The sequence below is a fragment of the Thunnus albacares genome, chromosome 14 (genome assembly GCF_914725855.1).
Source record: "Thunnus albacares chromosome 14, fThuAlb1.1, whole genome shotgun sequence".
In the NCBI taxonomy this organism is placed as follows: Eukaryota; Metazoa; Chordata; class Actinopteri; order Scombriformes; family Scombridae; genus Thunnus; species Thunnus albacares.
Genome location: NC_058119.1, coordinates 12573882 through 13044577, shown reverse-complemented (window position 1 = coordinate 13044577; position 470696 = coordinate 12573882). Strand labels below are relative to the sequence as shown.

Below are 470696 nucleotides of genomic sequence, written 5' to 3'. Positions count from 1 at the left end.
TAAGGCAACTGGATAACCGTGCACAGCCGGGCTGCTGTCAGCAAGAGAACCTTGATGTTTAATATTTGGTAGAGCATGAATGCGTTTGACAAAGCTGGCACTTTCTTAGACTGTGGGCAGGCAGTTGACTATAGACAGTGTTGATCTCTTCCGAATGGATTTACAATCATTAGTCATGAACTTGCTTGCTTTGGTCGTGCGATTTGTTCGCTTCCTGTACTCATTACATGGACGAGAGGTGTTCTGGGGAATGGCGCATTATCCGAGAGAGTGAGAAATATAATCCAGGACGTAAGCACATTGGTTTCATGAGCCTCGTATGGAAGCTGACATACGTAGTGAATGTGCAGTATAGCTGAAGTAAAACTGCAACAAAAAGATGACATTCTCAAGCAGCATTTTGTCTATAGAGGAATATTCAGTGAAATATTTCTTAAAAATCAGGGTGTAATATAGAAAAGTTGAAAGTTTACACTACTTTGCTGCCTTTTGATGTGAAAGTGCAGTAAAATAAAACAGTTCATCAGCAGGATTCAATACTCAACATTGACTCTATTGTACATTTCTATTCTTTCTATTCATCTTTGTCTTCTTGCTAATGTAATTTCTCCTAGGGGACCAAATGTGCAGCAGTTTGATTTGTTTTCTTTTTATATGCTTCACAAGTGGCAGCTTTAATTTGGGGGTTAGTGAGTGTGTTTTGTCTTCTATTTGTTTTTAAGGATTAGATAACGTACTTCTACAGAACTTCTCCAGTCTTGTCTCTCAAGCTTTAAATATGAGCACAATTTATTTGATAACTGCCTCATTCCAGATCTCATGAAGTGTTCTGTAGCTATGATGGAGTATTAGCTTTTCAGTGGGAGGATGAACAGATTATATTGGGTGTTTAGTTGATTCTTCTCAAATTAGCTGTACAGCACACCGACTTCATTCTCACTGGCGTCGCTGCCTGCCACACTTGGAAGAAATTAATCTTTTTATTTCAAGATTAAAAAAAAAAGTTTGAGCAGATCTGAGGCAAAGCTTGATGAAGGTTACATAAATTGTATTAGGAATACATTTCTGTAGAGCTTGGAATTATATATGTTGCTTTTTTTATTTGTATTATTATTATTATGGGTGGTGTGGGGAAAACATAACTGTCCATTGAAAAAATAAATCTATAGTCCTTGAAACAAACAAAAACTTAGTCTGAAACCTGGGAATTTCATCATTAATCTTGAAAGATCTGAACAACTAGGCAAACTCATCTGCTGATGAAAACATGCGTTTAAAAGTTCACAAAAAAGCAAGATAACCTTGAAATGGCTCTGACAAAATTCAAAGTTGCTGCGTTGCACAATAATATTGAATCACAAGAGGAAATCATGCACAATTAAATTCAACTGTTAAATGCTTTAAATATGTTTTGGAGTCATAGAATTCTAAAATAATGCACATTCAGGTCATCTGTTTACTTTAGGGTTGAATTTTCTACTCACTGGTGATTTAAGGTGTAAATGTGGTCAAAGGCATCAGATTTAAGATGTGAGTTGACAGGAGATATTTGATATTTAAAATGTTAATAATTGTAAGATATTTAAAACATTTCTTCCAAGCATTTTGATGAATAAGGGTAAATGCGCAAACAGTCTGACCAACTGAAAACAATGATCTGAAATTAAAATGTCTTAAAGTTGTTTTGTTGTATTAAATGCTCCACTTAAATGCATCTATGTTTAAACGGCAAGAGGGTGACATTTCATTCCTTTATTCTTCATATACACTCAAATGTCATGCGTTAGTATATTCCATATATTCTGAGTCAACTCTGCACCCCAAAGTCCCATTGGGATGCATTAAACACAACTCTTGGATGTTTACTTTGCCGACAAAGAAGGCAGGATAAAAACAATTTTACCATGTAAAATGCTGCTCCTATCTGCTAACAGCAGCCTGAAGAGTGTACTCAGACAAATATGGAAAATAACAATTCTGCTGTCTAATACACCAGCAGACCCTTTAGAAAAGTATTGTTCAATTTCAATTTCCCCAGAGCAGACATGACTCACAAAAAATGTGACATTTATTAGAGAACTTAGCAAAGGTGAACATAAGAATAGTGTGACTGTATCTTGGCAGGTTGCAAAACTGATAATGACATTTGTATTAAAAGTCTTTTTTAGTGTGAAGCACTGTTGCTAAGACCAAGGCCCTTGGTTACCATTTTGCTTTGATTTTTTCTATACACTGGCATCCAGCTGAAGTAAAAATAATTGCATTTTATTGTGTCATAAAACATCTGAAACTCATGAAAAGCATCAATTTAAGAACTCACATACATTTGTTTGGCACTGATTTCTGCTGAGCTGATTCTCCTTTGACTGATATTACTTTAATTGTTGTCTAAATATATGACTTGTACAAAATGAACCATGAAACATCAGAGATGAACATGCATGAGGCAAGAAACTAGTTTTTTGTTCTTGCTGCAGGGAAACATTGATGCTGCATGTGACTCAAAAATTGAAAGTGACTTTAGCAGGAGAGTCAGCTCCTATAAATGGTAGTGGGTGTGTTCCCCACTGCATTTAAGCAAGCTCGGATCACCCTGCTGCTCAAAAAACCTACACTCAATAGACAATCAGCTGTGTCGTAAACGTAATTGTTCATATACTTGCCTATGTACTTTGCACGTTACTGGAGGATTCCACTAGAGGGCACACCAGAGAACTAAATATATCTTATATCTAATATCTTATAAATAGAACTTCTGGATTTGCATAGTGTAAAATCTGCAAGAAGAAGAAGCATGATGTAAAACATAAACATGGCGACACTCAAGGAGATTACTACTTTGATAATTCAAGCATATTTGTCACTGTGCAACGGCAATGACACATCGTACAGATGTGGGTAATTGCACGCTTGGTCTATCAACTTTTTTTTCTATATACTCTACTTTTATTGCTTTTCCATTACAGAAAGATCACATATACACAAAAACTCAAGAAAAAGAACAAACCAACAAACAACAACAACAACAACAACAACAACAAAGGGTGGGGGGGTGGGGGGGATCTGGATTGCCCTGTCTCCACAGAACCTATTTATTCCTGTGACATGTTCAGTAATTCATTCTCCTATCTTGTCGTTGACGTGTAAACATCGTCCCTTTCTCCCATTTCTCTCGACATTGTTCCTCTTGTACCCTTATCCTATGAGTAAACATTTCCATACCATATATTTCATTCACAATTTTCAGCCATTCATCTAGTGTTGGTGTTTCCGCCTTGTACCATCTCTTCATAATAGCCTTTTTACAAGCTGCCAACAAAACTTTCAGCAAATATCTGTCTTCTCTTAACATAATATATCCTGTCATATTACCAAAGTACAGTACTATACATGACCTTGGTGTATCATAGCCCAGAATTTTGATAATAGCCATATGAACATTTTCCTAAAACTGTACAATTTGAGGACACAGCCAAAATACATGGGAATGATCTACATTTATTGCCCCACATTGTCTCCAACATGGGTGTGCTATAGACAGAAGTATTTGCTCTTAATTTTGGGTGTAATAAAGAATCTAATTACATTCTTCCAATAATGTTCTCTCCAAGTACGTGAGGATGTTGTGTTCTCCCAATATTCAACCAATCATCCTCTGTAATATTGAGACATAGTTCTTTTTCCCATTTCAGCTTTACATATCCTCTTCTCTCCATTAGGTGCTGTTATAGATATTATTCTATATTTCTTTGACTTGTAAACTCCAATTATGGTTCTAATTATTCCATTTTCATCTTATTAACTTGTCTTTAAAACTTTCCACAATTGTCTCTTCTTTCATGCCTACTGACCCCTGACCCAGTCACATTACCATATTGCCCTTAAACTGCTCCCACTGGTCATGTGTGTGTTGCATCTTGCAGACGCAGGGCATTAATTTCTGAGGACATGCACAGCCAACACTCCAAATGGACACAGGATACATGAGGCAGCCATCATGCACACACAAACGCATAGTTAAAAGCATGTATATTTCTGGCCTAAGTCACTAGCCAGACTCTTCTGTAGTTCCCTGGTGGTGGAACGAGTTACCAAACTCCATTTGACCTGCAGAGTCCCTCTCGAGTTTTAAGGAAAAGCCCAGCTCTTTTGCAAAAACACCTCCACACCTGATGGGCTTTAAAAAAAGGGGAGCAGAGGAGGGTCCTCCACAGGGCGGGATCTCCTACATCAATTTAATGTACTTCATTTTTTTTCATGCTAATCTGTTATGGGCCAAGACACGTAAAATGATGCTCTAAGGGAGGACGTCTTCCCTAACCAATTAACAACCAGAATGCAATATTGACAGTGCGTTGTTTCAACGACAGTTTCATCTTCAACTCTCTACCACTGTAACGTACATGAGTGTGATGAACTGGTAAAAGAAGACCGGAAAGATATAGATAAATTGATAGATAGCGTATTAAAAAATAAATAACGCAAATTGTGAACTATATGTTTAAACACATCAGTAAAACATTACATCTTATTTAGGCCCTTTCAACAACCAAATGTCGTTTTAGAGAGTTAGAGATTACGTTTCACTTCTTTTATCGAGCAGTAGAAAGCTGCTTCCGTTAGTCAACAGTTAGCTTGTTGTAGCAGCCTGAAGGAGTCTTTATACATCCATGGAAGGACTGTTAAGGACTGTTGTTAAGCTAACGGGAGAATGGATTTGGACTGTGCGGTGCAGCAGTGGCAGGATGCCACCGAGGAGGCTGGAGAGAGAAGCAACCGGAGAAACAACCAGGAGAGTTACCTTGTTTGTCTTTGTTACTAATGATATCAGACTGGTTAACCAGCAGCCAGACAAAGTTCTGTTAACTAACAAACAAGATGACCAACAGCGACAAATGGACGTTATGACATGGATACTTCATCTCCATGAAAGACATCAGATAATGTGAGTCAGATACACCTTCTCTCTCTCTGTCTCTTTGGTCACTAATTTCTTCTCTGATGGTTAATGTCTTGTGGCTGTTTTATGAATTTATCTCCTTAACAAGAATGCAGCGGAGATCATATAATGTGTTGTGGGTAGTTGAAGTTACAGTGAGCTATCTGGACTCACTAATTCATTTAGAATTGATCCAATTTTAATTGAGTGGTTGTTCAGTCACCTGTTGATGTTGTATGATTAGTGAATGAGTGTGCAGGAGATCTGGCTGCTTGCTTGTGACAGTTTCTTCAGTTTGTTTTTAAGCTGAGTTGTATATTGAGTAATACGCTTAAAATAACTAGAATAACAAGTGTTAACATGTCAGCTTTGTAGACTATATTTTGTATGTGGTGCATATAGATAACACCAGACGGGTGCATCAGTTACACTCCCATCAGCAATTTTGTCCAATTCATGTCAAATCTGGCAGTTCTTGTTATGAAGCAGAGTGTGATGTCAGTGTATTCTTAAAATAAAAAAAAAGCATCCATGTTGTCAAACAAAACATTCATCATCGAGTCCTCTCTCTAAACACAAAATTAGCCGTGAGATGTGACAACCCTGTTGATTGTAAAATTGGAGGCAACCTTCCTGCAGCTGTATGTAAACTCATTATTACTCCCCCGGGTGTTGTCTCATTAACCTGACAGATGTGTGAGCTGCTGCTCGTGTGATTAACTTCTCTCACAAACTCTTCACTGTCTCTAACTGCAGCCATACTGTCGCATCGTATTAAACTTTATGTCGGACAAAAGCTGTGAAAGAGGAGAGTTAGCTGTTAAAACACTCCTGCTTCTGCTCGCTTTGGTAAACAGGTTTTAATCCCTTCAGCACACATGCAGGTTGGTTTTGCCCTTCTTCACATTGTTGTGGATCAAATTACTGAAGTAAACTCTGACCACTTGAGTCCTATATAGAGTTTCCCTGACTGAGGAAGCTTATACATACATCTTTCTCTCAAAAATTATTTTCCCCCCATGAGCTTTGAAGGCAGGATTTAACAAGATCACATTTATATCCACATTTGATTTGAAAAATGAATGCTGCATCTACTAACTGTGTTTACGCTCCCTCCTCATTGCTTGTGTGGACTTGGTGGTTGGATTACTGTACGCCCAGACTGTGGAAATGATCAGTCTGATCAAGTCAAGTCTGACTACATTTAATTCTCAAGACCCATTTTGTTTACATTCAAAGTCTTTCAATGAGGTGATGTCAGAGAAAGTAAATCAAATACAGATCTTTAACATCCAGAGTTAACGTAAACATGGTTTAATACCTAGGCTACTTGATTGTGAATGAAATCCGAAAAAAATATGAAAAGAATAGTACCAACTTGGAGCTCTGTGTTAAGCAGAGACATCTCTGGCTAGCTGGCCTTACAGCTGCCAAGCAACTAATAGCCTGTAGATGGAAAGCTCCCCGTTCCGTCAATATACAAAGATGGCTTCTTGACTTCATAGACATAGCAAGAGTGGAACACTGGGCTGCTAACATGCATACAGAAAATATTTCACACTGGAAACAAGCAATTACTACTATAAAAATCTTTAATATAATTGATCTGCTTGTTCCTAGGATCCAGAGTGGGTGGAAGCTAAAGGGAGGGATATGGAGGGGGGGGGTGCAAAACAGATTCTCTTATTTCTAGATTTTTGTCTGTTTGTCAATCTTATTTTGGATAATGCATGGACATTTATGATCACATTAATTTACTTTCTTCGTGGTCTATCAAACTTGTAACCCCAGCCCTATATAATTAAGCTTAAATACCAATAAAAAATGTATTACAAAAAAGAATACATTTTGGGAAATACACCAAGGCTATTCGATGTCCTGCCAAGAGAAGAACGATACCACTTTCGTGATTGTGAATCGAATGATGGTAAATATGAAGCTACCGCCAGCAGCCGATTAGCTTAGCTTACTGTAGTATCTGCCCGCCTTCTAAAGCTCACTAATTATGTCCTGTTTGTTTAATCTGTACAGAAACCAAAGTAAAAAAAAATGATAAATTGCAGTTTAACGGTCATGACAAGACTCCAGGAAGTACACCTGGCCAAGAAACAGTCCAGCGCAAATCCCTAAAACCACATCTTGTTTTTATAGTTCTATTTCTGTACTGATTCAACAAAAAACATGTTAATAAGTGTGATTTAGATGTGCTGGTAGGGAGCAGGTAGATTTTAAAAACTTCTACAGAGCCAGGCTGTACTGGCTAGTTTCATATTTAACAGACAGATACAGTATGAGAGTGGTATCCATCTTCTTATCTAATTATCAGGAGGAAAGCGAATGAGTGTATTTACTGAAATGTCAAACTGTTCTTTTAAGTAAAAACACAGAAGATCTGTTGAGGGCTGGTTTATTCAGATTGTCCCGTCTGTGCGCAACACACTGTTGATTATATGGATTAATGGCTGTCATTCTGGTGATGATTCATCTATAATTAGTTGTGGATTAAAGTAACACTTAGCAACTAGACTAGAATGTGAAATAAATGACGGGTCTTGAATGGCTGCTGTTGCTCCACAGTCCTCTCACTTCCTCTCACTACCAGTTAAGTGGATTCTGTCACACATATTAAAAACAAATCTGCAGCAGAGTGTGACACATCAAAGGGGAAATGGAAAGCAAACCCCCTTGTTAATGGAGGGAATTGTGGAAGCAGGGGACTGTGGGATGTTGGGAGGACATAATGGCCCTGACAATCAACCAGCTGAGTGCCCGTCCTTTTTCCCTGCAGGGGGTGTTGGGGAGACAGAGCGCTAGAGCTTGCTGATGCGTCATGAGCTGACACAGAGTTAGCGGTCTGAACAGACGGGAGATAAGAATCCGAAAGATGGTATTGAGGAACCAGAGTTAAGAGCAATCCCCTGGATTTCCTCTTTGACTTTGATAGATTGATGAGCCGGAGCTTGCAGCAGTCCACCAGATTGCCCCCTTGAGATTGATGGATATAAAATAAGTTTTTCCCTCTTATTTTTCCATGTTGATACCCTCCTAAAGGAGTACATCTTGGTGAGTTTCAGCCAGATAAAAGGCTGTGAAAGTGCAGTTTGTTTCACACCATCCATTCCCTTTTGAAGTAAATGTAAATCATATCCTCTTTTGGTTGGAGCTTAGAAGTTATTACTAGTACTAGAGCCTGTGTGGCTGCTTCAGTTTCATGCTGTTGCTTCATCCCTGTCATGTCTGTAGACTGATAAAAGGTGATGCAATAACAAAGGAATGTAATACTCATTTTTATAGGTATAACCATGAGGCATGCTTAATGACAAAAACATGTCATAAAATGAAATATCAATGTTTTGTTAGACACATTTGTTTCTGAGCTTCTTTGCTTCAAAAGCGTTGAAATTATCGTTGCGAGAACAGCCTGTCCTTTGGGCCCTTCAAATTGACACAAATTATTTGCTCCATTAAATCACACCTGTCACTGAACATTTATTAAAAAATGAATCATTTTAGAAATGATCTGTTTGAGAGGGAGAGTGGGGGAGAACAAGGAGCTCACCTCTCTCACACAGCTGCATTGGTTAATCTCCTCTTCTTGTGGTTCATAGCTTCAGCACCCCTCAGGGAGCAGGGATTTTTCACTACAGACATGCATTTTTCATCTTCACAGGGTCTCCAGCAGCTCTCGCTATAGAATTGCAGTTTTCCCAAGCCCAATAATTGTCTGTAGTTTGATGTCTTAGCTGCGGTACGCTGCACACGTGTGCTGCTTTGAGCCAGTGACTTCAGAGCAAGCTGCAAAAAGACTTTCTTTGACTTGCTTTCGGAATTACATCAGAGTGACCCCACAGCATAATGTCAACACCTAACAGGTCTTAGATGGTTTACACACTGACAAATGAGTTCATATTTTTCATAACCGTGTTTCATAAAGGGTTGCCACCAAACCACAGAATATACTTTTGGCCTTTATAAAGTGAAGAATTTGTAGAAGATAATCAAATAAGACAAAAAGAGACCTGAAAAAATTGACCTTTTAAAATAATCCATCAAGCGATTGTATTCACATCAAAATATATTTCCTCTTAAAGGCCCATTAACATTTTCCTCACATTCACATAATCACATCATGGTCATCATGGTCAAAACTAAGTCTGAAGTGAGGGACTGAGAAGAGTGTCCATCAGAAAATGTCAAAGTGACTCTGTATGCAGTTCTTGCATCGTTTCCTTTTATTCGATCCTGAAAACGATGCGGACTTCTTTCACTTGAGACAAAGCACTAATACAGCCCCACGGGTTGCCACACTGATAAGGTTAGGTCAGTGTAAGCTCGTAATCGACTTCAACAGCTTACTGCTGCAGCCCTTCGGGGCATTTTACCAGAGAAACAAAGCAGCAGTGAAGAAATAATTCAGTAATATTTAAACTGTGGCTGCGGACTGTTGACGCTGTTAATGATTCTATCAAAGGTATGGTTACTGTGGAATCCTAAAACTGAAAGATTATCAGAGAAATCAAAAGTATTTAATTGAATATGATACTATTGTTAATGTAATAATTAAAATGGAGTATGAAAAGAAATATAAAGCTATACATTTGCTTTGACTTCCAATCAGCTGGTAAAAAAAAACAAAAACATTATTGAAACATTATTTTGTCCTTTACTACCAATAAGTTAATAAAATAAATTAAAACTTCGCTTCTCTATTTATCGTTAAGTAGTTAATTTTATTGTTCAACTTTTTTTTTTCTTTTTTGGGCAGCACTAATCATTTATAAACTGTATATCTCTGCAACTGTTTAGCTTGCTAACACTAGTTAGAAGTTTTTAGTTTAGTTTGTTTGATATTATGAGAAAAGAAACATTCAATCCTCCAATTTAGATACTTGAACTTCAAGCATTCTCCTATTACATGTACTCACACGCTGAATGTGAAAGAGATAACACATGAACTCATTTGAGCATTCAGTGATTATTCACTGTTGCTCTACTGTTGACACTGAAATCATTCCTGTTTGCTTATAGTATGTTAGCATAAAGTACCCATTACTGTCAGTCATTCATGTGAACCACTGGCTGTTCTTTGTGGAGGTGTGACAGGTCTAACTGTTTTCACTCGTTTGGTTGCAAAGAATTCCTTATAGAAAGTGTGGACTCTTGTCATATGCTCTTCATGAAAGTACCAAGGGACAAAGACTCCAACATGACCTTGACTGACAATCAACCTCTGAATCAATAGTCAGCTGCTCTTGTGTGGGCTAGATGGACCACCTTGCCCTCTGAGCAATAGCTGCTGTTGGTGCTGTTGTCATCCAGATCAAATACAACAACCGTGTATTATTTCCTCGGCTGTGCAACAAAATACAATCCAGGCAAAACAAAAAAGGTTTCATTGGGGACGTCTGTGACTCTTGACAGCTACATCACAGTCTCACTTGTCGGAGGTATTTATTTATCTGACATGTCATTGCATTGTGCTCATGGGGGCACATACAGCATAAAAGAGCTGAAAAACAGACTACTGAAACCTCTTCTACAGCAATATTACATGCAGTTTGAAAGCTGATTGGACTGTTGGATTTCCATGATTGGAACAGCTCACCTGAAATAATAACTTGAATTTAGTTTAACAGGCAGCAGTGAATTAGACGGAAACGGCATACAGAATATGAAGAGCATGTAATAGTGAACAACTGCTGAAGATTGAAGTGAGACTCAGTTATTTAGTGAAGCTATGACAATTTAGAGAGCATACAGATAAAAAGGGAGAACAATAACACATTTTTTGTGGTTTAGAGATGAAAAAAAACGTCTGCAACTTCCTCTATTAGAAGCAGCAGGTTTTTTTTTTCTTTTTAATTTTACAGTAGATGTTCAAAACAAGCATAACATTTCACAGCTGGTTTTATGTTGACCCAGGGTGAACTACTTCACATAGACGGCGGTTATGAGTGAGAGGTAGCGACAATGAGGAAAAGGCTGTTTGAGTACACTTGACTAAATATAATTTAGATACACTAGAGGTATAATAAAGAGAATTGTAGCTACAAGCTCTCATTGAACCTGTCAAATGTGTATTATCAAAATGAGTGGTTTTGTTTGAATCTATAAGATGTATTTTGTACGCTGTTGACAGCATCACAGAGATGAGCTTTAGTGTAGGATGGGAATAAATAAACAGCCTCTGTGTAACCTTAATATTACTCTAAATCCTATTTAGATTTGGTATTACATATACATATATTTGTGTTGCTGTTTTGGTGGAAAACATACCTTCATTAGCCAGCATACTGAGGCATATTAACACCTCATCCTCTTTACCTCTGCATTTTGTGGTTCACTGAAGCCCCGGTTGCCAAGGAAATATTATGTTTATTCATAAATAGCTATTTGTAATCTGAATATGGAGATGTATTAGCAGCTTGTATTTGCATTATGCATGAAAACACTCTCATTGGGAAGAGATTCAGTCTCCACTGTTTGTTTGAAGACATTATTCAGGGGGAATTGGTTTAGGTTTCATTGAGAAAGCCCTGTGCAGGTTCACACCTTGAGCATTAACCGTTAAAACCACAATAATAGATGCAGATTTTGTTTTTATTGGGTGGAATATTATATTTCATAGCGTTTATTTGCTCCGTACCGAAAAAATATCTTGTGCATCAGACCAGCACTTTATTAGTAAAGATGTTTTGTGTACTAGATGACTTCATCACTAGAAAACATAGTAAACCCAGTGTACTTGCTGCTTAGTGCAACACAACATGTCAAAACTCATCACTCCAAAAATATCTCTAATGAGCTGAGGGGGTAGGCAAAAGGGAACTAAGATCAGATATAGTAGTCACAACTTTGCACACAACTTCCAAAAAATTGCAGCTCAAGCTATACATCCTCACCTTCTGTCACCTGGCTTAGATCCCAGCCTGCTGTCGCAAGGGAAACAACATGAAAATCATCAAAACACGTCAAGGACTCTGACTCTACACACCGTTTCATCACAAGAGCAACACTGGTGAAGAGGCCCTTTCAGACTCGGGTGATTATAAGCCCTCGTTTTCTATTCTGGCTCATCAAGCAGCTGTCTAAACAGAGCTGAGTTTGCTCAGGTACTCGTCCCTGGCTGGGGGGGGAAACGCTGTGTGTTAGAGTTATTACCATGCACTGTTTTGCATCATTCAACATTTCTGGGTACTCGCCTAGATCCTGACCCACTTTGGTGTCTTTGTGTTTCCAATATTTAGATCAAGTGATATCGAGGAAGATAAATGCCATGCTGTCTGACAGGCTGTGCAGGGTGTATGTCACGGAGCAAATGAATTAAACAAACGCCAGAATCAGGGGTGGATGTTTTGATGAAATGAGTGTGCCATACAATTGAGCAGATTCATGAAAGCCCTTTCCATCCAAGAAGATAAGAAACGGATAATCTTCTGCATCAAATCTGACTTGTTTGCAGTGCAAGCATTTCAAGTTGAACATCATGCGAGAAACTGCGATGTGATGTGCCTGGTTTACAATGATATCGATTTATTGTTTTGTAAATCGAATACAAACAAACTAAATTCAGAAAGAAGACATTCGTGAACATTTTATTTGAACAGCGTCCATATTGCTTCTATCAATCTCAAGCGTTAATCACTGCGTGCCATATGTAGAGCTGCAGACGGCACCATTCATTATGACTACCACTCAGAAAATGACACAAGGTGTGAGCTGTGACCGGCTGCTGAAATATATTCCGGCAGCAGTGACGGGTTGGGCTTGTAAAGTAGCTGTGACATTTGGCCAGAACGCCAGCAGTGGGCCCGACTTGCTTAATGAACTAACATGTTCATGTTGGCAGCACTAAGTGAACCATTTATTAGTGATCTGGGAACAGACGCAGGGTGTACTCAGGTTGGTAATGACAGCAGCCGCCAGATGATACCACCTCTCAGCGCGGTTAAAATAAGGTTTAGTTGTGTTGTGATTTTCTTACATGTTGAGTTACTTTTACTTTAAGCCACAAGAATGGCCAAATAAAATATATTTCTATGATAAAACTGAGCAGAAAGAACGTTACTCTAAAACATTTCTATTGCATGGTAAAAACCCAAGGACTTCGGCAGCAGGATGAATCATCTTGTGTAAATTTTGGTTGAAATGATCATTTGCTAACCAGAGGACAGAAAACAAAAAGAAAACACCATCTTGCTTTGGCTTTACGAGTTTTATTGTCCACCAGAAATTCAACTTAGTGTTTGGTTTGCTGGTCTTCATAGCAACCTGCAACACAGAAAACAGAAGAGACAAAACAAACATTGCATACTGAAAGTCAAAAAATAAATGCAAATTTGAACAGTTTGACATTTTGGGAAATGTGCTTATTCGCTTTCTTGCTTGGATGAGAAGATTGAAACCACATTTACACATGAGAGTGGTATCGATCTTCTCATCTTTACTCTCGACAAGAAAGTGAATAAGTGTATTTCCCAATCTAATCTGAAGAGCTATTCATGTGAAAAGTACATCCTCATCTGTCTAAATTGATTCTATAAATGTATGACAAATGACACTTGTGTCCTTGCTGCGCAGTAGTTTCTATATGCAGCAGGCCTTTGAGCCCTCACTCTGACATTTTGGCTGGTTGTGCATCAAATGCGGTACGGCAATTCTCCTCGATCCACTGGCTGTCTCTTTATGAATCCCGCAGTTATAATCTGTCAACATGCGTCTGACATCCAGGGTGATGTTCTGTATGGAAATGCAGCTTTTAGCAAGAGACAATCAGCTCGTCCTTGAGATAGAGATGGAAAGAGATTGACCTCCTCTCTCCCACCTCAACCTTTTCAAATGAGCTTTTATTGTCTCGTTAAGGACAAATAGGTGCAATTATTCAAGAAAATAAGGCACTAAGCATGACAATTGGCATGAGTGAACAAGCAGCCATCATTTATTTGTTCACACATCCCTTGACTGAATTAGTGAGTACAGCATGCTGCATATCTGAGGATGTCTCTCTCTCTCTCTCAGCCAATTTTGAACATAAGCAGATGGTATCATTACGTCACCGCAGGATGCGTGTTGGTAACTCAAGATGTACAACATGTATATTCAGACATACATGTATACATACATATGTATATGTATGTGTGTAAATATTTATGCATTCTTTTTCTTTTCCCGTCTCATTACTAAGTCGGTGACACCAGCAGAGTAAGATTTAGGACACTTTCGTGGGAATAGTTTGACATTTGGTGAAATGTGGTTACTTGCTTTCTCACCCAGAGTAGATGAGAAGAGCTATACCACTTTTTATATATGTATTGCAAATATGAAGATACTGCCAGCAGCTTCTGACTAGTTCATGCCAACGTCCAAGTTGCAATTACGACTTTCTGAGAGCTCCGATATATCTGATTTGGAGCTTCATAATACAGAAAAAATCAAGCAAAGAGGGACACCTCGCATCAGCCTCACGTCAGCCAAAGTTCTTTATATAAGTTGATTGAATGTAAATTTACAGTATTTTTAACCCTCACTCAATCAACTCTGTAATCACACAACTACCTTGGGCTGTCTGATGACATGAACGTTCACAAGTCGTAAACATGGGAATTTTTCCTATCTATTCTATGATCTTTACTATGATCTTTACGGCATAAGCACAAAGACCAGACACATGAAGAGACAGCTAGCCTGGCTCTGTCCAAATGTAACATAATCTGATTAAAAAGGTTAGGTATTTCCCCTTGTTTCCTGTGTTTGTGCTAAGCTAAAGCTAACTGGCTACTGCGGCTTTAGCTTCATATTTACTTTACAAACCTAAAAGAGTATTTACCAAAATATTTAACTATTCCTTTAAATAAAAGTTCTGGTTTTGAAAACCTTTTGGCCAATGTTAACCCCAGTTAGCATAGGAATTGTAAGAATGGTGAACACAAGCTCTGCTGGAACACATTTCTAATGTATGAGGTTAAGGAAATAGTATCCCAAATGGGTTTTAAACAGTCCAAACATTATTTGATGGCCTTAATGAATGCTGCCATTAACTGTTTGATGGTCCAAAACTAAGCAAAGAAAGTGCTTTTGATCTTGAAAGAACTTGTTCATGGCTTTATTTCTTTAACCACGCTGGTCTGGATGATAACTGTTTCCAGCAGAGTGCTCAAGTATTTTTGCAAAAACAAGAGCCAGACTTTAAATACAGAACAAATAAAATGCAAATTCATAGTCAAAGATTAATTGTGCGAAGGTTTTTCTAATGGTGAAAAGTAACAGCTGACACACACAATCACCTGCTTACCTGTGAGTAATCTTTCCCATCATGTTTCATGTTTCATCATCTTTTCTCTCCAAGTCCAAATTTATCTCTGTGTGCAATAAATAACCGTTGATATAAACACAATGTAGTTTTCACAGAAACAGATGCATAATCAGAGAGTGTTCACTAAATAGACTAATATGTATTCTATTAAGAAAGTTGTGGATGCATAAACAATGTTGCCAAAGGTGATAAACTTGGCAAACCAACAAAACAAACAGCTGCCACTTTTTTTTTTATGATGCCCGAGGCTGCGGCCCAAGACTTCTTAATGGACAAGAATCACTGTGGATTCATGTGTGGATTAACGGCAAAGAGATGTGAAGACAGCTGCAAAGTCTTTAAGCACCTTAGACTCCATTCTTTGTGCAAAACAAGAAGAAAGTACAATGAGTAATGATCCTTTTTTATGAAATCCTTTTTTGTAATCTCGTAATGTGAGGGGAGTTATATCAGTGGCATTCACTTTAAGAAATGCATCAACATCCATAGCAGGCTTTGGGATTTTGGCTGTTCTTGGCTGGATTCGAGCTGGCGACGGGCTTGTTATGAAAATGGATCTGAAAATGCCTTTGGCAGAGGCTGCTTGAACATCACTGGCACACACCGAGTTTCCAGCAACACTGATGACTTCCAACTCATAGGTGCAAGTAAACACGAGAGTTAGTCATAAACAACAAGTCACAGAGCAAACTTAGGAGGGAAAGTGGGGTTGAAAATAGGGAATTTACATTTATTTAATTATAGCTGTTAAACCATAATGCAACACTGAAATTTCCACAACTAGACATACAATATTTTTTAGTTCTTTGGCAGTTTTATAACCTCTCCAGGTATAACAAAACTGGACATGGATTTGTTCAATAACCATCCAGGAATGACTAAATCTGTCTGAACTGCTGAAAAGACGCCTCAGAACATGTTGTTTCCTGTAGATTCTTTAAATAAATAGCACATTGCTGAAACTCCCCACAGATTAAGCCTTGAGAAACATATTACAATGTGATCATTTTGTCATATTACACAGTATCTATTGTCTGCCTTCACTTGATTGTCAAACTGGAAACATCTTGTTCGTTTTGGATCGAGATGACACAATAATTCTTCATGTAACCTCAAGAACTAAATGTTTCCAACTCGGTGCTGTGGAAAAATGGCTTGATGGAGAACAATCTGAGATACGTACCGAGCTGCTCTCCAGACTGACGGCGGAGCTGAAGATGTCTTACAGTCTTCAGTCCTCTGGGAGCAGATTCGTGCGCCTTCTGCTCTGAAAAGAAGCCCGAGTAGAAAGTAAGTAGAAAATTGGAAAAAGGCAACGGAAGCATGATGTGTTACAGTACAGCACAGACGAATGAGAATATATATCGCAACGAAATTGTCTAGTAATTGTACAATACCACTAAACAGCAGTTCAGCACAGTATCATTTAAACAACACTTGTAGCATCGTATAAATAAGCCAAACACTTTCAATTCCTATTATTTTGGTCGCCATTTGGGAGGTTCAGTAGAAGCCAATAACTTACTGAGACACCAAATTTAAGATACAGTAAAATGCTAATTGCAATAGTTCATGCTGCCTTCATCTAAAGTTTGCACAAGCTGTTGTTCAGGCAACTGGCCTGTCACTGTATGATAACATGGTGTGTGAAAGAGAAAGGTGCAGCTTTTCATTAAGTCTTCAGTTTTCAGCCAAAAACAGAATGTTCCTGCTGAACTTCATTGATTAGGAGGATGTTAGGAGGATGTGGAAAAATGAGCTCTACTTGTTTCACGAGGTGTCAAAGCTGAGAATAACTACTGCTCGTGACTGACTTTGTTCTTGATTAAACATTATAATGTATCTAAAGCCTGCTGTAACAAGGACATTTGACTAATTTCTTTATTATGAAAGCTGATCCAATTACATTGTTTGAAAAGAAATTCTCTCAGCTCTGGAGATTTGCTCTGTCTGTTTCCATCCATTCATGAAGATGCTTTTAAATATTAATTGAGTGTGATACAAACTTGTGGGCTTTTTGATTAAAATCAACAAATTTGCTGTAGCATATTTCATTTTAGGAAAAAAATTATGACAATATTGTGAGCAAAGGGAACATCACAGCTTATTGTAGCCTTATAGGAGAAATCTAACATAATTCTGCAACACCGAACAACTAATGATGTTGTATATTGCATTTGTGGGCCAATTTTGTTCACAAATCTAGTTATGTATTATCAGCACAAGTGTGCAATTAAGTCAGCAGGTATCTGTCCGTAGGGATTATGTGTAATTGTATTTAAACAGATTGGAGAGTGTAACACACATACTCAGTGATAAAATAAACAAAGTTCTTCAGTTTAGTTCTCTATATTAATCTCAAATTGCGGCCTCTTGAAGCCAACCTCATATAGCCACTACTCTGCTGTTCTACTTATCGGATGATTAATGATTTCTAATCACATTGCAGTTTTAGTAAGATTTTGTTTCCTTTATCCCTCTTGTTTCCATTATTTTAATTGCATGCTTTGCTGTTTTTTTAATGAGCTGTCAGAGTTATAAAAACTGCGCGCTGTAACATTTTGTAAATGGTGTTAATTGTGAATTCATGAGAATGCGCAGCGAGATGGAAATTACGTTTTAATCCTTTATGAACAGTACGCACACACAGTGAGTCACAAAGAATGTTACTCTTAATCGTAAAACACAAATGGACACATTCAGTATGATTGAGCACTCAGTTGCAAACTTACTCCTTCACATAGACTGCAGCTGGAGGTTTATTCTGTTAGAAACTGTTTGCTATGAGTGAAATTCTGTTTGGAAAATAAAGTCAGCCATGGAGGCCAAATGCACTAAACCTACTGATTTTCTGTTAATTGTGTCTCATTTAAATGTTACTGGAAAGTACATGTAAATCACCACTGACCACTGATAAATAATTCTCTTTTTTTTGTGAAGCCGTCACAGTGTTACTACATTCCTGGTGAATATATCCACTCACCTGTTTCATTCCTCTCTGCTTTGACCAGATCACACTACAGTGCTTCTATATCTATAAGGAAAAACAAGACAGTATGATAAAGAAAATGTCAATCTCATGTTGCATCAGTAATAAACAGACTAAATTACAAACTGCATGCCATATATGTAGTCATTACATTTCATCACTGTGAAAAAAGTAAACCAATTCAAGGTAAATTTCATGAAATTTTATGCAGGAGTTTGAACAAATTTGGGGATTTTATTCATATCACTGATTAGTTTAGCTCGCCGAACATTATTTTAGTGTCGTTTATTGAAATTTATTATTTCTTTTATAATAATTTAGCTGAATTCTTTCTGGAGTATCTAGTTAGAGATACTAAGGGGTTTTTAAATCATCAGTGCATTTATTTGGGGTTAAACAGGGCAGGTTTACTTTTTTTTAAGTGGAAGTTAGATTTGAGTATTAAATTAGTATTATTATTATTGTTACCTGCTTAGTGTTTAGTCTTCCTTTGAGTCCCATGATCTACACTCTTAATGAGAGCCAGGCTTCAGGTGTACTAATCACAAAAGAGAATTCAAATTGCTAAATGGACTTCAGCTTTGATGTTTAAAGCACGTAAAATTACAGTGCATATACAGCTCTCTCAGGTTAAATGACAGGAATGCAAAAAGAGGTTAGCAGAGACATTGATGAGTTGCAGATAAAAGACACTGCACAAAGTGCGCTGTTTTTCCACTCAGCAATAACACACTACCAAGAGGGTGAATAACGACAATGTCGACATCCTGTATGGCTCCATTATGCTCTGCACGAGCCGACTTCAAACTCTGAGTGTATTTAAGGCATTATGATGGTAATATATGAGGATTTCTTACCTCTTTTAACTCCATATCATTCTCAGAGTCAATCAGAGTGTCTGTTTAATGATGTAAAACTTCAGAGGATGGATTAAGAAAAGAAATTTATTAGTTTCTAAATAAGAAATTCAAGGACGATTGAGCAGGAATATAAATTGTTTAACAAATGATTCATTTGGGACAGGCTGGCGGGCTTTCTTTATGAAACGAGTTAGCTGTGACCTGAAATCATGCAGATGTTAAGTTTTAAAAACAAGAACGGTAAATGGTCGTGGTGACAGTTACGTTAACACACTGCAGAAAAAATACAAATTTAAGGCTCCATAGCAACCTATTTAGAGAGTCTTACACATGGTGTTGTGGTTTATGCTGTTTTTATTAAATGCTTTATGTACAAATACAGATTACACACAAGAACAAAGCACTCATTATAAATTACACACTGTACATTGCTGATTGCTTTCAACCCAAACCAAAAAAAAAAAAAATGTTTTGCACGAGTACGATCTCACATCTTAGAATATTTAAAATCACGTTACGCTAACTTTAGTCTGCGTTATCAACTCAGTTTTAACATGATGTCATCAGAGTTTCATATAGCAATTGTGGGGAAACTTGAAGATTGATTTAGTTTACTGAACATTAAACATTTTTTGGAGAGATGTGTAGGTCCGTTAGTCACTTTGTATTCAGGTCTTCAATTCTGGGAAATGTAAGGTTTCCATCTGTTGCCTTTAATGGAGTTCATGAGTTCATTTGTGTTCAGAGCAGTGTGTGGTTCCTCTTTTTGCAAAACCATGCAACAAGTTAACGCCACCACTGGAGTTATACAAAGCTAAGCTTCTCAGACCGATCTGCGGAAGCTTCAAGCCACAAATTAACCACACACCTGCCCTTGATTTATTTTCACTGGGCAAAATAATGAATACATTTACGGAGAGAAATTTGACGTGTAGAAGCCAGTCAGAATCTCATGAGGTTACCTTTTCGCTCTGAGGTATTAGTCTGGAAAACATCCACTTAAAACTGTCTGAGCCCCAAAGCCAAACCAATCAGCGAACTGCAGGGAAAGGGGATTGAGGTTGAAAACCGATGATTTTAAATTTTAAATGAGCGCCACATTTGCTCACCACGAAGGCAAAAATATTGTGTAGTCTGATCCCGGCATTATGGTGGTTGGCTTGTAAACTTTGATTATTGCGGCATTAAAGGCAATAAATGGAAATAGTTTTAAAATAACTAACAGGAGAAAAAAAATCTGCAGTTTAATGTCAAAAAACTGAAATGACCACAGTTTTTTGGGCAGACAGCGGTGGAATGAATGGCATTTAGACAACCAATTTTAAGGACATCCTTCCCGTTTCTTTTCATTTCCTCTCTGTACAGTATTTTTCAAAAAAATTACTCCATCTGTCATAAATAAAAAACATACTGCAACAATGCTAAATTTTGTGGATTTATGTGCTTTATGGGGTTATTTTTTTGTTTCAGTTTCTGAGGGAGACGGGCAAAAAAATGCTGCTACAACATTTTATGAGTAATTTAAAAAAAAATTATAAATAGTCTGAAATCGGAGGTCACATATGTGGAGCACCTTCAGTATCTACCATAGGGATGTTTTCTGTAGCCCCCTCTTGTCAGCCGTAGAATTGGGGCTTTGAGACTGGGTCGGGTAGTTGGCCACTCCTCCTCTGCAAACACAATATAAAAAAAACACACACACACATTGCAGAAAGCTGCATTCACTGCACTGAGAAAGCTGATGTCACAATGTCAAACTGAGAGCACAGCTATTGTATACTATCCTCCCACAATCCATTTAACCAAAGACAAGAAAATTCAGGGAAGTAAATTCCATCTCAGGTACTACAGAGGCTTCTCTCCACAGAAAATTAATTTTATAAGCTCTTTGCCCTCTGTTGGACCAATACTGAGATCTGACTGTCAGCAGCACCTTCCTCAGAGCCAAATTACATAAAGATGGCCACCTCTGCTGCATGGCACATTGCACCGCGTCCAAATAAGAAAGTGTTTATGGAGCAGAAAATCAAATCATTGCCCTCTTGGTTTTGGTTTGGTCCGACCTCAACACCTCAGTGCACAATTCATTGTGCTGAAAATGAATGAGCCTGCAAACCCACACTGGCAACCAGCTTATTGCCGCTATCATGTGACAACATAGTAACTCCACTTTTGGTGATTTTAATGTTTTTGCTTAAGTTGAATGGTTTAAAAAAGGGCTGACGACTCATCGGCTTATGAAATCCGTTAAAAAAAGTCTTACCATTAAAAAAAAAAAATGTTAAAATGAAGCAATTTGAGCAGCTGGTGTTATGGGGATACCTTTTTTTTTTTTTTTTACCTGACAGCAGTGTTGTGTGCACAGCAGAGGTTACTCAGCCAATAGTAACAGCTTTTCTGGACTAAGCCTATGAAGGCACATATCCAAAAGGCAAAACACACACAAAAAAAAACACCTTTACAATGGGCAACGGTTAGTCCCCTGAGCTTCTACTGGCACATTTACTGTTCTAGTCAAATGCAGCTTGTAGCCAGGAAGGTAGGAGGGGTGATGCATGCAGGAGTGGCTCCCTGGGCGAGGATGATTAGAAGTGGGCCGGAACCACAAGGCTTTTCCTTTATTCCTCTGCTGTGAAACATCTTTTAAATATCAGCACAGCAGCAGCAGCAAGGATTGTGTGGCCAAGACTTTTTTTTCTTTGTCAGGAATGAATCAAAACAAGGTCCAAAGATGTTTGTTAATAAGTTATTTTTAAAATCTTACACCGTGTCCATGAATTCAGCTAATTACCTTTAAAATAACAGAGGCAAATAACTGTTGGGCTTTTTTTGAAATATCACTGGCTTAAACTGAAGTGCAAGGATAGCCGTGGAATACATTTCAGCAGAGGAGTTGTTATTACACAGTGAATGTGTTGAAGATCTGACTGTGACAGTAATTAGATGCAAATGAACTGTAATGATGCCATAGATATTGCACAACCTAATGCTGGACTCTCTTAAAGAGCGTGTAAGGCTGCAACCAACTATTATTTTCATTATCGATTCATCTTGTCTGGTCTAGAAAAAAAAAATCAAGATATCTTACAATCACAATTTCATAAAGTCCAAGGTAACGTCTTCAAATTGCTTGTTTTGTCTGACCAACAGCCCCAAAATCCAAAGATATTAATTTTATTTTTTTCATACAAAACAGAGAAAAGCAGCAAGCATTTTGATACATTAGACAGTTTAGACAATTTGTTTCACAAGAAAGAGTGTGAGTCACATTTGGATCAGTTATGTTTGTAGTAGCTCCGAACAACAGTCGTGCAACACATTAAAACAGGTTGTACTTACCATAGTTGTTGTAGGATTCATCACTGGTTCCATGTCCATACTCATAATATTCTGAAATGCTAAATCAGACAGAGTGGAAATATCACAGTCAAAATAAAGAATGTATTTAGATATTTTTGTTTCTGTTGGATGTGGAAAGTTAATTCCACATCCAACTCAACTTCTCTACCCTGTCTCTGGCTTTCAGCTCAACTTTACTTAAGATGTAATTCTTTAAAAACAGGATGCAAATACATACTTTTGTTTCTAAAAAAAAAATGCTAAGTAATTTCCTAAAACATCTGCACCCTGTAGCTTTTAGCAAAGGTTTCTCAAACAAGAGTAAATAGTACATTTGCTGGGGACTATTTTCAGCAGCAGATTAATACACATCTACTGTGCTAGTGAGTATTTATAGCAGCAGGACAGTGTATGTGGGGCTGACTAAAAAAAAATTACAGTGCCCATGTTCATCATAATGAAGGAACATGTCACCCTGTGCAGCGGTGTGACTCATTGATGTGTTTTTAATAGTTTTTGGACAACACTGGAGTTTTATGGCACACAGAGTGATGACCCGTAAGACAGTTATTGACAGTGGATCTTTCACAGGCTAAATAACAGTAGACGAATGGTGACTGAAAAAGCTTTTTTTGTTTATCCAGCATTTGTGTGTTTGCATGTGTGTAAACATCACCTTTTTGATGGATTGCTGTAGTTATCTTCATAGGCTTCGTAACTCTCATCATCATATTCTCCACCGTATCCATCATCGTAGCCCTGCGAGGGAGGAACGCTGTAAGCATTAAAGTTGCCTTGTCTCCTCATCTCTATCCAGTCGGACTGGTTAGAGATTAATATAAAAACAATCAATACGTAGTTCCACAAGCAAAGTCCATTACTTTGTGTCCATAACAGGAGAGGAAACGGGGAAAAATTCATGTCCAACAGAGATTATTGATTAAGGTTTGCAGGGGAACATGTCTCACTAGTGGAGCCTAATGGACACCTTCTGAGTCTTAAACTGCGATATGGATCTCAACTATTGATAAGTAGCTACTCAGGAAACAGGCACAAAAATCCAGCAAGTAACTACAGTAATGTTCAATAAAAATAAAGACAGCATATAGTAAAGACTTCTTAAATGTATATACAGTACAATAGTATAGTTCAAAAATTAAAAAAGCCCATTCTGTTGTAAAGCAGGTAAAACATAATACTCTTGTTTGTATATTTCTCATAAACACATAGCACTGCTCTCCTCTTCGAACACAGATTCTTCCGAGAAAGGCCTCTATTGTGAGGAAAACACCAGCATGAGGAAACTGATAGTGTCAGGATTTCATTTACAATGACATTATGCAATGTAATGTAATTATGTAATGACAATAAGCTGTCAAAATGTAATTTTTTTCTTGTCAAAGGTACAAAAATCTCTGCAGTGAAGAGGCTACTCCTATTACAAATCTCTGTGTTGAGCCTCAGCCTCTTTCCTCCACTTTGTTAATCCAGTTAGTGACAGTTTATATCTACAGAGGACTCTGTTCTCAACCTAGTTATGCAAGTAACCTCATTTTGGATCAATTCAAGTAAACATCATAACTCAGTTAGAAGAACAAACCACAGGAGAGCTGGCTAAGAAGCCTCTAATATTAAATACTCTGATATTAAATGGGTTACTGGGGCATGTGAACATCTAACTTCAGTACGTTGTCATCTGCAAAAACCCTCCAGTGTTCATATAATATTTCACAGATTAGCAGATTAGCAAAATGATCATCAATTCCTTCTCGTGTTTTAAACATAGCTGGACACTCAGAGGCTTGTTGCAAGTGGACTGATCTATCTGACAAAGTACTCCACATAATATTCTGTTAAATGGTTTAGCCATAACAGCTTAACCTAAATAAAATGTTACCTGGAGTAAGGCCAAAGTGTGTGTTGAACAGTAAATTTAGCTTTTGTCTGGTCTGTTTAATTGTTCGATCTTGCTCATTCAGAAGAGATTTAGTGAGGTTTAAAGGACGGGTTCACAATTTTTCAAGTCTGTCTTAAAATAACAGTCAGGTTAATGAACATCGAAATAGGTTTTAGGTTAGTAAATAGGTTAATCTTTCTATAATCATTCCCCCTGTTCAAACTGACCATTAGAAGATCCCTTCATAATGCACTTACAATGTAAGAGATGGGGGCCAAAATTCACAAGACTCCTTCTGCACAAAAATGTATTTAAAAGTTTATCTGAAGCTAATATGAAGTTTCAGTGTCCAAATTAGTCAAATCAAGTAGATATCTTTCAACATTACAGTCTTTTTAGTGCTTAAGTCCCTCTTTTTATTACAATACTTCCAGCACAGCTCAACAGGGAAACATTGTCTAAACGAAACACAAAGAAGTAATTTTATGCTAAAAAGACTGTAAATGTGGCAGATATCCACTTGATAGGACTAACTCAGACTGCTGAAGCCTCATATAAGCTTCAGATAAACTTTTAAATGCCTTTTTGCAGAAAATGACAGTTTGGACACATTGTGGATTTTTTTCTCTGTATTTTGGATCCCATCACTTACATTGAAAGCACATTTGAAGGGGATATTTTAATAGCCAGTATGAACAGGAGGAATGATTACGGCGAGGAAAAACTTCCTTCAGTGTTCATGTGGGCACCTGACTGACCTGAAAAACCATGAAACTATCCTTTAAAGTGCAGGTTTTTCATCATGATCCAAAAGCTTCTACGCCTTTCCAATTTCAAATCAAGCTCTACTATGACATGTTTCTTCTACTCATCAAATGCATTTCAAAGCAGCAGGATACATTTAAAGCCTCTCTGAAGGTGATTTATGCCAGACATGGTCTCAACAATGCATTGCTCTGCCATGTCTGCCTGTAACAATTGACTAATATCATCTTGCATTAGGTGTGGCTGCTTTTGGTAATGCTTTGTGACACAAAAGCAGACACATCAGTGTGAAGGACATCAAGTGCAGCAACGCATTACAAAATCATTTAAGGCACTAACACACTCTCCTGTCGGGTAATGCTGATTCAAACAGCTCTGGTTCCTGTGTAGCTTTATTTGTGCAAGCATGAATTTGACTAAATTAAAGTTAGGGATTATGTCAAGGATTAAGTTGTTCAGGGGATCCAATACTCCTTCTTTTCATACACGAGTCTTTCCCCACAAAGGCAGAGTCAGAGACCTGCGTATCTCAGTAATTGACCATTTTGTTGGCAATCCCATATGACAGAACTCTCCACACTGGCCCATAACAGTAAAGCAATCAGTGGATTAATTTCAGTAATGTTTTATGAAAATAAAACCTCCCTACATTAGAAAAAATTATAGGAATGTGAGGGTACAGTATGTAATATTTCAGTTATTTCCACTGTATTTATTAAAGGAGGGATGTCAACCAATGGACCTTAATATTTGAATACCTTCGGGCATACAAAAAATACCAGTGTTGTTCTTGGTGAATTGAATATACAAAATAAATAACTGTTCAAACGATAACAAGGCTGAATTCATCTGAACACATCAGAGCCCAGTTTACAGTTGTTGGTTGTTTACTGGAAAGATATGTGTGTGCTCATCTCACTGTGAGGCAGCAGGCTATTGATAAAGTTATCTTGGTGTCATGCTGCTGTTTACATTTCCTAACACAGCAATTGTATGTCTGGTTTGTGCTTTTTCACCTAGAAATGTTTTTTTTTAAACATAGTCTCTAAAAAATATTCTCCTTGACTGGTGCTCTGGGTCATCACTTACTGTTAATTGACTGCTCTGTAAACCCCTCCCGCTGTCCAATCATAGCTCAGCAGCCGTAACTATGCTAGAGGCAAACTAGGGTGTTTTGCTATTTATACTTGGTGAGGCAGCTGATACACAAAATAGACCTCAGAGTCCGAACTGAACTTCAAATCAAAGCAGACACACACAAGCTAAAGCAGAAAAAAGTTTTTAGGCACAATATGTGTTGAAAAGATCACCAATATTAACATAATATGCCAACAAGCATCTATGTGATGTTGTGTTCAACACAAAAAAGGCCGGTGTCTTTTTTTTTTGTCTTTCCAAAAACTAAAACCCAAGGAAGAAAAAGTAAGGAATACATTAAACAGTGTGTTTGTCTGCTCTTATGTGGCTTTACAAATGTTAGCATGCCCAGCTAACTATCTTACGCTTGCAGTGATGACCTAGTGTAACTTCCAAAGGAGCAAGCAACATATTTTTAGCTAACTGTGTTATTTTGTAGGGTTACATGATATGTTAGAACAAAAAACACATACAGGGCCGACAAAGCCATATCAAAAATACAATTCAATTCAATACAATTCAATTTTATTTATATACTGCCAAATCACAACAAAAGTCATCTCAGGGCACTTTTCACATGGAGCAGGTCTAGACCGTACTCTTTATATTTATAAATACAGAGTAAACCAAATCCAAGTTTGAATTTGCTAGCTAGAGCTGATAACATCTGCTAGCGCCATTTGTAACTTCAGCTGACAAAATTGATGGCCGTCACCTAGAAATGAGAACCCTCAGCTCTGTGTGAAATGAATTTCAAGTGCTACATCTGCTATTGTAAACTGTGTGAAAGACTGGAAAGCTTGGCAGGCATAGAAGTAACAAGGGGGCATGGAGCTTATGAATGTCTGCTTGCTTTTATAGGCTGCAGTACTTTTTGAACAAAAAATGGCTAATAGAGCCAAAATCCAGGCATCATGTCCAGGCAAGCATCTGTTAAAAAAAAAAAAAAAAAAAATCTTCCTGGTGTTAACTGTCCATATTCTAAGACAAACTGGCATTCACTACAGCAACATACCTTCATGATTTTAATGAGTTAAGTTAAATGATTACTTTTTGAGCATACAACTCCCATGAAAATTTACCAGCATGGCAGCATGGGCACTTAAATCATTATAACTTGGTTGCGTCTATACCCATAAAGTTCACCAAAAGTCTCTTCTCAGGTAATTTCCCCGACTTTTTCGCTGTAAAATCTGCTATACATGTATGGTTCTAACTGACAGGATTTGTATGGCAATACCGAAATGTTCATTACATTAATCATTACTCTGACTTATCTGTAAGCTGACCTCAGTGTTAGTTTGATACACAAAACAAGCTGTGTTCAGATGAGACAAGGTAGTATGTGTATATATTCCAGCCCCTAATTAATGAGGCTTGATTCTTCCAGTTTGACACTCGTCTGTAAAAACAATTAACACTGGTCCTTCTTAACAAGGCAGAGGAAATAAATCAAATGTTAACACAAGGGTGGAGAGTCCTCGCTCAGTGTAATTAGGACAGCAAGAACCTAAAGGCCCTTAGCACTGTGCTTCATTATCAATTGACAAGCTGTATGTCCCTTGACAGTGACGGATCTTCATAGGGAGCTGCCTGTGAATGCCTCTCCACACAGCAGAATGGGGAGGAAAATGAGATTTGCAGCCTTTTGTCTCAATGAATAGATGCCTGCTCTTCATTGTATTCTACCTTTGCAAATTTAATCAGCGTGCACCTTTTTGTTGTAGGTTATAGTCTTAATTTATGAGTTTACCTTTGAATATATTTAGTCAAATTGTGTCATGGTTTCTCACCAAAAAAACCTTGATTTCATTCAAGATTAATGGCATCAGACAATATTGTTGTATTGGTTGAAGAGACATTAAAAACTAGAAATGAGGTATGTATTTCTGATTCTAAATGTTATTGTACTTGTGCTTGTAGAGTTTAACATTAGATGTAGCTGCATCTGTGTGATTCTGCCCTCACAGGCAGCTTCAGTCCCTGATGATACAGCTGGAGCCATTATGCATTCAACCTGAGTTTTTCTTCTATTAAATAATCAAGTGGAAGTAGTGGAAGTGTGTGTGTCATACATCTGTTTTAATAAACAGGAAAGTTCTGCTTGGAGAATTTCCATAATTAATCTAACAAATGTGAACTCAGCAGTGTATCCGAACCTATTGTTACAAAGCAATTACAGCAGATATGCATGTCGTCCTTAAAGGTGGCCTGAGAAACTGCTCTCCTTCCAGAAATATACAGAACTTCACGAATCTCACGCATCTTTTATGCTCATGAAAAAGATGATATGGGAAGATTTTTTTTCCCCGTTTCAAAAGGGTGTCCTTTTGCTTTTTCCACAGTAGATAGATTAGACTTTTTTTTTTTCTTCAAAGCCTCCCAAAGCTCTGTGTTTAATCACATTATGGCATTTCCCGCACAGCCTTGGTATGGTTGCAGGGCTCAGGTTTTAAAAAAACCAAGCTATGCGTTTCAAATTTTACCAGCCATTTGTACAATTCATGGTCTGCTGTCAGGGACAGAATCCTGTATCACTCTCAGATTCCTCTCTTCTATCATCAGCTCTGACATTAAAAGATAAGATTTGATCCAGATGGGATTTGATCTTTAACATTAAACTGAGGCCATGGTCCCAGTCTATACAAAATGCCATCAATCACTCTTTAATCTCCCTCTGCTCTCATTTTGCACTTTTCACACGGAGGAACTTACACTGATTACAGTGAAAGGTCTTGCTTCTGCTCTTTCTATGGGGATCAGAAACATTCATTCGTTATTGCTCGTTTAAAAAGTCACAAAATCATGGTTATTAGTGGTAATTTCAGTACACATTATATCACATACTGTAAGAGCCCAGTAGTAAGAACAATTTTATGATAGATTTAATAATAAATTTTTAAACTGAAGACATCGGCTGCACACAGAAAAAGTGGATAACTTATCACTGGAAAACAGGCCTCTTTTGACTGGATAAGAAATCTGTATTTTAAGCTCTTTCACATTATAGTACAGATGGAGGATTCATTTTGCAGCTTAATGCAGATGGGTGGCTGATTGCTCAGTTTCTTGATGTGATAAGTATGACAAATAATTGCCAAAGAATATAAAAATTCCAGCCCATCATTAACTGTTTGAATTTTCAGTTATGCTTGGCTCAAAATGTGTTTAGCAAATGTGCCTAAAGCCATTTGAGAGCACAGTGGGATGACTTTACCCAAAGGAAAACATATAAGGAATGAAAAAAACCTTGTTAAGGCTGACCACCAAATATTTGGGAGTGTATCTGATGTGCTGTTAATGTGCATATAGGGGATCAAATGATAGAGAAGAAATATTACACTTCCCCTTTATAGGACCAGACTGGACTTTTTGTCAAACTGGCCCATTGGCCAACCGATCCTTTATGGATTTCTGAATTAATGAAGGGTGTATCAAATTTAGTGACACTTGAAGGACAACACTGGCAATTTTCTGCATTCTTCTTATTGTCAAAAAATTTCATGTGCAGAGCCAAACCAACAATGAATTGATCCTACTTACAGGTATTGTGTGTGTATCCAAAGCCTGATATATCTTATTCTTTAGTACTGAAGATCTATGAGAAATTTACACTTTAGTACAATGAAGTTGTACATCTTTAGGCAAGAGGTTGAGATATGTAGCACAACAAGCCAGTGAATCTCTGTAAACAGAAACATGTTCCTGTGTACACACAGTGGCGTCTGCCTTACACGGAACTACTCTCTGGAGACCAAAAACGTGATCACTGTTATTAGTCTTTGGAGCTGTTTCTAAACAAGCTACCATCACCATACTCTTTGTAATAAAGGACCATGTCACCCACTGCAACAATGTGGCTCATTGACATGTTTTTAATGGCTTTTAGACAACAACTGAGGTCTACGGCACAGAGGAATACAATCTATATCAGACTTTGGATACACACACAATTAAAATACTTACAATACTTGTAAGTTGGATCAGTTAATTGCTGATCTGGCTCTGCAGATAAGATTTGTTGACAATAAAAAAAATACAGAAAATTGCCAGTCATATCCCTAAATGTATACTAATACATTAGCATACAAACTAGACAGATAAATCCACCAGACAAACAACAGATGATATGGTGGCACTTCTGCTGTAATATCTTTCAAGCAAAATGGACAGCCTGACAATCATCAATCCTGGGAGGATTTCATATGACAACACGTGAAGAATCTGCTACAAAACTGTGTGAAGAATGATGAAACACATCAGTGCTGACTTGAACACGTAAAAGCATTTGTAGCTCAATGCATGGATGCTTAAATTTATGCAGACTAACCCCACCCCCCCCGCCCCTTCAACCCGCCACCACGGTGAAGCACTGCAATCCACTTCACTTCTGAATCGTTGTTATCCTTTAAGAGGTACAATAATGGTCACTGTCACTGTATTAGTTTTATGACACTGACAGCATGACAGGGTCCATTAATCACTATAGTCTCGAGAGGAATCCCTGGTGCATGATGACCTGCTCCACAGCAGAAACACAGGAACTGTTTGCAGGAACTCACCCCAAATAGAGGAGAAAAACAAAGGTGTGTCATTTATTCACTAAACAGAATGACTGTAAACTACAGGATGCATGCATAACTACATGTGTACGTGCTGGTTATGAATAAGCAATCATATGCAAATTGGTTTCTGCCAGAAGATTGTGCAGTGGTGTTAATAACTTAGCATTAAAGGATGAGGGACGATGCAAATAAGAAATGCTGTGATGCAGGAAACAAAACAATGGCTGCATTAAGGATTTAGGCGTGTGATTGACAGATCTCTGTAATACTGTGTTGTTGTTTTTTTTCCATTTTATTTGAATTTACCCTTATATATTTATGAAGGCTCATAGTAAAATAGTATCCCTAACCTAATAGATTGTAACAGAGAGATTTTTAAAAATGTATTCCTAATGTAAATCTCCAAGTGTCGGAAATAATATTGGCATGTCATGTAAGTGATGGAAAATCTCATTACAGAAAATTTCTCGCCCAATTTACAGACTAACAACAGCATATTTGGATTCATGCAAAAAACATATTTACTGGTATTCAATCAGTGTGCTTGTACAATATTTTAATAAAACTGGATTTACCTTAACACTTAACAACTTAACCTTAATACCATACTTAACTGTGATTCTGTCACATTGAACAGGTAGCTTGTTTTGTCGAGAAGTTCAAAATAAAGAGCAAAACCGACTATACTGACTTTACTAATCTGTTTTTTAATACTTTGTGACTTCCCTTCCCTGCAGCCCTGTAGTCCCAAGCCCATACTGAAAATGAAAATCTTTAAACAAGGGTCACAACTATATCGTTTCACTTTTAAAAAAGGCTAAATAAGCTGGGCACTGCAGTTTTTCACAATTGTTTTTCAAACTGGAGTAAACAGCACATTTGAGGGACTATTTTTCAGCTGAGGATTAATACACATTTGGCACTCCAGTAGTATTTACGGCAGCAGAACAGTGTATGTAGGGTGCACTAAAATAAACTACAGTGCCCATGTTCATCTTAATAAAGGAACACGTCACCCAGTGCAGCGGCAAAGCTTAGTAATGTGCTTTTAATAGTTTTAAAACAACAATGGAGGTCTATGGCACAGAGGAATAAGCTACAGTATATCAGGCTTTGGATACACACATACAACACTTGTAAACAGGATCAAATCATTGTTGGTTTTGGTCTATTCATGGGATTTGTGTACTGTTAGACAAATATGAAATATTAGCAGCCTTAACCTTTAACATCCTGAATAAAACGAGAGATCTCAGTCAATTTGGCCTCAAATTCCTTCACAGAATAACATTCAAACAATACTAAACTGTGCCAATCTGTTTTTGCTTTTGGCAGGCCTTCTTTATATGGTGTCAGTGAGTGATGGGAAAGTGAGGTATTGCAGCATTCTTGTACACCTGACTAGCAAAAGCGAACACAAGCTTTTGTACAAAGAGCTGTAATCTGGGAGGAACAAAGAAAATGGAGTTGTAGTGTAAAGGATACAGCAAGATGAGATTTGTGGGAGAAAGATAAAGAGAAAATGTTGAGTTCATCAATTATAAAGCAAACAATGATACATGATAACCACCAGCTTCCTCACGCTTTCTACTAACGTTTTAAATCAATACCACCCTCGATTAGGTACAATTATGGACATTCTCACAGTATCACTTTTATGAGACAGACTGACAGTTTGACAGAGTCCATCAATCCACAGTCTCAGGAGACATCTACACGATACCCATACATAAAATGGTGCATGTCTTCCCAAAGACAAACACAGGATGCAGCAACAAAGATGCATCTACAGCTGCTGTGTTTCATTAGATTGTATTGTGCAGGATTCTTGTAGTGGAATGACAACAAGCATTACAGCATCTTGTATAGTCAGTGATTGAAAAAACAAACAAACAGCTAAACAAACCTGGACCTTTGTATAAAGAGGTCTTGCTACATTCTGGAAACATGCTCAAAGAAAATTGTGTAATGTAGTAGAAAAAATTGCAAAGTGAGATATGAGGGAAGAAAATGTTCAGGACAAACTCATCTTTCCATAATCCCCTAGTCTCTGTGCTCCCATCCTCCTTTCCAACCTCCAATTACAAAGAGAAGAAATGCCTCGCCTTTTCACTCCTCAGAAATACACAGGCTCTACATCAGAACTCAATTTGGTTTGGTAATGAGACTGCGCTTGTGCATTTCCCCATGCAGACAGCCCAATCTTCAACTGCCAACACACATGGGGGCTTTGCTTAGCAGGAAGGCTCTGAGGAAATAGACTGGTAAAAGTGTTGCCTTTTTCATTTGGATGAAACTTAGAGCTCACCTAGTGTAGTCTTTCAAAATGACCTTGAGAAATTTCCAAGATCTGAAGACAAACACACTTTTAACCAGGGCTTTGAAAATGTTTACAGTCGAATCCCTGCCCTATTTTGAGTGATGTGAGAAAAGATTTTACCGACCATTGGTCAAGGACTTGCCTACACCTCTGAGTGGAATGGTGCAGCTATTCACAATGTATGGTCTTGAAGTAACATCACATTTATAACCAATTATTTTTTATCTCAAGGTCACCTGTTAGCGCATGTTACCTATAGCACATGTTATATGTCCATGTCTAATAGTATATCTGTTTCAGGGAATAGTGTAACATTTTGGGAAATATGCATATTTGCTTCATTGCCAAGTTAGAGGAAAATATCAATACCACTTTCATATCTGTCCTTTCAACATAAGCCTACAGCAAGAAGTCAGTTACCTTAGCTAAGAACAAAGACTGTTCCTTTATTCTTTCTTTTCAGGGAGCCATTGGTTTCCATTCATTTTGCTGCAGAATGAAAATGTACTTGAAACGTGCTTGAAACAGGTAATCCATCACAGAGGATAAGTTGTTACCTTTTTTTAATTAACTTTGCTAAGGGTTGTGTGTTCTGTTGCTGCAAGCAGGCACTGATTTGGAAAAAAAAACTCTCCCCAGGCTTTGACATCTGAGGACATTGTGCAATGCACAAATAACAAAATCACATTATACTTTTCACAAAGTCCAAGTTTGCTCTTCATTTTAACCATGAGGATGTCTGACATTATAATGTGATTATTTGTGGTCAACTCCAAACTTCTTCTTTGGATTGGAATTTAAAAGTTAAGGCTAGCATAATTTTATATTTTTCTTATTGTCAACAAATCCCATGAAAAGACCAAAACCAACAATGTGTTAGTCCGTCTCTAAATACCTTCCAATTAGTCTAAAGCCCATTTGTTCCTGAAGACATAAATCTATAAAAACAGGTCACAGACATGTAGTTTGATTTTTTAAAAAGGCAAAATTGTTTCCTAAAATGGCTGAGCACTGTAGTTTTAACAAATGTTACTCAAAAAAGGGGTGCATATGTTGGGGGACTATTTCAAGCTGCGGATTAATACACTTTTAGTGCTTTAGGCCACATTCACACCAAAACAGGCAGTGAAAAAATGAAGCCCTCCCATTTATTTGAATGGGGGCATTGCATTTATGCAGTGGGGGGCACATTCCTGGTGGATTACTTTGTAACGTGAATGCCATGTTCAAGCATTTACCTCACGATCGTCTTGACAAAAGATAAAACATTTGCCGCCATGATAACTTTCCAGAGTTGTAAAATCCTGTCTGTGAGTATTACAAACCGCTTTGAAGTTTTTTGGCTTCTGATAAGTCCTTAAACGCAATTAATCTGTAACTCCCAACTCGACTTCCTGGATCGTATTTCATTGTCTCACCGGTACCTCAAACAACATGCCCCCACCACCATAGACTCCTGCACCGTAGTGCCACACGGCTGGTTTCGCTCTGAATGCAGCCTTGGTGTTTACAGCAGCAGGATGGGGAATGTGGGATTAACTCAAAATAAACTACAGTGCTCATGTTTATGGTAATGAAGGAACATGTCACCCAGTGCAACGGTGTGGCTTATTGATGTGTTTTTAATTTTTTGAACAATGGAGCTCTATGACACACAATAATAATATCTGCTTGCATTCGACACAGTGATACCTAACTTAATAACAATAGATAAAGGTGATTATTTATTCTAAGAAACTTCTAATTTAAGCAAGTTGATTTTTAATATTCTGCTGATACAAATGGAAACCCAGGAGCTGCCAAGAAGATGCAAAATCATTCTTGAATTATATTTTGCTTTTAAAAAGTTGTAGTTAATATAAAAAAAATGTTGTTTGTAATAATTTCCTGCCTGCCCTAATTTTTCAAACATGTCTCTGTTTGCCCTACCTCTCCATGTGAAGCAAGACTCATCCAGATCACATGAAAAGGGATTAAACCGAGTCTGATTTACACACAGTTCAAGTAAAATTACTATCAGCTATACTTTCCACTGTGTGCAAAGAGGATTGGACTTACATAGTCGTCGTATGATTCATGTGTGACTGCTAACAGCGGGGGCCTGTATCCAGCACTCCCTGCTGCCCCCCTGGCTCTCGGAGCTTGTACTTCCCTCGTTAAAACAGTCGTGGGAAGTTTGCCGTGCGTCGCCGCCGCTGTCCCCCGAGGCGCTCCTGCACTCCTTCCTGTGCCTCTGTGGCCCCTGGTAAAGCAAACAAGTGGACAAACATGACAACAATTTGCCTTAGGAATCTCACTCCACAAGTTCTGCAAATAAGCTGTACAGATTTCAGTGAAATCAGTTAAACCCTTCTTATCGCCGCAAATGCGCAGGCTGCCTCAGTTGGTGGTTGTTGTACAGTATACGCCTGGGTGAAACACAAGATAAGCATAACCTCCGCTGGCACTGAGGTAGATCTTGTAATGATCACAGAGCTGAAAAGTGTCACTTTGTGTCTTTTTTCTCCTCAGCAAACATGCCTGTGGGACACGGCATGGTTATTTTAATAACACGATGGAGCAGTGCTATGCCTGTGTTTGTACAAAATCACATCTCCATCTGCCTGAAGCTGCTGAAAACACTCAGGTTGTAGGCTTACCTGCACTAAGGCAGGTACGGTTTTTAAAGGGGAGCAAGGAGTGATTTGGCTTAAGGGGCCGATTGTTGCTTGCCACTGTCCAGCAGCAGGACTACAGGAACACCGCAGGGATTGCAGGGTGGATTTAACATCGCAAAGCCGTCTATTGTCTGCTAACTTACATTTTAACAGCGGCATGATGTAGGTGGGCTAGGATACCCTTTCTTCCTCTGGCACATCCCTCGCTAGGGAGCAGCCTATTGTGATCCAAAAATACAGACACTCAAACGGGAATTACTGGTGCATATTTTTCATGGAGATTTACAATAATCGCTTATCGGGGTGCCATAAGGAGGAAATCTGGGAAGTGGTGGTGGTGACTTTAAATTGGGAGCATCCCGTGTTACTGCTGGAATTAGCTCATCTACATGGGCTGCCTGAATTAGGCCAGGCTGTCATGGCAAACTGTACCTGCTTACTCCTGTGGGAACGCCACGGCTCAGGTAGATTACGGACAATTTGTTCTAAAAACGAAGTTAAAAGGAGACCAGAGAGGCAGGCGTTTCACACAAGTAGCTGCATGTATGGCTAAGCCAAACAAATGCTCTGAAGTTTTTCTGTAGCTGGTTGGTCCTGTCTACATGTCTACTAAAGTTCCCTTGAGCTGTATTTGAGTTTGTAAGACAACAACCATAAGTGAAAAAAAACAAGGGAAAATACTGCTTCAAATTATTAACTCAAACCTGAGGAAGAGATGCAAGTATGTTTATATGAAAATATATAATATGTTTGCAAGTAAACCAATTAATCAGAAAATTCACCGTGGAGATGGTTATTCCATTTTCATTATGAATATATTAATTTGACATCCACTACCCAATATATGGCACTGAATAATAAGATGCGTATAAAGTGAAAGCTTTGGGGCTTCTGCACAGTTGAATTAAGTTTTCTCATTATGTTTATGTCATGTGCAGCAGAAAACTACCTGTAGGAGGAAATTTCCAATCATCTGTGTACAAAATAAAAACCAGTTTAATACTATTTATAATCTTTCGATTTAACTATAGAACCAACATAGCTTAGGAGAGAATGTGGGCTTTCACAGCAGAAGTGTTTTGAAGATTGTCACTGTGCTTTCAGAAATCTTTCATGAAAAAAGAAAATACTAACCTTCGAATTTTCCAAACATCAAGAAGCCTTGATTATTGCACTGACACAAACACTCAACTTCTTTCAGAGACCTTGTCTTTTTTTACACACTCATAATTAGCACTTTACCTTGTGGATGCTGTGGTTGCCGGTCGCGTGCTCCTTCCCTGCGCACTCCTCCCTCTGCTCGACTCGTCAGAGCCGTTCAACAGGGAGAGCTCTCTCAGCTGCTCCTGTCTGATCTCGTCATTGTAGTCCTGCGGGAACAAAATGCGGCATGCCTCATATATTAAAAAAAAAAAGGAAAAAAAAGAGAAAAACAAGAGCATTTGTCTTACGACTGCAACAGATGCTGGCAACAGCAGCAAAATGTCATCAAATTAAAATTATCTTGACACACACAGGAAACACATGGCGTGGCTCAGCATTGAATACTCAATGAAGAATGTGATGTTTTTGGATACAAAATGCAGAGGAGGGATTACTAAAGTAGAAAATAAATATTTCACAAAAGAGCTGTGGATTCATTGTTAGCGGTACGATTAAGAAAAGAGGAAAGGAGACCAATTATTATTTTTTTCTGTTAAGGGTTTACAGAAGTGTGCAGTTTTGCTTCCAAATGGACTTCTGAATGGCAGGCAGACCCACAAAATCAGGACAAGATTTCTAAATAATTTCACAAACCTGTACAGAAGAGGTAGGACATAAAAAAGGAAATTAAACCAAGGAAACTCCTCTTCTTCTCACTGAAAAAGTTCCTTATTTTGTCAGCACACACAACCTGTAATTGACAGTCTCAACAACTTTTTGTGGAATATGGTTATCTTGTCATTCTGAACCACTTTTCTCAACCCATTATCAAACATGATATGGATCATTACACAGCAGATAAGGGAGTGGACAAAGCAGTATTCATTATCTTGTCATTGCTGACAGATAAACAGGCTTATTTCCAAGAAACACTTACACCAAACCCACAAGACTCGGCACCCCAGGCAAAATGTTTTTGCAATGACGACAAACCGGTGGAGGAAGCAACCTATTTCTTTGGCTGACTGTGTGTGTTTGACACACGTTACATACGTTTTTGCTAAACTTTGTTTCGTCTTTCTGACTGTATATGTGTCACGCACTGAAAGCAGAGCACAAAATCCCCCCAAAAAACTTCTGTCAGCTAGAGCAAAATTTGAAAATAAATGGAGGTCGTTACAAACATATTAAAATGATGTCAACTTTGACCCAGTTTGCTCTTGGAATGTCATAAATGTGATACAATATTAGAGTTGAAAATCATTTCTCCTGGTCTACATTAATCATCACTCTTAAGCCATTTTATAATCTTTATAACAGCAGAGTCAATGACATCTTTGTGAGCATTAATCCAACCAGTAAATTAACTGCACATTGATATATGAGATATGATTCTGTCCAGAGCGCATAGATAACTAAAGGACTGGATAACATTAATGGGTGTGCAAGCTCTGTGCAAGTTAGATTACAGCTCACACATATAATCTAATATTCTGCTTTTTTATTTTTTTTACATCCTACTTTGTGTATTTCTTCTTCTTATATATATAAACCCACCTACACCACACTTAGTCATGAGGATATCACAGCAGATGTCTTTAGATGTATTTGCCCACTCTGTACAGTAATTTGCATTTGTTTTAACACCGAATATAATCAGAACTACAAAAAAACTATTATTGGATTAAAATGATTCTGTGTGAACACCCAAAAATTCAGAAAATAATTTATTTTCTAAATGTGTGAAAACTTGTAGACTCCTTATTAGATGTCACCTTTAGAAGCATTCACACTGTAACAATTTTCTCTCTTTTTCTTTACAGCTCAATAACATTCGTGGGATTTTTTCTTAGACTAGATTATACCATCTTCAGTCATCCAGTTATTGATTTTTGCATGTGTGTTTCAGGTCATTCTGTTGTTGCTGTTGTTGCTTCATGACCAAAGATGATTTGATATTCCCAAATACAGAGCAGAATCATGGTTCAATGATAGCAAAGTATTCAGAACCTGATGCAGCAACGCGTCACCAAACATCATGAATTCACCTGCTTATACTTTGACAAACATGAGCATTTCTTATTTGTACTCTTTGTTACATCAAACTTCTGTGTCATTTTTCTCTCATGTGTCATACAGGGACCATATGACGAGCAGATTTTTGACACTAACATGTCATGGAAGAAGGAAAAAAAAAACTTCTCGCGGTAGATTTCCAAAACATTTGACACACCGCACACGTGTGCTTCTCTTGTTAATGAATTAATGTGGCCAACAGCGTTCTGTTGGTTTGAAGGAGACTGGCAGAGCTTTTAATTGGAAAGCTGGCAGCTGATCCAAAGCACAATAAATCTGCCAGAGCTTGTAAAAGTTGACTGTTGACAGAGGTGTTAGCATGAGTATACAGAGATAAACCCATGCTGTGGCTTCTCTGGTCAGACTGTTTGCTCACTGAGATTTATTCTGACCATGCGTGACCTTGTACACACGACGCCCTTCACAGAGCTGAAGTTTGATTGTTAAGGGGTCAACATGTGAAGCATGGTGCTGCCAATCACGTTTAGTTAACACAATAAGATGGCTTTTATAATCTGAAGCGCTAGGCTGGTTATGCTCAGATCTATCTGCTATTGTCACTAGCTGTTTCCAATACTGCAACTCCTGCTGTTCTAGTTTCTTATGACCACACTTGGTGATGGCATATCTTGCCTTGTGTATTTTGTCTATCTTATATCTCGGTGATATGAGCTTGGCTAAGGGAGCATTTATGAAAGAACTGATGCTTGGACATGTCTCTGGCAAACAATACACATAAAATCAATTCTGTATTGTCGAATAATAAAACTCGAGCTGGCCTTCCTTTGAGGCCTTGAGGCATCAAGTGATATAGTTTTACTTAGTAAATACTTTTCTCCAACAGAAACAAAATATTAAAGAGATGAACAAGCAAATAAAACAAATCAACCACAGCTTTGAAATAAATCTTGTGGTCTGTATTGAATTACTAACATGGTGTAAGATTGTTGTATTCCCTTATATGGGGCATTTTGGGTAAACTACCAGTAGCTACAGGGACTATTTCATCTATACTAACTTTTTAGATGGCTATTATCACAGATGAAGATGTCAGATGTATGTATGTCAGAATATATGTTGGTTTCTTTGGATGAAAGAGTTAAAAAGTCAGTGGTAATCAGAGGGGAACCCTCTGGGCCTTCAAGGTAATCAGAGAAGGAAAAGAAAAAATGTTGAAAAAGTGTTTGTACTCCTAATAATTTTTTTTAAAATTATTCTTATTCACTGAAATAATAGTAACAATTTCTAGATTATCATTATTAACTTGGGCTAATATGTCTTGGCAAACAGTGGGTTAATATAACAGAACGATAAATGGACCAATCACAATTTTTTCTTCTGATGGTATCTGGGTGAATCAGTGACTCCCCCCCGCCAGGACCTTCAGTAGCTGTAATGAATGTCTGTGCAATTGAAGTCAATGTGGGCATGAATTTGATATTTACAGCTGTCTCAGCCAATCATATTTTGTTGAGTTGTTGGCGGGACAATATCCCGACATCTTCCGGGCATTTGCGAATACTTAGTGGATAAGCGACCCATGAAAGTAGCCAGTGAGTGCGCGAGGGGGAAAAAGAGACGACAGAATGAGAAGGAATGGTAACTCAGTAACCCGGTAACTCCCGGTTCAATCTCTCTGCTGAATGAAAAACATGAATTTACTTGTTGCCTTAATCTGGGCAAAATGTGACAAGAACACTGCAGAATATTTGGTTGAAGATGTTTCTGAAAATATCTGCTAACTCCAAACTGGCCATGATGGCTTCACTTAGGAAGCAAAAAGTCGTTGATTGCTTTATGGGCACAAGTTGCTGGTTGTTAACTGGTCTCATGGTGAGCATTGTCAATCTGTGGGCATTTGGATGGTTAAAACTGTAACTCTGAAATTGTTCAATTTTGTGTCTTAAATTTTGCTGTGTTTGAATTTTAGTTAGGTACTACATGCAGTGTTCAGGCACAGAAGTCAACTAGCCTGCAGTCAAGACACATTTCAGTGAGAAATAAACAAATTCATTTTTATCATTTTTTATCTCTTATGATAATCGCCATTTTCTATGCTAGTTGTAAGAAGTATATGTAAACCTACAATTTGCATCTCTAGTTAGTAAATGGTTTAATTCAGGCCAGTGAAAAATGGCTGAGCATAGTTTACAAAGAGCTTGTACCTTTTCCCATTTCACCTCAGGAGGTGTTGGCTGGTCAGTATGACACATTTAACTTGTTTGTATGGCATTACTGCCTTTACATCTGGCAGAGAGATATTAAATCTACATTGAAATTCAAGTAAAACACAAAAAACATTGGATTAGCATTGGATCCATCTTTAGTTGTTGAACAGTAACTAATGATTATTCTAGATATTTTACTTTCATTCCAGCTAAACAAATATATGAGATAAATCAATATGATTTTCTTGTTTCATGTATTTTCACAAAGTTTGATTTTTTTTGCCACATGTGGTCCTGTTGAAGGCCCAGGATCGAGGGTCCAAGGCCACAGTTTGCCACTTGTGGTAATATCCTGTATATGAAGTGACAGAGCAGATTTATGGCACATGGTGATGTTGAATGGGCCACATAAATGTGTGTATCTTGTGTTAGATCAGCTGATGCAAAGGAATCACACCATCATCATCCATCCAGATGACCTCACAACCCTCCCATTTCTCAGACAGTTCAGGCCGTGTCATGTCCACCGTGCTGGATGGGCAGAATTTGTTTAGGTGCCTGATTCATCATGTTCCAAACAGAAGGAACACAAGTCAACATCAACATGCAGTACAGTTTCACAAACGTGGACTCATATTGCAAAAAAATGGCACTCTGAGAAGATGAATGTGTCTCATTCTTTAAAAACGATTTTCTCTGTGGCAATGCCCAAATACATCCCATTGTTTCTGACCAATATTATCACAGGAAACAATTTATACTATTTCAAAGCAGTAGGAGGGGTGATCTCAAGAAAGAGCAGCACACAACGAGTGGATTGTTTATAGGATGTGGTTTGCAATAAAATCTATAGAAAAATCTGATTTTACTTTTAAATCAAGCTCATTCAAAGTGCACCTCTCTCATTTCCACAGAAAAATTGGCGCCACATGGTAAAGAACACCTGCAAAATGTGGGTCTGTGCTCAGGATACGATAGATAGATGACATAGATGATGTGCATAAGTGCTCGCCTCTGCAACCAGTCTTCAGTGTTGCAGCTACTGTCCCTGCTCCTTCACTGAGATCATATGGATCAAAGAAATTACATTAAAATAAAACACGAATAGGCCTGTGTGTGTTTTAATACCAGTCAAATATTTTGTTTGACTTCACATTTGATTTTTATGCAAACAACAAACCACTACCACATATCTTGTTCAAGCATCTGTGCCACCCTCTTTTTTTTGCCAAAATGCTCCCCGCTGCAGTTTGGCCCGAGATGAAGGCCACATGCTCATCCAGCTGAGAGCAGGATCGCCTGTCCTTCCCCACCGCTTCTCACTCTCAGCCAGTATATACTTATCTAGTCCACTGATTAGGTTCCTGTTTGCATTTCTTTCCTTATCCAGGGTGCATACAGTAACTCTGAGCTGACAGCACTGACAGCATTTCTGTAGTCAGATTTTGCTTCACGGCAGATCTAAGGCTCCAGTGAAGACAAGCTTTCTCCTCCCAATCGCTTTAAAGACTGCTAAAACTCTCAGTCTGACAAACTGTACTTCTTGGTGGCCTGCATGTTCCATTTCTGCTCAGGGCTACACGAATGAAAACATATACAGTAATTATATACACTCATCTGTTAATTACGGACATGGTCATGCAGCTTGTTCATGTGAATGTAATTTCTGAATAACTGTGATTTAAACGGAAAAAAGTGTGGAGGGTTTTTCATATCAGATGAAAAGAATGTGTATTCTTTTTTTTCCTGTTTTGTGGATGAGAGCTCAGTGGGGAGCAGGCTTTGTTAAATAAATAGATAAGAACGGAGAACGTTCATGTCTTTGTTCGAAGACGGGTGAGAGAAAAGAAGAGAAGGTGAGTAGGAAGAAAGGAATGACTGAAGTGCTGCACAAGTCACTCGGCTCAGCTCACTTGCTCTGATTCATACCTAGATTTTCAGCTGCAACCGGCAGTTTAAGCCACTTAACTACACATGTGGCAGTGTGGGAAACAGCTACATGTCTCTGCTGCATCACTTGGAGTTCAGTTTGGTTTGTGAAGCTTAATGTCACACCAGCAGGAATAGATTGGCCACTGGAGCAGTGGGAGTTTTCCTGGTTCGCTAGCAGAGAGAAAGAATAGTGTTGCACACCAGCTGGCTGGATACAGCCATGTTTGTAGCAAGATCATACATTCAGTCCATCTTTCCTCCTGAGCCAACTTTCCCTCAGTAAATTTCACCTTTTTCATGCTGAGCTGAAAACAAACTGATGTGTTGTGTTTTCCAACCGAAGAAAAAAAAAAACAGAATTAAGTTAAGAGACAGACTTAACAATAACAAGTGGTTGCTGATTATTAACATCAAACCGATGCCCACTTCAGCACTTCACATGAAGTGACACTCTAACAACACACTAGCAATCACTCTTAATGCATAGTGCAGCATTATAAAAAACCCCAAAAGGTTAACAGCAGGACGCACTTGCCACTCTGCACCAGAGGCAGGAAACATCCGTCACCATAGATACTGACAGATGCCTGTTGTGTTACATTATGTGCTGTTTATCTGAAAATCCATAGCATTGCTTGAAACAGAAAGCGTGCACTAGAAAATATATAGTTTCTATTTCTCTGCTCTTTACTTTGATGTTTTTACTGATGTGTGGATGTTGTACAAGCCGAATTAAGGGTCAAGGTGACATTTTCCCTTTCTTAACCTAACAAAATGTTCTGTGATTTTGCCCAAACCCACCATGGGAAGACAAATTCGAAAGGAAATGTAAGTTCTGATTAGGCTTCAAGATATAACTCAAATTATTATGATGTTTTGTTCACATAAATATGGCAAACCCTGCATCCTCATCTTCACTGATTATTTTTAGCCTCTGTGTCACTCATTAAAATCTCACTGAATTGGTTCCTCCCTGTTTACCCTGCATCGTTAGTTCTGCTGGCAGATTTTCATAAAACATTCAAACAACCTAAACTATCTGTGCTTATTGAATGTGTGCACCCATTTAAAAAGAAATTTATTACAGGCAATCTTATGTGTACACTATTAAAAAACCAGGCTTCATTTCTTTACATATATTTGGTAACACTTTATAATACAGCCCATGATTTACAGTGTCATTTTGTTGTATAAATAAAGTATAAAATACGTTTTGATTTCTGAGGCACAAGTATTTTATTTGTACTTGATTCATACATTGAATTTACACTGTAAATTCTGGGCTGTATTATAAAGTGTTACCTCGCAATACCTCGTCTTTTCACAAGGTACCGCAACAAAGCGAGAGCTGAGACTCTGTCGGCTTTATATTTACAGTCTTGGAAAGAATCTGTATGGAAATAAAGCATCAAACTCAGTGCAGTTTATACTGTGAACCCAAAAATACATAAAAGCCCCCACTGATGTGAGAGGAGCAAGAGAAGCCTGCTGACCCTTTTATTATCAGAACAGGCTGGTGTGGATCGCACAGCGCAAAGTACAGCCAGGCACAAATGTGACACTGAAGCAAATGAGAATTTCTGTACTCAGTGTAGATGAAAAAGGATATTACACAACTTGTTTTAACATACAAACACGTTAATAGACTCATATGTGAACTAGATGCATATGCTATAGCAGGTACCGGCTCATTATGAGGCCTCATTGTTCATACAGATTACTCCAACAAATACCAAGTCAAGTGGTCACAAGTTGATGTAAAGAGGAACAGGAAGGCATTGAGGAATGGAAACAAGAATGAGGCAAACTGATGGTGTCATCACTGTCGGCACCAGTCGTACCAGCTACTGATAACTAGGAAACAGACCGCAAACAAGCAAACAAAAGCATCCAGCTCCACCAGGACTTCCCATGATACATAGATATAAGTTATTATATAGAGTATTTTAAATATTTTGACATTGTGACAGTTCTGTGTCTGTTTTGAGACAGAAAAAAATAATAACTCTGTATTTCTTTTCTTTTTTTTTTCTATTTTGGCTGATGCTCTTTAGTAATCATTTGTATTTGGAAGGATATGAACTGCTCGGTACAGCTGCGGTATCATCATCCTCCTGGCTCAGTGAGCAGACATGCTCGTAAGAACATCGGCCTCGGTGTAGGAAAAAGCATGAACTACATAAAGCAGACTCATGCAGCACGACTTCTCCATTAAGCTTATCACATTTGCAAAGCTTGATTAATATTTACAGCTTATACTCAGCAAGAGTACACAACATGCACATTAATTATTGCTAATTTGCAGAGTTCTGCAGGCTATACAGTGCTAGAGACTTGCAAGTTGTTCCATACTGCACTTTAATTGCTGAATACATTATTTTTTATTCGTAAGGGCATGTAGTGTGGGGCAGTGAGTGTAATGCAGAGGAAAACTTCACGCTTATATCTTACTTTTATGTAAATAACCTGTAAGCTCAGAAACAGATTGTTTTGTGTTCATTAGCCTGGTAGAGAAATGATCAAGTCAGCTGTGGTGACTGACGACAAGGAATAAAGATTAGGTTGAAAAAATAAACTTACCGGAACTAGGAATTTTTTAATCTCCTCTAAGGCGTGACTCATGCGGGAATAGGCCTCTCCAGGTGGGGCAAAGACTTCAATTAAAACATGAAGATCATTACTCAGATGGGCGTATTTGGCCTCACCACTTTTCCTCAATTCTTCTTCCTGTTAAAAAAAAAGAGAGCAGGTTCAGGGATTCAGACTTAGATTAAACTTGTTTGTACAAATGCATCATAAAGGTATAAACTAAACGGATTGACAAAGCACAAGAGGTAAAATGTGCTAATATTGAGTGAAAAGAAGATGGATAAAACATACTTTTGTAATTTAATTGCATGTATACCTGATTATTTTATTGATCAGAGGTGTTTTTGGAAAGATTTGGGTTTTAGAAGTAGCAGTCCCTTCCCAAAATGCTCCACCTGTCAAAGGTTCCCACTGAAGACACTTAAATGAAGCTACTTCTGCTCAAACATGGTTAAGAGAATGAAAAGTCTTTGAAAAGTTGGAGCTGTGACACACAAACTCCAACTTTTCCCTCTTCTCATCATAAGCATCTCTTGGACATGCAGGCTACAATCTACAGTCACATTTATGATTTTGTTTCAAGGTGAAGAGACACTTGAGCAATCACTACATTCATCAGCAGGAAGACACTTGTATCATGTAAAAAAAACATTTCTGAATGATATGTGGCCTTTTCCTCTCTTGTGCAAGGAATAACTTAACTTCTAGAGAATAATTACTTCTCATCTAACAACCACACAAAAAAGTAAAGCGGAGTAGAGTTAATAGTGGAGCTTGTAGAGTCATAGATTCTGGCACCAGGGATGCTCTTAGTGAATGTTTTTCCGATAGCATCTTGTGATTTGTTGATGTTGGGGAAAATGCTCTGTGGGCCCAGCTCCAAAAGAGCTCCAGGAAACGTTTAAATGGATTGAGATCCTGTGACCCAGACATGGAATATAGTTCAAGTCGTCTTGATGGTCTGTAAATGATTGGGTGACTGCTTGTGTCAAATGGATGTGAGGATCTTTAAGAAAAAAAAAATCAAGGAGAAAAAGACAGACAGGCTGCACAGACAGGGGACACCTAAGGAAATTGACATCATAAACATCTGTTCAGACAGGCTCTGAGTCACCAACGGGCAAGAAAAAAATCAAGCAAACAGTAAGAGACGGAAAAAGCTGAAAACACACAGGGAGGCAGGAAAAGAGGAAATGTAACAGTAACAAAACAGAAGCTCAGGCAACCTGACAAGATAAAGTGAAAGTGTCAACCATATGTACAAAAAAAGATTAATGAGGGAACGAGGTGCAGCTGGAGTGGCAGGAGACTGATTTGCGAGACTGTCCTCTCAAGAGAAATGACAGCATCAGTCGTTAAAGCAAATTCCTAAAAATGACACGTTTACGTTCAAGTGACAAAGCCCTCTATCTGATGTAGTAATTATCACTCTTTGCCGTCTGGAGCAAAGGAGGAAGTAGTGTGATGTTGTTATAAAGCCACATAGTCTGCAGAGGGAGGAGATGGTGATAAGAAGATGAAGAATAGGTGAGCAGGGCAGGGAGACTCACTGAGGACGCCTGGTGGGCAGGTGAAGCATGAGAGGTTCGATAAATCAAATAACAGACACACAAAGAGACCCCTCTGTGTGTGTGTGTGTGTGTGCGTGCGTGTGTGTTTTTCATCTAAAGAGTGAGAGGGGGTGAGGGAGAGGGACATGATGCAGACATGACCATGACGATACAAAATATATTAAAGCAGCGGGTGCAGTGAAATCTCTTTGTCAAATTAAAAATTTCCATAATTGTCACCACAAACGGTGCTAAACAAGTGCTTTCAGTAAGTATAGGAAATGTCCAGTTATAATATATCTATGAAGTTGATAAAGAAGCATTCATTATTACTTTTGGGCCACTTGGAGTGAGCAGGAACAGTTGTAAACACAACAATTACATATTATTAACTTAACAAAGATTTGCCTGCACATCCAGCACCTGGGGAGCAAAATAAACACAAATTTTTAGTCATGTCTCTGTCCTCCTGATGAATGTAATTCAAATATTCACTCTCTTTTTAGATTTGTTTTTGTCTCCACTGACTTCTGAGGGATGTATCTGGCTCTTTAGCTGCTAACTACCCCACTATGATCACCAACTAATTATCACTAAGTTTGTCTGTCTGCTGTTTGGTGATAGCAGGTAGCATACAGTGGATTTATCAGAGCTATCTCACTGAAAACAGCTGCCTGCTGCATTTGGAAACGAGGTGGATGAGAGAGCTGAGAATGAACCAACAAGTAAAGTTGCAGACCAGAAACCCCAAACAATGAGCTGAGTGGTGAACTGCAGAATCTATGAGTGACCCCTTTCAGATTGCATATAGTATTGCACAACTGATCCATTGTTAATGTCAAAATATTGACTAGTGCATCTTTAACAATAAAGTATAAAACGAGAGGGCTCCACAAGACAAATAAAAAAACACAAGCAAAAAAAAGCGTCTGTAAGAAGGTGTTGAAGTAAACAGAAGATATCAGTCCAGGGTCCTTAATGCAAACTGCTCCAAACTCTGATGAGGAGAAAAACCCAATCACCTTTTAGTCTTAAGCCAGGCCCAGAGGGCCCCTGCCTGAGGCTGCATTAAGGCCTTAAAGGCTTAAAAGATCTGTAATATAGCTTGGGGCTAGTCCTAACGGTGTTTTAAAAGGAATCTGCTAAATCATAAAATCAATTTGACACTGAACAAATAATCAGAAAAGATGCTAGACCAAGAGTGGAGGCATTTTGTCTGCTTGTACCAGTTAAAAATACAACACAATCTAGGGATGATTCTCTTATGCCCCAAAACAGAGATAGTTCAGGAGTTTCTTCACCCTTCATTCATCCAACACTGCAACAGGTGGCTCTTAAGAGCTTCATTCAAGGACACCTTGATGGTGGCTATTAAGAGAGAAGAGTGCCACTCACACACACTTTACTCACTCATGCAGCCAAGATTCAAACTTTCGTCCTTGCATCACAGGCCTGTTCCCTGCCCTCTGTGAGAAGTCAGCTCTAATTAAAAGATCCCTCCTAAAATTTCAGCTGGCTTCACATTTTCTGTCAGCGAGCCAAGGTCATTAAAGATGAGATCAAAAACGTGCATGTAGGCAGATCCTGTCTCTGAGTTGGTTGTAACATCCGACACTTCTGTCTGTGAAATGTTCCTACAGAGCAGCTGGACACTTTGAGAGGCTGGTTTACAAAAGGAGGAGCATACACAGAGCTATACACGAGATACCGTGACTGCAGTACGGCTGTGTCATTATCAATCAATGTATGTTGCTCTACTATAAGGAATTTGGGATGTCAGTGATTAAATTCTCTCTAACCATGCTGTGAGTCAGAGAGGTGAAGTGTGGCCTCTCTGTGACTCAGCACAGTGTTAACCAGGCTAATCTGAGGGCACATAGTGTATTATTGGCCATATGGTCTAATATGAGTGGGTGGGCTGCTCTGCTGAGAATTTCAAACCTGAGATATTACCTTTGTGCCGAGCTGATGCACCCTACCTGGGGAACTGGATGAGATGGCAGAAATGTGTGACGACAAAGTGCTTCAGCGTGTAATGGGACTTTGGTTATGTCTGCACCACACTGCCTTATGCTTAGGTGCCTCAATTGGCAGTCAGTCTTTCAGACGTGACCTTTAGGCTGATCACAGAGTCCTTCAGAGTATTGCAGACTGTACACAAAATCAATATCACAAACACAAAACACCAAGCTAAATCTGCATAGCCTAACCCTAACCTTTTGGTAAGAGACAGTGTATTATTTTTTTCCTCCATGAATCTGCCTCAGACTGAAAATCCAGGTAAAACAAACAAACAATATTGAAACTTATGCATTGGATGCATATTTGTGAACAAATTACGTTTTGCTCATGCCTGTTATTAACATTTTAGCGCCTCTTTACTTAATTCAACACTCTGACAACAAGTTAATGCAGCACATGAGTAAACAGAATGGACTTGGTGGCAGGAAGCCAACATTTTAAATGAACTATTGCACCGGCCAAGGCACATCCAAAAATGGGACAGCAATGAAACGTCTCAGTGCCTTCAGTCTTTGTCAGAGTGAAGACTTTGCCTCGCAATCAGGCATGACTGGAATTCCCTATGAAAGGTATTAGTTTCTAATTATAAAGCCATGAAATTACTGAGGAGTTTTGAGTTTTATTTAGTTAACTTGTCTGAAAGCTTAGTCCTCCTCCACAATACTACTGATTAAAATTGCACCTTGTTACAGGCACATACAGTAATTAACAGGATTGGATGTTGGGTAGGATTTCACCACTACAGTATTTTAAGTATGAATGTTCACTTATAAATATAAATAAACTAAATAACTGCTGCTTCCTGCTGTTGAAACTAACATGGACAAGAAGTCTTTAAACTTTTGAACTTTGAACATTTCCATTTGAACATTTTCTTTTTTTTCCCATTTCCATGTGAACTAGGCAACTCCATCTGCTGAGGAAGATAATATGATATAGTCGAAAGGTCCAGAATAGCTCAGAAATTATCTTTGAATTTCAACGTCCTCCTGATGTTGTTCATTAAGTAAAACAATGTTTGTTATTTTTGAAAAAAATGATCAATTTTGTTTTTGTTTCCATTTACTAATGAAGATAATGTGATGGTTGAAAGCCCCAGAACAGCTACTAAATGTGGTGAGATTGCTTTTCAATCAATCAATCAATCAAATTTTTGTGCAGAATCACCATGCAGCATTGTCTCAATACACTTTACAGTTAAAAAGAATACATAGGACAAAACATACAGCAACCAATTTACAGTAATAAAAATTAAGAATGAAACAACCGCAGTAAAAACATCGATGTTAAATGGATGTTAAAAGGTGATGGGCCTGGCTATGTTAAGGGAGGCTGTAATGAAGTGAATAAAGGTAGGTTTACAGTCTTGATTTAAAAGTTTCAACTGAACGTGCTTCTTTAACATGATTTGTTGTTAACTTTTTGTTTTCATCTAAATCAACCGATATGTACAGATAACTAGAGCCAACCTAATATGTTTAAAGCAGTTTTAACAGTTTTCACATCATTTTACCTTCACCTTGTTCTTGATGTATTAAAATTCAGTGCAAGTTTCATTAGAGAGGTGGTAAGACTGCAAGTCTTTTGTCATGTCTTGATGTCTGAATCGCAGGCTACAGTAATAATAGCGATGTAACTCTACAGCAGCACACTGAGAGCTGTTATGAGCATGAATAGCAGATCCAGTAGGCTGTCTGTGTTCACGCTCGGATAAGTTTGGCTCCGGGGGACCACAAGTCAGCAGGATAAATGACTTTGGCAAAGAGATTCATTACTTTGCATCCATAATTGACTATTACAGAATACGCTATTAAACAACACACAGAAAAACATTCCCATTTTCTCCTACATATGTTTGTCAACTGCAAAACGATTAATTTGACACTTGGTGTTATTCATCTCAGTTACTGTTCAGATGCTGTTTGGTTAGAATATTCTTCTGTGCTTTGTTTGAATTTTAAGCACTTTGTTTCTGTAAATATTTCCATTTGATCAATATCTTAGACCGGCCAAACAGCCATATTTCAACACAAATTGATTTCTTACCTTGCCTTTATCCCTCATGGACCCTTTGCCGAGGATGGACATCTTCACTCCTGTTTCCTCTTGTAATCGTTTCATGGAATTTCCCCGCGGTCCCAGCAGCTTTCCAACAAAATTAAACTGTGACACAGCAGTTTAAAAAAAAGAAATTAGACACCTTATCAATGCTTGTAACATATATTACAAGATGACAAATACTGAAAACGCTATTAGTTCCATGATCTATATATGAGAACAAATATTTCTGTGCTTTGAGGTAAAAGGAATTTGATCCATTTGGGGAAAAGGTTAACCATAAACGATGTTTGCCAGCCATTAGTCATCTGTTATCAATATAATCTCACATTCCATTCACCATTTATCATATGAGAAAAAACTGTAATATAACCTGTAATAAATCAATATAGTTGTGCTTTGTGTGTAGAATATTAAAGGTGAATGGGACTCTCATCTGTGGCCCAGTATAAAGTATGCAGATATCCTTTGCTTCAACTGTTCCCTCGCTAGTCATGTATCTTATTGGCGTTTATGGTCATCCGTGTCATGCAGGGGTAAAAAAAATAAAAAAAAAAGGTGAGGGTTGGGGGGGAATATAAAGTCAGAAATAATGAGGTTTCTTCCCAGTGGGAAATTAAGTAATACTATCCAGATGACAAACTATCAGATTCAAGCCTCAGGGCTCTGACTATCATTTCCCTCTTGCTGTGCACCAGCCAGTGTTCATGTTGAGAAAAGTAGCTCAGGGTTGTTGCAGGCACAACACTGCTGAGATTAGTGGTGATTAATCCGAGAGCTGAAACTCACATCACAACTGTAGTCAAGTGGGTAATTTTGGGAGAAAATATGAGCAGAGGATCAATTAGAAAATTAGAAAAAAGGACAATTAATCTTTTCATTCTTTAAACAACCCCATGAAAGGCTCATTATAATTTACACACTAGTTTTTTAAAAAATTGTAACAAATGATTCGACCTTCAAATGTTTGCTGTTGGATGAGATGATAAGAGACCACCTCCAGAGCTGAACAGGTGGTCAGCCGCCCACCACAACATACTCTGGCCAACCCTAAAATGATATTAACCTTTTCGCAAAGCAGCTTCTCCTACTGTGGCTGAGCTACTAATAACTTCACTGCCAGCTGTGTGGCTGCTGCAACTCAACTCCGACAAATGCACACTCAGCTTATTTCATGAACATCATTATTATCATGAGTGAACGCTACATTTCAGGTTAGGAAGGCGCCAGGGGGCGCATAGATGAAATCATCTTTAAAAAAAAAACAAAAAAAACATCCCTACTGTCCTTGCCTGTCCTCTGCTCTGAATGATTAAGGCACCTTTGTGGATGCCTTTCTTCACAGGGGTTGCTTTGACAGGACTATCCTATAGCTGGCAGGGAGCTTGAGAGCAGATGGTAGTTGCAGCTACGTCGAGAACACGCTCTCTGGGCGGTGGAAGAAGAGTGGCCTGTTTTCATTAAGCTAATGAATGTCTGGAGCCACTATGCTGCTCCATGGCGAGCAATTTAGGCTTTAGAAAGGGGCATGGTTTGGTGTTAAATGAGGTTTGAAATGATGCAATGTGCCCCCTGTTGTCTCAACATTGATAGCTATGCAGATATTAGAGGGAAGGGTGTTGGGAATGCAACAATTATGCACAAAGACATTTTAGACATTAAACAAAAATTCAGTGACAAAATGGGCATGTTGATATACTTATTTGTATTTCACAAACATGACCGACAAATATTTAATTTGGAGCTCTTGTGCAAGATGAACTAACATATGAATTTCCATGTTAATTCAGAAAAGTCACACAGGAGGTGCAGTTTGGGTCGCACTAATGTGAATCTGCAAATCATTTTCTACAAGAACCTCAGTGACTGAGGCCTGGTCTCACCCTTACTTTTGAGCAAAATAATTTCTAAAAATCTTCTGACAAGATCTGTCACATGGTACAGTTAAGTCCTGTGTAGATATATGTCATCCAAATGTAGATTCTTTATAAACAGAATGGTTTCATAAAACAGTCTCCCAAACTTTTTAATCTTGTGGTGACAGGCAGCAGTGACACTGAGTGTTACAGGTGAACTATTTAAAGATTTTGGCACAACTCTTGTAAACTTATGTAAAAAAGAAAAAAGTAATATATTCAAAGTTCTGTCCTCACAGCTTGTGAAATCTGACAATAGCTGCAACTGAGACTGATTTGGGTCTCGCTGCACAGTAGCTGGCACAAAGATATGTAATCTCAGGCATAAAAATGTGTTTTCTACAATGGGAAAACCTAAACACGACTAAGACAAAACATGTACAACTTGTTGGGAACAACAGTGACTGATGGGCACTGTTGAGATCCTCCTGAGCCTAAATTTATTGCTATTCTTTTTTTATAAATGATACAGTGTAATATAATGTTCCTGAGCTTAATACTGTAAATGGACAGTAGTTCTTTTCAGAGGCATGACAGTGGAAAATTTATGGAGGAAAAAAGTTTTGCACCTGTAATGCAACACAACATCCCTGGACATGAAGTTGTTTTTTTTAATTGGAATAAAATAACCACTGTCCTGTATAAAATGACACGATTTCTGTTAATCTCATACCATGTCACTGGTGTCCCCTACAAGGCCTATAAACACACAATAACATCCCAGCTCAGTGTCAGAGTAGATGGAGAGTCAGGCAGCACACAGGAAGATACACAAATATACAGTATTTTGCCATGAATTCATAATAATGTTTGTTTGAGAAGTATTTTACACTTTCATGACCTTGATTTTTTAATGCAGCCATAAAAAACAGCCCAGTTAAAATGTGATAGTCATTAAAGCAAGGCTTTAAAGCAAGCTCAGGATGATTTTATGTACAGAAACAGCATTTTTCTAGGCTTTAGTATGAGGCCAGTTCCATGTAAAGTATAAAAATATTGAAATTTAACAACTCACAAGGTGCTGTCTCACTGCCGATCTAATGACAAAAAAAAACTTTTCAGCTTTTAGGTTGGAAAATTGTGCATGGTGGGCGCCCTTTAATGCAGTGCACCGGAGCCAGTTAAGATTTGCAGATGTCCTGAGGCATTTACTGCCAGGTTAGCGAGCTGTGCTATTGGGGAAATCCAGGTTGTGTCAGATAGGAGGATTAAAGCCTTAGGTAGAGGTTATGCTTTAATGACAGCCAGGGATGAACGGGCTGTGAGCGTGTCAGAGGAGTGTGTCCTATCAGCCCCACAGACATTAAAGAAAGCAGATGAGTGGTTGTTTGGTGTGTGTATGTGTGTGTGTGTGTGTGTGTGTGTGTGTGTGTGACAGACAGAGGGGATTTACTGTTCACCTGGTGAGCTTTTCAGAGAGGGATCCAAATTATCTGAATGTCTGAAGAGAGGTTGTCTGTCAATGTTAATGCCTAATAGTATCAATCATCAAGTTATGAATTCACTGTACAACTGTTTTCGTAGTAGAGGAACAAGGGCATAAGTTTGGTTTTAACTTTGGTAGGGACATTTTTTTTATGTGCACTTGCTCTCTATCTTTGTTTTCTCTTTCATATGCACACATGCGCACACACATAAAGAGCCTGATTAGAAAATTTTTACTTTATTGAATATGTATTTGCGGCATTGCCTGAAACCAGACCTGTATCGTGGATTTTTCACACATTTTATTTTATTGATATAAACCTGAGACCAAAATTAATATTTAAAATTGTCATTTCATAGACCGTCAAAATAAAAGTTACAAAAATAAATGTATAAAAGCCTGTAGGCTTTTATATGAAGAGTTATATGAAGAGTTTACCAACTTTTATGTAAACAGTGTCACGGCTCTTGTCAATCAGATGTAATTGTCTTTTTAATTAAAGACAATTACATCTATTACATCAGTAATGTGTTACTCTGTTTAAACCAACTATCTGCTGCAAGGTTTTCAAACCTCACCTGAGATTCTGTAGCTCCGTCCTTCTTTCAGTTTGTTGACTGATATCTTTGAATCATCTCCTAAACTTCTATTTGTATTATTTTTCATTCAACTCCTGAACTTATGGCTAGTTCATGTCACACAGGCTTTGCCCTCTACTGGACTCTGTGGGTAATACTCTCCTCCAATCACATGCATGCAATCACTCACTGAAATTTGCATGTATGTAGCCAGCCAATTAGGACGTGCCTACCGATTACATGTGTCTCACACAGTAAATAAGGCAGCGTCACTACCGCTTTCATCCTTCTCACTTCAGCGACAACGATCTGCTCACTGATCTTACCTGTCCATGGAAGGAGTCGCTGCTACAAGCTCATTCCTGCCTGTCATGCCCTGGCCTCATTGCCGCCGCTGGTGCCGGGCATCTCTTCTGCTTTGAGTGCCTTGGACAGGACCACGCAGAGAGTGGCATGATGCAGCCACTACCCTAGGTTCACTGCAGAGGACTTCCTATGACTCAACGCTGGCAATGGTGGGACCATTTTTGGTTGTGTGACGTCTCACTCCACTGCAATGAGAGTGACCCGGAGCTTGAGATAGATCCCTGCATCAATGAGTCTCCCGCTTCATCCGGTGCCCTGCCGCTGCAGCCGCTGCTGCCAGACGCCAAGGCTGTCTCAGTACCTTTGCTAACGGATGATGAAGACAACATCTCGTCTGTGTCTGCAAAATCGCTGACCTTCGGGAATCCACCTCTGACTTCAGTTCGCCATGATTCCCCAAAGGTTATGGCCATGGCTGTGGAACATGTAGGGCTCTCTTTGCCATCTATATCCCGCCCGGACATTTGACAGTGTGTCCTGGAAGGAGCCGCTGAAAATGAAGTCACCAGTGGGGGGACTGGTTTCCTTCCTGAGAGTGCAGAGCCACACGGGGACAGGCTGTCCTGGTGTGCCCCCCTTGGAAGAGGTCCTTGCAACCCTCGTGATTCCTCACTCAGCTGAGTGGGCAGTGAGCAGGATGCTGCAGCCTCTGCTGATGCAGGATAGGGACATGCTGGAATATTTTGAGGCTGGCCACGCAGCTGGCCGCAGCAGCAAGCAACATGGGAGTGTAAACCGCTAGACGTCCCCTGCACAGTGGAACAGGCCAACTTTCTGGACCGTGCCATCAGCCAGATGAATAACCTGATTCTGAGTGCTGTTACTGCTGCAGGGCGTGTGATGTTGATTGCCACAGTGGGCTCACATCACGTGTGGCTGGAACTTGCCCTACAGAGGAAGGACAGAGAAGACCTCCTGGGAGCTCCCATAGCTCCAGACGGGCTTCTCGGGTCCATTTTCTCTGTCACTCAGTGCTTTAAGAGGCGTTTAAAAGGCGTTATCATTCAAGACAGCTTTGCTGCTTCCACTGACTTCAGCTAAGATAGTGAGCGCGCTGTGTGTCCTGTTGGTTCAACCCAATTGTTTGCTGCTTCGTGGTGACCACAGTGATGCTACTCTTGGACCGAACCCCTACTTTGTTGCTAAGAACATAAGGAGTTCTTTTAGGTCAGGAATTATTCAGCTAGAGGCATTATGTCCTCCACCCCATGGGGACATCAGGGAGGAAAAATTGCATCTATTGTGCCCATTGCATGCATTGGCATGTTATGTTGCCCCCTTTTGGTGCACTGAACCACTGTTCATGTGCTATGGAGAGGGAGTGGCCGGTAAAGCCCTATCCAAGAAGTGCCTAGCTGGTTGGCTTTGTGAGAGCATCTCCCAAGCCTACTGGCAGGTGGGTAAGGACCCTCATGCAGTGGACCGAGCATATTCCACACGTGGTGTAGCAGCATCAACGACCTTACTCAGTGGGGTGAGTGTTGAGAATATATGCATGGCAGCGCCCTGGTCTATGCCTTATCCATTCATAAGGTTCTATCTCTTGGACATGACGGGCTCCTTTTCAAGGTCTGTGCTCACAGGGGCAACTCAGGACATGTGAAAAGGGTGGTGTGAGTGCCAGCTGTGGAACACCTAATGACCCCTGGGCAATATACGCCTGCATTCTCCCGTGATCCAAGAGGACTCGGGGAATGAGGTGTGCAGGGTGTCTTTTGTATGGTTTTTGACCCCTGCGAGGTTAAGCCATGGTTACACACAGTGTCATGTTCATGCTATCTGGGCTGGCTTGGGCCCCCTACAGCTCTACTGAAGCAGCTGGGATTATAAAGTAGTAGGAGGGCTGCGGTGACTAACCCATGGCTGGTTGGGCTAAGTGAGGCAGTCTGATGACCTGTTGTGGCAGGGCAAACATTCATCGAGCTACTGTGCCCATAGAGTCTGGCAGAGGGCAAAGCCTGTGTGAGATAGAATGAAGGTTACAATATTGTAAACCTAGCTCTATAAGCACAGGTGGAACCCTCTAACTATGGACCCTGCTGCTCCTATGCTGTCTGCTGAAGTGGTTTCAGGATAGGAGCTGCAGCGAGACACCGCCTTTTATACTGTGTGGGACACATGTAATCAGTAGGTGCGTCCTCAATGGCCGACCACGTACATGCAAATTTCAGTGGGCAATTGCGTCTGTGTGATTGGAAGAGAATATTACCCATAGAGTCCAGTAGAGGACTCTGCCTGTGCTTATAGAACTAGGGTTACAATATCGTAACCTTCGATCTTTCACTATGACATCAGAGCTCAGCTGGGAGGCTGCAGCTCATCTGTCTGTGTGTCTCTGTGCTGCTCAGGCTGCTGCTGACAGGATTTTCATAAGAAAATGATGTCTGACTGTCACAAACAGATCAGTTGGACAAGCTGTGACTAATTTAATTTTATAAATAGTTTTCATGACATACATAATAACTCTGCTCCTGATCAACTCTTTTAAAAGGGATGGATGGTATTAATTAGTTAATATCTCCCACTAATTTAAAATAAGATTAATGTTTGGATTAAATACAGAACAATTTTATTAGCCAAGCGCAGCTGTCATTGACACTTTGGTCCCTCTTTAAAAAGGACCTGAAATCACTTTGAGAGGCATTTTCACCCACAGTAATTGACTTGTTTAATTTAATGACATGTCTGTGCAACGATCACAAATGAGCTCACACTTAACACCTGAAATTTAAATATGATATCAACTGACTGATGTTAGTTTTGTCCAGTGAAGTCATTTTCAATTCTGTGAGGTTTGAAAATGTAAATACTAACTATTTTAGATTCTATACCTCACTGACTCCACTACTGCTGCTGCTGCCGGGCTAGTCGACAATGTGTAACTCAGTTTGAAGTTGATGGTTGCCAGGTAATCAAGTTGAATATCCCGTCTTTCACTTGGGGGTGATCTCCAAACAATTCTTCTCTGAGTAGAATCACTTGCTCCAGCCTGCTGCCGCATGCATGCATTTTATCTAGTCTGTTTCTACACTGCATTCAGACTCAGAGAAAATAAACAGGTACGTTGATGCTGAAAACCTGTGTGGGCCTACTTTTTTTCCACACAGAAAATTGATCAGGAACCAACAAGGGAATTGAAAAAGAATTGGGCCAATAAGCAGAATCGATAATGGCACTGATATCAATAAAATCTTATCAATTCCCATCCCTACACAGGTCTTACCGTTAACATTATGTGGAGTGAAAATGGCAAGATGGTTCTACATCGGTAGAAATATTGGTTGGGACAATTCAGCAACACCTTGACATAGGTAGGGACACGCCCCTACCCTTCATCCCAAATCAACGCCCATGTTGAGGAAGGTGACAAAATGACCTTAGTTACTGTATAAACATCATCACAAAACATGAGAATTTTGTAATAGAAATGAAACATTTCTAATTAATATGTAAACCCTGAACTGTTGCCCAGATGGTCTACTCACACAGATGACAAAAAAACATGATTCTTGTAAAATCTAATGGGTGACAAACAACTTGAGCCAAGATCAATACAGACAAGCAGCCAGCGATGCCAAAGTGACGCAGCGCAACAAAAGCTGTTTAAGACCATAAAACTGTTCCAGACAGACTGTGTTTTGCTGTCAGAGCAGCAGCTACATTGCTCTCCTGGTAGAGCAAAAAAAAAAAAAAAAAAAAAAAAAATCAATTCATACAATCTGAGCTCTGTTCTTGCAAGTCTCTAACAAGCCAAACTTTTTTTTTTTTTTTTTTTTTTTTTTTTTACAATGAATCTCTTTTCAGTTTTTTTAAAAAACAAATGGAGAATCTGAGCCTTATAATTCCTGCTCAAAATGAAATAAAAGTGAAGTAAAAGTCAACACCAATGGAGGCTGGTCCATAGAGGCAGAGGAGGTTGATCCTCTATTTTTTGAGAGGCAAAAGGGAGATCAAAATATAAAAGAATATTTGGTTGAAATAAACCATCACAAATCTCAGTATTATTTATAAAGTATTTTTCTCTCTTCTTTGGAAAAAATCCATTACTGAAATTCTGTTTAAAATGCTTCAACAGCGACACCTGCAGGGCAGGAAGGGCAGTGTGTGAAGTGGTGGTGGGGGTGGGGTGGGGGTGGGGTGGAGGACAGGTGCCTGCTGTCCTCCGCAGGGCGGGATCTCTTACATTGGACTTAATGTATTTCTTTTTTTTTCATGCTAATCTGTGATTGGCCATGACACGTAAAATGACGCTCCAAGGAGGCTGTCCTCCCTTACCAATCAACAACCAGTGCAAGAGGTCTGGCTGCTTGCCTCTGACAGTTTCTTTAGTTCAATTTTAAGCTGAGCCGTATATTGAGTAATAAGCTTAAAGTAACTAGAATAACAAGTGTTAACTAGTGGTGTAACAGATTGTAGTTGATCCGTGATCCGTACGGATCTCCCCCCACGGTTCGGCAGGCATATGAACTGCGGATTAATTGCAAAATTTAATGTCTCATTTAAGACAAAGTAAACAAACTGCTGTAAGTACAAGTCATGGGCAGACAGCATGTCGCTAACATTAACAGGGATTTTGAAGAGCAACGATCAAACCAGCATCTAACGGTTCTGAAGTGACATTTGAGTTATGTTTACCTGCTGTTTAATGTGCTGCAGCTGAGCAACTTATTAGCATCTAGCTGCTAACTGACGTTAGTGGTGAATGTTTGTTATCAAGTTTTGATGATGTGGACAGAGGCTGTTTCACTCACTGTTTAAAAGAGGAAGATATCATGCCTCATATTGCAATAACTGAGCATTGAATATTTTATATATTTTATTTTATTTAAATTTTGGATCTTAAATGTTGTTTTGATTTAAGACCATGGGTAAAAGTTCCTTGCTGTAAGTGTGTTACAGAATAAATGGAAAAAACAAAGTTTTATTTGTCTCCCTCTTTTTTTCGCTGATCCTAATAATGATCTGATCCGTGACTCAAATCTGTGATACGATCTGAACTGTGAGTTTTGTGTTCATGTTAACACCCCTAGTATTAACATGTCAGCTTTGTAGACTATATTTTGTATGTCGTGCACATAGATAAGAGTGTGTAAGTCAAGTATTTGATACATGCATTAATACTTTCTGATGTGAACCTATACTTTTAGATCTGTGAGTATTTTTAGTGTTCAATCTTTCTAGTATTCAGCACTGATCTGAACCTGTATCACATTATTAGCTTTGTGCTACTTTATATATTACTGTATACTAAGGAAATATAAAGGAAACACGTGTAAATCATGTGATATGTTGTCTGTTTTTGATGAGAACATAAATTTGTTTTCACAATAAAACAATACTATTAATTTGAATTTCACTTTGTTGGTAAAATGACACATTTGAATCACTCCATGGCTAAAATGAGCACTTCTTTGTTTAGAGACAATATTTACATGCTAAATGTCTTTAAAGAAGCAGCCTTTTCACCACTCAAGCAAATTGTTTTATTGGCATATAAAATTGCCCCCCACCCCTCCAATTTCATCAGGTGGGACAGTGATATAGTTTGATGTGGTTTGTTGTAAGATTCCATGTTGGTTTTCCTCCTGTCCTCCCCAATTTTTTGAGTCACCAGCTGCCACTGGTTAACATTATTAGTGTCCTAATTTCACACTTCATGCTAATGCTTCACATTTTTGTAGCACACTGTTGTGGCAGTTTGTAAACAGTACAAGAAATTAATGCACTTTATAGTTTTGCTCTAAAAATACATAAGTTAGCATGTACAGATATATGTCAATCTTACTGTGAATGAAAAAAGCCACTTCTTCAAATTTGGAAAATTAACTGGGCTTTTTTTTTTGGCCACTTGGGGGCAGCAGAACAAGCTGTGAACACAACAGTGCCACATTATTATCTTATAAAATTGATATAGCAAACATATTAGTGAACAATTTCCTATTTACCAGTGGCGTGGTGTGATTTTTCCACTAGGTGGGGCTATAGCCCTAGATAGCTCTGTGTATTTTGGCTGTGAACATGTGCCATACAATGTAGCATGGAGCCAGCTGCTGGTGGCTAGCGGCTAGGCTAGCGGTTTCGAAAAGTTTAAAAAAGTATCTTTTGGTGGCCACTTAGCAACTGCTTTCAATTTACAATTATCACCACAGTACCACAACGATCCGTGTATGTTTTTCCTGCCTTTAGGGGGTAAATGTTATCTAATCAGGAAGCAGCAATTGGGCGTAAAAATTTTCACCCCACATCCAGTTATTTTCGGCATGTGGTGTCAACTAATCAGGGGCCACCATGACGCGCCGAACATATTACAAACCTACCGCCGTCAAGTGGGGAAAAGTACGCCCTTCAGCTCACAGACAAAGATTGTGGGCAGTGTTTTTTCATTAGTCTTCACCGTTTCTGTAATTATGTATGATTTATGTGAGAGTAACAACTGAAATGCACCCTTAATGGACCACATACTCCTGCTATATTTACACATCCTGCAGATACAAAGCAACATTAGCATTCATTTTGAATTATGTTTGTGTCCACTGGATGAATGTAAATCTAGTATTCACTCTTCTTCTAGCTCTTTTTTTGGTCACTACCAACTCCTGGCTCCAAGCTATCTTTGTTTGTTGTTTGCTGCGCATGTACTGTACAGTGGATTTATCAGGACCTTTCAGCTGAAAACAGCTGCCTGTTGCTGCTGGATATGAGGTTGATGAGAGTGGTTAGAGAGAAACAAAACAGTTAAGTTGCTGTAAAAAACAAATGCATTTGTCTCTATGAGTGACACCTCTCATATAACTCGTAGTCGTTTGATATTTGAATATAAAAATAATGATCAGAGCAATTTTAAACCTGCATTGAATAGTTTGGTTTGGGGCAGCGGAAACAGACTGTGAACACAATATTGTCATATCATCACCTTTTAAGGTAATATGTTGAACTTGTTAGCAAACAATTGCTTATTTAAACATCCAGCAGTTACAGGCTACATTAGCATTTATTTGGAGTTGTGTTTCTGTCCACCTATGTGTAGTCCAATATTCATTCTCTTTTAGCTCTGTCTGTGGCCTCTATCAATTCCTGAGAGAAATATCTTTACACTTTAGCAGCTTGATAATTCTCTGTAGGTTCATCACTATGAGAGATGGCTCTGACATTGCTATTTTACACATTGTTATTAAAAGATATTGACTGTAGCTGCTTTAAAGAGAAACCAAAATTCGTGTCTAAGTATTTATATTTTATTTTTATTTTCCCAGGTCTTCTTGGAGCTGTCTCACCATTAGTTGCAATTTGCTTGAATTTTTTTTCCAGCTGTGAGCAGCCACACAATTTTTGTGAAGTGCTGCATTGTGGGACAATAGTGTCAATCAGCAACATACTCAAAAAAATCAAGTGAATGTAGTCCGCATACTGACATATTACTTGATTCCTGAGTGACTGCACTACATACTGAAAATTTGTTTTCAGTATAGAGTTGGATCATTGTATATGTGGGAAGGTTTTTAACATTTGGAGGCAATTTATCTTTATTATATCTCATGAGCAGCATTGTGGCAGACAAAGTCATACAAACACTAACTCAGTGGGATCTCAAAGTGGGACTGTGATGCTATCGTACAAGTGCTTAATTTTAATTCACACTCTGTACGCCTCTACTATATTCAGCACTTATCTAAGCAAAACACCTTTCCACATGATAGGCCTTTCTTTGGGACACTGACATCTCTGGGTGGACAAAAAATTGAATTTCTCTATGGGCAGAGCACAGCTGCAGCACTATTTAAAGGTCACAATAACCTAAGACTGATAAGCTCAAAATTGTGGTGCCCACAAGGACAAAATACAATTGAATGTGTTGTGGGTTGTGTATGTACCTGCAGAATAGTTAAAACAATCACTCTGCCGAGGTAAAACTAGCTAGTCAATGTTTGACAAGACCAGAAACGTGTCCATGTTGTTTTTAAATAAATCAAATTTATTCAGTAAGAGGCCACCAATCATTTTGGTAACATTCTCACATGCAGACATGCAGAATAGTCCCAGCACTATACTAACAGACAGCATCCACCATTGAAAATCCATTTCATGCCCCAAGGTTATGAGATGCTAATCAAGCTGTCTCATTAAACAGTAGAATATAAATTCTAGTTAAGCGATAATTAAAATGACTTTGCTGATTATCTTAATCATATTTTTTGCTGAGTAAATAGTGATTTCTGCATACAATTTCAAAACTTCCGTTAGAGCCCTGTTGTTTGCATGTCAAAACAGGACAGGTACAGATGTACCTCCTCTTCTCCCATTAACCAAGGTCAACCCTGTTTTCAAGGTTTCATCACTTTTTCAGAGATCAAAGATAAAAAGTGATGGTAAGGTTATTGGAGGAAGGCCTCAAGGGCAAATTCCTTTATCTTGTCAGGCTGTAAAATGACAGCAAACTAATGTAGATTTTACAGTGGTGCACAAAACACACAAGTCCTCGCATATGAATGATATATACAGCCAGGGCCAGTCTGTAACAAGATGCATTATCCCTCCAGGTTTTATCCAAATAGAACAGCAGTGTAGCAGCTGCAGCTTTCCCAAGTTTGAAATTTAAACCAATTACAGAACCCTGTAAGCCAAACTCAAACAGCGTGCACACCGCCAAAGCATATCTTTGATTACAGTTTCATGAAATTTAACTCAAAAGTTTCTTTACTTACATATGTACTGATATATAGAAGTTGGGGTAAAATAATCCTACGGTTTTACTGACAGCAGCAAGGTTGCAAATGCATGAATCCTATTTTTTGAGCAAATATGTTTCTTTGTCAGCTCTCCAGCATTTCAGATGCTGACATTAAAATGTATAGCCCAATCTATGAGTTTGGTTTACAGATTGGTTTGGGGTGGTCGATATAACAATATATACTGTGATATAATTTATCTAGTAAGAGATTTTGCCATACCTATATCTATCTCTTTAACAGAGGTATTAAGGTAGGGCTGTAGGTAAAATGTTTTATTATTATGCCAATTATATTTTCAATTAATTGGTTAATTGTTAAGTCTATAAGATGTCAGAAAATAGTTAAATAATGGTCACCATAATTTTCCAGAGCTCAAATGGTCGGTTTGTCCAACCAATAGTCCAAAACCAAAAGATAATCAAACTTTACTATATCATGATATATATCAATATCATGACATACATGTATATATACTGTGATAAAGGACATATTTCATATATCATATTTCTAATTAAACATAGAAAAAGACAAAACAGCCTTATTCACAGTAGATATTTAGACTTGTCATAGCAGGAGAAGCACAGGTGGAACAAATAACATTAATGATGGCTGTTTTCTCTTTTCATTAAGGCAGTGGCTCTCAAAGTGGGGTCCAGCGACCTACAGGGGTCCTTGATGTGAAAAAGTTTGAGAACCACTGTATTAAGGAGTGTCAGTGAGCCAGCATGCACAATAGGCCTTTTTCACAACAGACATTTTGATTTGTCATAGCAGGAGAAGCACAGCTGGAACTGATAACATTAACGATGGCTCAGTTCCATTCCAACACGTCCTCATAATTAAACGACCACATAGGTCGATTGTACCTGCACCCCAGAACAACCCATAGGAGCATTTTCAGAACAACCCATAGGAGCGTAATATGCTGCTTTCCAAAACCGTTACAAGTCACTGTTAAAAAATAATTATATAAATAATTATTTAATGTGTGAAAATGCTATGGTTAAGGTCTGGTTAGGTTTAGACACAAAAACCACTTGGTTAGGGTTGGGAAAAGATCATAGTTTGGGTTAAAATGATCACTTGAAACGTTGTTTCTGGAATTCAGTCATAATTAATTATTATTATTCATTAATTGCATCTGTGCCTTTCCTGCTTTAACATGTCAAAATGTCTGCAGTGAAAACAGCTTACAATGTGTGCCTGTCAGTACACTATATAGAATGATTTCATCAGCACTGGTTGTTTCACTGTTAGATGACATTAATCTTCCAAGCGTCACTTCGTCAAATCTGAAACCGTCCAGAAGAATTCTCCCAAGTAATAATTTAATTACTTTGCATTTAATCACTTTCCAGCATGATGGCAGCTGTAAGCACGAATGAGCACTGTTAGCCTGCTGAAATGTGAAAGAGCAGATTAATAATGTTTCATACTTTATTCTGCCACCAGTGATGGAAAAAAAGACATTATTGAATACTAGACATGAGAAAACAGCTGTGACAAAAAATGAGGTTCCAGTGTGAAACAAAATAAAACCAGTTAGTTTGAGTCTCTTGGTAGGACCACATGTCATCGGAATAAAAAGTCAAATATATTGATCAGTGAAAAGTGGCAGGAATTAATGCCTGTGGAGCCACAGTGTACATAACATTTTTCATAGCAGTAAAGCCAATATTGATTTGTTGTATTTGATTGTTTATCTCTGATGAAGCCCTAAACAAGTGTATTTCTTTGTACAAAAGCTTAAAGAAGGAAAACTGAAATAACAATTAATGTGTTCTCTAATTTCTCGTGCAACTGTTCCCGTCTGAAAACTTTTAGTTGTATGTTGTGTGAATCATCTTTAATTTCATCTTTATCAAGTCTGCATTATGTTTTGTTTTTCCTCATCCTTCACTGGGCATGCTCTTGATCAAAGAGTTGCTTCATGTGGCTAATTATCATTAACTGAAAGTGCAGTGTTACCAAGATGTTTAAGATAGTGACACTGCAGTCCTGTGGGGTGCTGACTGTGCAATTAGGTCACAAAGGCTGTTGTTGGACAACCGCTCTGTCCCTCTGGACTGCACTGCTTCGCTTACTTTGCAGGGCTGGCACTATTATGTTCATTATCCAGAACCAGGTTCCTGAGGCTCTGTATTGTACCTGTGATTTTATTTGTTTATGATCATAATGTGGTTTCACACTATATTTTATATCTCATTTATCTACCTCAGTAGATAATACTGATACTGTTCTCAGTACTGGCCCTTTCTTTATCTTTATTATTCACATTACAAACCGTATCTTTGCTGCAAATTCAATGTTCAGTACTTTTTAATAAGAAATTCTACAACAAACGGACAGAAAAAATGCAATTTAATGAGGAAAGAAGAGAAAGATGTCCCTGAGTCATTGTAGGTTTTCTGTTCTCTGGCTCAATTGGTATTTTTTATAGATTTGAAATCAATTTAATAGAGTGAGGAGTTCCTGAACACAGCTGAATTACTTTCTCAACACTGATCCCGAGAAGGAAACAGCAAATTGATTTCTATGGAGTGTCCTGAGGGGCTCACTGGACTAAAGTACATTGCCTGGGCTCCTGAGGTGAAGTTAAATGTTCCTCTATACCTCCTGACATCCTCTGTTCTCTAGTCCTTCTCTAATAACACAGACAATAAAGTAAACTAAATGTGGAGCTGCTTTGAGATCATGAAACAGGATGTTGGGATAGAACTTGACCTGAGAGTATGCAGGACAAAGACTGAAAAATGGACACTGACAGTGTTTTGTTGGGGATCAATCATTAACCCGCTTTACTTTGAACACTCACACCAGCAGTGACAACAAGAGACAAAGTGACAAAGTGACCAGAAGTGATTCATTATAAATGAGCGCTTGAGGGAGTGTCAGAAAGTGAAGAGACTGTGTGGAGCAATGGTTGAACATATATGTTTGAGCTCTTTGGAGAGGGGACCACTGATGATGGAATTAATGTTGCAAAGTGACAGTGAAGTACACACATATTTGATAGTGTTGGTTTAAAGAAGAAAGGAGCCTGCAGGCTTTATGTGATGGGAGGCTTTGGCTTTGTCACTCCAAAAGCTATGATCAGATTTTGTGGAAGGAAGTTGAGTTTGCACCACTCAAAACAAGGTGCACCAGCCAGATTCGTGAGATCACAACATCACGCTTGAATCCATCACATTTTTGTGTGATCTCACGATCTTGCAAATCCAGCTGCCTCGCAAGGTAAGACGGTGATAGACGGTGATAGACAGATGGTTCATCCAATTACCTGCCAAGTATATTTTGAAAGTACCTGCCCTTTTCCAAACAGTTTCCAAGGACAACTTCTCAGATGGTTCCGTGTAACAAACCATCTGGCGCGTCAGGTTATAGTGAAATGTTTAACCCAGGGAATGGCATTTTTGTTTTATGGAATCTTAATATTTAGCTCTTACTGTATATCATCATGGGTGTTATGAATGATGGCATTTGTTATCAAAATGGAAGTTGTATTGTTAAAAGAAAAAAAATGATAAAGACAGTAAAGCACAGGGGGAAAAAATACTTACAAAAATGTTACCTACTCACTAAATGCATGTACCAGTGATCTGATACTTGAATTGATCTGTGTTTGTTTACAGATAGTATATAAAATGTATATATACTGTACTTGAAGAGCAGAACAAATAATCAATATAGTATTGAAATATACTCTTCTGCACTCTATACTGCTATATTGACACCACTATTGTTAGCTGCCTGTTGCATGAATGTGTTGATGTCAGTGGAGCAGTTTTCCTTGATTACAGTGGCAGTAAAGCCTTCAGGTTCACCACGAGCAGCTGTGTGTTGCCGCCTCATTAGGCTACATTTCAAACTCTGTCAGTACTGACATTGCATAACTCAGAATAGTGAGTACTGTGTCATACAATGATTTATGGTCATTGTTCTTTACTGTACCCTTGAGTGCTTTAATGCACTAAAAACTTTGTTTTTTGATGACTACATCAAAATAAACAGACACTGCCCAATGACTTTCTATTAGCCTGCTTGAGCTCAGTGGGATTGTTAGTGCCAGAAGTATATGTGCAAAGGGTGAAGCAGGTGAAGCAAGCCCAGACTAGGAAGCCCCATTCACCGCCTGACAGCTAAAATTAATGAAACAATGTCTCTCAGTGTCCATTGTCCATTCTCATGTCTCAACAATGTCCATTTTTCAGGAAATAATACCCAAAAGAGGTGCAGTGTGATTGGTTAGGGCTGCTGCGTCTTACCTTTGGATACTGTTGGACTGGAATGAGAACTCTTTCAGAGAGCTTGATATTTTTATTGCTGATGATATCTAGGTATTTCTTCACGTCACCATCTTTTCTCGATTCATCGCCCTCATACTTTTCAATTTCTGCAGCAAAACAAAATAAAAAAAGATAAAACAGATCATTAGTTAATTATGTAACTTTGTAAAAAGAGCATCAGTCAACATTTTCTAGTCTGATTTGCAGCCAACTGCAGCATGACAACCAAATAGTCTGAGGCTGGGGACACATTATGAGAAACTTAACTATGCATTGCATCACACAATGAATATTCTGCTGATTAATTTGTGTCTCAGCTGTAAATATGCTCAAATTGCAAACTTGATGATATGAGATTATCCCACTGACTCCTGATACGTCCTTACATCAGGCCCTGTAATCTCATGATCCAATAATTCCAATCAAAATAACAACAGAGGCAAACAGTCACACTCAGCTCTCTGAGCCTCACTTCACTGCAAACAGAGCTCTCATGGGCTGTTAGCAGTCTCTGATCCCTGCACAGCACAGGATTTACGCTGATGTCGGATTAAACATACAGTATAAAACGCCTGATGTTATCGGGGAAGAGTCATTTGGGGTGGTTAAGATTAGATCTGTGAACTCTCACATTAAGATCATATTTGCAGATGACTGGTTCCAATTAAACCGCAGTATGTCTTTTTACAATTTGCAGGATGGGCAAATCTTGTGCAAATTGGCCCAATAGTCCTCTCATGTGTCCCCAGCCTTATTGAAATAAGATGAGAGATGAGAGGTGGATATTAACTGTCTAGTTCAGCGTACTGTATCAGCAGGACAAGAGCAACACAGTCCCAGAACACCCTGAACAGTGATATTTCATGAATGGTGCATTTTATAGCACTTGAGCAAGAACACACAATACATTTAAGGGTCGAGAGACGAAGCTATGTGTTGTTCACCTCAGACGGGTGTTGCTAATTAATACTCAGTGGATTTACAGTTATCGGCCTTGTAACACACTTGCTGGGCAATAAAATTCAAACCTGAACAAGACTGAGAATAAGTCACTGACCACTCCTTAGTCCCTATATTGAAACTCAAGAGTTCATTTAGACTGGAGCACTTCACCCTTTTTTGAGCTGTCAACAGTGTAGTGGACAAAGCTGTGAGGTTAAAACCAGCTCTGGCCAGTTGGACATTTCATTATAGAGCAGAGGGCCAGACAAAGAAATTACTTAAAGGATATGGCTGGTGATTTTTTTTTGCAGTAGACTACCGATGTTGTCCAAAAACTATTAAAAACACGTCATTCAGCCAAACTATTGCACTGGTTGACATGTTCTTTGACCATGAAGATTATGGGTCTCATTAGTTTATTTAGAAATGGCTCTAAAGACCAATAATAGTGATCACAGTTTCAGTCTCAAAGTAGTTCCTTGTAAGGCAGAGTGTGCATGAGCGCGTTCCACTTACAGAGCTTCGCTAGCTTGTTATATAGCATATCACAACCTCTTGACTTTGGATTACATTGTACATCATAAAGAACTTTAGAATAAAGTCAAGAGGTTGTGATATGTAGCACAACAAGCTAGCAAAGCTCTGTAAATGGAACCACGTTCCCGTGCATGCGCAGTGGCGTCTGTCTTACATGGAACAGCTCTTAGAGACTTAAAACATGATCACTGTTTCTAAACAAAGTACTGTGACCGTAATCTTTGGGGCCAAGGAATATGTTACCCAGTGCAACAATGTGGCACATTGTGTTTTTAATAGTTTTTGGACACAGAGGAATAAGATATATCAGGCTTTGGATACACAAAGAACACTTGCAAGTTCATTGTTGGTTTGGCTCTGTATATGAGATTTGTTGACAATAAGAAAAATATAGAAAGTTTTAAGTACCAAGAAAGATTTTATTTTGCCCTCCCTGTGCAGCATTTCTCTCTTCTTGCCAGTTTTGACAAAGGAAGGAAGTGGACTAATGACTGAAAGCTCTAAAGAATGAATGCACCTCAAAATCCATGTTAAAAGTATCTGAATTTGACCATTTAACAGTTTCTGTGAGGAAATTGTATTGCCATGATGGAATAATGTTCTGGTTTATTTTCCCAGTTAAGAGTCCTTCTGAGACTGTTCCTCAGCATGATCTTCTGGACATCCATAACTCCAGCTTAATGATCCCTTTGTTCCAAGCTGTTCCAGCATTCACTCATTACAATTTTTAATGGCCAGTGGTTTTAGTTTTACACAGAAAATGTGAGAATGTCATTTGTTCGATATTGCTGTTGTCTGTTAAATCACACAAGTTACTCCAAAAGCCTGAAATGCACTGATTTCTACCAGCCTGACACAATCTCTCTGATTGTGCCTGATAGTCCGAGAAAGATCATTTAAATTGGGACACGCTTTCCCTGCTTTTTTTCGCAGTTTGTCTCAGATGACTCACATTAAAGCTACAAAGTTGTCTCAAAATTAGAGGTCGTCTAAATGAAAGAGTGCAAATGAATGTTTCAAAATGTCACTGAGGTTATTAAGCAAACTGTATGTGAGATTGTATGTCAGCGCCAGATGGAAGAATCAATCAGATCAAATCAGACACCATATTATACATATCGTTTAGACTCATGTCAAAAACATTCACAAGTGTATTTTTCCCAGTCAAGTTGTAATAGAAAGGATTGTATCATTTAAACCCAGTGAAATCTGTGAACAGGTAAAGCTTACTCACAACAACATCGCCTACCACTGTGTACAGGCTGTGCCTGAAAACCTCTTGCTGAAACCACAAGTAAACAGATTGAACCCCTTTAACCTCTTATTCCAGTCAACACGGCTGAGTCATGCCTCCTTATGTGACACTTTACACAAGAGGGGTCCCAGGATAGCAGGAGCTTACAAAATATGCCTGTTAAAAATAGCATTTATGTGGCTTGCCTGAGGTGATTAATCAAACACAACCTGTCTTGTGCAAACACATGCATATTTTGAACTAGCTGTGCTTTACAGTATGTACAGTAGACAGGGTACAGTACAATGACAATGACAATATGAAATATAAAGTATACATATGGAGGAGAATATCCTGTGAAATATGTTTACACTGAAATGATGGATTGGCACAAAATTTTTTACAGACATTCTTGATTCCCAGATGATTAATTCTACTGACTTTGGTGATCCCCTTCACTTTTCCGCTAGCACCAACATAAGGTTGAAATTTTTGGTCCAGAGTCAATATTTCTACAATTATTGGATGGATTGCCATGACATTTGGTACAGACATTAAAGTCCAACTGAAATCACATTCAATCACCCCTCTTTGCAGTCAAAAATAACGTCAACATGTTTTTTAAATGTATTGTTAATAGTTTTGTATTAATAGCCTGGCAGCCTAACAGTATTACTCCAAACTGAATGGAGACAGAGTAAACAAACAGCTGTAAATACAAGTCATGGGCAGACAGTGTGTTGCTAACAGGGATTTTGAAGTGCAATGACCAAACCAGTATCTAACGGGACCGAAGTGACATTTTCAGGTATGTTAACATGCTGTTTACTGTGATGCAGCTGAGCAGCTAATTAGCTGCCTAGTCTGCTAACTGACATTAGTACTGCACTTTTCCCCAGTGAATATTTGTTTGGTGGCTTGTTCAACAAGCTGAGGTGCAGAACAAGGTGTGTGTTCATGTTTGTAAGTTAGATAAGGACACTTTAGCAGGAAAGCTAATGTGGGTTGTTGTTCAGAGTCTGTGGCTCTTGTGTTGTGTAGCAGGAAGCTATCAGGCTCAGTGTGACCGTCTGCCTATTATCAAACGCCATGTTATCGCTTTATTCAAGACTTGATTTGTTGTATCAAAAAAAAAAAGGACTCCAGCTGTGCATGTGGATGGCGGAACAGTATTTCATCAAAATAATGTAAAACTATGGGGTACAATCATTAAATCAAATCATTTAAAATATACATTTCTCTCTTTTGGTTTCTGATTTTTTTCTCAAAGGAGAACACAGGACATGTGATTTACAGAGCAGATATGTGTGCTGTAGTAGACATAAAGAGTCGTTTAATGAAAAGTTTAATTTCAGTTTGACTTAAATGCTACCCTCAGGGTGAATTGTAACTTTGGTGATCCCCTTGACTGTTCATCTAGTGCCACCATCAGGTCAGAATGTCGGTTTCTCCAATACTTTATGACCAAATGCAAACCAATGACATTCCCATCAGCTTCATCTCTATTTTGTGTTTAGTGCTAATTAGCAAATGTTCACATGATAACAAGCTAAATTAAGATATTGAACATGGTAAACATTATAACTGTTAAACATCAGCATGTTACCATGCATACCATTGTGAGCATGTTGCTATGCTGATGTATAAAAGTACATTTTCATGTGTATTTGGTAAAGTCATACCACATCAAATAAAGCTCATCTGGATTTAAATGTGCTTTTCATGCTTGTAGTAGATTCTCAGTCCCAGCTAGCTTTCATCAAGGATTTGTTTCTTGATATCTTCACAGATTAGTTCTGGTCTTTTGCATGTGGAAGAGAATTTGTTTTGGGTTATGTTTTCATTGTGTTTCACTTTCCAACGGGCATAGTGTTCATTTCATTTGTATAAAGTAATGATGTTTTTATGTACCATGAGGATGATTATCCTCTGGAACAGTGTATAATGGGAAACACCTTTATTCTGGTCCGCAGCCTGCCAGTGAACTCAGAAGAAGATTGTGTTTGTGTGACAGAGAGAGAAGGAGGGAGGGAAAGGGAGAGGAAAAGGAGCTTACAATGTATGAATGCTGAGAAACGTTCACACTAGCATCATCTTTGTCAGATATGTGGTAGGGAGTGACAGGAGCCTAAAGATCAGAGACGCAAGAATGTGCTTTGAAGGTCACTGCTTTCAGTCCTCACACAGGATGAAAAAAATCTCACTGGGCGAAGTGAATGAGTAAAACACACTCAGCGACTATTCTGGTGCTCTTGATCCCCTCTGTTGCTCTGCCCAAACTGCTTCGGCGGAGCTGCTCAGAAGCCAAGGATGAAAAAAGAAAACTGTGGTTTAGCTGGGCAGCTACCAGATAAATGTGTGCAACTGTTCAAGTCAGAGGACAAGGTTTTTGCTGAAAAAGAGAAAAAGTGCTCAGTCAGCCTACCATAGCTTAAGGTTAAATACATCTGCTTTGGGTCTGTATGCAGCAACACAGAGCATTAACACAAACTGAGGAACAGTTTGAAGTTCATTTATCCTGGATACCATTAAAAATTCAATAAGTTTACTATTTTAAATTGTGACAAAACTGTATTCATAATTAAATAAACACTGGCTTCTATTAGAAAATATTAGAAATTCCGACATCAGATTTTTTAGCATTACAACTAACTGAGATGTTTGGAAAATAAGACTCTCTTCTTCGAGCATCTCCTGTGTACATTCAGGTACTGAAGAAAAAATGTATTTTTCCAGCAATCCAAAAATTATTAGAAACTCTGCCATAGTTATCTGAAAAGAAAATATCAAAAGCGTAATCCGACATTGTTTGAGCCACTGTCATTAAAAAGTAGCATGTATGCAATTCAATAGCATGTTGTTTCATATAAAACTCTTAAACGGGAGCTGCCTCTATTTGTTGAGATAATATGTTTACTATTCGGCTGTTTCCTTTGAACTGTTTATCCTCACATCATTGCTTTATTGGATTTCAGTTGTTGTTTGCTATTAAAGTCTGCACTACTAAAGCATGCAGTCTGTTCTGCTTCTTAATAAGAGTGGTTTGTAAAATGTGTGTGCTTTCAAGACATCTCATTTTCTCCATACAGTACTAAAATGCTGAGGTTATTATTTTTTTCCTAGTCAACAGAGAAACATCAATCAAAAGAAAACTTCACATTGAAATACAGCAACACATTTTATCATCATGAACCCAATCAAAAAATTAATTTCCTTACCCAACATGCTGTAGGTTTCATTAATCTCCTGTCCAGCTCCACAGACATTTGATTTGATAAAAACAGAGCACATCATAACACCAGACAGAGCTGGATGTCCTAGAATCTGACATGTGCTTTGTGTCGACAAATAATGCACACAGTAAGCATCCCTCCCTTTTAACTCTGCTCAGTTTTTGTTTTGCAAAGCTGGCTGACAGACCAGAAATCTTGAATAACCTGCAAAACCAGCAAACGAACATTACAGAATAACTGCAGATACCAAATTACTGGATTAAAATAACTTCAAACTTCTGCTAGTTTAAGATGCAGGTAGGAGCTGACATACAAATAAAAAAGGTCTACATTAAACAAAAATGACACAGCAGAAACCATTTCATATTAATATTAGTGATGCAACGATTGCAATTTTCTTGGCTGATTCTGATTTCCAATTTTTTAAAAGTTTGACCTACCAATTCCGATTCTGATTTTCTTTCTTTATAAGAATTAAATATGAGGGTTTTTTTATTTTTGGACTTTTATTTTTGCCACTGTGTGCGTGACATGAACCATAGTGCAGAAAATTTGACAATATATATAATATTTGGCAATATATGACACAGATCTGCCAGTCACAGATGTCCGATTAGCTGAAAACTGTCCGTTTTAGATCAGTGGATGATCAATCAGTGCATCTCTAATTAATATAGCTAATATCTTATGCCAAATTAGAAGGGCCTATTACCAAAGAACTAACAAAAACAAACAAACAAACAAAACTTTTAATTCTTTATCAATTAACAAGCCCGAGTCCTTGTCTCCAACTTCCAGGTCCGTATGCAGTCGATACTTGAGTCCAAGTCCGAGTCCCAGTCATCATTGCTCAAGTCCGAGTTGAGTCACAAGTCCTGAAAATCAGGACTTGAGTCAGACTCGAGTCCGAGTCCTGGACTCAAGCACTACAACACTGCGTTATGCATTGCTGCCAGGTCTCTCCCTGTTCTGTCATATAGAGCCTTCTCTCTTTGCTTTTGTGTCTCCATTACCCTGCAAACCTCCTTGTTCGTCTTGTGTATCCTTGGCAAAAGATGTCTCTCCCAACATATGTATGAATTAGGGCTGTAGTCAACCAAAGAAAATCTTGGTCGACTAAAATCGTACATAATCTTCAACTAATCGATAAGTCGTTCCCACTCACTATGCAAACATACTACGCAATGCCGTATTACTTAACAGAGTTACGCTACCAATACTTTTCCAGGCAACGACACAGAGGTTGACTCACATACCGAACAAGGCTGCACAGAGGCTCCCGAACACTAATGATTTCCAAATGAATGGATATTTGGCGTTAATTCTGGCATTAAAAAATATTTTTTTGGCCTGACGGGGGTTCTCAATGTTATACTTGTGAGAGAAACACTGATTCAGCAAACGTTCAGTGCGTTCAGTAAACGTTTGGTAAACGTTGAGTACAGTTTGACCCAGCAGTCTCCATTAGTTTGGGCGAGTTCAAAGTTATGAAAACAACAGGGATGACAACGCTGCAGGACATAATGGATTAATCCTAGAAAGCTATTGATGTAGCACTTTCTCATTATGAAAGTAACACAGAGATTATTCGACCAATGAGAATTTAGTCGGACGAGAGCATATCGACCAACTAATCAACTAGTCGACCAGGAGACTACAACCCTAGTATGAATGACTTCAAATATCTGCCCATTACCATCTGAGCAGGTGATCCACAGTCTCCTATGGGTGAGTTACGATACTCTAGAAATCCCACATATGGGTCTGAGCCATCCATCCGTCCATCAAAGTCTGTTCTGTTCAGTATTCTTTTGACTGTTTGCATACTCTTCTCTACAAGTCCATTTGAATGAGCATGTCTCGGGGACACAGTTGTATGCTTAAAGTTCCATTCTTGGCTGCATTTCTTGTACTCTTGTGAGTATTGGGGTCCATTGTCTGATTTGATCTCATCTGGGATTCCATGTCTGGCCAATATAGACTTTGTGAATCGAATCACAGTGGCTGCCTTTGTGTCTGGTAGCTGTGCCATCTCCCAGTATTGAGAGTAGTAATCTGTCGCAATCAGAAAATCATGTCCGGGCCATAAGAACAAGTCTGTCCCCAGAATCTGTCACGGTCTTTGCAGTGTTTCATGTGGAATGAGTGTGTCTTTCTGCTGTGTGTTTCTGTGAAGAAATAGGAGCTCCCTAGCCCAGAGTTTTCATTTTTCAATGCCAAAATGACCAGCGTGAATTGCCTTCAGCACGTCTCTCCTTAGTGTTTGTGGTACTGTTATCTCAACACTTTTCATCATGATCCCTCCCCTTTCACACAACTCTTCTCTATAGTTTCAGTACTCCCTGATTTGTGCTGGAGCATCCTTTCTCTCCCCAGGCCAGCCCTGTTTTAGCATTGTTCTCAGTGCTGATAGCATGGTGTCCCTCTGTGTTACTTTGTATATTGTCTCCATTTTGTTTTCACTCACCGGTAGTTGACTCATGTTGTGGTGTACTTGAGCTTCCTCCTCCAGTTTGTCACCAGGGTCTGAGTCATCATCTGTGACTAAGGTGCGCCCTGGAAAGTGTGTCGGCCATGTACATTTCTTTTTCTGGCTTGTGTATGACATTTAGCTGGTAGGGTTGTAGTTTCAGAAGGATTCTCTGTATCCTTGGTGAGGCACTTCCAGTTGGTTTCTTGAATATGGACACTAGTGGCTTGTGATCTGTTTTAACCTCTGTTATTTTGACATATATGAACTGGTGGCATCCAAACACAATAGCAAGCGTTTCCTCAATTTGAACATAGTTGACTTGCGCCTTGGTCAATGCTTTTGAAGCATATGTGACTGCTGTGCCATTCTGCATTAGCAAATCACCTAGCCTTGATGCGTCGACCAATAGTTTCACTGGCTGCCTGACATCATAGTTTCTGATTGATGTTTGTCCCCTATTCACAAGAGTCTCTTTGATGTTGTTCATTGCTTCTTCATGCCTTTCGTTCCAGTGTCATGCCGCCTCTTTCCGCAGCAGTTCTCTCAGTGGTTCAGTAAGTGTTGAGAGGTGTGGTATGAATTTTGTTATGGTATGTTACCATACCCAGAAACCTCTCTAGTGCAGGTCTGTCTTCTGGTGTCTCCATCTTCGTGGCAGCCTGTACTTAACTGGGGTCAGGTTTGATTCTGTCTTGGCTTAGAATGTGATCCAGGTATTTCATTTCCTGGATGCCTATCTGGCTCTTCTCCCTGTTGAACCTCGGGTTTTTTTTTTTTTTTTTTCTGGCTCTCTCCAGCACTTAGTCTTAGTCTTAGTCTCCTGTCATATTTATCTTTGTCCTGTGCACTGTTTATTCCAAATGGTAAACGCAAGTTTCTCTATCTTCCAAATGGCGTGATGAGGGTGGTTAGATATGACGAGCCCTCTGTGAGTGGTATTTGCCAGTATCCACAACTGTCTCCATATGGCAGTACTTTGCTCTTTTGGGTCCACACAGGTTTGTAGGCTGCCATTGGGTTTTTCCACCATTATCATGGAATTCATCCACTCTGTTGGTTTGTCTACTTTTGCAATGACTTCCATCTTTGTGGGTGACACAGATATCTTCCTTGGGGAATATATGACAGGGGTAGCATCTGGTTTGATTTCTATGTGGTATGGTTCTTTCAGGCATCCTGGGCCATTGAATACATCCTGATACTCCACCAGAATGGCATGGCTGCTGTCTGTCATCCCCACACTCCTTATCAGTTTCACTAGATTCAGTTTTACACAGTCCTTAAGGCCCAGTATATGCTCTGTGACTGGTAGGTTCACATTTGAGAATTCACACATGCATTTGCCTGCTACGGGTATTTGTCAAACAGATCCAAGAGCGAATGGCAGATGCCAAGTGGACTCACTGTTTCTTACATAGGGAAAAACTAGCAACAAAGCAGCTGTCACCAGAACTGCATGAAGTCATGAACGTGACTGTGAAAACGGTGAACTATATTAACAAAAATGCACTCAACTCAAGGTGTTCTGCTGTTCTGTGTGAAAGACTTGATGCAGTTCATTTGCAGCACCACAGTGAAGTGAGATGACTTTTAAGAGGATGTGTGCTTAATTGCCCTTTGGAACTGAGAAAAGAAGTGCACACATTTCTGGAAGAGCAGCACTCCCCTCTTGCTGAGCATTACACTGATGGCAACTTTTGTGCAAAACTGGCCTACTTATCAGATATATTTGACCAGTTAAATCAGCTCAATATATCAATGCATGGCAGCAACAGCACAGTGTTTTTGATTTCAAACAAGATTGAGGGCTTCAAGAAAAAACGTATCTTTTGGAACAGGAAAGTCAAGGAGGGACAATTTGACATGTTTTCACTCCTAAGTGAATCTTTGGAGGCCTCCTCATGTCAACATATCCAGTGCTATAACCCAGCATTTGACTCAGTTGTCACAAAAGTTTGCAGACTACTTTCCAGAGGACCCACAACATGGAAACCTTTGGACTTTGGACCCTTTCTCCGTTGATCTTGCTTCAGAAGACATGCCTCTGTCCGCTGTGTTGGAAAATGAACTGATGGAGCTATCAGCAGACAGCAGCCTGAAGCTTCAGCTCACTCAAGTTGACCTTGCATCATTCTGGATACTGGCTGTAAGTCAATATCCCTCTCTGTCAAAACGAGCAATCAAATTTCTGTTGCCTTTCACCACCACCTATTTATGTGAGTCAGGGTTTTCCATTGTGACTGTCACAAAATCCAAGGCAAGGAACAAACTGAAAGCAACTTTGACTGCTACACTGCATGTCAGCCTCTCACCCATCCCACCATGACTTGATCTCATTATTTCCCAAAAGCAAGCCCAAGTGTCTCACTGAGGGTAAGCAGAATATTTATTTTGGTCATTACAGCTGGCAGTGGTAAAACAAATATTTACAGCCCAGTTTATTTTTTCTCCTTTTTTGTCACGTTATGTTTTTTTCTCATTTATTTGGGAAGTTGGTCCTCGGAAATTTTTTAACAATCAGAGGTGGGCCTTAAAGTAATAATCTTGAAGATTTTCATTTAAATAAATGTCTGTTAAGTCAGTATATATTGCCAAATGAGGTAACACGATGGTGATTGAGCCTATGGCCTACTGATGAAAGCCTCTCCATTTGCAGTATTACGAACTGGTGTTGGTGGAGACATTCCCAGGAAAAATCACAAGTGGCGCACAGTCAGTGACACATTTTCCATCACCCAGCAGTGGTTGGTCTGCCAGAGAGGGTAGGCGGAGCTAATGCACCAGATTTGCACATCTTCAACTCATGTCAACACATGTCACTACTATCCATACCCAAATCTGCGCCCATGTTGAGAACCCCTGCTTTATTGCACTGTAGGCATTTACATCAACTGCAGTAAAGGGACAAAAAACAAAGCCTTTGTCGAGTGCTGCCATTAGCCCGTAGACAGCTTAATTATTCACTAATTTCTTCTACCTACTGAATAGTATATCTATAATAATGGCTTCACAATGGGAGCAAAAATTAATCCATCTAATTACTCTCCGATAACTGATTGTTTGTTCACATCAAACACAGAGAGAGGTAATGGCACTCTGCTCGGCAGAGTGAACCTGGTGGGGGAATGGACTGTGAGACGTGCAATTAGCTTTAGCCTTTTCCACTCTGGACTGATGAATGTAAATGCGTGAGGTTGGAAATATGTGCCACTGTTTGGCCACATGCTGTTTGTGTGTTTTTAACCAAGCTGCACTGAAGCAAACTGCATTCAGCTGTTGAAACTGTGATAAAGTATTAAATCTTAAATCTAATTATAATGCTGTCTTCAAATACTCTGCTTAATGTGTGATGAAAAGTGAAGTAAAAACGTAATTAGTATTCATACCAATTACATATTAAAAATCAAGCAAATTATACACATTTTAATCATGATGGTGTTTCAATAATCATATTTATTAAAGTTACTTACAGTCCAAACAGGGAGAAAACATCCACCAAAAATTCAGCTATGGTAGACAACATGGTCCTTACCTGATAGATGTCATATACATACAGTAATACTTTATAGGTTCAGTTTCTCTTTTATATTATAACTGTAAAAATATACATATAATATACTAATTTAACACACCTATATTATAATAGTGTAGGGGGACAAAACTCAGGAATATAAGAGGAAAAGTTTAATTCTTTCAAAAACATTATGATTCCTTTTGGCCTAACAGTCTGTCAGTGTAGGTGCAGGGCGCACACACACACAAACACACACACACACAGACCCAATGACCTCTGACCTAAAAGCATAAGGATGTCAAGGAAACATTGGACAGAACTAAAAACCGAGCCTTCTCACCACCACTCATGGAGAGAAAATTGAACTGGAAATTAACAACTTCGCTTTTCTTTTCAGATACAAATAGACTGCCCAAACCTGGATGGGCCACCGTTTCTTCCTCTGCTATCTAACTATCTCTTAGGTTGTAAATTTTGGGAGGAGCCACATTCCTTTGAGTGGCTCTCTCTCCTCCTCTCCTTTTTCCTTAATGCACAGTAAATGTCTGAATTGGTCAGAAATGCCACTAAATGTGTAAAAATATGTAACTGAACTTATCTAACCAATGTTCACTTTTACTGTGTTTTAGAACTATTAATTAGATTGATTGAAGTTGAAGTTGATTGAAATTTAAACTCTGCTTCAAAATGTGTTAATTATAAGTCACATATATAATTGCATTGGATTTATTTGATATTAACCGGTGTGTGTTATTTAGATATGGTTTGCTTGCTGGGATAATGCAGATTTAATTACAGATTAGGAAATTAAGGTTTATTGGTTTTATTCTGTATTTTATGTGGTTAATCAATACTGCAACTTCTCAGTGTTTCCTCATTGGTTCATGACGTGTTGATGAGATTGGCATTGGCAACAGAAATGAGTGAATGTTCAATTTATAAGCGCATAATTTTCAGATATTCGATAGGAATAAAATTATCTCCCTTTTTTTTAAAGGTCAGTTTTTCTCTACACACAAAGGAATTAATTAGTAATCAATGTGGTCCCTCAAAAGAGCGCCAAGGATCCTTATGACTGAAAGCTGAAAGCTCCAGAAAGAGGCTCAACTAAGAAGCAAAAGACTGTAAAGATGCCTAAGCTACAAGCCATGCCACACCGTTCTCCATTTGAATGTATATTATCTTCATAATCTCCTATTTTTATCTTGTAGTTAAACTTTTATAGACTTTTCCGAGGACGCTTCTGATTAATCCATGTATCCAACTCTGCAGCCTGCCACTGAATGCACCGAGACCAGGACAACTCCCTGCTGTGTGTGTCTACTATGTGGCCTCAACTAAGTCTGAGACTGGATTCACCCTCCTGAAAGCAGTGAACCAAAGTGCTTCACTTAACCTGCCGCAGCTTTCTCATCTGGCTGTCACTCTGGCAACCCAAGGATCCCCAAGTCTGCTTCGCCTTGTTCAGCGCTTTCCGGGAAGTTCGTCTCCCCATCAGCCATTCATCACCACAGAAACAGTAGGAAAACTATCTACTATGGTTCTGTCTCAGAGTTTATGCAAGAGCTATTTAAAAATTAAATTTTTATAGCTAGTACAGATAGAGTCTTGGCCCATCATTGCAATTTTGACTCATTATTGATAACATTCATGTTAATTCAGTCATTCTGTCAGCAATAACTTGTTAATTTACCCATTCATTCATGTATCCATCCATTCATTCATTTTAGTTGTATATATGTATACATATGAAGTTATTTATGCTTAGTTTTCCCCATTAATCCCTCTTCCTTGGTTGTTAATTTTGATTTATAGCCAAGTCGTTGTATTTGTCTTTTCCTTTATATCAGAAATGGAGATCACTGTATTTAGAGTTCATGACAGAGTGCATGTTTTATATGTAATATGTTGACTTGTGGTCCAATTTTGGCCCATTGTCATTATACAGAAGCACAGTTACTACTACTTCTACATATTTTCTTACATTTTGATGAGGAAGAATTGACATTGATTAGAGGTGGATGGAGGGACAGGAAGGATATATCTTAAAAACCAGGAGATCAACTGATATTTAAATGATAGATGAGCAGAGTGCCTCCCAGAAAAAGGACAGAGGCATTGTTGCAGTTTCAAGCTTTCGGGACCAAGTAAAGGTGTCAGGAAACAACAGCAAATAAATACCACGAGTGCCAGCTGATTGCTTTATATTTTTGCATTCTTGGCCCTTTTTCTGTTTAATTTTCTTGAAGAAAATGTAATAAAAAGATTTCTTTTTGGGTGCAAAAAAAGAACCATTTTAAGCTTTTTATTATAGACAGTGGAGGGAAGACAGGAAATGATTGAGAAAGAGATGCAAGAACAGTCCCTGGCTGAACTCAAATGGGGATGTTGTGGTTCATGGTCAGTGTGTTAACCCTTAAGCTTCAAGCGCAGCCCATAAAAAGATTTTAAAAGAAAGAGAACATGGATCATCACAATTAAATGGGTAGTTTTTGTAGTTGCCCCCCACCCCAATATGTTGTAGTGTAGTTGTGTAGTTGTGATATTTTGTTGCATTAAAGGATCAAATATACTGGAGGTCACTTCAAATTTGCACCTAACAACTGAATTGAAAGTGATTTACCAAATATATTCCAATGAACCCACAGAATATGAAAAGGCTTGTATAATATTTCTTTATTTAGAACTTCCCTATTATATGTGAACATTCAAGAGGCACAGAAATATAATCTGATATCTAATATCTTTTGTCTGAGTGCTGCAGCTATGGCTCAGCCACTCATTTCTATTGCTCGAAATGCTTGTGACCTTGGAATTTAATTGTATTCGACCCATGCACTCATTGTAAGTCACTCTTGATAAGAGTCTTGGCGAAACGCTGAAAATGTAATGCAACGTCTCACTTTCCTGAAATGTAATTTTTGTGTCCTTTTGATAGGTCGTACCACATGGGGTGGTGTTTATCTGTCGCTACGAGTTGAGTCATTGCCGGGTACTGAGCAGGCCATTCTATAATGGACAAGATGGAAATGTGATCAACAATTTATAAACAAGAGAGAGAGATTAAGTCGAAATCAATTCTTAGAGTTTAGGGAGGGTGAAGCACCATCCAGATCAAATTTATGAATAAAAGGTAAGACATGCTTCTTTTTTTAGAGTTATATTTTCAGATTTGGCTGACAAGCACTGAGCAGGCTACTTGTGTGTGTCTGATTATGTGTTCAGGAAAGCCTGTGCTCTTGCAATATGTATTTGACATTAATTGTATTCTGTACCGTGCAAAAAGCAGCAACCCAAGTCTCACATATTCACAGTATGAGTACAACTGCTATCACCTTCACAGTAGGGCTGCAACTAACAATTATTATCATTAACGATTTTTGTCGTTTGGTGTATAAAATGTCAGAAAATGGTGAAAAATGTCGATCAATGTTTCCCAAAGCTTAAGGTGCAAACTAAAATGTCTTGTTTTGTCCCCACCATATTCACATTTAAGAAGCTGCAATCAGAGGATTTCAGTATTTTTCCCTAACAAATGACTCAAAATGATTCATTGATTATCAAAATGATTAATTTTGTCAACTGGCTAATTGATTACTCAACTAATCGTTGCATCTCTACATTATAGTCTCTCATTGAAGCTTACCATTTCAATATCTAATTATATCTCTCCATTACTGACTAAGTATAACTAAAACTGTGACAGTACATTGCACAGGTTTCTGCATTACCTCATTTATTTTAATCACTGTTAAGTGAAAGGGTCAAGTGAAAGGATTTGAGCATCAGTGTCACAGAATTAACTTTATTCTAGTCTAATCTGTTATATTCTTGTCTAGCATAGACTATACTAGGTAAAGAAAATAACCTAATTTGTTTATTGGTCCATTCACATGTAAAGTAGTGGGTGAAATATTGATATACAATTCATGCAGGCAGAATATTCTCATTAACTGCTGCTTACCTCACCTTTTCTAAGGATGTGTCCTCCCTGTGTAAACATGACAACCACAGGAAAGTGTAGCCCAGTGTTTAAGTGTTAGTTTGAGTGTTCAACAGAAGAATGACTAAATGTAGGGAGAGAACAAGCATGACGGTTCCAAAGATGTGGTGTTTCACATCAAAGTCAGTTTAAGCTGAGATCCAAAGGACATTAAACTGGCAAAATCATCAAATCCCTTGAAGTTAAAACACTGTAGTAAAGTTAATAGATGAAAGGCGTTTCTAATGCTCTTGCTTTCTTATGCTTTACCTGAAATGTGCCATGATGTTGGTTCTCCGTATATACTCATTTTTATTCAGAGATGCCTATCATGCAGATTTATTTGTATTGTTATTGTGTCTGCCATTTCTGAGGGCACAATGAGCAAAAATGTCATCCTCACCCTGAAAATCAGAATAGCGCACTTGCCAAATTGGATTAATGTTCCCCTCCTTGTCCATCAATTGCCTCCACTCTCTCTGTCTGCTTTGCTTTTTACCTTATTAGAAATTCCTTTGGTTGTCTGGGCAGGACTGGGCTATTTGGCATGTAGGCGAACATCTCAGAAAGAAAACCACTGGGATCTGTTAAAGGGTTCCTTTTCTTGTCTCCAACTTCAACCTGCTTTTTAAACAACTACGCTTTTCTTCAGTCACAGGCGAAGTAAAGAAACACATGAAGGAGCTGACTTTCATCTGTTAATCTGAGCAAATGGGTTCATATGTAATTTAAATGAGCCTACTTAGTGTCCAATAAGGAACAGTTTTGGGTGGATCATATGATTGCCTTAAGGGAAAACTGGTTGACAGCTAAAGTTATATCAATTTTGTTTGAATGTATTTGACTAAAGTTCACTATTACTATTACTTTCACTTTAAAATAAAACAAGACGCTTACACTCCCATCTAAAAAATCATTTTCCTCAGCCACCCTCTTGTGTCCAAGGAAAGAGCTTTGTCCCAAACAGCTTTAAATCTGCTCAAATAAAGAGACACACAAATTTTAGAGGCAACATCATTTAAATACCTAAGTAATTCATTTCATAAATATGGAGCTGATAACTGAGACTGCAGTAAATCCATGCTATGCTGTTTACGATTGTGCGCGATGTGAATAATGCAGGATTACATGCTGTGCTATTCAGTGATAAATCGCTGTGAATCTATAAATCTGCAAATGCAGTTTATCTTGCTGTCCACTGATATGCATGATTGTGCATTATCCATGGGCATAGACTGACAAAACGATAACAAAAGTGGATAAAATTATGAACATTATTTCACATGCTGCCCACGGCTGATTATGTTGAACATTTTCAGTGTTGACATTATGACACTGACAGTTTATTATACTGATTGTCCCCTGTTGTGTGTGATGCATACAATCTTCTGTCTTGACTTTGCAAAGTGAATTCTTTTCACAGATACAGACGTTAATCTATTGTAGTGTATTACAGTGTATTATACTGTATTGTTGACTGCGCTGTATTGTATATTATGGGGAACTGTAAGTGAGGTGAACACCCAACTATGCATAAAATGAACCATATGCAACCTAAATCTGGATAATATCTGTTATCAATCTATAACAATTCACTAAAAACTGCTTTAACTGACTGAAATAAACAAATAAATAACAAAACATGACAGTAAGCGAATAAATGCGTAACACCATTTTACACACTAATTGCCGTACACTCTGCCAGGTATGATAAGGACATCATTTTTGTTTATATCCTGGCTATGTGAGTCGGCCTTTAGTAAATTTGGCACTAGTGCACCGTGTGACAGATGATTCCATTTGCATCACAGTTAGCGACAAGAGCAGAACTGTCAGGTGTCTCATCAACACATTTCAACAGGAAATTGGACACTTCCATTCAGTCCCAGAGGAGGACCGAAAGTGTTAACTTGTCTGTGTGAAATGCTCTTTATATTTTACTGTCCAAATAATCATGATATTTGAGTTAAGCTCTGCTCATGATGATATATGTAGAGTACATGTTAACATACTGTACAGACTTAACGTTTTTCTTGAAGGCTTACAGTCAACATATAGAAGAAATGTATGTTTAATACATTTAATTGTACGTTCAAATGTACATAAGTTTATACTTTGTTTTGACACATGGATTGGCTTGCCTGTATGTGAGCTGAGCAGCTTTGCGTGTATGGTGACAGCAAGTATTTATTCATTCATTCATTCACCAAAGTGAAATGTTACGCAAACCTTTATTGGTGCTACTTTAGGATTATTTCTACCCACCATGTGCAATCAGGGCATAAAAGAGGAAAAAATGTGAATTTACACTGGTGAGTGCAGAAGGTACATCCTCATTCTGAATAAGCCGAGCTGAGCTCTTGTGTTCTCTTCACAGTGGCAAGTTCCCCATCAAAAGTCACACATTCTCAGTATGTGAATGAGACCAAGGCTACCTGCAGTATGAAGAAGTACTTTAAATGCTGCACGCTCAAGCTGATTACACAGCCCTGCAAGACATAACGTTAAGTCAGAGGAACGACTGTAGAACATCTGTCTCCGTGGCATTTAGTCCCTTCTGTGTTCTTCATGACAGTTATCAGCTTATTGATGTAGAGAGGAGATTCTGATGCTTAACTATGGTTATCTAAATACTGTATTAAACAGATTTCTTAAGCATACTAGAATCTTTGACTCCTGCTATAAAATTCCTTACATGTCAGCCTGCACTGCATCTCTCAGAGGGACTTGTAAAAATATCAACTGTTTATGATATTTGATTATTATGCTTCATTTATGATGAAGAAAAGTCATGGAGGATGTCAAGTTTGCCAGAAAACAAGTCCTTTCTGACAATATGCAGTTTGTTTTAATCTGATAAGGAGATGAAACTACACTCATCTGATATGAAGTAACAGTGTTTACAAATAGACAACAGCTGGCAGGGCTATTTATCTAACAGCACAGTGTAAAACTAATCAATCATACAATTAGGGCAATTAGTGCTTTCACCATTTTCATCCTGAGGCCATACAGCACTGCTCTGTGAACATTTCCAATTTGTTTTATGTGTGTAGCGTGCCAATGCTTGACCTTGGAGGGCAGTGGGGGTTAGGAGCCACAGAGGAGGGGGGAAGATGTCTCTATGAATTTACCCACACTTTACTTCCTGTGCCCACTATATAGTAAAGGTCCACACTTGATGGTGAAAAAGTTCTACACAGGAGCCAAAAGGCAATTCACCCATTAAACAAGCCACAGTGTATTCACTGCCACCCAGCAAGCGTTAGGAGTCAAGGACAATGTTTAAAAATAAGCTTTCACTATAGGTCATTGTACTTCCCCAATAGGCTAGGCAATAGTGTTTTTGTTCGCAGGGAATATGGTGAATCACTGGTAAACAAATATTTAACGCTCAGAGTAGATTTGCTTTAGAAAAAGATACTTACCTTCTGCAAGCAGGCGCACCGCATGCACAAAGGAGGGGTCCAAGCTGTTTTTCTCGGCCACCAGTTCAGGTAAGTGCTTATCTGGATGCATTATTATTAATACAGCGGACCTCTTCACCGGCCGTGCAGGTGAGACGACAGGAGTGCTGAGCGTCGGAATGCAACTATGAACCTTCCCGCTCCTGCTGTCGGTTTGCTGTAGTCTACCAGTCCTTATGAGCACCACGAGCAAAGCCCCTCAAAAAAAAAAGAAAGAAAGAAAAAAAAAAAGAAAACTAGTCGTCCCAGGTCTCCAAGATGCTTGAGTGGAGGTTGAGTTGTGGTTCAGAGGTGTGAGCCCATCTCTGCCACCGCTGCCTGCTGCCTCTCCTCGGCACCCCGCCAGACTGGGTCTGCAGACCGCGCTGCTCCCCGCCCCACAGCAACATTATTGGCCATGCTCTGGGACTGGCGCTGCTGGAAATCAAAGAGGCTCCCCGCCGAGCGCATACCAATCAAACCACGTGCTTGGAGGGAATGAATAAAAAAAAAAGTTAAGGTTACACCTGTCAGGGCTCTGTTGTAGATTCAATTGATTTTATGAAAGTATTATGCAGCTTATGTTTCAAACACTCCCTTATGAGAAAATACATGTTAGACTCCTACAATAAGCAATAGCAGTGAGTATAAGTATTGTATGTTACATCCTAGCTATATAAGTCACTGTAGTCACACTATAAGTCCCTTAAAGAGCATACTATAAGGCTATCATTTTAGTTACGGGGTTTTATAGGCTGTCAGCAGAGCTTGAATTATAGCTGACTTTGATAAGATATAGTTTAATTATAGCTAAATAAGTAATGTCATACCAGTAAAGAGATAACACCTTATCAGCAGCAAACGTTTCTTATCCAATTATTTTCTCAAGGCAAACTATAATGTAATGTTGTTGCCTGTGAGTTCCTTGAATCCCAGAGTTTTCAAAGTTCATCACAGTGTAACTTGTTCTTCTGGCAAACTGTGAAAAAATGTTTTATATATACATCTGCAGAGAAGCCTGCGGGACAGAAACGCTGTCCAGCTTTCTGTGTCGCTGTCCATGGTACTGAACCCTGCCTACGTGCCTGAGATATACTGTAGGCCTATATATCTGCATGATGGTGCATACGTGTTCATTTCTGAAGCTCAAGATATTGTTTTTTCATTACATGTGGCCTAGATTAAAGTGAACAATGAAGATAAACAACATAAAATATCTTATTTCTATTATCTATTTTCCCAACATATCTGTTTAACAGTCCAAAAATAAGTTATATGTGCCTTTTTGAATGATGTATGGGAAGGGAGGGATACAATGTCAGTGCTTTCATTTCTTGTTTCCTGTTTGCTGTGGATTGTACTTTGGTTAATATATGAGTATTTGAGTTTTTACTCATTTGTTTTGTCTCAGTGTGTCTTTGTAACCCAATCCCAATTATTGTTGAATTATTTGGTACCGTACAGCCGCAGCATTGTGTGCTCCTCTGAGACAATGAAGTCTATTTTATCTTATCAATTTAGTTTTAAATCTCAATTTTTTTTAAAAAAATACCAACACAAAAGACAGTTGTTTTTTTTCCCAAATGTTGCATCATGGCTTTATTTATTTATTTATTTTTTATCCCTAAGCAAATATGTATACTATAGCTATACAGAGTATTTTGATACAAGAAGATTTATTCAACTTACCTTATTATTTGTTGGCTAATAAAAGAGCAGAGCTGCAGCTCCTGATAACATTAAACAACACTGAGTCCCAGACAGCATGAGAGACAGGATAATGTTTTAAGATAAGATTATCAACTCCTGTCCTCTAAATTAAGTGGGATGGTCTAATTGAGGTTAAATGGGGTCAAGTTTTTTCTTGCTTGTAAAGTGAATAACATGACAGTAACTTTGGAAGCAATGCCAGTGGTGTCAGAAATGTAAGTGTGGACACTTTCGGAGACAGCATCTCATATGAACTGCCTCTCTTATACACTAGCTATAATATTGACTTGAGCCCTAAAGCAATATGCAGCGCAGCATGCGGGCTGCTTTACAAACTCACAAATGAGTTTTGAGCAGAAGAGGCTGGCAAATGACCAATTCTAGTCTATTTGACCTTTAGAGTCGATACCGGCTGCACTGATCAGAATCATAAAGACTGTGGCTGAATTACAGACACTGGTGTTAACTGAATAAAAAATCATTATGATATTATGTGGGTTCATTTTTTCTTTATATGCACTAATTTGTTAGAATGATTTATGGTTCAAAATACAAGTCTTTAAAGTCATTGTCCAGTAATAAGACACAATTATATTTGTCTGTAAATATTGTTCTTTTAGAGGTGTTCAACACAGTAAGAACTGATCATAAACAGGAGAATTATATAATTTCAAAATTTGCTATGGATGTGCGTAGAACTTTATTCATTCTAAATGTAATTGTAGCTGTCTTTCATTCAACCCATAAGGTGTCATGGGATTAAAGATGAGTATTAAGTATTACATTAGTTTGTTTGGGAGATTAAAAGAGACCTTTTCTCTGTACATCTGTACACATATTTAGAAAACATTATTATCTGATTTGATGCTGTAGCTTTTGCTAATTGCTGTTGCTGCCTATTTCTGAAATACCAAGCAGGACTATATTGATTATAGTCCTGCTTGATTGTAGTGTCTTCATCACTTTTTTGATTGGCGATTTATGTCTTTCTCAAATGAGAAACAACTTTATTTTTCTTCCGCTTGATAGCCTAAAACAACGATTAGGCTATTGGTGGCCTGTACTGTCTGTGCATTTCATGCTTGCTGAACCTTCACTGATTTAATTCTGTCCCATGAAATGATTTATGATGATGATGATAATCCTGCTGCTGTTACAGAGGCTACTAATGGTGATGATGACTGTTAATGTGTTTTAATCTTGCATTCATGTGTGGCTGTATCTTTAAAGTAAAGCAGGCAGACTGAAATAAACCAACATACAAACACACATAAACCATGGCATTGAAGAAATTCAAGAGTCATATATAGCTACATATATATAAACAGTGAGAAAAAATACTTTTGTCATAGCTGAGAGCAGAAGACTTCACTAAGAAACAGACTATTGTAAGCACATATAAAATACTGAAACTATTTTCCAGGTGTTGCAGTTGATTTGATAGATTCTTACTGCTCTCTAGTGGTCAAAGTGCAGCAGTGCACATTTCACTGCTGTTTTTCAAGGATATCATTTCTTTTTTGAATATCTTATAAAATAGTGAAATTCCAGTTTGATAGGCCCACTTTATTTAAAATGTGTGTTCCTTTCATTTGTAATACTTAAGTTAGAGTTTAAAAGGGATGTTATTTTACATGTATACACATTTGTTTGCATTATTCTTTGTGAAGTAACATTGAGGGTGATGATGATGATGATGACTGTTGATTTATTTATTGTTTACACAATTAAGGAGTTAGTTTGCATTGTCCACCCCTGTTTGTGTGTACTAAGGTTTGTATCTTTGAAAAACATCTTTTTTCTGTTTAACACTCCTTTTTTACACCAGTCAGCTGTTCTGCCAGAAGCCCCACTGTCAGATCAATGATTAACAAGATCAGCAATAAGGTTAGGCATTCATAAATCATTAATGATGTATTTATTATTTACAGATGACTTGAATGTGGGGGAAACCTGCCACTATGCACTTTGTGATTGCTCAGATAGAAACAGAAAACAAAGCTCAGAAAACATTGATAATGGCTGAATACCATGTTGTTTTTCCATGCTGTTTATGAACTCTGTGGACACTTGAATGGAAGTGAGTCATTGTTATTATTTCCACCAGTGCATTTCTGCTTCGACAAATCAAAATATCTGATATGACAAGGGTCAATTGTTTACTCTGCCCTCTTTTTGACCCCTTTTAGCTCCCCCTTCGTCAAGCACATTAAAAATAATCATAAACTATGTTTCCAAACTAAGTGTTCAGAATAAAACACACACACACACACACGGTACAAAGGAAAAACAAAAAGGTTTTTGTTTGTTTATGTTTTTAGCACCCTTCAATGCTCATAAAGACAATAAATGATAGTAAATGTTATGTCCTCTGGTTACCTGACACTACAATGCACGGTTATCTATTTTGGTGATGCATATTTGTCACACATTCAGAAAATGGACAATAGTGACTCTTGAACTTGGACAAGAAGGGGAAAATCATTGTAATTATCTAATGGTTAACTTTTCCCCTCTTTCAAAACATAGACATCTTGTTTTGACGTCACTTCCGTTGTGTACTTGCAGCCTGTACGATGAACACTTGATCGATATCAACCGTTTTTAAGCACTTTCATCTTGAACTATACAATATCCAAAGCTGAATGTCTGAATGTTCGGAATGTTTAATAAAGAAGTTTAAAAAACTTTTATTTCAAGATTTTAATTATCATTGTTCAGGCTTTTATTTTGAAAGGTTTTACCGGACGTACTTGATATGAGTTTGCGGCATGGATGGTTCGCGGGCGCGTGAGGCTTTGTCAATACATCCAGGGGCTTTGCTTAGGTGGCGAAGTCTTGACCCGCCCTGCTCTGCCTCTGATTCGCTAGTACTTGTTGCCTTCGTTGGTGTGATTGGTTAGGGTTAGGCTAAGAATATCGGGGTAAGCCAATCAGAGGCAGAGTAGAGTGAGCCATGACTTCGCCATTCTAGGAAAAAAAAAAAGTTGGCGAAGTGTACACTTGTCTAACTTCCATGAATCACGTGACTATGGCGAGGACATTCTCTCACGGGAAGACGTGATTATCAGTAGAAGATCAGTGAGAAAGGTAAGACCATATTTCATCCCCATCAATACATGTTGATTCAAACAGGTGTATAACATGAATAACAGACAGCTGCTGTGTGGTTCACATGTATGCAGTCTGATCAGTTTAATACACAGTTTATAAAGTGTGTTTATGTATTACTGAGTGAGAGAGGCAGAGCAGGGGAGAGTTACCAAAGTATTCTTCACCATGACAAGTTAATTATGAGGGCTTGAAAAGACGCAATGCCTTTTATTGGGAATAAAGTGGAAGGGGAGAGAAAAACTATAATGGTAAGTAATACAGTAATAGTAGGTTAATTGGAGAGAATTATGAAGGTGTTCATTTTGCAGAGGAAAACAATGATGGGACAATAAAGGTATGATTCAAAGTAATCAAATAAAAGCACTTTGAGGACTTCTTGTCCATGTTAGCTTAAAAGTTTTTAAAAATGAATTCCTGACCTTGGAAACAGTAGCTGACAAAACAGTCTCACCTCAATATCCATTAAGTAGCTCCCACTCAGGAGCTTTTGATCAGATTTTGCTATCTTGATCTTGAGGTGTGAGTCTGTTTCCATGGTGAAGAATAGAGTCTGAGTTAAACTATAACTGACACACATGGCACAAAATTACCATTAAAAATCATTCAACCTTACCCCTGAGACAAAGGCACAGAGGTTTTATCATTATCTTATAAAGGCTTTCCACATTCATTCCTACAATCATTAAAAATGACTCATTTTGAATTACCAGTACAGTTTTGAATTAAATATTTGACATGAAATGGAACACTACAAATTGAAGGTCTTGGACAAGTGTAACTAAACCTGGAGGACACAGAAAATATTGTGTAGATATCAGTAAACCCAGTTTGTCTTTTCGAATGAACTTGTGTCCATAACCTGCTTTGCCTTTTTCTTGCAGGAATGTAAAGATGACAGCCGTCATAGTTGTACACGGTGGAGCTTGGGCCATACCGGATCATCTCGCCAAGGCCTCCGTTGATGGTGTGAAGGCTGCAGCATGTGAAGGGTTTTCTGTGCTGAAAAGAGGAGGAAGTGCACTGGATGCTGTTGAGACAGGCGTGAAGGCGCTGGAAGACAACGCTGTGTTTAATGCAGGTATACACAATTATTCTGTCATCTTATTAGTTTACAATTTTAGAAGCAGCAACTTTCTGTTTCACTCCGATAAATGAAGGAAACATTCTGCTGTCCACACGGCAGCCAATCACCAGCCTTTTTTGTAATGAATTAAATAAACTTAATATGCAGCACACTGTCTCCATCTCCTGGTGCTGACGCAAAACTCTGCACACCACCACCCACCTCTGGGTGAGGGGAGGTTATGTTGCTGACTTAATATGGGACTCATCCTCGTAATCTGGTATTATCCCAGATGGAGTCTGCACTAAAATCTAATCTACATTTTAGATTATGTCTGGAAACTATGCTGCCCTGCCCCAACTGTATTTCCTCCCTAAACAACATTTTCCCTAGACATGAACAACCTGAACTGTTGAACAAAATAACACACTGCTGGTGTTTTAATTAATGTTTGATCTTTTGGGGATGAGTCCAAAAGCCTGCATGTGGCTTTTTCTGCCTGAGTCCAGGACTGACAAAGACAACAACATAATTACAGAGTCCATGTATCCCACCCCCATCTCTAATAAACGACCTCTTGACAAAAGTTAATCCCTCGCCCACATGTCACAACAGGCTAAAATAAATTAAAAGTTGAACCTAAAATAAAGTATGTATGAGCCTTAAATATTTTTCAGTCAAGGTTTTTTCTTTACTAATACTTTACATAGTGATACATACCCTCCCCCTAACAAATACAGTTATGTCAGTGCAAATACAAAACAAATACTGTCAACATTCACCAACCTGAGTGTTAAAATATTAAATAAAACTTACTACATTTTTAGAAAATTAAGCTTCGTGAGAACTACAACATGATATATTACATAATCAGAAACTACCCACATCCCAAGTACTGTGCTGTGTTGCTGCTTCAGTATTGTTTTGTCACCACCCTGTGGACTTGTGAGGATGTATGCATGCAGCATACAATTGAATACATGGAAAGTGAGGAAAAGTTAGAATGTGATACATTTTTAAAGCGTTTTTGGCCATTTTAAGCCTTTATTACAGACAGTGGACAGAGGAGAATAAGACATACAACAAAGATCCCCTGGCCAGACTGGAAACAGGGTGTTTGCATGTTTGGTGGTTCAACCCCTGAGCTACGATGGCACCCTCCCAAAAAATGTGACTAATTGTGGCAAAGGTTTGCACTCCATCATGTGTCTTACAGTTCACAGTGGTTCTAAACACTTTACTGGCTCCAACAGCTGCACATTGAATAACTGTATCAAACATTAGTCTGAGCTGTTGTTTAAGTTAGTGACTAAATGTGACATGTAATTACAGGGCATGGAGCAGCACTAAATATGGAGGGGGAAGTGGAGCTGGATGCCATCATCATGGATGGAAAGACACTTGCCAGTGGTGCTGTGTCGTCAGTGAAGAACATTGCCAACCCTGTGTCACTGGCACGGGCAGTGATGGAAAAGGTGTTGTCTTAAATAATTGACTTTTGTCTCTATTTAAAAGAAACAATAGTAGATTACTAATGGTTAGAAAGGAAGTGATATGGATCATTTTTATAAATGTTTATAATGGCCAACAGTATTTGAATCCAACAGTCCGTTTACCATTCATAAAAGAAATCTTAATCCCATAGACCATTGTACTTTCACTAAGAAAATTAAATTGTTGTGTATCAAAAATTACCAAAAAAGTAATTATTTTTTTATCTGACAAATATGTAGGCCTAATATTGTTGGACCTTAAACTGAATTGGGGGAACTGTGTGGCAGAGAAATAGCAAAGTCTCATTGATTCTTGTTATTTGAAGAGTTATATTATCTGTTCTAATTTTCCCTCACATATTTGCTGCCATGGAAAATCTCAGACTCACCACAGCATGCTGACAAGCAGAGGTGCAAACCTGTTTGCAGAGGGCATCGGCGTGGTCACAGTTCCCACTGATACGCTGGTTACCGAGTATGAGAGAAAAGAATGGGAGAAGCATGAGAGTTATGTTACTGGTGTGTTGGAAGATTTCAACTCTAAGTGGTAGGTTGTGACTTTATTTTGACCTGTTCCTGCCTGCACTTACATTTCTTCATAAATCTCAAGACAACACCCTTTCAGCCTGAATAGTGTTGACAATATCCTGAAATATATAAACTCACTCCCTTTTCAGAGAATGCAGTGGGTGTATAAAAAACATGATTACATGTGGTCCTCTTCAAACCAGATGAACTGGATTTTTATGTTTACTTTGCCCAAAATCACACAATGTGACAATGTGACTTTGACACTATTAGGCTGATAATGACTTCTAGGTAAATGCCTGCTCAATTTTAAACAGCCCCTGTATTCTGAAAAGCTTGATGCTTTTATATTGAGCCATAGTGAATGAGAGGACTTATCAGCTACAGTAGTAATAAAATATATCTACTTGTAGTTTACAGCAGTGCATCCCTTCCTGACAGTCTATCATTCTGTTCCTTAAAGTTGATATAGAAAAGGTGCATTGTCTAGTTAAAATGCTCATTTTATAACGTAACCTATGTACACATCAAACATGGTGGATGTACATATATGTGCATTCTGTATTTGATAATATAACTTTTCTTCATTCCAGGGCACATGATACTGTTGGTGCAGTTGCTGTGGATTGTGATGGAAATGTTGCATGTGCTACATCAACTGGAGGGATCCGAAATAAAATGGTCGGCAGAGTAGGAGACTCTCCGATTATCGGTATGATTTAATTCACTTGCACTTATTGGACTCTTAAACACGTCTCTACAAAAGTTTTTGTAGGATGAATGTATCTGTCATACCATCTTATCTGTCATTTCTCTGTCGTCTATCTGTCATCACTCCCTGCCACCGTGTGGCCATTCAGAATGAATGATACTACTAACCACATCAGTACATCTGAAAGAACAGCTGCTACATAGCTGTTATGTGAGAAGGTTATTGATCAACTAACATTTGGAAGAACTGTTGAACATCATTGATGGTAGGTGACTGTTTTTAGCAGTTTAGAAAAATGCATTAATTGGAGCCAGAGAACTGTGATGAATGTTGCAGGGCCAGTTGCCATTTAAGTTATGTTGAATAATAAATACTGACACACCAGTGATAACTTAAATGAAAAATGAAAAACAGAGGTGTGATAATACACAGAGCTTACTAAATAATGGGCTTAACTTTTTATGAATCAGATCACATTTTATGAAGTCATAAATTGCTTATTAAAACAGGTTAAGATTAAATTTATCAACTGAATTATCTCTCAACTCTGTTATCATTCAATGTTTGTTGAGTTTCACTCCGTTAGGGGATAATAATGTGTGAAAATTCCTTATACAGATTAAATATAGTTGATTTAATGTCCTTTTCATGTTCTCTCTTGTGAATAAGGCTCTGGAGGATACGCAGACAACTTGAGTGGTGCAGTGTCTTGTACCGGCCATGGAGAGTCCATCCTTAAAATCACACTGGCCAGACTCATTCTTTCACATATTGAACAAGGTTAAGTATCACATTTGATGAATTTCTTCTGAATATTTAACCTCATGTACAGTCTTTGGGGTTACTTTCAAACTCTCTACGTGTTTATTTCACTGCTTTTGCCTAATGAAATGATCTTGAGGTTTTTAGAATATCATGACATGCCCACATATTCACTTTCTAAATGTCATTTGTTAGTTGACTATTTCATATTTCCATTTCCCCCTGCTCAGGTAAATCAGTTGCAGATGCTTCACAGTTGTCTCTGAGCTACATGGGAGACCGCGTCAAAGGTGCAGGAGGAGCTATCGTAGTTTCTCCATCAGGGCAGTGGGCAGCCACGTTTTCAACAGAGCGAATGGCTTGGGCAGCTGTGGAACAAGATGTTCTGTGGTATGGATTAGACCAAAATGAAAGATTTAAAGAGCAGCTGTCCCAGTAACCATTTTAACAGTCTTTATCCTTATCAGTCATAGTATTGATCCATGCAATAGAGAAACATAAATCAAATAATGCACATTTTCTTCTTTCTAATTTGTGATATCCAAGCTTCATGTGTTCAGTGACACATACATTGTAAAAGATGGAGATCATGAATGTTACACTATACAAGTCTCAACATCTGAGTCATGTTAACATTTAGTCTATACAATTGATAGCTGAATTCTGATTGCATATGACATATGCACATAGGTAAAATCAGAGCAAAGAACTGCAGCATTGGTGGATCACTCTTTAGAGACTGTATTAAAGGTACATTATATAAGATCAGACTGTGAACAATATAATTGAATGAAAGTAATCAGAAATGTATCTGTAAAGGTTGTTTCTCAAATTTGATAGACTGTTAATTTATGCCAGTATTCAAAGTCCTTGTATGAAGTTGATTCTGGTCATATTGTACCTTCTTAAATTCAACTTAAAGAACTTCTACGATTCGTGTTTTTTAATTCTGAGCCTTGGAATGAAGAAGTCTACTAGTTTTCAGTGCTGCCGTATGCTGAAAGCAGTTAACTAGTGGATAGGATAGAAAACCAGCTGTCATCCTGAGAGTCGCTCCCCTTTTTAGTAATTATTTATTTGATTAGTTGGCATTCAATAACAAACACTGAGTTTAAAGCTGAGCCAATTAATTGATACTGTGTGTCTGTGAAATGTGTCTGAGGGTTTTTCTCACCAAATGTTTTTCAGTGTCATAAATAGCTGTTTTTGATGCTCTTCAAGCACCTTTAGTGAAATGGACTGTTACCGGGTTGTTAACATAACAATGGCCTTATTCATCAGCCTCTACTTCATTTGGCCTGCAGTATTGTTGGCCTCGCTTCATCCTTTGAAACAATGGCTGCTCAACTAGGAACAAAACTCTTGCTGTTAACGAATGTGATTCAGAATTATAATTAGATAGGATGATCATTTGCTCCCATTGTGACTGAAGATAGAGGGGCAGCTCTGAATGACTGAGCTGCCCCTTTATTTAAAAACTAGTCAAAGAGAAAAGTACCAGTTTCATGTTTTTATAACACTTACTGACAGTGATGTCACCTCCTAAACTGGACAGTTTATTTTTTGTAGAATTTGTAGTAACATTTTCATCAATATAGCATAAATATAGTATAGGTAAACACAAAAATAATGTACATAGACACTGACAACATTATCAGAACCTTGATTTGGTTCATTAATTATTGTTATCTGGAGAAATTTAACATGAAATTCCATCAGCAACAGTTGTCTTTTATGAATCTATTGTTCTTCCCATGCAATATTTAGAAAATATATCCTAATCTTACTTAAGAAAGAATATTTTTCTATTTTCTTAGGAGGGTGAGGTATGATGTAACCTTAAGGGGAAGATTAATATTGGTCTGAAAACAACAAACAGTTTACGGAAAAAAAGAAGCTATAAATCTGTGTTCTGTTGACAGTAGCTTCAAGGGATAAAAAACAATTTCAATCCTCATTCTTTTTGGTTCTCAGAGTAGGCTGAGTTATTTCTGTTGCTCATATTGTCACAGAACCCTTTATGTAAAATTAATTCACGTGCATGTACAATTTTAGTGATGGTACTGTATTCTGTGTAACTGAAAAAATGTCTGATTGTGTGATTTCCTAAAATGATAATACAGGATAAGTAAGTCAGATAGTCAGGTGCTCATATAAACGTTGAAACTCGTTTCCTCGTTTTGAGCAAAAGTGTATTTAGAAGTTTATCTGAAGCTAATATGAGGCTTCAGCTGTCTGAGTTAGTCAGATAAAGTGGAAATCCTCCACATTTGCAGACTTTTTAGTGAAACTGCAGATGTACAGGTTTTTCCTGTTCAGCTGCAGTGGAAGGATTGTAACAAAAAGAGGGAATTTGGCACAAAAAAGTCTAACTTTGAAAGATATTGAACAGGACGAACAATGATTGGCCAGTATGAACAGGACGAATGATTATGATCGGAAAAGCATGTGTCAATTTGTACACCTGAGTTATTTTAGGATGGATTTGGAAAACTGTGAACCTATACCATATGTGTCTTATTTTACATGAGGGGGAGAAATTACAGTAGTATTTTTGAACAATGTAGAAATGATTTAACTCCAGGCGAGAAAATGTTAAATGTCTCTCCTTATTTCACTTTGTCACGGAAATAAACTCAACAGTTGAGCACACAGGGAGCCTCTTCTTTGTCAGTGTGTGAGCGTTTTCTCCCATATGGTCATTTCCAAGTGATGAATGCTTTTGAAAAGTGGACCAAAAACAACACATTTTGCCCTTAAATGGGGAGTTTTTCCTTACCGCTGTCGCCAAGTGCTTGCTCATGGGGGAATTGTTGGGTCTCTGTAAATTAAAGAGTACGGTCTTGACCTGCTCTATGTGAAAAGTGCCTTGAGATGACTTCTGTTGTGATATGGCGCTATATAAATAAAGATTGATTGATTGATTGATTGATTAAATACAATAAACCTCCCTGAAGTCTTTCTACAAAAGTGTAAAGATTGAAAATCCTAATGTATATGTGTGTGTCGTGTGTTTTTGTGTGTGTATGTGTCTACAATCAGTTGCTGTGCTACCTATAAACACTAGCCACGTGACAAGCAGCGCTGCCTGTCAGGGGCTTTGCAGCAGCGGGGCGAATGACGGCAGAGTTAGGGGAAGTTACTGGGAGCTGCTGTGCTAGTATGTAACCTTACATGAACTGGATACAGCGTTGCAGTGAGAAAGAGGTAAGAGACGTATACATATGAAAGCTCGTAAATATCCATACAGCAAAAGTTAGAGCATATGCATGTGGGCGTGATCATCTAACTAGCAGCAACCAGGCTACAAGCAAACTTGGTATCTAAGGCCTGTGCTAACGCGAGCTAGCCAGCCTGGCTGACAGATTTAACACCGAGCTGTCTTGACTTCATATTTAACGCATTTTATGCAACATATTTCAGCGTTTCTGGCACACGTATTTGTTGTGTATATATAGAAACAGAGCTAACGTAGTCTGTTTAGGTGTAGAGTTGCCTTGGGTGGTAACTTCCTCCACAAGTTACCGTTAGCCTGCTAACATATGAGCGTGTTGTTGTTAGCCGTGCAACGTTAGCAAGCTAACCAGCAAACAACTCTCTGGCACCAGCAGAAACTGGTCGCTTCTATATGGACATGAAGTAATATAAGGTGATATTAAATTGTGCCGTCAAGTGACCTGTACTAGACTAAACTAACATAGTGTAGGTTGTGTTTATGCACTATTCACTTCTGGCCTGTTTCAGGTTGTGCAACTTATTTGATCAGCAAATGTTACACTGCGGGTCATTTAACATGAAGTTGGCAAAAAAAAAAAGAATTCACTAGCACTTATAAAAACAGATGTTTGGCAGTGCTCAAATTTCTACTAAACCTTGTTGTCTGACGGAAATTGTTCAAACTGAGATGCTGTCAACGTTGTTTTAACGTTGCAGGAGGTCAGTAAACCATTTAGCATATGGAGCTGATGCGGGAAGCCCAGAAGAGAAGTTTTTAGCTTTAAGTCAAGCTATGTTTAACAACTGTAACATATACTTAATGCACAGATATTTAATCTAATGTGACAGCTATCCTCTACAGATGATACACAGACACTTGTTGTAACTTAATTAACGCTGTAACATTATTAATACTGTATGCTTCACTGTAGTTCACACTGTTTCTTGAACAGTAGTTTTGCCTCAGATACAATTGAAGCACACAGTGGTCCCCTGAGCCCAGTGGAGTGCACTCTGTGCTGCTGGGATGATGGTACATAGTAGCTTGTAGTCTTGAAGCATTAAAAAAAAAAAAGGTTATTAGAGCCTGCTTCTCATGCAGTCACGCTCAGTAGTTTCACCTGTTTATAAACATTTCTTGTTTATCTTTCTGAGGATTGTTGTGTTGTGCTGTGTTCGAATACACTAAGAGAAACTAAACCGGAGTCACATTCCTTGTATGCGTAAACATACTCGGCCAGTAAAGATTGTTGTGATTCTGATTCTGCCTGTGTTGTTTCCATACAGGAAGGCAGCAGCATTCATGGATATTGTGGACACCTTTAACCATTTAATACCCAGTGACCAGTTGGATGACTCCCTGATAATAGGCCAGAACTTGGAATGTGAAGCCAGTAATGAGTTTGGGCCAGGACTCGGACTGGAAGATTCACTGAAGAACATGCTCAGTGACAAAGATCCCATGTTTGGATGTGCAAGCGCTCAATTCAATCTGCTGGACAATGAGGACTCCACTTTTCCAATTGCTAGCTCAACAGGTATGTCTGCAGACAGCAGTGTGTAAAAATAACACACATGTGGTTTCAAATCAGGACTAAATTCAAAAGCAAAGTAACATATTCTATCATGTAAGACTTTATTATAAAAAGCTGTTCATAATGAACTGGTATAAAAAGCATATACAGCTAGTGTTGGGCGTGAAATGGCTCATTCATTCTTCAGCAGTGATGGTTTTCTGTGATGTTTGTGCTCAGTTTTCAATTTTACTTTTTAGGTGGTTGAAAAAGAAAACCATGTAGGTCACCTAGGTCTCCTTAGATTTAGATATGCAGGCAAAATCCTGACCTTGTTATAAATGCCTGTATGTACACAACTATTTTAATTTCATTGTAAAGAAATAAAACCACAGTTAGATATTACAAAATTTAAACAGTGTTTGTTTTACTTGAGCATTTATGTTTTTAAAAAATCATGACACTGGTTCTTGGTCAATATATTTTGTATTGCTGAAGGATGAAACAGCTGAGGGAAATTCTATTCTAATAATTAGTTTGTTGATTTTTGTTTTTTTAATGAGTTTTTTATGTGCCAGTGTCAGTCAAATTACTTGTCAACCGTTGTAATTGACTATTGCTGTTGAAGAATGTTTTTGAGTTGATAATTTGGCCCTTACACTGATACATTAAAAGATAAACTTCATTTATTTGTTTTTGTCGTGGCAGGTCTTGATGACGGTTCAGCATCCACAGGCCTCAGCAGTGAACTGACAGTTGCAGAGACCACAAAAGTCAAGCGGCCTATCGGCAGGCCGAAGAAACGTCCTTGTAATTTAGAATTAGGTAAGCCTGTGCTCATCTAGATCTCGATTTCCACCATATGAGGCCTTTTTAAATTAGATATGAAGTGACACATTTTTCTATGTTTTGCTTCCTCTTGTTAAAACAGAAAATAGTGGCGGTCCACAACCTGCTAACACACCCGCCAACATCATGACCAGAGGACGACCAGGAAGGAAACCAGCCAACAGGCTACAGAGGTCTTTTCTGATCGAGAAAGGAGTTAAAGGCGCCCAGCTGAAGAAAGAATTAAATCTGGGAGGGCGTATCAATGTTAATGATCTTGATGGTGGATTATGGCTAAAGCCTTCAGTTGTATTAAGACGATTGACTGTTACAATTGGAGGATTTAAGATCGAGTTACTTCCAGGACCCTCTTACACACAAAATATTGATGTAAGCTTTGAGGATGGTTTGACGTACGGTGGGGACATTGGATATGCCGTGTTGCCTGATGATACTGTCAGCGTTCAGAATCCTGTACCGGAGAATGCGGCAGAGACGGATGTAAGTGAGAAGAGCTCTGCTGATGATGCACCTCTTGGGCTGGGCCCGTATGTGAATCCTAATGACGTGCAGACAGCCAACGGGACTGTAACGGGGAGCGGCTGCACGCAAGAGACAACACTTGACAGTCAGAGTGTGTCTGAAAAGCACAATCCAGCCAATAAAGAAAAAGATGGCATCAAACAACCACAAAACAATGAGAACAATGGAACTACTGTTAGTAATGAGATGGATGTTAAGGAAAAGCAACAGACTGTGGACAAAAATCTGCTTAAGTCTAAACAAGGACTGACTTCTAATAAGAACAAGAGCTTGGTTTCATGTAAACCAAGCAACGCGATTAAGGGATCTAAAGTTTCCCAAAATATGCCATCCAAAGTTATCCAAAGAGGAGATCTGCACAAAATTAAATCTCTGAAGGAAAAGAAAAGCATTGCACCTTTAAAAAGGCCTGGAGATAACACACAAAGTGAGCCTGCTACTAAAGTGCAAAAGATACAAGGCACAGGAGATCTTAAAGTGAAGCCAAAGTTGCCAAGTACCCCCAGTCCCACAGGCAAGAAGATCCCATCAGCTGTCAACCGTGTTAATGATCAGCAGGGTCCAACCAAACCTGCTCATTCTCACAACAGCGCCAAAGTTGAGACCGCTCAGCCGACACACGGCCGTCCAGGCCATTCTTTAAAAACACCTGAAGAAGGAGGGCAGGAAAAGGCTAAAATGAAAAAGCCAGAAAAGATCCTTCAAAGACAAAAAAGTAAAAACGCAAGAAGCATCTCTGTGGACGAGCCGCAGCTGTTTATTCCGGATAATGCCCCTGTTGTGAAGAGGGAAAGTGCTGATGAGCAACCTGCTAACAGTGAGACTGTATGGGATGGAAACAACTGCTGTGGTCTGTGCAAGAAACACCATAACAACATGTAAGTGTTGCACTTCACCTAAATATACAGAAGTACAATATCAGAGCTCTAGTCTAGGCAGTTTAATTATTCAGCCTCAATTACTGTATATTTTAGGTTTAACTTGACAGAAAAAGATATTTAATTTGACAGCTGTTTTTTTTTTTCTGTTTGTAACAAAACTGAACAACACTGAGTTACATTTTCTCATGGCAGCATCGAATATTTGAGCGGTTTTAAGAATTAAGACAAAAGATGTGATTAAAGCTGAAACTAAAAATGATTTTCATTATCAGTTAATCTGCAGGTTACTTCCCTGATTAAAGGGTTAATCATTTTGTCTGTAAAACATCAGGAAACTGAAAAATACCCATTACAATATCCTAGATCATAAGGTGAATTCTTCAAATTGCTTTGTTGATGTGACGAACACTTCAAAACCTAAAGATTTTCATGTAAGACACGTAAAAGTGTCACATTTAAGAAGCAATAACCGTGCAACGTTTTGCATTTTGTGCTTGAAAAATTACATAAACGATAAATTAAGCATCAGAATACTAAACAGATTAATTTTCTGTTTATCAACTAATCAGTGAATTGCAGCTCTAATGATGATAATGACGATGAAGGGGAAGTGAAAGCCAGTGAGCCACAGCATTTACACAACGGAGGAGGAAATCTCTTTTTATTAAACAAAGACCATGGGACTGCGTTACAGTCAAATGCTCTGTTGTCTGGTTAAAACAAGCAGCTGTTTGAATAAACAAAAAAGGAATTTAAATATTGCTCTCAGTTTTGGTTCTATGGCAGAGTGCACTCAGGTGCTCACAACGATCATTTGCAAACACACCTTTTTACAATGGAACGGCTCTTTTTAGGTTCATGGTAGGCTGCGGTCGCTGTGACGACTGGTTCCACGGTGACTGCGTTGGCCTCGACCTGACGAAAGTACGTGAAATGGAGGAGGAGGACCAGATGTACGTGTGCTTGAAGTGCTGTGAGGAGGAAAGCAAGAAAGTGGAGCCCGAGGCCCAGAGCGCAGCCAAGCCAGAAATAAAGACTGAAGTACAGGATCATAAGCTGCCACCCAAGCCCAAGCCCAAGCCAGGACCCCCCCAGACACTCACATCAGGGGGGGTCAGACCAGTAAGAAAGGTAAGTCATGTCATTTTTTTTTTTTTTTTAATAAAGCTGTTTGATTGTGTATTAAATAAATGTAAATCTTTTATTCATAAAGGATATGTTGTTATTTGTTTCCCCCAGCTAATTCATCCTCTGATATTTATCATAGCCAGTGTTACCAGTACATAAGGGTTTGTTGTGTTTTTTGCTTTTTGCTCTGCCCGCACACAAGGCTTACACAATGGTGTGTGGTTAACATGGTGTACTCACTAAGCTTATGTTCTCACGTAAAACTCACTTGTTTTCTAAAGATCTCATTCTGGGTTGTTTTTTTTAACTTTGGCAGTGAGGTATTGATGTTTCATATGTAATATTTTCATGTTATCATTTTTGTTTATAATATGCTTTCTAAATATGTGGCAGTATTAATAATTGGGCCTTTTTTAATTTCTTTCCTAAAATAGGAATCTGATAGAAGGCAGTCCATGGACCTGAAAGAAGCAGCTCATAAAACAGGTATTTTTTGTAAGGGTTTTAAATGTAAATAATCACATAATTCATATTTTTGTTTTTTTCTAATACCCTGAGGTGGCTTAATGGCCAGACTGAGTATACTGGTTTCATGGTTCAATGTTGCTACGATATGTTAAACAAAATCAGAATGAAGACAATCACAAAATATGACTAAAAATTGTTTTATTTTTTAAGAGTATACATAAGGTTGCTATAGGTGTCTGTTACTTAAATTGGAAACTTTTGAAGACCTTTTTATAGCGGCAGTTCAGATAAGACATATGACAAATTTCCTCATCAAACATGCCTCAAGACTACAGTTAATTATACAGTGTATCTGCACATCATTGGAAAAGAAGAACATAAACCACATTTCTGAAACCAGTGTAATCATTTGTTGGTGACAGGTTTGAAACTTGACACAGTCTGATTTTGTCATAACCTCCCCAAAACCTTGACACTGTTGATATTTTGAAATATAACACAGTTCACAGAAAATGGCAACAGAGAGTGAGGAGGACATTTTCGGACTTTGAAATACTGTTGGACATAATTAAAAAACATAAATAAATAAGGGAGTGTGTCTGTAGGGTCTCTTAAAATAGCTGTAATCTATGTTGTGTCAGTTCTGTTGTTCTGTTTTAGTTGTGATGAACCCCACCTGCAACTTGATTTGTTCACATTCTTTGTTCAATTCAGAATAATAAAAAATACCAATGTCCTTTTTGTTAGAGATTATAAAACAGCAGAAAATTCAAACATCTCAACCATATATGTCACATGTGTGTGTGTGTGTCATGGAATAACTCTGCATTGAAACTCAATACTGAATCTCAGTACATATTGTCTTCTCAGGTGTTCACATGAAACTAGAGACAAGAAGTAAGACTCCATCTTCAGCTTCAAAGAAACCTGCATCTGTGGAAGAAATCAGGCGGAGTGTGCGTGAATCTCTCAAAGAAATCCTTATTCAGAGGTAAGAATGATTTAACATTGTTTGAATGCTAAAATGTACATTTGCCTTTTTATTTTAAAGCTTTACAAATAATTACCCAAGCATACCAAATATGTGATGTTTTCTACTTTTTTAGGTTGAAGGAGTCTGATTTGAATGTCTCAGTGGAGAGGGCCTCTGAAGTTGCCAAGAAGACTGAGAGAGAGCTTTTTCACTTGTATAAAGACACTGAAAACAAATACAAGAACAAGTATAGAAGCTTAATGTTTAACCTCAAAGATACTAAAAATAATGTAAGTACAGTTTTGTACTATTTCCATGCAAAATCAGTTTCTCAGTGTTGCATTTCAAATTCAATACAAAGTACTCACACTTGTTTTGCCTTTATTTATTTTAATTGTATTGTTTAGGTCCTGTTTAAGAGGGTTCTCAAGGGGGAGATATCTCCTGCTAATCTAATCCGAATGAGTCCTGAGGAACTGGCCTCAAAGGAGCTGGCTGCCTGGCGACAAAGAGAGAACCGACATGTGAGTAATGTTCAAATCATTTCTGTAGTTTTCTTCCAATTCTGTTTCATAAATTCACGACAATAGCTCACAATGGGCCTCATTCACTAATATGTGCGTAGAAATGTTCTTACTTTGCGCGCAAAATAAGAGTCCATGCGAAATTACCGTCAGATTCAAGACACGTCGACAGGTGCTCGCCCGCAATTTGCAATCAGCATACTGCTACACCCCCATTTCTCGATATAAGGAAATACATTTGCTTGGTGTATCATAGAGGAAGTGGTGAAGTTGTTGTTAAAGAGAAGCATGGCTCCCAAAGCAAAAAAGCAGAAGAATTTTACGACTGAAGAAATTTAAACAATAGTGTCTGAGATGGAAGCCAGAAAAGGTACACTTTTCTAAATTGTTTCCTTGAGAGTGATGATGATAAAAAAAACAACAACAATGCGGTTTAGGCTGCAATAACCGAGGTGGTGAATGTTGTGTCCCCTGAGATATGCACTGTGGCTCAGGTAAAAAAGAAATGGTTTGACATTAAAGTTGATGCGAAAAAAAGAATAATAAACCAGAAGAAAAGAAGCAAACAGGCGGAGGACAAGGACCACCTGATCTGTCAGCCCGAGATGAGACTCACTGTAATTATTGGACAGACATCCATAAGTGGGATACTTCCAAGAAATGAGGGTGAAAGTGATGACATGCAGCACAGACTTTCACCCAGAGGTTATTTATTTCATAAATAAAATAAGATATTTGCAATTGACTGTTTTTGTAAATAGCAAGTACAACGCTATCAGGATAACATTTCCATTTTATTCAAATAAAAACAGCAATGCAAACAAAACTTCAAATTTGAATTGTAGTCCCAGATGATGCTGGAGTGTAGGATGACGTGCCGTCAACATCTCACTCCCAGCTGCCAGCCACACAGTCCACTTCCCAAAGCATGCCTCAGGAATCTCGTCGGCATGCCAGCGTCCTGACTACCAGCTGTCCACAACCAGCAGGCTCTCGTGGATGCCGTAACGTCAGGCATGAAAGACATCATGAAACATTGGAACAATTATTGGATGTCCTCACTTATAAATAAGTGCATATTTTGAAGTGTTGTGTGTTTCATCTGCTTCAGAAAAATGTAGATATCCTCAAGATACAGTATGGTATCCTACGTGTTTGTGTCCAACATGGAAAAGCCAGTTATTTCGTAACAGTATTACTCAGTTTGCCATTTTAAAATTAGGCATTTTAACTTACCGTCATTAGAGATGCTGCATTAAGTCATGGTGAGCCTGAACTGGAGCCCTGCGGGGAGATCCCACATTTGGTTGTGCGTCATGTGGCCTGCAGTCTAGTTGCGGCTCTCATCCAGGTGGTAGGGGAACGCCATGAGCCATTGCAATGTTGTGAAGGACACAGCATGCCAGAATGATCCTGTACACCTTCTCTGGGGTATAAAGGAGCTTGCCCCAGCTGTGTCCAAACACATCTGACGGCCCATGGGCAGCCCAAAGGTGCGCTCTATTACAGCGCGTGTGGGGGGCCTGCACATGGCACCTCTTGAGGGGTTAAGGGATTGGCAAATGGGGTCATCGGCCATGTTTTTAGGCCATAGTCACATTCGCCTAAACAATATAAAATATTTTAACATAAAGAGAATAGAGTGTTTAGATTTAATAGCCTACATAAAAGATGCTCACCAACAAGCCATCACATCGTTTCTCACAGCTCCTGCCTCCAAACACATTCCTTCTGTGCTGTTGTGTAAAATGAAGGAGTCATGGGTACCTCCTGGCTATTGGGCCACAGCGTTGAGTATGGGGCAGTCAGCATCACAGATTACCTGCACGTTGATGGAATGGTAATTTTTACGGTTCATAAATTGGATGGAGTTGGTAGCTTTGATGCGCTTGTGGGTGCAGTCTATTGCTCCAGTAGTGTTTGGCATTCCAGCAGTGCCATGGAACCCCCTCTCCACACTACTCTTGATATTGTTCATCATAAGGGAATTTAACATGGTTGGGCATTAGCCTTATGATGGGTTGGCACAGCTCAGAGAAGGTTGTGAAATCCCACCCTGATCTGCTGTTTCCCTCTGAAATGTCCCTGTAGCCAGAAAACGGATAGTGGACTTGAACCTAAGAAGGTAAGAGCGGTGTGTCTGATGACTTAGATGCTGCTCCAGGGCAGCTGCAACAAAACTTGTCTCAGCAGTTGGAAACGGCTGATAAGCCATTTGTCACTCCCTTCAAACTTGTGTCGGTCTCTGAAGATGCGCTCTCTCCTGAAGGCAGGGGCTGTAATATCTTCCAGCAAGGCTAGATATGCCATCTTAAAGGCCTTTACACCGGGGGTGTGACGAATAAACGACACAGAAATGCAAAATACTCACCTGCAAATATTTGCATCAAAACTAATCACACTGGCAGTGATATGAATTTGTGACAGAAACACAAGTCAGCGACAGCTCATTCTTCTGTCAGTCAGCCTGGTGAAGGCAGTTTGTCTGGCCGCTGTCCTCTCAGCTCCCCAAGAGCTGCACCTGACCGACGGCTGCTTCTGTGGACAGAGACACTGAACGCAGATCGGAGTTGGTGTGGATTGAACAGATATAATGCTCTCTTCTTTTGTCATGAGGAGGACAAGATCATCATCACTGGATGATGTCAGCATTGATGATCCAATTGGTGGGAGTAGCTGATCATTTAAGGCCAACTCAGTAAAAACGATGAAAACCAAAACTGTTACATTTCAATATGGACATTCTCATATACTCCATTGTAAGCTAGGACTGGGGCACTCAGTTTTTATAGTTGAATATTTGAATTATGACAATAATTGATGAGGATGAAAGGGCATCAATTTCATGGTTATTTAATGCATTTGCGGTTTTAATATGCTATGCATTTAGTTAAAAGGTCTGTGTTTACATTTTCTAAGACAGCTAGGTTTCATCATTTTTGCATGCACATGGTCTGAGGCAGTTCTAAATTCAGGTGAGAAAATATTGATCAATCCCAGATTTGTGAGTAAAATGTTCATACGCACTGTTTGTGAATGAGGCCCAATAATTCTGAAGTGAAAGTTAAGATCAAGTTACTTGCCCTTTTTAAGTTCTTTGTAAACAAAAAAATGAATTATTTTACTTTAATATCTTTCCTGTCGTTGATATTTTTGTTAAAATGGATGCCTCTATTTTGAAATGGAAACATTTTAGTGGCCCTCAAAAAAACAAATTTTGTTTTTCATGTTACAGACTATTGAAATGATTGAAAAAGAGCAAAGAGAGGCAGAGAGACGGCCGATCACTAAGATCACACACAAAGGGGAAATTGAAATTGAGAGCCAAGAACCAGTGAAAGCACCTGAGCCTGCAGAGGTAAGACTAAACATGAACACTGCATTATATTTCTACAAAAAAGTAAAGGAGGATGAGGTGTCTAATTGAATTTCTTTTTTTCCCCCCTTTTTCCAGCTTGAGCCTCCCCCCAAAGCGACAGAAGTCTCAGCAGAACCTCCAAAAACCCCAGAGAAGAAAGAAGAGAGTACCAAGACAGAGAAAGACACTACCAACCAACACAAATCTCACTTATTTGACCTACACTGCAAAATCTGCACAGGTATAAACCTGATCTCAGTCACTAAGCTCCTCTTTAATGCCATGTCATTACCTTCAGTTACCGACTTGCTGCGTTTTTTAAAAATATCCCTATAAGGTCGTATGGCACCCCCTGTGGAAGAATCACCAACCAAAGTGGTCAAAGTTGCTACTACAGTGGTTAGGAGGCAGTCCACCAAAGCTGACGAGACAAAGAGCACAAATCCACCTGCAATCGACGACGATCTGCACCTCACCGTTTTAGAGGAGAGCTTCCGGAGTGCTCAGTCAGGCTACGACGGAAGGTAAGCGGTCATTTCTGACACTTTGTATGGTTCTTGTGTGCCACTTATTTTTGGACAGATGTTTCATTGCTGCTATAATCGTCACAGATCGGATCATAAAGCCGGAAGAGATGAAGAGGCTGCTTTCCTTTCCAACTTGAAGTCCCTATGGCGAGGTTTCATTCATATGCACGCTGTGGCAAAGCTTGTGACCAAAGCTTTCCCTGTATCAGGCATTCTGGACAACTTGACTCAGGTAAGGTGGACACAATTGAACAAGTTTAGAGTTTGAACAGCTGCTGCAAAGTATTGTACATCATAAGTATGTAAGTAAGTAAAGTTTGTTTTCAATTTTTCAATAGGACCTTCCAGACAGCATTCAAGTTGGCGGGAGGATAAGTCCACAGACAGTGTGGGACTACTTGGAGAAGATCCGTGCAACTGGAACTAAAGTGAGTTTTTGGCAGCTTTCTTTTTAAAGGGATTATCCACCCAACTGTAATTAGGACTGTGCGATATGACGATATACAGACGGGTGACAAATTAAAGGAAACGCCAACATAAAGTGTCTTAGTAAGGTGTTGGGCCACCACGTGCCACCAGAACAGCTTCAGAGCACCTTGGCATTGATTCTACAAGTCTCTGAACTCTACTGGAGGGATGAGCACCATTGTTCCAAAAGATATTCCCTCATTTGGTGTTTTGATGATGGTGGTGGAGAGTTCAATTGGGTTCAGATCTGGTGACTGTGAAGGTCATAGCATATGATTCACATCATTTTCATACTCATCAAACCATTCAGTGACCCCTCGCGCCCTATGGATGGGGGGCATTGTCATCCTGGAAGAGACCACTCCCATCAGGATAGAAATGTTTCATCATAGGATAAAGGTGATGACTCAGAGCATTTTTGTATTGATTTGCAGTGACCCTTCCCTCTAAGGGGACAAGTGGACCCAAACCATGCCAGCAAAATGCCCCTCACAGCATAATAGAACCACCAGATCCCCTCACTTTAGGGGTCGAGAAGAGTTGCTCTTCTGTTTTTCCCTACATATCGCACTAATGCATGAGCATTACATTTATCAAATGTGTGCTGTCAACCACAATTTCCCTATTTACTGATGTCTTTCCCATAGATCTAAATACAGATGTGAATTTAGTCACTGTTCGCATTGAAACACAACAGCCAGTTGAACAGTCTTTATGACTGCAGCTCCTTCCATCTGTGCCCCAACAATGAACCCTCTTTCAATGTCACTTAGATATTATCCTCTTGCCATCTTGATACAATATCAGAATCAACTGGACCTGCTCAGCATTTTTATACAAGCCACAGAGCATGATTGGATGTTAATAGCTTAATTGTACCATGCAGTTCACCTGTGTGGAAGCATCTGCATTTGTTATGTTTCTTCAGTCATTTATTCAGGTTTTTCCTTCAATTTGTCATCCGTCTCTATATCGTGTGACGACACAAAAACATCTATTGTTTCATATTATGCTCTATTGTTTTCGTTGTATCGCAAGTTACTCTCTTTACGGCAATATTTTCATCATTTGGACTTACAGTAACATAACCAGTGTAGTCGTCTTCAACTCTCCACTGCTTACTGTCTCTCCTCTACTCCGCTGAGCCCCTCCCGAGGTGGAACAGAGAGCAGATGTTAACTAACACAACCATAAATGATGCAGTAGAGACTATATTTACTTGTTATTTACCTAATTTATGTGCACTCCTTTCATTTTAGCTTAGTGCTAGAGTTTCTACTGCATTTCTACGTCATTTATGATCACGCTACTCACCTCTGTGCTCTGTGGTTCAGCAAGGGCGGGGCTGCTCCTCCACACACATACCATGTGCACACTCTTTGTGGGCACAGACTAGAAACTATTTATTCATTGAATTCACAGAAAGTGTGCTATATCATGATAGGCATCTGTAATGCAATGTAATTGTAATGTAGAATTCAGATATTAAATGCTTTCATCTATAATTATATATGATTTTTTACTATAACTATTAAAACTCTTCTCCATAGAGAACCATTTTTACTGACACTATGCTTTTTCTTTTATTAAAGGAGGTGTGCCTGATTCGCTTCGCCCCTGAGACAGAGGAAGATGAGATCTCTTACACTCTTCTATATGCCTACTTCAGCAGTCGTAGGCGTTTTGGGGTGGTGTCCAACAACTTGAAACAAGTGAAGGACATGTATCTCATTCCCTTAGGTGCCACTGAAAAAGTACCACACCAGCTTGTTCCCTTTGATGGGCCAGGTAACCTGAACTCTCGTCTTTTATAATTACTTTCTCTCTGTGAATTAAACATTTCTGATCTTTCAAATTTAAATCTTATGATTTGACAGGTTTGGAAAACAACCGTGCCAACCTTCTCCTCGGACTGATCATTCGCCAGAGACCGAAAAGGGATTTCCTTCCTGTGGAAATAAACAAAACTGCAAGGAGTATTCCTGAAATCACACCAATCACTGTTTCCACAAAAGATACACAAGCGACGGAGGAGGAGGATGAGAAATTTTACCTCACTTCCTTGACAGCTGCACATAAAAAAGAGAAGGACAAACCACTTAACACTACTGAAGATGTCGATGAGCCAATTACAGAGTCTTTTGAAGAACCATCTGCATCAGAGGAGACCAACAGTCAGGAAGCCCAAAAACCTTTGCGCTTTCTTCCTGGTGTGTTAGTTGGTTGGGGTGGGGAATTACCACTTCCACCAGATGTCGGAGGAAAGCCTCCAACAACAGGAGATGACACCCAGAAAACCCAACCAGCTCCAAAAACAGAAGCATCCACTGGTGGGAACTCGAAAAGTACAACAGCTGCTGCACCACGAGAGCGCTTTGTCATTAAGAAGAAAGAAGCTAAACCTGTTAAAGCTGAACCGGAGCTCTCCATCCAGACTGATACATCTGCTGCTAACAAGCCATCAGGAAAAGACGCTGCAGCGGCGCCACACAGCGCGTCCGTCTCTCTGAAAGATAAGCCTCCAGATGTATCGACTGAAGCATTCCTGGCAAGCTTGTCAACAGCTCCGAGTGGGACTGAAACTAGTAGCACTGCTGCAGCAAACAAAGGTGACTCCTGCCTTTTGTCTGAAACTGAAAAAGGAACGACTGAAGGGAATTCTTTGTTGCAGGCAGATTCCCAGACTGCTTCAGATAACACAAATAGGTCAAAACCCCCTTTAAGTGGAATATTGAAAAAATCTTCTGCTTATTCCAGTGTGAATGAAGATAAAACAATGGTGCTACAAAAGGATAAAACCAGCCACCCAGCTCCTTTGAGTCCTAAACCTGTTCCTGTGTTGAGCAGCAGCAGACATGATCCAGTTACACCATTTCACCAAGGATTTTTACAGATTTCTCAGGCAGAGAAAAAACCTGAGCAACAAAACCAAACTATTCGATCATTCCTGAGTGAGAAGGAAGATCCTGGCATGTCTCAATCTGGTGCTATGGTAACTCCGACTGTATACCCTCCCACAGTCCAAGGACCACAAGCAGTGTGTTACCCAGAAGCCTCTCAGCTCCAACATAACTCAATAACAGAACCAGCTCTCCCAGTATACAACAGCGCTGCACCTTTCCCACTGCAGCAGCAACAGCCTCAGGTACCTGGCAGCTATAATTACCCATCTGGTCCTCCTCCTAACACTTTCTCCACCACACAACCCCAGGATCAGAACCATGGTACACCGTGGGCTCAGGATAGCGCTTCACATGCTCTTCCTGGACCTGAGTCACAGTACCCCGAGAGTTACCCCGAACCATCTGGCCGACCTCCCTCCCTGGCCAAAGTCAACAAGCGTCTAGAGGAGCGATACAGTGACCCGTGGGAGAGGCCACGAAGCACAGAGGACAGAGACCATGGGAGGCACAGCCACCACAGAGACTCCCATCACGGGAAAAAGAGCAGACACCACGACCGGGAGAAAAAACACGACCGCAGCCACAACGACAAGTACAGAGAGAGGAGTAGGCATCACGGACACTCAGACGACCGCTACGGTGAGAAGAGGAAAGAGAGGCACCACAGTGACGACTATAGCAGCCGTCACAAGGACAGACACAGACATCGACGGGACTCTGATTATGAGAATGGACGGAGAAGTTCAAAAGACAGTTACTCATAATTATGTTTTTTTTTTTTTTTTTTTTTCAAGTCCTGCTAGAGAGTGTTCGGAGCTCTAAGAAAGAGACTTTCAGCTTGTTGATCACTTGGCTGGTTCAAACCACTTCAGCTACTTGGGTTGCTAGTGGAGTTTTTTTTTGTTGTTTTATTCACCGATCTGCAGCTTATATGCCATTTCCCTCATAGAAGTTCCATTTTATGTTATTTACAGTGCAGCCAAAATGAGCTATCATTTCAGTGGGATTATGAAGATCATTATGTTCTCTTCAGACCAACTCAATATTGGAACATTTTCAATTTCAAATTTTTAACCTTTTTATTGTATATATCGTGTTCATATTGAGCTGCTGCACTGACCACAGATGATCAGTTAATGTTTTCAGTCTCATGGTAACATACAACTCAAGTGTGGATCATTTGGTGAAAAGTTTTAAGTTCAGACATTTGGCATGAATGTAACACATAAAACTTTTAAAGGACCAGTGTGTAGGCTTTAGTGGCATCTAGTGGTGAGGTTGGAGATTGCAACCAACTGAATACCCTTTCCCCCGTCAACCCCTCCCCTTCAAAGTGTGTAGGAGAACCAACGGTGGCTGTGAAAAACGCCAAAGGCCCTCTCTAGAGCCAGTGTTTGGTTTGTCCGTTCTGGGCTACTGTAGAAACATGGCGGTGCAACATGGCAGGCTCAGTGGAAGAGAACCTGCTCTCTGTCAATAAAAAGGGCTCATTCTAAGGTAACGAAAACACAATGATTCTTATTTTCAGATGATTATACACTAATTAAAACATACTTATGAATATTATATTTCATTTATGCCAAGTCTGTTCCGCTGCCACTAAATCTTACACACTGCACCTTTAACTGAGGACAGAGATCTAAACAGTAGCTTTGTTTTTTTTTTCAAACGGAGTTTGTTTTAAATTGCTTAAATATTTTATTTTATTTTACTTACTTTCTATTGAAGAGGTATGTATATTTTGGCTTGTAATATACATTAGAAATGAAGTGTGCCTTTGCACTGTGTGTTTATGTACAGTTCGTAATAAAGCTAATCTTTTTTTATTGTTGATTATAAAAAAAACACTTCTCATATTTCTTTGTACAGTAAATGTATTAAAGATAAAACCCTCTGAATACTGGATTTACTTTGTACTATTCTAATGATTTTTAGACTGTAAAGTCAATATCTTCTAAAACAGACAATCAGAGCACAGAGACATGAATTTGTGTCAGATGACATGTTTGTGAAATGTGTCCATTCACATTGAACTAGTGAGTGACTCTTTGGGATTTTGTGTTTGAGATATTATATCCAAATGATTGTATTTTATGCAGCTCCGACTGTCACTGTGATCCTTCAGAAAGTCACAAATTGACTGAGCTATACAGTGTAAAAACAATTAGTGAAATATGTTTTAGAGTGAACTTTCCCTTAAAAAACTACTGCCAAGTGTTAAAACACCTCAAAGACTAGTTTGACATCATAAAACACAACTAATAAGTTTTAGATCAAGTCACAAAGGAACTTTTCAAGTATTACAGCTGAAATGATTTACATTTTCTTCTACTATTCATTGCCTTCATAAACATTAAAGCCCTCACTATTTTTAAGAAACAGCAGTGGCCTGGTATCTTCAAACAAATAAACATTTCTGAGATTTCCTTCGAAACCTTTTGAAAAAATCCCAGATGTCACTATCGATACATTTCTGTACAGTTCAAATCCTCCAAAGTAAAGCTGCCCCCCATAGTTTAGGGCTACGTATCGCTCGAACGGGTCCACGTCTTCAATAAGGATCCTCTTATTGTTCACGAAAACCTGCATAATTGTGCTGTTAAAAGATATGGTGACGTCATGCCACATGTTGCAGCATAGTGTCAGATTTCTGAACATTAACGGGAGGGTAAGTCTCTCTCCGAGATTGACTGCAATTTTGAGGTGGCCTCTCTCAAGTCCAACTGCGAGGTAGTCGTCATCTTCCTGTTCTGCCTTTCCCATCCACGTGATCAAACTGTCATTTGTGCTCGTGCGAAAGCTGAAAGAAACCCGTGTGTATTTCAAATTTCTCGTGTTGTATCTTGGGTCCCAGTATTTCACATATGAGTTTCCCACAAACTTGAGAATATCTGTGGGTATTTCAGTGTCACAGTATCTCCCTCCCCATCCTAAGGGACATATGCAGCTGTATGATGTCACATTAGATGCAGCGCATAAGGAACCGTGTTTGCAGATGTTGCTCACACAGTTTACAGACTGGTTACACACAGGGCCGGTCCATGATGGTGGACATATACATGTGAATGAGTCACTTCCTGTTGCCCTGCAGCGACCTCCCTTTTGGCACACCTTGTATCCGCAGGCAGTTCCGTCCCAATCCCCTACGTTTGCTCCGCTTACAGCCCCCTTCTCATTTAACTCAAACTCTTTCCCGTTGAGAATCAGTTCTCTAAGGCCGCCAGTGAAGCCCACCGGCTCCCCTTCAGTTGCGTCTGTGGAGACTAAGCTCAGAGTGGACACGCCCCCGACAAAGATGTCTGTAGCAACATCAAGGGTGGTCATCCCCTCAGTCACGTTCTGTCTGGCCTCCTTGTTGTCCAGACTTAGGAAGCCTCTGTGACCAATACGGCCGGCCTTCACTGTGTGCCAGGTCCCGCCGCGCGAGTCTACTCTCTCAGCAGACTGCAGGACATGGGTGCCGTCCCCCAGATTGTATCGCAGCTGCACAAACCCAGACGTCAAGGAGAGGCAGAAGAAGTCTCCTGTAGGAAGAAAATAAAACAGCATTGCAGTAATGCATTTTATTAGTAAAAGTATTTTTACAGGGTTGGTTCGCACCTTATTTCTTCAGTAGAAAGTATAAAACTGTTGACAGCAGGGTCTGAATTATCAGAAAAAACATTACTTCTTGTTACTGTTTTTTTTTTTTTTTTTTTTTTTTTTTTTTTACAAATTGTAAATGCAATGACAATTACGAACAAATCCCTACTGCAGAACCTGAAGAAATAAAATCAGGTTGAATATGTCTGTGAGTTGTGATTTTCTCCATTAAAGCTCTCAGATTGTTTCATTTGAATAACTGTTAAAGGCCTAAAGAGGTAAAACTGTCTGCTTTACAAGGATTAAGCAAAGATTAGAGAAAATGTTCTTAAAAAAATCTAAATTTGATGATCAAAACAATGTGTTTTCATCTCGATAGCCCTCATATTTATCTTTGAATGCTCAGACTCTTTAATTTTACTTTATGTTGGCATCATTTTTTATGTCTGTCAGTAGAATACTGCCTGACGTTTACTATAATCCCTGTAAACAACACACATTACATTAAGTTATGCTAATGAGGTCAACGCAGATCCAGTATCAATTACAAAATAATTTTAAGTCGACATATTACCGTAGTCTTCACCTGACATACTGGTGCTATTAATGCACAACTTACTGTACAGTTTCATGCCTTTCAGCATGAAATAGATACAATTTAAAGAATAATTTTCCAATGAATGTACAGATTTCTGAAAGCTGCTCCAACTTTGCATCACATCATCTACTTTTTTTTGAGTCACTGTGTCTGAACAAAAAAGCCACCGGGGTTACATTTTGTGACTTGATTGTTCTGTATAACATGTACCATGGTGGCGGGACAGGGAGAGATGATGGTGACACTGGTACTTCCATTTCAACACATTGACATTCTGCACACTGAACACAATATTTTATTTATTCAAACATAGCTGCCTCCAGATATGGAACTGAATGTCCTACCAGCTCTGGCACCGAGATGCTGTGCGGCGTAGACGAGGATGCCATCAGGTGATAAAGGCTGGAACTGCAGCTGCACAACAGTCCTGTGTCTGATATTCATAGGTGAGAATGACATCCAGGAGGACTGGTTTCCACTGAAGAATGGATCACTGATGGTCACAGCTGAGCGGGGAAAACAATATAGCAGTTAAATAATTGAATAGTGAAAGTCTTGTCTTATCAAATAAAGAAAAAAAAACATTTAATGATACAGTTTGGGTTCAACTATGTGACCTTTCTCGCAGTAGAGTCCCACTGTCCCCAGGGGGCACTGGCAGGTATATCCATTCGGGAGAGGGATGCAGGTGGAGCCGTGGGCGCACAGAGGAGGGGGACTGTGCTCCACATCACACACAGACACGGTCTCAGAACAGAGCGCTCCCTTCCATCCAAATGGGCACTGGCAACTGCAGACAGACACGGTCAGACGCTGGGAAAAAGCTTGTAAACACTGTCATTTCCTTTCGCTGCACTTGCACTGTGTAACTGATTTCCCAGAGGTTATGAGTGCGTGGTCACAATACATGCAACACATTTTTATAATGCAACATAGTCGGGTGCATTCAGCTCAACAATAAGGCCCGTGTGTGTATTTCATGAGTGGAATCATAACACCAGAAAATAAAAAAAAATAAAAAATCCAGAAAATGGTTATTTATTTTCACTTACTACACAGATGAGCCAGAGTCTACGCATGTTCCTCCGTTCTTGCAGTGAACATGAACACACGGCGTGACTCCGCATTGACCCACGCTGCGCCCGAAGGCTGGATGTCCCGCAGGCTGTCCCAGCGCTTGGAACTTTCTGTCTCTTCCTGTTCGAAACTGCACATCAAAAATGCACCCTTTGAATAAGAACAAACAGACATATAAAATGCATGTTAGAGGCAAACCTTTCATTTCACTGTTAGAGGATTATCAGAGGAAACACAAAATGCTTTATTTTACCTTGTATGAAGATCAATGGTGCGTAAATTAAAACGTGATTAAAATCTGAATCGTGCTCAAATTAAACTGAAAACACCTCTTGGAATGTGTTCAGTGATTGAAATGAATTTCTTTGATGGTTATTTATTTTAATCACATGACAACAGATGGTTTCCTATCAAGCATTACACACCTAAATCCGTACATCTTTATTAAAAAGTAGGTCTTGAATCGGATGTACTAAAAACTCTGCAGTCTCTCCAGTTCACACCCAAGATGTCCGAGTTTTAAAATCCAGGTTTTGTTCCCTCTGTCATCATGCATCTCCCTCATCGTGTTTGCTTTTTTGCTTTTGTAATTCAATTTCATCAAGACAATATTTGCTTTGGCCTGTACCTGCAGAGCACAGGGCCTTCTATAAATATAATGCCTCGTAGTCATCTGCACATGCAGACTCCCTTCTCTCTGCCGCCTTAGTCATTGGCATAAACAGGATGCAGGGGGAAAACATCATGCTCGTTCATGAATATTCATGGCATGATGCTGTCTACTTGGCAGACTCAAGTGATGGTTGCAGTACTGCAAACATAGACCCGCCGAAAAGCGAGGCAGATTCATAAGGAAGATTATAAAAGGTTGGTTATTTGTGTGTTTGCTGCACTCGCTGACTCTTCTAGCAGAGCCAAGAAACCTGAGAAGTTATGTAGCAATAAACCTTCCTCAGAAAAAAAAAAGCTGAAAGTAAAATTTGCAGTAGTTTTTGCAGCAAACCTTTTCTTATAATACTGTCAAATCGTTTTAGAGTAAATTATCTGAAGAGTTATTGTGCTAATCTTACCATATAAAAAAAATAGTGGGGTTCAAATGGAAGTGAATGAGCCGAAGTCTGATAAAAAAATGTCTGACTCAAAGCAACATGACATCATAGCTTTTAATAGACAAGCTGCTCAGACACAAACTTCCTCCATTTCTTGTTATTTGATCAACAGCTTAAATTGAGACTGATTTTTTTCAGCAGCCACAGTACCTCCTCTGCCACCTTTCCACAGGGGAGTGTGGATCTGTTGATAACTGGGAGTGAAGTGCATTATCAGTGTGTTCACTGCCAGCCATCATGATTAGGGCTCGAGGAAGGTCACACAGATCTGATTAGACGCTCATGAGTTCTCATTACATCCTGAGCAGAAAGGTTATGGTTCCGCCAGTGTCGCCTGGCTCAGATAGTGCTTACCAATACTGGGGGGGGGGGGGGGGGGGGGGACTGTGACGGTCTGAAACAGCATGGACAAACTGATGCTTTACCATTGCTGATTTGATTTTGGAAGCTTTATTTGGTAGGATGAAAAATAAATTATATGATCATGAATAAGAATACACAAAATCGCTCCAGTCCTTAGACATAAAAAGGCTCTTGTTCACCTCAAATGGATCTGCCATGACATTTTATAATAACAAGCCTCATTGCTATAGTGGAGAGACTGCTGAATATGGTTATGATGATATTCATAGCTGTTGTCATCATTACTGTTATGGCAATTTTGTCCCACAGCTCCGCACATTAGCAGGCACGATGAATGCTCTCACGGGGTCACCTGAGAGAAAGCATAAATGATGTTGATGATGACAAAGATTATTTGCATGGCACCCTCGTTCGACTGACTTATCAGCAGTGGAATGGATTCACAGACAGCGCACAACTGGGGTGTGAAGTGATTATTAAGGGAACAGATACAATCAGCCTCAAAGCTCCGTTCTGGCCTCATACACACTTAGTCACTTAGTAACTCCCTTTTTATTACGCACCTCCCCTCTGCTTACAAAGACAAAGAGATCCTGGGAGAAACTCCAAGCTCCAACGCTCTTAAATGCAGACAGCAGTGTTGGGTTGTAATGAAGCCATAGCAGTCTTACCCTGAAAGCCATGACGGAACCTGGAGCCAAGTGGCAGTAGCTCAGGGGTGTACTCATTATATCCACCTACAAAGAGATGGTTGAAAACATTGAGGCCCACCAGGGGTCCTGGAGATGAGCCTGTCCTGTTGCGTTGTCCGTCAACCTGAGAAAGACAAGCAAAAATGTCAATACTCAAGCAACAGTCTTACATCTGTAGGTGTCAGTTGTGGGAGCACAATTTATTTAAAGACTTGCCAAAGCTGACAAAACACATGACCTCGAATTGCTCAGTGTCCACTTATTAGCAACGCTAGCAACTATAGTCTCATGTTTTTGCCTCAGAACAGATTAAATTTTTCGAGGCATCAATTCCGCAGAGATCCTGGCCCTCATTGACTTGATATCGTCTCACTGTTCCAGCAGATTTTTCAGCCGCACTTAGATGATGTGAACGTCCTGTTATACTTGATCACTGGACCGAAATAATGTGTTGGAGCCTGATGTGCTCCAAGAAAACATTCACATCATTTTAACACCATTTTTTGGCCTACACCACTGACACCAGGCAGGATAAATCTATAGATATACATTGTTCTTACTGTTCACTACATGTGGATATAGTATAAAATGGGTGTGAATGAAAGGAAAAGGCAGAATAAATAAGTGGAAAAACAATGAGCGCATAGAGGTAATGGGGAGTCACTGATTAGTTTGAAAATGACCTTTTTGACCCCTTAAAATGAAGCAATGTCTTACTTGTGACATCTCATTACAGGTTATATCATTAGTGAGGACGTGAGCTTGAGCAGTTCAACCAAAAAGTTCAATTTCCCTCTTGGATAGTTTCATTTGAAGGATTTCTGAAGTCCTAAACAGGCAAAATCGTCCAGTTTTTCACAAGAAAAGGGCAAAGTATAGATAAAAGATACACATAACTTTGTGTAGCAGAACTTTTTTCTTTCTTATCTTTTTAATCATCTGGGATCAACTATTTTAAAAGAATTGTCGTGTTCCAGAGACTTAAAACATTTTGCCAAGGAGCACTGAAGCTGTTCTGATGGTTTGTGGTTCCTAACACTTGTTTTTTCCTTTAAAGTGTCACCCATCTGTATATACAGTATATACAGTATGAAGTTATATGTATAGTAACCTAATTTCTAAAAATGATAATAATTTATGATAATCAAATCACCTTCAGCCATCCTGTTCTTTTGGATCTTCCAAATGCAACAGTGTGGATGTCGATCTGGTGGTTCAGTCGATCACTGACTATGGTTGCTACACCTGATCCAAGGTTGAATTTATGCACAACTCTCCCACTGCGTACTCCCAAAACCAGGAAGTCATCGCCATCATTGCCTGAAAAATATTTGAAAAGTTTGCTGTGAACAAAGTTAAGCCAATACTCTATACATATATAATAGATAACATTTCCTGCTAAACATGAACCTGATCTCTAAGAGAAAAAAACTTCTACTTAACTGCATAAACACATTAATAACACACATCTTGAATAAATGATACATGTGTTTTCCTAGAGATGGATTTTAGGTTGTGTTTCGTGTTTTATTATATATTTTGCCTCTGTACTTGTTGAATTTTGTGCAACTTGATCAATGTCATCAAACTGTGCTCCATTCCTCGGTGATGGTAATCAAAGATGACACTTCATTAGACCAATTATCATGTGAACTCTTCGTATTTCATCTATTCTCCTATTTTGCCTTTGAATTTGTGCAATTTCCAACAGTGCTGCTCACTCTCCTGACAAGTATTTCAGTACTCATATTGCTCTTGTTTTGCTTTTCTTCCACCTTGATGAATTGTACTCTCAAGAGAAAACAAGTGCAGAAGATCCACATGATCTTGTGTTGTTGTTTTTTTTTTCTTCTCTTGATGAAATATGCGGGTGACAATGGCAGGATGGTTACCTGCTACCAAATCTGACCCCACAGAAAGAAGATCCTAATTTAATGTGACGGATGCTGACAGCATCACAGTGCACCTACAACTCAAAGTCTGTTTAATGGAACTAACATTAATGCTTTTGAGATGCTTGGTTCACATGTTCATTTTACACTAGCAAAGCCAACAAGCTCCTTTTGAAAGTCATGAATAATACCAGTTTATCTGCCAAGAAAGAAATCCTTAGGGAATCCTCTTGATTAGAGGATCTCAGAGGAAAGTGGAAATCTATTAGATAGCACATTATCATACACAGTGAGTGAATCCTCTGAAAATGGCAGTAGCATTTCTATAAAAACGCCCTAATGGAATTTGACAACTAAAATGCAACCAAGGAGACACCTCAATGTTATTTAACGTGACTGTAAGAATCACTTTAAATTGCTGCACAGCTTCTAAGATTGAGCTCACCTTGTCCTTTATGTCCGACAAACATAATCAAGTTGTCTTTCACTGCAGATGAGTTACTGGCGAGTGTGAACTTCAACTTGAACTCGTAGAAGAAACTGAGGCTCGGGATGGAGGAATAAGCCACAAAGGAAGTATAACCAAACTCATCACTTCCGCTGAATCTTGCACGAGTTATATTGATGGCTGCAAAACAAACGCATTCACAACACATTTTTTTTAAAAAAAAGATCATATTCATGTTAAAATATGACTTGTGTCGGCTGTGCTGTGTCATTTATATCCATCTTGCAGGAGTCAGGAGAGAACAGGTCTGATTCATCATGCTCTCTCATCACTGCTCACCACTAGGTTACCAAAAGATGGCACTATTGCCACACAATACATAGCAGGAGCTGGTGAAATATTTTCTTTTCTGAATGCTATTAGATGATGACCTGTTTTCAAATACTATTACCTCTTCAGTCCCATTCTATTTTCATTAGTAGCTGTTTAGGAAAGATTTTGGCAAGCAAGCATTGCTTCATACCCAGTGTTCACAAGGGTAGCACAATAATCTCAGTGATATTCAATTACAACCTCAAGTTTACTTATTCAGAACGCATGGTTGATTCAATAATGCTCTCTCTCGTATTCAATCTCAGCACACCCATCTACTTGATTTTACACTAGGGACTCAATGTAAATTTCCCCACGCTCACTCAAAATTACACGCCGCTGTGTTTGTGTGTGTTTTTTTTGTTTTTTTTATAAACAGCAGTGAAGATTCAAACACAAAACTGCTCTTCTTTACTGGAGACACCTTGCATATTCTTCTGCAGCCCCAGGCGATGGCTAAGAGGAGTTCAGAGCTCCCCTCTGCGACTGCCCTCAGCTCTGTTTGGCTGCTAAATTATTAATAAAGCTGGAAATGCCTCTGTTATCATCTCTAGTCTGCTAGAGCTGTATTTGCCTATTGTCTCAGTGAATGGCCTCAGTGTTGCAGCTACAGCTATTTTATTTTTAAGCTGCAGTGTGTTTAAATTGATCCCATTTTACATGATGATCCTTTTGCCCTCACTCAATAACAACTGAGCTCTGCCTCTGCTCTAGTACCTATTCAGACCACACACAAACATGTCAGCCATAATTGCAAAATTAAATTACCTTTAGTTTGTTTATGGTGGCCTTACCCTTGACTCTATTGTGTTATTAAATTAGACATTTAATGATATAAACTAATATTAGCAAATTTCAGATAGCAAGGAATTATTACAAATGTGACTGCAACTATTCTGTTGATCAGTAATTGTTGTTGTACTACACAATAATCGATCTTGTTATTATATACTTTTATCTGAATTTCTTGCACGGCTATGGCTTGAGTGGCTACTAACATTTCATCACTTTAACATCATAGCATTTTCTATTTTTGAAATGAAAATTGAAAAGAATGACCAGCATGTCTCTTTAAACAAGGAGTAGGCATAATACGGTATGAACTGTACAATCCCATCCCAAGAGAGTCATAGATGTGTTCAGGCCATAGTTTGTAATGTTATATTGAATTTAATTACATTGTAAGGGACAAAATATAGTTAAATCAACATCTCTTTGACATAGTCTTTATAAAGACTGAACATTATAAGCTTCACAAAGGTTATATTGTATTATATTACATTAGATTTTGCATGTTGTGTTGATTTTGTGTTCATCTATAATTCACTGGACACTGAAAACTTTGAAGCTCCATATTTTGCAGCCATCCTACAGGCAGGTTTAATCTTATACAGTAACTGTGAGCCTACAGCGATTGAGCAGTGTATTTGATACTGTTTGTACAGGCAATTCGAAAATAAATCATTGAAGTTTATTGGTGTACAGTAATGTGTTCCGCTTTGTGGTTTGTGTTAGCTAAGCTTTCATTACACAACACTGAGAAATACTGTGCACTGGCAGGGTCAAGGCAACTGTTGGTTACTAACAAAGAAGCTTATAGACTGCATGAAACGCATTGTTTTCAATTGGGTTTTTTTCTCTGTGTTCATTCTTAACATGAATCTTTAACAGGAAGCACGGGTAACTTGTGTACAAAGGTAGACCATTAATAATTCTGAGTGAAGTCATCTTAAATATCCATTAATGTTTCACGAACTCGACTCTTGAGGCATTCCAGCACTTCCTCGTCTTCCCTTTCCTCCATTTCCTGCTTGTTCACAGACTAACCTTATCAATTAAAGTGCACATGGGAACAAAAGTGAAAATATTACATTCAGAGAAAAGAAAACATATACCGTTTTTCTCACCTTTTCTCAAATAGAGACAAAGAGGAAAAGTACCAAAATATCACTCTCAGTATTTTGCTGATGACGCCACATGAGGAAAAATTCTACAGGTCTCATGTACAAATAAGCCCCAAGAGGCAGGGAGAACTCAGGAGTGATCAGTTTTGACTCTAATCTTATCTGATGTTATCAGGATTAAAATTCAAATGTCAGCCATATACGTGGTGTGACACTAGAAGGTTAGATTACTCTGTTTGGCATGTGAGTGCTGAGAGTCTGTCAGGGGCTGTGGCATGGCTGAGCGACTTTATATGCCAAACACCCTGCTGCTCCAACAGTCAGTTTAGTCAAGCAAATCCCTTTGTTTCTGAGAACCATGACCTAACGAGCCTCCTTTTTATGATACTACTGTTTTTACAATTTTAAATGAACAAGACAGCCATACTAGCAGCTCTGTGATGCTGTAACAGTGCTTTGAGCTAACACTGTTAGTGTTAGCTGTGTTTTAGCATGCTAATGTGCTCAATAACAATACTAACATGGTGATGTGTGTAGCAGGTGTAATGTTTACCATGTTAACCATTTTAGTGTAACACATTAGCATGCTAACATTTGGTAATTAGCACTAAACACAAACTACAGCTGAGGGTGTAAGAAATGTCTTCTTTTTTTTTTTTGCAGATATTTGGTATAAATCAAAGTATGAGACAAAGTATGACCGGATGATGGCATGAGAAATGTTTATTTATTTGTTGGTTTATTTAACAGGGACAGCGCACATTAAATGCTGTAAATGCGCCAGAGTTAGCCAAGAGGCTATTTTTCATCTGTATAGTCCCTGGACAGATGTTACAAAGTGATCACCGGTCAGTAAAATTCATCCTCTGGGGACCATAAATGTCTGAGCAGAATTTCTTGGCAATCCATCCAGTGCTTGTTGAGATACACTACTTCAGTATGTACAGCATGTTTTTACGGTCAAATGCAACAAGAATCCAGTATATAGGAAGAAGTATTCTGTTAATTCCATTGTCGATGCTTCAATAACTGGCACTCGGCTGTTTTTGTGTTTCAGTTTATTATTTAACACAATACAGGTGTTGGATGACCGACATGTCTTTCTGTTTCTGTTGTTAGGATGACTTATGAGCTACTACTGTCATGAGCTGATTTGATGAAAGGTCAAACTGTAAAAAGCTCAGAAAACATACTAATTATCGTTAGTCTTGGTTAGCCAGTCGGCTTTTAATGAACCCTGATCAAATCATTTTTATAGCTCTGATAGAAATAGAAAGTTATTGTACGCCAGGGTATTGTGTTACACAGAAGCCAATAATAAAATGGAAAATAAGTGACCACAGACGGGCAGAAGTGACAGCTAGCCTATTAACATTGCTGGTAATGTGAGAACACATCAACACCTTGCTATGGTGCAGCAGAAATCTGACAATTTAAGAAAAAAAATCTTCAGAAAAGTTACTTTGCTGAAACTGTAGTTGTAGGAAAATAAGTTCCAATGAACTAAAAAGAGTCAAAGCAGCCATGAGTTTTGCCTTGAATATCTGACTATTGTTGGAGGAAGACATTTCTACATCTTCTGCAGAATTTAGTTTCCTTTCATTACTTTAGTTTCATTAATTGTTAATTACTTAACAATAGAATCTCATTCTAACAACTATTCAAGGCTCTCATTCACAAACTGTTTGCAGATCAGCCCCTTAATAAAGCTGGTGAATCTACAGTGCATTGATCTATGTGGAGCTGTTTGTAACACTTACGTTCGTCACACAGTAGACCTTGTCTTCCGTAGGGGCAGAGACATACGGCCTCCAATGGCGACTTCGGGATGCACGTGGCTCCATGACCACAGGGGTTGCGCTCGCAGGCAGTGAACTGGCACAGCCGGCCTGTGTAGAGCGGGGGGCACTCACAGAACCAGTCCTCAGCATCACTAAACGTGTAGACATAGAGGGGGACATCATTAGGCTAGAGGTGAAAATGGACCATGACATTGTAGCAACATGTCCAGATGCTTTACAAGCTCACACAGTGGCCTACAGAACACACAGGGAGAGGAGTGACTGCAAAACAACCAACCCCGTAATAAGTGAAAGATTCAAAAAGATGTTAAGAGTACATGTTTCCAGCTTGGTGTAATACAGGATATATGAGATCTGCTGAAGCTTTTGCATGAATATACTGTGATGGGAAAATGATCTTGTTATGGATTTATTCATCTAAGTAGGACCAGCAGGATAAATCTGGGTGGGGAAACCTGGGTGGGTCCACCACTGAGGTGCCCTTGAGCATGTTCCTTAACCCCAACTGCTCCAGTAGAGCTGCACAGTGGCTAGCAGATCAGACTGCGGTTTTACTGGACAGCTTCCAGGTGTGAATGTGTAACTGTGTGAATGTGGTCAGGGTGTTCCTGTAAAAGAGAGCATTGCTCTCAGTGAAACTCCCCCCTGAATTAATAAAAGGTGAAAAAAAAAGTAGCTACTGCAGAGGCAGAGTTTACTTCACATTTCTATTGGTAAAGGTAAACACATTCACACCCTGAAAAATAACAGCAGAAAGCAGATAATTAGTAGTGTGTCAGAAAAGTTAAAATCAGAAATTGTACATAATTTTCTATGTCTTCTTTCCTGGATTCATATGCGTGTGCTTCCTCTCTTGGCAAGGAGAGGAGGGTGATCTAGCATGCAAAGTAATATCCAGACAGGGACTTTAGAAAATGCTCTAAAGATGTGCACAACTTTGAAAGGTAAAATATCAGATAGAGGAAGCATTGGTGGGGTTTCAAAACTATAAATTAATAATGTGTTTTGAGCAGCAGCACTGCAGGATGTATTTTGCTCCTTGAGAAACTGGCTCCTTGAAATTAAATATTTACATTCTGTCACCGGAGTTGAGCATTGTTAGATATGACTGTACTGAAGTACAAAAGGATGTTGTATAATGCAGTAAAAACTTCTAGTGTATGATTATTAACAGGCTGCTAATGTCAGTTTTGAGACATTTTAAGACACAATGGTACACAGCTACACACTGTCGCTGCCAATTGTGCCCATTATTTTTAAAATAACAGTCACAGATGGAAATTGTCATGTGGGTAAATTTGATGTTGAACAGAACAGGTAGTGTTATTTGTATAATGTTTGACAGGCTCCAAGAGCAAGAATCAAATATTTAATGGAGCACCTCCTGGTATAGTCTCCATTTTTCAACGCTTTGAGTGCTGCTAATTTGTCCCTTGCATTGTCAGTTAGTGTTTATATTTAAATGTTGGTGACACACAAATTGCGTGGGTTTCCTCCAGATGCTCCAGTTTCCACCCATAGTCCAAAAACATGCAGGTGAGGTGAACGGCTCTAAATTGTTTCTAAGTATGTGCGTGTGAATATTTTTGTCTGTCTGTGTGTTTTAGCTGTGACAGACTGGAAGCTTAGTTCAGGGTGTACCATGCCTTGTACCCAAAGCACATTGTAACAGACTGCAGCCCACACAAGCCTGCACAGGATAACATTACAGTACATTCATTTGGCAAACGCTTTTGCCCAGTGCGACTTACAAAAAGGGCATTCAAATTCAATAGAAACCTCCACTTCTATGCACTCTATGCATTGCCTCTGTGCACTGCCTGTTGGCACCTACATCCTATCGGACTTGAACTTAGCTTAACTTACTCCCCTGACTAGATCCCTGCATGTGTTGTATTAACTCACTACATCGCTTTGCATAAAAGCATCTGCTAAATGAAACCGTAACATTGTAACAAGGATGTCATCCAAAGTACAAAATGCACAGATGGACAGGTTTTGTTATCGTTTATGTCTTTTGTACATGTAATTTGAGTCAAATATCTCTTTACACACAGCAAGGCTAATATAGAATAGAAATACAAAAAAGATGGTTCATGAGAAATCACACAACACAAAGCAAAAATACCAACCTTGAAACAATTCACTATACCTTCATTGGATAAACAATTCTCTTCAGGCGCGTCGAAAGCAATAACAGTTTGGTGGAAGTCAAAATCAGACTAATCTTTGTGCCCTAAGAAAACAATTTTCATCTTTAAAAGCATAAAAAGCTAAAGAATCAAGAAGGCTGACCACATGTAAAATTTATGGGAAAAAAACAATGATAAATAAAACGTCACATGATTTGAATGGAGCACCAAAAAAATAAGCAGCAGATATCTCTGGCTCCAAAAAGGTAAAGTGTAGGTAGAAGAGGGGAAGGAGCACGGTTGAAAACACTTGAGTTTTAATTGGCCTAATCAAAAACTTGATGTGTGAGGTGACAAAAGGTTGTTTTAATTTCCCTGAGGCAATCCTTTTGATTACCAAATTGTAGTAATGTTTGCCGACTAATTTGAATATGTTAATCACAAATGCATAAAGTTGGTCTTCGCCACTTCTCACGCCATTCAAAGACTGCCCCGCTACAGCACACAATGTCTAAATTATTAAGGAAGACTATGTTTCTAATCTAATGAGTACCATATAAAGTGATGAATAATTGACCAGCTAGCTTATGATATCCCCGTCAGCTAGAACAATAAGCTGTGCGTCCATATGTATTTCTCAAAATTCGTCCCTTGTAAGCTATTTACGGAACGCTTCTTTTCAAGTGCTTGTTGGTATGCAAATGCTCTTCTACAGTAAGTCACTGATGAGGCTCTGCTGCCATGGTAGTCTTTAGTTCTCGGGATGAAAGCATTTAGCCCACTTCATCCTTTGTTAAAATAAAAAGGACCACTGGTTTCAGAAGATATTATTTATAGAGAAGAACTGCTTTGGTACTGAAACACCATTTGCTTTCCAGTGTTAAAACAGCCAACTGGACACCATTACACCACTGTGATTCTTGGTGGGAGAGAGGAAAAATCATTTGAACGTCGACTAGTCCTTCACTCAATTATTTGTTATCTGAATTTTAATATCAGCGAAGGGATGAAGTGGAATTTACACATGGCATTCACCTGACGTACTCAGGCTCCTGTTTGAGCAGACGGCTGTTCGATATTTTCCTGACCTCTTCCAGCCACCCTTGCAAACATTTCCTTGGCGGTGAAGAAGGGTGATGTCTGTTAAGTCTCCATCACAGAGTCTTTTGAAACATACTGCCACAGAAAAAAAGCATACTTTAGATGATACTTGAAACAAAATCCTTATAGAAAAGAGACATAAAGTGTAAGGGAACTTTTCTCAAGAGATCAGACAATATTCCTCCAGCCCAACCTAGAACACAGAGCACTATGCAAAAAACTGCGCTTTTCTGCAACACTTTTGAAGTATACTCATGTTTAAACTCTACTCTTTCCAAATGCTGTCATATTATATTACATTTCTAAACTCCTGATACACTGACTGAAAAGGAGAAAACTTAAAACACCTTATAGAACGCTGTCCTCTAATAAACCAAATCCTCAATGTCTCACAAATAAAGCTGTAACTTCATGAATGAATCGATACAAGATGATATGTCAGCTTCAGACTTGAGTAAGGATCGCCTGTGTTTGGCAGTCATCTGTCAGTTTTACCAGCAACATTATGTGTAAGGTTTTCTCTTTCAACACAAAATTTCTACAGTACTAGAACTGCATGCTGTGATGTAGCACAATCACTGTTCTTTTCTCACACCAGCCCATAGCTTGTAAATAGCAACCTGTCATCAGGCCAAATCATGTGAAGTTCTACCTACTTGTATGAAACCGACGTAGCACTGCCAAGAAAAAAATAAAGCAAAAATATTGAGCTTGCAATGTTGTTGGAACCCCAAACTGAAACCGTCTTTAAAAGAAGGAAGGTGACAAAAAAAAAAAGCTCAAACTATGACTGACATGCGAAAAAGGTAAGGGAAAAAAAAAAAAGGTTTGGATAAAAAGGGAACGCCACCGTTAAGTGAAAAATGGGGAGCTCACCGAGACTATCTTGCGTTGGATGAATAAAATAATAATAAAATAACATGATGTTTTTGTCGTGACTGCTGTGGAGAAGTCTAATGCAACCTAACACATACCTTTAAGTGAAGAGCACAATGTTTTCCACAAAAGCCGTCTGCAGATGATGGCTTAATGCACATGTGGCTGCGCACATACACATTTATTCAATTTCCTCAAATCTATGACACATTCCTCTACGAAGGTTGTACGGTTCACCGGTGTAAAGAATAATTATTTTGCCCTTTATGTCTAATTTCATCACTTATATTGGTGTAAAGAAAGATTTGATTCCTGCAGATTGTTGCACTGTATGTCTACTGATTACATACTGTATAATTACCATTACAGAGTTTTACACATATTTACAATAATTACAAGGTAACTTCCTGGGTTATACTGAGGTCAAAATAATTATTTTGTATCTACAAATAAATGTAAACAACTGTGACGGATGTTCTTGTCTGAGACCTTATGAATCCAGATAAACCTTTACTTACTGTACTCATCTGCTTGCTTACAATTTACAGGATCAGGCTGGTGATGCTCTTCATTTTTCTTACTGTCAACAAATCTCTCATGAAAAGGCCAAATTCAAAGTGATCCTAGTCACAAGTATTGTCTTTGTAGCCTCATATGGATTACTCCTTGTATCTTAGACCTACAGTTTATTATTGTGCAAAATCTAGTAAAAACACATCAATGAGCCACACTGTTGCAACGGTTGACATGTTCCTTCATTATGATGACCAGGTCACTATACTTTACCCAAACACACTATCCTGCTGATGCTGGAGCCCCAAAAGTATTTTAATCTGCAGCTGAAAGTAGTCCCTGACAAATGCCCAATTTACTGCTTTTCGAGTAACATTTGCTGAAAACTACTGTGCTCAGCTGTTTTAGGAAATTAATTGACCTTTTTAACAATCAAACTATATATTTGTGACCTGTTCTCAAAGATTCATCTTTTTAGTAGGAACCAATGGGCTTCAGGTTGAGTGCCAAAGACAGGATAGGGAAATCGGAAAATACTGAGAGATGGACACACATTGTAGGTTTTGGTCTTTTCATGGAATTTGTTGAGAATAAGAAAAATAAAGAATAACGAAAACCTGATTCCTTACAAGTACTCTCATTCAGAACGCCATGATTATTATTTTCAGTTACTATTATTTTAACTCATTACTGTTTATATGAGACAGTTCAGAATGTTCATGAGTGGAAACTGAACTTTCCCAAGATGTCAGAATAACATACCGAGGAACTAAAAGTCTAAAGTTTGAGTAATCTGAGACTTGTCCCCACATCATTTTAATAATTATACAATTATTTTCAGTCACACTGAAGCATGTCAAGGTTACATAGAAACTTTTTATACAAGAACACATCGATGTATAAAATAACCAATTTGGCCAAAAAAACAACAACATTGCACCGTTGTTTTGAATGCACTTGTCCTCCAAAATTCAAAGACACAATGCAATAAACACTGTAATGAGCAAGTTTTCTTAAGGGATTGCAACTGCACACAGGATGATAGCGATTTGTTTGTTTCTCGTGCTGAATTAAAATAATTGTTTCTTGGACCTTGAGTTATTTTATAGGTACTTTGAAACAAGTATAGCTGGAACTCTGGTTAAAGATACAATTGGTTTCAGTGTCTTTGTGAGGAACACTTGCAAGAAGTAAAATGGAGCATCAGGAGACTTCCCTGTTAAGTGGAGGTTCGTGTGCCACTGAACCCGGACCATCACAGAGCGAGTCAGGCATCGTCTCTACTACAGCCAATTAGCAAGAAATAATTCTGTCTACATTAGTTCTGCTCTGTGTGTGTGAGAGCACACAGTATGCCCGTCCCTCTACTCAGTTACATATATGGATTTATTTATGTAATCTTTGTCTGTTCTGTTTTACTTCAGTGAGGTCACAAGAGGTCACATTAAAGGCGTCAAAATTTTTTATATTAACGATGGATGGAGATTCTGTGCATGTCCCTCAGCTCTATGGAGCATTTTAACTTCTTTCAGCTCATTGTTTTGGTTTAATGGCTCTGAGACATCCACTGTATCAGCACCAAACAGCAAACAGACAAAGTTAGTGACTATAGCAAGTAAATATTTAGCAGCCAAAGAGCCAGATATTTTTATCATGAGTTGGTGGAGAACAAAAACAAAGCTAAAAGGAGAATATTGGACTTACATTTGCCAGGTGGCCAGAAACCCCACTTCAAATGATGCTAACATTGCTCTATATCTACTGGATGTGTAAACAGACAACTGTTTGCGAACAAGTTTGTCATATGAACTGACACGCATAGATTCACATTTTGGGAAATATGTTTAATCACTTTCTTGCTGAGATTTAGATCTGAAGAGACAAAGACTGGAAACAGGCAGAAACTGTTAGCCTGGCTCTGTCCAAAGGTAACAAAATTCATCTGCCAGCAACTCATAAGATCAGTAATTAAAATGTTATGTCTTGTTTGTTTAATCCGTACAAAACCCCAAGTGTTAAAAAGATACGTTGTGGTTTTACGGGGAGGTTATGTGGAGTACTATTGGCTAGGCAAAATCATTACCTGGAGTCTTGCTGCGTACCTGTGAGGTTGCCAGGCAACCGGCAGAGAATTAATTAATTTATGTGTGGATCATAGACCCTAAACCATAATCCTTACCATGTAATTAATACATTAATATTATATAAAACACACCGGTAAACATAAAAATATTTTGAAAGTGCTGTGTTTGCTTATTTCTATGCTAGTGATCTTCCTTCTATCTCATTGAAAATGTGAATATAATACATATCAAGCATACTGTAGTGTCTTCTTAATTTAAAAAAAAATCAAAGTCTAAAATGTTTAATGCTTACACAAAATATAAATAAACAATAAGGTGAACATTGCTGGGTGCAGCATACATGATCTCAAATCCAAGCCCCCATGCCCTAACCACAGACGCCCTGCAGGGTGCTGCCACCTGCTCCCACAAAATGCTCATTGCAGGCCCACACAAAGGCACGCAGGGATGCTATCAACAGCAGCACCCCACCAGGACATCCACTGACACGGAACAGGGGATCCAGGTGCAAGTGTCCTCACACTGCAACCACAGGTTACAAGTCAAGTACGTCTGCATGTGGATTACATGGTAGGGACTTTGTGATCACATTTTACATATGAAGAATGTGCAGTTGTATATATGCATCTAATTGTTTAATCAAGACGATGACATGATGCGTTTTAATAACTGTCTGACTGTATACTGTATGTGCAGGTGTGTTTTTTTATAGTGTTCTTTTCTTATGTGCGTGTACTTCTTGGAAACCATTTCTCTTCTAATATCTGCTGTATGTACGGTAAATCTTCTGATATGGTCTGTGCAAAATGCAGCTTATTAATGACACAGATATCAGGCATCATAGATCTGGCACTGAAGAATACAAAAGCCATGGTGCTTAGGTGCTGATTGCCTGGCTTTTCACATTCATGTCACTTAAATACTTAATATGTATGTATCGCCGCCCAACCGCAAACCATTATCCTCTCAGGTTTAATATTGATATTTATACATGCGTAGGTGAACAGAAAACCACATGAAAGGGGGAGAGTGCAGAAATCCCCCCAATTGAACCCACAATCAAAAGAATCCCTATTCATCCTATTATACTGTGGCAGTGAAATCCAGGGCAACTAACTGAGCGAGCAGAGTCCTGTGAACTTCTGATGACCCCTGCATGCTGTGTGGTTCAAGAGGCTACTACATTAACGTGTATTCATCACGCAGATAATTGCAAGGCCCACTCTTCCGCACATGACAAGTCAATGTGACCACAATGCCACTGGCTCTTAATTGGTATTCTTGGAGCCATTCATATTCCAATATTCATAGTGCCCTTTTTCATTTCCTGTTTAATAAATGCAACTGTTAATTGATAGTGTCATAACACAATGAAGAAGCCATTTAGAGCAGCTATTTTCTGGATTACCCAAGGTGAAAGAGCATCTATGTAGTTAATGCATACTTAAAAAGACAGGCAAAATTGCTGGTAAGTGGGGTGTGATGGCGGTCTGATGAGCTGTGCTAGATAAAGATGAAGGAGGAACGGATAATCACATATTTGGCCCAGCATGAGGGATTAATTTTTCCCCAGGGATTACTGTAACAAAACTACTGTTACTGTTGTGACAAAACTACTTCTTTACATCTTTAAAGTATGGTAAGTTTTGTCAGTATCTGTTTTGCTATTCTTTAGCCTCAGTAGACCATCTAGATGTTTAAGTTAACACTGCATTATTTCACATTTCTGTGTGCTGTTAAACTAATGAGAGACTACAAATCATAATCACAAATTGTGAATCCTCTGTCAATCTGTGTTTAATCATTTAACTTCTGATATGGAGAAATCATGTGACACGAACAATAATATTAAAGTTAAAAGTAAGATTATTTAAAGATTTAGTTCCTCTGTTGGAAGCATTGACCTGGCAATTCATTCACTCTATGTTAATGTAATACAATATCTCTTCTGCCAGAACACTGCTGAAGGACATTTTGGCAAGATGGTTTGTTATCTGTATTAAATGTCATATAATGTCAAAGCCCAAATCAGAATTCATTAGCAGGAGGTGGACTGACAAAATTTGGACTGAGCAGAAAGTTTGAGAAAAGCAGGACATGGTCAACAACGAGCTGACCTCTCTCATTGTGTTGACTCTTAACAGAAGTGTTGCTGGACTGAGGGAGAGCAGGTGCCAATACAGACCTTCAACAACACTGAAATATTAACCAACCTTTGAAACAGTTGTTATCGTCAATCTAAAAAATGAGTTTTACTGCAAAAATTGCATGCGAGTTTCAAACTTCACCACCAACTGTTCCAGCTTGTGATGACTGCTATACCTAGAGATGCCCCAATCAAATGTTCACCCTTCTATTTGATTAATAATCACTTAATATTGATTATCTGTTGATACTGAGTTAATATTTCACAGTGCACAGTTAGCTTAAAGTACGCCTACATTCAAATTAGTACAGCGAGTCCAATATAAATAAAATAAGCTTGACAATTTTGAGTAGTTCTGCATGAGGGAATGATTGGTGTAGGGTAGTGCAGCTGTCATTTCACTAGCTGGCTGACTGGCTTAGTGTGTGTTCAAAGCTCCCACTGCACAGCAACATTTCTATTTATGTTTTTTAGAGATTGGGAAAACAATTTAAACTGGAATATAAATACCTGCATCGGATACACAACCCTGCTTCATACCAGGTAACACGGGCATGAGAAACAGCAGGTCTAACGTGTAGATATAACATTAGACCTGCGTTTGCTCCTGAACTGAGATGTTTACAGCACAAGCATATCCAGTAAACACACATGTGTCCGTATCACTAGGTCTATTCAGCTGCAGTTCACCCCATTTCTGGGGCAATTTCTTGCATGCTATGTAATATTATTGGAGAAAGAAAATGTATTAGAGAAAGTTCTTAATGGCTTCTTAGTGGCTTTCAAGTTCAAAGGTAGTTTAGTCATTTTTAATTAGTGTAAGAGGTGACCTACCTGACACAAGTTCCTCCATTACGACAAGGAAGGTGTTGGCAGACAGGCGGGTCACAGTTCTTGATGTTTCTCCCTCTCACTGCCTCACCCACCAGGTAAATCTCTTTTGAGTTGACCTGAAGTTCCCTGATACAGCCAATGAATCTCCGTGCTCCCTTTGCACTCCCGTCATGCGTCTCCCAGTGGGACGAGACATCTCCAAGAAAAATGGGCCCAAAGGTTCCCTGTAAAAAACGGTGGAGAGCCAGTGATCAACACTATCGTTTACTAAATCACACTAAATCATACAATATATATGTCCCCCTTCACGTACTAGCTTTGCAGCTACTGTAAAAACATATTTTCAGTATCAGTGGGTGCGAATATATCAAGATTAACAGTAGTGAGACCTCACTGTATATTAAGATCAACAAGATTAATACCAACAGCTACCTGCTTTAGCTTGATGCAGTTTTAGAATAACTTAAGACAATAAACTGGAGTGATATCTTTTCTTTTTCATTCCTACTGAGAGAGAGGGGTAAAATATCTGGAAAAAATGTTGCAAGCTTTCTTTGATGTGAAGGTAATTGGGTAGAATTAATGCAGATAAATTCTGTGAACTTGCAGCTTATCCTACCATAACAGTCAATTTAACAAGTAAGACTGCATTCACACCAGATCAGACATTGCAGCACCTTCCTGCAGGGTTGTGCAGAGGTGTGCAGAGGTGTGGGTGTGTTTATTTGTGCTTTAGAACATAACTGCCGTGAAACAATCAGAAAATAATGTTTTATTTCTCTGATTTACTGGCCTTGTTCTCTCTACCGCTGCTCATTCTCTGCATTCACTTTCTAGTTCGCTCTACCACCGCTGCTCTCTCCCTCTCTTTCTCTCATCAGGAAGCCGACAGCAAAGCCTAACTTTACTTTTAACGTTATCAAATGAAGAGAGAAATGTCCTCCCCTCGTCCTAGTAATGTCTTTGTCCTCCCTCATGGCAGGTTGTACAGCTCCGATCAGTCTGATCGCTTACGTGATTGACCACCGCAGCGTGACGTTGGGTTGCATTTCTGCAAAAGTTGATTGCGGTCCAACTTCTTCCTGAAGGGCTGCTGCTGGTTTTTTGTGGCACTCCTGCAGCCTAAACGCACTATCCCCATTCAAATGAATGGGAGGACTGGCATTTTTGCCTGATATGGTGTGAATGCAGCCTAAGGTGGAATTGTGTCTGCTACCAAAGTGAAGCTACATTTTTTTAAAAAAAATGTAGCATAAGAGGGTTTCATATAACTTTATTTTACACATACAACTTTTAAAATGATGTTCAGTGGAAACAAAGACCTTTCCTGTTTCTATGCTTCAGTCTATTCCACGAAACTTCATGATGAAGCAACTTCAGCCTTAAGCTAGGTTGTGTCCATAATTATGTGGATACATTTGAAAATTCAGTTGACCATCCCTATTGGATTGTCAGATGGTTTTCTAAAGGTTTATCATTTTAACAGAAATAACAAAACAATAGAAAACACTCCCTCTTCTATTTTGACAGTTTCCAACAACTCCAGCTTGTTAATATGAATACTTGTGTTTTATCACATTGGTCATGGCAGATATGAGTGCTGCTTTGCATGCTACTTTTTCATACTCATTACATTTAATACCTCACTTTAAAAATGCTGGCCTCTCATGTCATGTATTAAAATGGTTGAAGTTTTATCTGACAAGACATGATTCTGTTGCTATGGGAGGCTGTGTGTCACAAACTATAAATCTTACAGATGGGGGCCTTTGAGGCTCAGTTCTTGCTTGTTTCTCAACATACTTCCTTTAGGAAAAAGAGGATTTTGGTGTAAATTTTCAAAGTTATGCTGATGATAACCATCTTTCTACATCTAAATAATATACTGTAGAGAATGTGATTTTTAAAATAGCGCTGTGATCAAATTACACTGAATCTGACGTTTCTAATTTCATATCAGTCTGAACAGTTATAGCAGAATTTATGTGACTTTGATGTCCCTCCAATGTAACATGCGTCATGACTCCATGCTGGCGCCTGAGGAGAGGTGTTGGACAGCTGCAGTGGAGGTGTTCATCGGAGGGACAGTGAGGTGTTAGACCACATTATCATTTGTGATGTTGGCTTAATGCGATCTGAGCTTTAAATGACATAACTGACGCATATTTGAAAGCATATAAAAAGAAACCGGCAACAGGGTTCACAGGAACGTGTGTGTAATGTCAATGCAAAGTCAAGAGCACTAAAACTAGCTTTAACAAAGCTGGAGATTCAAATAAAATATGTAGCTGGATACTTTTACAATGAGCTAGACCTTATTTTATGTGATACAACCAGCTATGAGCCATTGGAGCTGCATGATAACTGTGGACTGATAAGTAATGACTTCATACACTTTATGGTGTCCTCAAGTGTGTTTATCATGTTTAAGAGAAGAGTTCATTTGAAGGATTCACTGATGTAATATTCATGACTTTGTGAGTGGACTCACAGCACTGAGTTCTTGAGTGCTGGATACTGATTTTTGAGTTCTATTTAAAAGCAGCACCAGTCAATGTGGTCTCTGTTTCATTAATATATTTCAACATGTTGTTTTCACTCATGTGTACCAGTTCAGATGAGTGACTTGTCACCAGGCAAACAGTGGATCTGTGTAGTTAATTGGAATCAGGAACCAAAACCTCAGTTAAAATGCAGCAGCAAAACTTTCAAAGTGAGAAAAGTAATATGGCCATATTTCTCTAGTTTAAACATATTTTGATTTTAAAACTCTCTATCTTTGCTTACAGATTGAGTTGCTAAACACTAAACACTGACTCATTTTACAGACTTCAAGCCTTCCTATAATTACTTACAATTTGACATATGCCAACTTATTTTAGTAACAGATGTGATTTTCACTGACATATGCTAAACAGTGATGAGACTCCACAGTCTAGATTGGAAACAGACAGTAACTAACTTCATGATTCCTCTAATGTTTGCCGCCAGGCCAAACTGTCTCAAGTTCCTCTGTGGGTTCACGATGTCAAGTCAGTTTTATTTAAACAGCTGAAAAACCACAAATGACAAATCACAGATTTGCCTCAAAGGGCTTTACAATCTGTACTGTGACTCCCTCAATTCTTACATCCCTTCAAACACTGTAGCCTGTCAGTGCTTTTTTCATTGTTATATTCCAGTTGCTGCCAGCAAATCTAATCCTTTGTGTAATCTTATTTTGTTTAATTTAACTGAAACTGAAATGAAAACCCAATTCATATCCCACTATATCTCTAAACCCCTGTAATACATTAGAGCTGCATGAAAGCTGGCATAAGTTAACAACCAATCAATGTGGCAAACTAGTACTGGTGTAATGAATGTGTTATTAACAAAAAAAAAAACCTTGGCCATCTCAAATTAGAAAACTATAAATCACATTGAGGAAGGGGAGGCATGTTGAGCCTGTGGGAAGGTTGAGCCCCTTTCTCCGTCTTTGAAACTGGAAAAAAAAAATTATTAATTTAATAGCAAATACAGGTGTTGTTAATCAAACTAATGAGCCAGAGTGAAAAGACTTGCCCGTGATTAACAAGTGAAAACTAGTTTAGTGCTACTTACATGCTTGCCAAGTGTGATCGTCATGGCAAATAATGTAACAGGTGCACATGTTCTTGATGGAGGCTCCTGTGCCTCATTCATTAAACAAACTGCTGTTAGTTACAGAGGGCAAAGCTGACTTTGATAACATCCAACTAATCTGCTCATGATGTATTTGTCATGACTTTTATAAGTGATTAAGTGCAATAATAAATAAACTCATTAAACCTATGGTTTGACTGCATATCCACAGGCAGCCGCTCTCAGGCAGAGCTTTTAGCTAATATAAACTAGCAAACTGACTAGATGTTGTTAGGATTGAATATTGTTTGAAATCCTTTGATACTAGTGCGAATATGATGCCTGAGCTTTTGGTACTGATAACAAAACATTTTTTCACTACCTTTCTTTTGAGTGAACATACAATTCACATTTTTTCATTGAACAAAAGCCAAACTTCTCAAAAGTTGAAGGTTGTCTAATCACAAGCAGCTCAATAAGAACTTAACTACGATTTAAATCAGAGGTTGTTGAATCAAAGAATATATAATAAAGATATTCTGTGCTATTTCAGTTGAGAACAAAAAAATGTATTTTGTATTTTGAAGTTCAACACTCAGCCCTTTATGTATGCAGATTTTAAATGTAGCTGAATCATGAACCATAATTGCAAAACATTAGCAAACTTCCCAGTTAAAACAACATACTAAACTGAACAAGAGCACTAATTCATACGGCATCTGATCTCAGAAAAGTTATACTAAATGAGTGAATAGAGTGATAAACATGTTCCCCAGCATGAGGAAAAACACTAATACAAAAACTGTGATAAGTCTGCAGAATTTTCTTCAAATTATTGATATTCATGAACATATCAGCGTATAACTGTTATAATGATTCTCTGCGAAAAACATACAGTACGTGAATAAAGGACACCTGATGCATTAGCTTTAATAGTTTGCATGCGGATACTGTGGATACTGCATGCTAAAACATATTGCTGTTTTAATTAAAATTTTGATATGTGTAGGTATACTGCACTGTAAAGGGAAGGATGCACCAAAGACATGATTATGGGGTAGAAATGCAAATTTAAGATAGTGGTTGTACATGGGGTTGTTCTGACTGCATGACAGGTCAGGTTACCTCGGACGCGGGGTGTGAAACATCCTCCTGGAGACGCTGAGCTGTGCCATTATCTACAGCTATTTCAATCATACATGACCCTCCTTGTTTGCCAACAGGCAGATTGTATCTGTTGAGAGAGAACAGACACAGACCAGTTACACATGATGCTCCCCACAATATTTGACACTCACAATAAATCCAGCAAAGCATGAAAAATATTCCGATGGAGACAGAGACAGAGCAGTCACAGTAATGGAGCTGCTAATGCGACCGTTGAGACTATACTATAAACTGACTGTGTATGACTACGTATACATTACACACTATTTTATGAGAAACTTTATGCACTGGTAGATTGGGTTGGAAGCAATGGTGCATTTTGTGCCCCACAAAGCACCCAGAACCCAGGAGAGACAACAAAAATAGCGAACGGCTTCCACAGCTGGATTTAAATAATAAGGCTAGAAATAGGTTTCTGCTCAGTGCTATGGTGGTTTTCTTTAAGTTGTTGTGTTTCTCAGCAGATATGAAATTCCCATAATCATGCCTGTAAATACATTAAAGATAAACCATGGAGCAAGATAACCAGTCAGAACCAATATCCATGATAATGCTCCAAATAAAGCATATAATAAAGATAATAAAAATAAATAAACAATAATAATAATAATGAAAAAAAAAATCCCAGCAAAAACATGATCATGAGTGTAAGTGCCCATTATGTCATTCAGGATTAATTAATGATAAAAATGAGGGCACAAACTAGATATACATTATAGACCTAATGAGTAGGAAGACAATTTTATCATTTGACCCTCTCTGTCTCTCTTGGGAAATATACAATTGTACTAGTCATTAATGTTGCAGCCATAATGTTAAGTAGCTGGTCTACTTGTGTCATATTCCAGCTTTGGCAAAGTCAAGTGATTCCCTCTCTCCAATTCATCATTGGCTTTACATCTGCAGCATACAATAGCAGCCTCTTTACAGGACTGTACATTATGCAAAAGGTTGCACACACCATGCCAAACACACGTAAAGACGCTTCTGTTAAGGAGTAATCCATATAATGCACTTTTATTCCAAAGGTTTATTCTCTGTTTGCCTGTAGACTTGTAAAACGATTGATATGGTTTTTTATTTGCGAATCTGCAAAAGTCATTCATCCATTCTTTGTGACTGTATCACTGTTGATGAGGAAAAAACCCTCAAATGTCTGCTTTAATGGCCAGATGGAAACAATCAGGGCAATCGCCCTCCTGCTAATTTGAAACAGCCTTCTAGGACGCCTCCCTGAGGCAATCACACGCATGCAACTTCAGGTAGGACTAATTACAGGTATGGAAATCATGAGAGCTGTTTTGTCCACACACACACAGACACACACACACACACACACACACACACAGATAAATTAAGGCGAATTTAAGACTGCAAACGTGAAATGCAACCTAATGTCCAGACGAGACATCTATCCTCTGGGTGCTGGGTGTGTGACTGAGGTCATTCTCCTGACATTAGCATAAGCCTACGTGATCAGTGAGTGATTTCAGAATATTACATTTCCCCGCTGTTTATTTTCAAGTCACAAGAACATAACAAGATCCAAATGAAAAGACTGAAATATCGCAATCCATGTGTTTGTGCAAAAAAACAAAAAAAGGAACTGTTTGGTGAGGTATGAAACATCACAATATTGTTGCAAAACTCCCTCTTGCCGAGGGCAGTTGGACCACATTTTGGTGCTTACTACAGTAGCTTTTTATTTGGTCTGCTAATGCTGCAAAGACTGGCCCTGTGAGACACGAAGAGCATGCTCACTAAGCAAACAGGATGATGTTACTTGATGAGCTCTCGTGAGCATAGCGAATGCTCCACCAGGCTAATTTACATTGGTCTTGCTCTAAGGCAAAGATGACTATTTATGAAGATGACTATGACTTCTTTACTTAGTCTAGTAGCTAGATAGCTAGGAATATGCCCCGCAGGCCCACATCGTCATCGCCACCACACACACAGACATACAGACAGAAAATAACCACAATGGATTCTATAACACAAACAAACATGTGAGTGAATTAGAAGAGAAAGAGGTCGGGATTTGTCTGATACAGAGATGAAACACTGCTGTGTGTAATTTCTTATTGGGCTCCCAGTGCACCATTCAGTGCTGGGTCTCAAAGGACCAACAACAGCAAATTCTCAACTTGAGGTAAACAAACAAAAAATGTATGAATATTTCATTTTTTCTCCAAATACACAAAACCACAATATGGCTGCGATGACTTTTACGTACTCAATCATCATTTATGCATTTCTTCATCTGGCTAATGCTCTAATCATAAGTGATTTGTCATCCCTAACATCCTCATTTAGACTGTCTGCTGTGTGACTAATTCAGTGCAACTGCATGACTACAACTTTCCTGAGGATCACCACTGAAATATTACCGACAATGTTAAGGGACCTTGCAAATATTTTCAGTACAGCACCTTTACACAACGGTATTTGTTAAACCTGATGGTAGGTGTTTGTCTTTACAATCCTACTTGAACGTGCCTCCTTCATGATACCCAGCAGAAAATTAATAAAGGGGAAGGGGGGTGGTGTTGGTGGTGGAGGTGGGGTGGGGGATGGGGGAGGGGTCATCATTAAAATATTACTATTGCATAAAACATCTGAAAGTATTGGCAACAGATGGCAGTAAAACATCATGCACTGGGCTGTTGCTCTTGCAACAGTTTTCACCAGATGATAGGCGAGATGTAATTTTTTTTTTTTTAAAATGGCTTATTATTCTAATCATATTTCAGAATCTTACAGTACAAAAAGCTAATGATAATGTAGAGCATGTTATGTGGTGAATTTATAATTTGGGAGTCATTTAGTGATTTAGAGTCAAGAGTCTATTAGTTCTGCAACTAGGGACTATATGCTCTGCAGTGTTTTATACCTGCGAGCAGATATTGAGTGCAGAATGTAAATGGGTCACACATATTGCATAGATAAGGAAGACTGGTGCCACCTGTTACTTTGATATTCTTTTTAGCATAACAGATTAGTAGATTAATACATCAGAAATGACTGAAAAGAGAGAAAATAAACTCCCATATGCTTAATTATCATGTATTACTACAGTATAAAATGTCATATCACACCAGAGCACCTACTGCACAATATGTCAGGAAGGATCTGTTGGTGCAACAAACCCCGTATCAGAACATAATCTACACCTACATTGACTGTAATGCCTGCTCTGGCTCTGGTGCAGTGACTTTCTCACACGCAGCACTGCAGCATTTGCTGCATAATTTGTGCTGTGACTGGCAAGCCTCAATTAATTTGGGTAGCCTGTGCTCTATCATTAGCCTATATCTCCGGCAATACAATTAGACAGCACACAGCAAGGCTCTTGGCATTGTGGGGCTTCACAAAAGAAATTCCAAGTGAGCAGGCAGGGCAGCTGCTTGCTTCTTCAATGAATGTTTTATGGGAGTAATACAGTGCCGAATACAGTGTGACTGAAACACATACACTGCCTTGGATTTGGCATTGTGTCAAGAGCATGAGGATTTAAGAACAAAATGCTCAATATGAAGACCTCACTTCTCACCCAGTTGCACATGAGACATGACACTTCCCCAAAATAAATGGTTTTCCCAAATCAATCTTCCAGCGATTGAAACCCAGTGGGAAAGTGCTAAGGATGGGTTCTGTCCACTGTTGGTGTAGTTCAGAAAATGTAATCAATTGCTGTTTACTAAGTTCTTTTCAAAATTGCAAAGGGAATACTTTGCCCGGTATTCAGATAAACACTAATTACAGCAGTGATTACTTTATGTTTGAGTTACCTAAAACCCTTCACGCACTGGGTACCCATGTGTGTGCTAAAATGCAAAGTGAAAGAATGAACACTAAACAGTCGTGTCAGTGCTTCATTAAGTGAGCATGTTGGTGGGCAAGTTGACAGAGGGGAACAGCGAGGTGTTTCAGGCGTGGACAGAACTTGAATTCGGAGTTTCTTAATTTTCTGTGACAGAAAGTGAAAGCACTCAGACCCCTTCAGCCATTCTGAAATTTGCTACAATGAAATTCTTCTCAGCGTCTCGCCTCACAGCACTTGTCTGTTTTCTTGCTTTTACAACAGCTGTTGCTAGGCAACAATTTCACACCCACATGTGCATTTTTATATCAAAACAATATTCAACGGTTGGTATTAAATATAGATTTTAAAAGCATCATAAAATAACTAATAGCATTTCACATGCAATGCATATAATGGCATTTTCACTACTTTTGCCCTTTTCACTGAAAGTTCTTTTTTTTTTCATTTTGTGTTGTACAAGAATTATATAGTTGTGAAAAGTCACCCACACCACTAGCAGTTTGTTTTAGATGTGCTATTCTGTGTTATGTGTAGAGTTTAGCTTTTAAAGCTAGAACACATTGCTTCAGGAGATCTGGATGAGACTTTAAGCAGGGGAGACTGGCTGACTCAATGATGTAACTAACAGGAAAATATTGGTTACAAACCTTATAAGAATACAGATTTGACTGTAGGAATGAAATGGCAGGACTGACTAAAAATTAGCGATGGCTGGAATTTTTTTTAACTATGAATGTCAACTTAAAGGCACCCGGTTGAGTTTTTGAGCAATGATTTTACAATTATTTTGTTTGTTGATCAACAGTTGGCAGCAGTGACTCATACAGAAATGTGATTATCCGTCAAAAAAAGTAAGGGAGAAGAAGACTGCAAGCTAGCAAACATTGACGTAAAAAATGCTTTAAAATATTTTTAAAAACAGCTTTGGAAATATTAAATGCATTCATCATGTTTGTTGGGCCTTAATGATACCCACAATGCATTTTGGTGAGTAACACTGAATGTAAACAGCTGTTTACAAGAAAACACATTTTTCTTGTAAACACATTTTAGCTTATTTGTACATAATAATGGAATTATCAAAGATGTGGGGTGACTTTAGCTAATTTGGTGAATAAAGTCTTCGGGCCATTATTTGTACAGTGGATGGTTTGGCTCCTGCTGTCCATATGTTTAAGCATCCTTGAGCCAGACACTGAACCCCACATTGCTCCTGTTGTATGTGTAACTCACTCTGGACAATAATGTTTGCTGACTGAATTTAATGTTTTCAAGTAACTAGGAAATTAACAATCAAATAAAATAAAAAAATAAATAAACATGAGATAAATATCTCGATATGATGTACTCTATATTGTTTTCTTTGATGATGTTTGCATTTCTGTAGGACTAGAGTTCTGCTACAAAGGCTTTTTTGATGGAATGGAAGTACTTTCAACAGACATCCATTTGGCAAAAAGCAATTCAAGTCTGAATTATAAAAATATATACAACAACACTCTGACGCATCACCTATGCCAAACATACTGGCAAGGTATTTTGGGTCCTTTTTTTCTGTGATCAAGCATTACATTGACATTTCCACAGCATCCAACAAAGAAATTCAGAAAAATTGTGGGAAAATTGCAGATGTGATGGCAAGGTTATCATGCACAGCTCCTACAGAAATGGATTATTTAGTGCATTTTGAACCCAAATAACATGATGGTCTATAAAAACATCAACATGAACATCAAAATCTATGAGATGCTAAACACAAAATCCTCAGTCTGTCATAAAGAAAAGAATATTCCCAGTAAGTCAGAACCATACTTGAGAGTTAGACACAATTTCTTTGACTGGAGAGAAAAAAGCACCCACAAAAGTGGCATAAATTTGAATAATCATATCTGCCAGGGACTTTGAGTTCACAAGTGACAAGAAAAGAAATGTGATGCCTCAGAAAACTACGTGTCATCCTCGTTGATCTTTGACTGTGTGTGAATGAAAATTACTCCAATAGTGAATGCTCCACAGAACACGATTCAACCAATAATGTGCGCACAGCTGCTCACAAATGACCAGGGGAACATTTGGAGTCTGCCACTCTCAAACTTTAATCGTAGCAGTACTGCCCCAAAAATCCCTGAAGGAAAACTTACCAACATCAAAAACCTAGCCAACAACAAACATGTCCTCCCCAAATGAAAAATGACACAGCTTCCCCCCTGCACACTCCCCGTTGTGAAATTTTAAGGCAGCACAGGGCATTTTGTTAGTGGATTTTTGTCTTGCCAGCTTTAAAGTTTCTATTGGTGCCCATTTGTGTTAAGAGTTAAAAATATTACAATTAAATATTTCCAGAGACAGAAAATATTCTTCAACTTTGCTATGTTATGTTAATATTGTGTATATTTCACATCTACTATCAATCTGCCTGTCCATTATGCATTCTTACACTGGGAGACATAATGCACCGTAACACCATTACATCCAAAAAATCTGCATAGCAACTGAAATAAATATACATCAAATATATAAATATACATCACACCAAACTTTGTGTTTCTACACAGTCTGCAGTTTCAAACAGATTATAAAGTAAATTAAATGCAAGCCCGTTTTTAAAGAAAGGTCTACTTACACTATGTTTCGTGTATTTAGCAGCCTATTTGGATTGTTCTGATCCTTTTAGTGCAATCTTGCTCTACAAAAGCGGCTCTACAAAAGGAAAATGTGATTCATTCAATAAAGTTTAATGTCAGAACAGGCTACTAAATTCTTGATTAAATATTCACAATCTCTTTCATCCCTTTTGTGGGGATGATTAGCATGATGGAATGGTGTAAGACTGTTGAACAGTGGTACTCTGTGGATCCAAGAGAATTGCAAACAGGGGTAGGTCAGAAAAAATCCTTCACAGGGTTTAATGCTGATTTTTTGGAATGTACATATATATTTTCAGTATATTAAGATATATCACCTAAGTTGTGTTGATATTGAAGTGAACAATATCTAAGCATCAGCAACAGCTATATAGACCACCCACTAGAGGTCTTTTAATGTCATTTAAATAAACCCTCCACATTGTTTAATGCGTTGTTTTGCACTCATCCTTCCAACTACTTGTGGCAGCAATTATGTCATCATAAAAACTGCAGCGCATAACAGCCCAGAGTGGATAAACATCAAAGAAAGTCTTTTTTTCCCACAGTACATTACTGTATATTGAGCAGAGGTGTCATACCATCTTTTAATTTCATCAATGTTGCATCACTGCAAAAGGCAGCCAGCTATGTGTATTACATGAACAAGCTGTGTAACCCTATTCATAAGAAAGCAAAAGGCAAATGTTTTCTTTTTCTGATGTTCTGTGTGTCAGCAGAACAGTGCTTGAGATGACAATAAGATAGGTGGGTTAAAAATAAGATGGTGGGTGAACGATACAATAGGAAAGCATACTGAAAAAAAAAAAAGAGGGAGATGAGCCTGTGTTACAGCGACATCAGGCAATTTGGATCTTCCCTGTTTGGTCATTGGACCTTGGATTATTTATAGTTAAATACAACCACTGCCCTGCACCACAGATATGCTGACAACAGCAAGTTCAAGCAGATTCATTCAGTGTTGCCAACTATCATCCAAGGAAAGTAGATATTCACTGCTCAGACATCACTAGATGATGTCATGCTCTCATTTGCATATGAATAAAATTGCTGAACCGATCAAGAATAAATAGAGGCAGAGCTCAGCAGCAGGCCCTCTCTCATTTCTCCCACTGGCTCACTCTGCCCCACAGTGCCTGAGCTGTACGCCTGCGTGTGCACTACGGAGACAGAAGATCAGCTATGCATGGTGAAGCACTGTGATCAGACCTATTTGGATGAGACAAGAAAGTAGTGAAAATGCATGTGGATCAGGTTCAGCATTTGGTACTAAATCTATTACCAGATGCTTAGGACTGAACTGAATTCCCCTAGTAATCCAATATATAGTATATTTGTATGGCTTTAAAGAAATTGTTTCACAGTGGGAAGTGAAAAAGAAGAGCAATCTGGTGGTAAGTAGGGCAAATTGGTAAAAGTAATTGCTTTTATATTATTAGATTGTTATTTAACTAAGCTAGCTCTACCATGTACTCCAGCTATTGCAACTGCATGCACGTCATGTATGCAGGTCATGTATACTATTTCCCTGTTGCTCAACATAAAAGCATTTCATTTTATGTGTTGTACTATGATGTGCATTCTTTTTGTACCGTATTATGCATTAAATATAAAGCTGTAATGTGCGGAAAGGAATTGTGCAACTTTTAATTTAGTTAGTGAGCTTTGATCAGATTGATGTGAAATTATTCTTAGTAAAGTCAGAATTTTATACAAGAATTAACATTCATAGAGAGAATTAACTTTCATAACTTGGCCAGATATGTAGTGTCATGAGCTCACTGACAGGTCACTGAGCTTGACTTGCTCTACAAGGCCTTTCATCATGAGTGAGAGATTTTTATTTTGATTTAAATAAGATTGTATTTAGAAGTAAATGTGTGTTGTGTACCACATTGGACCAATTTCTAAATAAATACTGTATAAGACAATGCTTGTCAAGAGGTTTGTCTACTGTATGTAGTCATGATTAAGTCTCAGTCATTTACAGGAAAACGGTCAACAGCCATTTGCTGAAATGGCCAATTTACTCAGCAGAGTGAATGTTTTGTCCCTTTTTGCAGGGTGAAAAACAATACACACTGTAGTAGAGCTTGATGAAAAATGTAACATGCAGTCTGACATACAGTAAGCTATACAGTTTTTGCTATTAATAATATACCTGTTTACTTGTGCTAACTTAAATAATGCAGAAAGTAATACTATTTATTCATGCATCATGAGATTCACATGATGGAATACAATGAATAAATTGTCTCTCATTGTTTCTGGTTACGATTTATTAAAAAACATTTCAGAAAAAATGAATATGTGATTGCAATCTCTGTTAATAATTTTTGTAGTGGAAGCAGTTGGCTGCTAGCACTGTTCATGCCAAAACCAAGACTGCCAGTACACTGGACAGCAGTTGTCTTTGTTTATGTGACTTCGACATTTTGACACATGACAGGGATTGCACTGTTGCTGAGCTGAGCACAGAGATCCAGGGCACGAAGGTTGGGATTTTTCTGATGGAGTGAGCTTTCATTGCAATTCTGTATTACTGTAAAATCAATTCTCTGATCAACACTGATGTGGACAGCTACTGGACAGACAAGCTTTCACAGGGTTTCATCAAAGGGACGATGGCATGCTGGCTACCTAGTCAGAATCCCATTGAACATCATTAAATAGGGAGCGCTATAAATTTAGCACTATAAAATAAGTAAACATGAAAAATTAAAAACATGAATTGTGTTTGTAGTCTGTAGATTCTTAATTTCTCGATTACTTTCTCCTCTTTTGCTTTGCTTTGAAAAAGTGGGAATTAAATAGCAATTTTGTCATTTTATATTGACAATAGTATAAAAATTCGACGAGTGAAATTGATTCGGTTTTGTTCTTTCTTTCAAGGTCTTTTTAACATAGACTTTCATGGCTTTGTGATATTGGATTGTTGTGATGCAAAGATCAACCCTTCAAATCTGACAAATTAAGGAGACAGGAGGAGTTTAAAACGTTAATCAATCTAGTGTTTAGATCTGTCCAAAACACATTCTGATTCATGAAGACTATTAGTTTCTACCTTTAAAAACAGCGAATAAATGAAATCTGTTCAAAGGTGATTAACAATATGACTTCGACATTAAAATGTTAGAAAACAGAGAGGGAAGTAGGAGATGCATATCGTACCGGATTGTGATTGGCATCCATCTGTTATTGTTGATGTTCTGGCCTGCAGCTGCATTCAAAACATGACTGCCACCACAGCTGAGTTTAGCAACGGGGCTTCCATCTTGAAGGAACACATGAAGGAAGTTATCCCCATGGTGCTGTTCCTGGGCTGAAAAGGTAAGGAAATGTGGTTAGTCTCTTTTTCTGTATTCAATACATTATGTAACATTTGGCATTACTTCAGGCTTTACTCTGAACTGAATACAGAAATTGAGTCCCTGCTGCATGTGTGAGGTTTAAAACTGAAATAAAAATGTGTCTACAAGAAGATGATGGAGACATGGTTGGTTTGACATGAACACACAGTAGTGGTAGGTAATTATTGTCAGGGTGGTGGATGGAGAGAAAGAACTGCTTATGCCTTCAACATACTCAAACATATGGATGACTCTTCATGATGATCTGTAAATCCCAATCCATCTTTCCTGCCAAGCAGCAAACAGAGGTGGCATACTCTACCAATGTAAGCAAGTAGAACTCTTCCAGAACCTAGACAAAGTTCTAGAAGAACCTAATGAATGGCCATACATATGATCACAAGGCCATACATATGATCAACACCCTGCATACGAAAACCACAGGGAGGATGCCTGCCTGTCAACAAATCCACTCCACAGCCGACGGGTATGCTTTTCTTTAGACAGGAGTTTACCAAGAACCTACTGTAGCTGGCATTGCCGTGTGCTCCACATAATATGCCAATAAACACACATGGTGCAAACATTGCAATATTTGCTCCTTCTAAGAACAAATGTAATTGTACTGTCCCAGACCTGATCTATTTACAGGTTTTGTCTGCATGTAATACTACTGTAACTTTTTCTTAAAGCATTCAGCTTGGATGGACCAAATGGCACCCAAGTCAGTCACTCTTAGCTGAGGTAAACGTAGCAGGATAACAGAAACCAGATAAATCCACCCAAAGGGCTTTAACAGCTCCTTTGAAAGGGTTAGGGGCCCTGCTATCACTTCTTACTGAGAGACAGAAGACCTTTCTACCTGATACTTCCACCTTAAACTTTGTAGAGAAAATGTTTCAGAATACACAAGAGAAAAGATTTGTTTAAAAATCTTTCTCAACTGAAACCCTGTGTGACAAGAGATGACTCTTGCATACACTTTCATATTAAAATACAAGACTCTGTGTGTAAGAAAGTGTGAACGAAACCCATCCAATTGGCCTTTTAAACAAAAATGATGTATCTTGGTATAAAATAATCCTTGAGTCAAAGCTTCAAAAGGCTTTCCCAGTCTGGGCATCAAACAAAGAACTGTCCACCTGTGATAATGCTTCACAGTACAACTTACTAAGACTGCACCAATACAAGCTGAGTCATCTATGCAAGTGACAAGCAAGAAATTGTCCTCCTCTGATCCCACATGGCTACCAAGAAGGTGGTCACCAAGTCCTGTTTGTGATGTTGCAGGTCCAATCACAGCCTGCTAAAAGTTCAAAGAGTTTAATTTGTTTCCTCTTTAAAAAATGAGTGTGGCAAAAGGAATGTTGGCAAAGACTTGCATCTCATTCCCGCCTTGTCCATTCTAGGGCTGAGCAGGGTCTCTGGGAAAACAGCTTCTCCACATGAAAGTGGGTGCATTAGGTCTCACTTTTCTCTGAGCTCATTTGGTTGTGAAACAAGAGTATGACCATGGCCTGATGGCTAAGCCCAGAAACAGTTCCTGTTTACTGATAATGCAGGTTTTGAGACCATCATCAGTTTTGCCACTTTCCAGCCTTCAGTATATTATACCACAATAGGAGTTTCTATTGGACTTTCACAAAATCTCTTGCCAGTGAGACAGCACAGTGGGGGAGCAACAGACAGCAGCAGCATTAATCCTCCCACACAGGCGAGCAGGGTCTACAAGAAGGTGGCGGAAAGAAAGCGCACACCAGTCCTGCACTGCTGTCTAAGAAGATGAGCATTGGGTAAGCAACATAAGAATGTAGCTCTTTGAGGGAGACAGAGATAGAGAGATAGCCTGCCACTCTTGTGCCATAGTTAGGGAAGACATGTAGCAGGGCAGAGGACAGAGCAGGAATACTGTCCACTTAGAGAGACCTAAAATGTTTCAGTGATTCCAACAAGGCACGTTTCAGCTGAATTGCAGAGAGAGTGACAGGAGGCTTAGAATCCACAGGGTGCTGCTGAGTAGAAGCGACACAAGCAGGGTTGACCACTTGGATTTCACAATGACAATGATAACAATTGAGCAAGGGTATCGTCAGAAAAGGGGCAGGCTGGTATAATTTGCCGGGCTAGGACAGGCAAAAGGTGTGTGGGCTGCAGAGACGGTCATATGTCTATAATATCTGTGCCAGTTGTCATGAAGTAATGGCATGGGTGGAGGACTTGGACACTAGAGGAAATGGTGCAAAAGCTAAGCTTGTTGTTTCATGGCTGCATGGCAACTGATATGAAAGCTCTGAACAATTCCTCCAGGGTAAGAAGGCCATCCAGAAAATCCCCATCTCTTTGTCGCAGGGAGGCTATGCTTAGCTTAATATGCTGCACTCTGATAATGCATTTTCTAAGCCGACTTGGAGGTCTTCCTTGTCATAAGGCTCGACAGGGGTGCACTTAACAGTGCCATATTATTAACCGCTGTTGCCGAATGGACCACAGGAGGAATATCTTGTTCAGATAATCCACTGTTTCCTTATCCTTGTTCTGCAGAAGGACTCCTACTCACTGACAAAGTAGCAAGACTGGAGACAACTTAGGCAGCCAATGTGTTATTCATTAGGCTAAAATAAAAATAAGTAATATAAAATATTATAAACATTTTTAATTGCCTGAGAGCACTGATTTAATTTGCATCCTACTTGAAGAAAAAAAAAAAAAAAATTGCATGCCTGTGTGTGTTCTCCGCTATTTCGCTGGCACATGCTGCCAGTGGGCTGTATGTCTGCACAGACACATTCGTTATTATAATTATCCTGATGACACTTAGTTGCACGTAGTGTATTTCTGTCTCAAATCTTTTGTCCAACAGTTTCTTGCAACTGAACAACAACCTCTCATTCTCTTCAAGTGCCACAAAGGCAAGAAACCTGGGTGTTATTGTTAATGTTGATCTCACATGCCAGAGTCAGAGGCTTCTTGTCACATACAGACGCAGAAAAATCTCTAATTGCAACAGCTAGATACCTAAAAAGACTGCGTGCTGTTTTAACAAGAAAGAGAAAACTTGATCACATCTCACCAGTCTTAAGATCTCTGCACTGACTTCCTGTTCATTTTAGAACTCATTATAAAACGTAACTTTTTGTCTGCAAAACCTTGCATGACCTTGCTCGACAGTAAATCATGCTTGTCATTATGAGGGACTGGACAGGACTGTAAGGTTATCTGGTACAATTCCCTGGGTTTTTCCAAGCATTCAGAAACTAACAGAGCTCCTACGCAACAATTTGCCTTGTGTCCATCATCATTGTTTTTATTTGTTTGTTTTGAATATCACTTATTAACATATTATGTATACATGTCTGCATGTATATGTACACTTTGAATGTTCTTTGCTGTTTTACAAAGCATACTATATTGTTTACAATCCTATATCAACTACAAGTGTCACAACAGACACACCAACAAATGCCTGTAGAGCAGAATTAGGCAGACACCCACTGATAATTAACGTTCAAAAGAGAGTGCTCAATTTTTTTTAATCACCTTAAATCAAGTTCCTTAGACACCCTCTATTCCAAAGCCCTCCAAACCCAAGAGCTCAGCCCAGAAGAGTCCCCTATGTCAATTTGGTGCTGAGACTAACTTCAACGTCTCAGACACACTTTGACCAGTCTCACACCAACACTGCTTTCCAAACACCAATCAGAGTAAACCAAATTATAACGCGATGTAAAAAAAAAAACTATTTGGAACACTGGAGAGAAGAAACTAAAAGCCAAAGTAGATTAGACGGCTATCTGGCCCTAAAAAGAGATTATGAATTGGCAGAATATCTATCTACTGTCAGAGATGGAAAACAGGGACAGATCCTAACCAAATGCAGGCTCAGTGACCACAAACTGGCAATCGAAAAAGGACGACACAAAAAATCATGGCAACCAAAAGAAAACAGAATATGTGGTCACTGTTTGACAGGTGAGGCTGAGCCAGAGATGCACTTCCTCCTACAATGTAAAACATTCAATGAAATAAAGAACATTTACTTTAACAAGTTCAACTCTGTAATTTCACATTTCAAAGAGCTTAATGACCTCTCAAAATGACCTTAATGAAATGAGCTTAATGAAAAATACTCCTAGGAGAGGGAGACGAAACATATCTTGCTGCCCAATATATATCACAATCTGACGGACAGTGAATGACCTACACACACACGCGCACACACACATACACATATATACATGCATACCCTGCATATATATAATTAATATATATCAATCTTAATGTATTAATGTTCAAATTATTGTTATTTTGTACTGTCCAAATATTTGGACAAATTGTATTTTGATGTTTTGGCAGCATTGTCCTCAAAACTTTCATGCCAGTAAAGCCCCTTTGAACTGAATTGAATTGAGGTTTATTTCACGTATTTCTCCTTTGATATCTCAATGTTTACCCTCTTAGTTACAGACGTAATTACTCTTTTGCATGTTTCTGGCAATTTGTCATCTTTTTTGAAGCTTGCATTGGTAAAAGCAAGAGTTACTGAAAATTTCTCATGTTTTTCTCTTGCCATTAAATCTTTCGTGTGCGGCATGAAAACCAGGACATCTACTAATTCAAAGAAACAATGCTCTATATCACAACCTTGAGTTCCCTGTCTCAAACAATTATGTTTTGATAAAATAGTTTTTTTTAGATATGATGGGAGCTTTTTCAGGAAAACTTGAAAATGTAATGGAAATATACATCGAGTGTTGTGTTATAAATAAATATAGGTATATATATATAAATATAAATATTACAGCTTGCTAGGGACTCTTTCTAGCAGTGCTTAAATTTCTTGGGGCTTTAAGAAGGCAAAACTTGAAATGTAACTCGAGGTAACAAACAAGCAAAGATGCAGTGCTTTCATTTGATGCTTATTTTCAGTGAAGAAGGATTATGACTGTCAAGCAAGCAGCATCTTGCTGTTGGTGACACTGGTAGGAATGGAGCGGCAGTGGGAGAGACTGAAATGGTCAACAGGTTTTTTCAATTATTGCACCTCATATCACAAATTGACAGAAATGTTGAACTTCACTGCACAAAATTCTTTAACTAATGAGAAAAAAAGCCAATGGCTGGTATTTGTTTTGCTTTTTAAAATACATTTTCTGTACATTTGATATTCAGAAATTATCTTAAATTTATAAAAAAGCAAAAAAATGGAAATAAATAACTGATATAATCACAAAAGCATGTCTGTGTGGCTAAATTACAAGTAAAAACATAATTATTCTTGTCACATAATCATTATTGCCACAATACAGATTCAGTGGAGACTCTAATTTTCACAGCGGCAAAGAGACTATACAGACGCAACTTCCTTCTGCAACAATGAGCCTTTGTCTCCACTCAAAGCAGTTGTTTTCGCTTAGCACCATTACTCATTCACTGACAAATATTGTTTACTATAGATGTTAATGTTGCCCCATCTTTTATTTTTCTATTTTTCCTCTGTAAGGATATTGTTCCCTATTGTCCCTATGGCCCTGTTACTCTGCACCGAGCCTAACAGAGCGTTCGTCCTTTTGTCAGTGCCTGTCACCTGTTCTCTCTCTAGCTCTCTCTCTCTTTATCTTTCTCTCTCCCTCACCCCACCTCCTTGCATTTCTCTTCTCGAGCTGACAATTGAAGTCCAGGGGGAGACTCGCGTGTTTGCTTCGGGGAGAGGTGTAAAAAGGGGAGCGGAGAATAAGGAGCAGGTCTGGTGAAGAGATTCTCCGCATCTCAATGCATGTCTTTTGGTTCTCTTCTGATTAACTTTGTCTGTTTGATCTCTGGAGTTTTCTTTTCAGTTCCTATCCTCTGATGTGAAAAAAAAGATGGTGCACTATGAGCCAGGAAACATTACTAGATAAAAGGCACTGTGCCCTCTGCTTTCTGAACATTCATCTCTCTTCATGACAAGACTCACAGTCTGCTTTCTGGCTTCTAAGTGCTGCAGCAGTGAAATATTGTAAATATGACTGAGAATAAAGAACTGAATAGACACTTATTAAACACAACTAATTAACTTAAAATGATGATTACGTTTTGTCTTTTACTGCAGTGTTCACATCCGATCTTGAGAGTGGTGAAAGCTGGTTAGGAGTGAGGAAATGATGGCATTGTGTTGTCACAGCAGTCATTATTTTTCAAACTAATCTACAGAGTAAATCTGTGAAGACTTGGACAAGCAGTGACTTAAGATCAACGCGGCCAGATAACTGGTGGCAGTGGATATACGAGGCAACTAAAATGATGGGGTGGAGGTGAAACGATTTTGCTAGCTTGACATCAAGCACAATCTAATTCACTTGACACACATCACATCTGATGACTTGAGGCATTCTTCCGATGTGATCCTCCTCTACCTACCTAGCTCCTCTGAGATGTTCTTCATCTGTCCCTGGTGAGTTATATATATATATTTCCATCTTTTCATATCCAAAATAAAAATTCCATGTGCATATATCCCACAGGTTCTGTTTTATTATTTCTTATTTAAAAAAAATCTAAAAAATCATTTTAAAAACACATTTTAATACAGAAATGTATTGATAATGTTTGAAATGCAAACTCCATCTCTGTCCTTTGCTATTCATAGTGTTCACTGCACAAAGAGGGAAATGGAAAATACTAATCAGAATACTGAGAGAACATTTTTTAATTATTGTATTGTTTGAGCGCAATTTCTTTGGTGTGTTTACCATGTTTATGAATGCAAGTCTTTTGTATAAAGTGTGTGGCTTTTGCCAATTTTAAAAATATCCTCAATCAAGTATTGAAAAGCTTCCAGGGGGAAAAAAAAAAAAAAACATGACTGAAATATATACACCTTAGTTCCCTACAGCTGTGTTCTTTTTGTTCATGCAATGTGCTGTTTTCTAAAAAGACAACCCAAAAAACAAGCATTAATTCAAGTATGGGGTAGCATTCTAAATTGCTTTGCAATTATCTTGCTGCTCTGTTCTCAAACCTATCATTGGACTGTTTCAAATGTTTTCTAAATAATGTCTCCTAAACTTTCCAAAACTCAAACCACTCAATTCAACACCAAATGATTAATTGGCTAGTGCAAACACACACACACAGGACACAATTATATGTGAATGGAAAACTGCTGCTTTTTTTCAATTTATTGAAAAACATCTAATTGGAAATGTGTTAATTGGAAATGTGTGAACACTGTGTCAGCCAACATGCTGTATATTTGTCTTCAAACACTACCATTGTCTACGTGCATTTAAGGCTTAGCTGGTTGACCTTTCAAGTGCACCAACCTTTAATAAAGCACCAATTTAGAGTCCTAATAGGTTCTGAAGGCCAGCTAATTAATAGCTCCTTAAATACAAAGATTTAAGTCTTTGGTGCAACACTACGGCACTCAGAAGCATCATGGGAGTCCAATGTCAGCTCAGAGAGGGAAAAGTCAAGCTATTATTACTCTAAGGAATGGAAGACTTTTAAGTATCTTCATGCACCATGGCTTACACCATTACAAGGCCTTAAGAAACCAGAATGAATACTTAACAGATTTTTTCATTTACTGTATGATTTACTGTATGTGAAGAAGATGTAGAGGGTACTAGCATCAATTGTAAAAGAATATATTACAAGATATATTACTAACATCACATACTTTGCGTAGGGACACTATGAAGCCTGGATTTGAGCTTACATCTCACTGCCATTTTTGTCTGTCACTGAATTTTGATCAAAGGAGAGGAAGCGTGGGTGAGCCCTGTCGTCTACTGCAATGCGCAATAAGTCTGTAAATGTAAATGAGAGGCCATGAACCTGTCGATGATGTCACAGATAAGGGGTTAATCTAGGTTATGCCAGCAAGATAAATGCTGTGATGTCTGTGACCGCTTGGTGCAGAATCAATCACCGGTGATCACCACACAATCCATGGCTCCACTGATACTCTTCTCTTGTGTCTATTAGAGAATGTAAAGCTCAAGGCATTGGCTTCACCCCTTACTTTAGGTGGCAGGTACATAATATACTGCATGTATACATACTTCCAACATAAATTAAACAAAGTTCTCATGGCTCAGCTGTCTCAACCCCTTAAAAAATGACCACAAATCTACCGACTCCTTTCCTTCTCCAAAAACAATGCTCCATTGTTACGAGGGTCTACTCAGTGGCTGTCTGGCCTACCTATCAGAATCTCTTTCTGTAACAAAAGAGAGTGTGTGTGCAGGTGTGGGAACAAAAGAGCTAGCAGGAGGTAGACGTACAATGTAGAGCTCACGGTTGATGTAAAGGGTCAGCCCAATCCTCGCTCCCCACGCTAGCAACCAGCTCTTGCCTTCTGATGAGGATTCTTTTGTTCGCTATCAGGTTATAGCTCAGATCGTCAACAGTGAGACAACAAAACAGACTGCAGTAGCTCACAGCCGTCCACCAAAAGCAAATCTGTTCTTGTCCTTCACCGAAGACCCGCATGCTTCTCTTTTCCTGTATCTTTTCTAATCACATGACCTCCTTATACATCTGGAGACTTTGTTTGAGGTTGAAAGCTTTTTTACGGTTAGGAATATGTCTAAATAAATAAAATGACCCGCATATATCTTAGTGGCAGCTGTGAGCAGAGCTGGTCAAATTCTCTTCAAGAAAAATAAGTCTTAGTGCTTCCTTGCCTCTCTCCTGTATCCTTGGAAACATGTACATCTTTGTGTCCCACAATTCCCTGCAACAGCAATAGATGAGTCATGGTGCCAGTGTCCCCAAGCGACTTCTTTTTATCAGTCCAGTGATTTTTAATATTAATATTAAGGATTGATAACAATACATGTGTTTCGTAAAAATGAAACACCACAGGCGATTGATTTAATCCTCCCCTTTACTCGTCTCTTGTGTAATCGTCTTCAACATTGTGAGTATGTTATTGAACTTAGATCCATTCAGATTTCATTTAATATTTCCTTGTTTGTTGCTGGCTTTTCTATGACATCATAGTCGTATTTTTTAAGTCTCAATGCAATCAGTGGCTGATAATCAAAGCACAGACTGGCAAATCATTTCTGAATTATTAGTGATCTAAAGACCGAAGAGGTTGAGAGCAATAATGGTAGTGATAAGCAATAACAAGGGGGCAAGTTTTTCAGTCAAGTAAATGCCCCCTATTCAAAACATGTCTAGACAGCATCCAGAGCTCACAGAATAGACTGGCTCTTCTTTTTTGAGGGGCTCACATCACAACAGAAATGCTTTAAATCACATTTTTGTTTTCTGTGAGTAAACTCTACTGTAGCTGCACTGGAATAGAAGGAATAGTTTGAGTAAGTTATAAGTTGCATGATAGCGATATTGCCAGGTTAGATTCTAACAACTACAGTATAAATCTACTGTATATCTGTTGCATATTGGTCACTGACAAAAATACAGATGCAAAATGCACATTTATCCTTCATACAAGGCAAAGCAGCATCATATTAGCCACTAAAACAACATTATTTAAAGCACTAGGAGATGATGGCATGCACTTTGGAATATAACAAACAACCTTCTGCACTCACAAGGACATTCAACATAATGGGCATATAAATATGAATATACATATTTTTCTAAGCAGTATCTATACATGCTTTCACAGTGTTGAAGTGCTCTAAAACCGTTGTGATAAAAAGAGATTGTACTCACTGTAGAGGATGGTGCCCTGTGTAGACCTTGTTTTCACTGTCAAATAGAGAATAACAGTGGTGTCCTTGACAGTAGCAGGTAGATTATTGCTGTCATCAGAAGACTGGAGAAAGGATGCAAGAGGCTGCAGCTCCAAATAAGATGTGCCATCGAATGATGGGATATATACTGTGGTATCTAGAAATATAAAACAAACACAAATATATGAATTAAATGCATTTAAATTGAGTGAAAAAATGAGTAGAACCATAATATTCCTTAGAAACATTTTTACACTTTTGTACTTGAGATATAATACAATTCCACTGATATCTACCAAATGAGGTATGACATATCTTGTTAGAGCAATGCCCTACAGCGCTTGCATTAGTAAACAGAACAGCAAGAATTGGCCGGTCGGTGCCTTTGCAGCACTGATAGCTCGCCTGTGAGCAGAGTCAGCAGGGCCCTGTCAGGGCTACATGCTGGTGTGTTATTTCCCACCGGATGACAAAGGGGTATGACTTTAAGGAGAGGTGGAGGAGGTACCCTCTCAAGTCATCAACTCCACAAGTCAGTGATGCTTTTCCACAAAGGACACTGTATGGTGGATAGCTTGCTGTTCAGGTGCATGACAGTCAATTCAAAATAGGCCACCCCGGCCTCCGCTCAGAGGATTCTGCCTTCAGAGTCCAGCTCTCAAGGAAAACTGCAGTTTATTCTCAGTTGAGAACTCATGATGTACAGTATGAGTAGGGCTCAAAAAATGACTTTTTATTGTAAGAGTGACAGGAATATCCTGTCCTGTGTTCACTTTTTTGGTGCTTTGATGTTGGATCAAATGGATTTTTAAAGGAGACCTGTGAATGATTGACAACATTTAGAACAGAATAGAGAGTAAAAGAAAAGCAACACAAAGAGTGAGAAGTGTCATATACAGTATATTTAGCATAGTACTGTTGTGGCCTCAAGGTTGGGAGTTTCCATGATTAGCTAGTGATAGTACAGACAAGCTGATGTTCAATCATTTACATGCAGGAAGAACTTACTCAAGTAACCTTTAGGATGTTACTGTAACACATGTAAATGTTACAATTAAGTGTATATGTTTATAGACTCAAAGTGAAATCAGGTTAAAGCTTATTCCAATATGAAACGGGCTACTGGGACAAACATAGAAATATCCGCCAGCGATCCCTCCTCTGCTGCCTTTCCTGACGTTTCTTCCAATTTTTCCCTGTTAAAGGATTTTTTTTTCAAGGAGTTTGTCTTTGAATCGAAGGTCTAAGGATAGAGGATGTTGTGTCGCTGTACAGATTGTAAAGCCCCTGAGGAAAATTTGTAAATGGTGATACTGGGCTATACAAATAAAATTGACTTGACAAGCATCTGATGACAAATACCTTCCACTATTTACTGGAAAATTCAAATTTGCACTCCCTTACATAGCATTGCTTCAAGATTAAGAAAAACAATACACACTTTTGTGATCATTTCTCTCCAATATGTTGCCTACTATTGAATAGTCATGGAGCAGATAAGTATGTGGCTGCTGCTCTTTTTCATAATTTACCGGTGGACAGCTTGATCTATGAGTAAGACACTGGTGGACAGAAATATTCTTGCAACAGGTTTATTCATAGCAGCAGGGATAACGTAATTCCTGGGTATCAGTCACTCATGTCAACAACCCATCCTGAAAATGGTCTTAACGAGGCTGTGAAAAGGAGCCGTTATATAATAAGTGAAAATATCAGCAAGGTCAATTGCAGGGTTTGACAATAAGGACTGCTCAGTGGCCTGTGGGCCAGTAAGAAGCTAACTTGGTCCAGTTTAATGATCAATCACCAGACCAACACCAGAGAAGGTTGGTCTGGTTGTACCATTTCTCAAATGGTCATAATCATGTTATCTCTGCTTGTGTGCTCTGCCACTTTCCCACTCTTGCTCTTTTTGTGGCCAATTTGAGTGGATGACTGTCCTGAGTTGTGCAGAAAATTACGTGGAGAGAGACATGACAGCCAATTCTTCAAATTACAAAGAGAAAATAAAATACTGTGTTTCTTTTGTTTCGGAAGGTTTCCTTGGGCTGAAATGATGAATCAATCCTGTAATGTTTGTTGGCAATTTCTGAGTAAGGCAGATTGTGCTGGCTCATTTTTAAAGGCGCCAGCAATTACAACAATAACACACTGATGCCCACAAAAAAGAGCTGGCAGCACCTAGCCAGTGTGTTGGCAAAGCAGGAAGCTGACAACGCCACATCAGGTCCCATTAATGTCAGACACAAGAATAGAGAGGCAACACTGTAAAAAGACTTGTGTTTGCTTTTTAAAATTAATTGATTATTTCTCCTGAACATGTTTACACGAAAGATTCTATCTGGGCCTGATTTATGAAGATATTACCTGCACTGAGGACCAATTCATTATATATAATTTGATTTTCTTTTTTTCTTACACATCAAATTCATTTAAATTCAGTTGAATATTATATTAAAATGCACAAATAAAAATAAACTTTATTTTGTTTTAAAAGAATATGGGTTACTAGTAGTAGGGATGATGTGGTATATGTGAAACAAGAATTAACACATGAATGAAGACAGAAATCTGCTAAATTTACCATATTTTATAGGAAATCTGTTCTTTAAAAGATGAAGGGAAAAGGTAAAAGCTAAATATTGTTCTGAAATATTTTACAAATGACACAAGGAACATTAAAAAAAAGCATGCGTAGTCTTATTTGGATGAATGTCGTGGTTAGCTGTTAGTTGTTGAAAGGACATAGATGGGACAAAACTGTGCTCTCAACCTTCATTTTATTATTCCTCTCTGGCCAACATCCTACATCACAGCTTCAAATATATGAGAAATAAGGACATAAAGTAATGAGCTGTAGAAGGAGGTCATGATCAATACAGACCAAGTCTGAATAATTTCCTGCCTCAATGGTTTCGTCTTTTATGCCTACTTCCTTACCTTAAGCAGCCATTTACTCCATAACTAATTTTTGTGATCACTTAGCTTTCAACTGAATGCTTGCATACCTGACAGATTGTCTTTGGCAAGGTCTACGACCTACTGTGCCGTCTTTGAAGAGACAATTTATCATAGCTTAAGACTCTGACATGACCAGATGAACTGGCTTCATCTTGACAAAACCTGTCTTATGGTTGGCTACTTGATATCAAACACTCACTAAACCACAAGTCAGTGGCCTGGATTACGGTACAGCCTACCAGAGGTACAGCCTCGGGTCCAAACATTAGAGAGCGGGACTCAGTGCTCATATATGCTGAGCCTCTTATGTGCAGGCTGCACGTATAATACAGACTGAAAAATAAGTCTGACAGTCACTTTGGAAAAACACATCATAGTAGTGATACAGTTGATAGAGTGAAAGTGTAAAGTTGTAGTCTTAATCTTGCACTGACTAGAAAATGTAGGATTCACTGGTCATCTATGTTTACATTAAATATAAATATAAACATATACATACTATATACTGTATACTATACTGCTGTTTTGATCTTGAATGTAGTTGTTTCAATCTGAATTTAAAAACCTAACCAGACACGGAGGCTGCAAATGAGCTTCAGCCAGAAGCCGAATATACTGATAAATATATATTTCATCAATTGCATTTCTTCTTCCTCTGCCACAATATTTATCTGTGTCGTGCCTGCTCAATAAACAAATATAATATGCACTTTTATAACATTGGCATTCAAAACACTGTGACACTTGTTCTTGAAGAAAACAACTAATTTTTGTATTAAATTAGCTGTGTATCTCTAAATATGATTTCTTATCTGTATAGCCTACAGTAAGTAGTCGATATGTGCTTCATTATATATAAAGACATGTCAAAGAATCAACAGTTTCATTTGAAAACATGTATTACTGACATTAATCTGCTTTAACAATAATATAAGAGGCAGCAGAGCCTCATGCACATCCTAATATTTCCCTTAGATACATACAGTATGACATGTGAGCTTTTCATCTAGGACACAAACAAGTCCACGTCATCAGTTGCTTGGGTGGGATGACATATCTATAAACAACTCAGAGCAGGGGTGACTTGCTATATCCTTCTCTTGTGGCTATTACTTAATTCAACAAGATGTGAGGACAAGGTTGTCACCAAGCAAAGTTGCCGCAGCAATACACATTCACAGACTTTGTCAACTTGTAAACAGCCTCTGGACTTCTTCTGTGGGCGATCAGAACTAGTGTTGCAAAGCACATCAGTGGATGAGTGCTCATGTGAGATTGCACTCTGTTAAACCTGAGAGACTGAACTGCTTTTGAGGAGAAATTCCTCAAACTCAGCAGAAATGAATCTAAAAGGCCACTGCCGGTGTTTAAAGGGAAGTTTATGAGTGTAAGAAGTTGAGGGATGAGCAGGAAATTACTTTATGGTCATGGAGGGAAAAAGCTGAGGATAAATTCCATGATTTTTCCACAACTGATTAGAAAAAAAAAGTAAAAAATATAATTACATGATCGTGAGAATGTATTATTAAATCAAGCATAAATCTGATTAATTATATATACATACTGCATTAATTTCCAATTAGTGAGAATAGCCTTAAGATCACACATTGTCATGCAGGCAACATATTCAAGCTGCAGTCACATGTGACGATATCCTGTGGTACACTAAAGCTGACAGCTGCAACAGGGAAAATAAATGAATGAGTGAATCAATGGATGAATCACATTCCTTTTTCTCTGCTGGCTGTTTAATAGTTGGCCAGGACATTTTAATAATTGGCTTAGAAAAGCACCATCTCTGTCATGTAAGCTTTCCTCGATGTACCTGTCTCCCAAGGGAAAACAAATGAGAGTGAAGTCATAAAAATAGCATCATTTTTGTTACAGAGCCTGGAGAGACAAATAACATTTCAGTAGATGACTTAAACACCTGTAAATTAGCAGTTTTGGAACACATGGCAGAGGTGTCAAATAAGGGTGTCAGGTGCACACAGCCTGCTCAAGCCATGTAAATGATTGTTAACATTAGCTTTAAGCGACATTCTGTCAGATTTCCATGTTTACCGTAAATACAAAATTATGCTCTCAGCTTAAATCATGTACCAGGGTTACCAAGGTGAAGATCAATCCAGATTCCATTATTGAAACCCTTTACGATGGTAATAAGAATTTCCATTGCTTGAAATATTCCCCAGGCTTAAAATGTACAGCAGCACGTATGACATTTGGTGGCCACTGTTATCCAAAGCTCCTTATTCAAACCCCATGAGTGAAAGCATTGTAAGCATATGTAGTGCAATGCTCTGATATGAGTTGCAGAGTAATTGGGTTTTACATGAGGGAGCATGCATGGGCCACCCCCCTTTGTTACTGTTGCTACACCTGTAAAGCTTGAAACAATGGGTTCCTGACTTCAGACGGAGGTAAACAATAGCAGTCTTCTCCTTTCTAGCCGGCAACTGTTCATTTCACCACATGAAATGACAGCTGTTGGCAGAATTCATCAAACGTTGTGTCTGGCTGATGGATAATGTTTTCTGCTAACTTGTTTTAAAATGACAATCTTCTAAAAAGTGTGCATGGATGGCTAGAAATAGCACAGCATTGTGGTGTAGAGCTAATTAGTCCATGATGTACAGTACATGTAAGGAGAAATGATCAGACTGTTATCTTCATTCCTAAATAACCCTGTTTGGCTGATTTGCTTACAGACTTATTCGTAGTTTCAAAGAATTTGTTTCACTACAAGAGAGAAGGCTTTTAGGGTAAGGATTACGGATATGTTTGGCAAATGTAACATTATATAGGTGTAAAACGTTTGGCTGGGATTGCTGAAGTGTAAACTTCCCCAAATCAAAAAAAGCTCTGGTAGATTGTGGTACCTGCTTCCATACTGTGGGGAAATACCTACAGTGTAGAGTTGAAACCATCAGATGATTAATTGATTAGTCGATTGTTAGAAAATTAATCGGCAACTATTTTTGATAATTCAGTAATTGTTTTAGTCATTTTTAAGGAAAAATGCCAAACATTTTCTGGTTGCAGCTTCTCAATTGTGAGGATTTGAAACTTTTATGTGTCATACAGGATAGCAAACAAAATATCTTGAATTTCAGACTGTAGATCAGAAAAAAGAGATTTGAGGATGTCATCATGGGCTTTAAGAAATTATAAAGGGCTTTTTTTAAAAACTGTTTTCTGACATTTTATAGAGAAAATCAATTGAGTAAATACCACCTTTGCTTTTAAATGTAACCTGTAAATCCAGAAATGAATGATGTGTTCCTTAGCTTTAAAAGTAAAAATTGGTTACTACTGTAGGTAGCAGCTGGACATGCTAACAATTGCAGCTTAGGTTTGAGTAGACAAGCAGATAGTTTTATCCATTCCTAACACTTTTGCTATTGTATTTTGGTTTTGGGAAGGCAAAAAAAAAGACTTATACCATGACCTGGATAACTGAGAATCTTCACAGACACACTGCTACGCATTATGGGATGAACACCCTTAGAGAGGTGCAGGGGAATGACCAGAAAACTTGCAAGCTATAGGAATCCACCTATGCTTCAGCTTGAGATGCTTTTGGACAAAAAAAAAACAAGACTTCACACTCCAAACTCTTTAAATGCTTAGTATCACTCTTACTTACAGCCCCATGCACACCGCTTTGGCATGTGGAGAAATCCAAAGCTTGACAGGCCTGCTGTGCCTAGTTATGAATGCTAAACTATGATTGAAAAATCAAATCACTGAACAAACAGTCGGTTTGAGATCATTTGCTTTCCAGTCATTATTGCCTGTACCTAAATCCTCCTCTATAGAAACCATAGCTGATTTAACACATGTAATTAGCTAGCAACACATTTAATCTATCTATTTAGTGGGACCTTTTAAATCCATGTTGGAGAGTAAATTATGTAGCTACAGTGTAGAGCAGGAAAATGAACATAGCTATCATAACACGTATCTGAAAAGTCCTTCATCTGTGAGCAGCTTAGCTTTCCTTATCAAGCAGACACAATTAAATCACAAATCTAGTGTTAATGCCGTCGTCACTGACAGAAAATGACTACAATAGCAGAACACAGGATGCTTTTTTACACGCTGTCAGAGCACATCATGCAAAGCAAGGAAAGTAAAAAAGGAACATACATCACAAGAACACTGAAAAGAAATCTGCTAAGGAAAAACTTGTTAATATGTGCGTCTAGTACTGCTGTCTCCTTAGTATCAGTGGTTGGTACAAAATAAATATTTCTGGTGGGGACAGGGGTTGAGAGCTTTAGCTGAAGCTTGAGCAAGCGCTGCAAGGTCACGTTCTCATTCTCAATGAGCATTGGAGGTGAACATGGACACACAGTGATGGTTCAAGCTGCTCGTATGGATCTTTCATTTCATTAATCATATCCTGAATAATTCACATCACTCAAAATTCTGACTTTATTCTCCCTCATAGTGAAACCTATTAGCCAAAGAGGCTCAGCATATATTAACTGACATAATTTGTTGGCTGGCTCTTGATGATACCACTGTGGAGGTCACAGTGTAGTAGGTTTTTAAGCTTTTTAGTATATGTGTGTGTGTGTGTGTATGTGTGTGTGTATGTGTGCTATAGCATTAAAAAAAAACTGGGAAACACTGTCAGCGAATAAAAAACAAAAATTCCCAAGCCTACCTTTCTCACAAAAAGTTCCAGTAAAATGAAGAGGACAGTGACAGGAAGGGAGAGCTACTCCAGGCAGCTGTGGCTGATGACACGTTCCTCCGTTGCGGCAAAGACCATCACGGCAAGATTCGTGCAGAGAATGTTTTGGCGTTTGTGTGGGAGCTGCCACTGTTGTTGTGTGAGAGGTGGTTGATTGAGTTGTCAGACTTGGGGAAGTTGTTGTGGAGGCTTCTATGGCATACAAAGTATCTCTGAAAGATTGACCAAAAGTCTCAATGGTTAAAATGGACAACAATCCAATGTAGCTTAATTTATGCATTATTTGCTTTTAGGTAGAAATATTTTTGAGCACCATCCCGGCCAGAGAGGAAAACCGGATTGCTATTTGTCATAATAAGTGGTCAAATTTTCCTCAATACATCAGACCAAGCAAAATATGATTACTGGTGCTTGTGCTATACTAAATGATCTAACTGTCAAAAGACAAACACACAAACATAAGAAGGAGACACAGTAGTTTTTAACTGATCCTTGGTATTGGAAAGTTTTTGAAGTGATTTTTCTTTAGTGAATTTTAGTGCATTTGCCAAGTACAACTCAAAACAAGTTAAGCAGCAAGCAGCAACAAATACTGGGTGTAAATTAAATGAAAAGAGGAGATCATGTTGTTTGACTTTACCTGCATTGGTCTACGTTGCTGCTGGCGATGGCATCGGATGTATAGAAACTCCTTAGTCTATTAATTTCAATTATTTCAATGCAGCCGGTATAGTTGATGAAAGGTTTCGCTTTCTGAGGGAAAAAAAACAATCTTTTATTTAGACATTTGATTCGCTTATAGCAGTTCTTTCCCTATCTTGCACTGTTTTTTATTATGATGCAATTTTAGCAACACATGATGAAATAATCCTCTAACTTTTATGCATGTAGCCTATGTCTTATAGCTCCATGTGATTTCAGTAGGTTGGTGAGAAACCACACAGTACTTATAAAGTCTTACCTGATTGGGCAGATAATGTTGAGGCAGACCACCTATGAAGATGTGGTTTGTTCTTTGTATCATGTGTCCCAACCAGTAATTACTGGCTGTACTTTTGATTTTCTCATGACCAGAAAGAGTTATCTCCACTTCACAAGGGGTCAAGTGTTGTCTGTGGAATAAGAACACTTTAGGTCAGATGTAAAATAGACACAGATACAGGAGTTGTTTTTTTTTCCAAATTAAAAGATATGGCTGGTAATATTTAATATTTTTCTTAATGTCAACAAATCTCAGATGCAGAGCCCAACCAACAAATGATGCGACAGATCTCATGGAAATAAAAATTCCCATACATTTTAAACAGGGCCATGACTTTTGTAGCCTTGCTGAGAAAATAATTTAATGGAACCTCTTTTATCACCTTTCAAGAATTATAGCTCTAGCTGACATCATGACTAAAAAAAATCCTATGCAAAAAGTTGATAATAAGGGAAGTCAGAGGGAAGTTTTCTACAGCTGAAAAACTATTTTCAAACTCTAACAACAGGCAAAATGCCTCTGAAATGACCTTACTGTTGCATCGACTGGCAGGTTTCTTGCAAATAATATAATTAAACATTAACCATTAATCACCAATCATTACATATTAATCTCATGTGTGTTTTGACAGTAAAAAATGTACGTCTGTGTTTAAAAGCACTTGGCCATGTGAAGTTCAGGAATTCTTATAATTGTCTGAGAAGCAGAGTGAAATATCGAATACTGGAAAAAAAACTGTGGTCAATATGTCTAATTGTTTTGTTTACTCTGCTGATACATTAATTAATCACAGTACTTTTCTAAGGTGCTCCTTTTTGTTTTCTCTAGGTGCCTTATGCACTATTTTGGAACCACCCCACAGCCATTCATAGATTTCAAAAACCAATTCTCCACTTTGAAACAACAGGGGAGAGCAGATAATTACCGAAGTGCAGATTCTGGACTAACCATCTGCAGCTTGAGGGTACTCAGGCCACAGATGCACAGTCTCCTCTCCAGCGTCTCCTGATACTCCTTGTTCCCCGAGTGGAAGTTAGGAGGTCCACGAAGCAATCAAGTCTGATTTGTTAAGCCTGTACTTTGCAGGCTGTTGCATATGCCGGCTAAACACTTGGGGCACTAACTCCAAGCTGCATAAGTCCTTCCTCTTGAGCCAGCGTGGAGAAGCGGTTAATTTAGAAGCAGTCTGCCAGAGCGGCCTGGCTAGCAGCCAGAGGGCACTGTGCTCACTGTCCTTGAGAAGTCAGCCCCACTGGGTTTCTATTTAACATATTGAAAAGCGTCTTTGACGGGAAGATATATTAAAAGTCTATAATGAGTTAGGTGGTGACGTTGAGGATGGCCATGGTGTTGTAGCTCTGGGTCAAATTAGACAAAGATGGACGGACTCGGCCATCAGACAATTACAAAGAATTTGCTTTGTGACACCAGAAACCATTTTTCCATACTCCCAACCCTCTAGTTATGACAGCTCTTTTTCTCGCAATGTCTCCAAGGGGTTGGTACAGAACATTATGATTGATTCCATCTGCTGTTGTATTTTTCTTGCAGAGAAAAAAAAAAAAAAACAGGGGTGGAGCCTTGTAGCCTTGATTGGCCTTTCCAGATGCACTTACATATTTGGGGCAGTGCTGCTTTCTGCCAAGAAACACGAGGCAACCTTCCCAGGCTGCTTCACTTCAACAGGAAATCATTTGTTCACCTCTGGCACAGTATGCTCATAATTACCTCCATTACCTCACCTTTTATGTCTTTTTGTATTTTAAGATTTTAAAATTCAGAAAACCTAACTTCAATTCCTTTTCAATTTCTCAATCTCAGACTTTTAAATTAATCTAACAATAAAGGAACAAACAGAACTTCTGAGGAAGAAAGAAAGAAAGAAAAAGAAATGGCCTCTTTGTGCAATGCTAATGAAGTCTCTATAGTGTCTCCTTAAATGCAAAATAAACTGATTGGATATGAGTTGAACATTAGCCGCTTTGTTTCTGCTTCCAGCTCATATATAATAAACTTTGTGTCTTGAAACTAAACCACAATCTCTCTCATGTCAGAGTATAATGGAGAGGGCTGACAGCAAGATTTCACATGGGCTTAGCAACAATATAACTAAAGGGGCCGCAGCCTCACTTTAAATCATTTAAACATTGATTTTGTGCTCAGCTCTTGCTTGTTAATCTTTTCGTAATGAAAAACTGCAAATGAAGACTTTAGAACAGCCAATAAAACATGGTCAGTGATCACTAATGCATTTTAATAGGCACATTCTGACGTTTGTTTTAGTTCTTTAAAATGTAAGCCCATTTGCCCATTCGTAATAAAATCTAAATTCTCAGTCTGGTGATTCCTGTCAATTATATGTGTCTCTCCCTCCGGTATTAGTAACAGCCATTCTCTAAAGAAATTCTGTCACACTTGAAATGAATGGATAACTATGGATCAAGTTAATACCACCTGAGGTGCTAACACTATTTAAAAAAACATTGTATATTACTAAAACCTAAGAAGCTTATGGTTGTGAATATGCCTCTTTTTTCATGTATTCTTGCCTGAAGCAGATTCCTAACATTTTGTGTCTGTTTTGTTAATACAACCAGTAAATTAAAAACTAAATTAAAATGGCAACTTATTTACTTTTGATATAACATGTTTTTTTTTTTTATTCTCACAATGCAGCAAGGTTAAAGTAACACAAAAAAGAACATACCTGATGTTAACAATGTGTACTTTGCCATCATCAACATGAATTAATGTACTGATCCGTGTAACTTCCTCTTCTTCATTACAGCAAAAGGCATACTGAAACATAAGAGTGAGAGTTGAAAGTTATTGCTCCATGAACTACAAACCTAACAAATAATCAAGCTTTAACAACTATTTGAGGTGAGTTTTTACCTGCAAAATCCCGTCCAAGACAAAGAGTTTCATGAAAAAAAAATCCCCGTTAGCTGGTCCTTGGTCCACATATAGTATAGTTCCCTGGGCCACTTGAGTTTGAAATCTCACAGTAATGTTGTTGAGTGTGCTGAGGTCAATACCCTCAAACTCCAGGTATGAATTCCCAAAGTACTGAACAAAGCTTGAATCTAGGAGATAAAAAAATATAGACAGCTGAAACGGGGGGAAAGGGTAAACAAAAGCAAGACAGACTGCAGTTTATGTATCTTTACTGTAAATTCTGCTGAGATTCTCTATTGATCCCTGAAAGAGGAATTCAACTTTTCACTCGTTTTCTCCACAGGGAGGTCAGAGCACAGGGTGAGATACAGAACAGCACCTTCAGAATTATTAAAGACTGAATGTCTGGCTAAGGACACCTCATCAAATAACCTTGGCAACATGGATAGAATGCAGCTAAAAAGCTGCAGTGCACAGTGCAAGGCAATGTGGTGTGGGAAGTAGAGGCAGAAAGTAGATAATTATTATTATGAAAGCAGAAGAAAAGGCTTGAAGGACTCTCGCTAGCATCACAATTTTTCCTTTTGCTCACTGTACAGGCATACTGTAAATAGTCTTATTTGCCAAAAAGCTGTGAAGCATGCAAATGGCAATATATTAGGCGAGAGAAGAGTCTTGGCTGAAATGAACGTATTCATACAAGTTTATTACATGCCTCATTTTATAGTGGAATAACTTGGCTTATATCATCCATGAGAATGGGCAATTATGGGATATTTCAGTAAAAGTCCCACTGCCCGCAAGCTTATTGGGGGTAGTGACGCAGACAAACTTAAAAGACTGACTCAGACTGCAATTGGAGGCAAGCATTAGTGGTACTCATGCTCAATATATTTCTCATTTGAAGGAAGTAGTGCGATTTGTTGCAGAAAAGTCAAACTAGAGAGCCTGTTAAAATGAAAAGCATTCCTGGTTGCACCTGTCTCATGCTCTATCTGTTCTTATCTGGAAAAAAAATCAAATCATTACACTAGAGAAATCAGCAAAGCTCCTTCAAAGTTGTTGCCATGATTAATCGAGCAACTCGCAAGTGAGACCTTTATCAATTTTTGTTCCACATCGAGTCCTAATAGGCCAGACCTCCTTTGATCTGACAGTGGGGCCCCTCAGGGCATTTGGCATTTGGCAAACAAGCTAACCAAAATACCCCCATTTTCTCTGGAGAGCAATATGACCAAGACCCAGAGGAAAATCCCCAGACAAAAAAAAGAAGTGAGAATTATCAGGAGCAGACCTACTGTGATCTGTGAATTAATGAGGATAAATGCACGCAGCAACAATGCTGTGCTGTCTTCTGCTTCACTCCTGACAATGGGGTTTGCCAATGCTGATGATGGAAAATTACCCCTCAGAGACAAAGCTATTCATTAATTTTAAAGCCTTGTTTAGTCTGATGTAGTCTTTGATGCAGTCTGAGGCTGCTGCCAGGAGGCAGCATCGTGCCTCATTAGCTGTTAGCTTCAGTCTCTCCTTCAAAGGTCTCCTGTTTTTACCACTACATTCTCAGACCAGATTGTTCATCCACACGTCTCAAGAAACTAGTCGGACTTAATCTAAATTGTAAATGTGTACAATTTAAATCATATACTTAAAAAAAAAAAGTTTTCAATATTTTGTTATGCACAGTATCTGTATTTTTTCTTTACTGATGTCATATTAACAGGTAAAAAAAAGGAGGGTTAACATAATGCTGACCAAGGAGTTTGTCACTACTGTGCTCTGTTCAAAAGCCTTTACTTAAATGTTTCAACAGGGGGGAAAGAAGTTGTCTCAGTGGGAATATTCCATTATATAAATCTTTTAGATCTTATTTAATTAGGGCCAGTCCTAATACATGTCCATAAAAGAGGTGAGAAAATTGATATGAGTCATATTTAATGTAACTTAGAAAGGTGGAAGGTGATGTTGCAGTGCAGACTGCATGTGAATGTCAGACAGGTTAAAGCACAAGATATTCCACTAGAAAAATATATTTGGAGAAATGTGAAGTTAAGATCAATTAACGTGAGGATAGACTTTGGGCAGTGACATTTAATTGATATAGACTTAATGTCCCATTTATTAAAAAGAAAAAGCCAGGATGTAAGTCCTGTTTTGTCCCTGATTTATTGGGTACGGTAATAGACTGACTGATTGAACTTGTCACAGGACAGAGATAAAATACTGCTGAGGACCATTCTTGGACCCTTGCAATTTCTGAGCCCTGGGGGAAGGCAAAAGGTCATTCCTTACCTACAAAATTGGCAGAAAAAGATGTCGTGTACTCAAGATATGTGATGTAAGAAGATTCAGTTGAAAATTATTATACTACTGATATACACGGAGGAGTTGAATCCTAAATATAATATGGCTTTTTTTGAAAGCTAGTATCTAATTATATCTTTGTTGTCGAGCTTTAAAAATAACTGATGAAATTATTCCCAATTCACAGGTGATCCAATGCACAGCACTGACAGTTACTGTACAGGAGCACACAGGCCATAAACTGCAGCTGAAATGACAAATTTAGACGCTGCTTTTTTCATCTCACTGAGCCTTTCTTCCATGAATATTCATAATGGTGCACGCATCATGCGAATGTCATCATGACACACTGGCAAAGTTGTGCCACTGAATATATTAAAATGGTTACAGGTGCAACAACCAGGTGCCGCCAATGCAATTATAAACATGCTAAAATAAACTAGTGCTGCATAGAACAAATGCATGCATGTTAAACTGAAGGTTAACAAGGTGACTGTCTGACAGAGGGAAGCACAAAGACATAGTGCCTGTTTTAAATGACCCTGAGGCTAACTTCTTACTCATCAAGTTGATTTTTGAGGAGCGTACAGTAGGTAATTTCATTTCTGCTACACTTGGCTGCAAGATAACAGCTTCACCTTTGCTGCGGCGATCACTCCAAGTTGTGGCTTAGCCGCCGTAAGCCTCCCTCCACCGGCGGTGTCCTTTCTAGATTCCCATCAACTCTCATACCGTAGAGCTAAAATACTGTGAAGCTCAGCATTGCATGTACAGTGATGAAGAAAAGGGGAACACACAAGACAGTCATCTGTGTCCTTGGAATAAAGCTCCTTTTTTGTTCCTAGTTTGGACTTTTAAATGAAAAATTGACAAGAAAAATCAAGATTCTGACCAAATTCCCATGTTGTTTAGTTGTTTACACCAGTGTGACACAATAATTAGTATCCTATACAGTCAGTGTACCATATTAACTCCCCTCTGTATGTTTAAATTCCCATTGACTTCGTATATATCAAAGGTTGTGGAGCAGTCTTAGGTTGTCTGAGTCTATTTCAAGCAGCACCAAGGGCACTGCATGCTTTTAGATGGTGACCTAGTTAGATAAACTCATGAGTTTCTGGGTCCTCTTTACTTTAAAACTTATTTACTTTGATTATGCACTTATGTGTAAAAGAGTAAAGAGATGCTTTGGTGTGTCGATGCCGGGGTTTGTTTTTCTTTACCAGTGTCTTGTCTGTACATAATACAATGCACTGGATGAGGGCTGGATCAGGTGCAGCAGGGAGGACTCCATTATGTTTGGCCCACAGTGATTTTCGGAGTGTCGCACTGAATTGGTTCAAGCTCGTCTGTGTTCAATAGGTCTGTTTTACAGCTCTGTGAGCAGTTTCAAAGGTAGACAGACCTCATCTGTCAAGAAGTAACAATCTGCCCAGTCCTCTGAATTCCTCCTCTCACATAGATGACTGAATCCAATACCAGTAATGTATAACATATTGTGTTCTGTGTCTTTCATTTGAGTGTTAAAGGATATAGCTCAAATAATGATTGGACTTATCACTCTTTGAGATTATTGTTCTCAAATAGAAATATAAAAGCCATTTTAGTGGCAAATCCAAAACTAGAGTTTAACAGGATTTTTTCCCCCCCACCACAGCTGTGCAAACTATGACAATCTCTCAATCAAACCTAATATATCATCACCTGCTATGTGCCAAAAGCTCTGAAATCACATTTGGAGTATAAACTCAGTGGGAGGCTCCTCTCAACTGAAACTGGCAAATCTTGTGCAGCAAAAATGATTGGTGGGAAGGACAGGGGAAGGATAGCTTGTAATTTGTTTAAAAAAAAAAAAAAAAAATCCTGGACCACACAGAGTACAAATTGATTGTTGTAATGGCTTAGCTGAAATAATTTAGTGGCACTTCTTCGCACACATAATGTTAATGGAAGTAATAGCAAAGTAATGGGAGATATGACTTGATTGAGAAATGTTAATTTAAATTGACACACTGCCATATTTAAGGAACTGATCTATCAAAGGTTACAGGCTTCATTCTTAGTAGCGAACAACTGTCCCTGAAACAGATTCTCCATCTATAAGTCATGAGTCAGTGTTTTATAAAAATAATATAATTAATAATAACCTTATTGATCCAATTTCTTTTCTCATACAAGAAAATTAACATTAAAGAAATAGCTCAACATTTGGGGACATTTTCAGTCATTTTATGCATTTACAAAAACAAGGTGTAAAGTGTTAATTAGTGAGCCAGAAGTAGCGTCAGAAGTGCTTGTCAGATGATCGAATAGCTTTGGAAACCCTCTCTCCCCGCACCTTTCCAGTGTCGGATTGGGGGGTGTGTGTGAAACTTTCCGAAAACTGACAATCTGACATTCACACCGCTTTATGCCATGACTGGCCAGCTGTGCAGAGGTGAGAATGGAGCCGGGGTTTGAACGTCTCTGTCTAGCTTTCTTTTTCCATTCTTGAATCAACTATTTCTGTCACTTTTCATGTATGAGTACCACATTATGAATGCCTTCCAGGAAAATGTGCCTGATAATGTGTGCCATTATCCCAGTTTTTAAACAATATTACGTCTGTTTTCACTCCACCATTGAGTGTGGCCATTCAAAACAACTAAGTCCTGTGGTTGTTACCTTTGGACAGAGCCAGGCCAACGGTCCGGTTTCCTGTCTTTGTGTAAAGCTAAGCTAAGCTAAGCTAACTGGACGTTGGCCAGAGCTAAGTATTTACCATACAGACATAAGAGTGCATTGATCTTCTCATCTAACTCTAAAGCGAATAAGCACGTTACCCAAAATGTCAAACTATTGCTTTAGAAATACATAGAACAAACTTGAATGCATAAACAAGTTGAAAAAAAGCAATTTAAACTTAAACAAAAGTGAAACTCCTTGAAAGTATGCAGCCTTTGAAGTTGGACATGTCTTTCACAATTAGGAAAGAAAGAAACTAAAGTAAACCACATTTACATCTGTTTAAAAGAAAGCATAAGGATACCGCAGCAGACTTGGACCTACACTACATGCAGGCACAGTGTGGTTTATACCTGTGGATTGCTCAGCTGTTGGTGCTAGGCTGAGTGTTGGCGTCGGCACTCTGGGTGTAGAGCCGTGAGTGATGTTCTTGACTACAGTCGCCAAGGGAACAGTATCCGTAACGGGAGCAAGGCAGGTGACCTTGTTGATGCCATCTAAACAGGAATATGCTTCTGGACATGGATTCAACAGGCAATCATCATAGTTGTGCTCACAGTTATTCCCCTGTGTATGAAAAATAAACAGCCTGTAGATGTTTTGTGTAACTCTGGGATGAAATGCTAAATGGGACATAACATTTACAGCTTGAATAATAAAGTTCACATTAAGGAGGGCATATGGCATTACGTAACAAAAGCTAGGCATTTTTAACTTATAAACAAACCATCTGTAACCATCCATAAACCATCTGATTACTGATTATTCAAATTCAGATTCATTTTTGTATGTAGAACATTCAAATTCAAATACGTAACATTTCTCTAAAGCAGAAGTAGTAGTAACAATATTTTTTTAAGTCACACATTGTCCTTTTATCTGTACAAAAAAGGCATCTGACTTCCCAGTTTTGAAGTAATGATGATTTGACTATAAACAACAAAGAAAAAGACTATCACAAAATGTTAACAATTCAATAAACTACACACTCAGTGGTATATACTCAAGAGATGAAGGTGCAAGAGGGTAAAGGTTAAGTTAAAAAAAAAAAAAAAAAAAAGATGGAGAGGGAGAAATAGGTGGGGAGTCTCACCACAAATCCAGGACGACAGAAACAGGTGTAGCCATAGCCTGGATCATTCTGAATGCATATCCCCTGGTTGCAGGGCTGTGGAAGGCACTCATTAATGTCATCCTCACAGTGAAGGCCTGTCCAACCTGCCAGGAACAAAAGCCCACAGAGTCCCGTGGTGAGCCCAGGCTCTCCCACTTCCACCCTCTGAAGTGAATATCAATCAGATTCTCCTACATTGATTTGCTTCTTTTTGGGTTCACACACATACACAGACAAGAAAAGGCTTTCACTAAAGAGTAAGATGCCACATACATTTTAATGAGCCGAAGCAGTATCGTCTTTTTATCACTGTCTTTTTTAGTACTGTATGACTACAAATTTCTCCCTGGAGAAAAGAGGATGACTTTTGAATGGCTTTGAGGCAAAGAAGCTATGCAGGCATTATGGTAACCTTTTGTGACACTTTATATGGCCCCTTTCAATCAAATATGGGTGTGCTGTAAGTATTAAGATGGTTTACCTATGGCAAACTGTGCTCTACCACATCTGGGGCGCAGTAAGAGAATGCAGCTTTCTTGTTAACTTCAAGTACTGTTTTGCCATCAAGGCTATGTCTTAGTAATCATGTTCATGAGAAACAAAGGTTTCCTGTAACAGGCCTTATAAAGGGAGAAAAAAAACAACAAAACAACTAATTTGCCTCATTTCAAAGTAAATTGAAAAGCTCACAGGATGTCTGAGTGACTCACCTGACCTGCAGTGGCAGACGTAGCTATTAATAAGATCTTGGCAAATGGCACCGTTGTGGCAGGGAGCTGAGCAACATTCGTTAACTTCCACTTCACAGAAATCCCCCATGAAACCTGGTGGACAGCTAAGAAAACATATCATACTTTAAAACTGTGAGGCTGTCTGCCAGCGCTGTCACTTCCTTCTTTCCTTCTTGCGGGTCTGACACACTGCATCCAAGAGCTGCTTGTTTTCATTTTGTCAAAACTTCAAAAAAGTTTGTGGTGGCTTCTTATTTAGGATTATATTATTTTAAACAGATGGAAATCGACATTTATGGAATTTTAAGAAACACAGCAGTGGGATCAGTGGGACTGATTGAAGCCAATAAGCTCCCATTTACCTACAGTAAGTATACTGAACAATATAATGTGGGGAACACAGGGAATCAATAAAACATCCCACTTACCCTTCAAATTGGCTCATTCATGCAGTATTATCTCTAAAATTTCCTGTTTAAAGAATTCAGTTTTCTCATACATAAGAAACTCATACATTCATTATTATATCAGTAAAACATGTGGATTAGAATTTAATTTTACTCATCTACAGTAACCTGTAGCCTTGATAGCTGCATTATCCACCCAGAGATGTAAAAAAGGAGGATTTGGGGTAAACATTCACAAAAGTTTCTTATAATCATTCTATGGGGACATTTCTATGGGGAAATGTGTCTTGTAACGCATATCAGTGTATCTAATGCACAGTGATCTTTTAATGACATTATAGTTCTATAGAATATTCATGTTTCTGCAACTGGGTATTGAATTTATAGTAAGTGATTACTGATCACACACACACACACACAGTGGGGTCCAAAAGTCTGAGACTACTTTCCCATTCAAATAATGAATGTTTATTGCATTATGCTTTACCTGAACAACTCAAGTCAGTAATGCACCAGTCGAACTTGCACACTATCAGCAAAATATTCATAATAAACCCACATCAACAGTCACGCACACATGTGGCAAAGTACTTTGCTCGCTCTGATACTAACAGGACATTTTCATTCAAGCTGAATGACATTCTGAGAAAACACTGTTCTGCGTAGTTATCAGATGATTTTGCCATTGCACTGCACTCCACAGAGGGCCCTGGGTGTTCAGAAACTATTGACTAAATTAACACGGTGCTCTGCGCGTTATTGGCATCAGTGTTAATTAAATTAATTACAAAAATCAGCCTAAATGTTTGGCATGCTAAACAATACAACAAAACAACACTTGAAGGATTATTTTGGGTGTGCATAAAAACCCCATTCAAACACGGTGGTGGTTTTGAAGTGAGGAACAACTACGCTTTGAGCAAAGAGAGATACCACTTGATTCTGCAGATGCCATCCCCAGTGGCTTTAAGTTTTGTGGAAGAGATTTTCCAGATGGACAATGAGCCTGATCATGCATCAAAGCTACCTTAGGCCACAGAGACCAAGCTCTGCTGACTTGCATGGATTTCTAATTCACACTCACCAGACCTCAAACCCACTGAACCTCTTTGGGAATATTTCAGAAAGGTACAGAAAATGCAAATTCTCACATCTACCAACGCCTGAATAAAATTCATGTTTCAGTAAGTGCTAACAAACTCTTGTTATATTCATGAAGCTCAAATTCCTCCTTGGGATTTTGACTTGTGTTGAAAACTTTGAGGTGCTGTTGATTTAATCACGTACAGTAACACCAAAACATCAGAAAACGGGCAAAAGGTTCCATGCATAATAACCTCTTAGCTGACCACCATTACAGAGAGGGAATGTGAGTGCTTTTGAGGCCATTTGCTGAACAGGTGCAGAATTGAAAGTGTACCACTTCACACATACTATGCTGATAAAACAACACTTTGTATTTCATGTTGTTTGGCCAAGAAATGGCATGACTGATTTTATGTTTTAGCCCATTTGTGAGTGTACTAGACTGACCAAACCGCTTCCAAAAATGTGTGGATGCACAAAACATTCTTGCTTCTCAAAAAAAATCTTTTAATGTGATTTTAAAGTAGTCACAGTCCATGTTGTAAATTTATGAAAGAGGCTTCTGCAGCAAAAACACAAAATTGGAAGCTGCTGTCACTCAGAAATTGACAGTCAAGTCTTTTCACTAACACTAGATGGACTAGCACTGGACTGGAGCTAAATCTGTATTAATATTTTCTGGTGGTGTATAATGTTTTATACATCAGCGGTGTGCACAGTATATCCACACTGAAATAAAGTGCAAAATTACTGGCTTTCCAGCTGTACCTCAAAGTCTTTAATTATGTCTGTGAATAAACATCAAATCAAACAACTGATTAATAATTCTACTAAATGAGGCCAACAAGCAGTTAATAATGCAACAAAACATTTATACAATATCCAGAACTGATCCCAATTCATTAAAAGGAATCTTCTGTTGTGGTGGAAAATGCACACAGTGCACAATCATCCTACTGCAGATCAGCCTAAAGGACATACTTAACAAGAAAATGTGTGTATGTGTGCAAATTTGTCCTCAGTGTACACATTTATCTGTAAACGCACAGCATCCACCATATTGCCTCTATGTAATATATACACACAAATAAGCCTACAATGAAGTGAATGCCATAAAAAATGCTGTGCTGAGGCAGTAGGCAGTCCACTACATCAATTTATAATGCTGTAAAGAGCAGCAACCTATTTGGAGTTGTGGAAGTCTTGGCGACATTAAACCACAACACTGATCATATAGCAGCACATCAGCATAAGGTTAGACAATGTAATTAACTGTAAGGCATCCAGGGGAGCTGCTGTGTCAAATCTGCACACTCTTACTACATACACCTTGTATTCAGATGCACTTCATCACTCAAGGGAGAACATGTCTGCAATTAAAAAGTCATGATGCACTTGCAACCAACCTAGGGGACTGCTACTGTATATGAGTGCACAGATATAGGGTACTGCAGCACTACTCTTGTGAGAGAGGATAAATTTTTAATTAGGGATGAGCAAAATTCCAAGGACACCAACACTTATTTTAAGAGAGGAAGATACAAATTCAGATTTTCAAATACTACAAAACTACCTGTGATTCTGCAACTACACTTAGCTCTGGCCCCCTTAGTTACTGCTGCCTTCCAGTCTTAAACATAACATATGCTTTTGTATGTTTACAAAAATAACAGTGGTGCATTTCTTTGTAAATTTTGAAACAATGGGCCCTTGATTTCACACAGAAATAGACAAAAGCTAGTTTCTCATTTAGAGCCATGACTGTTGATTTTGTCAGCTTAAAGAATGACTGTCGCTGGCAGAAATGATCAGCTGTAGCTAGCTTGCTAATTAAGCTACGATTAAAGGATAGGATCACAATTTTTCAAGTCTGTCTTAAAACAATAGTGAGGTGCCCAAATGAACATCAACACATGTTTTTCCTGCTGTAATCATTCCTCCTGTTCATACTGAACAAAGATCCCCTCAAAATGTGCTTACAGTGCAAGTGATGGGGGACAAAATCCACAGTCCTCCATTTGAAAAAAGAAAAAAAAAAAAAGTATTTACAAGTTTTGAAGATAATATGAAGATTCATCAGTCTGAGTTTGTCAAATAAAGTGGATATTTTCCACAGTTATAGACTTTTTAGTAAACATTTTTTTCTTTGTGTCTTGACTTATAATGTTTTCCTGTTCAGCTGCAGTGGAAGGATAGTACAAAAAAGAGGAAAGTTGGCACTGAAATGACTAACTTTGAAAGATATTGACTTGATTTGACTAATTTGGACAGCTGAAGCTTCATATTGGCTTCGGATAAACTTTTAAATACATTTCTGCAGGGAAGGAGGGCTACACTGTATTGCAAGTACATTATGAAGGGTTCTCTTAATGGCCAGCATGAACAGGAGGAATGATTACAACAAGAAAAACAATTTTCATTTGGGCACCTGACTGTTGATTTAAGACAGACTTTGTGAATCTATCCTTTGACATCTGCTCCATAATTTAATTTAAAACTCTGATATAGCAGTATCCAGTACCAGCTTCCACACAGTGAGGAAATACTAATGGATGTGCTTGATGCAAATGGGTTAGGGTTAGGGTTAGTTAGTTATTTTTTCAGTAATTTTAGTTTATTATGTGCTTCTTGGCCTTTGAAGTAACGCTTGGTTACCACTGTAGGTAGTAAGCTAGATAGCCAGATACCGTTGAATGTTCAGGGGAGGGGTCTAGTTTATGGTCAATTGGGAAATCAAACTGACAATGCGTGGTGCCTTAACATTTAAACTATCTGTCCAGGCAACAACCACATATGTTGTTTGAGTCAGATCATATTACTATGACTCCATCTAGGGACAATCTTTCAGTTCCATTTCATCAAAACAATAAAAGACTTTCAATAATGGACCAACTCACCTGCATGTAAAGTTTGATCCTTCACCGTCAAGGCAGGTTGCTCCATTGAAACACAGCGAGACGTTAAAAGCAGCCTCTTTGCAGACATCTATGTCATTCTCACAGCTTTTCCCAGTGTAGCCGTCCTGACAGAAGCATGCGTATTTATCAGTGAGATCCACACATGAGCCTCCGTTCAAACAGGGACTGGAAGCACAGTCCTGTAAATGAAGAGACATCAAATATACAGCAGTGAGCCGGTGTACCAAAAATATAGAACACTGTGACGACAAGAACAACAAAATGTATGATTTTACCATCTATAAATGTGGTTTTAAAAAAGGAGAATAATTTTGGATTAGAATGAATTATTAGTAGTTAAAAAGCAGATAACCAGATTATACATTCAACTAAATGCTCAAAGAAACCTTGTAAGCAACTCAATGTTTTATCTCTAGAGTGCAGCTGAAGCTGTTCTGGGTTTAAATCAATTAGGCATTAGACTAAGCAATTTCTTTTAATCAGGTATTTGTACAATGCTTACATGATCCTAGTAGTTCAATTGACTTATCTTCAAGAAAAATCAATAGAGTTAGTGATACCAAAGGCCACACAAAGATTACAAAACTCTCCTGACATTCCTCTTGAACACACAGCAGGTTTATTAATTAACCTCAACTCACATCAATGTTTGTTTCACATCTGATGCCGGTCCATCCTGGTTCACAGAGACAGAGGTATGAATATATTCCATCCTCACAGCTAAGAAGGACAAAACAGATTTGATTAATCAAACTGACTCATCTGAATCAACACTCAAAAATCATACTGTATAATATGAACTAAAAAGCATTAATACATGCAGGTCTTTTGCTGTACAGTCTATGCAAAATCCTTAGTGAGATATGTAATCTTTTGAATGAATGAATATTTTCCCCTTCAACAGAATTAATGACTATAATTTAGAGACCACTGAGACAACCTGTAAGTGCATCACATTAGCTTCTTACAACATGTGACATATGTCTTCACTCAATGTGCTGGCAAGGAGTGTAATTAAAAATAATTCCATGCCGTTTCTGCACAATTTACAGTGTTTCTGTCTTAAATGACGGAGAAAAACATGTACCTCCCATGAAGACAAGGTGCTGACAAGCAATCATCAATGTTGGTCTCGCAGTTGAGCCCAATGAAGCCATCAGGACACAAGCAGTGGTATCGATTAGGTGCATCGATACATCTCCCACTATTTTGGCATGGGTTTGAAATGCACTCATCAATGTTAACCTCACACCATGCCCCTAGGAAATGAAGCATATTTTAGTAAGACATTACATATTTAACAACTTAATAGGGTAATTTTACTACTTCAGTGCTCAAACACTTTATTAAGAGACAGATTAAAAAAAACTATTAAGGCAAGGCAAGTTTATTTGTACAGCACGTTTCTACAACAAAGCAATTCAAAGTGCTTTAAAACATAGAAGGCATCAAGATAAAATGCAAAAGATTATAATGGGATGTATAGCTGCTGCTGGACAATGTTTGGTTCCTCTGTCAGGTTTCCTCTGTCAAACTAAACAAACAACACGAGCGTCTAACTGAGAGTAACTTCACTATGAAACAACACTGCAACTCTATTTTGGATCTCTGGAGATATCACTGCGCATGCTCAGGGACATGGTCCCATGTTTACACTGCTTTGTTAGTTTGACAAGCAGAAAGGAATAAACAACTGTTTACTGCATTGAGGGAATATGGTGACAAAATGTGTCAGCATGGCACTTTTATGTGTTTTTAATAGTTTTTTGGATGCAATGGAGTTAGTTCTATGGCACAGATATTTTACACTGTGGCTACACAGACTTGTAAATTCATAGTTGTTTTGTGTCTTTTTAATGGGGTTTGTTGATAAAAAAAAGATCACAAAACGCCAGCTTTATCCTTTAACAGTAACCATGGGATATATATATGCCCTTGTCAAGCTAGGTAATGATTATCTGCAAAACTGTATATCCCATCGACGATGTAAACTGCTTTGTCAGCATCATTCGTTATTTTCAATAGATCTAAAGAAAGTGTTTCACATCCAGGTCACACTGCTTACTAGGCAACTGTTTTTCAACCATTCATTCTTTTTGCTATCAGTATGTTTTTTTTTTTAAAACTGCATTGTAACTATGACCTTCACCATAAGTAATTCAGATTCTTAAGCCAGGAATATCATACTGCAGCTTTGGTGTCTTCAAGCTATCTTGATTCATTTGAAGCTGCACAAGGACATATTTTTTATGTTTAAAAAAGTCACAAATCTGGTTGCATTAAAGAGTATCCCATCCATTCAAACTGAGATCCTTTTTGTCCTGTTAAAGGAAATCCAGGTGTCTGGTCTCTACATTTTTATTTTTTATATCTGATTTATTTATGGAATCTTCAACAAAGATTTTCACACATTCACACATATATCCTTGTATATATGACCGAATGATGGAGTAAAAATTAACAGAGGTAGTAATGATACTACGACACAAGGGTAATATCAACAATAATAATAAACATTTAAAAAAACACAAATAATAAAAACAAAACATAAGAATACATCAAATCTACAAGACATTTTGGAGACAACCTACTAGACACACTGTGTTCTCCTTGCATGTGATAGGTCTGTACAGTTTTCTATCCACATAGAGTGATGAATCAAAACTTAAGGAACAATCCTGGTTTTAGTCCAGTAACTACAAATAGTGAAATCTTTACATTATTTCCAACCATTTTCCAAATGATATACTGGAAAACATACAATGATATGATATGAAATGCAAAGACTTTATGCAACAAAATGCACCACAGTGAATAATTCAACACTTTCATGAGAAATACTGTGTGATTCTAGCATGATCTGACTTATAATAACTGGTTGTTATTTGTCAAAAAGTATTGCATTGATCTAGTCAGCAAACTGAATCCAAGGGGCAAATAATAGGCAAACCTGACTGTTGTGAAAATGATAATGTGAATTAATTTCTTAGTGGTTGCTGTTCAGCAGATGAGTTTTTTGTAGATGGATTGCTATCTCAAGTTAGTTTCAAATTGCTGCAAAATAACTCAAAAAGAAAAACTTGCAGTTGATAGACTCTAAATTGCAAAACCACCAGTATGGTCCTGTAAGAGCAAGATACTGTCTCCCTAACAGCAGCAAGCACACTGTCCAGATAAAGCTGCCTCACCAGCATGACATGTTTTTCCTCTCTGGTCTCTTTAGTAACCTTTGATATAAAGTGATCACAGACTCACATGAGTGTGTTGTGTGCAGTCCAGCGGCATTTCGTTAAAGGATTTTTGGCTTCTGTAGCTCCAGTTGAACCTAAAGTTACTTCTTGCTCACATAATATTGTTCTATTACTGGCAACAAATCTCTGATGTTTCCAATGAAAAAGATTTGCTATGAGACACATAATGCAAAGTGGCGTTCACTTGTGTCTCACGAATCTGTTTGACATTTCATTAGTTATTACACACAGAAACAATCTTTAGGTTCTTGCCAGACATTTTATTGGCAAAACAGTTGACAGCTGGGAAATTGAAAAAATAATTGAAAGATTAATCACCAATGAAAATAATATTTAGTTATTTTTTTGCATTATTTTTAAGACTTATTTAGACATCTTCAGTCTAAACCTGTAATAACAGTAAAAACTAGTCTGCCTTTAATTGATAACTGATAAGAGCTGATAAGAAAAACAAACTTATGAGAGGCAAGTTATTGTATAAATAATAATGATTATGAAATTGAATTGTTCCTACAGTATTGAATCAAATATTAATATAAAGATGTATGACATGTCCGGGTCAGTTTACCCAAATTCTGAAATTTCTCTCTCCATACCAACATACTGGAGGTGAAGAAATTTCAATAAACAGTTATCCTGGTTATGTTGAATAATCCACAAAAAACGCTGTCAGCAGTTTTCATAGGGATTACAATATGTCTTCAACCTGTTCAGTGAGCTCTGTGGATTTTGCCTCTTGAAATACTTTATAATTTTTGTAATTTTTCACTGCTGTGAGCGCCACAAACAAAATTCCAGTCACCTCCACACTGGGATGAAGGCAGAAAACTCACAGATGGAAGTCTGAAAACCTGTCCAAATAAAACCAGAGCTATTTGCCTAGCTATGCACCAGTGAAGCAAAGTTTGAAAACATGGGTTTTTTTGTAATTTGGGTGAACTGACACTTTTAAACTTTTAAATCACTTTAAACATATCTAAAAAAAAAAAAAAAAAAAAAAACAATTAACAAGATTAATTATTGATCACAAATAGCAAGCTGGAAAAAGTGTGTAATGCATTAATTACATGTACAAGTATACATACTGTATATACTGTAGACAGCTCACTAAAAGAATGTACAGTAGAGTATGCTGCAACATCAGTTGGCCCTTCTAATTTTCCTAAAAGGGCTCAGTGACATGCAGCACTAAATTGATGGAAAAGTGTGTCACATACTGCAAGTACTGTAGCTACTTACAGCTGTATACATTGCCATGTATACTTAGGCACAATCCTGCATGCCAATTGTACTGCACTAGTGAATTATACTCAAAACAACTTATATCTTCACTGCCCATCAGAAGCATTTACGATCAGTCTGAAGATTCTCTAAGTAAGTCAGCTTTTTGATGATATTCATTATTTATGCAGACCTCACAAAAATAGCAACAAGATCACAGAAAAAAATGAAGGGGAGGAGAGAGATCAAGCTGTGAAGGAAATACCAGATAACAGAAACTGTCAAAATGAGTCTCCCTCCTGCCAACAAATCAGAACACAAGTTCTGATTCAACACACTGATGACTGTTTATAATAGTCTAAATTATAGCAGGTACTGCATCAGTGAGATCAATAGAAATCATTACTTTTGCAGAGGAATTAAAAATAAATGAATGGGTGATAGTTAATTCTTCAACAGGGCATTGTTGAGATGTTTTTTTAACCAAAGTGGTAAAAAGATTATTTACTAACCCCAAAAATCTGACACTTCCAGGAAGCTAGAGAGATGAGAAATGATGACTGACCCATATCATTTGGTTAGCTTTACGTCTGTGGGCTGCGACAGATGTAAACTAACACAGTGACGACGGGAGCAAGAATTTATTTATTGCCTCCTCTGTTTTATCATGAAAGAGGATCAATAAACTGTCTTAAGTGTACAGAACATCTATCATGCTCTCTCATTATAGGAACTAAAGTGATTCCTTTCTTGTGTCAAGCTGATAACTTGTTTTTATTTAGCCAAAAGGAAAACTATACAGACACTGAGAAATTCACAGTTTATGACCACAAAGGTTGCAAAAAATCCTTGATACACAAAGTTACGATACAGGGTTGCAATAAAAAAATGAACCATGGATAATGTAAGTAATAAGTGAAAAATTATAGTATTGTTTAAAAAGGAAAATATGTTGTTCCCTCACATTTCTATTTCACATCATCCATACACTGATGCTGACAATAAAATACACTCATGTATCTAGATGTTATTTAAGTCACAAGAGACTTCAGGATGTGGGCTGGTGTTTTACATGTTATGAGGATGGTACATAAATGGAACTTCAAAAAGCTTTAAAAATCCTTACACTTACTAAGATGAACAAAACACCATTAATATTGCATAATATGAATGACTGCAAAGAATCCTGCTTGTTCAATATAAATAAATGACAGATTAGTGAGAGAAGAAACCAAGAGAACTGAATTGTGACAAGTCCTTCAAACATAAACTGTTATCTTGACACATGCTGATACTGTACTTCTGTTTCTGAAAATATAATTTATAAAGTACAAGTAGTAAGCCCTAATAACACATGTATTATTCATTCTGTCTCACAAAAGCGACAACTGCCTTGAACCTCAATCGATCCACTTAAAAAAAAAAAATCAATTGAATATATGAAAACATTAAAACAAAATATACGCTACATTCCTAAAGCAACAGACCTCTACAGATGCTCAGCGGAAAAGATGAAAATAATCACTAAATTTTATTTATCAAGTTGACCGAGCAAAAGGCAGAAACAGCACTGCGAAGGCCAGAACATCATCATCCAACAATGTGCTGACTGAGGCCACTGCAACAATGTGCTGATTGCACTGTACTATCACTCAAGGGAACATGCTCCTTAATGATGGGTGAAGAAGAGAAAACAGAAGGTGACGAATCGTGTGCTTAAACCGTGATTTATATAAACAAGATCACCCATTAATCATGTCAGTGTAATGACTTCTGACCTCAGTGCAGAACACAGCTCCTGTGTACTGTATAGCTAAATAATACATTGCAGGGCCGTTTAAACAAAACACCCTAAATAATGATCAGACAGCTGAGATCTACACAGCTGCCAAGACTGTCTTACAGTGTGAGATAAACAATTTTTATAGTGCCAATATGACACATGGAGAACAAAATGCATACCAAAAACACAAAGCAAAATTATATCCGATTAGGTGAGGGTCATAACTTCAGACTGTTATTGAACACCTGACTTGCTATGAAGTGAGGAGCAAGATAAAAAGATAAAGCACAAGATACAAAAATGTGCTTGTTTAATCTTAATATCTACTCTCTAAATGGGTCGTACAGACTTATAAAAGGTACAAAATGATGATAAAAGCTGTCGGACGTGTCGGAAATACGAATGAAACATTCAATCGTTTAATGCTTAAACATGTTACATTGTAAAAAGCTTAAAAATATCCATCAATTTAGAAAAGAGAGGGTCATATTCAGAGCCTTTAGACAACGTTTTAGCTGTTGTTAGAAGGGCTGTATGAAGACACACAGAAACCTGCAGATTTAGTGAAAGAGCAGAACATAAAGATGCACAGGCTGACTCACTAACCAACAACCAGGGGAAAAAAAATCCAATATGGAGGTGGAAATGAAGTGTCATTATAGCTCAATCACATCCACGAGAGTAAGCAGATATAGCACTGGACTGATTTATTAGTAAGCAGCTTCAACTGTTACAGTCAGAATGAGTTTTGGCATTCGATATGCAAAAAACCCCCCCAAAAAAACCTTGACTTCCCTCATGGCTGAAGCAAATAATATGATAATACCATCGAGTGACACAACGAGTTACAGTATTTCGGTGATAGAAGAGATGACACGTCATACCATCAAAGCAGAATAACATTTCAATCAGTTCCAATCAGACTGCAAATACATGATGTGATGAATCACCCTAAGATGACAAATTCAGTATTAAACCAGAAAATATCAAGAAAATACACACAGCTAGTAGAACTCTGTAGCCATTTGTGTTTTTGTGAAAAGTTTCAATGCTGTTACACGTGTTCCTACGGCAAATATTTTGTATGAGTTCTAGTTGGTTTGAGCCAATCCAAACTGTATTCTCTGGCCGCTTGCTCTCTTGGGGAACCCTGTTTCCTCAGATGAGCTTAGAGCAACAGAAAAAGTAATGACTTGTACTATGCTGTGCGTAGGCCTAATAATAAAAGCTGCTTCTGTGGGAATTGGGCCATGCGTGTCAGGTTCTGCTCTCCAGAGTAGCAATACCTCAGAGATTTCCCCCCTCTCTCAACTGGGGAAGGATAAATTGATGATACAGTGTGGAAGACAAATGAAATTAATCTTCCCAGTACCTGACAGGCATCGGCTTTAGATAGTGCATACACACACACACACACACACAAGCACACACACACACAGACGCGCACTAAAATAGCTCGATACCCGTCTGGGTGGAAAATAAGACAAATGGAGTGAAGTAAAACAACAATAGCGTTCTGAGACTAAAGAGGCTGACGAAATGAAATAAAGGCAACTAACAGACACTGAGAAGTTTTCATCAGATAAAACAGGTGACATGAATTTATCTCTTGTTAGCTTTACTGAAAAGCAGGCACTGTATCTTGCAGAGGCAGGTGGGCTAATTAAAAGCAAGCATTGTGGAGCAGTTTTTTACACTAAGCCAGATCTGTGTCAGAGTTGCCTCAATAGCGAGCGGCCGCAGCAGTCATGATAAGCTTTTTAGACTCTCATATTGATCTTCATGTCACCTAAGGGCAAAAGAGCTACCTGAGTATCCAGGGCGACAGACACACTTGAAGCCCCCGGGCTTGTTGATACAGATGCCCTCGTGTAAGCAAGGTGAAACTTCACACTCATTCACATCCAGGTCACAGAGCGTTCCAAAATAACCAGGAGGGCAAACGCAGTGGAACCTGAGGAAGATGTGATAACACTCAATCAGTAAGGAATAAGGCGAAATCCAGTAAAGACCAATGTGACAAACAGTAATTACAGCAGACTTTTAAGCTTAGTTCTCCACCCTTAAAATAAACAGAATGATTTTTTTTTTCCATGCACACATTTTTCACACTCTTGCAGAAACAATGTTCGGTTGAATTAATTGGGGAAAACGGCGCTCGAGACAAACTGAAGCGCAAGTTCTCAAACTGACCGACAGCTCCTTACACAAAGTTTAACAATATGACGGCAATTAAGTTTCCCACTGTGTAACTTAATTTGAATTATGTTTGATGACTTATTACTGAGGGTAGGAGTCTAGTATGTCCAATAATGTGGTTTACTCAGTTCAAATCCGTCTCCCCCGGCTGCCGTTGGGTCTAATATCCCTCGACCACACACCTTTGAGGAGATGCTTATCCTGTTTATAGGCAAACATGTAATTAGACACCTTTTTGCTAAAATCCAAATTATATTTTTAATAAGTAAAGCATCATTTTTCATCAGTAAACCAGTAACATTACATCTAATGTGGCATGTGGCATAACAGAACTGTGCTGCCTAATTATGTAAATTCTAAAGGCTTGACTGTGTGAGACATTATTGTGACAAAAATTAACCCTTTCTTTATTGCAATCTAGTACAGTCCATCTATGCCTACTATCACTCTGCTAGTGAGCTAATTAAAACTTAGAACCAGATCAGATGTATTACATTATTCCACAAAGCCTCTATATACATTGATGAGAGGACACTGTGTGACCCTTTTATAAATAACTTAAGTGAAAGGATGAGTGCATATAAGGCAGCAAGGGCTCAGTGAGTATACTGTCTGATTCATCACCATAGTACAGATGGACTTGTTCAGCTTGTTGGGTCAGGGAGATGGAGATAGCGGCACATGTAGTGCTTGTGGTGAGCAGCGAGGTTAAAACACACCTGATGTGAACTCCCTGGACTGTGCAATCAGGGGAACGCTCTGAGCAGGGCCAGGTCACATGAGAGCGAAATCATGACGGGAGACAAACTGGAGACAAACCATTTAGGACTCAAATTGGCCCTGGGACTTCTCTACCCATCTGTCCGACTAAGCCTAGAAGCCCCGGGGCTCCCATTAAGCACAGCAGAGAGAAGCACCAGTGGAGTAAAGCCCAATCTAGATACATGATGTGTTCCTGCTGAATTTGCTCTCTGTCTTTAGAATAGCAGCTTATGTGTGTCAAGGATGAAGACAGGCTTGTTATATAAACTGGAACACTTTGAAGAAGAACACCACAACCTTGTGTGTTTTCTTTAGAGAACGATTTTGTTCATTCGCCTTTCAAAACAAACTCGGGAAATTAAGTCTGCCTGGCCTTTACTGATATGTGCCATTTTTAGTAAAGTGCACAGTGAATAAAGGCTAAGGTGCAAAAGTGAAGCAAAAAAGGAGTTTTATTCATTCTTACTTGTTCACAAGGTCTTGACAAACACCACCGTGGAGGCAAGGGTTTGAGGCGCACTCATTGATGTCTTCCTCGCAGCGAAGGCCAGAAAATCCCATCTTACAATCACAGCTGGAAGAGAAAAATCATTAATATTGATATTTTGCCTCACATGGAAAATAGAAGATCTATCTGTTTCCTACTGGCACACGAACAGAGTGAAAAAAAATCAATAGGAATTTAATGATATTAATTACACATCATTTAGTCTGATTGCACATACAGTACAGTACCATAGGTCTGTTTAACTGAAGCTAAAGCCAGAATGTGTAATGCATGACGGGAGCAATTAAGGCAGATTTTTTTTTTTCCTTTTTGGAGACTGTTAACAATTTTTCAACATGAAATGGTACATAACTAAATCCATAAAATAAATTTGGAGACGGGGCATGAGCTCAGAACAAATCTATTATCTCAGGCTAATCTGCTATCAAAATTACAGTAGAATGACCTGAAACCTGTGCAGGAATGAAGGCTGCTGGTACTGATATTTTGGATCCACTAATATTTAGAATCCAGAGCAAGAAAGTCAGACATTTTCCTGCCTCTTAAGAAATGAAAAGCTGGTTATGGATAACACTCTTTTACCTGTAACTGTTGACCCCGTCCACACAGTCACCCTGGTTTTGGCATGGATTTGAGCTGCACTCATTGGTGTCAATTTCACACCAACTTCCTTCAAATCCTGAAAGATAGATGAGATGGTCATGGATCAGCAAGCCCCACTACATCCTGAAAACGTCAGGACCGATGATAACAAAGGCCCCAGTGAATGCCATTTTAATGGAACTAGTAGCCCCTGTAGCATATCTCATCTTCCAGCTCTCAGCACTCACTGTTTCCCCTCTGAGAGTGTGTAAGTCTAATAATACTTTAGTGCCACAGACAGATTGGGCTGAGGGTTAGTGGTTTGGGGTTTGGGAGGTGTGTGTCTGTGTGCGCGACTGTGTGTATGTGTCTGTGTGTGTGAGAGAAAGGGAGTGAGTAGGGGGACATCTTGTTAAGTTACGGTAAGAGAGAGAGGCTAAGCCCAAGAGCTCTTTTGCCCTTGTTCATTAGGGGGTTGAGGGGCAGGATGGCTAAGCAGATCAGCATGGATGTTTTGTTGTACTTTTGAAGGCAGCCTGGGAGCTTGTAATGTTCTGCCTGTCGAACGTATTCCTCTGGTGCTTGGTCTTGGTCTGGTCCATAAGATGGGTTTTTCTGTCAAACTACATGACTTATATTTATGATACACACATTAATGAATGAAAAATAATCAATAAACCCCTGATGTACCATTGAGTTCCAGTCTTCAGTGACTGTTTCTGCCATTCCAGTTGTCATGGTATGAGCAATGACACAGCGACACCATTTAGTGTATAATACTACCATCAAACTCCTTTCAAACTCTAAACACAGTCTACTACTGCGTTGTCCCCGCAGAGCACCATCTGCCACGCATAATTAAAAGGGATACAAACCTGTTCCAAAGGGTTAATAAAAGTAGTTTATAATGAGCATTAGTGCTGCTATTGTTTTCCTTGTCTCATTATGTTACTCCTGCTGCTTCAAGTTAGAGTTATATATTTTTGAACCACAGTTTAAAGGGTTTGCTTCGTCTAGCTGTTAATTCAGAGATGCAAGATGTTTAACACAAAATGTGGTAGCTGAAAATGATGTCTGAGACAAGCAGTCTCATGCAGTTAAATCTTGCAAATGTGAAACCTTTCGAAGTGGTTCAATGTGAAGAAATATATAGAAAATAATATTACATGATACTTTTTAAGGTATTTGTACCATGTATTAGTCATTATTAATTTTTTCCTGTTTCTTAAGGTAACTATAGAAGTATGAGGTTCACCTGTATGTAATGCTACAAAGAATCAGTATATAAAACTCTGTAAAAGCAACAGCAATTTTTATCATTTCAGTGCTTTCAATATCTAGTGTGCAGAACAGATGGCAGACAATTATATAGATAATAAATCTAAATGCACAAAGATGCAATTGTTATTTAGTGAGATGAAGCTCGGCTGGTGACTGATTGTTAAGTATTGTTGAATAGCAAATGTCTATAAATGAAGTACTCCATCACTGCACGTTTTTAATCAGCTGAATAAACTGTATTGTATATCATTATGTTTAAAATGAAGAATGACATTTTTAAATACAACTGGAGCGATAATATTGGAAAAAAAAAGGTACGACAGTGACAATGACACAGCTTTGTGCATCTTGGGACGTAAGAATGAGAGGGAATCCATAAGACCACAGAGAGCACAGAGCATGTGGTGAATTATGGGACAGCACAGGTTTCCCAAGCTGGGCTGTCAGTCAAAGCAATGGTGGAGCACCTCGGGGACTATTTCGAATGTCACCGCAATGTAATGTATCTTCTGCCACTGAGCAGTGACTGGAGGCTTCTCTTTGACAGAGTACAGAGAGGGATACCCAAGGCGCGAGCTCACGTAGTCATTCCATCATCTGGCAGGAGCTACAGTATGTGATCACTGCTCCTGCCAGTGAATGTCTCCAAGGAGAAGAAATTGTGGGTAATCCCCAGTGGATAGTGAACTAACTTTGATGGACGCTTCAATTGAAATATGAGTGATGTCTTCATTTTGAGAATGCGAATTTGATTTGGACTGCTACATTTGTGGCTGTAGTCTCCTTATCAAAGTTGCTGTCAGTCTGATATAACAGTTGCTAAAAGGGGATTCATTTGAAATTCTATTGCCTACTGCTTGTGTAATATCGATTATGGTCTTTGTCTGTGGTGTCATCTGTGTGCTGTCATACATCAAGTCTCAGACATCACTGATTGGTGAATGTGTGGATTATTTTCATGCTGAAACCAAAATGCATCACCATTCCAGGTGTCTGTCAGCAACTTGACGTTGCTTTCTGAACTTCGAAGATACATTTTGATATTTACGGTAATTGCTGTGGGTCTATCTGGCCAATCAGTGCATTATTTTAAATTACACAACATAGTGCACAAATGCAACTTACCACTTCTTTAAAGTTGGTCTGTAGGTGTGTCTCTGACCTCTACTGTAATCATAACACCATCATCAGGACAATCAGTGTCCTTTTTTTCAAATCAAGCACTCAAAAAAAGTCAAAATCTAATGGGGCAGATGGAGTTTAGTGAGCCCAATCAAGCTCTCGAGATAAGAAAGATTAGCTTTTATTGTCTCCTTTAGGAGAAATTTGTCTTAGGCATTTCAGAGAACACAGGTGACACAGCAGCATAGAGCGTCTCCATATACACACAATACATATCCATATACATGCACAATCAAACTACAGTTAACATGCAGTATCACACACAGATCCCCCCCCCCAATCTCTTACTATTCAGTAGTTTGATTGATAGTAGAACTCAGTACAATTTATACCTATTCAGCTTACAGTTTTGTAACCTGTACCTTCTGCCCGAAGGCATCAGCTCATTGTGAAGGATTTGGTTTGGGTCACAGATGATTTTAAGGCCCTGCCTCCTCACTGTCTCCTCAAATATCTGGAGAGAAGATGGGGGTAGCATGCAAATGATTTTTCCAGCCCTTCCAGCCCCAGGTTTTGGAGTTATGATTTGAGTTTAACGGACAGGTGCCAAACCATGTTGTGATGCCATAACAAATAATAGATTCAATGGCTGCCCTTTAGAACAATAACATAATGATTTTATCCACTCCATGGACCCTGAGCCTTTGCAGAAAATGCAGACGCTAACTGATTTGTGAACAAACATACTCCATTTAATGAGCCCATTGTAACTGAGAATCAAAGAGAATAACGAAGTACTTGAATGTTGTTACCTCCTCAACTCTCTCCCCATTGATTAAAACTGGGCTGTGGTCACCAAAAGACCTGGGATCGAAGACCATTTCTTTAGTTTTTTTGACGTTCACACCACTGCACAAGCACTTCTATTTCTGACTTATACATAGAAATGTCTGAATCTGTTAGTAAACTGAATATGGCTGTATCATCATAAAACTTGATAATGTAGTTGTTTGTGTACTGGTTTCTACAATCATTTGTATATGATGTGAAAAGAAGGGGGGAGCTTACGCAGCCTTGAGGAACTCCAGTACTAATAACCTGTATGTCAGAGAGAGTTGAGTTGACCTGGTACCATCTGATTAAACACGGGTTCCCATCTGTTTCAGCTTGTTTAACAGGGTCTTGAGGAGTATAGTATTGATTGCTGAGCTAGTCCATAAACATAAGTCTAGCAGGGCTGTAGGATTTTCAAGGTACTTTAGAATAAAGTGAGTTGTGATGTTTAGAGCATCATCCGTGCCTCTACCATCTTTATAAGAAAATTGGTAGGGGTCTGAGAGATTTGTACCATACAGTAGGTTCTCTACATATTGTAGGAATAGTACATGTATCAACCAAGAGCTGGAACAGAGGGCTCTAGGCTGGGGTCAACTCTTCAGCAAAAATTTTAAAGGACCAGTGTGTAGGATTTAGTGGCATCTAGCAGTGAGGTTGCAGATTGCAACCAACTGAATACTCCTCCTCTCACCCTCCCCTTCCAAGCATGTAGGAGAAACTATGGTGGTCTCGAAACATGCAAAAAACACGAAAGGCCCTCTCTAGTGTTTGGTTTGTCCATTCTGGGCTACTGTAGAAACATGGTAGTGCAACATGGTGGCCTCCGTGGAGGAGGACCCGCTCCTTATGTGGATATAAAGGGCTCATTCTAAGGTAGTGAAAATGCAACAATTATTATTTCCATGTGATTATACACCAATTAAAACATACTTATGAATATTATATTCTATTTCTGCCAAGTCCATTCCTCTAGGTACCACTAAATTTTACACACTGCACCTTTAAGAAGAGGGGCCAAAATACCATCTAGCCCACTGGCCTTCCTAGTGTGCAGCTTTTTAAAAACCTTGGCCACAGCACTTTGATCAGTTACTATTCTATTCTGTGTTGGATCACATGTCAATGTAACTGACAGGTTTTTACATTCATCAATACAATCACTCCCTTCAGAGGCAAAACGTTTATAGAAATTGTTGAGTTCATTTGCTTTTTCCAGTTCAGTACATGCATTTCTCTATTGTCAGAGTTCAGGTTGGTCATTTCTTTCAGAGTCCCACAGTCTTATATTGTGCTACCCTTTAGCCATATTGTCCATAATTCACATGTAGTCTTCTCAAAATGCAGCAGCGTGGATGGCAACAAAATAAAGTTTTGTGTAAGATTGTATTGGCTGAAAATGAACTATGTAATATAGCTGTCAAAAAGGTTTATCTACTCCAGAATTTTTGGTCCACAAAAATGGACACGGCCCTGGCACAGGCAGGCACAAGGCAATTAAATTAAATATATACGTGGACAGGTGAATCAGATATCAAACTAGGGATCATAGCTGTGTTTCTCATAATCAGGCAGTACATCAAGCTTGTGAGTCCTTCACATGTGCTGGTCAAAAACTGGGTTACTTGAGTGAGTGGGTTAAGAATAGAAATCTCTTGCATGTAAACACAACCCATGCAGCCAATTTATCCCACTGTTACACACCTGCACCACCTCTTCAGCACCGCTAATGAAGGCACAAAATGATTAAATACTGAGTTTATTTAAAATGTGTTTACTATACAGCTGTTATAGACCTAGGTCTATTTTTATACATTAGGTATAAATGAAGCCACTAACCTCTTTCTCACAGTGGTGTGCAAGTATTTAACCACAGGTATACTCTGTCTTGAACAATGCTCACAGTAAAACCCTGATGTTTCTCTTTTTTCTCCAGTTTTAGTCATTTAAAACTACTAAGTTAACTCATTTACAAACACAGAGCTTTACCAGTTGCTATGTTTACTTGTACTAGGCTTGATATAACATAGTTGCTGCCAATGTTTGATACCGTGCTTTTGAAAATATTCCAATAACACATCTGTGTTATTTTGTCCCCCCCCCCCCTATTCCAGCTCTGACAGTCTCTCTGACAATCCACTGTTCATCCATGTCCATTTGTAAAAGCACACATACTGTAAAACCAGAAATCTGCTAAATGTACAAAGGGAGGGCAGTGAAAGGAATGAGCCATGTGGAACAGCCTGGGGGCGTGTGTTGGCTCAGAGGTCTGCTCTAAATGCAACCACCTCCATTTAATGAAATAAAATAATGAAAATAAATGAGTTGGCTCCAATTATGTGCCTGTATTATATGTCATAACCATGTCACTGTAACTCCTCCTGTACAAACTGTGCTGTATGACAAAAGAAACATTAAACTATGCTGTATCTGTAAAGCTCAATTAGGGGACCGATTATGCTCATTTGTAGCTCTTTATTTTTTTTTGGACTCCACCAGAATAACACGATTCACAGTTCAAAATACTCCTTATTTATCTTATACTGGCCCTTTATGCAGCCCCTCAGTTCAGCCTCTGTTTCTTAACAGGCAGTCTTAGCCCCTGTCTCTTTGAAGCCCCTCTCCCATGAGCCCACTCTGTTCTGATTGGCCAGCTTTCTGGAAGCCTGCCGAGAGGAGCCATATCAGAGTCGTGTTAAATTACTGTTGATGCAAACTCAATATTTCCTGCTTTACCGCTTCAAATTAAAAGCTTTTAAATTACTAAATGACAGGAGACTTTTATTATGAAGAATTTACAGGAAATTAATTGTGTAAACGCACTCAAGACGCATTGAGGACGGATTGGGATCCGATCACTCAGACCACATTCGGAGGTGGTCTGGGCCGCGTATGGCCACATTCTTTTAGTAGTGTAAACGCAAATGCGTCTTGGGCCACATTGAAGTACCACCTACTCAGCTGACGTCCTCTATTTTCTGGCAGACTAGACACAGGACCCTCCGTCCAAAGCTGTTCAACTTGTTTGATAACAGGATAAACAAATTATTTTGTTTTTCATTTGAATTTAAAACGTTATCCACCCCCCATTTTTTCCTGTTTTTCTTGTTCCCCTAACCGGTTTCCCTCTTCAAATCGACAGTTAGAATAGAAATTAAACCATTAATTTTTCGCTTTTCTGTCTAAAAAAATATTTCAGAAGCTAAACGTAGCTGGATAGTTTCCTCTGTCCTGTCAAGTTGAATACTACAGTTTTTAGTTTTACTGCGCTGCTCGACATAATGGAGCTCAGGATCTATCAGGAGGACGGCTGCTTTACTCCAAACAGTTTCACTGTATGAACCTGAACTGTGTGTGTAACAGCTGAACTATTGGATGTAGAAGAACACAGAACATTAATTAACATTAGATCCTGACCGATCCTGTCGGAGATTTAAATAATCAATGAAGTTATGCTGCTGTATCTTATGCTTAAATGCACACAGTGTCTCTGAATGGAGAGATGCAGGTGCGGGGAGATCATTGCATCTCTCTCTCTCTCTCTCTCTCCCAACGTGGAATATTCATTTATATCCTGAATATTTATCCTGTTATCAAACAAGTTGAACACAGCTTTGGAACGAATAGCGAACGACTTTGGTCTTTGAAAACAGAAATGATGTCCGTGTTTATTTGCATATAGAGCGAGGAAGTGAGATCCGATCACATGCGGTCACTCAGGACGCATGTGGAGAAGCATGTTAATGCCAGGTGTAAAAAGACGCACTTAAAGCTGTCCACTTGTGATCAGATCACCCGAGACGCATGTTAATACCAGGTGTAAACAGGGCCGATGTGTCCTTCCTTGATTCGTCACGCCCCTATCACGTGATGATTCCCAATCTATGTTTTCTGCCACCTTGACTGCTTTATACTCATGTGTAACTTTCAGTAACAGATCCACCTCGTCGTCGGTTCAAGCAAAGACTTTGGTCTTACTTTTCGCTATTTGCTGTTCATCCTCTGTAGTATTTTCTGCAACTAAGCAACCAAGCGCAGAGTAGACAATCTGCTTCCTGTTTACACCAGCACGTGTATGCCCAGTGTAATGTGAATGGTCATGTGATAGGTGTCTCAGGCGTGTTATTATGGATGGAGATTTTTTCTGAAATGGTGCTAAAACGCTTGTGTGGATTGAGATCATTTTTGTTTGAAAATGCTGTTTTAAAATGAAAACGTATTGGTGTGGACGTAGTCTGAGAATCAACCCCAATGCATCAAAGCCTGTACTTCTTTGCAGTTGTCTACTCTTTGTTTTTTTTATCTGTCCATTTGTTTGACTCTGGTTCTCGCCGTATGACACAGAAAGTCTAAGATGTTTTTTTTTAGAAGTTCTAAGAACAAACCAGGGCTAGTGACTGAAGAGTGGGCTTGTGTTTGACCAGTGACAAGAACAGAGGACTCCAAAGTGGATTCCCATGCTACTCTGTTTCTACATACAGTATAGTACAGTTCTTGTTGTGGGTAAGTTTGTTTTTCAGTCTTTTCCTGCTTAAAGAGGGCACAAACTGTTTAATGCAGCTTTAGCTAGTTACCATAATTTAACATTTCAAGAAGGAGAGAAAATGAGATTGTAACTTACTATAACATCACTAACATCAGTAAAACTGATAAATATTGGCTATGCTTGAGGGTATAATTTCCACTGGGAACAGTGCAGAACATGTTCTTGACACTTTTCAAAATCCCAGATTTCTTTACAGTTACAATTTGATGTAAACCACTACATCCTCTTTCAACAGTGTTCTCTACTGCCCAGCTGTCATAGTCCAAATGAGGGAGTACTCTGACTTGATACAAATGCAGATGCACCCATCTAGGTTGCCTTTGGCTGTTAGCCTATGCTTACAGCAATGAGCTTCATGAGATGTAGTGAGCACTTTGGTGACTGTTTTTGCTGTGAGTTTTGCCTCTCAGGCTACACACAGGCTGCCCTTAGCCATTTGATTGGTGGAGCTTGCTGGGGCTCTACGCAGCCCGGCAGCTGTGCCAAGAGCAGACACTAATCACGGGGGACATTTTTTTTTTTCAAGACTATTCTATTTACATATATTTTAATTTACAGGTGACAATGTATTTTTAATACGCATTATGTGTATTATAAAATATTTCCTAATAAGACAAACACAACTGAACATAAATATGAGACAAGTACTTATATATACTGATTAAAAAAATCTCAGGTCTCCATCCCAGAAACTATGCATTCACATAGACCCCGAGATTTCACTGTGTCCCATCACATTTGAAACAAAACCTTTGCCATTGGCTATGCTACAAAAATGTACTCTATTACCACTGTGGCCATTTTCCACATTTGGATAATTTGACCTGCTGTGATGCATTCAGGGGTTAAACACCAATATGCTAGAAGCTACTAATGACTGACGATTTTTATTAAGAGAAAACCCCTGATACCACAATGTGCTCATTGAAGCTTTGTTCTGCTTTTTTTTTGATGCAGCTGTTGTTCAGGCTGGAAACAGAGGTCTCGAAGCTAAAATGAAAGAAAAGAATCACCTTTTGCCCTCAGCAATGGAATATCACCGCCGTGCTGAGACCTTTGCTCATTGAGGGGGCACGCTCTCATACTGAGACTGAACACCTGCTACATTTTAATATTTTCTTTCCTCTCTGTGTGCCGTCACTTTCAAAATATTAGACTAATATTAGTTCCCCAAATGGAGCATTGATTTACATGCTATGAACTTTGTTTTGTTATGGTCCATTATTCTGTGAAAGGAAAGTCTTTGACATATATTTGATCTCAATAATTGTAATATTGGGTGGAATAGTGATTGTGGAGGCTCAATGTTACGGTAGATTGGTTTAGTTACTGTACATTAAGTACATTAACTGATGAGTCAAAATACAACACATTTTATCTATTTCATTCGTGTGTCAGATGTTGTGTAACTCCTATGTTCAATGTTTTCTTGCTATACTGTCTTGGCCAGGACACTACTGTAAAATATGTTTTTCTTTGTTGATTTAATCTCAGTGAGGCACTTTCCTCATTAAATAGGGTTATTATTATTATTTAACAATCCTATGAACAAATACATTGACAGTAAATGTGGTTTGCCATATTTATATGATGAAATACATACAGATTATAAGCTAACTCAGTCTATGCATTTAGTAGTGTCAGCCCAAAGGTAAAAGTCCTATATGTTCTATACCACTATACTGGCAGAAGAAAAAGGTCAGTGACATTCACATATATCTGCCAGGGCATTTAGTTTATAAATTGATATACATCCACTATTGTATCGGCTGTGTCGTCTATAAAACAGAATTATCAATTAAAATGAATGCAATGAGGACAGACATGTCTTTGGCAATACATATTTTCAGCACATCTTTTTCAATATCATATTAGATATGTGTCAGTTCTTTTGTTGACACAGCCTCACAGTAGCTCATTAACCAACTGTTTGGTAGGACACAATCTCAATCTTGTAGAAGGTGAAGGCTAGTGTAGCATGCCATGCAAATAAAGGGGTTTGTTCTCCATCTGGCCAGGAACACCTCTGGGGATATTCTCAGCCATGGAGACCAAATGGTTTTTGCATGTAAGGGGACCACAAAATGCTTCTGCATTAATTCACTTCACTATAGTTTACTGCAAAAATCATATTTCTGCCACTTCAGGCAAACCAATTGTCCCCCTGCCTCACTTTAAACACTAAATAATGACACTGCATATTAATTGAAAAGCACAATAATACAGATGAAAATTAATCATGAAGACTTAATGAATGTAAAACATTAAGTGCTATAGTAACACAATGTTCTTTCTATTGTGCAAATACAAAAATGTGAGACATTATGGGATCTATTTTAGCTGCACAAGCACAACAGCAAATGCAAAGAGATAGGTCTTGACCGCATAAACTGTGTGAGCACTGAAACAGCTGCGCAAATCACAGTAAAGCATAACAACAAGTGGCACAAATGGAAAGATGCTTCTTTTGGAAATCATTGTTGTCTGGAAGGTGCAGAGCGTTGCGATGTGGAAACACATAATCACAAAACCAGAAGTAGGTGGTGTGCAATGCAACGCAATTCCTTCTGTATCTCATGTCATTAATGTTCACATTATGTTGGAGTTGATATGACACAACAGCATTTTCAACATGATGCATTTAAGGAATAAAACCTGCAACTTCACTTCTTTAAAGAAAAGTTGAAAGGAAAGGAAGCAGTAATGAATGAGGCCTGGTAATCTGAGTTCTCCTACATAAGCAGGAAGAATACAGACCAGTCTGATGTGTGTAAGCGTGTGAGGTTATTTTACAGCAGCATGTTGTCACTTGCACTTGATTTAATCAATGTAAACACATAGTGGTCGGCCGTGCGTAATGGCACTGCATTCTGACGTGGCACATTGGAGACTGCAGATTTATAAACATATCTGTCCTGCTGCCTTCAGCTGCTGCAGGGATTTAATGAACTGAAGGAGAAGCTTTTCATATAGTATTACGCTGCTGTGGATAACACACTGTAAGAATCACCCATTTTAATTTATATATAAATGCAGACTGATTCACAGACATTCCTGCTTTAACCACATTAAACATTATTGTTTGATGCCAATTTAAATGCATCAACTAGTTTGGGAGTGTTTAATTAAAATAGTTAATTTGCATTAATGCTGCACATTTGTTGAGATTATTCAGTTTTCTCTTGCTGTTAAAATCACCAAAGTGTCTGCAGAGTGACTTTGTGCCAGAAATAGACGTAGATTTAGACATCTACTCTCAGCGCAACTTCTACGACCCTGTTTCAACCAAAAGACCAACAGCTCCCTTTGCGCTGCCCTATTTTAATTAACCTCCCACCTTATTGCGCCTCTCCTCCCACCTGTGTGCTGTGCACACAGCACCGGGCATCAAAATAATACACAGATGGGCAAAGAGAATTTCAAGGTCAGGAAAATACCAAACTGTCTGAGCACTGCTGGCTGGTTGTTGTGAGTGCCACAAAATTAGGGCCCAATGACTTTTAGTTTTAAAACCAAACAACATTTAAAACAACTCTGTAAATGAAAAAGATTTAGGAAACTGAAATTGACACTTTGTTATTGCTTCTCTGCAAACCAACATTGTTACTAATCCTTAAAATATTAATTATTAATGACCAATCTAAGTTGTTACAATCTTACTCAAAGGTTATGAGATGTCTTCTGTGCATGTCTCAATTCAGTGTAGTTATCAGCTCTACAGGCCAACTGATGTTTTGGTTCATAACTTCAACTGCATAATAGTACAAATAACAACATGACATTTCATCTCCGTACTTTCAAAAAATAAATGAATAATTAAACTGTTAATGATTAAAAGTTTAGCAGATTACATAGAGAAACTATTTTGTTTGTGGACTGTAGATACATTTTGAACAATCAGATATAATCACTGTTCAAAAATAACTGCTTGGATTGTACTTGACTGTGAACTAATGGCATCTAACATGTTTTAACAAAGGTCTTTGTTCAACAGTCTAAGTAAACATATTGTATTACATGCCATTACACTCAGATTAGATACTGATCTGACTGTTTAACATGTTCAAAGTTCAGATTCAAACCTCTATAGTAAATTAAACCCTATAATTATTTGGGGCTTTTTGCCTTTTAGACAGGGATGAGTGGATGCATCCTGGACAGACTGGAAAACAACGTTGGAGGACATGGAACGAAGGTCCCAGATCAGATTTAGACCCAGGATGTTGCCATTTATATATGCAAACTGTTATCTGTACAAATCCCCCCGCAAACTGAGCAAAGACATTGAAGCCTATAGATTGTGTACAAGATTCAGAATCTGATGATACTTGGCCTTGTACCGTAATCTGTGTTGAGTGATGCTATGCATGTTTGTTTCATTTGTTGTGGTTGTCGGCCAGTAACCCTCAACCTAACCTCTACCCGAACTCTCATTTTCAGGTTGCTCTTCTATCAGGTCTGGCACTCCCTGCTGAGGCTCCCTCATTAAGAGGAAAGTGGAACATCTGTGCTGGACAGGCAAGATGATTTAGGCCTCCTGGCCAGTGCCTCAGTGGAGAGTCACTGCTACAGAGAACAAAAACTTTGTACTCTCCACAATTAAGAGAGGATAACTGCTTTCGTTGTATTTTCTTTAAAGAAAATTCTTCCACCTAGCTCTGGTTTTATTCGGGCCTCCAGGTTCTCACAGTACACCTTTGTAGACAAAACTCATTTCCACTGGGGCTGTGTTTTACAAATCCTTTTAATGCTACTCCCAGTAGGCACATCCTAATGGCTGCCTTTTAGTTCCTGTTGAACTGACTAACACCAAAATTACCACATCACTCTTTTCTGAGACTGATATAGTCTAGTGGGAAAACTATGACCGCGCACTTTGTAACACATTCAGTACAGCAAGTCTGAGAAAGCTGATCATTAAACTGAGTGTTAAAGTGCTTATCTTTAAAAAAAAAAAAAAAAAGAAAAAAAAAAGACCCTCGTCATCTGCTATCAGAAGTTGTCATAAAACTGGCCAAGAAAAGTTTTACATCTATCGTCTACTGGGTGTCTTTACATAAGATACCAGTGTCCTTTCTGTTATCGATTGGCTAAAAGTAGCATGCAGCCAAAACTTTAACACAGCAGAAAAATCCCATCCAAAAACAGGAAATGACAAAGCTAATTTGTTTCTTACAGTATATGTTGATTTAAATTAATATGTAAGAGTTTTTTACCCCATTAGTGTGAGTAATAAAAATAAGTTATTTGGTTTCCAGTGCTTCTGATGCACCATACTGGAACTGAAACAGAACAACACAACAATCAATATTCATAAATCTCTACACTGATTGGTTGGCTGTATTGCTGACCCACCCCCTTCCACGACATACCCTATCCTAAGATCTGAGGGCTAGATTTGCTAAGGCTTTTGCTCCCGTTTTTTCGTGCCAGATTTGACACACTCTGTTTCTCAGTCTCTCTCCTCATTGCATATGCATTTAAGGGAGGAAATAATAAAATAGATAATAACAGATAATAGGAGGATTCATGTTAAAATATGCCTCTAAAGAATAGGTATAAAAATAGCACAAATGGGATTTACAAGAGCCACAAGGAAAGTTGCAGTGGAGAAAAGAAATGTGCACTGCAAATTTGCTTGTATATAAATATTATTTGAAGGAAAAATTAATCAAGGATATTATTAATGAGCATAATATCTGATGACTGTAATGCAACAGATAGTGTAAAAATAGTGGATGTTCATTAAACTTGAATATGAACGGGCTGCAATTGTGTTTTTTTCCTTTGTAAAGACATTAATAGTTAGCATTACCTCAGTATTAATTTATAAAATATGATAATCTATATTAACACCATCTCCAACTCCACCTGCTCTGCTCTGAACTCTTACTGCTGATCACTTAATCAAGATCAAGTGATCTTGATTAAGCGTTTTAATCAAGATCACTACATTACTATTATTTCCAAGCTTGGTGACCTCATAGAAATCCCACTGCTGAACTGTGCCTGTGAGCTGTCCTTCATTCGCAGTGTGCATCTTGGAGGGCTGTCTCCAGCTGACTGCATAATGAGCTGCTGTCTTAGTAAATCAGACACTGAATACACGCAGATCGTAGCTGCAAACTTAATGAAAACTGCTGCACATATTTGTGCCTTGCCATTTTCTAGATAAATCTGGCCCTGAATGTAAGTACAACCTTTGTTTGTTAACATGAAAACTCCACATGGCACCTTAAACATCTCTAACTGAAAAATATATGCCACGTCAAGACGAATGATGTTTTCCATAAGACTCTCTCTCTTTAACAGCATAACCTTCATGTCTACCCTGAGGCTTTTTTTTTTTTTTTTTTTTTTTAAATGGTGCAGCTGCCACATTGCAATGATTTCCAACTGCAGCCATGTAGAAGATGAGAGCATGTGGACTCAACTGAGCTGCAGTTGGAATGTGGACCATGTGACCTTTGGGCTGTACACCATTTATGGACTGGAGCTAAAAACATTTTTATTTCATTACTCAAGATTCAGTCTCTAAAAGAGATTAAGATTTTGAATTTTGATGCTTATACTGCTGCCATAGTATTTTGTGCCAAGTACACAATCATTTTCTTATATGTACCATCTCATCCCATATCCTTCCGGCGCCATCTCAGGTGGCAGCCCGTCACAACCACTCCTACCCATTTGTATTCATTGGCTATTTATTTTAGCTTTCAGCATCTTTTTAGCATTTTTCTTCTTTTAGTCTTATAAAGAATGCATCTTGCACACTTTTCACACTTTTTTAAAGTTTTCCTGCTGTTCCTACTCATCAGGATACTTTTTTCACCTGGACGATATGCGAGCACATGTCAGGGGGGTTTACACTCCGTAGGAAATTCTCTCATGGCGAACAGTGTCTGCCCCCGAGGAATACCACCAACATATTCTGGGTGAATTAAGGAGGAAATACCATGGCTGCAGAGCAGGGATTTAAGGGCGAATGAAGAAGAGGAGATACAAGGCATATCTCCCTTCCATCACTATAGGAAATGTGAGAAATGTGAGAAATGTGAGATTGCTGGTGAATAAGACAGACGAACTAACAGCACTGGTGAGGAGACAGAGAGAATTTAGGGAGAGCAGTATCATCTGTTTTATGGAGACATTACTCCATGTAGATATGCCGGTCTACAACTCCACCATCACCGGCTTCGAGACAATATGGGCAGAGATTGAAGGATGAGCGGTAAGAAGAAAAAGAAGAAAGGAGGGGGCTTGCCGTTCTCATTAACAACAGATGGCGTAATCCAGGGCATATTACTATTAGGGATAGAGTCTGCAGCCCAGACATTGAACTTTTAGCAGTGGGCCTACGTCCCTATTATTTGCCAAGGGAATTCTCACATGTTATAATGATCGCTGTTTACATTCTGCCATCGGCTGACGCGACCGTAGCGTGTTACATCATCCACTCAGTCACAGCGAGGCTCCAGTCATAGCACTCCAGCGCTTTCATCGTGATATTCAGGGACTTCAACCATGTGACTCGCTCCTCCACCATGACAAACTAAACCCAGTTTGTTGATTGCCCAACCAGAGACAATAATACCATGGATTTACTGCATGCTGACATTAAGGATGCATACAGCTCCACAGCCCACTGCCCACTTGGCAGATCAGATCACAACCTGGTCGACCTCTCACCCCAGTATAAGCCTCTAGTCCAACAGCAACCTGCAACCACCAGGACATTCAGGAGATGGTCGCATGATGCAAATGAGGCTCTGAGGGGCTGTTTCAAGGCTACAGACTGGGAGGTTCTAACCAAGCCATACGGCGAGGACATCGATGAGCTCACACATTGCATTACAGGTTACATTAACATCTGTGAACACTGTGAGAGTCATGATCTTTGATTTCTCCAGTGCCTTGAACACCATACAGCCTTTTTTGCTGGGAGACAAGCTCAGGTGCATGTGGGTGGACACTCTGCTTGTGACCTTGATAATGGACTACCTGACCAACAGACCACAGTACATGAGACTAGGGAACAGGTTCTCAGAGACAGCGTTGAGCAGCACCAGGGTCCCCCAGGGAACCGTCCTCTGTCCCTTCCTGTTCACCCTGTACTCCCCCGACTTCAGATACAACTTGGAGCTAAACGTCAGCAAGACAAAGGAGCTACTGCAGGAATAAGCCTACTCTGACCCTTGTCTCCATCCATGGAGAAGATGTCAAGGTAGTCCACTCCTACAAATATCTTGGAGTACACCTAGACAACAGGTTGGAGTGAACTTAGAACACAGAGGCCCTTTACAAGAAGGACCAGAGCCTTCAACATCTGCAACAAGATGCTTGTATGTTATATCAGTCATTGGTATCCAGTGCCATTTTCTACACAGTGGCGTAGTGTGAAAACTGGGGATGCTAACAGACTGAACAAGCTTGCTAGGAAAGCCAGCTCCATCATGAGAAGTGGAATTAAGCTGGACCTCCTGAGGGTGATGGCAGAGAGGAGGATGCTAACCAAGCTGGTGAGCATTCTAAACAACACCTCCCATCCCCTCCACACAGGCTTGTTAAACAGAAGAGGACCTTCAGCAACAGACCAAATGTTCCACCGAGCAACACAGAAGGTCATTTCTGCCGGCGGCCATAAAACTCTACAACTCCTCCCCTCTCTGCCACAACATGGGATTAGGCTGAGGCTTTCCATCATGTGCTTTCCCCTTTCTCACAAATAACTCATAACTGGTTAAGAATTGCACTACATAATTATTATAGTTCTGCACAATGTATAATAATAATGTTTCTATTGCACACTGTATAATAATGATAATTCCACTCCTATCAATTTTTTTTTCATATTTCATCATATACTATGTACATAATCATCACACATGGGTTAATAACTATTTTTTAAATTTTTTTCACTACTCTCATATACTATGTATATAATTACTGCACAATGTGTAATAATGAGCTTCTCTATTTTACTATTAAACTATTTTATTTTATTCTATGTTGTGTGTGATGTGTGCTGGACGGTGCTGTTGTGACACTTTAATTTCTCTCAGGATTGATAAAGTATTTCTTATTTATGTTGATAACCATATCAAACTTCATCTCTTTAATGTGGTTCATTCTAGTACCAAACTCTTCTAGCAAAACACCATGCAAAATAATAAATAATGAAAGCCCAATGGACAAAAAGGCTAATTGGTGTTGATTTTATAACAAGTTAACTTTGATAATGTTTACTATGTGGTGGCCGTCTTGAATGTGTGAGATGAGATTTTCCTATGGCAGTAAATCTGGCAGACATAGGCAGACAAATTCTAATTTAATTAGGCCTGGGAATAATGGAAGGCCTTCAAAATTTCCTTGACAAATAACCTACACTGAATGGTTGATAACAATTCTGTAAAATTGTTGTACTGGGATCAAGCCATGGGTTGTATAGCAGAGCTGTGTTTGTTGAGTAGTAGCTATGTAGGATGGATTTATGGTGAAAAATAATGGAGAGTAGTGAGTCACAATGCTTGTGTGAAGTGAAAACGACCAAGCCCACGCAAAGCTCTTGGTGTAATGTATGCAGCCAGCACCTAATTTCTTATTCCTCTCCAAGGAAGCCTTCTGAAACTAACCCAGCCACTCTATTTATATCTGGCAACATCTTTTCGTCTCTGCACTGACAGAGCCATTAGGTACAGTACAACACAACCCTATAGCATCGTAACCTGCACACTGATAAATCTGAATGTTAAAACACAATATAATTTACAGTTCCTCAGCTATCAGGAAGCTTACTGATAAACTTCCTAACAGGTCATTCTAACAAAGTAAATGGCCATTTTTATTGCGTCCTGACTAAAATGTGGCTTTTAAATTGAACATGAAATAGACTTCATGTGAGAACTCAAGTCTGAGTGGATGTGTTTGTCTGTGTGCATTTGAAGGAGAAGGAGAACAATCAGTATGTTTTACATGGACAAAATTCAAATGACTAAATAAAAGTAACACTTTCATTTTAAAGCTGTTACATTTGCAGTAATCAGATTTTATCAGTTACCCACATTTACTGATTTTTTATTTTTTATTTTATAGAGATCATGTTAAAGTGATACTCCAACAAAAATCTGTCTCAAACCTGTCTAACGTGCATTTAGCTTTATATTTGTTCATAATTGATAAAATATGCCAGTGCATGCCCATGGTGAGAATATGAATACACAGTGTAAAAGTAAAAAAAAAACAACCCAAAAAACAGTCATTTTCAGTTATCTTTTTCACAATGAAAGCTTGTCATTTGAATTCACTGTCACAGACATGAATTCAAGTTGACCGTTTCTGTCAAGGATGAAACTACCACCTTTTGATAGCCAAATTTGAGCTTCACTCAACAGCTTCTGACACATACCTACAAACAATGCACGAGAGGAAAACCTGCTTTGTTTGTCGATTTATGAAGACTCTTTTGCATGTAGGGACATCCTTGAGCAGCATGCAAGAGCAACAATTTACAAAGCTCAAAACATAAAATATATCATGCATTTGGACCATGCCCCTGAATCTGTAATGCACCTCTGGATCCACCTTGCTCACCAGATTGTAAAATGGCAATTAGCTTATGTTAGGTTAGCATCAACTAATGTTTGCTTCTATGATTTGCATTTCAAAATTTGACAATAGTTTGCACAAGTAGCACATACTGTAGTCAGTTTGTGAGTGATATATGGTAAATATGATATTTTTAGTTAGGCTTGTTAGTGAAACCTGCTGGTAGAGTTAGCACAAGGTTTTCATACATTGAATTTCTGTGACTTAATTAGCTTTTTCCTATTTACAGTTGTAACGCATTGTTGAATGGTAACACTGACTGCTCCTTATGACAGTGTGTTCGCTGTGACCACAACATGCTAAATATTAACAGGCATTTTTAAAAGGATTTTTATCTTTTGCCATGGTGATGGGATCTAATGGTCTTACAGATGACTTGTTTGGACAATTAAAAAAAATTAAAAAAATAAATAAAAATGAGCTACTGCATTGCAGAAAGGAGGTATAACAATTTAATCAAGGATAGACTGCAACGACATGTCACATGTAGTAAGTGCTGATTAGTACACATTAGGCTAATACAAACTGACCAAAAATAACCCACTTAAGAGTTTTTTGTCTTATAAACTATAATTGACCGATGGCTGATGATTTTCAACTGGGTCTTGTCCCGGTCCTGCAATGCATTGTTTCTATAAATAATCATCATATTAGGGGGCAGTAGACGGTACATACACATTAAGGATACAGCTCAGTATATAGTCCACTAGCAGCTAATTCACTGTAGACTGCAATGAGAACAACTCAGCCACCACTGAGTTTAACTAGTCTTTCTTTACAAACCATTCTTTACAAAGGGAAAGGTGCAAAAATCCAAAAGTATTGCAATCAATGCATACAGTACACGAATTTTCTGGCAAGCCAGATTTGATCATTATGCTTATCATTCTTTGTTACCCATGACCAGCCAACTACCAGATCGTAGCCACATGGACTGTTCATTCCTCTCAAGATGGCAGCACAAAATAAAAATCTTAACTTTATTTTGTATCAGTCAATCATGGTTAGAAAAAAATAGCATTTTATCACTTGAAATCATCCCTGTAGGAAAACCTTTACTGTTGCTGTGAGGCACATCTTTTCAGAGGTGTCAGGACCATGGTTCAACATATGATTTATGCACAAGAAAACAACATTTATTGTCCCTGTTGATACAGTAACTTTTTGGAAAACCTCATACATTTCAGAGAGAAGATACAAACGATGCATGCTCAGCTGTGACGGGAATATTTTTCATCTTCTTGTGAGAACCTTTTGATGTATGATGTGCATATTTAACTTAGGATTTTTTTTGTAATTTTCAAAGTAGTTAAATATAGCTGTGCAGTCTGTCTACGTACAATAACCTATTGAACAAAACGGTGTACTTACACTTGAAAAGTGGGCTAAAAAAAAAAAAAGCACTATTTGTGTAAGGCTGTGGCGGTGTGCTCACTCACCAGCTGGGCATCTGCAGGAGGCTGTTCCATTGGAGCGTGTCAGGCAGGTGGAGTTGTGCAGGCAGGGATTGTGGAGCAGGTCACAGGGGTCATAAGGCTGGTTGCACAAGGGGCCACTGAAGAAGGGGGGACAGGTGCAGAAGAACTCCCCTGGTACATCTGACTCCTGACACTGAGCTCCATTTAGACAGGGCCCAGAATCACACTCATTCACATCCTCAGCACAGTCCACACCTGTCCAGCCTGGTGAGCACAAACACCTTGGATACACCAGAGAGGAGATATGGAACTGTAGAGGTTATTTCAGAATGTATTAAAAATAATCCTGGATAAATAAACACTTATTTAGTAGTTTTGTAAAGGTTAAGTGTTTTTTCCCTCAGGGACACCTGTGCTAAAAACGGATATATCACTCATACTGCAGGGTGCCACAGATAAACTACCACAAGGCATTTTTTCTTTTTTTAAATTCAAATGATCCACTCAACATTCTGTATACAAACACAACGTTACAGTGCATGTATTGGCACTGCATCCCACCTGGATCTTTGTGTGAGACAGAGCGGGGAATTTGCAGGTTAATTGCAATACTGGTCAGAGCAGCTCTTAATTCTGGACAGCTGAATGTAGGACACAGGAGGTTAGAGCACTGAGTGGGGATTAAATGGAAATGTATGCATGTTAGAGGCAGACAGCGAGAGAGACAGGGACAGAGAAATAGAGAGAGAATCAGAGTGTGTGTGAATCTGAAGTATCTGCTCTTAAGGCAGGTGAATATTCCACTTGGTGGCAGTGAGTACCCAAGCACTACCAATCACTCCACCTCGCATTCCTTTCCATCCCCCAGCTTTTCCACCTGAAGCAGTTTTACGTCTCCCCAGTGAGAGGGGCATTAGCTGAAGCAGATACACCAGCTTTTTCCTCCAATGAGTCACAGATCCCCTGAAACCTTTTCATGCTGTGAGCCATAGATTGACTCATTTGTTTTACCTGCCATCTGCAATTCATTATCTCTGCTGCCAGTGGAAGGACATATTGCTATCTCTGAACGGCTTCTTTTTCTGCATTTATTAAGTGACTGATGCACCTCGTGAGGACAGTGCCCTCGAGCTAGCTCGCACACCTACTTGTAGCTGTTGAGAAGGTCTGTGCAGGTGGCGTTGTTTTTGCAGGGCTGTGATAAACATTCATCAATTTCTTGTTGGCAGTTCTCCCCCTCCCAGCCGGAGTGACACACACACTCATAACTCTGGAATACAAAAGAATCAGATAAACACTGAAATATACTGACAGAGTGTAAACATTTTACACCTGCACTTGACCTGGTATAATGATTTAGGTAGTTATAGTCTAGAATTTATAGCAATAGCAATACTCACCATTAAAATATTACTTAGCTGCTATCTGTATTCAGTAATTCTAACTTATTTATACCTGTTATATTTTACCATACAAATGGTACAGTGTTTAATATACTTGATTCAATGCATCTCAATTTTCTTAAAAAATAGTAGAATAAAACCTCCCACTCGCAAAAAAAAAGATATTTCCTGTGAAAATCTGTTTAAACTGTGGAAGAGTCATGCTTGTCTTAAATTTTCACATTACTGATATGCAGATGTATTCCTTCTACCACCCACCCTCTGGATGAAATGCAAGCCTGTTTTCTTCGTGCCATTCAAGGTATATGGTACAAGCTTTTATCAAGCGCACAATATTACCACTGCATGTTTTGTGTGGAAAGGAATTTTCATAGACAACATGTAAAAGATGTTTGATTGTCAAGATTTCTCTCTGTAACCAATGAAATATGTTGTCTCTACTGTACATTAAGAGACAGTTATATATATATATATATATATATATATATATATATATATATATATATATATATATATATATATTCTTTCTGCCATTCAGTACAAGAGTATGTGGACCCCATGTCCTTTATTTCATTATTGCAATCTGCATTAGGATAATTAATCATGGCATGGGAGATGAATGGTTTGTTGTCTATTTCTTTCCAAGGTTCCTGTTTAATTTAAATTCCTCTTTGCACACCAGATGAAGGTAGTCATATGGTCTTTTCAGTTTTTCAGGATTCCTCATTGCCAGCGTTCTGTCTAAAGGTCCTGGGTGCTGCTGGTTGAACGCATGCTAATCTGTATTTCATACACTGGAGGGGAGCCGTTAAACTTTGTCTGATATAATTTGTACACTGTGGGCCCTATGGTAGTGGGGGGAAAATGCCGTCATCTCATGATAAATTAGATACCTCCAGGAGACTCCAATTCCTTACCCCTGGCAATAGAACATAATCTCATTTTTGCTGCTAAGTCACCTTCAGGGACCGCAATTCTCCAAAATAAGCTAAAGCTCTGTGGGACACAGTGTTCTAAGAGAGGGATAGCTGCACTGTAAACAAGACTATGTGAAGGGTTTTCCAAAAACTGTCCTTATTTGAATAACAAGACTAGGTCAAAACTTAGCATATGGCTGGACTGTGTATGGTCAATGTTTGAAATTGTGGCCAATTTGTTACAAGGATAGTCAGTGTTAGTGTCTTTGATGTGAATTCCTGGATATTAAATGTTCATCTGCAATTTTCTGTAGCAGTCCCAATTTGCTGGTAAAGTGTACTGAAATAGCATATCACATGACATAGTTAAGCTACGTTTGAGTAAAAAAAAAGGGTATAAATGCAGTTGCAAGAACAATACTTTCCACCCACATCTTGGGATGTTTGATTTGAAAGAGATCTTATTTTAATTCTAATTCTAACTATTCTAATTATCTGTTAACTCCCCCTGCTCTTTCATCTGTTTCACTCTGTGGATGTCTCTCGTTTTTCAATCTGTATTGAGTGTTTTGTCAGAGTGATGGTTATTTGGGGTGCTTTAACTCTGCGCTCTAGCTCATGCCTCTATGCATCTTTTTTCTGTTTCTTTCCCAGCCAATGATCATGGAGGCTGTGGTGGAAATTGTAAATGAAAGTTTTGACAGCATTTTGGGTGCAAATTCAGGAGGCTTATATCTGTCCAGTTACAGCAGTTACAGTCAAATCAAGCACACCTGCAGAACGGCCGCCCCACACTAAACTGACGAAACAGCTACATGAGTCGCATGTTTTACCTGCAAGACTTATTTTAATGCTTTTGTTCATCGTTTGTGATGTGAAAACGACAGAGAAATAAAAAAGTTGCATCCTGGTATTAGTTCAGTTATAAAATCCAAACACACCGCGGAGTGTCTCTCCTGCCGGCTGCTGACAGCGCTGTCAGCCAAAGAGTCAATCCCACTGGATGGTAGAGGAGGAGACGGTAGAGACACTGGTACGTGTCTGTTTAAACAGGAGTTTAGCCAACTTCACTTCACACTGGAGCTGAGAGCATCAGAGCTCGGAGCAAGAAACACAGTCACTCAGTGTCACGCTGCTGTCCTCTGCTTCCATCATTTCGTGCCGATTCATTTTGAAAGAGCAACGGACAACGTGGAATCTCCAACACTTAGCCGCCGACCAGTGGTGTAACTTCATCACTCACTCAGTCACTCACTCACGGACAACCGCGGTTATAGGGCTGGTCTGTGCCCGGTCCAGCCAATGAGTTGAGGAAAAATATATATTGGTGAAAGAGTGTGACTACAAAAATACTGTATTGGTTGATATTTTATTATATCTTTTGTATCACATCTGATTCCCTTCTTATGTGGTAGAAAAGTTGTGAAAATAACTGAATTCATGCTTATTCTACAAAGACAAAGACTTATTCTAAAATAGCCTCGACAAAATTATTGGTACCCTTTAGAAGTTGTAAGGAATAATTGATTTGCAGTGATACTTTAAGCAGATTATTGTGTTTTAATTAGTATCACAGGTGTTTTCAATCTTATAATCACTCATGCAGCCAGTTTAAAAGGAAAAAAATACTCACTCTGCTGTTTTGTGCCACTGTGTGCATCACATTGAACATGGAAAACAGAAGGAAAACTAGAGAGTGGTCTTAAGACATTAAAAAAAAGTTAATAGTCAAGCATGGTCAATGTAAAGGTTACAAGACCATCTCCAAAGAGCTTGATGTTACTGAGACCACTGTTGCCTATATTATCAAGAAGTTTAAGGCCCATGGAACTGCAGCAACATCTCTGGACATGGTTGCTAGAAGAAAATTGGCCCGAGATTGAACAGAAGGATTGCTTGAATGGTCGAGAAAGAACCAAGGAAAACTTCAATACAGATCCAAGCTGATCTTCAAGCTCAAGGTACAATAGTTTCAAGTTGCAGCATCTGTCGCTGTCTGAATGAAAATGGGCTCCATGGTAGAAGACCCAGGAAGACCCCACTTCTAAGAGGAGACATAAAAAAGCCAGACTGGACTTTGCCAAAATGCATGTTGACAAGCCACAGTCCTTCTGGGAGAATGTGCTTTGGACAGATGAAACAAAACTAGAGCTTTTCGGTAAATCACACCAACCCTATGTTTACAGAAGAAAAAATGAAGCCTTCAAAGAAAAGAACACCATGCCTGCCATGAAACATGAAGGAGGCACAGTGATGTTTTGGGTTTGCTTAGCTGCCTCAGACACTGGCCTTGAATCTGTGCAGGGCACAATGAAATCAGAAGACTATCAAGGCATTTTGGAATAGAACATACAGCCCAGTGTCTTAGTCGCAGGTCATGGGTCTTCCACTAGGATAATGACCCCAAACATACATCAAAAAGCACCCAAGAGTGAATGAGAAGAAAACATTGGACTGTTCTGAGACCTGCTTTGATTCTTGATCTGAATCCCATTGAACATCTGTGGAAAGAGGTGAAACTTGTGGTTGGAAAATGGCACCCATCAAACCTGAGAGAACTGGAGCAATTTGCTCTATATGAGTGGGCCAAACTACCAGTGGAGAAATGTAGAAACCTTATTCAGAGTTACAGAAAGTGCTTGACTGCAGTTATTGCCTCCAAAGGCTGTGCTACAAAATATTAAGTTAAGGGTACCAATATTTTTGGCCATTTTCACTTGTTTTATTATATTAGATAATATGTTAAGTTTTAAATCAAAAGCAAAGTTTCATCTATATTCAATGTGAAATAAAGAATAATGGATACCATATACTTCTATCAGTTTCAACTTAATTCAGAGAAAATTCAGTTGTTGTTTTTTTTTTTAAAGGTGGAATGGTACCAATATTTTTGGGCATGTAAGTATTTAGTTTATCCCAGAAAATTACAATGACATTTTTTAACCAGAATTCTGTGCTGATCTGTTATGTAGGACTAGATGTTAATATCCCTTAATTGCACACGTGAGACATGCTGCTTAGATTCTGTGGAATGGTCAAGTATGTGATGGCATCTTCAGGGTTATCAAGTGGGCGCCCTCTTTCCTCGATGTTTTGCTGATAGACCCACAACACCTCCAGAGGGTTCAACAGTGAATCCTGGCATCCTGGGCTCTTTCCGTAGATGCCATCTACTCACGTGAGGGCCCATAAATTTGTCATTCATTTTCCTATAACTAGCCTGCAGTCAAGACACATTTCAGTGAGAAATAAACAAATTCCTTTTTTATCATTTTTAATATTTGATAATCACAGTTTTCTATGCAAGTTGTAAGAAGTATATGTAAACGGACAATTTGCATCTCTAGTTAGTAAATGGCTTAATTAAGGCCAGTGAAAATGGCTGAGCATAGTTTAGAGCTTGTGCTTTTCCCACTTCAACTCAGGTGTTGGCTAGTCAGTCTAAGACATCTGATATCTACATTTAACTTGTTTGTATAGCATTGCCGTCTTTACATCTGGCAGAGAGATATTAAATCTACATTGAAATTCAATTATGTCTAAGCTCAAACACAAAAACATTGGATCCATCCTTAGTTGTTGAAACAGCAGTTAATGATTATTCTAGATATTTTACTTTCATTCCAGCTAAACAAATAAAGGTTTTAAAATACTTGTAAGAGCAAGTTTTTATTTGTTCTTCTCACCATGTGGCCCCTTTGGGACTCACAAACCAAAACAAAACATACATTACATACAGATTTATTTTAAACCCAAACATTAGGTGCGGACCATACACCAGAAATTATCTATCTTTGTCGAAAGAGAGAAAAAAAACCCCCAAGACTTTCTTATCTATGACACATCTGTTTCACTACTGCAATCTGTTAGCAAATAAGCAGCTGTTGGAAAAAGGCCCCTGGTACTCATTGCACAGTTTGTGAGCAGCATGCGGCTCCCTAGGCCTTTTTTGCAGCTGCAACAGATCAATGTTATTGGCTTAAAAAACACTCAAATAACTACAGAAGTAGAGCTGCGCCTTGCAAAAAAAGTCTTAAAATGTCCTTTAAATTTGAGTGTGTGCATTTGTGAAAACCCATGCATCAGTACAGTGGACCAGCACACTTGGAATAAAATGCACTGACAAGTAATTTAGAAAGTCACTTGATGTTCAATCTACAAACTACAGCCTACATTTCCGAACTCAGTTTTCACTTATTATTTCAACAAGTATTCACTAAGAATCGACTGAGGCCTGCAGGTAGAAGGCAGACCTGGTATGTCTTGTTTCTCCTCGCTATCCTACTACTGTAGTTCAATCTAAACTGAGATACATTAGCTTAGCTTTGACTACAAAAGCTGCAGCTAATGATCTGTAGACATAGCGTATCTTTGAGAAAAGTGGACAAACCGTGCTCCATGAGAACAGCAGATAACTTGGGAGTCACTGAAACTGGCTGGCCACCACAAAAGTGTTTTCCTGGGAGGACTGCACATCATTCCTGTATCCTTTTATTTGTTTATTTATTCATGATAGCTGTGTTTGAGCAGTGGCCATTTTTTACACTTGAGGTGTTTCTTTCAAAGAAGAACCATCTTTGGCCACTAGGTCTTCTCGTCTGCATTTGACATGTCCATTTATAATGTTTTTTCTATGTCTACACATGCTTTACATAGCCAGGAGAGGCAACTACCAATGGAGAACATACTGGACTGTTACAGTGTGAAGTCATTAAATGTCTACACAAAATTATAACAAAAACAACAATCAACATTGGTGCTTTCTATGAGTTTTATGCTCTATATATTAATCCTAAAGATTAGCTTTTTAACAAATTATTGGTCCAAATGACCTAATATGAGTTGTTGTTTTTTTTCGTGTCAAGTGTACTTTGGTAACATTTTGGCCATTTTAGCACATTAAGAGCTCAGACCACAATGATTAAATGGCATAGTAATTTGTCCATTAGATACACTAATAAGGTGCATTTATTAGACATGACCTGTTCTTATCTTATTTCAAATGGACACCAAGTTGAAATATACTTACAATCGCCCAATAAGACTAAAATAGTCTGCTAGTGCTGCTTGCTCTGTCCCATGTAACTATATTTTATTTTTGTTAATAATACATCACTATTGATAGTATTGCACAATTGCTTATATTTTACTGCAACAGACATGCTGTCACACATAAATTGCGAGATAGCCATCAAAGGCAATAAGCTGTAGGTTATGTGATTCAGTTTTGTCAATATTTTATAAAAAAAATTGTTGTGTTTTTCAATGAATTAGCAACTGTAGTGATTAACAGGACACATCTCCATTTTAAAGGCCATTTGAAGGCTATTATATTACTCCATTATACTGCCATACAACAAATCTGTCTACTTACCAGATGGAGGTCCTTACATATTGAGTTGGTACTGCACAAACTGTTCACGCAGTCATCAATGTCTTGCTCACATCTCAGCCCAGCATAACCAGGATTGCAAAGGCAATAATACCCATCGACAACTGGAACAAGATCAGTAGGTTAGTTACAGCACCTTGCATCATAAATTAAATCACTGTGCTCTCAGTAGACCCTTCTGATATATGACATCTCTGCACAGGTAAGTGCTGATTCCATTTTTAATGGATATAACCATTACATAAATGCCTAGGGTTGGGAACCGAAAACCATTTCCAAATTAGAACCAAATCCAAAATGCCAAGAACCGGGTACCTGTTAAAAAAAAAATTTAATTTCAGTTCTGCTTATCGGTTCCTAAACGCGACAACCCTCTATTATTGCAAACAAAGGCTACATATCTGCCAGGACCTGTCTACGTCATGCATCAATGCAACAGCGTGTTGAGTTGTTTAGATACAAGCATGCATGGCTAACGTCACAACAGTAGTGAAAGACAGACCACGTTAAATGCTCATAAATGTGGCTTCACTTTATTAAAGAAAACAATAAAGCAATGTGCAATACATGTGGGAAGCTAATCAGCTGTAAGACAGGTTGCACAACAAATTTGACCAAACATTTAAGGTAGCACGGTATTGATTTCCAATAATGTTCAGTGTTTGATGTCTTCAGTTTCCTAGCATGAGTGTGCGATCATTCAGCGCTAGCACCTCACTAGCACCTCCAGTAGAGCCAGCAAGAGTACCTAGCTGCAGACAAAATGGCAGACATCTTGGACCTCCGCCAGTTGACAGGAAATCATGTGACCTTAGCAGCGGAAGTTGGTTCTCCTCTTGACGTTTTTTTCCCTGTGACATAGAATGTGGATTTAAAAAAATATAAGTTTATTTCTTAGAAATATATTTTAAAGTTGATTGACTTTCTTAAAGGCTTTATACAATATTTTAAAGTGAGAAGGTTGCAATTAGTACAGATTTTAGAAATCGGCCAATATAAAGTTAATTCAGTAAGTCTTTAAAAAGTCACCAGTTCTTTTAAATGTTTTATGTAATGTTTAAATCAAATTTATTTATTAAAAAAATTCTTATAAACAATGTACTAAACAATGTGAATAGGCTATGCCAAATGGAAGACCCTGTGAGCTACTGATGAATGACAGTGACCCTTAGCACTTTTTTTGTAGCCTCTGTTGTCAAAATCAAAATGAACCCAGCTCTTACATTAAAATAAACAGGCATCTTTTATGTTTGGGGTCAAATTGACACCAGCAATTTAAACATACAAGGTACTCTTGTGGAAAAGACAGAAAATCTGTGCTGGGAACCAAAAACCAAACAGGGACATTTGTGTACAACCCTGTATTCCCTACCTCTAAATTCAATGTTGAGTTCAGAGGGGCTTAATTGGCTTTATTTACATGGGAAACATGTGTTTACACTGCCAAAGCAAGTGTGAAATAAAAACAAAAAGACTTATGATTTTGCTCTCTGTTATTTTTTTTTTTATTCAAAAAATACAGCTGCAGTTGCACCAATTTGCTGCTGGATGTCGCTGTCCGACCGCTCTGTAGGGGGCATTTAGGGGCGCTGCTGTAGCGTCTGAATCCAGAGAACTGAAAGAAAAGAAGAGAGACACACAGTTAATATGACAAAATGAACAACGAAAATAAAACTACAAAACCTTGATATTCTATACACGTGCGCTATGTTAGTGATCTGTGATAATAGACATCACTGTCTTGAGGTAATTTAGCCGGAAACAGCTCGTAAAAAAAAAGAAAAAAGAAAGAAAGAAAAAAACGCTACAGCAAACTCAGTCATCATTTTTAAAACATTAGCAACAAACATTCATTTCTCGTCTCATATGATGAACATCCATTCAGTCTGGTCATTACAGTCTATTCAGTCTACTGAGAGATTTGGCTACTCTGCAATTCAGCAAAATAGCTTCACTTCGAGTTTTACATCCAGTTAATCAGCGTTTTTACTACAGTCATCTACTGAAACACCATGGAGGACCGCACAGGAGTGAGGCAACTCTTGACAGCTGAAACTGTATTAAATTAATTGCAAATGACATCATTAATATGCCGAATTGAGCAGAATCCCTGATTAATAACATATCTTAAACTTAAACAAAGTGTTGAGGCGTCGTTAAAGTGACATTAACCAGTAACACACACATAGCCTACATTATGAGCTGGTTCCCCAGACAGTGATTAAGCCAGGCCCTACACTACAGATGATTAGTTGTGGTAATAGACAGTAATGTCAACTGCGTGCTACACTGCAAGCTCTAACGTTAGGTGTTAGAGATTGCAGTGTAGCACTGAGCATCCAAGCATCTAACCTCTGCTGCCCATTAGCGAGCTAATGTAAGATGATTCAAACAGTTCGTACTCAACAGTACTATATCCATTTTAAACTCATTTAAACTCAGGATTTATTATCACAAATATTTTTAAAAAGTGCTTACATGACGTGCAATGAGACAAAATGCTTGGAGCCACTTAGCATTTTCAAATGTATTTTCTCCATAATGGTATACACAAGCTTGCTGGATTCTTCAATATATCAAAGTTTGATAGACAACATTGAATAAAACCTTAGAAAAGTCAACAAACTTTTTAAAAGATCCTTAATAGACTGTATCTTACCGCTGTAAAGTCCTCCCGCCTTCTTGCCTTTTCTGCCACAAGTGGACTACACATTCACATTGCAGGTGTTCACGCAAAAACGACACGAGGAAGACCAACTTCCGCTGCTAGGGTCACGTTGGTTTTCTGTCACCTATGGAGGCGGAAGTCCAAGATGTCTGCCTCTCTGTCCACCATTTTGTCTGCATCCAGGTCCCACTCAAGGCCAGGGATACCAAGCCGCAACACCCCATTCTCTTTGGCAATAAAGAGAAAGATGACCAAAGAGAAAACTGAGGAGCGTCAAATACCACAGCATCCACAAGAAAATGTATGCACTGACTGTGGATCATAGGTTTTTATTGTATTTACTTTGTGAATGTTCACTTAAGACTTTGAATTTACTTATTTTAATGAAATAATAAAAGTCAAAGTAAATGCTTAAAAGAATAAAGATATTTTCGTTATCTAAACATTTGACCTCTTTTTTTTAACCATATTGGAATTGAAATTGGGAGTCAATAAGAAACTGAATCGATAAGCAGAATCGGAATCAATACAATTCAAACAATACCCAACCCTATGAATGCCTTTTATTGTATCAGTCAAACCTGTTGTTGCTAAATTGTTGCTATGTCACATCACCTCCCTCTGCATCAGTCTGACACAATTTGACACTTTAACCATCTTTAAATGAACCCCTTCTGCAATGGCCATTCAGCCCTCTTTTCTGCCACCACTTACCTTGTCTTCCCATCTGTACTTATCCCCCTCTTTCTCAATGAAAGTCTGAAAGCCTTGTCATTTGTTTCTACTAGCACAACACACTTGCAACACAGTGAGTGAGGGGAAAGGAAGTACAACAAAGTGAGAGAGCCCATTTCAAGGCCATTCTTTATTCAGATGTTACAAATGTGCCAATTTCTTCGTTCAGAAGTTAGAATCTCCCACGTCTAATAATCAATTCCTTCCTCTCTTTAATTATTAATGATGTTAAAGAGGGATGCATCATCCTGTTTCTGCAACACACCACTGGTGTACAGGCAGCCAGTGACAGAGGTAATTGCAGTTCTTACAGGAGTGAATTTATTACTTCCCCAGTCAGGGTCCCAGGATTCTTCATTATCCCAAAGATTTACCACGTAATCTATGCTGTCACTCTGTCTTGGTGCGTGTAGCTGCTATTACTCTCATTAAATGCTTTAGGTCCTGGGTGGCAGCAGCATTACTCATCTCAGCCACTGTGGCTATGCAGTGCTCTCCCTGGTGACTGGCTGGCTGCTGCTGAGCGTTGGCCAATAGGTCCTAGAGGCCTGCGTCACTAACCTGAGGTGAACTGGCTGCACTCAAGATTAGTAAAGACAGCTGGCCGAGGTCTACTGTCGCACAGTGAAGGATATGATACCCTTAGATTGTGATCCACTGCCATCACTGTTTTGTTCCGGCATAAGGCAGCTGAAACAACATTGGCAGGATTTCCAAAATGCCATAGACCTTAAAGGTACTACTGCAGCACAAATATTTTGCTACTGAGAAAATCTAATTTGGCTCTGCACAACTGGTGTACAGTAATTATATCTACTCTAAGCAATTCAATATTTCACATAAATGTGTGCAGTTTCAGATTTTTGTCCCTCGCAGTAAAGGTGAAAATAATTTACAGAAACACTTTACAATTATTAACCAACTGGTGATAAAGAATCCTTTTCTTTGAGGTTATTTTTTTGATAAATGAGTTCTTTAATCACATATGCTAGACAAGGAATGCATAGGGGTAAAATCTTATCAGCCAGCCACAGGCATAAAAACAATATTATGCCTTTGATTTTATTAATTTTGTCATTTATCATCCATTACTCAAATTACAACACAACATTGATGCTTAATTGATTTTGTTTCACAGTTATGTTAAGGAACTAATCAAGCCTACTCCAGCAGGTAATATCCTAGATCCTCACATCAGGTGGAATAACTCATAGCACCCTTATTAGCTTCAATGGTGACCCAATTGAAAACTGCCTGTCAGACTGTAAGTGAGCAAAACGAAATTTGACATATTCACTGTGTGCGTATGTCTGTCTGTGAGTGTGTGTGTGCGTGTAGAGCTTTGCTTCTGTCTTGAGTGCCTGTCATTAAGCATGTTGGCAAGACAGGCTGTTTCTTACCATCATAGCAGAAGCCGTGAAAACAGGGGTTGGAGCTGCACTCATCCACATTGATTTCACAGCGGGGGCCAGCGAAGCCCCGGCGACAATGACAGCGGAAACCCAAAGGGAAATGGTCCTGATCCAATTCCTCCACACACACTGCCCCATTCTCGCAGGGATTACTGGCCTCACAGGGTAAGAACTCACAATTATGACCTGGAGTGAAAGAAGGAAATACATATAGGAGGACCATCTAGCAGGCATGAATCTGTGTAGAAATACAATGGATGTAAAGAGCTGGGGATTTTTTGAGGAAACCCATATTGTAAGGTTTCCTTGAACCGGACCTCATGGTAGATTACATGACCAAAATGATAAACACAAGCAAAATATTTGCAGTGATAGATTATGCTCACAGAGATGCAGTAAATCAAACACTTTGGATGCTGTTTAAAATTAATTTTAGAACAGTTAACTTTTTTAAAAATTGGTGAAGCACGACAAACAGGTGATTTGAACGAGATAGACATGAGATGACAGAATATACCACAACAACCTACAACATTCCAGAAACAGACAGACAAAGGGTAGAGTGCGTTGGAGTTGATGCAGTGCTAACGTTTGTGTAGGGATGTGGTACATATGATAAGGTATTTACCGTCATTTCTTTGTGTGTGTGTGTGTGTATCATGCAGTCAACTGTGTGTGTGTGCATAGAACTGTTAACTGTTTTTTTTTTCTTAATAAGTTTTTATTTTGTCCATTTCAGCAACTGAACATCAGAGATGAAATGGCCGATGCTGTTATTAAATTCAAAGAAAATGTTTTATGCTTGAGCCAAAACAATTACCAAATGAATAGTCTCCGTCTTCAGTTCTGATTAGCAGTCTTGTTCCGTGCTGATTTAAAACAACTGATAAAAAGCACACATGTGGCTGTGCAGCACCTCATTTGCATTATTAATGTGCAAACTGAAAATAACCATTGGCACTATTAGGATTTTTGTGTCACTCAGCAGTCACTTTGTTTTAGTGAACTGCTAGAACTGTACAGACGGAATGAATGTGCCAGACGTCTCGTCTATTCAGGTCATGCATGAAGCTCAACATCTGGTGAAGAAAATCACTCTTCTCAAGCATAAAAAAGAAAAATATAAAATAGAGACAAAGAGACAAATAGAAAGGCCATGCACATATACAGGAAATATTTCAAAAGCCAATATAGAGCACCAATCAGGCCAGGCGATGCATGCCAAATGAGTGAACAAAAAATGTCAAATGCAACATGCAAAATTATACATACAGTAACACAATGATTCTGTTTCCTACCTTGGATAATTTCTGTAAAACAGGGTCACATAAAGAAAACATGAATAAGACATTCCTAAAGAAACTGCTGCAAAAATCATCAGCATCAAACATTTTTATAGGTGAAATCAGTTTCTTATTAGTAGAAGAATTGTAAATATGAATGGGTTCTGCATGCTGTATATATAGCACATATATATAGCACATTATTGGTACTTTATTTGAGACCCCAACAAGTTCAGAAAAGGTAATCGTTTAGGACACTGAACGATGACTGTAGAACTGCTCGTCCAGGAGACATGCAACCTTTGCTTCAACACATTCTTACTGCCTGAACCAAAGAGCTCATTCTGAGTACCGTATTTCCCCAAATAGTGGCCTGGGCCTTTATTTACCTCAACTGCAGGGGGTACCAGGCCTTTATTGGATGCAGGCTTATATTATAGAAAGGCCTTTATTTCTAATTCCCTCCGTTTGATAAGTATATCTGTTCATATTTTAGTATGAGTCCTCCTTCTTTTCTGATCTGCTTCTGTTTGCGCTGTTAAATTTTTGTTACTGCATTACCGGTAATCCACTTACTCTGACATGTGGAACAATAATTCTAGCGCCTGAGTTCCACCTGGAACATTTTGGCAGTGCAGCACTTAGCTGTGGTATGTGGGTAGCATGCTCATGGATGTATGCTTGCCAGCTTAGCCAATTTACCATGGTTATCCATGCTCATGTAGTATTGCTGCTGTTATTATTATTAAAATATGCACAATTATTCCCGTATTTAAACAATACTGCATCTCTTCCATCCCCCTCCCCTCTCTGTGATGGTCAGCTAGAGGGCTACACATGTAATCATAGAACTGGAGTTACATCCAGGTAATTAGTATTTATGCTTGACTGACATGCACATTATATAACCGGCACCAGGAGTTTATCCATCCTTTTATTGATAGTTTCTTAGTATAGATACTTCATGACCAGGCAATAGCCTCTTTCGGCACTATTATTGTCAAATAAAATACACACTGCTTTCAAAATCTAATTAACTGGTCATTGTATAAAAAGGAAGTGGTAATAAAGCTCCATGAAGCACTTGTATTATATATATATATATATATATACATATATATATATATATACACACATAACACACACACTGGTCAAAACTCTGGACACACTTTCTCATTCAAGTGAATGGGACAGAGTGTCCAAACTTTTTACTTTGACTCTTAACTGGTACTGTATATAATATATAATTGAGTCCCAGACTGGAGCTAAGTGGAGTTTCGTCGCTAAGTCACTTATTTTCATATTATTGTGCTTATAATGGGGCTACCCACCACTTAGATAACAAGGTACAATCCATCCAAGGTGCATACATACTTGGAGAAAGAGCCGAATCAGGATTATGTATTACATCAAAGACAAAGCATTTCTATTTGCTGTAGACACACTTTGCTACTCAAATGTGTGATCTATAGCGAGGAAGAGAAGAGAATGAGGTGCTGATTGGGTCTAACAACACAAACTGGCACAAATCAAGGCCTCTGCTTTTGTAAGATGTATGTAGCTCTCTACAAACCTTAGACACGACAGTGAACATCCTGAACTACAAAGTGAATTGGGACTCAAAACTGAGTGAAAATTTTGACGTGGGTTTTAGTTATTGTACTTCTGTTACAGTAATGGTTATTACCATGCATGCAAATTACATACAAGATACACTGTTGCTTCCATTATCTCAAACAAAGAAATCTTCACACACTCTTTATGATTACTGGCAGTCTGAAGGAGATTTTACAGTATCTGTGTTCTTTTTTACTTACAGTTCTGTCTGTGTTTGACTATGAAAAGCAACCTTCCATCATGATGCTGCCACTACCATGTGCCACTTAGTAATGGTGTTACATGGGTAATCAACTGTGCCTCATTTCTGTTGTACTCTCTACAGTCCTTTAAATCCTGTAGCTGAAGACTTAAATTTTCATTTTCATCAGAGCTCTGAATCTTTGTCTTTATGCTGTCAGCGTCTCTTTGAAGTGCCTTTCTGTAAATTACATGTGCCTTTTTCTCTGCTGTAAAGCCTAAATTTGTGAAGTGCTGCCCTAACTGTTGTTAGATTTCACAGCCAATGCACTCATTAGACTGAGTTTAATCCTAACCATAACTGTCTGACTGATTTATATCAAGATGACGGCTGATGCAACATGGCGTGTTGCGGGTGGTGCGTTCTCTCGAATTAAACCAGGGATATTCAGAACTAATGATGGTAAAGTGATAGTAGAAGATGAACTACTGAACTTTACTGTGGTCAACCCTGAGTCACGATGAAATTGTTTTGCTGGTTACACACAGTTTCAGCTCTGAGCGGATAGAATCCTCAAGGACAATTTTATTTCAGGTCTGTTCTAACACGTCCCAACACTGTGTCTCTCACAAAGGTGCACAAAAGGATATTAACACCATAAAAATGTGCCTGAAAGTGCTAAATGAGTGCGGAGAGGATATACCAAGATTTGTCTCACACTACCTGGATCAGCTCCCTCCTGTGTCATTCAATCACACTGATGTTTCAGCGCTTCTAGGTAGAATTGAACAAATAAATTATGACATTTTCTGTTTGAAAAGAACCCTTGAAACAGATGCCTGCAGCAGTAACTGCTGCCCTTGATGACGGGTTGACTGCTATGGAGAAGCCACATGGCCCTCCTACCATGGACTCTGGCAGTATTAAGGCTGATGGTTGGATGTCAGCAATAACCGGTGAAACCATCAACAATAATCCAGGGCAGCCTACAGCTACAGCTACTGCTTCATTGTACTGGACCTCAGGACAAACACAGTCTCCCGCATGGAGACTGTGGTGAGGGAGGGATGTCACCTGAAGTTGGTGACTGAAAACTCTGCCACTCAACTTAAACCTAGCTTGGCACAAGCTACAATGAAACGTGAGGGAAAGAAGACTGGCATGATTGGAACTGGCACACCTAGTAATATACAAGCCGTCAAAACAAAGATGGTGAGTGTATTTGTTACTAAGTTTGATCTGAGCCTGGATGCTCTCAGTGACTATTTGATAGAGAAACTGGATAGGGAGGTTATGTGTCGAAAGACCGGGTCAGCATACAGCAGATTCAGCTCATTTCATGTCACCACTGAATGTAACGAAGAAGCAGGAATGTATGATCCTCAGCTTTGACCAGCTGAGTCTTTTATCCGGCGCTACTACGAGACACGCTGGCCTAGAGGCACTACAGTTGGTGTCTAGCTTGGTCCAGAGGGAGATCCCAGGTCTCAGAACTCTGCCTAGTGATGATGCTCATGTATGCCTTGAGTCTGTTGGGGCAGTAGATCCCCTCTAGAGGAAAAGTAAGATCCGGGTTGTATCATGCCATGTGTGTGGCCTGCGTGTAGGGCGCAGTGCTACAGATAAAACAAAACGTTTGGTGGTTGACACATTTTTGGAAGAGTGTGACATCCTGTGCCTTCAAGAGATTTGGCTTGCCTAACAAGACCTGGATACTCAGAAGACACTGCATAAGGATTTTCATGATCCTGGGGAGTCCACCACTAATCTCAGCACAAAATAGTCTAAGGTAGGATACCTAGTGGAGTGTCAATACTTTGGAATAGCAAATATGACCCACTGATGAAGGTGGTAAGATAGAATGTTGATTGGGCTATTGGGTTAGAGATAAATTATAATAAAAAGAAGTTTATAATCATAAATATCTATATACCTTATGAGTCTTATCATAAGTCTTATCATGTATCTGAGGATACATTTCTGAGCAGATTGGCTTTTGTTGAGGACAGAGGTTCAGCTTGTGTTTTTGTCATTGGGAACTTTAATGCTGACTTGTCAGATAGCAATTCTATATTTGCAGAACACTTGTTGCAGTTCTGTAATGACAGCAATCTTATTTTATCCAGCAAAATGTTCCTGCCTGATAAGAGTTTTGCTTATATTAGTGAAGCTGGGCACACAACCTCTTGGCTTGGTCATTGTATATGTACAGCAGATGCTCATGCCTTTCTGGATAATGCAGAGATATACTATGGGATGGCCAACTCTGATCATATACCAATTGTTATTTTTTTAAATGTTGAGAATGTGCTAGCCATTACTGGCAATGATGCTAATACAGAGAAGCTGGACTGGACAAATATTAACATATATTCCACTGTAACTGACAACTTGTTAAATAATATCGAACTGCATAGGGATGCTCTGAAGTGTTTTAATATCAACTGTAAAAACCCACATCATAGTATTGAACTATGAGCCATGTATGACAATATTGTGACCACTCTTAATGCCTCTAGTAAGCCCTTTTGTAAACATAAGAACAAGGTGCATAACATTAAACCTGGCTGGAATGATTGGCATCATGCTGCAGCTAGAGAGGCTTTAAAACTCTGATCATAATCAAGAAGACCTAGACAGGGGTCATTGCTTGAACATATAAAAACTTACCAATGCAAGATTTAAATATGCTCTTTGTTTTATTAAAAGAAATGAGAACACAATGAGAGCTGATTCACTTGGCAGGAGGCTGCAGAATAATAACCATTATGACTTCTGGAAAGAGGTCAAAGTTATGAATAACTTTAAAACTTCCTTACCATCCAACATCGAGGGTGCATGTGGCCCAGATAAAATAGTGAATACTGCAGAACACCTAAAGAATGACAGTCATAGGCTCTGTCCTCTGCTTGCCATGTGTTTTACTGGTTTCATAGTTTAGGGTGTCCTTCCAGACTTTATCACCCCTGTATTTTTAGTGTCTGTCATTAAAGGTGCAGTGTGTAGGATTTAGTGGCATCTAGCGGTGAGGTTGCAGATTGCAACAAACTGAATACCCCCACCCCAACCCCACCCCTTGCAAAAAATGCAAAAGGCCCTCTCTAGAGCCAGTGTTTGGTTTGTCTGTTCTGGGCTCATTCTAAGGTAACAAAAACATGATTCACAACATGACTTATTTTCAGGTGATTATACACTAGTGAAAACATATTTATGAATATTATATTCCATTTCTGCCAAATTTGTTTTGCTAGATGCCACTAAATTCTACACACTACACCTTTAAGGACAAATCTGGTAAACTAAATAGCATGGATAATTATAGACTTGTTGCCCATGCCAGTATTCTGTCTAAAGTGCTGGAAAGAATCCTGCTAACAAGGTTGGAAATGTTTGTTCTCACCACTGATAAAAGAAAACATGGCACTGATATGTGTATTTATGCTTTAAAAGGAAATAGTTGCTAAATATGGGAGCCAAAATTTCACTGTATTTATGTGTTTTACTGACGCATCCAAGGCCTTTGACGGAATTAATCATGAAAAATTATTTCTGAAATTGCTTGCTAGAGGTGTTCCAAAGTATATACTTAGGATACTAGTCTTCTAGTATGCTCATCAGACAATGCGGGTTAAATGGGGCAACGCTGTATCTGCCCCGTTTCATGTAAATAATGGCTTTCGCCAAGGTGGAATTTTGTCTCCTATTTTGTTCAGTGTGTATATGGATGACCTATTGAAACAATTGAATGGGTGTAACACAGGCAGTCATGTTGGAAACTCTGTTATCAATCATCTTATGTATGCTGATGACCTGGTAATCTTTAGGTCATATAGTGCTGGGCTGCAGCAATTACTGAAGGCGTGTTCACTGTACGGCAAAGATTATGACATTAACTTTAATGCCAAAAAGAGTAATGTCACAATGGTCAGAAGTAGAGAGTATAGAAAATTATTTTTTCCTGGGCTTCACTTGTGCGACATTCTTCTCATGACATACAAGGAAATAAAATATCTTTTCTGACTGATGATTTGAATGATGACAGAGATATTTATCGACAATGTTGTAAACTATATGCTCAGGCCAATATGTCTCTTCACAAGTTAAGAATGTGTTGTGTCAATGTAAAATGTTCAATATTTAGAGCTTTCTGCACACCTCTGTATACAGCTCATCTTTGGTGTTGCTACAGGAAAAGTAGCATGCAGAGGCTCATAGTGGCTTACAATGATGTTGTGAGGTTGCTGCTTCAGGTTCCCAGTTGGCATAGTGCCAGTCAACTGTTCTCTGGTGTTCCTACATGTGAGGCAATTCTAAGACATCTGATGTACAACTTTGTGTCACTTGGATTAGTCAGAGAAGAGCATCATAGAGGCTTTAACCATCCCTCGAAAGAGCTGCTCTCGGTAATCATCCAGGCTCAGAAAACACTGGCGAGATAGCCTACATATGAACTGTTTGGTTTTAAATTGAATGATGAATTGTTGTGGTTTTACCTTGTATATCTTTATGTTTCATGTCTTTTCTTTTTCTCCTTTATATATATATATATATATATATATATATATATATATATATATATATATATACACATATACACACACACTTCGGACCCTATTGTGAGTCAGAAATAAAGTTTGAATTAAATTAAATTAGATCTGTCAGACTGGTCCTTGGGTTTTGACCAAGGCTCTTCATGACTGGTTGCTGGGTTTGTAGGGATGGGTGTGTCTAGGAGGAGTCTGGCTGACTGGATGAATATTTTTCACATTTATAAATAATGGAGCCTGTTGTGCTCCTGTGAAACCCCAATGCTAGAATTTTATCTGCTGACAGTTTCTTAGACTTCATGGTAGAGTCTCTACCATAACATGCAACGGTGGATCTAAATGACAAACAGCTTTAGTTTCATTGTCAATCATATTCAGTAAATATTTACCAATATGGGACTCAAACATGCTAAATATATATATTTTTTTAAAATCATTTTTTTAAAATAGAGGTAGAGGTGAAGAAGTAGTTCCAGCAACATCCTAAATCTACTTTCACCACTGTGTAGATCAATTATAACAATTGATAAAATCCTAATTTAATTGATTTTCAATGACAGTATCATGATGAAATTCTATTAAGTATTTCACATATTACTATCCTTTTAAATGTGGATAACCACTTTTGCTCATTTCTTTTTTATGGTCTTTATACAAGAAAAGATATTTCAGAAATGTATGACAGCACTGTAACATGTCATGTACACAACTGAATAATGCACAATTTATTCTCTGTTATTATATATAAACAACTAAATCAGCCAAGCTCTATCTTTTGAATTAATGATTGACATTGGCCACCTACCATGGCTAACATCTCACTAATTACTCAAGCTTTCTTCATTTTAACTACAGGTAGCAAATGAAGATGTACTAATTTTGTTGAGACATGTGAAGTGAGTTCAGACAGGTGAAAATAATAGTATGTGAAGTTAATTAACTTTGCTTTTTGTCCCCATTCCCTCAGTGCTCATTACCTTTAAATGGAGCCACACATTGGCAGAAGTAATTACCAGGCTGGTCAATGCAAGTGGCTCCATTCTTGCAGGGAGATGAAGCACACTCATCAATGTCAAGTTCACACTTGGTACCTTTGACAGAAAAGAACACAGATTGATGAATATGTTATACCGTAGGGTCACTGACATACATGTTAAACAGTTAAAAATCAATCAATATTTAAATAGCAAAACTGCAAGTTTTATCAGAAGACGAGCTTCTCTGTCCCACAAAGGAGAACTTGTACTATTGTCCAGACTACAAGCTTGTTAACATCACTCTGGAAAAACCACAATCTTTCAGTGTTCAAACTTGAGCTGAATGTATTAGAACCTGAAATAATTGGGTCAGTGTCTTTTGCAAAGGACTTATTTGGAAGATGCAGGTCTTAATGGCATTCGCACCGATGATGGGAAAGCTGATGCCAGTGCACTGGAGCGCTAAATACAGTCATAATACCTGAGAGGGTTCCCTACGGTGTTGCAGCAAGGTATGAAACAGCAGAGAACATCCTCACAGCAAGAGCTCCATTTCAGATATAATTTCTGAGCATTCAAGAAAAGTTCTCTTCCAACATATTCACAAAAATTTAAAAAGCTCCTTTGTGCGTTTTATTGTTCATTATGTACATCGAAGACTATTCTGTGGGAATTATACGCAATTATAAGGAGACAGCTAAAATTCCGTTACTGTGTTTGACTTTTGAGGGTGAGAAAACATGATCTTTGTTTTGGTCTACTGTAGCATCATCATTCATCTTTGTACGTTTAATCAGCGGGTATCACAGCACCACACGTAGAGAAATAATTATTCTACAACACTAAAAAATATGTGCAAGTATTAAACTACTCCGCTGTTCTTGAATCATTATGAGGAGCTGCTGATGACTGCTGAATGTGTTAACTAATTGTAAAATACAAAAAAAAAAACAGATGTAAGTCATGACACATGATTCTGTTACACTTTGCCTACCAGGTGTGAAAAACTTCAGTGTATACCCTCGCCTGCTAAAAGCTATTGAGTTACTGGGTCACTGAGCAAAAATAGACATTTTGCCTGAAATATTGTTTAATTGTGTCCTCCAACCAATACCTTTGTATGTGTTAAGAGTGTGATGTTTAATATTTGTTGAAACTCTTGAGAAGTGTTTGTTTATTTCTCGGACTGTGCTTTGTGGTATTTTTGTCCTGGAATACAATAGGTAAGGAATCCACGTCAATGGCGCACTACATGCAGTATGTACTGTACATTTCGTTCATGTGAAAACATACAAAGACACTCCTCACACAAGTTTTAAAAAAGGCATGCACTAACCTGTGAAGCCAGGCAAACAGATACATCCATAGCCATGAACAAGGTCAACACACGTGGCATTGTGCAGGCAGGGAGAGGATGTGCACTCATCTATGTTTACTTCACAGTAGTCCCCTGTAAAGATGACATTTAACAGAATCAGTGGTCACAAAAGTGCCCTGTTGCAGCATTGATTTTTCACATTTTATGACTCATACATATTCACTTTCCCTCATTGCATATGGCGTTAAGCTTCTACATGTAGAATATTAAATGTGATGGCTGGTGGCACCTTGAATCCCTTAGTAACAGTATTTTAAGACAGCTGTCACAAAAATTAAGACATCCAGATATTTCACATGCACATTTTGCAACATGTAAAATAAACAAATTATTACTGTTATGCTAGCAAAATTTATTTGACACTGACACTTTGTTTATAATATCATGGTGAATTTGCACATCTTTATACTCCTACTCTACCTCATTGCATTTTTTTCAGAGATCATTTATCTCTCTCTCTCTCTCTCTCTCTTTCTATTCCTACAAACAGGAACTTTTAATTTCAGTCCCGATGAAGTTCAAACAACTGCATTGTTCCTCTGAAAAAAAAAGATTTATGTTTATTCCTATATTGTACATAATACAAAGAATAGTTAACTTAAAATACAATATTTATCATTATCTCATTGTTTTTCTCCTCATTTTGTTTCTCTGAAAATACAGAGCTGGTCAACAACATGTTTATCTGCACGTGAACTCAGCCGCAAGAGGATTTTTTTTTTTTTTTTTGCACTTTCACTAATTCACACATCTACAGTCTCTGCAAGCTCTGGAAGAGGCTGTTATATAGTGCAAAATGCCGAAGTGAGAACAGGCCTTGGAATAATAGCAAGAGCCCATGTGATTACTGTGTACAGCTTGTGCAGCTCTTGTAACAATATAAAGAATAGAGTTTGTTTTATAACCTTATCGCCTCCCATGTGGCCAGGATGTGGCCTGAGGGTTAGCTCAGTTAACACACTGAGGTCCTCTTAAGAGTTTTTGTCAATACTGATGGTCAATGTGGTCAAAATGTCTCGGTTCCTCTTCAACACTCTGGGGACATCCAAAGATTTTTTATGATATCTCCTATTAGGAAATGCAGTTTCAGCTGACTGATAATTGACTGATAACAAGTGTCTGTCTCACTATTTATTTGTTTATTCTTACATTTTCAGCATTTAATACAGTGATTAAAAAGTAGTTTTACAATTTAACTGTCAGTCTAAACCACCTCTGTTCAGAAAATCCACAATAAAAGTGGGGTGACTTCCTCTACATCATGTTATGAGATTTTTTGGCCCATTAGTGAAAAGAGGTAAAATGCAGTTTGGGTGGCCAGTTGGTGGGTCAGTCCATTTTGGTCCAGAGTAAGATGCCTCTCTGACTACTGGCCAGACAACCATGAAATTTGGTACGGACATTCATTGTCCCACATGGATGATTAGTGCTGCATGATTTTACTCTAGTGCCACCATCAGGCAATAAAATATATCGGGCAGTTTAATGGATAAACCTTTTCCTTTTGCCAACTTGAAACTTGTATTGAAAACTGAATTTCCATGAAATTAATGGAGGACTATAATGCAATTTGCTGAGCATATTCTTGCTCCCACAGGGATAAACCCATTTGATTTTAATGACTCCATGGCCTTATTTCTGGTGCCAGCCTAAAGATAAACATTGGATTTTTAAACTAACTATTAGTAGGCACATCCAAGGCCAATCAATGACAAACATTTCAAAAAAGTTGTTCATTCTACCCAACACTTCTGTATTATGGGGTTCAATGAATACTCCAAGTACCACTAACAGAGATTTAGACTACTGGTTCTGTTGATTAGCAATATAAATTTTATGAATCACATAAAAACAATGATAAATCTTAAAATGAATCTGAAAAACACTATTGCTGAATATCACTGAGAAAAGAAAACTATAAGGGTCGAGAATTCCCAATATATATCGCACTTAATTTGGGCTTTTTCTTTGCAAAACCAACTGTATCACCTATGTAGGTATTTTGTATTTATGATTTAAATTATTTACAGTTGACACACAACATATATGTTTAATTTAACATGCCTACATGATTGAGCATATCACCTACCACACAGCAGAGACAGTTGTTACTGTCCTCACATAAAAAATATTGCCCTGATGGGATTTCTGTGGCTCCTCCGTAACTCTTCCTCAATAAAAGGTTTCCATTATTGAGAGGCACCAAGGTTGAATGAAATGTAATCAAAAAATTGTCCGCTTACATAACTCCTAAAAATGCACAGTTCGACTGTATTACTTAGAGTGTACACCGTCCCATTCCTCAGATTCATTTGCAGTACCACCTACCACCATGGGCTAAGACAATAAAACATACAGTAACTCGTCAGATCCAGCCCCAAGCATGTAATAAATGTACTTTATAATTTTCATAGTTCAGTTGTGGATCTGAACTTTGATTTTCCTCAAATCTGATCAGGACCGACCCTGTTACAAATCAAACTAACCTCTCTTATAAATAAACATATGAGAAGGTTAAATTTTAAAGATTTGACTAACTGCGTGCCCCAGTAGCATACTGGGTAAGACACATGCCACATAACCACAACATCTGCGGTTGGATTCCGGCAGCAGACCTTTGTTGCATGTCTCCTTTGTTTCCTGTCCAATCTCTCCACTGTCACTATAATAAAAGCTTAAAATATCCCTACATATATATATATATATATATATATATATATATTTTTTTTTTTTTTTACTCACAAATATATAGGGATTGAAGTTCCCTTATCTACAGCATTTGATTTGCATGGAAATAGAAACTGATCAACACTTAGTCCAGCAGAGTGTGAAAGAAGTGTCATGAGCCAGTACGTGCTGAACATGTACTGCTGTTCATGGAGTACAGGGAGGTCTGTATATTAACAGTGTTCAACCGTTATATACTGTATGTATATCACATGACCTAACACAGCATAATTAGAAATGTATAAAACGACATGTTTTTATTGTTGCATTGAGATCAAATTACATGACAAACGGACATATTACATTTTCATCATCACCAATGTTGTCATGATAACCAAGTGTGTAATTTCTGGAAGAAAAAGCTCTTAACGTCATATCAGTTTGACCACATTTCATGAAAATTGTTGATGCCGTATTCATAATACCTACATTTTCTGTAAATTTAGATCTGGATTCATCTCAACATTTCCTTAAATTCTTTGTATGCTCAGTATGCCTGACCATGCCGTAGTGATGTCAGCACAATCGAATTTTGATCAATTTCAAGCCTGCCAATTAAAGCACACAGGTATGAAGTTGCCTCCCACTCATTACTCATCACATAGAAGTTTGAGCAGTGTTCTGCAAACATAACACAATCACAGCAAGTATATAAAAATACCTGTGACTCCAAGAGGACACTGACAGCTGAATGAGTTGAGGTCATCAATGCAGGAGCCTCCATTTCTACAAGGCTGGCTGAGACATTCGTTCACTTCAATCTCGCAGTTATTTCCTGAGAAAGCAACATATTGACACATTGCTTCTGTGAATAAAACGTCACTCTAACTCCCAAAAAATAGCTTCAAGATAGCTTTCACTTACCAATAAATCCAGGTGCACAGAAGCAATTGTAGCCATTGAGAGTGTCTTTACAAATACTCAGGACTCCACACGGCTTGTCTTCACAACCATCTATGTTTATCTCACAAAATTGGCCTGTTAAACCTGCAGAGAGAGGACAGGATGTTCAGATGGCGATCCTTTAACATTCCTGTAGGATTTTTCATAATACTACCTACTAAAAAACCCTTAAGGATCACAACTGTAGTATATAGTTAGTCCTCAAGAGTTACTGCTGAACAGCAATGAAAACAACTATAAAACTATTTCATAATTGTTCATGTCCCTGTCTTTCCTTTTCTAAATTATAAAAATGTACAGTTATTTTATCACTAATTGATGACCTTTTTAAAAGTAAATGTTTCTGTGTAACTCTAGAAATGTATAGTAATCATGTTTGTGTTTGGGTTTGACACAAGTATTTAGAAAAGATACCAAATGATAAAATGCAATGTTTTTGTCCACAAATAGATAGATATTTCCACTGTTACTACATGGACAGTCAGTGGCGGTAGGAATGTACAGCAGGGAAGAGGACTGTTAGCAAACATAGATGCAAACTATGCTGGTTTCAAAATATTCTGAAAATCTGCTCTGCAAATGTTTTATGGGGAAGGAAATACGTTCAACACAAATTCTGGTGTGAAACACTAAATTCAAACGTAACTTTGTTTACAAGAAAACTCCTTAGAGTAACTATAAACTTTTCTTTTTTTTTTTTTTTTTTACAAAGCTGCAACTGATGTTTACTGTCACTCTAATACATAATGAAGTTTATTGTACATGGGTGCAGAGTTTGTAATGTCTGCAATGATCACATGTTCGGTTACCTAAGTCAAGGAAGTTTTTTATAAACTTCTCCTCTGCTCCAATCTACTGATCTATTGCTTTGCTTCTTTCAATGACAACATTTTTGTTTGTTTAACATGGGTGAATAATGAAAACACTTAATGAAGTACATGCTGTTCACCTAAAGGCTGAGAAGCAACATGGTGAGTAATTATTCGCTTGTGAAATTCAGTGATTATGGGTCTAAAAATGGCAGATACGTGCAGTAAATACTATGCAATAATGCAGTAAGTGGGACTATTTGCTCTATTTTCTTCTTTTCATAAGTATAACAATTATAATTTTTGTTAATTATTACATAATTAACAAAAATTACAAGGGTATTTTGAGATAGGTAATGCCTTGATATTGCAATTATCAAACATATCTTTAATGGAAAAAAACTAAGCTGACATGAACATTATGTGACTCATACTTGCAGTTACCTTAACTGCTGCATGATTCCCAGTAAATACATTATCAGTGAATTACTGCATCTTTTATGATGAAATCCTTTTTTTAAAAATGGAAACTACTTTATTATCACATGGGAAATATTCGGTAAAGTAAAATGCTATGTAATGACAGTATATCCCTTTGATAAAATACCAACAGAAGACTATTGGATCCTAAGTGGGCAAACAGACATTCCAAGCATCATCTCTGCTTTGAAGTCAGATCACAACCTGATGAACTGAGCCCTGACTTACACATTTCATAAGGCTGTTACGTGTTGTTGCTTAAGGCCAAAGAGATTACACTCCCACAGAGAAGGAAGCTGAACAAGTGAAAGCATCAAACCGGGAGTGTGCCTGCTATAAGGAATTGCCTCCATTTGAAACAAGTCTCTGCTGGATGGTGAACCTACCTGGCAAACAATCACACTTGAACCCTCTTGATAGATCCACACACACTGAACCATGTTGACACAGGCCATCAACACAGTGCTTTATAGGTGTTCTGCAGTACGGCCCAGTGTACCCATGTTGACACACACATCTATAAGTATTTGCCAGCCCTTCACAGAGCAGAGTCCCCTCAGGGTCGCAAGGATTTGACACACATTGGTTCACAGATGAGGAGCAGTCATTGCCATGGTATCCTGTAAGAGGTGGGATCAAAGAAGTGATTGATGTGCTGTGCTGTGTACAGTATCCTTCTGCTGCCTTCCCACGTCTGGCAGACATCATGGATTGTGATTTCATGTAATGCTGTCATTGCCAGTGTTTTTCCTCCCTGTTGATTTACATATTTTATTCAGCCAGAGCTTGAGCAATAAAACCAAGAGGGGATTTCAGCAGCAGTACACAACCTACAGAAAAAAACAAAAAACTTGCCAATTGTATCATCATCATCATCTCATTTGTGGATTTGTGCTTTCTAATGGGTATTCACACAGAGGTGAAAGCTGTTTGGTGATACAGTAGAAACCGCTTATAGTGATCACGTCTCTTCGAGTCAAATTGATCACTATAAGCGGATGATTATTATATCCAATTTTTTTTTCTTTATTTCTCATGCCGATTACCATCTAATTGACATTTGTATATTTATTACATGAATATAAAGCAATGAAACGCTTTGCTATTTACTGAATTTTACTGACTGTTTAAAAATACAGTACAGCTGTTTCAAACGCTTGTTGTTTCTGCTATATCTCTCTGCAGTTTTGCTGCTGCATCTCATTGGTTCGTTTTTGGCAGTTTGTCATAAGCTTCAAGGAGATTACATTTTTCATTGAGAGAAAATTACTTTTTTTTTTTCCCCATCATGATTTCAATGTGCATGCAGCACCAGCCTCAGGTAACCAGCCGGAAACAGACGGGTTCCCACGAGGCAATAATGGTGCTGCAACCACGTACATATCATACATGTATCATGGGAGTTTTAGTATTTTACATTTTTTTTCCATATATTGTCATGTATGAAAAGACCCAAAATGAACACTGTAAGCGGACTACTTGATTACTATAGGCAAATTATTTAAACAGCACTTGTATAGGAATAATTCTGTCCTGAGCTTTTTGATCCATATAAGCGGATGATCACTGTAACTGTGATCACTAAGCGGTTTCCACTGTACCACGGTAATCAACAGCACTAATATATTTTTATATGCATTAAAAGCTGAATTTAGAAAGGTGCTGGTGTAGAATAAACTAAGAAGAGCACATGACACACTGTGGTTTTAATGATTATATGGCTTAGTGTTATTTTTACTAAACACACCATTGCATGTCTACGTTACTGGAGTAAAATGACTAAAGAGCATAAGCCAAGCTTGGTTCATATAACAAATTAGAACAGCAAAGATTGATCTTTCCAAAGTCATTACCAATCTACTGTATGCATTTCTTTAGAAGGGAAAATACCTGGAGGGCAAAAACATTGTAATTCTCCTGCTAAGCTGCGGGAACAGGTTCCTCCATTTTTGCAGAATTCAACATCTGATGTGCATGATGAGACAGCAGTCGAGCAATTCTTACCTGGAAGGTAAATATATAAATTTAATAGTACTTCATAATAATGTCACTTGCAACAATGTGTAGTGCGAGTATACTGTTTATGCTGTATATACTTCATGTCACCTTCAGTAATTTTAATCAACTCCTTACTCATCAATGCTGCACTAGAATTTGCAATATAGACCTTACGATGTCTTACTCTAATCTTTATTTATAATCTAATTCTCTTCATCGTTATTTGACTGTTACATCTTGGAGCCTGCCTGAAGCCTATGGATTTCACTGTCTTATTTCTGTGACAATAAAAAACCAAAGAACTGTGAACCTTGAAATGACTGTTAAATGAGCGCTATCAAGATTAACACAAACTAAGAAAGATCATATCGCCAACATAATGACACATCTCAGTAACTCATCATACAAATGAATTTGACTACACAGAGTAACTCTCATTAACAAGATGTAATAGCGTGATGAGAGGTACAGTGATATATGCCTGTGTTCAGTAATGGAGTCAGTAAAAATGATACTACAGTATATTTGCCGTATCTTTGTACTTTCAGTGTCTAATATGGTTTCCTCACACAGACAAAAGAACACATAATTTATTTGGTCTAGTTTTCAAGTGGCCTGTAGTGCTACAGTATATAAACAAAAATAAAACCTATGGGGGTGATGGACATATAACACCACAGCAAATATAAAACTAGAGATAAATGAACACGTATCAGTAATTTTGTCAACATAAATCCGTAACATAAATGCTTTTGCGTTGGCTTTAATAAAAGATACAGTACATAATAAATACAGATATAGATTCTTTTAACCAATATATTATCTTAGGATAAACACACATTGCGCTGTGTTCAATGTCTACAGAAGGAGAGACAAATACCGTTTATCTTCATACTCAATCAGACGCAATGACTCTGAAATTAGTGAATGAGCTCTTACAGTACGATAGAACCACTTTTGATGGTTATCACAGCTGAAGAGTCATCAATCCACACTGTATTCATTAAAGCCTAAACTATGAAAATGATGACATAGATAACTCACCAGCAAAGCCCAAAGGACAGATGCACTCATAGTCTGCAACCAGGTCAATACATGTGGAATTATTGGCGCAGTATCCATGAACACATTCATCATAGTTGATTTCACAGTTCAGCCCCCCAAACCCTGGTATGAAGAGAGAAAGAAAAATCTCTTCAGAGATGGCGTGTGAATGTCAGTAAACACCAGACTTGAGAGGATACTAATTAGTATCAAATTACACCCAAGAGCAATTTATTAATGTGAAATTTTACATGACTTTCCAAGGCAAAGCTTATACCGAGTAAACAATCAAATTCTGTGGAGAATACGCTGAGTGACGGTCTGGATTTGAGGAAATAAATTATATATTTCTTCATATTGCGTGTGTCTACTTGATTAACATTTTTTTTCTATATCAGCACATTTGATATTTCAAAAATAAATGGTTAATGTCATGAAGTAAAAATGAGTGCTGCCAATTTCTGACATTTTAGTCCCCCATAAATATATTCCTCCACATGGTCACGCTACAAAATGACTATCATTAGCACTGTCACACACAGCAGCTACAGGAGGCCCATGACTAATGCGTGGCTATCAGCACCATCGGTGCAGGTCAAATTCTCATCATTTCTCAAACTGACCATGGAACCAATTTCCACCTCTCTCCATGTCATAAAATTTGACAATTATCTTGACTTCATTAAAAATGTATAGCAGGCTTCACCCGCAATCAACGTTTAATCAGAGGTATGTCTCACAGGTAAGATGTCAACTGGACCAAGACATTATTGGAAAAAATACCTGAGATTTATTCTTTCTAGCTCTAATGATTCAAGTACCAATTTCTGAAAGGAATCAGGCATTTACACGATGGAATGATTTTATGTGATCAGAGAAATCTAAAGCAAATATTTGTTAACCTGACGGGTATTAAAGTATAATCTAGGAAACTGCAGGAAATGTGTAAATGAAAAGCCTTGTGAATAAAAGTAGCATTATAAAACACCTTTTATTGAGAGTATACAGGTTTTCATTCCAAGCAAAGCAACTGAGCAACTTTAATGTTTAGTTCCTGCTCTTTGGCTCAAGTTGCGCTAATCAGCAAAATCACCTGCGGTGTTTGGTTAGGACTTAATACTGAGAGACCTCTATGGCACATGGTTGTGCAGAGATTAAGATACATTTTTACTGTCCTCAGATCGAGGACATGGAGTTGGGCAGAGCAGAAGATGATAATATTCCGCAATTACATAAAGGTGCGTTTTAGTTCAGGACAGAGTCTGCAGATAAGAAATAGTCTATGCTGAATCTAATGTGCGACAAGTGGTCTCTTCGTTGGGGAGCAGTAATTTATTAATATTGAATGTAATTTCTTTTTTATTGTTCATATACTGAGGAGATTTTCTTGCCATGGAGAGGACTCTGAGGAATGGTGTTTCAAACCCATTTTCTGCACTGATGAGTTCTTGAGTTGATCATGTTAAGGAAACTAGTATGAGGAAGATCACATTTCTGTGATTTCTATGATTAAAAACCGTAGTCCATTATTATAAAGATCTGAGAGGCAAGTCATTTCTTTTTGATTACAAAGAATAAACTTAATGGGATTAATGTCAATTGTAAAAATAAGGTTGAGCTGGTTAGAAGAGTGGATACAGAGAAAACTAATTAGGCAATAATGTTTTTCTCATTTGTTTTCTTGACATTTTTTAAACTATTTGAGAGGTAGACTGGAGACGGGAGTCAATGAGACAAAGTAAGTGACTCTGGCTAGAACGATCATTTTGAAAGTGACTATCGTTATCAGAGAAACAGGAATTGGTACAGGTGATCAAAATATGAAAATAAACTCTGAATGGGATTAGGTTTGTAAAGATTATTAATCTGCGATTTACATATATACATTGTTACCATAGGTGAAATTCATGAGTGTAACTGTGACACAATATTGAGAGTAAATGTGTGAGTCATAGCAGCATTCGTTTTTTGGATACTTTCTAAGATTGGTATTTTCCATGTACGTGAGCACAAATTGGAAGAAAGCCTGCCTTGTTGATTTGAGTTGTGCCTGCAGTGGAAATAACTCACTATCTTTTGATCTCTGTTGGTCCATTTATCCACAGGAATAAGAAATAGACTATACCACATAACAAATTACAGCGAGAAAGAGTGTAAAAGTGTTTTTGAATGGCTTTTTTCATTTAAGCCAGGATCATAACTCCAGGGCTGAAATCAGTTGGTTACACACTTAAAAACAGACACAGGTCTGAATTAGCCACATAATCGCATCATCTCGACTATTGGAAGACCTAACTGCATTGCAACTTACCCTCTGTGCAGAAGCACTGATATAAGTCAATGCCGTCCACACAAATACCACCATTCTGGCATGGCTTTGATTCACACTCATTGAGATTTACTTCACAAAATGACCCTCCAAACCCTGCAGCACATGTTAAAAAAAAAACAAAACAAAAAAAAGCAGAGAGTTACTAGAATCCTTTCACTTGGTTTCATTCTTCAGCCAATTAGGATCAGCATGACTTTGTTTTCACAAACAAAAGCTAGTTTTCAAAGCTTGTATTGATTCAAAGAGCTTGCTGGGCACATACAGACTCAGCTCACTGGATCATTTAATCATGTTTAATAAGAGCCAGTCATTGCCCTTCTGATTTATTACATTAAACAAGCCAAATCCAGTGATTTTTAAGATCAAAGTCAATCTATACACAAAGGGGACCACATGAAACAAATAACATGCATGAGTGCATATGTGTAAACGCACACACACACACACACACACACACACACCCACACACACAGAGAGACCATTAAAGAGAAGAAGCATGTCAGTGTTTAAGGTGCATAATGGCTGGTGCTACACAGGCTGTATGTGGGTTAACCTAACACTTGTCTACCATAGATCATGTGTTATTGTGTGCAAAATGTGAATGTTTCACACAGTCAGCCCAGGATTACTCAGAGCATAAGGGTCCTGAGATGCTCTTTACAATTAGGAATGTGGAGAAAAAAAACTGTCATGGAAGCTGTCTCACTGCAGAATAAGCAGTTTCCTGTTAAATAAAACTGTAGTGTTATACAAAAACAAGAACAACAACCTGCTGGATGTCAAAAACTGTCTCTTGCCAAGGAGGGCTTTTGATTAAACAACAGCTTTTGGAGCTCAAATAATTTTATGGCAAAAATAAGTCTTGCACTGCGAAGTTGTTGCTCTGAAATAAATGCTAATGTAAAACAAAAAGATATTACTGTCAAAAATGTTTGGAGGTTATAAAAACACAATTATTGCCCTACAAAATATTCAAGAGTTTAATCATTTAAAAATCTGGAAGAATTTCCTCCAGCGGTTTTAATAAAAGGCCAGTATTTCCATTTTTTTTAATAACAACTAATACACATGAAATACACACAATCTGACATGCAAAATGCACCTTTCTGAATTCATCCAACATCCTCGCTCCAAGGATATGAAAATACTAAATAGTAGGTCAAAAAATCTGACAGCGTGGGATACACAGTATAAAGAGTGAGGGTATGAGTAACATGTTTTGCAACACATTAAGTTGGCGAGCATTAGATGATATGGATGCCAAGCCAACCGACCTGAAACATCTAGACAAGACAGCATTTCACAGTTTGCCCTTGAGAAGTGATCTGGGGAGAGCAGCTCGCTGCAGGTTGCTTTCATTTACATAAGAAATCACTCACAATCTTTCACTTTGACATGTGCCAGGCATAAGTGCAACAGGAGTAATGAAGTTACGGTTATTGATTAGGTTACATGTACTTCTATGTAATAGCTATTCATCTGAAAAAAGATAGCAGAGCTGGTGTGGAGTAGTGCGGACTAAAGTATGATTGGTTTGGCAGGCAAAATGTTTTTATTTCAAGTACCCAAACTACATCCAGGAATCAGGTGCATGATTTGCAGTATATGTACACACAGTATCACACTGGCACTCACCAGGTACTCACTTACAGGCATATGCAGCCTTGAATTGCAAGACTCTGAAGCCTGGTTACCTCTGGCAAGCTTAGAGTATCTAACAGGTCAAGCCTCTTCCACTTACTCCTGTGTTATCCCTGTCACTGCTGGCAGCTACTGCTGTGATAACACTGTCATCCTTGTGGTGGGAAATCAGAGGGACTTGATTGACACACAAACAAAATGTTTTTGCAGGAATTGTTAAATTAATCAACATAAGAAGTATAAATCAGATTATAAGATCAGTAATGAAGCTTTTAAAAAGATTATGTACTACTGTTCTTTTTTTAAACCAGATGACTTCATTTCACAGCAAGTAGCACTTTGGGATTCTTGTGCAGTCTTGAGCTGATATTAAAAGAGTGGATTTACTTTTTGATATGCAGAGCTTAAGTATAATAAACTTGACTTTGTGCCAGTCAGTAAGCATGCACAAGTTCTCAATCTCACCATCTAGTTACTTCCCACCTGTTCATATACCTGCATGATAAATATAACACCAGTTAAAGGTCTTGCTCACCTCTTTCACATGTGCAGGAGACATTCTGTCCATCCTTTGTCTCAGCACATATTAATGTATGTTCACTGCACATTCCAAATGAGCAAAGGTCAATATCCACTGAGCAATCTTTCCCCTTGAATCCTGAAATGAAAATTGAGTTAAAAAAAAGGAACATTCAGGCACACCTTGGCAAACAACCAGTAAAGACTGAATTCATAAAACGACAGCAACACACATTACGTAACGCATATTTATGTGCCTGTATGTTTTATTAGGTAAAGACACCTTTTCTTTAGCGGATTAATGGGTGTATTGATTCTTCCCCTTGCAATCTACCTGCTATGCAGTATGCTAATTGAGTGAATCATTGACAGAGACCCACCCTACCAAACTGATCTATATCACATTTATCTGCCCCACCAAATGCACGTCTGCATGTCACTGATAGATACCCACATCAATATCTATTGTTGTAAATAAAGCACTGACAGATGGTACGACCGATACTCATTACATGCGTTTGTACATATAAAGATAATTTAAAGGGAACATCCTAAAATAGATTGCTCTGTTTTCTTTTGGGACATCACAGTGTTCAACCCATTAGGTACAATAAGTCCAGATACAATGAAAAACAGCAATTTACATCGTCAATGTCATTGTTGCATTCACAAGGACTAGACAACTGACTTTATAAATTCACCGGATTGGTGTTTTTAAAAGCAAAATAGTTGAAATGCAAAGTCATGCTAACCAAATCTCTTTAAAGCAGAAGTCTCTTAACAGCTAGAATGTGACTATATCTCTGTCAAACAAATCTGGGTGCAGTCTGTGTCTGCAAAGAAGATCTCACTCAGTAGCAGGAGGAGTGAAATATCTCAAATACTGCTTTCTGATGCAAATCCATTTCATTATGACTTGAATATACACATAGGACAACATTTATGTCAGATTATGTAGTTCCTTTAACTGTAACCTGTCTCCACTTTCTTTACAGTGTAACCTGTATCCAGAGTGGTGCACTTTACATCAACACATCTATCTAGATGTTTGATGACCTTCCAACTACCCTTTTCCCATCATATTATGTATTGCCTTGACTGGTTAATGGACAGCTATTGCCTCCAACAGAGTGTTTCAGAAGTGTTTAATAACCAATTGTGCATGCAATTCACTCTGAGGTTAATGTTGCATGAAGGAATGTCACATTTACAGTGTCACCATCACCAAATGGGACTCCCTATTCTATCTGACAGCCAGCTGAACTCTGCTGCAGAAACAGAGGCATAAAAGGGAAACTCATTGTTTGTCATTTAATCTTACAAAACCACAGTAAAAAGCCTTTGCTATGTCGTTTTTGTTACGCACATTAACACCAAGTCCTCATGTACTCATGTTCAGTGGTTAATGATGAGAACTATGGGTCATAACTGTTCCTTGGCTTTGAGAACTGCTGTTCATCAGCATATTTAATTATCTCTCATCAACAGCGTTCTATATGCATCATTGAACTGAAAAAGTGAAAACCATGTTCTTGGATGGAAATCAGCAAATTCAGATGTTACTTCTAAGTCAGTTCAATAAATCTAATGAGACTTACGGTTAAGTACAGTTATGAAACCTGGATTCAGCTTGTGTAGTTCATTACCTCCACCTGTTTGTTCGGAACAGTATTAATAAATTTAGTGAATAGATGAAGGAACAAGTGATTAGTTTTCATTTGCTTAGTGCTCAAGTATTTAATATTATTTTCCTGGTTCAGTTAGTTCAAAAAGAATCTACAGTATTAGTTCAGGCCAGGTTTTTGTCGATTTTGTCTGTTTCCTCATTTAATCTTAACTTAACTTGATATATAAAATATTTGGATGGGTTTCAGGAAAAAAAAGTCAGATGACAATAATATGCCACGACATTTTTCTAGTATTGGTCCCCGAATTTTTTTTTTTTTTTTTTTAGACATGGTTTATTTGATATGAAATGTTAGAATTGTTCATTGCGTTCTGCATTTGCAACCAAATTTAGATGACATGCATATTTTAACTTGGAGAAATGCAGTAATATTTTGTGGCATCTAGCCTGTACATGGCACCACATTGACATGATGAATTTAAATGGCCATATCTCAGTGGTCATGAGTCTAAGTCAGCCATGACGGGAATTAGACATTCTCCAAAAATCATGGATGCCATCAGTCAATTAGGACGATTGTCACTCACTATGTGAATATTGATGCACATCCAGACGCAGATGAAACGTTTGTATTTTCTGTCATTAAAGTAAAAATATTCTGGTATTTTTCCAGTCATGATAATAATTTCAGAATAAATTCTAGTTGTTGTTTCCAGTACTTCCAAACAGAAGTCGGTGGCAGAAATAGGTCCGAAGTCAAGATTATAAAATAGTTGTAGTGTTTTCTGATTTTTGTCTGATTTTTGTAGGGAGAAGAAAGCAAACCTGACAGACCATTTATTTAATTGAGTTTCTGAAAAGATAAGCAGATCAAAGCACCTATCTATAAATCTGTCAATGAAATCAAAACAGTAATGGAAGCTTTACTGACACATCGGTGTTCTGTTTTTGCCCAAATCTAATTAGAGCAAAAGGCAGAAAAGTAATAAGAGAATATTATTTACGGTGATGGATTTGCTCTCTCCGTAATATAATAAAAACACACCATGGAACAGGTGCTGCACATGTTTCAAAGCAGTAAATTCTTTAATGACTTCACCCACATTTATGTTCATTTATTGTCCAGGAAAAGAGAGGCATATTTAGGCAAAGGGAATGGCACAAACAACTAAAACATAATGCACAATGACAACAAAAACGTGGAGATATTGTTTCACTATGACAAATTCGACCAACTTAAGTATGAAGGTAGACTTTTGAAATAATGCAAATGTAAAATATTCAGTAAAATATGTGCAGTTTGTCTGCTTTTGTTGAACATAGTAAGAAAATAATTCACCAAAACAGACACATTTCCCTGTGCCAGAGTCTATTTTGTGTCCTGTCAACACCTATGTTTTGTGGATTCTATTTTTCAAATATTTGTCCTGTAAATCCTGTTCTGTGGATTGTGGCTGTTTACTATTGAATGTGACATTGGACTTGTAATGCCAGGTCGGATGGCAGCAGCAGCATTCTGACTTATGCAATCAAGTGGTGATTAAGTATTTTATTACCAGAAGGCATAGTAAAATCAGCCACTAACTGAGGATTGCAACACCTCCCTCTATTACGCCTGATTATGGATTCTTTGTGGAACACATATAATAAAATGTCTAACACATAAACGTTTGTAAAACACAGTCTCGGTTGATTAAAGGACAATCCTGAAAATGAAATCTGAGTGTTATTATGGAAGTATGGTGTGTTGTTCACGAGTCTGCTGATGTTGATTTTAACCTTGATTCCAAAAAATACAATGTGAAAAACTGCAATAGTTTATCATAAAGACAGATGTATTATTTCTATTTGCTTGGTTGGAGAGTCTTTTATAAATGCCTGTTTTTGCTGGTTTCTAGCCGACATTCAAGCTTTCAATAGTAATAATTTCTGTCTTTGCTATCTTTGAGAATGCATTTTCAACAAAACGTGAAAAATGCTCAAGGAGAACAAACAAATACGTATGAGAAACAAATAATAAAAAACATACTCAATAATACACGAATTTTGATACTTACCAAGAGGACAATGACAAATGTAGTCATTTATCAGATCTTCACACGAGCCTCCATTTAGACAAGGCTGCAACCAACAATCGTTTACATTCTCTGAGCAGGTCCTTCCTGTAGGATAAAAAGAGAGGAACAAATAAAAGTAATGTCACATTGAATACAGCTGAAAATATGTTTTGCTAATAAATACAACTGTCATTCTGCAAATTCTATATAAGAAAGCTGTGAAGCTCTAATATGTGAATAATAATTCAAACCACGACAACGTTCAGAACATACGCAGGACAAATTTCAGTTTTTTTTCCTCAACAATGAGCTATACCTGTAACACAGGACTTCATTTCATGAGGCAGCTGATTACCTCTGATTCTACTGGCTCAAAATATGATTAGAGGATTATGTGTTCAGCATGCTACAGCTTGTATGTATGCATAAATGGTGTTATCTCAATTTTAGTATCCTCTGGGCAAGAGTTAGATATAGAATTGATTCAAGATTTTACTGACAAATTTAAAGCTCCACTAGGTCTGGCCTCTGGCGATAGTTCAGACCTCTTAGTTGTCTATGAGCCGGAGAGCTCATAGAACTAACAGCCTGGCATCCGGCACTGCCTTTCTATCTGCAATGCTGTCTACACCAAAGGTACTTTTGCCATTGTGACCCCATACACTGGGCAAGTGTTTCGTTAATCATGTACTGTACGATACTGGCATAATTAAGGTAGATGCTGAGTATAACTCTAGCCAAAATATACTGTACAAGACATAGTTCATACTACACTCTATGACAGGTATGATTCTAAGCCAGCTCCATATGCCAGCCAATGTTAATTAATTTACCTGCTCACATATCACTGCACCATTTTTCAATTTACACATTTCCATCACACATGGCCAAGAGTGGTAATGATCACATTTTTCTGAATGTCCAAGAAATAGCCAATCCAATCTATTTGAAATATACAAAAGCTCATAAGTAACCACTTTTAACTATTTATATCCATGTGATTTTGGTGTAATTAGATAATGTAAAGAGTGACATTTTTACATTATTGAGTCTGCATGCTTAAATACAAACATTACATAATGTACTGGCAATATTTCTTTGCAAACATGGAATGGATGTTTTAATATTTTTGATTTTTGATAAATGAGTGGAGACCTCATTCAAGCTTTAGTACTCCGTAGAATTCTAAATAATTCTAAAGTCATAAAAGTGAATTATGCTTGTTCAACATATTCATTATTGCAGTGAAATGAGGCAAAGACAAGATTTTTATGTCACTATAAAACTAGTTCTAATGCAGAATAAATTACAGAAGACCACCTTTCAAATATTATCAAAGAGCAATAAGACAATACAAGACTATTTTTTATTCACACTAGTGATACATGCTTGAATTTCAGTCACTTCTGATTGTAAGTTTTCTCATTTTCTCTTTCCTATTGGACATCACATATATTAACATGTGGCAACAATAAATCGGTGGATCCAAGTCAAATTTCAATGTGAAAACTGTACTTAATTTTCAGTAATACAGTGCAAATTCTGATGAACTTCCTGTGTGAATACGGCATATTTTCATTTGAACTAATTATCATTTAAGCACTAAAACCTACTCTAAATCCTGATATTCCTGTGGCTGGCCACAGTAATGGCTGTAGATAGGCTCACATTCACATCAGATGGTCTCATACCCTCAAACCCTGGGGGACAGTGGCACCGATAATCACTGATTAGGTCCACACAGGTGGCACCGCTTGCGCAGGGGAAGCTGTTGCACTCATTTGTTTCCAGTTCACAGAGCGACCCTTCAAATCCAAGCATGCAGCGGCAGGTAAAGTTATACTGCTGGTCCAGGCAAACACCATGTTCAGAGCAGCAGTGGCCAACACAGTAATCAATGTCCTCTTCACAGTAGATGCCTGTGTATCCTCTGGGACAAAGGCAGCTAGTAACAGATTAAAGAGAATATCTTAATACTGTATAGAGTTCGAGGGATCCTCTCAACCCTGAAGGAAGAGAATAGTAAATGTCACGGCTTTTACAATCATTGACATTCTGGTGCCTGGACGGCCCGAAGACAATCAAGATTTGAACACTCACCTGTAACCATCAATCTCATCCACACAAGTGGCTCCATTTTGACACCAGTGTTGAACACAATCATTGACATTTGTGTGACAGCTCTGACCAGACCAACCAGGTGTACAAATACAGGTGTAGCTACTGGCATCATTCAACACACATCGCCCTCCATTGGCACATGGCTGTTGATAGAAGACAAAGCTGTTAGACACATATGCCATGAAACAGAGAGATACACTGCTTCATGTGCAAAAATGAAATCGCTTCATCTTGTATGGTAATATCTGAGATTGGACTGAGCCCATTCTGGTCAAAAATATAACCATTATTGTACAATACCACCCCTAATCATTTCTTGCTCCTGGCTGCCTGAAAATGAGCTTCATTATAGCCACATGACACACTCATGAATACTGATTCATGCTTTATACTGGATTCGCTCAGTATTCCATGTAGCATCTACATCATGTCTTACAAGACAAGATCAATGGTCATTGAGGGCTAAACGTCCTGAGAGTTGTCTGTAACAAAAAAGAAATGCCTGCTAGCTGGTACATGTTTATATTTAGTAGTGAAGAAACAAAGGGGCAGAGGAAAAACTGGCTTGAGGGAAGGTGTATAATGCAGACATCGTGGCATTTCTGTAAGGGGGCCAACACAAGCCTTGCTCCACAGTGAGTGTTCATCTCCATCTGTCATCTGAAGAAGCCTCCTCTGTTCAGGTTTGGATGCTTTTTTTGTAAATGCAGAGGGTCGATTCATCCGTACATAAAGAAACCTGAGCGTTCAAAAATACAGACATTGCAAATCTTCTGTAGCAGTCAGGTGGCAGAGGCCTTTTCAATCCTGTAAATGTGTTCTCCTTGTGCATGCCAAAAGCAAAACCTCTGACAAACAATCACACAATTCCAGCTTTGTCTTCTTCCACCATGACCGCTTAAAAATCTGGAGGATATGCAGCCACATTCAAAATAGAAAAGGACAGACAAATGTGCTTCAATGATTTGAATATGCAACATACATACAGTATATACTTAAACCCTGCAGAAACTAACTAGGTGTTTTGTATCTACAGTAGATTCAGGTCAAAGATCACAATTTGTTACTGTACTATGTTTATGTTTCATACTGCACACTTATTTCAATAAAAGTCACAAGGGCGCAGTGAATTCCTTTATTAGTCAGGAATTTTATACAACTTTCTTCCCAAGTAAACCGACATACTGTAACAGCTTCAGCGCCAGCTGATTGCTGTGTTTATGGATTATCGCATTTGCTGTCAATCTTCCTGTGGGACTTATGCTTATTTTTATCCCTGTGTATAACAAAGGATTATCCCACATTTTGTAAATAAGATATGGAATTAATGTTTCATACCTTCTCACTTAAGTTGTCAATGTTATAATTCAGTTTGTTGTGACGGATTGCAGATCTCTTACAGGTTACTAAAAAAAAAAAGCTGTGAATATTTCTTATTTCACATGTGAGCGTTTAGACACAAGTGTCTTCAGCCATAACAGATATACATCAAGCATCTGTATTCAGTAATGGTTTAAGTTCTCATTAAGACACACTACATATTCGGAAATGCATCCATAACATAATCCCCACTTGGCATCAAAGTGATTTCTCTGGTCAGCACCGAAATATAAGTTCTGTGTTCTTATATAATCAAACAGCCAAACAGAGTGAGTAAACACCTCTAAATAGAATAGGTGTGAAAATGACATGAAACAACCTCATTAATTTTGTTGTTATGCTTTCCTGCTGTTGTGATTATGTTGCTGTACTGTTGTAAAGAATGCATTGAAACTGTTTCAAGAGAAATAAACGTTGATGGAATTTTAAATACTCTTTGAATCTGTATGGGGCTCATTTTTTTTAAGATAAATGGTTAACATGTGAATAGATAACAAGATGAGGACAAATAGTCCATGAAGATCTTTTTACCCACTTGAAAGTTTTGAGGGCAGGGTATGCGGCAGGTGTATTTAAGGTCGTCAGGAAGATCCAAACACTGAGTCTTTGGTGGACATGTGTTGTTGGGAAGAGCACAAGCATCTATGTCCACTTCACAGTTCTTTCCCAGAAAACCTGCAAGAAGATATTTAATACATGTAATCTAACAGATGCAATACTTGACCAGTAGAAAGTGGTTCAGCAATCAGTGCTGCCTCCCTATATGTCGCTGTACCAGACAAGCTCTATACTTAAAGGGGATGTATCATAATTTCCAGGTCTATAGTTATATTCTGGGGCTCTACTGGAAAATATATGCATGATTTACAGTTTAAAAAACTCAGCCTCTGTCTGAAAGGACAGGCTGTTTCTGCTCCTGTCTCTTTAAGGCCCCCCTCCCAACAGCCCATGCAGACCTTCATTGATGCCGGAGGCTACGTAAACAAACAGTAGTAGTAGGATTTCATTTCTTTTTCTCCTTCTTTACATGAAATAGAAACTTCTCAAATACATCCGTACATGTTCGAGCCAAAATATGTTCCAAAATATGCAAGTGGACAATGTGAACAACCAATGGAACAACCTTAGCAAAACCTTAGCAACAAAGGATATGGAACATACAGTCATTTGCGGACATGCACGGAGAATCTGGCATCATCATGGGGAAGAGGTAGAGGTAACATTGCAAATGAAGTGTTCGGAGCATTTCGAACCCCTGGTTCTTGACTTGGGGAGCATTTTTACATATGTTCACCTCAGACTTTGATGATGTTAAACATAGACATCCAACATCATGACATATAAAATATATAAATACAACAGATAATCTCAAAAAGCACAAATCCCCTTTAATAAACAAGACCAAAATTGGGCCAATCATGGGTTGGCCGGAGGATTGATAGAGCAATTGGAAAAAATGTCTGATATTTTGTTCCCATACATGATATGTAGTTGGACAAAAATTCAACATAAGTTAATTCTGTAATCATCTGGACAGTGAGCACTGTGCATTACTTGCATTACTTTATCTTTATACATGTACTGTTGTTAAGGAAATAATGTATTATTGAGTTGGTACAAAATAACATATTCAGCAGCAGGTAGGGCTAGAAAAAAAGAAAGCAGTCATAGGCCAGCAACTTATAATTCCATCCATGCCTTAGGACTTTACAGTGGTCCAGCACTCAGTGGACTATTTTCACTTTGTGGAACTTCACCATGAGAAGATGCAGCAGATGAGGCATATGAGCGGAAGAGGCTTAGGTTTACTGAGATAACAGATGAGATTTAGTAGCAAGGCTGGAAAGCCAGGGTACGCCCTGTGGAATTTCGTTACCATGGATCTGTGGCCACATCTAGTACGAGTTTACTCAGGGAGTTAGGGATTCATGATCAGGGATTACAGCAGGCTGCAAAGGCAGCTCAAAAGAGCAAGCGATGGCTCTGGCTGAAAAGAAAAGGCACCAGCTTGTGTACAAAATATGAATATCTGTCTCATGTGTAAGATAGGAGATACAGCAAATATCAGTGTCAAGTCAGTGGTCAAACAACACTCTCTACACAGTGTATAACAGCTTTACATATCTAAGAGCTTTTTAGATCTGCAATGTGCAATTTGGTTGATTAGGCTGTAGAAACAAGACACTATTGTCTTAGTGAGATAGCCAGTACAGACATTATAAGGACATTTGTGAATCATAGTCCTGAATATACAGACAGGCTAGTGTGGACGGGTACAGCCCTGATCCCTGATCTGTGCCTCGAGCAGGTGTAACGGAGGTATATGTTTATCTGTTGAGCCTTCTGGGGATGTTGCGGGTCAAAAAACACTTTTATTGTTTTTTGAATGCTGATATTCAATTTTTTTGCATTGACTGTTCTTGTTGATCAAACAATAAACGTAAGGATCACCACCAGGATCGGCTGATGAAGAAAGTTTTTAAGAGCCCTCTTTTTGAAATGTTTTCCCTACTTTGTAAATTTGTAAATAAAGCAGAATTAAGCCTAATAGAATTAAAGTGAAAGGCTTTATTGTTATCTTTTTCCATTACTAGTCTTGTTGACAAGAGGTTAATACTTTATGGTTGCATTGTTGATTGCTGCACAGTGATTCAGTGGTTAGGACTGTTGCCCCACAGCATGAAGGTCCTGGGTTCAAACTGGCTGGCCTTTAAAAGAGTTCCTGTTCTCCTCGAGTCTGTGAAGGTTTCCTCCCTCCCTCCCTGTCCAAAGACATGCCAGTTAAGTGAACTGGAAACTTGAAATTCCCTGTAGGTATGACTTTGTTTTTCTGTTTGTGTGTTAGCCCTGAGACAGACTGGCAACCTGTCCAGGGTGTGACTCACATTTCACCCAGTGAACACTGGAGAGGGCTCTAGCTCCCCCACAACCCCAGGCAGGATAAGAGGTAAAGAGAATGGATGGATAGATGAGTGAATTATACGTCAACCTATTATTCACAATCTTTTAAAATATGAAGAGTTGCACTTTAGAGATTCTGTTGATGAAAATAAAATGCCGTCCTTTAAATGTCACCTTATATAGTGACTCTACTGAGCCTTGCTTCAGCAACTGATGCGGCAAACGGAGTCTTTGACCCATGTGTCAGTAACATTGATATTGTCCTTTAATGTTTAATTGAACAAGAGTGAACAAACACAATTTTTCATTACCATCACTGTTACATTTCCCCTAAGAGGAAAACACATTTGCTGAGAATAACTAAAAATAACAGTGGTAAACTCTTTTGAGAAAAACATCACCTGGCCACTAAGATGCTTTGCCCGCAGTGTCTTGGTCTGTATGTGCAGTAAAATGTTCCAGTAAAGCGGGTGCGAGCAATTGCCAGACACACTAACTGTGCCCTGCCAACAACCTGGAGCTCCCGTGAGTGGTCCATCAGTTTACGTTTAGTGAATGTAAATTCAGACTCAGCCGGTGAGGCACAATAAGCAATTACTGGAAAATTATATTAATGGGAGCTTCATAATGTAATATTTGGACAATTTGGTTGCATTATTGAACTCTGGCAATGAGCTTGGTGGTTTTTCTCAGTTGTCAATCACAAGCTAAGTCTGTAAACAGATACTGTGAATGATATGACCAGGACCCTATCTGTGCCTTGTTGCTTCTATTGCACAATAGAGCATGTTGTGATCAGTAGTGTTATGAGCAAAATGCAATTTATAAGGGCTTATAACTTAATTTCATGGTAAAAGGCATTTCAGTGTTTTTGTTTTTTTTTTTTTTTTTAAACACTGGAAAATAGTAAAAACATAATTTTAAAGATATTAATCAAATAAAAGAAAAAATGAAAAATATTTTAGTAAAAGGGATATAAGTAAAAATATGATTCATGTGATGAATTAAATCATACTGACTTCTCCAGCCTAACTTCCTCAGGCAGGATGTGTCACAGTCTAGGGACCCCGCTGGCAAAGGCTAATCACCTTTGGTTTTCAGTGTACACTGAAATTGGCCAGAGGGGCCCTGGCTGAGGATCTTAAGCCACATTCACTGCATACACATTTAAAAAGGTCTGCAGTACTGCCTGCCACCACAGCTAATACAGATATCAAAGTTATTACAAAGCACTAGTTTGGCCATAACCCAACATACCTGTGGGACATTGGCATTCATAGTGTCCTACCAAGTCAGAGCATGTGCCATTGTGCCGACAGGGGTTGGACTGACACTCGTTGACCTCAGTTTCACAGTTTGTTCCTGAGAATAGATGTAAAAAGAAAATGTTACAATTAGCAATTAGTTGTATTTGTATTACATCACTGTCCTGACATAGAGCTGTTTATCAGTGAAATAAAGAACATATTACATAGGTCATTACTTGTACATTGCTTTACTAAAATGCCCCTTTCTCCTGCTCATCTGACATATTCATTACAGGAAGTTCAACATTTTGGGAAATACACTTATTCCTTTTTTTGCCAAGAGTTAGATGAGAAGATTGAAACCACTCTCATGTCTGTACAATAAAAATAAAGCCACCACCAGCAGCTGAATAGCTTAGCTTAACATAAAGACTTGAAGGAGGGGGAAACAGCTAGCTCCGCAGTCTTTATGCTAGCTAAGCTAGGCTAAGCTAACTGGCTGCTGGCAGTACAATAGCTTGATATTTAGCATACATAGATGAGAGTAGTATAGAAATTCTTTAAGAGTTGCCTGCAACTGTTTGAACACTTTTTCTCCTGAAACAATAATTAGGCTACAAAAATTCCTTTATACTGCTGCAGGATTCAGATGGTGAGTCCCTGGAAAAGCAAAGAGAGATGTTAGAGAAAATATACCCCTAGTTGGACAGGCTCACTTTCTTGTTAAGAAAATGGACACTTAGCAACCTTGGTCCTGGCTGAAGAGATCAGAGGAGGTGGGGGATGCAGGTTGCTTGATAGAGATTTGTTTGGTGCTCAGCTGCCTCAGCAGCTGCTAGTTCTACCGCCGCGGTTGGGGGGTGGGTGTCTTCCAGTGCAAGTTATTAATTTAAAATGTCCTATCATCAATAACGGAGCACCAATGACACGTAGTGAAAGTCCCTTCTTGACAGCGGCAACCTCATGCTACAGCACAAACACTATGATTGATATCATCTGCACGGTAGTTGCTACAGGTCATTATATACAAAATATGCCATGCTGTGCTGCAGAAAATTATACAAATTTGTCCTACTAAAATCTGTGAAACGCCTATGCTCATTTATCGCTGTGAATAAAATAAATCATGTAGTATTGTCGCCTCTTTTGGGAAACTTTAATAATATGAAGTTTGGTGATTTAGGTTGCTGAATGTTTTACTTCAATGTCTGAGGGAACTGAGTTTTGGCAGAATATTACTTCCTTCTGCACTCATTCATTATTTACCTACAGATACCTTAAACCCAATAGATTCTTATTTGCCAGATAAAGGTTCAAATGCAAAGACCTTATACATTTCATGTGAAGAATTACAAATGGTTTCAGTTTGTCTTTTAACCGCACTCATAGAAACCTTAGGTAGATTTTAAACTTGCATCACATTACTACATGTCTAGTTTCCATGTCTTACAGTTTATTATTATCCACATAATTAAAAGAGAACACGTGTATGAATGAGACCAGCAAAATATATGCCAACAGTTGTTGTTTCGTGAAAAATAAAGCCTTCCAAAATGAAATCCGAATGCCAGGGTTTGAGTAATGTATCCTGAGTTATGATCTATGATTGAGTACAGTGGGGTTTCTGGGCAAAGCTTGAAATTAAATTGGCCTTTCTATGCTGCATGGCTCAGAATTCCAAAGCAAAAATCCCAAGATGCCAGAAAATGATGAATTCTATCAGTCACTAAGACCTGCCGTGGTATAAGAGACAATTTTCCATTACTGAAGTGGCAACAGATTTCAGCTTTGAACAGAGGAAAAAATCTTGCTCATGTAGTGCTATGTAAGGGCTTATCTGACTGACAGGTGAGTGTGTCAGGACTTAAGGCTAGATGGGGAAAAATGCCATAGGCCAAACCCTGAGTACACTGAGGAAGAAAAAAAAATCATATTCACTGGTTGTTTAAGAAATAGAACAAGAGAAGAACAATCATGTGGCACCATCATAACTCTTATACAGTATAAACAATGTTCAGGATCATAATCTGTGTTGTTCCATACTGTCTGTTCTTGGTCAAATAATGCCTAGAACAGAGAATCTAAAAGAAAAATCATATTTGAGATGTTAATATATTGTATTCAATTGAGGAGGTGCTTCTGCTATAAAAAGGTATAACAGTAACATTATATCTGCCCTTGATAATAGGACAAGTAAAATTCCTCTGGGCTCGTATAAGGCAGATGAATTGTTAAGATAAGCAATGTCCACACATAATTTTGTATTATGGAGGAAAATGGCACAGCTGTGAATGAATGAATGAGCTACAGGCTACAGCATATACCTTATTTATAGCTATGCACTGATATTTATTTCTATGTGGACTAACCACTGTTCTTGCAATAAAAAATGTGTTTCTGATTAACTTGTCATTACTAAAATATGACGTAGGAATGTAGATTTTTCTCATATTTGTGGCCATGAAATAATGATGCATTTATAGAAATGACACCTGGTTTCTGGTAATTTGTTCAATCTTTTTTAAAGTATGGTATATGAAAAGGGTTACTTTTTTTAATCCCACACTCTGTAATAACCACTTTTGTATTTGTGTCTCTCCCTTGTTCCCCTGTTTTTTTAGAACAGTTGTCACTGATAGCTTAACAAGTTTCAGCCATGTTCTGAGCTGGCAGCTAATTAGGAAGCAGTTTGCCCGAGTGCTTGGATTAAATGCAATCAGCAGCAGGCCTTAGAAATGTCAAGCAGGCAGGTCTAGTGGCACATAAGCATCAAGGTTAAAAAAGAAATCGCTTCATCAAGAGTGCAGGCCTTTGCTTAAAAACTGTGGTGGGCTTGTGATTTGCAAATCACAACTGAAACACAGATTTCTGTCCTGAAATAGTCATTTTTCAATCCACTTACATTTTAAAGACATTAGTTATATCATAGGTTGCTACTTCTGCTGCTTCTCTGTTTAGAAGAAGACAAACTGAATGTGTTTTGTCTTTCAGCTACATTAGATTTCCTCTCTCTAGAGGTTGCCTTTGTAGTAACTCAACTAGCAACAACAAATACTGCTAATAATAAAAAAGGTATTGATCATTGTAGGGAGTCTTTGCTTGTCCACCTCATCAGGGTGGTTAGAGGTGGTCAGAGGTTAGAGGTCAGTTACGGAATAGCAGACCTTTAGCTGGTAGTGAATCAGTCTTTTGAGACACTTAATCAGAGTATGCTTGCGAACATGCCAGTTTGAACCTAAACCAGGTGGTTAAAGAGAGGCCTTCCCTCTTACTATGTCACCCCGCTGACCTAAGTGTAATCAATGTACAGTATTAGAGGTCCCAAATGTGATTTCCTCACCCCAATGTGACAGGTTAGACACTGTGGTACCAGGGAACAGGCTGGGTCCAAGTGTACTTTGAGCTATAGATATTAGCAAACACTGCTACAGGAAATTAAATATGGACCCTTTTAGAATGTTTGGTTTTTGTGTTTCTTTGTTTTTTTTAGCCTCTATCATCTGTCTCTTTAGCTGTTAAATGCTCAACTATGTTCACCAGTTGGTTGCTAACTGTGTCTGCTCACCATTTGGTGCTGAGCAGGTAGTGTACAGCGGGTTTTCAGAGCCTTTTAGCTGAAAACAGCTGCCTGCTGAGGCTGAAAACAACGCTACAAGAGTGGTGAGAGCGAATCAGAACTGTAAAGTTGTGTGCTGGACAGCTTAACAATGAGCTGAAACTCACTATAAAGCTCCATAAAGCCAAGGGGATCTGCAGAGTCGTGATAAACCTCTGTAGGTCCAACACTACAAGCAACAGCTCTTGTATATACTGTACATTGTCATTTGATACATTATCAAAAAAATATTGATTATAGCCACTTTAATGCAGCTCTAAATTTTAAGTTTAATCAGTTACAGTGGGTTAGTTCCACCAGTGAGTTATCTGATAATGCAGTATGAGCCAAGTGGTTTTGCCGCTTTTAGGAAAACATTTATGTTCAAAGAGATAACCTGAGACACAAATACATAAGTATTTACACAGTGGAGGCTGTTGTGGCTTTCTTTGCAGGACACTTTTGCAGAAGTTGGTAGCTGTGTCCAAAAGATGAGTTTGGCATGGTTAAGGCAGCTCTGATTCCCATCCAGGTAGCCACCAGCTACCATCTTTGTTTGGATTAGGAAACAGAGTTGCAACTTGTGAAAAAGGATAAAAAAAAAAATCTTTTTAATGGTGCAGCAGACGGAATATTTTTTTTATCCAGATGGTTAGAAGAGCAGGTGAAGATTCTGGAAATAGCTTCAGAACGAAAGTGTTGTTAAAATCTTTTTAGGCATGTGTATCTATTGATACAACACGGTAAGTGTGATTTATGTTACCAATGCAAAGTATCCCTTTTAAGAAAATAAGTGACAAAGAGGCCAAGAAAGTATTTTCCTTCCTTTTAAAATGACATAAAAGTTTAATGGACACCTGCCAGCCAGAAACAAGTATTTTCTGTGACCATAGAATTATAAGTAAATTTATCCGAGCATGCACTTTTAATGGGATACATCAGTTTCTCATGGCTTATTCACATTTTGAGCCATTTTTATGCCATCTGTCTTAAAACACCAACAAAGGCAAAATAGATTCATTCATAATTTAGGGATTGCACTCAGCATGAGAGCTCTGTGTCAAATGTCTTGCATAGAGACTGCAGATTCACCCTCTTAAAATATTCAGAAAATTATTGCCTTCACTGCCTATGTTGCATGTCTGCTCCACAACTTTGCATAACATTGTATATACATAGCATTTACATGATTTCTACATAACAAAACAGTCTGTAAATGTCAGAGTAGAACACAAACATCTACACCATGTAACTGTCAAGATGTGCCAGTTCAATGTCAGATTTTCGACAAACATCAATCAGTCATTCTGTTCCCCTTAACCAACCTTCCCACAAGGGTTTGTGAAAACTGATCCACTTTCTGAGATATCCTGCCAACAGACAGACGCACAGACAGATGGAATGGGGGCAAACACAGATAATAAAGCAAAGTTATCTCACCTGTGAAGCCGTGGGGGCATATGCAGGTGTACTGTGGGGGAGATGATGGTTGACCTGTTGTAATACATGTGGCTCCATTCAAACACCTGTTTGGTTTTATCAGGCAGGCATCGCTTACATATTGACAAAACTCTCCAATCCATCCTGGGGCACAGACACACTGCAGGAAAACAGTACCATATTCATGTGAACCTGGTACAATATACATTATACAACATTTGATAAAGCAATTGGTAGGTATTAGAACTGTGACATCATTGTCATTGTTTTGGCTCTATTCCAGCACACTGGATTTGACATGAAATGACGACAATGAGGTTAAAGTTGCTCACTTTCATCTTTAGGGAGGTTTGTGAGTGTTCACAGTCATATTGGTTGAAAATAGTGCAGGAATCGCAGCATTTTTACCTTGATGAGCATATAGAATAGCATACATAGCCATGCAGTTCTGAGATATCCATCTCTGAGATTTTTGCCACTACCTCAATATGATGGAGGTGAATGGGATTTTATTTCCTTTGCACTACGAACAGCATTAAAACATTTGTTTAAACCTGCAATAACCGATTTTTTGGCCACTTAGGGGCAACACTGATTATTACCTTTTAGGCTGCTGTGGTGAACTTGGTTGCAAATAGATGCCTATTTACACATCCAGCAGACACACAGCAACATTACCATTCATTTGGAGATGTCTTTCTGGCTCCCAGGCAAATCTAAGTCCAATATTCACTCTTCTTTTAGCTGTGTTTTTGGTCTGCATCATAGACTATATAAAAATAACGGACGTAGCCACCGTGACATCACCCATTAGTTTGTGGACTTGCGTTTTGAGGCCTCAACTCTGGCATTTTGACCATCACCATCTTCGATTTTTGGAGCCAGAAGTGATGAGAAGTGACCATATTTGGACAAAGGGTGGAGCTGGCCCTTACGCTATCTGCTAGCTTGCTTAGCACGGTGTATTTACAGTCTATGGTTAACTGTAATAATGCTAATGCTAATTTTCGCTTGTGAAAAACATGCTTAAAACCATGAAAACAAAACCTACCAAAAAAACGGAATATCTTACTCCTTAGAGGGCTTTTTAATCACAACCGAACGCTGAACAAGACTTCTTTAGGTGACCAAAATGTTACAATTAACTTTCATGAACTGAAAACACACTGAAATAGCGACAACTACGCCTACACTCTGTGAATCTGGGGTTACGCTATGGTTACGTTACCTAACTAACATTGCTGCCGCAGTAGCGACTTGTCAATCACAACGTAGCCACGCCCTAAACCATACCCTGCTTTATTGTCAAATTTAAATTTTTACAAAGTGAACATCATGCTGTATTGCAGAAGACTTGAAACTAGCGATTGAGACCATAAACTCATTAGGAAGCTGTTAACTAAGATGTTAACAGTTGTGAGAAGTGAGAAGTAGGGTCATTTTCTCATAGACCATTCCATACAATCAGACTTCTTTTTGGAGCCAGTGGAGTTGCCCCCTGATGGCCATTGGAGAGAATGCACTTCCGCATTGTTTCACTTTTCAGACCCAGAACTACCCGCTTGGTCTGCACCCATGGATGTATTATAAGAGCTCTTATTATACATTCATGTCTGCACTAACTTCTGGCTCTTTAGTGGCTAAATGCTTTACTATAATCTGTCTGCTGTTTGGAGCTGGGCAGGTGGTGTACAGTGGGATTTAGAGCCGAAAGCAATGCCGATTAGAGAGGTGAGAGTGAACCAAAAAATTTAAGTTGTGGGCCAGAAAACTTAGACAATGAACTGAAAGACATTAAGTTTTCTTAGGGACGAATTCTTGTATAGAAAGTAGTTAAAATGAAAACAGCTGACAATGAGGTGTGTGGATTATCCAGAGTAACCAGGTCATTGTTTCTGGAAATAAAAGTTGCTACAGAATTTTTAAAATAGAATTTCTCAATGCTGTGAGCACCGCAAATGAAATTCTATATACCTTGCCTATATTGGGGTGAAGGCAGAAGTCAGAGATATTGAAAAACAAGGTAACATATGTACTGTCCCAATGTGCTGGAGTACAGAGCCAAAGCAAAATTGTCCTGCTCTGTAAATCTATCATAAAATCTGTTATATGTGATCTCTAGTTTTATTCTGTCCCTTAAGAGCATCTTAATGATGACTACAGGCATTAAATGAACAGGCTACCCTTAATGAACTACCCAATGGTTTTTCATACTCATAGGAAAACCACCAAAAATATAAATAAAAATAAATGTAAAAAAGAGGAAATGGCCCATTTGCAGGGAGCAACAATTTTTGATTATGTCTGACCCCCATTGAAGGCACACCAACACAAAGTATCTAAAAGGAGGTTTTAGATTAAGCACATTCTCAGTGGTCTAATGGAACAAGACCGATGGAGAATAATTAGGAGCTATGGGGCATTATGGAGCAGTCTCAGGTGTTGTAAAAAAATAAAGACGTTTGAGGACACTGAGCAATAGAGAGGCAAATTAGACCAGAACCTGTCTGTCTGAGCAATGCGTCCACATACTCACAATGATTAATGAGCTAGAATTGGATTACTACTGTCTGTAGCCATATCCCTCCAATGATGTTTTGTTATTCTCTTTGTTTTTTCTATTAATGACAGATTTTTTATGCATAGAAATATGTAGACCAAAGAAAGGAAAGACCTTTTATGCTGTGACATGCAATGCCTTTTTTTTGTTTAAAGCCTGATGTGCTCAAAAGACCATATAGCATCTATTCATTTCCAATGTAATGTTTAATATTGTGCCAGTCTGAAGCATTTGTCAGTAAAAATCAGTTGAATTTACTAATTAATGCATCATTAAAAAACTACAACATACTGAAATAACAATATAGTATATTGACTGATTGTTGCACCGCTTAGATAAGATTAGCTGCAATAATATTTAATGGACTTTATTATGCTTTTATTTCAGTGTCAAGTCATAGAAAAACTATGTATCACTGCTCTGCTTTAGAAACATCTTCAGTCTTTGTTCATACTGTAACATCCATTAAGGTGCAGCATGGGTCGTATTTTGTGGGCTTCTGAGTATTTCATTATGACTGAAACATTGAATTACTTACCTGATATCCGCCAATTACACTCAAGCACAATCCCTCATTTAGGCAGTTGATATTGAGCAGCCTGCAGTAGTCAATTACTTCTTCACAATTCTTCCCGGAAAACCCTCGCAGACATCTGTTGAGAGGAGGTCAGTGTCATCAAAATCAATTCACCCTGAGCCTTGAGCACTAACAAGCCATATTTTTCAGTTACAAGATTCATGGGGTTATAATTTTGTTTTCTGCGGGACCAGTTTGTGATATGGACCTGGGTGAAATAGTTTGTGCAATTTATTCTTGCCATACTGTGTATTTTGACCTGGATTGGCACATGGGTGGTTATAACATATCAGAACAAATTACAGATACTACTTTCCTACAACTTTTACACATATTTTACTGAGGCCTAAAAAATTAAGTCTTATATAGTCCAGAACACAATTTCATATAAATCCCAAGTGTGAATCACACCCCCCCCAAAAACATCTAAACTATCTTGTTTTTTTAGGAAGAGGTGTCACATGGGTGTTGGATGAAAATCTATAGTATTATACAGCCGTATTCATAGGTGTTTTAATCACTATACAAGTTCAAGTTGGATACAGATTTAGTTATGGACAAACATTAGCACTATCTAAGTACTAGCAGGAGTTCCAGTCTGCGTTTAAAACAGGTTTCAGTGTGATGATAAGTATCTAGAGGGCATCAAAGGCAGACTGTAATCTAGTAGAAGCCGGTATCAGCCAAGAGGCTTCATGAAGCAAATGTTTTAATACCAAATGCTTATACTGGTTTAGAGTGGAGCCCCTACAATTATAGATTTATGCTGTGTTGAAAACTATCATTCCAATAAATTTGAATAAGATGATATAATTTTTTAAATTTAAAGGATAAGGGCTGGCATTATTGTATATTTTTCATATTATTAACAAATTAAAACACCAAAATCAACACTTACTTTGTTCGTTTCCTAATATTTTTTGATTTCACTACTATTTCTGTCGCACTCAGACTGGAGACAATTTGTTCATACTGAAAATGTGAAGCTTTATAAAGCTTCCCTGGCTCTCTATATTGTTTTAATATATGGTTTAATTTTTAAAAAAAGGTTTATTAATTTCGTAATACACCTGGGCACTATAGTTTTTATCAAATTTCACTCAAACAGGGGGATAAAGTGCATTTGCTGCAGATTAAAACAATTTGATGCTCAGCTGAGTGTTTATAGCAGCAGGACAGTTTATGAGGGAACCACTCAAAATAAGTGCCCATGTTTATCGTAATGAAGGAATATGTCACCCGGTGTGGTTCACTGATGTGTTTTTAATAGTTTTTGGACAACAATCGAGCTCTATGGCACGGAGGAATAAGCTACACCTGGCTTTAGCTGCACAGGCACTACTTGTAAGACCAGAGCTTTTAAGTGAAACGTAAATCCTAATCACTTTAAAAGGTGGAGGAAAAAAAAAAAATCAATTTTTATTCGTTCTCAGTGGGAGACATATTCACACGACATTCTAGTCATCTAGAAAGGCGACTATGAGAGCAGCCTCTATTAGATCCATGTATGTGTTTCACCTGCAGACATAATCATCTCCCTTGGACACACAGGTGGCATTGTTGAGACACGGTGATGGGCTACACAGGTTCTGCTGCCTCCTGCATGCTGGGACCACATTACCATCCGCGCAGATACATTCAGAGGCCTGCATATAGAGGCAAAACAAACCAGGTCACCCGTTAGCTTCAGAAGATAAGGTTAGATTCCACAATGGTACAGTATAGCAACAAAATCAATAAAAGAATTTTTCACTGTAATTGTAAAATGTGGCTTGATTAATTCACATTATTATTTGTTAACTGATCTCTACAATTATATGTAATTGAATCAAAGTAGTCAAATAATAGGGTTTATTCAAGTTTTAATATGAGTTTCAGAAATGATGAGAAACTAATAAACACTGATGTTCTTGTAATTCATAGTTACAGGGATTTGAATTTCACATTAAGCTTTTATAACAATATCTGTGTCAAGCAGCAGCAATATCAAGCATTATTTTGATAAATGTCCCTTTTAGGCTGGTGTACTCTGGTATTCTTAGGTGGGTTATGAAAATGTGTGGTGCACTCGGCAAACTGTAATGAACAAAACAAACGTTAGAGAAAGACAATTAGAGCATTACTGTATTTTCTCTAGTGTATCCTCTGCAACATTAGAGGTACGACTGCTTTTGCAAAATGTATGACCACAATAACATTTCCAGTGAAAGGTGAAAATTGCAGTAGGCATCCAATTACAAAAAGCTTTTGAAGAGAGCCATTTCAAATTGGCACTTAAATATGCGCTGGGTCATTCAATCAAATTGCTAGAGGAAGCAAACACTCTTTCCCTTAGCTCATCTTCAGGAGGAAAAATTAATTGCTGTTGCAGCCTTCAGAATGAAGCCATCTGATCTTGTTTCAAGACACTATATTAATTTCCATGTGCCATTTCTTGTTTATGTCCCGCTGAGATAAAACAAATAAGGAAAATTAAGTCCTCACGTGCTCCCCTGCAGTGCAAATTTGTTCCTCCTGACATCCATATGACATGCAATCCACATCCACCCTGGAGTCACAGTAGAGGCCCCAAAATCTTTCTGGACAATGACAAACAAATCCTTCGGGGTTCTCTTTGCATATGCCACCATTTCTGCATGGATTTGGATCACAGGTGGCTTTGCTCTCACATGGTGGGCCTGCAAAACAGATAGATTAGTAGATTACTACACTTTTAGTCAGATTGCAGGAAGTATTTACATCTACAAACCATAATGTATAAAAACCTGTCAGCAGCTCAGTGCACATTCACACAATCTACATTAAACTATTAAACCCCAAGTAGCATGGAAACTGGTAACATGGGACAAGTATGAAATCACATCAAAGCAATCTGGCCAAGTTTACGCCAGAAGAGACATGACTGACGTGATTTATAATCCATGGAGCAAGGGCTGATTGACACATTTTATCAATAATTACACAGGACGGAGGCATGTGCTGGACCCTCCCCAGTCACTATGCATGTATAGTGTAAATACAGTTTAAGCAAATATTGTCACAATTAAACTAAAGGCAAGAGAAATTGGTGTCTTTGCTGTCAGAATTTTATCTTGGCATGTGTGTCAAGCAGAACGCAACTGTCCATTTCATAAACCATCACACTAATTCCAACCAACCAAACCAGTTAGAAAATAATTACAAACACCAATATTTTATTAAGCTAATGGAAACAGTTCTCAGCACTGCATATAAAAGAGAATTGTATTGCCAGTATTTGTGTGCCTGATAGAATAACACTTCATTTTTTTACACATTTAATTTGAGAGAAACTAAATGTGCAGTGAAAAATGTGAGAAATGTCCTAAACGGCTAACACAATGAATGATCAGGTGTGTTTCACATAGAAACTAAAAATGCATGGATTTCACTGGAAGCTATAAACTGGTTGTTGGGTTTGTGTGCCCGCCTAGTGTTTTCTCCTGCTTAGTCTTTGTGATGGAGAATCGCCTCCATCTCAGGGTGTTGTATTTCATGCTGTGTGTGTTTGTGGAGGTTTCCTTGGTCTGCAGCTGCCATCCAGTTAAGTCAGGTCAACACATAGCATTAATATAAATGAGCACTTGGGTAGGCACCATAATCACATACGCCAGTTGTCTGTTGTGAGATGGTGCTGTAATACATAAACATAAAGTAATGTGATCAGTGTCACTCATCTGTGTTCTGGTCAGGATTTTGGCTATATCATTTTTGGCTATATTTGCCACTGTGTTTAAGTGGGAGAAGACACTATGCATTTCTTTTTTTTTTTTTTTTAAGTATTTCCTGAAACTAGGAGCCGTACTGATATTTAGCTCAGTAAATGCCAATTGATCTGTGACTATGTATGTACAGACAGGTGACAAATTAAAGGAAAAACCTGAATAAATGAGTGGAGAAATATAATAAATGCAGATGCTTCCACACATGTGCACTGCATGGTATAATTAAGCAATAACATCCAATCATGCTTTGTTGCATGTATAAATATGTTGAGCAGGCAAAGTTTTGGCCAATTGAACACCTATGGGAGATTTTGGACCGACGTGTTAGACAGCGCTCTCCACCGCCATCATCAAAACACCAAATGAGGGAATATCTTTTTGAAGAATGGTGTTCATCCCTCCAGTAGAGTTCAGAGACTTGCAGAATCAATGCCAAGACGCATTAAAGCTGTTATGGCGGAACGTAGTGGCCCAACTAAGACATTTTATGTTGGTTTTTCCTTCAATTTGTCACCCGTCTGTATCTTCAGAACCCCCACTGGTGGTTTATACCGCACAAGTTATTCATTTGGGAGGGTATATAAGGTGTGGTATATAAGGACTAAGGACTAAGGAACTAGTAATAGTACTGCTGTTCTGTATGTCGGTACCACAATAGAAGTCCACACAAGCACTGAATTTTCTTTGCCCAAACCTCCTCAATCCTCCTCCATTATGGGCACAGATAATAGAACCAGTGAAGCTGCTTTTAGCCACTATTCTGCCTGACCGAATATTTAAAAACTATGCCTTTGACTTTTATTTATGTCATAATGTAATGCCATTACACGTTTATTTATCTTATTGCATTTAAGGATACCTGTTATTGCACTGCAAATGTATTTATTTATTTTTGTCTATGTTTATTATTTTATTTTATCTTATTTTGTTTATCTGATGTTGTTCTAATACACTCACTCACTTAACTGTATGTGAGGCAGTTTAAATTGCCTCTCTATCTAAAAGGTGCAATATAAATAAACTGAACTTGCCTTGCCTCTCAACATATCTACATGAGCATATAGATAGCCTATCAAATCATAATGTATCATGTCTCAACATGTACAACACCCTTAGTTGTCCCAGAGAAGGCACAGAGTTTTATCTTCTTTTTTATTAAATACGTTTATGCTTCCAGTACAAATATTAAAGAGTTAATTATATTTAATCACAACCTATGCAGCTATTGTTATTGCTGCTGCCACCACTATATTAGTATTTGTATAATCAGTTACAGTACATTATCAAACTTATTCATCTGAAGAATATTGTAATTCTCAACAATTATATTATATTTGTTGATCAGATAAACTATGGAGTGAAATAACTATTTAGTGAACTTTAACAAACAAATAGCACACAGATAAATAATAAAAATGTTCTCAACCTGGAAAGTATTTCAATCCTCTATGTTCAGTAAAAAAGTTGATACTTATGTACCAAATCATAAAGATATATAAAGTATTTTCATGGAGGATTTTTCCTAAACTGTTAAGTAGTCAGTGCTGCAGCCCAGTTCATAAGCATTCTCAGAGATAAAGTAATTCTGAACTAAGCTGAAGCCAGTAGTTTTTTAAATACTGCAGTGCCACAACACTTCCACCGGCAGCAGCTTAACCAGAGACAGTGTACTGTAATGCCACAGTGACATTGTATGCAAAGGATAAAATTAGAAGAATGAATTCACTGCAGGTTCAAGGTGAATAAAATTTGATGTAATTCCCTGGTGAGGGTTTTCATTTTTGTGTTCTTCACAAGATGCCTACACATTTATCTTTCCAGTGACTCTTTCTTTGCATATCTTCTTTAATCCCCCTGCTGATACAAGTGCTCGTTTCCCAGAGGCTCCTCATAGCCTCCTCTGTGGGCATCAATCTTACTGTGTACAACTTCAGGGCTTGCTTTTGCTTCAGCTCATTTTCCACTAGAAATTGGGTTTTCATAACTGGTCGGCTAAATGTTGCACCAATACAAACTAGCATATTTCCATCTGTCACATGCAGTATATTTGGACACAGATAATAGCTGTAACACTCCCTGCACTCAAGAGAGAATTTCATAATCTGGGATGATTATGGTTTAGGTTATGTTTGGTTTAATATATCTGTTTATTTTTAGGATGATTTGTATTTGTGCCAGCATTTATGTCTACCACAGTTCTAGTAATCTTAAATGCCCTCATTATTGCAGTGAATATGAACTGTGGCAATTCAGAAACAACATTATGTCAGTATCTAATTATATTGGTTAACAAGGGTAATGACTGCATATTTAGTTCAAATTAAACTTTAAAAATTTGATATTACTACCAACAAGATTAAAGCAAGATAAAAAACAATTAAAACCTCATACCAAATGGAAATGGCCCTCTAAAGATGGTAATACCTTGCAACAAATACCCTTGAGGTAGAGCAGGGGGAGAGTCAAATCAAAAGAAAATCTCATTTGAAACGTCCCATGAGTTTGGCTCATTATTCTGTGCGCATAGACTTTGGCCTATGAGGGCAGCCGGTGCTGGAGCAGCCACTAACTTCCAGTTGATTAATGAGGGAACTGCAGCAGGGAGGTAGAGGAAGCACGAGCTCCACAGAACTCCCAAGAAGCTGATGGGACAGCAGGACACCATGACTATGCGACAGCACCCAGCGGAGTCTGCTTACTTGAGAAAGCAGCGGCAATTAACACAAATTAGATAAAATCTGTAGAGGCAGAGGGTGCATGTAACTTGCCAATTTGTTTCTGATGTAATTTAAAAGGAATTATCAATTTTTAAACCAGACCAAGCCAGACATTTTTACACTGCCAATAATTTTGTCCGGTGGTGTTAGTGGTCCAGTTACTTGCAGTACTGCACAAGAAAATAGGCCTATTCTCTTTCTTAGCTGAATGTCTGATAATTACTGACAATTTGGCTTAAATATTCTTTGCATTTATAGCTAATACATTTTTTTGACATTTTAGTGGCTTCAACAGACAGAGAGTATGAATGTTTTAGGACAACTAAAGAAGAAATCCAAACCATTGGTGTTATGAATTTCAAAGTCCATTGAAAATTACTAAAAGATACAATGGTGTACCCAATCTAATGATCCAATTCATCACATATTCGGCATGGCATTCACCACATACAAGGGGATGAAGGCTGACCAATATCGCTCCCTTACAAAAATTCAAAGAATTGATCTGGACTTTTCATCTTGAATAAATTGAGAGATGTAGTCTGAAATATCTAATACAACCACCCTTCGTGCCCTTAAACTGTACCATGGCCTTAATCTGCTCTTGTAAAATCAGATGCCAGACAATACTGGAAGGAACCTTGAAACCACATCCCCAAAATAATAAGCTGAAAGCATGGGCCCGACTCTAAAAGCAAAGCTATGACACTTCAAGAATGCTGCCAGGACAAATTGTGCTCCACACAATACAATGAATCAGTGTGAAGAGCCACCTGGAGTTTTTTTTTTTTTTTTAACTTGAGAAAGTTCATTGCAGGCTTGTTTTTACAGCAGACAGTGATATCCAGGGCAACTGGGGGAGTATTCAGGTCTCGTAACCCATTTGTGTGTGATACCCATTAACCTAACTGTACGTCACTGGAGCAAATGAGACTCGTTACCTAAATAATGGCTGAAGCGGTAATGTCTCATAAACAAGCTCACCAGATTACAAGTGCCACCCAGTGCCTTAAGATGAATCTTTAGCCCCAGTCCAAATCACAGAGCAAGAAAAACAATTTGGCTGCCAATGAAAACATGTTACAGTTATGTCTTACTCATGAATCATTCATGGAGGGAGGAAGTGGCATACAAACGATGCTTTGATTGAGCTAAATTGGGTATTGTAAGATGATTCGCAAGTTGAAGAGAAAAAAATTATCATCATAAAATGCGGTTATTTATAAGTATAGACATTACATGTTAAACTCACAATAAATTATATTTTTTGATAGGTTTCATCTTCTTGGACTAGGGTAAATTAAATAATGAAACATTAAAAAATTAATAGGTGTTGTTGCACTTTCACTAAGCCTTACTTTTCTCTAGCAAGCAATACCTTTTGAAAGGTCACAGACCTTGACCAGTATCAAAGTTCTGACTTAACATGCTCTGCAGAAACAATGTACTATAAATTACCTTTAATTGATTGCTGTAAACCTTTCTTTTATCTTTTATAACTGCGACATGCTCAGTTAGCCAGCAGTTAGCCTTGGCTTTTTACAACCACACGTCACTGGCCACAACATGAGGTTTTAAAGTATTGGATTTGAAGTGGCCGCTCCATATATTATGATGACAAATATAACATCAAGTGGGATCAAGTTTAAAGGACCAGTGTGTAAGATTTAGGGGGATCTATTGGCAGAAATGGAATATAATATTCATAAGTATGTTTTCATTAATGTATAATCACCTGAAAATAAGAATCGTTGTGTTTTCGTTACCTTAGAATGAGCCCTTTATATCTACATAGGGAGCGGGTCCTTTTCCATGGAGCCCGCCATGTTGCACTGCCATGTTTCTACAGTAGCCCAGAACCTACAAACCAGACATTGGCTGTAGAGAGGGCCTTTCGCATTTTTTGTGAGTTTATAGGCCACCGTAGGTTCTCCTACACACTTGGAGGGAGAGGGTGAGGAGAGTTGTATTCAGTTGCTTTCAATCTACAACCTAACTGCTAGATGCCACTAAATCCTACACACTGGTCCTTTAAAGCCCATAAGGAAATGCTGAACTTTTATAGATAAATAGCTCTTGTAGTTCTCAGCTTTGACCTTTTCCAAAGATAGTTGCCCCCGAGGCAAATGACACAGTTGTGCATATGGAACAAATTTTCCCCCACTGCCTCTGATTAATAGCATCATGAAAAATTGGCTGTGTATGATTCACCTGTCAGGGATGAAAACTGCGCAATTACATTCAAAGATCAGGTTTTGTTGTCATAGTGACTGGCGATCCATCTATATTATACCTGCAAGCAGCTGAATAAGGGTTGCTTACCAGAGAATCCTGTGTCACAGATGCATTTGAAGGAGGAAGATGGCATTTGAATGCATGTCCCATTTTCACAAATTCTGTCACAGTTCTCTTTCCCAATGACTTCAGAGCAGTTAACTCCTAAAAAAAAACAAACAGCAAATCAGTTGACTTCTTCACAGAAACACAGAGATAAAAAAAAGATATGCCTAGATTGAAGTTTGTGTTCATGCACAGAACCCTGCTGCTATTTATTTGAATTTCCAATTAACTAAAAGAGTGCTGTGAATAATGCTGCTGCAAAGAGTACATGTCGGCAGCAAAGAGATTAAGAAAGAAGTCATTTGGAATTCAGGCTGTTTTAATATTAATTCTGTTTGCCTTACGTGTGAGTGTTGATCTGATAAGGGGCCTAAAATGAATAACTATGTGTCCAATAAATATGTAATTGGAGAAGAAAGCTTGCATTACATTTGAAGTTACATGTAAATTCTTTCAGTTACTTTCAACTAATATGACAGAAATTTCTGTCTTACGTATCAAATAGTGCATTCTTAATAAACAATTCTCTCAAGCAGACATATCAATGGAGTGCAGCAAATGTTTAAATGTATTTAGATGCAGCTCTGAGTTAAGAGAGCTCGACAAATGTGATGAGTGAGATTTGTCCTTACCTGTAAAATGTGGAGGACAAAGACATTTATATGTTCTATGGTTTGGATCTGTGGATCCATTACTTAAACAGACTCCTTTGTTTTCACAAGGGTTGTCCAAACAAACATCAAACTTTTCACAAAACCTCCCGGAGTAGTGGTGGTGGCATCGACAGTAGTATGCACCTTCCCGGTGGCCTGTTTGACAAATACCATTCCCCGAACAAAGTCGAAGCAGAGGAGAAGCCTGACAAAGCTGCGTTTTCACAGACACATTGAGCCTTAAGCCAAACTTGCACAGCTGTGTATCTCCCTCATGCAGAGCGATGAAGTAATGATGACCCGGGCCGAGCCACTTGGCCTCCACTTGCTCACTTCCATTTACATTGTGAGGGAAAAGAAACTGATCTTTCATCTGTCCAGTTATGGAGCAGCTTTCAAAGTCATCTTTTGACACGTTGAGGAGTCTGATGCCATATGACTTCAGCGTTTCATCAGCATCCATCAGCAGTTTGTCTCCATGCTGCAGCTGAAGTGGGCATATCTGAGGAAAGTTGAAAGCTTGCCCGCTCGACTCCTCTCCTCCCTGAGAATCCCAACACTCTGCAACCCTCCTACAGATGTTTCCTACGAGCGTCCAATTTATTTGGACGGACTGTTGTTTAAGGTGCCACTCAAGTGATGCCGGTCTGTTGCAAATTGTTTGGCAGTGAATCATGTGGACAGTGCAGCTCACAAAGACGGCAATCAAATGAAACAAAGATGTCTCCATGTTTCTTCTCTCTTCCTATTTAATCCAAACCGATCGGGAATTGTGTCATCTGGAGAATGGTTGAGGCAAATTATGTGTGTGCTTCATAAGATGCTCATGAGATGATGTTCCAAGTAGTTCAAGAAGTCCACATGATTGGAAGTAACCTGAGGGGAATAAAGATTTAATAATGATTTTGCACAAGGAAGTACATGTCTACAAAACCTATGATGCTTAATAACTTAAAACTTGATGAAAACAACCCTAGGAAGACAATAGGCAGACCGAACACTATTATGAAGATTGTTTTATTGTCACACATGGACTCATGGCTTCAGCAAGTCTAGTATAGCTGTCATAATCATATGCAGTGCTGCTGACCACCTAGTGTGTCACAGCAGCCTCGGCCTCCCTGAGGTTTCTACAGAGAGTGACAATGTCAGATAAAATATTCTCTCTCCCTTGCCGGTGCCTGATACCTCAGTGTCAGGCAGTGAGATGAGTTAAAGCAGACAGCATTGTCTTTTTCCCTCAGGCCCTTTTTTTTTTTTTTTTTTTTTTTTTTTATACATGTGCACGAGATAAAACAACAAAGTATAGAGGCCTCCCTGCAAGAGAAAAACTCTGCTCCTTGATCAGCTCACAAGGGCTGATATGAATAACTGCATGATGATAAGTAATAAAACGCTGAATATGGAACACCAATATCAATAGAAGGGGGAGTGATAAAGTGAATGAGATTGCAAGTATTGTCATGAGGGCTGTGCGGGCACCCAGAAGACTTAATTTACATAAGATGAGTTTGACTATTGTGTTTCATTGAACAAATCAGAAAGCTCTCACCTGATTTTTCAGTAACAGTCACTGAAATTAAACTGAATTAAAATTCAAATCAAAAGGGCATATGTGAAATTTGTTTGTGTACTATTTAGTTTTTGCAGAATATTCAGTAGTTTTCTTTTCATCAACATTTTAATATTTACAATGCATCATATGACTACGTTTAAAGTAAAAGGGGTTACCTGTAGTGTCAAACCTACAAAGAATTTTAACCCGAGTGTGCAGTTCCCCTTTTTTAACATCTCTTAACTCGCTACCTCGTCTTTTTGGCCCCCACTTTCAGCAAAAGAAAGTTTGAAAATTCCCATGAACACAACCTGCCCCACTACACCAAAAGCACAAGACTAACTGGTGAACATAATGGAGCTTTTAGCAACTAAAGAGCCCGACATTTCACTCAGGAGTAGGTGAAAACCAAAACAGAGTTAAAAGGAACGTGAACATTCGATTTATGTTCAGGTGAACAGGCACATTAGTACAAATGAATGCTAATGTTGCTCCGTGTCTTCTGCATGTGTGAACTGACAACTGTTTGCTCGCAATATTAATATTATAAGGTGATACTAAGTCAATGTTGTGTTCACACCTTCTTGTGCTGCCCCTGAGTGGTCAAAGACATAATTATTGCAGGTTCAACCAGGAAAGCCTCCTTTACATTTAATCCAATGTCTTACTCAGTGTCCTGGCCAAGACAGGCAGCAATAACAAGGAGTTATAGACTAACAACTTAAAACAGACAAGATGAAATATGTCACAAGATCATAATTAAACAAACAAGTAATTACAAAATAAATAACATTGCTAATAAGAGTCATACAAAAGATCACATCCCGGAGACAACCAAAAGACAGTAGTCCAAATGAATAAAAAGATAATTGTAATAAATCTAAAACTATCAAACAAATTAGTAAGATCAACAGACCCAGATTCTAATATGCCCCAGAAACACTGGCAGCCAGAATAGCTTTTGCAGCAGTGACTTGAACTGTAGTGGCAGTAGTGTTGACTGACAGCAGTTGCACATCCTAAACAGTAATGTGATTTAAGAGGGAGGTCATAACTGGTACCGCAGATAGGTAATGGACTTTCATAGTAGCTACAACAATTCAATAATACATATAGTAATACAATGCACTTATTTTCACCTCATCACTAGTCATAACAAGAGCTCAGTTACCACACCAGCAATCCTGTTTCTCCAAGATTCTCTATAATCCAAAGTTGGAGCACAGACACAGACAGCTGGGATAAAAAAGAAGACGCTTTTATATCACCACGCATGTGACAGCAAACTGCCAATGTCTACAAGCAGCATGAGTAATAGATTGATGCTAGAGGAAACACTGTGACCAAGGGGGAAAAAAATGCAGGAGGAAATATTACCATTTTTTCTCCATTTCCACAGATACTGTATGCAGCAAGGACACAAGCTTGCAAAGCCTGGTGGATTATATTTTAGTCAATTTATTTTATCTTAATACTGAATTTTCACACTGACGTCTAATGCACTGCTGCTAATTTGTTTTAGTACAAATCAAAGTGAGATATCTAGAGGCTGTTTCAACCCTACACACTCTGCATGATGAATGCAATTTAGACCCTAAAGCTCATTCATTCTTCTTAACTGTGGCGTGGTTCAAATTAATTTAATTTGAATTACATTCAATACTAATTCATACTTTTACAGAAATCTATATTCTTGGTCAGCACTTGAATAAACAGGTTTTCTGGGATATTAAGATACCTTAAAGGTATTGATCAGTCGGGATTAACCTGTGGGTCAAACAGAGGAGTGGTTCAAATAATAAGGGCCACGGGGTCAGAGGCAAGGTCATGTATGTGGGGGTCAACTAATTGTCCCCCACAGCCTCCTGCTTTCATTACAGCTCAGTTCAACACACATTTTAGGATGCCAATCACGCAGGTGTGAAGAGGGCAATAGATCAAGGGAGCTGTGTAAATCCTCAACTGAGGGAGACAACCGGGAGGACACAACAAATTATCACATCAAACTGGCAGGTCTACATGTCACTTGTTGTTTGTCATACAAGACAAAAACAGGTTATTACAGCTGAAATCGATAAGTCAAGCAACAGGAGATTAATCAATTTTGATAATCAATTGATTGTTTGAGTCATTTTTAACCAATAATTCACTGGTTCAGCTTTTAAATGTGAATATTTGCTGTTTCTTTAAGTCTTCTATGATAGCAAAGTGAAAATCTTAAGGTTTTTGGACAGTTAGTTGGACAAAACAAGTGATTTAAATATGTCAATTTGACAGACTGAATCAATTAATCAAGAAAAATATCAGCAGATTAATCAATATATAATCATCAAGTAGCTACAAAATAAGCATATGTGCCATTTCACATAACAGTTTGATCATAAACTAGGCCACATCTGAAAACATTTGCTTACTTGCCATTTAATGAGAAAAATTACATTTTCTTTTTTTTGACAGAAGAAGCAAAGTTTGGCTCATTAAATCGTCAGTGTGATGCGGAGACAGCGATGAAGACATTTGCTAGTGAGTGAGGTGCAATTGCTAGTTACAATATAATGGTACTCATGCAAGAATGAGGACGCACAGGTGTAAGTTGAGGCAAAAACTGTTGAGATAAATAGTGCAAGCCTCCTTGTATATGGTAATTTCTCATTATGATTTCCTTGATTCAGAACTTCTAAGGCCCTGACAGCTGCAGTGACTGAATGTTGTTGTGTGTTTGTTGTTGTGCTGTATTTATGTGTACTGCACTTGTGTTCGCCTGCTCGGGGACTGGAATGACTTCTTGGGAGGTTATGTTTGTACTGCACATTAAATAAAGGTGAATAAAAATATCAATTCATGCTGTATGCCTCTTACACTGATAAAATCTGCTGCTTTTTTAAATATTCCCTGAAATCATCCACAAAAAAATAATGAATAAATCTCTTCACTTCAATGAAGATGCTGAAATGATTAAATAAGAAGGCAAAAGTAAATCATTGCTTCGGTTATCACGGCAGATGACTCAAGGTATGAGGAAGATGAACTTCATGACAGCATAACAGAGTCTGTGGTCTTTTTTTTTTAAACTCACCAATGACTGGTATAGCAGCAGCATTATTTTTCACCAGGATGCCAATCCACTGTAAAAGCCCAGTCCTTTCTCTTTGAAAAATAATACAATCATTGGGAAAATTATTTCACCTGAAAAAGTCTCACTTCAAAGTAAACACACAGGCTTTAAATCAACTTGCACAAAACTCATTTCTCTGTCCACTCACTGTTAAAAAGTCTATTTCTGACATCACTGTGGAGATGGATTTAGTAGATGATGTCCCATTTCAGAGGAGGTTCAAGCAGAAAGAGGTCAACTGCCATCTTCATTAAGTGTGGTGGATAAAGACGTGTTTTGAACATATTTGCAAATCAAAACCATTTAGACTCAAAAATTTGTGATGATGGATCATTACTTGATCATGCAAAACATAATAACTTTGATATCCTACAGCTAAACTTCAAACCCATAAAAAACTATTCATTTTTCACTGCTCCATCACCAGCAGGATGCCACAGAAAACAGCACTGAGCCATTGATGTCACTCGGAGCCACTGGAGGACTGATTAGCAAAACACCAGCAGGCTGCTGGCCGCAGCCGCTGCCGGACTGATCGCTTGTGCTCCCTGGGCAGCTATCTGGATCATCACTAATCAGTTATAACACTGATGAGCATCCGGGCCCTGCAACCCTGAAAACTAACCCCCACATCAATTTCCCGGCTCTAAGTGCAGTACTTGATGCCAATGGCAAATCCAATTTTAACTCAAATTTCAGCCCCGTTTTGTGAACAGCTAACATTAAATCACTGGGTAATAGCAAAAAGAAAATTGTGTCATTCTGAATTTCATCTCAGAATAGTTACATGAACATGGAAAGTTACAGTTAACTTGTCTGCTTTACCTATGCAAATATAACCCTTTTTTTAAAAAAAAAAAAATCTTTCTTTGTTCTCTACAACCTCAATGAACATTTCAACTGCAGGATTTTTCCAAGACTATAATAAGTCAAAGCAGGTATAACAATGGGTTAAATGAGGCCAGAGCCAGCAGCAGCACAGCTTCGCCAGCATGACTTCACCTCTATGAATTGCTCATTTTTGTTTGAGGCAATACCTTCATCAGTCACTAGCCCCCCTGTAGTATAGTCTACAGTGCTTCCTGTTTATTTGGTGCTCTGGAGGAGAACCTCAATAAAGCAAGGCTGTGCGTCTTTGTTTGTTTGTAACACTTGTGCAGTGCTTAGGGGAATTGTGGTTTATACTCTTTCAGCCACACACAGCCTTAAGAGGTCCGCATAAAGGAAATACAGCAGGTCTATGAGGCAGCATGGGTGCATAATCATGATCCGGTTGTAGGTTAGGAGGATGTACATCCACAGAGCAGAAAATTGCTTTCTGATTTTCTAACAGTGGTGGCCAAATCAATGCATGAATTAAATGTTTTGTTCAGTGATTGTCTTACATTCACCAACACTGTGCTATCTGCACTTTGGAGTTAACGGTGTGGTGGTATGTTCCACTCACTTCAATCAGGCATACGCACCTTCACCAAAACCCCCCTACCCCTGCTCCTGAAACCTCTAGTGCACTTGTTCAAAAGGTAATCATTCCCTCTTTTGTTAGGATTTTTCTGCACTGATCTTGCTTTTATGTGGACTGAAACTCAACAAACATGGAGCAAAGACCACGAGGAGGCCTACACCTGCCAAATCTGATGAACCTATCTGTGCAAAGTGAAAATAAGATGACAGAAGTGAGGTTATCAGGACGATGTTTAACAGCTTCTCAGGGCTTAGAGATTGATGCACTGTTCATAAGCATTAAATTCAGTCCCACTACAAAGAGACAAGAATATAGGCAATCCAGCATTTGTACTGTAGATCACAGCTACTGTAACTCACAGATCTCAGTTTAGTTTATGCAGCAAATTAACAGGTAAGTACGCATGTAGGAGTCCTGAAGTGTCTGCTGATTACCTCTGCAAGGGAGGTTAAATTTTCACTCCTGTTCACTTGTTATTTGACAACTGCACAAGTACGCGTTATTTAACAAGTGAACAGAATGTCTCAAAAACCTCTTATCAAATTTCAATTACATTAGGTGAAAGGTTTGGCTGTCAGCTGCAAAACAACTGATTTGTTTTTGGTGCAGATCCAGATCCATTTGTGGATCAGAGAATGTTTTTAAAAATATTTAACACTGTTCAATAGTGCATTTTCATAGCTGTAGCATTTACTTGAATTCAAAATACAAACCTGGATCACCTTATTCACTTTAGTTCCAGATCCACAGTTAATAGATTATGTCAAAACATTTTCAATTATTAAAATTGTAACACATTTTGGGGATTGTGTGCCCTTGGCAGATGTATTTTACCTAATTTCATTTTCAAATCAACCACTACAAATCATATGAATGTCCCCCATAAAAAAAGGCAAATGCTTTTCATGTCTATAACAAGTAGGTCATTTCTCACTGTTGACCCAAATTAGTATCATGGACCGGGCAATATGCAGTGTTTGAATTTTGATCACCCTTGGCAGGAGGAGAAGGCAGCCTCATTCACTCTGTCACTGGGGCCTTTACAACCACCACATGGCCTCGCTGTGTCTGTATTGTAATTCATTAGTATGTGTATGGTGATATGCTAAATACTGTAAAGAATGTGTAATTCTGCTGTAAAAACTGCACAGCAGACTGTCCTTCCAAATGGTCTGAGTAGGCAAGTCTGTTTATCACAGTCAAAGGGAGTTTCAATCAAGTATATGAAGAAGTCCACCTGCCCTGGCCTGTCTGTTAGAGTGAGGGTGAATCTGACAGAGACTGGCCAGTAGCTACACTTGCTTCTCACACATTTAAAGCTGAAGCAGGCCTGCAGACAATAGGTCCGTATTAAATAACAGCTAAGCATTAAACTCAGCCGACGCGTCTATCTGCCCCCATTCTGCAAACGCTAGGCCCGGGATTTAGTATGGACGGGTAATCTGACTAGTATGGTGCACACAAGACCATCTGCTGCTGTATGCAGAACGCTACAGCCACGTCTCTGCTGACTGCTTATATCGTGTGTGTGCTGCATGCTCACCATTAAGTTGAGAAGGTGTTCCGCCCTGGGACGGCGACTTGTAACATCATTTTTAGGCGAGTTTCTTATTCAGAGGTGAGACGCGTTTCTCCCAGGGGAATATGACAGCTGAGCAGCTCAAGCGCACACAGAAGGAAACATGTTGCTAAGGAAATGTGATCAGACGCTGAGAGCTGAAGGCGTGTCTGCCTGCAGAAGAGATGGCCCTCTGGGGCAGGACAGGGCGGGGATTCAGCCTGCCTGATTGATTATTTAATTAGGCTAAACTAGATATTCATCAACCAAACCGAGTCATTATCTTGTGTAAACAACTGAAGCTTACGGAGCACCCCCTGGGGTCAGCTAGGAAAAAAAAAAAAAAAAAAAAAAAAAAATTGGGAGGAAGTTGCTCACTTAATTTTATATTTCCAAGAATATAGTCTGAAAATTATATAAATATTAAATCATCATTCTGAAAACATAGTCCTCCTCAATTAATATTGAGCCATGTCAACGTTGTGGGCTGGCTGAGGATCATGGGTAATGTAGCCTTTGGGCATGGATTTGTAATTTGAGAGCACTAATTATGGTTTATAAACCGTACGCACAGATTTCTAAACCGCGAGTGATTTACACTCTTGTTGATCTTTTTTTTCACAGCTGACCCTAGGGGGACTCCGTAGGGTGCCATGGCATTGGTTGGACAGCCCATTATTCCAAAACCCCAATAGTTCGAAAAACTTCCCACTGGACCAAAAGCCCATTAGTCAAACGGTTCGTTATCCCAAAAACAAAAGCCCACTGCTTTGAAGGCCTGTTGCCCCGAAAATATACACTCTCCCTGGAGTTTTTTGTCCTTAATATTTTATTGTATTTTGACGTGCAAACCCTAACCCTAAATACTAACCTAACCTAACCTCCAGTGATTCAGCACCATGGACAGCGCTGTCAGTCACTGAACTCCAGCAACTCCAGAGTGTGTATTTTTGGAGCAATGGGCCTTTGGAGCAATTTTGGGATAACAGGCCATTGGATTAATGGGCTTTCGGTCCAGTGAGAGATTTTTTCAACCATTGGGGTTTCGGAATAATGGGCCTTCAGACCAATGGGCAGTCCCCCTCCATAGAGGCTCTCTCGGTGAATGAAAATGATTTTATATAGCACCTGTGGGGTGAAAACAACAAACTAAATTGACTGGACTATCTAATAGCTAGGCTATAATTGGACCATGGCAGATCATGGCAGGAAACACATTTCATAAAAACAAAGACCCAAAAATTATATAGCCAGTTTATTCAATTAATTTATGAATGTAGCAATTTCATGCAATACCTAGCAAATAAATACATGACTTTTTTGCCATGCATGAGGTATCTCAATAGCTAGCTTTGCTTTGTCAAAGCTAACAAAATCATCCTACCAAGACCCTCAAAGCTCACTAGTTAACATTTTATATCTTTCTTGTTTAATCCGCACAGAAACCGAAACGTAGAAATGGCACGTTGTGGTTGTGATGGGTATTAACAGGTTTGTTTTTTGTACGGATTAAATAAAAAAGATGTAACGTCCCTAAGAAAAGCTTCTCTTCATCGAAGACGTGCAAGGTAGCCTACACTTGTCAAACCAACCAGTTAGTCTCTGTCCTTTAAAATTAGCTAGCTGGCTTGGCTAGCTGTTTCTCCCTGTTTCCTGTCTTTATGCTAAGCTAAGCTAAGCTAACCGTTCATATTTAACTGACAGATATGTAAGTGGTATCAATCCTCTCACCTAAGTCTTGGCAAGAAAGATAATACACCTATTTTTTCAAAATGTCCTTTAAATGCTGCCTGCTGACCCATAGTTTGGTATCATTTCACAGTTCACTTATTTTTCACATCCTACTGCTACATTACAAACACAGCCAGAGAAAGAGAGAGCGGCCTCATAGTGGTATTGTATTTATATTATATTTAATGTTCATTTGTATGGGGAATGTTTTGACAGCTTGTGCATGAGCGGGGGTTTTTTTTGGAAAGACCTACATCCTGTTCACTGTACACCTATCACACCAGGGAGCTGCACTGCAATCAGTCTTGTACTGATGGTTGCTGAGCAACAGTATAAGCAAGGGGTTAAGTGCCTTGCTCCAGGGTAATTTGCTGGTAGCTGCCAAGGGAGAGGAGAGTGTTGGTCATTTTCATTCCCAGCCCAGATTCCTCTTGCTGGCCAGGGATCCCACCTGCAAACTGTCCATTCATGAACCTGTGACTGGACTGGTTAGTCAATGGTTTATTTTATTTATTTATTTTTGTTTTAATGAGGGGGACACAGATAAAGAAGAGCTGGATTCACAGTAATCCCGAGTGCAGATGAGTGCACACAAGCTTTATATTCATTTGATTAAAAACATGTTTTAAGGTAAAGGCAAAAAAAGTCTGTTTACTGATAATAGAAACATGTTAAGTTTCAGAAACATATAAAAAAAAATTCTCAAAATTATTATCTGTGCCATTTTACTACAATAAAAATAAGTGTACAGATTTTTATGGGCACATGTCCAAAGCACTGGCATGATTCTTTGACCCACTTTTAAGCGCCCCCTCCCCCCCTACTTGAGGAACACTGTGCAAGATGACTGATGTTTTTATAAAGGTCACTGGCTTCTGTCACACTTTACTTTTCTTGATTGTTTGTTCACAGTAGGATTCACAACACATTTCATTTTTACAAGTCTCTGTGGTTTATGTCCTATACTCACTGCACTCTCTGCAAGCATTCACCCTACAGAAGCTCTGCAAATAATACTCTTGTCAGTAACCAGTTTCAAGTAATTTCAGGATTTTAGGATGACTGTTCTTATCAAAATACATCAGTATGAAGCACCTGCCTGACCTTAAGATTTGACATATTCTATCTTTTGCGCTTATCCTGGTGAAAGACATTTAAGTTCTCGAATTTGGTTTGCTTCCCCACTGTGACTAGATTAACGAGCTGCCCTTTTGCTTGTAGCATTGCCCATATTTCCTGCAGCTTTAGGTATCTTCATTAGATATAGAAATATTGACCTTCAGTGCTTTTTATGAGAATGTATAACAGAGAAAAGCAAGCATTTATCTATATAGCTTTGCAAACTATTCTCATCATTCCATATCTTCTTGTACCATGCTGAGCCCACCGCTCGTATTTTATATTGTACACTTTGTTCGTATGTGAAGAATTTGTCTTACATCTGACCCCTGCTTTCACCATGTTTGGTCACCTTACAACAATAGTCTGAAAGTGAATATACAACCAGCGTGTTGAATTTGACACAAAAAAGTCACAGCATGGGCATATTTTGTGACTGCATCCACCTCTCCGCATTACTGTCTCTCAAAATCACAAAATCACCAAACAAGAAATGAATGAATGAAGATTTGTTAGTTACAGTTGTGGGGTTCAAATATACCTGAAACAGAGATCAGCTCTGTATATTATTTGATCCAAACTTTAGTATTTCCATTATTCCAACATAACAAGAAATCGTAAGAAAGATTTAGTGAAATTTTAAGTAAAAATTTTAACTGTATATTGAACAAGAGTCGAGGATAATTGATAAGCAGTCATTTCTGATCCTCTTTAACACCTTGCTGTAGGTTAGAAAGTCTGGGCTTGAAGCACTTTATGTGCTGACTCAACAACTTGTTAATCAAGCCTACAGTTATGCACACACAGTCAGCTGCATGGAGTCCTCTGAGAAATACTGAGATCCCTATTGAATATAGATATAATTAGATTGTTGCACAAGATCTCTCCGGCTGAATTATGAACTCAGGCACACACTATATGTTCACCAAACAGTAGGTGGTGAGTGATGCTGCATTGTGCAGTCAAAACAACATGGCTGGAGTATAAAAGTTGAGATTTGACAGAGATTCAGACATTTATACCTGCATTGTGGCTTGTTTTTGAAGTAAAAGGCTGAAAATATGAAATTCCCGAATTTTCAGCTTGTCACACAATATTCTTTTTGGCAGTTTAATCATCTATTAACTCTAACAAGCTGTGCAAATGTAAAAACATACCCGCACAGCCGACACTTTAACAACTTCCAAGAATGTCATATATGAAATTAGGCCCGGAAAAATGAAAATAATGAATATAGACAGACATTAATAAAATGTCACAGTAAAACATTCATAATTGAATTACTGATTCAGAGGCCAAATACAATGTTTAAGCTAATAGAATTAAAATAGTATATTAAACAAATGTTCCAGAGAGTTGTAGAGATTAATAAGCATTTACATGTAGCAGCAGTTTCTCTGCCCCTGAGTTATGTGACCTTTCCTACACTCTTAAACTGCATACTGCAGAACTCAGGGGTAAACATTGTTATACTGCATGTAACTTATGCTTATTTAATACAAATGCAATATATTTTCCAGCAGTTCCCCAAATTGACCTACAAAGAATGTATTCCCATCAGGTTTCGAGGAGAAAACCATGTACAAAATGAGTAATTGTTGCATACGGAGGGAAATGAATCTGTGTTTATGCAGTTAAAGAAAATCTTAATAACCACACAGCAAACACATATAATCACAGATACCACAGAGATGGGTAATGTTGCCTTAAGCATCACTTGGGTTCGGTAAATAGGACAAATGTGCAGACAACATACGATATGACAAATGAGAATAACCCCAAACAAAAACCATCATTACCCTGGCAGTTTTGCATTGAAATTGAATCAAATTGTTCTCATTGTATCATAGTCCTTATACAGTACATGTTTGATTTCCATATCCTTTCCATATCCCACTCTAATCAGTCATAGTTATATTGGAACATGAATGGTGATTGCAGATTTCGAGTTGCTGTTTGACTGATTACTCTGGACTGAATTGATAGAGTAGAGAGTGCGCTTGAAACAAGGACACCACCATCTTTCTCCCTTTACCTCTGGGATTTAAATATTAAACATAAAGGATGGCAGATTATTATCCCTGTCACCTTGCCTTAAGCAATGATATTCTGTTTTAACAGTGCCATCAAGTACCTGCTGTGTCACATATTAGTGTGATTTCAGGTTCTTTGAAAAAATGTTTACGAGGCAAGTGAGTTAATGGACAAAACACATCTCCATAGAAAGTGATTTCTTCAGTCTCATTATCTGTGGTTACAGTCTGAAATAGTTCAAATGAAGTATAGTTAAATTAATGCTAAAATGTATTTAGGTTCTGATAAAACTCTGCTTACTTGAGTTTAAATCAGATTAAAAATGTCTGCAGTAAAAATGTCCTTGAGCCAGTCATTTATAGCTAATGTAAATGTAAATTGACTCTTTATATCCTTACTTTTCTTGTTGTCCTCGTTTGCAAAGTTACATTTAGATGCTTCCATAATGATCCTCGAGCAACACAAAGCAACAACATAACAGGCTCAGAATCGTGTTCTTTCCCAATTTAATGTATTGCAACAGAAGCTTTATATCAAAAAGCTATTTTAAAGTTCACACCGCAACGTAGAATACAGCAACAAACAAAGGAGCAACGCTGACAGAGAACCCTTTCAGTATTCTCAGCTAAAATTCTCATAGCATTTAATCTCAATAACACAATTCTGTCTTATCCACTTATAATACAGACCTTCTACTATTGAAGTTTGACGGTATTTGAACACTATAGTTTGAAGTCAGTAAAAAGGCAGATTTATCAGTTGCGTGTGTGTACTTGTGTCTTTGATAAAAAACAACATTTACATCAATTATCTATAAACTACTGTACATAAGGAAAATTAACACATGAAAATGCGCTGCTGAAACACAGATGTATTGGTTTCCACCAAACCTCAGCTCTGCCACATAGCTTTGAGAAAGTGACAATAAAATCAATGCTCAGAGGTCAATCTACTTAGAGTCAGTAAAAATTGCTAGTGAGCCCTGGGAATAAAAAGCAAATGCCACATATGGTCACGGTAACTGCACAATGGAAGTACTAACATTTAGAGCATTTACACAAAGACAAGTTCTGCACTGTGCTGCAAGCTCAGTCTGTCCTAAAAAACTGAGAATAGCATGTACCTGCAATTCATACATCTTGAGAAACAACAACTATATTTTCCCAGTTTTGTACGTCTCACAGTGGGCATTTTTGGCATGCAAGCAGAGTATATTTCCACCAGGAAGAGCTGATACACATGAACATAGAACACCAATTCTGTTTTCATTGCACTGGCTCCTTGTTTCCTTCAGGATTGACTACAAAGTCCTGCTACTCACATACAAATCCATCAACAGACATGCGCCTCCCTACCTACAGGAACCGATCATACCACACCCCTCCACCCGCACCCTCAGATCTGCCAGCAGCTTGCTCCTCCGGGCTCCCAGCACTAAGCTCTGCACCATGGGGGATCGAGCCTTCTGCTCTGCTGCACCACGCTTGTGGAACAGCCTTCCTAACTATCTGAGGGCAGCACAGACCCTAGTCTCTTTTTTTTAAAAAGGCCTAAAAATCTTTCTATTCAGGAAGGCTTTTCCATCTTAACTGGTATTACTATTTTCTGTATGCTCTGTGTTATTAAAACTGTAGCACTTTGAGTTTGACTATGAATGAAAAGTGCGGTTCAAATTAAATGTATTATTATTATTACTTTCTACTTATTTTCAATGGCCAGTTTCCATGACAACATTATCAAAATTCTGTTGCTGCCATAGCTTCACATTACAACAGAGATTGACATGACATACCAGGGTTCATTCAATCCACTCAACGTTTAAATTGAAAACACTCCTTTGTACTGAATACAGATATACAAAATATTCTCACATTCACAATTACTCTACAGAATACTGAAATGTTTCTTTTGAGTTGCTTGTGTGCTTGGGACCAGAAAAAAAATGGTTATCTTAAATTCCACAATAGGATAGGGGAGATATAGTTAGAGACTTGACTTCTGTAGCCATATAGACTAAGATGTGTAATATTCTAAACCACTTCAGCAAAAACTTGTTTTCAACAAACTTTATTCAGCAAGCTGGTGGATGGATTTCACGCTAGTTTAAGGAAAGCTACAGAGTCAGAGGCATGATATTACAAGTATCAAACTTTGTAGTGTCCTAAGAGAGATATGTGAAATCCTCAAAGCCGGCAAAACATAAATCATCACAGAAGCACTAGACATATCAGTTACTGGGCTCTGCACTCACATGAAAGTCTCAGTCCATGCTGGGAAAATCAGTGAAGCAAAAATGTCACTACCTGTCTACACTGGTGTGTTTTCTGGCTGCATCCTCAAAGTCTCTCCATGGCTTCATCTACCCAATCATTTGGATCCGAGCTTCATGACACACACGGGGATGATACTGTACCTCAGTTTCCCCTTACACTGTGTCTTATTTCCTAAGACTCACCCAGAAAGAAGGTTTTTAAGACATAGTGATAATAATAGAAACAGATATTTTAATCAGTTAGTATTAAATTAAATTTCTGTGAGATGTTAGTTGCTTTCACAAGGTTTTAATTAAGCAAAATAATTAAGAAATGCATTCCTTATAATGGCTTTTTAGCCCTTTCTACCTTTAATTCCAGTGAACAACCCTTGCAAAAACAACTTTTTTTTGCATCAGCTTTAGCTTATCTTTTAGTTTTGTTCTGTTTTGGCATCAGCTTTACTGTTCAGCAAAAATACTTTATTTAATGGAATTCAATGCAACAGAAGAAGCATGCCAGCAGTCACCCATAGCCCCAAAACCAGCTCTGGGACTGAATTTACATTGGTACAGTAGCTCTATCCTGAGTTGCTGTAGGGGCTATTCTCTCTGCCTTGTGCCCTTGCTTTGCCACATTTCCTCTGCATTGCACTCACACAAGTAAGAAGTAAGTCTGGAGTTTGAACTGCCAAAATATTATTAAATATGTGCTGTAGTGATCCATGACAACCTCCACGTTGTTATCATGGGATACAATTTTTGTGGTTAGCTCTGCCAACATCGTTTATTCATCTTTACTGAGTGGTATGTTGCAGTAAGTGATGCTCTGAGGAGATCATTTATTCAGCTGTGAAGTAGCTCAGATATGCATGTTGGTATCATTTCATCGTCATATGGGGGGCGGAGCAGGTGAACCCAAGTGCAGACAGAGGCGAGACTGGGATATGATAGAAACAAGGTATTTATTTTAAGGCAGGGGAGTGGGAATGGAGGCCTCGGGGAGCTTGGGCTGGTAGCTGGGAAACTGGGGCTGAGACAGGCTGGGGCAAGGGGGCAAATCCAGAGCGGAATCTGCAGAAGCTGGGTAGAACTGGGGTCCAGAACAGGGAAGCAGGGCTGACGAGACAAGGGACCAGAGACAGAGCAGACTGGACTGCAGGGGATAGGAGGCAGGAATGGGGAGACAGAGCAGACAGAACTGCAGGGAACAAGAGACAGGGTCAGGCTTGGGAAAACAGGCGGCAACAACAAGAAAACTGATAAAAGCAGGAGAAATAGCTTGAAGCGTAGACTGACTGGTGCAGAAGCTATGATCTGGCAGGGCTGAGTATAATAAGAGGTCTTGATTATGGAACGGGTTGCAGCTGGTGGGGCTCTGCTCAGACTCCAGCACACCTGTCTCCACTTACACAATCACACACACAGGAGGGAGAGAGATGAGGAGAGCCACTGGGAAAGCGGAAACAGAGAGGGAGACACTGAGGACTGAGGAAAGAATCGTGACAGTCCTTTAAAATGAACTTGGATGGGTGGGAAATCAGAGAGGAAGAACACACTCTTTTGTGGTGCTGGCCATGCTACATTACATTACAGCAGAGGTTAGTTTTGGGAGGTCACTAAAGGTCACCACTGAGAATCAGAAAGCATAGGGGACCATAGTGAGTTGGCATACTGTTGTTCTGATAGTTACATAAAGGTAACAGTGCAGTGAAAATAATAACTCTAGTCTATACAAATTGTAAAAGTTTAGGTAATGATTACGATACACTTTCCTGAATCAACTTTTGTGTCGTTCACGCATACTGTAATTGAACATTTGTGGAATATTAAACATTTTTGGGGGAACAGTCTGTCACTTTGATATCAGGATGGGAAAAGTTGATGGAAAATGGAAAGTGAATTCTGATAGTTCACAGAGCGGATGAAAACTTTGCTTCAAACAGACAGTAGGCATTTACATCTTTAACATTTCACCCCGCGATCTTGTCAAAATATAACAGAACAAAGAAGATGTAGGCCATAAAACTTTAATGCCATTGGATTTCATTCCAACTTTGTTATCTGCAGCATAGTCTAAAATCTTACAGATCTGTCAAGAAATCACACTTCTGCATGTCAAGGTTGTACATAACATCTCTTCTTAGATGTACAAATCTAAATGAAGTCCACCTTTGAAGTGTTATATTTATTTAATACCATCCATAAGCAATTATCCCTGACACATTTATCCTGACCTGCACATCCAATATACCAATTCTAGTTCAGACTTTCTTATGAATATTAATTCACGTAACCCATTAGCAAGGAGAACATTTTTTTGATAGCCTTGAGTTGATGAACGCACTTTCTTTTCCCTATAACTGATGATGAAATAGATTTTTTCTTTCTTGCCTTTCTATTAAAAGAGGAAAAAAATAATTGAAGCCAAGTCTTAGCCATAGGAGCAGAGGAAAAGGATCAAGCACATCTTCCTTTTGACCTACTTATCAGACGACCTGGCCTCCCTTCACTGCCTTTTCAACTGAATCATTACATCTGTGGTGTGATCCGCACCAGACGCCACTACTGTCCATTACCCACAGGTGTCTTCAAGTCACTTCTGACTTTGCTCAGTGTAGCTGTGATTCCCTTGATATATTATGGGATGGTAATTGGATGGGGAGTAGCCATGACTCAGAGTGGCCAGAACATGAATCAAGTTGGACAGAGCATATCTTTGTACCCAATGACACCTGAGAGGTCATTGCTCTTGGAGTCCATAAGCACAGGGTTTCGTTTTGATGGGTAACGACACCACTAAAATTTTACTGTGATGCTATTATGACATATATTTTGATTTCCTGTGCTGCATTATCACACTGCTGCTGGCTTAAAAACAAACAGAGTGAAGACAATATGTTCAAAACAATGCAGAGTGATGAATCCAAAGACATTATGTTGTGATTGTCTGTCTCCTTGTGGAAAGCCCTTAATAGAGAAATAATTGATTGATGAGCACTGTTACATCCTGTTTTATTTTGGTGTTTCCTGTTGATCCCTCTCGGTTGATCATCTGTTGGCAGGCACCTGGGCTGATTAGTGGGCTGAGTCTTTTTTATTCAGATCTCTCTCTCTCTCTCTCTCTCTCTCCATCCTTCTGTAGCAGAACCTTTGTGGTGCTAGGTATCTGGTCTTCATTTATTCATCCATTTGATTAATTTGCTTTAATAGACTCATATGTAGTAATTTGTGTCCATTATTATGTCCGTTGTTTGAGCCAGCCATAACAAGCACATAGATGATTATATGTGTCTCCTTGACACCATGCTCATACTGAATACCACTAAATTGCAACAACAAATACATGTTTTAAATGAAGTGTAACACTTCCTGAATTATGTTTTCTGTGGAAATGAAATGAATTAATGAACACACTTGCCGTGTTACAAAATGATATATTTGAATACTGAATACTTTTTTATAATAATATTAATATCCACTCTTTTGGTACGTAACATTATAAAACTTCTCCATGGTTATGTTTTGGCACTCACAGCACTTGGTTGAGGTTAAGGAAAGTTTGTGGTCTTAGCTTGACACAAAGTCCACAGTGACTTAAAGTACAAGACACAACATGTTTACTTTATTAACATTTTGCCAAAAACATAAAACGTAGTCTGTGAATATAATTCAGGCAGCGATGAGATTTCTCACCACATTATAATGAGAAACAAGTAGTATATGAACATAATTTCTTCCCAGTTTAATCCTCTTCAACAGCTCAAAAAACATACTTTGTTTTCCTTTACTAATTTTATGATAATTGTTTATAAATATTATCATTAATATTTTTTCACACACCTACGGCAGTGGAGTTTGTGGGAGCCCGAACAATTAGGGATTAAATCAATGTCAACAAAACACAAGGGTTGATCGGCACACATATTAAAGATTTTAGATTTTCACATATTGACATCTTCTTATTTAAGTTTGTATGCAAGAATGTAAACGAATATGAGTATCAGAATAGAAGCAAAGTAATAATGAATATCATCCTGTTAACAATATTAGCTTGAAAAGGAAGTGTGTGATCATAACTCTAAAGAGGCTTTGAATCTGAGGTGTGTTGCATTGTCCTGGCTGCATCCAGTTTCCAGCCCTCGGTTATTCAAGCAGGTGCTTGGACCGGATCAATTGTGCCTTTGTGAGGCATGAGAGGCTGTCCGCCTCGGAGGTTCCCTTAGTCAGCAGACTGCTTCCTTAGATGTAATATCCTGTTTCTATACTGTGTGCTGCAGGTTATTTGTTATATTTCCCCTGGTGCTTCATACAATATGTTGTTCAGATGAAGTTGTGTCTGTGTAGTAAAATGTTTGCTTATTTTGAATTCGCTATTGCAAAATATTGTATGAAATTAAAAACTAATGGGTTAGGGAATATAATGCTTTACTGATATTTGAATAACATACGTTTTTGAAATGTCTCTTAACCTTGTGCAGGGTTGGTGTGGGTCTCTTCTACAGCACCGTGATTGGAGTATTTCTGTCTTTCAATTCCCAATGAGCCATGAAAGGTAAGCTTGAAAAAAAAGAAAAAATGTGTACATTTTACTCTAGGCCTCAGATGTATTTTTCTACTACATTGTGCTATATTTTGTGCAAGATAGTGTAATTCCCCGAAGACATGTTCAGTATCATCAAATGCATGAGTCAACCTTGCAACTGAAGAGTGGATTATTTAATGCATGTCATAATTTCCATATATCAATAACATGGTTTAACTAGTTTACATGCCCCTGAGACTTACAGTATATGGTTAATCAAGAGCCATGAATCTCAATGTCAATATTTTACCCCGCTCAGTAATCATTTTCAGAGCTGTGGGGGTAGAAAAAAATATATAATTTCATAATGTTTTGAAATGCCATCATTTTGATCCATTTACCCATCAGACTTTATTTGCACAGACAGCAACATTCTCTGCATCTGTGCTCGGCGGAAGAGATTTACTCCGCTCATTGCATAATCATTTCTTTCTCTTTGCTTGCTATACTTAGCAAGCAACCTGACATGCCTCACCAACAAGGCCCACAGACACCTCCATCCTCATGTACTCTTTTCCAAGGACTTTTTGCTTTGATGTACGAAGACCTGGCATTGTTAACATCGGGAAGGTGTGCCTAGCATGCAAATACAGGAAATGTTTATTATTTGTACAGGAAAAGCACAGCAATTCTCGGGATTTTTTTCTCCTTGCTGCCTGTGCTGAAGGTTAGTTTCTGAATCTGGCCGTGTTCTGGATGTGTTTATGTTTATATTTCCCACAAAAAGAAACAGTGTTTACCACAGAATGTGTGCTCCATTATAATATTTAACATATGCATGCTGCCTTATAAATGTTACTTAGAGGCTGTTGTCTTGGCAAAATATTGTCTGGAGGAATACTGGCAATCTATTAATATATTAATTAAATAATATTCTGTTTCATTAGATGCCAGCCTGTCATACCTTCTTGCTTGTTTGATACAGATGAATTATGATTAGCATCCTTTGCCATTTAAATGTATTTGATTAAGACTGACTGGAATCTAGTAGTTTAAATTCTCTAATTGGAAATAGGGACAAATAATAACAGTTTCATCTCACACAATCTATGTATCTTTATTTTTTACTTTTTTAGAACTAACACACATAAAGACATACTTTAGTCAACAAATCTGACACTTCTCACTGCTAATTTATTGTAGATATGCTGAAAGGGCAGGATATGCAGCTTACCTGTTTCACCAAAAACATGTTAAGTATACATGAAAATAAAACATTTTAATCCCTATAGTGAATTGCAGTAATTGACCAAGTGCTATAATGATATCATGTAATAATCGGCAAGCTGCAGGTAGAGCTTCCTAACAGCCTCATAACTCAGAGGCAGAATGATAATGCTCTCTCACTGTGGCAAAGCAAATCACAATCACACAACAAATAACTAAGAGGACTAAATACCCTGAGGCTGAGTATTTTTTTCATGGGCTATCTGCTGCTATGTTTTTCAAAAATGACATAAGAATTCAAGTAAAGATTTCATAACAATTAAATCAAAGCTAATTAAACCAAAGTGAAACAAGGCAAATCAAAACAAATGGTTGTGTATTTGAAGAAAATCCAAATTGTTTATCAGAAAAGCTGGAGGGATAAACATCACTGCTTAAGCTGAACGTCAGACGCTAAGTATTATGTTTAATTTGAATGGATGTCCCCTTTTTGTGATTTGAAAAATGTTCATCAAAACAAAAGGCTATAAACGCTTCTGTGAAGCCAGCAATTGCACCTCTGTGCCATTAATCCCCCTTCCAAGACAAATGTTCTTAAAAAAGCTGCAGATCAATTGACGATTGCTTTATATTACGTATAAATGGAGCGTGAGCAGTTGAGGGGGGACAAGAATGTGAGGCAGTGTGCTGGCACTGCTCCAACAAGGGCCTTTCAAACAGACAGGGAGCTGGCTCTGCCAGGTATGGATGCCACAACGATGTCAACACCTCAATGCGAGCTGGTAATGCACAACTCAGACTACACAGTTTAAAGTTATGCACTTTCTGTCTTGGCTGGACTCAGGCAGGTGGAGTAGAGGGCTGGAAGGTACTGTCAGATTAACTAAGTTCCAGATGAAATATAAGGTACTTGTGTAAGTAATTGATAGAGTGTCCATGAAACATGGAAAAAGCACCCTTGAACCATTACCATTTTCAGCTGTTTTTCCTGGAAATAATAGTAATATATTAGTATGAAAATAATAGTGCTGTTATGGTCTGATCCTGAATTCTGGCCCCTTTGGTGAGGCAAGTTCAAATGTTATTATCAGGAAATTGCAGAGTGGAAAAATGTTCATGGGAATGGGATTGCATGTTAATATGATTTTTGAGGTTTGTAAAGCAGATAGGGCAAGAGGGTCCCCCTAAATAGATGCTGTAATAGCTAATAGAAAAATGTTCATAGCTAATAGCTTACAGAGCTTCTGAACACTGCTGTGAAAAGTAGAGATGCTGGTAGCCTTTCCAACCCATTACCCAACCTTTTCATTCAATCTGACTCCTGCCATGTATTTAAGCTTTTTAAGGTCAATCTGAGTGGCACAGAAAAGCTGCTGGACGTAGAATTGGTGCAGTGATTAAGATGATTGATTATAGTGAAAATATAATTGACATTACCTTTAATAATGTCATAATGCTTATTTTGCTAAATACAGTGCGTTGCACCATATTACTTACTGCAAAAAGGAAAAGTGTCTCCAGTTTTATTGGGCCGAGTTGTAATGGCTGCTTCACGGCTCTCAGATCACAGTGATTCAACCACAAGGGTGTGTTTTGAAAGCTTTTTCACCCTCCATACTAATGACAGAATGAGCACTCAGACATAGCCACCATCTTATGAAATGCACAGACAGCACACTCCCACTCACTCTGCTCCCAGAGTCTATGTTCTGTAGAAAATATCTGCTGCCCCACGCTGCCAGTTTGAACTGCATCCCATCGGGTTTCTGTCTTTGCCGTACCGAGTGGACTGCAGATAGACAGCCTCATTCCTGCCTCAGGCCATCCGCCACAAAACTAAAGAGGACAACAGCAAAAACCCATGCATCTAATGTAGAAACAGCTTTGCCTGCCTACAAGTACTCTGAATAAATGCACTTACCCTTATGACTGATGCCTTTTTTATCATTGTAGTTCAGCAGCTGTGAAGTAACCTGCCCTTAAAACAACTATGCAGATAAGATGAAATAAACATCTAGTGAAAAGTGAATTGAATTGAAATGAAATGAACTTACTAACAGACCTGGATTGAAGTTAACTGAAATGAACCAAGCTAATGAAAATGAGTTTGTGGTTTAAAATGGGTTTCATTGCCATTCCATAAATGCTAAATGAAGTGTTAATTGAACGATGTGTGAACATGAGCAATTAAGAGATTCGCCTCACCTTACTTATACTATTTCTGACTCAAGATACTGTCTATACTGAAGTTGAATTACACAGTCTGTCTCTGGTTTGAAGGTTCCTGCTGCAGAAAAATCTGCAGCTCAAGGAACCTTGAGAGTTTGTGATGAACTGCACAGTAGCTCTTGACATAGAGATATTCATACTGTCTGTTTTTTCCTGTGTTGGAACATATAGCGTGACTGTACTTTATGTTTAATAGTTAGCAAATGTTAGCATGCTAACACACTAAACTAAGTTGGTGAACATGGTAAACATTGGTTTTAGCTGTTCAGGTGCCACAAAACCTTTTGGTGGCTTGTTTGTTCTTGTTAATTGTCTTTTGTGTCCAATGAAAGATGACTCCTCTACGGCATCACACTGCATTAGGAATTCAGAACAATAAGACATTTAACCCCTGTTGCCTTACACGTTGCTTACAGTGACACAACATAGTTTGGTGTGACAACAATAAAAAATTGCCAGGTTTGCACAGATTCATCATAATGATGTGGTCTGTTTGCATGGAGCAGAGAGAGCAGAGGGCACCAAGTGGGCAAGACAGAGTGATTTTATTTTATACGCTAATAAAGGTTTTGAACCATAAAATCAAGACGTCCACTGATTAGATGCATTAGGTGATCGGACTGCTTCCATGACTACAATTATGCTCAACAAATGCCCAATTCTGTTTTATATGAAGGTGGCTTGTAGATGAGGTGCTTTTGTTCACTTTAATCTAATTATGGATGATTTTGAAATTGGGTAGAATTACCATTAACAATCTTCAGCATAAAAACATACTTAAATCAAATGCTTCTTCATTTCATGATTGTATACAAGCATGTTACATTTTAAAATTGATAACAAATTTAGTCCAAGATCTGATTTGAGGTTGTGCTTCACTTCCTGATTAATTATTATGAGGACAGGAACTGTGACTGGTTGATAAATATGTGCAAGAATTGGAACAATGTGACCTTTCGCAAATATAAATGTCTCTCACAAGACAGTATAATTGGCTGCACTGAATACCACGGGGAGGACAATTAAAGATAACAAGCAAATATCTTTGTCCCTAAACACTAATGTGATGGAGTGAAAATAAATGATTCAAAGCTGTGTCTCCAGCCTTTTCCTGTTACTTTGCATAGTGTGCATAAGATCACAATAACTCTGCATTTAAAGCAAATGTGCACACTTTGCTAATTACAAGTCATTCTCTTGAAATAGATTAGACATACGGCGTGCTGCAGAGGTTAAGCAGAGTGCTACACGTGCAGGAAATGACAATGTAATTACTGAGATGACTGCAGCATCCTGGAGACCTGCTTTAGCTCAGCACGGAGATGACAACAAACAAGCGCAGCCCCCAAATGTGACTTGTCATGCCTTTGTAGGAGAACCTGCTACACACAGCAGTACATACAAAGCGATCACAGTCAATCAGATGTTTGCACAACATTGTAAAGACATTGTGAGGAACATGATATCTGATTTTAACCTCACCTCTGTTTTCAGGATGAATAATTTTTGACAACCGATAGGACGGCAAGGAAGTTTTGAATGCTGGAGTAGACGCTCTACATATATAGTATGTAACATTTATAAGAAAAGAAGAAGAACACTATAATGTTAATTTATAAATGAGTTTTTGTCTGCTTACTTTTGCTCCTGCGGAGTTTGTGGCGCCCGCGTAGCACTGCTGCAGTATAGCTATGCTTGAGGAGTCTGTTTTTTTTTTTTTTTTGTTGTCAGCAGGTTTTTTTTCCCACTCCTACATAATTCATAACCCTGTCCTTCACTTTCATATAGTTCTACTTGAATGCAAGTAAACCCCCTCCGCACAGACACGAAAATAGATTTTAGTTCTGAGCATCCTTTTTCCTGCCACGGTAAACCTACTAACTCACATGAACTTGAAAACTGAAATCTGACTATGGTGCAAAGTGCAACACCATGTAGATTATAATAGAATTTGTATTTGCACTGGTTCGCAGTAAATTAATGGTTTCAATATATTGTACAATGTGTAACAATGTGGCAATCAACTTTTTAAACATGGCATGTCGATTACATTTCAGCATGTAAATGGATCTTTATCGAATCTGATACACATTAAAATGTTGCTTTTGAAGTTGACTCACCTCAAGGCCCATTTAGTGGCTGTTATGGAGCTTTCGATCATATCACACAATCTTCCTCAGCAGATGGAGTTTTCCTAGTTGTTAGAGAATTGCATATATTTAAATTTCCATTTTTCAGAGCATTTCACAACTTCTCGTCTGAGGTGCTTTAAGCCAAAGTGTACTTCTCATCTATGTTGACTTAAAAGTGGAGTTTAAAAGTTCATCTTAGAATCAGTAGTTCACAAAACACCTCAAGGTACATTTATTAGCTGTTCTGGAACAGCATGAGATGAGATGGTTTAGTCAACTGCTGTTTCCCAGGTCAAACATAAACTTTGAAACTCATGTTTTTGAAAGATTTCTTGGAAAAATCACTGTTACTAGTAACCCAGACACCTAAAAACCTCACTTTTACCACAGCATTAACTAAGTTCAAGCTCACACAGCCTAAATAGTAGCCTCCTTCTCATTAATATTGCTTGTGACAATACGGCTCATTCCTCCATCTTAAGAAGTATGTTATAGAGCAACTATTCTCTGTGCAATTTGGGGTAAGGATGAGCTCATTTGTAGTTATTTAATCAAGATTCAATCAAATTTAATTTAAAATTGAGGATTGCATTAATTGACAGAGGAAAGAAACACTAATGGAAAAGTGCACAATTTCAAAGTTTCAGAAAAAAAATGTTTTTGAGTCTATTTTCCAGCAAGAACATCAGCTATTGAGTATTAGTGAGAAAAGGAATTTTAAGAAATATCTTTTCTTTCTGTTTACTGTTTATCTTGCACCATATGGGGAAACACAATAAGGTCAAAGGTCTATCTAAATGTGTTAACTCCATCATTGCATGGTGCGTCTTTCCAGAATAGGTCAAATGTTGCCATTAATATTTCAAACATGCTAAATGGAAAAAGATGTTCATATGGTTGCAGAGTCCAAATAGCTGTCCCTTTTTCTAATAAGACAATACATAAAAAAGACAATTTCCTAGATCAGATCGGGAAGATGGCCCTATCTATTTCTTGTTGAGTCATTTATCTTACCAACATTGATGAATTCATTATGGTGACAATTCATGTCGCTATAATGAAATGCCACCCAAAGATTGGCCCCTGGTTGAAATGGAGAGCCGAGATATCTACCCCAATTATTGTAAAATTTCACTCCTTGGGAGATCCATCCTTCTCCTCTAGGCTCATATTACACAGTACGCTATTGTGTCTGCCATTGCTGAAGGTCTCTTTGACACCTAAATGAGTTTAGAACATCCCCCTTCAGCAAATCCTTTTCTTTAATTGTGCCCTTTACAGGTTTAGACAAGGATAGGAAACTTTGATTAAAACTCATTATGGACCAAATCTGTATCATAAGTGCCAATTAAGAGTTTTATTACAGTGTATTATGAGGTTAAAATGGCTGTCTTAGATACATGGTTTAAAGTTATGGTTGACAGACAAAAATGTAACATGCTACATTATGTTATCAACGGTCAGTAACTGGATCTCTTTCTAAAATAAGCAGCTGGAGGAAACATTGCTATTATAAAAGAGTTATAGTGCCTTATGATTCGCTTTTATTTAGATTCCAATTAATGTAACCAAGTTTGGTTATGAAACCATCCTGAAGACAGAAGAAATATAAACCCAAAGCCAACCATAATGCAGTATGAATAATGGCTCTCCGGTAGCCAGTTAATATAAGAAAATACTCAATAACAAGGTCTTCTACATAGACACAAGAGCCAATTGGAAATTGTCCTTCAATGTTCTTCTGTTAAGAGGAAAAACATATTGTCCCTGACTTGCTGTTGTCACCCTCCACTGCCCAGTGCTGTAAAAGTTTTGATGGGATGTGTGTCACTGGATTATCTCTCCTACATTCCCCTCAGGCTTTCATTGTAGGTCTGTGACATGGGCACAGGCATTTAGTGGGACTCCCAAGTGTCACTGGCAGCACTGCAGGACCCTGCAAGGCTCCAGGAAACACCATCTATCATTGTCATAAGACCAATCATCCACATCAGCAGGGCCTTTCTTTCAGCAGGAACCATGACACCCATTAAGCGGTCTCACTGACCCTGTTCTGGTATATATTATTTCCCCTTTATCTTGTTTTTTCTGTGATTGATATAATATAAATGTTGTGAATCTGTCTACAAATCATGGTGAAATTTGTTTAGCTTTGCGCTACTTACCAGCTGGAAAATAACATGTTGAATCCGTCACCTTTTGATGAAATTGCTTGTAACCTCAGGGCAGAGTTTAAGTTAAGTGGTAATTGCCTGTTAGATATTAAGTTGGATTTGGGTACTTTATGGTCAGGATAAAAGTTGGGGCCATTTGAAATCGTGATTGTTTGATCATCCTCTTTTGTTCTTCGGCAGATAAGGAACAGTTTGTATGATAAGAGTTATTGGATATTGGAACTTCAATATTTGCCCACCATTTGAAGGGTCTCGCTATAATGAACTCTATGCAACCAGACTCACGACAGGAAATGGAACCCCCCCCCCATGAAAAAGGATGTTAATTTCTTCAAAGCAGACAGAGAGAGCACTCTAGTAATGCAGGAGCAGAAAGGAAAATATCTGAGATTTATGGACAGCTCAGGAAGCAGATATAACAAAGGAAAGATGTAAACTGGCAATAAAATTCTCATGCGCTCATTAAAGCTTATAAAATCTCAGCTAAATCAATGCCTGGTTTACAAAAATGTTTAACACCTGCACTGAAAATCTGTATAAATTACCAACTTATTACTACAACTTGTAATATTTGTTTTTACTAAGCTTTTACAATGGCTTTTTAGAATATTTTTGCTGTATTATATTTTAAGCAGTTTTGAAACATGGTTTGTAATTACAATTGTCTTACTTAGCATGTAGCTTAATTGTGCTATTAATAAAAGACATGTGGTGACTAATGGTCTGAAGAAGACTGACTGTACCTCCATGAATAAAGTGACAGCTGTTGATTTTGTCTTACATTTATGCAGTAAACACTGAACCACACCTCTGCAGCCATTTGACCGTACAGACAGGGTGATATTCTAAATAAATCACTATAATTCAGATAGCACTATTAATTTTTAAGATATCTATTCAGTGCCAGAGTCAGCTCTAGCCTCAGGTGTTCACATTTATAAAGAAATAAATGTACATGGTGGACAGACAAATTGAAGCTTTTTAGCACATGTTCCAATTATACAGGTTTATATCATGATACCTGTAGTCATTCATTTTTCTTCTTTTTTTCATGATGGTGCAAATCCCACAACATTTCAAGGCTGCTGTGAACAATTATTTAAGGTGAAAATACTTGGCAAGAAAAAAAGTCTGAGTGGTGTTCAAGTTAAAATTCACTAGCTATAGTGCTTAGTGAGCCAAGAAGTTAATTTCAAGCCATGTTGGGAGTACACAAATTAAATGCAGTTTATTTTGGTCAGTTCAAAAGTTTCACGAGCCTATATTCTTTACATTCTTGTATTTCACTTTGCATACCCTGGAGCTCAACCATGAAATCTGACTACAAAATGTAAAATTATGAGTCGATCAAAACTGCATATCCGCAATCTGAATGCACTGACAGTTCTTACAAGACATTCACAAGCCTTATAGCGCTATACATACTGAGCTCTCTGCCCACACTGCTCCCACGTTCCTGCAGCTTGTTAATGCAGATTCCAACACAGAGAACCATAGGCTTTATTCTCTTGGTGCGGATGATGAAAAAGGACGTTAGCTCATTCGGTTTGATGGATCTTACAGCTTTGGCTTACCCAGTGAGATGTTGCCTTTGCCAGTCTCTTTGGAAAGACGAGCTCTGGCTGTACACATCTGGAATATTCCACCTGCACCTCCGGAGAGCGGTTCACTTCAGGGCACGCAGCCATGTTTTAGCTGACCCATGTCAAAACAGCTTAGAAGCAGGATCATGCATCATTTTCTTTGGTTGTCCAAGCAGCAAATGGACAATGTCATCATCTGCGCCAGTCACATAAGCAACCGTGTCCCAGTATTAGAATCTGATTCCATAAACAATGACGGCAAACATTGCCTAATCCCAGGAAATGAATGTTTTGTGGCACATATTTCTTTTTCAGTTTTGCTGCACAAATATTTGCCATCTGATGTTTGCCCTTTATTCTACAATACATAATCATCATTTAGTTGAATATTTGACTGCTGTATACTATACAATGAGTAAAATTAACATTGGTGGATTGTGTACATCAATCATAAATGAGTGCATGGCTAAAGAAGACAGCTGCTTTGCCCTGAGCTGCAGAATAACTGCTCTTGCGCTGTCCTTTTGGAAGCATTTGCTGTGAGGGGCTGTGTTGAACAGCAGAGCAAGAAAACATCCTCCAGCCTAACAGCCATAAACAGGATTGATGTCTGCGACCAAGACGTTTGACTTTATCCAGTCGAGCTTGAGAGGGATCATTCGGCTTCATTGAGCTGTACTGAGGTTTTGATGGAATTGTTTTTCCCACAATATTTTCTTTACCTGTTGCCAGCCATTATCACTGGATACCATGTAACAGCAGGATCAAATGAAAGCTAGTATTATTAACTTAGAAGCTATGAGTTTCCCTCTAGCTCAGGGCAGCATTTCTAATAGTATCTGTTATTTGAGTAGATTATAGGTCAAACTCTTGTCTCATTATGGTGAAGTGTAACAATAAGACTTGAAAACTGTGGTAAAATTGAGACATTTAAAACTTGGTTGGACAGATAGATGTCTGCCCACAACTGATATACCCAACTCTAAAGAGATAGTTTGAAAAGTTAAAAAAAAAAAAAAACGTTAAAAATATTATATATATTTGAATCCACTGCAGTTATTTTTCTGTTGTGATGTCTACATTCAGTAATACTACATTTGTTTTGGTACATAAGTCAAAAAAAGTGGCCAAGTGGAAGGAATATGAAATACTTCATGTAAGATATGCCATATACCATAGACACATCATGCATACTGAATGTTTCAATATATATACCATATAAAGCCACCTCTTATTGCATGATTGTTACATTCAGGTCAAGTAATGTCAACTGAGCAAATTATTTGATGCAGAAGATTTCAACATGTATTTGAAAACTACGGAAAAAGCTACTAAGTGGACCTTGAGATAGGATTTTTTTTTGTCAGAGTGATATAAAAATGTTTCACTGATATCTAAAGATATAATCTTGATAATTTTAGAAATATTCAATTCCAGTATTCATAGTCTACTTTATCTCACATGACTTTTCAAACTCAGAATGGAGGAAAATTCAGTCAATGGCATAATCCTTTTACAGCAGAGTTGACAGATGTAGGGGGAAGATAAAATAATAGAAATAGCCAACAATAAATGAATCTCAGGCATGTAAGAAGCACAGAGTCTAGCCTTTGCTTTTACAGCAGTAGTAAAACCGAGTGGTGGGAAAGTTTTCTCGCTTTTGGTTAGAAATAAAAATAATATAAATCTACTCCACACTCTGCTTTCCCATGGAGGTTAAATTATGTTTGTGATGAAAGGAATTTGACTTCTTCCTGGTATTCCTAAGTACATTTTGTATTTGTTTAGCAGTGTGCTAGGAGGTATTAACATCCTGCCATATTGGAACCTAATGAGGGAACATGGTTTGCATCATAGATTGCATCTGGTCCTCTAAAACACAAAAATATTCCTTGGTAGCCGCTCATAATGTATTCATAATGTATCCACTCATGAGACCTATTGTCTCTCATGAGTAGGCTGTCCATACTATGATTGGACCACCATCATGTTAAACAATCTGCAACAGTCATTGAAATTTGAAGGCAATCTTTTATTTTCTCCAGACTGAAGCCCATCTGGATTTACAAAAATGGCTGAAATAAATTCGTCTGACCTTGTTATTTCATTTACTGGCCTTATATACAAGAAATGTGTGTTTGACTAATGTACAATATAATAACTAGCTATCCTAGGTGTCCATCTGTGTATGTGAATTTTCAAACCCATGATTACTTCTTTCTTTTCTGTAATAGATGTTAGATGTTATACAAAGCAGCATCGCTATACTTCAATAAGAAATATACTGAATGAACTATAATTTGTTATTGTCATGATTCTGTCATTAATTTCCTGAGCTAGTTCATGAGCTGTAAAATTGTCACCAGGAGTTTTAATATAATGAGAATGAATGATAATGATTTGAATGAGGCTGTGGTGTAGAAATACTGTGGTTAATGCATAACATAGCACTTGACTGAGTGTGACTTAAGCAAGCAAGCAAAACTTTATTTATATAGCACATTTTATTCCAGGTGGAAGTACAATGTGCTTCACGGAGCGTGAGCTACAGAAGTTACAGCCATAAAACCTATGTGGATAGTGACAGTGAGCATATTTATTGAATTTATTATTTCAGAAAAATGTGAGGCATTAGATTTTGTTGCACTTCCTAATTATTGTTCTGATGTCCTGGTTAATGTGTCACTTTAAAGATCTTAGAAGTGCCAGAGCTAAAAAAAAAAAAAAAAAAAAAAATTTAAAATGGGACTTCTAATATTCTATCTATGGGACTATCTAATATTCACATCTGCCAACTGAAATGCGTTTGATGTTTGAGTTGAGACAGGTGCAAAGGTTTGGCTGGAGTCCCAATTGATTTTCATCTTTGTAAGCAGCATTTATGCAGTGAGTGTTATAATGTGCAGCCTCCGTCTGGCTCAGTTTCCTCACTGGCAGGCAAACTGTATAACTGTAGTGTGGATGGAAATGAGCTTGTGCTATAATCCGTTGCAGTATCGTCACACATCCTACATTCAGACATCTTCCAGTCTCTGCTTATCCGAAGCTGTTGGTTAAGTGCTACCTGCCACACTCATTCAATACGCATTCGGGACATTGAAAAAAGAAACTGGGATGAACTATTTATCCTAAAACTTCCTCTCAAAAAGAATGAATGAATGAATTTTAAATACATAATTAACCTACATTCTGTTGCATTGCTTCATCGTATTATATCCAGAAGCTGGATGTAACAGAGAAGTATTAATAATAACTTTTTTCTACTTTCCGTGACTCATTACTGTGCCACACGAGCGTGGATTTGTTGAATTGCAAATATCATAAAGGTTCTATTCAAATTTCATTCCACGTGTAGCCTTGCTTGCAGATTTTCTATGAAAATGAGGGCACAAAGCTTTGCCACTTTAAAGCAAAAGAGAAGTAAAATGAGAGAGAGAAAATTAAAATGCAGGCCCCTGTTTCCCAGAGCTCATAGCAACACGTGCATGATAAAGTGTACTGGATAATGCACCTTTAATGTCTGCAGTGTTTGCCAGAACCTTTGCACTCCACATGTTCAACCCATTCATTGAAATTTTGACACCTACAGTCTCGCCAGATGTCTTTCCACACATCTCTCTCTCTCTCTCTTTCTCTAATTACCACATTTTAATTTCACATAGGACCTCACAAATAACAGCTAACAAGTTTTTCTGTCATATAATTGTCATCAGTGCATTGGATAAATAGGCAGAGGAGGCGAGACTTAAAAGCTACTGTATATAATTAAGTAAATGTTATCAATTTCTGTAGTGGCAATTTAACATTGCTGATTCCGTGTCCTGGGTGAATACTTGATTGTAATCAAAGCTGCCTTATCTAATCACTGCATTACAGATTAGACCAAATTATGCCAAATTGGGCTTCGAGCGGGAAGGTTTGAAACAATCTGCCCTGTGCCCAGCAGTGAGTATCATGTTAAGTGTAACAAAACATAATCGATTCGAGGCTGTGACAAGAAGATTTATAAAGATGATCAATGGAAATCCTTGGTGCTAAAGAGACAAACATTAGTTTCAGGGCGATTTTGGGGCAGATTCTTTCCAATATCCTGCCAAGATAAACCTTACACGCAACAATTTATTCTTATGAATAATGAAACATTAGTGGGATGAGTCCTACATTGGGAAGGAATGTACAATGGCCATTTTTATGGTACAGTAATATAAGCACAAATCCACCGCTGCAGTGCTTTGTGTTCTTCACATTCAGTGAGTGATGGCAGAGAGTAGATTAACTGATCATGCAGATCATGCAGAGACACACAGAAGCAATCATACCTCTAACCCACATTGACATGTTTACTCTGAACCTCTGAAGAATCATGTGCACCAGTGTGCTGTAGCAGGAGCTTCCAGTCACTAATGCACCATGTGATGAGAAGGGAATCCTGTTTGGGAAAAAATAGCCTGGGAGGCAATATTAGGCTAATTCTTTAACATAGAGGCTATGTTTGTAATCTGCCTCAGTTTACTGAGCATATTTATCATTACCTAATACTTTAAAGAAATCATGCCCCAAATAGATAAATACAAAAACAAAATTTTGAGTCAGCATTTTCCATTACGCATCAATTGCTGAAAAGATGATGAATAATTAACAGGAGCTCCATTTAATGCTAGAAGAATGCTGATGAAATGCCTACCCACATACCCAAAGAAATTTATACCCTACATTAATATATATTGGAAATGGAGTAGAACACATTAATATAGATTGGTATTTTCTATATGGGTCAGTTTAACTGGTCAAATGTCATTAATGTAACCTGGGTTTATGAACACCACTGCCTAGTTGCAAGACATCTCATGAGTTCTAGCGAGGTCATAGCTTCTTTACAAGAGAAACACAGGATGATCTTATTGTGGAAACATGATACAGATCATTGAGAAATAGTGAGAAGTAACTGGCATTTTGTACAGCCTTTTTTTTTTTTTTAGTTTTTTAAGGAATTGTTTTTGTTGCAAATGACTACTTTACAAAAGACAAGATGCCATACTCTGAAATGACCACTGGCCACCAAAAATCTCTATAAGTTTTTAAGTGTCACATAACTCAAATCCACATATTATTTATACATTTAAAGTTTCAATTATATCTATTAAGATTGTTTGTCTATGCTGACAGGTTTGTCATTTTGACTTCAAATCATTTTAATTGTAAATTATTTAGAATTTCATTTGGCTTAAAAACTGACATTTTGACCAATAACTATACTAGAATCAGCCTCAAATGTCATGGGTAACATGAAGCACATTTTGATGTCATGACCTCCCAAATTCCCAGAACTATTATTGAGGATATCACCTCTGTGTCCTTAGAGTGAAACTGTGTAATTTTAGAAAAAAATAGCACATTCTTTCTCTTGCAAATTAAAAGCTGAATTCATAAGAGATAAAATGCAATCGTGATCATTTCAACATAGTACTTCGGGATTTTGCTCACAGCCTTACTCTGTGTGGTATGACCAGTAGTGCATGGTGGTTAATGTTAGCAAACTTTAGATAGATATGTCTGTGTAACTGACATGACTGAGTGAGTTTGCTGAGTTTATGACACACCATACCTCACCATGAGATGTCCTATTCCACTCAGTCAGGTTGCCAAATGCTGAAAGTAACCCAAGAAAGACCCAAGAGAATCTTAAACAAGACTAGTTCAAAACCTAGTATATGGCTGAACCGTGTATAAAATGCAAGAGGGCTTTTTGAAATGAAGGATACAGGAGATCAATTTAACATAGGATCATTCTCAGTACCAAGTATGCCAAGTTCAGACTTGTGTATTAGCTAGAGTGAACTTGGCAAGTTCAACTCGGGGATAAAAACATTCGAGGATGGCAGGACGTAGTACGATCATTCTGCAAGTGGAACAGCAGCATAGCTGCTGACAGCAGCAGCTCAGCTTCAACACAACTACTTGACTGTACTGTGACAAAATAGTGTCAACTCAAAGCTCCACTAACACTCCTTTTCTTGCAAAAAATAACCTACAGAGAGATGCAGTAAATTATGTTATTCAGTCGGTAATGTAGCTATAATAAAAATAAAAAGCTGTTATCTTAATAAAATAAATGAAATTTAATATAGAGTTATCTGTTCATTTTAATACATTTATATTTAGTGAAATATGGTGATATCTGTGCATATAGAGCCCCAGAGGCAGCACTGTTGTTCTGCCCAGTAAAAACATGAAGCTTCACTTTACATTCAAACAAACAAATGTGGCAGCTACAATTGTTAGATTTCATCTGTGAGACCAATATTTATCTTCCAAAAGGAATTATATCAAAATGCTACGGAGACATTAGAGCCAGCGGTAAATTACCAAAGAGCTACATAGATCAGTTTATTCTCCCTGGGATGACGATGGACATTGACTGGCCAATCATCTCAGGAGTTGGGCTATGGCGAGTGGATAGTGGATATTGCCAATTTAAGGACTACCAGATGGAGGAGAAGGAGCAGTCCACCCTTCTGCCGCCAATGGACCGTGTGGAGTTTGATTGGGACTGCAGATGAGGCACCGGTGGCAACGTTAAGGTGATAGCATGGAAGGAACGTCTACTGGCAGCATGACAACAGTGTGTATCATAAATTATGGTCTAAAAATGCACCCACATTTGAACTATGTATGTCAGTTTAAAACCATGTCATACACGTCATCTCCATGTACATCGCCTAGTTAAAATTAGACATGGACATCACCAGCATTTTTAAGATGTTTGTTTTTATGAAAGTTTAAGTTTATTTATTTGTATAGCACTTTTCATACAGTAATTGTAACTGAAGGTGCTGCACACATATGAAAAACATGAAAAATACTTATAATACATTAAAATAACAGAACATTAAGATACATTGAAAATAAGAGAATAAAAATAAGAACATAAAAAATGAAATATTTAAGTGTACAAAGTGCAATGAACATACATACTGTAGGTAGATGTTGGGGAGGAAGTTAATTGAAGGCCAGTCTGTACAGGTAAGTTTTTCACTTGACTAAAGGCGCTCTCTGAGGTCACCTCTTAATTTCTGCTGGTAAGGTGTTCCAGATTTTGGGAGTAGACTATATGGTGCTGTTTTAAGAAGGGTTGAGTTATGATTTAGGCTGTTTTTTATGTGTTTTATATAATATTTCACTTACCCACAACCTGCAAAAACATAAAACAAAATTACATGAAAATCACAACAGCTTAATCTCATCCTTCACTTTGGCGGCCTTCAGCCATCTTCAGCCACCTTTGGCTTCCTTCGGCTGACCAATGGTGTAACTTCATCACTCAGTCACTCACTTATAGGGCTGGCTCTGTTGTGCATTATTTTTTTTCCACCCGCATTCTGCAAACACCTGCCCCTACTCTACCTCTGATTCACTTTGACCCTAATATTCTTACTCTAACCCTAACGACCGCACCATCTCATACTATGCTACCACCACCATGCCTAAACCTAACCAACCTAACCAATGAAGGCAACGAGTACTCGCCAGTCACATGCCAAGTAGGGCAGGTCTTGGCAGAATGCGGATGGGAAGAAAAATAAGTTGGCTGGACTGCAACAGTGGGGGCCAAAAATTAAGGAAACATGCCATTATCCTATAATAACCACTTGTGGCCATAGAGGCCGCTGTTCAATACACGTTACATGCTGTCTCACTTTAATGCTAATAGCTGACATTATAAACAATATAATAATAATAATAAATATATATATAAATATAATAAAATTCACAGTCATTATATTAATTCTTATAATACCATAAGTCCTGATGTTATCATATTTGCTGTGCTGCAATAGATATTTAATTTTGAAAAGGGATCTTGTAAATATATTCTGTCAACATTTATACATGTCAAGTTGAGATAGAGTTAACATAAAAACATAAATATTGCTTTTTTCTTGGCAGAGTTATAAGAACCTCTACTGTGAGATGCTATATTTAATATGGATATATGAGGACAGAGTGAGAAAGCACAATGGAGATGTGTCTATTCACTATTAGTTACTTCAAAGAGAAGTCTCTGTCGCTGCTGTAGGCTTTTTGGCTGCTTAAGTGGAGGAGACAACTTCCCTTGAAATTCACATTGTTTTTTGACAAATCATGGGTGAATGTCATATGCTTTCAAATTCTGCTTGGCATACAAAGGGAAGAGCTCCAAGCAGGTACACATGGCCGTTGTAATCACCTCAGCAGCAATTCAAAACATTATTAAAGAAAAGAAGAAAGAAAGAAGAAAAGAAACCCTGAAAGACATTGCTTTGAAATTATTTTAAGAGGAAAATTCCAGCATAGTACTTATGTCACATATACCTGAAAGAGCACTTATTTTGGAGTGGTTTATATTGTTATTTCTGTGTTTGGAATGCCACCAAGGCTATGTCTGGATATTTTGGTGCCCAAGGCAAGACTAGCTCCCCTAATGGGATTGATCTTTGCATTATAATAGTGTATGACAATTAAAATCATATCATAATATTTTAGTATGTAAATTTTTTCACCTTCACTCAACTAGACTGTGTCATGTCATCAATATTGTCTGTCAGTTAGCACCTTTAAATGCACACTTGTCCATCTTATGTCATGTTTGTGATATGATATGAAACATGATCTGTTTATTCATATTCCTTTATGAATTGAACATTATCCAGGTTTCTGATGGTTTGTGCAGGTGCATGTTTGCCTCCCCTCACATCACAGACAGTCTCTGCCATGAGGTGCATGTATTATCAGTATCTGACTTTCACATATGGATGTCCTGACCATGTCTTATGATCCAGTATTCATTTTAATTCTATTTTTGACTATGTTTCACCCCAATTATACAAGTGACAGTGCACACTTTGGGCCTGCATTAAAACTGGTGAGATACTTTAGATATATTATAATAATATCCAGGGGAAGATGACATCAGTGTGGATTTGCTGCAGTACAGTCTGGACAGGATTTAGACAGACATGTGTTAACTACAGCATTAACAAAATCCTGAGGTTTAACAAGCAGCACCTTAGAGGCGTGGTTCACCTACAAAATATCATTGAAATAAACACAAAATGACAGCTCTGCGCAGATAGACCACTACTGCTTTCTGTCATATGATAAGATATATGATATGATATCATATGATATGATAAATGAGAGATATAACTGAAACTGACAGCTGTTTTAGCCATGCTAGTGGCATGGCTCTTGGGATGTTAATGCCAGTATATTCGCAGGCCTTTAATTCATTTTCTGTCAGTTTGATACAGAGTTAAATATCTCAGCTACCATTAGATGTGGTGCTATGAAATTTCTCAACAACTAGTCTATAACCATGACATCCCCATCAGCCTTAGCTGTACTTTGTCTTTAGTGCTAATTAGCAAATATTTGCATGCTAACACACTAACAGGGTGAACATGGTAAACAGCACACATCAGTCCTGCAGATGGACACCCTTACTTTCATTCTAATTTCGAGGTGTAATTGTTTATAATTATAGGCTCTGTTACACTTACTGACTTAGTGACTACTGATATGACTGAAGTTGAGGACACAACCGTGCACATATTATCTGTACCCCAGTTATGAGTCTTTATCCTGGTGTGGATCCTATTGGGACGTAAATAATCTGGTTATTCATACACAAATCTTGCACAGCGGTGTGAGCAAATGAAGCATGGGGTCACAAAATAAGTGGCTGCCAGAAGTTTAATTAATGCTATGGCAGAGTGTCAGCCTCCAATAGAGTGTTACCCTTTAGTCTGCCCCTCAGTATCAGATGTTTAGTGCAGTGTGCAGTGTTTTAACAGTGAAGTGCATACATTGGACTTTTTTAAAAAAGTAGATTGGGTATCTAGAACGTATTACAAAAGATTTCTTCCTCCTCTCCGGCGCCCCTCCAGCTGGTGATGCCCTAGGCGATCACCTAGCTTGCCTATGCCTAAAAATGGCACTGAAAACCACATGCAAATTCACATTAAATTATTCAGGCATCAAGTACTTAATACTATTTGCCACTCTCCCCCAATGAAAAAAAGCCTGTGAACCACAGTATTGTCCCCATTCTGACTTTATGCTTTTTATCCTCCTTCAACAGGTATTATCTGTTTACGGTTCTCACTCCTGGGACCCAGTAAATATTGTTCCTTTAGCACTCTGCAGCCTCTGAGCTGTTCAACAAGCTTCAGTTTTCATTAGATAAAAGCTAAATGTGTTTGTCTCATTGCTGCCACTGGAATTCAAGGAATGAATTATAAACAAAGAATACAAACCAACCAGCTACACCACAATGTTTACACAACTGCATGTAGAGTCAAGTACACCACTCATCACCTTCTGCCCACAACTATAGGTGGGTTAGTTTACATTAAAAATTAATTGCCCATTATGCCCCCAGGGCCATTGTTGCTAACCTTGGTCCAGATACAGGCGGCACTGTGTCCTCGGGGAAGGACCCGTGCCACCTGGAGTTATTTGGCTGACCTAAATTCTGGGAAGTCGTAGCGCCTGCTGTGACTCACCTTCTGTCTTTTGGTCTCAGCATATAGCAGGTAGCCTACCTGCTATTGTGTATGCTGCTTGAGTCATTTTGTGTAGCCTGTTATGCCTATGGTGTCCATAGTAATGACATGTATGGTGACCTAGATTTATATTTTATCTTCAGGAAAGCCTGTTTTCACTGATGTAAATAGAGGGTACTGGGTACTATAAACATTTCTTACAAATTATACTAATGAAAGGCTTTTTGAAATGACACTTACTGCCCTTACAGAAAAGCAAACAATATATTCCTCAAAGGATGAAAAACATATAGTAAAAACTGAGAAAAAAAAAGATAAAATACAGAATAGGTGTTGTGCATATCAAATGAACAAGTCATGTCTCAGCTGTATCACCATGCATATTGATCTATTAATATGTTTGAATGCAGGTTTAGTAAAAATTACAAGATTGAGAGCATGTGCCATATTATTCCAATGCCTTAAAATTCCTACACTTTGATTTTGAATAAGGGAATGAGAAATAAAGGGATGAGAGTTTAATGATTTGAGGTTGTCCATGTTATATGAACACATGGATGACCCTAACTGTAGAATTAGAAAATAATATCATCTCAGTATTTATTTCAATAATTTTGCTCTTACTTGTCAGTGTTGGAGGTATTCAGTTGGAGGTATTGAAGCTTGCAATAACACAGATTCTTTACTGTGAACTAGATTTGCAATAAAACCATCAGTGCCATTGACTGTCAGCTTGAAAGGCATACTTCTTATATACACTAGAAATAATAACAAAACTCAGACCTATAAAGTGCCAGTTGAATTTCAAAACCATCAAAGACATTAAAATTAGATATCAACTTAGAAAACAATCATTTCTTATATGCACTAATGTAAATTATAATTAACAACAATAAATGTGTTCCATGTTCAAGTGCCAGTTCAATTTCAACAAGGTCCACAATAGTTCATGCAAACATGAAAAAAGAACAAGGAAAGATTCTGATTCACATGTGGAAGACAAAGAGAGAGAGTTCAAAGTGCCCCTTTTCTCTCGCTAAAATTTTGGATCGTTATTATTTTAGAGCGTTATTTAGCCCCCTTCCTTACAAGATATCATGACATTGTCTAGTTTCATATGATACCAGTATCTTCACTCTAGCTTTAAAACTGAGGACGCAACAGACTCTGAAAGACAGTGACGTGTTAGTTGTGTTATTTTTTTTTTTACACATTAAATATCTCAAATTATTTAAAAAGGTTAACTCACTGATTTTGGCAGCACTAAAACATACTCCATTACAAGAAAAAGTCTTGAATGCAAAATGTTACTTAGTATTTTATAATCATTTACCAATGAACTGTATTTTATAATCTTATCATATGTTTTGTAGTAGAGTAAAAATATAATGTAGCATTAAATGGAAATACTAAAGCAAAGCACAAGTACTTCAAAATTGTTCTTGGTATAAGTAAATGTACTTTCTTTTGTACATTTCACAATGGTAAACAAAATGATTCTAAAAAGGAAACATTATGTCTGTGAGAATTTATACTGAATTAAACTAGACAGTTCTCCATTTACAGTAATTTGTAATCTTGCTCTACAGATTACAAGTCCATAAACCCACTGAAAACTGTCTTGAGTGGTAAACATCTTAAGAGCTATGAGCAATAATTACATAATTTTTCATACGATTGATTAATTTTTGTCAGCTTTCATGAAGGTCAAAAATAACAGAAACATTGGCTGCTGGATGAAGCACAGAATTGATTTCAAGAGCTTGGATGCTTGAATACATGGAATACTTTAAACATGTTGCAAGTCTGGAGTTCATGGACCATATTATGTCCTTAAAGGATCTGATGAACTTTAATGAAATGAAATTCAAATGCTCATGAACTCTATCAGCTGTTTAAATTTGATTTCCTCTGCTATGTTTAAAAATAAAATAAAAAACAGGGATTTGCAGACAGTTGTGTATGTTAGTAATGATCAATCCTGGCTTTTTAAGGAAAGGCTGGACAGCAGCACATTTTTAAAAAATACAAAAAAAAAGATACAGTGACCAGCAACCAACTGAGACTGTGCACAACTTCTCTTATTTTCGAGGTACATGGAGAAGGAGGGAAAGTCATCAAAATATCTTGCGGTAAAGAACAACTTTATTCTCAGATGTTTCACATTTGGACTTCTTCAGGCTCATTTAGATACTGGGTGCACATTTGTTAGATAACAAGGATGAAGGGGGTTACTGGATGACCCTGATGAAAGCCGCAAGCAGAAACTCGTTGTCTTAACTATGAAGACCCATGTTTATATCTTAACTTATACTGATGGCTGTCAGCTAATTGTTGCACATGAGAAACTGCTAAAAAATGTTTTTAATCGGTGTTATTGTGATGTAATCATGTTTCTCGCAGAAAATTGCAGTGTTCACTTATGTTACACAGACAATACATTATCTGTCTTTCAGACGTTGGGCTCATGTCATAAACCTTTGTGACATGAAGATGAATTGACAACATAAAAAATGATATATTGCTCAGAACATAATTTCTATGATCTCTCTCATGGTGGCCAACAAATATTGAATGAATCTTCACTGCAAACACTGACAACTGTGACTCCAAGGAAACAGTACAACTATTCTCCTAAGTAACCACACCAGACAATATTACCAATTTATCACCATCAAACAAGTTCAAATATAATCTATATGTGTCACATCCATTGATGTTAAAGTTTACAGTGCAGATACTTAATGTGAATAATTGCATTCAGTCAATTTTAAAAAGGTCAGGATATAAATTTAAAAAGAAAAACTTGTAGTTGGTATAGATAATGGAAAAGATTTCCCCATTTCCTGCACTTCCTCATTGAGGTGAGCATTGAAGTGGATAATTAAATGTAAACTGCTCAGTGTAATTTGTCATGTCATGTGAAGGACCCAAGGCATTTTCACAGCGAGCAGATGCTACTCAGCACTTCTCTAGCAAAATATTTCATATGGGTCACAGTTTCCTTTGCTGTTGTTCGTGCCAGATGGCAAAGTTAGAGGGTTTTGCCTTTCAAAACCACCTTTGTGCACATTTTAATAGCTTGTAAGTATAACATTAATGAGAGCCTGGAATATACCATTGTTGTCCAGTGTGCCTTTGAGCAAAACATTTGACCTCCAGCTGCTCAGTGATCAGCAGTGGGTCTGTGGTAATACTGGCCACATACTGGGTGCAAATATATATTTTGGATAACAATAAGGAAGAGAGTGCTGCACAACTAAACTCTCACAGGATAAATAAAAGACATAAAATAGTGCAAACATAGTGTAAGTGTAACATACTCTGTTTAAAGCTTGTATATAGACTGGTGTTTATTCAGAGGAAAATAAACAGCATATAATATGCATAAAGGCGTTTCGCTCATCCATTAAATTATAAATGGACATAAATACAGTTTTTACTTATATCTCAGCTGTTTTTCTGAAAAGTCAAGGGGAGTGTAAGTTCAGTGCAATATGTTGTCTGATGCAATAGGAGTGCATTTATGTCCTTGGTGCACCAACTATAGCTATAGATAATGTACAACTTTCAATATGAGTATTATGGTTTACAAAATTTTCAAACTAGTGATTTGCAAAACTACTTCATTTTTTTGTTGTTGCTGTTGTTGCTGTAGACAAATTCATTTCAAGGGGGAGAAAAGAGGTGATTTAATTGGTCACAAATGAAAAGTGGTCCATCACACAAACTAAAAATAGCAATACAATAATCCTCCCAGTGTGCCACAAGATTGCTTCAGATGGCCTGCTTTCTTGTTGCCACAAAACTGACAAAAATCAATAGCCACAAATGCAAGGTCTCAAACCATGTGGCTTGGATTGAGTTTTGCATTGATTTATCCAAAATAAAGCCCTTTATTAGACATATACAGATTATATCTTATTTGCTTTTCTTATATTGTTATAAGATGTTTATGTATTATTGTTTTTGGACTGACTTTTTAATTTCAGTTTACGGTACACAGTATGGAAAGAAATTAATCCTTTAACAGCAACCATTTTTGCCAACTTAAATGATTCAAATTTTAATAATAGATTTTAATGTAACTGATTTCATTGTGATTAAATATTGTGAAGGCTGGTGTTGACATGCCATAAATTATAATATTTCACAATCCTGTTGATATTCACAGAAATTATATTATGTCTTTACTGGGTTTCTGTGCATGAAACCATCTGCTGAAAGTGCACTTTTGTTTAAAGTTTTGTTCCCGATGAGAAATGATTGAGTTTTCAGGCAAGACAAGTAAAAATAAAGGCCTTATAACTCTCAAATTGAAAGGCTATCTTTGATGTAGCCCACGGCATGACTGAAATATATTAGAGTATATTTTTAAAATGTTCTTTTTGATTAAGCTTGAATGAGATGCTGTGAGTAAAAGATGTAGCCAGCTGTGAAACCTGTGCAACCTCTTTGTTACTGTACCTTGTGCATCAATTGCAGAAAAATCCGCCTGTGATCACATTTTGACCTGGGGAATGTAAAACTAAAAATAATCTGAGTTGACACTTTCTGGATGTTGTTGCATAAACATTTTGATGTGAACCCTCTGGAAAATATACATATATGTAACTGTGAACCCTTCCCCCACCCACGATATTGAGTTCAATTTTTTCTCATAGATATTCCTGTTAAAAAGCAGACAGCAAAAGTGGAGTCTGACTTTGTTTTTTACTTTCAAGGATGGACTTGCATGCTTGAACGGAAGCCCTGCTTGACCTTCTGTTCATCATAGACTGTAATGGATGTATTTAGAATTGCTTTAAGTCTCAAATAGAAAGGGAAAGATATAGATCAATATAGACTGTGTGAAAAAAAAAACACTTGAAACACATAGTCCTACTATTACTACTTTCATGTTACTATAGGATACTTACTGTAAAGCTACTGCTATCACTTCATTAGAAAGCAGGAACAAGATCACTGTCTCCAGAATGACCCACAACACAATAAAACTAAATTTCATTCACCTCCATTGTATTGGGATGGTGTCAGAAATGTCAGACGGACATCTCCGTACCTCAGCATATAAAACTGCAATTATCTGTATGGCTAGACTCCACTAGGTGTATGTGAGAAAATATTTTTTTAGTTTTATCGCAATTTGAGCAAATGACCCTTTAAAATGAGAAATACAGGAAACAGTACTGTTACGAGGCATGTACAAATGTGCAAGACACCTAACGTTGCCAGTTTGGTCTAAGAGAGAACATCAACCATGTAAAATTCACAAAACTTTCTTTAATACATACCCATAAAAAACCCAACACAAAACATTTTTGTATTAAATGTAAGACAGACAGATAAATCTGTAGAGGCTTTAGTATTATTTGTGGATAATGACTGATGGACTGATTGTTTAGATTATTTTCATTCATTTATCTTTAGTTGAGCGTAATTTTGCCCCTCACTGTCTAAGCACAATGTTCATAATAATGGCCAGAACATTACAATGTAATGTAAAGGATGAGCATAATCAATGTATGACCAGAAACACTCAACAGTGTAACCTTTTGAGGTAAAATGATAGCTTTACAGCACCAAATGACATTTGAATTGGTGTGCATATATATTGTAGTTTACTTTATGTGATGCATATGTCATGTTCATATGAGTTTTTAGTCAGTGTCCAGCAGCCAAACTGCATTTTGGTGTACTGACTGGACAAATGATCTTATCTGCTTTGTCTATCATTGATTCCATTCCACATGATTGTTTCAAAATGGCAGCTGTAGAAAGAAGCTATTGGGACTGTGAGAATCTGACATTGATAACTTTGATCAATGAAATACTTTCTGAATTGAAATTAATCTCTAGATGTGCTGGAATGATGTCACAGCATCTATATGTGACAAGAAGTGTTAATGAAAACACACACCATCATACAAAAGCTGTCTTATGTTGTTTTTCTTTGAGGTTAAGATTTTACAGTGAATAATAAATGTTCTAATTCTAGATTAAGTAAGCCTGTGGTCATCTTTTATCCTGTTATCTTTTAGTCATTAGGCCCTGCAGACCTAATTTGTCAATCGTGCCATGGTGAGCCACCGTCTTAAAGATTGGTGGTTGTGTGCAGGCAGAACATTTGCAGTTATTGATCCAACAGACTCAAATGCCCTTCTGATCCATATCACAGTAAGGCCTTATCAGTGACATACAGGGATTTTCTGTGCTTATAGTCTCCACTGAAGTTTCATGCATGAATGCCCAAAAGGATACTGAAATATGCAAGTTCTCTTTAAAGTGGGACCACAAAATAACAAGATATTATGTCAAATGTATGTAAGTGTTTTGATACAAAATCACACACCATGCATTTAATTGCCTTCGGTGGATTTGTGCTTATAGTCCAGCTCTTTGTAACTTATCATAATTTGCATGTATGAACTACAGAAAAAAAAAACATAGTTAATTGTTGCTTAAAGATTTGACTTGTTCAAAATGCTTAGAGGGTTTATGATATCTACTGTGAAGGCAATCCATAGCTCAGCTTAAGGTAAAATATTGTGTGTGCTGATACACCAGTCAGTACGATATAAGCCAACTGTATGTATTTCATCAACTTATCAGGAAATAATTTACAGCAACTCACTGATGTATGACTGCTGATGTCTTTGTCTTGTGAGGCTAGTGAGGGTACTGAAGGTCAGATTTCTTTGCCTCAAAAGCAACATAGATGACATATTAACTTTCTTGCAGAACCTTGCTCTCATTCACTTGCACCCCTTTGCATGCAGAGTCGGGTCAGCTGGGTTCTATTACAATATTATAAAATCTCTAGTCAGATTCCATGCTCTTTCTCACGGCAGCGCACTCTTTGGACTCATGAGATGCTGCCGTTCCCATGGCAATGTCAACTTTCCTTCTCTCTCTTTATATTCTCTCTTTCAGTGTGTTGTCTCCTGTCAGAGCAGAATTACTACCATTGATTAGCCAAAAAATGTCATTACGATTTTACTGCCGAAACCTGAATCCACCTCATAAGATACAGAGACAGATTACAAAAACCATTTAACATCTCTCCAACCAAATGACCCTTTTAAAAATGTAGTTCATAGGGCAAAAGAAGCTTTTGACTTAATGCATGACACATACATGATTAATCTAAAGAATCATTGGAATAGTATAAAAATATAATCTACTGGTTTCATTTTAGAAAATGTGCCACTAGATTTAAAGGCCCATGGTAATCTTTTATTTGTGTTCATACTGGGTAGCTTAAATTGAGGAAAATTAATATATACAAACATACAAGAGAGAGGTATATCATTTTTATGAGTAGTCCAGTGCAAACACAGCTATGGCATTTTGAAATCTGAATTTCAGGAGTTACCCTTCCAATTGGGTGCATTGAGGCCACTGTCACAGTTACAATATTATTTGTGTTGTCACCCCTCTGGAAAAATATTCTTAAAAGCTGTGCATGTTCAAATGTTCAGCAAAGAGAGCAGGAGAAGACATGCCACATGTTTTCACAAACCAGAAATACTTGAGTGAAGCTACTACAGTATATAAAAGAAAGCAGAAACCCTTTACAGGAAATATGACAGGAAAATATTCTTAAAAAAACTAAAAATGCCTGCTTTTTAACACAAAGGGGGAACTTGTCTTTTATTGGCATCATAACCACGTGTCCCAATGAATACTGCTCCATCTAAATGTATTAGATAGATATGGGTTATGTTAACACATAATCTTTGAATTCTTTCAGATCAATGTCATTATAAGGGTTTGTCAGAGATTGAAGTCCATATTTCTAATTAAAACTACACAGTTATGAGAGTTTAATTACATCTTTAATATTGATTGAATATTTTTGATCACATATTTGGCTTCACGTAGTACTACATAGTACTTTGTGTGCATTTTGTTGTGAGGCTATTCTCTGCACATTGCCTAATTTTCTCATGATTTTCATAAAATCCCACTGAGAAGTTTGAAATTGGACTGAACAGACTCTATACTTAAGATTTTGTGTTTGAAATGTAGAACAAAGATTTGCCAGTGATTCAGCCCAGATGTGTAGTCAGGGGGAAGATTTCTGTCAGTTCGCCTCCAGCATTTTTCCTTCCACTTTCATCACAAAAATAAATAAAATAACAAAAAACAAAAATCAATCAACATCAATGTTCATATTCAGCTCTCACCTGATCAATGAATTAAAAACTTACTGGCAAAGAATCACATGATTTACAGCTTGCCATCTTTGATAGTTGCTCAGGCAAATTCAAATTTGGACAAAGTCTGGATAGAGGTGGGGGAAGCAGAGACATCTGCCAATCAAGTAAACATATTCCAAATGTTAATATTGCAATTAATCTTTTTCAAGCTTTAATGAAACAATAATTCTCAATCAATAAATCTGCCATCTTTAAGATTTTTCAGCTTTATGAATGCAATTGTTTGGAGTCTGAGATTTTCTGGCCCCAGCACTCAAACAAGTCCTCATATCTAAACAACAAAACAGGCTGCTTATCATTGCCTCCCAAAACAACCCATATCCCAGATAGAAAAATTGCTGTGGCCCAGGTCCAGCCCACACCCAACACTTTCAGCACTTTTGTTCGGCCCACATACCGTGTGGAATGATGGCACTTGGGCGGTCGGCGCCTATTTTCCAGATCTGGGCCACAAGCAAGCCATAGCAATGCCATATCAACCAAGAACAAACCAGATAAACCAGGACTGGCCCACATCTAGTGAGAGCACCGCATCTTAACCAAAAAAGGCCCACATTTGATTTGGGATATTTGGGCCATATTATGGGGCCAGAACAGTGACATTTACATTTTGGCATTGAAAATAAAATTTGGCATCAAAACAAAACCTGAACAGAAAAAGAAAACATTGGCATTGAAATACTTGTATTGGAAAACGTTGTATTGGTACTGAAAAAAGTTCCACTGAAAATTAAAACACGGATATCCATGATCCATCGTTTTCGCACCGCACAGCACATTGGGTAATGTAGGCCCAGCAAGAGCCCTCCTCTCTACGCCAAAACGAAAGAAAGTTTAAACTGAAAACCGATGACATTGAAAAAATACTGACAGTGTGTTTCAGTGCCAATACGACGTTTCCAATACAAGTGTTTGAATGCCAATGTTCAGGTTTTGTTTTGAATGCCAAATTTGATTTTTGATGCCAAAATGTAAATGTCACTCTTCTGGCCCATACATATTTGCTATTTTCCATGTGAGCCATTTCAGACTCACAACCATTTTGTCTGGGCCAGAAGAAGGCCAGCAGTGCCACATCATTGCCTGAAGTGGCCCACTTCCATATGCTATCTGGCATGACCATTAATGTATTTGGTTAAGTTATGAGAGGGATCATGTCCACACTTAAAAAATGAGAGAAACCAAAGAAACCAATCTGTTGGTAAGAGACAGGATGCCCAAACATGCAGCTCTACCATGGTTTAGCTGCAGTATAACAACATAATGCTACTACTACATGTCTGTGAGGAGGAGGAGAGGACAGCCAGTACTTGCATGACAAGAAGCAAAGAGGCAAGTATAGATTTTTAGGTTTTACGAATAAAAAAAAAAAAAAATTGATGCTGCTGTTTTTGTGGTGAGAACAGCTTCCAGCGGCCTCTTGTGGTATTGTACCTTAAGGCGCTTTGGCAATGACATCCAGCTTTGGCCATGACTGTGGACACATGGCTTGCTGCCTTCTGTTGGAATCCAGGCTGAGCATAACGTATGCCCTCCTTCACAATGAAGCTCTCGTCATTGGTTGATTTTTTTTTTATATCTGTGACATTATTGGTCAGACCCCAGATCCCACCACTTAACAGTTTAACACTTTAACATTGAAGGTTGTATGAAGAAAAATGTAGAAGCATATAAGGGAAAAGACCCTGCACCGACAGTATCTCATACACTTTACATTCCATTTTAGCTCAAATATTTTTGTCTCTGAAATAAATATTTTGGCACAAGCACTGGTGAGAAAAAAACAACCTGAATTGAACCTAATATCATCACTGTACAGAGTTGATAGACAGACTGACGTTATAGAACGACATGATAATCACACATTATAATGCTCTCCTTTTTTGTCATCATAGTCTGTAGTTTCACATAAAATATTAATGTGTCTCTGCAAGTCTTTCAAGTCTGGCCAAGTTAACACTTGCAGCACACCTAAACCCCATATCAAACAGCAGCAGCTGCAGAGAAGCCCCAAGCCACCTCAGCTTAATCCAATTTGACTGGCCATCACTGTGGGCGATGCTGGATGGAACATTATGTGAGGTGGATAGAGCTTTTTACTCTGCATTAGTGGAAAGGGATTTATCAGTCCACTTTTTGACGTTGCTGTGAAAAAATAAATTGGTCAAATGCTAATATGTATTCTGTTATGTCCTTCCACAGGGCCAGTTAGTGATAAAATGAATAATCTGGCATTCATCAATATAACTGACATGGAAAGAAGAGATATGGGTGGAAGCTGTAGGTATATGATGACTAATTTAAAACAACTATTCATGATTAACATTTTAAAATTATTTAAGTAATATTTCACACATTTTTTATTTGCATTTTTTACTTTTTGACCTTGAGATGTAATTGTCTGACACTTTTCTTCCTTAAGGGTAGATGCACGAGTTGGACATCCTCCATTTCTGTTGCTTGGACGCTTCACAGCCTGCACATATTTTGGAAACTGGTGAATTGTCTGAGGAGTCTGAGCTCCAGTGACAGAGAAGGTGCAGAAATAAGCTTTTAGCTAATCCATGCCAAACATATCAGACATCTGTCACTTGCAGTGCAGGCCAGCCTTCTGCTTCGCGAGCTCATTTGGCACTTGAAATGAAAGATTTCTGTAAGACAATCTTCAGATTATGCTGCTGTATATCTCTTGCTATACTTTCATGGTGCATGCACTCTGTTCTCATTGCCAACATATCAGGGGGGTTCCCTGTGGTTTAAATGTCAGAAAGATGTTCATTCCAACCGACAGAATTAACTTACAGTCAGCTCAGCAAGGGGGGGCCCCAAATGATAGGATGCACCATTGGGAGGTAGTGTTACTCACCTGAGCTGCAGCAACTGTAAGAACAAATAAGGATGTGAACAGATGCAGAAGCACTGTAGCATTGTGAAGACCTCAAAACAAACAGTAAGCATCCTGCAATTTTCATGTGAGAGAAAATATGGCAAAGTGTGTCATTATCTTGCTCTATCTTTGACAACAACAACAAAAAACATGAATTGTTCATTTATTACCACACACTCAAAACATATTTTATATTCTGTCACATCTCTCTGTGTCTGTCTCTCATAACAGATGGTGAGAAGGATTCACTCTTGGGTCAGAAGCACACCCAAAACAGGTAACGCATACAGTAGCAACTCGCCGCAGTGTCGTGGAAGACCGTTTTTCACAGCAGCTCAATTTGAAGAACAAAAGTTGGCTTAATGGGATGGTCTGTAATCTTAACAGTGCTTGACACGGTTGTGTTGGCACGGTAACTGTTGCTTCCTACAGCAAGTGAGCACTAATTATCAGGAATAGATGCTGTGTGAAAATGGTTGCATTATAGGATGCTCTGTGCGTGTAACCCTGGGCTTTTCTCATTAAAATATTTCTGTGGAATTAGATGGCAAAGAAAGAATATGAAACAGACAGTAATGCAGTCACCCCATTTATCTGTATTATGTTTTCATTTGGTCCATATTGGAAATCTCAACTCCACAAGAAAGAAAAAAGAATCCTATAAAACAGACTGGTGAGTCCGCTTTAAAAGCACCTGGGAATGAGACTAGTGAAATACGCTGATAAAGAGCAGCTCACAGGGATTATGTAATGTTGTAGTGATGGTTCATTTGACCACAATGTGCTCAGGAGGCCCTGATAGGTTTTGCCTTTACATTAAGTCCTTCAATGAAGTTAGCTCAATTGGTTCAATTGAGCAAATTGTATTTCTTTAAAACGTGAAATAGAAACATAATCTTGTGCCTAAATAGGGAAGTCAGTGAGATTCAGTGTGCCTTGGAAACATAAAACAGAAAAGCTTTGGCACCCTCTGCTGTTAACCATGATATCCAGATGGCAGCTATTTACACAGACCTGCTGGAGTGATGCAGACATGGCAGAGGGCAGGGGGAATGTCGAGCAGCCTGACAGAAAGCAAGATGAAAAAATAGCTTCTCTGTGATTTTTCAGGGCATTATTCTGCTCTAATTGCTTCCTTCTATTAAGGTGCTTTTGTTAATTTTTATATTTAAGGGGGAACTCATCGTGATTAATATTTGACTCTCTTGAAGAGTCATGTCTTATTCATCACAGGAATATGGAATTCTCTTTAGAAACCACAGTTCAAAAAGGAGAGAAAATGTTTTGTATTTTTGCTCAAAGTTCTTTTTCCCAGGTGATGACTCCCATAGGAACCGCAGACTAATTGTTGCTGTTGGTTGTTTCATATTCACCTAATGCCTTGCAGCTTTTTCTTGTGCTCCCAGGAGTACCGCTCATTTGCTCGGCTGTTATTTGTCGGGGGCAGCGCTTTGCCCACATGCTGTAGTGTGCTCTGGTTATCCGAGGTGAACTAAGACAAACATTAATTGGTGGAACTGGATCCTCTGCTCTGTACCTGCTGTGAGCCCACACCACGCTTTCGGTGTGGCAACCCCATCATCCCTCCCATCTAAAATCTCCTCTGACAGGGCCAGAAGCACCGAGCTCCTGGTTATCATTTATCATCCCAGCAGATTGGCTCATGTAACACGCGGCAGACTGATGGGTCATCCTCATGCTGGGGACCTGGCTGGAGTAAAGCCGTGGCGAGTTGTCTGCATGATTGGAGAGCTGAGAAATGGAGAGGATGGCTTGTCATTAAAGAGAGAGGAGGGACACTTCTAATTCATCTCACTAGTCATCGCTCCACAGTATAAGTGCTTCAGACAGCTCCTGTATCGTATTAGCACACCTGCACAAGCCCCAAGAGGGACGGATAGGACTTCTTAGTGGTGTTCCTCACCAGCTCCCTCAGAGATGTACACCAGAGATTACCCCATTAATATATCCCACTATTCATTGGGGGGGGGCGGCTCCCTTCCCATGCACATCTGTAGGATACCACAGGTGGCCTCCCCTCCGCAGAGGGAGGTACCCTGATTGTTTATTCAGAGCTCATCAGCTCAGTTGAGAATGTTTCTTGGGCTTTGTTGGTCAGACTGACACCTGCTGTGTTACTTTCTTTACACGCCATAAGATCACTTTTCACATTTTGTGCGCAATGCGGTGCAATGTTCAGCCAGTTTTAGTTTTGACTCAAAACAACACTTTTCATCTTCACTCCAGTTCATTTATCGTGAATGCCTCGAGTTGATCAAAGGATGGCGGCTGACAGGTCATCATTAAGTCATAATCCATCCAAAGCTCCTTTGTTATTCTTAAGATCTTGGGCAAAGCAATAAATACATACTTATGGGCACGGACTATTGTTTTGAAAAGGTCAAACCCAACACACTAATCAGTTATATCATGAAGAGACCCGAGCTGCTCCATCAACCAGGAGGTGACTTTGTGGACTCATGGGGATATTTCCTGTAGCCTCTACACATTAATGAGCTTAATTTCATAGCAATGCTCAACTAGGGAATATCTCTCTCTCCTCTGAACATCACCATGGATACCGACTCTTATTCAGTGTTAATGGGGCAGACATGGACTGTTTTGCTTTGATGACAAATTGAAGTATTGGCTGGCTTTCATCTGATTTAGAAGAAATACGGTCTCAGACACAAGCCTAAATTTCACTGTCCAACTTTATAGAGGTAATATAAACTATGTTTTAAAGTGGTTTTTTACTTTAATGGAAATTACTTTTGTATTTCACTTTTTGGCATCCAGAAGCTCAGCTGTCTCTTTGGTAGCTACAGATCTCCTGGGATGGACAGACAGGTCCTACTCAATATTGCAAGGTGAGTGAGTCATACCAGATATTTTTACAGGTTTAATAAACTAAGCTGGTGCACAAACAACAAATTGAACAGGTGTAGGCTTGTAAAAATATAATACTGAAGGTTCCATTATTACAATTCACATTCGCACTAACATTTGAATACATACTATATCAAATTACTTTGAGTGGTAAATCTGTCAAAACTCACCCACTTGCTCTGATACAGAATGTGCACATTCAACTAGTTATAATAGAACTGAAATGCTGCTGTAGGAAATTGTCTGAGAAGGTGTGCAGTGCGATTTTAAATGGACTGTCTGGTTGTGATGACAGAAGCACAGTTTACCATGACCATTCATGCTGTTGAAAGCAGCTCTCTGGGCAGATGTGATCAGCAGAGGCAGTGTCTCCCTCCAGCCCAGATTGACAAGCCAGACCAGACTCAGAAGATGGATATCACAAGGGACAGCTGAGCTGCAGGAAACCAGCGGTGCAGGCAGTTTTCAGCCAGTCTCATTACAGTGCACAGGTTGATCCAGGCAATTGCTCCTCAGACAAGGTTGACTCCAAAGCACTAATTGCGTAATGCAGTATAGGATGATGATTATGATGCAGTTACCCGTTGTAAAAAATGACGGTGAACAATTGGGATGTTTGTTTTTACCTGAGCAAAACAAGGAAGGTGTGAGCTCATAAACAGCAAGCTGTGGTGGTAATAAACCATGAATTGTGAGGAGAAATGTTGTACGATGCATGTGGAAAACCAAATTCCTTGATTTATAATTTCAGACAGGCTACATTAGTCAGATGTGAAACTGTGAAACAGTAAATAGGCAATTTATTCGAACTGTGTACACTACAATTCTAATCACAATTAGTGTAATGAAGGAAACATCTTGTCTGCAACTTTCTCATCTTGTAACAGCACATTATTTAATGCTTGTCTACCACTTCATATGAAAGCATTAGATCAATTATATCCTATGCATGGTCCGTCTGCATTTCAGTATTCTCTCATGTGTATCACTCGCCATGGCAAGAGCATAATCTATGAGCATTAATCTTTATTATTCAGCAGAGCCACTGCAGAATTCAAATCACCAACCATATACTCAAGGTCACGGGAAAAAAGACGAAGAAGAAAAAAAAACATTTTACACAGATTAATAAATCAAAGTGTATGCCCCCAATCAAAATGTAAGTGGAACACTCAGTATTGATTGAGGTGTCCTTATTTTTGCTCAGTGAAACCATACTGAATACATATTTCATAACACACCCAAAGACACTAAAGGGATCCAATTGAAAGATGCTTTCTTTTCATTTACTACTTTTTCTATGCATCCGGCATTTAAGCATTCTGAGTCTGCAGTTTTCCTCTACTGTTCTCTGGGAATGCCTAAGACAAGCAGTTGTCCCCAAATTTGCTGTGAGAGCAGACAGATCACTGGTCAATTTACCGATTGGGCACTCATCTTATGTGCACTGAGCAGCAGTTTTAAGCCAGTACTTACCACATGCATGATATATTATCAAAATCATAGTGTGAAATTTAAAGATGTGTAACAGATATTATAGGAAAAAAGGAACATATTGTAATTCAAGCTCTTCTTGTACCCTTTATTAAACAACACCCTCTCTCTGACGATTTTTCTTATTTCTAAAGACACTCCAAGCAACTGAGATTGAAAAAGATTTTGTTGTCATTTTTGTTGTTAGGTTCATTTTGCTCAGACTTTACCTTCATATTAAGTAAAAGTAAACCTTGCCATTTTACCTTCATATAACTTATAGTGTACTCCTTTTTAAACAACATATTTGTGTGAGTGTTAACCTGCATTCATAAAACACAAGTCTTACCCACCATATTTTGTCCCACAAGTGCATATCCACCCACTGGGATGTTGGCACTGATCCAGGTAAAGAATCATTTGCTGTTCTTTAAAAAAAAAAAAAAAACACTAAGAGCATATCTGCAAGTGAACATTAGTAACAGAGTTGTGGTTGTCCTGCATTGTGAGATGCTTGAAAAGTTTCTTATCATTTCATTTGAGTGATTACGAAATAATTTCATTCTCCATTGTCTGCCGAGGAGGCTAATTATTTTATCATAGAAATTTTAATTAGCTGTATCTCAGAGTTGTCCACAGAGCTACAAAAGCTACAATAGATAGAGCAAATAGTGTATGAGGCTTTTCACGGCAAGAACTATACTTCGCATAGAATAGTACAAAGAAAATATGAACTGTACAGGATGAATGAGGAAATGGTGCTTTTGATGGTAAAAAAAAAAACACGTCTCTGCGTGACATTCTGCAATGCATTCAGTGCAGCTTAAGGGAATGTTAGTATTACTGTAGAGCTCACCTCACAAAGCAGATTGGTTGCATGACTGTTTGAGTTGTAAAAGACTCACCAGAATCTGATTCCTACATACAGTAACATCAATGAAAAGATGAATGTGATGAAAGGTTTGTGCGAGCACAGTAAGATCATCAATGAATTCAACTACACCTCGTTCAGATCAGGTTGCATAATGCAACCTGGTTGCATAATGCTTGAGATCTGACATTTATATTTTTACAGCAGCAGAGCAGATATCAGGGGTTAAAAGTGAAGGTGACAGAGATTGATTAGTGGCTCATGATTGATTAGTACAGCCTACAGAAGACAATGGGAGTTACCAGCACACTAACACCAATGACAACATTATGGGGTTAACTCATATTCTTCTCTATTATTAATGACTAAGCAGCTCTTTTCCAGGCATCCTCAACATTGTCAGTTTTTTTTTTCTATCCCACCCCCTCACTTCCTCATCTCATGATAAAATAAATTATAGACAGGAAAATGAAAATGTGGCAGGTGATTTGTCGGAAAGATAGTTTGTTATTGTGTGCATTCAGAATTGATAATTGCCAAGGTGACCTATGATCTTCTTGATTAACAAGGACACGGCTCTCCATCCTGACTGCTGCAGGGCTATTTCCAGAGTCCTTTGTCAGCATGATTTCTGTGCCTTTTTTGTATTGAATGAATCACACTGATACGTTATCAGTCATCCATATTTTGTTCCTTATAGTGTATTTAAAAAAACCCGTGAAGTTATAATGATTTCTTCTTAATTGACTTGTTGGAATTTAATACCTATAACAAGGGTAGCTGTGGGTTGTTCTGCATTAACTGAAATGCGCCGTGACTGCAAAGAGCAAGGAAAGAAATTGTGAAATTTGTAAAATAAAACACAGATAGCCTACTGTAGGTTTGAGTCTTTCATCCAACCTGCTGTTAAAGATGAAGTTTTCAAGGCACAGCGGCTCATGGAATATTTACATAGCCAGAGAGAGGGGTTTGTGGGAGTCTAAGGCCTGGTGGTTGGAACCACATTCAAAGGAAATGGATAAAGGCCCTGAGGATTCATGCGGTGTAGCATTGTCTCTGACAAAAAAAAAAAAAACACTGCTGGGGAAAAAATACCTTGATTTAAAATTCAGTTCTAAACCCAAGCATGGAAAGGCAAATAGAAGTGTGAGTGGAATGTAAAGCAAGCTGTATGCAGCAGTCTGGCATAGTTAGGTCACACATGCATGACAGACCCTACATATTTTTTCCTGAATGACAAATTCCAGTCAATTCAAGAAAATGAGCTGGTTGAAGCTCGGTGGTATCTTGTCTCAACGAAGCTGATCTGCAAGCTTCTGCAAAGCAAAAGCAAGTTTCCCAGCATTTGATTTCTACTCATTTTCCTAATGATCATTTGAATTATGTCCGCTTTCTTACACATATATTAAAAATAAAAGTGAATTTATTAATATTTATAATGAGCCATATGGTAAACAAGCTACTCTGTGGCTGTGAGATTTGGTCCGGTTTGGTAGATCTCAGCATCATTTCCATAAAAGGAGAAATCTCAAAAGCAAATTCCTTTGAGTATACAGCAGTATACAGCAGTGAGTATACAGTATACAGCATACCAGTATATCAGACCAGTAAGGAAAGATGCTGAGAGAGAGCATGCTTGTCATCAATAGGATTACACTGTGTTGATGTTTGATTGCCTTTTTTGTGACTGTTTAAGATAGTAGCCATTGATGATACAAAAGATTGCTCGTTTAAAGTCCCAATAAAATGCTAAATGCTAAATGCTTTTCATAATCATTCATTTTATGATGTACGGTGATCAAAATCCACTGTGTACATAAAAATTACAACCAATGACACCATTACAGATTCCTGAACCCCCCCCCCTCCCGCCTAGCTCCAGCCATACCATAATATAAAACCGGCAAAATTGCAATTTCCAAAGTAGCAATGTAGTACGGTGGTGCAGATCTTGGTTTGCTTCCTGAAAACCTAGTTTCCATGAGTGTGTGCTGGTGGCAAGAATGTATTTATTTGTGAAGAACCAGGATTTGTGATTATATCCATCCGAACATCCTGCTTTTACCAGAAATATGTCAAACCGCTGAAGCAAGACACCATCAGTTTCCTTGCGATAGTGAATGCTATATCCAAGCTTTAGAGGCTTTACTCATTCAAACACTGAACACCGTGTGTGGGTGACTCAACTGTGTACTTAAAGTTATTTTACAGTGATTAATTAAAGACAGCATCCACACTGCTGGAGCACCCAGACTCATTTTAAGCCTCATCATCTTTACTCTACACGCTCTGTTGTTGGCAGGCAGTTATCAATAAACACAATGTTTGTGACTGTGAACTATTAATCAGACAACACACAGTTAGATTTAGTCCTAAAAACCCAGCGATCCAAACAGACTAGCCACCCTCAAATAAAATGTTACTAAGATAAAGTGTGTTTATTTTGCCTCTGCAGCTCCATCAAGTTGGTTTTCATGTGCGCTATCACTGTCATGCTTAAGTATTTTCAGTTCAAGCCCAAGGTTCACATGCGCTTTTAGCTCCTCTGCCTGACATCAAGGGTTAAAAGCTGTGCAGTCACTGCTGTTAAAAGATGAGATCATATCACCCCTATAAAGCATTTTTACACTGTTGACTAACTGACTTTCAGATTTCCCTGATTACCGTGAAGACGCTGCAGGGTCAGATACACAGTTACATTTAGATAGTATACACCATGTGAGACAGACCTTGGCCTAATGTCTCTGAGCAGAGACGTTCCAAGACTCTGTTCTTACTGCAGAGGGTACCAGAGTGCAGTATATCAGTACACCATACATTTCACCCCATTAATCAAGCAAGGTTATTCTAAGTTTAAATTTAAAGTGGATTTTAAGTTGGAAGAGCTTGTCTCAGCAAATGAGGTAGTACAGAGTCCGTGAAAATATTTGAAATACGGTACATTTTGACTTATAAAATAGTGAAAGTGTGTTTAAATTTTAATGTTTTGGGGCCATTAAATGTTTCATACACATTAAAATTTTGATAAAAGCGAACCTCTGAAACTTTGATTTATTGATTAATGACAAGTGAAAAAGTTATCCAGTTGTACATGTTTGAAAGGTTATCTTCTTGTGACAAATTTCAGATAAGAAAGGACTCTTTTTAAGGTGCTTTGTTGTCCCGAGGGGCTCAAAAGGAGAATTTATCACTCAATATGACAATAAATGCAAATATGCATGGTGTTATTGACAGTGTTGCTGATGTTTATGATGCAAAATCAAAGGAATAACTGTATTAATGTCTTTTCTAAGCATAACATTTGAGTGAACACTAGTTTGTTTAATTACATTAGAATTTAAATTGGGTTGCTGGCAAAAACAAATGTGGTTAATAATGTGTTGGTATTGACTCTTTAAGGGTCATGTGTGCAGGAGTCAAAAGGCTCATACTCCACACATGGGAAGTCATTTTGATACATCGATTGCATGTGCAGTATATCTTCAAAGAGCCTCAACTATGCATCTTTTTGACATACATTGATTATCTCATACAGTTAACATACATTTGCCTTTGCACTCACTTGAAGTGTTTATGATTGCCATTACAAGAAGAAGTGCAAGAACTGCCCTCAGCACTTAACCTCATCTCAACCACAGCACTCTGCAATTTCTGCAACAGTTTTTAATTAAATATGAAGAAAAATGGGAAAACAGCCCTTGAAGGGATGCACGGAAAGTGCCCACACTTTAATTTGTTAATAGAGTGGTACATCATTAGTGTAATGATTGCATCGAACCATAAGACACAAGCCTGTATACACTGATAGTGACATCCAGTAAACATGACGCATGAAGAACATTACTGTAAGCATGAATCCATAATGCAGATTGTTTGCGAGCATGCTAAGGGAGTCAAACTCAATAGAAGTGTTTGTGGATAACCCTACTCTCACAGTGTGTCTAGACATCCTCACAAGTTTCTTTGGCATTGTCCTGTCTGTGAAAGTGATTATGCACTTCTATTCATGTCCCACTAGGTTACTGCTTCTTTATTTAATCATGTTGCTCTAAATAGTAAGAGACCTGTGAGTTCATCCTGGGAGATTATTGCTTTTTACATGAAACCGCAGGACAAAGAGACCCTTTTGCAACCATTCATAACTCTCGCTAGCGGCTTTGTGAGGCTCTAGGTACATTTGTGATTTCAGCTAAAAGCTCACAGTGACAATGCTGACATGCTCATGTTTAGCAGGTTTGGTGTTAACCATGTTCACCATTTTAGTTCAGTGTATTAGCGTGCTGGCATTTCCTGATTAGCACTAAACACTGCAACTGAGGCAGATGGGAATGTCATTCGTTTTGCAGGTATACGATCATAAACTATAGCACTGGACGATTTAATATTTTGTCCTGATTATGACACTAGAGGCAAAATTAAAGGATAACTAAAGTTGTTACAATTTTTCCTTAAGGAGATGAATATTTGGACCAAAGTTCATGACAATCTATCCAATAGTTGTTGAGATTAATCTCTCAAAATCACCAATGTGAGTGTGAGTCATCCTCTGGGGACCATGAATGTGTGTCTATCTTGGCAATCCATTTAACAGTTGTTGAGATATTTCAGTCTTTCTACAGGCACAATGCTAGCATGGCTGAAAACAGAAGGGTGACATCTTTTACTAGAATCACTAAACTTAACTATCTGCTTATGTGATACTACAGTATATACTGTAGAGAGTAAAGGCAGATGTGCCACTTCTACATGACAATTTGCTGGAGAAAAAGTAGCAACGCAGTTGTGAAGAGACAAGAAAATACTCCCCGATCTGACCATTAAAGAAACATATAACTTCTGTAATGACAAATGGTATAATAACTTATTCCACAACAGCACAGGAGACTGCAAAAAAAAAGAGTTCACCACTTCAAGGAAAACTTCTCTGAAACATGCTCATTTGGGGTTTACCAATAAGTCATCCATCTGAGATTCCTACAGGGAAGAGCCCATTATCACTGTGCTAAGACAAATGTAACATATGGACTACCTGGTAGAGACTGAGTTGAGCTGAAAGTCTGAATACATTTCACTGGTGTCTGGAGACTTTACCCTGTCTGCCTGCATATATGTGTGTGTGTTTGTGTGGGAGTCTGCATTCCTGTATGCACTGGTAGGTACAAAGAAAACCCATCATTTTTCTATAAGAGTGATAGTTCATACTATAATGATTCATAATGGTTGGTTTACATCAAGAGACTGATGTTTATCACATGATCAATAGACTGATGTTTATCGCATGAGATTTTGTAATGGACATGAATGCTGTAAAACAGTCATTATATCAAACAGATGTTCAATTCGGCATTCACATACACACATGCGTGAGTGCAGGCAAAGTCTCACACACACGCACACACACAGGAACAGGTGATAATAGGGCAGTTCTTTATACGAGGTCATGAATAATTCAGAAACCATGTGCTGAAACAGATTCTTGAGTTGACAGAGTGACAGATTCTGCAACTGCTATTAGATGAGAAATATCACAAATGTTTTAGAGATTCTAGCCGGGAATAAATTGATCTGCTGTGTGTGCTAAAGTACTGGTAAGCTCTAACTGAATGCAATATCAAGATTTTTCATAAAAAATCAAAAAGGATTTCTGTACGCATAACATTTATAAATATATAAATCTGTTGCACATACACACACCCATTTGACATTCCTTTGACTTGACCATAAGGCAAATTACACTTTATCTACAACATTGTTTCAAATCATAACACAGACCACATGATGTTATTTATGTTCTTTATTCTTTTTAATTTTTTTTTTACTTTCAAACCACTGGGAGGAATACATTTTTTATAGGATATATCACACTGTCGTTAGTGCACACCATTCCAGTCTAAATGCAATCATGGTAACAATTTCTATGACACCCATGTCCATAACGTATAATAAACATACTTTTAATGCATTATAATCTTCTTATAGCGCTGTATAATTATAGTTATAAGCATATATAAATATTCATAATGCTTTATAACAATAATCATTACACACTATTTAGTATTTTATAATGACTTATAAGGTCAAGTATCATGATACTTCACAGCTACTGGTCACTCACTGACATTTCTTTTTGCAAGGATCAGTGTATTATAATTCTCATAGTTACCAGGTTTTTTTAAGGACTAACTTTTGTTGATCAAACTTTTGCATAAAAGTAAAATATACATCTACAGGTAAAGTAGAAATTGTTTCAGGTATTATCTATAATTTGAGTCAATTGAGTCTTTAGAAACATTACATTAGTGAAATGTAAATGTCCATCATTCAGTTATTCATCATCAAAAAAGTTGTTTTAATTTGGAGCACTCAATTAATTGTCTGTTATAACCCGTTAAACAAATAAATTAATTTTATGACATTTTGACTTGTTCTTGTATAGATTTAATGATATACAGTGACCACTAATAGTGACTTATAACCAGCTAATAATCTTATAATCTGCCTACACCTCAGGAATTTCATTTCACTTAAAGCACCCAATGACCACTTAGAGTAACTTGTAATTACATTATAATGCATTATAACAGTGATTATAATGCCTTATAAAATTATTATAATGTATTACAACTATGAGAATTATAATACACTATGATCCTTGCAAAAAATGTCAGTGAGTGACTAGCAATTATGTAGTATTATGATACTTGACATTATAAGTCATTATAAAATGCTTTATGTGTTATAATTATTGTTATAAAACATTTTGAATATTTATGAGTGCTTATAACTATAATTATACAGTGCTATAAGCAGATTATTACGCATTATAAGTATGTTTATAATGCATTATAGGCATAGAAAGTGTTACTGCAATTATTTCTGGTTTAACTTTGCCTACATACTGTAGAACCACGTTTCATCATTAAAAGTGGATTGCATCTTCTCTCCTACTTGCTAAATAACCAAACATGCAGGGTGCCATTTGGACTCTGGAAATGTCCTTGCAGGGGAGAGTGATGGCAGCATTCCTGAGGCTTGGCAATTGGCCTCCCCATGAGTCAGTGGAGAGATACTTATTGTGTTTTCATTGTTCACTAAGGCTTTGCATGAATTTCTTCCACATCTTAGCTTACTGAGCCAAATTCTTCCTAAATGCCAAAGTCTTCATTATGGCTGTGGAAAGTGGGCTGGCTCGAGGTCACCCCTGATGTTCCACCGGCTGCCTGGGGAAGACTGGAATTAGAAAGCTACCGCAGTCACAGGCCATGGCAACCAACTGAGCTGAATGACTCCAATCTCCTTTATAAGTTTGGCAACAGATTAACAATGTTGTAAACGCTGCATGGTACAGGATGTTGGGGATATAAACAAGTTCTTTCAGATTCCCACATTGCTGTGGCTGTGTGTCATTCTGGAGTATTCTTTGGAAAGGCTGGCTTACAGACACTTCACACTGAAACTTGCTGGAAATAAATAAACAAATAGGCTCTTCATGCAGCATCTGCTCAGATGGAACACATTCAGTCAAGGCCTGAAAGAGACGGCCAGGCTAATGAGAGTTAACTGAGCACAGCAAAATGATTAGAGCAGCTGACCCATCCTCCAAAAAAGTTAAAAATTAAAAAACAGTGGTAAAATTGTACCGGGGAACAATTACTTCAATCTGCACAGCCCAATCTAATGCCTCCCTTTCTTAATATGCAAATAATTCAAAATATGCAAATTAACTGCAGCTCCAACATGTGTGAAGGTCATGCACATTAATTTCCCATTCATTAGCCTAACTTTTTTTTTTAATGCATATGAAGATTGTAGGCCTATAATTATGAATCTGATGCTGTATTTGCACCTGATAAAAATGACCCACCTATCTGAAAAAAAAGCCGTCCTCCACTATAAAGGGAAGGAAATGTGATCAGCAGGTGATTCAGATGACTCCCCATCCCCTGTCCATTATACTTTCATTCTTCCCATGAATTCGGCAGATAGGCAATGATGACTATTGCAGAGCCATTGATGCCGCATTGTCAGTGACCAGTTGTTGGAAGCCTGGAACTTATGTTGGATTTAATTGACTGTTGCTTGTTGAATGAATGCAGCTCAGAATAGCAGGACAAAGCATTGAAAAAAGAAAAAAAAATCATAAAGGCTGAAGCTGCTTTTAAGAGTTAATTTGTTTGTCAAGTGGCTACAGTAGCTCATAAATAGGCTACCTCTGATTCTTACCTTGAATAGCCTACACACATAAGCATTCTCTTGACTGCACACGTCTTAGAGGAAGGTAGAGGGGAAAAAAACAACCAAACCAACCAAACAAAGACACACACACACACACACACACACACACACACACACACACACACACACACACACACACACACACACCAGGTTTGAGCTGCACCTGTAAGGTGCATAACAACAACTTTCCAAAGGGGGCTCAGCTCAACTTGCCCCATAAGCATTTGCTCCAGCACAGCGTGAGGGCGGCGAACAGGAGGGTGTTCAGCGTGCTGTTCACCACCAACCAGGGAAGAAATCAAAACAACAGCGGCTGTCACCCATCAGAAGAGAAGGAAAAATTACCAAGCGAGCTTTCAGGTCCCACTGATAGAGAGCAAGGGATATATTTATAATCACATCATTCCCATGCACTCCCCTTTCCACTAAAAAAAACAAATAGAAAGAAAGTCCATGAAATATTCCTGTTTTGGAGAAGGCTGCTGCAAAGCGCGGCGTTGTCTGAACACAACTGTGAGGGTCCAGTTCAGGGGGGAAACCCTTTTGACTCGAATTAAGGGGAGGCTGTATGACAAGAAAAAAAAGATAGAAAGAGGGAGGAGGAGGGCAGGGAAGAAAGTGGTGGTGGTGCCAGACGCAGCGACAGTAAGAAGCGTAGGCCTACGTACGTGCTTTATCTTAGCGGCTGAGTGTGTGACGTGATATTGCAGCCTGCTCCTGGAGCTCTGCAAGCACCAAGCAAAGCGCGTCTATTTCTCTCTCTCTGTTGTAACTCACTATAGCCCCCCAACATCTCACATCCACCCACTACGGATCTTTTTTTCTACCCCCTTTTTTTCTAGAGGGGGGGTGTGCGACTTGCTGGAGAAAACGTTATCAGTGGGAAATAGAGACGTGGAGCCTGCCGAATTAATTTATGGTAATACTGTAAGAATTGCTCTCTTCTTTTCATCACTCCAAGAATTTCTTTCTCTCTCTGTGTCTCTCTCGGTCTTCCCCCCCCCCACCCCCCCTCAACCCCACCTCCCCCCCTTTCTCTCGCTCTCTCTCTCTCTCCTCTCTCGGTGGCTGTCGTGGTGTTGTTGCGCTCCGTTTTGATGGGAAAAACCCAGAAGAAGAAGAAGAAGACGGGGGGGATATGAGCGGGCAGACCGGAGTGTAACGCATTTTATTTTCATCCATTGAACCATCTTGTTGCGCCGGACTTCTATTGTCGGGAATGGGGAGTATTGATTCACTGGAGGACTGCAGAATTTATTTATAAAGGATGTGGTCAAGTATGTTGGAAAAATAGCCATAGCTTCCGCAGTGTAAGGTAAGATTATTATGATTACTATTATTATTATTGCTATTATTATTATTATTATTATTGCATGAAACCAGCAAGCAGCTGAAAAAGCTGATTTTCATGTCATCTGTCAGTTAAAGTTTATCCCCCCCCTGTTAAATATTTGTCCTGTCTATTCAACATGATGGCTTAGGAGCTTTCATCCGTTCACATTAGTCTAGGGTGCTTAACAGATGATTTTTAAGAGCTGATCTCTCTCTTAAGAGGCAGAAATCACTTTAAAGTGCCGAGCGAGCGTCGAACTGACACTGCATGAGATGTAGCCCGTGTCTCTATATTCAGATTTCCTCTCGAGACGAAATTGCTCTTAGAAGCCCCGGCAATAAAATCAGCGTCTCCTGACGACCGATTTCTCGTCTCCAGAATACTGATTTTTGTGCAGCCTTGGCCATGAATCTTGCGCAAGGATGTGGAATCATATGGATTTATCGCGACTAAAAGCTGGTTTCACTCATAACTGCTTCCACGAATCCTTATGTAACACATATTTTATCCTAACGTGCTGTGAAGGGCTGGTTTTAACAGTCAAAAAGAATAAGTTGGAGAAATAAAAGTGAAAAATGTATCTATTCTCTGGACTCTGGTATCTATAGCCTACTTGGAATTTCAACGCCTACACACACACACACACACACACACACACATGCACACACACATGCACACACAGTTTCAGACACGCGCACATACACAGGCACGCTCTGCTGTGACACTGCTCACAGCTGCATTGCCTGTAGGATTAAAGCAATCAGGACATCGCGTTGCATTCTCTCTCTTTCTCCATCTCTCTCTTTCTCCCTCTTTTTCGCACACAAACACACTTAGGAGCGCGCGCACGCACTCAAACACACGCACAAAAGCACGCGCGCGCACACACTCACATACACTCTCTCTCTCTCACACACACACACACACACACACACACACACTGGCTCTTTATCAAATTGCATTGTAAAATATGTCAAGCCCTGAATTTCGGAGACATGGACGGAAAGCGCGCAGGAGAGAAGCCATAGTGACCAGACGGGCGCAGAAAGACATTTTTCAGTCTGTGAATTTGGCCTCCTCCTCATATTACCTAACTGCCGTTGGAGGAAACTGACTAAGTCACGAAAAAACTGCTTGGTTGTAAAAGATCCCTGTTACTGCGTAAAATGAGCAGTTGCATCCCACAGCTTGTGAGGACTGAACCGACTTGGATGCCTTTTCCACTGTTTGTCTTTTGATGTCAGATATTCTAAACAGCTATATTTGAACTTCTCCAGGGATTGTGCCACACCAAATATGACCCAATTAATAATGTCTAAATGACTCACATTATTGCACCCCCCCCCCCCCCCCCCCCCACATAAAAAAAATAAAAATCTAAAAATAAATAAATAAATAAATAATGACTAAAGCAACCACAAGGTGGCAATGTTTGCACAAAGTATAGTAATGAAGGAGGCAGGATGGGGATGCAGAAGACATGTTGCTGAGGTTATTGTGGCTTTTTTCCCCATTTTCATGGTTAGATGTGATAAGAAATGTGTGAAGCACATCAATCAGAGTTGATAAGAGATCATCTCTCATGTCTCCAGTGTCCTAACATTCCTCTGTGTCATTTTCTCCTTGCAGGCCAAATGACATAGGATGAAGGCTGTTCGAAACCTGTTGATTTATATATTTTCCACCTATCTTCTGGTTATGTTTGGATTAACTGGTGCCCAAGATTATTGGTGTTCCACTCTGGTCAAGGGGGTCATTTATGGATCATATTCGGTGACTGAAATGTTTCCTAAGAACTATACAAACTGTACATGGACGCTGGAGAACCCAGACCCTACCAAATACAGCATCTACCTGAAGCTATACAAGCGAGACTTGAGCTGCTCTGAATATTCTTTGCTTGCTTATCAGTTTGACCATTACTCACACGAAAAGATCAATGAATTGCTGAAAGTCAACGAATCTATAGTGTACCTGTGCGATTCAAAGAATATTTATGTATTTTTGCTGTATGACAAGAATTTTGTCCAACTCCGGAGAGTTTTCCCTTATGATTATAATGGATTGACGCCACAGAAGCTGGATGAGGAGGAGAAATCTATTGTGGAGTTTCTGGTGTTGAATAAGGCCAGCCCCAGCCAGTTTGGGTGTCAAGTGCTTTGTACGTGGCTGGAAAACTGCCTGAAATTAGAGAAGGGGACAGTGGAGACATGTGGGATCGTGTACACAAAATGCACTTGCCCTCAGCATTTAGGCGATGGAGAATCAGAGAGTATGCTCATGCTGAATAACGTGGTATTACCTTTAAATCCACAAACGGAGGGCTGCTTGTCACCCCAACTACAAGCTGGGCAGATCTGCAATCTGAGTGCAGAAGTGAAACGACCTCCTAAAGAAGGTGAGTATCCTGTCATTTTTCTCCTATATGCTGACATAGATGTAGATTTAATGGACTACTGTATGCATAGATAAGATAGTAATCATGTCAGTCAAATGTGCACGTCAATCACTCCCTTCTCTACCCTTATTGCATGTTTGAAGTGTGATGGCCCATGAAACAAAGAGCACACATAGATATATAGGCTATAGTTGGCTCAGAAATGTGTCAACTTTGAGAACAAAGCTGCCAGAGGAGTTGGGTGTAGTAAAGACCACACCAGCACAAAACCAAACCACCAAAAAGGGGTCTTTCATTTGGTTGGACTGAATTCAAAATGCACTATCATTGCTGTGAATTTAAAATGGCTGTTTTTATACACATCACCACAGAGTTAAAATGGCTGCAAATCCAAAGATAATTTTTTGTGTGTTATACATTTATGTCAGTGTCATCCATAAGAGGACCAACAGTGGCCAATATGGACATGTCCTCAGGTTTTACAGTCACATGGAACAATTGGGATCATGGATGCAGCAGCGTCAAATTGGACCCCATTACTCATGCAATGCAACATTTAAAACTTAAGCTTAAAAATTAGTTCCTAGTCAAATCTGTAGAATGGAAATGAAACATTATTCTATAATATAAGACTTTTTGTATTTTCAGAGGAGTTTTAAGACATAGTGGTACTACTTGTGTAGTGTTGCCATAGAGCAATGCAATGTGTTTTGACTGCATTTTGGAACTGAGCAATAATGAACAAACAGTTAAGAGTTGGCAGAAGAAAATGGCTGTAATCATTAGCAGTAGATGTGCTTGCAGTTTTAATTCACACATGTGCATAAATGCTTACATACAAACACTTATACATTTACATACACTCACAGGTAGACAGCTGAATAGGAAATTTGAAAGTAAACGGTGATGATAAGGTCATAATGAATCTGTTCATTAGTGTCACCAGGTAGCAGAGGGAGGTTTTGTAGTTAACACACGTGTGAAGCTCTTTGAATTACAAAGGAAGCCCTTCCTGACACATAGCTGCTTGCATTTTATAACTGGGGGGAAAATAAAACCCCAAAGGAATACGCTACATATTTCAGAGGTGAGGTGCATGAGACATAAAGGAGTGGCATTCATTCCGGCACACTGAACCAAAAATAATGAGTCAACCTTTAGATTTTGGGGGAAAATAATGACAGCACGGAGTGTTATCTCCCTTGTGGTACCAAAATAACAGTAGCAATAATAGCACCCTGGAGAACAGGTGGCAGTTTTCTAATCAAAAAGAACAGATGAGCATCTATTACAGCTGTTTGGTCGACTCCTCCTGACTGCTGCCACATGCTACGTGACATTTAGGCATGCTTTTGAAACACACTAATACAGGATTTTAGAGATATAACATCTAGATACTACTACACCTAAGGTCTTTTTAATGCTTTTGCAAGAGTTACTCTTGCTTCAAATTTCCACATGATATTTGAAGTGGCTGGCCTCTATCAAGTTGGATGATAAACTCATTTTGAGTATGTTTCACCTACCCTTTCACTAGAGCCCTTGAGCAATAATGCATACAGTTCCTGATGCGAATTACCACTACAACTCACCCTGCAGTCAAGTAGCATGTGCAGTAACATCAATGAGTATGACTCAGCTGTGTATTTTTGTCATTTAGTGAATCCTATGTTCCAATCACAAATATTACCAGGAAACATTATGCTTATTTGCACTGAAAACTCTCTGCTCCAAAATAACATTTGACATTTTTCTATCAGCATGTTAATAACAGCTTAAGAGCACAGCTTATTTTTTTTCTCTCAGAAGATTTTCCACAAGCTTCTATTTATAGGGCTGGTTGATGGGAGGTTTGAATAAATCCGTTTTCATCTGGATAACGGGGATATCACCACTGGGTTTAAAAGAGCACTGTGTCTCCTGTGGCATCATAGTGACAGAGTGGGTGTTCCTGATGAAGAATAAAGCATTACAAACAGTCGACAAGGGCTCCATTTGATAAAATCGCTTGTCTTTGATCTTCTCAGTTCCTGGTAGAGGATGGCTTCAGAGCACATCAAAGAAAAGCAGGGCTGAAGGTTGTATACTGCAGCCATGCCACTGAAATGCCCCACCAGTGTTTCACCCAGACTGAGGATAACAACATTTTAAAGGTTAAAGCTCTTAACTATTTAAGGTGATTATGCAGACAAAGGACAGGGCTGATTCCTTGATACCGTGGCATTTTGAAAACCACAGTGACACAATGAAATCCTAAACAGATGTACTAGACGGATGACTCATTTATGCAGTTTTATTTTTATCACATTCTCTCATTTCATGAATAAAAGTTGTAAAAGGAGACAGCACAGTGGCTCAGTGGCACTCACAGCAAGACAGATTTAATTCATGGTCTTTGTGTGTGTGTGTGTGTGTGTGTGTGTGTGTGTGTACGTGTGTTCTGTGTTCGCGTGGGATTCCTCCCACATCCCACACATGTAGTAGACTGATGACTCCGAACGAGCCATAGGTGAATGAGTGACTGCCTGTGATAGCACTGAGATGTCCGGGTGACGTGTCTAGAGTGCTTTCTTGCTTTAGAGGCTGCAGATTAGTGTGACCCTGAATTGAAAAAAATACCATAGATGGAAAAAAAAAAGCTGAGAGAAAATGTTTTACACTTTCTCTATACTGTTAAGTCATAAATTGAATAAAAATCATGGTGCATTTGCAGTACAACCAGATGTGAGAATATTTTTTCACCCAGATATCTGCCCTTTCCCCATTGCATCCTGCGCAGATGCTGGCATTTACATGTACGCAAGCTTAAAATCCCCTAAATTCACATTGTGCTATTCAAATCACCCATAAATTGCACTTGGCTGCAGGAAATAAACAACGTCATGAGGAATTGTCTCGTTCTGTGGCTCTGTTGACTAGTCTGCCCTTGGCTAAGGAAAAGCGTCTCATTCTTTGTCTCGTTTTGTTGGAGCATGCCAGTTTTTGAGGATCAGGGTCAAGGAGTCGCATTGTTTGAGAGGAATGTGTCATGTTCTCCAAGTTCACTGTTAATAAAGCCTCAAATTGTGACATTCCCATCGAGATTTGTCACTGTGTGGTGTGAAAAAATTGTTACAATCACATTCTGTTTGCTGAAATATTGTCACTGAAAAGCCTATATAGTATTATTTGCTTTTAATGTTTAAAATGAAATGGCATTATCAGTTTTGTAGTCGAAACAGTATTTTGATACTGTCACATATTTCAGTTCATAATCCCGCACCCACCTCTTCCCCTATTCCTATTTCCGTGTTGTCATTGACTTATTGGTGATAGTGAAAAAAGACGACAGAGGCGGCAGTGACAGTAAGATGCTTTCGGGAGATTAGGGTTTATAATTTACTTCAAACCCAATAATGCTACAAAGAAATGAAGCTCATAAGTATGCATAATTTGAAATAAATATTTTATGAGTACACAAACTGTGCCTCCAAATTCACTGTTTGCACAAGAAGTAGGTTAGAAATGACTATGACATCACAAATTACAGTCCTGATCTTCTGTTTTCCACTTGAGAGACAATTATTCACACTTATGAACACTGATTTGACTCTAACATGCAATATGCAACATTATGAAATAAATCAGTTCCTTATTTGGTTTTTTAGCCTTGTTTAACAAGGATGATTTAAAGAAACCACCCTTAAACTGACAGGGGATGCAACATTTCAAATTTCTTTGTTTCAAATAATGTGGTACCAAAGGTTTTACCGTATCTAAGGAACATACCCACTTAAAGACCAAATGCAGATACTTATTTGTGCAGTTGCAGATACGTATTTGAACATTACGGTTTCTGACTACGCAGCCCATGTGCCATGTGGAAAATGGCAATAGGATTTTATTGGCAAATGAAATGTGTGTGAAGCGTTCTAATACACTGTCACCCGCCAAAGTCCTGAGCGCTGCAGCAGCTCAGCCTCGCTGCCTCACATAGTGAGGCCTTTTATTCACTTTGGATCTCAGTCAAGTCACTCAGTAGTCACACTGCATTATGCTCACCCCCATTGTTCAGTACACTTGGAGGCCATTTTAGTTCCAATTCAGTGAAGGAGAGAGCTCAGCTCAACAGCACTGAATCTGTTTGTTTTATCTTAGACATGCATTATTTGTCTTTAGCTAGAGTGAATATCTTGAATATCCCGATTCACCCTAAAGAATAAGAACTAAGACTAAGAACTAAGAATTTAAGACTACAGTAAATGTTGTCCCCATGTTCAGCTCTTGTAGATACAATTGTTTTACCTGGTTTTGCAGCAGTGTCCTCTGTGCTCATTCCTCTGTATTCAACCTTCTGAGGCAACTGTGTTGAAAAGGAAACACTAAAGAAAGTTGTTATGGAGTGACAAAATCAACACAACTAAGTATGATAGACTGTAGGGCCCTCTAAGAATCAGCTTGACAGCCATCTTCTTTGTCCATTAACTGCATATTAAATTTTGCCTATTTAAAAATTGGATGGTACAGAGCGTGGGATGATTTAAGTTTTATGCTGTAATCGATTACACAGCTTTGGGTCAATTCCAGTCAGTTTTGTGAAACATATACTGAAAACTGCTAAAATGAGGTCAAACGTTACATCGAAAATTACTTCAGCATCTGCAAGACTGTGATTCTTAAGAAAAGCTAATGGAACATTTAAGTAAGTGAGCAATGCTTTTCTGTGCTTGGCTCAAAAATACATATATATATAAACTGTATATTCTTCAAATGGCCCAGGTCCCTGTAAAATTCATGACTCCTAAATCATTTTACACAGTGATATAAAACCATAAAAACTGTTGCCATGTTTAAAGTTCTGCTTAAACCACTCACACTGTCACACATGAATGCAACCATTACAGATTTATGATACAATAAAGGGTCCACCACATGAGGCTTGGTAAGGTTTTTATTTTGCACAGCAAAAGAAAAGATAAAACTTGTACAGTTATGTGTTGCTGTTATCATATTGCACTTCCACATAGCATTTTCTGATAATTGCTTTATTAAAGACTGAAAACCTATTTTCAAAATTATCTTCCCAGTATGACGGATGGTGTCCAACATGTTTGTTCCTCTGTTCTTCTCGCTTGTTTGAAGTGGGCAGAGCTCATTTAGAAAAAAGATGACATCACGTATTTCTTGGCACCAATCATAGCTCAGCAACACTTGAATCAAAATCTGATGACAGCTGTCATGTGGTTGTTTGTTTATGTAGTCAGGCTCCTGTCAATCAAATCAAATGTGATCACACCCACACAGTCTTGATGAAGCAGATTACAGTAGCTGAGTTTTTGAGTGTTAATAGCCAAAAGTGTTTTTTTTTCTGAACTTTGACTTTAATTGTTGCTTATTTGGTCGTGAATATTTAATATTATAGAGAAAACCATAACATTCTGAACTAAGTTTTATGGGGCTTTCAAAAAAACACCATCTTTTAAATGAGATACAACATTTATATCTATATTTAGTTATATTGTTGAAAATAAATTTCTCTTTTTAAAGCTGCAGTGTATGATCTGAAAATATGTTTAGAGCATATGGAATTGTTAGAATTCTTAGGGGCAAGATTTTCGTATTTGTTATTATTTATATCTTTAACAATTTAGGTTGAAGCTGCACTATTTCTCCAGTTAGATCAGTATATAGTACTGTATTTGCCTTTGGATATCTGGCCAGATATTAATATATAAAATGATAAAGTATCAGTGTGGAATGAATCATTTATGTGGTCCTTTTCCTACTATACATGTACAATATAACATTGGAGAAATAACTAAAACTGCCAAAAGTTTTAATGCCAGCTGCAAAACAACATTTAGTTTCAGTTAATTGTTTATCTTCAAGCTTAGCTTCTTATCTTTGTATTTTTATTTTTTTATTTCTAACTATTTCTAAGAGCTACTTCTACCATTCACCAGGCCTGATGCAAGCTATGATAACCTGGCAGCTGAGTGGATGAAGATCAGCTGTGAATGCTGTTGTTCATTTGACATGGATTTGTGATCTCAGTCTTGAGGCTCTGTTTCAGCAGCATGACAATTGGAAGTCAGAGTGATAACTCTCCACTACACCAGACTGTGTACTGCCAAGTGCCTCAGAGTAAATTAAAACCTGGTGTTGTCACAGCTGAACTGCAGACAGGAAATGCAAGAAGTCTGGAAGAAAACCTGAAATACAATTTAGAAAGTGTGGACATGATTTATGGGTTTTAGACATCTTGAGAGACATACACTGTGACTACACACCAAAATGACTGCTTGAATGAATTCAAACTTAAAATGACAATATACATATTGGATCACTCTCAAGCAAAAAAAAGTAATGTTGTAGCTTGAACTACTGCCAAAATAAAATAATGATTTTTAAAGGGGACCTTTTATGCTTTTCCTTATTTTCAGTCATATATATAATGTTACAATTTATTTTAGATTGGAGAACATGGCCAAAGTGTCAAATAATGAGGCAAACGTATGTAGAAGTAATCCCTGTGAGCAAAAAGCTCAGGCTTCAGACTACTCTGAACACTTGATTTCCAACAATTTTTCCCTTTTCTTGTGAAGGATTTCTTTATATGGTCATCTGCTCCACCCACAGAGTATAGGTTCACTGCTCTGGTACACTAACATTATGTCTTTTTCCCCATTGTTTTAGGGGTAGTCAAGCTGGCATGCTGTGAGTGTTTTTCCATTACACAGCGACCGGTGTGTTGACTGGTTTTTAGCGCCGTTAACAAAACTCTGTTCATTTGGGAAGGAACACATTTAATTTCCTGTAAATTCTTCACAATAATAGTCTCCTGTTAGTTAGTCATATAAAAGATTTTAATTTGAAGCAGTAAAGCAGGAAATGTTGGGTTTACATCAGCGGTTACTTAACACAACTTTGATATGGCTGCCCCTCAGTGGGCTTCTGGAAAGCTGGCCAATCAGAACAGAGTGGGCTCATCTGGAGGGGGCCTTAAAGAGACAGGAGCTGAGACTGCCTGTTAAGAGACAGAGGCTGCATAAAGGGTCAGTATAAGAGAAATAAGGAGTTTTTTGAACTATGAATCATGCAAAACTACTCTAGTGGAGTCCTGGAATAAAAATATAGAGCTGGAAATGAGCATGATAGGCCTTTAAAGATTTGTCTGAAACTTTAAGACTGCTCAGCTAAAACATATTCCAGTTGCCAAATATAGTCATTTGCTTGACTGGATATTGTAGAGAAAAAAATACCTGTATATTGCCCAAAGAGGAACCTACATTTGAGCATCAACATCTCATTTCTTTTCTATGTCATGGAGGTGACAAGTCCGCCTTTTTAATTTACAACCCACAGTAAATACAATTGTCATAAAATGTGTGAGTAGTCTTAATAGTTGTTGCCTATAATAATGTCATATTACAGCAGGAATCGTAATCAGAGTAATGGGTTGCGTAATGTATTATCTAATTCTCTGATGTGAAGCGGCCACACCTCTTGTCCTCAAAACTGTAGCACTTCACCAGTAAAACATTGCATAAGCAATGAGGAAACTCACATGTCTGATTTATTAGCGTGCGTACCCCACCTGTATGCACGTTTCTTGTTATGAATTCCAAACAGTGGCAGATTTGTGTGCCTGTATCTAAGCTGCAGCAACTCCCACAACTACTCATAAATTCTTCTTGAAATGCCACAGATTCGCCTGTTTAGCATTCAATCTCTTATTCAACTCTTTCAGCTTTGCCCATTAAATAGAAATAACACAAAGCAACAAATCTAAACCGCCAGTGCGTTGTAGACAGTGAAAATGTTGAGCCGAGGCTGGTTTGAAGGTTTGACATTACAAATAAAAAGTAAAAAAAATAAGAGGTGACACATGGCGGTTCTTTACTAGTATGTATCTCATCTTCTTAATTTATGTTGCCTCTGTACTTCTATCAATTTGCATAATTTTGCATAAAAAAATCTTTTTTTTAATCTACCATTTATACATATGGTGTGTTCTGTCTTCTAAATGGCTGCACTGTAGGAAACATTTTAGCAGTTTGTGTAATGCGATGAAATGTATTAAAGGTCTTGAATAGTGAGATTATGTTCATGCAAAAGATTGTTTGTGGACTGAATAATTTGGAATGAATAAGTCTTAGGTAAAGCACTCTCTGTTAAAGACCTTTTTGTTTTTTCACTGCAGGGAACTTATTTCACATCTCACCATGAAGCACACTGATGCTGCATCAGTTGTGCTATATTGTGTGCATGACTGAAGCTGATGCTCCATACAGTATGCTACTGTGCTGTTTTGTCACCACAATAGTAAACACATACTTATCACAAGACATTTCCAATTGTAATTGCACATCTTTCTTTGACTTCACAGCATCCAATCTCTATTTTGCAATTTATGAGTTAAAGATAAGTGGACCTTATAAATCAAAGGAATAGACACCGTTGTGCTGTTGTTTCCTTTGACTTCAAAAAGGTTTCTATATAAATGCAAACATAAGTAATGAGTCTCTGTAGATGAAGAAGGCTGTCTCATCTTCCTATTATACAAATTAGATTTGTTTATTGCCATCATATGCATAATTCAATACTAACCATCATTTCTGATTTGATGCCATGAAAATATTCCTGCAGTCTCATTGAGGAGAAAAGAGGGAACACCGTGAACTTGTTTCCATTACAGCCAGCTAAAGCTGAATGTGAAATGAAGGTTTGGTGTCTGTGCTTTACAGCAGAAAGAAGCCGTTCAGCTCATTGTAAAAACAAAATTGGACAACAACAATTGTGATTCTCATAAGATTCATTTAGAATGCGAACCCTTCAAAGTGCGCCTCTGTGCTATTCATCCGTCTAAGAATACATGAACAACATTCACATGAGTGTGTTGCAGCTTTGCCCTACAGTTCTGAAGAGAGGGTGAGTCTTTGAAGTTGTGGATAAACACTGTCACATGTCTAGAACATTTCTTGAGGTTTGTTTTTTTTTTAAAAAAAAGCTAAAAAAAAAAAAATCATATTCTAACTTTTGTGTGGGCCGGCTTAAAGTGGTAAATTTTTATCAAGCCCTTGTTGTGCGGTGCCAGAGATGTTAATGCAAATTATGCTCTGCTTTTGCATGTTCCTGCATTTCAGTCCAGTTAGTTTTGGCCTGTCGCTGGATGGCTATTTCAGCCCACTGAGGAGAGGAATTTGCATAAACATCCACCCACAAAACTTGGCAAATGAGTCTGTCACTCAAAGACACTGTCTGTGTGGTAAAGTGGAGGCAAAATCCAATTTTTTCCTCAAGGGGCCTCTGTAACTGCTCTCACTGGCAGTCCCTCTGCAGGGTATGGCAAGTGTCCTCAAGTAGCTGTGATGGATGCTGCCTTTAAAGTTACACGGTATTCTATGATCTAGGGCAGTATTCACTCTTACATAATCAGTATCGCATAACAATATCATGTCGTCAACACATTCCCCAGAAACTTCGAATTTTATTCAGCACTAGTCATTTTTAATTGTAAAATAAACCAAAAACTAATACCATAACACCTACATATAGTTGTAGAATCATATATGATGTACTGCAGTATCTATCAGACCTTTAGTGCTGACAACTGCTGTTTGAATGACTTACTCTAGTATGCGGTTTGGTCAAGGGCATGAGCTAAAGGTGAATACCGGTCAATAATTCACATATTGTTGCCAGATTGTCTCATTTAGAACATGAAAACTTTCTCCTGAAACTCGAAAAATGGAAATCTAGAGTGATTTGTCAGGATCAGGAAAGCTCAGACTGAACTCATGACCTTTTTTTTTTTATTGGATGCCCTCTTTTTCAGCCTTTCCATTTTACCGTGAATAACACATCAACCAACTAGGCAGTTTTTTTTTCTTCTTGTTTTCACTTCTAGGAATCACTAGTGCCTCTCATGAAAGAGAAAGGAGAGCAAAAAGACAACATTAGAAGTAATGAGGATAAAAAAAATAATATTTGAACTTCCTTTGTACACAAGCTTCCCCTTTGATGTAAAAACAACCCAACTGAAAACAATTGGAGATGAACATCCCATGTTCTGTGGAAGATGTAAAATGGCAGAGTAAATACAGCATTACATAATGTACTATACAACAAACAAATGCAATGAATGTTGTTTATCTAACCATGTCAGCATTCAGGCACAAAAGTTTTATCTTAGGGGGTTGCATTGTGCATACTGCATATTGAGCTTAAACAGTGAATTATTTTTGCAACAGCCATTTATCTTCCACACATATCACAGTGATGTGAAAATCAAAGTTTCTTTTGACCATCGCATTTGTGAATCTTGCATTGCATTGCAAGTTAGCAGGTGTTTTGGTTTTACAACTTCTACAACAACATCACAGATGCATCCGTTGCACTACTTTTATGGGAATTGCTGGAAAAATGTGACGTGCATAGTAGCTGTTTTGGCACTCTTGTTGCTTTTTCACTTTCATACAATTATTATATTAAAAGCAGGTTCTTTCAAATTGAAGCTTGACAGACGCCTGATGGGATATTTCAGTAATGGCCATCACTTACTAAAACAACTGACATTTGCTTGCACTGCCTGTAAATTTCCATGGAGCATTGTGGTTATTCAGCTCCTCTCACTGTAAGAAGACGTCTTATGTAACATACTGTAGAATGAGATTCAGAAATTATCGCTCAGCAACACTCTTGTGCCAGACTGTCATCTTGTCTGCAGCTCTCTGTCCTTCACAGCTCACAGAGAGACTGACAGTGAATCTCTTTTAATAATTAATTACAAATGATGGTAATAATAATAATAAGGAAATCACAACTCAACTGATTTATGTGTATTTAAAATATTGGGTTAATATTATATTAATATTGGGTTAAACAACATTAAGTTATTTTTTAATTGTAGAAAAGAGATACTCAGTAAACAAGCTAACATTTACATTTAATGGTCTGGATTCAAAAGTCCAACTGCTCAACAGTCTCAATACTTGACAAGACAGGTTTATCAATAATTCAAATCACCTAATCAGATACGTTGCATTTGATAACTTTTAACTATTAAAATGTGTTTTGTGCTGTTTATAATGCACATGACGCCGAAGCGGTTATAGAAAAAGGAACGATGGACAATATTTCCTTGACTGCAGGTGTTTCTTTGTTGAAATTGTCAAAAAATGGGGGCCAAATTTGATTTTTAGAGTAAAATAACAAGATTCTGAGTACAAACAAGTGAAGGTTATATTCAGTTTGGCAAATCCAGACTGAAATCAGAATATTTCATTAAGTCTGGACACAAGGGAACTTAATTTACAAATCAGATTTGAAGCACATTCATAGCTGCATTCAAATCAGATTTAATTCAAATTTCTGGATAGTGTGTGTCACAGTCTGCCTGTTTAAGTCAGATTTCAACGGTCCTTGACACCACTGGCAACCAACACATAACACTGATATCACATTCAGAACATGGTTAGCCTGCCAACATTGCTGCACATCTTAAACTCATTTGTCACTTATGCTGTCTGGTTCGGTGGTCTGCAGCACAACTAGATATTGCTATGGCATGAAGACAGAGGTCAATATCTTTATTATTCATCTGGCCTTCAGCATGCTGGTCCGATCTCTGTCAGCGAACATACCTACACTTACATGCTTGCAAAAAGCTGTGTGGACAGTTAGTCCTAATATTGGATTTGAGACACAAATCTGATTTTCTAGCAGTCTGGATATTGTCTTTTTGCAAGATAGCTTGTATCCACTGAATTTTGGAAATGATTGTCTGGGTCTACACTAAAATGACTCATCTGAGTATTTTTAAAGCTGCCAACCCAACTGTTAAGGTTATTAGCATGGTTAACGTGCTAATATTTACCATCTTAGTTTAGTGTGTTAACATGCAAACACTTTCTAATCAGAATTAAACACAAAATACAGCTGAAGCTGATGGTAATGTCATTAGTTTTGCAGGTATGTCATCATAAACCAAAGTACATGATGAATTGGAATGTCAGCTTCATAGAGGAAAGGTCAGGAGATCACCAAAGTCAGTAGGATTCATCCGTTGGGAACCATGAATGTTTGTACACAATTTCATGGCAATCCATCCAGTAGTTTTGAAATATTTTAGCTTACAGCAAAGTGATGGATTGTCCAACTTTCAGACTGACATTGCCATGGATGACAATAATAAAAATAATAGATAAACATAATACCGGCAGTCTGGTTAAGATTTGGCAACAAAAACTACTTTAGGTTAGGAAAAGATTGTCATCATGGTTGAAGGAAACCATTGTTGACTGTTAGTAGGAGACAAGACACAAACCCATGGTCTGTGGTGTCAAAGTCATGTGCTTAATTGTGCTTTAAGAAAGTCACACTTCTTCTGTTTTTGGGACTGAATGTAAATGTATCTCATTTTCACCTGCTTGATCAAATGACCCATGCTGCCATTTCCCGAGAGGACAGTCTCAGCATTAATTTAACAAAGTACTTAAATGAAGAACCCTTATTTCTGCCAGTCTTTATCATAGATAATGTAATTGCACTTCTTGAGTATTTTATATCATAAACATGCTCTTTTCTTAAATAATCCTTAATTGTTAATTTACTCACAATCTCCTTGAAGTCTCAACGGCAGTGTTAGTGTGAGATCTGTAAACACAGTAATATGAGCAAATTGCACTTCACCAAATTAGTGAAAGTCTTCTGCAGGGAGCCTATCCATTCAGCCAATACAGAGGACACATCAGATGGTTTGATGCTCTCTGCAGTATTGTATTAAAGAGAAAGAGCTTCAGAGCTGAGGAGTCATAATGAAATGTGACAGATGAATCAGAAGCACTTGGGAGATGGCTTTGGATTACTGAATCAATACTGTACCCCCGCATCTAGTCCGGATTTCCCAAACCTGCCCTGCAGCAAAAGCCCTCAGTCGGGGTTTGGATTTTTTATTCTCTGACATCAGTGGTTCATATTCCAGTTTATTTGTACATAGTTCCTACAGCGAAATTGAGAGAAAAATGAAAGATGCAGATTATGTTCTGACATCTTGCATCACTCACATGCAAAATGTGATCACATAATGAATTCTCAGACAATCCAACTCAGGTTCCTGAGAATTACAAACTACATGGGCACACAGGGTAACAACCAACAATTTTCACATACTTAATTTTAATTCTTAAAATGAAGCTGCCTGGCCAACAGTTTCACATTGCTTGGTTACGTGGATTTGATTTATGAGTCCTTATTAGTCCGACATCGATATTTAGATTTTATTAAATCCAGCAGTAAATGCAAATCTTTCTAGACAGGCCTTAATAACACACTCTTTTCATGGAAATTCATGGTGTAAAACAAAATATCCCAGTATAATTGAAAATACAGATCCTTCTAAGTTAAACAGTAGTGAAGGGCTGAAACATTAATTATAGATTCATTGTCAGCATTATATAATTTATATTTAGTATTAGAAACATATTGCTTTAATGCTTCATAGACTCTTATTTGTCACCCTCTGTGACAAATTACTAATTTTAGCAATCACTACTAGCTACTTATCATGATTATGTTTTGTTAGATTTTAGCTACACATACCTAGCCTGCTACAACAGACCCATTAAGTATACATGTAAAGTAGCAGGTGTAATTTTATGGATTTCACATCTTGTGTTGTTGGTGATCTTTAATTTAATGGTTAATTTGGCCACAATTTGATAGTCATGTGTCAGAATAAAAGTAAACTTTTGGTTGGATTTTAAAAAAAAACAAACTTTGCTTGTATTTCCTATGTTTTTGCTGTGTTCTGTGTAGTGCCCGCCACTCTGAGCATGATGTAAATCAAATATGGCTGCCATGTAAATTCTCTGCTCCATTCTGTAATCAGTTTAGTCTTTGATTTGGTGCATTCAAAGACACCTTTGTTTTCAAAGGAAACATTAATATATGTGAAGCAGTTTTACAAGCCTTTGATTTTGTCTCTTTGAAACATGCATCTATGAAAAGAGGTCACATGATACACAGCTGCTCTGTGTGTGTGTGTGTGTGTGTGTGTGTGTGTGTGTATTATATCAAACTAATGAATATAGAGCAAATGGCACTGAAGTGATAATGTAGAATATAATCGCCTGCTGATTCTTACCCCTCCTCAGAGCTGCATTTGATTTCTGTCACTAGTAATAAACATTTCCTGCATTTGTCGTTCATGATGAATCAGTGCATTACAAAATTATCTACTCTTGTGCTATGCATTTGTGCTTGATTTAAAAACTAAATTCAAATGCAGTGCATTCAGAGTATATGTTGAAACGTACAGATATTTAAATACATAAAATGACATTTGTGTGGTAAAGAAATATAGTAATTTAAAAAAAAAATTAAGAATGTATACATTTACTTTAATAATTCATTGCTTCATTTGTTTTAATTTAGAACTTTAAAAATTGGGTTGTTTTTGTCAGCTGTTCTCAAATCCTTTATTTTTATGTGTTTGTGTTTACAATAAGTGTTCATGCTATTCGATCATGGCACATAATCATTAATTTATCAATCATACAGTTATATTTCCTCTTTTTCTTTTGTTTTTTTGGCTGGGACATAAATCCAGGTGGAATTTTAATCATCATGGTTGCTGAGATGTTGACTGCATGATAAATACAGATAAAAGACACTATGAAAGCTAAAAGCCAAACAAAGCAAGCTTTCTTTTTTAACTCTGCAGGATTCAACAACATTAGCACTCCTCTTTTCAAAAGCTGTCTGCTTGCTTTGCTTTAAAATGTACCAATACTAGGATGATAGCTAGAGGTCATTATGGTCATCCTTGTGTGTCAACTGGTCATGTGGTCAATCATAAACACACACAAAAACCCTTGTTTTTTGCACTGTGTTATATTTAGTGCAGTCAATTAACACGAATGTACCCTGATTGTTTGGGACATATGCAATACTGTCGATGTATAAAAGAAAATCTTAAATGTAGTTTAAAAAATTAATAAATGAATGCATTACATTTTTGGTTTGTGGGCAAAATATTTTGATTCATAGATTCATAAATGCATTTATTCAAGCATCTATATTTGATGTTGCCCTATTTGAGATACTGGCACAAAACAGATGCCACAGTAGAGGGGTAACAATAAAGTAAAACCATTGTGGTTTATCGTCCTTGTTTTTGCACTGGGAGACAGATTGTTATCGCACCAACAAAGATGAAAAGTTTTTCATTAAATAGAGGTTGATTTTAATAATTTTGCAACAAATTAAACATTTCATTGCAAAATTATAATTCCTGGACTTTGCCAAGGTGAAATATATTATAAAATTCTAATAACAGAAAACTGAAGTTATATTTGACATAAGTTTAATTTGTTTCACACCTTAAAGTGTGGTGAAATTTCAACCCTATGAGTGCATGGCACCCTCACATGGAATAGCAATATTAAGCAAACCATCATTTTTGTGTGTGCACACTCTCTAAGAACACTATATCCACTGTATCCATGGAAACCATTGCTGCAAATGGATCATGCATTCAGAGACAATGGAGCCATATTGTACAATCTCTCTAATCATCTTGAAGAGAACACACTTACAAAGGGAAATGCCAATGTTTAACATTAGTATGACAATAAGTAAAGTTTATTGACTTTCATTTTGTTTGTGCATGTTAAACATCAAACTGTACAGTTTGTTGTAAGAGTGTTACAAACCTACAGCACTTCAATTCAAATGTCCCCTGCCAAAATAAGCTTTTTAGTCATACTGTGCTGTAATTCTCAGCTTTTGTCTTCTGTAACATTTTTAAGTGTCATGAAGTAAATGTGAGTCAAGCAAAAATTACTCATGCACTTGTACATTAGCGGCAATGTTAATAACAGTGGGCTGTTTTTGGACCTTTCTCCTTTCACCTGATTAAAATATACAGTGAAATTACAGATAGTAGCCAAAGTCCATTTGTATGAGCAGCAAAAATGATTAATCACATAATTGATTTAATTCAACCTAATTGGGAAACTTTTAGCAGCAGCAATTTATTTTATGAAAACTGATTTTAATGTTGTACATGAGGTAAAATATTCAACATATTAATATTTCTGGATTCAGGATCTTTTCTGTCAGGATAAAACACTCAACAAAAATTATGACAATCGCTAACGCTGGAGAGTTCCCATGAAATTTAGCAATTTTCTTATTGATTTTTCTACCATCCAGCATGTATTCCCTTTTAAAACCAAAACCTTTGTACATTGTTTCATATAGTTATACAGTTGAATTTAAATGTATTTCATTTTTGGAAACTACCATAAGAAACATTTCTACAACAAAGTGCTCATTCACTCTTACAGTGTGTCCGACCATAAGCCAGATAAATGTCTAACATTACAGTTACTGCTGCTGCAGGACTACTAAGCGGTGATGGAGGCATTTCAGGTTTCTTTAGGCACCAGCACCTGGAACAGCTCTGTGGGTTACCGCTCCATGGGCACATTCATATGAAAATGTCTATACCCTCCAGTGCTCTCACACAGTGATCTAAAGCTATCATTTAGCAGGTGCTTTGGAGCTCTGAGATTCTCCAGTTTAAGAGCTCTGCTCCTCAGACCATCTTGCCTAACCATCAACTCAGCGGTGTCCAAGGCTCTACTGTTGTGATGTTGTCTCAACAGTTACTGAAGTGCAATAATTGCAGCTTTCTTCTCTGATGTGAGGTGACAATTTAGAGGAAGGGAGCGCAAGAAGATGATTAGCAGTGAGAGTGAGAGAATACTTTGCCATTTGGCTGAACAAATGTACACATAGTGAATTGCGGGAAGAATCAAAGGATTTTGTAAACATTGTTCTTTGTGGGTGTCAAGAGATGCAGCGTTGACATTTTTTTTCCGAGCGGCTTGAGATGAGCGATAAGACCTGAATAAATTTTCATACTAACACAGGAGCTTATTGTCTTGCCTTTTGTCTTCCAGTTTCACTTTGGAAATTTCAGAGTTCACCTTAGCTTTAAGCTATTAAGTGTAATCAACATCTTTATGGTCAGCGTTACCTCATAACTTTGACCCAGGTGACAAATGAAAAATAGAGGCTGAAGAAAGCTGATTTTGTTATCTGTGTCCTGAGCAGACGGAGGCATTACAATAAGCCTCGGAGGTCAGGGTCAGTGGGCGGATGCATAGATTGCTCATCCTAATGTCTAAGTGCTTATCACAGCAGCTTGTTTTAAAGTGTCCATGTCTGCATGACCCTATTATGGTAAGTCTCCATCCATGAGGCCTTACTGTTTAGTCCATAAGGTGAATTTCACCCTTCATTTGCCACCACAGTCTCTACCCTCCAGCGTGCTGTGCACTTATCTGTTATAATATGCAGATTGTTGATTGGAAGTGTCTTTCCTAGAGCTGTATTAGCTGTGACATATGTTGCTGGCACAGCAGCAAAGAGTGGACAAGAGATGTTAATGAATTGCAGATTATTGGTGGATGCTTCCCCACAGCACTACTGCTGCTTAAAGGAAATTTAGAGGCAGAAGTGAATCAATGGAACACTCACTGTAAGTGTGTGAGTGTGTAAAAATTAACACAATTGAATAGACACTTAGTGCTGCAATGATTAGTTGATTATCTGATTAGTTGCTAGAGGGAAATTTTATTCTTACAGATGATTAATTGTTGCCAAACATCTTCTGGTTCTAGCTTTTCAAATATGAGGGATTTACTGTTTTTCTCTGTTTCATATCACTGTAAATATGTATCTTTGGGTTTTGGACTGTTGGTCAGACAAAACAAAGTAAGTGTACACACTACCTCAGGCTCTATGAAATGGTGATGGGCTGTATTTAACCGTTTTCTCACCTTTTATAGACTGAGCACTTGAAATTAATAAACAATTGGCAGAATAATTGATAAATCGATGGGGTGCAGCCCTATATACATCATAGATGAAGAAGCTGGTCACAGTTCACTGCATTATTCATTGTGCTTCCGCATATATATTTGCATGTACATATGGTCACACAAAGCAACAGACACATGTAGTAAAAGTAACTATAATATCTAATAAATGTTGTAAAAAAAATACATTTAGTCTTTCATTTAAGTGTAATATATAGAGTGATCAGAACATTCATCCAGATTACCTCATGTCCCAAAATTGTGAAAATATTTTTACACTGAATTTAAACAAATGTAATGAGCAAACATCTGGAAACAGGCAGCTAAAGCCTCCATGGGCCGGATTTTCCCCACAGTTACGTCTCTATTGCTTGCACTTGCTGAGGTAATGCTGTGATTAAATTACATCAGAAATGCTCCTTAGGGTCTCGCCAAGCTCAGCGAACCATTCTCAGATGTATTTGACAATTCAGATATCTAGCCAGGAGTTATTTTGACAAAGTGGGCAAGCAAGAAGCACGGATGTTACTGGGTGGATCATTATCAGAGTAGTGATACCCTCAAACACATGAACATTGTGTCAAAGCAGAACTGACAATGCAGTCAGCTGTTGTAGGTAATAGTTTGTTAAGATTTTGGTTGGAAATATACTACACACATTCAGTATACTGTATGTACAACGGAATTTAACCATAACCAATTTCATTTCTTGATTTGATATAGTGGGACAGCCAAAAAAAAAAAAAAGCTACAAAAATAATAATTGCTATAAATTGCTTCAAAATAATAATATTACTAATAATAGTAAATATAATATAAAAGAACATTGGCAGAATTTGGCCACATGCAGCAGCTTTTGCCTTTGATTGTCACCCTGATTTGTCAAAGAGGCCTCAGAAATCTCGAACTCCTCTGAGCTATGATTGACTTAACTCATTTTGTTTTTCTGTCTCACCACCACCATGTGGGAACGTGTACTGCTCTTTGTACTTCTTTTTCGTCAATTTGCAATTTTCTAACCATGTCATGAAAATGCTAAGAGGGCTCTCATGTGGGTTGCTTTATAAGGGCACAAAAACCACCAAACAAATGTCTGTACTTTCTGCCCTAAGGCCACACTTGTTCACATTGAAAATCACGGGACACTGTTTTGTCCTTGAGGGGAGAACATATTCGGATGTATGGCCAGTACTTTATTTGTGCCTATCCTACAAATGTCCTCCATCAATTTTTCTTTTCATGTTCTTCTGAAAAAGCATTGATTTATTGGCCCCATAGCATTTTTGGACATTAACAGTGAAAAAACAAATTTGATCTCAGAGGGAGTGTTGGTTTATGTCCATTCTTACAGACTGTCAGGTGTGTAACTCCGAGCCTGAGTGAATTCCCAGATGGACTGAAGCCATCAGTGCTGGCCAGACAGATGAATCTAAAGCAAGCAATGAGACTTCTGCCAGAGTCTGCCTTTCAGGACAGAACGGCATTGGTGAACTTAGTGTGAAAGAGGTTTTTGGTCTAGACAGTGTCTCCCTGATTTTAATGCACAGAGCCAAGGCTTTGTTTAGAAGGCCCCTCACGTTTTGGGGTAGGGCAAAGCCTGTCAAACAGGGACTGTCAGAATACCTCCTGTCTTTAACAAAAGCGGAGCATGCCGATCCCATTTAATTATTCAAGACCTCGGACTGGCAAGAAAAAATAAACGCCACCCATCAGATAATGTCAGCGTTGGCTTTGACAGAGTAAACACCCACACAAATCTGTCACCACCTTGGTATGTTAGTGCTGCATTTCTCATGACATTTATCCATTTTTTTATTTAGATTGAATGTCTATGAAGATGTGCTACGTGTATTTGATTATTACCCCTTATTTTTCAAGACAAAAATATATTTGTTTAGAAATATACATGTAAAGATTTATAGCAAAACAGGATCTTTAAAGTGGGACACTACTACAATAACTGAAATGTCTGATTTTAAAAGAAAATAATACTTATGCAGCACCAAAACTGCAGCAATTTCACTGCTATAACTGTGAAAATTTGGTTTCACTGTTTGTATCAAGCAGAGTAGTGAAATTAATACAAGCTATTTTCTATATTACAATGTACTGCAAAGCTACTTTTCTGGCCAAAATAAAATGCATGTATGCTCACACTTGGATCACTGAACACACAGTGCTAATTTGCAAAGCAATTTAACCAACCCCCCCCCCCCCCCCCCCCCCCAAAAAAAAAAACAATTTTGCACACAACCACTGAAACCACAGCAGTTATTGCAAAAGGTTTCAAATTGCTTGTCAAGTCAATCCAAAATGAGTCTAAAACATTTTCAGTCTGCTTTAATGCTGCTCCGCATTTGAAATGTCACCAGTTTTCTTTACAGTGATATTTACAGTGTAATTCTGTCCTCTCCCCCTTCAAGGTCCCCCAAATCACCTCAAGAAATGTTAAGAAAAGGTCTTATTCATCATGGTCTGGAGTTAGATAGCTTTGCTTGTCAAATCCATTTTAGATTTTTTGACTGTAATAAATTACAGTATGCCCAGAAACTATAACTCAGCTATCAGTGAAATATTTTTGCATTTAAAGGTTAACAAAGGAACCAGAACCAGGTTTTCACAACAGGCTTTAAACAGTAAAATTAAAGTAGATTGGCTCATGGGCACTGGTGCATTACATTATGTCCCTATTTGAGTTTAACTTATCCCCCTTCAGAGCTGATTTTGGTGTCTGTTATTCCGGTGTTGTACCAGTTGTGATCATCCCTAGACTCGCTCTGTTAGAGATGGCTAGAATCAGCTTTGATAGACAAGAGTAGATTAAAGTATGCCCTTTAAAGTCCACACAGCAATACTCTGTGGGAGGCGGAGAGAAAACGAGATCAAAGATCTAATTATAAAGGCACATATTTTAACACTGGTCCCAAAAGCAGATTAATGATAAAAAATAATAAGCACCAGTGTTCTCATAAAAATTATTAAAATTCTCTACTGTGAAGATATATTCTGTTTCAGAAATGTCCATAATGTGAGAATGCAACTATTCACAGACACAGTGCAGCTGATGCTGGATCACATGTAATTTCCCTTTCCATCCATTTCAGATGCTATTCATTGGATTACATTTTGCTGGCTCATAATGGCTCAGATGTTGTCTGAGTTGATTAATTGGTACATAATTGTGGAAACAAACACATGTGAAGCCTGCATGCTGTACTGCATTGCACTCTAGTGTGGGCACTTGCTGCTATGCTGAGTTGGATTTCCTCCATTGGAACAGGTAATAGTAATATGAAACATCTGTTGCCATTTCAGCCCAGTACATTATGTATTCATACAGACTGCAGTGTAAATACCCATTAACATCCGTATGTACTGTATGTCAGGAACATTATCTGATATGTGGGTTATATGTTTTATTTGGTTTAAACATGTCATAGAAGTGACCTGAAGGAGGAGAGGAGAAGGCTCAGAAAAGGGGGTTATGAGCCAGATTGAAAATCACAGTACACTGCATGTCCCCCGCTTGCTGAGCAACCAGGACACCCCATGGCATGTTATATTTTGATATTTTCATAAACATGTCCTATTATTAGCTTGTCCTCCAGGACTTGTGACATCAGTCTGACTACAGCAGTCTCCCTTCATGTCTTGGCTTTGCTTATTACACTTCGTCTGACTCACCAGTGGACTGTGCCTCCCAGCTGGCCATAGGCTGACACTCTCTTCCACCTCATTACCAGGGAGGCCAGTGAATGAAGTGAATGCACCTCCTAGTCTAGTTAGAGGTTGGCACCTGGGGCTGTACAATACCTTATGTCATTTACCTTGGAAGACAGCTGAGAAAACAGATATAATGAATCAGTTAGGCAAGTATCGCACAGCTGTGAGATTTCCTTTGAAATTTCCTCGTTGCTTGCATGAGATGAAAATACCGATTGCATGCATTTCCATTTTTTCAATACGCCTCTTGCAGAACAGTTATTTTGTCAGATGCTGGCTAGAGGGGGAATATTTATACACAGAATGCTCTAAGAATTCTACTCTCACCAAAAGGTGTCAGACTCAATTCATATTTTCATATTTTTAATGTCCCCTCTGAACAACAACATATATTGACGTCTGTGCATTTCGCTGGAAAGTAATTTAAAATGTATTTAAAGCAGATATGATCATGCACACTCTCCAAACACTGTATTAACTATTGTAACTCTTGCAACATTAAACTAGTAATTTGTTGACTAAATGATTTGGGCCATGATGATGCATGCTGCTCTTTGTTTTGGTCTGTGGTCTTGTTCTGTGTACAGTAAGTGTAGTCATAGCTCATTTAATTCATAATAGAAAACAAAAGCACAATATATTATCTTTCTCCCCCTATGTATCCGAACATGAATTATGTTTTGGTAATGATAGTATGATTTTGTTTTAATGGGCTATGCAGGAAGAATTGCTCATTGTACAAGTAAATTTAGACCATTGATTCAGGTTCAAATTTATAAGTGGCTCACACCTATTGTAAATTCATCTGCTGCACTCTACTATATTTCACCTGTCAAGTCTTTTTTTAAAGTGCAATCTCCATTATTAGTAGGTTGTTTAGAGCAAAAGCATGAGGTCACCTTTGTTGCTTTCATGGGCCACGCCAGCTCTGCAATTTGAAATTTTGCCATTTTGCTAAAGAGACTTAATTATGGATGGGCTGAAGCACGCATTTATCATATTTCACACCCAATATTATGACATATTTGTCAGAGCATTAATTTAGATTAATGGCATGGGCAGGGTTTTGGGTGATCTGCAAAGCCCTTGACAGCTCATCCCCTTAGAGTCAGATGGTTTTAATGAAGGCAGTCTGTACAGTAGGCAAATGTTTAAACCTTGAGCTAGTAAAATGTACTTTAGGTGTATTCTGTTGAAAAAGACGATGGCAATGTTCACTGTGCAGTAATTGCTCAAACCTCTATCCACATGTCCAGGTATTTGTGCAGAATTAAGAGGAGGCAGGTGCTCAGTCCAAAAATAAATAAATGAAACAGTGGTTCAGCGGTTCTTTAGATAGTCATAGAGAAAAGAAAAGAAAAATAGGTTAACCTCAAACAGCTTCGGCGACCTCTGTGTTGTGTTTGTCCTGATTTAAAAAAAAAAAAAATCAGTACTCTGCATTTGTTCCATTGTTTGCAAGAGCATTGTAGCTGCTCACGGGGCTGCTAAAAATGTTTTTAAAAGAAGCTCCCATTGAAAGCATCTTTTACTGAGTGTTAGTCAGGCAGGTGTTCAAGCGCAAGTTGGACTCTATCAGTGCACGTGCCTTTTGACCACCACCCCAGCTTCAGCCTCACAGCATGCCCAGAATGTCTGCATTATTCAAATGCATTTTTTGTCTCAGTTATCTGTCATGCGGAGGGCTGTCAAAAGCCATAAAAAGGTGGGTGGTACTGTCGTGTGCTTCGCGTCTGCTGCTGAACTGAAATGAACTTGACACATGGGCAGAAGCACATAAAGGCAGGATGGATATTTGTCGTGAATGTGGATAGGGGCACATGCTTTCTGGACATTTACATCCTCTCCTGCCCACTTCCATGCACATAATGAGACAGCTGTGCATTTTAAAACACTGTGCTCATAATGCTGCATGAGTCAGGATTTTTAGGATCTTCCATCCAGTGGTGACAAGCTGTATGGTGTCACGCAAAGTTAACTTTAATCTACTGTTGTAGAGATTTAAAAATTATAGATGAAGATAAAATAGATGCTTTGTGCAGCTATTTTTTTTCCAGTTTCCAAAAACTTTGGACAGCTTGTTGTTTACATATTGCTTGAATTAGCACATTTTAAAGCAATTTTCATGGGATTGTAATCAATATTATTTAACAGAGGAGCTCATCTGTCTTTCTATTGCACATAATGATCAATGGCTGTTGATTCGTATCCCTGATCACAAACTCTGCATAAATATTTAAATCCTTTCTGACATTTCCCCTGCTTATCCTATTATTCCTTTGTCTCCACTACAGAGAAAGGCAAACCTAACATCACCCAAATATCTCCCCATTTGCCTTTCACCCATGTCCTCTTTTTACTTGTATTAAAACCTTGCAGGGAATTTATTACCCTAACCATCACCATAGGCAAACTGCTTTGGATTCAAGTCACATCAAGTTGGGAGTCTCAATAATGCCTCGAAATGAGCCAAGTTCTCATTAAAGGAATTTCAAACACCCCCACTTAGACTTGATCTGCTGTCCACATTCCCATTGCTTTGTCCTTTAACAGGGTATATCCAAAAGGAGGGCTTGGAAACGGACAGGGAGCCCCCACTCCCCTCATCCTGCCTTTAATATGGACAGAATGGTATGCACATTGGTTGACTTGGTTGCTTGGTAACAAGAAGCTAGGCATGTCATTCCCCTCTCTGTTGTTTTAGATTTAATTATAAAGCTGTTTTATAAGTGATATGCGGGTTAGCTCATCTTGGATCTGATACATTTGAGACAATCTGAACTAACCCAGTTTAATATCACACAAACAAAACAAGAGATAGTTCCTCTCAGATCAAAAGGATTGAAATGACTACAGGCAGCAGATTTGGTCTTTTTTGTGGCAGGAAGACTCACAAAAGTTATCACTAAGCAGTGTTTTTAATCCTTGCGATGCAATTTACTCAGTTAGATTTCAAGTGGAAGTGAAAGTGGAAAAAATATTGCTGGTTCAGTAGCTGACATTAATAAACATAGTCATTTTCCGGGACAGAAGCTAAATCTAGCAGACATCACAGCACTGAACCCCACCGAGTTAGCAAACAAAAGTCCTCTTGTTCTGACTCCAGAAGCCACACTTTGTGCTGCTTGTGGCATTGCGGTCTCCTTTGCTTTCCTCCCCTTGCTTGCTTGGGGATGCTGCTGAATAGATAGAAAGTGTGACTCTAGTGGGGTTAGAGGCTGGGAGGGGAAGATGAAAATCATCATGTAAGTGCAGAAAGGTTCTCTAGTTTTTATTAGCTGATTTTTATATTGATTGTTCATATGAATTAATTTGTATACCTTATTATCAGCTTAATCCAACTAAATCAATCACAAACAGTAGAGCTAGAATCTCTTTGAGGCTGTACTTAGGCATACTGTTGCTTGTTAACATATTAAACAAAAAGTATAGCTGAGTCTGATGGGAATGTCATTAGTTTTGGAGGCATTTTGTCATAAACCAATTTATTGGACACAATTTTGACCCAGTGATGGTGCTAGATTACAAATTAAGGGATCACCAAATTCAGTCACAATTCATCCTCAGGAGAACATGAATGTCTACCATGTTTCATGACAATCCATAGAATAGGTCCATACATTTCACTAAAAATGTCAACCTGCTGGTGATACTATATCAAAAGTCAGGGTATCACAAAAGTCATTAGGATACATCCTCTGGATACCATGAATGTCTGTAGAGAATTTTGTGGATGAGATTTCTCACAAGCTACATGAAAAACCTGACCTGCTGGTGGCCTCAGAGGAAAAGTCAGACGATCATACAAGTCATTAAGATTCATCCTCTGGGTACCATGGATATCTGAACCCAATTTTATGATACACATCCATTAGTTGTCAAGACATTTCACAAAAATAACAATTAAAAAGTCAACCTGCTGATGGCACTAGAGGAAAAGTCAGGGGATCATCAAAGTTAGTAGGATACATCCTCTGGGCACCATGAAAAAAAATGACCCGTTGGTAGCACCAGAGGAAAAGTCAGAAGATTACAGAAGTTATTAAAGGCCCAAACACACTGAAAGCGATAAATGACGCGCCTCATTTGATGTGCATCATTTGATGCTCCTATGGCGCACTGCAGGCATCATATTTGAAATGCCAACACCACAGAACCAACACAGATGTGTCCTGTTGTTCTTTGTATTTACTGCTGCATGAGTTGGATGTAATGAGTGAATGAAAAGGAGAAATGCAGAGGAGGAAAATGAAACTAAGGGCGTCTGTCTCCACATTAAATCACCTGTTGAGTGTCTGATGGTTATTTATTTGTGCTTAAGAACGTTACTGCCATGAAACAATCAGAAAATAACCTTTTATTTCTCTCATTCACTTTCCACTCCCTCTCCTGGCTGTCTGTCTCTCTCTCACTCGCTCGTGCTGTCAGCTCGCTTGCGCTATCTCTCTTTTTCAGCTGCAGAAAAAACACCTTTGGTCGCTGGGTTGTCATTTGACACTCAAAAATTGAAGCAATGTTGGAGTAGGGGCGTCAAGACAGTTTGATGTGCCTCATAATGCTTTTGGTGTGTGTTCAGCCATTTAAAACAATAGGTGTACTTCAAAACGCATACAGCAGACCCTTTCGGTGCATTTGGGCCTTAAGATTCATCCTCTGGGCACCACAGATATCTGAACCAAGCAAGATGTGACATCACCCATTGGTTTGCATTGGAGCTGGTTCGAATGCTAGAGTTGCAACTTAAGGTCAGCGCCATCTTTTCCATTTCGAGCCGGGATCTTTCAAATGAGGAGTGTGGGGTGATGCCTTTCATGCTCTGGAAACACACCCCGCTACCTCAGACTGAAACTAAAGCTAGCTTACCAGGAACACAGAATGCTGCACACTTGGGCTAATGTTAGCTAACTAACATGGCAGGTATCATAATGAAGTAATAAAATAATGAAATAAAAAATTAAAAAATTAAATATTTTGACAATAGTTTAACTCAGTGTAAGTCCTGAAGCTGAGGAGAGCAGCAGGTGAGCCAACTATCAACAGCTGTCAAGTTTTCAAATCTTATTAACAGAGCAATAATTTCCAAAATGACCACCAGCACACTTATTATAGGGCCTAAATTTAGAGATTAAGACCATGACTCATTTAAAAAATGTATTAACTTAGTATTTCATGAGAGAAGTTGACACTTTTCGAATGAGAGTCTACTGGAGCCAGGGACTTTTTGGAGCGTCTGTCAGTAACATTGTACTTTAAGGTACTTCCACATTGGCTTCAATTTCAAGCTGTGGTTGTTGCCACTTGATCTGAACCCAGTTTCATGGCATCCATCCAATAGTTGTCAAGACATTTAGCAAGAAATAAAAACTGTCAACCTGCTGATGGCCCTAGATCATCAAAATGATTAATTCTTGAAGGTATATGAATGTCTGTCTAACATTTCATGGCAATCCATCTAGTATTTCAATCTGGTTTTTTTTCTTTTACAGTACTTATATCACTGATTGTGATGAAAATGTATCAGTTTCTTGATGATGATCTTCATTTTATTGGGTGTTTATTCTTCTAAAAATGTGTAAGCAGAGAATGGATAAACAGTTAGCATATGTTTTATGCTATAAATATTTGCACAAATTACAAAACATTGAAATACATGAAATTGCAGTGTATACTATCTCCAGTATCTACAAACTAATTTTGTGGTTAATGAATTATTTCCCTACCCAGATGAGAGTGTTGCATTGTGTTACCGATGTCATTTCCAGTATATTCTATAATTACTTGTTTATTGTGATGTGCTGCAGGGTCCAATCACTGACTGTGTATTTATCATCATACATGATAATTAAAATATAATAGTTGCAATGACAGTGTCGTGGAAAACTGCCTTAAATTATTTTGAAACTTAAACAAAGCACACAAAATACTTGCAGGTGTTAAAAGAATGAATATATTGTACGATATAGAGATTACACAAATCTTCCAGCATCTTAAAGAAGGAACACAAGGGGGGAATTTTTATAAGAAACTAGACAAAAGAAGCTCTTATCCATTGGTCAATCATCACATCATCCGATGAGTTAAACCTATAAAATTCTTTAAACATATTGCTGTGATAACAGAACATCCTGACAACTTAATAATAACACATCACAAGGCTCTGAACCCTCTTCAAATAAACAAAGGCAATAGTATTAACACACATACATGTGATGTTTTCATCAACAAATAACCACTGTTTCTCTGAAGGCATATGATGATCACAGTACATATTATGCTAAGAGTTGGCCTACATTTACAGTGACCAAGCATATATGAAAGTACATCTAATTAAATGAATATATAGAAAAATGATAATTAAAATGATAAACTATAAGCATGCAACTAAGTTTTCTCTCATAACAGTTAGGGTGATGTTTCAATTTTTTAAAAATTTAACTGAATAACTGAATAATATCTTAATGGTTCAAGGAAGTGAACTTTTCAAAAGCTTTCAACATTCAATACTGCACTTAAAGCTCTCTCAGCCTCATCTTTATAATTGGATGTAAATGTAAGTTGACTCTTGATAGATACAGTTTATAGATGTATGGATGTACACTGCTTTTTTGAAGTGAGGGTGCATTGAACTGAGCTTCAGAGATGCCCTGTGAGGTGAATAGTGCACAGTATCTTAGATTTAAAACTTAACTGTACTTTTTTAAGAGGGTAGTGGGGGTGTCATTAATTGTCCAGATCTGTCCAAAGCAGCAGAAAGAACAGTCAGAATAGAAAAAAAGGGGGAAAGTGAGGAATAAAGCTGCAGCCATGAATAACTGTGCAGCCTGGGATTGGGAAGAAAAGATAATGAGAAAAAATCTCCAACTGATTTGTGCTCTTGTGAGATTCCCCTTGGAAGTTACTCACGCTGCATGTGTCACATGCTTGAAATGCGAAAGAAAGAGGGTGTCTCTGATGGGTAGTAAGAATGTGATTTGCACAAAGCAAGAGGTCTCAGCTTATCATATGTTGATCATGGAGGAGGTCACTCAATGCCAGATGCCAAGCCACAGTTGACCAAGACATTAAAACAAGGAGAAACAGGAAGGGCTCATTTGTAATGAATTATTGAGAATGTCATATAATGAATCCTGTCTCCTGTCTCTGTTGGGTGCCTAGAGACACTGGAATTGCTGATTGCTCTAACTTCAAATGAATGTATTGCATTTTGCATTAACTTATAAATATAGTCATGAAGAGAATGTCTGGGCTCATTAGTTTTAGCTATTTACATGTCAGTGTGTATAAGATGAAAGGCAACATATATATTGTATATTTACAAATGATTATTAACCATAGGACTGTCTGTAGAGACATTATGTCTATTGCTATGTATGTTAAACATTTGTTTTTTTTATTATTTTGCACTGTATCCATCTTTCATACTGATGAACCTGGAATCATAACATTTTGTAGTCAGTTCCAGTGGAAAGAATCCAACATTTGCATTGGATGTCACTCCAATTTTCAGTCTTTCTTATGTATTAGGGGAAACTAACCCTCATTTTGTACTACTCCTGCTGGGTATCTCCTAGTTATAGTAGTGCTCATCTAATGCCTGGCTGATACTGATGAAGAGAATCTGTCTTATAAAGGAATTTACTTTTTTTTGATTGTTTTTTTTGTTGTATATTTCCAAATAATTGATCTCTGTCTTCATAATTTTAGACTTCAGCATAGCTTCTGTACCAATGGTAAAGAGCCTATCACTAATTAAATGTCAGTTATATCTGCCTCAGGAATGCTACTGGAAATTAACAGCAGGGAATTGCTAATTGTTGCCAAGAAAAATGGCAAAGTAGGCACTAAGGGAAAATGTGATGCTTTTTAATGGAAGAACCCACAACAAGCAATAAAAATTTGCCTTGTGGGACTAAACCAATCAATAATGTTATGTAAGCAGTCCTATTATGAATTTGAATCGCTCTTTTATGTGAAGTCTACACAGCCTGATTTAAGTGATTGTGTTTTAGTACTGACCCTTATTACTACTTACTACCGCTTCAAATGTGTAGTAGCATTTTGTTTTGTAGCATCCTGGGTAAAGGATACCAGGAGCTGTTGGACAAGTTCTACCAAAAAAGCCAATGTAATAGGCTAGCCTAGCATTTCTTTATTTTGTAGAAGGCTTTACAGCCCTCAGTAGCCCATGCATGGTTCATACCTTCATGATATTCATTTACAATTAATATTTTGTCAGCACCAGACTACTACAGCTCCCATGAGTCTCAGCCATATGGCATGCTGTCAAAACCTCTTCGGACATGTTGAATGCTAACAAAATAATGGTGATATCTTAAGGTGCTCACCTGTTCACTATTGTTTTATCACTGATTTAGCTTAGAAAATGGACAGAGCTCCTAGTATCAAATTCCACCTTTTTAGAAAGATGATCAAAGAAACTGTCAATAAGGAAAGACGTCACCAAGGCTAGTGGAAAGACGAAAGGACCCTGGATCTCTATTACTGAGGCGAAGGCAGGGACAGTGAACAACCTTTCCTCCTCTGAAAGGTGATTGCCTTTCCTTGATGCCACCCCGTTTTATTTGGATCAGAGTTCTGTCAGTCTGGCTCTTTGATTTCAAAACCATCAGTACACATGTTGACTGCTGCTGTTCCAGCCACAGGAAAATATTCTTAGTTGTAGACAACCAATAAATGTGAGGGATGAGGACATTGAACAGTTAGACAGTCCGTCAATCAGTCAGTCATTCATATTTGTCTGTAATCTGACACTTTACCCATAACCTCAAATCGCACTCACTCACATTGAGTGATGCTTGCTTTCCCTATATTGCAGTCTTGCTAATGTGTGTGTGAGATGATATTTTTACTGCAGCATCGACTTAATGCAACAAGTATTTGACGAGAATCAGTTGAGCCACCAAAGCAGCCGTCAAATGTGCATTATAGGCAAAGCATTTTTTTTTTAACTCTGCCAATTATTTGATCAATTAATAGTTAAATCCATAAAACATATGAAAATAGTGAAAAATGCTCATAATCATTTCCTAGAGTCCCAGGTAATGTCCCTTTGTCCAACTAACAGTCCAAACCCCAAAGATATTCAGTTTACTAGAATATAAGACAAAACATTGACATTTGAAGAACTGGAACCAACAAATGCAATTTTGCTATCACAATATGTCCTATGAATTCTCTTTTGATCAACTCATTTGTTAGTTGACTAGTTGTTTCAGCTACTGATGTACAGCAGCATAGCAGGGTAGACCTATTCTTCTCGATAATTATGTGGTTATGCTGATTATTCCAGGACTGCAGTAACTTGATGCTGATATTCATGATAGACAGGCTATTTATGCACACCTATATGAAAAAAAGGAAATTGCACTCATAGAGATGTAATTTATTATTATTATTATTATTAGTCCCCTACTTGACAATCAAATGTTCCTGGTCAGGAGTTGGTCCCTATAGAGGGGGGGAGGACTGATCATAAAATGGCTCCAACTGTATGTGTTTGCATAATCTAAGTGTTTGGAAGTGACAGACTAGACCAAACACACTAAATTCTGTGCTTGTAGAGCACAGCAGAGTTCATAGGTATTTTGTAGAGTTTTCCTTAAGGTACAGTATGCCATATACCCCATCTAAGATTATTAATAATTCACCCAAAAACAAAGTTCTCCAAAATGCACTTGAAGAAAGAAAGAAAGAAAGAAAGAAAGAAAGAAAGAAAGAAAGACAGAAAAGAAAGCTCAGTCTGAAAACCCAAAGATATTCTGCTGTGTGACCCATGTGTTTTTTTTTTTTTTTGGATAACAGAGAGGCTATTCATGTCTTCGATTCTGATTTGGCAACCGTATTTATAAGTTTACAGATCTGTGGTTCATATTAACACTATTGGTTGTTTGTGCCCTGTCATAAAACTTGATTTGTATGTTGAAAGCATTCTTCTGATGCTGGACTAGAGATAACACATTTTTTAATGTTTTCTGCCTGGATAGATTCTAAGAAAAATTCAGGTCAATCTATGAAAGCACCCAGTGAGGGAACTAGTAGTACCAAATCCAAGATATGCTGTGTGAAAATATGGATTTGAACATATTTTATATATCTGGGTTGCTGTAAATTTATAATGCACCATATTAATGAAGCAAAATATCAGACAATTCATAAAACTTGGCATTGTATCCAGGTGGCTGCTGCTGAACTTCTGGTTGTCCCATTGAAGAATTTAAAGCAAAAATAGACAATTAGGCAAAAATAAATGATAGCAAGCAAATTATATAAATACAATTATAGGATTGCATGTTATATTTCTCTTTTGGAGGATGTAAATTATGGTAGTTCTACAGATTTCATGGGAATCAAAGTGTATCATTTCTTCAGCCGTAAATCAAAATCTGATTTTTAGATAGATACATGATTTGTTATTGTAAACTTGAGATATACCTGCAAAATGTGCAACACTTTATGTGTTTTTTGTTGAGTTTACATGCAATAATAATGTAAGCTCAACCTCTCTGATAGTGAGAATGTTGAATCTATGGTGATCTGAAATTATATTTTTCATCAGATGCAGCCATCTGTATACCTCTATCTTTTCTTTCCATATATTATGCATGTTATGTCATTTTAGAGATAGTCTGTGCATGTTCAAATGCAAAGGTTTTATTTTTCATTTATACTGTAGAATTTCATATGTGGACAGTGTTTATGGAGGACAATCATCCAGCCATAGCCCATAGCTGTTCTATTTCTTGTCTGCATAGTATTTCGCAAATACAGGAGTAGTACATTGTGCCCTCTGATTACCCTCTATTTTTACATCATCTTATGTCCGTGGAGATTCAATTACTGGCTGAATATAGTTGATTTATGTGACCATTCAGCACCGCCTGATTTAAAATCAGGGGGAAATACAGAAAATATGCATTCATCAGTGTCTTTTAATGCCATAATGAGGTGAAAGGATAGTCAGGACTGAAATGGTTGCTTCGCCCATTTGGTGTACTACTCTCTTCTACCATCTAACTACCTAACTATGTGTGTGGAGGAAAATGAAGCTATTGATGTCCTTGAACTTTTGCATAGTTTAATAAATTCTAATTAGATTAGAGCAAGGGAGTGCATGAAAGGACAGTTTTTTTTTTAATTTTGCTGATTAGAGTGAAAAAAATGTATGCACAGGGCTACATTTTTTGTGTTGAAAAGCTCATTAAGGCTGCTATCACAGATTTGCAAGGGAAGACGAGGGAAATGGTTTTGTCATTGAGGCTCACAAACACATCACACTTTTTTTGGCTGTGTGAGAAACGCCGACTGAACAAGTGGTCGCCTTCATATGAGGAAATGTCTGACAGCAGTGAAGAATAAATATGTATTGATTATTTAATGCATGTGCACAGCCACATTTATTCATCATCATAAACCTCACAAAATTAGTTCATTCTAAGCTGATTCTCTGATGAATTGAAAGACTGTGAGCTATTTTGTGATATTCATACATGTAAGACTCCAATAAAAAGAGAGACATGCCGAATGCTTGCCATAACCATGACAGATTATTTTCTGCAAATAAACCGCTTCACCTGGTACCATCAGTGAATTGAAGAAAGGGATATGTTTTAAATCACCTCCTTTTTTAAGCTTTGCAACACTTTTGCTGAGAGGCAGAAGACCTGAGAGCTTTGACTGCATATCAGACAGGTACATCGACAATAACGTGAACTTGCCGACAGTAGGTCAGACAGGCTATTCAGCCGAAGCTATTGGGGGTCTTGAGTGTCATGGGCCTTTAAAACTCCACGTTCCTCTGCAGTGAGTGTGTCGCCAGCTCCCTATTTCAGTGCTCTGCAGAGCACAGCTGAATGGACAGCAGCCATTGTGTGCCCAGATAATGCACTTCAATCATCCTTAATGTCATCATAGCGAAAAAGGCACAGAAGCTGGGTTGAAGAGGTTTTATTTCCCTCCCATATCCAGAGAACAAAAAAATGAAAGTTTTAATAATAAGATTTTACGACTGTGCTCAGTTTGCACACTACTTATACTGACCAGCTGTATTAAGAGCTGTGTTGTGTGCCAAAGGATGGAAATGTGAAATATTGTTATAGCTGTTTTTGATGCACATTCTGTGATGCCCTCTGGGTGGTAAACGATTAAGTATCATGTTAAAGTTAAAGTTGATTCAGTTTGCTTGGTTGAGTTTAACATATTTGTTTCTTTTTACATAACACTTAATATTCTGGACATGGTAAGCTGCAGGGAAAGCTTGTGGTGTGGTGATCAATTCCATACATTGGCCAACGGCAAGACGTTGAATGGCTAATTGACCGCAGTAATGGTGCATGGCTATGTGGTTGTGGACGATGGAGACGTGCACATTAAAAAACAATTAATTTCCAATACTAATGTCACTCTTGGCTGCCTCTGATGCTGCATATAACAAGGAGCTGTCACTGATAAGTCATTTCATACTCCATCTAGGATTTGATCCAGGCTATGCAAAGTTCGGGGGCCTTATTGTGGCAGAGTGAGATACACACTTTTGAGTTTTTCCTTTTCAAAGCCACCTGATGAGAATTTATGCTTCTCGATTAGCGGACTCATTTATTTCTTTGAAAAGCTACAAGGTCGTGGTCTGGTCATGGCATGATTAAATTTTCTGCTTCTAGCCACTGAGTCAATTACTTTTACTCTTGTTTACAGTAGTCAAGCTGCAGCAGGCAACTTTGCACTTTGGCAGCTCCGTATTGGCTACAAGACATCATTTTGAAAGTTGGAATAATTTCACTATCCAGAAATCATGAGATGGCTTCAGTAAATGGCAGACTGTAAGCTCTAATTTTACTGTTAATGGCTGGGCAATGTTGGAGATGATTTTTAAAAATGCCAGCAGGTTCAGCCATCACTGATGAGAACTGCTTTCTGTTTGTGGAGTGTTTGCTGGCGCCTGTTTCAGAGACAGTTTGTTTTTACTCGCATTTTGATTTATTACTTCTAGTGCATGTTTATTTATTTATTTACATGCACATGGATATTTACTTTGATACTGTTATAGTGCACTGTAACCATATCAAAGTAAATACCCACACTGAGGCAATAGTTTGATTAACAAATCACAGGAGCCTAATTTCCATTATAATCTGTGTGTAAATGATGCATTTGATAATCCAGTTAATGTCCGGAAAGACTACAGGAAACATCTTTGTTAGTGTCAGACAAGAAAAATGGCGCAACTTCATTAGTGTTTATTCTTGTTTCTGTTGATGAATGAATGGTGCATTTATGCCACGCAGTGTTGTTTTTTTAGTGGGTTTTTTTGACATCACTTTGCATCTGGTTGACACCATGGCCTTTATATAGTCAAGAAGAAAGACCCAAAAATTACAAACTTGCAAATGAATGGAAATGTTTTCCTTTTATTGCTCTTGTTTTTACAGGATGATTCTAAAGGCTTCCAGTGGATCATAACCTGAGCCTTGTTCAGGATAGAAAAATAAAAACATCATGAATTAATTACTCCAAATTTTTAATGTGTCCTTCCTTTTTTTCTGATTACTTTGTCCTGCAGTAATTACAATCATTTTCCAAAGACTCAGCATAATTTCAACAGCATTATTCAGCATTATTTAAAATTAAGATAATCCTTTTTGCTCTATTACTGGTACTTAGCATCCAGTGGTGGAAAGTAACAAAGTACATTTACTGAAGTATTGTACTTAAGTACAATTTTTAGGTGCTTGTACTTTACTTGAGTATTTCCATTTTATGCTACTTTATACTTCCACTCCACTACATTTCGGAGGGAAATATTGTACTTTCTACTCCACTACATTTATTTGACAGTTTCAGTTACTTTTCAGATGAAGATTTGACACAATGAATAATATAACAAGCTTTTAAAATACAACACATTGTTAAAGATTAAACCAGTGGTTTTCAACCTTTTTGACTTTTGATGTCTTACAAAAAGCAGTGTGTAGTTGGGGTCACATTTCAGATGTCTATGAGTTGTTAACAGCTCCATTTTAACCGAAGTAGGATTTTTCATGCATGACTTTTACTTGTAATGGAGTATTTTTACATTGCTGTATTGGTGCTTTTACCTAGGTAAAGGATCTGAATACTTCTTCCACCACTATTAGCATCTCTTTGACATAGGCCTGCAAAAGTGTGAAAAATAAGACTTTGAATATATGCATTAAAAGTGCATCATGCTCGGCCAGACAGTGCAGTGCATCTCTTCAGAGATATAATATAAAGTTAGAGGTTGTTGTGAGATAAAAGCATTTGTCTATTCAGATGACCTTGCTACTTGACCTTGCTTCTCCAAAAATCTTTTTCATAATAACTTCAGGAAAGACTAAAAGTAATATTTCACAAATGCCCTGTGCCAGATTTACACCCATAACATAGACACATTGTTTGGTGTGTTTGTCTCTGGAATATTCTGGCTTTCCAGAGATCATCAAGTGGTTAAATCCCCTGCCTCTTGAACTAAATGCTCTCCTTGTCCTGGGACTAAATCCCTGCAGAGTTTTCTCTCCTCTGTTTCCAATTCTCTTCGTCCCTGGACTCTTTACAACAGTCTAAATAAAGAATAAAAAATACTACAGGTGAGAGGACTGTGAACATTCTGAGATTGTGGGAATTCAACTCTGTCATTGCTCAGAATAAATAAAAACAATTAGGCAATCTGCTAATAAAAATGATTACATACTGTATTGTATACTATATATGGATAAAGGAAAGTCCTTGTATTCTTTCTTTTAGCTGATTCTTACTTAAGAGTCATCCATGCTAACCAAAAAACAAACAATACTGTATTTGGTACTAAAATACCACAACACTACACGAGGCAGTGTCCAGTGCTTCAAAATTGAACAAAATCAAAATATGAAATTCTTTAAAAAGGGAATAGTTAAGCAAAAATCAGGTAGCCCAAATAATGTATGTACAAAGTTAAAAAAAACAAAACAAAACAAACAAACAGTGATAACAATCTAGTGCAGCCATGCATAGCTTTGAAACCTGTAATAACTGTGATGGCTCTCATGTTCCCCAACTTGGCATCAGAATCCATTAAATAAAAATCCCATTGTGCTGCTGTTGTGCTCTTGTCTGAGGACATTTCAGCATTGCCACTGTGTCCTTGTAATTATTTTGGAGAGGGTATTTGCTTTAACATGAGCTTAGTCAATGAGCCAAGACAGGGCATGTTGCAGGCATCTTCCTCATGAGTAACTTGCATATGACACAATGTTCCCTGTGCTGATAGATGCAGGGTGGCAGTCTGAAGCAGTGGGTTTTACCACTGCAAAAGGATCAGACATGATTGGTGCTGTGGAAAAGCTGACAGCATGAATTATGAAAGTCTCATTAGGGGCTGTTGGAAATGATTTATCTTGCTACGAAATATGGTCATCTTTCCACATTTGCTTCCATGGCTACACAGTCTACATATTGTGTTTTGCTCCTTTAATTTCTTGGGTGTATCATTTTCCATTTATTAGTGAGGAATATCCATGAACGCCGAACCATGACTCTATTAAATCGAAGGTCACTACTTGGTATGCCAAGCAAAATGGCTCAGAAAAGGACAAGGTATGCTCTTTAAAAATTGGCTGCAGTTGCAAAGGTGCTAAAAAATGTGTCATGTTTCTCACTTGACAGATGCATTGCTTGGCATGGTGGCGTTGAGCTTGGCAGTGTGTGTGACTGCCAGGTCATCTACTGGGGTTGTGTGTTTCTATATTGATGCCAAAAGCTGCTTCCATAGTTTTCCAATGTGCCTTAGCAGGAGCATAATAGACAAGCACTTCAAAGGGTAATTATGCTAAATTCACAACAGTATATCAAGATCATATCCTCCTGGTATAAAAAAATCCTTTGTTTTGAGCCGATTGACCAAAACTGATAAGAAAAAACGTCATTAAACACTGTAAGCATGAGACTAGTGCCCCAGATTTGAGAAAGCCTCAGCATCTCATTTTGTGTTTAATGTGTAGTTTCTATACTATTCATGTAATCTGACTCTTCTTTCTGAACTGGTTTCATTAGTAATCCGCTTCCATCCTTGTTTCTGTCAGCGCACAGTAGTCCTTTCAGTTGTGTCCCTGCAGCAGCCCCACTTTTAGTCACGGGTGGTTCAGCAGTGTCGCTTTTTGAAAAGGCTGGTGATTTTGCAAGTTATATGCTGCAATCTTGGCATTGCTTTCACTTTAAAATGCTCCATAGGCGGATCCATTTTCTGATAGCATCATGCAGCTGAACTGAAAGCACGACACGTCGCTCACATTATCATGCAGAGTGTACATCTTTGTGAAAACCTCAGAGTAGATGACAAGGAAAGGGGTATCTTCATTTGTTGATGTTTCCCATTTTTTCCCCCTCTTATTTAAAACAAAATGAAGTCTACTTTCCAGGGATTTATAAGCAAGCACTTATTTACAGCCACGGTGATGTGGATGATGCTCTGGATGATTCTTGAGGTGGTAGTTCATTGTAGTATAATGCTTAGACTGTGGAATATGCATCTAAACGGTGTGGCTTTTGATGGAGAAGAGATTACATTTATCTATGTTTGGATGAGTTGAAATGGTATGAAAACAGACTGCTGAAGCCCGGTCCCTGAAGTGTATGGAAAAGAGCAGGAATGATCTGCTCACGGCACCCAGCAACAGGGCTTCTTGATGCAGTGCTTTGATAACGTCAGAGCTCCATCTAGGTTGCTTTGTGAGGTACTGCTCAATAACCTTGTGATTTAGCATTGTGCTGTAAATTATCAATGCGATCTCCAGTAGCTGCTCATTTGCCTGCGCATCAGTAAAACAAAATACATCCTCCCTGCTTACAACAGACTGTATTCTGAGCACTTGTCTGAGTCCATTTTTAGGCGAGTTCACATGACTTTTCAATGAGGTGCAGTGGCAGTTGCACAGAATTCTAATTTGGCTTCAATCTAAGTCATTAGGAGAGTCAACAGGAAGCAAACAGATGGCAGAAGGAATATGATGGATAATTGTATGGTCTCAGAGGACAATTCGTAATTTGTATCTGATTCCGTGCAACCCCCTCATTTTCTTAATGAAGGACTAATTGAGTTTTTTAGATTGGCTCAAGCATATGGTACCACCAATAGTGAAGGGATCGTATAATGGCTGTAAGGAGATACATTGAGGACATCTGAGTTGATTTATTCTGAATGGTAGTCTGTTTTTAAGGGTGAAGTAACATTTAAGAGTCACTTTGGATGTCAAAGTGTATTTAACAGCTAAAATATAGTCCATGATCATTACATCACCATCATCATAATAATCATTATTATTATTTTTTACATTGAAAAGTAGTCTTTCACAGTTTTGTCAAAATCATTGATACTCAGTCTGAGGAAATAGAATATGCTGTCCTGTCACATGCCTCTAAAATGTTGGAATAAATAGTAGTAAAATATGTACTTTACTTATGAATAAATGTATATTTGATGTTTTTTATGTAATGTTTTTATGTAATTGACTGTGACACATAATGACTGATGTTATTCTTTGCTTTCCTCTGGAATGTGTTTTTGTTATTACAACTTTTCTTTATCTCTCTTTTGTAATATACCTGTTGGCAATTGTAATTATTATGTTTATTTTTTTGCAGAGAAAATTATTAATCATTTTTCTGCATTGATGTTCAGCTTTTAATACCTCCTGGGAACAAACAGTGTTTTAGCCTGTGGTCCTATTTTACCTTTTAATTAATTAACCTGTTGTTATAGTTTGGCATTTTTCCATATGTTTTATGTATTTCCATTGTAAATCATGACTCAAACAGAAGTCCAGTATCTAAAAAATGTACTTCAAGCACCTTACAAACCCAGAAATATTACAACATATGACAAAAATTTGCCAGCCTCAGTAGCTCAGCTGTTGAGAAATGGATCAAAGGCAAGCATGAGATAGAGAGGTATCCCTCTTCCTGGGCTGCGTGGACTGTAAGCTTGTCTCTATTTTGGGAACTTACACTCTTCAAAGTGCAGTGGTAATGAAGTGCCTCTCATTAAGAGCTACATTTGTGACAGTCAGTCAGTCAGGCAGGAATGCATGGAGGGGCAGTAAGCGGAGCGCCCCTGATAGAAGCTACTCATAGGGGCCTCTGAGTAAAGGCTCATTTCATGCAAGGTTAGACACATCAGTCATTGGACATGGGGCTGGCTTTTTCTGCCTTTCAATAGAATTACACATGGAACGTGTCCACACAGTGAAGATGAACCTGGAAATGAAATGTCTTCCATTGGACTCTCTGTGGCTGTGGTGATCACTGCCAGTGCTTAAGCTTAAAATTCCCTGCATGCAGTGGATCAAAGTCTCAGTGATGACAAAGGTCATGGACCCAGGGAACTTTCATTCTCTTTGATTGTGTGCTGTGCCTTCATTTGTTTGTAATGTGTACTGCATGTACTTAGTCGTGGGGCATTAATTAAATCAAGCGTGAATATCTTTGTAAATATGGTCACTAATTAAGCTTGAAAGCATCATTGAGCTGTGATGGGTCAGTAAAGCTTTTGAGCCACCAAATCAGGCTCACATAAATAGTTTGGCATGTGCAGGAAGATACTGTCCAGCACTATCCATGTTTGCACACCTTTGACATTATGATGAAGGCATGTGTGAGCCACAGCACATACAGTAACACTGTTAACTCAAATTATGAGCCTCAGTATCCTTCTGTTATGCCCCTCATTTATTGTCACCTGCTGAGGTCACAGCCCAGTGGTGACTAAGTTGTTCCACCTGTGATGCTATTAATCTGAGCAGACATTTAGCTATATGTTAGCCACATATATTCACTTATTTGGCTTCTCCATAGCTGCCATTGCTGTTTCTGTTTCTGCATGCAGCACCCGCTTTGCTAACAGATGCCCCCCTAGAGATCAACTTCCAAAGCTGAGGAGTGATTTTCCTTTTTCTTTGTAGAGTGGCGAGGCATATCTCATGGCAAGATCAACTTGCAAAGCAGTCTGACTCATGAGAATAGTTGACCAATCATTTTAGCTTCTTAAAGTTGAGAGCAAGGTATTTTTTCTTAAAATAGCCTAATCTCATTCCCCACCTCTTTATTAATCAGCTGCTTTGTTGATAATGGCTGACAAGCAGGTGAAACGGTTGCCTTTATAAACTGACAGCACAGCACGGTGGCAGCAAGCAGCCTTTGCTCGCACCTTTTAAAAGATTTTTTTTTTTGCACTTTTTTGCAAGTAATTGCAGGTTTGATGTTGCTAAGTGTTACTGAATGAGGTGCTAATTCTGCTTCTTGCTTTAGCGAATTAGGAGCTTTTAAAAAATGTGACATGTAAGGAACAGGAGAAATGTGTATGCATTAATTTGTGTGTCCTTGTGTGTGAATTAAGTGACTGGAAATTTTTGCATATTGTAGATTTAATGTTTTGCGTGACATTGGTAAATCAATGGGTGTTTCCTGAAACTTTTGGGTCTATGATTTACATGTGTCAAACAAAACAAGTCAAAAAAATGGTATTTCATAGCTAACAAAGATGTTGGCCTCATTAAGTTTGACCTGCTTGAATGCTTCAATTATCAACAGACTTTAATCTAAAGCTAAAATCATGAAATATGTGCGCTGTAACTGACAAACAGCCATTTTGGTTCATGTATATCTATAGAGAGTCTCAAAAATCATCCGTGAAACTGCTGACAACTATATTTCTCTAAAATTATGTTATTATAATCTCAAGGAGACAGCTGAGTAATTTCCTCAATGCTACAGTACAAAATACTTAGGACTGATTGATGGAGTTGGCATTTGATGGAGTTGGCATTGTAAAGGAAAAGACATTGCACAGAGGAAATAATGTAGACACCAGATGGTTAGACGCTTATAATATATTGTTTGGATATGAGTCTATGAAAGGGGAGGTTAAGAGACAGTTAGTATGTATGTAAGTATATATTTGACCGGTACTCCTGCCTACTCCATGTACACTATCCATATAAAAAAGACAACCATTATAGTCCGGTATGATGACAGGTTGTGATTTAAATGGTGGCCTTTAGCCCCACTTTGTTCAGTAAATATGCTGTACATTCACTGCATTTCGATTACAGTATCTACACACACTATGAATACTCTTTGTAAATGTTTCATGGATGTACTGTCTAGTTGTAAGAGCCATTTGTGAAAAAAAACAACATTTGGATCCAGAGAGTTTAAGATTATTTTGAATTTTTAAATTATTTCAGTAACAGGGTGCACAGCTTTGACCTTGTGCTAAAAGGATGATTCCTGTTCTGGAAGGAACGGTGGTTATTGCTGATCTGTCTGCCAAGGTCATCTGAGCAAACCGGCTCCCTATTTTAGACAAATAGATTTAATCCTCCACAAACACATTGGGTAGGCTGATTCATCGATTTGGTCAATTCTGTTAAATTTAATAGCCACTGTAACAGTTGCAGAAAAGTAATTTTTAATTCTTAGTCCAAAAACGCATGCTTTGTCAGTGATGCATGCCATCGAGGTTGTGTGCATGCAAAACAAAGTGAATGAATCACTCGGTGCACAAACAGAAAGGCGACTAACAGTGATGGATTTTTCCTGAATGGCATTGTCTCTCCTTTGTTCAAGCATGATGGTTGATGGATGTCAATAAGTATTCTCTTTAATCCTGAATGAAGGACAGACACCTCATCCGTCTTAATTTATTTTAAAACACACAGTTTAAAAGTTGTGAATACTGGCCAAAACTTCAAGATTATGCTGCCTCAAACAGAGCAAATGTTTCCAAGTAATGACATGATAAATGCATCATCTGTACTTTCTGCCTTGTAATACAGTTAAGACACCCTGTTTTGGGCTGCTTTGACAAATGACAACAGCCTGCCCCAGCAGTTATTAAAATTCTGGTTTGTCTCTCATGTTTACTGTTATGTAGCCACAGGCTTGAATATAATCCTGGTAGTTCAATTAAACTGTTGTGCTTATTTTTCAGTACTTTTCTGGTGTCATGTTTCGACATCGTGATCTTTTTCATTCAACCTCAGGCCATCTGAACCACAGTGTTTTGGATTAACATCTTGGCTTTAAGGCATTAAAAGTGACTCCAGTTCCATACACTTAAAATAGGAACTCCTTACGCACTAAATTAACCAATTCTTATCTGTGTACTAGCAGGTTGAGCTTAATAATAGATTCCTGTCCAGACTGATGTAAACATAATTACTCAAACATTCGTCATGAAAAGATGATGATGAAACACTTCTATTTAAAAGTTTGCCTTGTAATGACAGTTTGTCTCTCACTGACATCTTAATGACATTTTTATAATCTCTCTCATGTTGCAACGCTTTTGTTGTATTGTTCATCATGAGCTGTTGGGAGCTAGATTAGATTACATGTGACTGACTGCAGGGCTAATATCACAGTTTAATGGACTGAGTTGATCAATGTTTTGCACAGGCAGGTCATTTTCAAAGGTATGAGAGAATTATTATCAATTATTTGTCAAGTCAGTCACATTGATTAGTATTTAAAAAGAACAATAGCCTCCAGCTTCATCTATGTTCATATATGTATGTTACTAACCAGTTTATTCACATTTATGTTTTTTCTTAATGTAAATAATAGAACAGAGCGATAGCTTGGGATTATTTTCTTTCAGTTTAATATTGAAAATCACAAATGTGAAGCTCTGTAGGTTCTAACACTGTTGCTATGCAATGGAAAACATGACAGTATGAGTGTCTATATGATGATTTCTACAACATACTTTCAACTTTTTTCATTATAAACATTGGATGATAATAAAAAGTAAAAGCATTAAAAGAAGCCATGCCCCTTTATCCATCCAACCCCACAGAGCCAAGTGGCATGAAAGTGCTACTAGCTTTTAGTTTCATTTGTATAAGTTCATTAAAAAGCAGCGTGTCCCGCTTTTTGTATGATTCCCTGCAAAGTAGCAGACATTCAGGCTGACTAAATCAGACGGTCCTTTTATTTCTGCCGAATGGGGAATGGGTTCATGATCCAAGACACCACAGGGTAGAGCATGAAAACACAGTAAAGAGATAACATGTCAAAGAATCTACAGTAGTAACTAAACATTAGATCAACTGCCTGCTGATTGTCTGACCATCAGTGTACCTGCACATTGTTTGTCCAGTGCGGAGTTCACACTGTGCTTTCTGCTTAATTTGAACAACACAGATGTGGACACAATCAAATCAGACTAGAAGACTTTTGAACATGCTTCTGAAGCTTGTTACTTTGTATGGTCATGGTTCTGAAAGTCCCAATCGGCATCAAAACGCTGTGATGTTTGTTTCTATCTGCCGACTTTCCCTCTTTTCATTATCCCCTCTTATATCCTCTATACACATATTTTTTAATGCAAACTCAAACACAGTTTTCTTCATGCTATACAAGGAAGAGATGCTGTTTGAATGTAGCTGAAAACCCAGAGCCACTTTTTCTGGGTCTTAATTCATTAATTTATTTTGCCTAATCCAATCATGGAACATATTTGTTGATCTGATTTGGTTAATGCCAGTTGTCTGATGCGTGGATCAGACAACTGTCTTCTTTTACAGTCAAGTGATTTCCTGTATAATTAGGCATAAAACTTGAGCTTTCAGTGGAACATGATCAGATGAGATGACAGATTTCCTCCTTTAGGCCTCACTGCGAGGAAGGTCAGTCTTTCTAGGCTTACAGTCTGCTGTAGGGAGTCCAGGAAACTGAGGCTACCAACTATATTAGAAATGATGATTTAAACATCCTCCCTATCAATGGCTGATGCATTGTATTGTCTAATGTACTAACATAAGCTATGTGTGAATCTGTTGTTGATGCATCACCTGCATTGCCTATTTGCAAATGATAAAATCACCTCATTAGGACCACACTGCCAAAAGTAATGCCAGCTTTCAATAAAAACAAGCAGGTAAAACAATTTGCATGAGCTATTTAAGTGAGTAAAGTATGAATGTTGTTTTACAGTGTGTCAGATTCACTTAAAACAGCTGATGCAAATTCTTAACTATGCAATGCAATATAACATCACTTTTCTCAGTGTGGTGTCAGAGTCTCTTTGTCCCTTTTATGGGAAACAAAGAGGGCATGCATTGTAATGAATACAGCTCAGAATACATTTGTCTAATTTTACTCACAATATTTTGGACTTGGTCAACCAAAAAAAAGAAATCCCACAAAGATGACATGTGGATCAATAGCATGTTATGTCCATGACCCCCTCCTCTGTGGCTTTCTGATGGCTTACACATTTTTACTTTCATTTTCTTTTCTTTTCTTTTCTGGGTGTGCAGGAGGGTGGGAGGGAGGGAGCTGGTTTGATGAAGTGTTAGAGTCTTAAAACCGGTGTGAGTTTATTTGCATGTTTGCTATGTGTCTACGCTGTGCTTTCAAGCTCAATTAATACTTCCAACTCACCCTTATAAATTCTTTGCATTGTTCTATGCCCTAGAGTAAAGGACAAATTAAATACAAACTTGTGTGGTCTTTGTTTCTAGCCATGTACTGCAGTTGTTTTCGAACATCCTGAAAAACAGTATGTAATAAGCTTTTGTTCTCAGAAGATCATGTTTAAGCCTAGCTTTCATATGAACCTCTATTTTGTCCCATAGAATATGGAATGATCGGAGAGCATACAGTAAAAAGTCAGCGGCCAAGATCAGTTCATGACACAAAGGCCCTGCAGGAGCAAGCTGAATCTGCTAAATTTATGGCACAAACTGGTAATACAATAGTTATGTTTCTTTACTTTATTTTTTTAACTAAACTTAATTTCATCATGCATGCTCTCTCTTGTACTGCACCTTTTAAGTGGAAATGTTTTGCATTATTATTTTTTCCTACTCATTCTCTATTGCTACATATGAACTAGGAAGATAAATTTCCCATTTCTCTATGAGTATTTACTTTGAATATAGAACGTAATTGGGTTTTGTGGGTCTGTTTGTTTTATTGTCACATAGTGACTTGGCAAGTGGATTGCTCATACAGTATATTCATAGAACATTAATTAAATAGCAGTTTTAAACTAAGGCCCTGATGCAGTTAATCACTTCCTCGAAGGCGTGATCAATTAAATGTCATATGATTAAAAAAAAAAAAAAAACCCACCCCTTCAGCCAAATATGAAACACATACTTGGCAAAAGATGAACTGATAGATGCTGCCCTCAGAGATAAAATGAAGCTATGTGGCTTAATCAAATGTAGCATCCAAAAAATTAAAAACAGAAATGAATTAAATTCATAATGACTTTTGTAACCTACCACCTTAGCATTTTTAATAAATTGAGAGAGTATTGAAATAAGTGATAGCAATTCCACAGCAAAACCTTAATTTTGCTTTCATTATTTAGTTGATTTATGTTTTATTATATCTAGAAAACACCTTTTTTGTTCAGTGGGTGGGTTTAAATTTAGCCGTTATTGAGATTTTTTTTTTTAAGTTTTATTTTGATTTTTGGGAAATGTTTTGATTTTTTCCATGTGTTGTCCCATTGAAATTGCTGTCATTGTTTAAAAACTCCTTTCATTACCATTTTAATTTGCAACACTCCATACATATATACTGGTACTAACATATGCTCATTAACACCTCCCATTTTACACAACGCTGTACATATGTTGTTTCCTTGTCAAGTCGCATCGCTGTGCTTCTCTGTTTCTCATTCTCACACAATTTACTCTCCCTGTACTGCCTCATTTAACAAATTGATCCACCTTTCAGTCTATTTTATGATCTGCAAAATTAAGGGCAGGGTTTAGATCCCTATTTGGCTGAAACTATGTGTTGATGCTACATGCTGAGAAACTACTTTAAAGCATATTGTGCTTAAAATTCCAACATGATTTGATGACTTCCAATGACATAAATGTATTCAGAGCTGCAATTGAAAGTATTCCTTTCTGTATTAAATTATTCCTCTAATGCATGAATACTTCACCTGAGGGTTTAACATAATCAAACATCAATTATTCGGTGACTACTTAGATGTAGGAATTTGATTGTTCACTCCCTTGTCACCGAATAATTTATTCTTCTCTCATATAGGCTACCATTGATTTGGAATTCACCTCACTGCCTCATCATAATATACAGCTTTATTTAGCATTTCATGACTTTTTGATATTTGACCCTTTTGGACCATGAAGATAGAAATACTCAATTTGGTTTCTGTTCGTTAATCTTTTGAATTCAACCAAAAGAGATTAATGTAACAACCATGGTCCTTTTTCTACTAATCTTACAATTGCAATATGATTATTTAGTGATAATATGTGTGAATGCAGAGTTAAACTATTCAAAAGTCTATTTGCCAAAACTTCCATTTCGGCTCCATAGCCTGGACCATGGCAATATAATTTATTCTTCTTGTGTATGTTTTACATTTACTTTTATCCAGCACTGAACTACATCTCGGCATTCAAAATTGAAATTTGAATATCCTGAAAACAGTCTGCTTTGAGCCACATTCAAACACATAAAAATGGCTGTAATCTGCTGAATAAAATCAGCTAACCACCCCTGGTAGTTAATAGGTTAGGATTAGAAAATTATTTGAAATCACTGTCAAAAAATACAGAATTTGCTCTACTGTTGTCAAGGAAACTAGATAGTTTGCCGCAGTGCAAGGGGACCCATATTTCAGACCTCTCTCTGAACTAACACCCATTAAAGTTCCATTTTATTTTCTCAAATGTCGCTTTTCTTGCATGTTATCATGTTCTTATGAAGTTTTGTTTATTTATAGTGATTTTCTCATTTTGTCTAAGCATATTATTTTGTTTCATTGAAATGCATGAATTCTTTAAAAAAATGAACTGAAACAGTTAGAATGCAACCCTGTCTACTGTTCATTTTTATAATCAAAGCTATGCCTTCTCTGTGATCTTTGCATAAATGCACATTTAGATTTGTTTTAAAAAGCCTGATTAATTTACACATCTGTCCATTGTTAATGCAGCTACTCAGTGCTTGCAGATGCAAAACACTTAATTGTGCTGCCTATAAATGAATCATTAGTTAAAAGAATTATGCTTCCAATTCAGTATTTATCAAAGATCACATAAAGGTAGTATAGAGTGTACAATAGTGTTCCTGTAAATCTTAAAGACCCCACCTCACCCCAACGTGACTCATGTTGGCCCCTCCCCATTTTACTCAACCCTTGCCCACCTTGCCCCACCCTGCCCCGTTAGCCGTGCCGCAGGACCATATTGCTGCATTTAACTAGTGTCACCCTTCTCCCACACAGGTGAATCAGGTGCAGAGGAGTGGTCCCAGTGGAGCTCATGCTCTGTAACATGCGGTCAAGGGTCGCAGGTGCGAACAAGAACATGTGTCTCACCATACGGAACACACTGCAGCGGCCCTTTAAGAGAATCAAGGGTTTGCAATAACACTGCCCCTTGTCCAGGTAGTGTTAGCCGCAGATTCTTGAATATGAATGTTTTGCTCATTTGTTGTTTACATGGGAGGAAATGTGTTGCTGTGTTTTAACAGACTTTTCAATGTGTCTATTTAATAATGTATTATTATCATTATTGCAGTTATTACTACTATTAATCTGATGCTTTCTTTCTTTGTTATTTTGTAAATGTGGGTTTATTTTTCATGATCACTTTTGTGTTTTCCATTTCATGTAACTGTAAGGCAATTCATCAGCATTGAAATGGTTTATGACATGTGGTCTGCACTGAGCTTGGGGAGCAATAGACACTGATATGTCGTCAGCTTCATTTCCTTGAAGGTCAGCAGTGAATTCTAAAATCGCTTGGCTGCGTTTCTTCAAACATGCTGTAAGGCATTTCTTCCTCAACCCATGATGGCATAGCAGATGAGTCACTGGTAGTCAGGTATCAGCATCAGATGCTTATTCTGACTGGTGATTGCAACGCGCTAATATTTGTCTGTATGCATCAGGAAGGACACTGTGTCGTTCTAAACAAGTCCATTATCCATTTTTGGGATTGTGATTATGTAATTATGTTGATTTACTGATGAGATTTGGAACCTATGTTGAGTCAAGGTATTTGGTTGAGGTGCTGTTAAGATGAGTGCTTCTGTGACTGTACCACAAAGTCTACATACTGTAATTATAGCTGATCAAAACTACTTTGAGCTGCATTCCCCTAACATTCTGATCTATGGTGTACTGTGCTTCATTTTTAGATGTGGCATGAGCAAGTGGGAAGTTGGCAGTTTTCAAAAGGATCGTCCTCTTACTGTGTGTGGACACTAAGAGATAGCTAGAAAAGGAGTCATTTCAAAAGAGCAGCCTGAGTATTATTCCACTCTGACCATTCATATTTAATTCAGAGTGCATTAAAGCTTCTATCCCTCCAGAAAAAAACAAGCTACATAGCCCAATTCCAGGTATATGCATCAATCTGCATGAGCAATAATTATTCATTTAGAACCAGAACGTACAGAGCTGCCCATATGAACTTATTTTTGCCCTTGAGTTATCTCAAGACCTGTAGACATTAAGTGTTTGCTTGTGGCTAATTGTGGATCTAGCACTTTCTTTCACATAATAATGCAGAAACACTTATCACCAAATAACTGGGCCATAAAGCTCTGGGAAAACTCCAAAGCCATGTTGACTTTTCTCACAAGAGTAAGACTGTTAGAACTTTTAATTTTAACTGAAAATGAGAGAGGGAGAGTTCAGATGAAAGTCTTTGTAATTTCCAAAATGCCATTATTCCTAATTTATTGTATTGTCTCATGAGTTTTTAGATAGATCATAGTCTTGCAGCCTCATTAAATTGAATTGTCTGTAATATCTGACAAATAATGGTGTTTCTCTTCACTCATTTATATTAAAAACCTAGCACTGGGATCATAGCATATTTTCGCAAGTCGTTCTCTAAAATTGAGCTGATGAAGCACTAACCTCACTGAGTTATGGAAACAAATGGGGAAAAAAATCCCAACTGGCATGGTTCCACATGAAGCACGGGGTATATATCTAATATTCTTTAAGGCAGACTGATCGATTCACTTTCTTCAAACAGCTTGTAGTATGCCAAAGTGGAAAGATATTTCTAAAACAGAGTATGCCTAATTTAGAGACATCACTTTCAGTCTAAAAAGAAGGACCCCAATCTTTCAATCATCATTACTGAAAATATCAACATAAACTGTGAACAATATTTCAGGCGCTGCAGGCTGAGATCGGGCATGCTGTTATAAATTATGGGCCTCCCTACAAGTTTGGTTGCAATACATCCAACACAGTGCACATGCCAAAATACAGTTCTGCTTTATGATGCCAGTCCCCCTTTTTAACCCAACAGGTAGCACCTAGGGATATTTGTTATGTCTTTTTGAATTCTACATCACACATTTTGTAGAAGGAAAGCAGCTCACTTGTTATCAATTGTGTTGATATTTTTGCAGTACGCTGTTTATGTCAAATGCCATCATTCAATGCAAATACAAGATTAGGGAGATGTTTTTATTGCATAGAATAAAGCTTGTTGAAGTTGGAAAGGCATTGCCCCTGACTTAAACTCTCATACTAACAATTAACATTGGACTTTGTTAATATATAATCATGACATAACTATCCTCCTTTTATAGGCAACTAAAACAACTTTTAACCAAGTAGTTTTAGTTACCTATAGTTAAGGTGGATATAATCAATATTATCAGTTGTCCTTCCAGTAGTTCCAGTTTTAACATCTTTCAGCTCATTGTTTTGGTTTTAGTCCACAACTTTGACTGATTTGGTTCTCACCACTCTCATGGCAGGCAGCTAATCACAACAAAAAAGCTCCAAAATGCACTGTACACTGCCTGCACCACCAAACGCCAAGTGGACAAATTTAGTGGCTAGCTTGTAAGGATAGTGGAACATTTATCAGCTAAGCAGCCAGATATTTTCCTCTGGTAAGGAAAGTAGACCAAAAACAAAGCTAAAAGGAGGGTTTGCTAACAAGTGCCATATATCAATTTATAAGGTGAGATAAAATGTTAGTGTTGTGTTTACAGATCATTTTAAATGCCCCCAAGTGGCCAATAAATATGTTAGTGCAGGTTTAACTATAGTTACTTGAACCATAACGTTACTGTAGCTGCCATGCACAGATACTATTGAAATCATTGAAAATGGCTGTTTTCTTCACTGCTATGAACATGGCTAGTGCAGTTTTATGCAACATAATTGTAAAATAGATAGAAGAATGCCACCTTATCTGTTGCATAGAAGTTAAACCATTCCAATAGCTTGAACATGCAACAACACTTTATATTTTTGCATTTAGAAAAGAGTATCACCAATTGACATACTGAACACCTGAGTCAATTCATAATGGTCTTTATTATTGCTTTACTAAATACCTGCTTATAAACTGGTATGTTTGGGTGGTATGCAGGATTTAATATGTTTTGCATCACCTGCAGCAATGATTTTATGAAAATAAGCAGAAGAAAAAACTGGGTAATTAACATAAGAAGCAATATCCTCCATGGATACAAAACATAGGCCAACAAATGACAGGTATCTACAAAAGCATATATTTATCAGCAGAAAACTCTGGAGAGTTCAGTCTAAAAATATGACATATTAATCACTTAGATGTTGCCTGATGTCTGAAGAATAGAAAATGGTCCAGTGCTTTTAGAACACAGTTGCACAAAACTGACAATCATGTTGGAAATATACCAAATTTATTAAGAGTGTAAATCAAAGGCAAAGACTGGAAAAGTTTATTCTTTTAATATTTACCAAAGAAACAATAATAAGTTGCAATTTGAGTACAAGTATGAACAGACTTTTTCTGTTGGCACAGTATTTTAAAATGCTTAATTTTGATTGTGAGTTGTGACCAGAGAACCAAAACAATTCATTAAGGATTGTGTTTTTAATTTTTATTTTTGGCATTGTGAATGTGCTGTTGTAAGAGCCAAATGCAGTATTGCAGCTTGATTGTTTCCCTTTTTCCTTTGAACTGCAGCTTTATGAGTAGTCAAAAGAAGAACCAATGTTTCCCTAGTGTGGAGTTGACTGTAGGATTGCTCTGTAACAAAAAAGAGATGTAACTAAACAACAAAATAAATACTGTATGGTCAATACAGTTTGGCACACTTTGGCAGGTTAAAAAGGTAAAACCTCGCTGGTATGAAAAAATATGAGTGAGAAGGCCAACCAAATCTCAGCTTACCACAAATTAATGAAAACATTCTTGTGAAATGCATTCGCTTTTGTCCACCATCTTGTGCTGGTTCAAGAATTTCACCTCTAGCACCATAATGCGATTGCTCATGGCTGTCCCTCTAAATAAATGGCTGCAGCTCAGAGAGAAAACACACAAAGAAGAGGAATCCTATTCCATCATTGCTAGCTGTGGTGTCTGTGCCTGCTTTGAACTCGAATTTTGCAAAGTAAATGCTTTGGCCACCGTGGGACACTTAGCTAAGAGCATCAAAGCAGGGCCTAGGGGAAGGGGGCTGGGACAGACAGTAGCTCGCCTCGTGGTGGACCATCAGCTTGATCCCAACATCCAACTACTCTGCGACTGATTCTGAGATCCAACTATTGTGCTGCAGTAACTTTAAGCCTCTGCGCAAGCTGTGGATAGAGACCCCTCTGAAGAGGAACCATCAATTCCTTGTGCACAAAGTAGTCAGGCAATTCCATTTGCAATCAACAGATGATAAAAGGCTATCAGATAAATTGTGTCCGCAGCTAATCTTCATACAGTCTGCCCTTTACTTTGTGGCTCAATCTTGGAATGGCCTCAATCTTGGAATGGCCTCAAATGTATATTAAAACACTGTCATTTACCTGGCATAATCGTGTGCACCATCTTAGCTGCTATAATTGTTTTGTGCACGACATATCTTTAGTCAACACATACTTCTGTGATTTGGATTTGATACAATCTCCATCCAACCAAAGTTCATTTTGGAGCTTATAATTCTGTCAGCAAATGTACTTTATCTATGAGATCAAGAAGCCAGCAGTTGCTTCAGAGGCTAGTATCAAGGGTTAAACTTTCACATTTTGAAAGAGGTGTGTTCATCATTTCATATCACTGTGAACGATTTGGAACACTGCAAGTGCCAAGAGAAGACAGGAGGTATCTTACTTCTGTCTGCTTCTCTGATTTCCATATTTCCCTCTCCAAAGTAAAACTCTGAGCCAACAGCAAATATTCTCTGCAGTTCTATGAAGACGCACCATCTGTCAACCAGAATCCAGTTAAGCTTACACACAAAATCAAAATGTGAGAGGAATGATGCCTTTTGCCAGCCATTGTTTTAAAAAAATGGAGAAAAAACATGGCTTTAAAGCTGCACTTTTGTCATGACCTCCTGTCAACACCTCTATAATAATTTGATAAGCTACTGAGATGAAGAAGAATGACAAATTTATCAGTAGCATTATATTTCAGAGATAAACCTGTTAGAAAATGATCTGCAGTGATGTAAAATAAGCATACAGGGGAATGCAGGGAATCATCAGAAACTCAAATCATGCCAAAAATATTCTTTTAAAAAAGGTTAATAAAATTTGTGTTTATATAAAGATCAAAACTTTGAAAATGGGACATCTTATTGATGTTGTTTTTCATGTATTTTTCTAATGTAGGTTTTAATATTTTGATTGAATGATTGTAGTAGCAGTATGTCCCAAGCATCCAAAAATAACAACATGCCACATGGGATTAAGAATTATTTTAAAAATAATTGCAAGCTTTGGGAGCCTTTCTAGCATTATTTGCACAGACGTACACATGTGCTGTGGGGATACTTTTTGAAAATTACAAATTAATTATCTCTTTTTTTTCTTCTTTTTTTAAAATAAGCTTTCTTTTGGACTTGGGCTATCTAGCCTGATATTTAGACTGAATGGCCATTTCATTACCAATCACTCAATGAAATGTAAAATGTGGCTGGTTATTCAGAGGTGTGGAACCAGGCTCGGGGATGTCTGCTGTGTGTATAATCATTATTAGTATGTTGGAGTAATGACAGATTTGCAGAACCATTGTCATCCCACATTAACCTGCAGGTCGACTCCACTGCTATTAGATTTTCAGTCAACCAAGAAGACTCAACATACTATGAAATTGTGCAGACCTGCTGCATGTCACCCTCACCTTCACTTAGAGAGCCTGACTTCTTGTGGTTGCTATTAAGTTGAAACTGCCATGTCAAAGAGTGACATTTCTCTTATACTGTATTCTGCACGATTGTATAAAGTATTGTTTATGAGGTATCATCTATAATTACTGTCAACACACTGAAGTCTGCTAATGAATGCTAAATGTAAAGAGGTGACAGATGCTTGTGGCTGAGGGTTTGTGAAGCCCCACACTGTCTGTGTGCTCAGTGTTTCATTTACATTAGATTTGTTGCAAATTATTTTGATTGATTTTATTTCCTTTATGGCTCCGTGCAGTTAGTGATGGGTTTGTTTATGCTGTAGCGCAGGCAGAGACATTGATTAGGCCTGACGCCTTTTCTGTGCCCGCAGTACACGGTGTATGGGAGGAGTGGTCACCGTGGAGCCTGTGCTCATTCACGTGTGGCCGAGGTCACCGCACTAGGACTAGGATGTGTGCCCCTCCCCAGCATGGAGGCAGGGCCTGTGACGGACCTGAGACCCAGACTAAGCTTTGCAACATAGCCCTATGCCCAGGTATCATCCCTCTGCTATTTAAAAAATAACAATATTAACTATTATCCCTGACGACATGATGATGGATAGATAAGAAAGGTCAAATCATAAAGATAATTATAATAAACTCATTTCGAAAGATCAATTCTGGATGGAAGCAGTTTACCTTACATACAGATATATAATCATTATTCAATACTGTTCTGCAAAGGTGAGTAAATGATCTGAATGAATACAGGGTTTGTGGTGCATTTAAAGTAATAGTGCTTACACAATAATGTGGTTTAGGAAACCCTGTTGAGAGTCAATACTGTAATACTGACGTCAAAATCACTTACCCGCAATTGCCTATGAATGGTAAGCAGATTAGTGATGATGAGTTTTTCCTCACAGTAAATGTTAGCTTTGCTCTGGTAACAGACTCGGTAAAAAACCACTCAATCCCAGATGCTTTCCCTCGGCCCAGACAAGGGAAATGAAAGGCAGCTAACAAACAGTTTGAGTACTCTGCACTTTGTGCCTTTGATATTTTAATAATCTAAATCTTAATATGAAGATATTCTACCGAAATACTTTTCATGTTTTATTTTCCTTTTGCCGTTGGCTATTTTGAGAACTTTTAACCTGTGAAAAACTAAAGCAGAAAGCCAGCTGCAATGCAATTCTCCGAAATTCACAAGTATTTATACAATTCTTTTCTTTCCACATAATGTCTGTTATATATTGGCTTTCAATCTGAGAGAGAATAGTGATCTGAATATCTCCTCCCATTTCTGTCTGCCCTCTTTTTCCCTTCACTTGGGACATGCTTGTTGGGTTGTGGTTGGTGCCTCAGTGGACGGACAGTGGCAGGAGTGGAGCTCTTGGAGCGATTGCTCGGTGACCTGTGCCAATGGCACTCAGCAGAGGACCAGGCAGTGCTCAGCGGCCGCCCATGGGGGATCTGAGTGTCGCGGTCACTGGGCAGAAAGCAGAGAGTGCCATAATCCTGACTGCACAGGTAAAATCCTGAGCCTCTTAATTCTATATCCGCTTTGATGTCTAAATTCGAAATTATCATTTGAAATGGGGAGAAGAGAGACAAAGAAAAACAGCCCGTCCCATATTGTCATCATCGTTATTACAATCATGACTGCCATCAACATTACTATCAATTGTAGATTACATGTGGAGCTGGACTTTACTGAGCTGTTCTCTCTGTCTAGTGTGCCCTGAAAAAGCTCTGTATCAAGAATCAAAGCTGTGTTGTAAGAATCAAGAATAATGTTTAAGACCATGCTCTATCAATTGGATTTGTAAAATCCAGTTAGATATACTGTATGCCTTTCTCATAATTCAGGGTTAGCTGTCCAAACTGTCTGTCAACACCATAGATGTATTAGAGGCTCAAAGATGTCAGCTTAGTGGTCCCCATCAGGCTTTGAATTGTCTGATCATATGAAAGGCCTGAGCACTCTCATAATCTCCTGATGCAATTTTCACTGCAGCAGTGTAAAACAGCTGGGATTTTTTTTTCATTTCATTGGTATGTGTGTGGCAAAGAGGTTCCTCTCAAATTTTGAAAGTCAGTGGGACTGTTGTGTAACCAGTCAGCCAGCCTCATACTCTTGTGGACCACTGAAGTAGCTTGTGAATGCATATTTTTCAATTTGTGTATATGGTAATGAACCAGGAGATGCTGTTGTTTGCTTCACAGTGAGAGGATGCATTATGCAATTTATTCATTTAATGAGGCCTACCTACGTATTTAGCAATTCTTGTTTGTCTCCAAGGTGAGAGATCAAACATTAGTAGAACAATACAGTCTTACCATAATTTACCATGTCGGCATGATGTCCATGCCTACTAGAGGAAGTGCCTTGCTTTGTGGAACAAAAGAAAAAAGGAGTTCAAGGAAAACCCTATATGTTACAGAAATAGTCAAGTTTAGTCTTAATTTAACAAGTATTCTGTAAAATATGAAACAAACCAGAATAAAGTAAACAAACTGATTAGTTATTACAATAAATGCCTGTACAGGATTTTAATCAATTTCTCCAGGACTGCTGACACAATGAACTCTTCGAAAACACACGAGGATGCATCTATCTGAGGAATCAGCTGCTCTGATTCCAGAGCAGAGGTTTCACTATCTGCTGGGAATTGATCAATGTCTTGCGGATAGTTTTAGCCAACAGGTCACAGTGGTTTCTGTTTTTTTTCTTTCTTCCGGAGGCAATACTGACAGAGGTTAGTTGTAGGACATTAAATAGACCCACACGTGTGAAGGAGGGGGTAAGCGTAGGTTAAAATGAAAAGGAGTGTGTTTCCTGCTCACAGGGTGTTGTACCTTTCCGTTCAGACAAGGGCATGTGATTTACTACACTGCTGAAGGGAAGCATCTGTTTTCTTTTTTTTTCTAATGCACAATTTAACAGTGTTCATTACAAGGGCATAAAACATGCTGCTGATTTTGGAAACTTCAGCATAAATGCGTTTTCATATTGGCAAAGTGAGGCGAATAATCACCACTCACAGAAAAGCTTCTTCAGCCATAAAACACACATCCTCCTGATTATTCAGAGTAATCTTGTTCATATTTGGACCATCACCATCATACTGAATCTGTAAACTGAATACATGGATAGCAAAGGAAATAAATGTAATCAAATCTAATATCTTAGATGTCTCATACTAATTAAAAGCTTGAATAGCACAAGATAAGTATCGCACATAGTGCTGTATCATCTTAGTTGATATCTATTCGTTTATTGGCAAATTGGATGCCTCGAGAGTATCTGTTTCTAACTGAGGATGATTCTGTTGTAGCTAACGGCCAGTGGAATCCTTGGGGTCCGTGGAGCGGCTGCTCTAAGTCCTGTGATGGTGGTTGGCAGAGGCGAGCCCGGGTGTGTCAGGGGGCAGCAGTGACTGGGCAACAGTGTGATGGCACTGGAGAGGAAGTCCGGAAGTGCAGTGACCAACGATGTCCAGGTGAGCCAAAGGATAATTGCTCTGTAGGACTTAAAACTGCAGTGGCCACCAAGAAACTGAATGAAAGCGGGGAGATAATTATCTCTGTGGAGTGAAATGGCATGTCTTGTTACATAAAATCAGTTAAAACACAATCTGCAGAGCAGATGCAGATAAGCGGATACAGGGGGAGGAATGAATGAGTATGAATATTTTCCAGTAAATGAAGAAATTGACATGCAAGTATCATCAAAGCTTGTTGAGCGATCTTCAAAATAATCTCTTTTTGAAGTGAAGTCTTAAACATAAAGTCACTTAATACTTTCTATTCTCTGAAGTAAGGAAGCAGAGTTCCAAAAAAAAAACAAAACATGAGAAACTTTTATTGTTTTATTATTATTCAAATCATGTAGCATTAAATCACACCAAAGTTATGACTGAAGAAGAAGGTACATTTTATTAAAATTCTCGCACAGAAAACTCATGTTCACCAACACTATACGGCTTTGATCTCCTATATTTCCATACCTCCTCATATGTAATATGGAGAAACTGTTGCATCACATTGGAAATTCTGAAAGGCTCTTTGCATTGATGTTGTACCACTTTGTTTTGCAGCACCATATGAGATTTGTCCGGAGGACTATGCAGTGTCAATGGTGTGGAGACGGACACCTTCAGGGGAACTGGCCTTCAACAGATGCCCACCAAATGCCACAGGTAAGGACAAGAGCAATATGTCTGATATCTTGATCCATCTTTTCTTATCTTTGCATAGACAAATTATTATTGCCTCTCTTGCATGCGTTAAGATTAAATAAAAAGAGCCATACTGAAATACATTTCAATATGTATGGTGTGGAGTCAGTCTTTTGCTGAACTATTCAAAAGCGTGATTGACTTAAATTTTGACTTATTTTCAATGAATGGTTGTTTGAATCACAGTGATTTGCCATCAAGTGTCTGTCACTTGAAAGTGGCAGTACTGTCATGCCCGTGATGCCAGCAAATTACCCTGCAATTTCTCACAAGTAGCATTGTATCACTGTTATAATACACATCACAATATTACTAATTTTGCAGGCTACATTATGAGTAAGCTGCCCTTCAGTATAGAAGTTATATAACACGCCTTTCGTTTTTAAGTTCCCTGCCTAATCTTTGCATGGTGCGTAAAATCTGCAAAACATCATGATAATGAAATTATATCTGGTGCCAAGATCCTGGTTCCACATCTGAGGAGGAAGCACATATCCCTTCTTCCTATTTCCACATGCTGTGAGGTAACTCATGGCTGCACCCGTCAGCTCGCAGCTTGTGCAGTGGTTGGGAAAAAAAAAAAGGGTACTGTGACTCTGAGAGCATTGCTTAAGAAAACACACCGAGGTCTGTTTTCAGACATTAAGCAGAAGCTTTAATATGTGCACAGAGAGAAGAGCATTAGAGCAGAGGAGGTGTAACAGGGTGAGAATAACACTCTGTTCTCGAAAGGAAGAAAAAAGAAGAGAAAAGGGAAGGAGAGGCTAAACATGGAGGCAATCTCTGATAAAGCTGCAGTGATACAGGTTACTTTTGTTGTTGTTGAAGGCCAGTTTGGTAACAAACAGACAGCAAGACAATGTGGCGCTGTTGGCTGCTAAAGCTACGTGTTGGTTTGACACGGTAAGCTGTTGTAAAAAATGGAAGGTGTTTTCAATTGGCATTTCTTCCACAACCATAAAATGGCTAGCTGGCAAACTAGATGTAGTAGCAAACACTCTGTCATTCACAGATGGCTTACTGTACCTGCAGCAAAGTTACGCAGAGTAAGATTTACTAGCATGACATTACTTCTCCGGCTTGACATTACTTTTATGGATAATAACTGTTTGCTGCTACAAGCTATTCCCAGCTCTCAGTGAGAGTTTTTTTTGTGATTTGTTTTGTTTTTTTCTTCCTGTACGATGTGGAGGGAAATTTAACATCTTTACTGATTAAACAAAAACATGTCTCTACTTTATGTGTCAGATTCAGGTCAGTCAGTCTGGATGAGACACTTGACTCCTTTTATACAGTGAAACTCATTAGTATTCTTTACTGAGCAGTATCGCATTAATTAATTATATGTATAAAAAGGAAGTCTAAAGGAAATAGAAGCTATACTTTAGTGCAGTAATTCTCAACTGGTGGGTTGCGACCCAAAAGTGGGTCGCAGATCCGTTCTGGGTGGGTCGCGGACAGCTGGTCAAAAATAAATAAATAATATTTAATACGCATCGGATGTTGGACTTGTCTTTTATTTTGAAAATAATATATTTTGACAGGCATGGATCAGAGATGTGCAGCAGTCTTGCGCCGTAGCCATGGTAACCATCATTTGATTGACGTTCACTTTAAGTTTGTGTTGACGTTCAGAGGCAAGATGGCGAAGTGAAATATGACCCGGAGTATTTAAAATGTGGATTTTCGTACACTGAGGATAAAAAGGGATAGAAAGCCCAGTGTGTGATATATAGTGAAGTGCTTGCAACTCAGAGTATGAAATAGGGCTGTGCGATTACTCGATTTTTATTTTCGATTACGATTTTGGCCACCCTCCGCAGGCTGCACTTCACTCAGCTGCTCTTCCCACTTTAACCTGAATAACAAACTGGCTGAGTGAAGTGGAGCCTGCGGAGGAAACACCGGGGCCGTCGGGATGTAATAGTCCGTTGAGGTGCTGCGGTGTTGGGCTGCACAGATGGGAAACCCCTCGGCTGACAAGATGTACCACTCTGTTTGAAAAAACTTTTTCTTCTTCTCCTTTTTAGTTTATATCAGCGGTTGGCAACCATCGTATTATGTGTATTACTGCCACCTTCTGCTTCGGACTGTGGACCAAAGATTAAATCCTACACATTAATCCTGTCTGTCTAATAAACTCAAAGAAAACTACTGCTCCACCCACTTGGCAGGATCATTAAAGTTTTAATGCTGAACTCTAGTCTTCCTAAGTTCTTCTCTTATATATTGTCTTTCTTGATCATTAGTACAATCTATGATTGCATGTGTAATAGTCTCCTCAGCCAGGTGGAAAAAATATGTGCATATATCGGCATTGGCAATCGGCAAAAATGAGAGTCAAAAAGTAAATGTCATGTTAAATAATCGTGATCTCAATATTGACCAAAATAATTGTGATTATGATTTTTGCCATAATATCTAATTTTGTGGCCTTATTTATTTTGTGCAGTTTTGATATTTATCTTAGTGTACATGCAGTTGTCATTGTCCTCCTCAGTTTCTTAATAATGTGCTCTGAAATGCACTTTGTACATGTAAATATATGTATTTATGTTTAAAAAAAAGGTGACATATGTGTGTTTTCAAAGGATATTTTTGAAAAATAAATTTGCTTGGTTTGAATTCTATAAAAGTGGGTCGCGACTTAATGACCATGGGAAAATATGGGTCCCAGAGTGAGACCAGTTGAGAACCTCTGCTTTAGTGGACCCTGGGCTTTAAAGATAACTTTATCCCATAAATAGTTCACATATGCTACTGAATTTAGATGTTGTTACATAGGTAGTATTGACTGCTGCAATACAGAGATGTACGCCATTGCTGTAGTCTATGCGCTATTATTTTTAATGAGGTCAAAACTCCAGCAACACTGGAAGTACAATTTTATTGCTAGACCATGTTTCGGCTTATGGCCTTCATTAGGGTCATCATGAAACACATTACAAACAACATTTAAATAGGGTAGATATGAAGGCAGAAACAAATTAAAGAAGGTAAAAAGAATTTAAAAGACAACTAATCATATACATCCACACTCATATCATCCAATGGGGCACCTACAAAAATGGGTTGGGTATATGGTTATGTGGCTTCAGGCCAGTTGTTGTCCCAGACTGGCAGAGAGGCAAGGAGAGTGTCCAGTAAGGGACATGGGTGACACCATATTTTGCTGGAGAATTAACTGGAGAATTGCAACTAAGGGGTGGTACTTGAGTTTGTACAGAAGAGGCATTAACCCAAGATATGCCTATTTTATGTGGCATACTTTAAAAACACTTAAATTTAAAAAATGTGTTATAAAGTGCTATATATAGAAAGAGTAGGAAGAGCAACAAGATACACAATAAAAAATTCATTAAAAAAATCATAAAAATCACTACAAAACCACATAAATGAGAGGTATTTAAGAACCATTATAAAAACTCATTAGATGAGAAGTCCTCATTCATGCCCCCGGAGATAAACTTTTGAAATAGAAAATATAAAATGCTTCTATCTTTTTCCTGAGAAAATTGACATTACCACCTCTTTGGCTGGACTTAATCACTTCAAAAAATAGAGATGAAATGTGATGTTGCTTTTCATTGAAATGTCTTGCAACAGGACTGTTACATCTTGACATCATTCCTCTTAATGGAGCTCCTATGTTCAGCTAAAGGAACAATATGTTTCATCTATATTATTTTACCACATGGACACTGTATCATATAGACAACATTTTTTGTTTTACAGGTAATAAAGTCCTTAATGTTATTTGTTTTTCTATTGGTAAGTTAAGTTAAGTTAGTGGTTAAAAGACTTAAGGTTTTTGGTATATTGGTAATTTATGCAGGCTCCACACTTAGTTGCCTTGAAGAGGTTTAGTTGTGAGCTTACTGTTCAGGACTTCAGAATGCTGACATGCTCTAACAACCCTATCCCTTGTGTTTCTTCCTCTTTTAAAAGCTACTGTAGGTAGATCTTTAAAGGTTTCTTGCAAGGATGAGTCATTCTGAAGAATATGCCAATGTTTTAAAATGATGTCCTTGATGCTCTTAGTTTTAGGGATGAATGTGGTGCAGTAAATAAGGTGTGGCTTAGATTTGGAGGATTTTTTTAGCTTGCAGATACAGTCTTCTTGGTATTTTCCTTCTCTAAATTTGGATAACATCTCTTCTTTACTCTTATCATATTGTTCTGGAACATCGCATATTCTTTTCAGTCTAGTGAGTTGACTGACAGGTAGACTTTTGTTAAGAGGGATGGGATGAAAGCGTTCAGCATGAACAAGTGTATTCCGATTTGTAGGTTTGGTGTAAAGAGAGGAAGAGAGGACTTCATCTTTCTTTGTTACATTTATATCGAGAAATTTAGTGTCTTCAAAGCTGTAGTTAAGTGTGAACCTCAGGACTGCAAAGTCACCATTTAGAAACTGTAAAAACTCTAATAGAGTGGGGATCGGTCTTTTCCAAAGTAAAAACACATAATCAATATAACACCTCCAAGAAATAATAAAAGGGAAAAAGGTTTTTTTTTTGTGGTTCATACAGCATTTGTTCTTCCAACTGACCAACAAAAGGACAGACAAAACTAGGTGCCATTTTAGTGCCCATTGCAGTTTGGAGGTATGGTATGTTGTTAAAAAAGTAGTTTCTCTTAAGAACAAAGGAGGCCAAATCAACTAGGAAAGTGGGAGAGTGTGTTCTTACTGGTCTGTTGTTAAGGAAATGTTCCAGTGTATCCAGACCTTGCTGGTGGTCAATATGTATGTATAAGAACTCGATGATGAAAGCTGTAGTAGTGCAGTAGAGAACCAGTGCCATGATAAAAGGGTAAAATAACAGATAGCAGACATATTTCACGTTTAAGCTTGACGCATCCTCCTGTCACAGCTGGCATTGACCACTGGATAAAGACCATGATGGAGAACAGTTCAGGTCAGGTCAAGTTTATTTGTAAAGCTATTAATCACAGTTCCAGTCTGAGGTGCCTCCACAAAGCCCATATTATGAAACAATGAATGAAATGAAACCTCTCAACATTTGACTTGTATTTAGATCAAGGTCAAACCCACAAAACCCTCAATGAAAAAAAAGAGAAACCAAAGGCCTTACAGTTCCAGGACAGTCAGACATGTAAAGGCTGCTGAGAGTGGGTAAACAGAGATGAAATATTGATCAGCAGAGGCAACACAACAAAATGTGCGACATGAATGCAGTAAGACTGCTTGGATAAAGCATCCAAATGTGTTAGGGGTATCAGCACCTACTCAGCCGTATAGTCACTGTCATCATCAAGGTCATCATAGGAACAGCACCCAGTGCAGGGACGTCAGCACTGTCTCGGTCATCGTGGATGACAACTGCCACCAGAGGCGAGAAGGGAGGAAAAGTCGAGATCACAGAGGATAGATACACACAGCAGATGAACTCATTCGCTTCATATCACTCAGACAAAGGATCATACATTGATAAACACACAAAGTACATTTACAACAGCCCCCTGTGTAATTAGTCAAACTACCCTGATGTCAGACTGGGTGACTCTCAGTTACTGTGTAAAGCTAAATCAAACCACAAAAAGGACAAAAATGACGAAAAAACTATCTGAAAATTTAGATTCCTGAATTTCTTGAACCGTAAAGATCTCATTAACTCTATTTTTTTACAGTTTGAAATAAAGGAAATTACAAGTATGTCATAAGATTCACTAAATATCAATAGAGAGCACCAGTAGTGGAATGTACTCCAGCACTTCCACACATGTATATTTTTTTTTACTATTCATGAATTCCTAATTTATTTTGTCATCCTTTATGCCTTTACTCCACTATATATTTTAAATAAAAGCATGCTAATTGTATTCCACTGATACCGTAATTCAGGAGTTTACTTTGCAGTGGAGGATTTACACGAAAAAAGTTCATGTGTTCTAATTTATGTGCCTGTCTAATGAGTGCTTCAAATTTCAATTATCAATTAAAGTTCAAGTCACCCAGCTGAAAGAGGGAGCTATTAGAGCAACAGAACCACAAGCTATTAAACAAACTCTTCACTTGTTAATGCAGAGAAAAATGATCATGTACTCTAAACAAACAAATGAGACGCCATCCTTTAGAATGAAGGTGGTAATTTTATTGGTGATATTAATACATTCAGTGAATTAATACTATCACCAGAATGCAAGGTTTTTACTTTTACCGGTGTAATATATGTAATATAATACACATTAAGTCCACTAAAGGTCTTCTCATTATTTGTAGACATGTCTTAGGCGGACTGTTTAAATAAAAATTCTCCTCTAATGGTAGCCAAGTAGAGGATGCTGTAAAACCGGACAGCGACAGGTCAATGCTTCAGTGGAGTGCAGCCTTGGGTTTGATCAAGCACATTTCCACTGACCTATATTTCATACTCAACCTACTCTACATACATCACTGATGATGCAAGGACAGATGTCGGACTGGTGCAGAATCACAGTGAAAGAATCACGTTGCCGTCTCTGACCCTGTTTGATCCCACCACCAACACGGATCAAAGCACAGAGGAATCAAGTTCTAAATCACTCTAAATAAAATGACATGTTTGTGTGTTACATGTACAATAAGGGATGACACAGATGTGTTTCACTCTGTCCACTGAGTGTGGGATGCAACTTTTACTGTTGCTCCCATGAGTGCCTAAAACAACTTGTAGACATTTTTATGATGAAATACTACTGAGTGTGGTACTGTACTAGGTTTTATTTTATACAGCTAATAAACCACAACCATGATTTTTTTTTTTTTCTAAATTCATGATTTTTTTTTTTTCCTGGCAAAACTGTTTGTGTAAACAAAAAAAAATGAGCTCAGGTCCAGGCATCTCATATTAAAATGATTTTGGCCTTGGGCAATTTGTATCTTCCAATCCTGCTGAATTCACATTAAAATTGCAACATCATATAATACTAAAATGAAAGCAGTCAGCTATGGGTTATCAGAGGGTCAAAACCTTGCTTTAAAAAAGTCATTCTGAAACTCCTTAAACTCATTTTTCCAATCAATGAGACAAACAAGAGGCACATCTATAAGTTACTTTAATACTTGTCATTTAAAAACAGCTTTTGAATATTAGCTTTTCTGACTGCTTTGTATCTTTTCCCACTTAAAGCACACAGTCTTCCTCAGTTTACAATGACCTTTAGGAATGTCAGAACAAAAACACTCAAGTGAATCTCTAATTTCTTGAGTCATCATAAAATACACTTTTTTTTAAATACTTTTCTGAGTGTAAGGGCCAAACAGATGATCAAATAAATCTGTGAAAAATGTACTGTTGAATGCTGGCATCTTTAATGGCAGGAGCCTGGATTATGAAAGCAAATAAAATCACCCAGGTGAGGCCAGTTTGGAGGGAGACAGATGCTCAACACGGTGTAAAGCAGTGGGCCTCTCCTGCGGCCCTCTGGGTTGTCTCAGGGTGCCGCATGGGCGCTCCTGGCATATAGCAGTGTTTTGTGTGCACTCATGGCTTCAGTGCACCAGGTAGTAGTTGCTGTGGAGAAGGTGGGCATAAGAGGTGTGGTTTTGATCTGTCTCTGTCTGTGTGTGTTAGTGTGTGAAAGACAGAGAGTGAGAGAAAGAGAACAAGAGATAGCAAAGGTTTATGTGAAGCGCGGATGCCAGGGGAAATGTTTTGTACTGTGGGAGTTTTCCTCAGGATGTCAAGCACCTGTGTTGGAGCGGTGGGGTGATGTGTGAAGTGCACTCCACCAGGTTGACAGCTGGGAAGGTGTGATGTTGGACCCCTATGTAGGATGTGTGTGGCGATGTGGGTGGATATTGGGTGGTTCTTCTATTTCGGGATCACTGTTTAAATGCCTGACAGCTATCACAGCTGAGCTGCTGCATGCTTGGATAAGCCACTGTTAGTTGTATTAACACAGCACACACTGCATATATTGAAAGGCACGGGACTGTGCCACTAATATAAAAAAACAATTCTGTTCAAATACTGCAGCACTTTCCTTCCAGAAACCTCTCTGTCCCTCTTTCTATAATATGCTTCAACTCCACTGCGAAAGAATAGGCAACATCAAATTTTGATGGTGAATGATGGGCAACAAAAATGGGGATGATAAGTCTGAAAAAGAATTAATATTTCTGTCTCCCTCTCCTATTTTTGTCTTTCTCCTTTTCCTGTATCCAACTCCCTCCACACTACTTTCATCTGCCTTTCTTTTGCCTCTCCTTTGGTCTTAATCCCCCCCCTTAAACTCTACGCCTGCATCCTCATCTCCCTTCTTATCCCTCCCTTGCTTTTTCTCCTCTCCAAATCTGTCGCTGTCTCCTTCCCTTCTACAGGCACCACTAGTCGACGCTGCTCTTTGGATCACCGTGGTATGGCCTTCTGGGAGCAGCCAAGCTATGCTCGATGCATAACAAATGAATTCAGATACTTGCAGCAATCAGTAGGTGCAAAGTCAGCTCCCTCTCACAGCCTCTGTTTCCAATGCATAAATTACCTCCCTAGTGTTTTCCCCATCCTCATCACACTGTAGCCAAAGATTAAGCACTTTCAATAGAGTAGCAAATTGAAACACTAATTACGGCATTTTTTTTAATGTAATGAATGGTCATCTCCAAGCCCTTCACCTTTTTGATTTTGAGTTTCTGGCATGTTCCCATCTGTTTGTCACTACATTTGATATGTTAGAATTCCCCAAATTCCCTATGCACACATAGAGGAAACAATTCATAATTGTCATTTAAATTGTAAATAAGAAGCATGTTGTACTTTCACACTTTTATGTATAAATAAGTGTTATTTTGTACCTGTACTTTACTGCCTTTTAAATCTGTTACAATACATTACAATTGAATGTTTTTATTCATAAGAAGGATTGCACCAAAAAGAAATCATGTTAAAAAGTTAGGGAAACTCATTGAATGGCAAATCTTGTTCTTAACAGAATTAGTTCTTACCCAAAAGAACTCCATCTGAGCTTTTTTTATTGCATGTATGATGGGACATTTGGATCACAGAAAAAAAGAACAACTTTTCATTAAAGTGTGAGTTCGTTTTAAAGATCTTTTTAAAATAAATGTTTGCATTAGTGTGTTAGCCTGTAGCCTGGGAACACACTGGCCCATCTACTGAAAAAGGTAATTTTGGTGACTCTCCATCACCATTAAAAATAAAATAATTCAGGTGAGCTGAGATAGCACATATAGTGCTGCACTTGTGAATGCGTATTTATGAACATAAACCATGTGCAATGATGTGAAATGTCATTTCACTGTGCAATTTCTGCCTAAATGTGTGTCTTCTGCTCCAATTAACTCTTTCATTCATATTGGTTCATTTCAAAACATCCGCCAGGCAGAATACATTTCGGCCTGGCTTAGATATAAGTGTCACATAAAGGGCCTTAGAGAGAGGAGTCTTTCTTCTTGATTTTATGCACTCCATTTACTCCAATGTGTAGCTTAGTGTTTATCTCACAAACATGCAGAGGACACCGATGCCCCAAGTTCTGTCTTCTCCTGTTTTTGGAGGTTCAGGGGCACCTTGCAAAGGGCCAGAGGATGCTGGCGGGAGATGGGATGTCCCAGGTCACGAAAAACCTGCTGGACCTCACCCAGAGGAGGAATTTCTATGCTGGTGACCTGCTGTCTTCTGTGGAGATCCTTCGCAATGTGACCGAGACCTTCAAGAGAGCTAGCTATGAGCCATCTTCAGATGATGTGCAAGTGAGTGGACAGCAAGTGTGTTTATTTTAACATGTACATGGATGTGGATCTTCTTTTAAATACATTTAAATCCTACTGAAATGTGGCTTACAAATGTATCTATTTCGACAAAAATTAGATAATAATATTTGTAACATTGGTATTATTTGATACATCTTACTACCAACACTATAATATATGAGAGAAACCATCTTCTAATGTGTTTGAAATAGCACAAAGGCTGACAAACACACCCTGTGGCTCTATTGTATCAAGAGATCTCCTCCACATCCTAAGCTGTTTCATCTCATCATGTTTGGGTTGACTGCAGTCTTGATCCTCTTTATGTCAATAGGATGATGGAGATTATAGCTAAAGCTCCACCTCCATCCCCAATAAGATAATTTATGTCCTCAGAGCCGAGTCATTTTCAAAGACACCCTTCTCGGGTCTCTTTGTGTTGCTCTTTGCCAGCATTACAATTTGTGTATGTTGTTGTTTCAGTGTTTTTGTGTGAGTATGTCTCTGCATGTGTTTGGCTTCCCATTTAGAGTGAACTAAATGGGAAGGAAATAATTGTTACTCGCTATTTGGTGGTAACAGCAGAGCAAGTATTGAATATTGTATGTTCATTTGTTATGTTAATGAAAAACCTAATTCTCCATTATAGTTCTGTTGTGAGTTTCTAATCTCGCTTTGTTACTATATTAAGCTCATTTTGCTGCCATTCTTCTGCACAGAGTTCCAAGTAGTAGCGCCAGAAAATTAGAAAAGTATGTGTCTGGCCCATCAGCCGGTTCCTGTATGGAAATAGAAATAATTTTCTGCTTTAATAATGTGAAAGTTCAGTGAGTTTTAAAGCACCATAACACTGCACAGGATCTGCTAACCAGTATCAATATTTTAGATATGAAAATGTTTTACCGGATCCTTTTAACATCACAATATACCCATATTGTTAGGTGTTAAACTGTTTTTCAAATTTGAAGGAGGGGGCATGGGAAAAAAAATAAATTAAAGTACATAAAGAAAGGGGACATACATACGTAGTATTAAGATCAGTGATATTAGACATGCCACCAGTATATGAGATAGGATTTCATTGGCAGACAGCTTGTAATTCAGTTAAATAATTAAATTGCCAAAATGGTCACCTCACTTAATTATGCACTTCCAAAGCTCGGTGGTATTTGGACTACAGAATGTCAGGGATGTTCTTTTACTTAGTTTGCTGCTGGTTACATGCACATGTAGTCACAATCTCCACCGGATGGAAGGTGTATGGTCTGCTGCTTACATTCTCCAGATATAAAACCCAAATGTGTTGGCCATGGATGCGCAACCCAGAGCCCATTCAGTCATTTTCCCACCATTGAAAATGTATGAGATGAGGAAAGCATCCTGTCTCTGGTTATTGTGAGAGCTCTATAGTGTGTGTGGGCAGACAGGAGAGCAGTCAGCCAGCCCACCCCCTCCGTGTGTCTCTGCGCTAATGCAGTGTTAAAGTGGGCACATTACCACCAGAGGGAGCATAAGCATTCAAGTAGAAAACAAGATAGCCTGTGTCAAGAGAGAGCCACTCCCTCAGGCACATTGTAGACCAGACGAAATAACAAGGCTAAAGATCAGACAGGGGTCCTATTACTACTGCAGGCATGCACCCCAAGCAGCCCCTGCTTTCCACTGCCGAAGAAGACAATCCACACAGCTGCTCAAACATTCCCTTTCATCTTTTTTTCTGATTGCAGCTTGTGCTTCTCTCCTCTAGTGTTAAATCTTTGCTGAAAGCTGCAGGGGTTCAAGGTGTATTTTTGTAAGAGCTGATCCACAAATTCCATCTTTTCTCTGATGGGTTCAGTGGGAAATTTCTTGGTGCTACTGAGCCCTGCAGGGACCATTATTATTCCCCTGTAAAAATCCCTGATTTCCTGCAGGAATGTCAGTACAGTATTTTATCCATAGCAGTCCTTTCTGACTGCCTAGTGTTTATGTATCATGATTTTAAAAGCATCTTGCTGCAGTGCAACACTTGTGTGTGGGTGTATTACGTATTCTCCCTTTCATCATCTCCACAGAACTTCTTTCAAATCATCAGCAACCTCTTGGAGGAGGAAAATAAGGAGAAATGGGAAGATGCACAAAAGGTAAGCATGTTGCAGTGCACTTAGTAAATAATTCAGATCTCTGCATGAATGTTGTGTGCTTCAGAAAGCGACTCAAGGCCTGTTTACACTGACTCTATATTAATGGCAGAGATAAAGAAAAGTCAGCGTAGTGTTGATATGTGTAAGTTATACTTACACATATCGTGGTGAGAGGTCATTTAGCAGGTGTGACATCTGGCCTCATTTGGGGAGTTAGTTCCTCAGAGCTCCACTTGATGGCAGCAGCACTGCCACTGAGACTGTCCAACCATTAGCACTGCAGGACTCTTTCCTCCTGCACACAGATTGTTTCACCCAGCTAATACAGATCATGGCAACCAGAGTGATTAGACCATTACTTAAGTTGAATTTTATAACACACTGTCATACTTCAGGTTTAGATGTTTTATTGCTTGTTGTACAGTAGCTAAAAGTCTCCATGTGTGTCTTTCTCCGGTAAGTCAGCTCTGTCATAGAGAATCTGTATGATGAAAAAAAATTGTCTCAATATCCCGTACATATTTAGAGGCAACAGACTGCAGTACTGCAGTAATATGCTGTAGATCAAAATTTTGAGTACAGAACTCTTCCATGTTTATCCATGGAGATTGGCTTCTGGCTGCATCCTCTGTTGGACACATCTCTCAGCTTCAGAGGTGGCAGCTCTCAAAACTGTGACTGCTGTCTGAGACAACCTGAACCCTGAAATCACGCACATCCAGACTCTGACAGAGATACCATCTGTGATGACTGCGAGTCTGCAGAGGGCATCTGCTCTGTTGTCACCTTCACCGCTAAATTGGCTGAAATTAGGTATCACCTGCACTGACGCATGACTGAGAAGATGTCTTAAAATTACTCTGATCTTTTCTTTTGTCTTGGTTTCTCCATGCCTGGATAAAACTAAAATGGTAGGGGAATGCAAGCAGTTCAAGCTCTGCCAGGAGTGCCAGTCCTGGCTGTCTCTACAGGCAGTAATTACGTGTTTAGTCACTGCAGCTTTAGTTTGGCAGGCCCCAAAGGTAGGCTGTCGGTGAGAAAAGCTCACAAATGAGCAGTATCATCAGTAAGAATACGTCAGAGATAGAGACAGACAGAACAGAAGAAATATAGGAATAGGAAGAGTTGTCTCTGTGATTGAACATCCAGAAGAGATATGTGACAAGGTTAATTATTTCTAGTTATTACTGTGCCTGTCTGAGGAGTGCTGCTTCAGTTTCGGCACTCCACCAAGTGGCTTTTGGCTAAGCACTGTCATTTGATTTCAACAGACGATGCTTGGACTTCACAGTTATCAATTTTTCTCACTTGCTGGCTTTTTTTTGCATTAATGAGTGTTCAGAGCTCAGTTTCCACATCACCCACACACTGCGTGCTGTGGACATTCAAAACCCTCACATGAAACACCTCACTATGAGGTTTTACTGGCTGTGGAATTGGCTCTGTGCGGAGATCACTATATATTCACCTCCTGTCACTGTTACCATGGCAAGGAAAGGAAGAGCTCTGTCTACAGAGCCTCCACTGCAGCCATTTCCCTGCGCCGCCTTCACATCTCATGGTTGCCATGGAGACCAGCAGAATGAGCATGACTGCACTGTGCGTCAGACATGCCGGAAGGGGCGACGTGATGTGCTTTTCTCCCCCACTATGGCTTTCACTCTGCTGTGTCAGAGGCTCTCAACTTCAGCATCACTGATCCGCTTGCCTGGCTTAGCAGCAGCACATGAAGAGGCATGTGCAAACACACAGAACACAAGGTGTTACAGAGGAGGGAAATACCTGCCTCAGGTGTTTGTTGAATATCAACCCAGAGCGAGGTGCTAATTGCTAAATGCCACTCAAAGGCCTTCCTAATTGCCTGATATCGTCATTGTGTGGTCATACATTTGTTAAAGTCCTGCAATAATATTTGTATAACAAGACACATTTCTCTAACAGACATTTTGAAATGTGGTTACAGCCTTATTCTGTGTAGCTGATACTGCTGTAAAAGAGTGTGGCATAAATGTTGTTATGTATGGCACCGCTACACAGTCCCACAATCAGCTTGCACATTGACCCAGTCAAAGGACAAAACTGGTGGTCCACAAATCAAAGCCTCTTATTAGATCTGACCCATCACCACCAGATTGGCAGCCAGGATAGTCGTCCAATCTTTTGAAGGTCAATTATTGGATTAGTGTGTCTTTGATTTATTGACTTGGAGGGAAGAGCTGACTGGACCAACAGTGTAAGTGGTGGAACCATGGAGCTGTCCATGGTGCTGAATTCCTGCCTCCGCATTCTCTCACTGAGAGCTGATGACCATGAAGCGGCACATGAACCAAAGCAATCACCCTTGACTTGGCAGAGCTTTTCAGAAGGGAAGCCAACCAGCAACTGTGTGTGCAAACCCAGCAGTTACGGCTTTCATGCTGCTGTCACATGGATGCTTCATTTAGAGCTGCAACTAACGATTTTGTTTTTATGATTCTCTTGATTAAAAAAGCAAACAAGCCCATCACAATTTCCCAGAAAGAAATGTGTCATATTCTTTTTTTTTATTTTGTTCAACCAGCACTCAAAAACACAAATATACTTAGTTTTAGTTTTACTAAAATAGAAAATTAACAATTTTTCACACACAACTTTTGTCATTTTTTCTTAAAAATGATTATATTGTTGCCAATTTTCAATTGATCAATTAATTGATGAATTGTTTCAGCTCTAGATGGTTCATTTGCAAATATATAAGAATGATATAACATTATGTCATATTGTGTAATTTTGTACTTTTTAAACAAATTTTAAACTCACTCTAAATGTCTGTAACACTGTGACCCTTTTCTAATACATTTCCTCTTTCTCTTTGTCTTTAATTCTTCTTTATTATCGCTTCACTTTTTATTGCTTGTAGCATAGCTCTAGGCTCATGGCAATGTTGACCTGTCTGTCTGTCCACTTGAAATATCTCAATAACTATAAACTGGATTGCCATGGCATATAGTACTGATATCTATCCTACAAAGGGGATGAATCTTAATAACTCTGGTGATCCTCTGAATTTTCATCTAGCGCCACCAGCAGGTCACATTTATCACTTTTCACTTGTGAAATATCTTAATGGATTGGCGCAATATTTTGTACAGACATTCATGGTTCCCAGATGATGTATCCTAATTACTTTGGTGATCCCCTTTCTCTTCCTCTAGCACCACCATGAGGTTCACATTTGTGATTTTGATTAAAACATAAACTTTTGGAGAACTGCCAAGAAATGTGATCTAGACATTCATGTCCCCCTCAGGATGAATTGTAATCACTTTGGTGATCCCCTGACTTTTCAAGTAGCACCCGTTTTTATGTACTTTCTTACATAAGTAACTTCAGCATTAAAATATATATACAGTTCATGTAAATTATGGTGACACTTCATTTTACAGGTCAGTGAATTTCATTATCGTTATCCATTTTGACAAAGTATGAATACATATCTCAAATTCATGTGATCATATTATTAATTTCAACTGTCCACTGTACACTCAGTTCCATACAGTAATACAGTAGAGCATACAGCTGGTAAGAGAGCAGAGTACAGTACTTTTTGATAACAGTAAATGACCTATTTTCTTCTTTAAACAGGCAAATAGTAAACATGTTGTCCTGCACCAACAATGCAGTGCCACTCTTGGGTCAGTCAGTGGCAACACCGCTTTTTGCCACCTTGTGGCAGACACATAATAATGTAGCAAATGACAAACAATGAACGAATGGACCAAATCATAGTCCCCCTCTGCTTTCATCAGGTGGGAGACAATGGTAGATGCAGTAGAAAAGCAGTTCAATTTTGGCTGCTCTCTCTGTCCAGCTTCCCTCATTGTCATTACATGGACAAGAACATGGTCAACTAAGGTTCTATAAATTTCATTAGAGATAAAAATTCATGCCCTTCCTCTTCCTCATCCTCATCTACCTCCTCTCATCCACACTCTTTCTCTTCTTCTAGCTCTCTCCTCATTGTTGGCATCCACTGTTCTAAAACATGTCAACTCCCCTGCGGCCCTTTTATGCATCTGATTGTTCGTTGAACAGTAAAGCTTGGTATTGTTTATATCCTGAAGACTGTGTGTTAATTGTGTTTAGTTGTAATGATTTGAGTTCTGTATACTGAATGACTGCTCTCTACATGAAAACATGATCTTACTCTGCTGTATAGATATACTTGTATTTAGGATTTTGCAAAAACGGTTCACAAATCTGCAATTTGTGTGAAAACAGGTGAATAGTGCTTATTCATTGGTCGAAAGAGTCTATGTGTTGGTAGCTCATCATGTTTGGTTCATACATACAGTTTCAGCATGTAAGCGATTGTGAAAAACCGTATCATAACTGCTTATTAGGAAGTAGCAGAATATATATTTTAAATAATGTTGGGATAATTTACGATACATTTTGGTGTAAATGGGGTAATTTTTAAGAAATTTTAAGAAGTTACTTACTAATTATTATGTACTTATTATGTACTTATTTATTACCTGCTTCTAGGGAAAAAGCGGAAAATAATTGTTAAATAATGGCAGGGTAATTTTCGATAAATTTTGGGGTAAATGTTGCAGTAATATCAAAGAAATTTCAAATAAGTTACTTGCTAATTATTACCTTCTTACCATGAAATTAATGGACCTGTAAAATGAAGTGTTACTCTGTCTTTCCCTATTCTTATTTTATACTTTCCACTTTCGTTCCCCCAGCAATACCAAGTACTGCTGCATTTTGTGAAATCATGGCAGCTGTGTTGAAATTGAACGCATCTTCTCATCTTTTTTATCTTGTCCAGATCTATCCCGGAGCAGTGGAGCTCATGCAGGTCATAGAGGAATTCATCCACATCGTTGGACTGGGCATGAAAGATTTCCACAATGCCTATTTGATGACTGGGAACTTGGGTAAGATTCAGCCCACTTTTCCTCCCAGCCCATCGCCGCTGAGCTCGTTTTACCATTTATTTCTGCTTGACATGGACACATAATCCCTGCTCTCTGCTGACTCCTTGTGTCAATTTCCCCACCATCATTAATTTAGGATAAATGGTGCGTGGTAAGGGTGGGCGAGTAAAATTACTGCAAATCAATAATGTAAATTAAAACTGAGCTTGTGGTCTTAATGTGCTAAATTCCTATGAAAACACTTAACCCCCAATCCAATATCAAGAGCGTTCAGTGTGGGAGCCCCCCACCAGAGGAAAGCTCTTTTTTAACTAGAGCCATAAAGAAAAAAATACACACAGTATTCCTAAAATACAAGGTATTTTTTAGATTTAGATTTGAAGTAATACAAGCTAAATAAAAACCACAGGCAAGTTTTTGAAGTAATTTATAATTATAAATAGTATTAAAATAACAAGTGCAGAAGATTGTTTTCACCTGTTTCCACCATATCTTTCATTCATTATAGACATTTTTTTTCTCCATCCATAATTTCAAAGGATTAGCAAAAATCAAATAATATATTTGTGGTATATTTGAAGGTGATGTCATTCTGTTTGATGTAGCACTATACTGCAGTTCTTTGAGAAAGACTTGATTAGCAGAGCATACCCTAAAGCATGTTGTGCAGAGGTGCAGCAACATAAAAACAATTGTCAGTTCCTTGTAAATTGGCAGTGTTTGAAAAAATATTGAGGGAGTGTCTGATAAAAGGCCATAAAATCGGAACTGAAATTACAAGTTATTGTTTGCAGCTGTAATGAACTTGCAAACATTTTTGGTCCAGATTGTAAGTCTGGAATTATTCTCTGGAAAAAAAATCTCTGGATATGAATCTTTTAGCAATATTTCTTTCCCCTAATGTTCTTATGGGCTCTTTTAGCTTCTGTTGCATCTTGGACAATCTGAGGTCTCAGACCCTGTCCCTTGTATTCTTTACAATAGCTAACATTTGACCCACTTATAGGAAATACTCTCACGCAGTGGCTCTTTATGGTATATGATTTCCATAATAATGAATAGGAAGCCCTCAAGAATAGCATACCAAACATGGCACGATGAATGCACCCATCAAAATGCCATTATGAAAAACCGTGAGAGGCAAATTAAGTAATGGACACTTGGAAATAGGGCTTGAATACCTTTCATAATGCCAAACATTAATGACTTTTTTCACAGATGTGAGAATATTTCTGTGCCCTTCCCTTCTCCTATTTTATACTTATTCCAATTTGGCTTAATGGTAGTTGTCCAATCTCATTGCCACTTCCTCCTCCTTATGCTCAAAAAAGTATTAACACATGACCCCTGCTTTATACACAATATGCAATCTAATCTGTGAAACTGACTCTAAATTAATAGTTAAGTGTTTTAACAAGATTTAGACAAATTCCTTGAACAGCAGTTTGTATTGTACAGCTAAACTATGATATACTTGACTCTTATTGTATCTTTCATCCATATGACTGTTTGGCCTCTGCTCAAAACCTGAGGACTTTGGATTAAACTGTGTCAATCCATCAGACATGTTATGACAGAAAATCTTTTAGTAAACATGGAGGCTGATGCAGCTCTGCATTGTGTTTCAGTCTTAAAGATAGCACTGACTGGCATAAACAGGGCTCCTACTTAGAGGACTTTACTGAAGTTATTGCGTGTTTTTTTGTTTTTGTTTTTGTTTTTTTGTTTTTCATTTTCTGCAAATAACATATAATTTACTGTTTACATTTTCCAAGAATATTTTCACCTTTCAGAATGTTTTTTTCTACCTTCCAGGAAACCCTTAGTTTCTATTGATTTCATACAGCATGAGAAACTTGACTTAAGCAAAATGATCATCAGTTTGAAAATGAATTTGACTGTTGAAAAGTCTGCTCTGCATTATAAATACAATATAATTTTGACACAAATACATGTAGACATACAGTGTTTACTCATCAACAAACAGTTATTTTCATTATAGATTAATTTGTAGATTATTTTCTTAATTATTCAATTAATTGTCAAATCTGAGTTGTCAGAAAGTAAAAATGTGCATTATCATTTCCCACAGCTCAAAGAGATGTATTCAAATGTCTGTTAGACTGTCCAAAGATATGTGGTTTACTGTCACATGAAAGCAACAAATCTTCAGATTTGAGAAGCTGGAGACAGAGAATTTTTGGCATTGAAAAATTATTAAATGATTATTGGATTATCAAAATGGTTGCCGATTAATTTTCTGTCAATCGACCAATCACTGCAACTCTTGCTGCGATAGATAGACTGCAAGTTTTCATTTGTCTACTGAAATAATGGAAAATACTGTCTGCCTGTGGGATGGGAAAAACATATTCACTAAGTCTAAAAGAATAATAATGTTTGGCAACAGTATCATGTATTTGTAAATTTTTAGTAAATTGGTTAAACATACTGATCACCCTAATGAGGAAAATTCAGTGTAATCACTGGTATTTTTTTTTAACTCAAACATGACTTTAGCACTGGAGCTATTTTGAGAAAACCTGCAGGCACTGAGATCGCTGCTAAAGTAAGTGTGAAGAAACCTGGCAGAGAACAACTTGTTACTGACTGGATCAAAACATTGTAATTATATCAGTAACAATTGACTTTTGCTCTCATCTTGCAAAAATGTCTAAGTGAAAAATATGTGTGTGCTGATAAAGCAGGTTAAGAAAGAAAGTTTTTCAGCCACACTTCTAGGACTAGAAATAGTTTATTTGTCAAGTTTTATTAAATCATTTGTTTTTCTTAGTTCTTCACAAGTGACTAAAGGGCTTTCAGACAGAATGTGTTTAAAGTATGCACATCAAAAGTATAAAAGTAAAAAGGCACAGCGAGGAGCCATCTTCCTCTTTACTCTGATTGTACCTTGTTAATGAGCTGCAGCAGTGTTGAGTCCTTGGACAATATATCTCTGCATAGTTTGAAACCTTTTTAGTGTTCATCTTTTATAGTGGTACATTGCGTCCTGTAGATTTTCTCCCCATTATAGTAAAAGGCTTGGCGTAAATTGTGTGAGGGGCCTAATTATTTTATTTTTCTTTTCTATGTGTGAGGAAAAGACATAATTTGAGGCCGTGTAAGGTTTATGTACCATTTTTCTGTTTGTACATTACATGATAGGGAAAAAAACAAGCTTTGTGATGCCTCATTTAAAAGCAACATTATTTTCCATCAAACTCTTGAGGATCATGTCTTACTTACTATGTACAGTAAATGTTGGAAGTACAGCATAGTTACCATTTCTATGGGGCAGGCAGATTTCTGAAGCCGCTTTTTGGAAAATTTTAGCATAGAGTCTGAGGGGCCATTTGGCTTTTGAGCAATTATTTGAAGATCTAGCAGTAATGAGCTGCCTCTGGCTAGAATCAACCAGAGCCTTACTGGCTGCTGTTGAAAAATATATATTAAAAAGTCTTGTAGGGAGAAATTCTGAGCCAAAGAACTGACTAAATGTTTCACCAGTTTGTTGTAAATGTAAAGAAAAATGCTGCTTTAAAAAGAAATCAAACTCAGATTTTTTTTATAATAAAAAAACATTAATATAACATTTTAAACTGCATTAATTCAATCACATTTTACTGTGGATTTTAAAAATTTGTCAATATACCAAAATCAATTTCGATGATACATGACTGAGACATGCATCCCAGAGTTTTGAGATTAATTATTTTATCCCTGGACACAGCACAGACTTTGGGAGCTAGCCATACTGTAATTTCAGCTCAGACCACAGTACCTTGGTGGCCACGTGGCCCTTTTGATTAGAGGAATGGAAAGTTTTGTGGATACATCAGTGGAAGCCAAATGGAGAGCATCTGGCTGAGTAAGATATTGCGGCATCATTTCGTCACTAATTTATGGCAGCCTCTTGACACCTAGATAAATACTGACTGTCACCGGTGCATCGTCCTCTGTCCTCCTACTTTTAGTCAAATAACCTTGATTGCAAAAGCTCTCCACTTCAGCAACTTATTCTCTCTCCTTACAAGCAAACACTTGGAGGACAAAGTGAGGCTTGGGACATGTTTGAAAATTAAACACTGCTTTGAAAGTGGAGTACATCATGCACTTTTGACATTATTGGCTCTCTCTTGTGAGGCTGTATTCCACGATGGCTGAGAGAACATTTTGACAATAACAGTGATCAATTGCAATTGCACTCACACATATGATGGCTGCAAAAGCTGATTGATTGATTTGTAACTTTGACAGTTTATTGAATGCTGAATCTTTTGTGAACACATTCAGACATAATGAGTGATACTATAATTCCTTGTCATGAAAATAAGCAAAATATTCTCGGTGCACTGAATTGGTGCTCAGAAGCATCACAATCCTAAATAATCGCTTTATTTGTGTTGTCTAGTCCCATCAGGCAAATGCAAAGCCCCATTTACCTGCAGAATTACCCAGCACTCTGAAAGACAGTCCTCCTAGCACCCTTGATGCCCCGTCGTGACTAAAACCACAAACACAAAAGCACATGCACACACATACAACTGCTGCTCCCAACATCTGGTGCTGTGAGCAGGCCTCTTCGCAAATGGCGTGTCTCGTGGTGCTCTGTGATTTCATGCCCGTCACAAACACACAGACACACCCTCGCCGTCACAGATTTCACTCAGACATGGAGACTTGCCAGGATTCAAATTGTATTATTGGCAGAGCACAACGAACAATACAGCTTTTGCATCAATGGTAGGATTAGCCTCAGATTCCCCTCTCTGAAGCACCACCTGACTGGGACTGGATGTGATACCAGGTAGAGAACAGTGCAGCTTTATCCTCCCCTTGTAATGCTGAGGCCTTTTCAGTTGATCCCAGGAATTTGCCTTGTCGTCGTCGTAGTGCATGGACAGGCCTTTTATGGCACGTCAGCAGGGAGGTGGGAAAAGGAAAGAGCGATTAAGGAGATTACCTGTCTGCCAGTTGCCAGGTGCCAGTTGTAGCTCTGTTTATGCACTTTTTGGTGATGTGTACATGAAAGCATTAAAGGCCCAATCAGGGATTTCTCTGACATATAAATTAAAATGATATTTACATAGACAATTTAGTTTGGTTTACAGGTAAAAAGTAAGGTTTTCTGTGTTCCTCATTTCATCATACTTTAAAATACAGATCTATTATTACACTCCTATATTTACAAAAATTACATGTAAACAAATTTTAACAGCATCTGTACATCGATAACTAGCTGTTGTATTGTGTTAACCAGAGTATTTACAAAGCTGCTGATCAGTATGGGAATGAGAGCAGGCTCTAACCCTGTGTTTTGTAAATACTTTTTTTTTTTTTTTTAAATATGGATTAGGGATTGTGCCTTTAATAGTAAAGAGAAAGCCAAAGTGGTGTAACATGACCACTGAGGGAGGATAGTTTTAACTCTGACAGCAAAGCAGAGATTTAGCAGGTTTTGGGTGGAGACAGAGTGTACAGCGAAGTAAAACTTTTAACTGCTACACAGTGGGAAGTTTTAAGCTTTTCAGCCTGTGTGAAGTTTAGAGGCTTCCTGGTTACAGATTTGTTAACTTGTGTGAGTTTGGTTTATATTAAAAAAGACAGACAACCTCGCTCAATATGGTATCAATTCAAAACACATTCTCTAATCAGCAGGTTACTGTGAGTGATGAGATTCAGGTAGGTTTGCAGGATATGAAATTTCTTGATTAGCATATTTCTTGATTAGCAAATGAGCAAAAATAAATGACTTCTAAAACATGGATATGGAAATACATAAACACATGAATCTGTGTGTGAGTTTAGCCTTATACTTTAATTTATAATTTACATGTACAAAATAATCACATTTTCATTTCATTTTCGTTTCTGGGTTGAATCACTCTCCATGAGACACAATCTACTAACACAAACACATAAATTGTCCAAAGCATATTGATCACCAGTATTTCCTCACTGGTCTGTTTGTTTGGTTTCTGCAGTGGCCAGCATCCAGAGACTTCCAGCAGTGTCTGTGATGACTGACATCAACTTCCCCATGAAGGGTCGTAAAGGCATGGTCGACTGGGCCAGGAACTCAGAAGATAAAGTGGTCATCCCAAAGGGCCTCTTTGTTTCCCAGTCAGCAGGTGACTGAATGTATTTCACAGAGCCATCCAATATTTAGTCCACCAGGCACAGTCTTCATGTGTAAACTTTATTTGTCTTGCGATTTTCCTATTTTTTTATATACATACATATATATACATATATAAAAATATAAAACCTGCAGTAACATCTAGAGTCTGCAGAGCGAATTGTAGTGGAAATGCAGGATTAATGCATAGTGAATACATAATGACGAATTCAGTGGCCACTGCTGAGGAATGGAAAATAAATATCTTGACATGTCAGCAAAAGCTGCATGATTTTAGTTGAATTGCTTTGTCTGAAATCTTACAATAAGACGTTCACACAGACACATCAGTCTTCTGCAGAAGGTATTTACTTAATGTTTTATGCTATGCCGCCCCTTGTTTTTTGAAAGTAAAATAATGCTACAAGCCTTTGTACAAAGCCAGTTTGCTTGCCTGTGCTTGTTCAGTTGCTGAGTTTTCCAATCGACTCAGCATTTTCAGCATCCTTTCAAACACTGCCAGTTGCCGCTGTATATATATATATTGCAATCCAGAGCCAGACAATTTGGTTAATTAGTGTAATCAGTCTTATCTGGAATATATCAAAGATAACAAAACAAGGGATGGATTAGGAATGTGTGCCCCGTGCCTAATCCCAGCCACTTTCATTTGGACAGAGTGAGAAGCTGATTCTCAGGGAGACTTTGGCACTTCTTATACTGGAGTCAACAAAGTCTGTAACAGTTGCAAAAAGTCCCTGTCAAAAAAAAATCTTTCTTCCTTAAAGTGTCACTGGCAGAAATTGCATTAGCACTGCAAACTAGCAGGTTGATTTCAACCAAGTGTTACTCCCAATTAAAATTTAATTTCTTCTTCCTATTATTGCAAGGCCAAACTTACAGCATTAGACATTGTATGGACATTTTGAATACTTACCTTTTAACTAAAAATCTGGCTTGATACAAGTGGACCTTGTGATATTGTGATATTTTGTGTCAATATAAAAACCAATGGTGTTAGTTAATTGTTTCATTTTTTCCTCTAGATATGGAAGGATCGCCCGTCTTCATTTTGGGAACTGTTCTTTACAAGACTCTTGGACTCATGCTACCTTCACCAAAGTAAGTGCAGCATATCTCCTGGCTGTATTTTCCGGTCTGCTGGCAAGAGGAAATATGAGACAGATTTAATCCTTTGAAAGCTGCAGATGTGTCCATTTTTATTCATAGTAGTAGATCAAGTCTTAAAAACATGCCGTGCCTGACCTCGGTGTCCCTGAAATCTTTCACTTTAAAGACACAAAATTAAAAGTTTCCAAAAGGGAGAAAGAGAAGATCAAATACTTTTTGCTGTTCTGCTTAGTTAAAGTTGAGGATTTTTAAGGATACTTTCCATTTATAATTGTTCTAGTTTTGTCCCCAGTGCAGTCGTTTTGAATGCTCATATAAAACTTGGAGGAATTAGTGTGTTTGTGTTGACTCTAATCTACTTAATTAAACATACTTACTGTTGCATGGAATATGTAGTTAATTAGGGATGACATTAGTGCCTGGAAAAAGCAGTGGGATGTCCCAAATCAACACCTGGTGTCAGACCCCAGTCAACAAGTCCCTGGCACCAGCGTCCCAAGGACAGAGCGGTCATTCCAGGACCGGCCAGGCCAGCTGTCACAGGTGGAGCAGCAGCCCTCTGTGCACATGTGGAGAGGATTTCATAATGGGACACCGAAGCCTGCCCTCTCCACACTAACAGGAGGATAAGCAGAACAAGGGGTGTTAGACTTGAGGGTTTTGCCAAATGTTAAGCTTGTGAAGTTTCAAGGAAGAAAATAACTTTCTTTCTACTAAATGTCAGAAGTTTTTCGGTGAACTTAGAGTAGAGAATTTGTCCATTTACACCATTGATTTCCTTTCTTTAAGTCCAGAAAACCGACTCAAACCATATGAAAAAGACAAAAATATTCTCAGCACAAGTGGTGCTGGTAGGACAGGGGGCTGCTGCCGTCTCACCTCTACTTTCCTTTGTGGAGTTGACAGTTTTCTTCCTTGTGGGAAGTGCTCATGGATTTCAGCTTCTAATAGAGAGAATATTCTGTCAACTATACAATAGCTGGAGAGGGTTTTTGAAGCAGGGCTATAATGCCAGATCTTAAAAGCGTAGGATACAAAGAAGCATTTCGTTCAGTTTGGGCGAGCCTTTGATTTGTACTCCCTGTTTTCTGTCGTGCTTGGATGTTTTGAACACCATTACTGGCAAACATACTCTATAGCTGCTTTCACATCTAATGGGCAGCTTTTTAGTCCCCTCCTGTTATTGAGTGTGTGATATTTGGTGTAGTATTCGATACAAGCTGCACTAGAGAAAATATCTTAGCCTAATAGTACTGGAGTAGTTTAAGAATTAATTCAGGGGACTTGCACTCCAAATTAGATTAGATTAGCCAGCAGAGAGGAACTTTAAATTCAAAATATGTGCACAAAATCTTCTCAGAAACCCCAAATCAGGTTTTAATACCAGCATTCCTTATAGATCCTACATAAGTCTCACTGACTCTGAACTTAAACCTAATCCTTAAGTGTTATTGCACTTCACAGAGCATAAAAAGACACCTCGGATGTTTGAAGTAAAATCAGGTTTAAGGCTTTGACCGCTGGAGATGTTGTATTATGTTCATCCTTTATATCCATAAGCATGATATAACAATTATAGGGATATCCAGTATGATAGCACAGTCAAGCTTATATAGCCTATCAAATTTGAGCCTCTGCTTTATCGCATTGTGTTAGAAAGTGAGGTAGATAGTTCAGGGTTTGACCCTCAATGACAAATTAAGTGTGACAGGGCCGTCCAAGAAATTTGATTCATTCTCTCATTTTTTGGGTATTTCTGTTTGACTCAGGAACCACACCGTTGTGAACTCCAAGGTCATTGCTGTGACAGTCAGACCAGAGCCCAAGGCAACAGAGTCCCACCTGGAGATTGAACTGGCTCACCTGGCAAATGTAAGCACCAAAGTCATTCTGTCACTTTGAGTCACAGTAGCTAACATCTTTGTTTAGATCAAAATGCTGCTTTCATCCACAAATGTTGCTTTTCATGCTAGTTTTGGTATAAAACACAAAAGGTTCTTTTTTTCAGCACTGTAGAAAGAGTTGTTGTCTGAATGTTCCACAGTGACCACAGCACATATCACCTCCCATTAGCCTACACACAATGGTGGTTAATTGGCTTGATAATTAATTTGCAAGCGCCCGGTGTCAGGAGAGTGTGCCGCAGTCAGATAATTACAAGGACAATCCCTTTATGATCCAGGCCTTCTTATTCATCATAGAGATTAAGCCAGCCCGTGTTCCAAAGAGAAATGACAGTATAGGTCGTAAACTCTCTAGCCAAAAACGATCTATAGTTACATTTGAGTGACAGACGCCATCTAGTGGCTGTAGTAATTATGACCTCAAGAGGTGACACAGTTCAGATGACGTCTATATCAGGAGACAAATTTCCATATTCAGAGGTGGCGGGTTGGGTGCATAGATGGATGGATGGATGGATGGATAGCTGTCAAGCAGAAATATTAGCTGCAGTAGACTGCTGTGTCACGTTTCCAATTGTGACTCAGGACAGTTTTTTAAAAACTGTAAATATGGTCTCTGTTGCCATGACGATGAAGGTTATCTAACTTTAAGGAAGTAGTAACCTTAATCCACACCATGTTTCAAGTGATTATTTTAACCCAAACCATGATCTTTCCCTAACCATAACCAAGTTGTTTTTGTGCCTAAACTTAACCAGACCTTAACCTCAGCATTGTCACACCATAAAACATAATTATTTTTTAACAGCGATTTGTAACAGTTTTGGAAAGCTGCTGATAGAGGCAGCATATTAGAAAATGCTGTACAAAATGCGTTCTGGATTGCATGGTCCAATCAACCTATTTGGTTGTTTAATTATGAGGATGTGTTGGATAATGTAAGTCTGAGCGTGTCAGCAAGTGTGTGTTTCTCTGACAGTATATGCCACACTTCAATTTATGGTCTCTAGCTGACCCATGAAACACACTCTCAAAGGATTTATGTAGAAGGACATACATGCAGTTCATTAATAATGATGATGATGGTGGTGGTGGTAATGGTAATAATGATCAATTATCGTTGTAATTTACCTTGTAAATATTTTATCTTTTTCCTGTCTTCCAGGGAACACTGAACCCTTACTGTGCGCTGTGGGACAGCACCATAATGTAAGTAGGCATGGACTTTCACTTTTTACCTTAGTTTTTCTGTCGTAGGAATTTCTGGGCTTGTTTATTTAAAATAAATCTGTTTTCAGTTATTGTATTAAATATTACAGTTTCAAAATTACCCACTCACTGCTGTATATTGTTACTGTATATTACTTTTCTGTTACATCTCTGAAATTGGGTTAGTGTGCATCATCAGGACAGAACACATTCTCTTGTGCACTTCTTTGCAAAGAAGCAGGATAACCAAATAGCAAAGCAAACAAGCAAGAGAGCTGGAGAAATTAAACCCTCCAATCAATAGGCAGACAAAATAATAGGAATACTTTATGCGATAATACAATTGAGATAATACAAGATGAGATACAATAATACTACAAAAACCCAAGAATGAATGTAGCTGTTGTGAAGCATATGATGTTTATATTTTGCTGACACAAGTTGTGGTTAAATTCTAAAGGAATTCAGTTCAACAGGTTTTCAAACAATTATCTAGTCAAACATCTTTCAAAAAGTCAGTATTGGTCTACAGAGTTTACAGTTGTAGTGTTCCCGTGTTCAGCATATGTTGTCAAGATTTTGTCAAGACTTTAATTAGAACTTAATATGAGTTATTCATGAGTCAAATATTATTTTTTAAAATTGCTTTATTGTAATTTCCTAGTACTCACATACATTGAAATGGATTTTTTACTGCAAGCACACAGTATATAGACAATATGGACATACAAACAAACACAAAGGCAACAAGAGATTATATTGGTTTGCCAAACATGAAAGGACACAGATAGGTAACAGGGGACAGCCTGTGAAGAACATAACAAAACAAAAATTGAAACAGAAATTAAATTGATCCTCTGCATTTTACCCATCCTATACACACACATACTAGGAGCAGTGGGCAGCTGCAGTGCAACACCCGGGGACCAACTCCAGTTTTTTTTGCCAGTGACTTGGTCAGGGGCACTGACAAGAGTATTAACCCTGTTTAATGGTGGGAGGAAACCAGAGCAGCCGACAGAAACCCACACAAACACAGGGAGAACATGCAAACTCCACACAGAAAGGATCTGGATGGCTGGGGTTCAAACCCAGGACCTTATTGCTGCGAGGCAACAGTTCTAACCACTGAACCATTATGCTGCCATGTTGTAGCATCAGTCAAAAATACTGCAGAATTATATAACGCAACGAGGGGGAAAACTCTCAAAAGTCACGAGGACACATGCAACACACAAAAAAAGCATAAGCAAAGTACAAACATTAGCAAAGACCTCAAAACGCCTCAAAAATGATCATGGAGATGTTTGATTGCCTTGTATTATTGTAATGTGTGTCTATTATTTTGTCCACACAGTATAGATTTACAAACTTAATTCATTCGTTATTTTTTAAGCCTTTGTTTAGTGCTTTTTATTTACCCTCTTTGCCCTGGATTTGGTATTGGGATGCTGTTTAAGGTGATCTGATGTCACCTTGTTTGCAGTGTAATGAGGTTTGCATCTGCACAGTTAGTTTGACAGCAATGTTCTTGTCACAGTGTCACTTAATAAAAATTGTGGCAGCAATTTCCCCCCAGTGAAAGTCAACTTTTGCCCCAACTTTGCAGTGAGACCTGTTCAATGCCTTATCTGAGAGACACTTATTCACTAATTATAGTACACAAAGGTTGCTGATGGCTGGTGAATTATTTAAAGCCTTAAGATGTTCATTATATCAGACTTTGTTTTTGATACTAATTATGGCCAGTATGTTTCAGCAATAGCCATTCAATGTATTTGCACGCTATAAATGTCTCTCTCTCTGTATAGTAGTTTTAATTGTTGTGTTTCCCATGTGGGATTCAAATTGTGTAACCATGCACAAGGGATTCACAGGAAACAATGCTCTGCACGTGATGCAAAAGACAAAAGCTGCTGCATGCCCGCATTTCACATAATGCGTAAGAAAACATTTTGTGTCGGACGACATTTTTGTCATCTTCTCAGCCTACAGTTTGTTTGGGTGCTCTGTAAACAGACACAGGAGTTGCTCTCCTTCTGTTGCATTTCTGACAAATTAGCTGTGACGTCTTGAATGAAACTCGCAGACCCAGGGCCTGTTTCATCAAATTTCCAACATGCAAGCTGTGACTTGCAACATGAGATCATTTCCTAATGTGTTGATTTTGACACATTTAACTAATCAAAAGAAACATCGTACTGTACTTGTGACCCATGCATGAACATGTGAGAGGACTGCAGGACTTTATCAGCAATTTCTGAGTGGCAGTCATTTGTGAAACAGGATGGTGGCATCATTTGCAATCTGCTTGTGAAGAGTGCTGGCAAAAAGTAAGTGCTTTAGTGAAACGAGGCCCCTGTATCTATAAAAGCTACTTGGCATTACCACAAACAACCACAGGGGTCGCCAAATCAACCAGAACTTTAATCAAAATCTTTATAACTTCAAAATCTATTTAGTTTTGTTGATGGGAGGCTGGATTGGTAAATCTATTAATATTTTCTATTTAATATTTTTACACGAATAATAAAACATAGCACATTACTGTGTAGCATGTTACAACACAGCCATACCCATACATACTAATTATTTAGTTATTTATGGATTTAAGTGAAGTTGGATGAGCAGCTACTGGAAACATTCAGATTTGTTCATGGGAAATCTACCAGCAGCTGTGGATGAACAGGCAACAGTTTATATGATGGTTGTTATTTTTACTTTGAAATAGCATGTGAATTGTGTATGCTCTGTCCTCTATCATGGTATTTGAGGGCAAGTGGTCTATTTTTGACCGACAAAAATACAACTGGGACAATGCTGCTCCATTCTCTTTCCCTGACTTTCACAAACCAAGTGTTTATTATCAGCATTATTTTTTTTTCCTGATCTGTACCAAGTCATTTTAATCAGAGTGCCACAGAATGACTTCATGGTATGATTATCATGTTCATTTCAAACAGTTGGCTAGGCCTATTATACAATAGCAACCACTCTCAGGACTCATTGAGGGGGTAATACACCATCTGTCAGCCATGTTGGCTCAAACCAAATGAGGGTGCTCAATGTAACAGTTAGCCGACTGAAAATGTTCACAAGTGGAGATTTGTGTCCTCTGTGCTGCCCGATGCAGTGACTCGTTGTGATCCAGATTCAGAACATGTGAATGCTGTGCTGAATGCTGTGTTGAATGCTAGAGGCAGCGACAGTGAAACAGCTGCCACACCTGAGTCTCTGCTGCTTTACTTTCACCACAGGGACAGAAACCTGAGGCATAAATATTCTTATGTGACAACACAAGAAAAAGTTTGTCTGTGAATGTAAGCAACTGGAGCTAAGAAGACAACTTCTCAATATGAACATACTGTGCTGTTACTGTCACTACAAAGTGCGATATATATATATATTCCTAATTTTAGTTTAGTTTGTGTGATGGAAGTGATTTTTTTTAATGAATTCACATAAAATTAATTGTATATCTTTTTACTGATAATTTACAGTGTCTTCAATAATATTACTAATCAAAAGAAGACAAAAAATTACTAATATGGTGAAGAGTATAATGAATACAGCAAGTATTTATTCATGTATTTTTTTAAAATATTGAGACAGAAATCAGTCTTGACAAGATAATTAGTTTCTGAAAATGTATTATATCAGGATATATATATCATGTATCATGATATACATCATCTCATTTTCAAGGGGGTCTTAAACAAGCAGTCACAAAACAAAAGACACAATAATAACAAAACAATGATAAAACAAACAACAAACAACCAAACAAACAAAATACTAAGTGACAAAAACAGAAGAGTTACAACCTTAAACTACACACAATCAAAAGAAAAATGATCAATCTATAAAGGAACAGTGATAGTATTACTGAAAATATAGGCAATTTGTTGTAAGATAGGGAAACAAAACATTTTTAAATGTGCCAAATCATGACAAAGAACAGGTATTTAGCCTACAGGTAACTTATTCCAATCAGAAGGAGCCTGAAACATAAAAGCTTTTTTTTTTTTTTTACCAACTTCCCTAGATACAAAGGGGACCATAAAGAGGATCTGATCAGAGTGTCTTAGTGAATAAGTTGAACAATTAGGAATTAATAAAATGTTTTAAGCAATAAGGATAGTTAAAGTTAATGCATTTAAAAATAAATTGGTACCAGTGAATTTGATGTCTTATATATCAAGAGGGAGCCATTGGAGTGTGTGTAGCATTGTGCAGTGGTGTGTAAAAAAACAACAACCTAATATAAATTTGCAGAGTCTGTTACTCTATCTATGACATTGAGGGGATAAAGATCAGTTTTAGAAGCATTCTGGTAAATAATGTCAGCATAGTCCATTATTGGTAATATAAGCTGTGGAACAAGTCTTTTTCTAACATTAAATGTAAAACAATGTCTGGAACAATACAGATCACCAACACCGAAATGTATTTCTTTCATGACTTGATCAATGTGTGGTTTACAGGTAAGTTCAGAGTCAATCCACACACCTAGATATTTATTTTTTTCAACTCTCTGAAGAGATCAACCATCATTACAAGTTAATATCAAAGAGTTGAGGTTCTGTCTCACACCAAGAAGCATTGAATAAGATTTTGTTTTATTGAGCAGTAATTTGTTAGCTGACAACCAAGTTTGTAGAATATTCAAATCAGATTGCAGGGCCTCTTGATTTTGTGACAAAGAATATTTTGATGTATATATAATAGTATCATCTGCATATAGTTGTGCACAACAATCAGAAAATAATTGTGGGAGATCATTAATAAAAAATAGAGAAAAGAAGTGGTCCTAAAGTAGAACCTTGAGGCACACCTCTCTGCTGAGTAAGAAAACCGGATTTACATCCATTCTGTTGTGAATATACAAATTAAACCACAACAATGCATGTTGGGAAAGACCAATAGCATGAAGAAGATAGTGATCCACCAGGTCAATGGCTTTGTTGAGATCAATAAATATTGCTCCTGTGAGATGACTATGATGCAGAGAAAACATTGTTAGTGAATTTTAAGAGAGCAGTAGTCTGAAATCAAATTGTTATTGAGAAAGGATATTATTATTACTAAGGTACTGTGATAATTGATTATAAATATTTTCTTCAAATACTTTGGCAATGGAGCAGATAATTGAAATAGGTCTGTAATTATTGGGATCAAGTGTGTGTTTTGTATGAAAGTAAAAATAACTGACAAGCTGAAATGGAATAAGAAATCATTTTTACACTGTTAGGAATGAAATTAGACCAGACAGAGATCATGACAAATCATGATGTACAGTTCCACAAATTCAAAAGGAGAATTTTTCAGAGCATTCACTGTACATGGCAGGAATGTCCTGTTACGAAGACAGTGTTCTCTGTCTTAGCTGCCATGCATCTCCTAAAAATCTAGCCAAAACAAAAATCTCCATATTAAAAAACCAACTCAGCATATCACCAAAAGAAATCAGGATTTTCAAATGGATCTTTTCAAACAAATAATTCCTCAAGTCACTGTACAATGGGCAATGAAACACAAAATGAAATTCATCCTTGATAACACCAAAATCACAAAAAAACATATAAATGTTGCTCTTCCAGAATACCTTTTTATCTGCATACCTCAACTGCCACCGGTAAAGTACAGGAACGTACAGGAAAGCACACAGGAACTTTTGCCTTCTCTATAAATGTAATTTTATATATATAAGCTTTGGTATCTTACAAATGTCCTCCTGTATTTATATTACACTGCAAGCTATTCCTGAAATTCAAATCAGAAAGAGAAAATATTGCAGTGACCTCCCTTGACCAAGGATAACTGTGTGCTAAATCCCAGTTAAAGATCTTGCTGGTCAGTCTTTCCTCTGGCAACTGAATAAGGCGGTTCCACAACCTCACCATTTCACATCTCTGCTTTACAAGACATGACTTCCATCCCATGTTCCCTTCAACAGCTCGCTTAGCAGTAAATATATGCACCCTGAGAAAGCACCACATGGCTCAATTCTGAATGGCATTACTGTCGGGGGGCATTCTTAAAACCCTGCACTCCTGCAGCATAAAATGAAATTGGGCCTACCATTGAATCATAAAGTTTAGTGACAGCTGAAAAAATGAGGTCAGGACATGATTTCATTTTAATCATTACAGACCCTAGAGCTCTCCCTGCTGATTCTGCTATATGTGTGAGGGATCATTCAGTCATCATTCAATTCAGTATTGTATCAGCAACTGTTAATTGACTAGCAGAACATTATCTGATGTATAAAATACGGTTTCTATTTTGCTCCAGAATTGTTTAGGATTTTTTAAATTATCAGTCAGACATTCTTTATATTAAGGAGATTATAGTGTAGTAATTATATAACATTTCTGACTTTGGTCTTGCTGATATTTCTTAGTTGTCTGTACATTTCCCGGTCATTATGTTTCCTTGTCAGATGAAATTTTGCCCACGCTTTATCCTTCTGCCTAAAAAGAGATATGAATTCAGAATTGATCCAGGGTAAATGTCTGCCATTAACATTTGAAAGTTTCAAGGAAGCATGTTTATCAACCACCTTATTGAATTTGGAATAAGAAAAATCCCAAATGTTTTGAACATCAGGTATTAATTTGAATCATGAATAAACATGTCTGGGTCCATTTTCTTGTACTGTCTAATTTTAGCCAATTTTGGCAGAGATTTTGATATTTTTATCTTCCACACACAGTACACAACTACTGAATGGTCACTGAAGCAATCTGACAAAACACCAGCCTTTAAGATTAGATTTGGATGTGAGACAAGTATCCAGTCAAGCAAAGACTGAGAAGTGGGAGTGACTCTAGTGGGTTAATTAATTAGTTGTGTTAGGTTCAAATGAGAGAAAACAGTTGTGTCTTTCCAGGAAGACCTATCTAACCATTTTTTCTTAAAGTCACCCAAAATAATAATTTCATTACTCCAGTCAATGGAATTAATAGTTGAATTCAAACATCTAGAGGACTCAGCAGGTGCAGCTGGGGGGTCTGTATACATTTCCAATAGTGACATATTTATTCTCATGCAAAATTACTTTAACAAAAAGACACTCAAAGTATTTTGGAACACCATGAGGTATTATTTAGTTCATAGGCCCAATTTGATGGAACATATGTAGCCACACCACCACCTCTGATGCATCTGTCAGCTCTATATAACATAATTTGGTAGTTTGATTTCAGTGTCTGCAATTTTGCTACTCAGCCATGTTTCATAGAGTGTAATGATACCTGGTTTGTGGAAGGCAGCTCATGCTCTGAATAAATCAATTTTTGGCACATGGCTCCTAATATTCATATGTACAATTTTTAATGCTTTAGTATTATCCAGTTTCAAATCAAATAATAATTAGCACTGTCACTGTTCAAACATAAGCTAGTTGGTCCAAGAATATTTGAAAAGGTTGCACAAATAAGACACATTATTAACAGATACACAAGAAAATATAAACCATATCACAAACACAACAAAAATAAATTCCAGCCAAACATCAGACCCAAAAATCAGTTGGCCAAGGCATCTCAAAAATCACACAAAATAGATCACTGTATAGCATTGTAACACAAAAAGTCTGTGAAAAGGAAGAGGACGGAGAGAAAAATGCCAAGCAATCCTCATTTATTTTTTGCAGGTAAAATAAGCAAAATAATTCACCTGTCAGAGCTGCTATTGTAGGTTTCACATGAGTTGGAGGTCTGAATCATACGGAAGCGTAATGCATTCACTTGGAAAAAAAAAATGACCCTGTTTTTCTGAATTAATGAGATAATTATCTCAGAATTCTGAGAAAAGTTTTCATGAAAAAAAAAAATTCTGCTCTGTTTTTCTGAATTAATGACATACCTCAAAATCCCAGGAGAAACTCTCATTCCTCCTTGAGAGCTTGAAGTAAACATGTCCCACCTGTTTAGTTTAATCCAGTTTTATTTTGGTTTTGGTTTGAAACATTGGGAGATACTCGTGTCTTTAAGTAATATAGATGGTATCGTTATTAGCTTGTCAACTTTGCACAGGCACCTGAGGACAAGCAAAAATGTTTCGTCAAAGCCCAAAAATAGATGAAACAAACACACCAGACTGCCTTCAGAGCTGAGAGGTTATTTTAATTTGTAACCTCCACAAACAGGTACAGTGGGATGACACAACTTCAATACTGTTAGAGAGAACGTCTGGACCAGCAATCTTTAGGATTTATCTGATAACCTATTGGCAAAATAACACTTACAACAGGTCAAACCTGAGAAAAAAGTACAATGCATTATGTTCATAAAAGAACATGAAAAACATGAAAGAAAACACGTACATGTATCTTTGAAGACCTTCTTCCTACTCAGAAGTGGTCCTTACCATAATTACACTACTTTAGGCACAATGAAGTTCACAGCAGTCAGGATTTTGAGGTACCTTCTTAATTCAGAAAAACAGACTAGAATTATTGTTTCCATGAAAACGTGTCTCAGAATTGTGAGATAATTATCTTGTTAATTTAGAAAAACAGGGCAATTTTTTTTTCTCAAGTGAATGCATTATGTGGACTGCAGGATGATCTGTGGCACCTGGCTGGCAAAGAAAAGAAATGCAGTAAAGAATTAAACAAAGATATAAATAAACGTGCTGATATTCAACCCTCATGTATTGTGGAAAATAAAACATCTAGAGAGCCAATATCTTTTTTTTCCCTTTTACTCAAGTCTGCAGCTCCAAAGCATCAAGTGTAAACAGTTAGATGCTTACGCTTTTATTACTCTTTCAAATGTCAATATTTTCAGCTACTAAACAAACCTAAAATTATCAATATCCCACCACCATGCCAAGGGACAAATATGAAATGCAACTCAGTGATTTTAGATTAGTTAACGTCCCTGTAGTGTTCAAAAATAAATATTTTGGGGGGAAATTAATCTGCTGAGAAATCAAGAATATAGGTATCAAGTTTGTTTTTAACTTTTTTTGAAAAATCACCATTTTTATGTAACAGTACATATAAGTACAAAATATAGGTATTATTTTAAGTCAAGAATGAGTTAAAATCAGATTACTGTTCAGCCTGTCCAGGATTAGAATTCATCTTTCTTTAAATGGTTCAGGGAGATTAATTAATTGGTTTAGCTCATTTTGAGTATTTTAATCACTTGTTAGTGGTCCAGACTGCCACTAAACCTGCAGAAAAAGAAAATTACAGAATGACATTACAAGCTAGTTCTGGCCTTTTGGCATTTCCCTGCAATTAGATGCTTTTAAAATCCACTGAATCCTTGTAAAGCAGTGTGTGGAAAGCCCATATGACTGTCTTTTTGACTTTTTAATCACAGATGTTTTAGCATCCCTTCTCAGATTATCCAGCAGAGTTTTATGAGGCCAAATGTTAAACTGCAGAAGACAACTTTTATCAGTAAAGGCTTGAAGATCCTGGAACAACTTGCCACATCAGGATTAACAGCATCTCGGTGTCCTTTAAAAACATATTTAAAACTCACAGCCTTTTTTACAGACTGCTGCATTTATTATACCTTATTTTTTTCCTTCACAATTTATTTTTCCTAGTTTAATCTTTTTAAAGTACTCTAGAGGCAATAAATTATATTGTTACTACCATACTATTGAAAGTATTATGATCTGGTCAAGCCAAACAGATTGTTATCTTTATTGGCAAACATATATGATACATTTTCATAAGTACAGTGGGAAAGAATGCACTACAGTACGACTCCAGTCAGACCGTAGAATTAAGTGCTCCTTCTTTTTAGGTACACAGTCTGTGCTTGAGTCAACTGAATGGATTTATTCTGAATCCCTGCAGAACATACTAAATAACAGCCTAAAGAACATAATAAAGAATGTAAGAGATGTATTGTTGTAAAATAAGACCTTCTTTTTTATTTTATAGGTGGATTTAATTACAATGTTAGTTGTACAAGACATTGTACATGTTGTACATCTCAAGTGAATGGATACATAAAATAACCATTCAAAGATAATGCTGAGATGGTTAATATTGTAGAAAACCTGCTGATTCCAATGAGGAAAAAGTATTTTTAAATGTCTGACAGCTAAAATGGAGTCAGAACTGATGAATAGTGAAATGTTGTAAACTTAGATTTTTCTAATGATTTACCACAATAGTTATATCTATAATTACTTAGTGTTATATAATTCATATAATACATGTACCAAGAACATTCTGCATCCATTTTACCATAATTGAATACACACTGCATTCAGTGTGTCATTGTATACAATGCTAAAAGAAAGAGGTATTTTTTATTCATAAACATTATAAATAGGGCTGCCAGTCTGGTTTTGTGTTGGATTCATATTGTCTTTATTATTGATATTAATGATATATAATAAGACATTTCAAATATGCTTAGGTTTAAAACTTTACAAGTTAGACAAGTTGTATAAGCAGTAAATACGTATGCAGGTGGTGATTTATAGTTAGACCTTCTGATACTCTTTTCAGTCTCCAGTTTTATCTCTCAGCTAAAGTTGTATTTGATTTGGGTTCAATTTTGCTTCACTTCTTATTCTGTTAAAAGTGCCCTCTAATGGTTTCCCTCTTTGGCATCAAGACTCTTTGACATTTCCATATCCGAGATCAATGGTTGTCAAACTTTTTTATGTCACAGACCTTCAAGTCGACACATTTGCACCACAGAGATAGCCCCAGGGACTCTTGTGGGAAGATTTTGGTTGTTTTTGAGTGGAAACTGTCTGTGCTGCAGACGGAGAGATGATAGTGGTGAGAGCGTTGCATCTTTTATTTCTGGTGGATTCATTTTTTTGCAACATTAAACCACTTCTGGTTTTTGCTGGGAACCCCTGTGTGTCCACTTTGAGATGATCTCTGTGTAAAAGAACATCGACAGCCGTGAGCGGTGGCAATGTGGGCGATGTTTACAGTAATTCTAAGCTTCGCTCCAGCAAGGACTGTTGATGGACTGATGAGGACACTAACCATGCATTAGTTGGCAGTAGGAGGTATTGCTGTGTTTTGTGTGCGGGTGTGTGCACAGTATGTTGGGCATGTGCACCCTGAGGTAATGCTGAAGTGCAAGTGTAACAGTGTCACTATGCTCTGATGACTCAGTGGTGGTGCTTGCAAACTCTGACAGTTTTGACTGACTCTGGTCTGTCAGTCTTAATCAATGTTTCTATCCATTCTTTTACTTGTTAACTGGGCTGGGTTGATCCATATATAAGAGGGCAGGATTCACATGTTGTCTTTTTTTGTTTAAATTAAGAAGCACACAATTTGCTACAAATATTGGCAACTAACATAGGTTTAAATTCATAACAATTCATCTGAAAACAGTGTTGTGTTGGTATCAAGTATTACAAACTGAATCAGCCGATGTCTTAGCATTGTACTACCACAGTTATGTGTGCACTGAAGGTCTACTAAATACACTGATTATAGGCATAAGTGACAGGAACAAGTGCATGACACCTTCATTTTCACCTCCCAACTAACAAATCCTCCTCCTCCTTTCAGGGTTGTGTCCTGCTAAGGATTAATATGTTTTTTTTCCCTTGCTGCATAAAAATGTATGCGCTCATTTTTCTTCTCTCTTCATTCAGTTAACACACGCAGCGTGGCCCACAGGCTGATATAAATTGCCCGTCATCAAGAGATCCAAGATGGATGGAATAATTTCCCAGCATTGCCCCCACCCTCCTCTGCCTGTCATTGTGTGTCACTCTTTCAAGACTTTATAAAATTGCCTAAAGTGCATCGCCTAGGGCTCACTCAGAGCCCCCAGCCTGGTGTCTAGCTAATCTAATATGGGCATGCAAGGAATTTAAAGAGGTTTCTGGATGGTTATCCCTCATTCCTGGAGAAATATATGATGAGCAAAGTAGTCTCATATGTAAAAATGACTGACATGTATAAAAACAAGACAGGCTATAGCCCAGTCTGGTCATCCAATCTATATTGCTGCGCCAGCTTGTTGCATTTTAAGGTAACTGGATGATCATGAGGCTACAGAGCTTCACTCTTTGTCTCTTGAGTACACTGTTTGGACATGAGGTTAAGTTATGGGTTTAGTAATAAGATGGCAGGAGACACTCAGCCTGTCAGAGTTCAGCTAGGAACACAAACCTAATTGGAGTTTTGAGTAACTGTCTCTCTGTCTGTTTCATCAAGCCACATGTTTTAATACTGGATGTGCCTAAAACTTTTTATGACACTTTGGTGTCACTCATCTTGCATCTTGACACCCAAAAATTGTTAAATTGGAGCATGATCAAATCCTGTCACACATTTCAGCCCTGTAAGTTTTAATACCAGGTTGTCAATACACCACTGCATGGATGAAAGTGGTCAGCAAAGGGTATGTGATGAATGTCATGTCATCAGTCTCACTGTGGTTAACATCAACAGTGACACTTTCTCCTGGGGCCATTTTATATTCTAGTGCCACCAAGCCCCGATAAGGTCAGACAACACATCAAACGTGGCATACATAAATCCCTAGTAAGGGATGTTCTCCTGTCAGCTTCTCTCACGGGCACAAAGGAAGAAGCAAACATCTAGTAAGTCAAAAGAGTCAAAAGTGGTGGCTTCATCCCAAAGTTATCAAGAAGTAGAGGCATCACACGTTATCACATCACAAGAAAGTGAGCATTGCAGAGTGGGTTTTGCCTTTGAATGTGACAGTCATGTTTTGAGAGTGCAACAGCACCCTGCTCAATAGGGCAATCTCAAGTGGGCAGCTGTGTGAAGGGTATGATGCTTGTTGGTCTCCCAGCAGTGCTTCATCACAGCCCTTCTCTCTGTCCTACAGGGATTACCTCAAACAATAAAAAGTCTACACTACTACTTGAGGATGAGTTCACTGATTTTCAGCCCAGGAGAGGTTGTTGTCCATCATTTATGACTGCACACAGCACAATCTCCCCAACAGCCACAGCTCTGAAAAACATACCATTCTGCTACAGCTCAGTGGGCCAAACACAGTCCAATGGGACTATCACAAAGGCTGTCAAAACACCAGATTAATCTCCTTAACCTCACAGGATGGTCTGACATGTTTATTGATAAAGGAAGGTAACAAACAATGCTTATAGGGTGGATGTAGCCACAAGAAATCTGCCCTTAAAAGGTAGCTTTGGATGATATTTTGTTCACCAGAAGCATGGTTTTGTCAGTGATGGGAGATCATACAATCATTGGTGTATCTCAATTCCCAAGGCATGGCCCTGTTCTGGGACTAAGTGAGGTCTTTATTGCACCCAAAGGTGCCTCCATTTTTGTGGTCTTTCTCTGGTGACTGCCATGAAAGTCTGCCTGTACATCACACATTCAGCTTGAAAGTTAATTGAATTATCTTCATTCGGTGTATAGATTTCCTTACAGTAGAACACTTGTAATGGTGCAATGCAGTCCAAGTCATTAGTAGAAGTTCTTAGTATAACTAACATTATAAATCAGTAGTGTTAAACTTGTTCAAGAGCCTCATGGCAGAGTTTACTTCGATTTATTATCATGAAAGGACAGGGCTTGAACCTTCTTATATGTAGCCATCATAGAAATCCTTGAAATTTTAAAGCAGAATGGTGAATCCGCTATGCTCTGATAGGCCTTAAAGACAGGATTCAGGGCTCCAGCTTTGGCTGCTGTGAGATATTCCCTCCACAGCCTTTCATGTGATGTCTATCACAACTAGATTCTTTGTTTACTGCATTTGGTTTGCTTGATTCGTAACTACCTAGCCCGATACTTCTTCCTGATGAATCCCTATTAATTTAAAACTGATTTGAAATGGCTTCATGAGTGTGCCAAACTACATGCACAATAGATTAGCTTGTGTGGCTCCTGTGGGTAGCAAAACACAAACATGCATCAGATGTGTACCCAAAACAGTCACAACACAGTTAAGAAGAGAAGAGATGGGGGAGGGAATATGGTGAAGGGTCGTTTATTGTTGCATTACTGTATACAGACAGCCCAGAGTTGGTCGACCCTAGTGGGAAATTTGCAACAGGCTTCACAGTCCCTTGAAGGAATAATAAATATCGCTGATTGATCACATGACAAAGCAGGATTGCCTCACACAGCAGAGGCCACTTGGCACACAAATCAACAGCAATTATGTTCTATACTGTCCTAAATCATTGGTATGAGTCCTGATCTACCTTTGTCATGAAATGAGTAGGATGCTGAAGAGTGAAAAGACAGCAGGCTGTCTTGCAAGACAACAGGTGTCTGCTTGAGCGTTTGTGACAGGAATCTTAATATCAGATTATGTGTGCGACAAAAAGACTGTGCGCCAATCCCAGTCATCTTCAGCTTTTTTGTGTCAGTAAAGTTTTCACATGGGATCTTTCATCTATTAGGATTATTTTTTCCGAAGACTGACTATGAGTGGGGGCGAATGATAAATGGAAGAGAGGCGCTCCTTTCATTTCACCTACTAGTGGTGTGAAGTGGGGACTGGCTGCAACCATTCTCGCTGCTTCCGCGGGGTGGTATTAGTTCTGCAGTGGTTTTTGCAAAGTGCTTCACGCCGAGGAGCGACAACTTTCGTGTAAAATGATTTTCAGGAATAATCCAGAAACACCATTTATCCCCGTCATACCATTAGACTCCCAACCGAATAAACTGATCCTGCGACAGCGTGCGTTTATTTTTTTTTTATTCTATCAGCCTCCCCCTCTCACGCCAGCAGAGAGGAACAGAGTATCAATCTGATGCTGTCCACCGTTTCCAGGGTGAAAATCCCCCTAAGGAAGCATCTAAAAGCTGCTAATTAAAACAGTTGAGGGAGAAAAATCAACCGAAAAGGAAAAAAGACAGGATAATAAGGGCATTGAGAGGGGAAAAAACAGGAATACAGTCGTTTGGGGAAAAACCTAGAAGAATAGAATATCACGCAGAAAGAGATACAGGTAAATATGAACCGCTCTTATCGACAAGCATTATGAGGGAATAATAGTGTTTTGATATCAGTTGTTGGTATTTATCTGCGTATAGCGAATCAATCAGCACCGGTCTGCTTGGACAGCTCCGTGCGTCCTCCCCCTCCTCCGTGTCTCTGCCTCTCTATCTGCTCCAGCTGAAATGCTGCTTGTAGCCACACAAGAGCCGTGTCGATGTGTCTATTCGCTTTTTTTCTCCATGTAACAGTCTATATGGCTCTATAGCTCTCGATTCAAATAAATAATTAAATGAAAAGCCGAAGCGATGTCGATAAGTCTTGTGAAGTCGTGCCACCGCTGGAATTAAACCTCTAATTGCCTCTGCCTTCTTCTTGCAGGAACGATTCTTGGGGAGCCTGGTCCACAAAAGGATGTAAAACGGTGCTTACAGATGCATCCCATACAAAATGCTTATGTGATCGTGTATCTACCTTCGCCATTTTGGCTCAGCAACCAAGAGAAATAGTAAGTAGGCTATTGGTTTGTTATTCAGTGTGGGTTTTATAGGCTAATGTAAAGGAGAAAACGCTGCCTGCGTGTGTATGTGTGCTGGTACGAATGGAAATTGAATCTTTGGCGTGCTAATCCTGTTAAATAGTAATGCAGCGGTAAAGGGAGATTGTGGGGGGGATATTTTCTAGTTTGCACGTAGATTTAGATAACTCTGTGCGCGCGTGCACGCGGGAGGGTGTGTGCATGCTGGTGCTTGTGTGTCAGTGTCTCTTCTCATCTGTCAAATGCATATTTGGTCAGTGATGAAGTTAAAAGTTGTCATATTGGATATTTTTTTGTTTCTTTACTGACATCAGTAAATCTGACAAATGCTGAAGGGGAGATTTCTAAACATTGTTTTTAAGATCCTGTGTGGGGATTATACTACTGTAAGGGAACCAGTAGCCTGCAATTTCTTTAGAGATAAAGTAATTAACATTGAGAACACAGAGTACTTACACTGTGGCCTCTGCATCAGTACACAGTAGGAATTGAGATAAAATAAAGAGCAATCTATTACATTTGTCACTGCCAGGCCTGAATCATATAACAGCAGAATGCAAATATGAATTTAGCAATGAAAGTGCATTTTTAGTAATAAATCACCGTGTAAAACAACTGTGTAAATGTTAAATGTGTGTACAGTTTCTCTAAATGTAGCTCCCAATGGCAGGCCTGACAACACATGATTGGCTGGCACACATAATTTCAAATGTGACTGGAAAAACAGATAAGAATGGACACAAACAAAAACTATATTTTGATGAATTTGAGCCCAGGTTTCAGTGTCTATGCTGTAGCCTTCAGTGATTTGTAATATAATTTCCTGCATACATAGATGGAAAGTTTGGAGATGTATCTATACTACCTTCACCCCCACGCATGCATTTCAAACCTCACAGTATATTAAGGAACCCACTGTGGACTATTCAGATTGGTGGTGGTTGTTTTGATTGGTTCCCTCTCTGGGCAACAATAAAGATTTACTGTCCTGCGTGAACCACATCCAACCTCCCACTGACTGGTTTGTCTTGCTCTGTCTCCTCCACAGACCATGGAGTACTCAGGGGTCCCATCTGTGACATTGATAGTTGGCTGTGGTCTGTCTTGCCTCGCCTTGATCACGTTGGCAGTGATCTACGCCGTGCTATGGAGGTAATTACTACACTCTGAGAGCATAAGTTGCAGCCACGTGATGATGAATCATTACAGCTGTGAAGTTTGTGCATTTATAGCATCATATTTTTTAAATCAGCTGATAAAAGTCAAGACTTTCTAACTGAACATCCAATTATGAAGTGCCCTCACTCAGTTTCCTTTTGATTATTCTTTTTTTTTCTTTAGATATATTCGCTCTGAACGGTCTATCATCCTGCTCAACTTCTGCTTATCTATAATCTGCTCGAATATATTAATCCTTGTTGGACAAACGCAGACTCACAATGTGGTAAGTGTCATTGAAGAATTTATTAAGCATGGTTAACAAAGTGTGGAGGTCCAGTGGTTGTTGCTATGTATCAAAGACTTCAACATGGTGAAAAGATCCCAATGACACTTCACCATGGCTCTATTTGAATGCTTGAGTAGAGCTCACTACTTTTTATTTTTGTATGACCACTGTGAGCATTTCTTTGGGTTTGTATTGCGATGTTTGAAAAGTGTTGTAACACTTGTATGGTACAATTGTGTATGACAGTGGGAATTCTTCAGCCTTTTCCAGTACAGGAAGCATTAGTCAAATTTACTGTTACTGTGAAAATGCTGACCTTTGAATTCATAGGAGAACTCTCAACTCATTCTTCAAGGAAGTTTAATCTACAAGATAGCACCTTTTGTATGCCAGATGTTGGCTCTGTCATTGAGAGTACAAAAACAAGAATATAACAGCTTCATTATAGTCTCTTTCAAGCAAACTACTCATTTTCGTTTGGGTCTTGCATTAAAAAGACTTTCATATTTCATCCAAATGGAGAATAAAGTGTTTCTAATGCCTCTATAAGATGTAGATCTACTCTGTGTTGGCTCAGGACCATTGGTCTTTACTCATGTGGTACATTGTCCTCTGGTAAACTTGAGACAACCCCAATCTGTTGGCACTGAGACAATGATGGTCTTTAATCGCAATTAAAAGTGAGAGGCCATAAAGAAAACTAAAAGAATGATTAAAAGAGGACAGTCAGATCACTTTGAAATGAAATACTGATGCCAGTTTTATTGCTTCAGTTCAAACGAGTGGCACCGCAATCATTAACAAGTCAGAACAGTTTGGCAGTTGAGGAGATTTTTTTGCCGTGGAAGTGTAGGAGCAAAATGGCAGAAATGATGTACACCAGGAGACATGATGTGCCAGTCAATCAAAGACTTAATAATAAAGCCCAGCTTAAAAGTTTGGTTTGGGGATAAAAGCAGCTCTCGTATTTTGATTTGCTGTGCACTGTGCATTACTGAAATGAGTCAAAGTCATCACAGAGAGGGATATGAAACTTGTTTTTGTTCAGATATCAATGAGAGCTGAAGTTCAGATGTAGTCAGCAAGATTCAAAAGGACAGCTGCTATAGTTAAAGAAGGACTGCTTCCAATAAATATGTATCACTTCCTCTCTCAGGCTTCATAAATGGCCAGTAAACAAGTGGCTAATGTAAAAGATTGTTTGGCAAACAGTAGTTGGGATTTACAAGCTGCCCACACAGATGCCCTTCTCAGTCATTTGGCAGCACTACAGAATGACACATTGTCCGAATACACAGATATTTTTATTGTGTAACATTATTCTTGGTATACCTTTACCTTTTGCAAGGAACACGCAGGTTCTTTTTTTCTTTATTTCATTATGTTCAACTGTTTCTCCTCATTAATCTATTCGCTTTAGTTTTTTTGGCTCATTAACAAGCTGATATTTTAGCATTCGGACATTCTTACTTTGTAGCAGTCATAGATTTCAGCAAAGATCAACAGATGTGAAAACAGAGCCAAATATATGTGAAAAAATAATAATAATGTCTGCACGGGTATTCCATCATTCAAAATGCATTTCCTGGTGCTGTGCAGCATGGCTACACTGTGTTTATAGGTATGACTTATTCTGGGAGCAGATGGGCTTACCAGCAGTTGGGGCTTATATTGGACTAGACCATACTCATAAATCAAAATGCTTCCCCCCATTAATTTTCCTATGTTCAATGAAAATTGCATCATGAATAATGAATGCATGGATGAAAAAAGTGTGTTTTGTAAAACCTACAGTGTCTGGTTCCTGGTGACACTATAAAATAAGTATGGACTGGACTGTAACAATTCACCAGAAACTGCATTCGTCTACACTATGCAGACCATGTTAATCTGATTAAAAAAACAAGAAAAAGCATCCACAGATGATAACTTCATCTGTTTCCTTGCTGGCCCTTACATATCTGGCACACAGTAGTAGCCAAGACTATGAATGCGCAAAGCTGTAGGGCATTTTTAAAGCTGAGCTGATTTGAAGCCTTGTCAGATTTAATCAGGGCTCCAGTCATCTTCTATCTTGATTATGAGGACCACCACTTAACATGGAATACCCACTCAGCATGCTCCTAATAGGATATCTGTCTCTGAAATCTGCAAAGAAATTAGGTGGTTTTCAGAAAATCCACTGACATACTGAATATGTCATTTCAGTGTCTTCAGAGTAACTTGACAAACTACCTTGACTGACTCACAGGGGGCCAAATGAAAGCAAGACTGATTCATTTATTTATAATGGACCAACATTGTTATTTATACTGAACATTAAAGCTGCAACAATCAATATTCTTATATCAACAGTGGATAAAATAATGCATGCAAAGTGATAGAGTTCACTTTTAGAGACAAACCCATGGAGAATTATCCATGACTCTGCAGCTCCTCTCAGCTCTGTGCAACATTTTAGCGTCTTTTAGCTCATTGTATTGGTTTTACACTCTTATTAGCCTCGTTTCCAGCACCAGCAGGCAGCTGTTTTCAGCAAAAAGTGGTATACCGTCTGTACTCTACCTGCCCAGCACCAACTGGCAAACAGATAAATATAGCGACTAGCTAGTGAAGCTAGTAGAACATTTAGAACTAAAGAGCCAGATGTTTCACTCAGTAGAGGATGGAAACCAAGACAAAGCTAAAAGGAGAGTGCATATTTGACTTACATTCATCAGGTGGCCGGATACACAAGTCCAAATGAAAGCAAATGTTGTTCTGCATCTGCTGGATTTGTTACTAGGCAACCGTTTGCTAGCACGTTCGCCATATCAACTTTATCAGGTCGTGATATGTCGATTTTATGTCAACATTGTTGTTGGCCCACTCAAGTTAGCAAACTGCATTTGTCTTGCTGGTCTCCACGGTGCAGTGGATAAAACTTCTAGAGCAATGAATTTATTACCATCTTCCCTTTGTTTCGCCTTGAATGTGTCTTTATGTCTCCTGTTGTAATAATATTTGAGAAATATTTCTTCTGTTTGATCAGACATACTGTAGGAACCAATGTTTGAGTGGTAGGCCAGCAAGAGGAGAAAACATAGCCCCTGTGTGGGTTTAATTGCCATGCTGCCTGACACTGCCTCTCTTGTTTTTCCTCCATCTCTTGTAAGAAGTGCATATAATTGGCTCCACTGTTTGTGGATTCAGAGTTGCTCATCGTCTAATAGAAATCATCTCTTAGCTGTGGAGGTGTCCTCTGGGAGAAGGAAATCAGTGAGTCACCTTTGCCTGTCTCTGATTTCCTTTGTCCTCTGTCATTGTTCATCTTGGTTTATGGAAAAGAAGACAAACAAAGAGACGCTGTTGGGATTCCCAGAGAAGGTAAAATTAGAGAGTCTGAGCGTAAGAGATAATTATCCTATAATAAGTAAAAAAAAAAAAAAAGTATATATATATCTATATATATACATACATACATACACACACACACGTTAAGTAGGTGGAAGTCAAGGAACACAGGGTCTACTGTGTGCCAACCTGTCCTTTCACTATTAAGAGATGTCAAAAAACAGATCACCAAACAATGGTTAGCTTTTATCAAACGATTCTAGTCAGGAACATTGTGAGCAGATATACTTTTTTTTTCTAAAGACAAACACTGTAATAAGAACAGCTTTGTACCACATATCTGCATTTAATTTTTGGGTGCCTAAATCTCCTGCATCAGGAGATTAGAAATGATCACCTTTTGTTCAAACACTGCATGTTATGTATCAGCACAGATGGCTTATCAAAGCTGGTATCTTGTCAAAAATTAATATCCCTGTAATTATTAAGAGCTTAAAAATTCTGCTTTTAAATTGAATATTTCGCCATAATACCCATGACATTAGTAAATTCAGCCCCTTGCAAGTGCAGTGGGCAAAATGTTACAGTTAGAGTGCTGAGCATTTTGAGCTAATATGAAAAAAAATAGAGAATAAAATTGAGTATCTTTTTTTTCTCTCTTTTACTTTGTAATATAAGGTCTAAAGAAATCTTCGTACAAATATAAAAAAGGCCTGCTCAAGGTCATGTATGTTACACATACAGTTACTGCTGTATACAAATTTGAGGGATAGTGTATTTTTAGTACATGAAGCTTGACCTCCCTTATAGAGAGGTTAGTTACATTCATTATAACTAAATGATTGGTGAATGAAAACACACAAAATCAACATACAGCAAAGAATCATTTTGGTGATATTCAGGGGAATAGGTTCATGTACTGTATTGTTTAGGTTATGTGGAGCCTTAAGAGTGTTACGTGCTGTAATAAAGTAGGCAGAAGTGTCGAAAGTATGAACTCACTCCAGGTTGGTGAGGTACATCCACAGATCAGCAACAGAAGTAGCCATTTTCTGACTGTAGTAGCTAAGCTATTGGGTTTTGTTCAGCGTTTATCTATGGTTCAACAACACTTTGCCACCACCACTCTGTTGGTGGGGGTTTTTAATGTCCTCCACCCAAGCACCTGCTGTATAAAACGCTGGGGCACTTGTTGCTTGATTCAAAAGGAGGGTGCTTCAATCAAAATAACAACCAGCCTCCTCCTCCCACAGTGATTCAGAACTGTTGAAAGTAATACTGTCAGGTCTGGTTCAGATTCTTCTAGTAATATAATGTAATAGATCGTACAGTATAAAGTAAGTAAAGTGTCATTAATGTGCTTGCTTGATGTGTAGTAAACAAATTCTCAGGTCCCTTCAAGAGTTTATCGCAATAATAGTGAAAATATGTATTAAATGTTACACTGTTAACTGTAACTGTATTCTTATACAACCAATTAATCTAAATCATGTAAATAACTGAATAATTAATAGTGATTGGCAAATAAAATGCTTGGCACTCTGAGGTAAATAATTCAATCTCCAAGTTAGCTTAATCCAATTAGAATCCTTGATTTTTGAGAGGATTTTCTTTGCCTCACTAATAGTAAAACTCACCACTCCTCTTTCCATTCCACTGGCCTTTCATTGCATTATGAAGCAGACTGTGCAACAGCTCATGGCAATTAAGCTTTCAGTTCTTAATATTTGAGACAGTATCAAGACTCTGCCCAGACCTTTTAGTCTGAGCGTCGTCAGGCCACGGCAAGAAATTCTTCAAATTTCTGTCCTGACCTTAATGTGCCATTATTGAACTAGCTTGAAGTACACCCCATCACCCTCTACGCTACCTTCATGTCTATCAGCTCTGCAATGTTTTAATGTGGTCCCTTCCTCGGTTCCTCTGTTTCCATGGATACTGACACAGTGCGCTCAACATCTCCCCGGCATTTGCCTTTCTAAAGGGCAGCTCGAACTCTAGGTTTCAACCTCGTTTTTGTATGACTGCCTACGTTCAACTGGCACTATCATAATGTCTGCATAATGTACCTTTCTGTCTTTTCAAAAGCACAGTTTTTTATTTTCGAGAGCTAATGAGGCTGGATGGTATAGGCACCCAAGTGAACCATGAAACATAACGGTTGGATGTGACCTGTTTCCAGGAAACAAGGCAGGCTCTATTTTCAGCACCTTGGACAGCACATGAGCAACAGCAACACTAGAATTAGCTTTGGATGGAAGTCGACAGGCAGTATAGCTACTGTATGTGGCAGACACACACGGTTTTCTTCCTTCCTCTGCTGTCTCCATCATGTAGAAACCAGCATTTAAAATTGCTGTTTTTACTTATATACTTACTATGATTGTTCCCTCATTGATTTGTGGTCATGCAGGTCACTGAATTCATAAATCCCTCTGCTAACGCAAACACAGCATTTAAAAATCTATAACATAGTATAGTAGATGCTATTCCTTATTCAAAGCTTATTACTCAAGGATATATACTGTAGCTCAAATATGTGTTACCTCTACAAAGGCATCTGTTTGCAACTGTAATTAGCACATAGGCAGGTGGCAGAGTGTCTTGGGAGATTCATATGCTTTGATTTCATGTGCTGCTTTGATACTTTCATCTCTACAGCATTAGCAGCTCTAAAGTGTCATAATAAGTCTTTCACCAAAGCATGATCACTTTCCTGATACCTATGGGACATTTGTAGTATTTCAGTATTTAACACTCTTCACGTAAATATAAAATTAGAAAGAATTGCCTTAGAATTGCAGCACATTTTTGGGAGATACAAGTACATTATAAAAGGCTGTAATTATTAGCACTAAAGAATCAGAAAGCGTGTCTATTCCTGTTCTTGTTAACTTCCATGCTCTATGTATGTCTCCACATTAATATGAAATATTTTCTTACAGTTGCATACCTTTTCTGCAACTAGGCTTGGCCATTAATATGCATAATTGCATATTATGTCGCTGGCACGTCAAGAAGAAGGCAACCATCTTTTTACAAGGAAATTATGATATCCTATTAATGTAAGCTTGGTTGTATTATTTTATAGGCTACTTTTTTAAATTACAAGCCACAAACCCACCAATTACATTTAAGTATAAAAGACACTGGATAAAGGGCATTACACACACTCACCTGAACGTACTACATCAGAATTGATCCTTCAATACATGACATTTGATAACTGTCTTCTAAGTGAATCCACATTTATGTCATGAGGTAATGTAGGATTATTGTCTCGTATGAACCCCATGAACACTACAGGGGTTAGATGGATTTAGTGTGGTTTTCTCAGTGGGGATGTAAGGTGTATGGGAGATCTCACAGTATGGCGTGGACGCCCTGGGATGTGATGATACACTTCAATCTTTCCCTCTTTGTGCAGTTATCACTCAGATTACCCCAGCTTCACACTGCAAACAATCTACAGCCTGGAACTTGGAAAAAAAGAAAAAAGAAGCTTAATCTCTTCTCACTCACAAATGTCAGTGTGCAGTGACAAGATTCTTAAGGATACTTCTTTATTTCTAATCCTCTTCTAAACAATCCCATTTGGAGATGCCTTTCTGCAGAGCAAAGATGGACAAGCTAATGAAGCTGAAAAGTGCCGTTATGCTGTCGAGCCTGAATGCGATCTGCTGCCTCAGACAACGTGCGTTCTGTATCATTTAAGCAGTGTTGTGGTTTGTTCCCCTCCTCTCTGTGTAAAACAGTTGACCTTGGCTCACATGCCTCCAGGTGGGATCCCCAGCATACTAATAAGGGTTAGTGCAGAGGAATGCTATGCCATGGTTTTCTGTGTCAGCTAGCCCAGCTCTGATCTTTTCTACTATTGCCACCTCTGATGCTGCAGTTCGGACTAATGTTTTGTTTAATTCAATGCACGGGATGGTACGTAAGTGCTGTAGATGGTCTAGACAGGCAAATTCTGTTGTGCATTTGCCTGTCTAGACCATCTAGACCATTGCTACAAGAATGGTTCAAGGAAATAATGACATATCTAATGCTCTATTGTATAACAGCTGCACATTATCTACCTAAATTTTTATATTAGCCGTTTTAAAGCTAATGGATCTCTAGTAAGCTGCATTTGTGTTTAGGTAAATCTCCTTTTGAACCTGTAGTCAAGAAATATGTCTCCTTCTGTTCCTTTTTTCATGTATCAATAGGGTGTCTGCATCATGACGACAGCCTTTCTACACTTCTTCTTCCTGGCATCGTTCTGCTGGGTCCTCACAGAGGCTTGGCAGTCCTACATGGCAGTGACAGGAAAGGTTCGGACCAGGCTCATCCGCAAGCGTTTTCTGTGTCTGGGTTGGGGTAAGTCTACTAAAAATCTCTCCATTATCTCCCATCATACCTCGCAGCTGCCATTTTCTTTCAAAGTCTATGGCCAAGGTGTCTTTCCAAGTAACTGTATGTCTTTCCCGTTTGCCGTTCTCATCCTCTCTGTGGGGCAGCTAGATCTTCATCCTATCAGGCTCTTTGTTGTGATGCTTTTGTGCTCCAGTCAAGCTCTCTAAGGGATGGGTAAATGGACCGGCCTTGAGCAGTGGGGGGAGACAGACTGGTGTGGTTCTCCCTTTGCAGGTTGCAGTGACCTTACGTCTAATAAAGAGGGTGTGAGCCGAGCGTTTACACTGCAGCAGAGTACATTTTATTCAAAACCCTCAGAAAGAGATTTCAGGAGAGTGAAATGTTTACAAAGCTAAAACATATTGGAGCGGGGTCTGAGTATGAGCTGTATGATCACACATACAGTATTCTGAAAAGCTTTGCTGAGTCCAGTGTTCAACCATTTATAACATTTACCTGTAATGTAATTATTATCTGTATTGCTACAGATTTTAATCAGACTGGATCTCAGATAATGAAGTTTCTACTGCCTCCCACGCTGTGTCCCCTGCACAATAAAATAATGACAATCATACATCCATATATTCCAGTGAATACACTTGTGTCAATAAACACAAGCAAAGTGTCTCTATCAAAATTTGAACGACTTCAATTTTTTTTTTCATTTGATAAATGTCAGTCTGAATCCTCGACCAAAGGGTTCTTTCTTACAGACTACTAGAAATCTCTCCTTTAAAAAAGATCAATTTGATTATGAAAGAGCCCACACTCATTCTTCTTGTTACCTAGCAACAAACAAGGCTCTCTTAGTCATTGCAGTGCAACTGCTTGCTGCAAAAAAAAAAAAAAAAAAATGGACAAAAGGCTGTTCTGCAATCACAGATTTCGAAAAAATGCCATAATAGACAATTTGGTGATAAGACACTGTCTTTATGTGACCACAGAAATGTGTTACATAATGTCAACATTTTTACATAGTTTGACTTGAAAATAAAATAACTCTAATCCTCACCTTACTACCTGCATTCAAACAGAAGACAAAAAATGTTCAAAACTGATTTCTAAACGATGCACAGCACACCATACCTGTTGTCTCTTAATTCAGCCTATTTGAAGTGCATCGTCTCCGCCAGGCTGTTGCCTGCGCAGTGATTTATGACATGCTTGTGTACACTCGGCACTCTTTACCTCTTCAACACTGCAGAGAGGTACTGGATGGCCACAGGGTCTTCGCCTCATGCCTCCAGGAAACTGATTACATCAATAGCACCTGCCTGCGCTGTTCCAAGAGGAAAAGCATTAATATTCTGAGCACACAGTAGTAAGGACCGAATCCATTACACCAATCTATAATGAGGAGCAATACAGCAAAAATCCCTTCATATAAAAGGTGTGGAGGGCAGTGGAATTTCTTACAGCACAGTGATGAAATTTCACTACGTGCTTTTCTGGACTCGATGCACTGCTGCCATTTTGTCAAAGCACAGTACAGTCTGTTCTCTTTTACTTAATGGAGTACTGAATGTTGATTGAAATATTAAAATGCATACAGTTCATCATATAGTCTCAGAGAGCTATATAGTGTCATACTGTAGCTTCTAATGCAGTGAATCTAGCTGCACTATGTAAAATGACTGGAAGGCATAGGAGCAGACTCTCTGCACTGAAGCAGGCTCATGCTCTCAGTTTCAACAAGCAAGTGGAACTGCTCGAATAACTATTGATTGTTTTCTTTTTAAGGATTACCAGCTTTAGTGGTTGCTGTTTCAATGGGATTCACCAAAACAAAGGGCTACGGGACAAACTTATAGTAAGTTGTTCTTTTTATGTCTGTACTTGTTATTCAGTACACATGCAGTGGGTTCATGGTAACACTTAAGAGTAATGATTAAGTGCTTCTGCAGTGGCTTACTTATCCTAAATAGTGCCATAAACAAAGTCCCATGAACCCAATCAAATTTCTATATAGCGCAGCAAGACCCCGATTTCTTGTGAGCTGTATCCCTGCTGGATACCAAACACATAAACACTGCTTAAAATCTCTTTAGCATTTTATTACCCTGTGAAACTTTGGAAATAGAGTTACAGCATATGGTACTTCTCCCCTGACAATTGAGGAAAATACAATTGTATGCTGGTGTGCGCCATTAACTCAGATGTTAATGCCTTGGTGGAATTTACTGTTTTTTCCTGCTTTCCCTGCAGCTGTTGGCTTTCTTTGGAGGGTGGGCTCCTGTATGCCTTTGTTGGACCTGCAGCTGCTGTTGTTCTGGTATGTTTCGATTATCAGATGTCCAGTTCTAACTTTCATATGCTGGGGATACATGGGAAATGTAAATGTACAACAAATACACTCAGCTAAAAAGGCAAAAATCTGCAGGTGTTTTTTTCTTTATGTAATATACAGTCAGTTATCCCGTTCAAGCACAATCAGAAGAAATCCATCTTAATACAGAATACTTTGCATAGTTTTGAAAAGTAAGATGCAGTGTAGTGTCAGTGTAGTACGGTTGCAATGCGTTAAAACTCGACAAAATGTTCTTATGAAAATGCCTAACAGGGGGAACACACTTTGGTTTCAAAGTCAAACTTATGAGCGTCCCATCAGGCAGTGTGCTCAAGTAATTCCCTTTCATTTGCTATAATGTAGCTGTGAGGTTATTAAGTATTTATGCATTGAATTTGTTCAAAATCTAATATACTGAAGTATTTTAATCATCTTGTATTTACATTGTTACACAGAAAAGAAAAAAAAATCACACAAAGAATGTGATTATGCAAATCACAAAGTCTGTGTCAGAGGGACAGATGACACTGAATACTGAATCATATCTTTCATTGTCAAACTTCTGTTCTGTGGTTGGATTTTGAAATAAAAAGATTTCAGATATTTTGAAAAAGTGACTAAATGTCTTGGACACAGATACTTTACCAAGTCTTGCTGTACTGTGGTTTTCATTTGTGAAAAAATGAGTTAATCTTTGCAAAAATGGCAGAAACCTCTGCTATGAGAATGAACACCACACTGCTGTTATCACTTTACTGATACTGTTACATCATAATCAAACGTCTCAAAGTAACAAAGCTTGTTGAATAAAAACTTACCCAAATGTATTTGTATAAATACTTAATAAGCTCTTTATCTCAGCTAGAGGGATTTGAAATAGATTGTAGCCTAAATGTTTAAAGAAAATTTCCACACAGCTACTGTAAATCTCCTTCAGTTTTCTATTAGAGTAGGCGCTGCTAATAATAGTAGAAGGTGCCTTTGAGAAGACAAGTGTTCCTTGTCAAGCAGATCTTTTCTTAAGGCTGTTGTGCTGGGCTGAGTGTGCCAGGCATGCCTCATCCATTGGCTGAAATGTTACAGAGATGAGCAAACAGTAGAAGCTAGAGGTCAAAGCTCAGCGCAGACGGAAAGTCGAGAAAAAAACGCCTGCGGGATAATGACATCAGTCGTTTGCTACTTACAGACAATGTCAAGCCAGGAAACAATATCTTTAACATTGAAATAATCTTGTTGCAGTTGAAAACTTAATATTCCTGTTTCCTTCCTACTGACAGGTCAACATGGTGATTGGTATCTTGGTGTTTAATAAACTAGTGTCCAGAGATGGCATACTGGACAAGAAGCTGAAGCATCGAGCAGGGTATGACAGCACATCCTTGTTAGTACCTCTGTTTTTCTTCTAAACATTCTTATTCTTAACTTCCTGCAAAAATATACATATGATTTTACACATATGGAGATTTAGACCTCCTTTTCTTGTCATTGAAAGGAAATTAGAAGCATAAACATAAAGAGGTCAGATCTCTCTCTGGAGTGACATGGCTTCTTATTTCCTTGGCAGAATCAGTCCAAGATGAAAATCATTAAAAACGCCCACACATTGGCTGCCTCTACTGTTGCTAATATGATGGGGGGAGAATTTCAAGTCGGGGTAGTGGCTGTTAGCTGTTGTTTGTCATGCTGTTGTCTCTTATGTCCCACAGACAGATGAGTGAGCCGCATACAGGATTAACTCTCAAGTGTGCCAAATGTGGCGTTGTATCAACAACTGCTTTATCAGCAACTACAGCTAGCAATGCAATGTAAGTGCCTGTCAGTGTCTCTGAATCAATAAGACAATGCTACAGGGGGAATCTGCATGCGTGTCCACCTCTACAACTCTCAGTCCACTGCAGAGAACTGATGTCCCAATACATCACATCTACAGAATAGAAAAAAATATTCTATTGTGCATCATACACATGTGATGTTACATGCTTATTTGTGTGAAAGTAACTGGCTTACATTACTACTAGCATGCACATTAAAGCTCCGCTGCTGTACGGAGTAAAAAGGCCATGTTACTTGGCACTACAGACCTCATTGTTTAATCCACACCAATTTGCTTGCTGTTATTTCTTCTACACACTGCCTCCTCCCTTCTCTCAGGGCGTCCCTGTGGAGCTCCTGCGTCGTCCTACCTCTGCTGGCTTTGACCTGGATGTCTGCAGTGCTCGCCATGACAGACAAGCGCTCCATCCTCTTTCAGATCCTCTTTGCTGTCTTTGACTCACTGCAGGGTTTTGTCATTGTGATGGTGCACTGTGTCCTACGGAGAGAGGTAGAGGATGTGTTTAATCTCTCTTTTCTTTCAACCGTGAGCTTTGTTTACTTGGGAGAAACAACCTGAGCGTGTTTCATTTTCACTTAAAAACATGGCAGGAAGTAGATTGGCTTAATCACAAATTCAATTGCAGAAGATTTGATTGTTTTCTTATCCATTTAGGATTTAACTAGATCTTAACCACCTTAAAAAATACTAAATGCAAAAAGTTTTTGCTACCAGGAATAGAAGTCGTTTTGGTATTGTGTCATGATTTTCTGCACATTCAGAAGTAAAATATGGTACCTTTTCAGACTTGACAGAGGATTAAAGAAAATATGAACTTTGCATGTCTTTTTGTTGTTTAAAACATGTTGTACACATTGTGCACATGATAAAAAGAAAAAAGAAAGAAAAAAAAAAAACCTGATACCCCTTGTCCTTAGGTCCAAGATGCTTTCAGATGTCGGCTCAGAAACTGCCAAGACCCAATCAGTGGTGATGCAACAGGAACCTTCCCTAATGGCCATGCTCAGATAATGGTAGGTACAGTTACCCTGTTATCTGTAACCATTAGATCCTCTATAATTTAAGCAGACCCAATGTTCCCTGGTTATTTATGATACACATGCACACCCTCTTCTTCTCCATTGACCTCAATTTAACTTGTGCTCTTCATGCAGCTTTTTTTTTATCTTTATTTTGCAGTTTAACATCGTCTCTAAAATATGAGGCATTGTTTCCCATTGGTTTATAATTTCTCACACAACGCTTTGGTAAAGCTACAATTACATGCAGTGTAGGCACTTGGCCTTCTGATAAATGGCATTAGTTCCCTTTAGCTTTCTTAGGCCCTAAGCCCAATCTTTTATTTCAGTTTGATTGAACTTAATGTCCATGTTTGCAATGCATCCCTCTCATTTCCTCTCCCAGGGTAATAGAGGACTGTTCCCTGCCTGACCTTTGAAATGGGACACCAGTCTCTTCATCTAGCGGGACGATGCCACTGGCACATCATAGAAATGATCTTCCATTAGTATTCTAATACCCCTCGGAGTGAAATAGTTTTCACAATAGCAGAATGGTGTCAGGGCCCCTTTGGTTCAATAGAGGCATTAGCAGCAAGCACAAAATGCTTCCTGGCTGCTGCAGTTGCATTTTCTTTCATATATGTTTCATTGATATGTTGTTAGGATGAAGCAGAGGGGAAAAAAATGACTGCTTTGCATTTTTCTACAGCCTAGGGAAATAATGAAAAAAACATTATCGATCCTAATCTGGCTACTCACTTTTACAGCTAAGGATACAGTTGATTTTTTTAAAAATAGAAACCGTGTAGCAGTACTGACCATTTGATTGTCTTCTACCTACAGACAGACTTTGAGAAAGACGTGGACATCGCCTGCCGATCAGGTAAAGAGCAGATGGTCTCGTATTAACAAGATCCTCCTTGCCTTGCAAAACCTAGTAAAAAATAGCTCAGGTTATATAACAACCAACAATCCCCACAGGAGTTTTTTCACAGCTACCAAAACACTGACTTTAATCTGAGAACAAAAAAAAGTATAAAGAGAGCTGTTGGAAATTCACTTTATTTGTCAGCTTTTCGGCAGTAAATGACTGCAGTAAATGTGAATAACAGCAGCTTTTTTTTTTCCATCTTCTGGCAGTTGCGCTCATAATTATGTTTTTCATGTTGACACCACCATAGAATGGGTGTGTAGGTGCTAGGTTTCAGATTTTGGGAGGATTTTCTTCCTCTAATGTTTAACTTATATGAGTGGGAAGTAATATTTCTTCCTGATTCCTGCCTCTAGCTCTTTTGTACTTTTGAGCTACAGTAATTGTTGGTAGACAAGTGTATGGTTTAATAAAAGTATCATGAAGAAATGTTCCTAAGAGATGGGACAAATTATCCTGCATGTAACAAGAGGTAGCAACTTGCACAAGCCTGGAGCTTCGTTTTCCTCCAATCCCTTCCAAACCAGTGAAGAACACCTCCTAAATGGATCTGTGGGGAATAACCAAGCTGACCATTATTCAGAGCGCTCAGAAACACAGCTTGTTAAGAGACGAAAGGGGCTGTCTGGCTCTTCCGACCCATGTTGCTCATGCTGTGCAGTCTTGTATAGCTAAAGTGGACATACCCAATACAAAAAGGCAGAGCAGACAGTCATTTATAAATCATGACCAGAATCAGAATGAAGTAGAGCTGCAGTCAGCGAGAAATGCACTTCACAGATTACTCTCTGGGCTCACAGAGTTTGAGTTTGTTTTTTACGAACAGGAATTATTGTCAGGAGCAGCTTAATATTCTGCATTGTCACACCATACAGCATAAACTTTTCATAAACTTTCCTCTGTGCCCACAATAGGCATTAAATTAGGCTGAAACAAAAAGGTGATTATTAGATCTCATTTGTTGTCTTTGTAATCTCCTTGCAGGCTTTTTATGAGCACACATAATTCTTACCAATTCATGTGGCAAAGATTAAAATGCACAGTGTGGGGGATAGGATGTTCTTATAACCAGAAGGTATTTCTGAGTATCTTGCAGCTTTTGCTTGGTTGAATATTTGGTGCATTACAAGGTCATCACCAATCAAAAAGTTAGGATTACAGATGCTACATATGTTGGAGAGTTTCAGGGAGAAAATTAAACCAAACCACCTTATTTACTGCTACATTCTCCTGAGATAGATGTGTCTGCTGATGCGTCCCTTTGCATTTAGGTGCAATGTCATACTCTGTGTATATTCACAGTTATTTGCCCTGCCAGCTTTGCAGCACAAAACCCTTTGAGAATTGGTTGATATTGATTTGAATTATTTTGTTCCTTTGGTCATATGCTAGATAATCTCAGACAAACTAACACTTCTTTCATTATTGAGAATTTTCAGCTAATCCTCATATCACTCTGCCCTGCAGCACTCCACAAAGACATGGGCTCCTGTCGCGCCGCCACCATAACAGGCACCCTTTCCCGCATTTCCCTCAACGATGAGGAGGATGAGAAGGTCCCTGAGGGCCTCAACTACTCCACGTTGCCTGGCAACATCATCTCCAAAGTGATTATCCAGCAGCCTTCAGCTCTGCACATGCCTATGGGAGTGGGTGATCTGAAAGAGCAGTGCATCGCTGACAGCACCGCTGACATGCGCCGCACTGTTTACCTGTGCACCGACGATGCCATGCGCCAGAGCGACCAAGACATGGGGGGCCATGACATGGAGGGCCACTCGTTGCAGGGCCAGGTGATGGAGACAGACTACATAGTCATGCCTCGTGCCTCTGCTGCAGCAGTGTCGGGGTCGGGTAATGTGCCCACCCTTCTGAAAGAGGACACCAAGATGAACATCACTATGGATACGCTGTCACATGAGAGGCTGATGCATTACAAGATGAGTCCTGACTTCAATATCAGCCCGTCGGGCTTGGACCACATGAATGTGAACCTGGAACAGCAGTATCCGAGTGCTCCAGAGCAGATGCAAAACCTGCCCTTTGAACCTCGCACGGCTGTTAAGAACTTCCTCGCTGAGATGGAGGAATCTGCGGGTCTTTCAAGGAGTGAGACAGGGTCAACAATATCTATGAGCTCCTTAGAGGTACATATGCTCATGTGGCAGAAGCACAGAGGATACAGAGCTGCAGCACATACTTTACCACACATTTTAAAAACACATTGTATGCCTATGTTATGTACATATATTTGTAAACTGCTGATTTCATAACTAAATACCGTCATGTTTTATTTTCACAGAGAAGAAAGTCACGATATTCTGATCTGGACTTTGAGGTATGTAAAAATACATGTTTCTTTCCATAGTACATGCATCTAGCTTTTTTATGCAGAGAAAAGACACTTTTTGAAGTTGTGTTTGTCATTTGATTTATTAGTACTTGTTGTGCCTCTTAAGCTTATTGGAGTTACACAGCCTTGACCCAACAAGATTTATTAACATGCTGTGTAGTTAAGGTAAAAGCAAGGCTGTCAACTGACAAACAGGGCAACAGTTTTCATCTACATTTTGTCCTCCTCCATCTCGTACATCCATTAACTATACGTTGATTTCCAAAATGTATGCTTTTAAAGTCATTTGCACATTTCACATCTGATTTTACCACTGGTTTCAACAATGATTATATTGGCTTGCAAACACTTATTCAAACCCCCTTTGGCAGGTTGCAGCATTTCCTTTGCATTGTTAAATCAGGTTTTTACTGCATATATATAGTACACACATTCAAAGTAAAGGAAACGTAAAATGAATGCTTCTGGCAGCTATTTTGGCGTGGGGTGCGTTTTGTTTTAGCTTAGATGCACACCACCCCTTTAAAATGGAAGACTTGTGCCAAGGTTTGATTATAAGCATTTCCCTTATGCCAACAAAACTCTAAATGAGGCAATTTGTCATTGAAGAATTATCTTAAATTCAGATACTCCGGACATTGCAAATTAAAATAGTTCAGGCTTTCAGTGTCCTTTCGCCTTGTCCTTAATTATCTTGGTGTTTCCTTTATTTTGGCAGTTACTTGTATATATGCAGAGACGAGTAGATTTGTTTCAAACCTGGCCTTTAAGTAAACTACCATGACACTAACAAATTGATCAGAGTTGGAGTGGGTGGAGAGGAAGATGCATTTCCATTATTGGCTGTCAATACCAAAGAAAAAACCCTTGCCATTGCAGAAAGTCATGCACACCAGGAAAAGACACATGGAGCTGTTCCAGGAACTGAATCAGAAATTTCAAACCCTGGACCGATTTCGAGACATACCAAATATGGGCAGCATGGTGAGTAACAGGAAACCAGGGGGGTGGCTGTCAGCCAATTAAAGCAATCAACATCCAAATATCCTATTTAGATATCCGGTGCAGGACACATAATGTGTGATTGTGCAAATGAGAGGTTATGTAGCTAAAGTATTCATGTGGAAGTGAACCTTCCTATACATAGTGGGCCTGCCGGCAGTTGGCAGGGGGTGAGTGAGGGGGCTGCCCCTTAAAAACACAGAGGCATTTTCTCCACAAGGCCAGTCTCAGGGAAGAAAGACCTTTGGTAATCTTGTTGCAATAGAGTGCATCCATTCCAATGCAAGGCCATGAATGCACTTTTATTTACATGCACATTTATCTACTTAGCACCCCCATCATTTTTCCATTAATGCATGGCAGATTATTTAATCTATCAACATCTATACAAATACTACCTTAAGTTTGCTCTTCTCTTACTTCAACTGTGTGCGGGGGATCTTTTCTTATGAAATATTTTATCACATTGGAGATAGAAGTCAGGTGAATTATGAGAATTCTCTGTGACCTTGCTGCAAAGCAAAAGTCCCACCATCTGTCTCCACACCTGGCTGGAGCCGTAGACAATGGGGATGTCAAGCTTTATCCATCTCTGTCTCAGACAGGGAGCTATGTTTTCTGTGTGGAATGCAACAAACAGAAACTGGGCTGGTGACCAAACGCAGCTAGACTATTAGACAATGTCAACTACACAGCAGCGTTTTTGGTTGCATCTAATTCTTTTTCACTCACATTTCAATCACCCCTACAGCACAATGTAATTTGAGGCCTGTTGCTTAGTTACCAGTGCAAGTTCTTTTGTAAAGAAAGCGATAACTACAGTACATTCTCACTCCCCCTTTTCCTTTTTTTCCCCAAATGAATCAACTGCAGAGCTGGTTGCAGACATTAGTATCCATTTTATATTCCCTGACTGGGAGCAGCTTCTCTCTGTTATTTGCAACAGTGTCTTTGGGACTGTCAATGAGAGCACATTCAGATGAATGGCTCACACATGAAGCCCATATAGTGCACCAGAACTTGGGGAAAACACAATTCTGCTATGACTCCATGATAATAGTGTGAGCATGTTCACATTTAATACACTACCATTATCTTTTGTTATTTGATGCTTTTCACAGCATTAATCCATTATTTTCAATTAGCAGTGGGTAGGAAATCATAGAATGCTTTTTTGAATGCACTTCACTGGAAAAGTTTTGTTTTTTTTGACAAAGCTGTAGAGGATGTCATGCAACTAATATCACACCCCACTGGCCATGTTCACAGGACAAGGCAATGCCAAACAAGAACCCATGGGAGAGCTACAATCCAGCCTGTGAGTACCAGAATTACGCCACTATGAATGTACTAGAATCTGACACCAAGGACTCACTGGAGATGACGCCTGCAGAGTGGGAAAAGTGTGTCAACTTACCCTTAGACGTCCAGGAGGGAGACTTCCAAACAGAGGTCTAGAGGTGAAGAACAAGAAAATGCAAACTAGGGAAGGAGGAGAAAGGGATGTATTTTGCACTGAATAAAGCAACAGACTTTTCTAACAGCCTTGGCATACATATCTGGATAATACGAGTGTGGCAGGGACATTATGTGCCAATACAATATAAGGACTGAGGAGAGAGAAAAAAGAAAACGAGGGGAAAAAAACATCAGTGTTACTTTTTGTATTCTCACTAGTGTACTTAGTGTGGGGCAGCCTGGTGTACAATATTTACCATCATGTGTTTCAAATTATCTGTTGAGGAATTGGCTAAAAAAGGTAATCTCTCTAGATGAAACCTCACAAAGCAAATGACATGCCATGTCGTCCCAGCTTCATTGGGTCTAGTTTTGATTTCATAAAACTGGACCCAGGAGCACAATGTATATATTTATGCAGGTTTTTAAAAAGTTTATAACAGTCTGTTTGGCCATTACTACACTTTTTACTTTATAATATAAAACATGGGAGGCAAAGAGGATTTTTTCTGTCATATTAAAATGAATGTTTGTCAAGCTACATTCTTCATTGCTTTAAATGCAATAAAGATAATACTCACTTTTATATAAATAATATATTTCACAACTTTAATACTGCAGAATCTGCTTGAAGGATCCCAGCAAGCTCTCTCATCTGCAGCTCTGTATAAAATATTTAAAAACAAAATGTTGTATGGTGTAAATAAACTTTTGTCTACATATGTTTTACTTGTGCCAATTTATTTTAATGAGAAAAAAAAATGCCAACCTGATCAAAAGTTATAGCGAAAAATGTTAACATTTGAAAAGGAATGTAAATAAAAGAGGAAATATGTTCGTACTGCTTCAGAGGTTGTGTCAAGTTTATGTGGTTTGTTGGTTGTGGAGTTCATTACTCACCTCGCTTAATTAAGAGGGCTTTTGAATGTATGAAATCAAATCATGGGAACGTGACTCAGTGTGAAAATAGAGCTATCCCTGTTTGAGTATTCATGGTGAAATTAAGAAAATTGGACTTCTAAGTTAATAACCTTATCTATAATTCAACCTTTTCTCCACCTCACTTTAGCATAGACTAGATTATCCAAAAAGAGTCACTCAAGTGCCCTCCGGTGTCTCACATACTGTCCCCTCTGATGACTTTTAGCTCAGGTGAGTCATTCTCTCTATGATTTAAACCCTACCTTTCACTGTAGTTGAAGGTTAGAATGGTAAAGTTTCCTCTTGACTCACCTCATAAATCCACCCTCGTATCTTATTTATGAATTTGTATAGGAAACATTCAAACTCTTAATAGGTTTTTGTGCCTCCAGAAGGTTCACCTGATAAGATCAGTTAAGATTTTCCTGGGCAGACAGGGGCCAGACAGAGCCCGGATGGGAGGAGGATGTGAGGGCTTAGGGAAAATCTTGTTTGTTCTGTCTGGTGGTCTGCAGTATGGCTGGCACTCTGGCAATGAGAACATCAGTATGTGTCCCCCCCTCTGGGGAAGCAGTGGTCCACCCAGCGGGAGAAAAGGAAGAGATGGAGAGAACACAGGAGGAGGAGGAGAAGGAGGAGGAGGAGGTGTGATTTGGATCTGCACCATCACTGAAGAATGACGACAAGAGGAAAAAGGCGGACAATAAACAGAGGCTTACATGAATGAGGCCTTTCAGTCGTGCTCTGACATCATCACAACATAAATTAAGTTAATTATATATAGAGCTCAGTCTAGACATTAATATCTAAATTTACAGTGCATTTCAATTACCAGACATAATTAGGCTAATTATATACAGCACTGGTGCCTGTTAGATGCTCTGTGGGAGTTTTTTCCCCTTTAATGTGCCAACCTCCAACACAATGAAGTGCCTTTAGAAACACTGTCAGTCATACAAAGCCTGAAAGAATGTAAAAGATAAGCAAAGTGAACATTTTTGAAATAAAATGATACATTATGGGGGAGTGATAGTGCATACTTGTATACAGGCGTATGAAGGGTTTTGAGATAGCAAAAAAATATATTTTTGATCAACAATTTTTCAAAATAAAGCTAAATGCCTCGCTTAAGTGGACCTCGGTTTTGAGAGATCATGACATCTTTAGCAAATAGAGTGCATTCATTAGGGGACACTTCAACTGCTACAATATTTGTTTTAACCATCAGAATTTGGAAACTATTTCTACTGCAATGAATGCTCAATAAATCCTTGGCTGACAACCTTTTTCTTCCACAGAGTGAACGTCATCTGTGGAAAAGATGTAAACAGACAAAACAGACAAATCTCAGTGCCTCCAGAGATAATTTGCGTGTGCATCTGACCTAATGGTATTCAAATGAGAAGTTCTAAATGTGTATGGGATCAAAGTTCTTCGCCAGCTCTGCTGGGTGAATTATGTCACTGTCAGATGAGTGTGCAATGTAGTGACTCACCAGCTACTGAGAATGACAAACTTTACCTTACAAACACTTAAATGTGCTGTTTGTGACATTTAACACATCTTTAACTTAATTTCCTTTCCTTTTGTTCTAATTAATTCCTCAAAGAGGGTGTTTTAAAGTACTTGTGAACTAAATTCTACAGACCTCATGCTGTTTTGTTCATGGTTTTCCCCATGAGCAATATGGTAATTTCCTCCAACAATACTGCACAATACATTGGAGGGGAATTTCAATGAGGGCTACAATATTCTGTCTGTGCCAACACATCCTGCAAGTCTTTAAATTACAGCCATGTTAAAATGCATAAATAAAAACAAATTTAAGCATTGTTAAATACAATACATTAACATTTAAAATGTCTTTATATCAGATTGTAACATCACAGTGTGTTATAATTATAAGCTATCTATTTGTTTGTATACTGCTAATAAATGCTAAATATGGGGGGTTTAAAGTAAAGTTTACCTTTTGAGCTTAGTCTCTCTGTAGCTCAGTTAATGAAGTGACACCTGCAAGCTAGTTCAGGCAGCCCAACTTGAGCTGCCGCCTCACTCACATGCCATTCTCCCCTCACTATTACATATAACCAATGCACTCTTGTAATCATGGCGGCGTATTTAAACTGTCAGTGTTCTGCTCACAATTTGCTGCATACCTGCTGCCACACTGCTCACATGTTTGCTGCTATGCTGCCTCTGCTGCTGTTCATATAGCATTTCAAAAGCAAATTTGCTGCATATGAGCCTGATTGTGTCACTTTTGTGGGTTT

The 470696-nt window shown here is 38.2% G+C and overlaps 5 protein-coding genes and 3 long non-coding RNA genes across 12 annotated transcripts; 5 read left to right on the top strand and 3 right to left on the bottom strand.

Moving 5' to 3' along the window:
* Window positions 1-13142: 13142 nt before the first annotated feature.
* On the bottom strand, window positions 13143-89006 carry khdrbs2 (KH domain containing, RNA binding, signal transduction associated 2). Of its 3 annotated transcripts, none has more exons than XR_006407000.1 (13): window positions 87963-89006; window positions 68599-68726; window positions 51307-51423; window positions 45680-45826; window positions 37023-37150; window positions 35182-35365; window positions 23116-23198; window positions 22440-22498; window positions 20674-20770; window positions 18235-18285; window positions 16435-16518; window positions 15231-15297; window positions 13143-13210 (listed from the first exon to the last, which is right to left on the bottom strand). XR_006407000.1 is itself a non-coding variant. In XM_044371964.1 (9 exons), the coding sequence occupies exons 1-9, from the start codon at window positions 88051-88053 to the stop codon at window positions 20676-20678; spliced, it is 1032 nt and encodes a 343-aa protein (XP_044227899.1). In that variant the 5' UTR covers window positions 88054-89006; the 3' UTR covers window positions 19453-20675. The 3 variants fall into 3 exon arrangements, 1 of the variants encoding a protein (XP_044227899.1); XR_006407001.1 differs by having other exon boundaries at window positions 16435-16513; XM_044371964.1 differs by lacking the exons at window positions 13143-13210; window positions 15231-15297; window positions 16435-16518; window positions 18235-18285 and having other exon boundaries at window positions 19453-20770.
* On the top strand, window positions 81831-87330 carry LOC122996492. Its single transcript, XR_006407002.1, has 3 exons — window positions 81831-82071; window positions 83491-83685; window positions 86912-87330. It is a non-coding gene; the product is annotated as an uncharacterized LOC122996492 (long non-coding RNA).
* Window positions 89007-92650: 3644 nt separating the features above from the next.
* On the top strand, window positions 92651-100014 carry si:dkey-103j14.5 (isoaspartyl peptidase/L-asparaginase). Its single transcript, XM_044373641.1, has 7 exons — window positions 92651-92780; window positions 93686-93882; window positions 95200-95342; window positions 95744-95907; window positions 96482-96600; window positions 97270-97380; window positions 97593-100014. The coding sequence occupies exons 2-7, from the start codon at window positions 93696-93698 to the stop codon at window positions 97799-97801; spliced, it is 933 nt and encodes a 310-aa protein (XP_044229576.1). The 5' UTR covers window positions 92651-92780; window positions 93686-93695; the 3' UTR covers window positions 97802-100014.
* Window positions 100015-100432: 418 nt separating this feature from the next.
* Window positions 100433-115515, top strand: phf3 (PHD finger protein 3). Its single transcript, XM_044372010.1, has 16 exons — window positions 100433-100569; window positions 101866-102116; window positions 102801-102917; window positions 103024-104341; window positions 105199-105475; window positions 105907-105958; window positions 106811-106931; window positions 107047-107203; window positions 107321-107437; window positions 110673-110795; window positions 110892-111036; window positions 111133-111319; window positions 111407-111554; window positions 111661-111750; window positions 113383-113578; window positions 113668-115515. The coding sequence occupies exons 2-16, from the start codon at window positions 101882-101884 to the stop codon at window positions 115455-115457; spliced, it is 5073 nt and encodes a 1690-aa protein (XP_044227945.1). The 5' UTR covers window positions 100433-100569; window positions 101866-101881; the 3' UTR covers window positions 115458-115515.
* Window positions 115485-287316, bottom strand: eys (eyes shut homolog). Of its 2 annotated transcripts, XM_044372008.1 has the most exons (52): window positions 287043-287316; window positions 279344-280240; window positions 278694-278810; window positions 272396-272589; window positions 271430-271557; window positions 269873-269987; window positions 266775-266934; window positions 261750-261854; window positions 258127-258266; window positions 256191-256354; window positions 255782-256035; window positions 254091-254195; window positions 250423-250545; window positions 248226-248339; window positions 245915-246037; window positions 244763-244876; window positions 243259-243492; window positions 241545-241667; window positions 241342-241455; window positions 237912-238025; window positions 236576-236689; window positions 229269-229280; window positions 227959-228156; window positions 223138-223259; window positions 216592-216713; window positions 215465-215724; window positions 195638-195734; window positions 195014-195121; window positions 193395-193540; window positions 186419-186590; window positions 185973-186051; window positions 185311-185510; window positions 180900-181024; window positions 180169-180293; window positions 179429-179642; window positions 174045-174235; window positions 173857-173948; window positions 171129-171279; window positions 170808-170920; window positions 170138-170379; window positions 162482-162658; window positions 152631-152781; window positions 142947-143055; window positions 138219-138442; window positions 128491-128663; window positions 124452-124634; window positions 123268-123434; window positions 122094-122238; window positions 119926-120100; window positions 119491-119663; window positions 119218-119379; window positions 115485-118217 (listed from the first exon to the last, which is right to left on the bottom strand). In XM_044372008.1, exons 2-52 carry the CDS (start codon window positions 280092-280094, stop codon window positions 117025-117027), a joined length of 9207 nt encoding a protein of 3068 aa, XP_044227943.1. In that variant the 5' UTR covers window positions 280095-280240; window positions 287043-287316; the 3' UTR covers window positions 115485-117024. The 2 variants fall into 2 exon arrangements, with proteins under 2 accessions (XP_044227943.1, XP_044227944.1); XM_044372009.1 differs by lacking the exon at window positions 229269-229280.
* Window positions 287317-295138: 7822 nt separating this feature from the next.
* LOC122996532 lies at window positions 295139-295573 on the bottom strand. Its single transcript, XR_006407020.1, has 2 exons — window positions 295492-295573; window positions 295139-295393 (listed from the first exon to the last, which is right to left on the bottom strand). It is a non-coding gene; the product is annotated as an uncharacterized LOC122996532 (long non-coding RNA).
* Window positions 295574-295639: 66 nt separating this feature from the next.
* Window positions 295640-299940, top strand: LOC122996531. The gene is made up of 3 exons (XR_006407019.1): window positions 295640-295793; window positions 298674-298747; window positions 299231-299940. It is a non-coding gene; the product is annotated as an uncharacterized LOC122996531 (long non-coding RNA).
* A 44297-nt stretch (window positions 299941-344237) lies between these two features.
* adgrb3 (adhesion G protein-coupled receptor B3) lies at window positions 344238-468346 on the top strand. 2 transcript variants are annotated; one of them, XM_044373726.1, is made up of 31 exons: window positions 344238-344498; window positions 346146-346914; window positions 392156-392266; window positions 394798-394959; window positions 401032-401196; window positions 402011-402175; window positions 403984-404148; window positions 404746-404847; window positions 413213-413319; window positions 414407-414601; window positions 416656-416724; window positions 421544-421652; window positions 427637-427783; window positions 428817-428892; window positions 430671-430773; window positions 431971-432014; window positions 447302-447428; window positions 448507-448610; window positions 448800-448902; window positions 456450-456600; window positions 458377-458446; window positions 458842-458908; window positions 460201-460286; window positions 460630-460728; window positions 461075-461246; window positions 461675-461770; window positions 462602-462641; window positions 464157-464836; window positions 464992-465027; window positions 465922-466026; window positions 467314-468346. In XM_044373726.1, the coding sequence occupies exons 2-31, from the start codon at window positions 346161-346163 to the stop codon at window positions 467500-467502; spliced, it is 4599 nt and encodes a 1532-aa protein (XP_044229661.1). In that variant the 5' UTR covers window positions 344238-344498; window positions 346146-346160; the 3' UTR covers window positions 467503-468346. The 2 variants fall into 2 exon arrangements, with proteins under 2 accessions (XP_044229661.1, XP_044229660.1); XM_044373725.1 differs by having other exon boundaries at window positions 460201-460304.
* Window positions 468347-470696: the final 2350 nt, after the last annotated feature.

Bases quoted from the DNA above. Each gene is read 5' to 3' on its own strand.
- khdrbs2 (XM_044371964.1), bottom strand. From the start codon at position 88,053: ATGCATCCAGATAAGCACTTACCTGAACTGGTGGCCGAGAAAAACAGC. The intron at 51,424-68,598 runs GTAAGACGCAGC...GCTGTGTCACAG, and splicing joins CAGTCCAACAGTATCCAAAG to TTTAATTTTGTTGGAAAGCT. The intron at 20,771-22,439 runs GTAAGTACAACC...TTGTGTTTGCAG, and splicing joins TGAATCCTACAACAACTATG to AGGAGGAGTGGCCAACTACC.
- si:dkey-103j14.5 (XM_044373641.1), top strand. From the start codon at position 93,696: ATGACAGCCGTCATAGTTGTACACGGTGGAGCTTGGGCCATACCGGAT. The intron at 95,908-96,481 runs GTAGGTTGTGAC...TCTTCATTCCAG, and splicing joins GAAGATTTCAACTCTAAGTG to GGCACATGATACTGTTGGTG. The intron at 97,381-97,592 runs GTTAAGTATCAC...CCCCCTGCTCAG, and splicing joins TCTTTCACATATTGAACAAG to GTAAATCAGTTGCAGATGCT.
- phf3 (XM_044372010.1), top strand. From the start codon at position 101,882: ATGGATATTGTGGACACCTTTAACCATTTAATACCCAGTGACCAGTTG. The intron at 105,959-106,810 runs GTATTTTTTGTA...TTGTCTTCTCAG, and splicing joins AGAAGCAGCTCATAAAACAG to GTGTTCACATGAAACTAGAG. The intron at 113,579-113,667 runs GTAACCTGAACT...ATGATTTGACAG, and splicing joins TGTTCCCTTTGATGGGCCAG to GTTTGGAAAACAACCGTGCC.
- eys (XM_044372008.1), bottom strand. From the start codon at position 280,094: ATGGAGACATCTTTGTTTCATTTGATTGCCGTCTTTGTGAGCTGCACT. The intron at 272,590-278,693 runs GTAAGCAACCCT...TCTGTTTTGCAG, and splicing joins CTGTGACACAGGATTCTCTG to GCCCACCATGTGAGAGCAAA. The intron at 254,196-255,781 runs GTATGAGACCAT...TTTATCCTACAG, and splicing joins CTGTCCCCCAGGGTTTGAGG to GAAGGACCTGCTCAGAGAAT.
- adgrb3 (XM_044373725.1), top strand. From the start codon at position 346,161: ATGAAGGCTGTTCGAAACCTGTTGATTTATATATTTTCCACCTATCTT. The intron at 448,611-448,799 runs GTAATTACTACA...TTTTTTCTTTAG, and splicing joins ATCTACGCCGTGCTATGGAG to ATATATTCGCTCTGAACGGT. The intron at 458,447-458,841 runs GTAAGTTGTTCT...CTTTCCCTGCAG, and splicing joins GGCTACGGGACAAACTTATA to CTGTTGGCTTTCTTTGGAGG.